This window comes from Mesoplodon mirus (genome assembly GCF_964341445.2).
Source record: "Mesoplodon mirus genome assembly, chromosome: 18".
Lineage (NCBI taxonomy): Eukaryota > Metazoa > Chordata > Mammalia > Artiodactyla > Ziphiidae > Mesoplodon > Mesoplodon mirus.
Genome location: NC_138994.1, coordinates 17,711,532 through 18,263,195, shown reverse-complemented (window position 1 = coordinate 18,263,195; position 551,664 = coordinate 17,711,532). Strand labels below are relative to the sequence as shown.

Sequence of the window (551,664 nt, the reverse complement as noted above, 5' to 3'; positions counted from 1 at the left end):
CCCGCGCTCAGTACAAGTTGTGCTCGCTGTCACTTAAAAAAGTTACCTTGATAGAAGGAAAAGCTCGCTCTGGGCGAGTTGGAATCCGCAAGCCGAGGGCACGTTTATCTTTACCATTCATTTATTTGCCTTACTCATCGAGGGTAGCAAGGGCATGCTCCTCAAGGGATGAAAATTACTGCTACAAATTGACGTTTATTGAATATCTACTATGTGTCCTATTTGGAAACATGACGGTCCCAAAGCTGTAGCACTATGAATCAGCAACAGAAAGCACACAAAGATGATCCCTTCTAAAAGGACTGGAAATCCTTTACATTTTAATGTTACAATTTAGCTGTAACGTGTTGTGCATGCACTAGACCAAAATTACAGTCGTTCCGATTTGAGGGCCTGTTCTTAAGGCTGGTTAATGCCTGGCCTCGGGGAATGGCCACATCCCTTGCTACTAAGACCATGGGAGTAGCCCAAGCCTCTGCAGCTGTTTATAACCATTAAGTCATGACTCTTCCACCTGTCTGGGTAAATCTATCCCTGCAACAAATGCAGACACACTTGGAGGGCTCAGGAATGACTGTTTAAAAGACCGTAATAGCAAAGTCTTGGGCAAACAAGAGGGAAGGCCTTCCCTGTCATGCTGTTTCCTCAAGGCAGATCTCTTTTTCAGTATTTCCATAACAAGTGAACTACATCCCTCTTTGTGTGGCCTCCTCCTTCCAGGCAGTTTGTGTTGGTCAACCACTCTCCTGGGCTTTCAGGAAAAGCCAGAGACAAGCTCTTCTCTTCTAGAAGGCCTGGATCATGTCTTTATGTGCTTACCACAAAAGCATGAAGCACACTACTTGTCTGGATTAAAATCTTCCCTTTCCTAAAGGCTGAGCTTAAATTTCCAAAACCTTAAAACCAAAAGCTCTTCAGGCCAACCTAGCTAGTGAGCATGCATCTCCTCCTGAAAAGTCATATGATTAGGAGGTAGTGGTATATGGTGGTTGCTAGCTCAGGGTCTCAAAGGAGAAATCCAGGTTTGAATCTTGACTCCTACCTTTTTCTGAGCACTAGTTTCATTTGTAAAATAAGGATAGACTAGTATCTAGACTCCATAGAGCTGTGAGGACTGGATGATGGATGTAATGGATGAAAGTACCTGTCCTGACATAAGTCACCAAAGTGACAGACATTTTTATTATCAGACTTACTTGGAAAGTAGCCACATACTTTTTTTTTTTTTTTTTTTTTGCAACAACCTGCAATTGCTTCTTGTTAAGTTAAATGAGGGGTTTAGACTTGACTCTTAGGGTCCATCTTGGCCTAAACTTTTGAGTTTGTACTGACTTGCCTTATTTCCTCTGGAAACCAAAAGGCCTAGGTTCTGGTTCTGCTCTCTCCCAATTTAAGACACTTCTAGGTCATTTATATCCTTGAGCCCAGTTTCTTCATCTGTAAAATGGGGTTAACAGCACCTATTCTGCTAGCTTGGGAACGAGATAATTGCAAGAATGTTTTACTCTTTAAATGAAAGCTTTCTATTAGAGGTACCCCACCTGACTGCACATCAGAATAATCTATGAGTTTTTTTTTTTTTTTTAACCTATGAGCTTTTAAGAAGTACAAATGAATGCAAGGCTCGAGAGATCTACTGAATTGGAATTTCTGCATATAGGGTCCAGTCATGGATGTCTATAGTAAGTTAAACAGCCAATTCTCACACATAGCTTGGGCTGAGAACCTTTGCTTCAAAGGTAAGGAATCAGTTCCAGAATGCTTTTTAATTTAATCTGATTTATGAAGAACAGTAAATTTATATAAAACAGACATCTGATTAAGGCCATCTTAGGCAGGCCTGTTTGGAATATTCTTTGTATTTTAAAGTAAATACTGCCAGAAATTTCCAGAATAACTAGCTCTCCTATTTACTTGTTCATAGTTTTGACCAAATCACTGTACTCCACTTTCTGCTGCAAGATGGAGATTTGGGGTAAAAGATATGATATGTAGCTCTGCTATAACCTTTGCTCCAGATGACCAACTAAGTTGAAAATGGGATATTAATAAAATTATATTTTTCCCAAAAGATCAACACAGATCAGGATCAAAAGATGCAAAAGGATGGGGCAATGTGAACATCTGCTTATAAAATCATGAAGGCCCATCATTATGATTTTTAAAATACACACTAGGGTCTGTATCAATAAGTAATTTGCTTCAAATTCCCAGGTTAACCTAAAAATCTAAAGAAACAGAAGACAGATGAAATCTTATAACAAGGAATGGTCTAACAGCTATTTCATGACCTACGGCAGTGGTTTTATTTATTTATTATTTGTTTTTGGCTGTGTTGGGTCTTCGCTGCTGCTCACGGGCTTTGCGGAGAGCGGGGGCTACTCTTCGATGCAGTGTGCAGGCTTCTCATTGCAGTGGCTTCTCTTGTTGTGGAGCACGGGCTCTAGGCGCGCAGGCTTCAGCAGTTGTGGCATGCAGACTCAGTAGTTGTGGTGCACAGGCTTAGTTGCTCCACGGCATGTGGGATCTTCCCAGACCAGGGATCAAACCCATGTCCCCTGCATTGGCAGGCAGATTCTTAACCACTGCACCACCAGGGAAGTCCACAGCGGTGTTTTTTAAACTTTGATAAAGCAGGATCCAAATATATAAAATAGATTAACAGAGCAGCATTGTGATTGAATCCTGGTCCTCTGCTTCCTCCTGTCCTTTGCCACTCTCCACTCGGTCCTCCTCTTTTTGCACAACTTCAGGGTTCCGTGAAATTTTAAAACCACTGCCCTATATGCATGTCCATTTTCACCTGCATTTTAAATATAGTTAACAGGAAAAGAATGAGCAGTTGCTTCCACTTCCTTAACTTTGTCTTTAAGCAGTTAAGTGCTCTTTAACTTCCCTTAGTCCCACACTGCAACCTCCCTACTATATCCAAAGTACTATTCTTCCATTTGTAATTCAATTCAGAAAGCCTAGTAGTAATCGCCTTTCCCAGCAGTTTTTTTTTTTTCGGGGGGTGGGGTGGGGGGAACTCCCCCAACCAGGGATCGAACCTGTGGCCCCTGCAATGGAAGCACAGAGTCTTAACCACTGGACCACCAGAGAAGTCCAATAGGTTTATTGGGGTTTTTTGGCTGCGTTGGGTCTTCGTTGCTGCGCACGGCTTTCTCTAGTTGCAGCCAGTGGGGATTACTCTTCGTAGCGGTGCGTGGGCTTCCCATTGCAGTGGCTTCTCTTGTTGTGGAGCATGGGCTCTAAGGGCGCAGGCTTCAGTAGTTGCAGCACGAGGGCTCAGTAGCTGTGGCACACGGGCCCTAGAGCGTGCGGGCTTCAGCAGTTGTGGTGTGTGGGCTCAGCAGCTCCTCAGCATGTGGGATCTACCCAGACCAGGAAGGGATCGAACCCGTGTCCCCTGCATTGGCAGGCGGATTCTTAACCACTACGCCACCAGGGAAGTCCCCCAATAGGTTTTTGCAAACCCAATATTCTCAGAATTTCCTTAGAACACAATCTATTGTTCTGAAGCAGGTGGCAAAAAAATCTTTATTTAAAAGATGTCAGAAAATGATGAAGGCCCTAATAATTTTTGCTTTAATATAGACAGGAATCCTGTTGGTTTTTACATTTGTTGCTGAGTGTGTGGACAGTTTTATTCAAGAATGCAATGTATAACTTAAAACACAACAATCTGCTAGTTGTTCTTCACTATTTGTGCCTAAGGATAATAAATTTTAACCAAACACAGAAAAATGCACTATCATATCATCTCTTCATTCTCAAGCATGTGTTTGTCTTGAATGTTACCAGCTTTCCACTGCTAGGCAAAGTGTTCTGAGTCCCCCATAATTTCAACCTGCCCCTATTTATTCCAAAATGCCAGAGGAAATGGGCAATCTACATGGCATCCTTATTGGAATTTACTCTACCTAGAGTCTGCAATCAGGTTTGAACCAACCTCTTAGAACAGTGTCTTTTGCTGTGATCCAATACACACATATTAGGTTGACCCATATGACATGGCAGATATTTGACTATTTTTGACCTACATGTATAGCAGTTACTTATGTTCAACCACAGTTTAATACAGATGCTTAATGTTTTCTATTCCTTATTATTAAAAGAAAATACTGGTCATGTGCTTCTGAACTTGGGTAAATGACTTAATTAATGAATGGCCCAACAAGTATTTCTAACAAGTTTCACTTCTCCACCCCAGTATTGCAGGGTGCTCCGTAAGTACATCACTCACACATACATTCTGCATCCATCACTCCTAGAGCCAAATTTAGTATGCATCTGTCCATTCTTTTCTTAGCTGCATCCTCACCACAAAAAAAAAAAAAAAAAAAAAAAAAGGCAGATCAATGCCACCAAGAGAAAAACAACCCAAGGAGTTTATTTTCTCTAAAAACTCATTTGCCATTAAATAAATCAAATGAACCAACCTAGATGTCTCAAATATGGAAAATGGTTTTGTCATATTCTTGCCTTCTCTTTATGCAAAGTTAAGATAAACAAAATGGCACATACACTGTACTAAGATCTGATAAGCCCCTCTAGTCACTCTGAACTGCAGAGAGGGAGAGCATGATTCATATTTCCCCATTATTTCCTCCTCCTCTCAGACTAAGAGCTGAATGAGATTATGTGATTTAAATTAGTCTTCTTTAATTCCAAGCTATTTCTCTAATAAACAAGTTAAAAAAAAAACAAAAAAAACCCACATCTAACAAATCTGTCCTGTTCTCCTAAAATGAATTTAGCCTCTTTTGCAAAAATAGTTACTAAAATTACAAACATCGGGACTTCCCTGGTGGTCCAGTGGGTAACACTCTGCGCTCCCAGTGCAGGGGGCCAGGGTTCGATCCCCGGTCGGGGAACTAGATCCCACATGCATGCTGCAACTAAGGAGTCCGCATGCCGCAACTAAAAAAAAGAGCCTGCATGCCGCAATGAAGATCCTGTGTGCTGCAACTAAGACCTTAAATAAATAAATAAATAATTAATTAAAAAAAAAAATCTTTAAAATTACAAACATCAAATAACTTAAACGGGTATGCCCAGAAAAGAATGGGAAAATTCTTGGTATTCCAAATTCTGTAACTTGTTGCAAAATTAGCCACATAATCCGTCTTATAGTATCAAGAGCAAAGAAAACAAGTATTACATGAAAATTCTTGGACTTTAACCTGTTTCACAAAGGCCCTAAGGGTGTAGGAAATCCTAAAATGATCTCATACATAGTCACATGTCACTGCTTACAGGGAGATAACACTCCACATTCCAAATAACAGATTAAATTCTTAACCTGTTTATACACTCTGTTCTAATTATGTTCCACTGTGAGGCACTCATTAGTTAACCACTACACACACCAAAGTCTCATTATAAAACACATATATTTCTTACTACATCCAGGACTAACCCTCAAATCATCACCTAGATAATCAAAATGTTGAAGCATCTTGTGGATGGGTCCTTTGCTTCTTAAAGTATTGGAGAATCATTAAAATCCTGAGGATTGTTTTTCCTTAAAAAGGAAAAAAGACCTTTCCTTTCTGTTTTTCCTTAAAAAGATTCGTTAGAGCACAATTTAGTATTAAGCATTTATTTAAAAACCTAGGGACTTCCCTCAGTGGTTAAGAATCCACCTGCCAATGCAGGGGACATGGGTTCAAGCCCTGGTCCAGGAAGATCCCACATGCCACGGAGCAACTAAGCCCATGCGCCACAACTACTGAGACTGCGCTCTAGAGCCTGCAAGCCACAACTACTGAAGCCCGCACGCTACAACTATGGAAGCCCATGCGCCTAGAGCCTGTGCCCCGCAACGAGAAGCCACCGCAATAAGCCCGCACACCGCCACGAAGAGTAGCCCCCGCTCGCCGCAACTAAAGAAACCCCACGTGCCGCAACGAAGACCCAACGCAGCCAAAAATAAATTTAATTAATTAATTAATAAAAACCTAATGAGGGACTTCCCTGGTGGTCCAGTGGTTAAGACTCTGCACTTCTAATGCAAGGGGATGGGTTTGCTCCTTGGTCAGGGAACTAAGATCCCACATGCTGTGCAGAGTGGCCAAAAAAAAATAAAAAACCAACCAACCAGGAAGTTAAAAAAAAACCTCATGAGACGAAGATTGTATTCAGTTTTTAAACTGAATAGAAAATGCAGGCCAATTGGTAGGGATTATGCTATTCAGTTGAAGCCTCAGCATCCTACGGCAGAGCCCTTACTTCACGCTGAAAATAAGTTTTATTTAAAATTAAATAAATTTAAAGAGTTCAGGGGCTTCCCTGGTGGCGCAGTGGTTGAGAGTCCGCCTGCCAGTGCAGGGGACACGGGTTCGAGCCCTGGTCTGGGAGGATCCCACGTGCCGCGGAGCGACTGGGCCCGTGAGCCACAATTACTGAGCCTGCGCGTCTGGAGCCTGTGCTCCGCAGCAAGAGAGGCCGCGATAGTGAGAGGCCCGCGCACGGCAATGAAGAGCGGCCCCCGCTTGCCGCAACTAGGGAAAGCCCTCGCACAGAAACGAAGACCCAACACAGCCATAAATAAAATAAATAAATTAAAAAAAAAAAAAAAGAGTTCAGTATGTGGTAGCTAGAACATATATTCTAATTTAATCTTCACCATAACGTGCTTAACTCTTAATTAAGAGTTGTGAGAATGCCTCACAGAGCTGATTCTCAATTCAATATTGCTCTGAAAATACATTTCTGGGGATAGGGCCCAGGCACTGCTATTTTTTAAAAGCTCATTAGCGGGATTCTAATGCAAAACCATGATCCAGAATCACTATTAGTCATACTTAAAAGCAGCAGCACCCTAACTCAAAAATAACCCTCAGTGGCACAGCTGGCCCTCTCCAATACCCTATGGCCCCCAAAGAGACCTTGGAAAAACTTTCCAACAGGCTGCCCTCAAATCCTGGGATTCCATTATCTTACTGACCTCCTGGTGTCGATTTCCTACATAATTACACACTTTGACTCAAGTCTCCAATTTGTCCTCAAACTATGTTTACTTCTTCCCATGTTCCATTCAACATCATCCCTTTTAGACAGAATGTAATCTGATCATCCAATTAATTTCTATGAGAACATAAACAAGGAAAACAATGAACCAAAAAACCTGACACTCCTATTTCTGGAAAGCTGCTAATACCTTCTGTTTTGGCCTCTAGCAGCTTGGATGAATATGAGAGGTGCTTGAGAATAAAATTTATCTCCCTATACAGACTGGGTTCACTTAGGTACTATTTGCTACTTTTAAGATACAAACATGTCCCATATGTAAGCACAAACTTAAAGAGTTTAGCGAAATTGTCCTAACAGTTAACCAAAAGAGCAGTGTAATTCCCATCATTTGAACCTCCCCTCTCAAGCCAAAAAAATTAAAATGCTACAATTACTTTCAGCATTTTCAACGATCCGCTTATTTTCAAAGGGTTTTTAAAAAAGTTTTCTGTAAGCTTTCCCATAAAATATTTGCCTTTTTGGTGGTCATTTATGTGAAACAGGCAAGGGCAACAATCAAAAGTTCACTTAAGAATAAGGTAAATCTTAATTATCCCCTACCCAAATATCAATAAGCTACAACATACTATATTATGAAACAGTGCCTTTTCCACACATTTCCCTATGGCTTTTAAAATTCTACTGAAAGTTTTTCTAGTATGAAAGAATTTAAAAGTTCCCCCAACATGGCGAAAGCTCAGACATGACATTAGTTCCCTCTGGTTAAACAAGAACCCAGTTGAAGAATCCTTCCTTAATATAAGTTCTCTGGCTTGAATTTCAATCCTAACTTTAATTTTGGGGACAACAAAATTCCACTACTTAATAGTACCTAGAGCAAGAGAAATGTACTTACCCGATCTCTAAGAATTCTTGGGGGCAGGCTTCTCACACTATTTCACAATATAAATTGTAAAAATAGGTTGGCAGCACTACACATATAGGAAAATAAAACTTCAGTTGATTTAAGATTAACTCACATATACACAGAGCCAAAAACCTACGTAATTCCTGCTGTCTCTGGGGAAGCTTATTCACTATAGAAATGGGGAATGTAAAAAAGACTATATTGCAACAGAAGTAGAGTGAATTAAGTGAATGACAAGGCATGATAGTTCATGGGGACTTGATTCAAAAAGGCCACATTGTTAGGCAGTAAGGGTGGAATTCAGTCTCTTGAAAACCATTATTGGAAAATTCAATTAACAGGCATCAGAAAACCTAACCTCCAAGTTCCAGTTTCATAGCCGTCTAACTATGTGACAAATAACCCTCTAGACCTCAGCCTTGCCATTTTTAAAACCGGGGTTAGAATTAGATAATCTTTACCTATCTTCCCAGCTCCAATATTGTTTATTGGTTCTGTAGTTGTTATCTTTCCCCATACATCTGAATTTAAAAACTGTAGTGATCTGCATATTTAAGGCTGTAAGAATGGGTATACATAGGTAAATATTTTCTGTCCCTCAACATCCTCAAATAAGGAACAAAAACTGTGTTTTAGGTTAGGGAGTATTTACCATCAGACAAAATGAGGACTAGAATGGTCAAGTGTTTTATCAGCAGAGTCAGCAAAATTAGAACTTTTTCTTAGCTGCATGTCCTAACCCACTCTGCCTCAGGTAGAGGTTACAAAAAAGAATACATGGGGGCTTCCCTGGTGGCGCAGTGGCTGAGGGTCCTCCTGCCGATGCAGGGGACACGGGTTCGTGCCCAGGTCCGGGAGGGTCCCGCATGCCGCGTAGCGGCTGGGCCCGTGCGCCATGGCCGCTGAGCCTGCGTCCAGAGCCTGTGCTCCGCAGCGGTGGGAGGTCCGCGTAACGCATAAAAAAAAAAAAAAGAAAAAAAAAACACATGGGAGTAAATCCACAAGACCCAATTTTTTTGCTAGTAAAGTTGCGTATTTGGAACTGCCTAAACTTTTTGAACAAAGAGGCGGCTGAAACATTCCTTGCCAGTCATTTATATAACTTTGTTATTCCTTGTTTCGCTTAGTCTGTCAGCAATGCAAAGTAGCTTTATTTCTTCCTTGAAATGTTACTTCTAGTAGGCCTATTCAGGTCATGTTTTTCTCTAAGCTTCAACTTTCTATTTAATATTCCTCAGAATAAAGAAAACAGCTCATTTTAAACAAGAAGTTTATTTAAACAACAAGACGCTTGACTTGAAGGGAAAACTATCTAGGATTCATTTCTTTTAGAGTAATTTATCCCTACTTAAAGACAGATTGCCCTACATGTAACAGCTACGTACAAAAAAGTTATAAAATTGTCCTTGGTTTTACAATGATAAATGAAAAACATTAAAATTCTCCAATCGAACAAGGTATGCAAGAATTTTTATGTTGTTCTTTTTTTGTTAAACAGTGAGAGCAAAATAACTTACTGGAATATAAAGATAAGAGCTGATGAGCATGCCACTAATGGAGAAAAGGGGGTATCTTCACAGAACCAGTATTTTTCCCCATTCCATCTCCATTTGATGTCGATCAAAACATACCGTTGGCCATTTAGTTAAAAAAAAAAATGCAATATGCTTGTGCACATACACCAGTTACTTTATGTACAATAAAGGAATGGGGAAGGGGAAAATGAAAGAATAGAGAAACTATACTGTAGTAGTCAGGATGTGGTGGAACCAAATTGCGGTTTTCTAATTGAGAATGTCTTCTTGGTCTGGAGGAACAGAATTCTGGAGTAAAGTAGCAGGTTCCCTTTTTAGTAGACACCTCCTGTCTGCTGCTGGAACACATCAATTGTATCTTCATCCTCCATTTCCAACTAGCATAAATGAGAAAAAAAACAATCGGCCACTGGTTATTTAGCTCTTAAAATTTATAACTATCAGACTTAAATAGCCTGAAAATCTGCACGAGTTCCACCTGGTTCCAGTGTTCATTATTTTAGATGTCCCACAGCTTAAAGTAGCATAAGACTTAGGTTTAAATAATTTTTCACTTGGTCTTTTTTATGAAGATTACAGAAAATTGATTTTTTAAGTTAAAAAGCTGAGTATGTCCGTAAGTTAAATCATCTCACCTTTAATTATTGAAAATAAAACTGATGTGTATAAAGGCTCTCACTGCAATGTTGTTCAGATGAGCAAAATACTGAAAATAACCAAAATATCAAACCCAAAAAAATATGGTACATGCATACATGAAATACCATGTACCTATTATTAAAGAATAAGTAGATTTACACATGCAGAAATGGAAATATCCCTTAGATACGGTATTAGGCTAAAAAAATTTAAAAACTAGGCAGCAAACAGCTTATAGTATTATATTTGTATATATATTTTTAAGTTTGTGTGTATGTGTATAATATGAATATATCTTTGCCTATGCACAAAACAGTGGTTACCACTATGTAGTAAGAAGAGGAACACAGAGGTGGGATATAGGGAAGGTGGGAGGGAGGGAGACGCAAGAGGGAAGAGATATGGGAACATATGTATATGTATAATTGATTCACTTTGTTATAAAGCAGAAACTAACACATCATTGTAAAGCAGTTATACTCCAATAAAGATGTTATAAAAAAAAAAAAAAGAAGAGCATGAGCAAAAACAGACTTGTTAAAAAAAACATCAAAATTCAAAATGCTATTAAGTTTGCAAGGTTTACTACCCACACATTATACATAAAACCATGTTGACAGCAGGAAGGTCTTGGTACATATGGCAACACTGTAAGGTAAACAAGCTTTGGAACAGTTTATAATGCTGATAATTACCCAAGAAAAATTTTCTAAAAACTGGTAATTTTGAAGATAAAACAACAACCGTGGGCATCTAAAGACAGGAAAGGGAACTGTTTCTAATGAAGTTCAAATACAGTAAAAGTAGGACTAAAGCATTAAAATATTAATGACTAAGTCTCAATTCTCTATTTGTAAAATGGAATATTCAGTTATGAGAACTAAATGAGTCAAAGAAAGTGAAGTACTTAAGAGAATATGAGTACATAACAATTATACTGCTATTAAAATTGGCTGCTAAGCAGATGTTCTAATTTATACAATTCTACTATTTAATAAGTACTGGAAGAACAATTCTAAAATGAATCAATTTCACTCTAAAATAAATTCAATTCCAAATACTAAAATGAGGTCAATTCCAAATTCAGTTTGAAGATTTTATAAATGCAGTACTGAACAAATCCTCCTCAGGTTTAATTATTTGCAGCTAGCATAATAGACAAGTCCCATAACTTTTTTTTGGTGGTGGGTGAGGGCTTCAAAAAACAGAAAATAGGGCTTCCCTGGTGGTGCAGTGGTTGAGTCCGCCTGCCAATGCAGGGGACACGGGTTCGTGCCCCGGTCCGGCAAGATCCCACATGCCGCAGAGCAGCTGGGCCCGTGAGCCATGGCCGCTGAGCCTGCGCTCCTCAACGGGAGGGGCCACAACAGTGAGAGGCCCGCGCAGCGCAAAAAAACAAAAACAAAAACAGAAAATACATTACCATCAGAGTTTAGCATAATGGGTTCTTCTTATTCTTTTAAAACCATCAAAACTGGTCTTCAGCCTATCCACTGAAATGAAACTACTGGAATGTTTTTCAATTTTATAGTGAAACTTTAAATGCCTTCATAGAATACAAGAGAGCTTTCTCTCTCTCATTCATCAAGAGAATTCAGCTCCTCCTAGTGGCTACATACTATAATTGCTTCTTAGAGACTCATCAACAGAAATTTCTTCAAAATATTCTTCCCTCAAGTACAACTCATAGATATTTCAAGTTTTTGAAGATTATCAACAAAACCACAATCTGGATTTTCTGCTTCACTCATACCATATTTATCACTTTCTAGTTTTCATGGGGTGATAAAACAAATTCAAAAGGACAAGGGCTCCAATTTAAAATTTCTGCTATCAAAGTTTTTTCCCCCCAAAACTGAATGTCTTGAATGGAATTTCAGAAGGTAAAAAGAAACAAAAAGTTTCTGCTAAAGAAGATAGCCCAGCCGATCCCTACAAAGTGACAGAACAACTGAAGTAATAATAAGTAAAGAGATTAAGGGATCAGACAACACCTTTTGTAGTAAGGGTATGGAAAGCCACCTATTATCAACAGCCCTGTGAAACATAAGCTATCAAGAGACTTGCAGTTAGAGCCACTAGATTCTCTTCAGTTCAGAAGTATAGGTACAAGAGAATTCATGAGGGGCTAAAATGGTTAGGATAAACAGCCAACCAATCTAATGGGGATCCCTGGGTATGATTTAGAGCTGCAGCAATGAAAACAAAAGGAAAACAACATTCTGAAGTAACAAACAGGAATTTTATTTATTTTTTCCAAATAATGCTGGCAAGAGGAAAAATATGGATTAAAGTAAAACGACCTAACTAGTTTTACTAAGTGATAACTGAATATTTAAAAACCACTGGCACTTCCTGAATCTATTTTTTCTTTCTGTTCCCTTTTGGCCATATTTTACACAGCTTTGAACTCTGGTAAAGAACTATATTCCAATGACTAGAAGTTCACAAATTAATAAACAAAGCTGTTGAGAAAATTATAAAAAACATTGGTTTTTCTAGTTAGCACAAAGACATTTTTACCTGTGCAGGTGTGTCTGTTTCATTGATTGGCTGCCCGTCAAATCGGAATCTGATCTGCCTCATTGACAAACCCTGGACAAAGAGTTTAAAAGCAATAAGAATGTAAAGAAACAGTAAGAACTAAAACTACATGCATATTTGGCCATGAATATATTTAAAAGAGAGACCTAAATAAATGATCATCAATATGTTAACATTTCTATATTGGTTAAATGATTTGGGGTGATTTTCACTTTCTTTAAACTATACTGTGTTTGATTTTCATTGGAAAAATGATTTTTCTTAAAAAGGACTGAAAGAAAAAAAGCTGTTTTTGAGAGCCATAGCTACTTTTGAGACCATAGCTACTTCAAGCTTGAACAGATCATACCTTGAGTCAAACAGTGCATTTAAATGAGTTAGATACTAAAAGGAAATTTGAAGCAACAGATGCACACGTCAACATTCCTCAACGCACATTAAAAAGCGGTCCAAAACCAAACACATAAACAAAACCCATTAATAATATGAAAACTGAAGTCACCTAAAAAATGTGTAATGATTAAAATAAAACTTTGCCTAAAAGCTACCTTCCCTTCATGTCTATCCAAACAATTCCTACCACTATGTAACAGTAACCGAAGCCCCAGCCCAGCACAATACTAGGCACACCACTGGCATATTCAAGTTCTTATCCTTGGGCAGTAAGGACATTTCCAACAGAACACAAGGCAATAACTGGTCCCTAAAACCATCTATAAGACCACAATCTACATCCAAGAAACTCCTGGAACAGCTCTAAAGAAGCACCTGCTTTTTTCTCCTTAGTACTTACCCAAGCCTGCAATTATTAGTCAACCTTGTACTAGAAAATAAGCTCCGGTAGGGACAGAAATCTAGACTTAGTTACATACTGTGTATCTTGCACACGGTAGGTGCTAAATACTGATGGAATAAAATGGATGAAAAGCAGTATCTAAGCATGCTTCATTTTCTGTTTTTATTTGAAAATAAACCTAAAGCTAAGTTGAGGAGCTTTATTACAAAAAGGGAGTGTCAAGAAATTTTTATGTGCATTTAAGGAGATAAATGAGCTTAAATATGCCCCTTTCTACAAAGGGGACTCCATTATTAAGAATTACCTACCTGACATAGGGGTGGGGAGAAGGGGAAAGGAGCAAAATAGTAAAGTTGCTGGTAACTGCAACCAAATGAGGACAAGATTTCTTCGGAGGTATGCTTTGAATATTTTAACTTGAAAAATACCTTTCTTGGAAGCATCTTATACAAAGTCATTCCTGTGTCATGCTCAAATTACAAACTATAATTCTCGTTACAAAAACTCCGTTTTAATTGATATTTAAGAGAAAATTAAACTGAGTTCCTAGGACTAGAAGTACTGAAATGAAGTGTTCAATAAACACTTGTTTAACAACTGTATTCCCTTATTTAACAATGATTCACTGAATTGGTCTTTAAAACTACCTGTCACATGAAAATCATACTTCTTTCCTTTAAAATTCTAGTCTTCGGGATTTCCCTGGTGATCCAGCGGTTAAGACTCCACGCTCCCAATGCTGGGGGCCCAGGTTTGATCCCTGGTCTGGGAACTAGATCCCGCATGCCGCAACTAAAGATCTCGCATGCCGTAACTAAAAAGATCCCACACGCTGCAACAAAAATCCCACATGCCGCAACTAAGACCCGGTACAGATAGATACATAGGTAAATAAATAAATATTACAGAAAACACAACACTCTGGTCTTTGACACATACCACTTCCAGACTAGCCCTTGTCTTAAGGAATACAAGCAATCCCCCACCAGGTAGGTGACAGCCATAACCTAATTCATTCCTCATGACTTTCAAATTTAGTTTGCAATTACACAAAGTAACCAAGAATTCAATGCCAAGCCATTAATACTAAGTATTATCTACTTACAAACACTCCATTGGAGACTCTGCTTCAACAAAACTCTTAGCATCTTCTATATGCTGGGTTCTTCCTTCACTACATCCAATGGCGTGGCCATTCAAAATAAGGGCGAAGAGGGGCCTCCCTGGTGGCGCAGTGGTTGAGAGTCCGCCTGCCGATGCAGGGGATACGGGTTCGTGCCCCGGTCTGGGAGGATCCCATATGCCGCGGAGCGGCTGGGCCCGTGAGCCATGGCCGCTGGGCCTGCGCATCCGGAGCCTGTGCTCCGCAACGGGAGAGGCCACAACAGTGAGAGGCCCGCATACCGCAAAAAGGAAAAAAAAAAAAAAAAAAAAAAAAAAAAAAAAAAATAAGGGCGAAGGGAAGGCAGGGCCAGTAGAACACAAGCAAATTGTATTCCTTTATTGCCACCTGTTTTTATGCTTTTCCTTATCAATAAAAGCTCTTTTATTTTGCTAGAGATCAGAAGTCCAAAATTCAGGAAACTTGCCTTTAAGATTCCATAAACCATGTAAATTCAAACAATGAATTTGCATTAAACCAGTATTTGGTTTCCGCTTCTGTATAAATCTCATCCCTGAGCTTTAGAGTTGTGCTCCAGAAGAGCTGTGTGAGGTTCTCTCTTCAGGTCCCCATTTCTTCATTTCACAAAAATGAACTGGACTAAACCAATTATTCTGTGCTCTCTGAAACCACGTGACAATCTAGTAAACAATGTTGGGGTAGATTTACACTAGAATGGAATAGTATGCTCTCAATCAGTTGCCTGAAGGATATGTGGCTGATATAAAGTGGGCGAAGTCTAACTCTACTTGTGAATGAAAAACTTACTTAGAAACCAACTACTTCAGAAATACTAGGTTTGAATGTTCTCTATTCTTTTACAAGCATTTGAACACATTCTATATGCTGAGCACTGGTCTAGGCTCTAGAGAAATAGTTGTATAATAAAACAGCCCTATGCTCATGAAGCTTACATTTTAGTGCAGAGACAGATACAGACAATAATCAATACGAAACAACAAATCAAAACAAACAAACAAAAAAGAGTGAGAGGACTCAGTGATGGCAACAGGGGCACTTTGAATTAATCAGGTAAGTCCCTGAGGTAGTAGTTAATCAGGAATAGAATAAAAATGGTTGAGGGCTCAGCACTATCCAATGGAAATATGTCAGCCACATATGGTATTTTAAGTTTTCTAGTTGCCACATTAAAAAGTTAAAAATAAGGTAAAAGTTTAGTAAAAATGTTTTAATTCAACATATTTAAAAATACTACCATTTCAACATATAATCAACATTTTAAAAATTGAGATATTTAACTTTTTTCACACCAAGTTTTCAAAATCTGGCATTCATTTTACACTTTACAGCACATCTCAGTTTGGACTAGCCACACTTCAAGTGGTAAACACTCACACGTGGCTTGTGGCTACTGTGCTGGACCAAGTTTAGATAGAGAACAGAATTCACTGATGGATTTTACTTGTTATGATGCATCATCAAAGAGGACCCTAAGGTTTTGACAACTAGATGCAGAATGGTGCTATTTACTGAGTGGGGACAACAGAGAAAAATTTCTAGTAGAATCAAGAGTCCTGCTTTGTATGTTTAGTTTTAGATGCCCATTAGGCATTCACTGGAACTCCTCCAGAGAGCCAATACCAAATGAGTTCATTAGAAAGTAAATATGAGCATTCAATTAATCTTGATAGGAAATCTTTCGTCAAGAAGTCTCACCTGCCAAAAAAACTTTAGCTATGCAAATTAGATCGGATAAATATTTTAGTTTTTTTAATAAACTGTAACTACACTTAGAAAGCAGGGAATCAGCCCAATTAGATGATACTTCAACTCCCTCTTCCTTAGAACCAGAGAAACCACCTGAAAAGTAAACAGGGATCTTGTTTCACTCAAAACTCTGAGGTTATCCCCAATTTAAGAAGAAAATGGGAATAAACATCTTTCCAAATTCTTCCTGGATAATATTTTCATATTTGCATTCCAACAGATATGCAGTGGAATTATATTTTTTATGGATTACCAACGTTCTTTTCCCTCTAGTGCAAGTTAAGAGTGGCCCCAACAAGTTTAGTCAAATATAATCCCAATCTTATTACTAATAACTGAAAAAAATCAAGAAAAACTTTATTTACCCTGGGTAATATAGTAGACTTACTTTAACAGCAGAAAAACTAAAAAATTCTTGATTGACCCACTAACTAGATCTTATAAGACAATTTCCTATAAGGATAATCTAGAATACACAGGATGTGCTTTACTTTTTCTGGCACACAGTATAATGCCCCAGCACATAGGCATCTGGCAAAAAAAAAAAAAAAAAAAAAAAAAAGATAAAAAGCTCCTTTGGGGGCCCTACAGGAAATATGTGAAGTCTTAAATATGACCATTTTAGGATGGACAGAGAGTATCAATAGATGTATACAGTAAATTGGTAACAGTTAATCTAGGCAGTAGACTCATGGGTATTCAATGTAAACTTTTTTCTCTAAGTTTGAAAATTTTCATAGTCAGTGTTGAAAAATATGACCATTTAAAAGCTAAAATTTAATAATTAGAGAAAAGTTAGGTAAGATATGCGGAGAATTTTGTTGAAAGTCACCAAATCTAAGCATGAATTTCTATGTTGTATAAGGTTTTGCTACATAAACATTCTACAAAATGATTACCTTTTAAAATTCCCCTGGAACCTGAAGGAGTACTAGTATTCAAATATGGTAGATACCAGTGCAAAAATTCTTCAGCACAATTAATAAGTACATATTTACTAACTGTTAGGGGATTTCACCAGAATTCTTTAAATGAAAGTACACTGAAGGGCATATCTTTGTAAGGAACTATGAAGAAGTTTATGAAGATAAAAAATTATAACCACAGTACTCTTATTATGTTATAAATAAACTAGGCATAAAATAAAGCTTCAAACTCAAAAAGAAGCTTAAATCTTCAATTTCAGAAGCCCTTCAGTCTCATGCAGAAGGCCCAAGTATCAACTCAAACTCAAGTTCCCAACTTGTAGAGGTTTTAACCTTACTCTGTTTTGAACCTATTTTTAGGAGGTGAACTTGCAATGTAGATAAGTTGTTTTGGTCTAATAAAATAATTTTCCAAACTTTTATATATTATACATCCAGGGTTGAGCAAGAAAAATACTTCTGCCAGGTTACTGTTGGATTAACTGATCTACCAGAGTTTCTGTTATACTTGCAAAAGTCATCTTTAAAATTACCTTTGAACTGTTACAGACTCAACAACACAAAAGGAAGCTTCTTTGTCTTAAAGTTTACATTTACCTCCCAGTATCTGTTCATTTCTACTTCCTCTTCTGATGTAAACAATTTACTATTTTCTGAGTAAATTCAAATATCCTTATAATCCAGGAGTGTATATATGCTTGGCTCAGGAGGTTAAATCTCTTGACCTCTACTATTAGTGTAAAAAGATTTTTACACGCTTCAGGAAAATTGCAATGTCCTTAAACTCACATTTAACTTTATTTCCAAATTGGTTACAACACCCGAAATAAATTGTTTTGACACAAGACAAATTCTAAATTGTTAAAAAAGAGCCTGACAAGGAATTTTACCAAGTTTGTTCTTATTTTCTTGTAAAAGTAAAATTGCATCCCCTTGGGAACAAACCACATAATGTGAAAATAATTTGATGCGTTTCTGGCATAGAACTAGAATCATATGTGGTATTAACCACCCTAAGGGATTTTATGAAGAATCAACAAACCAAGTGTATGATAAAATTGTGACATATCAAGTATGTAAGTACATATTCATTCTACCAAAGATAATCTATTGATATATTATGCTGGTTTCTATTCTCAAGAAAATAAGGTTTGTTTTTTTAAAATACGTTTTATTCAGTGGAAATATGCAAGTCAGTTCCTCACCTGTCGTTCACAATAGGCTTTCATTAGTTTACTAAGTGGTGTATGCCTCTTAATCTTAAACTGCACCACAGAACCATCCTGCCCCGCCACCTTCAAATTAATATGATCGTTGTTCTCAGTCTTGACTCCTTCCTGTTGAAAGAAAAATAAAAGTAGAATTTGGAAAATGTGAAGAACAAACACCTTTTAAAGCAGCAGCAGCCCAAGCTGCTTCAGAAATCAACAGGTTTCTCATTCTTATAACAGAGCATACAGCTGTTTGCAGCTGCTGAAATCAATCTGAAAGATAAGAAACCCTGAAGCAACAATATTAAATAGATGTCACAGAAACAGAAAAGCAGTCTACATCCAATACTACCAGTGTCGACAACTGGTTTTTAAAGATGGATCTCCCTCAATTTACTGCAATGCCCTCTTGAATCTGAGTTTTTTTAAATGACATATATTGTATCACTCTCAAAATATGTCTTTCCTCTAAAAAGATTAAAAATAAGCATCCTTTCTCTTTCCAAAATGCTTTGAGTACAGAATGCAAGAAAAAAATCTAGAGCTTGAAATTCAAAACTCATTACAAATCTCTTGTTAAAAAGTTACCAAATCAGCTTAATAACAAATCTCAAGCTACATTAAAAAAAAAACACCACCAGCTAATTGAGGAATATCCTTTGATTCTCTCGCAAGCAGCGGTAATAACTCAGAACCACTATTATTGTTCGCCTCTATGAGCAGCTTCATTTTTGTTTATTTTTAGTTATGAGCTTATTCTCCCCTCCCCTTTGTTGTCATGAGTCAAATGCAGTTTTATTCCTTGCAGACTTATTCCACAAGTCTTCCTTGTAGATTCTGACCCAATCTGAAGTTCATCAAAATCAAGTGTAGAAGGAATTCTGTAGCCCCTAAACCATTTCAGAATGGAAAGGGGAGGCGGGAGGGTGTCACAAAACAAACCAAAAGAAAGTCCCGTGCGCCAGGAAGAAGTGTGTGCCCGAGCCCTCCAGGGAAAAGCCTCCTGGAGCCTCAAAACCCGCGTTGAAAAGTTAAGCCCTACGAAGTCTCTCTGCTCGTACATCTGCCTCCAACTTCGCGAAACCACATGGTCTCGGCAGGTTAGGGGTTATTTGGCACCCAGGGAAAAGCCCCTGCCCATTCCGACAAAAAATGTGGGCAATACTCCCCGGGAATCCCCCAACCCTGGCCCCTCACGACGGCCGACGGGCATCCGGCTTCCAACCCATCAGCAGCCCATTGATTCGCCCCGAGCCCTCAGCCGGCCAGTGCGGTCCGGGGCAGGGGTCCCCAGATGCCCGCGGCCCCCATCCCGGAGCGGGGAAGCCCGGGGAGGAGGAAACTCCTCACCACCGCCAAGGCGGCAACACCCGCCGCGGCCCGGCGCGGGGTCCGCCGAGGGTGGGGACACCGCGCGCCCTAACGCCCCTCGTCACGCGCGCCTGGCCAGCAGGCCCAAGAAGCCCAGCTCGCGGCCGGTGGGCCCGCGGGTGTCCGCGATTCGCCCGCCCAACTCGCGCCCGGCGCGCACTCCGAGGCGGCCGGGGGCGGGGGAGGGCGGTGGGGCCTCCTCCCGCGCGGGAGGGAGGAAGAGGGGAGGGAGGAAAATGGCGCGGAGCGCCGGGGCCTGAGCCGCGGCCGCCCCGTGGGGGGCCCGGGAAGGCGCGGGGAGCCCGCGGCGGGCTCGGGCCGGACCCCGGCCCGCGCCGTGACCCCGGCCGCGCGGCGAGGCGCGGAGGCCGGCGCCGAGCTCACCTTGGGCTTTTCGTCGGCCATGGCGAGCGCCGGAGTCTCCTCAGCTGCCGCTTCACAAAAGAGGTACCAGGTCCGCACCGAACGAGCACACAAGCAGCACCAGGAGCGGCAGAAGAAGGAGGCGGCAGCGGTGGAGGAGGGAGAGGGCGCGCGCACGTCGTGCGCTCCCTCCCCCCATCCTGCGTGCGCGAGCCCGAGCCGCCGGGGCTCCTCATTGGTTGCCGCCTCGCGGGAGCGCGCAAGGCTTACATAACCACCGCCACCCCACGCCCCGCACCGCCCCAGCGTGGGCCCGGCGCCCGCCAGGCCGGCGGGAAGAGGCGCGGACACGCGCACCCGGGCCGTCGCGGGGGCGCGCCTAGCTCTGGGCGGGGCTGTATTGTCCTCCTTCTGTGGTGGAGCTTAATCAAAATGGCTTCCAGCTGGTCCTCGTTGGGGACGAGGAGGCTTGAGGCCTAGACGTGACACACAAGCCAGGGAAGGCAGACTGACTAGACGAGGAAGGGGGAGCCTAAATCAAAGCCCCAGCACGAGGTTCTGGGAAAATAACCTCTCATTCGGTGGCCCAAATACAGCTTTCCTCAGGGTCAGAGGAATATCCCACTTCCTCTCAGCCTCTCTTCCCTCGGATTTTAAAGCTTCAGCCTCAACCCGCTTCCCACCAGGCTCTTGCCTTAGTGCCGTGACTACTTCCGTCCTGCTGGAAACCCTGTGCTTTGACTAGCTGAGGAAAAAGGTTCATCCTACAAACTCCTTACTCATTGCCTGGCTCCCAACCTCCTAGAGGAAGCAGAATCCATCAGAGAGAAGCACCCGATATCAAGCTTCCAAACCAATCGATCACTTCCTCCTTACATCCGTTCAGAAATTGAAGTAGGTCCCTCTTGCCTTAAGAACAATCCTAACATCTGTGCCGTGGATGTCTCCCACTCCTCTCGGTAGGTTTTATTGATTATGTCCTTTATTCTCTTCCACTCGCACATTAGCCGTTACCGTAGAAAATGACTCTCTAGTTCCTTCTGAAGTTACCACCGTATCTCTCTCGATTCTTGGCCAAATATCTTGAAAAAAATGTGCACGCCAGCTGTCTCCACTCCCTCACCTCCCACTAACTCCTCAACGCACTGCAATCTGGTGCCTGGTTCCACTAAAACTGCTCTCTACAAGGTCACCGCAGACTTCTTTGCCGAGTCCAGGATGCTTCCCAGTTCGTCACTCCTCTTGAAATCCCTCCCTGTGACTTTGGGCTATGACTCTGGCCTGTCCTTGATCCCTTTGCAATTTCTTTCTTTCTCAGCCCTTCCCTTAAATGTTCCTTGGGTTTTGCTCTGGACCGGTTTCTCTTCCCATTCTATTCCCTCTCCTGAGATGACTTCACCCCACTTCGATTAGCATCTATTTGCTAATGATTCTCAAGTCTAGATTTCTAGTCCAGATCTTTCTCTGAATTTCCAGCCTATAAATCCAACTGACTTCTGAACATCTCCACTTGGATGTCCTAGAGGCACCTCAAACTCAGCAAATCTCAACTAAAATTCCTGAATTTACTTCTCAGACCTGCCCCTCTCTTTCAAGTTGCCAGGTCACTGTATGACACACCATTGTAACATTGCTCCAGGGACTTCCCTGGTGGTCCAGTGGTTAAGACTCCACGCTTCCCCTGTAGGACAGAGATCCGCATGCTTTGCTGCACAGCTCAAAAAACAAACAAACAACAAAACAAAACAACAACAACAACGAATTGCTCCAAGCCAAAAAGCTAGGGGGCATCCTTGACCCCTTCACACACTCCCCATACAGTCAATCTCCAAGTCTGCTCAATTCCACCTTTTAAATACCTGTCAAGTCTGTCTACTTCTCTGCAGCCACTGTCCAGTCTCCAGGCTCTGCTGCATTTGCTGGGCTTCCAGCTGGTCCGCCATGGGGAAGAGGAGGCTTAAGGCCTAATTGTAGGACAGGCCAAGAAAGGCAGATTGATCAGGAGAGGCAGTGGAAGCCTAACTTCAAGTCAGGTTTCCCCAGAGCTATCGATCTTTTGGTTTTAAGGTATGTCCCAATTGTGTCTGAATGTTTAAGTGAATCAGAATCATCTAAGGTGCTGGGTTTTTTGTTTGTTTTTGTGTTTGGCCACACCACACGGCATGTGGGATCTTAGTTCCCTGACCAGAGATCAAACCTGTGCCCCCTGCAGTGGAAGCAGGGAGTCTTCACCACTGGCCCCCGAAGGAAGTCCCTAACGTGCTGGTTTAAATGCATATTCTCAGGCAGTGTGGCTCTGGGATCCCTCTTTTTTTAACAAGCTTCCCTGGTGATTCTTAAACACACTAAAGCCTGAGAACCACAAACCATTCTAAAATAAAAAACAAAATAAAAGAAGTTTCTGGGAATACCCTGGTGGTCCAGTGGTTAGGGCTGTATGCTTCCACTGCAGGGGGCACGGGTTCGATCCCCGGTCAGGGAACTAGGATCCCACATGCCGTATGGCGAGGCCAAAAAAAAAAAAAAAAAAAAACTTTCTGCCACTCCTTGGTTCAGTGGCAATCCTCTGCCTTACAGGATAAAGTCCAAAATTCATATAAGACCTACAAAGCTCTTTGAAAGCTAATCTGGGCTAACTATTCTAGCTCTTTCTCATCATTTTCTCCTCGAAGCCTCTGCTTCAGTCATAATCAATTACTTGGGGTTCCTGAACGTACCTGCTCTCTCTCAGCTTTTGTGCACTTTTGATGTGTCAAGATTCACTGAATGACTGAATAAACTGAAGCTATCACTATGCATGAGATCCTGTGCTAGGACTTCCCTGGTGGCACAGTGGTTGAGAATCCGCCAGCCAATGCAGGGGACACGGGTTCAAGCCCTGGTCTGGGAAGATCCCACACGCTGCGGAGCAAGTAAGCCCGTGCGCCACAACTACTAAGCCTGTGCTCTAGAGCCTGCGAGCCACAACTACTGAGCTGGTGTGCCACAACTACTGAAGCCCGCACAACAAGAGAAGCCACAACAATGAGAAGCCCGCACACCGCAGCTAAGAGTAGCCCCACTTGCCACAACTAGAGAAAGTCCGCACGAAGCTATGAAGACCCGACGCAGCCAAAAAAACAAAGATCCCGTGCTAGGCATTGGGCAAAGTCCCTGTCTCAAAGTTGGGGGGGTGGGGGGGGCGGGTAGGAAGGGTAGGAAATATACAAGGAGTGAAAGGGGGAGAACCAACTGCCATGTGTCAGGCACTGAGTGGGGCTTTACTAGTTAGTTCTTTTTCTCCTTATACAAACCCTTCCAAGTGGATTAGTATTTATTTACTATCGAGGCTCAAAGAGTTAAGTAACTTGCCCATGATCACACATCTGCCAAGTAGTGTTGATTGAGCTTCTATTATATGCCAGGGAACTAACGTGCTGGGTGCTGTGCCAGGTACTGTAGAGAAAGCAAAAGAGATGCTCTCCTTGCTCTCCTGAACCCAGGTCTTATGTTGACATCACACATCTTCCCAGGCTTGTAGGACTACAGAACCATCAAAGAGGAATATGTCATGTTAAATTTACCATCAGTAAAATGTGCGGGCCTCCAATAATCAAATGGTTGTTTAGTTGTTAGCTTCTAGGTGACAGGTGTGTCCTACAGTACCCCTGCCCTAAAGTTATGCTAAACTACAAAACCACCTTTGGGCAAAGGAGGAGTTCTATAAAAAGTAGTTAAGTGTATTCAAACGTGTGAACAATATATGTTCCAAGGACAAACGGTAATTCTGTGAGCTGAGCCTAGGGAATCTACTGAGAGTTTCTCCAATTTCCAGGGAAAAAAATTGTGGAAAAACAGAAATTTCCCAACATTAAGTTTCTCCCACTATCATTTTCATAGGAATGGGAAAGGGGGTGGCTGTGCACTGGAAAAGGGTGCTTTGGGGAAAAAAGTGCAAGGAGTAGTATATACAGAAAAGAAGAACAGTGGCAAACATTAACTGAGTTATTATTATGTGGGGATTCTGTACTAAGCCTTTAATCCTCACAAAACGTCTATTATTATTATCCCCATTTTACAAATGAAGAAATTGAGACATAGAAAGGTCAGGCAACTTGGTCACCCAGCTTGAAGTGGTAGAGCCAGTAGACCTGAGACTTTCTGACTCAGAGCCCAGACAGAGATGAATTACTGTGGGACTGCATCCAGGCTCCTGTGGAAGTCCTCAGAGAAAAAACATGCAAAAAAAAATATCCTAGAATAGTGGTGGGAACACCAGTCAAGTTGTTTTGACTTAATTTTTTTTTTTTTTTTTTTTTTTTTGCTGTACGCGGGCCTCTCACTGTTGTGGCCTCTCCCGCTGCAGAGCACAGGCTCCAGAAGCGCAGGCTCAGTGGCCGTGGCTCATGGGCCTATCCACTCCGCGGCATGTGGGATCCTCCCAGACCGGGGCACGAACCCGTGTCCCCTGCGTCGGCAGGCGGACTCTCAACCACTGCGCCACCAGGGAAGCCCTTGACTTAATTTTTGTTTGGCTGTCTCTCTGAGCAGAATGGCAGTTCAATTAAAGGAGAGACTTGTCTTGTTTACAGTTTTGTTTGGAGCACCTAGCTCAGATCCTGGATCATAATGGGAATGAATGAAGGAGTTGTGCATTGAGCTGTTTTCGCCACTAGGGGCTAACTAGGACAAGAAAGGCCTACTTCGTCTAGAAACCTAATTAAATATCAGTATTTGAATAATTAAATATCCATAGAAGTAGAGGGCAAGAATGGGGGAACCAGCAAGAATGTACTCTTCAGGGTCAGGTGCCAAAGAAAAAACATCATTCCTAAAAAGGGCAGGAAAATAAGAATCACAGAGAGAGGCTGTTTAGAGCTTGAAATCCTTGCCAAAAACCCTGAGAAACACATAACTGAATTTATAAAACAGACGACTAAACGGTGCATAATTTATACCATCAAATTTCCTTCAGTTCTAACAGAGGTTAGTTGAGTACTTGAGCTATCTCTGTGACTACTGCAGGAATACTGAATACACTCTATTCCTGAATACTGCAGGAAATCTGGAGACAAACACAGAATCTGTGATGTTCTGGAAACCTTCCAGCTTTCTATCCTTGGGTCATGGCAAAGAAAATGGGACCCAAACTTGCACCAGCAGTCAAAGCCAAGAAGCTAGTACATTTCACTTTAAATGTATCAGCTGGGGTATTAAATGTAGGGAAATATTGTTCCATTTCACAATACATTCACTGAACTTTTTTTTATTGAAGTATAGTTAATCTACAATGTTGTGTTAGTTTCAAGTGTACAGCAAAGTGATTCAGTTATACATATATATATATTCTTTTTTAGATTTTCTATTATAGGTTATTACAAGATATCAAGTATAGTTCCCTGTGCTATACAGTAGGTCCTTGTTGTTTATCTATTATATATATATATTTTTAGTGTGTATGTTAATCCCAAACTCCAATTTATCACCACCCTCCTGCACCTTGCCCCCCGCCATGGCCGCTCCTGCTATCCCCTTTGGCAACCATAAGTTTATCTTCTATGTCTGAGTCTACTTCTGTTTTGTAAGTAAGTTCATTTTTATCATTTAAACATTTTTTTAATTCTTATTTTTCTTTTGTGGCTGCACTGCGCAGCTTCTGGAATCTTAGTTCTCTGACCAGGGATAGAACACGGGCCCCCGCAGTGAAAGTGCCGAGTCCTTACCACTGGACCACCAGGGAGTTCCCTGTATCATTTTTTTAGATTCCACATGTAAGTGATATCACATGATATTTGTCTTTCTCTAACTGACTTAATATGATCATCTCTAGGTCCATCCATGTTGCTGGAAATGGCATTATTTCACTGCTTTTTATAGCTGAGTAGTAGTACATCACTGAACAGGGAAGTACAATTATGGGGACCAAAAGGTGAACACTTTAAAGCTTCTTGAAAGACTTTTCCATTTTCTTATCAGTCTTTGTAATTCTTCTAAATAGGTGGATATCTCATTGATAATGTATTTACTTGGTTGTTCCTCTCTTCCTCTGTGATTGAATACCTATGCCAGTAGCTCTTAAAAGAGGTGATTTTGTCCCCTAGGGGACACTGGGAATATCTTGAGACATTTTTTTTCTTCCAGTTTTAGAGATATAATTGACACACCACCACTACATAAATTTAAAGTATACAGAATAATTATTTGACTTACCTACATCATGAAATAACGGCCACAGTAGGTTTACTGAACACCCGTCATCTTTTTTTTTAATTTATTTACCTAATTAATTATTATTATTTTTTTTTTGCGGTACACGGGCCTCTCACTGTTGTGGCGTCTCTCGTTGCGGAGCACAGGCTCCGGACGCGCAGGCTCAGTGGCCATGGCTCACGGGCCCAGCTGCTCTGTGGCATGTGGGATCCTCCCGGACCGGGGCACGAACCCGTATCCCCTGCATCGGCAGGCAGACTCTCAACCACTGTGCCACCAGGGAAGCCCACCTAATTAATTTTAATCTAGTCTTTTAAAAAATATTTATTTGGCTGTGCTGGGTCTTCATCGAGGCACATGGGATCTTCGTTGCTGCGCACGGGATCCTTATTTTATTTTATTTTATTTTATTTATTTTTTAAAAAAATAAATTTATTTATTTTATTTTTGGCTGTGTTGGGTCTTCGTTTCTGTGCGAGGGCTTTCTCTAGTTGCGGGGAGCGGGGGCCACTCTTCATCGCGGTGCGCAGGCCTCTCACTGTCGCGGCCTCTCTTGTTGCGGAGCACAGGCTCCAGATGCGCAGGCTCAGTAGCTGTGGCTCATGGGCTTAGTTGCTCCGCGGCATGTGGGATCTTCCTAGACCAGGGCTCGAACCTGTGTCCCCTGCATTAGCAGGCAGATTCTCAACCACTGTGCCACCAGGGAAGCCCGGGATCCTTATTTTAGTTGCAGCATGCAGAATCTTTAGTTGTGGCATGTGAACTGTCAGTTGCAGCATGTGGGTTCTAGTTCCCTGATCAGGGATCGAACCTGGGCCCCCTGCATTGGGAGTGCGGAGTCTTAGCCACTGGACCACCAGGGAAGTCCCCAAACTGGAAATTTGTATCTTTTGACTGCCTTCATCAAATCCTCACACCCATCTTCTAGAGATTTTTTTGGCTGTCACAATTGTTGAGGGGTATATTATTGGCATCTACTGGACAGAGGCCAGGGGCCGTGTTCTGCTCAACACCCTGCAGTGAACAGGAGAGCTCTCTTTTGCAGTTAATTTTTTTTTTCCCTCAGGTCTTCTTTTGAGAAAAATGGTTTTCCTTGCTGGTCTTTCATCCTGTTCCCCAGAATAATTTTTTCTGAAGGAAATTAGGCATGATTTCTATTAATGTCTTACTAAATTTGGCTTTAACTTCTGCTGCTTGAAGAATTTTTAATAGTCAGAGCAGATATAATAACCAGTTTTTAAAAACTGATTTATCTGCTACTGAATGTTTATTTTACATTCTGAAAAATATTAGGACTCTTTTTACCCACTAGAAAATGGACACGAATGCATAATTTCTCGTAGCCACACCACTGGTGTCAGAAACACTCAGATCAGTAAAACTCTGTGAAACATTTGGAAAATGCAGCCAGACACAGATGGTTGAACAGTGTGGAATTTTGCGCAAAACTACATTATATTTTATCCTGTAGATGGCTGTCTTCAGGGATAGGCATTTGGATGAAATTGTGATAGCCACAGGATTTTTCTTCCTTTACTAAACAGTGTGTAACTCAAAAGAACAAACTACTGGGGTGATAGGATTTTCCTAACCACTCCAAGTCATCTTATTTTCACCATTCAAATAGGTCGTTCAGAATCATCTCAGGGAAAGAAGCCTTCCCCAAGAAAATTACTGAAAATTTGTCTTGCTTTCAGATCAAATTTCTTTCCTAAATAATAAAAGCTGCTACATTTTCAGGCACTGTTTCCTAAGGTTTATTTTAAGATTTCGAATTACCTTCCGTTCGTTAAAAAAAAAAGAAAAAAACTCGCTTATCTGGGAATTTAGAACCAGTACTATTCTATTCCTTGTATGTTTATGTATTTGTAAATATGGCATTTACAAAATAAGTAACTTCTTTAGGTTATTGGAGCACTTTTTTAAAATTTAAATTTACTTATTTATTTTTGGCTGTGTTGGGTCTTCGTTTCTGTGCGAGGGTTTTTTTCTCTAGTTGCCCGGGCCTCTCACTGTCGCGGCCCCCGTTGCGGAGCAAAGGCTCACGCTCAGTAGCTGTGGCTCACGAGCCTAGTTGCTCCGCGGCATGTGGGATCCTCCCAGACCAGGGCTCGAACCCGTATTCCCTGCATTGGCGGGCAGATTCTCAACCACTGAGCCACCAGGGAAGGGAAGCCCCTATTAGAGCACTTCTGTTGAGGTTTTCCATAATAAGACCTGGGATTCCCTAATTTGAGTGTCTTTTCCTGCTTTTCTTTTGTGAGATAACAACCGGTATTTGTGTTCAATTAAACCCAGTGGTCTCAATTTCACAGCTGTTTCAGTTGCATGAATTTTGTCCCCATGACTTTTGAGCCTTTTGGGGTGGGAGTTGCGGCGAATACCTTCGTACACAAGCCCGAAGTAACCGACCGGGCTCTCTTGCCACGGACACTGTTCAGAGAAGCAGCGGCGATGACGCTAACCTGCAGACCAAGAAGCGGAGTGGAAAGCCAGGATCGGGAGAAGTAGTGCTGTCACTCACACCACGGCCAAGCCCTGCGCTCGCCCCGGCCCGCGCACACGCACGCGCACGCGCACGCGCACGCGCAGCCGCATCACCGCCGCTCCGGCCGTCTCCGGGACCTTCTCTCTGCCTGGCTTGGGGTTGTCCGTGGCGGCGCCGGATCTGGCGAGAGAGGTACTGTGTGGATAGGCTGCCGCTGGCGCTGTTTTCCCTGTCGTATTGTCGAGGCCAGGAAGGAGAGACACGTGTGGAGTGCCGCAGAGGGGTGGTCGTGGCCAAGAGGAGAGACCCCTGCGGCGTTGGGGGTTTGGCCCTGCAGGCAGTTCAGGAGGTGCTCGGACGGGGTCCTCTCTCTCTGCGGGCTCTGAGCGGGAGGCCCGAGCTGCGAGCGTTGGCTGCCTTGCGAGTTCCGGGCGGTGAGGTGCTGCGCTATGGAGGACCTAGATGGCGAGCCGACAGTCACTGTAAGGGTGCCCCGAACAGTACTGTTCTAGGTCCGAGGATTGGGTCCACTTCGTCCCTGCAGGCTTGTCTATCTCTCTGCCGCCTGCGAGGTGCTCGTCCCCTTTCCTCAGTACAATTGCCATCGTCCAGAAGTCACATTAACTAGGTGCCCGTGTTTGGGTCGCAGTGGTCTCTGGGTTTCTGCCCCTTTGTATACTCAGAATACCTGGCCCTGGAGGCCCCACTCCATCCCTTTCCGTCCCTTGTCTTCCCGACCTTCCTACTTCTCTGGCTTTTCCTGTTGGGCTAATGCTTTAATGAGCGGGCTTGAACCAAGCACAGGAATTGGGGCTTTTTTCTCCCAACCGAGCTAAGCTTCACATTGCAACGCCGTGAGCTTGGCTTTGCTTGAGTTGGCCCAAGGTTTACTAAATATAATTATTCTTTCGGGCGACGATTCTTTTTTTTTTTTTTTTTCGGGCGACGATTCTTGCCTTTATTGCTCTGTTTCCTTTCAGTTGTATTTGAACTCTCAAGAGAGTATGTCAGGTGTGGATGATCTACGATGCTTATAAAGAGATTCATGGTTGTTAGATAAGAGACACCTACCGTTCCCCCTGCCTGGGATCTCTTCTCTCTTAGGTTTATATCCTGCTCATTTTTTACATACAAGCTCCAGTATCCTCTTTGTCAGGAAAGCCTTTCCTGACTAGGTCAAATATTTCTGTCCGTTTAGGCTTGTTCTGCATCTCTTAGCTCTTGGTAACCTATAAGCCCCACTAAACTGCAAGTTGCCTGACTTTGTATTTTTGCGTTTTAGAAGGTTAAGATGCCTTCAGTTTTCAGCTAAAGCCATCAGATTGCAAAGCAGTATCTGACAGAACCAAAAACTGAAAATAGAAGTCATTTCAAAGCTAACTGGACAAAAAGAGACATGAGATCTCAAATAGCAGTTAACGTGGGTTGTTACTCTCTATAAAGCTTACTCCTATATGCTATAGATTGTTAACTTTTAATGCATGTATAAAGTATCTTAAATATTAAATGTCTATCAAGGACTATGTCAGTGTTTCCGGGGTGAAAAATTAGGCTATCGGAATCACTGGAACTTTTACAGACTATGTGTTAATCTTGCTTTTCCCTCCTTCACTTATGTCCGAATCTTTGGATGGGGAAACCTTTCCAGTATCCTGTGCAGCCCAGGAGAGCCACTTTGTTATTGAACCATGACAATGAGTCATGCATTTACAAATGGAATGAAAATGATCTAAGCTTAATTTTGCCCCAAGTAGTGATGGTTGACCTGTGATAACCCAGCTTTACATTGGTGTTGGGGAGACCAGGTAGGAAACTGGTTGGCCTTGTGGACACAGCCTCTCAGGGGGGCATGATCTTGGCAGAACTGCATAGTCTAGAATCTGAACCTCAACTCTGCAAGTTCAAACTCAGTCACGTGGGTGTTTGAGAGTTAGTCTGCTCTTTGGGCTTAGGCTGAACACACCCTCAGGAGGCTGATGAATAACCCTGAAAACCATTGTCACCCTGTGTAGCAGTTGTTCTGCCTGCTCTTCATGCAGCTGCTTCCTCTTATCAAGGCACATGAAGGCCAGTTAGTAATTAGCAGATTCAGGGATGTTTAGGTGTAGATTCAGAGAGAGAATAATCTTGAGCAGTTTTTCTAGGCCAGTGGTCTTATCTTTTTAGGTCAAGGGCTCTTAAGAAATATAAGTTACAGTTCTTGTTGTCTTTCTTTGGTTGTTTCTTTCCGGATAAATACTTAGAAATGGAATTGCTGGGGTATAGGACAGATGCATATTTAGCTAAAATAAACTCAGTGGGTGATGAGGGAAAGCGGGGTATTACAAGGATTGTTCCTAACAGTTGGGAAAGGCTTGGTCCCACTGGGGGAGTGGAATGAGGTTTGGGAATGAGCATCAAGAGTTCCTTTTTTGATTCTTGACGTTATGGATATAGCTCTAGAGGTTAGATAACTCATAAAGGTGTGGATTAGGCAGTTGGATTTATGAAGCTGAGACTTAGAGGGGTTGGTCTGAGTTGGAGTAAAAAAATCAAGTCATAAAAGATGTGACACAGAAGCCATGGGATCGGAGGTCTCTGTCTTTTTAGTGAGTTAACAAACAGTTCAATTCCTTTTTAATTTTTTTTAACTTCCCTTTTTCTGAACTACGGATCACCGAATAACCATATAGTAATTGATTGGGGTGTAGCTTTACTTTTTATCAACACTTCAGAAGTGACAGGCTGGGTTGACATGCCTAGCAAAATTCACTTGTTCATTTAGGGTCTAACAGACAGGGCTGATCTCAGTCACACTCAGCTGTGTTCATAGATTAGCACTTAATAACTTTCACGACCACTGGCTTCTAGGATTATACCTGCAAGTCATTTGAAAACAAAACCTTTAGGAAGAATAACAATTTCTGCATCTTATTTTTTTTTTACTAGTTGATTCCGGGAGTGAATTCCCAGAAGAAGCAAATGTGTTTTGACTGGGGTCCAGGGGAGATGCTGGTGTGTGAAACCTCTTTCAACAAAAAAGGTAGTTTTTTTTTTTTTCTTTTCTTTTAGATTATCTATCTTGGCACATCTTTTTTTTCCTTCTCTCAGATATGACTAGCTGAAATATGAAACAGTTGCATTTACTTTGTACCATGTTCATTTTTCAAACTATGTAGCTATTTAAGATTTTCATTGATTTATGAGACCTGGCAGATTTTGAGTCCAGGAAAAAAGGTTAACAATGGTCTTCCAGTGTTAAAGAAAGGTTTTCTTTATATTTAAAAACGTGAAGCTTTTTTTCCTTTTTGTCCAGAGTAACTAATTCTCTTATTTATTTATTTATTTATTTATTTATTTATTTTTTTAAAACTAATTCTCTTAATAGTAGTCCCCTCATTGTGAATTATTGCAAATGTAATAGCCCTTACCTTTATGTTACCATTGTGAACTTGATTGAATTTCGTAGGCTATTAATACATAGCACAAACGAGCTGGAGAGCAAAATGATTTGTCCTTGGCTTTGTTCTCTAAGCTCCATTAGGTATCGGACATGGATCTTACCTTTCCGATACAGATTCCCTCTAGTAGCAAGGTAAAACTGAAATCTTGATATTTGATTTTCCTTTCTCCTTTTCAAGAGAGAAATCTCAGAAAATGCTGAAGAGACTTTCTTGCAATATTTGCAACATTCTTTATCCAAATGTGGAGGTTTTCCTCTTACAAGGAACAGATTGAGCTAATGAAGGTCATATAATTTTGGCAGATTACATGGTATGAAGTTCATGTAATTTTTTTTTTAAGAGTCTTTTTTTTTGTGTGTGTGTGTGTGCTACGCGGGCCTCTCACCGTTGTGGCCTCTCCCGTTGCGGGGCACAGGCTCTGGACGCGCAGGCCCAGCGGCGATGGCTCACGGGCCTAGCCACTCCGCAGCATGTGGGATCTTCCCAGACCGGGGCACGAACCCGTGTCCCCTGCATCGGCAGGCAGACTCTCAACCACTGCGCCACCAGGGAGGCCCAGTTCATGTAATTTTTAAGCAATGTAGTTTTTCTTGATTTTATAGTTAAAAATTATCCCTAACGTGGACTTCCCTGGTGGTCCAGTGGTTAAGAATCCTCCTTCCAATGCAGGGGACACGGGTCCATTCCCTGGTCAGGGGACTAAGATCCCACATGCTGCAGGGCAACTAAGCCTTTGCGCTCTAGAGCCTGCGCACCGCAACTAGAGAGCCCGTACACTGCAACTGCTCAGCCCGCGCTCTAGAGCCCATGCCACAACTAAGCTGCAGCTAAGACCCGACACAGCCAAATAAGTAAATAAACAAATAAATAAAAAATTATCCCTAATGTTGTTAAATATTTATGGGATATGTTGGTATTGAAGATCTCAAGTTTGGCAGAGCTGTAGAAGTTGCTCAGAAGAGAAACTTCCGTGACTAGGTCTGGATGGCCTCTTTTCCTACTTAATAGGAAAGCTTATCAACATTTCTGGCTTGTCCTCGATTGTTGGAAACTCAAGTTTTTTTTTCTTTTTTTGTTTATATCTATTGAAATCACTTTCAAGACAAGCCATTGAACATTATCACAACTTATTTGAGAAGCTGTTATATAAGAAATTTTCACAAGTTGGTGGTTAATAATTTATCATTATAGAGCCTTTTCATCACTGTTGCAAAATAGTTTAGTCAGTTCTTGATTCTTTGTTTTAGGAGTAGTGGCAGTAAAAAAGTAATATAAAAATAATATTTACTTTGATGTTATATAAAACTTCAGCTGTAGGCTTATCTTGTTTACTGAATATTACATAGGCTAATATTAAGTGAGTTTACTTTTTTTTCCTAGTATATTTCAGTTGATGGAGGTGAAAGGTCATTACAAAATATGCCAGTGAATTGAGTAAAGTCTGAGAGTAAACATTTGTGTTTAAAAATTCATGTTTGGGGAATTCCAGTGGTTAAGATTCCATGCTCCCAGTGCAGGGGGTACAGGTTTGAGCCCTGGTTGGGGAACTAAGACCCCATATGCCAAGTGGCGTGACCCCCAAAAAAACCCAAATAAATAAAAATTCACGTGTGGATAAATGATAATTCATATCATTTTTTTTTTTTTTTTGCAGTACGCGGGCCTCTCACTGCTGTGGCCTCTCCCGTCGCGGAGCACAGGCTCCGGACGCACAGGCCCAGCGGCCACGGCTCACGGGCCCAGCCGCTCCGCGGCATATGGGATCCCCCCAGACCGGGGCACGAACCCGCATCCCCTGCATCGGCAGGCGGACTCTCAACCACTGCGCCACCAGGGAGGCCCCATATCATTTTTAATAAATGAAATCAGTAGCAAAGAAGCTGAAGCTTTTGTAATTAGATACTCAAAGTTTTTAGAGTGGGTTCTTTTATGAGGATGATGGTGATAGGTGTTAAATTTTTTTTTCTGTTTTTCAGAAAAATCAGACATGGTGCCAGGTTGCCCCTTTATCCATATAATCCGAAAGAATGAGGATGTTTACTCTCAAATCCTGAGAAAACTCTTCAATGAATCCCATGGGATCTTTGTGGGCCTCCAGAGAATTGAAGAAGAGTTGACTGGAAAATCCAGAAAAACTCAGTAAGTAGGCTGCTGATAGGTGCTGCAGCCCACAACTGAATTGTGGAAAACCAAATGAAATGCATCCTTATACTTTTGCATGATGGATGGCTCTCCTGGAGAAATGAGGGACTCCTGGTTCTAGTTTGTGTCCTCTTTAGTGGGCAGTATAAATGGAGATGGATGGAAATGTCTTACAGAGAATGTGCAAATGGCTGCTGATTGACTTACTGGCTGCTGCTTTGTTTATTTTCCTACCTCACTTACCCTCCAAAGATAAAATTTAAGCCAAATAAGCACCTGAGAGTCATTGAATGAGGTTCCACTGTTGGGAGTTTTGTTTTGTCTTTAAAGAATTATTTTTAAAGCATTTTTTTGGTGAAGAGACCAGAAAACTTGTGTTATTTATAGACTAGAATTGTTTGTAGTGTGGTTCATGAGTTAACTGCATCAGTGTCAGGTACTTGTTCAGGCCCCACCTCATATCACCACAATTTCTAGGGGTGGATCCTAAAATCTCTAGGTGAGTCTTAAGCACAGTGGATTTTGAGAACCCCTGTGTTAGGTTTTTCTTAGAATCCATTCATACGGTTAGGGAATGGACAGTGTTGGTATCTGTATTGGAAAAAAAAAAAACAACAACAGTTTTTTCGCTCCTGTGTTTTCCTCACAACACTTCTGACACCAGATGTCTGGGAGTTCTCCCCCACCAAGCAATTCTCTGAAACAAGCTGGGTATCCTACAATTCAACTCAATTCTAACACTGCCTACTTGGAGATAACATCAGGTCGCATAAGTTAAGGGCTCAGTCCCACAAAACTGTCCCCCATTCAGATGCCAGTCGCAAATAGTGGGTCCCCAGGTTACCCACAGCTTCTGGCCAACTTGGCTATAAATCAGAGGTTCCCATGACCACCTCAGGTTTGATTAATTTGCTAGAGCAGCTCACAGAATTCAAGGAAACACATTTACCAGTTCGTTAAAGGATATGAGAAAGGACACAGAAAAACAGCCAGATGATGTACGTGGGGCATGGTCTGGAAGGGTCCCAAGTGCAGGAACCTCTGTCTCTCTGGAGCTGGGTTGTGTCACCATCCTGGTACATGGATGTGTTAACCTACCTGGAAGCTCTCCAAACCCCATGCTATTGAGATTTTATGGAATCTTCCTCATGTAGGCATGATCAATTACTATCTCCATTTCCAGCCCTCTCCCCTCTCTAGAGATGTCAGGGACAGGGCTAAAAATTTCAAGTTTCTAATTATGACTTGGTCTTTCTTGTGACCAGCCCTCATCCAGGAGCCACCTAGAGTTGGAACAAAAGATGCTTCTAGCACTCTTATCACTTAGGAATTTTCAAAGATTTTAGGAGCTGTGGGTCAGGGACTGGGGATGAAGACCAGTTTTAATTTTTTTTTTTTTTTTTTTTTTACTTTTTGGCTGCACTGCGCAGCATGGGGGATCTTAGTTCCCCAACCAGGGATCGAACCCTCACCCCCTGCAGGAAGTCCCGAAGACCAGTTTTATATGTCTTATTATTAACCACAGTGTCACAGTATTTTGCTTCCTTGATAAGCATTTTACAAATAAATCACCCTGGAGGATACCCTGGTGTGTGTGTGTGTGTGTGTGTGTGTGTGTGTGTGTGTGTGTGTGTGTGTGTGTGTGTGTGTGTGTGTGTGTGTGTCTGTCTGTCTGTCTGTCTGTCTGTCTGTGTCTACGTATGTGTCTGTGTATGAGAGATCACTGGTGACAAGAGGCTCTGGTACAGAATATTGATAACTCAGAGAAATCTATTATGACTCCAAGGAAAAAATATGTCAAAAGTCCTGTAATTCCTGGAAGGCAGGGACCCCATCTTATTTATGTGGGCCCTCTGTTCCCAGATCTCCTCGTACATCTATACAGTAGGTGCTCTGAAATGTTTGCTGAATTAATAAATTAGTAAATATCCTACTAATGGTGGGATGGTAGCTCCTGTTTTGTGCATGAGGGTCAGCATATTACCTTGTTTTTTGGCTGGGTGAGTTATTTATTTGGGCCTGAATCTTGACTGTGAAAGGGGGTAAGGAGTAGTGAGGATTAGATGAGACAGTGTGTGCAAGTTGCTTCACCTCCTGGTGGCCCCATTGTAGCTTCTGTTCATCTTTAAATGGAGCCAGAAAAAAAATAAATAAATAAGAATGAAAATAAATGGAGCCAGTAGGTGGCCTTTAGGTTTCTTCATTTAGAACTAATGTTTTTTGCTAAGGATCTGCATATTGGTAACTAATAGCCAATTGCTTTCTGTTTGTTTTGTTCTGCTATTTCCTTTGTGTGTGCGGGTGTGTTTAGAGCATGATTTAGGCTTCTTTTTTTTATTAATTTATTATTTATTTTTGGCTGTGTTGGGTCTTTGTTGCTGCGGGCGGGCTTTCTCTAGTCGCGGTGAGCGGGGGCTACTCTTCGTTGTGGTGCGAGGGCTTCTCACTGCGGTGGCTTCTCTTGTTGCGGAGCATGGGCTCTAGGCACGTGGGCTTCAGTAGTTGTGGCGTGTGGGCTCAGTAGTTGTGGCTCGCGGGCTCCAGAGTGCAGGCTTCGTAGTTGTGGCGCACAAGCTTAGGAGCTCCGTGGCATGTGGGATCTTCCCAGACCAGGGCTTGAACCCGTGTCCCCTTCATTGGCAGTCGGATTCTTAACCACTTTGCCACCAGGGAAGCCCCATGATTTAGGCTTCTTTCGCATCATTTCCAAAACAAAGACCCAGACTGATAGACCTGTGAGGTCTCTCCTATCTCCAACAGCCTATGGTGATGATGGAGAGATGACCTTGTTGCCACCTGCTTAGTTGTAGAACCCCTTCTACCAAATTTTTTTTTTAATTAATTTTTATTGGAGTATAGTTGCTTTACAATTTGCTATTTCCTTTTTGAAGAACTCTATTTGGAACTAATTTTAAACTTATAGAAAAGGTACAAAAATAATAGATTTCTGTACATCCCTTACCAGGCTTCTCTAATGTTAATATCTTACATAACCACATTACTGGTATTTTAACCAGGAAACTTAAACATTGATGCAGTATTGGGCTTCCCTGATGGCGCAGTGGTTGAGAATCTGCCTGCCAATGCAAGGGACACGGGTTCGAGCCCTGGTCCAGGAGGATCCCACATGCCGCGGAGCAACTAGGCCTGTGCGCCACAACTACTGAGCCCACGCGCCACAACTACTGAAGCCTGTGCGCCTAGAGCCCATGCTCCGCAGCAAGAGAAGCCTTGACAATGAGAAGCCCCCGCACTGCAGCAAAGAGTAGCCCCCGCTCGCCACAATTACAGAAAGCCCGCGCACAGCAATGAAGACCCAACACAGCCAAAAATAAAATTAATTACTTAATTAATTTAAAAAAATATTGATGCAGTATGATTAACTGAAGACCTTATTTGAATTTCACTAAGTTTTCCACTAATGTCCTTTTTTCTCTTCTGCAGCCAAATGAGATTGCATTTAGTTTTTTCTCCCTCATCTCCTTCATGACCTTGACACTTTTTTTTTTTTTTTTTTTTTTTTGGCGGTACGCGGGCCTCTCACTGTTGTGGCCTCTCCCGTTGCGGAGCACAGGCTCCGGACGCGCAGGCTCAGCGGCCATGGCTCACGGGCCCAGCCGCTCCGTGGCATGTGGGATCTTCCTGGACCGGGGCACGAACCCGTGTCCTCTGGATCGGCAGGCGGACTCTCAACCACTGCGCCACCAGGGAAGCCCGACCTTGACACTTTTGAAAAATATTGACCAATTGTCTTAGAGACTGTCCCTCAAAACTGTCCTGGGTTTGTCTGTTGCTTTCTCATGGTTGGACAGAGGTTATGCATTTTTAGCAAGAATACCACAGAAGTGGTGTGATATGTCCTTCTCAGTACATCATATCACGAGGTTCATGATGTTGATGCCTTCTTATGTTATTGTTGACCCTGATTGCTTGGTTAATGTGGTTTCTACTGGGTTTCTGTACTGTAAAGTTACCATCTTTCCCTGTGTAACTAATAAGTATTTGGGAGAGAAACCTTGAGACTATGCAAATCCCATTTCTCCTCAAATTTCAGCCACTGGTTTTAGGGTCCATCAGTGGGTCTCATTTGCAACAATTAATATCAGTGTGGACTCAAGGATATTTATTTTAGTCAGTGGGTTATGTGGTGTTTTACTTATTTTGTCACTCAAGTTGTTTCAGCTTTGGTCATTAGGAGCTCCTTCAAGTTGGCTCCTGTCTTTCAGCAACTTCTTATCTTTTTTTTTTTATACTTTCTATCTTCACAAGATGTTCCTTACTTTCTGTCACCACAAACTGTTCCAGATTCGTCTTGTATGTCATTTCATTGTTTGTAGGTTGGTTCGAGTAAGTAAAAACTACCGATCAGTCATAAGAGCATGCCTGGAGGAAATGCACCAGCTTGCAAGTAAGGACTTTGTCTGTTTGTATGTGATAGTAGTTGAAGGATTTATCTGGCTATAAATACGACAAGCTAAAATCTGATTGACATTCCAGTTCAAAACTCTTACTTTCCCATCTTACATAATCCTTAATTTTTTGGCAATTGTCTTGAGTACGTTTTTGAAATTAGAACATATTATGTTGACACATATGAGGCTGAAGGGCCAAATTAAAAATCTTCGATAATCACATTCCCAGTTCTTTGACCTTGGTGATTTAAAGTCATCATAACCACAAGAGCTATGTGCCGTGCCTCCTAGATGCTGGGTAGAGTCTTATATAACATGGTGGTCTCTACATTTGCTGTATTGTAGTTGAAAGAGCCACGTGTAGTTTGAAGGCCTTGGTTTGAGATCATTCATCTACAACAGAGCTACGAAGCATTTTTTTAAAAATCTCTAGTGAAAATGGATGGTCTTAGCAGGCACAAGCCACAGTACTTATATGTGAAGCTATAACAGTAAGACTAAAGTTTTATTGCTCACTTAAAATGTCTTGTGTTTTGTTAGTTGCTGGTAAAGATCCAGCCAGTGACCGCCAGTTTAGCATCCAGGTAAGGGGGTTTTGTTGTACTGGTACCTCCTTTATGTCCAGCTACATCCTCAGCACCCACCTGTAGTGGCATTGCAATCAGTGGTTTTGCAGAAGTCTCTCTTTCCAGGTAGACAGGCAACTCCTTGGGGTGGTAAGAATCATCTTGAACTTCCCGGTGCCCCCTTCAAGGCCTCACACATTAGAACACAAGGATGTGCTTGCTAAATGGGAAATATAAATTCTAACCACATTGTGTCACCTGAGATAGTGAGCTAAGCTTTTGGAATCACTGGTTAGTCTCATAAACTGAACTCAGCTAATGAACCCAGCATTTTTAAGCTGCCGGTTGTTTAACTTTAGTTGGAAGATGACTTAAAGAATTCTCTTTCTTTGGTTAGAATTTTGATATTGTTCAAACTCAGTAGTGAATAGGGACTGGTGCATTATCTCTGTCATCAAAACATTTATTTTTCCTTATGATTAAGGTATTTTGTGATTTTGCACAGAAGAATGGTGGGGGAGGGAATACTGCATATCCTAAGGACAGGGTCCAGACCCGATTTATTTTGGTGTCTTATATTGGGTTTGTGGTTTTTTGTTTTTTGTTTTTTGTTTTTGCCACTTCACATGGGATCTTGGTTCCCAGACCTGCGCCCCCTGCGTTGGAAGTGCGCAGTCTTAACCACTGGACCTCCAGGGAAGTCCCGGGTTTGCTTTTTAGTAGACTGTTTCCTAAGTGTCAGTCCCTTGAATACCAACTTCACAATTTTTGCTGTATCTATATGTTGTAATATTATTTAGTGAATATTTTTCTAAAAATCGCCTCTCCCTTTACACTCAAAGCCTCTTCCTAAACCATAATATTCATCAAGATCATGGGTGTAATGAGCTAGTTATATTTTTCTAATGCATGTTAAACTAAAACCACAACCATTAAAATAGAAAATATTAGTCTGTGTCCCACCTGCTAAAATTCTCTCACTGGCTGCCTTGTGGGAAACCCTGCCATAGGAATGGTCAGTAAATGTTGAGTTAATGAATGACCATGATGTGTTTCAAGCTCTCCTTTGTTTCTTTGCTTTAAGAAAAAACCTCAGGAATGTTTTCAGTCAAAACTTTGTCTCCATTTCTTCCTTAGGTCTCCAGTCTGTCAGCAATGGAGCTCATTTGGAACCTTTGTGAGATTCTTTTTATTGAAGTAGCCCCAGGTGAGCACAGAATCATCTTGTCACAACATCAGAGGTGTCCCCCTGCCCTTTTCTATGTTGTGATGAGTGTTTTGTTGCCTAGAATGCTCTTTTCATTGCTTTTCATCAACATAACCACCAGAAAGTATTACATGATACCCAAAGAAGCCTGCTGATTTGTCAGATACTGCAAAAAGAATCAGACAGTCTTCTGAAAATCTGAAATCTTAGGCAGGTGACCCCTGAAAAATACCAAGAAAACATATTAAACTAGTGTGCGAAAGGGGTGGTCGATATTTATATCATGGACTGGTCAAACTTAAGAAAGTTTTAGGAGAAGCTAGGGGAGGGGTGTGGCACAGGTTCTTCCTTAGCCTCTGAAGGAACCAACCCTTCCAACACATTAGTCTCAGACTTTTAGCCTCCTGAAATGTGAGACAATACATTTCTGTTGTTTAAAATTTTTTAAAGGAAAAAGGTTTTATGGATATGAAGAGGAATTAGGTGGTAGGCGGCAAAGTCACTTTGACAATTCTTTCACTAGTGATTGGGGCAGGGGCAACCCTACAAGTTAATGGTCCACTCCGAATTATTCTGTTGATCTTGAATTAAATTGTGGTCAGCACAGTATCCTGGCTTGAGTGGGCTCTCTGTGGAGGTGCTACAGGCTTTTTTGCATTCTTTTAATGGTTTATGTTTACTGTTATTCATAAATGTGTATTAATAGTCTCTTTGCAGTCATAGCTTTTTATTCATACTCCTGCTAAAGCACAGAGCAACTTGATATTAAAATTAGTTGTTTATCTGCCCGCCTCCAGTAGATTTTGAGGGCTGTTGCTATGTTTTTATCATTGTTGCATACCTGGCACCTATATGGCCATGACTTACATAGCCAGTGAGTATTGCGTAGTTCTGAAGAATCTGGGGGGTGGTGGGGTGGTGATGTCTGGGTCTTATATCCAACCCTTCCCAGGATTCAGTGGAAGGTGGAGCTGCCTGGCCAGAGGAAGCATTCCATAAAAGTCCATTTGCTAGCTCAGCCCTTTATTCAGGACCACATGTGTGCTCACTTAAGAGGGATAAACCACTTCCTACATAGTCAGCTCGTGTGTCCTACGTTCTCTGTACTTTGGGAAATTGGAATTTACTGCTTTTGTGTGTGATGAGAGTTTTTCCTTCCAGCCGGCCGTCTTCTCCTTCACCTCCTTGACTGGGTCCAACTGCACGTGTGTGAGGTGGACAGTTTGTCGGCAGATGTTCTGGGCAGTGAGAATCCAAGCAAACACGAGAGATTCTGGAACTTGGTAAGACCCTTATGCAGCCTGGGCCTCCCTGCCTTCCACCTTATATTCTCTTTTCCCTGTGCTCACAGGCAGGCCTGAGGGTTTGCCTGCTGAGCCTGTGTGCACTTGGTTCTTTGAGTCTGCAATTATGGAGACGTGCTTAGGTCTTTTTTCTTCCCTGCTCCATGGGAGAGGTTTTGTTTTTTTTTCTTTTTTAATAAATTTATTTAATTAATTTATTTTTGGCCGTGTTGGGTCTTTGTTGCTGTGCCCGAGCTTTCTCTAGTTGCGGCGAGCAGGGGCTACTCTTCGTTGCGGTGCGAGGGCTTCTCATTGCAGTGGCTTCTCTCGTTGCGGAGCACGGGCTCTAGATGCGCAGGCTTCAGTAGTTGTGGCACACGGGCTTAGTTGCTCCGCGGCATGTGAGATCTTTCCGGACCAGGGCTCGAACCCATGTCCCCTGCATTGGCAGGCGGATTCTTAACCACTGCACCACCAGGGAAGCCCTGTGGGAGGGTTTTGAACTAAGTTATCATGTAAGAAAAACAATGCTTTGTAGACTTTGCAGTGAGAGGGAATTTTGATTTCTTTGTGGATCTAAGGATTAGAAGGCATGAAGATAATACAAACCCAATGGATAGCTGCTGGGGTAGGGGTTTGATATAAATGAGCATGAGAGTTGTTTTGAGGTGATAGAAATGTTCTAGAACTGGATTGTGGTGATGGTGCACAACTTTGGGAACTCAACTAAAATTCGTCGAATTATACACTTAAACAGGTGAATGTTTATAATGTGTAAATTGTAACTCAGTAAAGCTATTAAAAACAAAGACCTTGGGACTTCCCTAGTGGCGCAGTGGCTAAGACTCCGTGCTGCCAACGCAAGGGGCCTGGGTTTGATCCCTGGTCAGGGAACTAGGTCCCACACGCATGCCGCAACTAAAGATTCCAAATGCCACAACTAAAGAGCCTGTATGCCATAACGAAGATCCTGCGTGCTGCAACTCAGACCTGGCACAGCCTAAATAAATAAATAAATATTTAAAAAACAAAAACAAAACAAAGACATTGATGATCCCAAAGTCACATTGGATTATCACTTTGAAAATCAGCCTGTGTGTACGTGTTCTCTTTCTGTGAGAGCAGTGCTTTCCCAGTCACCTCTGCCAACTGGTGACGCGGTTGGGAGGGAGCAGGGAGGAGGCTGCTGGTTGACTTGAATAATGGAGGCTTATAACATCTGAAATTCAAGTAAGGAGTTGTCACCTTCGAGGCTGTTCCTGGGCCTTTTGGTGCCAGGAGATCCATGCAGGTAAGGGGGAGAGACTTAGCTCAGAAATTATTGGGCCTAGATTTTGAGTCTCTGATTCATTCACTGAGTATTTATTGAGTGCTACTGTTTGCAGGCACTGTGGAAACAACCATGACCAAAGAGGGCAATGATTCCTGCCCTTACGGAGCTTACATCCTGGGTGAGGAGACAGGAGATAAATACAGAAACAAGTCAAATATGTAGCATGTGTAAAAGTGAAGTGCTGTGGAGAGAAATAAAGCAAGGGAGGGGAATTGGGAGTGCTAGAGTAGGGGTGTCAAGGAAGGCCTCCCTTGGGGGGTGACATGTGAGCAGAGACCTGAGGAAGGCGAGGAGGGGTAAGGGCTTTAGCTTTTAGAGAGGCAGCATAGCTGAGTGGTAAGAACATGGCCTGTGGTGCCAAACTGTCCGGGTTAGCATCCCAGCTCTGCCTCTTACCAGCTGTGGGCTCTTGAATGAGCTACTTAACAGCCTTTAGTTCCCTCCTCTGTACCATGGAGATAATAACAACACCCACCCCACATGGCTGCTATGATTAAATTCGTTGAAGGGCATAAATGTATGAGCTAGGTGATGGACAAGGTTAGAGCTCCCATTTTACTCCTGAGTCAGATGGGGTGAGGGGGACGTTGGAGAGTCAGGCGAAGGAGCACTGTGATCTAACTTAGGTTTTCAAAGGGTCCTCTGGCCAAACTGCTGAGAACAGAGCAAAGGCAGAGCAGAGACCAGTTTGGAGGCTGAGGTCCTAAACCAGGCACAGGTGGTGGCAGCTTGGACAAGGGTAGGAGCTGAGTGCAGGAGATGGTGAGAAGTGATTTGATTCTGGATGCAGTTTAAAGATACAGTGATAGGATTTGCTAATGGATTGGATGTGTAAGAAATAGAAGAATGTGGGTTGGTGAGTTGGAGGTCCCCGGGTGTTTACTTTTAGGCATGTTAAACAAGATGCCTAGGAGAGCCAAGTGGAGACATTGACTGGCAGTAGGATATACACGTCTGGAATTCAGAGAAGGAAGTTCAGGCTAGAGAGAGGAATTGGGGACTTGTCAGTATATATATCCTTGGCTTTTTTGAGTGTGGTTTAATGGAAGAACTTTTACTGTGTATGTTTTACATATTGTGTATGTTTTACATATATACTTGTATGTATATAATGTTGATTCTCATTATTCATGATAGTTATGTTCTATAAAGTTGCCTGGAACCCTGAGCTCTCGATTACTGAACCATCGCTCTTTATAGGGGAATTACAGGGTTCTTTCGAGCCTCTGGTCACAACACTTTTGTCCGCTGATGAATTTATAATCTTGTGTATGTTTGTGTTTCAAGACACCTTATTTAATATGTATTATTGATTCATTAAAATTGAACTCATGGCCAGCAGCACTATAATCCTTGACTGAACGAACACGTATATCTAACACGTATGTTCTCTTACCTTATATAACACATACATTCTCTGTGTGGCATGTCGTAGCCTTCTTTGCAGTTAGGAATCGGGCAGCACTTCAGCACAATGCTTGGGGGCCCAACAGAAAGCACAAAAATGCAAAAAATGTGGCACTAAATAGATCGCCAGAAAGACACTAATTTAGTGTGAGAGCTGGTACCAGAATGTAGAGTGCCGCCTCGTTCAGCCTCAGCTGGGAATGTGCACATCAGGTGACTCAAATTTTTTGCCCCTCTGCACATGTCCACAGATGATGGTGAAAGCACCTCGGGTATTGACTTTGGGGTTACAAATAAGTTTTAGCAGGTAGGCATATTCACAGATATGGAATCTGAATAGAAAGGATCAACTGTATTTATACTGAGCATTTATATGTATACATATATGTATTTGAACTGAAATGTTTATGAGCCAATACTTTATTTGATGCACTCTGGTATTTTTTATTTTCTATTTTATTTATTTTTTAAAAGTTGGTCATAACCTGCAATGGGTTACAACGTGCAGTTTGAAAGCATGGTATAGGTTAAAACTGGGAGATTGGGGGCTTCCCTGGTGGCGCAGTGGTTGAGAGTCCGCCTGCCGATGCAGGGGACATGGGTTCGTGCCCCGGTCCGGGAAGATCCCACATGCCGCGGAGCGGCTGGGCCCGTGAGCCATGGCCGCTGAGCCTGCGTGTCCAGAGCCTGTGCTCCGCAACGGGAGAGGCCACAACAGTGAGAGGCCCGCGTACAGCAAAAAAAAAAAAACTGGGAGATTGGGGGCTTCCCTGGTGGCACAGTGGTTGAGAGTCCACCTGCCGATGCAGGGGACACGGGTTCATGACCCAGTCCAGGAAGATCCCATATGCCGCGGAGCGGGTGGGCCCGTGAGCCATGGCCGCTGAGCCTGCGCGTCCGGAGCCTGTGCTCCGCAACGGGAGAGGCCACAACAGTGAGAGGCCTGTGTACCGCGAAAAAAACAAAACAAAACAAAACAAAAACAAACTGGGAGATTGGATGAATTGGATTACCTCTGGAGGAAGGGAACCATCACGTTTCTCCAAGACTAGGAAGCCAGTGTGGGCTGAGGGGAGTGGCTTCTGAGCCTCCGTGAATGCTTGTGTTCTTGGGTACCCTCCCAGGTGACCGTCTTGGTGCTGCAGGGCCGGCTGGATGAGGCCCGACAGATGCTCTCCAAGGAAGCCGACACCAGCCCCACCTCTGCAGGCATGTGCCGAATCCTTGGGGACCTGATGCGGACCATGCCTGTTCTCAGCGTATGTGCAAGCAGCCCTGCTCTTTTGGGTCATGGAGGTGGGTTCATTCAATGAGTGTAAGGGGTTTGTGTGGTGATGGCATCTCTCTGCGTCTCTTCCCGTAGCCTGGTAACACTCAGACACTAACGGAGCTGGAGCTGAAGTGGCAGCACTGGCACGAGGGGTGTGAGCGGCACCTGCAGGACGGCACGTTCGCCTCCAGTCCTCACCTCGAGTCTCTCTGCAAGGTCTGTGGGAAGCAAGTCCAGGCCAGGGTCCAAGTTGGCTTCCCCCGGGGCCTGTGGCATCCAGTGCAGCAACGACATGTCCTCCTGAGACAGGGCTGTTTATTGGCTCTGAGGGAAGGAGAGAGCTTTCAGTCGAGGTCAGGAGCATTATCGGGGAGTCACCCCCAGACCTAAGGGAAAGCATCTCTCTTCTCAGATCATGCTGGGAGATGAAGCTGCGCTGTTGGAGCAGAAGGAGCTTCTGAGTAACTGGTATCATTTCCTAGTGACCCGGCTCCTGTACTCTCACCCCACAGTAAAACCCATGGACCTGCACTTCTATGCCCAGGTGAGTCTGAGCTCCTTGGGGTGGGGGTGGGGAGGAGGGATCCTGGGGGCTCTGCTCCCTGCTGGGTCATTTTCACCGTGTGGCCTCATTGAGTTGAACCTCCCTGGAAAACAGGCAAGAGCTTTCCTTTGGCCCCTTTTTGAAGAACCCCATCACCCTTCTCCAGTGTTCCCTGTACAGCAGCCCTGCCTGCCCCCTTGAGTCTCTGCTTCCATCTGGCGATTGAATGGGTCACCACCTTTCCACAGTCCAGCCTTGACCTATTTTTGGGAGGTGAGAGCAGCCCAGAACCCCTGGACAACATTTTGATGGCAGCCTTCGAGTTTGACATCCACCAAGTGATCAAGGAGTGCAGGTAGGACCTGCTGCACCATCACCATTCTCACCGTCTTAGGTGTGCGGTTCAGTTAGGTACATTCACAGTGTTGTACAGCCATCACTGCCATCCTTTTCTAGGATGTCCTGTTCCTTCTTGTTGGTGTCTTAACCTTCTTGTCACAGACCTGCTTCCCCTCCACAGCCACATTAGGTAGACAGTGGCTTCTCTCTGGACAAGCTTGGGGACCTTCCTGAGGCTGGAGGGCTACTGTGTCTATAACAGTTTGCATTTCAGGGATGTTGACTTAAAATAACGTTGCAGGAAATTACTTTGATATTTAAAATCCAGAAACAGCCAGCAGACTTATTTCTTGGAACCTGATGGACATGCAGCCACCTTAAGAGACTTCTCAACAGGCTCACTCTGGTGAGCCAAGAGCCACCGCACCATTGGGCTCCCGGCTGGGTCTGTTCAGAGCAGGGATTCTATATCAGCCCTCTCCCCAAACCTCTCCCTGAGCCTTCAGCAAAGGCAGGAAAGGGAATGTGAAACTGAATGCAAGGTAAAGCTTTCCAGAAATTCCCGTGTGTAGTAAGTCAGAAAGAATTTACCTTCTCTTCTTGTACAGCCTGGAAAAGTAGGTGTTGCACCAAAGACTTGGAGAAGGGAGAAGGTTGGGAACTGGAGCAGATGGCGTTGCTCGAGTATCAAATTCACTGACTTTGACTGGATCCTTGTTAGTAGATCTGGGCGGTGGGAAGGTCTTACCCCCTACCTTACTCTTCCTGTTTGGCCGAAAGCAAGCCAGGGCTTCAAGAAAATGGTGTTAGATTTGGAGAAAGGAAAAGGGGTTTTGTGTCAGTATTTTTTGCACAAACCTGTAAAATAGGGACTTTAGTGGAGCTGGAAGATGACTTACAGAACTCAGCTGATGGTGGCTGGCGGCCAGCGTGGCATCTGCATGGAGGGTTAGTGAGAATAACCTCCAGAGGCGCTTGCGCATCGTTATTTGGCTTTGTCAGGGACTCTGCCTATAATTCGAAGTAATAGGCATTCCTGAATATGTTGTCTAAACAGCAGTGGGTTATTTCTTCCAGGGCTTCCTTCATAAGCCACATCTGGATTTTTAAGATTTGAACAGAGCAAGGAGGAAGGACAATAAAAAGGGAAAGTACCTTGTTCTTTTCAGTGGCAGTAGAAGGAAAATATAAGGACATGCCAACGAAGAGGAGTGGCTTTTATGAACGCCACAGAAAACGGCGTCACTCTCATGCCAGTTGAGGAGGGGTAAGGCTTGCAGCCCCTCAGTCTGGGTGTCTCTTGCTCTGGCAAGCAGGAAAGGATCTGAGGTATTTCTGTTAGCTGTGAATCTAGGAGTTTGGGTTTTTCTGATCAGGAAGCTACTTCCTACCCTATTCTGAAAGAGGCACTGAAAAGCAAGTCCCGGGACCTCATCCACGAATTGGAAGAAGGGCTGAAGTACCTTCAGAGAGAGTAGCAGTTTTAGACATAATGCCCTCCTGGATGGGGAAGGATTGGATCTGGGGTCTCGTGAACACCCGCTTTCTCACGTGTTGTACCAGTCAGGCCCAAGCTCGATTCCCAGGGAAGAGGGCTGTGTCTTTCTGGGGCTGGGCCAGTGGGCTGGTGGTATAGGAAAGCCTTACTGCTTTGGGTGTGACGTCAGCTGGGTTCATGACTGCCCTGTGAAAGGGGAATGAGGGGGATCCTTTCTCAAGGCGCAGAAGGGAGCTTTCTGTAGGGCCACCTGATTACCCCCATGTCAACTATGCCAGGCCCTAAGGGGCAGAGAGGGATCCTGAAGCAGAGCGTAGAGGCCCTTGGAGGCCATAGCTCATCAGCCCCTGCTGAAGGGCCACGTGTTTGCCTATTATCCCCACAGCTAAAAGGAGAAGTTGGGAATCTTCCAAGGGCTCGTTTCTCCCCTTCTGGTTTGCAGCTGCTAGTTCTTGCTGTCTAGCAAAAGGAAAACAGGAACTGGTACATACTCCACAGGGAGCGAGGCAAGATGGCATCTTCCTGGTGCTCTTAAAGTCCTCCAGAAGTATCAAACTAAAAGGAAATAGGTCTTCCTTCAAAAACTAAGAAGAGGTCCAGTTTAATGTTTGCCTCATTTAGAATCTTCCTGTTAGACCTTTGGCCCAGCCCATTACCTTGGCTTCAGGGTAGAGCGGTGTGTACAGACCCTCACGCTCTATTCACAGAAGAAGGTCCACAGCCACCAGATCGTGGCTGGTCAGAGGCAGTGGTTGCTGCGGAGCCACCAGAAAAGCAGGACGTGGGGTTGGCCTGGGGGGTGGCAGCAGCCCCAGTGCAGGGCAAACAGCCCGTTGGAGGTTACAGTCGTCAACCTGGGCAGGGCCTTCCCCACAGGCCTTCGCGGGTCTTCCCAGCTCCAGACTTCTCCCTTTTCCGGCAGAGGCCACCCCAGAGCAGCTAATTTAAGTCTTCCCTGAACATCTTTGAACAGTGAGCTTGTTCACTTGTTCCATGTAGAGCCTGCATTCAGAATTCTCCATTTTATATGTGTGTGAACATCCAAAACCTGTGTTGTTCAGACTTGCACAAGACCCTGGTGTCCGTTTTCATTTAGCACTTCTTCCAGTCTCGGTCACTCAAGCCTTTTCATTAGTTCGTGGCCTCAGTGGTCGCTGCCCTGCAGCCTTGAGGCTGGTATGCCCTCTGGGAAGACACCCGAGGGCTGCGCAGACTGGCGTGTGTTGTGGCTGCCTTAGCTCTGGGGTCTTCCACAGCCCCCTTGCTGGCTGTATTGCTATAACCATCAGCTAGAAGGCTAGGTAACAGCTGCTGTTTTGGGAGGCTGAGGTATTGTTTCCCCCTTCACCCAGCCTACTCCCACACCTCTTTCTTTCTAAGTGCAACTTGTTCCGCATTTACCAGACATCTCTTATGTGCCTCACACTGTACCAAGCTTTGAGATTACAGTAGTTTTTCTTGTATGGAGTTTACAGTCTAGACCAGATGTTGTGGGATCCCTTAAAAGAGGACCCTATATCAGATTGGAAGTCAGGAAAAGCTCCTTAAGGAGGCTACACTTACGTCGATTCCTGAAAAGTTAAGTGAAGGACACTAGAAAAGGTCATTTTAGGCAGAGAGAAAGCATGGGAGGAGGCACAGGCAGGGAAGAAATGTGGTCTGTTACCTGCTTAAGGAACTGCAAACATCTCTATAGAACCAAAAGACTAAATGAGAGGTGGCTTGAATTGGTGACAGAGGTAGGAAAGAAATCAGATTATCAAGGACCAAATAAACTATCCCCCATAGTTTTGACTTTATGAAAATGGGGAGCCACTGAGGATTTTCAGCAGGACAGTGCCATGAAATCTGTATTTGAGAAAGAGCAGTCTGAAGAGTATGAGGACAGCAAGGCTGGTGGCTGGGAGACCAATCCTAAGGCCAGTACAGTCACCTGTGTACAAAGTGGTAATAATTACAGGAATGGTGATAATAATAGTTCACATTTATTAGCTTTTATGGAGTATTTCATTCTATCATGCAACCAACCTTAGGTGCTGTTATTTCATGCCTGTCTTACAAACAAGGAATGTGAGGCCTAATAAAGTCACCCTGCCAGCTAACAAGGGGCTCTGTGGGTATTTGGACCCAAAGCTGTTCACCAAAGTCCATACTGTTTACTGAGTTCTTAAGCACTAACCAGTCTATTGGTAAGTCCTATTAGCTCAACTTGAAAACATATCTTGGGGCTTCCTTGGTGGCGCAGTGGTTGGGAATCCGCCTGCCAATGCAGGGGACACGGGTTCAAGCCCTGGTCCGGGAAGATCCCACATGCCGCGGAGCAACTAAGCCCGTGCGCCACAACTGCTGGGCCTGCGCTCTAGAGCCCGCGAGCCACGACTACTGAAGCCCGCGCACCTAGTGTCTGCGCTGTGCAACAAGAGAAGCCACCGCAACGAGAAGCTGGCACCGCAACAAAGAGTAGCCCATGCTCGCCACAACTAGAGAAAGCCCGCGCGCAGCAACGCACACCCAACACAGCCAAAAATAAATAAATGAATAAATAAATAATTAAATAAATTTATTTTTAAAAAACCCACAACATATCTCACAACCAGCTACTTCTTGATCCCTCCCCAGCCACTGCCATGGCCTAGCCCCATCACTGTTACCCTGAACTGTTTTTTTTTTTTTTTAATAAATTTATGTATGTATTTATTTTTGGCTGCATTGGGTCTTCGTTGCTGTGTGCGGGCTTCCTCTAGATGTGGCGAGTGGGGGCTACTCTTGGTTGTGGTGTAGTAGCTTCTCTCGTTGTGTCGCACGGGCCTAGTTGTTACGCGGCATGTGGGATGTTCCCGGGCCAGGGATTGAACCCGTGTACCCTGCCTTGGCAGATGGATTCCTAACCACTGCGCCACCTGGGAAGCCCTTCCCTGAACTGTTAACAGGTGGCCCCTTACTGGCTTCCCACTATCACCTGTCTCTGTATTGTCCATTATCACAGAAGAGCCTAAGTAATCTTTAAAAACTTAAACCATGTCATTCTGTTTACTGTCCCAGTGGTTTCTCATCACAAGGCCCTAAGTGAGCTGGCCTCCACCTGCCTTGAAGTTGGAGTCACACGGGCTTCATTCTGAAGTGGGAACAAGACAAGCTTACTTTTCACCACTGAGCCTTCACACTGGCTGCTTCCTCTATTTCAGGAATGCTCCTTTCCCTTGTCTTCCTCTGGCAGGTTCCTTCTCATCCTTCAGCCCTCTGCTCAGACAACCCTCATGACTAATTTTCTATAGAGAACTTATTCTAGGAAGGGGGGGATGTGCGTGATTTTACATGTGAGGAGGCAGCTTGTTTTTACATCTTCTCAGTTTACACTTTCTCACCTTATATGATATTTTATTCTTAGGACTGGTTATTTCTGACTTCATCTATTATATTTGAATTTTTCATAACTCTGAAGATAGCTTCAGAATCTCAAAGCACTGTACTGACCATTATAATTCCTTCACTTTGACAATGAAGCGGAAGTTAAAAGAAAGGAAGTGGTCAGTCATTGAGTAGCAGGACTGGATTTGAACCAATCTGCAGTGCTTTCCTATGGACACAGCTATGTAGTTGTTGGTAAGCAGTTTAAGTAGAGGACAAGTTATCTGTTAACTTCAAGCTCAGGTTTACTGTTTTTTTTATTTATATAGAGTACTGTTCAAAAATACTCTTTTTAAAGCAGTTTATATCTATTTTACCACTTTTTTCTTAAAACAGTCCAGGTAGGCAAGAGGTAAAATTACTTCCATTTTATAGATGAAAGGGATACAGAGAGGTAAGTGACTGACTGAAAGGGCAGCCTTGACTTCCAGTTGTCACACTTTGTTAAATCGCTCTCTAGTTAATGAAATAACAGTATTTTAAACTTTTAAATTATTGGGACTTCCCTGCGGCACAGTGGTTAAGACTCCACGCTGCCAATGCTGGGGGCCCAGTTCGATTCCTGGTCAGGGAACTAGATCCTACATGCATGCCGCAACTAAGACCTGGCACAACCAAGTAAAAAAAAAACTTGATACACAAAGGACCTATGATGAAATTAGAACAGTTAAGAGAAAAAACATCCAATGAGTCAGGGTTTGTTTAGGGGGCTGTCATAAAGAGATATCGTATTTATTGGGACTCTTGTCTAAAAAGGACAAAATCAAGGAACGCAGCAGAATTACAAAATTATGAAAGTCATCGTTAAAGGCAATCCTGGACCAAGGAAGCACCCTATAAGAATTTGAGCAAAGGGGCCTAGTGGTCAGGGTTCTGGGGCTTTCACTGGGTTCACTCCCTGGTCGGGGAACTGAGATCCCTCGAGCGGAGAGGCACAGCCCGCAGCAACAACAAAAACGCATTGGAGCGTGATGCTTTGTATAGCACGTAGTGAACTTATACGGCTTAGTGTTCAAAGGTGGCAGTAGAGATACAAGCGTTTTTGAAAATTGGCATAGTTTTTTTTTTTTTTAATTTTTATTTATTTATTTATTTATTTATGGCTGTGTTGGGTCTTCGTTTCTGTGTGAGGGCTTTCTCTAGTTGTGGCAAGTGGGGGCCACTCTTCATCGCGGTGCGCGGGCCTCTCACTGTCGCGGCCTCTCTTGTTGCGGAGCACAGGCTCCAGATGCGCAGGCTCAGTATTTGTGGCTCACGGGGCTAGTTGCTCTGCGGCATGTGGGATCCTCCCAGACCAGGGCTCGAACCCCTGTCCCCTGCATCGGCAGGCAGACTCTCAACCACTGCGCCACCAGGGAAGCCCTTGGCATAGTTTTTTGAATGTCAGATACATATGCATAGCTGTTAGTAAAGTTGGAATATATCTAATATATGAAAGAAATTTAGGGAGGCCAAATGACATTCCATAATGATGGAATTCTAGAGCAGATGAAGTATCATAGTATCCGTATCCCTAAGATCAAGGCAAAAGTTTTAAACATTTATCCAGTAATTCAGTGTACACCAATCCCCATTCTTTTTATATCCTGAGAGCAGAATTGTTTACCTTAGTGAACGATTACACCGCGGACAGTGTAGTTGCCTTAGTCTGCTCCCTCCACTTTACGTGGGGTTGATCTTGCCTTACAGAAAGGAACCATTAAAGTTTCTTTTCCCTCTCCCAAGATTTAAAAAATAGTCAAGCATTATATACAGAAACAGGAAGGCCTACACCAAGTAACAAATAAAAAATATAATTCAAAATGATGTATGCACACTGACAGTAAGTGCATAGTATACTCTATACAAAAGGATGATAGAGAGTTTACAAAAGTTGGTGATGTAAAAAAATTAATCAGACCTTTAGAGGGCCTTAGGAAATGTCATTTCTAACAAGGCCTACAGATGATTCTAGGTTTCGATTAAAATGTGGTTTGGGGAAGGACCTCTGACTTTCATTATGTGTCAGATTACATATCCAATAAAATCAAATTACAAATCATGTAACCGAACAAGAAATAATTTCTTCATACAAGGTAGTAACAGATAACAAAGTATTAATAGATAACACAAGATGGTTTTTAAAGTGACATCCTATATATAGTTGTGTTCATAAAGTACACTAATCAAAACTATGAAACAGAAAAATTAACAGCAAATTCCAATGCAAAAGAAGATGTTCTTTTGAATTCCATGTTTCATTAAGAATCAAAACCCACCAATCTTTCAGTCCTTTTCTATTTTTTTATTCTTTCCCCCACCACTGGCCGCATGGCATGGCATGTGGGATCTTAGTTCCCTGACCAGGGATTGAACCCGTGCCCCCTGCTTTGGAAGTGCGGAGTCTTAACCACTAGACTGCCAGGGAAGTCCCTTTCAGTCCTTTTCTTATATGTTATTCTGTGTCCGCAATTTCTATATCTAATTGGGTTCCTGGATTTTATTTCATTTTCTGTGTGACATTCTCCATTGAAATGTATCATTGGCTGCTGCTTTGGGGGTTGAATGTCCTTCTCAGTGTTACTAGTCCCCACCTAGTGGGCAGAAACTTCTCACTCTGTGCTCCCAGATTCCAGCTTGCCTCTGTCCCTGCCATCCTTTTTAAGCAAAAGACATGTGGGGTTCCTGCTTATGTTCCACTCATGTGGGCCATGCCCTCTCATCCTGACTTTGAGTCTTGCCTTGTGTCTGAACCTGTAGCATTGCCCTGAGCAACTGGTGGTTTGTGGCCCATCTGACAGACCTGCTGGATCACTGCAAACTCCTCCAGTCGCACAACCTCTAGTAAGTACGCCGTGGCCACGCCAGCCCTCTTCTTGCCGCCATCCAGGCTCCTGAGGGTGGGTTGAACCGAGTGCCTAGAAGGGAGGTTGGGCTGCCGAAGGGGGCCCTGAATAGAGCAGGCCCAGAGTCTTGGTCCCGTGTTATGTTTTATTCCAGCTTTGGATCCAACATGAGAGAGTTCCTCTTGCTGGAATATGCCTCAGGACTCTTTGCTCATCACAGGTAGGACGGCCCCAGGGGTGTGGGGTGGCAGTGGGGTGCTCTTCAGCAGGCAGCTGCTGCCAGTGGAGCTCGGACTGTGTTCTCTCCCGTCTGGTTCCCTGAAGGCTACAAGGTCTGGGGGAGGAGCCGCCTTGGGTGCTAATTCCCAAGCCCGAGGCCCTCACATCTGTCCTCCTCGGACCTGTGCAGCCTGTGGCAGCTGGGGGTGGATTACTTTGACTACTGCCCTGAGCTGGGCCGAGTTTCCTTGGAGCTGCATATTGAGCGGATCCCTCTGAGCACAGAGCAGAAAGCCCTCAAGGTGCTGCGGGTTTGCGAGCAGCGGCAGATGACTGAGCAAGGTGAGTTGGCTGTCCTCCCAGCATACCCTCTATGCTCATGCCATGTGAGCCAGCCTGGAGAGCGTCTGGGCACTGGGTGCCAGGAGGTAAACCAAAACACAGGACAATCATTGCGGAGGGACAAGGAGCTGGGGATCCACTGGCAGCTCGGAGCAGTCGAGCCCACCGCCTGGGTACAAAGGTCCCGACCCGCTCTCCCTCACGCGTTCGCCAGAGGTCAGGCTGGGGCAGGTGCGAGGTGACTCGTCCCAGGCGGGTTGCTGTTGCTGGCTAAGGCTGGCCGGGTTGGGAAGCAGGACCGGAGGTGGCTCGGGGAGAGCACAGGGAGGGAACGATGCTGACGGTGGCCCCTTCTCCTCTCCCTCACTGTCGAATGATAAAAACCTAAGTTGTTGTTCTTCCCAGAGGTATTGCATGTTTATGACCGTCTCTGAAAGCATATAGCATTCAAGACCCAAAGGATGGTAGGATTTTCAGCATGTGGACAGATATTGGAGGCGCTGATCTGTGGGGAGCAATACAAAGAGTTTTACCACCCCTGAAATGAAACCCACTCACAAAGCCAGTCCTGCCAGGAGACAATTTATAAACCTCAAAGTTCCTAGTTCTGGGGGCCAAACTGTATTTGCAGCCCACAGAGAAGCCGTGTAAAGCTCAGAGGAGGTGGGAAGCTGCTTCTATCCCAGCAGGGTTCAGGAATGGAGTGATTTGTAGGGCGAAAGTTTCGTCTTTACTGTTTTCCCTGCAAAGTTCGCAGCATTTGTAAGATCTTGGCCATGAAAGCTGTCCGCAACAATCGCCTGGGCTCCGCCCTCTCTTGGAGCATTCGAGCCAAAGATGCCGCCTTTGCCACGCTGGTCTCAGACAGGTGGGCTCAATCTGTGTGTGCTTCCTGGGTACTGCCTGGGCAGTTGGGAGGCTGAGGGAGGTGGGCCTGGGACTGCTGCTCTGACCTCTGGGCTGGGCCTTGTAGGTTCCTCAGGGATTACTGTGAGCGAGGCTGCTTTTCTGATTTGGATCTCATTGACAACCTGGGGCCAGCCATGATGCTCAGTGATCGACTGACGTTCCTGGGTGAGTCTCTCTGCGCTCTGTCCCCTGGACCTTCAGCACAGGTGGACAGTTACGGAGATTGGAGGGACTGTTCTAGGCTTCTCCAGTCTAAAACACATAGAACCCTGTGTACCAGTCTCTGCAAAGGATATTTTTTGGTAACGTTTTATTTTCTGGTAATTTCAAGCTTAGAAGTTGTGAAAGTAGTGTAAAGAATAAGGAACTGCCATACACACTTTATCCAGATTCACCAGTTATTTATACTTTGCCTCATTTGTTTTATTCTCTCAATCAGGTTTTTGGGGAACAGTCGGAAAATAAGTTGGAGATTTATATGGAGACTCTCTCCATAAATAGCTGAGCGTGTATTTGTTAAGAATAAGAACATTCTCTTATATAACCACAGTTATGAAAATCAGGAGGCTCAACGTTGATATAATACTCGCATCTAATCCATATTCTGATTCCATCAGTTGTCCCAGTAATGTCCTTTATTTTGTCTAGGTTCATGAATTTAGTTTTCATGTCTCATTAGTGCCTCTGCCTTTCTTGGTGCTTCCTTAATCTTGACATTTTTGAAGAGTCAGTTCAGCTCTCTTGTAGAATGTTCTCACTTGGGGTTTATCCATGAGCAGCCTCAGATTATATATTTGGGCAGGAATTCCACTGTGGTGATGTGTCCTCCTCAGTGTTGTCCCCTTATTGGTGGAGTTCACCTTGGTCACTTGTTTAAAGATTTTCCCTTTGACAATTTGTGGAGGGATACTTTGGGATTATTTAAATGTCTTGTTTCTCATCAAACTTTGACCCACTAGTTTTAGTAACTACTGGTGATTTTCTGACCGCCAGTCCTTGTGTTTCATAGTTGGCATTCCACTGTATGGCAGGCTTCCTCTTCGTCCCCGTTTATTCTTTCATTTACATCAGTAATGGCCTTATGGGTTATTTTATTCAATCTGTTATAATTCATGACTTTTGTTTATATTGATGCTTATATTCTCCCAGGTTTGGCTCTCTGGAACCCCTTTTAAGCGTGTATTTTGAATCCTTTTGGTCTTGTTGGCCCGTGAACTTGGAGGCCACTCTGGAAGAACCTCCTTGCTCTGTGGAAAGGCTGGTCTGGGGTCTCTTTTGTTTAGGATCAGAGGTGACTTAGTGTGCTCTGTTCTCAACAGGAAAGTACCGCGAGTTCCACCGGTTATATGGGGAGAAGCGTTTTGTTGATGCTGCTTCTCTTCTCCTGTCATTGATGACGTCCCAGATTGCCCCCCGGTCTTTCTGGATGACACTACTAACAGATGCCTTGCCCCTTTTGGAACAGAAACAGGTACAGGTTGAGTCCACAGTGATTTTCTTCTGTGCGTGTGTGCGTGCATGCGTATGTATTCCCCTGTAGCACCCACTCTGGAAATCCGTATCTACACAAGAAAAACTACTTAATTTGAAATGTGGCATCTGTCTACTGACAGTGCTCAGCCCAGGACCCCAACAAGAGCTGGGAGTGAGAATGGGGGTCTGCTCTACCCTCCCAGGGTTGCATACAGGAAGCACACTTCTCCAAGTGAGATACAAGAAAGGATGTCTCAGCTTGAGCCCATGCCCAAACCACTGCAGGCTTTGGCTGGGGAACAGCTAAGCGAAGCAGCATCTCTCTCCTAGGTGATTTTTTCAGCAGAGCAAACATACGAGCTGATGAGATGTCTGGAGGACTTGACCTCAGGAAGACCAGTGCGTGGAGAGCCTGATGCCCAGCAACTCCAGGTCAGCTGAGATTTTCCAGTTTGTTGGTAGCACAATGGAGATGAGAAAAGGCTCCTTCTAGCTCAGGCGTACCCCCACCCCGAGATGTTGGCCCCTTACAAACTCACATGCTTCTTAAGATACCTCTTAACCTGTAACTGTGACACACCAACTTATTTTAGGAGAAAATGGGGGTGATTCTAGTGTTCTCGTCTCTCAGTTTTTTCTTTCCTGTCAGTCAGTCAGTCAGTCACAGTGGTCCTTTGCGTGCAGCTCCACCTCTTAAGAACTTCCTGAAAGATACTACTGAATGTTATATGCCTTTTATCTACCTTTGGATTAGAGTCTTGGGAACTATAAAGAAGGTAAACTTCCTGCTGTGGCTCATGCAGGCTCTTTGCTTTTAGGATGATGATGTAGAGACCACCAAGGTGGAAATGCTGAGACTTGCTCTTGCACGAAATCTTGCTCGGTCAATTATAAAAGAAGGCTCATTGGAAGGTTCCTGAGGCCGGCTCCAACGTGTTATCTTTGTAAGGCAATGTATATACATTTTTAAAAGAATAAATGTTTTCTTTTGCAAATATAAGGCAAGTTCTTATAGAACTTACAGTTCTTACATCTAGGGAGTTTTTATCTACCACCACTGTAAACCTGAGGTAGCTGTCTTAGAGAAAAAGCCACCCTCAGAAGTTACCGTGAGTGCAGTGCCCTCCTGCTTGTAAGTAGAAATTTGGACAAGAGCATTCAGCAGTTTACTTGTGCTTCTGAAATTTGGCTTCATCTCACAATCATCTGTTAACTTTCCAGTTATCTTCTTTAAAAAAGAAAACGGTCTAGGAACCTTACCTTTCAGCAACAACCTCAGGTGATGCCAGCATATCCACCTATCTACATTTGGAATTTGTAAGTAGCACCTTCCCCCATACTGGGGTGATTGGTGTCTGTATTAGAAGGATTCCAAGTGGGGCGAAAATGGTTTTATTTAACATGCAGCAAAACAAGGGCAGCAGTTGATATATCCAGTACAGTTTTTTGTCACGAAGCAGTGACCTCAATAGTAACGAGTAACACTCATAAATAATTTTAAAGTCTAAAGCTTATCATAAAGGTACATTTCCATATAGTAGTCCCATAGACCTTCCCAGGGCTGCAGCAGCCCGTCTCTGGAAAGCTCTTGGATTTATTCCTTAAGTAGTGAAATTGATTCACTTTTGACTGTCCTGGTGAAGCAGTGAAACCTGCTTGCCAACAGTGGGAGGGAAGGGGCGATGACCTCTATATTGATAGAGTAAGGAAGCCTGGCAAGAGCAGGGAGGGGGTCAGGGAACATGGTTTGTGCCACCTTTCCCCAGAGATGGCTCTGAGCCTATCCAGCTGAGCTCAGGTGAGCTGTGTGCTCTTTCCCCAGCTGGTGGTTCTCACTCTCCTGTTGCCCTGTGAGGCCTAGAGTCCCTGGCCCAGTCGCATCCAGTGGGTGGAGCAGCTTGGGCTGAGCACTGTTGAAGCAATAGGGTCTGGTGACTCGATTCAAGCAAGGCCCCTAATCTCACCACCTCCAGACCCAACATCTTGCTGACAGTGCCCCTGGGCGGCTGGGGACAGGGTTTCTGGGCAGCAGGTATGGACATAAAACTAGTGCAACGTGCCTAACCCTGAGGCCTCCTGTTCCCAATCACGTGCCACACCACAGGCCACCTGGTGGGAGGCAGGGGAGGCTGAAGCAGGAGGACACAGGGCGCTGGGAGTCGTCCTCCCCTTCAGAGGCGTGAAGGGCAGGACAGCAGTTTATTTCATGCGGAGCAAGAGGTAGTGAGTAGGATGGCCTGCTCCTGTAGCAGGAGGCACACTTTTCCCAGAAAGTGCTGAGGACCTGCTTCCGGAGGAGCAACACTGGTTCTCTTCCATCTTCTTTCCTTCCTATCTGCAGTTTAGGCTGCCATGAGGCCAAGTTCTACTGTTTCTAATAGCTTGAGTTGAATTCCTCATCCTACTGCGATGTCCATAGGACACAGCCTGCCACCACCAGGGACAAGCACACAACTCATCATCCAGTGGCCACTCCAGGATGACGCTGTCCATGGAGGGCAGGGTCGGAGATCTGGCAGCATACCAACTCCTTACTCTGGGCCCAGGGCCGTTCAGGACCATTGGGCTTTGCCCACCTCCCTGGAGATGGGAGCAGGAGCCTGCCAAGGGGAAGCACGGAGCAGCAACGGGGAGCTGAGACCTCTGGGGCTGTGAGGACGTGGTCCTTGAGGGAGGGCCCTGAGTCTGTCTTTGGAGACTTCCCCCTCTGTGGCATCAGAGGACGCCAACACAAGGGGAAAAACCTACTCCAGCCCTGGGTCCATGTTCCCAGGGCAGGGGTGCAGAGTCTGGGGCCACTCCCCACCCCTGATGCACGTGGCCACTTCAAGTCACACAGGTAGATAAAAACAGGTCCTTTTAGGGGGCCAGAGGAGGAGAGATCACCACAGCAGCCGCTTGGCTCCTGGCAGCAATGCCCAGGCCCCCTGTTCCACATCAAAGCTCTTACGCACTGCAGTCAGGATGTGAAGAAGGACTGGACCTGGAGAGCCCCCCGTCTCAGGGCAGCCTGCCTGGGCTCCAAAGTGCAGATGACAGTGTCCTCGGGGGTCACAGGCTCCCCCACCGCTCCACAGGGGGGAACTGGTCCACCTCCCCCACCTCCGTGCTCAGCTGCTCCCCCAAGGCGAAGGTCAGCCTGTACCGAAGCCTCGCCTTCTCCTGCGGCAGAGGAGCAGCGTGAGAGACGCTCTCTTCTGCGATACCCTTGGGGCCCTTTCTGTGCGGCGGGACAGGCCCTGCTCCTAACCACCTCGTCCTCACTCAAGCCACTGAACCAGGGTAGAGAAGGGACGCGTGTTAATGGCTGTGGTATCACGACACTCCAGGTTGGGAAGTGATACTCCTGAGCCCTAATCTGGGGCAGCCGGGGCTTTAGGCTGGGATCCCCAGTCCTAGCTCACCTTCAGTGGATTGGCCAGCAGCATGACCTGGGTGATGGCTGCAGGTGGCTGGATGGGGCTAAACGGAGAGAGTTCTGTCCCAGAGGGTGGCTGCAACTTCACTTTCATTGACTAAAGAGAAAGAGAGAGAAGCTCCTTTGAAGAGAGACTGCAGGTGCCCGAGATGGAACTGGGATTGGACGCAGTGGGTGCAAGATACAGGTGAATTCCGCCTCTGGAGGCTCCAGGAAGCCGGGGGTACCTTGGGCACTGCAGCCTGCAGCACGATGCTCTTGATAGGCAAGGGAGCCGTATTTAGCATGGACACCACCACCACCAGCACGTCAGGCCGCCCTGGAGGACACTCCTTGGCAAAATGGAAGAGGATGCGGAAGCCGTTTTTATCATAGGCTGTCACAGGAAGGGCGCTGCCTGTAAAAAGGGGGCACGTGAGCGTGGAAGGAGAGGAAGGCTGAAGACAGCCAGCAGAGCACCACAGCCAAGCGGGAGGCACGGCGACCCTGTGACAGAGGCTCCCAGGAGTCTGGGGAAGAACTTCTGCAGGACCTCCCGAGAGTGCATGGTGGGAACGAGTACAGGCTGAGACAGCGGTTAGGTGGGCCACGTGCGGCTCTAAGGGACCCCGGCCTGGAGAGCCTGTACCCTCCCACCCCTCTCATGTCCCCCACACGCTGCAAGTTCTGAGCCCCACCTCCCCTCTCACCCCAAGCCTCCAACACTTACTAGGCTTGATAGACTCCAGGGGGACGTGGACACTGGTCAGGGAGAGCTCGGGCCCCTGCATGGGGCTGCCCTGGGACTGGAAGGCAGGTGGCTGGAAGAGAGGGCTGCCGGGCCCCGTGGAGAAGGGGAGGGGAGGTCTAGCTGAGGTGCTGGTGGGGAGCAGAGGGGAGGTGGCAGCGCCAGCGAAGAAGCCAGAGGAGACGGGTTTCACCAGGCCTGAGGTCCTAGGAGGCAGTGAGGAGGACAGGGCACGTCAGAGACAGGCAGAGCTGCTGGGCTGCCCCTCACTAAGGCTTCCAGACTGAGAGGGAACACTCGTGACCCCTGCGGAGGTGCCTCTGGCTCTGCCACGCCCGGGCCTGCTCCCCCCACCAGCCCCTCTCCCAGTCATTACACTTTGGCCTCTTCTAGAAGCTGATCAAGGGCGTCCAGCTGGCGCACAGTGCTGTCACCCAGAGCTGAACCACGGTGCCCGGGGGCCGCAGGCTCAGCCTTGGGGGCCGAAGCTGGGGCCAGGCCGGTGGAAAACGAGAAGGAGCCGGCCGGGGGGGCCGGAACGCTGGCTGGGACCACGGAGGCCTGGGAGTTGCCTGCGGGGGCTGCTGAGGGCTGCAGGAGAGGCCCATCTGAGAGGCTACAGGCACCAGTTGCGGGTTTGGGGCCGAAGAAGTCCAAGTTCGACGGTTCGTTCTGTGGGGAACGGAAAGTGTGAGCGAGCGGCGGGGGATCTGGGCTCTCCACCCCCCACCCCTTTACTGGGGGCCCTACTGCAGCCCTTCTGGACGAGCAGCCCGTGTCCTCCAAGGACAGGGCAGGGAAAGCGCCATATCCGGCGTGGTGCCCTAAGGGGTCAAGACAGCAGACAACTGCAGCTGAGGACTAGTCGGGGAGGGGGAGGACAGTAGGAAGTGAAGGCTGTCGAGCCCTGCAGTCATGTCACCTGTGCCCCTACCTGGAACAGGGGCCACTGGCTGTTTCCAGCTGACTCTCTGGGAGGAGCACAGGGGGCTGGGTCGCTGAGACCTGAGAGCAGAGAAGATGACTGCGGTGAGAAAAGGCTCTGGGCTTGGGCAGTCCCAGCCCCACCTCACCCGAGGTAGGGTCACGTGACCAGCGGGGACGTCCGTGGGTGACAGGGTGGAGAGGTGTCCCCCAGGCAGCCTCCAGAGGGGAGCGGATCCGCTTCTGTCCTTACGTTGGGGGGCACTTCCCGGGGAGAGGGTCCGCTCTGCTCCCGAGGGACACTGCACTCGGCTCTCTGCCTCCAGCGGACGCCTCCTCCCCAACCCTCGCTAAGCACGTGGGCCCCTCAGACCTCCCGCTCCCACGCGCCTAGCTTCCCTACCGGCCCCACCGGAAGCCCTTTCCAGCCCCCAGGACGTACCCAAGCAGAGTAGCTCCTCATCCAGCAGGCTGAGGGTGTGGCTTGTGCTGCTGGGTCCCGGGGGGGCCTCAGCCTGGCTGGACGAGTGGCTGCGCCCGGGTCCCAAGGCCTGGGGGGGCGGAGGGAGGATAGGGATGCCCGAGGAGCGGGGCTCGGGGGCCAGCACTGGGGACAAGCTGCTCGGCGCATCCAACTCGGCAAGGTCAATGAGAGTGCCTTGGTTACTGGAGCAGTGGTTTCCTGCATGGACGAATGGAAGGGGACAGGAATAATTAGGGGCCACTCTAGTGACTGCACAGAGGGAGGGGGAACCCTGACACAGCCTCTGGCCTAATCCCAGAGCACCTGTGCCAGGGGAAGGCTGAAAAGCCAGCAGAGAAGGCAGGCAGGGGAGACCCTGTGCAGACCTCCCAGGGGGACCGCTTGGAGTGGCTCAGAACCCCCTCGGGCCCTGTGGGATGACACTCTGGTCAACCTGCACCGCGGCCTGGTGGTGGGGACCGGGGAACCAGAACACTTTACCTTCAGAGTCAGGAATGGCTGAGGTGCCCACCTCACCATTGATGACCTGTCCTTCGACGACTGTTTTATAAGAGTTGATGACCCGGGAGAGGTTGTCACTGGCCTGCAGGATGTCCCCTAGAACGGAGAGAGACTTCTCACTCCTGGCTGTGACGGCACCCCACCACACACACGCATCCCAATTCCCAGCCCATCTCTGTCACCCCCTCTTCACTCACCTAAGCTGCTGTCGTTGTCCTCTGTCTCGCTGGCTAGTTTGAATAACGTCCGCCTCTTGCTCTCACACCGATCCAACAGCTCCTAGAAGAGACCCAGGCAGAAAACCTGGAGCTGGCAGGGTCCTTGGGGAGCACCTGACCCAGCGTTCACGCCCAGTCGCGGGCTCCCCTGCGACCACGGTCAGTTACTGGCAGAGCTGGGCTCGGAGCACACATCTTGCCACCGGCCTCCACCACTCTGTGTCACCCAAGACGCCTGTTCAGGCGGAGAAGTCACCAGGACAGTATGTCCCTTCCTGCCTCCCAGGCTGGCACATGCCTCAGAATTCAGAGTATCTATGTGACCGAGGGCTGAGGTGAGCATCAGGGGCACAGGGCTGGCCTCTCTGCCCAGATGTCCCTGAGGCAGAAAGCAAGGCAGAGCAGGGGCGCCCTGAAGCGGGTCTGCAGAGCCGCACAGGTGTAGGGGCACGTGGAGCACGCGCACCCTGCGCAAGTCAGCCATGGCTCGTGTGCACAATGGGGGTGCCACTCCCCTCTACCTGGCTGCTGTGCCAGTTAAGAGGTGAGGGAACACCAGGTGTGTAGCGGCGTCTTAGGGCTGGGACTCGGCGAAGGCTGGCTCCCTTTCCCGGAGCCTGGACCTCCCAGAGTGGGGCCTACCTTCATGAGCTCTTTATCTGCCTCTGAAGAATCCTCTTTGCTGTAATGAAGCAGCATCTCGCTGAGCAGCTTCACGTTGTTATTAACCTCCTCTAAAGTGTGCAGACGCTTGGTCACCTTCTGGATCCGCGCCTCATCCTGAATCAAAGAGGATCCAGGAGAAAGAGCTCAACTGGACCCACCCCACTGCCCCCCAGAATCCCAGGCAAGGATCACACCTTCCCAGAGCACGCGAGAGCAGAGGCCAGTCCCACGGAAGCTCGTTTCAGTGCACGATTTTTTTTTTTCATCCCCCCCCTCCCCGGGCCACTTTCCCCCCTTGGTGTCCATACGTTTGTTCTCTACATCTGTGTCTCTATTTCTGCCCTCAATGCATGATTCTTGGGACCCACTGGCCTGAGACCCAATCTACAGTTTTTCTTTTTTTTTTTTTTTTGCGGTACGCGGGCCTCTCACTGCTGTGGCCTCTCCCATTGTGGAGCACAGGCTCCAGACGCGCAGGCTCCGGACGCGCAGGCTCAGCGGCCACGGCTCACGGGCCCAGCCGCTCCACGGCATGTGGGACCTTCCCAGACCGGGGCACGAACCCGTGTCCCCTGCATCGGCAGGCGGACTCTCAACCACTGCACCACCAGGGAAGCCCTACAGTTTTTCTTTCAAAGCAACAGCCCTCCCTACCCCCAAACCTGGCCCCAGCTACTCATGCTCCTCTATCCCATTCTCCCCCAGAAGCTCCCATGCTCCTCCTTCCAGGTGAGGGCTGGGGACAGGGCAAACAACAGGCGCAGCACCGGGAGGGGACCTCTGCTCTGTGGCCACAGGATCCTCCACCCCAAGGCTCGGGACCCACTCACTTCCTTCACCATGGACTTGATGAGCTTGTTGGCCTCCTGCAGGTCGTCTGGGTTTTTGCTTTTCAACAACTTGGCTAAAAGCTGGAAGAGGAGGGTATCAGAGGTAGAGGGACAGGCAAGTCCCCATGTGGGGAGAACACAGGACCGGAGCTCCCCACAGCACTGCGCAAGCCCGCACCTCATCTGAGGACACTGCAGGCTGGAATGCACTTTACCTTGGACTTCTCCTCATCATCAAAAACAGGGTTTTTGGGACGAGGTGGCGGAGAGGGGATCAGTGTCCTGTCCATCGGGATCAGCGGGTCAGACTGCACAATGCCTGAAATGGGACGGGGCAGTGTTCGCGCAGGCTGGGCCGCGCTGTTGCCCTTCCTCACGCAGCAAGGGGGCGCTCCCTGGGACCAGGCCTGTGGGCCGCAGCCCCCTCATTCCCTCACAGCCCAGCCCCTCCCGCTGTCTTAGGCAGACACCCCTCATTCTCCCTGGCCTTGGCCAGCCTTCAGGGCTGCTTTGAGGCTGAGGGAAGGCAGGCGCATACCCTGTCTCTTCAACATGTGGTAGGCGTCCTTGATCTTTGATTCTTCCGGCAGGGCCAACGTCCAGCTATAAAGCAGCTCAATAACCTTGGTCTTCACTTTCTCAGACACCCTGTCCCCCAGGTACTAAGAGGCAAAAGGAAATGGGAAAACTTAGTGCAGAGACAGACGGAGGGCTCTTCACAGCAATGAAATGGTCGCTAGCTGGTTACAGTCCTCAAGCTTCCTCCAAACCCGCAGGTGTGAGGTGGGAGTGCGACAGCACTGGGAGGGGAGGGCAGGAGACGGCCTGCACACGGCCGTATCCATCCGGCATACAGACGGTGGTGAGGCCGGGGACTGGGAGCTCCTCACGGCGTTTCCACACAGTCTGCCAGAAACAGAACTGCACTTCCTCTCAGAGGAGTTAATGAGAACCTCTTTGCTATGAAGAACGGTTCCCTCTGCCGTAGGTGGGTGCCCAGAGCTTAGGCAACACTAGCGTGCGATGGAAGCCGGGTGACGAGGGAGGCCAGCTGCCCGTGTCCACATGAGACGGGCGAGGAAACGTGACCGCTGTCACTAGAAGCCCAGGGTCCAGTGCTCCACAGGCCCCCCCGACACGTGCGCAGCTGCTGCCACGTCACCTGTCACGTTCAGGCGGGGAGCCCTGTCTGGACGTCCTGCTACTGTCAGAGCCTAGCTCTCTGAGGACAGGATCCAGGGAACCTCAGATCCATGGAGATGCTGGTCTGTGCAGTGAAAGCCAGTAAGATGGGGTGGGGCACAAAGGAAGTTCCTAGAAACGAGGAAACTGCCGCTGACTGACCTTTGGAGAGACGACTTTGATCAACTCATTCAAAAACCGGAACTTTCCCACTTCGTTATGAAATCTCCTCCCACAGTTCTTCATGCAGGCCTCCAGCACCTGGACCACACAAAGGCGAGGTGCTCAGGCTGGGACCTGGCACTCGGCCAGACCCCACACAGAAGGAGCGCTGAATAAATACTCACCCAAGGAAGGAACTAACCAGGAAAAGAGGCGTGCACTGCCCCAGGGGACATCAGGGCCACAGGATTACTGACGAAAGAGTCCCTCAAATTGTAAACCTCTCCTGGGGAAGCTCAACAGGAACTAAAGTAAAAAACCCTGAGACCCAGATACCAAGACAGATCGAGTGTCAGTCCTGGAAGTTGCCTGCCTGCAGATTCTGCCCTTGTGTTTTACAGGTGAGGAGACGGAGACCCAGAGAGCACACGCTTCTCTCAGGGTCCAGGGTTCTTTCCATAAGCTGATCAACGTTTTGGGGAGGTGGGAGAGAATTCTGTTAAATTCTGTTTTCTTCACTGTAGACGGCACACTACTTTCCCTCCCCCGGCCCCCATCTATTTTCCTTCTGGGGCCCATAGGACCTGCCTTAAGTTTTCCTCCAAGGAGCAGACCACCCCAGTGCTGCCCCCTTCCCTGGCTTCTGTCTTTGTAAAGAGGGGTTTTTCAGCTGCACCACTGCTGACATTTTGGGCCGGTCACTTGTTGTAGAAGCCTGTCCTGTGCGTTAGGGGGTGCTCAGCAGCACCCCTGGCCTCTACCCACTAGATGCCGGTAGCACCTCCTGACCTGTGACAACCAAAAGTGTCTCCAGACATCGCCCAATGTACCCTGGGGGACAAAACGGCCCCCAGTCAAGAACCACTGTTCTAAGGCCATCGCTCTCCGGAGGACACAGCAGAGCCATGTGCGTGGGCTAAGTGCCTTTTCCACGACCGTGTTCCCCTCTCCCGGTTTTCCAGGAGCTGAACGAAGTCAGGAGAGAACCTGGCCCCCTGGCTTAGGGGAGAGCCCGGGAGGCACCCGAGTGCCGCACATGGCTCCACATCCTGACCCCCCTTAGTCTGAATAAACGCTAGGATCTGCCTGTTGGTGTGATGCCTTCACTAGTAACCAGCATTATTTTTAGCTACAGGATGAATTACACTTGGCCAACTCTTACCTGGCAAGACAGCTCTGTCAGCCTCTCTTCAAGAAGCCTTCTCTGAGCCTCACCCACAGCCCAGGGCCCCTGCCCCTGGTTCCCTCCCTCGGCCACTCTGCTCTTCCCACTAGACCTCGTGCCCACGCTTCAGCCATCCGTGAAGCTCAGTGCCTGGCACAGGGGCACACACGTGTGGAAGAGCTGACTGAGCAAGGTCCAGGTATGTCTAGTTTGTATCGAGGGTGTTCAGCTGGCTAAGGGTGTGAGCCCTGACCCCCCCGAGAGACCCCAGCGGTCTCATGGGGAAAGGCCTGGGCTCATGAAGATCCACTGTCAGCACGAAGAACCTACCGTCAGGGCCTGGACTGCCTCCCATTCCTGCGGAGACTGGATCTTATGAGCCAGCAGTCGGACGGCGATCTGTGGCCTGGGAGACAAGCAGAGCACACTTTCAGGACGCTGACCCGAGGCCATCTGGCTAGCCCTCCTTGGCCCCAGTTGTTTACTTTTCCAGTCACTACCTCTTACTGCCCCCTGACAGCTGTGAGACTCACCCTTCAAGCTCTCTGTTGATCTGATCACAAAAGCCAATTATGTATTCCCAGTCCTCCTGGCGGTTGGAAGGGTTCGTGGCTTTATCTTGGGGCAGAACAAAGAAGAGTACGGTCGTTATAGGGTAAGGAGAACAGTATGGAAGGTTTTCGTCACACTTTCTAGGCACTGATATGAAGAAATTTCCTCTCTAGTAGAAAAGACTCAATAGTTCAGTCAGAAAGCAAGTCAAATACAAATACCACTTTCTGTCCTATATTTTGAAAGTCACAAATGAAACAGAAAACAAATCCTAAGCCTCTCATTTTAAGGCAAGCTAACAACATTTACTGAACCCCTCTAAGCACCAATCACTGTGCTATCTGTCCCTGGGGCTGCAGAAACAGAATCTGAGCTTGAGTAATCTGCACCCTTAAGTTTTGTTTTGTTTTGGTTTTGGGTTTTTTTTGGCTGCACCGCGCAGCATGTGGGCTCTTAATTCCCCCAACCACTGGACCACCACGGAAGTCCCAGCACTCTTAAGTTTATTATTATTTGTTTATTTATTTATTTTTGGCTGCGCTGGATCTTCGTTGCTGCGCGCGGGCTTTCTCTAGTTGCGGCGAGCGGAGGCTACTCTTCGCTGTGGTGCGCAGGCTTCTCGCTGCGGTGGCTTCTCTTGTTGCGGAGCACGGGCTCTAAGTGCACGCGCTTCAGTAGTTGTGGCACGCGAGCTCTAGAGCGCAGGCTCAGTAGTTGTGGCGCACGGGCTTAGCTGCTCTATGGCATGTGCGATCTTCCCGGACCAGGGCTCGAACCCGTGTCCCCTGCATCGGCAGGCGGATTCTTAACCACTACGCCACCAGGGAAGTCCCCACCCTTAAGTTTAAACGGTCTTCCATGATCAAGGACAAAGACAAGCGTTGAAGAGTTCTCAGAGGGTCACTGAGGGTTTAAATTCCAGGAGCTAAATGCCAAGTCTCCTAATACTTGGTGTGGGTCCTCTCTTCTCTGTTATCCCCAGAACCTGTGCTTATAGAGGACGGCCCCAGCTGAGGGTGGTTAAATGTGTTCCCATCTCTGATTCAGATCTTGGAGTCCGCCTCTTCTAGAAAGCACTCTCAAGCTGTTTGCTAAATTTAGGGCTTCAGTTCAGAAGACAAAAGGAAGACTGAAGGCGTGGATCCTTTTTTAAGTACCAGGCTCCTCCTGCAGATTTCCACAAGGGCCAAAAGCAGAGTGAGAGCCCGGAAAAAGCCCTTCCCGACAAGGGGTGTTGTTAGACGTTCCTAAATTCTGATTTTTCGTGACTGTTTTCTTAACTTCCTTTTCCCCTAACATTAAAAGTCACTAACGACCAAATCCTAACAGGGACTCCTAGCCACCTCCTACCCCTCCAATAGGAGTCACAAGAGTCAGCAGACACCAGCTGGCAGCAGAGGGAACACCTGCAGCGCCCAGTGCTGCGCGTGCGTGGCAGCGTTTCTGCTCTGGTTGCAAGAAAATTCTGACGGTTTAGGATCATATTTGGAGGAAAAAAGAGACGTCAGTCCTCAATCTGGAGAAGAGAATTAGCAGGCCCTGCAAAATGTCATGCTTGAAGGGAAGGGAGATTAATTCTATCAAGAGTGGCTATTTATTGCCACAGGGACCTACTAGCTGTTACCCTCCAGAAAAGCCCTGAGTCTCTCCCACCAGGTGTCTGAAATTTTCTCAGGTATCGGCATGGCTTTGTTACTAATCCCTATCATTTGAGATGCTTAAAGTTCTCATGACGTTAAGAGGCTGTAGGATACAAAAAGATGGTCTGAGGAGCCATACCTACACCTGTCACTATCATCATTTTGGGGACAGTCACATGCCTCGTGATATAAGAAAAAGAAGCCCACTCGCTTCCACTGTTTACAACTAGAAAAGCATCTTACAGATGCAGTGTACAACGTGGACAGCTCCTCCCCACACGCGGGCATTCACCAAACAACGTACTCTGCCCGGGGGCTGCCGTAACTCCTGTAGCATTTCTGCTCCCAAGAACGCTCCCACTTACTTTTCACTTATGTTCAACATCTCTAGAATCCCACTCCCTTTCCCCTTGACAGATCTTTTTACTGCAAACCCGCAGGGAGCTCTCTGCCTACACATGAGCACAAAAAGCCCTGGTTTCAGCCATGGTTGGTCCCACTTCCGAGTATATCCTCCGACTCTCCAGCCAGCTCAGACAGCAGACCTCAGTCACCCACGGGAACTGGAAGAACCTCTGGGGATGATTCTGGGCGACTCAATCGTGCCATCTGCCCACTGCCTCGCCAGCAGACTCACAACTGTCACCCCCTCAACATTCTCCTTCACCTGGCACGGAGGTGACACCAGAGCCTCCTCTCAGGCCCTGCCTTCTAGAACTGCCCCTCTGGGCTCTACTCTGATTCAAGGTTTCTATTTTTGAGGCTCCGTTGAAAGCCTTATTCTAGTCTGTGTCTTTGCCTCTATGTTTCCTGCTCTCATTTTCAACTTAGTTCCATCTCTAGCCTTGACTGTCGTGGGACCGTTGCAAGCAGGGATGGAAACAGCAGCATTGGCTACGCCTTCCCAACGCGGCTCAGAAAGTCCAGTGATGACAAGTTCTATGTAGCAAATGACGTAGAAATAAGCAGAGGCAAGGACACAGATGGAAAGGGAGTCAAGAGTCAGCCTTCAGTGCTGTGGTCTTGAATCGAGGGAGACTTAGTCACTCACCAAGTCTTTGTTAAGCAGCCATAGGAAAACTAAGTACACAGCGTGGTAGGCCCTGGAGGGACTTCAGGAAAAGTACAAGATTCAGATCCTACCCTTGAGGAGGTCACGCTCTTCTGGTGCAACACATGAGAAATAACCAGAGCAAAAAACAAGACAGGGTGTAATTATGAGTGCTAATTTGGTGCAGAAACGAGTCTAAAAACAAACTCATCACTTCTACTTCCTGGCTTCCCTGTTTCCATAAATGGTGCCACCATTCAAAAGCTCCTTTTGCCCCACCCCCAGGCACCCAGGTTTGAACACTCCTTCTTCCCTCTCCTCACCCATTTTCATCAGTCAGTCATAATCCCTTCCTTCTCGATTTTTTTCTGGGGGTGGGGGCGCATGTCGCACAGCTTGTGGGATCTTACAATAGTTCTCCCACCAGGGATTGACCCCGGGCCCTCAGCAGTGAGAGTACCGAGTCCTAACCACTGGACTGCCAGGGAAGTCCCCTCAATGTCTTTTTAAAACTCTCACTTCTTCTTTTCTTATTCCTTCCCCGACCTCCTTACTTCTCACCTGCTTCCAGAACTTCTGCTCCAACCCATCCTTCGTAAAAACACCAACATGAACCTTCACAAAACACTAATTTCACCAGGTACAGTAGGAGTGGGGACCTCCTAACTGTAGACACGCAAACTTCTTGGGCTGGAATTCAAGCTGGTCCGGAATCTGGTTCTAACTTCCCAGCTTTCTCTCCCACCACACTCCCACAGGAAGCCCCTGCCTGAACCAGCCAAACAGCTGTTACTGAGAACCCCAGACGTGGTCTGCTCCCTCCACACCACCGTCTGGTGTTTTCTTAGCCAGTTTTCCCATTCCTTAGGGCCTAGCTCGAGTGCCATCTCCCCACTGGGAGAACCATCTTCCATTCCACTTGTTCCCAATTTCCCAAAGAAACTGTCTGCATTTTAGCATTTATGGCTCTTGCTTTTATCTTTTCACTTAAAAATGCTGTATCCACTCCGGCATCACTTTCATCAAACTGAAGGCAAAGATTGTTTGAACTTCTTAATTTTCATCACACCTCACACAGCAGGTAGTCACTAGACGCTGATCAACTGCTGTAATGCAGGACTTTGGAGAAGGCCGAAATCAAGAGGTGGTTTGTGGGGAAGGAGATTCTGGGGTGCATTTTACAGCATGTAGTGGAGCAAAGGGGAACAGGGCTTTCAGATCAGGAGAGGAATGTGTGTTGGTGGGACAAGAACATCCAACTGACCAAAGTAAGGAAGACTATCAGGAAGCCACAAAGACGCAGTAGAATGACTTAACTAAACAGAAGTGCTCTCTGGGAGCAGAATGCAGGATGGCTGATAGCGGGAGGGGAGAGGCCTGAGCCAGTGGGCCCAGCAGAGGCTTCTGTAATAATCCCAGCAAACTGGGACTTCCCTGGTGGTCCAGTGGTAAAGAATCTGCCTTACAAGGCAGGGGACGCAGTTTAGATTGCTGGTCAGGGAACTGACCACATGCCGCGGGGCAACCAAGCCCACGCGCCACAACTGCTGAGCTCGCGCGCCTCAGCTAGAGCCCGCGTGCCACAACTAAGACCCGACACAGCCAAAAATGAAATTAATAAATAATAAATAAATCTTTTAAAAAAATTCCAGCAAACCACGGAGTGACAAGGACATAGACTAAGACGGTGCTGAACTCCAAGCACTGGTTCGTTCAACTGGTACAGTTCACACCATTAAGTCATAGGAACCAGGAAGGTGGACAGAGGGTAAGAATGGAAGGAATCTTAGCACTGCCCCAAGTGTCACTCTAAGTAACAGGAAGGGGTCAAAGGCCAGTCCCAGCTCTAGTCTCTACAGATACCATCCCTCTCCCCCATCACCATCTCCACTCTCCCTCAGAAACAGGTCAGTCTGCTCTTCCAAACTAACGCTAAGCCTAGCCTATTAAGCTCAGCTTAGGCCATTTAAATTACTCCAATGTCCCCATTAGTATCTATGAATGGAACCAGTTCCAGTGTGCTTATATCCAGTTGGGTGGCTCTGGGCAAGTGAGTTGATGAGAGGGTGCCCTCTTTTTGTGAAATTGTGATAGTAGTACCTACTTTGCTGGGACACTTGATAAATGAATTAAATGAACGTCTTTGGAGCACTGAGCTCCTTGGAGGACAGTTCCATATATACAGAAGGCTTTGTGACCTGCCTGCAACTGCAGATTTTGCCAATGTAACTTAAGTTCAACCACCTGAACAGGGTTTCTTATTAAGAAAAGTCAGGCAATTGGAGAAAACAGGCATCACCTCCAAGAGCCTGCAGGCTCTAGTAAATAACAGATACTGCACAAGGCAGTATCTAGGCACCTTGCCCGTCTTATCACCCTGTCCAATTTGTCTTCACTTAAAGAGGCCTCCAGGGGTCTCCCCTAGTCCATAGTGAAATCAACGTATTAACTCTTCAGCCAAATACTACCTGCTAAGGTTAACCCGTATTTCCTTAACAGCAGTATGAATTAGCAGTCGTAGCAATAGGCCGCTATAACTACACCATTATGCTGTGCCCCTCAGCTTTGCTCTGAGTAGGTTACCAGCGAATGACTCGTGAAGACGTGCGGTGGTGGGGGAGGGGAGCGGCCGCCCCCACCCCCCAACATAGCTTTCACCACGCTTTGGTCACTGCAGGAAGAAGGTAGAGCTCCGTTCTCTCTGTCTCACTTTGGATTACTCTCACTTCAAACATTCAGCCTGCACCAAGCGGTCACTTCTCGAATACATGGTCACAATTCTGAAGCTGTGTGTGTATGCTCAGCGACACGCACCGCTCCCGGAGTTTCAGCCCAAATCCAGAGCTTTTCCCTTCGTCAGGGAGGCGCAGGGGGCCCGGAATCAGCCGCGCGCGGCCCCACTACAGTCTCCCCCAAGCGCCGATGCATGCCAGCCCGAAGCACTTGGCTGTCGCTTTCCCGGAGCCCGCGGGGACGGGACAGGACCCGAGCTCACGCCGCTGCTCGCGGGAGCGGGAGAAGGCGCCGTAGCACGGGGAGCAGGGGCCGGGACGTCCTGCTGGGGAAGGGGCGTGATCGCGGGACGCTCGCGGCGCGGGCGAGGCCAGGCGCGGGCTGCCTGGCGGCGCCACCGCGGGGCCCGGGAACGGGGCAGAGAGGTGTGGGTGGGGCGGTGCGGTTCCGCGGCTCGAGAGCAAACAGAATCCGCCGCAACTACTCACTCAGCCAGGACTCCAGACTCTCCCCTTCCGCCTCCGCCATATTGCAGCCGCCAGGGCCGGCCCAGCGGCCTCAAACCTCGCGAGAACCTGAAAGAGACAAGCCGGGGCGGGGCCTGCATAGGGGCCTGAGATTACCGAGCGCCGCGCCAGGCTGCGACGGATAATGGGAGAGCGAATGTTTCCTTTTGACTTTTCGCTTTAGACCCCGGAGTGAGAGACTCTTAAGGCTCAGATTAATAGGGTGATGCACAGAGTTAGGACCCTGTAGAGCCTTTTCCCCGTCTTCCGTCACTCGCTCAGGCACGCCGAGGGCAGCCTCTCTAGGGTCCTCGTGGCCAGCCAAGATGGCTGCCTCCGCGGTGACGGCTGTGCGAGGGTGGTCGGGCTTGCTGCTGGGCGTGCGGAGTGTTGTCCGGAGGCTTCCAGGGTGAGAGGGCGGCGGGCAGCTGGGAGGCCGCTTGTGTCTTCACGGAGAGACCTGCTGGGAAGGAAGGGGGAGCCACAGGCAGGCCTCGCGGGTTCCAGGAGAGAGCCTGGGGGCCGGGATATCTGAGTCCAAGCCTCTTTAACCAGCCGCGTGACTTTGAGTCAATCTGAAGGCTTAGTGACTGCTCCCAGCCCGAGGGGGTCTCACTTGGAACGGCAAGTGCGATCTTGGTAAAGAACTCAGAGGTGGGATTTTCTGTGCTGGGAGTTGGGGGGAGAGATGCATAGGCGGGTTGCCTATCCTCAGGTTCAGGAGCCTGTCCTTACCGTTGGCACTTGAGGAGCAGACTTTCCTGGCCTGTTTGGGGGAGGTCCTCCTACCTCTGGGGACAAGAGCCAGACGTTTTGCGGTTCAGCTTTGGCTGGCGGTGTCCACGCCGCTGTCACTCGGCGGATTGGCACACATGCCTGTCGTTAAGTCAAGCCTTTTCACTTGTGGAGTCAGCTTTTGCCCTTCTCTTCCTCTCCCCCTCGCCTCCCAGGCTAACCCAGGTGAGGTGGAGCCGCTATGGTCCTGAATGCCAGGATCCCCAGATTGACAAGGAATATTACCGCAAGCCCTTGGCCGCGCTGACTGAGGAGGAAAAGTATGAGAGGGAGCTCAGGAAGACTCAGGTTATCAAAGCTGCCCCTGCGACGAGAACAAGCTCTGTGTTTGAAGACCCAGTGATCAGGTTAGAAGGAAACAAATTTTTGTTCTGCGGAGTGGAACTGTACCAGGGAGGGTCTGCAGTAGGGGTTCCCTGATACAGTCCTGGCGAGCTGAACATGTTGCTTTTCTCCTTGAAGTAAATTCACCAACATGATGATGAAAGGAGGAAACAAAATACTGGCCAGATCCCTCATGACACAGGTAACCAGTACCTCTCTTTCTCATCTTTGTTTTCCCCATAGCTTTGTACTTGGCTCTTTAATTTTAACATAAAAAAGAATTCATCCTATACTTTCATTAAAATTAACTTCCATGTACTTATGTATGGAATGGGGGCTTTAAGGAAGTCCTGCAGGAGTCAACCACTGCCATTCCCTACCCCCATGTGACAAATCTTAGCCTGCTCTTTCTGTCCTAGTCCAGGATCTTTGTTTCAGAAGTGCTGAAGGAGTAGCTGCACAGCTCCAGAAGAACAGGATGATGGGAGTAAGGGGCAAGGTCCTAGCTCAGCTGGGTTAACCTTTTAGGGAGCCTGGGGCAGCCTCTTCCACTGTATCCCTTTGCAGACTCTGGAAGCTGTGAAAAGGAAACAGTTTGAGAAGTACCACGCTGCTTCTGCAGAGGAACAGGCAACCATTGAACGCAACCCTTACACCATCTTCCACCAAGCACTAAAAAACTGTGAGCCTGTGATTGGGCTGGTATCCATCCTCAAGGGTGGCCATTTCTATCAGGTGAGTGGTCAGGGCGGGAAAGCGGGGCTGCTCATGTGTGAAACGAGATGGTGGGGGTGGGCAGAGTTGGGCCAAGGTTGAAAGCTTTCCAAGGACTGGGGAGTGTCAGGATCGGCTCATCTGAGTCCCGTAGTGTAAATATTACAGGCAGAAGATGGAAGAGAGCAAAAAAAAAGTATCCAAGTGACCTCTTTTGAAGGCCCACCCCCCCCCCCGTTCTGTTCAGCATTCTGTGTTCTAAACTATAAGCTTCTCATGGTGAGGGACTATGTTTATATCTCATGTTTTTTTTTTTTTCTTTTTTTTTTTCTTTTTGCGGTATGCGGGCCTCTCACTGTTGTGGCCTCTCCCGTTGCGGAGCACAGGCTCCGGATGCGCAGGCCCAGCGGCCGTGGCTCACGGGCCCAGCCGCTCTGCGGCATATGGGATCCTCCCAGACCGGGGCACGAACCCGTATCCCCTGCATCGGCAGGCGGACTCTCAACCACTGCGCCACCAGGGAGGCCCTATATCTCATGTTTATACACCAGTGTCTGGTGTAGTGCTTGAGTGATGCTTCATCACCGTTTGTTGAACTGAACTAGGTGTCTCTGTCATGCCATTTAATATTTCATCGTCATAATCCGGTGTTCTTGTCTTTCCTTTTTCAATGTAAACTTCTTAAAGGTAGAGACTTTTTCATTAACGTCTGTGTCCCGAGGGTCGGCATGGTACCTGGCACATAGTGGGGGCCTGGCAAATGATTCTTGGACAAGAGGGTCTTCTTCCTATGCACGCATGATCTCTGTTGGCTAAGTCATGCCCAGCTGACAGGGCTTTTCCCAGTGGTGCCTGTATCAGCTTGGCTGAGCTCCCTTTAGAGGTGCAAGAGGCCAGTACTCAAGGAGCGTTTGCTCGATGAATGCCTGATGTCTGCTGCACCGAGGTCAGCCAGGGGTGAGAGAGGCTCAGAGGGGAAAAGACAGGCCCCCTCCTCAGCAGCCTTGCCAGGGCTGGCCCAGAGCGGACCTGTGGCTGCTTCATAAGAGCTCTAGGAGGAGGGGGGCCGCAGTCCTGGCAAGTTCTTAGACTAACTTGCCCGGGTCCCATCTTTCCCAGGTCCCTGTGCCGCTAGCCGACCAGCGCCGCCGCTTCCTGGCCATGAAGTGGATGATCACTGAGTGCCGGGAGAAGAAGCACCGGCGGATGCTGATGCCGGAGAAGCTGTCCCGGGAGCTGCTGGAGGCTTTTCACAACCGGGGCCCTGTGATCAAGAGAAAGCACGACACGCACAAGATGGCCGAGGCCAACCGCGCGCTGGCCCACTACCGCTGGTGGTAACGGGCGGGGGAGCCGGGAGGAGCCCAGCGCGCTGCCTTAAGGAGCGGCGTGAGCCACCGCCACGTCGCGAAATACCTGTGGGTTAAGCGTATACTTGCCTTTCAGGGGCAGGCGGGCCTCATAAGGATGGAGCAGCACGTTTATTGCTTGTTAGTCCTTTCTGGCGGGGCTAGAACTCGCTCTCCCTGCCCCATCTCCTTGCAAAGAGGGGACATATCAACTTGGATTTTCCCCAAGAAACTTAGGGCTCATCCAGCCCTTCTCTTCCTTCAGCTTGGGGTGGACCTTTGGTTGATACGAAAGGAAGCAGTTTTAGTATCAGAAAAAGTTTATTAGAAAATGCTCATCCTGAGCTGGTGTAGCATGTGATGTGGTATTGCCATTCATTAAAACCAACTGGAGGAAACGTGCTCGGTTCCAAAGTGGTCCTTATACAAAATGTATAAAAAGCAGTTTCTGGTGTGACTCTACTTCTCCCCTTTGATATCCCAAGCACCCCACCAATGGCTCTGGGTACTCATTTTACAGATGGGGAAACTGAGGCACCAAGATAGCTATTGTACGAAAGGTTACATAGTGCAGTGCTTGTCAGGAGGTGCCCTTCTTTGCCTGGCCCAGGTTGAAGGTGAGGGGAGAGAAACGCTGATGGGACCGTGGGGCAGGTGTGCTTGGTGTCTTCCCCAATCCTGGAATCGGAGCGAAGGTGCTCAGGGTGGGACCACCGCATACGTGGGAAACATCTCGGGTGCTTTTCAAAGTCTGGAAGGGGAAAAAGTCTGGGAGAGGCAAAGACTCCACTGCCAGGTTGGGAGGTGGGTGGAAGAAAGGCCGGTGCTGCTGAGGAGGAGGCCTGATTTGGAGGCCTAGTCAGAGACCTCGCTATAGTAATACTTGTGCGCAGCCGGGGTCGTCTTCCAGCCCGCTGCCCGGAACTCGATGATCTCCAGCAGCAGCAGCTGGGCCAGGGAGCTGAGGCCGGTTGGGAGCAGGAAGCCATCCCGGATCAGGACAAAGAGCTCATCCATGCGCTGCCCATTCATCTTCTCCAGCTGCTCCCCGACCCGGTGCAGCTGCAGCACCAGGCAGTCCACCTGCAGGGGGCAGCAGGAGGTGACCCCGGGCAGGGCCCCCCATCACACAGAGCAGCTATTTACTGAGCGCTCGCCGTGCGCCAGGCACTGGGCTTAGCCCTGTACACGTGTTTCCCTGTTTCATCCTCACCCCACCCAGTGGGTGCTGTCCACGTCTTACATGAAAGGAAGCAAGTTCAGAGACTTAAGGTCTGTCACCTGGGCCAGGCTGGACTCAGGCCCTGTTTCCAAACTGCTCTGAACCCCACTTTTGTACCCCCTCCCCCCAACCCTGGTGTGGTTTTGGGGTCATCTGTATCCACAGCTGGCTGACGCTCTCACCAGTCCTATCATAGGTTGGCTTTCCTACTCAAAACCTCTGAACCAGGAGGTTTTGGCTGCGCTCTATTCCAGATAAACTCCAGGCCTAGCAGCTTGCCCTGTGACTGTGACAGGCCTTAAACACCCCCACCAGGCTCCTGCCCCAGCAAGTGGTGCCCTCGAAAGTCTCCACAAACAGTGGGCGGGCATTCTGAGTTAAGCCAGAGGCAGCCCACCTCGCAGCCTTCTGTGCTAGGGCCACGCACCTCCTCCTCCTTGCTCAGACTGTCGGGCTGGGCCAGCCGGAAGAGGCAGTCGTAGACGGGGTTCACCAGGGCCATCATGGGCATGTTGTTCACCTACAGGGGGAGAGCAGGGGCCAGAGCCTGGCTTAGTGGCACAGGAGACAGGCCGTCTGTGCCGCACAGGATGTGGCTGGCAGGGCCTCACCCTCAGGTAGTCAAAGATGTTGCAGATAAAGGTGACGTAGCAGACCCAGCCCTGCAGGGAGCGGGCTCGAAGCTGCTCCCGAGCCTGGTACTCCTGCTGCAGCCGGTTGAGGAGTCCACGGCGGAAGACACTCTGGCCTGCTTGCTTGCTCTCTGCCTGTGAGCCAGGGAAAGGGCGGTGAAGGGCAGTCACAGGGCCGTCGCAACTCCACCCAAGCTTCCAAGGCCGAGGACCCTGCTGTCCTCCTCTCTCGCCTCTGAGGCCAGCCCTTTGCATCTCTGCCCTGCTGGCCAGGCCTCTGCCCACTGCTGAAGCACCTTCCTCAAAGCGTCCCCTTCTCTACCAGCCCCACCCAACCTGAATGATGGCGTAGCACATGCGTCCTGCTTCCTTGCTGAATACACAGTCCTGCAGAGAATGGTCCACAATCACATTGGCCACTTTCTCCAAGTCCACGGCACCTGGATCTAGGGTAAAGACAGGTGGGGAGTCTAGAGCTGCTTAATTATCACATTTGCCTCCACCTGCTTCTGAAGGATTCGAGATGTTCACAGACGAGCACTCCCATTATACGCTTCCAGTTAAAGAGACCAGGAAACAGGAAACCACACAGGAGCAGCTGCAGCCGTGGGCCTCCTGATGGCCCAGTCAGAAGAAACAGGGAGGGTTATGTGGCTGTTAGAGAATCAAAGAACCCTCGTTTTTCTAGGACACATCTTTTCCTAGCCCTGGGTTGAGGATGGAACACCGAATGACTGCCTTTGACAGCCATTTCACAGAAGAAAGTGTTCTTCTAATACACACACACGAACCCCTGACAAGAGCGGGCCAGGCAGGGCCTCCCCACAGGCTCAGCTTGGCACGTGATGGGCACTGCTAATCGTTAGCTGAGTCAAACTTCTGTCCTGAAAGTGCCGCCAAGAAGGCACTGGTCCAGGACAATCACTGTAGCTCCCCTGCCAAGCAGAACACTCCATCCTCTGTCCGTCAGGCAGCTCTGCACGTTCAAGAGAGCTGGCTGCAGCAACGCACAAACCAGGTCCAGCGGAAGGACCTGAGGGGCAGGAACTGTGTTCTCTGTGCCTCACTCTCCTCTCATGGGCACCTAAACTTTAAAAAAAGGCTTTACAATCTGAGGGGGTGACTCTCTGATTCACACTGCCCAATACTGGCCTAAATGTAGCTTGTCTTCCAGTTCCAGAATTACGTTGCTGCCTCCTACTCTGAGAAAGTGAAGGGAGAGGGCTGGGCAAAGCCGGGCGAAGGCTCAGTACTCCAGGCCTGGCCCCTTGGCCCCTTCTCTGTGGCTCTGGGCCCAGGCTCAGGGGGCTCCGCATGCTCACCTTTGAGGGCTGTCTTCAGCAGCTGCTGGGTCGCTGCATCAAAAGACTGGATTTTATACTCCTCTCTCCTGGGCTCCCCCATGACCATCCAGCTGCAGCAGCTCTTTCCGAGGTTGGGACTAATGACAGCACCTGGGGAGGAGAGGCAGCGGGAGAGGCCTCAGGTGTGGTGCACGGGGCCAGGGCTCCCAGCTCTCCCGGCCCGCGGCAGGGTTTGAGACAGGTGCTCCTGGGCAGTCCATGGCATTCAGTGGTTGGCTGGGTGCCCGCCAAGCTTGGCTTCTGGTGGAGACTGGGCACCAGCCAGGCACCTGCTGCTCAGTTAAAGAACCCCTGTAGCTTCTGGGATTACACAAGAATAAAGTGATGAAGGGTGAATGCGTCTACCCTCCAGTCCCAGCAGCAGGCAGGGTTTTTCTCAGCTGATACCAAGGGGTGGGGTGAGGGTGGATATGTGGATATTAAATACTTCCCCTGCCTATATATAAGCCGACCTGGAAGCTGCTGGTTCAGCATGGCTCCTGGCGAGCGAGAGGGCTGGGGTCTCCACGCTTCGGACAGCTCTGTCCCAGCAGGGGTCCAAGCCCCTCTCCGCAGCCCTCTCCCTCCCTTTAGTCAGAGTCCTCGGCCCAGAAAGCCCTCGGGGTGGGGCCGGCCAGAGGGCTGGGTGCAGAAGCGTCTCTGCCACCCTGACTCCACTCGTCCTGGCCAGCTTCTCCCCGGGACGGACTAGTTAAACTGGCCTCTCGAGTGGCAGAAACTCGGCCCTGCCCCCTCAGGACTCCCTGAGAGTCCTGAGTTCCATTCTGGATCCTTCCTTAAGGAGGGGAGCGAGTGACGTGTCCCCAGAGGTGGTCCCCTTTGGAGTCCGCTCTCCGCACTCGGTGCCTCCCCCATGGCCAAAGGAGAGGTCCTTAGGGGTCTCCAGACCTGGGCAGCTTCCCGAACGCCCTTCCCGTGGGCTGGAGAGTTGGCGGGAGCGCCAGGACCCACCTGCCGCGCCGGCGCCGCGCCCGCGTGCCCGAAGGCCGCTCGCGGGGCACGCTGTGCGCGCCGCGCCTCCGCAGCACTGCTGGCGCCTCGCCGCCGCTTAGGTCATTTCCTAGCGCGGTGGCGCGGCGGGACCCGGGGCGGCGGGGCGGCGGGGCGGGGCCTGGGGCCGCCTCGCCAGCGCCACCTGCCGGAGCCCCGACGTCGCTGCCCTCGCCGCCCGGCCAGGCCCGCCCGAAGGCTCCTGGCATGGGGCCGCGCAGAACGCCCGCGACACTGCTCCCACCGCCCCTGTCCTCTCCTCACCCGGTTCTCCCAGGGGCTATCCGGGACCACACCGGCTGCTCGGTACTGGGGCGGACCTGCTCCTCAGCCCGCATTAAGCCCTCGGTCTTGAGCGCTAGCACTCTCCCTCTCCCTGCCCCACGCCAGGGCTCAGGTTAAAACGGGGTCAGGGGACTGGCCCGGCCGCACGGCGTGGGAGGGGCCTGCGGAAGGCGTGGTCCGCAGCCGGGCGGCGGGAGGGAGAAAGGTGGGAAGGCAGAGAAGAGGGCTGGAGGGGCAGAACTTCACAGGTGGTGGCCGTGTGCTCCCCACTCCCACCCCCTCCCCCCAAAGCGGAGAAGGCAGGGAGGTCGCAAGGGCTGGATCAAGTCCCACTAAGCCGCTCTCCTACTCCAAGTACAAACGATATTGGTAAAATAAGTTGAAAATCAATGGGCCAGCCCAAGAGAAAGGATCCCAGTTGCCAACTTGCGGCGCCCAAGGTGTTGGGAGTGACCCTGAGGTTGAGCAAGCCCCTGGCTCAGTCCGTCTTGGTCGGGCCGGGGGGAGAGGCGCGGGCCCAGCAGCCCAGACAGGGCCACCTCTGAGGTCAGCCCTGGGTTGCAGGAGCGCATACAGAAGAGGCTGGAAAAGAACTGTCTCGTCCCATCGCTTAGACGAGAAGGAAGTGTTGATGGCGGTCTCCTGTATCCAAAGCTCGCTCCTTCTGTTCAAAGAGCTGCCAAAGTGGTCACCAGAAAATGAACGAGGAAGACAATCTCAGCTGCAGCAAAAGAAACCAATGAGTGGGAGAGCTGAAGAGAACAAAGTTTACTTCAGTGGAATTTCATAAAAAATACATCCAGGCAGCTGCCTCCCTGCAGCTGCAAGCCTTGCCTGCCAAAAACCCTGTGGGTTTGGGAGCCCTCCAGCCACAGGTGAACCTTCTTAATCAGCAACCAAGAGCAGGGAAGCTTCAGGATTATGGGGATCAGACACATCACAAAGCCCCAGACCAGAGGCGAAAAAGTAATGGTGAGAAAGGGCCCAGGATCCATGGGGACCGAGAGCCGTGACACCCACCCAAGACCTGCTCAAAGGCTGGAGCCGGGGCTGAGGCGAGGTCAGGCTCTAAGTCCTGCACGGGGCTCCCCCTGCACAGCCAGCCTCTCAGGCCAGGCTGCCCTGGGGGTGGCGAGACTTGGGGTCGAAAGTGGTGGGTGTGTTCTGTAGATTTTCCTCCTCTCACACCCCTAACTGTGCCTCGATGGGCGTCTGTCTCGGGTTCCTGTGCCCTGACAACTCCTGGAACACCAACTGTGCACGCAGCAGGCTGCCTGCTCAACCCCCTCTTTCTGGGACTACAGAGGGTGCACACAGCACCACGCTGGACCCAGCACGAGCACCCTGAGCGGGCAGCAGATGCTCACTGGCCCAGCTGTAAGCTCCCACCCACCCAGGAGGGCTAATCCAGCCCACGGGGAAAGAGGAGTGATCCCAGTAGATGGGGGAAACGGGCTGCTGCCCTTACCGGCGCACCCTCCCCGTCAGCACATCCTCCCACTGCCTGTGGGGTTGCTGGGGTCTGCTCTCCCTAGAGGTCCACGGGCTGCGACCAGCCTGTCCAGGGAGAGAACAGCCCGAGTGGTGCCTTTATAGACACAAAGATCTGAGCAGGGTGGAGTTTATAAAGTGACTGATTCAGCTGGGATTCTTCCCCCAGAGCTAGAAGCAAAGCTGCCTGAGGGATGCAACTGCTGAGAAAAGTAGAGTTTAGGGAAGGCAGGGATCCCTTCCCTCGTACTTGGGGAGAAGGGGTGTGATTTGCAAGGGAAGATGGAGGAGTCAGATAAGGAACGTGCTTTTAGTTTTAATGTCTATTAAATAATCGGAGTAAGGACCCAGGTGTGGGGACCAGACCCCCGTAAAGGCCTGATCCCAGCCTCACACTCAAGCTGCGGCCCACCCAGACACAGGAGAGTTCTCTGGGCAGCCGGAGCGAAGGCGTGCAGGAGGGCAGCTATTGCCCTGAGTATGCGCCACACAGAGGAGAAACGTCCAGCTCCTTCTGGCTGGCGGGGCTGGGTCCACGCAGACCAAGTCCTGCGTTCACCCCGTGCTCTCCCGTAGAGAACCCCCTTTGCCCTTCTGGTGGAATCCAGGCTGCTGCCGATGGCTCTTCGTGCCTGGGACAGCTGGCCTGGAGGGAGGGGCTGGGCAACACCTCTCAGTGCAACACGGGTGGTAGATCAAGCGTTCTTCAGGAGGGCCCCTCCAGGGAAGGACCTCAGGCCACCCTTCCTGCCCTCGAGGCTAGCTGTCTGCCTTCTTCACGTGGTGGAAGAGGTTACAGAAGAGCTCGTACCAGAAGAACACAAAGCCGGTGGAGAGGGCAGCCTTCAGCAGGCTGGGGGCCAGGCCTTTGAAGCAGCCCTGTGCACCCTCCTCTCGCAGCACCTGCCTGGCGCAATCCAGGAGGCCCTTGTAGCTTCGCACCTGGGGAGAGGAAGGTTCTCCAGTTGAGGAGAGAGGAGGTGATGGCAACATGGGTGTGAGCTCTGTTCTTTTGTCAACACAGAGCCTGGCACGTTCAAGCACCCAATAAATACTTGCTGGACAAAGGAATGAATGCAAAAAAGACAGAATAAGTTAACCTCATTCTTTCTCTTCCAAATGGGCTAATTCAGACTTAACAGAGGAAGTGCCTGGAAATCAGCACTGGACAGAGCTCCTTCCTGCCCTGGAGGCTCCACTGACAGTGGCTCTTAAGGACCCAGAGAGAGCTCTGGACCCTCTTCCCAGGGGTGCCTCTGACTGTGCGCCCATCCCTCCTGGTCCCCCTTGAGCAGTAGATCTGAACCGGCCCCTCGTTAGCTCTGAGCCTGACCAGCGGTGCCAGCCTGGCCACCTCCAGTTGACCACAAACTGCTGCTAGACCCGTGTCCCTGAGGCACAGCTCTACTCAAGCCTCACCCCCCTCCCAGAGCTCCAGTAACTCCTGATGCTGATGATGACAATGACGTTACAAAGAATCAAGTCCAAGCCCCACGGCGTGGTGTTCAGGGCGTTTCACCACTTGGCCTCAACTTCCCTCCCTGATCTGCCTTTCCCCACTGGTCCACCCTCAGCACCTGCACACCTCCAGCCACACCTGCTCACGCTAAAGCTCTGGGAGGAGCAGGGCCTCCCTTCTCTGGCTTGAGCTCTCACCAACTCTCCCTATCCAAGTTCAAACCATCTTTTCAAGACAAGTTGGTAACTGGAAGAAGGAGGTTATAAAACCTTGTGTGTGGGCTTCCCTGGTGGCGCAGTGGTTGAGAGTCCGCCTGCCGATGCAGGGGACACGGGTTCGTGCCCCGGTCCGAGAAGATCCCACATGCCGCGGAGCGGCTGGGCCGTGAGCCATGGCCGCTGGGCCTGCGCATCTGGAGCCTGTGCTCCGCAACGGGAGAGGCCGCAGCAGTGAGAGGCCCACGTACCGCAAAAAAAAAAAAAAACAGTGTGTGTAACCCCATTTTTGTTAAACATGTTTATTTATGCAAAGGAATAAAACTACAACGCGGATGGACCTAGGTGGTGTTATGCTTAGTGAAATAAGTCAGAGAAAGACAGTGTATGTTATCACTTTTATGCGGAATCTTAAAAATAAAACAAATGATTGGGGCTTCCCTGGTGGTGCAGTGTTAAGAATCCGCCTGCCAATGCAGGGGACACGGGTTCAAGCCCTGGTCTGGAAAGATCCCACATGCCGCAGAGCAGCTAAGTCCGTGTGCCACAACTACTGAGCCTGAGCTCTAGAGCCCGCGAGCCACAACTAATGATCCCGCCTGCCACAACTACTGAAGCCTAGAGCACGTGCTCCACACGTGTGAAGCATGCCTAGCGCCCACGCTCCACAACAAGAGAAGCCACCGCAATGAGAAGCCCACGCACCACGACAAAGGGTAGCCCCCACTTGCTGCAACTAGAGGAAGACCCAACACAGCCAAAAAAAACCCCCCAAAAAACGTCATTTGATGCACAGCCCTGTGTCTCAAAAAACTTATATAAACTGTGTCTTGACTTCTAGCAGGTGGAATAGTTCTCAGAGCTTTCTGAGATGCTCTTCCCGGGTTATAATCCTCAATTTGGCTGGAATAAAATTTTCCGATTCTTTCTTAGATCAACTGATTAATTTTTCATCGACACCGGGGACATGCAGGGGCTGAGAGGGCTATGGGGGCGAAAGCTGCCCAATGGACAGGAGCTGACCCAGTTCCTTCACGTGCCCAGTGAGGGGCTGGAATCAGAGCTCTCTGCAGGAGGACATCTCACCTGGCCAAAGGAGGCTCGGGCCTGCTCAAACCCTCCAACCTGCAGCCGCTTCTTGAAGAGGTCCAGGGGATACGTGAGGGTCTTGCTGATGACTCCAGCTCCACTGCCACAAAGCAGGTTTTTGAAGTTCCCTGAACCAGAGAAGTGGGATGGAGGGCAAAGATGAGAGAAATGCAATCTAGGGTAAACTTCAAGGTTTTACAGTCTAATCCTCGACCAGAAAACCAAAACCTACAAGCATCCTCGATCTCAGAAGAATTTAATCCAGGAGCGAGAGAACCAGACACAACCACTTTCAGGAAGAATGACAACAGACAGGGCTTCCCTGGTGGCGCAGTGGTTAAGAATCTGCCTGTCAATTCAGGGGACATGGGTTCGGGCCCTGGTTCGGGAGGATCCCACGTGCCGCGGAGCAACTAAGCCCATGAGCCACAACTACTGAGCCTGTGCTCTAGAGCCCGCGAGCTACAACTACTGAGCCCACGTGCCACAACTACTGAAGCCCACAAGCCTGGAGCCCGTGCTCTACAACAAAGAGAAGCCACCGCAATAAGAAGCCTGCACACTGCAAGGAAGGGTAGCTCCCGCTCGCCGCAACTAGAGAAAGCCCATGCGCAACAACGAAGACACAACAGAGCCATAAATAAATAAATATTTTAAGAAAAGAACCAACGCAGCCAAGAAGTTAAAAAAAAAAAACAATCTGCCTGCCAATGCAGGGGACACAGGTTCAAGCCCGTGTCTGGGAAGATCCCACATGCCACGGAGCACCTAAGCCTGTGCACCACAACTACTGAGCCTGCGCTCTAGCGCCCGCGTGCCACAACTACTGAAGTCTGTGCACCTAGAGCCCGTGCTCTGCAACAAGAGAAGCCACTGCAATGAGACGCCCGCGCAACGCAACAAAGAGTAGCCCCCTCTCTCTGCAACTAGAGAAAGCCTGCACGCAGCAACGAAGACCCAACGCAGCCAAAAATAAATAAATTAAAAAATTTAAAAAAGGAACGACAATGGACTGCTGATTGGACAGGCTGGTGGCAGAAGGGCTGTGTGCCTTTAACAGTCATCACCCCAGCTGGAGGCAATAATGGGCCGCAGGCTCTGCCATGCGACTCAGTTCAAGGCTTGGGAGGGAACAGGATGCCCATCCCCCTCCCCAGAGTCCCCAAACGAAAACCAAACCAAACACTTAAGCAAAACCAGGCTGTTTGCAAGTTGGACCTTTGACAAAAATGAAAACCATGACCAGTAGTTGGAAATAACAGTGGCAAGAGCTGAAAGAAATAAAGTCATCTGTGAGTGAATGGATTTGTTTTGTTGGCTGTATTACAGAACTGGGGGTTCAGAGATCTGTGGTGTCTTAGCTTCTGCAGGAAAACTTTACTTCCTACCTGATTCAGAAAGAGATGCTATGGCTTGGGAGTGGGGCGGAGTGGGACCCAGATTCCCTTTCCCATGAGGCCGGTCTCACCGTTTTTCTTTCCTTCGGCTGGCATGGCCCACTCATACGCGTGCTTCAAGGAGCTGTAGAAGGAGAACTGGAACCCGGCATAGGGGAAGATGGCGATCAAGGTGGGGTTCAAGCCTTTGTAGAAGACCAAGGGGCCTTCGGTCCTGTACATGGTCACCACGGCGTTTCGCAGGGTTTTATAGACCTGGACACCACACACGCAATGATGAGCGACATCGTTTCAGCCCAAGAAGCCAGCCCACCAGCTGTATTTCCCCTTGTCCAGAAACCAGCTACTAGGAGCATTACTTCTCCTGCCAGGAGGACAAAGAAAATGCTGGACAAAAATTCCAAGGGTGGAACTGTCTGGCAGCTCCCCTTCTAGCTATTTACACGACTGAGATATGCCAAGGAGTGCACAAAGGTAGGCGGAACAGCAAAAGGTGTGAAGTCCACTCTTGGGTGATCGGTTATATACATTATGGCACACCTGTTCAAAAGAACATAGTGTAGCAATTACAACAGAAGCTGCAATCTAGATGATCGATAGGGAAGACTCCCCCAAATATACAGTTAAGTGAACCCAGCAGGACATGAAGAGCAGGCATAGTGTCTGTGGAGGAAACAAACTGTATGCAGAGACTATCCCCCACAAGGATACACAAGAAAGGAGGAACAGTAACATTATTACCTCCACAGCGGGAAACAGGGGGACAGGGGAGGGACGGGGGAAGAAGGAGATTCGCTACCATTTTATGCTATTTGGATTTTTTGCCATATGCTATACTTAACCTTTCTGAAACCATCAACAGGTGATCTTTATGCATGAAGAGCCGCTGGTTTTTTAGCGCACTTCTATTCGCCATATAGTCTTTGCAGTGGACCAGAGGGGCTGAATCTGCCTTGCTGTGGGTGTGGGAAGCACGGCACTGACAAGAGGGTGACCGAGGGGAAGTCTGTACTGAGCAGGGACAGTACACACTTGGCTCCCAGATGCTCCCTCTTCACACTTGGCTCCCAGATGCTGGCAGCCACATAGAAGGCTTTCACCCTGGGGACTTGCATGAAAGGGCCGGGCCTCAGAGGAGGGCCATCGGGCAACAAGCCTGCCCATGTGCCAGAGTCCCACTCTACTTTCTGTGTCCCCTCTTAACACCAAGCTGGCAGCCAAGAGTCACCAGACATTTGAGGAAAGCCTCCCCCCAAAACAGAGGCCAAAATGATTGATGAGGGGCAGGAGAAGTCATTTGGAAGCAAGAGACAGTATAGATAGCAGAAGAAAACTACAGAAAAAAGAAACCACCCATGAAATTTTAACTAATATCCTGAGACCACAGAGAAGGCATCACCTTCATGATAAAAGCAGAGGGTCAGAGAAAGACAAATATCATATGATAACGCTTATATGTGGAATCTAAAAAAAATGGTACAAATGAACTTATTTACAAAACAGAAATTGAGTCACAGATGTAGAAAACATACGGTTACCAAGGGGGAAAGGGCCGGGGGAGGGATAAACTGGGAGATTGGGATTGACATATACACACGACTATATATAAAATAGATAATAAGGACCTACTGCATAGCACAGGGAACTCTACTCAATACTCTGTAATGATCTATATGGGAAAAGAATTTTAAAAAGAGTGGATATATGTATATGTATAACTGATTCACTTTGCTGTACAGCAGAAACTAACACAACATTGTAAATCAACTATACTCCAATAAAAATTAATTTAAAAATTTTTTTTTTTTTTTTTTTTTTTTTCTTTTTGCGGTATGCGGGCCTCTCACTGCTGTGGTCTCTCCCGTTGCGGAGCACAGGCTCCGGACGCGCAGGCCCAGCAGCCATGGCTCACGGGCTCAGCCGCTCCGCGGCACATGGGATCCTCCCAGACCGGGGCACGAACCCGCATCCCCTGCATCGGCAGGCGGACTCCCAACCACCGCGCCACCAGGGAGGCCCTAAAAATTTTTTTAAATTAAAAAAAAAAATAAAAGCAGAGGATCTATTTTAAAAAGAGGTAAGATTCAGACAAGAAAGAGCTCTTGAGAGAAAATCTTTGTGACTCTGAGTTGGGCAAAGGTTAATTAGGTTAAACACCAAAAGCAAAATCCATAAGATAAATGGAACTTCATCAAAATTAAAAACATCTGCTCTTCAAAAGATACTGTAAGGAAAGGAAAATACAGCCACAGACTCAGAAAATATTTGTAAAATAAAAACAACAAACCACCCAACACAAAAATGGACAATCTGAACAGATACTTCGCCAAAGAAGGTATATAGATGGCAAATAAGCAGGTAAAAGGACGCTCAACATTAAAGAAATTTAAATTAACCACGATGAGATACCACTATTCACACCACTTAGAATGGTTAAAATTTAAAATACAAAGCGGATAATACTAAGTATTAGTGAGGATAAGGAGCCGTTGGACCTGCTGGTGGGAAGGCAAAACGGCACAGCCATGCAGGAGACAGCTTGCTTTTTTCTTATACAATGAAACACTCCTTACCATACAACCAGCAATTCCACCCCTAGGAATTTACCCAAGAGAAATGAAATGTTCACACAATAACCTGTGTGTGAATGTTTATAGTGGCTTTATTCATAACACCCCAAACTGGAGAACAACCCCAAAGTCTCTGAACTAATAAACCGCAATCCTTCCACACAATGGAATATTACTCAGCAATAAAAAGGAGCCAGCTACTCACAGGCACCCCACGGACACATCACAAATCCATCTACCAAGTGAAGGGAGCCAACTCAAACGACTACACAGGATATAATTCCATTTATGTAACATTCTGGAAAAGGCAGAACTTCAGACAGAAAACAGACCAGTGGTTACTGAAGGCTGGAGGTGGGGAGGGACAAACTACAAAGGGCAGGAGGAAATCAGGGGGAGATGGAACTTTTGTTTTATATCTTGATTGTGGTAGTGGTTACGTGACTGTACGCATTTGTCAAAAGTCATAGAACTGGGCTTCCCTGGTGGCGCAGTGGTTGAGAGTCCGCCTGCTGATGCAGGGGACACAGGTTCGTGCTCCAGTCCGGGAAGATCCCACATGCCGCAGAGCGGCTGGGCCCGTGAGCCATGGCCGCTGAGCCTGCGGGTCCGGAGCCTGTGCTCCGCAACGGGAGAGGCCACAGCAGTGAGAGGCCCGCGTACCGCAAAAAAAGTCACAGAACTGTACGCTAAAAAGAGTGGATTTTACTGTGCATGTAAGTTATGCTTTAATAAACCTGACTAAAACAAACCAAAGACAGTTCTAAGGAACCAACATATGTTAGCAGACACTGTTTAAACTCAACAGAGGGCCCAAATGATAAAAGTAAGGAAACCTCCCAGAATGGTAAATAAAAGATAAGTCAATCAGAGGATCAATCCAGGATGTCTAGTGTCCAACTGACATGAATTCTAGAAAGAAAGAAAAAGAAAAAAACAGGGGGCAGGCAGTTGTGAATAAATAATTCATGACCATTTTCCAGGCATGAAGAACATGTGTCCAGACTAAAGGGCCCAGGAAGTGCCCATCACAATGAATGAAAGAGACCCGCCCTGGGGCACTCCACTGGTAAATTTCTAGAATGCCAGGGATCAAGAAAAGATCCTGAGGGACCTCCCTGGTGGTCCAGTGGTTAAGACTCCACGTTTCCACTGCAGGGGGCGTGGGTTCGAGCCCTGGTTGGGGAACTAAGATCCCACATGCCACATGGTGGGGCCACAAAAAAGTTTAAAAAAAAAAGATCCTGAAAGTTCGCAAGAGGGCGAAGTGGACGGCTTCATGTAAAGGGTTAGTTATCAGGATGGTTCTGGATGCCTCTCCAGCAATACTGAGAGCTACCTAGAATTCTACACCCAGATCATCAGTTAAGTATAAGGGGAAAATAAAGGCATTTTCTATCAGGCTTCTGTAAGGAAGCTATACTCAGGATGTGCTCCACCAAAATGAGGGACTAATCAAGAAAGAGAAGACATGGGCTCCTACGTGAGAATTCCTAAGAGAATAGCTGGTCATAGTCCTGGAGCAAACAGTCCAGATCAAAGCCATAGGGTGAAGGGTTCAAGGGTGGGGGGCTCTAGGAGGGGCTCCATAAAAACATGGGACTGATGACCACAGGCTCACCCTATCGGGAGACTGTTTGAAAGTGAATTTGTGATAAGCATGTAGAAAGCAAAACAAATAAAATACAAAGCAACTGCCAACTTCAGGAAAGACAAAAATACAAAAGAAAACATAATCATAATATATTTTGAGGCTCAGCAGTAACATTTACATAATCGTAATAGCATAAACACTGAGTACTGATTTAGCCAAAAATCGATTAATCAGTTGTACTGTACTCAGGTGAGGAAGCACAAGCACACCCAAGGGTGATGGTAAAAGAGTTAAATCCTCATCTTCCATAGTAGTAGTCAGTAGTTAATGTCTATAACTTAAAACTGAGATGGAAAGGAAGAAAGAGAAAGAGCATGTTACTTTGAATTAGGAAGTAAATTACGGAAGAAGCACACAAATATTAAAAGTGGTTGCCTCTGGGGAATAGAATCAGGGGGGCGGCTGATGTTTTTTTCATTATAATTCAGGAAGAACTATGTCTTTTTAACCTTTATACACCTTATAGATTATTTATTTATTTATCTATCTATCTATCTATTTATTTATTTATTTATTTATGGCTGTGTTGGGTCTGTGTTGCTGCGTGCAGGCTTTCTCTAGTTGCGGTGAGCGGGGGCTACTCTTCACTGCGGTGCACGGGCTTCTCATTGCGGTGGCTTCTCTTGTTGCGGAGCACAGCCTCTAGGCGCGCGGGCTTCAGTAGTTGTGGCGCACGGGCTCAGTAGTTGGGGCTCGCGGGCTCTAGAGAGCAGGCTCAGTAGCTGTGGCTCACAGGCTTAGTTGCTCCATGGCATGTGGGATCTTCCCAGACCAGGGCTCGAACCCGTGTCCCCTGCATTGGCACCACCAGGGAAGCCCAGATTATTGATTTTTTAAGAAATGTGAGGATTTACACTATGGATGCTACTAGTCTAAAGAAGGTGGAGAGTTTTGCAATTTTTAAATAAATCTTTTCCCCTCACTTTCACACACAATTTTCCAGCCATTCCAGAATCTAGAATCCAACATCTCAACTGTCTAAGCCTAAGAAGAAATATGCTATTTTTTTCTTAATGATGTTTTCCCTTTTTTCTTCTCATAGACTTGTACTAAAGGTTGGAAAGTAACAGAAGAGGATTATAGCACATGCAGAACAGGCAACCTGAAGGACTGTCACCAGCCATTCTCTTCATCCCAGCAGCTACCATGTTGCTGAGGTCTCTATAACATCCCTCTATAAACATCCTTCCCCTCCATTTCTCTACTCGGTTCCTAGGACCCCTCATCTCATTTCTCCACCAGGGCAGTCACCCCAAACCTCTATTTTCCACTGCAGTGTCACACAGAGTGACCCAGCTCTCATGCCCCAGTCGTTTTCTTCTAGACTGTTCCTGGGGCACTTTGCATTTCTGAACCAAAATATTTATCAGAATGTCTCCTAAACAAAAGAGGTCCCCCAACCCAGGATCTCCACCCCAGGCAACACAAAAAACTGGCAGAGCTGAAACCACAGTTATTCTTAGCTGGTCCCAGATCAAATTCTTAAGCAAAACGTCATTCCCCGTCAACAGTATCCTACGCTATTCTTATGTATGTCCAGGAAACAGAGATTATGGTGGGCGTAGGGGGGCTGGTGCGTCTATTTGAGGGTTTAACCCCTTGCTTTCACTCAGTCAGTTCTTCCTCGAGTCTGACTCAATGATCCCGTTTCCTCCATTCTTTCTGGAAACCAAAACCTCCCTCCCAATAACACAGCGATAGGATCTCAAGTCTCACTTTCCCAGACGCCTTCCCGGTCCCGATTTGGTATTTGCTCTGTTTCCCCTGCAGGTTCTGTGTCCCCCGGTGAGGTTGTGAGCACCTTGCCTGGTGCCAAGCACCATCACGGGTTTCAGGAACAGGCTGAAGGACGGCCTGAAGACCCCAGGTCCCCCCCGGCTTTGTTCCCCCTAAGGAAAACAGCCCCCACCCTGGGACGCCCTTCGTCCCTTGGGCGCCCCTTCTCTGGCCCGGCCACTCACCCTGGGCTCACCCTGCGCTGCAAAGCGGGTGCGTAGCACGTCCACAGGATGCACGGCGAGGGTGGCCACACAGGCAGACAGGCCGCCACACACAAAATGCACGGAGAAGTCTCGGGCATCGCGCACGCTGGCCCTGTGCACCAGCTCGGTGAGCACTTCAAACGACAAAAACTGCAAGAGTGTGTGACAGTGTCATGGAAAACACCCCCCAGAATGCACCCGTGACCCAGGCGGGGCCTATCCTAGGGGCCAGGAGATACTCTTCTTGAGTAGGGTCAGAATACAATAAACATATAACTGTGCAAAGCTCAGATGCCCTTTCATACTCTGAGCAGAGCCAAATACCCAAGGGTTAAGAAAATATATGAGAAAATTTTTATATCAGAAAATTCTACTTGGGGGACCTCCCTGGTGATCCAGTGGCTAAGACTCCACGCTCCCAATGCAGGGAGACCAGGTTCAACCCCTAGTCAGGGAACTAGATCCCACATGCTGCAACTAAAAAAAAAAGATCCTGCATGCTGCAACTAAGACCCCGACGCAGCCAAATAAATAAATAAATAAATATTTAAAAAAAAAAAAAAAAAGAAAGAAAAACAAAATTCTACTCGGGAATTCCCTGTCAGTCCAGTGGTTAGGACTCGGTGTTCTCACTGCCGGGGCCCCGGGTTCATCCCTGGTGGGGGAACTACGATCCCGCAAGCTGCATGGCGAGGCCAAAAAAAAAAAAGAATAAAAAAGAAAATTCTACTTATCACTTAGTTTTCTGAGAACTGGGAAAAGATGGCCATTATCTGACTCTAGGCTGGGGACCCCTTTAATGCAGCTGGCAGCGGCCCTGTTTGAGAAACATTCTGCCCTGGAGCTGAAATTCTGTCGGGAGAATTCCACATATTCCATGTTCTGTGGTGTAAGCCCTCTTTGGGCTCAGATCCTTCTCCAGCCAACTCAAGATGGCTTGGGGTCCTGAGAGCACATGTTGCTGCATTTACCCATCAGGATGTAGCATCTGTGTGCTGGGCGCAGAGATGGCGCGGCAGGGGCACGTGACCTGAGCAATCACTGTGATGTCACACGAAGAGGAGGCAGGGACTGCTGTGCCACTTTCTAGCTAGTGACGTTGGTTGGACTAATTACTTAAGCTCTCTCTGCCTCAGTCTTCTCATCTGTAAAATGAGGATGACAACAGAGCCTACCAGAGGACTGTTGTAAGGTGGCAGATGTGAAGTGCTTCACCCGGGGCCTGGCCCCCTATGAGCACTGTGCAGCGTTCGCTATTTCCATCACCACTACTGTACGGCTACAGACTAGACGCCATGGGGTAAACTGGTGCTCAGCTGAACAAACTCATGAGCAAGAGTCAAGAAGCCTGGATCCTAATCCTAGCCTCGCCACCTACAAGCTGTGTGGCCTCAGGAAGCTCACTCAACCTCTCTGCGACCCACAGAGCACCCGCTCCACCTTCCTCACAGTGCTGTCGGGAAGTTCAAAGGATGCACAGACGTGAATAATGCTATTTTGAAAAATGAAAAGCATTTGTATTGCCATTTGCTAAGCCCCTCTGGGCTGGGTGTCAAGACAGTATCCTAGGTGCAGCACCTCACATTCAGTGGGTGCTAAGTCTCCAGGGTTGGGGGACGTGGGGAAGGGGATGCCTGTAGTACAGCTCAGTCTGACTATGTCTTCAATTTGTCCGGGAGTTTCCCAGCCAAGATGAGTGAGCAATGTGTGACCGCCTCCTGCTGCCCTACCCCGGGCAGCCCGGGTACACGCCTCACCACCCTGGGCTCCCCCATTGGGCAACGTGACCCCAGGGGCCTGGCCGCTTCCCCTGCCACCTACTTGGACAGCTCCATAGCCTATGGAGAGAAGCTGGGCTGGGATGTGTCCTTTCCAGAATGCTGTTGGGCCCTCCTCTTGCAAAATCTGTCTCCCAGCCTGCAGGATCCCGTGGTATTTCGCGTTGGGGTCACTGCGAGAAAGGCGCTCAATCTGAAGCTAGGAATCAAGGTGAGAATGGTCAGGACGATGGGGGGAGTGGGGAGGAGGAATTTCAGAGAAGGTAACAAAGGCAACAGAGTGCTTCTCCTTGACAAAATTGCAAGCTCTAGGAACTGCTTTGGCAAAAAAGAGTGAACTTGTCCTCTGGCCCGTTACCCAGAAAAAGGGGAAAAGGGTACCTGGAAACGGATCTTGATGACATCCAAGGGGCTGATCAGCACCCGAGTGACAAGTCCAGACACAGACCCAGCCACGGCCACCTCAAGATTGGAGACATTCCTGCCGTCTGCTCTGGGGTCATAGCCCACCATCCCTGCCTGTGGCCCATACAATGTCCATCAGCTTGAGGCTAAATGAAAGAGACAGGAGTAAATACCAGAGTAAGGTCTTAGGGCCCCGGCTCACACATCACTCCTCAGAGCAGTCCTCCCGGACCAGCCCCCCAAAGCAGCACCCACATCCCTTTTCTCTCCTTATCCTGCTTTATTCTTCTTTAGAGCATTTATATACCAGACATTGATTCCGTACATTTGTTTCTTGTCTCTCTCCCCCACTAGAATTCGAGCCCATGAAAACACGGCGTTGGTCTCATTCATCCATCCCTGTAACTCCAGTGCCCGGAAGAGAGCGCACCACAGTAACTGCTCATTAATATTTGCTGATGGAGTGAATGAACAGGCTTGGTAGGAAACAGTTCACTTCCAGAGATCAGCTGGCTTTCCAAGACACCTGGCTTTATGGCCAGCTCCTGCCTGAGGTGAAATCCCAGGCTGTGTTAGCATGAGGGCAGAGCCTCAAGCTGAGAGCGGAGGGGGAACCTCAGACACACGGACTCCAGGAACGGGGCCTGGGATTCTCTAACAAGCCGCCATGATCCAAAGGGCCCTGAGCCCTTCTGCATCTCCCTTCTCCATTCTTTGCACACACCGCAGGCCCGCCCACAGCAGTGGAGCTCAGTTACGCTGCAAAATGATACAGGCCCACCTCTTCAACCTCACCCTGGACCACGGTTCAGTCTCTCCAGCCAGGGTGGGCTCAGTGCTTCTGAGCAGTTCCTAGAAAATGCTGTTTACGTTCCTATCTACCGGCCCATCCCTGGACCTACTGTTCCCATGTCTGAAACACAGCCCCACTGTTCCCTAGACTGGTTCCTCTCACCTTCCAGGGCTCAGCTAGAGAGCATCCCCTCCAGAAGATGTACTCACGTCCTTTCTAGTATTCACAGCACTTGTTAAGGTGCTGTCCTCTCCACCCAGAGGAGGACGGCTCCATACAGGTAGGGACGTACCCTTGTTACAGTGCTATCTCCAGAGACCAGCACGGTGCCTGGCATGCCCCAAAGGCTCTAAAAACAATGACTGAATAAATGATTAAAAACCAAGTAACTGGGACTTCCCTGGTGGTGCAGTGGTTAAGAATCTGCCTGGGGCTTCCCTGGTGGCGCAGTGGTTGAGAGTCCGCCTGACGATGCAGGGGACACGGGTTCGTGCCCCGGTCCGGGAAGATCCCACATGCTGCGGAGCGGCTGGGCCCGTGAGCCATGGCCACTGGGCCTGCACGTCCGGAGCCTGTGCCTCGCAACGGGAGAGGCCACAACAGTGAGAGGCCCGCGTACCGCAAAAAAAAAAAAAAAAAAAAGAATCTGCCTGCCAATGCAGGGGACACAAGTTTGAGTCCTGGTCCGGAAAGAGCCCACATGCCGCGGAGCAGCTAAGCCCGTGCACCACAACTACTGAGCCCGCGTGCTGCAACTACTGAAGCCCATGCGCCTAGAGCCCGTGCTCTGCAACAAGAGAAGCCACCGCAATGAGAAGCCCACGCACCACAACGAAGAGTAGCCCCCGCTCACCGCAACTAGAGAAAGCCCATGTGCAGCAATGAAGACCCAACGCAGCCAAAAAAAAAAAAACCCCCAAAAAACAAGTAACTTAGAGATTACAAAAATAATAATGACTTTGCAGAAAGAGAGAGAAGAGAGACAGAGGGAAAAGAACCCATCATCTTAACACTTTTTACTTCACATATTCCCTTCCGGTTTTTTTCCGGTACATGGCTTTTAGTAACCTGTGTTTTGTTTGTTTGTTTGTTTGTTTTTTGTGGTACGTGGGCCTCTCACTGCCGTGGCCTCTCCCGTTGTGGAGCACAGGCTCCAGACACGCAGGCTCAGTGGCCATGGCTCACGGGCCCAGCTGCTCTGCGGCATGTGGGATCTTCCCGGACCGGGGCACGAACCCGCGTCCCCTGCATTGGCAGGCGGACTCTCAACCACTGCGCCATCAGGGAAGCCCCCGGTACATGGCTTTTAAAATGCAAAATGTCATAAGCATGATTCCATGTTGCTACAAGATCTTCATAAATATCATTGTAAATGGCTAGATCATATTACATTGAGTAGCTGTGTCATCATTTTTTGGGCACTGGGGTTTTTTAGAAACTAAATATTTTAAAAATATCTAATTCCAGGGACTTCCCTGGTGGTCCAGTGGTTAAGTCTCCATGCTTCCACTGCAGGGGGCACGTTCGATCCCTGGTTGGGGAACTAAGATCCCACATGCCATGCAGTATGGCCAAAAACCCCCAAAAATCTAATTCCATTTTTATCTAGAGCCGACCTCAACACTAGTGACATTTTAGAATGAAGAATTCTTTGTAGTTGGGGGCGGTCCTGAGCATTGTAGGATGTTTAGCAGCACCCCTGGTCTCTACCCACCAGATGCCAGTATCCTCACGCTCCCCTTGTGACAATCAAAAATGTCTCCAGACATTGACAAATGTCTCCTGGGGTGCAAAACTGCCCCTGATTGAGAACCGTTGGTCTAGAGAAATACTAGAATGTGTGTGTAAAATGTCATGCATTGCATCACTATTTATAAAACTGGATATAATGCAAATGATTATAAATAGAGGGATGGACACTAAGTCACCTCCATGCAATGGGATACCATGCAGCCATTAAAAGAATGAGCGGACTTCCCTGGTGGTGCAGTGGTTAAGAATCCACCTGCCAATGCAGGGGACACAGGTTTGATCCCTGGGCGGGGAAGATCTCACATGATGCGGAGCCCATGTGCCACAACTACTGAGCCTGAGCTCTAGAGCCCTCAAGTCACAACTAGTGAAGCCTGTGCGCCCTAGAGCCTGCGTGCCACAACTACTGAGCCCACGTGCTGCGACTACTGAAGCCTGCGTGCCTAGAGCCCGTGCTCCACAACAAGAAAAGACACAGCAATGAGAAGCCTGCGCGTTGTAACAAAGAGTAGCCCCCGCTTGCCACAATAGAGAAAGCCCGTGTGCAACAACGAAGACCCAACACAGTCAAAAATAAAAAAAGATTAAAAAAAAAAAAGAATGAGCTAGAGCTAAACACACACTGGAAAAGACATCCACAACTGACTAAAACATGAAAAAAGCAGGTTTCAGAACAGTATGTCTAGTGTAACCCCACTTTTGCAAAAAAAAAAACAGCAAGACCTACATACACCCTCAACAGTTGTATAAAGCGTAGCAGGAAAGTCTATAAGGACACACACCAACAGGTTGGTAAGGTTACCTTTGGGGGTAGGGTTGGCAAGGGAAGAGGGAAGGCAGATCTCCCCCCTACTTTATCTTTTTTCCACGCCTCGTGGCATGTGGGATCTTAGTTCCCCAACCAGGGATCGAACCCAGGCCCCCTGCAGTGGAAGCACCGCGTCCTAACCACCAGACCGCCAGGGAATTCCCTCCCTTTTTCTTTACACAATTCTACGTTGCTTGAATTCATTATGGCCCCCCCAAACCCCAATTAAAAGTAAACATAAAATGATTTTAGAAGAGACCTCAGAATTAACCTAGTTCTTGAATACCTTTAGTAACAGGGAAATTAGGGCCCACACAGTGACACCTTCACCCCATTGTTTCTTTTTCTCCTCTCACCCTCCCTGGAACTCTGTCCGCACCATTCCCTCAGCCCCAAGCCCTCACTTTTCTGAAACTACCAAAATAGCACTCCAATCCATCCTTAAAATCAACAAGACATTTCCATGGGGCTCGATCAGCAAAGTATTGTCAAATAACATTTATTGAAAGTCTAATGGGGGAATTCCCTGGCGGTCCAGTGGTTAGACTCGGCACTTTCACTGCTGGGGCCTAGGTTCGATCACTGGTCAGGGAACTAAGATCCCGCAAACCACACAGCACAGCCATAAAAAAAAAGAGAGAAAAAAGTCTAATGGTATGAAATCTCCCGACTCCCGCCAGGAATGTGCCCATTCTCCCCAGACTTCTCCCCAGTAACTTCTCCCCAGACCCTCAAAGGAGATCTCGGCTTTCCCATCAACTTCTCTGGCCACAACAGTGAGAGGCCCGCGTACCGCAAAAAAAAAAAATTCTATCTCTCTCATATACCTTGGGCAGGTTTATTTAACCTAGGCGCAGCTTTTTCTTCTGGAAAATGGGAATGATGGCGGCCCGGCCTAGCCAGATTCCTGGGAGGATCACACGAGATACTACTATATGTGATAAGCTCTGTCAAAAAGGTAAAAGTCCTTATACACGTGAAAGGTCTTGTTAAATATAATTCAGTAGTGGCCTTACTTTTTCTGCTTGTTCAAAATTTCCTTCTTGTACCAAAAAGCCTTGATATTTATCTAAAGAGACAAAATAAACATGAAATATGATTATATGCATGATATAATAAAGTACCCAGAAGATGGAGGCCGCTGGTGTGAGTGGCAGGGCGGCTGGGGTGTGTGTGTGTGAGTCTGCCGTGCGTAAGTCCCTGGGGTTCAGGTATGCAGGTGCCCCGCGGTGAGCGTGTGTGCCCGTGAGCCCACGTGCTCAGCTGAGGGTCTCTGCAGATGTCTCCGCGTGTGGACACAAGTGTTCACGTGTGCTCCAGGGCGTGTTTTTTCTCCCCGAGTCCAAGAAAACGCCCACAAGGTGGGTACCCGCATGTACAGGTGCCCCGGGTGTGTCCAGGTTTTTGCTTCCTGCGTCCCTGAAGATGCTTCTCAGATCAGACGCGACACGTGTGGGTACAGTCCCCGCCCCCGCGAGAGTACCTGCGCGTGTAGGCGCCCCCGGGCAGCGGGGGTGCAGCTCCCGGAGCTGAGGAAGAAGTCTCTCACCCGGCTCCGAAGGCGCGGCCCGACTCCCCGAACTCTTCTCTCCCTCCCCCCTCACGCAGTCTAACGGCAAAACTTCACGGCGCTCGGCAGTAACTGACGGGCTTATGGGCCAATCACCGCGCAGCTTCCGACAGACGCTGGACCAACAGTTGTACAGTAGTCACCCGACCAACGCCTATTGCAAGGGGTCGCTGGGTAATGTAGTCCTCCGCTACTGAGGCCGTCCCCCTACGAGGTGCAGAGCCTGCTGGGAGATGTAGTCCCTAGGCGAGCGTATGCGCAAATGTTACCCACGCGTTGAAAGGAGGAGGGCCCCGAAGCCAGGCTGCGCCGTTGGAGGTCGCCGCGCTGAGTGGCGTGTGTCTTGGATCAGATTGCTGGCGGGCGGAAGTTTAGGGCGCGCTTAACGTGACCCTCTTTCCTCAAAAGTTTCATAGTTCCAGTACCCGGATCATCTAAACTTGGAAAAGATGGGAAGTTTAGCAAAAGCCTGGAGGGCGTGGGGGAAAGAATAGATGAGTTTTTAAGACCAGAACTAGGACGGCAAAAATACAGAGGTTTTGTTTCCCCCTAGGGTTTATTATGCATAACTCTCATTATAATATAAATATATATAGACACATTACAGAAAATGTAGAAATGAAGGGGGAAATGACTCATCCTACCGCTCTCACACAAGTAGTATCAGCGTTTTGCAGGACAGTCTTCCCGATTTTTAAACTGCACTTTTCATATTAGTGCAATCATTTTGACGCACAATTTAAAAACATTTTATCTGGCTTCCCTGGTGGCGCAGTGGTTGAGTCCGCCTGCCGATGCAGGGGACACGGGTTCGTGCCCTGGTCCGGGAACATCCCACATGCCACGGAGCGGCTGGGCCCGTGAGCCATGGCCGCTGAGCCTGCGTGTCCGGAGGCTGTGCTCCGTAACGGGAGAGGCCACAACAGCGAGAGGCCCGTGTACCGCAAAAACAAACAAACAAAACATTTTTATTGAACAATTTAAAAACGTTTCAGGGGCTTCCCTGGCAGTCCAGTGGTTAAGACTTGCAGTCCAGTGGTTGAGTCTCCGTACATCTACTTCAAGGGACATGGGTTTGATCCCTGGTTGGGGAACTAAGATCCATGTGCTGCGGCACATAAAGAAGTAAAGAAGTAAATAAATAAATAAAACGTTTCATACTATACAAAAGTAGAGAGAATAGCCTGATGAACCACCATATAGTCATTACTCAACTTCAACAATTAACCAACTCCTGGTCAGTCTTGTTTTTCTCCCTACCCGCCCCTCGGTGGCACTGTTACTGAGTCCAAGCTCATGTTGGTCCTGCTTGCCACAGGACAGGCCAATAAATTCAGAGAAGAGTTGTTGGGGCAAAGAATAGCAACTTTATTAGGAAAGCCAGCACACTGAGGAGATTGTGGACTCGTGTCCCAAAGAACAATCTTGCCTCAGTTAGAATTCAGGCTTCTTTTATACTAAAAGGGGAGGGGGTAAAGTCAAACATTTCCTGGCTCCAGTCAGCCTCCAGAGGGGATGTGTTGATTTCTTCCTTCCTGTAGTCATTCACAGGTGGGCCTGGTCAGGATGTTTCCTGTGAGCTAAACAAAGGTATTTTAGCTTAAAGCTTATTACCTGGGAGGCAGGGTTCCCAGGGATGGACCATTATGTATAATTTAAGCTCATAGGCGACATCCCTTTAGTGATTAACTTGTAGCAAAAGCAATAGAATATAAAGGTTAAAGTAAAAGAAACAGATCTAATATGGAGTCAGATTTGTTCTTCCCTAGTACAGCACCCCCTGAACATTATTTTGAAGTAAATACCAGACGTGATTTCACCAGTAAGCATTTCACAGTTTATTTTTAAAAGACAAGCATTCCCCTTTTAAAACTTATCCCCCAAACTATTACCCACCCCCCAAAACAATAACTTCCTAATATTATCAAGTATCAAATTAGTGTTTACATTTACCTGATTGACCTATAAATGTCATTTTTCAAATACAGTTTGTCTGAATTGAGATCCAGACCATACATTGCAACTGGTTAATATATCTCTTAAGTCTTAAAAAAAAAAAAGCTATGGTTTCCCTCTTCCTCTCTTTTTCACTTGCAATTTCTTTCATTTCCTTTTTGTTTCATTTTTTAAAAATTTTATTTATTTTATCTTTGGCATTTGGTCTTTGTTGCTGTGTGTGGGCTTTCTCTAGTTACAGGAAGTGGGGGCTTCTCTTGTTGCGGACCATGGGCTCTAGGAGCTCAGGCTTCAGTAGTTGTGGCACACAGGCTTAGTTGTTCCGTGGCGTGTGGGAATCTTCTCGGATTAGGGATCGAACCCGTGTCCCCTGCACTGGCAGGTGGATTCTTAACCACTGTGCCACCAAGGAAGTCCCTGGTTTCGTTTCTTTTTCTTTCTTTCTCTCTTTATTTGTTTTTTAAGAAACTAGGTGGTTTGTCCTGTAGAGTTTTCTCCAGTCTGGCTGGATCTTGCTGGTGGCATCCCCGTGGTGTTTTAACATTTTCCTCCGCCTCCTGTGTTCTCTACATATTGGTTAGTTAGATCTAAAAGGTTTGATCAGATCAGGTTTTTTTTTTTACAAGACTGATTGTCTATTATTGTGTATTTCCATGAGAATTATTATTCCTTCTTGTCTCTCATTTTTTGATGTTTGCAGCCATTGATCATTGCATTGCTTAGGGGTTATAAATGGTGATATCATTTCGGCATTTATTAGCTGGAATATAGATGAAGAGGAATATCGCCTCATCGGCTAATTGATTACATGAGGTACACTTAGTACAAAAAAGTCAGGGGGCTTCCCTGGTGGCGCAGTGGTTGAGAGTCCGCCTGCCGGTGCAGGGGACACGGGTTCGTACCCTGGTCTGGGAGGATCCCACATGCCGCGGAGCGGCTGGGCCCGTGAGCTATGGCCGCTGAGCCAGCGTGTCCGGAGCCTGTGCTCTGCAACGGGAGAGGCCATGGTGGTGAGAGGCCCGCGTACCGCAAAAAAACAAACAAAACAAACAAACAAAAAAGTCAGGATACATACCTGATTCTTTACCTTTAGCAGTTTTCAAAACAATTAATTGATTCCCTAGTATCTTCCACAGGATATTGATCAATGAGGTTTTTTATTATTACCATTATGAACACATATTTTATATCTATCATTATGAACACATGGATTTGTATCCATCATTATGAACATTATATTTGTTCTTTTTCAATCCACTGTAATTATTATCCCGATTTGATACTCATATTTTTCCATCGTTGGCCAACGGGTTGGCACCCGAATCCTTTAAACAAAATGACTAGTTTCCTTGTTTTCTGGTATGACAAAGTGTTCTAGGCTCATCGCAATTTTCCACACAGCTTTATTGAGGTGTAACTGACATACAGTTGACTATATATTTCCAAAGTGAACAATTTTATGTGTGAACAAGATAGTGAACATATATATCCATGACCTTAAAGGATTCCTCATGCGCCTTTACTATCCCTCCCTCTTGCCCTCTCTTCTCCCTCCCTCTTCCCCAAGCAGTCTCTGATCTGCTTTCTGTCATTATGGGTTAGTTTGCATTTTATAGAATTTTATATGAATGGAATCAAACATGACATTCTTTTTCTCTGGCTTCTTTCCCTCAGCATAATTATCTTGAGATTTGTCCATGTTGTGTGTATTATTAATTGATCCCTTTTTATTGCTGAGTAATATTCTATTGTACAGATATACAATAATTTTTTAATCTATTTACCTGTTGATGGACATTTGGGCTGCTTCCAGTTTTTGGCTGTTATAAATAAAGCTGCAATTGATAGGGGTAGAGTAGGATAATTAAATACTTATTTTAGAAATCCCACTGGGGGATTAAAGACAGAAAGGGAATTTTAAGGGAGTTTGGGAGACTGTTATAAGCGAATAACTACTCAAGAAAAGAATTCAGCAACCTAGCAACAATCTACTCTACCTTGAAGGAAGACCAGGCGCATTCAAGCCCCAGGCACACTCAAGCCACAAGTCCTGATAGTTAAAACACAAGACAATAGATATGGGGTCTACATCTTGTTACATGAAGTCAGGGAATTAACGGTCCTTGAAGAGTAGCATTTCTGCATATAGTCAAGACAAGAATAGAGGAGAAAGGGGAAAGAAACTAGGTGAAAGAGGACATGATACCAAAACCTGAGATGAATTACCATATTTTAGTATATGTTACCACCCTTTTGCTAATATACATATGATTTCAATAGAGCCATGACAGTCCTGGTTAGACCATATAGGGTTAAAGGAGGAACTAATGATGTACCCAAAATGAGGAAGAAGTTGGTCTTCTCCCCCCCCAACTTTTTCTTTGATTATAAAAATGTAGCCCAGTTTGTTCTGGGGGCTGTGCTCCCTTTTCTGCCCGCTTGTATCTCTCACAAGCATCCTATGCTAATAAACTCACTCTTTGCCCGCCACTTCACCTCTCGCCTCTCGCTGGATTCTTTCTGCACTGAGACAAAAGAGCCTGAGCTTCAGTAAGTCCTGAGACCAGGTGTGCAGTTTCAATTAAAAGACAGTGGGTTCGGGACTTCCCTGGTGGTGCAGTGGTTAAGAATCTGCCTGCCAATGCAGGGGACACGAGTTCCAGCTCTGGTCTGGGAAGATCCCACATGCCACGGAGCAACTGAGCCCACGCGCTGCAACTACTGAAGCCCGTGTGCCTAGAGCCCGTGCTCCACAACAAGAGAAGCCACCGCAATGAGGAGCCCGCACACCGCAACGAAGAGTAGCCCCCGCTCCTCGCAACTAGAGAAAGCCTGCACGCAGCAATGAAGACCCAAAGCAGCCATAAACAAACAAACAAACAAATAAATAAATTCATATTACAAAAAAGACAGTGGGTTCGAGTCCACTCCTAAGTCAGGGATTGTGAATTGAAGTCCCAATCTGAGGTGTGACTGGGTTTGAGTTCCATCCAAAGGAGTGCAGTTTCACTACAAATATTCATATATGTCTTTGTACGGACATCTGTGTTAATTTCTCTTGGGTACAGACTGAGGAGTGGAATATCTGGAGCATAGAGTCAGTGTACACTTAACTTTTTAAGATACTGCCAAACTGTTTTCCAAAGTGGTTGTACTACTTTACTTCCTCACCAGCAGTATGACCGTTCTAGTTCCTCCACATCCTTGGTAAGGTAATTTTTAATAAATTTAGTCATTTTAATAAATACATAGTGGTATCTCATTATGGTTTTAACTTGCATGTCCTGATGACTAACGTTGAGTATCTTTTCAAGTGCTTACTTGCTATCCATATATCTTCTCAGTGAAGTATCTGTTCAAATATTTTGCCTATTTTTAATATTGATTTACTTATTTATTTTGGCTGTGCCAGGTCTTAGTGGCGGCATGCGGGATCTATAGTTGCGGCATGCGGACTTTCAGTTGCGACGCTGGACTTCTTCTTAGTTGTGGCATGCATGCAGGATTTAGTTCCCCGACCAGGGATCAAACCCAGGCACCCTGCATTGGGAGCACAGAGTCTTACCCACTGGACTACCAGGGAAGTCCCTTGCCCATTTTTAACTGGATTGTTTTGTTTCTTATTATTGAGTTTTGAGGGTTCTTTATATTTTCTGAATATAAGTCCCCTATCATTACATTTGGGGTCTTTCGAAGAACAGAAGGTTTTGTTTTGGCTGTGCTGTGCAGCTTGTGGGATCTTAGTTCCCCGACCAGGGATCAAACCTGGGACCTGGCAGTGAAAGTGCCAAGTCCTAACCACTGGACCACCAAGGAATTCCCCAGAAGTTCTTAATTTTAATGAAGTCCAATTTATTGATTTTTCCCCTTTATGGATGTTTTTGGTATCATACCTAATAATTCCTTGCCTAACCAAAGGATTTGAACTTTTCTTCTACATTTTCCAATAGAAATTTTAAAAAATAAATTTATGTATTTATGTATTTATTTTTGGCTGTGTTGGATCTTTGCTGCCGCACATGGGCTTTCTCTAGTTGTGGTGAGCGGGGGCTACTCTTCATTGCGGTGCACGGGCTTCTCATTGTGGTGGCTTCTCTTTTTGTGGAGCACGGGCTCTAGGTGTGTAGGCTTCAGACTTTGTGGCACGTGGGCTCAGTAGTTCATATTAAAATGGCTCTCTGGCTCCATAGTTGTGGCACACAGGCTTAGCTGCTCCGCGGCATGTGGGATCTTCCTGGACCAGGGCTTGAACAGGTGTGCCCTGCATTGGCAGGCGGATTCTTAACCACTGAGCCACCAGGGAAGTCCTCCAATAGAAACTTTCTAGTTTTAGGTTTTACATCTAGGTCTCTGATGCATTTGGGGTTAGTTCTGGTGTACAGTGTGTGATATGGAATGACCTCCTCCCCTCCCAACTCCTCTCCCTCCTCCTCCTCCTTCATTTGGATATTTAATTGTTCCAACACCTGCAACACTGTTTCTGTTGAAAAGCCTCTTTTTTCCCCACTGAATTGCCTTTTGCACCTTTGCTGAAAATCAGTTGTTCATAGGTACACAAAATTTTCACTTTTTTTCCCACTCAACATTAGTGCTACAGCACTGTCCACATGGGGATAAAATACTAAGGTGGCCCACAGTAGGCAGAACCTGGTACAGAAATCTGACTTCCTGTTCTTGAAAATGTCTCCCACTGTGTCCTCAGGGTCATCTTTGTCATCACTCAGTTCCTCTGTCTCCTTGCTTAGAGATTGCTTTATTTCCCCATGAAACCCCAGCCTCTGTGTTATATCTTCATTTTCCAGCAGTTTTGTGGAGTGATCACTAACTTCTCTCCAGATGGATGAGCTCTTTGGCTATTGAGATCTTTGGTTCTACTTTGTTCTCCTGGACTAGAGCAAGCCCACATTTTAGAATAGGCTTCCCAATGGTCATTCGACAGATAAGCAAGCAGGACTTTTGGTTACAGGCCGATTGTAGAATGAGTTAGACTCAGGGAACCACAGACCATCAGAACTAAAAAGACTCATAGCCAGGATCCAGGGCCCAAAGCGGCTAGGCGATGCACTAAAGGTCTTCCAAGGTCAGATGGCAAATTGGTGGTCAAGCTGAGGTGAGATTAGTGGCAGGTGCCAGTTTTCTTGGGCTTACACCCCGGTTCTAGTTTTTGCATATTGGAAATCTGGTCATTTCATTTTAAGTTAAATATACTAAATAAATCAAATCATGTGAAAAGAGAAACCGGAAAATAAAGGTTCCCGTCAGCTTGGGGAAGTGAATCCTTCTGTGACCTCATCAACATTTACCCCAAATAGACTATGAAAAGTTCCTTTGGACTTCCCCCACCTCCTCGGAGGAAGTAAACACCTCCTTGGGCTTGACCGAGTTGGTATTTATCAGCTGTCTAAGCCGATGATCTTTCCTATCAAAGGAGAAAGAATCTCTTACTGACTGTGTGGCTGGTTGGCCATGCCATCCGAAAGAGGCCTGAGAGCCAGGAGGTGACTTGCCGTAGCTCTCTGGCGAGGCATTCTTTTCTCTGGGCTGCAGTTTCTCCATTTACAAAGATTAAGGGGTTGGACAACAGGGTGTGCAAGCCTTGCTGCCTCTGTACCTCCACAGATCTAAAAAAAATCTGCATTTTTCTTAAGCATCTCAAGGGTTCTTAACTTCAGCTGATATAAGCATCATCTGGGATGCTTAATTAAAAATGCAGATTACCCTCTCCAGATTACACTTGTCCTGATCAAGCAGATCTGGTGCATGGCCTTGGAATAAGCATTTTGATTGGTGGCCCACATTTGGGGAGACACTGAATTGGGGATACACATCTTAGCTGATCATCCTAAGTGGCCCTTGTTTCTTTCTCCCTTCTGATGACTCCGGATGAGAGGAAGGGATGCTTTCCCATCTTTCCCCCTACCACCATCAAATATTTATTGAGGGTCTGCATGGCCAGAGCTGAGGATATAGCAATGAACAAATCAGAATTTCTTCCCTCTTAGAGCTGACTTTCTTTCACTTAGTAATACATATCCAAGTTTCTTCCATATCTTTTTTTTTTTTTTTTTGCGGTACACAAGCCTCTCACTGTTGTGGCCTCTCCCGTTGCGGAGCACAGGCTCAGGACGCACAGGCTCAGCGGCCATGGCTCACGGGCCCAGCTGCTCCATGGCACATGGGATCTTCCCAGACCGGGGCACAAACCCGCGTCCCCTGCATCGGCAGGCAGACTCCCAACCAGTACACCACCAGGGAAGCCGTCTTCCATATCTTGATAGCCCTTTTCCTCTTAGCACTGAATTGTAGTCCACTGTCTGGATGTATTACACAGCTTGTTTATCTGTTCACCTATTGAAGGACATCTTGGTTGCTCCCCTATTTTAGCAATTATGAATAAAGCTGCTATAAGTAAGTGTGTGTAGGTTTTTGTGTGGACGTAAGTTTTCATTATCTGTTTACTTATTTATTTTTTAAACTGTAGGACTACAAGTTTGAGAAAATCATGAAAAGCCAACAACTGTTGGTGGATTCTGGAAGAAGTTCTGACAGGCTGCAGGGGCCAAAGATAGAGACAATTCTGATCCAGTTCCTTTTTTTGTCCTTTCAGATTCACTCAGCAAATGACTCAAACACCAGTAAACTAACCAAGAGAGAAAAAAAAAAAAAGAAAGAAAGAGGATTCACTGTCCAGTAACTTTCAAGAGCTGGTTTCTTATGCATTTCAATTTTCTTCTTTTGCTCTTCTCAGTAGAGCCGAATGTCAAGAAGCTATAGGGAGTGTCAATGTCAGCCCAAAGAGAAAGGTCTCCAAGTTTGCTGGAGGATTCTCCAGGCTTCCGGCTTCTTGGTTTTCGGCATTTGATTCTCTCTGACCAGATCATCCACCTTTATGGTTCACAATCCCTCACCTATCACGCATTTCTGAGCTTCCTTGAGAAGGTATTTCCTGCTGTGTCTGTACGAAGCCGGTCTTCACTCACCACCAAATGCACATAAGGATGCAGCTCTAACATGAAGGCCCCATGCCAACCACAGATCAAGTCTTCTTCCTCCACAACTTCTCATCCCACCAGACTCAGGGGTGACTACTTCTGGGAACCTCAAATCTGAATGTAAAGTTGATAATAAAAAGATGAACAATCCGGGGCTTCCCTGGTGGCACAGTGGTTAAGAATCCTCCTGCCAATGCAGGGGACATGGGCTCGAGCCCTGGTTGGGGAAGATCCCACATGCCACGGAGCAACTAAGCCCTTGTGCTGCAACTACTGAGCCTGTGCTCTAGAGCCCGTGAGCCACAACTGCTGAGCCCGCGTGCCACAGCTACTGAAGCCTGCGTGCCTAGAGCCCGTGCTCTGCAACGAGAAGCCACCTCAATGAGAAGCCTGCAAAGTGCGATGAAGAGTAGCCCCTGCTCGCTGTAACTAGAGAAAGCCCGCGTGCAGCAACGAAGACCCAACACAGTCAAAAATAAAAATAAACAAAATAAATAAATTTAAAAATAAAAAAAGATGAACCCAATAAACAAATTAGGTAAGAGATTTGAACAGACATTTCACAAAGAAAGATACAAATGGGCAATAAACAATTGAAAAAGCATTCAACATCATTAGTCAAAGGAAGTGCAAATTAAAACCACGATGAGATACCACCAACCACCCACCAGAATGGTTAAAATTAAAAAGACTGACGACACCAAATTTTAGCAGAGCTGTGGAGCAACTGGAAATCTCAGACATTGCCGGCAGGAGTGTAAAATGGCACAAACGCCTGGGAAAGGGCCAGGCAGTTTCTTATTAACTTAAACACCTATACACCTATTACCCAACAATTTCACTTCTAGGTGTTTATTCAAAAGAAATGGAAACATGTTTACAAAAAAATTTGTATAAAAATGTTCATTGCAGGGCCTCCCTGGTGGCGCAGTGGTTGAGAGTCCGCCTGCCAATGCAGGGGATACGGGTTCGTGCCCCGGTCTGGGAGGATCCCATATGCCGCGGAGTGGCTGGGCCCGTGAGCCATGGCCGCTGAGCCTGTGCGTCCGGAGCCTGTGCTCCGCAACGGGAGAGGCCACAACAGTGAGAGGCCCGCGTACAGCAAAAAAAAAAAAAAAAAAAAAAATGTTCATTGCAGCCAAAACTGGAAATATTGATGGTTTAGATGTCCATCAACAGAGCACTATATGATGTAGGACATCTACACAATGGACTACTATTCAATGACAATAAGGAAAGAACTCCTGAAACATACCACGACATGGATGTCTCTAAAACATCCATGTCTTTTGCTGTGTTACATCTTGCTCCGTTCATCCAATCCTCTGAGTGCAGCATCAAGTCACCCAGTGCGTGCAGTGGAAGAAGATAAGGTGGTAAGATGGAAACCAGAACAGCACTGACCTTATGAGAGAAAATCCACGTGCTCCTGCACTCAGCACCCCAGGCCCTGTGGCCTCAGTGGCAGCCATTCCCCTAAAATGCCACTGCCCTTGGCCCTGTGGTCATGTTTGCTCCTTCTAGAATTCAACCTGCAGGGAGATCAGCTCGGTGCTTTGTGACCACCTAGAGGGGTGGGATAGGGAGGGTGGGAGGGAGGGAGACGCAAGAGGGAAGAGATATGGGAACATATGTATATGTATAACTGATTCACTTTGTTATAAAGCAGAAACTAACACACCATTGTAAAGCAATTATACTCCAATAAAGATGTAAAAAAAATTTTGTTTAGTGAACTTTATAATGAAGTATACATGTAGAAAAGGGCACCTATCCTAAGTATATAGATCAGCGAGTTTTCCCATGAACACATACAGGTAACCAGCTTCCAGATACAAAAACAAAATGCCCTCTGATAGTCAAAACCCACCACTAACCCGTATCTTCTCTCTGAAGGGTAATAAGTACCCTGATTTCCTAACCCCATGTATTTGTTTTGCCTGTTTTTGAACTTCCTATGGATTAAATAATACAATATGTTAAAAAAAAAAAAAAAAAAAAAGAATTCAACCTGCAGGAACCCGTGTGCTGTGCTGTGTCTGTGTGTGTGTGTATAATATAAAATTTGCCAATTCAACGATTTTTTTTTTTTTGGCCGTGTTGTGCGACATGCGGGATCTTAGTTCCCCGACCAGGGAACAAACCCATGCCCCCTGCAGTGGAAGCGCAGAGTCCTAACCACTGGACCGCCAGGGAAGTCCCCAATTCAACCTTTTTTTTTTTAATTTTTAAATTTAATTAATTTATTTTTACAGCAGGTTCTTATTAGTCTTCAATTTTATCCACATTAGTGTATACATGTCAATTCCAATTGCCCAACTCATTTTAAGTGTACAGTTTAGTGGCATCAATTGCATTTACAATGGTGTCCAATCACCACTATCACCACTATCTATTTCTAAAACTTTTCCATCACTCCAAAACAGAAACTCTGTACCCATTAAGGAATAACTCCCCATTCCCTCCTCCTCCTGGCCCGTCTAATCTACTTTCTGTCTCTATGGATATACCTATTCTAGATATTTCATATAAGTGGAACCATACAATATTCATCCTTTTGGGTCTAGTTTCTTTCACTCAGCATAATGTTTTCAAGGTTCATTCACATCGTAGCATTGATCAGAACTTCTTTTATATGGCTGACTAATATTCCATTTGTGTGTATAAACCACATTTTGTTTATCCATTCATCTCTTGATGGACACTTGGGTTGTTTCCACCGTTTGGCTACTGTGAATAGTGTTGCAATGAACACTAGTATACAAGTATCAGCTTGAATCTCTATTTTCAGTTCTTTTGGGTACATGACTAGGAGTGGAATTGTTGGGTTATACAGTAATTCTATGTTTAGCTTTTTGAGCTCAACAGACCAGTTTCCACAGCAACTTTACATTTGCACCAGCAAGCCATTAGGGTTCCAGTGTCTCTACGTCCTTGTCAATACTTGTTATTTTCTACTTTTTTGATGCCATGTGCTTTGGCATATACAATTTTCCCCTTCTTTCCCCCGGCGTCTCTCTGAAGCCTTTCCCGACCCGTCCGAGTCTGTGGTCCCTCTTGCCTCACCTTGTCCCCATTCCTGTCCTGGGATAGATCATTGCTCAGTGTCCTTCGCAGGTCTTGAGCGGAGATTGGTGTTTGATAACTTTCTTATTCATCTCTTTGTCTTCAGCACCAGGTACAAGTCCATGTTCAAAATGTTCAGTAGACGATGTGGAAAGCAGGGATGGAAGAAACAGGACCCTACTCCGGCTCAGAGTTCGATGACCTCCCTCTCCCACGTCTGCCTTCACCCCCTGAAGGTATTTATAGACAGGGAAATGTGGAGGAGAATTATACATGTGGGAGAGTTGAACAGAGAAGACAGTGGGGGCATCTTCTTTGGATTCTTTTTTTTTTTTTTTTTTTTTTTAATTTTATTTTATTTTATTTTTTTGCTTTATAACAAATTTAATCAGTTATACATATACATATGTTTCCATATCCCCTCCCTTTTGCGTCTCCCTCCCACCCTCCCTATCCCACCCCTCCAGGCGGTCACAAAGTACCAAGCTGATCTCCCTGTGCTATGCGGCTGCTTCCCACTAGCTATTTACCTCACGTTTGGTAGTGTATATATGTCCATGCCGCTCTTTCACTTTGTCACAGCTTACCCTTCCCCCTCCCCATATCCTCAAGTCCATTCTCTAGTAGGTCTGTGTCTTTATTCCTGTCTTACCCCTATGTTCTTCATGACATTTTTTTTTTCTTAAATTCCATATATATGTGTTAGCATACAGTATTTGTCTTTCTCTTTCTGACTTACTTCACTCTGTATGACAGACTCTAGGTCTATCCACCTCATTACAAATAGCTCAATTTCATTTCTTTTTATGGCTGAGTAATATTCCATTGTATATATGTGCCACATCTTCTTTATCCATTCATCCGATGATGGACACTTAGGTTGTTTCCATCTCCGGGCTATTGTAAATAGGGCTGCTATGAACATTTTGGTACATGTCTCTTTTTGAATTATGGTTTTCTCAGGGTATATGCCCAGTAGTGGGATTGCTGGGTCATATGGTAGTTCTATTTGTAGTTTTTTAAGGAACCTCCATACCGTTCTCCATAGCGGCTGTACCAATTCACATTCCCACCAGCAGTGCAAGAGTGTTCCCTTTTTTCCACACCCTCTCCAGCATTTATTGTTTCTAGATTTTTTGATGATGGCCATTCTGACTGGTGTGAGATGATATCTCATTGTAGTTTTGATTTGCATTTCTCTAATGAGTAAAGATGTTGAGCATCCTTTCATGTGTTTGTTGGCAGTCTGTATATCTTCTGTGGAGAAATGTCTATTTAGGTCTTCTGCCCATTTTTGGATTGGGTTGTTTTATAAATTTTGGAGATTAATCCTTTGTCAGTTGCTTCATTTGCAAATATTTTCTCCCATTCTGAGGGTTGTCTTTTGGTCTTGTTTATGGTTTCCTTTGCTGTGCAAAAGCTTTGAAGTTTCATTAGGTCCCATGTGTTTATTTTTGTCTTTATTTCCATTTCTCTAGGAGGTGGGTCTTCTTTGGATTCTTTGCTCACCTTTGGGGTGGGATACACCTGCTTCTGAGGTTCCTTGAATTCTGGAGAAAAAGAGATGTCAGGAAATGTGGGGACTGGCCGCTTGGTAGACAGGCATGAAGGACGGGGTATCAGGGTAAGATTTAGCTTCCGGGAAAGTGACAGAGCCCCACAGTAATTGTACCTTAAATTCATCAAAGTCCAGTGGCTTAAATTCATCAAAGTCCTGTCCAGGTGTGGTTTGGCAGCTGCCTCCACAAACCTTCCAGGGGCATGGACTCTTCCCAGTTCACCATGACACCCTCCTAGGGTGTGGTCCTCACTGTTTGACCCAAGTCGGCAGGTGGAATCCAGCCAGAGGATGGAGGATGAATGGAAGGTGAAAGGGGTCCTGGGGAGTTTGCCTGGAACTGCTACCAGAGCCTTTTACTTGGATCCTATTGGTCAGAACTTAGTTACGTGGCCACACCTAAATGCTTGAGTGGCTGAGACAAAAGGTATTTACTCTGCATAGGCAGGTACAGGCTAAACACTGAGCATTCCACTCGTACAGAAGAAGAAAGAGGAAGACGGGAAGATGGCAGATGGCCTCTCCGCCACATATGGACAGATGAAGAGAAACATGTATTGAGCATGAACCAAACTTCTCGCACTGTGCTTGATATTTTATATATGAGTCACTTCTCCTCAAAACCCTAGGAGGCAGACAATGTGTGCCATCATATGGATAAGGAAACAAGCTCAGAGGCGTTGGGTAATTTGCCCAAAGTTACACAACTAGTAGGGTGTGGAGCTAGGACTACAGACTTTGTCCTGGACTGAATGTTCCCCCAAGTTCATATGTTGGCGTCCCCCCAAATTCATGTTGGAGTCCCCCCAAGTTCATATGTTGGAGTCCCCCCAAATTCATATGTTGGAGTCCCCCCAAATTCATATGTTGGAGTCCCCCCAAGTTCATATGTTGGAGTCCCCCCAAATTCATATGTTGGAGTCCCCCCAAGTTCATATGTTGGAGTCCCCCCAAGTTCATATGTTGGAGTCCCCCCAAATTCATATGTTGAAGCCCTAAGCCCCAAGGTGAGAGTATTAGGAGGTGGGGCCTTTGGGCGGTAAGCAGGTTTAGATGAGGTCATGAGGGTGGGGTCCTCATGGTGGATTAGCACCTCTATTACCAGAGCACTCTGTCTGTCTCACTTTCTCTCTCCCCTTGTGAGGACACAAGGAGGGGGCAGCCATCTCAAGCCAGGAAGAGATTCTTCACCAAGAACCAAATCCACTGGCACCATGATCTTGGACTCCCCAAGATGCTGTGTTTTGTTACAGCAGCCTGAGCTGACTGAGACAGACTTCAGAGCGTTTCCCACTGCGTCCAGATCCCTTGGGAGTCTAAGAGCAGAAGGTGGAAAGGGGGGGGGTGTTCAACCATCTTTTTCTTCTGTTCAGACCAGCTCGTCAGGCCAGGAAAGGAAACAAGGGTTGGGAGGTAAAACAATTAGTAACTTAAAATATGCATTTTCCTCCTCATTTTTAAGCCTTAGGGTGAGGGGTGCATATGGAGCGCAAGAAGGCACCCGTGGTCTGGTCTTTGCTGGTCTGGTCCTCACCAGAGTTGAAAACAGGGTGACCATTCACAGGAGAGGTGAGGCTCTAAGGGCTTGGGCAAGACCCTCATTACTGCTTCTGGGCACCCGTTCTCCCATCCATCCCATCAAAGGAGGAGGATAGGCCAGAGCAGGGCTCCTCATGCATTAGAATCCTTGCGGCGCTTTGCAAAGAATTTTTTTTTTCCTTCAGTGGCTATTTCCCACTTTCTCTCTTCCATGAGGTTCCAGAACCAGCTATTATAGCCAATGAGCTTTCTTTATATCTTTTTAATTTTTAAAATTTTATTGTGGTAAGAACACAGCACGAAGGGACTTCCCTGGTGGCACAGTGGTTGGGAATCCACCTGCCAATGCAGGGGACACAGGTTCGAGCCCTGGTCCGGGAAGACCCCACATGCCGCGGAGCAACTAAGCCCGTGTGCCACAACTACTGAGCCTGTGAGCCACAACTACTGAGCCCACGTGCCACAACTACCGAAGCCCGCCAGCCTAGAGCCCGTGCCCGCAACAAGAGAAGCCACCGCAATGAGAAGCCCGCACACCATAATGAAGAGTAGCCCCCACTCTCTGCAACTAGAGAAAGCCCGCGCACAGCAACGAAGACCCAACACAGCCAAAAGTTAATTAATTAATTAATTTAAAAAAAAATAAAATAAATTAAAAAGAACACAGCATGAGAGTTACCCTCTGAAGTTTTTATGTATACATTATACACATAAAATGTACTAAGCAGACCTTTAGGACTCACTCATCTTGCTGAACTGAAATCTTCTGCCTGTTGATCAATAACTCATTTCCCCCTCCCCCAGCCCCTGGCGACCACCATTCCATTCTTTGATTTTATGCATTTGACTACTTTAGATGACTCATATAAGTGGAATCATCCTTCAGGAACTGGCTTATTTCACTAAAGCATAATGTCCTCAATGTTAATCCATGTTGTTGCGTGTTGCAGAATTTCCTTTTTTTAAAGGCTGAACAGTCTTCTTGTGTGTGTTTGTGTATCCTGTCTTCTTTACCCATTCATCTGTTGATGGACATGTGGGTTGTTTGTACATCTTGGCTATTGTGAATAGTGCTGCAATAGACATAGGAATGTTAATATCTCTTCGAGATCCTGATTTCAGCTATTTTGAATAAATACCCTGAAGTGGGACGGCTGGATCATAGGGTTGTTCTACTTTTAATGTTTTTTTTGACACACTGTCTCATTTTATTCAAATACCAGTCTGCTCACACATGGTCCAAGAACACCCAAATAATAAAACAGATATAATCACATGTTAAAGATTGGTCTTCAAACATCATAGCCAACGATGCCACGCTTGTCTATGATCTTGCCAACATAAAACCACCACCACACACCTCAGTGGCCACCGAACCATTGAGCAGAGCTTCCTTAACTGTGAGCTGTTGGAAGCTGCCAGTTTGAGCACTACTGACAATTTTTTTTCAAGCTCTGAATAGCTGTAGGGAACCCAGCAAGGTTGGGAGGAAGCAGCTCAACCTTGAGCAGCTCAACCATAGTGCCAAAATGTGGCCAATCGAGGCTTTGAGAAAGCCACAGCAGCATTGACCAGTGCCGGGACCTTCTCTGCGAGGTTATGGACAAACTGGGCCATGGTTCTAGGACGGAAAGTCCATCGCCCTGACTGGCCGGCTGAATGTCACCGCCAGGAAGGCTATTTTTAATTTCTTGAGGAACCTACGTACTGTTTCCCACAGCAGCTGCACCAATTTATATTCCCACCAACAGTGCACAAAGTCCACAACTACTGAGCCTGCGCTCTAGAGCCCGCGAGCCACAACTACTGAGCCCACATGCCACAACTACTGAAGGCCACGTGCCTAGAACCCATGCTCCACAACAAGAGAAGCCACTGCAGTGAGAAGCCCGCGCACCACAATGAAGAGTAGCCCCCGCTTGCTGCAACTAGAAAAAGCCTGCGTGCAGCAACAAAGACCCAACGCAGCCAAAATTTATAAATAAATTAATTAATTTTAAAAATGCCAATACTTCCGAAGGTAGCTTATAAATCTAACATTATCCAAATAAAAAAACTCAAGAGGCATTTTTTTTTTCTCGAACTAGACAAGCTGATTCTAAAGTTTACGTTGAAAACATAAACAAGCAAGAAGAGCCAGGACAAGTCGAGAAGGGAGAGCGATGGGGGAGGAACAGCCCCATCAGATGTCCTAACCTGCTGTGAAGTCTCAGGAACCAGCCCCACATGCCTAGCACGGGCCCATGGATGTAAAGCGGAGAAACAGGACCCCACCATGCCGAAACTCAGTGTACAAAATGCATCCTCTCAGATCTAAGAGCTGACAATGGATAATTTTTTTTTGTTTGGATGTACCACATGCGTGGCATGCGGGATTTTCCGAACAGGGATAGAACCCACGCCCACTGCAGTGGAGGCGTTGAGTCTTAACCGCTGGACCTCCAGGGAAGTTCCTGACAATGAATCTTTTCATAAATACTATCTGAGCAACTGGGCAGCCATCTGGAAACAAAGAGAGATGGATCCAAGCTCTCACTGATCACCAGGACAGCCTTCAAACGGATCAAAGATTTAAATTTAAAAAAAATGAAAATATCGGATGTATTCCCTTGCCCTCAACAAGAACAAGAGTCGTGGGTAGGCACAGGGCTGACCAGGAGTGGGCTGGACTCCGAATAAATTACCAGGTGTGGGAGCTAGCACTGATTAACCCACATTATCCTGTGCAATCCTCAGATGGTTTATCGACCTCAGTTTCTTGACCGGAGGCTTAGAAAGGTAATTTGTTTAAGGTTACCGACCTGGTTACTAACTCTCAAAGCGATCCGTCCAAGGCCACCCCAGAGTCTGGAGTCCTCACCGTGGCTCCACTGCTGCCGGCTGCAGATAAGATTGACCACCACCGGCAAGCGGGTCATGGAAGCAGGGCACCGGGCTTGATGGAGGCAGGAGGGTGGGCTCACAGGACGGGTCAAGATGTGGTCCCGTGTTCGGAGTTTGGAGACTGTGGTGGAACCAGCGTTCACGGGAAGCAGGTCAGGAAATTGAGCAGATTGGCCTCAGATCAGAGAGAACGGTGGATGCTGGTGAAAGCCAGGGACCCTCAGAAGGGCTGGAGGCCAAAGAGTTGGAGGATTGGACCAGGCTCAGACTGTAAAAGGCCTTGAACACCAAGATCATAATCAGTACCGGTTCCGTCACACTAAAGTTTGTAAGACATCTACAGATGCAGTCCCGCTGAATCCTCAGGCCAACCTGGTGACATGGGCTTGTTTTTTTAAAATAATTTAATTTATTTATTTTTGGCTGCATTGGGTCTTCATTGCTGCGCGCGGGCTTTTCTCCAGTTGCGGAGAGCGGGGGCTACTCTTCGTTGCGGTGTGCAGGCTTCTCATTGCGGTGGTTTTCTTGTTGCAGAGCACAGGCTCTAGGCATGCGGGCTTCAGTAGTTGTGGCTCACGGGCTCAGTAGTTGTGGCTCGAGGGCTCTAGAGCGCAGGCTCAGTGGTTTTTGTGGCACACGGGCTTAGTTGCTTCGAGGCATGTGGGATCTTCCCGGACCAGGGCTCGAACCTGTGTCCCCTGCATTGGCGGGCGGATTCTTAACCACTGCGCCACCAGGTAAGTCCCAACATGGGCTTGTTTGAAAACAGATGAATGAAAGGATCAGAGGTTAAGGGCCCTGCCCAAGGCCACACAGCCTGGAATAAAGCCCTGGGTCTTGTGACTCCAAGCTCACTCTGTCTCTGACCTCGCAGCATACCTACAGGCCAGGAGTATGCACTTCGTCCTCTCAACCTGGCAGCGGGGGAAGGTCTTCCAGCAGAAGAGGGAAGATGTGCTGGGCAGTCTGGGGACAATCGGGATCTGCAGGGAGAGAGACAGGGTGGAGGTCGAGGGGCCTGGGGGAGTATGGCCACAGGGGCCGTTTCCTGGACACCCAGCTGCCCCCGCGCTGTGCAGCCGTGGTTTGTCCCGACTCTGGCCTCTTCCTCATCTCCTTTGCTGCTTCCTCGTCCAGTCCCCAGGGCCCAGCCCCGAATTCTGCCCTCTTCCCTCTTTTGCGGAGAGCGGGTGAGGGCTCACCCAGGGCGGGGGCTTCAGGACCACCTCCACACCCACAGCCCTGATCCCCTGCTCAGACTTGTCTCCTGAGCTCCAGGTGAACACATTCTGCTGCTCCAGACGTTTGCCACAGACACCAAAGGCAACTGGTCCACCCTCCCTCCCCAGCGCATGCCAGCTCGCCCTCCTCCAGGGCTCCCTGTCTCAGTCGACAGCAACCTCAGGGTCCCTGCTGCTCAAGAAGGATCCGAGGGTCATCTCTGCCCCTCCTTTTCCTTGACAACCATGTCTTGCCAACAGGTCCTCCTACATATGACTCATATCAACCAGCTTCTCTTTGCTCCCCCTGCCACCCCCCTCGCTCAGCAGGACAACTGCTCACCAGGGGGCCTCTTCCGTGGCCCCCTTTCTCCACTCTTCTAGCCAAACAGGACTGTGTCTGCCCCTCTGCTTCAAGCCCTCCAGGGTGTGTCCTCAAAAGACCTTGCACGTGAATGTCTGCAGCAGCATCGTTTATGGCAGCCAAAGAGTGGAAACAGCCCCAATGCTCATCACTGTACAAACGGACAAAAAAGACAGGGTGTCTCCATACCAGGGAGTGCTATTCAGCTGTAAGAAGGAATGACGTTCTGGTATGTGTCACCCCATGGATGAGCCTTGGAAACATGATGCTGAGTGAAAGAAGCCCGCCACAAAAGGCCACGTATTTTATGATCTTCTGTAGGCAAAAAGTCCAGAATAGGCAAATCCATAGAGACAGAAAGTAGACTAGTGGTGGCCAAGCGCTGGGAGGGGCTGGAGGAAGATGGCAAGTAACTGACAATGGATACATGGTTTCTTTGTGGGGTGATGAAAAAGTTCTAAAATTGATCACATAATCTATGAATATTAAACACCGCTGAATGGTCTACTTTAAATGGGTGACTTGTGGGACTTCCCTGGTGGTCCTGTGGTTAAGACTCCGAGCTTCCACCTCAGGGGGCACAGGTTCGATTCCTGGTCTGGGAACTAAGATCCCACATGCTGCATGTTGTGGCCAAATAAATACATAAATGGGTGACTTTATGATAGTGAATTGTATCTCAGTAAAGCTATCCTTGAAAAAAAAAAAAATCCCAACCCTCCAGGGCTGCCCACTTCCAGCTCCTTCTGTGGCTACATGGCCCTGCTTCATCTGGCCCCTGCGAGCCAGGCCCCAAAGAGGGAAGAGCCTATAACCCCTGAGTCCCGGTGTAAGAAGTCTCCAAAGGAACACACATTCCGTGAGTATGCAACCTCTCCTTGCTCTTCTGTGAAAAACAGATCAGACCTATTTTTCTATGTCTCTCAGATCCGACCTGGAGAATTTGCATAATGTGTAAATCCAGCATCTTAGGAGTTATTTCCCGCACACATAAATACAATTCCTCGCTCACTGTTCCTAGTTATCCAGGCACTTTGGAAAAGCCAGACGTTCTGACTTGAAGGTCACTCTGTAAGCAGGTCAAGGGGACAAGTGTCGAGGAAAGGCAGACCACTGTGCCCATCCCCTTCCTCCTTCTATGTGTCACCTCAGCAGCCCCAGCGCGGCAGACTGCCTCAGGGCGCTGGGGAGGAGCTGTCACCACCTCCCCTCCACATTGTCCTTGACAACGAGCTTCTGTTACCATCTCCCAGGTCACCAGGTGTGAAGAACGTCGGCGGCTGCTCTGGGAGGAGCTCAGGGAGCAGGTCGCAAGGCCACTCACCCACCAGAGCTTTCAGTCGTCAAAGGCGGCCGAGCCGGCCCACTACATCCCACGGTGCAGTCTCCCCAAAGGCGCTCACACCCAGACGCCCTCCCCCGCCAGAAATGACAGACCCAGGGTTGGAGGGGGACAAAGACACCAAGAAACTTGTGACCAAACTGGTGGTGCAAAAGCAGCCATTTTCCCATTAATTCTGAGGCTATTCTGAGGCCATGAGTCAAAACAGGGCAAAAAGCCTCAAGGAGGCTGACAGTCACTGCTTCAAGTTTTCACTTCAATGGCCCCTTCTGGAAACTTCTGCTGGCTTCTGCTCGGCCAGCCTGGGTGGACCCCGAGCCCAGTGGCCTCCAGCAGGGCAGCGCCGGGTCAAGTTCTCTCTCGCGGTCACTGCAGAGAAAGGGAGAAGTGGAGACTCTCTCATCCAAGCAGGGTAGCCACAAGCGAGGGAGCGTGCTGGGGCTCTATGTAAGAACAGGATCAAGAACGTTAAGTGGAAATTCCTTGGGTTTGGTTTCTTTTCTGTTCTCTCTCTAAACAAGTCTTATTTGGCCTCCTGTAGCCAGCGCTGTGGGTGGTGACAGGCCCAGTGTCACCCCGAAGCAGCCCGCTGGGCCAATGAGTTTGCTGTAACGAGTCGGGACATTGAGACTCCTTCAACATGGCTTATTCTGTCCTTCTGGCCGTTATTTATTTAGGTGGGAGGAGGGGACGAGAACCAAGCCAGCCGTGCTTAGTCCTTACGAAGCACTGAGACTACGCCAGTTTTCAAAGCGCGACCTGTAGCTTCTGTCAGAAACACCAGGCGCCGCTGCTGGTGCCCTCAACGCAGTCTGAGGGTGGGGGCTGGCGTGTGGGACTCTGCACTGGGAACATGCTCACAGGGGTTCTGATCAAGTGATGTGGGCATCACGCTTCCAGGGGCCCAGTGAGACCCACATGGTCCCCAAGGAGTGAGGTGAGCTGGAAATAAGGACACAAGTGTCCTGATCCCCTGACAGAGTCTTTAGGTTTTTACCTCAAGGCGAGGGGAAAAAAAGAAAAGATACAGAGTGAAGAATTCATCGTATGTTTATTATTCACAGTTAATCACTACCTACCAAATGCTACCCGCAAAGTTAAAGGATTAAGTACACAGGTCTTTTTATTTAAACACTGATTTTCTTTTAAATATATACACACAAAACTTAGTTCTGCAAGGCTTCATGATATACACCAATTCCAAAATAAAACAATCAAATGGTCCAGGTGCAGAATGCCAGAGATTCCTCGTATCATCAGCGAGGGGAGGAGAAGCTAGTGGACAGGGGTGATGAGAGGCGCACGCTCTGTCTGGGAGGGTAGTGCCTCCTGGGCCCCTGGCCGCTCCAGGCCGAGTCCGGCTCCATTACCAGAGCCCAGGGGAGACGCCGACTGACCACTTCAGAAGCCAGAGGCCGCCACCAACTCCCAGTGGCCCCGTTCTTGTTGTGGGAAGGGTGGGGAGAGGATGACCACAGGCGCACTACCTCAAGGGACAAGAAGCCACCAGGAGACGGACAGAAAGAGCTTCGCCACGGACTCAGCCTTCCTATCGTTCCCATCTTCCTTCCACCTGTCACTGCGTCACAGATACACTTCCTTTTCAGGGGGTCGGGTGGAGCAGCTATGATGAACACAGCCCGCTGTGAATGGAGACATGGAAAACCACCCAGCTGCTTCCTGAATGTGGCCTGAAGCTCACCTGGGCAGCTCAGGTGGGGGACACAAAAGGTGGAAGCCCTGAACAGATACCCCTAGCTTTCAGAGCAAGAAAAATGAAGGGAAAACGCTCATCCTGCCCGCACACCCCACCCCAGTGTAGGAACACAGTAGAACCTGATACAGTTTAAACCTTCCTGCATTTGAAACTTGCTGGCTCCAGAGACTTGTGTCTGGGGGTGTCTGGGGCTACAGAGGGGACAGACAACACCTGAGACTGCAAGGTCAAGGACCCTGGCCCCCCTTTCAGCCAGATCCAGTCAGATGCGGGGAGGGCTGTAACCCGGTCCCACTGTGCCCTGGGGCTCCGGCTCCCTTAACCTCCAGGGGCTACAAATATTAAAGCTGAACCTTAAAGACTCCGGCTGTGCACAGGCAGGACGCTCACACCCTCATCTCACTTGTCTGCTCTTCCCTACCCTGTCCTCCCCTCCCCCGAGGGAAAAAATATTTACACAGAGTAGGAAACAAATTGGCTGTCTTTAACTTATTTTTAAAACAAAACAAATAAAAACCACCACTCATAAGCAACCCTTGAAATAAGGCAGAAGGCACTAAGACAAACAACATGCTCAGGAACACCGTCTGCAAAAGGGAAACCAGTGTGCAAGAGAGACACGGGTTTGGGGCCTGGCTCGCAGGAAGCCCTGAGGGGCACACTCACCCCCACTCCCATCCCACTCTGACACAACATTCTGGTGGGGGCTGGGGGCTGGCAGGCAGGTTCCCACTTGCCCTCCCTCCTCTGGCAGAAGCTAAAGGGCAAGGGTCGCCCGCTCCTGGCCCGCTCCTGTATGTGTGCATGTAACGCAGGACACAGAAGCGGCTGTTCTTCTTTCTGTCGTCCCGACTAAAACAGACATTTTGCATAGAGAAAATATCAGCCCACGTGGTTTCTTTTCTTTTATTATTGGCATCAGCTAGGACTATATGTGGCATTAAATGTCATGCACTGATGGACAGAAGAGGAAACAGGATGAAAAAAAGGACAAAGGAGGAGGAATAGGAGCAGTGGTGAAAATTTGTAATAAAAACTCTTTTCTTAATTTATAGGTAAGTTTTGGCATTGTTATATCCAACTCCCCCTCCCACCCCCCCGAGTTCCAACCAAAGTGAGAGAAGGTCACCAGGTGACCCAGCTGGGTATTCTGAGCTCCCTCACAGGCTGCTGATAGAGGCAGCTCATGGGTTTAATTCTTTTGTACGTGTTTAAAATTTTTCGCTTTCTTTAAATAATCTCTTGACTCTTAGACGTTCCGGTTCACGGGGGTGACGTAATTGCGTGGAAACATGCCGGTCTGCCCGTGGCAAGCCCCCTTCCACCAGTTGGGGTCTGAGTTATCCATGACGTGGATAAAGTCTCCCCGACGGAATCCCAGCTCTCCATCCTCTTGGGGATCAAAGTCAAAGAGGGCTTGGACATACGTCGGTTGCTGCAGAAGAGGGGCAGGGAGAAAACACACATTGCATCCCTGATCGTGGCCAGCCCCTCGTAAGCAGACCGGTGATGGGGAAACTGATGTGTGCCAGCCTTCTCACATTTCCTGAAATAACCCCTCACTTCTCCCCTCCCCACCAATTCTTACAGTTTCCTCGAGGTGGGTGTCGTGCAGTCTTCACCAGTGCTCAAAACCACTAGGGTGTCCCCACCGTGGTGGCGGGTTACACCCCGGCATCAAGCAAAGAGCAGCAGCTACTGCTTCAAGGGGAAAAACTTCGGAAACAGCCAGTGGGGTTTTGTTTACAATCCCAGATGTGAAAATGGTTTAGTTCTGGTCACTTTATCACTTAGAAAATCCTTAAGGTTTTATACAGTCAGATGGGTAAAAGCTTGAATAAAATAGAGTGGTATTAACCATTACATGTGAGAAGGATTTTAAGAATGAGTGTGGACTTCACTCCCTTACAGTACGATTTTCCTCAAAGTTTACTTCCAGGCAAAGAGTATTTGAGGGTGTGTTAAAGACCTTCTTCCAAGAGACATAAGGTAACTAGCAACACAATGCTTCAGAGAAGCAGCCTCTGGAAAAGCAAAACTATTTTTTGTTTCAAACTTCAAATCTTTAACATGACTTAACAATGAACACAGAAGGTCCAGAAGTAACCTTTTAAAACAACGCCTGCTTGCCTGAGGAGCTGTTCTTAATTGCTAAGAATGATCTCAATGTCTCTTACGAGGCTTACCTGTGGCACCTGCTCTATGTCCCGGAGAAATATCTGCTGGTTTCTGGAGACGGATGTAGATCTGTGATAATCTACCAGCTCGTTCAAAGAATTGAACTTGACCACCCAGAGGAAATACTTTCCAGCCCCGTCTCGGAGCACCTTGAAGTGCTGTACATCGTTTCCAAACCTGGGGAGGGGCAGAGGATACACGTGAGAACAGGCCGGAGGGCTCTGTCCCGGCTACCCAGGGGCCACCTGACCACCAAGGAGGTGTCCTGGAGAACCTGTGTGCTGGCCATGCCCCTCACAGGCTGGGTGCTCAGGACTGTAGCACAACTTGACTTCCTGGCTGGAGAGCACCCTGAGACCCTCCATTAGCATGACAATTACCAGTGACAACAGGAAGAATCCTCGCCAGACAGGGAAACCCTGTCAGTTTGTCTAATTCTGAAGACATTTGTAAATAAAAAGAAATGTCCTAACCTACAGAACGCCTCTATGTGCCCTGCACTGTGCCAAATGAAAAACAGAACTGAAATCTTGTGTGACATTTGAAGACTACAAAAGATAAGATAGGAAATAAGGTGAGGAAAGGAGGGACTGGACAACTTCCAACAATTTTCCTGTAACTGGGAAGAGTTTAAAGTCATGTTTTCTACTCAGGGATTTTAGTTCTACTTATGGGGAAAGAATCTCAAAAGCAAAGAACATGCTGGGACAATAAATAAGGGGTCACCCCCCATAAAAGACTTCTCTACCACCTGGTAAAAAGGCAAATGCTCTCTTTACAATGGCCCAGAAAAACAGCATGAGCCTGGCTGAGTGGGAATGGCCCACCACCGTCGTGCTGTCTGCCTAGAACATCAGCTCAAACAAGGCCCTGCCTGTCCCGCTCTCTGCCGAGTCCTCGAGGTCCACACCAGCGCCCAGCCCTCAGAAGACGCTCTATGAAGATCTGTTAAATGAACGACTAAGAGTCTCTCCTCCCATCGCTGGTATTAAAGCGTAAATACTTCTTAACACCAACCCAGCAGGTGGCAGCACTGAGCTTTAAGGAAGCCACTGAGTACAAGTGCGAAGTGCCTAGAAACAGCAGTATTTCATGGGAAAAACGGTGGATGAGGAAGAAAGCTTTATGAGGAAGAAGGACATACTGAAATGGCACTTCTGGGCCCATGGGAGCCCGCTCCCACAGGGCAACGCAGGTGGCTTCTGAAAGGGGTACAGGGTCCCTAACGGTGAGCTGTTAACTACCGCAGTTTTTCCATCGGACTCAACACCTTGAAACCCAAGACTGCACACTCCTGAACCTCCTCGGTGCAGGTGCTTGTGTTGTGAGAGGTGGTTATGACATCTGTTTCAAATTTTATTTCTAAAGCAATAAATACATGAACTCTTTAGGGGTTTTATTTGATAAAACGGAATGGTCTGGGAGGTTCCCGACAGCCAGTGTACGAGCACGGGCGGGCGGGCAGGCAGCCAGCGCACGGTCATCAGACAACCGAACTCGAACTGCCATGGGGTTTTTGGCCATCATTCAAGGATTAACTGCTTGTACTCCTTGTCCTCCACTGTTCGATTTATACTCAGGTCAGTATAAAACGTTAAGGAAAACAGAGGCGGAAACACAAGTTAATGAGAAGCATAAGGACTCTTCCACCTCAAGGTGCTCTCAGCCCACCAGGTCTGCAGGTGTTTAATCAAGCACATCAAAAAGCCACTGTTTCTAAGCATATGGGAGTAAGGGGTGCACGGGAACTCTCTGTACCTTCCACTCAATTTTGCTGTGAACCTAAACCTGCTCTCAAAAAGAAAGTTTCAAAAAAAAAAAAAAAGCCATTGTTAAAAGAGGGAAACTATTAGATCCAGTTTGATTTTTTTCATGTTGGGACCAAAACCTAACTGTACTGGAAACGTATCTGAAAGATACTGCAAATGTCACCTGAAACCACCTCCCACATCTTCATTGAGAAAAGAAACACAAAAATTTTAAATTTAAATCTACATTAAAGAAACCCACACTTTAACTGCACATTTGGTCCTAAAATGAAACAAGATACTGAGCTTATTTTTGAAACTGAAAAATCTTTATATCATTTGTAAATGGCAAATAAATTGTTTTATAGACTTCATTTAAAATGTATACTAAAGTGATCTGAGTTTTTAATCTTTGTCACAAACGATGAAGTGATTTCTAAGATTCCTAGGGGAGGGCTTCCTGTGATAACATATTAACTAGAAACGGACAGAGTCAAAACACATGGAAAAATGACAATTTGATTCAAAATCCTTACATCACAGATGGGAAGTGATTAGCTTAGGATCCTCAAAGTTCCAATTTAGTCTCCATGATTCTCAAGGTGGTATAACTCCCTGCCTTCCCCATTTCCTGCATACCAGCTCCATTCCACATTTAAATTTACCACTGGGGAAAGCAAAAACCCCCAAACCCCTGTGGTCACCTTTTAAGTCAGTGTGAGGCCTAGTATGACACTGGTAGATTTCAGCGAGACACCTAGTCAAGGTGCACGAGGCAGCTGACCTGGTGATCAGCTGCTGTTACAGAGCTATAGGAATCCCACAGAGGGCAGGGGTGCCCGGATGAGGGAAGAGCCGTGTGTGTGGAGAGCACTGCAGAGTGGTGGGGATTGGCGAAAACTGGCAAGTATTTGCTCTCTGAAGCTCAGCTGCTGCTCAGCAACTAAAGACGGTTTGGTTTTCACACGGGAATCTAAATCCAGTGCTGCTAGAGGTCATTTTTAAGAGGAGCCAGAAATTAGGATTTTAATGTAAATTTTTCTGATTTATAAAATACTGTTTAGGCTAAACCTCTCCCAGTTTGCCACCTTTGGTGTGTGTACCCAGACATCTGGCCTCTGGCTTCACAATTTCCATCAGCTGGAAAGAGGATTCCAGGCAATCAAAGTAGTAAATACTTACTTGACAGAGAGGGAGAAATCCCCAGGAGCACTCTCGCTCTCTCGGATAAGAAAGGCCCCATCGTGCCGCTGTTTGCTAAGCATTTCTTCTGCCTTGGCTCTGGGGATTTTGCCAAAAAACCACCTAAGGAAGGAAGGCAAGCCAGTCAACATCTGCTTCCCCACAAAGAAACGGGATATCCAGCCTCCGAAATGTGAGTAACAGAACACTCCTCGCTGGAGGAAGGGCCTCCCTCTCTACCCTCCTGTCTCCACATGCCCCATCACGCCTTGAGAGGGGGACCATCTCCCTTCAACTGTCTCCTCCATTCCCCAGTGACTCAAAAGACACAATCATGGGCCAATTTCTACAGAGGAAGACACTTAAAAATGGGCCTCCTGGGCCAAAGCTCACTGGGCCCCCAACTGACTCATCAGCAAGGCAGCAGGGAAAGCCCTGGCCTATCGATCTGAGCACATGATGAACCATTTAAGGTGAGACAGGCCCTTCCTGCAGCCACTTGATAAGGCAGCAGCCTTGCTATACAGTGGGATGAAGAGAAACGGGGGCAGGAAAGCTGGAAGGCCCAGAAGCTGGAGACGGGGCCACTTCTTGTAACAGCACAAAGGGAAGAGGCCCAGGCTGTGAGGGAGCAGCCTCTGCTGGCAGCTGTGCTTGGCCCTCCTCTCAAGGCCACCCTGCTGTCACGGTTTTCAGGAACCATTAGGAATGCCATGCTTTACTCTGTGCAGAGGCAGCTAGTTGCAAAATTCACTTTTTCATTTGGAGTAACTTACAGGTTCTTCTGCTCCCAATGCTAATTGACCTTGGTCACAAGAGAAAGTGGGTGAATTCGTGGAAAAGGGTAGGAGCACGTGGGGCTGGGGCTGACCAGGAGGAAGAGGAGGAGAAATCTCTGAAACAGCTTCAAGTCACAGGAACCTCACTTCTCACAGGAAAGCCACAACTAATTAGGATAGATGACTGTGAAAACAAGGTTCTCTTTGCAAACTTGTCTTTACTGTGTTATTATTTTTAAAAAGCAACGATGCCACTTGTAACTAATAAAGACCTACCTGCTTCATCAGACTCGTACATGGTAACTAACATGCATTAAATATACTTACTTCCAGGTGGGCCTGGAAGTAAGGCCACACAGGAGAAATCATGTAGTAACACAACAGAACTATCTCCCACTAGGAAAGGACAGCTCATAGTGTTGAGATCACGTAAGTACTTTCTGTTTTCATCTGTGCTCTCTGGTTTACATTACAGTGCCCGTGCACTCAGTAGCCATTTGGCCGAGAGGTGGCGAGAAGTTCCTCAACAGTCACATTCTTTCCTCTTAGGCCCCCCCAAATCTTCCTATCAGGCAGGCATTTTCCTTTCTGCTTTCCTTTTTAAGGTATAAGTAATGAACATAAATTAAAATAGCTTAGATGTACGTGAAGTAAAAATAAGAAGCAAGACTCTTCCCTCAAACTCCCCAGAGGCAGCAACTGTTGGCAGTTAGATGTGTATGTTTGTGGACCTTCCCTTATGGTGCACAAATATACAGATATGGTGGCAGTATTTTCTTCCTCTCAGCTTAAAATTAACTCATTTTTATTTTCAACTAGGAAAAAAAAAAAAAAACCTGTGGTGAAGCAAAGTACTCTAACTGGAATTTTTATAAAGATTTACTTCGTAAAAAACACCCATGTTATAAGCACCCAGATTGAAAAATGGAAAATTAGTTGGAGACCATTTTATTAAATAAAGACTTCTTTTGTACCTGCTCCCATTTTCACTAAACACACACACACTCCCTCCCCCACCTTCCTCCCTCTAGAGAAAGAGGATGTCCCACAACATAAGGGATATGACACTATGAGAAACAGCTATCACTCTCAGTTAAAACATTTAATACCACCATCCTACACTTCCTTAGCATTTTATACTGTTTATAACTTTGATTAACTTCTTTTAATGGTGATATTTACGTGTGACTACATGGCTATGGTCAAACTTCTTAAAATTTTTTAAAAGATGGGTTTATACTACAATACAAATAGCAAGGGAGAAAGCTAATGGGCGAAGGCAGCTTATTTCCACTTCAAGTCTTTATTACATCCCATAGGCACCCATCCACATGCACTTAGTGTGAAAAGCACGTATCTGGACCCACCCCCAGTATATACAGCTCATGGTGCAACACTAATGCCCACAATCATCTCGTGGTCTGTGTTTGATTTGTTGGCTCAAATGCTACATTACGTCATACTCCTTTTTTTTTTCCTTTTTTTTTTTTGCGGTACGCAGGCCTCTCACTGTTGTGGCCTCTCCCGTTGCGGAGCACAGGCTCCGGACGCGCAGGCTCAGCGGCCATGGCTCACGGGCCCAGCCGCTCCGCGGCATGTGGGATCCTCCCGGACAGGGGCACGAACCCGAGTCGCCTGCATCGGCAGGCGGACTCTCAACCGCTGCGCCACCAGGGAAGCCCCATACTCCATTTTAAACTTCCCTCTTGCTCCCTAACAAAAACTAAAAAAGGGAAGTAAGGGAGGCTGGGGAGATGGAAGGAGGGGCCTGGTACTCTGTACTCTCCCATAGCTATGAAACCAACACTGACCCTGTACTTATGGGCATCCAGTCACACAGCAGCCCTCTTAATGTGAAACAGGCCTGTGAGGCCCACCACTGCACAGGTACAGGGTGATGGTCTTTTCTGGCAATATGGTTTCCTTTTTCAGAGCCTGGATGGATGAACACTGCCTGCGTTCCAGCTAGAGTCTGTGAAGAACACCACCATGGGGCCTGGATGCTTCCTGATCAATTATTATTCCAAAGTTCTTTACAGTGGGGAGAGAGGAGCAGGCATGAGAGTGACTCTTCCTAAAAAGCTAATCCATCAATCAGGTCAGTAACTACAACTATCCAAGGAAGGTGGCCTTTCCTATGTTCCCAACAGTCAGATTTGAAATGCCGATGTCACCTGAAACAATCTGAAGAGAAACAAGGATTTAGAGCCACAGGCATTTTATTTAATATAAAAATTACAGTCTGATGTTCTGCTGAATTCCCCTTCAGCCTGGAAATATGAAAAGGGGACTTCCCTGGTGGCGCAGAGATTAAGAATCCGCCTGCCAGTGCAAGGGACACAGGTTCGATCCCTTGTATGGGAAGATCCCACATGCTACGGAGCAACTAAGCCCGTGTGCCACAACTACTGAGCCCGAGCGCCCAACTACTGAGCCCATGCACCGCAACTACCGAGCCCATGCACCGCATCTACTGAGCCCACGTGCTACTGAAGCCCACTTGCCTAGAGCCCATGCTCCGCAACAAGAGAATTCACTGCAATGAGAAGCCCGCGCGCAGCAACAAAGACCCAACACAGCCCCCCACACACAAAAAAAGGAAAAATGAAAAGGAACTTAAGTTGATTTTGTTATCACTGGATCTAATGCTGAAGTCAGCGAACTATGGCCCTCAGCCTAAATCTTTCCAGTTTTGCTGTGACCCACAATCTGAGACTATTTAAAAAATTTTTAAAGGATTGTTTTAAAAAATTCAACTGAAGAAGTATATGTGACATGACAGAGACTGCACATGGCCCACAAGGCTTAAAATATTTATTATCTGGCCCTTTCCAGAAAAGGTTTAGCCAATCCTTGATCTATTTTGAGGACGACTGTAGGAATAGATGTGCACCAATTTTTGGCTTGTGTGGACCAAGGTAGGATGCACTAGGTGACTCCCAGTAACCACTATCCAACTGCTTCTCCCCACAGGGTGTATTCCGTGATGCTGTCCACGAAAAGCCCACACAGCTCCCCCAAAGCAAATATGGACACTAAGTGGCCACAAGAATGAAAAACTGTGCTTAGTACACTTCCCGGGAATCTATAATAATCTCATGCTCATCTTTTGTAGTTTCTGCCTACATTTTAGTAACCTGGGCATGGCTGTGTGTTAATAACAGCCAATCTAACATCACAGGGACCTCAAATGAGGGACATTATCAATCCACTGACCAGGGGCCACGAATCTTTTCCACGTACGCCTCTCAAGATTTAATACTTCTGGCTTTTATAATCATGAACAAATTGGTCCCAGCCTTTGTACAAGAATTTGCATCTGAGTGTCAATTCAAAACTACTTACTGAGCTACTATGTGCAGAGGCAAGGCACAAGTTACAAGCGAGTATGAAAGCAGAAGACATAAATTCTTCAAGGAATCTAATATCTTTTTTAGGGGAGAGGGGGAGAGATCAAACTCACATAGTTACAAAGATACACGATAGTACAAGTTTCAAACAAAAACTAGAAAAATATGCTTTACAGTTAGACTGGTTTTCTCCTTTTAAATCATTCAATGAAACATTTAGTGAGCCATTATAAGGTGCCTGGTTCTTCTTGAAGTATAAGAAGTTTCCTTGAGGACCTCACAGATTCTTCATTATAGAAACTTCTGCATAGGTATCTTCCTATTACCAAACTGCAGGGTAACCCAATCTCTCTCCAGGCTTCCTGGATGTGCTCTCTCAAAGAACTTCCCATTAACTACAAGGACATTTTACTATACCATAATTTAACTACAGAACCTAACTTCCCAGCACCTAGCACGGTCTCTGCACATAGTGAGAACTGTGCAAGAGTTTAGCGACCAAAACATGAATCCAACAGACAGTTTTAGGGTGAAGCTCCTGAAGCATCTGTTTTGTTTCATGGAGGCAAACCATTTTAGAACAGATTCAGTTCATAAGGTAGCATTTGGCTCATGTTTAGTTGCTAGTGGTGGTTACCTCTAAAAGGGGTACATGTATGGGGAGAAACTCACATTGCTCTATAGTTTTCTACACTGTGAGTCTTTTATAATGAGAACTCTATTCATAAATCAGGAGTTTGGGATAAACATACACACACTGCCATATATAAGATAACCAACAAGGGAACTCTACTCAATATTCTGTGATAACCTATATGAGAAAAGAATCTAACACAATACTGTAAATCAACTGCATGCCAATAAAATTAAAATATTAAAAAAATGAGAACTATATTAGTTTAATTTATTAATTCATAAATTAGTGGTTTTGAAATAAAAATACTGGAAGCTTTCCTAATTTGCAGCATAAAGAGGAATGAACTAGACCGTTGTCAAGGCCCTTTTGAGCTCTACAGCATTCAGTTCTATGTAAGATGATGTAACAGCTGTGTAAGATAAGATGTGGTTAAGATCTTTGCTCCAGTACTTGGGGGAAGAGAAATGACAGGGACACATCAGAACAGTGACAATGGGGGAGAGGGACAAATGGGCTGCTACTCGAGGTGGGGCAGTCATCTAAAAGTCTTATTTACCGTTTTGTGTTAAAACAAGTAGACACAGAGGATCTACCATTTCTTCGTGTTTCAGTGGCATTCTAGTCTGAGCATTAAATGCTTCAGTTCTCCCTGACATACTCACAAGAAAATGACTGCTTTTGAGGGAGGAGCAGAGACAGTAAAAGAGGTGGTGGGTAAGGGTGGGAGGAAGGTGGTCTGTAAGGGCTCCCACCATGTCATATATCAACAATAAACGGTTCTCGAATTAAAAAAATTTTTTTTTTCCTCACCGCCCTCAGCAGCCTGGAGTAGGAGAGCGCATTGTTTTCTCTGAAGTGGGAACACTAAAATGGAGGGGTAGGGCAGTGATTATAGTGTACATTTACCGAGAACCAATTATATGCCAAGTAATGTGCTCTGGTGATACCAAGATTATTAAGATATGGTCCCATAGGAATATCGAACATGTCAATACAAAACCATGTGATAGATACCCTTTCTAAAACTCAAAAAATGCAGAATTATGAAACACAAAGGGTTTCACAGAAAAAGAATTATGGACCTGCGTAACTGTTGTTTTATCATTTGAAGATCACTGACAGTTATCTAAAACATACACTATTATTGACTATTATGCTCTCATTATATACTCTTACTAACATGGAAAAATCAACGTGCTTTGTTAATTCCCTGAGAAGACAGAATAAAAAGTATGACACCCATCCCAATGATCTCAATTTTAAAAACATCGTTTGAACAAGCAGACGGGTCTGACCCTGGAGGGTCAGCAAAGCCCAACTTACGGATGTGGTTTCATTTCTATGTAATTCTTGGGGATGAAGCCGTCTTTCCCATTGAGCTCTGCCTTGTACCAGTTCTGATCACATTCTTCATTCAAAACCTGAAAAGAATTAAGACAAGGAAAAAAAAGCAATCATTTCCTTTTCACTCTTAAGTGAGTAGCCATGAAGACGACTATGTTGCCTTTTAGGTTTGTTTGTAAAAGGTGTTATTTGGAGTATTATCAGTTACATGGATGCAAAACTTCTTGTAATTTTTAAAACAACCAGCATTATGTCAACTCTGATACTTAAAAAGAAAAAGGAATTGTGTCTGGAAATGAGAATTCAGGTTCCCAAACATCTAGCATTAAAACCTCAGTAGAAAAGCAGAGGGAGGGAAAAATAAAAGGTGAGTTTCTGTGAGGAGATTTCTGGAAAACAGCAAACACTGACACTGGAGAATAAAGGGAGAGAGTAGGTATAACCGCACAACTGGGCAGCAACAGAGAGAGCCTGAAGACCTCTCCAGGGATCTTCAAGCCAATTTCCAGAATCACAGAGATCCAATCTTGGGATCCCCTCATACTGTCTCTAGGTTATCCCAAGTATGGGTCTGCCACCGTCCCGATGCTACCTGCATGCACAGCCATGTGCCCCTGTGTGGGAAAACCGTATTTTAATGAAAAAGCACGGTAAGTCCTACTTACTTCTCTTACCCTCAAGGGCCACAATGTGTCCAAGTTAGAGAATTCTGGAAGCACACCAATGGGCCCCATTCAGGGGGAGGCCCAGAGACCACACAACTGAGCCACTGCATTCTGCAAAGTGAAAACAGCCTACCCAAGGTTATGGGCTAATGAATCCCATGCAGATTTTCAGAACTCAAACGAGTGTGCTCTCCAATACTGACTTATATGCATAGGCTAGGCCAAGATACTATCATCTGCAGAGTATTAAAGGGAGCAAAATACGGACTTCCCTGGCGGTCCAGTGGTTAGGACTCCACGTTTCCACTGCAGGGGGCATGGGTTGGATCCCTGGTCAGGGAGCTAAGATCCCCCATGCCTCATGGTGTGGCCAAAAAAAAGGGGGGGGATGGACAGAATAGATCTAGGCATAGTATAAAAGCCACCCTTTGAATTCCAGATTTCTAACAAAAGGCAAAGGGTATAGGACATTTAAAAAAGTAACTTAAAAGAGAAAATAGAAATGTGAGCCCAACCCCAAAATGGCGAACACAGGAAAATGCTGATGGACTAGTACAGTGGTAGTAAATCTATACTACAGAGCAAAATTCTAAAAGGAAGTTGGGGGCTTCCCTGGTGGCGCAGTGGTTGAGAGTCCGCCTGCCGATGCAGGGGACACGGGTTCGTGCCCTGGTCCGGGAAGATCCCACATGCCGCGGAGCGGCTGGGCCCGTGAGCCATGGCCGCTGAGCCTGCGCATCCGGAGCCTGTGCTCCGCAACGGGAGAGGCCACAACAGTGAGAGGCCCGCGTACCGCAAAAAAACAAAACAAAAACAAAAACAAATAAAAGGAAGTTGGTAAAATTCTTTACCAAATTATTTACTCATGATGCTGAACAATGCTGTACTCTCTGCCAAATTAGAACCTGGACTGCTTGATGTATATGTACTGACATTTCAAAGTGAAATACAACTTTGGAAAGGGCAGATAAGACTGATAGATACCAACAAATAGCTAAGCTGCACGAATGATGCCGACCAGTGAATTCACGTCTGAAAAAAGGCTATGCCGTGAAGAGTTTTACAAAGCTGGTGCCTATTTGTGATGCTGGCTAACCTCGGGCCCTCAGTGTCAGTCACTGAGTTTACATGTGCACAAGATAAGGTAACAAGCTACTGCTAAATCCCATCAGCCTCAGTGATGAAAACTTTTTTCTTTTCATCAATTTTCCCTTAAAAAAATGTTTTTATTTATTAAATACTGCAATGATATAAATTAATATATGTAAAATACACTTATAATTTTAAAATCTGCATTTCAAAAACTGTACTGTGGCCAGAAAAGTTATTCTGTTGCTAGACAGTTATAAAGCACACCCGCACACCAAGAATGAAGGTCTGAGAGGGACAGGGCTCTTAAGGCACTCCCTGCCACGATGACACCAACGTCCGTCCCTAGGCGCCAAGGTTAACCCACCCGCATCACAGAAGGTTCAACGGCACCAGAGCAAAGGAGCTTCAGGCCAGGATTTGCTGTCTTTACCAAAAAGACGGGATGGAAGAAAAATGTGGCCTAGTAATCATCTTATAAAGCATTATGGCCCATTTGGACATGGAAACAGAATAAAGTAATCACTTGGAAAAGGCCAGGTTTAATTTGTGACCAGTAACCTTGCAGAAAAGGTTCTACATGCCAGGAGTTCTTAGAACCAGCCACATGTTCTTCTTTTTTTTTTAATTTATCTTATTTATTTTTGGCTGCATTGGGTCTTCGTTGCTGCACGCAGGCTTTCTCTAGTTGTGGTGAGCGGGGGCTCACTCTTTGTTGCGGTGTGCAGGCCTCTCATTGCGGAGCACAGGCTCTAGGCGCGCAGGCTTCAGTAGTTGTGGCTCGCAGGCTCTAGAGTGCAGGTTCAGTAGTTGTGGCGCACAGGCTTAGTTGCTCCGTGGCATGTAGGATCTTCCCGGACCAGGGCTCGAACCCGTGTCCCCAGCATTGGCAGGCGGGTTCTCAACCACTGAGCCACCAGGGAAGCCCTGCACGTTCTTCTTGTCACCTTCGTTAGGACAGAGGCAAACCTCCCCCTAAAAAGACGCCCCCCGACAATAAAAGAAACTCCAGGGCAACTCCCAGATTTGGCACCATTTTAGAACTATGGTTTTCTGCAGAACAAAATTAATACTTGGTGTTTGTATGCTTTTCTCCCCAAGAAGGTAGGGAAATATGGAACTAATACGTTTAGATGATGATGATAATGACGATGAAGAAGAAGAAGAAGAAGAAGAAGAATACTGGCCGGGTGGCTTGTGGGATCTCAGTTCCCCAAACAGGGAATGAACCCCAGCCACGGCAGTGAAAGCCCAGAATCCTAACCACTAGGCCACCAGGGATCCCCAATGCTTAGATTATTTTTAATGTAATGGCAGAATACATGGGAGGCTAAAATTTTGGTTCTCTGGAATATTCTAGTATCTAGAATATCACTTTGCCAGAAAGCCAAGGTGTGGCTGTGCATGCCTCTAAATCTCTTTACTCGATAATTTAAGAAAAGATTGGTTCTGTGGGAGACAAAGCACAGGAGAAAGAGTGCTTGCTAAGCCTGGGCCACCTGCGATCAGGTTTTTCTACCCAGCTGGTACATCAGCTTTCACACGCAAGCCCTGAAAGCCCAGGATGGCATAATTTAAGAGTTAAAAATTAAGTTTTATTCAAATGCTTAAAACAGCAAAGGGGGGCTTCCCTGGTGGCACAGTGGTTGAGAGTCCGCCTGCCGATGCAGGGGACACGGGTCCGTGCCCCGGTCCGGGAAGATCCCACATGCCGCGGAGCGGCTGGGCCCGTGAGCCATGGCCGCTGAGCCTGCGCATCCGGAGCCTGTGCTCCACAACGGGAGAGGCCACAACAGTGAGAGGCCCTCGTACCGCAGGAAAAAAAAAACAAAAAAAACAGCAAAGGGCACAAATTGACATAAGTGAATCTCAAGTAGAGCAGAGAAGGGCACCAGGACCAGATGTGGATGAGTTTGCACCTACAGAGACTGTACTGAATTTGCTATGGCTTTAGATGAAAGTTCACATCCTTCACAAGTAAGCTGTTAAAGCCCCATCAGAGTTCTGAGAAGGAGGAACCTGCTCCTATCACCACTTCCCCAAAACACAGGCAACTTAACCAATCGCTCATTCATTACCTCTTAACAAATAGATGGCTGAGTTCGACCACCAAATTTTCATTCAGTTTTGAAAATTCCAAGGAATGTTTTTAGCTGTTACCCCACAGCTGCATGTTCTATGCCAACCCCCATATTCCCTCGAGTTATGACTTTGTAGCCATCAAAACACTTTGGTTTAACGGAAGCAGACTGATCAAGAGATGAGATTATGAAAGGAGGAAGAGACAAGTTTCAGTGAAGTTTTTATTTGTTCTTTTTCTGGTTGCAGAAAGACAAAGTAATGTTACAGCCACAAGCAGGAAGAAACCTAAAAGATAAGGAATGATGTGAGGTTTACACGGGAGAATTAAAACTATTCCAGTCGATGGAAGGGACACAGTAGGTGCTTTTGAGCTGTTGCTAATGTTAAACTTCTTGACCTGCAAGCTGGGTGTTTTCAGTCTGTGAAAATTCACTGAACTGTGCACTTATGATATGTAACTTTTCTACACGTATATCATACTTCAACTGAAAGAAGTATTTCAGTCAAGAGAACACAGTAATATTATGGTCCAATTTACATGTAAGAAACACACACCAGGGCCTCATACGCCTCCGGTACAAACTTTTCACACCGAAAATACATAGCTGAGCAGAAAATAACAAAACGAGGCTTCAGAAACCTCCACCATGATAGTTTGCCATCACTAACCTATGAAAAAAATTCCCAGAAATAAAACTTTCTTCACTACGGACAACTCAGAGCATTCCACATGCTCTACTTTTCTACATCATATGATGTGGTAACTTTATTCACTGCTGCCACTACCCCACCCCCAATCTGAGACCATTCTAAAGGCAATGCAAATTTCCATCTTTTTTTTTTTTTTTTTTTTTTTTTTTTTTTGCTGTACGCGGGCCTCTCACTGCTGTGGCCTCTCCCGTTGCGGAGCACAGGCTCCGGACACACAGGCTCCGCGGCCATGGCTCGCGGGCCCAGCCGCTCCGCGGCATGTGGGATCTTCCGGGATCGGGGCACGAACCCGTGTCCCCTGCATCGGCAGGCGGACTCTCAACCACTGCGCCACCAGGGAAGCCCGCAAATTTCCATCTTTACTAATACCAATTTAAAGGTTTCCAAATGGTTTAAAAAAGAAGAAAGAAAAAAAAAGCCAGAGCTCAAAGATTTAGGGCTCAGACCCCTTCGGATGCACCTGATCTGGTAGGATTCAAGAGGCGAATAAACACATGGGTTCAAATTCAAATTTCACCAACAATGAACTATGTGACCTTGGGCAAACGGCCATTTTCTAAGTGTTGGTTTCCCATCTATAAAGTGGTGATAATACCTACCTCTCAGGGTTACTGAGGGGGTTAAATGAGAAAATGAGCAGCATAGCTCACTACAGAGCTACTGTCCAGCTGTTGTAGTGGACACATTTACTTCACAATAGTTACTTTGCCTTACACATTTAGCAGTATTAGATCTAACAAAACATGGCAATCCTGGGGGCTGAGTTTTACCAAATTAGGTATCTTTGATGTAATGCTGCCCAAGGGTACCAAGAGCACACGAACTAACAGAGAACTGGGATTCTTGTTATACTGTGGAAACACAGAGTACAAAAGTTCTGTGTTTACTTCAAAAAAAATTTTAAATGCTGAGTTCGAGGATTACAGTAGGTAATGCCCTTCCCCGTCCCTTCCCTGAACTCCCATAAGGGAGTTCTTGTCTCCCTTAAATCCTGGGAGACAAGAACTGTACTTAATTTTCTATACAAATTACAGAAAAAAAAAATGTGTCTTTTAGGAAAATGGTAGATAAGAATTTTGTTTATAGACTGCTGTATTTTGAAATATGGGGGTATTTTCTTGCCTGAACATATGCAGTCATCTGTAAATAAACAAAACAAAACAAAAAGAAGAAGGAATCATGATTTAAAAAAAAAAAAAGCTGTGCAGTTCCAGAACAGTAGTCCCATCAAAGCTTTCAACATACATTCTAATTCTAACAGCTTGCACAGGGTTCAACATTTCTTCAGGGAAAAATTATTCAAAGTTTTATAGCGTTTGTGAAGCAATTTATAAGAAAGAGCATTTGTGCATAAAAGATAGGAACAATTACATATTTAAGCTCTTCCACCACATAAAAAACAAAAATACCACTTACAGCTGGTCCCTGCTTTACAGAAATTCTACATAAGCCAGTGAGTTTCCCCAGCTCTTTAAAGATCAATCAATCCCACACAAGCAACACTGAAATACTGCCAGGACTTGAAGACAAATCTAAAGAATTATGGTGACCCTACCACATAATTTCAAGTTCTTAGAAGAGGGAAGGAAAACACACACACACACACACACACACACACACCCCACACACACACATACACACCACACACACAGTAGCTTTTTAAAGACTTTAACCCCTAAGAAAAATTCTACAGGGCCCTGGCTAGGGTAACAGTACTGGGAGAGCCATTTAAAATCCATTCTCTTCAGTTGCCTGTTACGTATTTTATTAGAATGCTCTTCAGACTCCCTTAGTATGGATTACTGCCTCGGCCTCAAACTACACTGATTCATTCCTAACACTTTAAATAAGTGCTCTACAATCACCACCTCCATCTGTTAAAGTTTTTGCTCAACATGAAAAACATCTTGGCTACGCTGCTTGCTCTACTGTGCGCCAAAGCATGAAAAACACCCACACTGTAGATGAGTTACTCCAAATTTATGTAATGATATCAAATCAAGGGGGTATTTTTACCTTATGGTGATGAACTCTTTCAACAAAAGTATAATATCTGTGCCATGAAATGTGTTTTTAGTTCCCTTTGAAATGGGTATTCCCAGAAGATTCATTTCTTTGGGGATCAAGAAGCCCTAAATCAATTATTTACATCATTTTCCTTTTAAGAAAGGATTCTATTTACCAAACTAAAGAAATCCAAAGGGCATTTGTTGGTCAAGTTTACCTTCTGACCACTAGTGACACATGCTAGGTTTTGCCCTCTAAACAATTTTAAAAGGAAAAGAAAGAAAAAGAGGGAGGAAGGGAGAGGAAAGAAAACCTCCCAACTCCCAAATTTTTGATTGGTAAAAATCACTCATCACTTATATACTGCCATTTGAATACAAACCAGTTACACCCCAGGAACAGTGCCTTTTCCCCGTTGCCTGAGAGGCTCTCTCTACCATCTCTAAACAGCTGCTATCAATGGGGATCAGTTTGAAAGGGAAACACTGCTGGATCAAGAGGCCAAGCCTACCTACCCCCCACCCTACCCCGCCGCCTCCCAAAGGTCCAGGTTTCATAGTTTAAGGTTGTCCTGGTTTGACCTCAATCTATTTAGTGCTCTGAATCAGTTCAAACACCACTGTTTTTCCGTTAAAAAGTCTTAAGTAGCCTTCTATGGATCCAAATTATTCTTAGTTTGGCATTCCACTTTTCAAAATTTGGCCATCACCTACGTTCAGCTCTTCCCGCCCACTACTTCTCTAAACGAACCCTTCAGTTCAGTCAGGCTAGTCAACTCAGCGACCTCTAAACACACTGTACTCCATCTCTCATGCTTCCTCTCTTCCTCATCTATTCACATCTCGTCTACCACTGCTTTGTACTGTGTACTGGAATGCTTTGGTCCTCTCCTAAACTTGACTGCAAGCACCCTAAAGCTGGCTCCATGCCACTTCTCATCGGTATTCTCCATGGTTCTCAGAATAGCATCTAGCATATTTTGAGGAACTGACTGGTATATGGGGGCTTTGTTCTAAGTAATGCATACAGGATCACAGAGCTAGCTGGGTCTAGGGACAATAGAAGAGCACCACACATTATACACTGCCATCAAATTCCTTGGTGAAAATAATAACATCTTAAATAGACCCTGGAAAGAAGACTGACTGTCATGAATTTGTTCCCCCCAAGGAGATGCAAAATAAAGGAAGTAATAGAATGAGGCAATCAGTCTTCCTGTACCTTAAGCATCACTGCCAAAAAACTTCTATGGTGAGCACCTCAAAACGGGGTACCCCAAATCTTTTCCACAACACTAACTGCTTCTACTTTCTCCATGATAAAAAAGTGTAAGGGTGGGGTGGGTAGGCAGGGAAGGGAAATTTCAGTATGAAATTGAGAAAATATGCCTTGGGTGGATTAGGGAGGGAAGAGTTGTAGCTCTGTGTCTATACACATGTCCCGACTCACAGCTCTCAGCATGGGGGCACTTCCTAGAATGTTAAGATGCCTGGTTCAGCCTGACTAGTGACTTACTTTTGCAGTGTTAATTTTATAGCTACAACTCCTCCACCGAAAGCTTTACAAAGGACACCATGAAGACCTTCGCCTTTTTTATTCTTTTGAATGGCAGCCAAGTTGATGTAGAAAGAAAAATGATCTCTCTCTCTCTCTCACACACACACAAACACACACACACAACTGATTATATTAAGAGTTCAGGACCACTCACGCATTTTTTTAAATGGAAGACTTCCTTTATAATGTTCATATATGTAGCAAGATGAACAATTAAGATGACTAACCAAATTATTATAATAAGAATAATTGTAAGAAGAATAACCAAAACAGGATATTTTTCTTTCTCTGAGAAATATTTTAGTGTTCAAAAAACGAATTAGAGGGACTTCCCTGGCGGTCCAGTGGTTAAGACTTCGCCTTCCAGGGCTTCCCTGGTGGCGCAGTGGTTGAGAGTCCGCCTGCCGATGCAGGAGACACGGGTTCATGCCCCACTCCAGGAAGATCCCACATGCCGCGGAGCGGCTGGGCCCGTGAGCCATGGCCGCTGAGCCTGTGCATCCGGAGCCTGTGCTCCGCAACAGGAGGGGCCACAACAGTGAGAGGCCTGCGTACCGCAAAAAAAAAAAAAAAAAAGACTTCGCCTTCCAAAGCAGGGGGTGCGGGCTCGATCCCTGGTCGGGGAGCGAAGATCCCACATGCCTCGCAGCCAAAAAATCAAAACAAAACAGAAGCAATATTGTAACAAATTCAACAGACTTTAAAAATGGCCCACATCAAAAAAATCTTAAAAACAACAACAACGACAAAACAACGAATCAGACACTCAGCAACCTTTCCAGGTTCAGCTTTCGTTAAGAAAAGCTGCTCATGACATTTTAACAAAACAGGAAGGTTGTTCACACTTATGTAGCTATTACTCCACCCAGATGAATCTGGAGGCAGTGAAACCTAAATGCACAGGCGGTACCCCAAAATAAACTCTTTATACCAAAGGGGTACCAAGAGTTTCCATTCAAAATAACTGTCTTCTGTGTTTTGTGTCTTGTGGAAGACATACTACTTTAGTGTAGTTGACTGCTCAACAGAAGAGTGAAATGCTCTCAAGAGTGTCAGAATTTCAACTGCAGGGATTTGGGACAGTTGGGCGCAGGGGAGGGGCAGAGACAAAGATAAATATGAGGGAGTTTCAAGAGAGAAAATTCTGTACATTTGAAAAACTCAGCAATCATGTGACAGCCTGTACCAGGCAAGCACTCTGCAACGAGAGTGCAAAGCCCTGAGCTAGGTGGGCTTAGGATACAATGGCCACCCTTCCCTCCCCAGGGAGCTTAGAGTCTATCTAGTAAACTGCTAGTTGCAACACAGTGTGATGGACGCCAGGAGTGGGGGAATTACAGGTACTGTGGCAAATGTCCATTCAACAGAAAATATCTGTGTTCCAAACACCAAAGGGAAAGACCTAAGTCCAGCTTAGGGGATACAGGAAAACTTCCTGGAGGAAGTGTGAGCTAGGTTTTATTCTTCCTATCCCCCCTGCCCCCCGGTTATATTCTTTGTTTGCATCTTTAGCTCTGCTCAGCTTGTACAGAACTTTGAGTAGAAGGAACATGGCCGACTTCCCAACTTGCTATCAAGCAAATGTAGGGACGGATGGTTTCCTTGGCCACACTTGGCAGCCATTAACTAAAAGATTGGTTAAGTTTCCTTAAGTTGAAAAGTAAAACCTTTACTAATGGTATCAGAACTCCTACCTGGAAATAACCAAAATAATCAGAAACTACGGCTAATTCTTTACTTTAGCAATATACATTTAGCTACTCTCCTTGTTCATTAACGGAAGGCCTTCAATTTTAGGTTAAATTCTACAACCCTCTCCTCAAAAAAAACCCAAACTAAATAAAAAACAAACAAAGCCTCCTAAGCCAGGGGAGCAGCAGTTACCTGTGTTCTGATGATAGGCAAACCTGCTCACATTCATCAGCTCCACCCTCTAAGATCTAACTCACTTCCTGTTGCTTCAGCAAATAAAACAAAAACAGGAGCTCCCAAAAAAGCCCTCCTCCGCCCCAAAATTAATGACAACAGAGGTTATTAAGTTTAACTTAGGCCTTATTGATTCAAGATGTGAACTAAAATAGGGTCTACTGATTTAGTCATTCTGTGACCCAAAGTCACCTCACAGAATGTAACAGAAAAAAAGGCATCAGTCACTCAGCTAATCACTGGCAACTGCATAAAGATCTATGGCTCTTAAAAAGGAACGAAACTGGGTCATTTGTAGAGACGTGGATGGACCTAGAGACTGTCATACAGAGTGAAGTAAGTCAGAAAGACAAAAACAAATATCGTATATTAACACATATATGTGGAATCTAGAAAAATGGTACAGATGAACTGGTTTGCAAGGCAGAAATAGAGACACAGACGTAGAGAACAAACGTATGGACACCAAGGGGGGATGACTTGGGAGATTGGGATTGACATGTATACACTAATATGTATAAAATAGATGACTGATAAGAACCTGCTGTATTAAAAAAAAAAAAAGATCTATGGCTCTGAAACACTCGAGGCTAGGGTGTCTTTACACCTAGAATGCTATCATTCTGAACTAAAAAAAAAAAACCTAGTTCCAAAATTTTCTGAAGCAGCTAATCTAGCTCCATGGCAGGAGAGTCTGTAACCACATGACAGAGGGACCTGGGTGCAGTGGTAATTCCCCACCCCATTCCCAGAGTGGAAGTGAATGCAAGCAATTAAACAGGTTAAGTACAATACTAAACTGAAAATGTGGATTCATGTTAGGTTAAGCACAGGGTTAGGGAGCGGAAAAGAGACGGACCTACCTACCCTAGTCTGGGAGGGAGGGGGAATGTGGTCAGAGAGTAACACCTGAGGGGACACCCAGAGGATCTCCTATAAGCGGTCTAGGCAGAAGGCTCTAGTGTGCAAATTAGGAAGTTCAAACGGGTATGCTAAGGATGATAAGTAGAAGTCACTGAAGAGTGACATTCAGGTTTGCATTTTTCAAATATTCCAATGTTTGCACTGTGAGAACGAAGTGCAGGGAAGACCAGGTGGGAACACCTACAGCCGCCAGCGCTTGGATTGCAGTGGGAAAGTGTGGTGGAGGGAAGGAGACAGATTCAAGATACTCTTCTGAGGTGGAATCAGAAGAGCTTGGTGGGCATATGTGACTCGGTGGCCTCCCTCTTGGCCACCAATTTTTCTTCTGAAAAGCACTTTAGAAAAACAGCTATATAGAGCTGCTGGCAAATTTCCCTCTTTTAAAGCCACCGTGAGTAAAAAGCATAACTGTAAAAGGTAGGTGGTACCCCCGTGCCTCTCCAGATCCAGCTGACATTCTCCTCTGCCCTTCTGTGCCCTCCACCTGTATGGACCACAACAGCAGGCTCTTCTACAGGCTTCCCAGCTCCTCAGTGGAGAGGCCGCAGAAGGCAGCTTCCTGTCTGGGGCTTCTGTGGACAGTCTTAGACCCGCAACTTGAAGTCTCAGCCTTCTTGACTCAGTCCTTTCCTCCTCCAGGTTCTGATAACACCTCCCCCTTCCTTTGCCCCACTGTCTTCTGCAGGCCTCAAGATGGGAACCCGGTTACTAGCTCTGGGCACTGTACCATCCCCGGTGGTTTCTAGAAAATCCCTGCCCACACCTTGTAAATAGTCTCATTAATAAAATCTCCTCAAATTAGCCAGTTTAAATGTGTCATGTGTTTCCTACCAGGACCCTGACTGAAATTCCCCTCAAATCAGTTCTATCCATCCTTTGGAACTCACTGAGGAGATATTTCATTATACAAAGTGACATTTGTTATGAGGCAAACAGATCACAGAAGTATCCAAATTCTACCAACAACTTGGGAGAAGAAAACTGTAAAACAGCCTTGAGGTCCACCATCTTAAGCAGCCAAATAATTCTGTTTACTATTAAAACAGTTACAGGGAATTGAGAAAGGTGGTGGAAGTATGAAAATCTAGGATCTGTAATCTGGTCACTACTAGGCTGTCCTGATGAGTTACCGTTGCTGTCCTCTTTGAACTGCACTTCAGTTAATGTTCGAGTGTCTACTACACTGAAAGCTTTGTGCTAGGAAGCTGCAACGGGATTTAAAGGGGGGGGTGGGGGCAGAAAGACACAGTCCCTACCCTCAGAAGTGTTTACAGCTAAGGGAGTTATGTATGTAAATAATGAGGGAACAAGTAAGAAGTGGGATAAGGGAAACTGCTGATTTTGAGTTGAATATGGAATTCACAGCTACATGTTTCCAAGTGAGCTGCTTAATTGATACACAAAACTCAATTCATGTCTGGAGAAAGGAGAAAAGGGGCAACTTCCAAGAGTCCAGGAATAGAGCAAGAACCTAAAGGCAGAGCAACTCAGAGTATGTAAGAGGGTGTGGTAAACAAGGCCATCTTCCTTTTTATATTTTAAAATGGGGTTCAAAAAAGGAGAGAGTTGCTGTTAAGTCACACTTTACTTGCTATCCTCCTCCAGGCTACACACTGCCCTTCTGCGACACGGAGCTGTCACATGTTTAAGTGACAAACAGTAATTACAGACACTGTGGAGGGCTGGATGTGGCTCAGTCAAGCGGAGTCACTTCCTACAGGTAATCACCATGGTGATGCTACTCCACTGCTGGAAAACTACTGTCTAACACGTAAGACGAGTCACCCTCCTTGCTGTCTCCTCCACTGTGCTCAAGTGCCACCAGGAAGGCTGAAGTCTTACAGCCCAGAAATCTTCAAGGACGGGATATCATGTGGTCATGACTGGAATAACTAGATCAAGTGGCCTATTCCAGTCTTCTGTTTCTATCACTCAGAGATCTCACAGACCTCCCCCTTCCTCTTCTTTTTGGATGATCACAGTGGCAAAGATAAAAACAAGTTCATATTCAGTGATGGTGGCTGGATGGTACTGGTGGGAGTATAAAAAGGTGCATGGTTTTACTGAAAGCAATTTGGCCATACGTATCAAAGAGCTGAATTTTCATACCTATTAACCCAGTAAAACCCAGCCATTCTTAGGACTCTATCCTAATAAAATAATCCAAGATGTACTATATTAAGACTCAGGGAGTAGACAAGTATGAGTGTCCATTTTGAGTCAACGTCTGTGCTAGGTCCTGGGGATACCACACTGAGGAAATGATCCTCACTTACAAGGAGCTGACAGTAGGGAAGGGAATGTAATTGTAACCTCAGGTATAAGAAGTTACGATGAAGAGTTCAGAGTGCTCTGTATGAGAGCACACCGTGGGGAGACCTCATCCAACTATGCAGAGGTGTGTCGAGGAAAGCTCACCTGGGCAGTAACATTTCAATCAGAAACCCTGACTATGAGTAGGTCTCAGCCAGGTTTGGGGGTGGGAATGAAGAACACAAATGAGAGCAAGGAGGAATATTCCAAGCAGAGAGAAGAGCATAAGTAGAGGCTCTTGGGTGAGAAGGGGTTTAGCACAGTGTAGAACTGAAATGACAAATCCAAGGGAGTTTTGTGAAAAGCAGAGCCCTGGAGGCTAGAGAGAAAGGGAACTGGGCCAGACCGTGCAGGGCTCTGACCCTGAAGGGTAGAGTAAGGATTCTGGGAAACCATGGACTGAATTTGCTCTTTAACATGACGATTCTGGTTTCTGTGTGATACAAAGACCTGAGAGGGGGGCTTCCCTGGTGGCACAGTGGTTGAGAGTCCGCCTGCCGATGCAGGGGACACGGGTTCGTGCCCCAGTCCGGGAGGATCCCACATGCCGCGGAGCAGCTGGGCCCGTGAGCCATGGCCGCTGAGCCTGTGCTCCGCAACGGGAGAGGCCACAACAGTGAGAGGCCTGCGTACAGCAAAAAAAAAAAAAAAAGACAAGACCTGAGAGGGTGACAGTGGCAGCAGGAAGACCACTTAATTGAGGGGCTGCTGCAGTAGCCAGGCCAGAGGAGACAGACATTTGGACTAGGGTGCGGGGGATTTTGACTGTTTTGAAAGACCCTAAAATGAACATTAAAAAACCCATACACATTAAAGACTCTAAATTTACCCCTCTACCCTCTGTTTGCAGGAACAGGGAACAGATATCAAATTTCAAGCCATATCACTGGCTTCTCAAGGTCACATAATTTAAAACTAAAGTTTACTCTCCACCATAAATAAAAAGAAAATGTATAAAAGAGATAATCCCGAGGCTTCCCTGGTGGCGCAGGGGTTAAGAATCCGCCTGCCAATGCGGGGGACATGGTTTCAAGCCCTGGTCTGGGAAGATCCCACATACCACAGAGCAATTAAGCCTGTGCGCCACAACTACTGAGCCTGTGCTCTAGAGCCTGCAAGCCACAACTACGTGCGCCTAGAGCCCGTGCTCCACAACAAGAGAAGAGAAGCCACAGCAACAAGAAGCCTGCGCACCGCAACGAACAGTAGCCCCCGCTTGCTACAGCTAGAGAAAGCTGGCGTGCAGCAATGAAGACCCAATGCAGCCAAAAATAAATAAAATTTAAAAATAAATTTATAAAAGAGATAATCCCTCAGTTGTGCTGAGGTGATGTTTTAATTGCTATATAATTAAAAATCTACACAAAACTAACATTACTTTTTCAAACAACCAATTCAAATAACTATAATCTGTAATGTTTAGAATCTATGAAAATACTCAATTTGAACTAGTATACCCTGACATATGCTTACTCACATATTAAACTTTCTCTACTTCCAAACGTGACCCCAAATATGGACATTTTCATCAGGAAAACAGACATCAGAATTCAGGATGCGACAACTTTTTCTAGGCACCTCTCTAACGGAACTGGAGACAAACATAGCTGTTGTTAACAGACAGGCTAAACTAACTACCCCTCTTTTTACCGCTGGAAGGGAGGCCTGTCTAGTAATTAACCAGCTTTCATGGTCTCCTTCAGGCAGCTGCAGGGCTCAGAGGGCAGGTTCGCAGGGAGGCCTGGGGGGAGGGAGGGGGGTGGGGGCAGCCGGAGAACAACCAAGCTGCTCTGTTCCAGGCCTGTACCATCAAAAGCAGACAAGCCGACAAAGTGAAAGAGCGGCATGGACATATATACACTACCAAACGCAAGGTAGATAGCTAGTGGGAAGCAGCCGCATAGCACAGGGAGATCAGCTCGGTGCTTTGTGACCGCCTGGAGGGGTGGGATAGGGAGGGTGGGAGGGAGACGCAAAAGGGAGGGGATATGGGAACATATGTATATGTATAACTGATTAAATTTGTTATAAAGCAAAAAATAAAATAAATAAAATAAATAAAAAAGCAGACAAGCCCAGTCTTGCTCCGCCTATTAGTTTTATCTGAGCACCTACACACTGTTCCATGTACAAAATCAGCACTTTCGTCCCACAAAACATCACAACCTGCAGAGAACAGAGGGACTAAGAGTAGTGACTAAATAATAGGACGTATTAATGCAAACAATGGGCTTGTCAGGCCCTCAATTCCAGACAAGAACAACTTCCTGATTTCACGTAGTATTTAAACTGGGAGACTTGTGTGCCATTCCACAATTCTGGGTCAGCCAACAGAACAACATCCATGCTGCCTGGAAATGCAAGGGGAAACCAGGCATATGAGGTTCGCTCTCTTGCCCACAATAACAACTAGCTTCCCCAAATTACAAAAATCATCAGCCATATTATGATCAACTCAGGTATGACTACTGTTTGCCACTACCGAATAATATTATTAGGCCTTTATAACCTCCCACCCCGCGAAGTCAAAGGCTATGAATGTCTATGCATAATAGATCTATAATGATTAAGCTATCAAATCTGAACTGACCAGAACCAAAATGCCCTTTTTTTTGGGTGGGGGGGGGCTGCTCTGGGTCTTCGTTGCAGCATGCGGGATCTTTAGTTGCAGCATGTGGGATCTAGTTCTCTAACCAGGGATCGAACCTGGGCCCCCTGCACTGGGAGCGTGGAGTCTTACCCACTGGACCACCAGGGAAGTCCCCCAAATGCCCTGCTTTCTACAGGTGAATTCTCATTGTTGAAGTTACAGTTTGCAGCTCTGGGAGATACAATTAAGCTGGTTTTAAAAATTGTACTCCCTTTATTGGATGGCCTTCTGCTTTCCCTAGAGCTCTAATGGCCTTAAAACAAATTTTCTGGCTTTATTATATTTTTAAATTATTACAACTTTTCAAGGATGGTACGTGTAAAAAAATGCCTGGAATACCCATTTAACTCTTCAATCGATCTACCATTCTGGGATTTTCCTCCAATACTTTCCTTGGTTGGATGTGTCGATTCCTAGATTTCATGTCTTCCTCATTCTTGGTTTTTACGGTAGTGCACCATTAATATCAATACTTTCCCAAGAAAGGGTGCTTAGGAAGCAAATGTTTTCAGTCCTGGCATGTCTGAAATTGCCTTGATTCTTTGCTTATACTTGAACGCCAGTTCAGTGAGGTGTAGAATTCAACAGAATTCTAGGCCGAACCGCATTTTCCCTCAGCATTTGAAAGACACTGCTTTCTGGCATTTGAAGTTGTTTGTACAAAGTTCACTGGCAATCTGATTATCATTTCTTTATAGAGACTTGTTTCTTTTTTCTAGATCCTCTTAGAACCTTTTCTTTCTTCTTGTCATTTTGAAACTTAACCATAACCTATCTGAGCATGGATTTATTTTTGTACATATAGCTGGGTAGACTTGGTGGTCCCTTCCCATCCAAAAATCCACATCCATCAGCTATGAGAAGTTATCTTCTTTCTTTCTTTTTAAAAAATCTGATAGTGTCTTTCATTTGCACTGTTCTCCTTCTGCAACTTTAAATATTAATTAATTATTAGACCTCATGAAAGACCTCAAGTGGGCTCGCACTGTATCTCCTGAGTCCATTCACTCACTCCTAGAGGACTATCTCATTTTCCTATCTCCTTGAGCTTCAACAGCTCCTCCACCATCCTTCCCAGCAGATGATCTTACTTTCTACTTCACGGAAAAAACAGAAGAGATCTTTAAAAGCTCCCACCACGTGTATACAACCGTTTGTACCTATATCCTTACCCTCTGCCTTCTATTACTTTTGTCCATGCTCCTAACAAAAGAAAATTCTACTTCTGTGCTAGATCCCACCTTTTTTGCCTGCTCAAGGGCATTTCACTGAAGTACTTTTCCTTTCTTTTTTTTTGCATCATCAATTTTTTTGTCTCTACTGGATCTTTCCTATCAGTAAATAAAAATGCTGTTATTTCTCCCAACTCTGAGATCGGGATGAAAGCAGATTTCTTTTGATTCTACTGCCTTTACATAAAAACTCCTCGGAATAGCTGTTCACATTCTGTCTCCAATTTCTTTCCTCCTGTTCTCTCCCCCATCCCCAACACTTTTTTATGAAAGCTTTCAAACGTAGAGCAAAGTTAAAAGAATTTTCCAACGAACACATATTTACCCACAATCTAAATTATGCCATTAACAATATGTGTCTTATCACATATCTATCTATGCAACCTTCCATTAATCCATTTTATTTTTTAATGTATCTCAAAGTTGCAGACATCAGTGCTCTTTCTCCTAAATACTTCTGCATACATATTACTAACAATAGTTAAATATTACTTTGCAGTGTTTTCTTTTGCTGTAAAATTTACATAACCACCACCACCCCCCTGGCAAGTTTCCCCATGTCCCCTTCCCTGTCCCAACCCATCCTCACTGAACCCACTCCAAGCATGCTTCTGCTCTCACCACTCCATGGAAACTACTCACAGAGGTCACTAGTGATGGCCTGTTGCTGAATCCAAAGGTCAATTCCCTACCCTTACCTGACGTGGCCTATGAGAAGCACATAATACGGTGATCATTTACTCTGCCTTGAAACACTTTCTTGGCTTCTAGGACACAACACATTCTAGGTTTTCTTCCTATCTAACTGGCTGCTCTTGTTTGGTCTCCTTTGCTAGTGTCTTTTTTTTTTTTTTTTAAATTTATTTTTGCTGTGTTGGGTCTTCGTTGCATGCGGGCTTTCTTTCTCTAGTTGTGGTGAGCGGGGGCTACTCTTCGTTGAGATGCGCGTGCTTCTCACTGCAGTGGCTTCTCTTGTCGAGGAGCACGGGCTGTAGGCGCACGGGCTTCAGTAGTTGTGGCATGCGGGCTTCACTAGTTGTGGCACACGGGCTTAGTTGCTCTGCAGCATGTGGGATCTTCCCAGACTAGGGATCAAACCCGTGTCCCTTGCACTGGCAGGCAGATTCTTAACCACTGCGCCACCAGGGAAATCCCTCTAATGTCTTTATCTCATTAACTTTTTTTTTTTTTTTTTTTTGCGGTATGCAGGCCTCTCACTGTTGTGGCCTCTCCCTTTGCGGAGCACAGGCTCCAGACGCACAGGCTCAGTGGCCATGGCTCACGGGCCTAGCCGCTCCGTAGCATGTGGGATCTTCCCGGACCGGGGCACGAACCCGTGTCCCCTGCATCGGCAGGCGGACTCTCAACCACTGCGCCACCAGGGAAGCCCTATCTCATTAACTTTTAAAGGGTCCCAAGGGCTCCAACCCAGAACCTATTTTCTTCTCTATCTATTCTCATTCCCCTTAATTTTCTCATATAGTCTAATGGCTTTTACATAGCCTAAATCAAAACCCTTCTCTCCAGCGACTTCCCTGGTGGTCTAGTGGGTAAGACTCTGCGCTCTCAATGCAAGGGGCCTGGGTTTGAACCCCAGTGGGGGAACTAGATCCCACAAGCATGCTGCAACTAAGAGGCCCACATGCTGCAACGAAGATCCCAAGTGTGGCAACTAAGACTTGGCGCAGCCTAAATAAATAATGAATGAATAAAATAAAAAATCTTTAAAAAGCAAAAAAAAAAACCCTTCTCTCCACTTCTACTGCTACAACTCTAGTCCAAGCTGCCATTATCTCTTGCTTGAATTATTACATAGTGGCTTCCTAACTGGTCTCACTGCTTTCACTTTGTCCCCTTCAGAATGTACTCAATTCTGCAAATCAGAATAACATCATTAAAATGTAAACCAGGACTTCCCTGGTGGTGCAGTGGTTAAGAATCTGCCTGCCAATGCAGGGGACGTGAGTTCAAGCCCTGGTCCGGGAAGATCCCACATGCCACGGAGCAACTAAGCCCGTGCTCCACAACTACTGAGCCTGCACTCTAGAGCCCGCGAGCCACAACTACTGAGCCCACATGCTGCAACTACTGAAGCCCACGCGCCTAAAGCCCATGCTCTACAACAAGAGAAGCCACCACAATGAGAAGCCCGCACACTGCATCAAAGAGTAGCCCCCTCTCTCCACAACTAGAGGAAGCCCGTGAGCAGCAACGAAGACCCAACACAGCCAAAAATAATAAATAAAAATTTAAAAAATAATAAACAAACAAATAAAATGTAAACCAGGGGCTTCCCCTGGTGGTGCAGTGGTTGAGAATCTGCCTGCCAATGCAGGGGACACGGGTTCAATCCCTGGTCCGGGAAGATCCCACATGCCGTAGAGCAACTAGGCCTGTGTGCCACAACTACTGAGCTTGTGTTCTAGAGCCCGAGGGCCACAACTACTGAGCCCGCATGCCACAACTACTGAGCCTGCGTGCTGCAACCACTGAAGCCCACACGCCTGGAGCCTGTGCTCCGCAACAAGAGAAGCCACTGCAATGAGAAGCCCGCGCACCGCAACCAAGAGTAGCCCCCACTCGCCACAACTAGAGAAAGTCCATGCGCAGCAATGAAGACCCAACACAGCCAAAAATATATAAAGTAAATAAATGTACTAAAAAAAAAGAAAAAAATATAAACCAGATCTGTCACAGCCAGGAGTCATCTAAGCAAACACGACAACTAAGTGTAATGCGGTATCCTAGTTGGGATCCTGAAACAGAAAAAGGACATTAGGGAAAAGCTAAGGAAATGTGGATAAAGTATGGACTTTAGTTAATAATAATGTATCAGTATCGGTTCACTAATTGTAAAAAAAAAAAAATACACCGTACTAACATAAGACACTAAAAATAGGGGAAATTTGGTGTGGGGTATACTTGAACACTTTGTACAACTTTTCTGTAAATCTAAAACTGTTCTGAAAAGTAAAGCTTATGTAAAAAAAAAAAAAAAAAGCTGGACTGTCGGTCTGCTTAAAATGCTTCAATGGTTTCCCATTCCTCTGACATCTGGTGCTCCTCGGTTGTGTATTCATATTTAAAATTGAGGCAACATGAAAGCTGCCTAGGAACTCTACTGGAAGTGGGTGAGGCCTGACAACAGAGACTCTGCTTTAGAGTGAGTGAACAGAGCTCTAGATCCAGGTATCTTTAGGAAGAGTAGCCGAACACCATTTCCAATGCCACAAGCTTTTTTGAGACAATGCGGAAGTGTTCATTGTCTATTATTCTCAATGACAGCTCTACCTTTGTTGACAACAAATTCTCCGATCATATTGTGACCTTTGTTTACTGTTCTTTGTACTGTGTAACATACTGAACACTCACCAACACTGGAAGGGAGTGGGGAATGACTATGTCTGTAGAGAGAAGCTATAATGCAACTTGAATTGGGACTAAAACAACCATCACCACCACCAACAGCAGCAAACCACCCACAGTGTAGAAAATACTTAGTAAAATGAATTAGGTCTCCGAATAGCCAAAGCAATCTTGAGAACGAAAAATGGAGCTGGAGGAATCAGGCTCCCTGACTTCAGACTATACTACAAAGCTACAGTAATCAAGACAGTATGGTACTGGCACAAAAACAGAAAGATAGATCAATGGAACAGGATAGAAAGCCCAGAGTTAAACCCACGGACATATGGTCACCTTATCTTTGATAAAGGAGGCAGGAATGTACAGTGGAGAAAGGACAGTCTCTTCAATAAGTGGTGCTGGGAAAACTGGATAGGGACATGTAAAAGTATGAGATTAGATCACTCCCTAACACCATACACAAAAATAAGCTCAAAATGGATTAAAGACCTAAATGTAAGGCCAGACACTCTCAAACTCTTAGAGGAACACATAGGCAGAACACTCTATGACATAAATCACAGCAAGATCCTTTTGGACCCACCTCCTAGAGAAATGGAAATAAAGACAAAAATAAACACATGGGACCTAATGAAACTTAAAAGCTTTTGCACAGCGAAGGAAACCATAAACAAGACCAAAAGACAACCCTCAGAATGGGAGAAAATATTTGCAAATGAAGCAACTGACAAAGGATTAATCTCCAAAATTTATAAGCAGCTCATGCAGCTCAATAACAAAAAAACAAACAACCCAATCCAAAAATGGGCAGAAGACCTAAATAGACATTTCTCCACAGAAGATATACAGACTGCCAACAAACACATGAAAGGATGCTCAACATCTTTACTCATTAGAGAAATGCAAATCAAAACTACAATGAGATATCATCTCACACCAGTCAGAATGGCCATCATCAAAAACTCTAGAAACAATAAATGCTGGAGAGGGTGTGGAAAAAAGGGAACACTCTTGCACTGCTGGTGGGAATGTGAATTGGTACAGCCGCTATGGAGAACGGTATGGAGGTTCCTTAAAAAACTACAAATAGAACTACCATATGACCCAGCAATCCCACTACTGGGCATATACCCTGAGAAAACCATAATTCAAAAAGAGACATGTACCAAAATGTTCATAGCAGCCCTATTTACAATAGCCTGGAGATGGAAACAACCTAAGTGTCCATCATCGGATGAATGGATAAAGAAGATGTGGCACATATATACAATGGAATATTACTCAGCCATAAAAAGAAATGAAATTGAGCTATTTGTAATGAGGTGGATAGACCTAGAGTCTGTCATACAGAGTGAAGTAAGTCAGAAAGAGAAAGACAAATACTGTATGCTAACACATATATATGGAATTTAAGAAAAAAAAATGTCATGAAGAACATAGGGGTAAGACAGGAATAAAGACACAGACCTACTGGAGAATGGAACTTGAGGATATGGGGAGGGGGAAGGGTAAGCTGTGACAAAGTGAAAGAGTGGCATGGACATATATACACTACCAAACGTAAGGTAGATAGCTAGTGGGAAGCAGCCACATAGCACACGGAGATCAGCTCGGTGCTTTGTGACCACCTGGAGGGGTGGGATAGGGAGGGTGGGAGGGAGACGCAAAAGGGAGGGGATATGGAAACATATGTATATGTATAACTGATTAAATTTGTTATAAAGCAAAAAAATAAAATAAAATAAATTTAAAAAAAAAAAAAATGAATTAGGTCTTTAAAACTCTAATCGAATGTTAAATATAAGCATTTTTACAAAACAATTTAGATAAAATGCAACTTGGAATCAATTCATCTTAACAGGCCTAATGGCTACATTTTTAGTTTAAATATTTACTTACCAACAAGAGCTATTTTTCTTACTCTATACTTATCTGTGTGGACAGTGATTCTAATAACTAACTTAAGTGAAAGGACAGAGATGATCAATTCCAGAGAGCTCACCTTTGACTAATAATGGCAAAACTCATCAATCGTTTGCTCCAAGTCCACAGCATTTCCTGACTGGTGTGAGGTAGCACAGCACTGAACACAAAGCTTTCAATTACCTGGCCCTCACCTAACTCTCCAGTCTTCCTGCTATTTCCTTCCTTGAACTCCAAATTCCAACAATACTAAATACTACTGCAAGCTGCTTCCCAACTGCCAAGATGTTTTATGATTTTCAGACTTCGTATATGTGTTTCCTCTGGCTAAGATGGCAAGCTCAAGATTTAAGGATCACTTCCTCTCTGCAATCACGGATCTTTGTATTATTATCACAGTTCTATCATCATACTAGTCTCAATACACTGTAATTACTTGTCTTTTCTACTAGATTGAGCTGAGGGCAGGTGCCTCAATCTATTAACCTTGGTATCCTCAAGGGCATGTCTTGCAAGAAAAACCTTTGCTGGCAAAACAGTATGTCACAAAAATATTCTAGATCTTTCTCTCTTCTCTTTTTTCAAAGTGTTTTTTTAAAATAAATTTATTTATTTATCTATTATTGGCTACGTTGGGTCTTCGTTGCTGCGTCCAGGCTTTCTCTAGTTGTGTTGAGCGGGGGCTACTCTTCGTTGCGGCGTGCAGGCTTCTGATTGCGGTGGCTTCTCTTGTTGCGGAGCATGGGCTCTAGGCATGCAGGCTTCAGTAGTTGTGGTGCACGGGCTTAGATGCTCCTCGGCATGTGGGATCTTCCCGGACCAGGGATCGAACCTGTGTCCCCAGAACTGGCAGGTAGATTCTTAACCATTGCACCACCAGGGAAGAAATGATAAACTATCTCCCAAATGTAAATTAGGAAATGTGATTAGTACATAATGAATTTTGATGCCTGGTTCTCTTTTTATTCATAATAAGCAAATGTTTCAGTAGCTTAAATCTCAAAAGTATGGTTTCAACAGATTTCAAGCACTTAGTGTGTGTGTGTGTCTCTCTCTCGTTTTCTCTCTCACCCACCCACACACATATACACACACATCTTAGAAAGACTATTCTGGACAACAGGGACCAGTTTTATGTGTTTGGAACAATTCCTGGTAATTGTCAGTCCTTCACATAAAAATCAAAGGACCAGATGGGATTTTAGGAGATTTTCCAATTCATTTTCCCATTATAAAACCTAGTAAATGAAGTCACAAATACAGGCAAGATAACTATCCTATTTTAGAAGGCTTCCACAGAACTATCCTTAAGAATTTACGCAAATGTAATCTCTACCCGTGCAATTTAGGTCAAACTCAGCATTAGTTCACACAGGAAACAAAATACCACCATTAGCACGTGTGTCTGCACAGTAAGGAATGATGGGACACAAAAGGAGAGTGGAGTGGAGTGAAAAGAACACTGAGATCTAGGAGCATCAGTGCTGCCCCTCCCTTTAACCTTGCTCTGGTCCCTTGGCTTGTCTGGGCCTCGTATAAACCCCCTGTGAAATAAGAGTGCTGGGCTGGAATGCTAGGTTCTTTTTTAAACTTAGAACTTAAAAAGGCACAATGTATTGTGCACCTGTTATGTGACCTTTATATGTATATTAAGGACAACCCTTCACAGAGAATTTTTATTTTATAGATGATTGCACAGTTAATAAAAACTGAAACTGTAATTCAATTCAAAATTCAGTTCTGCTTGTTCTTAAGGAAAAGGGAAAAAGGAAAAAAGGAAGGAGGGAGGGAGGAAACTACAGACTGGCAAAGATAAGTATTTTTCCTGCAGGCAGCATAAGAACAGAAAAATAGGTCAAGACAATCCACTATGCCATGAGTAGGGATACAGAAATCCTAAGACAAATGGGCCCAAACACTTGGCTCTTTAAAATTGTCATCATAAATGTTATCATTTCTTTACCAACTGCTTAATCTACCAGGACATACTGTCATACTACTTCTCATGTATCTACTTGCAAAACACCAAACATCTTGAATGAAGGTATGAGGGAAATACTCTAGGCAGTTTGAGGAACCATCCTAAAAACCATGGTTTGGGGTGGAGTGGGGAGCAGGCACGTGGGACAATAAACTCTTCACCAAATTAGGGGGAAAAAACCTTCCCAATTTAGTAGGTTTTAACATCTCTGAAAACAACATGACTCCATGAGCAAAATATATTACACTCATTACATGCCTGTTACTAACTGAGCAACTCCACTCATACAGACTATTAAATTAATATTGTAAATTATACTGTTGCAAATATCCTAGGATTCACATCTTCCCACTCCTAGTATTTTTCTCAGCTTATTTTCAGATGTTTAAACCATCTCAAAGTTCCCCAATGAGCTGTATAAATATATTTTTGGAAGCATTATATACATATTCTTGGTAAGTGTTAGAATCACGTTTTCCCATAATCCTAAAAATACCCATAAGCATTCCTGAAGCGCTTCAGATTAGTGACAGAGCTAGTCACCCTCAGGCCAGTTTAGAGATGAGAACAATAAAGAAGGTGCACTAACATCCTGAGACACAGGGGCTCAAGGCACTGCAGGTACCAGAATGAAAAGGCCCAACATTTCTCAGCCTTTAAAAAAAAAAACAAAAAACCAACATCACCGCCCCCCCACCATGAAATTTTGATTCACAGATACATGAATATCTATTTATGTACTGTATGCATAAAAAGAGTAAGTTTTTTTTCACCCTCGAACCACCAAATTTCTCCCCCTTGGGGGAGAGGAGAAATCACCCCTGCTGAGAAGGTAAGATCCAGCTCACCTCCTCCACCAAACTACGCAGAACACACAAAAGTCAGGAAGTATTAACAATCTGGGAGCCAGCGGATATTTTTTTAATGTGTTGATCTTTATCAATAAGAGAGAGAGGGCTTCCCTGGTGGCACAGTGGTTGGGAGTCCGCCTGCCAATGCAGGGGACAGGGGTTCGAGCCCTGGTCCGGGAAGATCCCACATGCCGCGGACCAACTAAGCCCGTGCACCACAACTACCGAGCCCACACGCCACAACTACTGAAGCCCACATGCCTAGAGCCCGTGCTCCGCAACAAGAGAAACCACTGCAATGAGAAGCCCGTGCACCGCAACAAAGAGCAGCCCCCGCTCGCCGCAACTAGAGAAAGCCCATGCGCAGCAACGAAGACCCAGGGCAGCCAAAAATAAATAAATAAAATAAATAAATTTATTTAAAATATATTATATTAAAAAAAATAAAAGATAGATACAGGTGTTGAACAACTGTCACTTTATTCCTGTTCTCAGTATTTTAAATTGCCAGATGCAGGACAAGAAAAACAGAAACAAAAATTCTCTTCTGTAAAGGTTATTCCACCGGCCCCATTAGGTGCATGGGCTTTGTCTTGCCTTTAAAAATTCTAAAACTATATATGCTCCCACCCACAGTATCATGCTTTTGCATTCAAAATCCAGCCAGTCTGCCTCTGCTTCTGTGTGGGCACCTAAGTACAATGGTGTGTGGGCCACTCTTCAAAAGGGCATTACAGCCCCCCACCTCCAGCCAAGATCACCCAATTACTAACGTGATAAAACACTGACAGCCAAATGAAGTTAAAAGCTAAAGGCTGGGCTTCCCTGGTGGCGCAGTGGTTGGGAGTCCGCCTGCCGATGCAGGGGACACTGGTTCGTGCCCCGGTCCGGGAGGATCCCACGTGCCGCGGAGCGGCTGGGCCTGTGAGCCATGGCCGCTGCGCCTGCGCGTCCGGAGCCTGTGCTCCACAACGGGAGGGGCCACAGCAGTGAGAGGCCCGCGTACCGCAAAAAAAAAAAAAAAGCTAAAGCCTTTCTCATTTGGGGAGTAGAGGAAGGAAGAAAAGTAAGTCTAGAGAATAAAAAAAAAATTTAGAACTGTTTGTTTGAGTTGGGTATTTGAAGGAAACAGAAGCGAAAATAAAGGTGCGGAGTGGAGAGTTTGTTCTGCACGCCAACTTCATAATCCATTCCTGTCACAAAGGGTATGTGTCTGTTTTGGGGGAAAGGGAGATTATTTTTCATCACACAGATCCCCTGGATTCTAAAATTAACAATCAAGAGACCCTTCTTCAAAGGTTTTGAACACCTAACTTATCTTCTTTATGCGCCAATCCCCACCCACTAAGAAGTGACTGTCAGGTCTTCCACTCCTGACCTCTAAAATCAGCTACAGGGGATCCTATCATTTCCACTCACAAAAGCACCTTCTGCTTTTAAGCTTTCTCTCTGGAAAACCTTTTCCACCTTGGAAAACTATGTGGATTATCTAGAGGGCAGTGATAGATATACTGTTTGATCATTATTTCAGGAACCCAAAAGTACAAATGCAAAGAATGTTATACCTGCAAAATGTTTTACTAAGTCTCGTTCTTATGAAATCACAACTCTGAATTTTTGTCCTAAGAGCAAATCAGCCAAAGAACACAAAGACACAGCTGATCTGTGTACCAGAAAGTCAATATAATGACTGCATTCCAAAAAGTCAACCTAAGATATTCCTAGTAAAGTTTTACAATAAACTCTTTCCGTTTCAGGGACAGCAGGAATGCCTCCACGGTTGGCACTGATCACTGCTAGTTCCTCTTCAAATGTTTGACATTTCTCGAGGTTCTCTTTTTGGTATTGTTCTAACCCTACATTTTCACTTTAGAAAAAACTCACCTCTACACAAACTTCCATGACTGCCTATATTCTACTTGGATATACGCAAATTTCTCTAGCCCAAATCAACCTGTTCAACAACCTAATCTCTTTCCTTGGATGTCTCACAAGCACCTCAAATTTAACCACAACCAGATGGAACTCAGGATGTTCCAAAAAGTATTCCATCTCCCATATTACCTTTCCCAGTTAATAGTACCCAGAGCCACCAAGTTGCTTTAGTCAGACTTCTTCCTTATCCATCCCCAAGTCTGGTTCCTTCTATCATGTAAATAGATGTCACCTTCAATTAAAATGTCTATCATTTCTACACAGTGCAATATCCTGACTTCCCTTTCTTTAGCACTCTGGTATAACAATTTCTCTCTTAAAATGCAACTGATGGGCTTCCCTGGTGGCGCAGTGGTTGAGAGTCCGCCTGCCAATGCAGGGGACACGGGTTCGTGCCCCGGTCCGGGAAGATCCCACATGCGGCGGAGCAGCTGGGCCCGTGAGCCATGGCCGCTGAGCCTGCGCGTCCGGAGCACAGGCTCTGCAACGGGAGAGGCCACAACAGTGAGAGGCCCACGTAGCGCAAAAAAAAAAAAAAAAAAAAAAAGCAACTGATGTTATTTCCATGCTTAACATCCTTCAATTGCTTCCTACCCTTAAAGAATCAAGTCCAGTACTTAGTTCAGCATACAAACTCCCTAATGATACAGTTTCTGCCCAACTCTCCAACGACCTCTGCCATTTCCCCCATGAAGACCCCACATCCTGTCTAGAGCCAACTATCTGCTGTTCCCCCTCACCTTCTGTGTTTTCATGCCTCTGCCCCCTTTGCCTGGAATGCCCTTCCCTCCATATTTGTTCACCTAGTCTTATCTTACTCTTCAAAGCTTAGCTGCAATGTCCATCCTTTGTGAAATCTATCACCACCACTCTCCTTGTACACCTCTCCACTAGTGAACTGAAACTAACTGTACAACCACAGAGTAGTGTCTAGTTTTATCACATACCTATCTAAACACTCGATGCCTGTTTGGTGAATGAGTTCATATCTCCTTTAATAAATTACTAAAATAACACAGCTTACATCTATTAAGCATTTATCATGTGCCAGAATTCATGACATATTAGGCCATTTCATCCTCACAACAACTCCATAAGGTCGGTAGGTATTATTCTACTTTACAATGAGGAATCTAAGGCCCATTCAAAGAGGCCAGAGAACTTGGCCAAGGAGTGATAGCTTGTTAATGGAAGAGGTAGGACTGGAACTGAGGTCTGACCAATTCCAATTCTTGTAACCTCTGTGCATACTTCTCGCTATGTGTTGTTTTACACTGTCTTTAACGGGCCTCCCGAAGACTGCTGTCTGCACTATTTCTGTCTAAAACGTCACAGAATCAATGATCTAGCTAGGTTTCTATTAGGGTTTTACACTTTCTGCAGCTGAGGGAACAGTTATTTCGGATTAAGAATGCTATGGACAATGAGCTCAGAATAGTACAATGACTCTAAACTGTCTCACATACAAGCATCTGGTACCCAACCTAATCTTCCCATAATATCCAGACAGAGAAATTCAGCCAACCCGAAAAGTTTTTTGAGGTCCACATAGGAAAAAGATATCTACCAACTACTTACTCAGTTCAATCTTCAAACGGAATAACTCCTCCCAGTTTTTTGGAAGGCAGTGCAGTCTGCAAATATGAAAATTCTTTTTATTTGGTGGTTTTGAGCCATATACCCAAACTTCTAATGGCAGACCATGAAGAAAAAGTAAGATCAAACTAATCTTGTTAAGTCTCTCCTCTGCTCTTGGCCATCTTTATTTTTAGGACATTCTCTAGCAGTTCTAGTATCAAATGATTGTGATACTGAGAACACATGAGCTTCACAAGCTGGCAGGTGTCGGATACCAATCCTGCAGTAGCTCCATCTGCTGCCCACCCAGATGCTTACATTTAAACTGGGAAGAAGTCCAGGAAGGGGGCAGAAGCTAATGGCTCATCTTACACCAGATCTCCTACTTTCAGCTGTCTCAAAAAAATAAAACCAAGAACTCTCTAAATTAGAATCATTTAAATCTTCCTGGACAGAATCTTATATCAAAGAAACTCTAACTCCTACTTTAATGAATTAAATTAAGCTGTCCTTTTACTCTGAGTAAATCAGTTAAGCATTTTTAATAGAAGCTAAACACAGTAAAACTGGAAGAGTAGCAGGGACAGGCTATTCTGGCAAGATGTTGCCTTTGCAACTGTGCTAGGAGTGACTGTCTTCACGTGAAAGGAACACCTGGTATCATCTATACCAAGGTGAAAAGTTGAAATCAAAGTGCAACAGGACAGTGGGGGATAGAAAATGATGAGCAAAAGAAAAAAAAAAGCACCATCAGTACATTTAGAGTTTTTAAAAGGTAAAACAGAAGAACGTAAGAGGGAACAATTAATAACCAGTGGGTACCCAGGGGTTGCCCAAGAGCATGAACAGAACCACCCAAGGAATGGATCTCACTCAACATGCCAAAACCAAAACCAATCGTCCTCCCAAGTCTCCCTACTATCCAACTCATCGGGTCTGTCTATGGAACTACCATTTTCACAATTATTTCTCCTCTTCTTTCATATTCAAGTCTAATCAAGTACTAAATTTTATTCTTCTTTAAAATACCTCTAAATATAATAAGGATGTTCACCTAAGCATTTTTTAAAATAGTGGGGGGGGGGACTTCCCTGGTGGCACAGTGGTTGAGAATCTGCCTGCACGGGTTCAAGCCCTGGTCCGGGAAGATCCCACATGCCGCGGAGCAACTAAGCCCATGCGCCATAACTACTGAGCCTACGCTCTAGAGCCCACGAGCCATGACTACTGAGCCCACTGGCCACAACTACTGAAGCCCACACGCCTAGAGCCCGTGCTCCATAAGAGAAGCCACTGCAATGAGAAGCCCACGCACTGCAACAAAGAGTAGCCCCTGCTTGCCACAACTAGAGAAGGCCTGCGTGCAGCAACAAACACCCAACGTGGCCAGAATAAATAAATAAATAAATAAATAAACAACTTTAAAAAATAAGAAAATAAAATAGTGGGGGGATGGGGGAGGAAACACTCTAAAATGTCCAACAGCAGTAGTGAAATGGTTAAATTATGGTACATACGATGAGATACTCTTCAGCTGTTACAAATGTTATTTTTTTTAAAAAAACAAATTTATTTATTTATTTATTTTTGGCTGCTTTGGGTCTTTTGTTGCTGCGCCCAGGCTTTCTCTAGTTACAGCGAGCGGGGGCTACTCTTCGGTACGATACACGGGCTTCTCACTGCAGTGACTTCTCTTGTTGCAGAGCTAGAGAATGGGCTCTAGGCACACGGTCTCAGTAGTTGTGGCTCACAGGCTTAGTTGCTCCGCGGCATGTGGGATCTTCCCGGACCAGGGCTCAAACCCATGTCCCCTGCATTGGCAGGTGGATTCTTAACCACTGTGCCACCAGGGAAGTCCCACAAATGTTATTTACTAAGAGTTTATAGTAGGACGGGTCGGGTGGACAATGGGTGGTCTCCTTAACCTCTATTCCGCCTCTATGAAGCAGCCATGAAGCTTGGGTGGGATTGACTCCCCAACCAAATCTCCCAGGGCAAGTCTATCTCCCCTAACCCACACTGACCAGCTCAGTCCTTGGTTACCTATACCAATCAACCCAAATCTCAAAACACCTGCTGGAGGCAGGAAGGGCAAACTTCTCTCTCCCTCTGATGCTAACGACGTGTCTTCTAGTCAAGGTCCCTGGTGACAGACATACTGGTCACAAGGGGAACCAGCCTCAGAACAAAGCTAACATGCGGAACAGGGTATAGCTACAAAAACTCATGGAAACACAGAGCTGAACCCTGATCAAACTATATCTGATCTCTATCCTACTTCTGAACTTTTTGATTATATAAACCAATACATACTTTTTTATTGTTTAGACTAGTATGAGTAATGTATCCTGTTACTTGCAAACAAGAGTGGCTTAACACAATGGGAAAATATTTATCTTTGAAAAAGGCAATTTCATATACAGTATGATCTTTAATTTTAAAACATCCAGAAAAAAATGATTATTAGGAAAGATAATAAACTGATTATTTCTGGGCAATGGATTGGGCTAGATTTGGGTACTGACCATTAACTATCATATATATATTTAATTATTAAAAAAGAGACTGTCAGATTGATCACTGTCTTTGAAACTCATTCCACTGACATGCCAACCCTCTGTGAATCCTGACACCTGAAATGCCACTCTCCTTTTTCCAAATCTCCTATCCAAATCTTAGCCATTTACGACCAGTGCTTCTCTTCGTTCCTGCCTATAATCCCCAACAACTTCTTTCTCTGAATGCTTGATGCCTTCAACAGTTAGCAACCATTACAATAACCACCTCATTTACTGAAAACCTACTATAATGCTACAATCCTGGGCACTTTATGTTATTACATTTAAACATTAACTGTTTCTGTATTAGTCATTTCTCCTCAACCAAATATGAAATTCTTGGAGGGCAGGAACCGTTTTACGTTTATGTTGAATTGTCTCAATGCCTAGCATATTCTATTATAAAATAAAGCAGAAGTTCTAAATACAGATTGTTTATATACATTTGGAAGAGGGGAAATAGCTTTTAATAGAGTCTCAAGGGGTATGGCCCCCAAACAGGTTAAGAACTATTACACTAGAGATTCAACCAATAGTTCTTAAATCATAACTAAACAGACCACCAATAAGCCAAAGATTCCCGGGTAAAACAGCTCGTGATAGATGTCCGTTGGCACAAGTGGAGAAACTTATTTCTAGTCACATTTTGAGTGTATAACAAGGTTTTGGGACTCGCACATGGACAGTACTCTGATGAAATGGAGGCAAACACAGAACTTCTCCTTGACAACAGACAGCACTGTTAACGGTCCCTCTCTGCAGGACCTGGGGAGGAGTGCCTGTGTTTATACGAATGAGCTGTTGAACTTGTGATCTTTTTACCCTGGCAGGGCGCTTTTCCTAAGCCTGCCATAATAAGCACAGCAGCATAATGGGGCTAACAATGAGCATAAAATTAACCAAGGTTTCAGTACTTCAGGGTCTTATAACTGAGAATTCTCACTTGAATTTTTCTAAATGAATAGGGCCACACTACTCTTACTATTAGCCACAAATAAAATTAAAAGTTGTACTGTAACCAATTTAGAAAATCTATGGCAATGGAATGCAGCATTTGCCACAAAGGGTCATACTCCCATCTATTACTCTGTTTTAAGACAGCTAGTGAAATAGGAATTGCCCAGAGCAGTCGGTCTCGGGGGTGACTCCTATTCCTCAACATAAAGGCTGCTTCTTGCTTGCTCACTTTATTCTGCAGTGGGGAGGGTCTACACTGTCCACAAGATTTTTAGTCGAACCTCTTCCTATGGTTTAGCATTCAATCCTTTATCTTCCCCAATCAGGTAATTCCTAAAGTTCCCATCCTGTTGATGATACCAATACTCTCCCCAGTCTCAAAGCCGCAGAATCCTCTGGCTCGACTGCATCTCCTGCCCAGTCCTGTGATTTCTTCCTTGGACTTCCCACTAACTTATTGCAGCAGCTTGCCTGCAACAAAACTGCTTTCTGAGAATTCCCTGGCAGTCCAGTGGTTAGGACTCTGTGCTCTTACTGCCTAGGGCCCAGGTTCGATCCCTGGTCGGGGAACTAAGATCCCACAAGCCTCGAGGTGTGGCCCCTCAAAAAACCCCAAAAAACAAAAAAAACCCACTGCTTCCTATTTGATAATAACTGTATATTTGCCATTTTAACTGCTTACATGTTTCAATTAATTTAATCCTCACAACAATCTGATGAGGTAAGTACTATTATTATCCCCATTTTCCCAATGAGGAAATTTTGGCACAAAGAAGTTTAAAAACTTGCACATCATGACAACCATGGCAAACAGCAAAGCTGAAGTCTGAATCCAAACGGTCTGGCTCCCGCCCGGGCTCTTCATCCCTACGCTCCATCTAGCTTCTAATCTTTCTCCTCTTTAATCCTGCACTACTCAAATCAGTCTTTCTAAAACACCATTTGGGTAAACTCACTGTTCCAGGACCTGTTAGAAAACGCTGCTGTTTCATCAACATAAATGCCTGCTTTCTGATCAGTCCACAGTTCAAAATGTGAACGAGATCAGATTTTGCTCAAAAGTCTACTCTCCCACCGATTAGCTGTGCAATTTTACACAAGTTACTCAACCTGTCTGTCAACACACTGGAAAAAATTCTTTCACTGAGCTGTTGAGAGGATTAAAGAGCAAAGTACCTGGTACAGAGCCTGCCTGGCTCCCAAGCCTGTCTGAGCTCAATAGGAGCTAACTTTCTGGGCCCATATGAAAACTTTACCTTCAGTAAGGTATCTCTATGTTCAAGTCCATCTCTGTTCTCATGTTCCTCCCACCTAGAAGGCTCTGATTACTCGGATGGTAGCTACCATTTTCTAGTACCTTGAGTCCAAAATTATTTAGTTATAGTACACAATCACTACATCTGCTTCTATCTTGCTATAAATCCTCTAAATCATCGTTTAATCAGAAGACATACTTCCTGTAACTGTCTTCTTTACAAACTGTTTCACAAGTATGTATACAGAGACTCACCAGCTCAACTCTAAGTCCCCGCTAGACTGAAACTGTCTCCTTGGCACAGACTCAAAAGCTTCCAGACCAACCTAAATGTAGTATATAAAAAGAGAGAAATGTAATATGTCAGGGAGGAAATGTGTCATAGTTTAAATCAGTCAGACATTGAATTAAAAGCCTCCTCTGCCTAAAGAGCAAAGCAGAAGAAGCCATATTGCTGTAAAGGAAAGTCCTTAAAATAAACTATATCTGGATAACACTGGTTCTCTGCTTTGCTTTCTCAGGAACTCCATTTTGTCAGTTTCCCCAGAGGTGTAGCAGGAACTCACAAGAGACTTGCCAGTTAGCCACAATACCTATATATTAATTTATAATGAAATACAGAACTACCACATGAATCCAGATATTCAGCTCACCCAGAGCACCATCTCCCTGAACTGTGTTAGAGATTTTTTTTTATGTACCTTGGACATGGTCACAGATTATCTTACTTTAAAGAATTGATGAAATTTAGCAGACAGTCTAATCAACAGTAGAAAGCATGCCAGAATTTAAGTCAGGCTACCTGTACTTCATTTCTGGGTCTCTAGTTACTGGCTGTGTGACCTTGCACAGATTACTTAACTTTTTTTAGTCAGTTTTCTCAGCTGTAGAAATGGAGGATACTAATATATTCTTTGTAGGGTTATTTAGAGGATTGGATGAGATATTATAAAGGGAGAGCAGGCACAGTTCTTGGTGTGGGTTAAGTATGCAATAAATATTAGTTGAACCTAAAAAAAAGCAATATATAATATGTTATGATTTTCTACATTTTATGTCAAAGTGCCACTAGATATTCCTCAGAGTTCAAACTGGGATATATCAAAACTATCTTATTTAAATGATTTTAAGTTGGAACAAGGAGTAGCAGCTTAAAGTTCTAGCAAAACTGAAGGTTTCTTTACACTATAAGGCCACAACCAAAAGATATAAAAATTTAAGAAGGCATAAACAACCATATGTTGCTTTACTCAGTTGAAAGATTATGATCTACCCTGGTATTGAGAAAAATGCCAGTTTATTCCTTTGCTTCTTCTGCGCTCAGCCAGAGAGTCACAATGTAAGACTCTTGAGACAAGGACTGTGGGCTGGTACGGGCTGGGCTGGTCAAAGGCTCACTTTCTGACTCTAGCCAACCAGTCTATTTAAGATGGCGCCGCTCAAGACAGTGATGGTGTTTAGGAACTTACTGACCCTGGGACTTCTGTGGTGGCACAGTGGTTAAGAATCTGCCTGCCGGGCCTCCCTGGTGGCGCAGTGGTTGAGAGTCCGCCTGCCGATGCAGGGGATACGGGTTCGTGCCCCGGTCTGGGAGGATCCCATATGCCGCGGAGCGGCTGGGCCCGTGAGCCATGGCCGCTGGGCCTGCGCGTCCGGAGCCTGTGCTCCGCAACGGGAGAGGCCACAACAGTGAGAGGCCCGCATACCGCAAAAAGAAAAAAAAAAAAAAAAAAAAAAAAAGAATCTGCCTGCCAATGCGGGGGATGCAGGTTCGATCCCTGGTCCAGGAAGATCCCACATGCCACAGAGCAACTAAGCCCATGAGCCACAACTACTGAGCCTGTGCTCTAGAGTCTGCGAGCCACAATTACTGAAGCCTGCGCGCCTAGAGCCTGTGCTCCACAACAGGAGAAGCCACCGCAACGAAGAGTAGCCCCCACTCGCCACAACTAGAGAAAGCCCACACGCAGCAATGAAGGCCCAACGCAGCCCCCCCCACAAAAAAAAGAACTTACTGACCCTCTAGTATACCTACCACAATTAGAAAAACAACTCAAAACATATGTACTCCTTTGCTTTAAGGACAGCATTATTCACTCAAAACATGAACCATATTACCAATGAAGAGGCACAAACACTTAAAATTAATGAATGCTTAAAGCTGAGGCTTAGATTGACTTACAGAGTCAAAGTTAAAGCCAAGTCCTACTAGAGCTGCAAATTCATTATTTTCTGAATATCTTAACAACATTCAAGCTCCAGGTTTATCACCAGGATGCATTCATTCCAAGAGCTGGCTTCTATGAGCAAATTTAAAAGGAGATACTGGTGTCTTGTTGACTGAAACCAACTACTCAGGACCTAGAACTGAAATGTCAGTCTATGAACAAATTTTCATCAGCCTGTCAGATCCGCCTGCATTCATTTCTTCTGAAGACTTTCCAGACTCTGACTAGGAGCATTTGCACCACTTGCTCGTTCTGACTTCAGGATCTTGTTCAGGTTGGACGCCTTCCAGGTTTGCTTCAGCTATGTTTGGCACCACAAAGCACACGGCCAGTCCTAGCTGTGTCGCTAACAGGAGGTCAGAAAGCGTCCCTGGAAATATAGGGACACCAGTAAGAGTTCGCACAGTTGCTTGTAAGCAAAGTTCTGGCAAAGCTTGAAAAACAAGAAGAAATTCTTCCCCCAACCCACCTCATTGTTAGCAGTGAAGTAAACTCAAGAGAACATCCGATAAGATTCTTCTTCCCGTGATCCAGCCCCTGCGAGCTGTTCTTTCTCTCTAAGGCTGGGAGTTGTGTAAACTATGTAAATTAGAACAAATCATCAGGCTTACTTCAAACTATTCCTGTAAATTTTTTTCTCGTTTTTCTTATACACAAAGAATAAAGAACAAATTCAGGAGAGAAAGCCAAAATGTTTAGAATCTCCTTCTACAGCAATATTTCTTACATGTGTATGAACCATCTGCTGAAATAAAATGCCACGACTATAGATGAAGTAAGCGTCCAAAACCAAAAATTGGTGGAAACCGGGAATGTTTTTTGGACAGTAACAAAAATAAAGCTGATTGAATATTCTTTAGATCACATGCAGAGTAAAGTGTAATTATACCTTACAGATTCAAAGGAAAAGTAGCTAAGAAGCCTAAGGTGGTGAAAAAATAAGAGAATAAAAAATTACAGCAGAAATTCCACAGTTCCTATTTCTGGTTTATGTCAACTAAATAAATGCAAAAACAGCTGAGGCAACAATAAGAACCAAGTCTGACCTCTGACAGGGCAATACCGGGTAACAAAGACAATACCAACTTGGACTCAATTTATACTGAGTGGAATGAACCTGGTGTGGGTTTCAACACTTCTTCTGTTCCAACAAACTAAATGACCATGTTGCTGGGCACTGTGCAAGATGCTGACATACAGGAATCTGAGGCCTGGGGAAACAGAAATATGCCAACGGCCAGAGGTACACAACTAAGGGGCAGTGTTGGGGCACAGGAGGGAGAAAAGAGCGTTGAGAAAGACTTCCAGAGCTCGGGTGGGCTTGCTCTAAGTCACAAAGGAAGAATGGGAGGTGGCCAAGGTTACACTAGACAAAAGGAACACCAAGTCTGAAGACCACAAGGTGTGAAATAGCTCAGTGTTCAGAGAAATGATGTAACTAATTGAAAATTGACCTAGTATTGTTTAAATATAGTCAAAGATTAATCAACCCATTATTTGACATTACTGGCAAATATGTTCACTAATGAAACACTGTAGAGCTTTTGGGGTGAGGATATTTAATTGTGCAAAATTTTGGTGCAGTTTAAACCAAAGAAACAAAATGACTCTACAACAAGAGTAAAACTTTGCCTAAGATATTTATGTAAAACACAGTTCTGAAAACACGATAATTATGGTTTTGCTGAATTCAAAGAAATGCTGCCTCTGCTCTCTCGATGTGCCTCAGATGCTGCTGTCTGCACATTCAGCTTGAGACCACATTACACATCCAATGACACAAGGAACCCAAATTAGAAGAGCCAGCACTGGACTCAACAACACGTTACATGTCACCCCAGTGAAGCCATTCTATGAGCACTCTTCTGGTTTCACTAGATGACAACATGTTCCCAGTATCTGCCTCTGTCTGCATGGGCTGGGGGAGAAAAGGTGCAGGGCTGTGGAGAAAAGGGTTTGGGAAGTCAAAGGTTCCCAAGGGAGGGAGTAGTGCAGACAGGGAAGAACTCAAGAGAAAGAGAAAATCTTACCCCAGTTCTACGGCTAGTCCACAGCAGCATCCTACTTTCCCACCCCCGTCCCAGTTCTACCCAAGGGCCTCACCTCCAAAGACCAGAGTAACCACTAATGGTTTGCAACAAGAGGGAAGATAATGATTCCCAGCATTTCCAAGTGAAACCCAAAATACTTTGAACACAAAAACACTGTTATTTGGGTGGTGATATTCTACAGCAGCGCTGCCCAAGAAAACTTTCTACAATGACGTAAATATCCTGTATCTGCACTGTCCAATACAGCAGCCGCTAGCCACGTGTAGCTATTAAGATCTTGAAACATGGCCAATGCAAGTGAAGAACTGAATGTTTTAGCTAATTTAAATTTAAATAAGTCATATAAGGTCAGTGGCTATAGTACAGAAGTGTGGTAAATATTCGGCATATGGAAGCCAAATACTTACGTGGTCCAACCTTAAAATGTCAATAAGCGTTACGTGAGAAATAACATCTTCCACAGAAACACCAATTTATAAGCTTTTAGAAAATAATTCTTCATTAAGTAGGGACTATCAAAGAATCAAAAGAACAAATATTAAACATTAAGCGTGTGTGTGTGTGTGTGTGTGTGTGTATATAAACATATATTTTTAATCTATGTTCAGCCAACACAGCCAAGATGAGCTTAAGACACAACTAAACAATGCGGATTCCTGGATGGGATCTTGGAACAGAAAAAAGGACATTAGGAAAAATGAATGAAATCTGAATAATGTAAGGACCTTAGTTAATAATAATGTATCAATAATGGTTCATTAATTGTAACAAATGTACTATACTAATATAAAATGTTAATAATGAGAAATTGGGTGTGGGATATATGAGATCTTTTTGTACTACCTTTGCAATTTTTTTTTGGTAAATCTAAAAATGTTCTAAAATAAAAAATCTACGTTAAGAAAAACTATGTTCACAAAGGGAACTCTGCTCAATATTATCTAACAACCTAAATGGGAAAAGAATTTGAAAAATAATAGATACAGGTATATGTATAACTGGATCACTCTGCTGTGCACCTGAAACTAACACAACATTGTTAGTCAACTAGACTCCAATATAAAAAAGTTTAAAAAATATATATGTTCAGTAAAGACGCTGTAGCAGTTTTACTTTTATCTTAATGAGAAGATCCTGTTGATCCCTGGCTGAGAGCACAAGTAGCACTGACATCTTATTCTACCCTCCCTGTAAACAGAACGCTGAATTTGGGGCTTCCATACTTACATTTGATAAACAACAGGGTAAATGTTTTCAGGTCTATGAGGAGGTACCTTGAACTTCTTTATTTACTTGAGCAATTTTCTTTCAAAAGCTTCATGAAAATGTATTCCATTTTCCACTTCTTTGACCACAGACTTTTTTTTTTTTTTTTTTTTTTCTTTTTGCGGTATGCGGGCCTCTCACTGCTGTGGCCTCCCCCGTTGCGGAGCACAGGCTCCGGATGCGCAGGCCCAGCGGCCATGGCTCACGGGCCCAGCCGCTCCCCGGCATGTGGGACCCTCCCGGACCGGGGCACGAACCCGTGTCCCCTGCATCGGCAGGCGGACTCTCAACCACTGCGCCACCAGGGAAGCCCAACCACAGACTTTTTAAACTTTAGAAACTAACATCTAGATAGCAGATTTCAGGTGTATATTACTCTGGACTATAGACAAACTTGTTAAATACAATTCATATTCATATGGTGTTGGAGAAAATAAAATGTTTAATCCTTTCCATTTCTGAAGTTACCATAATACTAGTGTAAAGTTCATGCTACTTTCAATACCTGGAAAGTTCTAGTTTAAAGTAATCCCACTTAAAAACACTATTCAGTATGTTCTACATGCAAATGTGTAATAGAAACCTATTTCCATAAAAATATTTCCTTAAAAGTGGGGTGGAGGGCTTCCCTGGTGGCGCAGTGGTTGAGAGTCCGCCTGCCGATGCAGGGGACACGGGTTCGTGCCCTGGTCCCGGAGGATCCCACATGCCACGGAGCGGCTGGGCCCGTGAGCCATGGCCGCTGAGCCTGCGCGTCCGGAGCCTGTGCTCCGCAACGGGAGAGGCCACAACAGTGAGAGGCCTGCGTACCGCAAAAAAAAAACAAAAAGTGGGGTGGTAGCGTCATGGGCATAAAATTTGAGATTGATGGCACTTATCTAAAGTTTTTCACAAAATGTGAAAGAAGTGTCATACTTTGATGCTCTCTGCATGTGCCACGTTGTTATCAATATGGCTCACATCTACTTTTATAACTGCCAAATACACTGAAAGGCCATTAACCTTCTAAGTGTTAAGTGTTCTAGGACAACTCCAACAACTCTTCAGAGTTTGATAGTAAGCTTCGCTAATGTTAGAAACAGAAGGCCTCAGTAAGTCAGGCATATCTGGATGGACAAAGCAGTCATGAGTGTTTCTAAGTTAGCTCAGAAAACTTTTCAATACTCACGTCTTACCAAGTCTGTTTTCATTCAGAACACCCAGTGCATACCTCTAGCATAGCTCTTAAAACAGTGTATTACTAAATATTATCTATATCTCCAACCCTTTGCACTAAGCATAATACTCTTAACCTAGGAGATACTCAATTTGTTGCTATGATTCACCAAGATACTAGGTAAGTATTCTTAAGAATTCACCAAAATTCTACAACTATCATGACATACTCTAGGAAAAAGTAATTAACTGACTAGATCTAACAGATATCTAGAGAACACTCCAACCAACAAAAGCAGAATACACATTCATCTCAAGCACACAGCAGAACATTCTCCAGGGAAGGCCAAATGCCAGGCCATAAAACAAGCCTCAATAAACTTAAAAGGACTGAAATCAGAGTATGTTCTATAAGCACAATGGAATTAAAATAGAAATCAACAACAGAAGGAATTCTGGGAAATTCACAAATATTTGGAAATTAAATAACACACTCCTAAATAACCAATGGGTCAAAGAAAAAAACAAAAAATTAGAAAATATTTTGAAATTAATGAAAACAAAAACAACTGCATAGCCAGATTCATGGGAAGAAACTAAAGCAGCATTTAAGAGGGAAATTTAAGGCTACAGCCTAGGTATTTATAAACATTTATATATTTTTTTCAGTTCCTATCACTTTATCTTTAACATCTTTATTGGAGTATAATTGCTTTACAATGGTGTGTTAGTTTCTGCTTTTTAACACTGAATCAGCTATACGTATACATATATTCCCATATCTCCTCCCTCTTGCGTCTCCCTCCCACCCTCCCTATCCCACTCCTCTAGGTGGTCACAAAGCACAGAGCTGATCTCCCTGTGCTATGCAGCTGCTTCCCACTAGCTATCTATTTTACATTCGGTAGTATATATAAGTCCATGCCACTCTCTCACTTCATCCCAGCTTACCCTTCCCTCTCCCCATGTCCTCAAGTCCATTCTCTACGTCTGTGTCTTTATTCCTGTCCTGCCCCTAGGTTCTTCAGAAACAATTTTTTTTTGCTTCCATATATATATGGAGATATGTGTTAGCATATGGTATTTATTTTTCTCTTTCTGACTTACTTCACTCTGTATGACAGTATCTAGGTCCATCCACCTCACTACAAATAACTCAATTTTGTTTCCTTTTATGGCTGAGTAATATTCCATTGTATATATGTGCCACATCTTCTTTATCCATTCATCTGTCGATGTACACTGAGATTGCTTCCATGTCCTGGCTATTGTAAACAGAGCTGCAATGAACACTGTGGTACATGACTCTTTTTGAATTACGGTTTTCTCAGGGTATATGCCCAGTAGTGGGATTGCTGGTTCATATGGTAGTTCTGTTTTTAGTTTTTTAAGGAACCTCCATACTGTTCTCCATAGTGACTCTATCAATTTACATTCCCACCAACAGTACAAGATAAACATTTATATTAAAAGGAAAAACATGCCATAGTTCACTTCAAATTGAGGTTGCTATTCTTTTATTTATAAAACCCAACACCCCCAAAAGCAGGTAATCAATAACTTTTCATCAGGTTATCTGAGAATATGCAAATGAAAAGCATGCCCCTTTTGTGAGGCCCTTAATATCTAATAAGAAAGGAGTGAGGGAAAGAACATGCAGAAAACTTACACTTTGATACACAATACCAACAAACTAATAACTAAATTTGAAAATTACTTCTACAGTCTTTAAGGACAACAGCTGTTCAGGTGTATGCAGTTATATTAGGTGCTCCAAGAAGGCAGATAAAGGGCATCTGAACACAAAGAGAATGACTTTCCAATTAAAGTAATGGTTCTTTCTCAACCATTAACCTAAATTTAGGAGACCAATAAAGTAATTAATCTCAAGGAAAGACCTGCAGGGCTACAAGTTTCCACTTCTAGCACTAAGTGAGGCCATTAGTCACAAATTCATCTGAATATCTGATGTAGACAATATGAGCACAACTTTTGGGAAAATTCACACCAATTTCAGGTTCGAAATCTACTCTGACTCAGCTTTAACAGGTGACTTTTAAAGTCTTAATCATTATGATCTTCTCTAATAGCCTGGCAAAGCGATCTTTCTAGCTACTGCTTTTTCTAAAGAGGTACAGTACATTTAAACAGAAACCCCATCCTTCCTTCCAAAGATGAAGGACCTGCTTATTTTCATTATTACAATTTTGAATATGGTTTCAGTGTGCTTCTCATCGTACCCAGGAAGTACAGCAGAAGTAACTATAGCTATACTCATTAAATGTCTTTCTTCCTGAAAGGTTACAGAAAAACAGAACAGTTATTTTCTCTGGGAAGAGTATTTGCCTTTTACATTTTCTAATGAGTTCGACATTTGTTTTATTTTATTTCAAAAAGTTATCTGGGTGACAGGCGGGATTATGGCCTTTCTTTTACACTTTTCAATAACTCTAATAAACATTTTAAAAGAATGAAATGAAGACACCTGATTTTTTTCAATGCACAACAGATAACTAAAACCCACAAATAACTGCAAATCTTTATTTTGTCTCTTAATTTTACCTTTCAGAGCCAAACATTTTTATAGAAGTTGATAAATAAAATGTAAACGTGACTAAATATGGACAGGAGACAAGGAAGGCAACATGGATAATTAAACCTAGGAAAAACTGCAATTTGGCTGCATTACTAACCATAATCCAGTTTGGAGACTGACCTAAGTCAAAATTACGTAAGTAAGAAAGCACATAACATTGGTTTCATATAAGGTTCAGGGAAAAGATAAGCTAGATATAACTAGAAATCTGGGCAGCAAGACCAGTTTTAGGGCCAATCTTACTTGTTCATAAGCAAAAGGGCCGAGCCCGCTTCTAGTTTATTGTTGTGTACGCTCTATTTTACATAAAGTCTATGTAAAAGTCCTAGATAACTTGGAGATGCTTGTGCTGTCTTCATCAAGAAGAAACGAACAAATTTACTCCATGAAGCTGTACACTGATTTTTTTTTCCTTTTAAGAAAGCAAAAAGACCCTAAAATGTTTGTTGACTTGTAAATTTACATCTAGAAAACTACTGTAGTATTTTTGGTTTTTACTGCTTTTCTGATTATGAAACTAATATATGCCTGTAAAAATATCCATTATAGAAATGCATGCTGTAGAAAGTGACAGTTCTCCATAATCCCAACATCCAGAGAAAACCAACACGATAGTTTTCTTTTTTCTTTATATCTCAGTACATGTAAGAGCATGAGGATGTTTCAATAAATCACTCCACTTTTTTCTCAAAAGCTCTCAACAGAGCCTTCTGGCTCTAAAGCTAAACATTTGCAGCATCAACTAAACAAAGCTGGTTTGTCTGTCTTTCCATCTTTTTCCAAAAATGAGTGAGGATGGATTATCTCCCTCTAGAAGGGATTAATTCAGCCAGAGAAGTAAAACTGAATTAAAACTACTTCTATGAATACACATCAAATTTCTCAGCTATCAAAATTACTTATTAACTTAACTTGACACAGCTATAAAAAAGCAAATTAATCACCTGAAGGAACAGCACAAAATAAAATGTGCTTCAGAAAAACTATATGCTGTTGTCAAGTATCTTAGATGCTGAGTGAAGAGGTTTAATCATTTCACAAATCATTTCACAGTCTTATAAAACACTGTCAAACTGTGAAATAATATTCTATTGTTAAAGGAGGTCAGAAAATGAAGCCAACATTAGCTGCACTACTATTATGTATTCTGACGAAGATTATGGGCCATTCTCATTCAACTTGACCTCAAGTAGGTAATCTGTTCAATCCTTTTGGACAAGAGAGCATCATACATAATCAAAAGCCTCCTTTGAGATGATAAACTAAATTTTTAATAGAAACAAGCTAAGTACCCAGCAATGGGGAAATAGCTAAGTCAATTATAGAACATTAAATTTAAAAATATTTTAAAATATTAACCCATTAAATATAATTAGTAAAACAAATACAGGAAAATGGTAACATATGTTGTATTTTAAGGCCACTATAATTACAGCAATATAAAAATGTTTATACAACAACAAAGCCTAGAAGAGATCTGCAACAGTAAAAATACTGGAGTGGGGAGTTTGTGCAGAATTTTGAATTTCCTCTCTTTTTTTTCTATTAATGTATATTAACGTAGTTTTAAATGTTAAGGAAAAATGGAAATATTGACAATAAAATGTTGTAGGGACTTCCCTGGTGGCACAGTGGTTAAGAATCCACCTGCCAGAGGCTTCCCTGGTGGCGCAGTGGTTGAGAGTCCGCCTGCCGATGCAGGGGACATGGGTTCGTGCCCCGGTCTGGAAAGATCCCACATGCCGCGGAGCGGCTAGGCCCGTGAGCCATGGCCGCTGAACCTGCGTGTCCGGAGCCTGTGCTCCGCAATGGGAGAGGCCACAACAGTAAGAGGCCCGCGTTACCTCAAAAAAAAAAAAAAAAAAAAAGAATCCACCTGCCAATGCAGGGGACACAGGTTCGAGCCCTGGTCTGGGAAGATCCCACATGTCGCGGAGCAACTAAGCCTGCGCACCACAGCTACTGAGCCTGCACTCTAGAGCCTGCGAGCCACAACAACTGAAGCCCGCGCGCCTAGAGACCGTGCTCCACAACAGAGAAGCCACCGCAATGAGAAGCCCGCGCACCACAAAGAAGAGTAGCCCCCGCTCACCGCAACTAGAGAAAGACCGCACACAGCAACAAAGACCCAATAAAACCAAAAAAATGAAATGTTGTAAATATATTCTTTTTCCTCTAGCAATCCATTTCAAACCATACATATTTATCTAGGAAAATAAAAGATCTACGAAATAATGACACAAAGACATGCAATGATCAATATTCTGACTGAAAACACACACTGTTTTGTTTTGTTTTGTTTGTGATGCACGGGCCTCTCACTGTTGCGGCCTCTCCTGTCGCGGAGCACAGGCTCCGGAGGCGCAGGTTCAGCGGCCATGGCTCACGGGCCCAGCCGCTCTGTGGCATGTGGGATCTTCCCGGACCGGGGCACGAACCCGTGCCCCCTGCATCGGCAGGCGGACTCTCAACCACTGCGCCACCAGGGAAGCCCACACACTGCTTTCTTGTTCTCTGTGAAGTCTACAGTTTTAAGGTCCAAAATGCATTTCCTCTCACTTTAAAACTAAACTGATGCTTTTTGTATTTTTTCAAAAGCAAACTACTACAGAAGGCTTTGCCATTCTGCTAAATCTAGATTTTAAAAGTCTGCTGTTAAACTAAAGAATAAATAAATTAGTTAAAAATCAAAGCCACTGTTAGGGTGAGAAAAACTTTAAATATTTACCACTAATAATTACTACCTGTGTGAACAAAAATATTAGGAAAGTATAAGAGCGACTGCCAGAAATGGGACCGTAGTAGGCTCTAAGCTTTCCTACAAGATAAAGAAGGAAACATATCAAAGCATTATTTATAGCATCCTTAAGATTTAAAAAAGTTGTTTGAGGGGGAAATATGCCTATTCTAGGTATGGAGACCAGAGAGAATGTTCTCCCACAGGTCCTCCCTGAGGACACACAGTAATGAAAGACTCCTTAATATCCTTAGAGTAAATACAGCAACGAATTTTTCCCAAGGCTGTTTCTTCTATCACTTCTTAATATTTGCCAACACCATAATCCCAAAGCTCTATTCAGCCCAAGAAATATACAAAAGAGAGGTCCCCAATAGGACACTGTGCAGTTACCCACCTCTTTGCTTTCAGGTTTAACCCTGAGAGAGGGCCAAAGACTTTTAAGAATGGAGAAACTACTTCTCTTTCACAAAATCCTCCATCAATACCATGCTTTCTGCTAAGCTCTGGGACAAAGTTTGCACAGTTCTGAGTCTGAGGTAGTATCAGGACAAGCACCCAGCCAGTTTTATGTGTCGAGTCATGTGACTTAACAGTTACCTGAGCCAGCAGTAGGGCTGACATTCTCTTATCACAGTTGTGCGTCTGAATAACATTAATAAAACTAATGGCAGGTAGCATTACTATCTACTTTACGCGTCACTGCTTTAAGCACACTAACGTATTAGTTCTTTTAATCCTCACTGTGACTCTAGGAAGGTAGACGCTATTGTTCCCATTTTGAGGATGGGAGAACCAAAGGAGAGTCAGCTTCCCAAGACCAAAAGGCCAGATCTGCCAGAAGAAGAAGGTGGGTCTAGACCTGGAGCAGTTCTTTATCACAATACCACAGGTGTCTCTCATTCCACATCCACTAGGAGGTAAAACAGAGGAAGTATCTGCCAAAAAGACCAAGATTTTCCTCCAAAAGGTGCTGTGAGTCACTTTTTAAAAGGTCTCTTAAGTTTTACGACTGAACATAGGCACAGTGAACTTTAGCCTAACAGCAGGTTAAACCTCAGTCATTAAAAATACACAACCAACCAACCCCTGACCAGAGCACTTTAACTTCCTAGAATATCCATCAAGGTAAAACATGCAAAATGTTAACTACTTACCATTTGAATAAAACTGTATTGACTTAATAAAACTGATAAATTAATTAAAGTAATGTAAAAAAAAAAAAGCACAAAAAAGAAGTAAGAATCACCTGAAATACAGCTCCTTGGAGATAACTGTTACCTTTTAGGGGATCATTCAGAAAGAAGTCTATATATTTAATAAGCAAATAGAAATAGATAACAATTTTCCCTAAATGGGCTCACGGCCCCCTCCCTCCCTCCCTCCCTCATCTAACCTCATTTGGGTACAAAAAAGCCCCACGGGGTAGTGGTTAAGAACATGGAATCTGGACTTAACCGGCCTGGATTTGAATGTGAACTTGGGCAAGTTACTTAACATAAGCCTCAGGCTCCTGATCAGTAAATTGGGGATAATAGCATCTGTCTTAATAGGATTATGGTGAGGATTAAAAGAAAATACAAGTAAAATACTTAGCTTAGTGCACAGACATATACTAAGAACTCAATAAATTAAATACATTTTCACTTTTTAAAAGAGGATCCATAAACACTTGTCTGAGCAACGCAAATACTGTATTGATATAGTTTTACATCAACATTAAAATCTTCACAGTATCCCGCTTTACAGGCACCATAATCTGTTTATGTAGCCTCCCACTGATGGGTTACTTAAGGTTTTTTTTTCTAATATGGTAATTCCATGGATTCGAAGATGCCTATTTTTACACCTTTTAATATCTTGGAAATGATATTTCATAATTTAATTGCAGAAATGTCTAGGTGGCACACAGATTCACTGAAATAAACATCCCTATGTCTACATTTTAAAAAACTTGTTTGTTAATTTTCTTAGATTGAATTCTTGAAAGTGGAACTGCTGGGTCATTTTATGGTCTAATACGTATCACCAAGCCATGTTCAAAAAGACCAACTGTATTCGTACAAACCTCCACTGGCAGGAGGTGACAGTACCCATTTCCCCACACCCTGGCCAAAAGAGGGTGGGGTCAGTCTTTATCATCTTTGCTAATCCGAAAGGCAAAATGACCTTTTTTTCCCCCCTTCATTTCTTTTATTATTAACCTCAGCTTACTTAGGATATCCAATACGTCACTATGTAGAAGCAGTGCCATAAGACAGCTGTCCATGCCTGGCAGGTGAGTAACTCAGGACTGCAGATAAGCTTATATTTCTGGTTTACTCATACCTGACAGTTAACAGGGGAATTAATGTACTGTAGGGGGGAACACTGCAGCCAGGCCTAAGATCAAATCCCAGCTTTGCCTCTTACTAGATGTGTGAACCTGAGCCTGTTACTTAACTTCTGAACCCATAAGATGGGGCTAATAATGCCAACCTTCTGATGTCCAAAATTAGAAATCATGTATAACTTTGTGGCATATATTAAATGCTTCATAAATAGTAGCTATTCAATGATGACTTAACTATAATGGCTCACAGAGGTGAAAACTGAAGACCCCAAAGGAATGGTGCGTTTCCTTAGACATTTCTTTCTCCAAACAGGGATGAATGGTCTTCAGCCAGCAACCCCCTCCACCCTGCAAAAGGAGTCTTGTACAGGAACTGAAAGTTCATTCTTAGCACCTATTTGGAAACAGTCCATTCAGATGACGGGGGGGAAATGAATATGATGAAAGGCAAACAAATTATGTTGTAAGAGAACTCAAACTGTCCTCATTCTTCAAGATTAAATGCAATATTCTGAGTTCAGTTAACAAGATTGATAACAATTCTTATCAACAGGCAAAGAAATCAAGAAGTATACCGATACCAGTACTTTGAAATAGTGAAGAAAAAAACCCACCCCAACCTCTTATTTTTTAGGTTTGATAATTCAAACACCTGAAATGAGACTCATGTACTGAAATTCAGGACTTAGAGCTGTTGTGAAAACTGTAACCAATCACACTCTAGTTCACATTCCTGGCTCTCAGGAGCATACTCAATGGATGTTCTCTTCTCAGTTACGCAGGAGACTTATTCAAATATCCCCAGCTGACAGGCAGAAATTCCGTTATTTTTTCTTTTCCTCAAAGTACCCCCTGTCCTTCATTCCTAGTCTCCTATACCTGTACAGGCACTTATCTCACAACCTGATTACTGGAACCTGCCAGGCCGGGACTCCAGGCTTCCCTCCTTGCAATCCACTATACACACAGGACATTTCCACTATACACACAGGACACTTTCGTCATCAGCTAATAACCTTCAGAGGCTTAAGGACAAGATCAAACTCTTATTGGGTTTTTCTTATCTGGCTCCAGTTCTACCTTATTTTCCACTCTGTCACAGCCTATAACCTTATTCTAGCATTCCTGTCTCAAACACAACAAGCACAGCCCCCGCCCCTCCCTTCTCCTCACCTAGCCCTGTCCTGGTCTTCACAAGGTCCAGTCCAAGTCATGCCTCTCCCACACAGCTTTCTCAGACCTCGGCTCTCACCGATCTCTTCCCTTCAAAATTACACTGGCAGTTACAGTGTGTAACAAAACTTCAGCATTCTGTTAAACACCAGTTCAGCACTAAGTACTAATAGCCGTGATCTTGGATAGATCATTAACCTCCATGGGCCACCATTTCTGCACCTGTAAAATAAGGAAGTCTTTTCCTGTTCTAAAGATCCTCTAGGGCTTCCCTGGTGGCGCAGTGGTTAAGAATCCGCCTGCCACTGCAGGGGACAAGGGTTCAAGCCCTGGTCCGGGAAGATCCCACACGCCACAGAGCAACTAAGCCCATGTGGCACAACTACTGAGCCTGTGCTCTAGAGCCCGCAAGCCACAACTACTGAGCCCATGTGCCACAACTACTGAAGCCCGCGCGCCTAGAGCCTGTGCTCTGCAACAGGAGAAGCCACCGCAATGAGAAACCTGCGAAGTGCAACGAAGAGTAGCCCCCGCTTGCCGCAACTAGAGAAAGTCCATGTGCAGCAACGAAGACACAATGCAGCCAAAAATAAATAAATTTATTTAAAAAAATAAAGATCCTCTAATTTTACACACCGTCACACACTGTTTCACATACTAACCTCACTTCTCTTATTTGATTTTAGAGTTCCTGAAGGGAGAAAGTACGTCTTCTATTTCTCCCCCAACTCTCAAGGCAACTTACCCCAGGATGTGGCTCAAGGAGACGCTCTGTAAATGTAACAGTAAAATAGTGTCATCAGCACTGAACCCAAGACCTAGTTCTAAAGCGGTTTAGGAAACTGGTAAAGGAAGTTTGTGCCAGACAGAGAAGATATTGAGATAATCTACTGTTGGTTCTCTTCTAGAGTCTAAGGTCTGTCTTGATAGAAAATAACAACCCAGCTACAGAATGCAATGAGCACAGGTTTGAGAGCTCAAAACAGTCTCTTCATTCCTATGCAGCACTGTCTGAAGTATCAATACATGTACAGAAGCCCCTAGATGGCAGACGCAACTTTTAGGTAAGCTCAGGCGTTTTGCGTGCCTAGGGCAGAGTATTCAGGGGCCTCATTTTCAGTGGAGAAGCCCTGGGGCTATCTCAAGGCTGCCCTACAATGGTGGGGAAATTTAGGTTCATTTCACCCACGTAAGGCCTGAAACTGCAAAAGAAGAGCAATTTCTTCCATACCTAGCCCCAGTGCCCTCCCCACCCCTCCCCAAGAAAAACACAAGCTTTTATAAAAAGGGAAATTAACAAAGGCAGATATATCCAAGCATTAAGTTCTATTTACGGCTTCCAGTAAGATGTTTTTAATTTGCTCTCTCTTCTCAGGGCAGCACAAGTCAACATGTGGACAGAGAGTAAGGAAGTGGTCTGCTGGGGGACACGAGTCAACATGCAGCAAAAGTTAACCAGGAACTCCAAGACAGTGAGAGGGTGTAATCCTTCTGAACCTGGCCATAGGCAGAGGGCTGAGCCCCTTTCTATTTCATTATCTTCAAGTAAAAAGTACTCAGTACCCACGTGCACATGTCCGTTTTATCAACAGAGGGTAAATATATCCATATTTCAATTGAGGGAAACTGGTCAATGCTTTCCAGGTACTTCAAAACATGATTTGGCTCACAACTAACATCCTAAAGAGTGAGCAAATCAAATCAGAGCCACTCAAATGAAGCCAGTTACTCCCTGAATAATCAAAGAGGAAAACACTGCCCTTTTTTTTTTTTTTAAACTAATAGTGCTTAAGACAAAGCAATGTCCCTCCTCTTCACTCAGCTGTTTCACAGAATTATGAGACAAAGGGCAACTACTGTATCGTCACTCATTTTTTGGAGTAAAGCCACAAGATTACTAACAAACAGCTAACGGCCACCATTCAAAAGCAATAATGGCATTATGACTTCATATGCCAGTTATCTGCCAAACTGGAAAGAACTAAATATATGTAGGCTTCTCTCTCCCCAAAGAAAATCTGAAAGTAAATGTGAGCACTCTGATTCACTTTCTCTCTCATCATAAAAATTTCTGGGGGAATATTAAACAGTATCATCCTAACTGTAGGATGGGAAAGAAGGATATTACACTTGTTCAAGAAGTTTACCAATTTAAGGTGGAGAACTTATAAAATGTTCATGGTCCAAGACTAAATTTAGTGGCAGTAAACAGGGAAAGTTCTTGTCTAAAAATTCTTTAAAACAGACCTCAAAGTTCACAGTTTTGTTTTGACTTGTTGCTTTAGTGCTAAATGTGCAACTGGATAGACTAAGAGAAAAAATATGAACTTCCAGGCTCAAGTTTCAAGTTTCTAGGGTAAACTTAATGGAGAAATCTAATTTGTATTTCAGTAAACAAACAAACCAAAAAAAACCCCAAGCTTGGCCCCAAAGCATTTTCGTACAAGTGACAAATGTGGTTACTTGAGTAGCCAATCTTTTTTTTCCCCCTTTATCTGAGTAGCCAATCTTATTATGATATCAGGAGCAGGTTATCTGCTGAAAATAGTAATCACCTAAGAAAACATCAAATTATCTCCTCAGTACATCAATGATACAGAGTAATTTAGTAGGCTAAGTTATGATTGCTGATTTCTAGCTAAAGAAATAGAAACAGATGATGTATTTCTCTCTAAAACCTATAGCTGGTTCTGTCTGCTTTCTGATGATTAATTTAGTGCTGACTTTGAGAATACCGTCAAAAAGCTCACACACCTCAGAATGGGAGAAAATATTTGCAAATGAAGCAACTGACAAAGGATTTATCTCCAAAATTTACAAGCAGCTCATGCAGCTCAATATCAAAAAAACAAACAACCCAATCCAAAAATGGGCAGAAGACCTAAATAGACATTTCTCCAAAGGAGATAGACAGATTGCCAACAAACACATGAAAGAATGCTCAACATCATTAATCATTAGAGAAAATGCAAATCAAAACTACAATGAGATATCATCTTACACCAGTCAGAATGGCCATCATCAAAAAATCTAGAAACAATAAATGCTGGAGAGGGTGTGGAGAAAAGGGAACACTCTTGCACCGTTGGTGGGAATGTAAATTGACACAGCCACTATGGAGAACAGTATGGAGGTTCCTTAAAAAACTAAAAATAGAACTAACATATGACCCAGCAATCCCACTACTGGGCATATACCCTGAGAAAACCATAATTCAAAAAGAGTCATGTACCAAAATGTTCACTGCAGCTCTATTTACAATAGCCAGGACATGGAAGCAACCTAAGTGTCCATCAACAGATGAATGGATAAACAAGATGTGGCACATATATACAATGGAATATTACTCAGCCATAAAAAGAAACAAAATTGAGTTATTTGTAGTGAGGTGGATGGACCTAGATACTGTCATACAGAGTGAAGTAAGTCAGAAAGAGAAAAACAAATACCGTATGCTAACACATATATATGGAATCTAAGGGGAAGAAAAAGGTCATGAAGAACCTAGGGGCAAGATGGGAATAAAGACACAGACCTACTAGAGAATGGACTTGAGGATATGGGGAGGGGGAAGGGTAAGCTGGGATAAAGTGAGAGAGTGGCATGGATATATATACACTACCAAATGTAAAATAGATAGCTAGTAGGAAGCAGCCGCATAGCACAGGGAGATCAGCTCTGTGCTTTGTGACCACCTAGAGGGGTGGGATAGGAAGGGTGGGAGGGAGGGAGACGCAAGAGGGAAGAGATATGGGAACATATGTATATGTATAACTGATCCACTTTGTTATAAAGCAGAAACTAACACACCATTGTAAAGCAATTATACTCCAATAAAGATGTAAAAAAAAATTAAAAAAAGCTCACCCAGTTTCCTTCTCCTTAAAGGGCTCTTTATCACCTTCTATGAAGTGCAACCTACATTCCTAACATTACAAAAACTACTGTGCAGGTAACTTCAGAGCAGAACTCTACACCTTGGGCAGTGAACAAAATAATAACTCTCCAGAGGTCTGCAAAACTTAAAAACAAAAGTCACTAGTCCTTTTATAAAGAATCATATTTCTGTATTTCCACTTTCTTCTTCTTTATAAAATCCTAATAATTTCATTCAAGAGTAGTAAACAAATGGATGGCAAATTCCAACAATCAGGTTTAGAGGAAAAAAGTCAAAATTTGAGACACAGTGAAGACTCAAACATTAAATTTCAGGTTTTTCTCAGAGTTGATACACTATTTGATAACACCCACCCATGTAAAAATAAATTACATATCCAAAAGAGCAAGCTGCTCCAGTCAATTGGGTAAACAACATAATTAACATGTGCCAGGTGGAAGGCGAACCTCATGTAAATAGTGGGGCTCAAAATGAGCTGCAAACTGTAAGGAAGCTTATTTTTAAACTGTCAGCAGGTTTCCTTGGTGCAATCAGAGTTTAATATGGGGTAACTGCTCATTAAGTATAAGAAAATCGAAATCTGACTGGTACAACAGCAAGTTGAACCTTGTTATTTAGAACTCCATTAGTTGTTTCACAAAGAATAAGAATACACTGAGGTTCTGTAACGAGTTTTGGCATGTACTTCTAACCACCTCTCTAAACTAGGGGAAATTAATTTCTAACCTACTAGGATCACATTCCAGAAGCAAAAATCTTTTGACTATGTAAGATAAGACTAATTGAGTGCTTTTTACAAAAATACTTCAAATTTGGTTCTTTTAAAAAAATCCTCTCATTTTTTTTTATAAAACTCTAGTAGATTAGGTAACCCAATCTACTCATACGCTTCCTTACTATAATCATATTGCTCTGACTTTACTTGAATTACCAATATCAACAAGCACAGAAATGCTCAAGGCATTCACACAAAGGCAGTTAAAGACCACACATCACACCAACCCTCTGAAGTCATGTTTGATATTCTACTCAGCATCTAGCTCTCCAAATCACACAGGATGGTAAATGTTAAAAGTGGGCAATGAAAAAAGAACAAGCACAGCTTCTTTGTGTGTTATCGGGGCACAAGAAGGCAGGTGAGTACAAGGAGAAGCCATCTGAGCGTTTGCTGGGCATCAACACTTACCTTGAGGATGTCCCCCCTTTTGAAGCTCAGCTCGTCGTCTGCGGTGGCTTTGAAGTCATATTTGGCGATGGCTTCCATTCTGAGTGGGGCTCAGGGCTCAGCAGCCTGAAGCAGGGGGGAAGGGAGTCTTCCCTGCTGAAGCAACCCAGTGCTCTGGGCTCAGCCTCGCCTCTCAGCTGGGACTCGCTCCTGCACACCGGGACACACAATGCCACCCTGAATCAGAAGAGCAATGATTGAGAGAAGTGGCCGGATCGAAGGCAGCCCCGCCCTGCCAGTCGGCCTGCCGTCCCAGCCCCCACGCCCCCTGGCTCGGCCTGGCTCAGCCCTCCTCTCTCCCTTCCAGGCAGGAGCCCTGAGCTCCTCCTTCCTCTTTCCAGTCTCGGCCCCCAGGCAACTGACAGGCCTGCCGGCCAATGGCGGCAGCTGTTCGAGCTATTCCAGAACACACTTCCTCTTCCCTCCCGCTGGGTGTGCTCGGTGTGCAGGAACCGGCTGGAGTCCGAACGGTCTCCGCCTTTCCTCCCTTGCCCCTCACGCTCTTCTCCAGGCACGAAATGCAATCCACGTAAAGAAAGGCCTCGCCCTCGGGATGGCACCCTAGTTTCTCAGTTATATAGGCCTCTCTCCCTCCTTTCTCCCTGCCAACCTTTCTGGTGTTTCGAAGATGTTGGGTCCCCTATCCACAGTCAAAAGCCAGCAATGTGGGCTTTGGTCCTGAGCTGCTCTAACTGTTCTCAGAAACTATACCTTGGTCTGCCCCTAGGAAAGTGGAAGAAACTGACCCTAGGAACTACTCTCTTATTCAGTTTGCTACTCTCAGCATAGGCAACTCTCCCTCTCCACTTGCCAACTGTGATCGGCAAGCTCAGGTGACCAGAGAAAGGAAATCCACCTCAGAGCCTTTGGTGGGTGGAGACCTGCTTGTGCAGAAGGCTCCCTATCCCTTGAAGACCCCCAAGACTTCGGGGGCCCCAAAAGCCCTTGAAAATAGACGTCCAAGGTTCAGCATTCCAAAAGCAGCCTCTGCATTATTCCTAACTAGCCTACGGAGCAAGGTTGAAGTCCTAATCCACACTTGAAAGCAATCCCTTTTTCAGAATCTTAGCTACCGCCCAAAAGCCAAACAGAAGCCTCTCACAGTTACCCCTGAGAACAGGTAATTTTCTCGGAGCCAGGGGAGTACTAGACTGACCCAAACTGCATTTCGCAGGCAAAGATTCTGTAATAATCCTTAGGTAGTATACCAAGTGATGGTGAACCTGGGCAGTACAATCACTGCGGAAGTGAAGAGTCTCGAGCCCTGAATACGGGACACAATGTAGACTTTCGCGTAACTGAAGGAAAACGAAGCCCCATTCTTCTTTTGTCAGTCACTGTTTTCATACAGGCTAAATAAAAGCAGAAAACAACACTGACACTGGCAGAACGGGGACAGATTATTTATAGTGACACCCTTTGGTGGATAATTACCACCTAGCAGAGACCTCATTTGAGGGGCATGAGTGATTATTATTCTTTTGTTCTAAAGTTAACAACTGGGGCATTAATCAAGCATAGCTACAAAAGGACTAAGGAGTAAACCAGCTGGGAATACTAAGGTTAGAGGGAAATGAGTATTACCAAGGAGGAAAGAATCACCCGGTAATAAAAAGTCCTTCAGCCGAATTCTGAAGGCCAAACATTCCACTGCAGGTAAACTAATAAACTAAACCAACGTTTATTCATTCTATCAGGCCATACCTAGGATATCCTGTGTTGTGCTGGCTCTAAAACAGGAAAGCAAAAAGAGTCCCAGCAAATTAAAAAAAAAAAAAATTAGTCTCAGTATTTTCGTGTGTCCTTAATCACCCTTTACTTTTTTTCACCATAGTAACTTATCAAATGAATCCATATACATAATTTTAAAAGTCAGAGCATTAAAAGGCTTATGAAAAAGAGCAGTTCCCTACCCCAACACTCACAAGCAATCACCCTCAATTTTGTTTTTAGCTTTCTCTTTATGTTTACTCACAGTATTTCTAAATAACACCCTTCTACTGCTGTTTCTTAATTTATTCCAGTCATCACCTATCACCTGAAAGATGAGGACTTAGCTGTTCCGCCCCTGCCAATTCTGCCTTGCCCCATCCCAGTAATGCCACATATTCCGGTTTAAGCAGTAGTTATTACATTACGAAACATTGTTCACTGGTGATTTAAATAATGTATGACAACCAACCTTCCTTTCTAGTACAATCCTTCAATTTTTCCCAGAATTAATAACTGTTTCTCCTTTTTTGCCTACTTTCCAGTGTGTACCTATTTAAAACTTTTTACAGCTGCTCCAAAATCTCCGCTACATGCCTATCAATATTTTCCATACCCTGACCTGACCATTTATTTTCACTGGTCTTCAGGTCTGATTTTTGGGACTATGTATCAATGATGGGAAGTTGAAGAATAATTGCGCAGATCCAAAAAACTTTAAAAGTTTCATTTTTGAAAAACAGAAATCAGACAGAAACCTAAAGCACTGTCACTGTCAAGGTACTATGCAGTAACAGGGCATAAACTTCTATGTCATTCATGATTCCAGACAGCTGCAGTGTAACTGAACAGCCAGACCATAAAAACCAAGAGTTTTCAACATTTGCTCTCCTGCTGTTACTCAACTTACCTACCACAGGTTTCCTACAGAAAACTTAAACAGACAACACTCTTGAAAATCCTGTTTCAAGTAACAATTGCTTTGTAAGATACAGTTTAATAGGAATGAAAACCAACCAATCAATACTTTTGCGGTGGTGCCAAGTAAAAATTAGCGTTTCACAGAGAAAACTAGAGGAGGCCAGGTTATTAGGCTATCCACCGAAATACATGCAGCCTCAAGAAATTCAAAAGGGTGTGTTTCATTACAGACAAAAAAATTCTACATACCCCGCATTAATTACTTAAAAAGGAAGAAAGAAATCTGAAAGTGGACACAATGTATAATGTTTTTAACAGAGTATATGTTGCTGTAAATTTCTCAAGAAAATGGGCTGGGAGTACATTTCACCCTGAAGCCTGATGACAGAGTATGTCTGAACTGTTACCAGCACACACCCTGCAGCCCATCACAAGCAGAGAATTTTAACAAGGCAAGTGCAGCTTGAACTGTTCATTTAAAGCAATACACAGTATCATAAACTGCAGTCTCCTAAAGGTATTTGTAGGATTTTATTTTCTGTCTTCCATTCAACTCTCTTCTTCCCAAAATTCACAGAAAATAAAATGCGCGACACTTTACTGGGCCAGTATAGTTTAGTGTTAAGCCTGCATGGTTTGTAAAGGCAGGCTGACCCCAAGTTCAAGTAATGACCTTGATGCTTACCAGCTATAATTTTGGGCAAGGCTTTTAAACAAGCCTCAGTTTTCTCATCTGTAAAATAGGTATAATATCACCAACTTTGTAAGATTCACTGAGCACTGAATTAGGTAATATAGATAACAGACATATATGAAGCGCTTTAGACAGAGCCTGACATTAAGTCACTCAAATTAAGTTAAAACGTGACTCTACTTATAACATATTAGATGTTTGTCTTCATTATTAAAAATGGCAAATTAAGGCTTACACTGCCATGGCCCAGGTTCAATCCCTGGCTGGGGAACTGAAATCCCCCAAGCTGCATGGCACAGCCAAAAAAACCGAAACAAACAAAAAAACGGCAAATTAAAACAATGAGATTTCTTTCACCTACTAATTGTCAAATTTTTTAAAGATTTATAACATCCAGTCTCTGCGATACTATGGATAAAGAGATTCTCAGACTCTTTATCCAATGTTGAATTAACATTTTGAACAGCTACTATATGCCTAACAATATGCTTAGTACTGGATTATAAAAATAAAATCACCACAGAGCTCACACTCTATCAGGGAATTAATTAGTTCAATCTTTTTGGAGAGTAATTTTACAGCATCTATTGACAAATTTAAAATACATACCCTTGGGCTTCCCTGGTGGCACAGTGGTTGAGAGTCTGCCTGCCGATGCAGGGGACCGGGTTCGTGCCCCGGTCCGGAAAGATCCCACATGCCGTGGAGCGGCTGGGCCCGTGAGCCATGGCCGCTGAGCCTGCGAGTCCGGAGCCTGTGCTCCGCAACGGGAGAGGCCACAACAGTGAGAGGCCCGCGTACCGCAAAAAAAAAATAAAAATAATAAAATAATAAAAAAGAATAATAAAAAATTTTTTTAAATGCATACCCTTGGACAAGCAATGCCACGTCCCAAATTTATCTCACTAAAATAGTGACACAAATACCATGTGCAAAATACATGTATCCCTGATCAATATCCATGAGCATAACAAGAAATAGCTTTCTATGTAAGTACCAAGATACATTATTATCAAGTTTTTTTAAAAACTGCAGAAAAATTAGTTTATCATACTTTCATAAAATATCAGTGTGTGCTAAAAAAAAAAATTCAAAAGGTTAATAAGGATTACCTCTGGAAGCGAGTTCACAGAATATTTTTACTTTCTGTCCCATACACCTCAATTGTATTTTCACTGTCTTTACTATAAGCATGTATTGCTTTTGTAAGTCAGAAAAAACAAAAACTAAAATCTTACTGATGCTCTGGAGTTAGACCTGGATTCAACTGTCACTGTACCACTTACTAACTAGGTGGGCAACACTGGAGAAGTAACTTACATTCTCTAATCCCTAGTGTCCCTCAGCTAGAAAATGGGGAAAATAATAGCATCTACAGCTTATAAGGTCATTTTGCTAATTAAAAGAGACAGCACCTGTAAATGCTGAGTCCCTGGCATAAAGTGCTAAGAGGTATTAAAGCAGCATCACCAGTACCTCTTCAAATATCGGTCCACGTGTTCTCAGTAAATCTAGAACTTCCATTTACATACAGACTCAGAGGAACGCTCTGGTAGGCAAATTAACGGTCTATTAAGTATAAACTAAAATTAAATACCTCCAAATCAAGTCCTAACAATGCTCAAATATTCACACATATAAAACTAATCACATCTATAGTCACTTATTCTACTGGTCTTTTAGACATTTACTGTGTATATACAGAAAGCGTACCTTTGAGTAATTTAAAGCCACATTTCAGTCTCATTAATTTACGGGTGCATCCTGTAACAACAGTTTTGGTTCTTGGATCAGCTACATCAAACTCACCCCATTCAGGGACTGATTCACTGTGAGGTGCCTTCTGGAGTTCGGCAAGGTAGTGGCCTTAGCCCGGAACCTAATTTTAAGTAAGATTCACAGGTAATTCTTATGCACGCTAAATTTTAAAAATCACTGCTGTGCTGTAAGGGTGCCTTGACTAGATTTTAAACTTTGCATCTCAGACAATGCACTACAATGTCTTTGCATAAAATGACAATAATACGTATTCATTTGGCATAATTGGGAAAAACCCAACTTTGACAAATAAAATGAAAGGCTCTCAATGGCCTTTCAGGAGTGCTGGAAAGTTCTTCTGAATTAAGCAAGTAACTATCAATATTAGTTTCTCTCAGGAGACCATGGTGGGTCTCTACTCTGTATTACTTCATTTCTCCAAAATCTATTACTCTTCTGTTCTAAGTAACAATTAGAATTGTTGCGGCATAACGTGCAACATAACAGGAATTATTGAGAAAAATCTCTAAGTACCACCAACTTAGTATTTAAAACCTAATAGTAGTACCTCAAATCTGAATACACTGGCTGAGGAAGGAAACTGCCTCAAACATTTAAATGCTTTCTTTTAGTATCAAAGAAGGCTGATTACAAGAATTAACTTTTAATTTGGGGATTCAGAAAATTTTGAACAAAGGAAGGAGCAAGAGAACAAATTTCTTTCTTTCTGTCAAAAAAAAAAAAAAAAAAGCCAAACCCAACAACAATAACAAAGAAGGCTGATTATAACAGATGCAGGAAAAGACACCTTATCTTAGAAGGCTGGTAAAGAATAAATTAGTACTATTACAACGGGCAAGCTTTAATTAATTCATCAATGGTCTAAATAAATTCTATTCCCTTAAATGTTTCAAGCTATCTTAATTCTATTGTAATATAGGACTATGGTTGGTTTTCGTTTTTAACATTCACCACCCCCACTAAAAGCCAAAAAGAAGTCACACAATTCCCAAAATGACCCAATCTCCCTTACTAACATAAAAGAGACATAAGAAGAAAAGCATGAGCAGGCACAAAAACATGATCTAAAAATGAAAAAAAAACAATTAAAACGCAAAAACACAAGCTGCACCTGTGACCGAGTGGCAGTATTGATTACTTACAGCTGAATTCAATCCTTGAGCCTCCCAGTTCCCAGGGGGAGAACGTTAAGTCTCGCATGGCTCTCTAGCAACCCTTCTGGCAAACTGAAGGAACACAGTGGACGCTCAAAAATGTAGAATAAAGCAGGAAAGAGGGCATCTTCCCGGGAGAGAAACAGGATCTTTATATGAGGGAGAAAACGAATTGTGCCAAAGAGCCGAAAACTCGAAAAATTACGCCAGAGAGGGGACAAAAAGGAGGAAGGGGAAGTAGATCAGAAGAAAAGGGGGGGGAGGGGGCAAGTGACTTGCATTATACGAGTAAACATTTAGTGTCCGCAGTGGAATGGAGAAATAGAGAGGGAAGGCAACTGGGGAGCACGAAGTGAAAGAGGCACTAGAAGGCCAAAAAAACTAATGCTAATTTCTCTCGTGTCTTTCCCACTTTTTTCTGATAATCCACAGTACCAAAAGTCAGACCGCGAGGCACTTGGCTCCTCTGCAAATTATATTCTTACTGCATCTGAAGCCAGCCTAGTTTAACTCCCTAAATAAGCTGTAACTCATACGTAAATCATAGACACGGAGAGCGCTGCAAATGAAAAATACCAGTGATTCCCTCCCCTCTCTTACTGAAATCTTTCCTCGCAGCATTCCAATCAACTGCTGCTTATTTTTCTTGACAAATGTTTTTCAGAGAGTAGTCAAAAAAGAAAGAAAGAAAAAAAAAGCGCTACAAAAGCAAAGGCATCTTGACTGGCTCCAGTAGCAAACGTCCTCACTCACAGTATTAATAAGGTTGGTGGGTTTCCTCCCAAAATTCGGCCCCGAAACACCAGGAGACAGTGACGTGGTGACCATACAGGTCGAAGGAGCATCAATCACCCCATTTGCAGCCCTCTGCGAATCCCCCGCCTCCCGGACCAAGTCAGACTGACTCACAGAATGAGTACCCCGTGCTCTCGGGCTTCTCCTGGGCCCCTTCTGGGCAAACCCCCACGAAAATGGCACGAAATTTAATTAGAAGCCCGCCAGCCTCTTGCCCCGGGGTCCGGAGCTCTGTCCCAAGCCAAGGGTCAGGGGAGGAAAGGTCCCCAGGAAGGAAGCGCCCCAGAAGGGGAAACATGGAGCCCAGGGATTCTGCTCCCCACCCCGTTCCTCACTGTCCCGACCTCCAGGGCCGGCAGCCCTCAGTACGCAGGCCCGGGCCCCCCGGGCCGACTCCCGCTGCGGAGAGGGGAGGAAGGGGCACGGGAGCAGCGCCGCCGCCGCCGGCCGTACTCACCGTGGCGCAGCTGCTCCGCTCCGCGCCCGGCCGGCCCCTCCGCAACGGTGCGAGCGGCCGCCGACCCCGCTGCTGCTCCCCGAGGGCAGCGACTGTTCTCGCCGCCGTCACGGCCACAGTCTCCGTCGCGGCCGCCGCCGTCGTCGTCCGGTCGCTGAAGCGGTACTGCCGCCTCGCTTCCGCTCCTCGTCGGGGTCCCGCGAGAACTTCCCGGCGCGGCCCCGCCCCGCCCGCCCCCGCGAGACTTCCCCCAGCGGAAAAGGCCCAGAGCGCAAGCGCTCCTCCTCGGCCAGGCCCCCGCAGGTAGACCAGCTACAGGCCAGGGCGCAGGCGCCGGGCCGCCCCGCAGCAGGTGGCACCGGCAAGGCTCCACCCCCGGGGTTGCTGTAACCCTCTCGGTGCCAGAGCGGGTAAATAGATCTCACCCCTGAAGGAATAACTCTTATCCACGTCCTTTCCCCTTCCACCAAACCAAGGCAATTTGGCTGGGGGGTTGGAGGGAGAGTCTCCCTCCAGCGTGAAGCACTCCAAATAGAGGACCAGGTCTTGAAATATTTGAGAATCCGGTCCAAACAAACAGTATTAGATGAATTAACACAGTCGCTCATAGATTGAATCAAGCGCCTAATACATGCTAAGCGTAAAAGCGTACAACGTAGAAGCGTAGAAGGTACAACGACAAACAGAAATCCTGGCCCTCAAGGAATTCAGGGTCTAGATTCTACACTCCAGAAGAGTGGAAGAAAAGTAAACAAATTATACCCTAAGTCCTGTTAGAATTATTTGGAGAGTGCTGAGGAAGCTAAAAAGTTGGGGAGGGGGGCACTACTCTGCCCATCTCAGAAAAGCCTACCCAAAGAAGGTGATTGTGGTGACGTCTGAGCCGAGTCTTGGAGGATGTGTAGGAGTTCGCCAGAGAAGCAGGGGTAAGAGCATTCCAGGTGAAGGGAACGTCACGCACGTACGAAGGAACGGAGGTGTGAGAGTCGAGTTCTGTGCAATGCTAAGTAGTTCGATTCGTAACCGGGGAGTGGCAGAAGATGAGGCTTGTAGGAGTAACTCTTTATTTTTCAGTTCCAAAAGCTCTTTCCAGTTAAAGGAGAGAACAGAGCATCTAATGGTAAGGTGCTTCCTGGAAGCCAACAAAATAGTTAGAGGTGAGAATAACCAAACATCTGATTCTATAGAGAAAACAAGCCCATTGAAATAAGGAGAATGAATTGTTCTTTCACATCAGCTGCATGTAAGGCACTATGCAGGGTGATAGATGAACCCAACAAAGCCTCTGCTTTCAGCAATTTGTCATCTAGAGGAGAGTTGCCTAGTCTGCAAGGCAAAACAGTTGGCCCTAAGTGCCATTGAACTACATACAGGACTGCAGAGGAGGGAGCCAGTTACTTGGTGCTCAGGTAATCAGGGAGAACTTGGTGTTTGAACTGCAACATGAAAGCAGAGAGGAAAGAGGGATGGAGTCAGCCAATATTTCAGATTGGCCAGAGATTAGGATTTACGGGGAGGAATAATGAGAGGCAAGACCAAAATGTACAGTTTAGGCTTCATTGACAAGTAACAACCTCTGAAGGTTTTTGAGCAAGAGATGCCTGACATGAGGTGAAAATAACAAGAGGACCATCTATTCACCACCCGATGTAACTAAAGTCATAGTGTTTCTACAGTGGATAATATCCCCATTTTACAGACTGGGAAACTGAGGCTTAAAGAGGTTAGAAACTTACCCAAGGAAACCCAAATATAGTAGATCTGAGATTTGAGCCTAGGCCTGTCTTATTCTAAAACCCATATTTTTCCCTCACTTTGATATTTTGTTCTAGAATGGTGGCCAGAAAAAAAAAAAAGAAATGAAAGGGAAGGATTTAGCTGCTGAGCACAGAGGAGAAGGAAGTGAGGGAAAAGTTGCAGTTCTTTGTTTTTTTTTGTTTTTTTTTGTTTTTTTTTTTTTTGCGGTATGCGGGCCTCTCACTGTTGTGGCCTCCCCCGTTGCGGAGCACAGGCTCCGGATGCGCAGGCCCAGCGGCCATGGCTCACGGGCCCAGCCGCTCCGCGGCATATGGGATCCTCCCAGACCGGGGCACGAACCCGTATCCCCTGCATCGGCAGGCGGACTCTCAACCACTGCGCCACCAGGGAGGCCCAGTTCTTTGTTTTGAATGGGGAGAACAGCAGACAAATTTGCCAGTCAAGAGGAGGAGATGGGGCCAGTGTCCTTGCCCTCACAGTGACACACAGCCACACCCCGCCTCTGCAGGAGACCCTCCAACACTAGCAGGACCCTTTCCCTCACTATCAGCAGAGAAGAGAGGTGAAAGGAATCCAAACCAGCAGGTCTGAGTGACAAAACAGGGCTTGTCTCTGTATTTTCTGTCAATGCAAAAACACTTTCAAAATACGTAGTGAATAAACAAATGTATAAAGGAACAAACGAGCAAATAAGTACAAGAACAGCAAGGACCTCTACCAACTTCTGAAAAACCAGGAAATGGTTCATCAGCTAATCTACAAAACAGCTGGAGAAAGAGCACAAAGGAAGACACGGTTGATCCACACCTGCGTAAGAAGTTGAATCAAGAACTAAAGCTTCCCAAGGAAAACCCACTGTACTAAGAACCAAATTTTTCATCTCCCTGTTATCCCGCAGCCATTTTTCTTCAACCTGACAACTCTGTAATTAGAACCGAAGCCCTTTTGCTGCTGCTTTACCTTCCAAGTGGATTTTGTCTTTTTGCAGTTGCAGAGGATTTCTGCCAGGACTCCCACCATGTAGGGCAGTAAGGACTCCTGCTTGTTGATATGAAACCAAGGCTGGGGCTTCCCTGGTGGCGCAGTGGTTGAGAGTCCGCCTGTCGATGCAGGGGACACGGGTTCGTGCCCCGGTCCGGGAGGATCCCACATGCCGCGGAGCAGCTGGGCCCGTGAGCCATGGCCGCTGAGCCTGCGCGTCCGGAGCCTGTGCTCCACAACGGGAGAAGCCACAACAGTGAGAGGCCTGCGTACCGCTAAAAAAAAAAAGAAACCAAGGCTGGAAAACTGCCCATTTCCCTGTGCTTCGTCCCCATTCACAGCCCAGCAACCTTCCCCAACTACAACTACACTGGTCTCTCTGAGATTAAAAATTCCCCAAGAATGCCAGATTCTCTTAAGAAAATGTTGTGGCCATATTTCCTGAGACAGAAGAGAAAAATCCCTTTTAAACTGTGCTGCCTGGAAGTTAAGTTCTTGAAATTTGCTAATATCCAGGCAACAGTCTTCACTACTTTTGGACTCTGGACTTTTACAACAGCTTTCCTGTAAGGAATGTCGATACTGTAGCAACACGTATATATGGTACCTCACAAAAGTTAACACATTATTATATCATTTTAGAGCTGGATAATAGGAAGAACACAAGTCACATTTCATTAATCAACTGAAAAACACTGAATGAGGACTGGGGAGCTCTGATCCTTTCCATTGCTGAGCCTCTCCTCCAGTAAACACTGGTTAACTGCACACCGGTGTCAAAGTCGGTGCACAACATCCAAGAGGCCTTGTGTTAAAAATGGAGATTAGGTTCCACAGGTAGGAAGTGCAGAGGGAGATTCCTGCTGGAAACCACCCAGGATGAAGAGCCAGTTCCTTCCAAGTGAAAGTCCACCAGCAGAGCCACAGTTAGCCTACCGATTCCAATTTCCAAATCAGCATAAACACCAGGATTCAGGGCGGAGCCAGACAGCTGGAACTTTGCGGATGTGGTCAAAATGGGAGTTTGTAAAGGATGAGTTGGGGGGGGGGGCTTTCCAGAATACTGCCCAACAATGCTGGGCTGTCAGAGGCAACCCCATAGGCAGGCAGATGGCAGCATGGGGAAAAGCAGACAGAGGCACTGTGCCAGGTTCCACGGCACAGGGGCCCGGATGAATCCACCCCATAGAGGAAGGATGGATTAAAGCCTAGAAAACTGTGTTCCAATCCTGACTGCCACTCACCAGCCATGTCGCCAGTTAGTCTGGATCTCAGCTTCCTTACTTCTAAAACAGGACAGATCGGTGCTTTGTGTCCACCTAGAAGGGTGGGATAGGGAGGGTGGGAAGGAGACACAAGAAGGAGGAGATATGGGGATGTATGTTTATGTATAGCTGATTCACTTTGTTATACAGCAGAAACTAACACACCATTGTAAAGCAATTATACTCCAGTAAAGATGTTATAAAAAAATAACAAATAGGGGGCTTCCCTGGTGGCGCAGTGGTTGGGAGTCCGCCTGCCGATGCGGGGGACGCGGGTTCGTGCCCCGGTCCAAGAGGATCCCGCGTGCCGCGGAGCGGCTGGGCCCGTGAGCCATGGCCGCTGAGCCTGCGCGTCCGGAGCCTGTGCTCCGCGGCGGGAGAGGCCACAACAGCGAGAGGCCCGCGTACCGCAAAAAAAATAAAATAAAATAAAGAGGAGGAGCTGGGACTTCGCTGGTGGTCCAGTGGCTAAGACTCCGTGCTCCCAGTGCAGGGGGCCCAGTTCAATCCCTCAACAGGGAATTAGATCCCACATGCTGCAACTGAGTTTGCATGCCGCAGCTAAAGATCCTGCATGTCGCAACTAAGACCCAGTGCAGCCAAATAAATAAATAAATATATTTTTAAGGGGGGCGGAGCTGACTGGGCAGGAAGTGGTGGGGCAGGGCATGTACAGGGAAGGGACAGGTAAGAAGATGATGATGCCGCAGTCTGGGAAATGTAGGGTTCATCATTCTGGGAGACATGCAGGTAGAAATATCCAGTACACTGTCCAGAAGCTCAATGCATTCATTCTTCCTCTCCACAGTATTAGCTGAGCATCTGCTCTGGAAACAGCAGGATAACCTGTCACAGAGCTCGCAGTCTGAAGGGGAAGACATACCGCTGAGAATATAACGCTCTCAGGACTGGCAGCTTTGGGAGCACACAGCAGGGGACCTGACCTAGTCCAGGATCAGGGAAGACTGAGGAGGGAGGTTTCAACTGAGACTCTGTTAGCCTGAGAGGAAAAGAGTATTCCAGGAGAGGGTACAGCATGTGGAAAGGCCAGACAGTAAGAGAGAACTCCAGGAAGCCATTTACAGCTGGGATGAAGAACGTGGCACACGGGTGAAGCATTTGGAGAGGGGTATGCTGGGCCTTTCCAGTGCTGCTAAAAACTAGGGACATGAAGTACTTCCCTGGCGTCCAATGGTTAGGACTCCACACTTCCACAGGCTTGATCCCTGGTCAGGGAACTAAGATCCCGCTTGCCACTTGATTCTATGAGATACTGAAGCAGGGGTGGGCTGTGGTCAGCTTTTCATCTGCAAAATACATTCACACTCTAGCTGCAGAGTGAAAAATCAATTGGAACTAAGCTATTTATCATCTACAAGATAATGTCCTAAGATCTGTGCAAGACCCTCATGGATCTGGCCGCTGCCTGCCAGCCCCACTCTCTCGGTCTCTGGCCAACACACACTCCACCAATTCTAAACCACTGTGGTTTCCAGAAGGTGTCATGATCTTTTGAGTGTCTGTATCTTTGCATGTTCAGTTTCCTCTGCTCAGTTCGTCTTCTCCCCTTCTTTAGGCCCCCAAGTCAGTTTTAAGGTTTCTTCCTCAAAATTCCCACTGGACCTCCAATCTCACTGCTGCATAATGGTTTGTTCACTCTCCCCTCTCCCCCATCCACCACCAAATGCTCTACAAGCTCCCAAACAGGACCACACCTTCTCACATTTGTATTCCCAGCCCCCAGCACAGTGCCTGGAGTGAATTAATGGATGGCGGGAGGGATGGATGAATAAATACCGGAGGTTAACTAGAGATAAAGATGTGGCTGCCTTTCTGTGCGAATGTGATATTTGAAGCTAAGGAAGTGGGTGAGATCTCAGAAGAGACTAGATACCTAAGGGAAAAGGAAAAAAAAACGATGCGCTTCCTTTCAAAACTGATAAAACAGACTCTGAGTATGTCTATGTGAAAATATATGCCTATGGACCAGATTTGGAAGGGAACATTTAAAAGTAAAAATAATCGTGTTGAAATGAAGCGATTGGGGATGACTTAAAAAAAACCTTCAACATCTGTTACATTGTCTCTTCGATTAAAAACTCCTCTATGCAGACACAGACTCAGAAACTTGAGAGAGTGCTGCCCAAGATCATTCCATGTAGAGAAAAAATCCACACTAGAAGCAGTAATATTTAGAATGTGTGTTAAATAGCAAAAAGAAATCGGAGCAAGAGGCAAATTTTGAGGTGCAAGCCACTCCCTGGTATGAAAAGCTGTTTCAACTGTAGCAAAACTTGCTAATTACAAATTGGCCACATCAGTCGCTTTGGAATGCAGAAATTAATCACCAAAACGGCTCTCTTTTCGGTTGGGGTTTGCGGTTATTTTGAGTCGTCGGAAAGGGTTTCTCACTTTGCTTTCCGTGAGTTGTGGTGATGCCACCTGCCGGTCAGAACTGGACACTGCCCTGGCATTGACTGAACCTTGAAAGCCCATCTCAGGCACCTCCCCTGAGCCCACTGTTCTGAGTTTTTCTTTAGTGGGAAAGAACCAGACAGCCAGTGACAACCAAAATTGGTCATTGAAATTCTACTCCCACCTGCTCAATTGATCTTGGAAGTTCTTATCTTAGAATCTCCTCTGCTCTAGCACACCTCTCAAGTTTTGAGGGTGGCCTCTGATGCTGAGCCTACCACCGGGACACCAAGTCCTGTGACTTCCCTTCCTCTACCTCCTGACTCCATTTCCATCACCTGACCTGGTCCACACACCATCATCCTTCCTGGGGGGCTCACCGATCATCCTGCCCCCTTCCAAGTCACTACAATGCAGCCAGAGTGGGCTCTCTGAAATACAAATCAAATCAGGGGGTCACAGAGGAGGCCCTTAGCATGCCCCACATGGCCCTCGTGGCTGGCCCCTGCCAGCAACTCCAGCCTCAGCCCTTTCAACTCTTCTACTGCCAAGCCCTCCGCTACTCTTCTGGATGACTTGAAGCTTCCTGAATGACTGTACAATTCTCTTACCTTCAAGTTTTTGTGCATACTGCCCCTTTGGGCTAGAATGCCTCCTCTCCCTGCCTTCCCTGCCATCGCCTGGCTCCTGTCTGTCCTCCAAATCTTAACGCAGTGCCACGTCCACCAGGAAGCCTCCCATGATGCTCTGGTCCCTCCAATGTGTTCTCATAGCACCCTTGGCAACTCCATCATTCCTGTTTTCTTAAGACCATATGTGAGCCATCTGCTTGCTTGTCCTTCTCCCCTTTAGACCACAAGTTCCTCAAGGACAGGAACCATGTTTTGTTTTCGTGGCTTCTCACACCTAATCTAATGCCTGTGTGGATGAAATATATTGCCTGCCATATCAGTAAACAAAGGATGTTGCAGCCATCAAGCCATCACATTATAGCTGTCCCAGTGGTGAGCCCTGAGGGAACTCATGATGGAGACAAATAGGCTGCCCACTGCCAAGCCCTCAGGTACTGCCGTCACCCCCAACTGTGCACCCTGAGGGGGTTCAAGATGGAGGAAAGCCGGAGACTGGCCCCAGATAGGTGAGGTGCATTTCAAAGGAATGATTTCAGTGAGCCAGGACTCTTGCCTCTTCCCATAGACAGAAAAGTGCTAAATTCCTTAACTTGCAGATATCTGGTTTTCTTTAATTAACAGTAATCTTTTGATGTTCTGACAACCTGGTCTTTGTTGCAAAAACTCCTATATATTCTGGCTCCCCCCCCCTCCACCTTCCCTCAGAGTGATCTGGGAGTCCTATCTCCTGGGCTTGAAGTCCTCAGAAAGTCCGCTGAATAAAACATAATTCTTCACTTTAGGTTGTGCATTTTTTTCAGTCGACACCTCGTAATTAATGTTTAGCAACCAAAGGACAGGCTGGCTTAAGGTATGGTAGGAGGATAGAAGGAGTTTTAAAGAAGGTACATGGAGACACCTGAAACTAACATGATATTGAAAATCAATTACGTTCTCATAAAAAAGTCTGTTAAAAAAGAAGGTAAATGGAAACAAGGGAGAGGAAGTAGATGAGAAATGCTGGAAAGAGGAATAGGGGAAGGGAAAGAAGGAAAGAGGAAGGAAAGAGAAAAGATAAACGAAGAGGCATGCCTGTTGGGGAGCCCTTCCTCGGTTATTGCTAAGAGACATTTATGCCAAAACATCCTATCTTTTCTTAAAATATTGCTCACTCTCCACTTTTCTTAGGCATTGACAGTCATAGTATAGTAACCAGCTATAATTCTGTGATTTCTTTCTTATCTGTCTCCTTCCTTCCACACTCTCGGCTGTCACTCCTCTTTTCTCTTTGGTCATTCGCCAAATCAGTTTTACCAAACAATATTCATTTATGTGACTAATTTTTATTGAACACTGTGTGCAAGATTGGGAACTAGGGACAATGGTGGATGGGTAGAAAAATGAATGTTTACAAGTCAGTGTCCCTAAGAACTTTATAAACTCCCATGGTGATAAAGCCTGACTCCACATAATGCAATACCGCATAACAAGTGCTTTCGGAGCACTGGAGTCAGGGTGAAGGGAGTCCAGGAGAGAGAACTTGGGGATAGGGAGTCCAGGAAGGCTTCATAGAGGATGTAGTATCTGAGCTGTCTTGAAGAGTAGCTGGCATTCTAATAGGTAGGACCAAGTTGAGGCCCCTCTAGACCAAATAGCAAGTTTTTAAAATGGAGAAAAGGGCCAACAATTCTTCTCTAATGTAGCAGTGCTCACATTTTAATGCACAAGAGAACTGCCTGGAGACCTGTTTAAAATGCAAGCTCCAGTGACCCAGAGATATTCAACTCATTAGGTCTGGGAAGGGCTCAGAAATATGCATTTTAAATAAGCAGCTGCAGGTAATTCTTAGCCTGGTCGTCTTTGGACCAGGCTTTGAGAGACAATACTTACTGAATAATTGAGTCGTGGGGATTCTGGGATCTTCCCAATTGTCCTTGATTACAGGAGTCAGGATGTGAGTTGCTATGGGCAGGAGAGAACTTGGGACTCTTTCCCCAGTGCACTCCCCTGGGTCTTAAGCTGCCTGTGGCTGAGAAATGCCAGTAAAGCCCATTGGTGTGGTCGAGGTCTGGGCGGGTGGCACTTCTTAGCACCACATTGTAAATAAATTAAAAATAAAAGCCCAGATAAGCAAATGGACTCTGATCCTGACAGCTCTCTGTAGCAATGTCAGAGTCCAGTTCAAGGAAGGTGGCCCTTCTCTATTCCTTCTGTTTCAGTTTCCATGTGGCTCTTTCATTAGAATATGTTCTGTTCATTAAGGAGATGAAGTCAATTCCATTTTGGCCTGAACTAAATTGCAAGTGATGCATCCAAAGGGTGGAAATGTCCCCACTGTTCCTATGCCTTAGAGAAAGAAGCATTAGCGATTTTAATACTAGGAAGTTTCTCCAATATTGGTTTTATTATATATTTTTTTTAAATTAGATATTCTGCATATGAGACTCTCTCTCTCCTTCTCCCTTAAAATTTCCCATTAAAAAAAAATTTATTTGAGGGCTTCCCTGGTGGCGCAGTGGTTGAGAGTCCGCCTGCTGATGCAGGGGACACGGGTTCGTGCCCCAGTCCGGGAAGATCCCACATGCCGCGGAGCGGCTGGGCCCGTGAGCCATGGCCGCTGAGCCTGCGCGTCCGGAGCCTGTGCTCCGCAACAGGAGAGGCTGCAACAGTGAGAGGCCCGCGTACCGCAAAAAAAATAAATAAATAAATAAATAAAATAAAATTTATTTGAGTCTCTGATGTCCTTTCGCTTTTTAATTTTTTCTTTTTTTAAAAAAAATATTTATTTATTTTTGGTTGTGTCAGGTCTTAGTTGTGACACGTGGGATTTTTCATTGTGGCACATGGGCTCTTTGTTGTGGCGTGCAGGCTTAGTTACCCCGTGGCATGTGGGATCTTAATTCCCCAACCAGGGATCGAAGCCACCTCCCCTGCATTGGAAGGCTGATTCTTAACCACTGGACCACCAGTGAACTCCCTAATTTTTTTTTTTTTTACAAACTAAGTTTTAATTAGACAAGTATTACATGAACCCATCCTCCCATGAAAGATGAAAATATTATATTTAAGACTAGCTGGCAGGGACTGAGCACTAATTCGGGGCCAGAAAAAGTCTAAGGGCTTTATGTACGTTATTTCATTTAGTCCCTACAATAACAATACGTGGTAGATATTATGACTAAGTCCGGATGGTGAAATTAAGTGTTTCCATAAGGAGGGGATAGGCAGCTATGTCCAATATCGCTAGAGGATGGGCAAGGTGAAAACTGAGTCAACCACTGAATTTAGAGAGATGGAGATTGTGGGTGATATTGACAAGAACAGTCTCAATAGCTGGTGGGGTGAGAGTCTGATGGAGGAGATTAGAGAAAGAATTGGGGGGAAAGAGAAGTAAGGAACGTAAGGAAGTGCAGGCAGTAAGTACAGATAATTCTTTGTAAGAGTTTTGCTATCAAACAGAGCAAAGAGTAGGATTTGGGGAACCCTCCTACGCTGTTGGTGAGAATGTAAATTGGTGCAGCCACTATGAGAACAGTATGAAGGTTCCTCAAAAAACTAAGAGAACAGTATGGAGGTTCCTCAAAAAACTAAAAATAGGGACTTCGCTGGAGGCCCAGTAGTTAAGACTCCCCACTTCCAATGCAGGGGGCCCGGGTTCGATCCCTGGTCAGGGAACTAAGATCCCACAGGCTGCAGGGCATGGTCAGAAAAAGAAAAAACAACCTAAAAATAGAGTTGCCATATGATCCAGCAATCCCACTTATGGGATTACATATCCAGACAAAACAATATAATTCAAAAAGACACATGCAGCCCTATGTTCATAGCAGCACTATTCACAATAGCCAGGACATGGAAACAACCTAAATGTCCATTGACAGATGAACGGATAAAGAAGATGTGGTACATATATACAATGGAATACTACTCAGCCATAGAAAGGAATGAAATAATGCCATTTGCATTTGTGTTGTGTTCTCTGTAAGATGTGGATACAATACCTACCTCATAGGGCTTCCATGAGAAACAGTTGAAATAATGTATGTGATGTGTAGCACAGTGCTTTGCAAATTGTCCAATAAATAGTAGATATTAATCCAAAAAAAATGGACCTAGAGATTATTATACTAAGTGAAGTAAGTCAGAGAAAGACAAATACCATATCACTTATATGTGGAATCTAAAATGGGACATAAATGAACTTATCTATCAAACAGAAACAGACTCACAGACATAGAGAACAGATTTGTGGTTGCCAAGGGGGAGGGGAGAGGGGGAGGGAAGGATTGGGAGCTTGGGGTTAGCAGATGCAAACTATTATATATAGGGTGGATAAACAACAAGGTCCTACTGTATAGCACAGGGACCTATATTCAAAATCCTGCGATAAACCATTATGGAAAAGAATATGGGGACTTACCTGGTGGCGCAGTGGTTAAGAATCCACCTGCCAATGCAGGGGACATGGGTTCAATCCTTGGTCCAGGAAGATCCCACATGCCCTGGAGCAACTAAGCCTGTGTGCCACAACTACTGAGCCCGCATGACACAACTACTAAAGCCCACTCGCTTAGAGCCCGTGTTCCACAGCAAGAGAAGCCACTGCAATGAGAAGCCTGTACACTGCAATGTAGAGTAGCCCCCACTCGCTGCAGCTAGAGAAAGCCCGCGCACAGCAAGGAAGACCCAACGCAGGCAAAAAAAAAAAAAAAAAAAAGAAAGAAAGAAGGTAAAAGAAAAGAATATGAAGAAGAATGTATATATATGTATAACTGAATCACTTTGCTGTACAGCAGAAATTAACACAACATTGTAAATCAAGTATATTCGATAAAATAAAATTTTTTAAAAAGAGTGGGATTTGGATGGCCAAGGAAGAGATTTTAAATATAGAACCTATTAGGGCATGCTTTGTGTGCTGAAGGGAGTTATCTAGTAGAGAGGGAAACTTTAGGATACAGGAGAGAGAAGAGAATTGAGAAGCAAAGTCCTTGCAATTCGTCCATTTTCATGGACAAGTAGCGGCATAAGTGAAAACAGATGTAGGTGGGTGGATGGCAGTGTTGGTGGGCAGATGCAGTCTTCCTATACTGACGGCTTCTGTTCTCTCAGTTAAATGCAAGGGGTTGACACCTGAGGTGGGGGAGGGGGAAAAGAGTGCAGAAGGTTTGTTTTGATCAGAAGGTATGAAACTGAACTTTTGGACTGGGGGGGTCAAGTCGATTTAGGTAACACTGCAGGTGGTGCCAAGGTCCCACTCAGATTTGTGAGTGTAAATTTAAAAGAGGCCACTCAGCCTGGTTGCCTGTTTTTAACAAGTTACATTCAGCTGCCTGGTTGCAGACACAGGGCAGGTGAAGAACCTGGTTTTGCCCGTTTGGGATTTGCCAGGTCAATACCACCGAGGAGGGGAGGGGCCGGGGTGTGGAGGGTGCATGCAAGGCACCAGATACAGTGATGGGTCTTGGAGTCTAAGCCAGGCAAAAAAGAAAGGGGGAAGGGAAGTGAGTATTTGTTGGGGACTGAGTTTCAGTTTGGAGAGATAAGAAAGTTCTTATCTTACCTTATGGATGGTGATGATGGTTGCACACTGCGTTGTACACTTAAAAATGGTTAAAACAGTAAATTTATGTTATGTATGTATATTTAACCGTAATGAAAAAAGAAGAAAGAGAAGAAAGGGAGAAATAAGTGTGAGAGAGTGTGTGTGTGTGTGTGTGTGTAAAAACAGTAGGGTGAATAGATTAAAGCTTCCCTGGAGCCAGAGGATTGTGGGGGTGGGGAAACAAGAGTAAAAAGGAGCTGGGAAGATAGAAGATGGGGCTTAGACAATGGGACACTCGAAATGGGGATGGTCAGCCGTGGCTGGTAGTGATGACAGGCTGTAGGGTCTGACCATGGCAATGGGTGGCTGAGGTGGGGTGGAGGGAAAGATGGCTGGAAATCAGGAGGGAAGCCAAGGGCCTGAAAGACAGGGGACTGGATGGATTGTCTGTGCACGGTTCTCAATTCTGACCTTACGTTAGAATCTGCTAGCAGGGAGTTCTCTGATGGTCCAGTGGTTAACTCAGCACTTTCACTTCCATGGCCCAGGCTCAATCCCTGGTCCCTAAGATACTGCAAGCCTTACACAGAGCCTCCAAAAGAAAAAAAAAAAATCTGCTAGGGGGCTGTAAAAAAAATATAATGAATATTTATAAACATTTACAAATATGAATATTTAAAAATATTGAATAGTGGTTACCAGAGACTGAGGGGAGGGGGAGGGGAGAGTTTCCATTTGGGAAGATGAAAAATGTTCTGGAGATGGATGGTGGTGATGGTTGCACCATGACATGAATGTACTTAATGCCACTGAACTGCACACTTTTTAAAAATTATTTATTTATTTATTTGGCTGCACCGGGTCTTAGTTGCAGTGCAAGGGATCTTCACTGCTGCATGCGGGATCTTTAGTTGCGGAATTCGGGATCTAGTTCCCCAACCAGGGATGGAACCCAGGCCCCCTGCACTGGGAGCGAGGAGTCTTACCCACTGGACTACCAGGGAAGTCCTAGAAAATACTATCTTGATACCTGTCCCCAACCCAGATAAATTAAAATCTCTGGGGTTGGGACTTCCGTGGTAGTGCAGTGGTTAAGAATCTGCCTGCCAGTGCAGCAGACACGGGTTCGAGCCCTGGTCCTGGAAGATCCCACATGCCGCGGAGCAACTAAGCCCATGCACCACAACTCCTGAGCCTGCGCTCTAGAGCCCGTGAGCCAAAACTACCGAGCCTGCACACCACAACTACTGAGCCTGCGTGTCGCAACTACTGAAACCCACGTGCCTAGAGCCCATGCTCCGCAACAAGAGAAGCCATTGCAAGGAGAAGCCCGTGCACCGCAATGAAGAGTAGCCCCTGCTCGCCACAACTAGAGAAAGCCTGCAGGCAGCAACAAAGACCCAACACAGCCCAAAAAATAAATAATTAATTAATTACATTAAATCTTAAGAAAAGAAAAGAAAAAAAAATCTCTGGGGTTTGGGCTCTAGACATGAGTATTTTAATAGGCTGTGGAATTGCTGAATTAGCATGTTTTCTTTCACTCATTCATTCCACAAACACATTGAATGCGCGTTATGAGGTTGGCCCTGGGGGTGATTTGGTGAATTTAAAAGGACAAGGTTCCTGCTCTCATGGAGCTTATAATCCGTGGGGAAAGGTGGACAACAACTCAGTCAACAAATAAATATGTAACAACAATTTCAGAAGTGTGTTTCAACCATCTAAGTGAGCCTGGACAAGGATGATGTGTTGGAGATGGACAGAAGGGCTGTGGGGATGGACAGACCTGAGACCTTCACTGCAGGGAGAAACCTCAGGTTGCAGCAACGGATTGTGGAGACACGTGGTTGCATCTTGCTGTTGGGTTGAAAGTGAGAGGTGAGTGAGAGTGAGGAATGAAGGATGACACCCCAGTTTCCAGCTTGAGGTTGGGAGGACTGACCCAGGAGACACAGCGTATAAATAAACATAGGATTTAAGGCGAGAGAGGCAGTTCCAGTGCTAGCCTTTCTGTCACTGTAATTTCTGTTATGTGGTATCACCTGTTTGTGACTTAATTTCCTTACCAGGGAAAAAATGGGGAAAATAATACATCTCCAAACAGGGTTGTTGTGAAAATAGCAAATAAGCAAAATAAGATAATGCATTGTAAAAGTGCTGCAAAATGTTTGAGTCATAACCTTTTAGACACACATCTCAGTTTTCCCCGTGTTCATTTTAACTATCCCACATGGATCCATTTCCCATAGTTATTAAAAATGCATCAGCAACGAAGACCCAACGCAGCCAAAAATAAATAAAATAAATAAAATTTCAAAATAAATAAATAATTGATTAAAACAAAAACGCATCAGGACGTATCTTTTAGCTGTTGGCTCCTGAGCAGACACACTTATACTACCAACCATCCAACGATCTCAAAACAGTTTGTAGATTATCACCATTATTTTTCCTATAAAGTCTTAAGGCCTCTCTAGAGAGAAAACGCACACTGCCACCCTGTGATCAGCCAGGCTGCACCCCTGGCAGGTGGACAAGTGTCTCATTCCAATGCAGGGTGATCACTGCCACGGTCGGAAGGTTGGGAACATTCAAACATTCAGGGCTTTTGTGTTTCACATGAAAGCATACTTCATGGTTTTGATTAGCAAGTGGAATGACTTCAGCTTGCTCATGTTGCCAGCCCTACTTGTCATCACCTCCACGGGGCAATTAGCGAGGGAAAGAAGGAAGAGGCTTCTGTTGTCGCAAGGAGTCCAATATTTTTAGGGGGATTCTTCCATAGGCTGGAAAATCGGGCAACTCCTGTGGTCATCACTAGAGGTCACTCTAGGGAAGCGCTACCTTGAACTCACTGCAAACGAATGCTGGCGTTTGGCTCCAAAAATGGATTCGACCTCGCTGCTGTCGGGACTCGCTGCTTCCCAGTGCCAGGAAATGCCGTTTGCCAGGTCCCAGCAATGAAACATGGAGGAAATATCCAGTTGCACCCTACGTAATGGAAACCCCAATTCCCTGGAATCAGAACACAAATCAGGAAGAAACAAGACTACCCTCCCCTCTCACTCTCCTTAACCCCTAAATCTTTAACTGCACTTTTCAATTCTTTGTGGTTACCAGCAAACAGAAGTCATATTTCCCCATTTATTGAATAAACCACAAAGCTGCATTTTCCCTGCCTTCTCATGTGAAATATCTTTCGTCTCTGCTAGTCTGTTCTTTTGGTTTTATGACCCAAGGGCAGAGCGTTATGGAATTTATCCTCTCTTTCTCAAACTCTTTCAGATTTTGATTGCTTAGCAGGCAGGTTTCTGGTGTCCTCCCTTCTGCAAGGATCCTCAGGGTCTGAACATTTTGTCTTAGGAGCCTCAATGAAATAATGCATGGAGTGCATTTAAGTCAGAGCCTGGCCCTCAGTAAACTCTTAAGAAATGTTCACTCTTGTTATTATTACTGTTATTATGGCGTCTGGACTATGACACTCAGATAACTGTCAGGACTGAGAGAAACAAGACTGGTTTCAGGGATTCAATGGCATCCCAAGGCCCCTCCCAAGGTGGCCAGACAACTTAAACCAGATTGTCACCGGGAACAACCTTCCCTGGGCAGTTTGGCTACAGATGCAATTTACTGCCTGTGTTTTACATCTTTTTTTTTTTTTTTTTTTTTTTTTTTACGATACCCGGGCCTCTCACTGCTGTGGCCTCTCCTGTTGCAGAGCACAGGCTCCGGACATGCAGGCTCAGTGGCCATGGCTCACAGGCCCAGCCGCTCCGCGGCATGTGGGATCTTCCCGGACCAGGGCTCGAACCCGTGTTCCCTGCATTGGCAGGCGGACTCTCAACCACTGCGCCACCAGGGAAGCCCCTGCCTGTGTTTTATATGACAATATAGCTGAGGGTTTAATTGGCAACTAGCAGAACGTCAACTCCATTACTCCTTTAACCCTTCTTGTTAATAGCAATACAATTAGGAAGAGAACGAACTTGTCCTGACTTCCAACTATGTCTCAGGACGCTGTATGAGGCACTTGGTACAATTGATCTGATCTAAGTAAGCTTCAGGGTCCTCAGCCATAATAACAGAAGGGTGTTGTGAGAAATAGTAATGTACATTTACCTGCTATCTTAAGGCTCATTTTATTTGAAAATAGGATAGGATTGCTTGTAAATCAATTCTAATGCTTTTTGCTTTTCCAATTCTGCCTCATCCCCCCACCCTGCCCCGCTTCTTGTAGTTCTTTTTTGTCCAGCTGAGTGTTTTATGAGACCTTACCTAGTCACAAAATCCCTGGAAGTTTACTAAGGCAATCTCTGTTCTTCTGCTCTGAGCTCCAAAATAATAACGCAACTTGTTTCACAGTGTTGCCAGCAGGCTTTCTGGGTCTAGGAATCAACTCCGTCCCCCAGTCTTTGGCTCAACTCAAGAAATCAAACCTCCACCCTCTCCCAAATTAACATGAGTGTTTGGGCTTTAGGAAAATTAACACTCTACAAGCATCATCATGGGTTCAGATCAATATAAATACCAGAACTGCCTACAGACCAGAAGGGAGTGTCATTTATTCACTCACTCTGATATTTAGGAATGTCAGATGGGGAAAATCTTCTTTATATAGCTGAGCTTATACACACTCAGACTGAAGACGAGCCAGACAAGCAGCTCCAAAGGCTTGGAGGATGCAGGGGAAGCGAAAAACGGAGTAAAAGATGCTATGTCCAAACGCTTGGAGGACGCAGGGGAAGCGAAAAATGGAGTAAAAGATGCTATGTCAGGGGTTTTTCCTGATACTCTGAACAGGGAAAGTTCTGGCCTGGTTTGGAGGCCAAGAAAGGAGAGCATACAGACAGTCACAGCAGTAACTGAGAGGTTAGAAATTGAATGTAAATGGAAGATGAAAGAACCTGGATGGACTTTCATTTAGTATTAAAGGGACAAAGGCTAATGAATGTCTTCAAGTACATGGAAGATGATCACTGCCATTTTCCTTAATGACTGGATAACAGACAAATTTCAGCTTAGTGAATTCAGGTTAGATCCAAGTGGGAACTTTTTTTTACGGTACGCGGGCCTCTCACTATTGTGGCCTCTCCCGTTGCGGAGCACAGGCTCCGGACGCGCAGGCTCAGCGGCCATGGCTCACGGGCCCAGCCGCTCTGCGGCATGTGGGGTCCTCCCGGACCAGGGCACGAATCCGCGTCCCCCGCATCAGCAGGCGGACTCTCAACCACCGCGCCACCAGGGAAGCCCCAAGTGGGAACTTTTTAACGTAGACTTAAGTACCGGAATGTGTTACCGAGGTCACAGAATCTCATTCAGTTGGGTGATTCAATATCCATTTGCTTGACAGAAGATTGGAGACATATATATACCTTGATTCCATATATACGCACAGATACCCTGTTAACAAATAGCCCTGTTTATCCACTAAACAGGTGCATTTTGGGACTTGAGCAGGTTTAAATTTCCCCAGTGGATCCTGGATAAATATAAGACCTGTGCATTTTACAGAATAGAAACTGGACTCCAGCAGGCCAGGGGGAGAATGCAAGAAAGGATCCTCAGTTTCTGATCATTGTCTCCTCTAACCTGTCCTCTGGCCCCTCCAGCAGCTGAAGGCAAAACTATGTGACCCCGAGGATCCCTGTCCGAGGGGAGAGCAGAGGACCTAAGCCCAAGGGGAATGTCAACAATGCGGGCTTGGCACATGGGGAATGTCGGGAATGAATCCACAGCCCAGAGTTCAGATCTCACAGTGTGGCTTCGCCCTGCCCTGACATCCTCCACCAAACGTGAGGGGCTCTGCTTCGGGAGCTGTGAATCCTGCTTCTGAATCATATTGCTTTTCTGAGCCCCTGTGTCTTATTATAGCTAGAAAGACTTCACCCAGTCTGGCTCAGGCTGCAGAGAACTAAATACGCTTTCAAAACACTCCCTCCACTTGGGGTCCAACACGACACACAGGCAGCTGTCTTTATTATATCAAAGTCTTCTGCCCTTCAAAACTCATTTTCCTCCAAAGTAATGTTTTTATTCTTTTTTTTTTTTTTTTTTTTGCGGTATGCGGGCCTCTCACTATTGTGGCCTCTCCCGTTGTGGAGCACAGGCTCCAGATGCGCAGGCTCAGTGGCCATGGCTCACGGGCCTAGCCGCTCCGTGGCATGTGGGATCTTCCCGGACCAGCGCACGAACCCGTGTCCCCTGCATCGGCAGGCGGACTCCCAACCACTGCACCACCAGGGAAGCCCCAAAGTAATTTTTTTTTAATTGAAGTATAGTTGATTTACAATGTTGTGTTACTTTCAGGTATAGAGCAAAGTGATTCAGATATATATAGAAAGATAGATACATAGATAGATAGATAGATACACACACACACACACACATATATATATATTCTTTTTCAGCTTCTTTTCCATTGTATGTTATTACAAGATCTTGAATATAGTTCCCTGTGCTATACAGTAGGTCCTTGTTGGTTATCTATTTTAGATACAGTAGTGTGTATCTGTTAATTCCAAACTCCTAATTTATCCACACACACCCCCTTCCCCCCTTTGGTAACCATAAGGTTGTTTTCTATGTCTGTGAGTCTATTTCAAAGTAATTTTTTCAATACTGAAAATTTCTCAGAGGATTCTCAGGAAATTGGTATATTAGTTGTCTAGGGGAGGGGAACTCGGAGGTAAGGGGTAGGAGGGAGACCTATTTTTCATCTCTCTTTGTTTCTTTTGCATTATTTATGTGCACGTATTACCTATTCCAAAATAAATACGGTACTTTTTTTAAAACATAAGATTTGCAAAAATCCGTGTGGAATTTCACTTAGCTCCTTTTCTTCCAAATCATGTTTTTCCCCGTCTTACTCACCTCCCCATTTCACTAACAATCACAAGGACCACATCTACCTTTCACTGAACACTCATTATGTCCTAGGCACTGGGCTCAGCATCTTCTGTTCATGATCTCATTATCTCACTTAACAAGCTAGGGAATTCCTTGGTGGTCCAGTGGTTAGGGCTCTGCACTCTCACTGCTGGGGTCCCGGGTTCAATTCTTGGTCGGGGCACTAAGATCCCGCAAGCTGTGTAGGGCTGCCAAAATCAACAACAACAGCAAAACCCAAAAAAATCCCACAAGCCAATTATAAGGTTCTCTTGTAACCCAAATTCTACAGATAAGGAAACCGAGGCTTCAAGAGAGGTCCCACTTTGAGAGAGCCAGGAAGTATCAGATCTGCAATTCAAACTTGAGTTTATCTGGCTGGGCCCCACCTGTAACCCTCACAGCCTGCTGCCTCGGTAACTCTAAGAACACTGATGTGTCAACTGTATCAAACATATTAGGAACTTTCTCACAAATTCCTTTGTCAACCAAACCCTTAAAAGGCACAAAAGTGATGCAACACATTTAATGCACATTCTTTGCACGAGAGAAAAGCTGGGTTCTCAGTACATGTGCCTTTTTATGTTGGAGGCACTGATTATTCTGCAGAATGACTGACTCTCCGGCTTATCAAAGTATGAAGCCTCTAATCCCCCAGGACCAAATCCTGAGCCAGGACCCTCTCAGTGGGACACATCTTAGGCAGCATTCAAATGGAAAAGGGGACACTTTGGGTTTGACTTAGAAGACACCACCATTACATGCACCAGCCCTATTTCTGGCTAAAGGAGCAAAGCTCTCAGGCTCAGAGCAAAGCTGTGAGAATCTTAGAGGCCCCGTGAAAGGACAAGTCCCCGCATTACTGGTAGTTTCTATGGACACAGGAAGAAAGGACAGGATTGTAATGAAAAATAACTAAGCATCCAGCAATTCGAGCCGAGGCCGCAGAAGACCAGGTGGACTAACAGCTGATAACATATCACACACTCTCACGGAGCCCCTGTCACCCAAAGATAGAGAAGTTTCATAAACATCCATCAATTATTCCAAGTTTTTGTGTTGAAATCAAGGCAGGGATCTGTTCATCACCCTAAATAAACCTGCCTTTATTCATGTAGCTTATTCACATCTTTAGGGGGAGGATTTACAAAATACTTTATATACTTTGCAGTCTGATGGTTAGGACTCCGAGCTTCCACTGCAGGGGGCACAGGTTCCATTCCTGGTTGGGGAACTAAGATCCTGCACAAAAAAGCATCTTCACGTGCATTATGTCTTCTAATCACGATCTTCACATATATTATCTCTTTTGATCAAGCGAGGGTCCTCGTCTTCCTCTAGTCCTGGTCAGGTTCGGTCCAAGGTTGAGTATTTTGGGACATACACTTGATTTTAAATAATGAGGGTCACAGTGATTCAGTTTTAGCACCAGCGCAAAAAGAGATTCTCCTACCTTCCTTCTCAAAGTTTGCATTCATGACGCTCTTGAAATTAACCACTTGCAAGTGAGAGCAACCACTGGAGTGAACCATGTGGCCAGGAAGCACAGGGGATGGAGACAGCCTGAGCCCTGAGACCCTCTTCTTTCCCAGTGCTCACCCATCTCTGCCCGGCAAATCCCAGCACGATGCCATCCTCCAGATTATGCAGGACTGACTGCCTTCATTCCAATGATGTGACCCTTGGAATCTGACTCCCAATTAATAATTGACTTCTAGAAAAAAATCAGAGCTAAAGATGTGCTGTGGCTGACAGAATTTTTCCATGAGAAAGGGGACCTTCTCTTGGAGCAGTGTTTGAAAAATTTTTTAATTTTCACTATTTCCCCCAAAAGGGAAAAATTAAATGAAATTCTCCTTCATGACAGAAATTAAATACTAAGAAATAAGATTGTGTTGGGTAGAGTTAAGTTTTGGAAGACCACAAACTCTTACAAAACCTCATTTTTTTCATCTTCCAAGAGCCAATTTTTTTTAACATCTTTATTGGAGTATAATTGCTTTACAATGGTGTGTTAGTTTCTGCTGTATAACAAAGTGAATCAGCTATAAGTATACAAATATCCCCATATCCCCTCCCTCTTGAGTCTCCCTCCCACCCTCTCTATCCTACCCCTCTAGGTGGTCACAGAGCACCGAGCTGATCTCCCTGTGCTCTGCAGCTGCTTCCCACTAGCTATCTAGTTTACATTTGGTAGCATATATATGTCCATGCCACTCTCTCACTTCGTCCCAGCTTACCCTTCCCCCTCCCTGTGTCCTCAGGTCCATTCTCTACATCTGCATCTTTATTCCTGTCCTGCCCCTAGGTTCATCAGAACCTTGTAATAGCCAGGACATGGAAGCAACCTAAGGGTCCATCGACAGATGAATGGATAAAGAAGATGTGGTACATATATACAATGGAATATTACTCAGTCATAAAAAGAAACGAAATTGAGTTATTTGTAGTGAGGTGGATGGATGTAGAGTCTGTCATACAGAGTGAAGTAAGTCAGAAAGAGAAAAACAAATACCATATGCTAACACATATATATGGAATCCAAAAAAAAAAAAGAACCGATTTTTTTTTTTCCCCTCTAGGGGCAATACCGCCTCCACTGAGAATGCATTTCATAGAGGAAATTCACATGTTTACCATTTAGGAACATAATTTTTCTCCCCAGATGGCCTCTTAAACATCATTCTTAACTTGGGAATTATGAGTTACATCAAGCAGCTAATATTACAAAGCTGAATCTAAAAATATAAAAATGTGTATCTTTTCTTATTTAAAGTTTTTTCCCTTTTTTTCCCATCAGGTAAATTTGGTCTTCATCACTTTTCAGTTTTTAAATCTGTGTACTACACATCGATAGCTTGAGCCGAATTTTTCCTCTGTGACCCTGGAATAGCCTGGAATCGCCTGGCTGTTTATCGAGGTTAAACACAAAAAAACCCAGCTACATACTGTACCTTCAAGTTAGGGTGGGATTTTCCCTTCTAGTCTCGAAGCTGGAGGGGCACGTTCGAATCGGCTGGGATCCGGGGCGTGTGCCGGTGCACGCAGCAGGTATCTGCTCCTACACCTCGTGCCCCTTCCCCTCGCAAACTCAGCTTAAGCTCTCCAGCTGTGGGAAGGGTGTGATGAATGACAAGCTTAGGGCTTGTTTTCAGCTTCATCCCACAGCCCATTTATTAGGCGATCCTGAGCAAAACCACTTAGCCCGGTTGTCCTACATTTCTGCCTTCTAGGCTATGTATACGATAAGATGTTACTGCCTCTGCAGGCCATTTCACAGGGATGTCCTAGGTCATCAGTACAAAGCTCTGTGAGGACCCAAAGGAAAGGTGGCGAGTGAGTTCCAGGGTTTATTATGAGAACTGCAAACGGACCTGAACTTCAGTCCAATAAAGACATTCAGGGAATACTAAAGTTCGTTTGGTTCTAAACAGCACACTCACCACACCCATGATAAAATCAAAACAAAACCAAGGCAACAACCTGTGTTCATTGGCCTTTACACCCCAGATGAACTGCTCAGCCATGGGGCTGTCTTCTCCTGAGCCCCGGAGTGCCTCCCCAGGAAGGGCACCTGTGTTTATGAGCTGACATTGATCACTCAGTCCTTACTGTGCCAGTAAGCCCCTGAGGCTGGGTCCCTCAAGTGGGCAAGGTGGCAGTCACAACTGAAGCATGTGACACCGCCAACCTGGCAAGGGATTATCCAGAGCTCAGCAGAGACACCTGAAGGGGAAGTCCCAGGTGTTGCCCTCAGGCAAATCCATCCTGCCCCTTCTTTAAGGCTGGTGGGTCTTGCGGATTGCGTAGCTAACTTTCCTTCATCTGTGCATCCTGATCCCGGAAGCTGGAACAAGCTCCCTGGGGAGAAAGACCCATCACTGTGAGTGGACGCAGCCTCGCTCCTAAGGGACTGAAAGGTGGTGTGAGCCTGAGCTGAAGGGCTGGGAAAGACCTCAGCTGAACTTGGTCCCTAAAATGACCAATTTTTTTGGAACAGGAATATTCTATTTCCAGGTATTGACAGCACCTCCAGACACTAACCTGTCACCTCCCAAGTTTCTGCCTTTGATCAGAAAGAGCCATAGATGAGAAGATGGCGGGTGAATGGATACAAACCCATTTCTCCCCTTAGAAAAGGAAGTGGGGGAAGGACCTTACATAGGAATCTGCAACTGGCAATAGTTTTTCCTCTGGGGGAATTTTCTGTCATTCTCAGGCCAACCCCTCACCGCTTGGGTTTTAGGTTACCCAGAAGTGATCAGGCCCTAGGGTCTGGCAGGTGTCAGTTGTGCTAAGACCCTCAAGACTGATAAGAGTTTAAGCCAAACTGACCATTTGGTTCAAGGTATTCATTTGCTACAGGAGGCTGTACAGCAAAGCATTTAAGAGCCTGGTCTCTGTATCCACATGACCCAGCAATTTCACTCCTAGGTGTCTATCTACTCAAGAAATGAAAACACACATCCACACGAAAATGAACACACAGGTTCATAGAAACATTATTCATAATAGCCAAAGAGTGGAAATAACTCAAATGGCCACCAGCTGATGAATGGATAAACAAAATGTGGTCTATCCATACTAGAATATTACTCAGTAATTAAAAGGAATGAAGGGACTTCCCTGGTGGCGCAGTGATTAAGACTCTGTGCTCCCAGTGCAGGGGGCCCGGGTTTGATCCCTGGCCAGGGAACTAGATCCCACATGCATGCCGCAACTAAGAGTTCGCATGCCACAACTCAGAAGCCCGCATACCGCAACTAAGGCCCGGTGCAAACAAATAAATAAATAAATATTAAAAAAGGAAAAAAGGAATGGAGTGCTGACACACATCACAACACAGATGAACCCTGAAAACATTGTGCTGAGTGAAATAAGCCAGTCACAAAAGATCACAGATTATGTGATTCCATTTATATGAAATGTCCAGAATAGACAAATCCATAAAGATATAAAGTAGATTAGGGGTTACCTATGACTGGGGGAGGAGGTTGGGGACAAATGGAATTGAGTGCTAGGGGGTAACAGGGTTTCTTTGTTTTCTTTTTTTATAAGTTTTTAAAAAAATTATTGATTTTATTTATTTTTGACTGTGTTGGGTCTTCGTTGCTGCGTGCAGGCTCTCTCTAGCTGCGGCGAGTGGGGGCCACTCCTCATTGCGGTGCGGGGGCTTCTCACTGCAGTGGCCTCTCGTTGTGGAGCACAGGCTCTAGGCCCGCAGGCTTCAGTAGTTGTGGCATGCGGGCTCAGTAGTTGTGGTTCGCAGGCTCTAGAGCACAGGCTCAGCAGTTGTGGCACATGGGCTTTGTTGCTCCGCAGCATGTGGGATCTTCCCGAACCAGGGCTCGAACCCATGTCCCCTGCATTGGCAGGCAGATTCTTAACCACTGAGCCACCAGGGAAGCCCCAGGGTTTCTTTCTGAGATGCTGAAAATGTTCTCTAATTGGTGTGGTGATGGTTGCACAACTCTGTGAATATACTAAAAGCCATTGAATGATACCCTTTAAATGGTTGAATTGCATGACATATGAATTATATCTCAATAAAGCTGTTTGAAGAAAAAAAAACTTGGCCTCTGGAGACAGACTGCCTGGCTTGAATCCTGCTCTATCACTTATTAGCTAGGTGATCTGATGGTAAGCTACTTGGACCCTCTGGGCCTTACTTTTCTCACCTCTGAAATGGGAATGATAGTATTTTTATCCTCATAGGGTTATTATGAGTTATGTAGAGAACTTCAAACAGTGCATAGTACATAGTAAACCCTACACAAGGGTTAACTATTACTAATATTATTATTAGTCACATGTGTCTCCCTGGACATCCCTTAGCTGGTTCTGAGACTCAAGAAGCTGTCAGAAGGATGCTTAGAAAGCATGAAGTCAGAAGCAGGTGGATATTCTTGTGGATACTTCATCAGACCTTGGAAAACCCTTCATTCACTCATTTGTCAAAGTCATGACTATGTGCCAGGCACTGTTCTAAGTGCTGGGAAGGCAGTGATGACCAAAATAGATTCAATTTCCTGTTCAGATGAGGCATGTATCCTAGTGGAGGAGACTGACAATGAAAAAATAAACAAGAAAATATAGCAGATAGAGATCAGTACTCTAAAAAAAAAATTAAAAAGCTAGTGGGATAGTGACTGGGGGCATGTTAAATTGGGAGTCAGGGGAGTCCCCTCAGAGAAAGGGACATTCTGATTATGACAACCTCTTGGGGGACTTCCTTGGTGGCACAGTGGTTAAGAATCCACCTGCCAATGCAGGGTACACGGGTTCGAGCCCTGGTCCAGGAAGATCCCACATGCCGCGGAGCAACTAAGCCAGTGCGCCACAACCACTGAGCCTGTGCTCTGAAGCCCATGAGCCAAAACTACTGAGCCCACGTGCCACGACGACTGAAGTCTGTGCGCCTAGAGCCTGTGCTCTGCAACAAGAGAGGCCACCGCAATGAGAAGCCCACACACCACAACAAAGAGTGGCCCCCACTCACTGCAACTAGAGAAAAGCCTGCGTGCAGCAATGAAGACCCAATGTAGCCAAAAGTAAATATAAATAAATAAATTTATAAAAGAAAACCTATCGTGGAAGGGCATTCTGGGAACGGCAAGTGCAAAGCTCCTGAAGTAGGCACATACCAGGCATGTCAGAGAAAAAGAAAGAAGGCCAGTGTGGCTGGAGCATGCTGAGCAGCAAGGTGGCAGTGGTAGGAAATAAGATTGGAAACAGAAGTAGGGATCAGATTATGTAAGGTCTTGTAGGACATGTGTGACAGCCAGCCTCCAAGGTGGTCCCCGGTGATCCCTGCATCTTGGTATTAACTTCCTGTGTGGTCCCCCCCACACTGAGTGGGGCTATCTTGTGTAACCTGTAGGCTATTGTAGAAATGATGGAGCATGACTTCCAAGGAGAGGTCACAAAAGACATTGGAGCTTCTGCCTTGCTCTGCCTTGGATCATTTTCTCTGGGGAGAAGCCAGCAGCCATGTCCTGAGGCCACTCATACAGCCCTATGGAGGGTCCATGTGATGAGGAACTGAGGTCTCCTGCCAACAACCAGCATTAACTTACCAGACACATGAGTCAGGCACCTTGGGTCTTATAGCCCCAGTCAAGCCTTCAGATGACTGGCCAGCATCTTGACTGCAACACCATGAGAGACCCCAGAGTCAGAATCGTGCAGCCAAGCTTCTCCCATGAGAACTGATATGATATTTACACCTAAAGTGCTAAGAAGCAGTGCAAAAAGGAGTCTAGGATGCCAGACAGAGATTGTGGGAGGTTTACTTCAGGGATTCTCCCACAATCCCACTGGTGTACTTCCTATTACCGTACACTTGCGCCTTAATTTTCACTAAACCAAACACTCACACAGGCATCTGTATGAGTAGATCTCTCTGTTGACGGACTGGGGAGATGCAGGGGTTTACACTGTAGAAACACAAGCAACCTTATTTAATTTATTTGTTTATTGGCCTCGCCATGCGGCTTGCAGGATCTTAGTTCCCTGACCAGGGATTGAACTGGGCCCTCGGCAGTGAGAGCGCGGAGTCCTAACCACTGGACCGCCAGGAAAGTCCCAAAACACAAGCAACTTTAAATCCATACGAGGGCATGTTTTTTTCCTAAAAGCCCTCTCAGGCTCCAACCTCCCTTCACATCGTTCAGCCTTCCTCTCAGCTCTTTCCTTTCTCATCCAGCTCCAATTTTCGTGTTCATTTTTTTCATGCAGAGCATTTAGGCTCATTCTCTTATTGTTTGGCCTTGCTGACCTAGGCCTTTTGGGTCTCATCTTTCCTTAAAATATTTATCAAGTATTTTCCTAAACAAAGACAGTTTCCTTCCTTTTCAGGACTTTTGGTGTCACTGTAAGGACATGAATGTACATGTAAACAATCACTCTGATAATCTGTGAGGAATTATAAAGCAGTTAAGGTGCTGTCCAGGCTCTCAGAGAGCTTAAAAGTTAGTTAATGACATGATATTTACACCTAAAGTGCTAAGAAGCAGTGCAAAAAGGAGTCTAGGATGCCAGACAGAGAAGCCTGGAGGTGGTGTTTGGGGAGTGAAGCACTGGTGATGGTGCCTGGGGTTGGGGTGGGGGTTAAGGATGGTGGCTGCCCTGTCACCTGACATCTGGACCACCTCCGATGGCTTCCTGTCTCCACTGGTTCCTCTTTCGGTTCATCTTCTACAAATTCATCTTTCTTCCTCCCAAACCTGACCGTCTCATTTCCCTATTTAAAAGCTTGAGGGGAGGGAGCATTCTCCTTTTTCTTCAGATAATAATAACTTTCATGGATCCTCAGAAAACGGACCCAACCTCCTCTAACAGGATTTTCTGCTGCAGCCCCTCCATGAAACGCACCAGACTCTCTGATCACAAAAGGCAGAGTAGATCTGTCTCAATTCCCACCAATAAGCAGTGAAATATGGCTTTCACTCTGGAAGATTAAAACGGCTGCTTGGCGGCACACAAAAGACCTGGATGTCAGTGAACTGCTGTTATTTCTGGAAAGCAAACAACATAGAGGCCTCTCCTACATGGAAACCCAAAGATCAGTAAGATGATACAATGATGGTTTTTCACCTAAGGCTACATGGGATTTCTCAGCCTTGGTACCACTGACGTTTTGGACCAGATAACTCTTTGTTTTGGAGGCTGTCCTGTGCCTTGTGGCTTGGTTAGCAACATTTCTGGCCTCTACACGTTAGATGCCAATAGCAGTCCCCAATCGTGACAACCAAAAATGTCTCCAGACATTGCTAAATGACCCTGGGGGCAAAAATCACACTCAGTTGAGGAGATTGTTTTATTTATATATACTTATACATATACATATGCATATATATATATACATATACCTCTATCTATATTGATGTATTTGTATTTAAAGATATAGATATGTATATATCTGTAATGTGTCTTTATCTATAGATACATATATATCTATATATGTATGTATCTATAATGTATCTTTATCTATAGATACATATATATCTATATATATTAACTTATGCCTCAATAAGAGTATATACATATATATGTATTTCTTACTGAGGTATAATTTAGATATACTAAAACATACAGATTTTAAGTGTATAGTTTGATGAGTTTTGATAGATAAACCTATGTAACTCTGTATTCTAGTCCAGATATAGAACATTTGCTTCATCCCCCCAAATTTCCCTCATGCCCCTTTGAAGTCGGTCCTCATCCACACCCCCATCCCTGTCCTAGATGTTCATATAAATGGAATTGTATGGTATGTAATCTTCTCTGACTTCTTGCCTTCACTATAATGTCTGTGAAATGCATTTATATTGTGTATCAGTGGTTTGTTTATTTTACTGCTGCAGGGTGTTCCCTTTTGTGAACATACCACCATTGTTTATCCATTCTCCTGCTGATGGACATTTGAGTAGTCTCCCATTTGGAGCTACAGTAAGTCCCCTGCATACGAACCTTCAAGTTGTATGCAACTTTCAAAGATGTGAACGTGCCCCTGTATGCAAGCTGTTGTACCGTACTACTGTACTTTTCATGGTACTGTACTGTAAGATTAAAAATGTTTTATTTTTGTTTTTTATGTATTATGTGTGTGAAAAGTGTTATAAACCTATTACAGTACAGTACTACATAGCCGATTATGTTAGTTGGATACCTAAGCTAGCTTTGTTGGACTTATGAAGAAATTGGATTTATGAATGCACTCTCGGAATGGAACTTGTTCGTATCTAGGGGATTTACTGTATTATGAACCAAGTGTTTGTGTGGATATTCACCGTCATCCGGAGATTTAAGTCTCAGGAACGGAATGCAGCCAGATGCTCATATTGTGTTGTAAAGTTGTGTCCCTGTTTCAGGATTGCTCTTCAGGAGGACAAACAAGTGTTAGAATTGCCTCATTCTCAGTATTTTTCCCCAGAGGATCTCTCGAGTGAGTCAAAGGGCTCAAGGGAAGGTCCTCGTCAGTGAGACATCATTACGGCTTTCTGCAGATATTAGAGGAGCAGTTTCTCCTAAAAATATCACTCACAACTTAGAGGCAAAAGGCTCTTGGCAGCTGAGGAAGGAACATAGGAGCTGCCCACTCAAGAATCAACATCCCAGATAATTTCACCTGGCCTCACATACCAGTTATCCTCAGGCACGACCCCAAATACCAGTCTGAGCCATTTCCTCCACTGCTACCTCCCTCCAAACCTTGCTCCTGTGTGATCTGAAGCCCTTGTTTCTTTGAGAAGGAAATCTCTAACAGCCTCAGCATCTTCAAAGGATACTCGTGCTAACCCCTCCTTCACCCACGGAGTGGCTTTCCCACGAAGAGGCCACTTCTCCTGCAGCTCTTGAGGGGAGGGGGAATTCTCCCAAACTCAAGTTGGGAAGGGAAGCAGCTGCATGGTTTTCCTTGCTTTTGTGACTCCTTCCAGACCATTCTGGTTCCTTCCTCATGAAAACTCCCTCTCTTGAGGTGCATGCCATCTGGCAACCATCTGTGACCCCACATTTCATACTCTGCTCCAAGTTCTACCATGACCCTGTATGGACAACCCATCCAAGAGCTTAGATGTCAAGTTTTTTTTGTTGTTAATTGAGATATACTTGACAAATGACATTGTGTACGTTTAAAGGGTACAACATGTTGATTTAATACATTTATATATTGCGATGATGATCACCATAGTAGCGTTACTTAATACCTCTATCAACTCACATAACTATCATTCTTTTTCTGTGTTGAGAACATTTAAGATCTAGTCTCTTAGAGAATTCCCTGGCGGTTCAGTGGTTAGGACTCTTCGCTTTCACTGCTGAGGGCCTGGGTTCAACCTCTGGTTGGGGAACTAGGATCCAGCAAGCTGTGCAGCTCGGCCAAAAGAAAAGAAATCTAGTCTCTTAGCAATTGGAATTATATAACACAGTATTGCTATGATCATGGTGTTGTGCTTTCGATATCTAGAACTCAACTATCTTGTAGTTGCAGGTTAGCTACTAAGTTTCCTGCCTTCTTAGATGATAAGAATCTCTAACATCCATGTTATTTCAGCCCCTGACTCCCATGCCACACCCCGGACTTTGTCATCATTTGAATAAACAAAGAAACAAAAAAACAAATATATCTAGGAGTTGAGACGTATCAAGCCCCCACTTATACTACAAGCCCCCCCTTATATCCACCCCACTCTGCTAACAGATTCAAGGTGTTGGCCATCAGATCCCGCAAGAGAAACGACTATGTGAAAACACACACACACATACACACTGTTCAAAATAACTTCTAATAAAGTCCAGAAGTTTGTAAAAGTTATCCAGAGAAGTCAGGTAGGGGCTGAATTATATTCCCAAAGTCCAGACCAACATCATTCAGAGCCCTGCTGTATATACGATGATACTTATAGATGAGTGTGACCCTGCTGTATATACGATGATACTTATAGATGAGTGTAAGGGCAAAATGCATTAAATCAGGTCTTTGCTCAAATATGTGTTCTCAGTGAAGCCTTCTCTTGTCACCGCATCTCAAACTATCCCAACCCTTGGTGCTCTCCATTCACCTCCCCAACTATTTTCCTGTATATCATTTACCATCATCTGACACACAATTTTACTTACTTGTGTTTTCATCTCTCCCATGTCTCCAACTACAATGGGAGCTCCGTGAGGGGAGGGATTTTTATCTACTTGTTCTTTGCTGTATCTGCCACCCACCCACCCACACAAAGCTTTGGAATTATTTCCTAAAGCTGTACTGTCATAAAAAGAGATAATCAAGAGTTAATCCTTTTATGGTTCTTTATCACCTGCTGTCAGATTGCCCAGTACAGATATTATAACAATGTAGATTGCAATCAAAAAGTAATGTTTAAACTTACCAGTTTCACTACAGTTTCAGCATTTTTAAATTTTATTATTTTATTTAATTGAACAGATGGGAAATGGCTCCTCCGGATTTGTTTTCATTTTTCTTTTTTTGTGGGGCTGTCCCACACCACGCAGCTTGTGGGATCTTAGTTCCCTCATCAGGGAATGAACCTGGGCCCTTGGCAGTGAAAGTGCCGAATCCTAACCACTGGACCGCCAGGGAATTCCTTGGATTTGTTTTAATTTAATGTTCTTTGCTTATTAGTGAGATTGAATCTTTCTTCCAAAATAACAATTCCTAATACTTGGTTTCTTCTTGTGTAATTGTCTGCTCACGTCCTTTGATCATTTGGTCCCTCCTTTCAAAGAGCCTGTAAGTGTCCATAGGTGGGTCTGAAACTTCGGCTGCAGCAACAATCAACACTTAGCCATTTGCAGAATGTCGACTCTGAAAGTATGATTTCTGGCAAGGGACTCTAATTCTGATTGTGGCGTTTAGCTCAGACAGGTTAAAAGAATTTCAGCCCAGGAATCTAAACAATCACCATTGCACCCTGTCACTTTTAAACACCTGATGAGGCTGAAAGGATGGCGCAAGACGAAGGATGCTCCAGCGCGAGGGGAGAGGAGCGTGTTTCTGCCTGGATGGGATTCAGCGTGTCACTCCTTGTTCAAAAACCTGAGTCAGCCCTGCTGAGTTACTCACGTTTTCTTACTCACCTCTCATGTTTCCATCTAGGTGAAGTGAAGTCATAAATAAACAGGAATGTTTTCTGGCTGATGTTTTGTTCAGTCTTTTGCTCTAAATTAGCCTTTCTGAAGCACCTGGAGCTGAACAGGTGCTTTGTCATTATAACTGACACTAGATGAGGTCAAGGGTGTAGAAACCTAGGAGTCACCCTTCCCTCTTTCTCCCCAGACCTTAAGTCCAACCAATCACTAAGTTTTGCCTAGTTTACCTGCTAAAGATCTCTTAAGACGTCTACTCACCACCCAGGCAGCCACCAGTTTAGCACAGGGACAGTGTTGCTTACGTTACTGCCAGGCTTCCTCTCTGGGCCTCTCAAAGCTGTTCTGCTTCCTTATGATCCATTCTCTACTCAGTGGCCAACGTGAGTATTTTTGTAAACACCAATCAGATTGCAGGTACTCTTTCACTTAAAACGCTCCAATGGCTTTTCCTTTTTTTAATTAATTAATTAATTAATTAATTTATGGCTGCGTTGGGTCTTTGTTGCTGCATGTGGGCTTTCCCTAGTTGCAGCAAGCGGGGGCTACTCTTTGTTGCAGTGTGCGGGCTTCTCATTGCGGTGGCTTCTCTTGTGGTGGAGCACGGACTCCAGGCGCACGGGCTTCAGTAGTTGTGGCACGCGGGCTTCAGTAGTTGTGACTCGAGGGCTCTAGAGTGCAGGCTCAGTAGTTGTGGCACACGGGCTTAGTTGCTCCACAGCGCGGGGGATCTTCCCGGACCAGGGCTCGAACCCGTGTTCCCTGCATTGGCAGGCGGATTCTTAACCACTGCGCCACCAGGGAAGTCCCTCCAATGGCTTTTTTTTTTTGCGGTATGCGGGCCTCTCACTGCTGTGGCCTCTCCCGTTGCGGAGCACAGGCTTCGGATGCGCAGGCTCAGCGGCCATGGCTCACGGGCCCAGCCGCTCCGCGGCATGTGGGATCTTCCCGGACTGGGGCACTAACCTGTGTCCCCTGCATTGGCAGGCGGACTCTCAACCACTGCGCCACCAGGGAAGCCCTCCAATGGCTTTCTGATGCTCTCAGAATGAAGGTCAAAACCCTTAACGTGGTGCAGAAGACCCCGAATGAGTTGCCACCTACTTCTCCAGCTTCATCTCTCATCACTCCACTCTTCCCCTTTCCTGCAGGAATCCCCTTTAGTTCCTCAGTCTCATACCCTCCTTCCTCAGGGCCTTTGCACATGCCACCTCCTCCCTCACCTTCCCCAGCCACCCAAGATGTGGTCACCAGGATCCCATTAGAGATGCTCATTTGCTGCACTTTGCACACTTGAGATGACATAATTATTTACTTGCTTAAGGTCTTGTCTCCTCCAGTAGAATATAACCACTTGAGGGCAGTGATCCTGACAGTTTTTTTTTTTACCACCTATGCCCAGCATCCAGCCCCAGGCGTGCCACATGCAGGGAACTCAGTAAACACTGCTGACCGATTGGCAGGTAGACCAACACAGCATGACGTCATTGGTCAGTATTTTTTGTTTGGCTGCATTGGGTCTTCGTTGCTGCGTGCAGGCTTTCTCTAGTTGTGGCGAGCAGGGGCTACTCTTCGTTGCGGTGTGTGGGCTTCTCATTGCGGTGGCTTCTCTTGTTGCGGAGCACAGGCTCTAGGCACATGGGTTTCAGTAGCTCTGGCATGTGGGCTCAGTAGCTGTGGTACATGGGCCCTAGAGCACAGGCTCAGTAGTTGTGGCACATGGGCTTAGTTGCTCCGTGGCATGTGGGATCTTCCCGGACCAGGCCTCGAACCCGTGTCCCCTGCATTGGCAGGTGGATTCTTAACCACTGCGCCACCAGGGAAGCCCATGTTGGTCAGTCTTGAAGGAGTTTATTCCAGGCTGATTTAACCATATTTGAAACATGGTTCTTAGAGTCACACGACATTGAGTTTTTCAGCTACGTCTCTTAAATATTCCCGAGGGCCACAAAATATAATAAATGAAGCAGTGATTCTCTGTTGACTGTAGTAGCTAAGGTGAAGTCATCAGGTGTTACTACACTGGCTAGTCTAAACGAGACATAACATCACAGACAGAGAGGGAGCTTTTTTTTTTTTTTCTTTTGGCTGTGCTGTGAACCCATGCCCCCTGCCGTTGAAGCATGGAGTCTTAACCACTGGACTGGCAGGGAAGTCCCCTTTTTTTCTAATTAATTGTTTATTAAGATTTCATATTTTTACAGCAGTTTTAGGTTCACGGAGAGGGAGCTTCTTGCTCCTTGATTAATTAGCTATATGGCAGAGGAGAGTCACATAGCCCAGACCATTTAGTATTGAAGGTGTCTTCTTCTTCCTCCTCCTTCTTCCTCTCTTTCTTTCTTCTCTCCTTCTCCTTCTCTTTTCCCTCTACTGTTCCCCCTCCCTCTTTTGTTCTAAGGAGAGATGAGAACTATGAATGTTTATATAGCTAGGGGAAAGGATCCAATGGACAGGAAGCAACTAAAGACGCTAGAGAGGGCAATTGAGCACCAGCTCATTTATTCAACAAACATTTATCAGATACCTACTGTGTGCCAGGCACTCTGTTAATCAACAGTGACACAAAGATGAAGAAGACATTGTCCTTGGACACAAGGGGCTCACAGGAAGAGAAATGACATATAATTAGACAATGTTATTAAATACGTAAAGCCTAGGGATGGATATGTCCAGTATCTATACAGAATCATACAAAGAAATGATAATTGGATCCAAAAGTAATTGCAGGGCTTCCCAGGTGGCGCAGTGGTTGAGAGTCTGCCTGCCGATGCAGGGGACACGAGTTCATGCCCTGGTCCGGGAAGATCCCACATGCCACGGAGCAGCTGGGCCCGTGAGCCATGGCCGCTGAGCCTGCGCGTCTGGAGCCTGTGCTCCACAACGGGAGAGGCCACAACAGTGAGAGGCCCATGTATAGCAAAAAAAAAAAAAAAAAAAAAGTAATTGCAAAGCAACTTCAGATCTTATTGTAGTCTCTTGAGTAAAATGTCAAAGGGGGAATTACATAAATGATTTACGAGAAACCTTCCTAAAATCCTATTCTTCGTTTCTCTTTCCCTCCTCCTCTCTGCTAAGGGGGATTCTGTCTTTACCTGTTAGGTTCCCAGGTCATTCACTGTACAGTATCAGACTAACAGGGGAAAGGTATTCCACCTACTCCCCTAAGGCATTTCTCACTCTGCTCTAAAGCTTCTCTTTTTCCTCTCTCCAAACTTCCTCCGGCTCTTCCCTAACCCGCACCATCCTGGCTCTTCTCTTTTCACTTTCTCTTGCTCCCTTTTCAAACCCAACTGCTCTCATTTGCCGGTAACTCTGCATCGTATCCAAAGTAAACCCAATCACTCAAGGCTTGCCTTTCTCAGTCCTACCTTTCCTCTATTCTTCTGATACTGTGCAATGATCTGGCAACCTAACAGGCACAGACAGAATGCAGGAGGAGAGAAAGAGACCTTGGATACTAATGTATTATTAATATTATTTTGCTGTCAAAGATATAAAACAATGTGGTAAGTAAAATGATACAGTTATCTACAGAGCAAGGACAAGCCAATCTGATCTTAAAGGATGATCGGGAGTTCGAAAGAAAGGAGAAGGGCATTTCAGGCACCGCAAACAGCATAAGCTAAGCCTAGAGATGGGAAGTAGGCTGGGGTGAGGCAAGGGATTGAGGATACAGATGGGGAAAGGAAGAGGAGTATCTCTTCCCTGGAGGAATGCTGAAAGGGGAATAGGAGCAGATAAAGTGGATGAGACATCTCCACTGGAAGGCCTTGGTCTTCCCATCAAGGTCATTTTGGTAGGGAGAGATAGGGAAAGCTCCAGAAAAGTGAAGAAGGATTGGTACAGCTGCCTGGGGTTACTAGACAACCAAGAAGACATGGCCATAGAGACCTCAGAGCCACAAAAAGTCTAGCCAGGGTGAATTTAGAGTGGGTGTATCAGTATGTTTTGGATTGAGTGATTTGATTTACTTCTTAGGCAAAGTTTTTTTTTTTTTTTTTTTTTTATTTTTTAGGCCATGCTGCGCAGCATGCTGGATCCTAGTTCCCTAACCAGGGATGGAACCTGTGCCCCCTGCAGTAGAAGCAAGGAGTCTCAACCACTGGAACGCCAGGGAAGTCCCATCTTAGGCAAAGTTTTATAGCTGGGGGGATTGACAGAGGGGATGGTCAATGCACAGTGAAGGACTGTGGCACAGTCCCTGAAACTGGTAGGCACTCAGTTCAAATTTGTTGAGTGATATTCATAAAACCCAACGGAACAGAGAAACAAGTATGGCCAGAGGCGACTGGGGTACAAAGTGGAGCAGGGCAGGATGACTGTGTTACACCTGCTAACCTTCCAAATGCAGCTATCATATAAGCCTTCTGGGATGAAGTGAAAAGACATTAGATACAGGCAATTGACTAGTTCAGTTCAGCAAACATTTACAGGGTACCAGCCTCCAAATAAGGTGCTGTGTTGACTGCCAGGATAAGCCAGCTGCCTTCAGGTTGCTTGAAGTCTTACAAAAATAATTCTGTGCAAAGCATACTTTTGTAAAGGTAGCAGTGGAGACACAAAGAAAAGCTCAGTGCTACAGAGTTTCAATGACTAAAAGTCAGGGAAGCCTTTATGGGTAGGTAGTGTTTGGGGTAGACCTTTAGGATGGGTATGGATTTGAACATTGATTTTATTGGTAGGAAGGAACCTACAAAGCACAGGGAAACTCTTGGGCAAAGAAGCAGAGGTGGGAGGGTCCCAGAGGCATTTAGGGGATGGTGGTGAATCTATGTGGCTGCAGGAGTCGTTTGGTTTGTGGGGAGTTATGCCTGGAAATGTATGTCTGAGTCGATTTATGAGGGGCTTTGAATGTCAGGCAGAGAGATTTGGACTTTTCTATTGGCGAAGATAAACAGCAGAAGATTTTTGTATTCAGGAAAGGGATATGATTCTACCAGTTTTAGACAACAGCTAAAACAGTTCAAACATACAAGATTAGGCACTGAAATGGCACCTTCTTGTCCAGCTGAAAAGCAAGAGAGGTTTAATTACATAATCAAATTCATTAACAGGGAGAAGGGGCTCTTACTTCCCAGGACCAGCCATGACCTTCTTCTAGTTTTATAAACAGTCTAAAAAACAAAAAACCAACTCTCCAGACTTAGATCTCTGGGAAAACAGAAGTAAATACTGACACAGGCTTGCTTTGTTTTCCCAAGAGACGTCTCCCAGGCGACTTCTCTAATTATCTAGAAAAAAAATTTTTTTAAACTTGTTTTTCCCTTTAGAGCTCAGCCGAGCTGAGGAGAAAAACTGCAGTATTGCCTTAGATTCTCCAGCTTTGGTTTGGAAGCAGTATTGGTCCCAGAGGGACTCCCTCCAAGGTCTCTGAGCGAGGTGTCTCGAGGCATTTGTTCCCAGCAAGAAGGAGGGAGCTTTGGAGACACAGGCGCTCTGCAAAGGGCTTATTTTAAAAGGAAAGGCGGGGGGCGGGACGGCCCGTTGATCTTTTTAGGATAATTCCATAGGAAAACTAACCTAGGTGAAAGCCGTGCCCTCACCTCTGGTCAGGAACTCTGGATCAGAAAACGCTACGGCATGACGTTCAAGGATGGACAGTGGGAAAAAAAAAAAAAAAAAGGGATGGACAGTGGTTGCGCGTTCTCCCGCCGGCATCACTTGGCACTTAATTCCGCCAGGCTCCCGGAGGGGAGGTTGTGGCTACAGCCTAGTGCTCCGCTCAGCCAATAAGAAGCCAAGAATCCCCGCCCGTCTCGGATTGCGACCAATCAACGCCCAGGACTTTAGCTAGCGAGCCGGCGACTTCGTTGTCCGAGAAAGGAGGCAAACCCCCTTGGAGTTGCCAGTAACGGACATGGCTGCGGCCGCTGGAGGAGGGGACGCGAAGTGAGGAGGGGGCAGGGAGGGGAGAGGACGCGGGCGAGGAAGACTGGTCCCCGGGCCCCGGTAAGTACTAGAAGGCCCGTGGCCCGAAGCAAGGGGAGCAAAGGGGCGTGGGGCTCGGCCTTCGGCGTCCTCGGGATTCTTGGGCACGGGGAGGGGAGTCTGGGGTCTGCACCCAGGTAATGGTCTCGGGGGATCCCTTCGGTGGAGGAGTCAAGGGACTGGCTCTTGCCTCCAGCTCTTGGCCATTTCCTTCCCCCAGGTGCTCACACTTGCCCTCGGCCCTGGCTTGGCCCTCTGGGGGTCCCGCGTCGGAAATCGAAGCCTCCCGCCAACAAAGACTCCCTGCCCCAGGATTGCGGTGCCTGGGCCCCGGCCCAGAAGGCTTCCAGCGCTGGTATTCAGTTTATTTATAGATCTCTGGGAGTCCCCATCCCGGCCCAATTCAGATGGTTGCCTCCCCTGCGCGCGCTCTCAGCTGCCGTCCGGGCCCTCGTGCTGACCACGTCCCCTGTGTCCAGGTGGATGGAGCCGGAGGGGCTTTTCAACCCTGAGCAGCGACGTTGCAGTTTGGAGCATGCCCTGCCTGCCCCCCCCCACCAGCCCCCGCCCCCTTCCGCCTTTCCAGAAAGTTGTTTAAAGACTCCTTAGAAGCAACCAGAGGAACATTACTTCCTACCCTATAAACTGATCTCTCTGCTGTGCTCTCGTTCCTCTGCTGCTCACCGTTGAAGCCAGTTCTTAAAGTCCCTCGTGTGCTGCTGTGTGAGCCCCTGCCCGGTGCCAGTTACGAGGGAAACCCTGCTCTTTCATTGGTGTGTGACCACGGGCTGCACTTTGGCGTGTTCATTGATTTGGTCACGCGCTGCTACATCCCACCCTCTTTTTGTGTGTGTGTGGCTCTTGGGGAAGAAAAGGAGGGAGCTCTGTATCGAATCCCTTTTCCTTCTTGTGTGTGATTTTGTGTACTGGGGATGATGATAGTTTTCTCATGCTTTATCCAAGACCCTCACCTCAGCTGTAGTGACACAGTTCAGTTAAGCCTGGGTACTCTTAGAAGATGGAAGTCAGGAGGGAATTTTAACGTTTTATTTTACAGATGTGGAGACTAACTGTTGGGAGAGGCAAAGGGCCAGGGTCATCAAGGTCCCTGGACTGGAACTCTGAAGTCCTTTATCCACTAGAGCCGGTGGTTTCCTAGGTGTGATCTGAGAAAACCAAGTTCCCTAACTTCTCTCAGCCTTTGCAGGGCGGTTGTGAGCATTAAATGAGGTGGTCTATATATAAGGATCCCTTGGATGGGGTCTGGGACTTACTAGGTTCTCAATATATTTTTGCATTTTTTAATTTTAAGTAACCAGCAGGTAGTTCACTGGCTGATTTCTTGTATTAATATTTATTGTAGTCTCTATTTGTGGGTGTAAATTAGTGGTTCTCAGGAAAGACAGGGAGGGGCAGAGTCAGGACAAGGTAGCCCTTCCTCCGTTTGGGGGAACCACTGTGGTGTCATTAGAGGTGTTATGAATGAGAGTGTGATTGTGTTTAAGAATAGTGCAGAGGCAGAGAAAGGTTAGGAAGCACTGAAGAAAGAAGAAATACCATGGTGGTATGTCTTTATGGTGATCTTGGTAAAAGAAGAGCTGATCTTAGTAATCCAACGAGGTAGTTTTAATTTTTTTTTAAATGGCACAAGTAAGGTTTATTTTCTAAAAAGTCAAATAAAAATGATCCATGGAGTTTAAAAAAAATAACTGTAAAGATCAGAAGACATCAGAACGTAGACTGTCAGTAACTGGAACTGGAACTGCGTAGATGTTCCTGTAAAATCCACATACTGTATGTACTCTGCAAGGCTTATTTCAACTGCCATGTCAGCTGTAACTTCCTTGCTCGCTGGTTTTTGTCAGAACGACAAACAGGGAAACTGGTGGAGACCATGGAGAAGTGCATTGGCCAGGGAGTTGGAGTACAGACCGTCCCCTTGGATAACCAGCCACCAAAGAATTGAGAGTTAACTGCCCTTGAACCCCTACCCTACCCCCCACTCCCACCCCTTGTTTGTGGTGACCCGACATCAGAAGATTAGTCCGGGAGAGCCAGGGCTGGGCGGTGAGATGGAAGAAAACAGAAAGCCCTTCACATTTCTATTTTGAGAAGTTGCTAGGGAGTGCCAGCTCCAAGCGCTGAAAAGCAGCCTTTCGGAAAGCTTAACTCCTGCAGAACTCAGGAGAAATGAAAGTCGCTATCCTTCGGTTCCTCCCACTGCTGCTTCCCCAGTGTTGGGCTTGGGAAACAATTTCTATGGGGCGAGGGAGGAGCGCTATTGTAAATGTGACCTACACCCAAGGCTTGACTTGAGGTTTCACCTGAGTCGAGTTTGAGCTCTGAGAATAGCCTTTCTCAAATCCATTCCTGGTGTTTAATTGAGAAGGTTCCCAGTCGTGGTTGGCACTTCTCTGCGGGTCAATGTGTGCTAATCTTTTTTATCTGGTTATTGGATCATCATTGGTTTCACGAGAGTGTCTTTCTTGACCTAAAAGATAGGCTCCTTTAAAAATATTGTTTGAACTCTGGTTTCTGAGCAGGCCCCGATTTGTTTACAGTACACAGGTGAACTAAAGGCTAAGCCGTGGCTGCAGCAGGAATGTTTTTCTTCCGAAGGGACCAGCCAGCCAGAAATGTGTGGTATGGTGACCAGGGGTTCGTGTAATAATAAGCTTTGCCTGTGGTTGCCAAGCCAGTAGTAAACAGGATCACGTGGCGTGGCAAGTAGGTTAGGGACCAGATTTAGACCCGGCCTGATGTCTGCATCCAAAGGCCTAGAGTGATGGGGAATGAGGGGTGCCCAAGGGAAGAAGACCCTTTCAGGGCTCACAGCAGCCTTTGGGAAACTAGAAATAGTGTAATGATATGAACGCAGTTTTCTTAATTTCAGGATCATCTTGAAAAAGAGATTCCTGATAACAGTCTTCCTTAGTACAAAGCTGAAGAGAAAAATATTGGGAAACACCTGCAAAAAGATATATACTGGAGAGAAACTCAAAGGTGTATTGAAAAGAGCATAGGGACTTCCCTGGTGGTCCAGTGGGTAGGACTCTATGATCCCAATGCAGGGGGCCTGGGTTCAGTCCCTGGTCGGGGAACTAGATCCTGCACGCATGCCTCAACTAAGAAGTGCGCATGCCCCAGTCAAGACCAGGAGCAGCCAAAATAAATAAATAAATAAATATTGGGGGGGTGGAAAAGAGCATAAACATCCCTAAGGTTAACATGGAATGCAGTGGGTGAATATTCCTTGTAATGTAAGCCAGAACCAATTGCAAAATCAGAAGTTGCTGATTTTTTTTTTTTTTTTTTGCCACACCGTGTGGCTTTTGGGATCTTAGTTCCCCAACCAGGGATTGAACCTTGGCCTTGGCAGTGAAAGCGCCAAGTCCTAACCACTGGACTGCCAGGGAATTACCAGAAGTTGCTGATTTTTTTTTATTGTGGTAAAATATACGTAATACAAAACTTACCATTTTAACCAGTTATGTGGCATTAAGTACATTCACAATGTTACACAGTCATCACCACCATCCATCTCCAGAACTTTTTTATTTTCCCAAACTGAAACTATGTCCCCATTAAACACTTAATTTCCCATTCCCCCCTCCTCTAGTCCCCGGCAACCACCATTCTATTTTCTGTCTCTAGGAATTTGACTGCTCTGGGACCCTCAAATAAGAGGATCATACAATATTTGTCCTTTTGTGACTGGCTTATTTCACTTAGCGTAAGGTCTTCACAGTTCATCCATGTGGTAGCATGTGTCAGAATTGCCTTCCTTTTGAAGGCTGAATACTATTCCATTGTATGTATAGGCCACATTTTGTTTATCCATTCATCTGTTGATGGACACTTAGGTTGCTTCTACCTTTGTTATTGTGAATAGTGCTGCTGTGAACATGAGAGTACAGATATCTGTTTGGGTCTCTGTTGTCACTTCTTGTGGGTATATATCCCCAGGAGTGAGAGGTTGCTGATTCTTTAAAGATACATTTGGTACATTCATATGGTTTGAAAATCAAAAGGCACAAAAGTATATACAGTGAAAATTCTTCCCACTCCTATCCTCAGCCACTTAGTTCCAGTTTATTAATATCTTCTTTTGTAGGTTATGCTCTTGGTATTGATTCTAAGAAATCCAACCCAAAGTTACAAAGATTTTCTCCCATTATTTCTTCTAGAAATCTTATAGTTTCACTTTTCCATTTAGGTCTATGATCCATTTTTAGTTAACTCTTGTATGTGGTGCAAGCTATATTTACAAGGTATTTTTTTTTTGCATCTGAATATTCAATTGTTCCAGCACAATTTGTTGAAGAGACTTTTTTTCTACTGAATTGCCTTTATACCTTTTTTCAAAAATCAATTGACCACATATGTCTGGGTCTATTTCTAGACTCTATTACCAGGCCAATAGCACACTGCATCAATTACTGTAGCTTTATAAAACCTTGATGTCCAGTGGTGAAAATATTCCAGCTTTGTTCCCCTGGGGTAGTCTAATTTGAATGTCTCTTATTGTGGATAGAGTTGAGCATCTTTTCATGAGTAGATGCTACTGGATTTCTTGATTTCATAGTCTCTCGGAGTTAGAAGAGACCATAAAAAGCCATCTCTTTCTTATTTGCTACCTGATGTATTTATTAGCTCCATAATTCCCCACCTCTGCTTGGATCCCTCTAGTGATGGGGAGCTCATTGCCTCTCAGGGTGGCCTCTTCCATTTTTTTTATACAGTTCTAATATGTATAAAAGATATTGCTTGGGAGTTCCCTGGTGGCCTAGTGGTTAGGATTCCAGACTTTCACTGCCATGGCACAGGTTCAATCCCTGATGGGGACTGAGATCCCAAAAGCCACGCAGCCAAAAAAAAAAAAAAAAAAAAAAGATATTGCTCATATTAGGTCCTAGTCAGCCTCCGTATAGCTTCCTCCCTCTAATCTAGTCCCTGTTTTTGGAGCCTCCCAGAGTAAGCCTGGCCCTTCTTTCCCCTGGCAGCCGTCATGCCCTCCTGTCTCTGCTCTAACCTGCTGTGTTTTTGGTGTCCTGGCCAAGCATTTTCTGTCCCTTCCATTAATTCTTTTTTTTTTTTTTTTTTTTTTTTTGCGGTACATGGGCCTCTCACTGTTGTGGCCTCTCCCATTGCGGAGCACAGGCTCCAGACGCACAGGATCAGCGGCCATGGCTCACGGGCCCAGCCACTCCGCGGCATGTGGGATCTTCCCAGACCGGGGCACGAACCCGTGTCCCCTGCATCGGCAGGCGGACTCTCAACCACTGCGCCACCAGGGAAGCCCCATTAATTCTTATGTGATAGTTTCTCCAACCTGGTTGCTGTTTTCTGGAAGCCTTCCATTTTAGTCAGTGTCCTTCTTAAAGTGTGTGATGCACAAATGAACAAAATATTTCAGGTGTGCTCTGAAATGTACAGGAATGAGACTTACCCCTGTCTTTTGGGGGACTTGGCATATCTGTTAATGCAGCCTAAATGTGAGTGAACTCTGGGCGGCCATGCCACTTATTTTGAAAATGCTTTTAACTAAGCCATTTGTAATAGTTTACTACAGTAGTTTTTGAACCTAAGTGCAGGAGTTAATATCGAATCTCTTACAGTTAAATTGAATCTATTAGATTTGGCCCATCATTTCTGCCTGTTGAGATCTTCCTGGAGCTTGACTTTGATCTCTTTTCCAGGTTTGTGCTATCCAAGAATTTGATTAGCATACCATCTGTTTCCTCACCCAAGTTATTGATAAAGGTAGGATGCCACCAAGGATAGAACCCCGAGACTTGTGATTGAAAACCTCCCTCCCACTGAATATCCATGCATCCATCAGCACACTTTCAGCTGAGTAGAGTCCACCAAATTGTGTTTTTGGTGTGTTGGGCGTGCCTAGAGGACCAGCAGAGCTAATGAAGATTGTGTTGGAAGAGGTAAGGACAGCCAGCTCCTCAGCTCGCCCTCAACCTGAACCTTGGGCACCCATTCTTTTTTCTTTGTTTTCTTTTTTAAAAAAATATTTATTTATTTGGCTGCACCAGGTCTTAGTTGCAACAGGCGGGCTCCTTAGTTGTGGCTTGCGATCTCTTAGTTACAGCTTGCAAACTCTTAGTTGCAGCATGCATGTGGGATCTAGTTCCCTGATCAGGGATCGAACCCAGGCCCCCTGCATTCGGAGGGTGGAGTCTTAACCACTGCGCCACCAGGGAAGTCCCCACGCTAGTTCTTTTTGATGTTGGTTCTGAGCTTGGCAGCAGGAAGCATCGACCCCTTCGTTCTCATTGCCGTCTTTGTCTAGATACCCGTCATGGCAAACCAGGGTTATTGTAATTTTCTTCTAACTCTTCTGCCTGTAATTTCTTTCCCTTTCCCCTCTGATCCATTCTCTACCCTTTTAAAATCCTGGGACCTACTCAGAAACCTTAAGTGACTCCTCAGGGTGTCTTTGTTTCGAGGGCCCCTGATTCCCTGTCCTATGTGGTCATTTATTTCTTCATTTATTTCTTCAGTCTGACCTACTCAGGCCTTCTGCTCTAACCAAATAGGTCAGATCACTATCTTTCAAAAAGGCTCCCGGGGGGAGGGATAAATTGGGAGATTGGGTTGACACATACACACTACTATATGTAAAACAGATAACTAATAAGGACCAACTCTATGGCACAGAGAACACTACTCAATACTCTAATGGCCTGTATGGGAAAAGAAGCTAAAAAAGAGTGGCTATATGTATATGTATAACAGATTCAGTTTGCTGTACACCTGAAACTAGCACAACATTGTAAATTATACCCCAATTTAAAAAAAAAAGGCTCCTGCATTTCTTCCCCGGTGCCTGGGTTGGGACTTGTGGCTCTTGCTTGGGCAGCCCTTCCTCTTCTTACTCCTAAGCACCCGTTTACACTTCTCATTTAGTATGTCAATGCCAACTTGAATTGTTATCTCTTTTCATAATAGCCCAAACCACTATATTATAAATCCCTCTAGGGAAGGGACCACATCTTATACTTCTTTGAAAACAGGACCATTCCTTATACTTACTAAGTATCTGCTATTGTAACACACTACAGGTGCTGGATAAATGTTTGCTTCATTATCCCTTCTCTTTTATATCTGCCAAATCTTGCATGTGCTAGGCATTTTAGAGGTTAGTTGAGCTCGGATTCCACTGTACTTTTGGAAAATCAGCACTATGGAGGCAACTCTGTTTCCATACAATGATATGCACCTATTTAAGTATATAGTTCAAAGAATTTTGACAAATGTGTATACCCCTGTAGTCACCACCCACAGTCAAGATATTAAACAAAAGATCCCTGTGCCCTTTGCAGTCATTCCCTCCCCCTGCCCCCAGGCAACCCCTGATCTGCTTGCTGCCACTATTGATTAGTTTTGCCTGTTCTGAATTTTATATTAATTAACTCATACAGTAGGCACTCTTTTGTGTGTGGCTTTTTTTTTTTTTTTTTTTTTTGGCTGTGTTGGGTCTTCGTTGCTGCGCATGGGCTTTCTCTAGTTGTGGTGAGCGGGGGCTACTCTTTGTTGCAGTGTGCGGGCTTCTCATCGTGGTGGCTTCTCTTGTTGCGGAGCATGGGGTCGAGGTGCACGGGCTTCAGCAGTTGTGGTATATAGGCTCAGTAGTTGTGGCTTGCAGGCTCTAGAACACAGGCTCAGTAGTTGTGGCACATGGGCTTAGTTGCTCCGTGGCATGTGGGATCTTCCCGGACCAGGGCTTGAACCCATGTCCCCTGCATTGGAAGGTGGATTCTCAACCACTGCGCTACCAGGGAAGCCCTATGTGTGGCTTCTTTCACTCATCAAATGTTTTTGAGATTCAGCCATATTGTTGTGTATAAAAGTACTTTATTCTGTTTTGTTGCTGAGTAGAATTCCATTGTATGGATTTACCATTGAATGGATTACCATCCATTCATCTGAGTGGACATTTGGATTATTTCCAATTTGGGGCTATTTTGAATAAAATTGCTATGAACATTTGTATGTAATTCTCTTTGAGGACATATGTTTCCATTACTGGGTCATGTAATAAGTGTCTATAGTTGACCCTTGAACTGCATGAGTCCACTTATATGTGGATTTCTTTCATTAAATACGTACCAGAATGCTACACGATCCATGGTTGGTTGAATCCACAAATGCAGAACTGTAGATTTGGAGGGCTGACTGTAAAGTTACATGTGGATTTTCCACTGTGCTTGGGGGGCAGGAGGGTGGTGTCAGGGGTCGGTGTCTCTAACCCCCGCCTTGTTAAAGAGTCACCTGTACTTTATCAGAAACAGCCAAAATGGTTTCCTAAATGGTTATACCATGTTATATTCCCACCAGCAATTTATCAGTTCATATTCTCACCAACGCTAAGTACTGTCGGTCGTTTTCATTTTAGTCATTCTGATGGGTGCCTATTAATATTAATACTGATAAATAGAAATGTATGAATATTATTTAATTTAAATATTAAAACATTAATGTTAACATTAAGTCTTCCATTCCATGAACATGGTATAGCTCTCTCTTTGTTTAGGTCTTCTTTAATTTCTCTCAGCAGTGTATAGGACTTATGTGTATTTTCATTAAAGTCATCTCTAAGTATTTTTTTTGGTACTATAAGTGATATTTACACATTTTTATTTTCCTATATTTCATTATAGCGTATAGAAATTTATATTTGCATTTTATATTTTGACCTTGTATCATGCAACCTTGCACACTTATTTGTTCTAATATCTTATTTGTAGATTCCTTAGGGTTTTCTACATGTTTGATCGAGTCTTCTGCAAATAAAGACAGTTTTACTTATTTCTCTACAATCTTTTTTTTTCTTGGCCATGCCCACAGCTTGCAGGATCTTAGTTCCCAACCAGGGATTGAACCCAGACCCTGGCAGTGAAAGCACCAAGTCCTAACCACTGCCCCGCCAGGGAATTCCCTCTTTACAATCTTTATGCCTTTTATTTCTTTTTTTTTCTCCTTACTTTTGAGTTCTCGTTCTTGACTTTGGTGACTCTTTCTGCATATTTCTTGTTTGCTGATGATAGTAGATGATAGTAATGGCGACTACTAAGACCTACCATATACCAAATACTGTATTAGGCCCTCTGCATATAGTATTTTACTAATTCCTGCATATAGTATTTACCAATTCCTGTTGCATAGCTGTGAAATAGGTATCATCACTTCCATTCAATGAACAAGGACCCCGAGGCTCAGAGAGACAAGTGATTTGCCAAGGTCATTTGGCACTTGATACATGATGGAGCCAGGATTTGAACCCACGAGTGTTTGGCTTTGAAGCCTGTGCTTTTTTTCACAATGGGCAGGGAGTGGACCTGGCCCTTTAAGGATACAGCTGCTGGTTTCAGATCAGACAGCTAAGGACAACTCTCTCCCAGAATCCCATGTATGGAGTGATGGGAAAACAGAGACTCTTAGAAAAATGTCGTGCTCCTGGCTGCCCTTTTGGAACTGCTGTGGTTCCATCCGGCCGCAGAGTTATTTCACTCCTGTAATGCTGGCAGAAGGAGTTAAGCATAATCCCCATCTGGCTCCTGGTGCCTTTCCCTGTGTGGTGACTGCCTCATCCAGCCCCTGCTGGCATGAGATGTCATGGGGACCTTGAGCTGTACTTGTAAACAGGGCCAGGGTGCCTGAGTCAGAGCGGCCTTAGGCAGAAGTGCATTCGGCCTCTCAGGATCCCATTTCAGTTGGCTGCCAAAAACCAAATGTCGCTGCACTGCGGTGCTGCTCCCAGCACCACTGCCTGTCTCTGACCCTCCAGGACTAGCTCAGCTTTGAGGGCCCTGGCTGGAAAAGCAGAGGTAGGGACAGACCTGGCGGTGCAGGGCTCTGACGTCTTGCGAGGAACTGGATGGGATCGTGGGTCGGATTTAGTGCCTGCAGAGCCTGGGCCTCCTGTCTGGGGTCCTCTGGACACAGCTTTTTTTTTTTTTTTTTAATTGTTTCTAGACAGCTCTTTTATGGATCAGTTTTCCTGGGCTTCTGACCAGCTCCTCTTAAGGTAGGTTTTGCTGCAGGCCCCCAAAAGAACTGCCCCAGTCAGCAGGTTAGTTCTTTCTCCTCAAGTAGTCAGCTGGCACCGAATCAGATTACTCAGTGGCACTCTTTACCCAAAAACTGATTTGAAATCATTTAAGGTGTGTTGGCTGCCAGGATGGATGTGTGAGAGTCGGGGTTATGTGGGGAGGGAATGGTGGGTGGGGAGGTTAGGCTAATCTTCATTTTCTAGATTGTTGTCGCCTTGGATCCCCCATCCTCGTGGACACCCGTCCAGGTCCCTGTTGAGCACTCCTTGTTGGCCAACCGCTTGAGAGGCCCACTGACTGTGGCCATGTACGCGTTGGCATGTGTGGCGTGTGTTTCCCAGCTGTGCTCCTGGTGGTGGTGAAGTGAGCACGTCTCTACTTTGATCATTTCTGCTGCTCTTCCCACCATTTGCCTGATTATTCAAGTTGTATCTAGATTGCAATTTACCTTCACTTTTTTTTTTTTTTTTTAATTTGGCCACACCGTGCCCAGCCTGTGGGATTTTAGTTCCCCGACTAGGGATTGAACCCGTGCCCCCTGCAGTGGAAGCGTGGAGTCTTAACCACTGGACTGCCAGGGAAGTCCCTCATCACCTCTTTAAAAGTGAAGGTATGGGACTACCCTGGCGGTCCAGTGGTTAGGACTCCGCGCTTCCACTGCAGGGGGCACGGGTTCGATCCCTGGTCGGGAAACTAAGATCCCACGTGTGGCCAAAATAAATAAATAAATAAATAAATAAAGAGCTGATGAGCCATGGCTTTTCCTGCCTGCTGGAAGTCAGCAAGTCAAAGAGTACACATGGGGGCTTCCCTGGTGGTGCAATGGTTGAGAGTCCGCCTGCCGATGCAGGGGACACGGGTTTGTGCCCCAGTCCAGGAAGATCCCCCATGCCGCAGAGCGTCTGGGCCTGTGAGCCATGGCCGCTGAGCCTGCGCATCCGGAGCCTGTGCTCCGCAGCGGGAGAGGCCACAACAGTGAGAGGCCTGCATACTGCAAAAAAAAAAAAAAAAAAAAAAGAGTACACATGGAACAAAACATACGTGCCTCCGAAAATACGTTTCCCTCCGAAAAGAGGGAAAGCTTGCAGCTCTCCAGCATCCCTGCTGTAGCCCTCTCCCTCCTGGCCACAGAGAGTGGAATTTGTAAAGCTGACTGCTGCCAGGACAGGCCGGGGCCCTGGACGTCACCAGCACCGTCTTCTCCACGTCCTGCTCGGCTGTTTAGATGATACTGTTGTGTTTCACAATAGCTGCCCCTTCCAGCAACCTGGCCTTACAGGACCTCTTTCTTTTTCTTCCCCAGATGCTGTGACTGTGACAGAGTCACTGGGGTTCGTACATGTTGGGGAGGAGCCTTCCTTTCGGGGGTGACCACCTTCCTCTGGGCATGCCTGCAGTACCCTGGGCCCATGGACCTGAAGGAGAAGCATGCGGTAGGCCATGATCGGTTCCCTAACGGGGATTGTCTGTGTGTCTCTGTTGGACTCCCCCTACCTGTGTTTGCCTGGGAGGTCCTCATGTGGAGGCTTTACACCAAAAGTGAGGGAGGGGGCGCAGCTCTGAGGCTTGGGGTACGTGATCTGATTCCTGAACGGTACTATTGCTTGGGTGGAACACACAGGCTCAGGGAGCTGGGACTCAAGGACAAAGGGTGGACCAGTTAACACGGCCGCATGGGAGCCGGTTTCTGATTGGGGTTGGCTCTGAGCCAGTCTTCCACTCCTTGCCCACGGGTGTGTAATTTCACTTGTTTGCCCTTTGCTGGGCTCTGCCCCAACCTGCTGAGCTGGGTTGAGTACTCAGTTGGGCACCCTCTCTGTGGTTAGAGAAGAGCTCCCCAGTCAGACTCCAGACACAGCTGCTGAATCAGCTGGGGGTAAACAGCCCGGGGGTCCAGGCATCCTCCCCCAGCCTGACTCAGGCACCCCAGCCTCCAGGCATACCATCTTTACGTGGAGTTAGATTTGTCAGCCAACAGAGCATCCCTCTCCTGGGATGAGGATTGCCCCAGGGGATGTCCTTCCTCTAGGTCCTTGCCTGGCCTTCTTTTTTTTTTTTTTTGCTGCACTGCACAGCATGTGGGATCGTAGTTCCCCAACGAGGGATCGAACCCGTGCCCCTTGCAGTGGAAGTGTGGAGTCTGAACTGCTGGACCGCCAGGGAAGTCCCCACCTTGCCTGGCCTTCTGTCACACCTTCCTAACAGGTCCCTCTGTCTCTGACCCCTTGCCTCCATTCGGCGGGCAGGGAAGGCTATCCAAAACGCAGAGCTGACTTTTTGTTGCCCCTGCTTAAAAGGCATCACACCACCTGCCGAAACCTTTAGTGTGGGGTCCAGAGCCCTCCATAATCCCACTCCTGCCATCGGCCCAGCATCCCTCACCTCCCCTGCCTTGGCCTTTACCACTGGTAATTCTGAACGCTTCAGAGTTTGGGCACACACTCCACGTTTAGGCCATTACCCAGAAATCCCCTCCCCCACCCTTTTTCCTGCCAAACTCCTACTTTTCTTTCTTCAAGTCCCAGTTTAGGGACTTCCCTGGTGCTCCAGTGGCTAAGACTCCACGCTCCCCATGCAGGGGACCCAGGTTCGATCCCTGGTCAGGGAACTAGATCCCACATGCCGCAACTAAGACCCGGCGCAGCCAAATTTAAAAAAAAACAAAGACCCGGTTTAGGCATGACCTTCTCCAGATACGTCCTCCTCATCCCTCCAGGGTCCCTCCTTTCACCATCATACTTGCTACGCTGTGTTGGCACCATCTGTCTGTCCCACTTTATCTCAGTGTCCCTGGCTCCTAGCACAGAGCCTGGCATGTAGCAAGGGCTTAGGAAATATTTATTGACTTGAACTTATGGATAGTGATCTTCCTGCCAAAGAGATCTGGGGAGGTCTGGGGGGGGTCTGGGGAAGGAGCTGAGGGTCCACACAGACCTGGTGCCTGGCTGACTGCCGAGGTGTTCAGCCCCACATTTCACATGCCTCTGGATTCGCTGTGGAACAGGCCTGCGGACCTGAACTTGAAGCAGGTGTGTTCAGCCTCCTGTTCACAGATGCCTCTGGCTGCTCTGCAGGTGTCCATCCTAGCCGTGATTGGCGCACAGGCAAAGCTACACTTGCCCGTCCCCTAGCCTGGGTGCAGGGCTGCTGCATACAGTTGCAAGAGCTGTGCACTGCTCAGTTCCAGGGAGCACCCCCCACCAAAGGCTATGATGTTGTGCAATGTGGTGGCCTGCCTAGAGTGGGGCTGAATGTCCCGAAAACAGAAGACAGTGTTGTCCTCCGGTTCCAGCCTGTGGCTGAAACACCCATTCCTAGTGAATCAGGGAAACAAAGTTCTGTGGTCCAGCAGCTGGCTTCTTTCTCAAGGCCGAGGAAGAACACTTGTGAACCCAGGCTGGATATCTCTCAGGGGCGTTTGTCGGGGAGGGTTTTTCTTCATCCTCTTCTTTTTCTTTCTGGATAGATGCTTTCCTGACCTAGAAAGCACCATTACCACCATTGTCAGCCATATTTATGGAATGCTTCCTTCGGGTGGTAGAACCCTAGGCCCTGGGGGATGGCCTCTGGCTGGGAGAGGCTTACTGTCTAGTTGAGGAGTTAATAGGACAAGCAGCTAAGTAACAGATCTGACGGCGTTTCTACCTGGGGTACCTTGTGAGTTGTGTAAATATGGGCTTCTAAAGTGGATCCCTGGGGCCTCCAACAGTGGAAGCCTTCTTGGAGGCGTAGGAGTGGGCAAGCTGGCGTGCTGGGAGTTGATGGTAAGGTGGCCTGTCGTCACCTGGCTACAGCCCAGTATCAGTTTGACTGTTGCTGGTTGATCCTTTGCACCTTGCCCCCCTTCTCTTTGTGACCTACCTGTCCTCAGTGTCCCCTGCAGACCCTCCTCTCCCGTCTCCAGTCCTCCAGCCCATGGTGGATGTGCCGTGGCAGTGATGGTCTGGGTTTCTCCCCAGATGCAGAGCTTCCCTTTCCACTTGTTGAAGTGGACAGTGTCAGAGGGGGGCCAGACGCCAGAGGGCTGTGTTGGGGGGCGCTGCGGAATACCTGGGTTAGACCCTATGAGCTGTTCTTCTAGGTCCTGTTGCACAGGAGGGAGAGTGTTTGCTTAGTTGTGGTTCCCCCAAAGCAGTGCCTTGGTAGAAAGCTAAAGGGGAGTGTGACCTGGGAGCAAGGGACAGGAGTCTCCTTGGCAGTTTGCTGAGGCTGCAACCCGACTACACAGGTGGCAGCCATCCTCAGAGTGACTGTCTCAGAAGCCGACCCCTCCTTCCCTGGCCTCACGGAGACTTCCTGCCCTTAACCTCTGGACTGCCTGGGCCCCTCCTTTCCTGTTCCCATTCAGCTCAGGGTTTGGCGGTGTGTGTGTGTGCGCGTGCGCACGTGCATGCGTGCCCACAGGGAGCTGTGCTGGAGAAGGGGGAGGGGAGAGGCCGGCTGGAACTCGGCTGAGGCTCTCTCTTCCCTTCCCTGCCAATGAGATGGTGTCGTCTAGGAAACAGGGCCCTGGAGAAATGGTCTCAGGCTCCAGCCCGTGCTCCGGTTATTGGACCTGTTAGGCCATTTCCTCTCCCTCGAGGTTTTCCAGCCCCATCCTCAGGGTGGCCTGGATGGAGCCAGAGAAGTTTCCGGCCCCAACATCACCCAGGGGGTCTGTTCTGACAGCTTCCCGTATGTCAAACCAGGGGTTGCAGAGTGATGCCGAGGCTCTGCTTGAAGGCCCGGGAGGAGATGGGAGCCCAGGTCACCAGACTCCTCTTTACTCCTGGGATGAAGCCCGGCGTCCACAGGCAGTGTCCTGGTCCCAGCAGCACCTGGGCAGGTGTGTCTGGATGCGGCTGGGCGGTATCGGCTCCTGGCTGAGCTCTGCACTCGCGTTGATTAGCGGCTCTTGGAGCCCCCCCACCGCCACCTCGTGGGAAGATGTTGGGTCCTAGGTGTTGGAAGAGCCCCTCCTTTCAGCTGGCTCTTCCCTCTTCCACTATCTTCCTCGCTCGCTCACTTCCCAGCCCCCTGCTCTGCCCTCCGAGAAGTCACTGCTCCAGTTTTCTCAATTGCCGGTCCTTCCCCCTCCACGTAGGATGTGCTGCTATTAATAAGCAACCCCCCCCCCCCGCCTCCCGTAGCTCTGACTGTGGAGAGAGCTGTTGTTGGCGTGACTCCATGCTGGAGTCTCAAAGGGATCTGGGGGGCTTCCCCAAGTGGGGCTCCTCACCTTGTCTAGGAAAGGGCGTCTGGGGGGAGAGGCCAAGTACTCCTCGATGCCGGCGGGTGCCCTGGGGCTCCGGGCCGACAGCAGCCACTTCCTGCACAGCTTCTCCTCCGGTGGGGGTGGGCGGTGGGCGCATCCGAACCCCTGGGCGGCACGTCGTCGCCCTCTGCTTACCCCCCGGCGCCTCCTCTGAAGAATGGGCCCAGCCCTTGGACAGCTGGCAGAGCCCCTACCAACTTTCTCCTCTCAACCCCTTCCCTCCTCCCTCCCTCTGCGCAGCCTCTCCCTCCTTCCGTCCTTCCCTCCTGCACCGGCAGCCGGTCTCCTCCTCCTCCCTCCCTAAATCTGCAGCGTGACTGGAAATAGGCTAAATTAATCAGCAGATTGAAGCTCCACTCTGCTGCCGCTGCCGCCCCGCTCCTCGCTCGCACGCGCTCCAGCTCTCTTCTCTCTTCTCTTTCTTCGCTCTTTCCCTCTCTGTCTTTCTCTGTCTCCTTCTCTTCCTCTCCGAGAGCAGTGTTGGCAGTTCTGTGGCTGACTCGCTGTGGCTCAGGCTTTACCCCATGCTCTTTAAACGGGCAGAGCTATGGATTGCCCCTCAGGGCAAAGGCAGCAAAGTGAGTATGCCAGCTGGGCTTGATGCCCCCGTTCCACACGCCCGCTTCCCAGCTTTGTGTCGGAGGCTTTGGGTTAACGGTTGAAGTTGGAAGCTGGGCTGGAGGCAGCTTGGATTACGAGGTAGCGAGGACCGTGGAAGGAGGCTGGGGATGGGAGCCAGAAAGCCCGTGTGTGTAGCTGCCTGCCAGGCTCCTGAGTCACCCAGAGCAGGACCGGAGCCCAAGTTTCCCCGTGGGGCATCCTGTCAAGGTGTGCTGGGACCTGGGTCGCCAGGCACAAGGCTTGGATGCCAGCCCCTCCTCTGGGCCATTAAGGAAGCTTTTCTCGCCGGACAACATGGGTCACTGAGACAGGAGCCGCTGGGGCTGGGGTGATTTCTTCCTAGGTCTTGGCTGCAGGAGGTGAGAAAGAAGACAGGTGAAAGTGCCAAGGTCAGCATGAGCCGGGAAGAGAGAGGAAGAGGAGGAGGTGCCTTTCTGCTTGAGGCTTTGAGCTGCTTGTCTATAGACAGAGTCGATTTGTGTCTGGCCAAACTCGGAAGAGATTTATGGTGACGCCTATAATAGACCCTGGTGGATCGTGGCCGAATCTCTGCTTCACTGGTTCAGACCTCGTGGAGTCCAGCTGTGGGTCCCCGCTCACCTGCACCAGCCAAGGAGGCTGTGACCGTGGGGAACCTGGCGAAGGGCCCAGCTGGTTCTAATTAGTGGTTATCTGCTGTTGCCAAGGCCAAAGGCCAAGGCCAAGTCACAGTCTGCCTACCTGAGCCTAGGGGACCTAGATTCCACTTTCTCCCAAAACAGGTAGAATAGGAAGGAAAACAGCTGCTGTGCTGAGGGAACCTCAGGGGAGTCCCGAAAAGACAGGGACTGGGGGCTGGGGGCTTCTGGTTCTGGGCCATCTGAGAAACCTGACCGAGGTGGCACCGGACAGCCCAGGCGTGTTGGCCCTTAAAGCCTCATTAGACGGACCCAGATGCTTAGCTTTGGGCCCTGGGGAGCTGGTTCTGTTCAGTAGCAGATTCCTTGCAGTTCTGATTTAGCAGATAGAATTTTGTCACCACCTGCTGCTCCTCCAGCACCCAGGCCCTGCCCGTGTCCCCCTTTGACGATGAAGCGGGGCGCGATGGGCGCGTGCTGGCAGCCTCTCCTGAGCTTACACCTCCTATGGCCTCGAGTTCCTCTGTTGGGTTCAGCTGAGGCTGAGCACTTACAACAGTGGGATGGGGCTGCTTCTACCCGAAAAGCTTCAGTGTCAGGGGAGAAGCAGGGCCATGCCTCCCCTCTGGGGTAGAGGCCTTGCTTAGCCTTGGCTCCTTGGCCCCAGGGATCTCCTGGAGGCGCCTGGGGGTGGGGAGTGGGAGTTTCTGAGCATCTGGGAAGTAGGAAGAATTGCTTCCTGCCTTTGGGTACTTAAGTCCGGGGCAGATTTTCCTCACCCTTCTTGGCCCCGCTAGGCAAGAAAGGCAGACCTCAGATGGCACGTGTATGACAGGCGTTCTTATTTCTCACACCATCCCCGTGCTTGCACAGACCTCCCCCCCCCGCCATGGGTGCCCGGGCACGCTGGGTGCCAGCCTAACTCTGTGCTTTGAGAAAGGCCACCTAGCCAGCTCACGCATGAGCCCTTTCTGAATTTCCTTTGGAAAGCGTGAACGTCTCTCACCAATTTCCTCAGCTTCAGCTCTCATACCGCATAGGGGAAAAGCCATGGGGTAATGAGAGAAACAGTGATTTTACCCATACCTGGGACCCTCCTGCCAGAGACTGAGTGAAGAGTTGCCATCAGGCCTCAGTGGGCGGCCACGGCAGTTGGATAAGTGGGGTTGGGGCCACGGAGGGTTGGCTGGCCTTGAGGGCTGTGTCCTGGCCCCGGGGCGCTGTGCGGGCAGGCACTTTCTTCAGGAGGCATATAATTACAGAATGGCTTATTTTTCCTCTGTTGTGCTGTCTTTAATCTCCAGTCTGGAGTTGGTGCTCCAAGCCAGACACAACATGCGGGGGCAGATGCACTCCCTCAGCTCTGCAGGCCCCCTCCCGCCTCTGCCAGCCCTGCCCCGGGAGCATCTGCCACCCTCTGGCCCCTCCTCCCACACCTGGAGAGGAGCAGGGGACAGGTTCTCAGACCCTGGAGGAAGAGAAGGAGCAGAAACAGTTGCTGGGTGGGGTTGCTTAGGGGGTTTGGGGGTGCCTGAAATAAGGCAGCAGATGCAAGGCAGCCACAGGGCAAGCAGAGGGCAGTTCCTGAGTGTCCTAGGTCTAAAGGCCTGGCTGGAGGAAGGCTGCCGCCCTGGCTCTCTGGCTGCTCCCCTTAGCCTTTCCCTGCCTTCCTGAGCCTGGCACTCATTCCAGACCGAGCAGCTGCCCTGGTGATTGTGCAGCCCCGTGGGACTTGTCAGCTCTTCCTTTCTCCCGCTCTTTGGCCGAGCAGCCTTTCCACCTCTGCGGGCCAGCCCTTCCCTGCCCGCAGGAGGTTTGCTCACTTTATCATTTCTGGAGACCTGGCTTAGGCAAGTCCACCCTGGGAACCTGCACATCCCACTGTGGGGAGGGTTGAGCCCGAGGGAGGAAGGGGAAAGGGGAGGGGAGGCTGGGCCTCCCAAACGTTATTCTTCTTGGGCCTTCTTGGGCCTTCTTGGGATGAGAGGGACAGGCATCCTCCCTTGGACATGAGAAGGCCTGTGGTCCCCCTTTGCTTTTCTCTTCCTCCTTCCCGCCCCTGAAGGCTTTCTTCCCTCATGCCAGGAGCCAAGGAGGCAGAGATGCAGGCCTTGCCTGACACTCCTTTGTCATGGACCACGGCCTCTCAGGGAGGCCCCCGGATCCCTGCCAGAGGGAGGTGGGTGCTTTGGAGTATAGTATTTACCCTTGTGGGGTACCGGCTCCCTGCCCGGAGGGCCATTTCTTCCTGAGCTGAAATAACCAGTTATCCCCTCAGAGAAGCAGCAGCTCTCATCCTCATAATCCCCCAAAGCCTCCGTGGAGAGCAGGGATTAGGCGAGATTTAGGCAAGGGATCTGGGAGGTCTTTGGGCCGGGCCCACTCTGAAGCCCGTCCTCATCCCTCAGGCCGAGGGAGCTGGCGACAGGCCAGCATGGGGTCTCCACTCAGGGGCCTCCCACCATGTCAGGTCTGCAGCCAGGGGATATGGCCCCCAGTCCATCAACTCCTAGTCGTGGAGATGTGTGTCTGGCGAGGGTCAAGCCTGCCAAGGGGGTGGGTGGACGTGGAGACCGGCAGGGAGGAGGAAATCCAGAACATTGGTGGGCAAAGCTGGGGCAGGACCCCGGGGATAGGAGGGAAGAGGGTAGGGCGTGAGCCCAGGCAGCCAGGGCATCGCTGGCTCAGTGACCCTTGGCCAGGACTCAGTAGATAAGCCCAGTCCCTTTCTTGGTGCCCCAGGTGCAGGGCTTTGTGCCTCTTGTTCAGGAACTTTCCCTGGTGGAAGCCCACATTGGTGCTCTTCAGGTGGCCCCTGAGAAAGACTCACTCCTCCCCCAGGCCCTGCCTTTCCTGGGGGCCTTCTTTTTCCAGGACCCCCAACTGGGGATCTGTGCATCAGATCCAATCTGGGCTGGGCCTCACCTCCAGAAGTTTTGATTCACTAGGTCTGGGTGGGGCCTGGACAGCCACGTTTGTAAAGGCTCCAGGTGTTTCTGCTACAGATCCTGGGTTGACAACCCCGACGAAGGTGTCATTGAGACGAGTGAAACTACATGGGCGTTCATTCCTTCATTCAGTCAGTCAGCAAGTATTCACTGAGCTGCTGCCCTGTGATAGGTGCTGTCTTAGTGGTTGGTGGAGGAGTGTGGAGATGGAAGAATTTAGTACCCTTTTCAAGGCATTGGCAGTCTGGTGGGAGAGCCAGACAGGCAAGTCTATAATGACAGTCCTCCGTGACGCCGCCTGTGAGCGAGGTTGCCCGGGGTGCCTTTGGAATACAAACCTCCCCCTGTACGTGCAGCCCTGGGTTTTGGGAAGACTTCCCAGAGCGGGCGGTGTTTGAGCTGAGTCTCGAAGGAGAAGTAAGAGCTGTCTGGGGCAGGGAGTGTGTTCTTGGCTAGGAAAATCCATAAAGGTGCTGACACATGAGCTGGGGGAGTGAAGCATGTGACAGGAATGGCAGGAAAGGAGGCTGGAGAAGCTGGCAGATCCCAGACCACGCTCAGGAGTCTGGGCTAGATTTTAAAGGTAAACAGGGTCAGTTCATCAGACGTGCTCTCACTGGCTGGGGTGCAGCGCTTGGTTTGGAAAAGGTAGGGACTGGGAGGTGGGAGGGGGAGGCAGAGGTTGCGGGGAGGGGCTGGGGTGCCTGGGTGATGGTAACTGCAGGAGGGGCGCTGGCTCGGGCGGGGAGGGCCGGGTGGCCAATTTTGGGGGGTTGGACGTATCAACTCATAGGTACCTATGAAACAACTGTGCGGCAGTTTAGGGAACGGGTCGGAATTCGGGGTAGCGGTCAGGCTAGAGGTGAAATTTAGCAGTTGTAAGCTTATTGGTGGCAGATGAATCCATGTGGCTGAGGTTGCCCTGGAAACGTACATAAAGTTGTGGAGAAGATGTCGTAGGATGAACTGTGGGGTAGAAGGACAGGACAAAACAGGAGACAAGCCCAGGAACAAGGGGTCTCAATGGGAGAGGTCAGGCCATGGGGTCACATAGGACAATGTGCTGGGAACTACCCCTGTCCATGCCACGTTCCACCTACCTGCAGTGAGAGGAGAGTGCGGTGCGGGCAGTGCAGGTCCTTTCCTGGCGGCAGCTGTCTTTTCTTCTGAGATTGTGTCCTTCCCAATGTGGTAGGGTTACAGTAGCCTCCCTTTTATGAAATGGTGGTAACAGAAGTTGGCAGGGTTTTTTCCTTAATGTTTTTTTACTAGGAACAACGTAAAGCCAGAATCTCCAGGTTAGTTCTCTTCTCCCCACTTAAACAATACATATTTTCTGGCCTGGGAAATCCGAAAGATGGCCCCAGTGCAATAAGTCGGGAGCTCAGTGGTGAGCACGGTCTGAGTGGGACCGGGGGATGCTGTCGGTGGTGGGTTGGGAGTTGAGTGAAAGGTGAGTCAGAAGACACTGAGTAAAGAAAGGTTTGTTTCTGGTTTTGTTTTTTTGTTTTTATTTTATTTATTTATTTAGTTAGTTTTGGCTGTGTTGGGTCTTCGTTTTTTTTTTTTGCGGTATGTGGGCCTCTCACTGTTGTGGCCTCTTCTGTTGCGAAGCACAGGCTCCGGACGCGCAGGCCCAGAGGCTGTGGCTCATGGGCCCAGCCGCTCCGCGGCATGTGGGATCTTCCCGGACCGGGGCATGAACCCGTGTCCCCTGCATCGGCAGGCGGACTCTCAACCACTGCGCCACCAGGGAAGCCCCCCGTTTTTGTTTTTTTTTTTAATTATTATTTTTTTTAAGACCAGACTCTCTCTTCTTGTTGCTTTTTTTTTTTTTTTGGCTGCATTGGGTCTTTGTTGCGGTGCACGGGCTTCTCATTGTGGTGGCCTCTCCTGTTGTGGAGCACGGGCTCTAGGCGCGCAGGCTTCAGTAGTTGTGGCTTGCGGGCTTAGTTGCTCCGCAGCATGTGGGATCCTCCCGGACCAGGGCTCGAACCCATGTCCCCTGCATTGGCAGGCGAGTTTCTAACCACTGCGCCACCAGGGAAGCCCAGGTCTTCGTTTCTGTGTGAGGGCTTTCTCTCGTTGCGGCAAGCGGGGGCCGCTCTTCATCGTGGTGCGCGGGCCTCTCACTGTTGCGGCCTCTCCCGTTGTGGAGCACAGGCTCAAGACGCGCAGGCTCAGTAGTTGTGGCTCACGGGCTTAGTTGCTCCATGGCAGGTGGGATCCTCCCAGACCAGGGCCCGAACCCGTGCTCCCCGCACTGGCAGGCAGATTCCCAACCACTGCGCCACCAGGGAAGCCCTCTGGTTTTGTTTTAAACTTGGCTTTGAGGAGCAGGGCACTGTGTACTTGAATGTCTTTTAATTTGGTGGAGATCTGAACATGCTCACGCCCCGAGGAGTCAGGGCTAGTGGAGGGAGGGAGCTTGAGGATTTGGGAGAAGGGAGGAAGGTTCTGGGGAGGTGGGCGGGGAGGGCATCCCGAGGGATGCTGAGTGCCTCCTGCTTCCCTCCAGGGCGAGGCTCCCTTGGCCCTTGGCCTGTCCACCCGGAAGGCCCTCAGCATCCTGAAGGAGCAGCTGGAGGCGGTGCTGGACGGACACCTAAAAGAACAGAAGAAATGTCTCACATGGAAGGTGACACGTCCTCATGGGGAGCCCAGACCCTAGTTGGGGCGGTGGAAAAGCTTGGGAAACACATTCTCGGGGCCATGACTCTCCCTGTCACCCTGGACGGTGTGACCCGACTGAGGCATCACTAAAAATCAGAAAGAGGCCGGGGTTCCTTTCAGAGTGATGTCCTGATCCCAGCCGAGACCAAAGCGAGAAGACAGAGGTGGCCGCCCGGGCTCTCCGTCGGGTGGGCCGGGGAGGAAGGCGGCCAGATCCTAGCCGTACAGAGAATCTTGGCTCCTCCCTCCTCCCTTGGCCCCCCGGGCCTCTCACTCCCTGGCCTCCTGCCCCTCCCTCCTCAGGAGCTGTGGAGAAGCAGCTTTCTGCACCACAGTAACCGCTGCTCCTGTTTCCACTGGCCCGGCGCCTCGCTCATGCTCCTGGCCGTGCTGCTGTTGCTGGGCTGCTGCGGGGGCCAGCCGGCTGGCAGGTACGTGGTCCGAGGCCCTGGGAGGGGCTCCTTCCCACCTCTCGCAGCACAGGGTCTGGGCTTGCCCCCCTCCCGCCTCCACACCCGCCTGGGACATCCCGGGGAGCGGGGAGCTGCCCCCAGAGTCAGCGCCTGGGTCGCGTAGGGATCCACAGTCCCTTGGCCGGCTGGTGTCAGAACCAGAAGGAGACCCTCTTTTCAGAAGGGACTGGGGAGGGGAGTGTGGGGCCCTGGGTTGGCTGGGCTGGAGACCCCCCGGCCCGCCCCCACCCTCCGCCAGCGCCCTCTCTTCTCTCCCTGGCAGCCACGGGGTGGAGCTGGTGAACGCCTCTGCGCTCTTCCTCTTGCTGCTCCTCAACCTCATCCTCATTGGGCGGCAAGATCGCCTGAAGCGCCGCGAGGTAGAACGGAGGCTCCGAGGGATCATTGACCAAATCCAAGGTGAGGCCAAGGGGCAGGTGAGTCAGATGGGAAAAGACGCCCTGGGATGTGTCAGAGCCCTGGAGCTCCCGTCCCGAGCCCCAGCCAGGAGCCCCAGCACATCGGCATTGCCTGCGGTTGGCATTTAGGGGATAAGGATGCCCTGCTTTCTTCTCAGTGGTGCAGCGAGAGCCGTGGGACGGCTGTGGGTACCCAGGCAGTGGCCTGGGGCGGGCAAGAAGGCTAATGGCTCCTCAAAGCCAGGGACCAAATCGGCTTAACCTTTGACGTTTGTCCCCCTCACGAAGCTCAGCACACCCCTCAAAGCCCTTAGCAAAGTTAGCAAAATGTATTTGAATGGAAGGGGGGTACAAAGAATAGGAGCTTCAGGTGTTCAGAGGAGGTGCAGGTGCCTGCACTGGGGTGGTTGGGAGGTGACCTTGTAGAGGGGAAGTGTGGGAATGAGTGGCGTGGGCTGATGCAGGCCTTCTGGGGACGGGAGAAGAGCAGACACAGCTTCACAGCTGTGTGCTGGATCTGGCTGGTGTGTGGATCCAATGGGTGAGGCTGTTTCCCTCTTTCCATTCTCATCAGATGCCCTCAGGGATGGCAAGGAGATCAAGTGGCTAGATGCCATGTACCCAGACCTCCACATGCCCTTTGCACCATCCTGGTCCCTACACTGGGCCTACAGAGATGGACATCTGGTCAACCTGCCAGTTAGCCTGTTGGTAGAAGGAGACATCATAGCTCTGAGGCCTGGCCAAGAATCGTTTGCTTCTCTGAGGGGGATCAAGGTAGCTGGAGGCTTTTCTCCTTCCCTGGAAATGCTATGGGAGTGTCCACCGGCAATGGTGGGAGGGTCCCTGGGCTTAATCCTGATGCTTCCTGCCCAGCTCATGGGTTTCTTGGCAAGGGCTCCAGGAGAATGGAGAAAAGCTGGAACATCTTTCTCCTTGCCCTGTTCTTTCTTCTGTCTGATCCTCAAGCTGCTAGGAATCCAGTCCCCCAGGCCCCACCCTAACTGGCTCCTTGCTAACTGATGGTCCCTAACCCAATGAGATGTCTCCACTTAGCCAGAACGGTCAAGGAAGACGGCTTCCATGGAACCCATTAATCACCCTCGACCTCCTCCCCTTCGTCGCTGGCAGGATGATGAGCACATCGTCTTGGAGCCGGGAGACCTGTTTCCACCTTTCTCTCCACCCCCCTCCCCCCGGGGAGAAGTGAAGAAAGGGCCACAGAACCCCCAGCAGCACCGGCTCTTCCGCGTCCTTGAGACCCCTGTGATTGACAACATCAGGTGAGGGCACCGCCCTGCCTTCCTCCTGTCCCCTGACTTCTCGGCCCCCGTGCCTCCTGTGAGCAGGGGGCGTGGTGGGGCCGGTGACAGGAAGGCACCTTGTCCATACTGAGGTCCCTTAGCGCAGGCATCTCCGGAGGGTCTTCTCTTTAGTGTCTTGTGAGAATTCCTCGACTGGGTGATTGACCCCATCTCAGTCTGAACTCCGAGGGGGCAGCTTCAGAGGCTGCCACGAGCCGCTGGCCACAGTGACCAGGAGGCCACTCGGCCGGGGCCAAGGAATAGGAGGGAATTGCAGGACCCAGTGATGCTCGGTGGAGGGGTGGGCTTCTGGCCTCTCCTCTGAGCAGGGCTCGCCCAAGTTAGTATCACCTCTTTCTGCAGGTGGTGCCTGGACATGGCCCTGTCCCGCCCAGTCACCGCTCTGGACAACGAGAGGTTCACGGTACAGTCAGTGATGCTGCACTACGCGGTGCCCGTGGTCCTGGTGCGTGAGGCGGGGCCGCACAGGGCAGGGGGAGGGCCAGGAAATGGGGGAGCCTGGGGGCCAGACTCCGAGGAGCGTGTGAGTGAAGACTAGAGGGTCCCAGTGTGAGCCGGCCAGTGCCGGGGGCGGGGCTGTGAGTGGGCAGAAGACGGGGAGCCTTAGAGCCTGGGTCCCTCTCTGGGGGGGATAAGGCAGCGTCTCTCCTGTTCCTGACAGGCCGGCTTCCTCATCACCAACGCCCTGCGCTTCATGCTGAATGCCCCTGGGGTCACGACCTGGCAGTACACCCTCCTCCAGCTGCAGGTGACGACCGCCCTCTGCTCTCTGTGGCACTTTTCTCTTTCCCCTGAGACTGCGTCCCCTTGTGGTGCCCTGACTGCCCCTCCCTCTCTGCAGCCCAGGGGTCTCTTAGGCTTAGCTTCAGAGCGCCTGCCTCCCTCCCTCCCTTCCTGCCCCTAGCTGTCCTTTTTACTCAGGGGAGGGTCCCAGGGCCGGGGAAGCCCTTCCCTCCCTCCGTCCGCCAGCAAATCTCAGGGAGCCTCAGTGTGGCTCGCTCCTTCCCAGGTGAATGGCGTCCTGCCCATCCTCCCCTTGCTCTTCCCTGTGCTCTGGGTCCTGGCAACTGCCTGTGGAGAAGCCCGTGTCCTGGCCCAGATGAGCAAGGCTTCCCCCAGCTCCCTGGTAGGTTGTTCCGAGGCATCGGGGCGGGTGGGGGTCGGGGGACAGTGCAAAAAGAACCAAAGACAGGAATGAAAAGAGTCGGCTGTGCCCCAGCAGACAGGGCAGAAGTCCAGCCCCACCCCTACCCTGTGGCCCAGCGACAGGCAGGGCCTGGGCAGCTCTCCGAGGGCTTTGCCCTCTCCAGCCAGAAGGGTCTCTAGACCAGGCCCCATGGGTGGCTGAGTGTCCACCCAGGCTGTCAGCAGACGGGGGATTCGAGGGCTGCCCGGGAGTCCTTCACCAAAGGCGTTGGGAGCCTTGCTGGCACGAGGCCCCACCCGCCAGCTCGGAGGCCTGTGAGAGGCTGGCAGTTTCCTCCCCGAGGCTCACCCCCTCTTCTCCGCACAGCTGGCCAAGTTCTCGGAGGACACTCTGAGCAGCTATACCGAAGCCGTCTCCTCTCAGGTACACTCACCCAGGATGGATTCTGCTCCAGGCCCCGTACCCCCAGCCCGCGCTCCCTAGGGCCCCTGCTGGAACCCTGGGACTCCCCTACTTTATGGGCTTTGAGCCTCCCACGGGCTCTTGGAGCCCCTCAGTCCACCCGTCCCACATGGGTAATGTGTCACTGCCGTGCTGGACACAGGCTTTTCCACCCAACTTCCTGGTGCTCCCCGAACTGTTTCCTCTGTCGGCCCCAGAGGCCATCTCCAGGGAAATATGGCCAAGCCCCAGCTGGCCTCGCGGGCTTTGTCTCTGCCCTCAGGAAATGCTGCGCTGCATTTGGGGCCACTTCCTGCGGGTGATCCAGGGGACGTCTCCTACGCTGAGCCACAGCTCCAGCCTGCTGCACAGCCTGGGCTCTGTCACGGTGAGGGAGGCCCCATGGGAGGACCTGGCCTCGACAGGCTGCTCTCTGGCCGTGTCTGGTCACTTAAGCAGCCCTTGGTGGCTCGGGGACCTCCAAGGCCCGTTCCCGGTCCTCATCTCTCCCTGCAGGTCCTGTGCTGTGTGGACAAACAGGGGATCCTGTCATGGCCCAACCCCAGCCCGGAGACCGTGCTGTTCTTCAGCGGAAAGGTGGAGCCACCGCACAGCAGCCACGAGGACCTAACGGATGACCTGTCCACCCGCTCCTTTTGCCATCCCGAGGTGGAGGAGGAGGTATGGCCTGGGCCTGGCTGGTAGCCTCAGGGAGGGCGAGGCGAGGAGCGGGGAGGAGGGCTCAGGCCTCAGGATCTGCTTCGGAGATGACGCGCTGAGGGGACAAAACAGCCCTGCCTCGCTGGCCCATGGCAGCCGTCGGGACGCTGGTCCGAGGCCTGTGCTCCTTGCTCTCCTCAGCCCCATGAACGAGACGCCCTCCTGGCCAGCTCCCTGAACCCTACCCTGCACCTTTCCAATGAGCAGGAGCGCGGCAACTGGCCAGGCGACGGCCCCAAGGCCCCCGAGCCCTCCTCTTACCACAGAGCACACGGCCGCAGCAAACACCTGTCCGGCTCCAGCGTGAGCTTCAGCAGGGACATAGAGGGTGGTGAAGAAGACCCCGGCAAGGTGAGGGGAGAGGGCGGAGAGCAGCCCGCTTGTCAGCCGCAGGGCGTCCTGGCCTCCCCCGCCGAAGGGGCCACAGGGGTGCACCCCAGCCTGGATGGATGGAGCCCGAAGCACAGGGGTCGTGGCCTCTGTTCTCGGACCTCCTGAGGCCTCGCCCACGGCTTTTCCGTGAAGTAGGCCCTTCCGCATTTTCCGGGTTTCTCTGATGGTGGTAATCGGTTGGGGCAAGGCCCTTCCTCCTAGTCACAACCTTCAAGAGAGAGAGCTGGGACTTCCCTGGTGGTCCAGTGGTTCCAGCACTTCCACTGCAGGAGTCACGGGTTCCATCGAACTAAGATCCTACATGCCACTAGGCCAAAAGCAAAAAAAAAAGTACAAAAGACAGAAAGCCAGTGGCTCCTTCTAAAAATGTTTCCCCTGGCTGAGAAAGGTGCTTCGTTGTTTCTTGCTTGGTCTGGACAACCTCCTCTGAGCTGGTGACAGTGTTGTTGGGCACAGATCCTAAAAGCAGCCAGGAGCCGGGAAGGACGGGGAAGGGGTTTCGAGAGGGAGGGGAGAGCGTGAGCACGAGCACGCCCTGCTGGGAGGCGGGGCCTTCTCTCTGGGGCGCCCGCCGCATCCCTCCCAGTCTGAGGCCCCTCTTCTCCTCCACGTTTCCTCCAGACCCAGCATGGGCTGGAGGGCGAGCCCTATGAAGCCGAGGACTTCGTGTGTGACTACCACCTGGAGATGCTGAGCCTGTCCCAGGACCAGCAGAATCCCTCCTGCATCCAGTTCGATGACTCCAACTGGCAGCTCCACCTCACATCCCTCAAGCCCCTGGGCCTCAACGTGCTGCTGAATCTGTGCAACGCCAGCGTCACCGAGCGGCTGTGCCGGTTCTCAGACCACCTGTGCAACATCGCCCTGCAGGAGAGCCACAGCACCGTGCTGCCCGTGCACGTGCCCTGGGGCCTCTGCGAGCTCGCCCGCCTCATTGGTACGCGGCCACCGCAGGGGTGGCGGCTGGGCTAGCTGCTGGCCTCTTCCAGGAGGCTGGGCCCCGGGCTCCAAACATGCCAGGCCCGGACGTGGCTTTGGTCAAGAGCACCAGCAACCCTTTGGGCTTCTGATCGACCCCCTTTATTTGGGGGGGCCGTGCCACGAGGCTTGTGGGATTTTAGTTCCCCGACCAGGGATTGAACCCGGGCCCTCAGCCATGAGAACGCAGAGTCCTAGCCACTGGACCGCCAGGGAATTCCCTGATCATCCCCTTTCACCAGGCACCGCTGCTTGACGGCGCTTCCTCATCCGGGAAGATAACTGCCTGTGGGATGGATGTGTGGAGGGAAGCCGCCCAGCCTGACTGGGGTTCCTTTCCCGCCAGGGAGGGTGGTGTGTGGGGGTGGGCTTCCTCCCAGAGGCACTGTGCCGTCCCTCCTCCTGCAGGCTTCACTCCCGGGGCCAAGGAGCTCTTCAAGCAGGGGAACCACCTTGCGCTCTACCGCCTCCCCAGCGCCGAGACCATGAAGGAGACCTCGCTGGGGAGGCTCTCCTGTGTCACCAAGCGGCGCCCCCCACTCAGCCACATGATCAGCCTCTTCATCAAGGACACCACCACCAGTGAGCCTCCCCGGCTCCACCCGCATCAGGCCAAACCTCCCAGGAGCTGGGCGGGGCGGGGCTCTTTTTAGGGTGTCTTTTTTTAGGGAGCGCTGGGCCGACAAGCATTAGATTCTTCCCAAGATCTCAAACGTGGCAGAGATTGGCTTCGGGGACGGGGGCTGGGATGGTGGTGGCCACAGATGATGGGACTGTCTGGAGGACCAGCAGCTTAGAGCCTGCATTATGCACCCAGTGGCCTTGCCTACAGGTTTGCTGCCATGAGGCCTGGGGAGTTCCCATCCCCCAGGGACTCCTTTAGTGCCCTTCTCAAGGGTGGCAGTATGTCCCCGGAGGTGAGGTGGCTTGGGCACTCATGGCTTGGCCTTCCTCTCCCCACCACTGCCGTCAGGCACAGAACAGATGCTGTCCCACGGCACGGCCGACGTGGTCTTGGAGGCCTGCACAGACTTCTGGGATGGAGCCGACATCTACCCTCTTTCGGGTTCCGACAGGTAGGTAAGGAAGCAGATGCCAGGGGCGAGAGCAGTCAGCTCTGGTGGTCTGCCTGCCCGGCTCCCAGGGATGGGGCATCCCAGGACCACTCACCTCACTCCCACCCCGGTTCCCCGGCAGAAAGAAAGTGCTGGATTTCTACCAGCGAGCCTGCCTGTCTGGTTACTGCTCTGCCTTCGCCTACAAGCCCATGAGCTGTGCCCTGTCGTCCCAGCTCAATGGCAAGTGCATCGAGCTAGTGCAGGCGCCCGGCCAGAGCAGCATCTTCACCACGTGCGAGCTGCCCAGCACCATTCCCATCAAGTTGAGTGCCCGCCGCGGCAGCTGGAGCTCAGACGGTACTGTGGGCCCTGTCCCCGGGGGCCAGGGGCCGGGAGGGCTCCCAGCGGCCTGGACCAGATCGTAGCAGAGGGGACAGCAGGCAGCACTGGACCTGGAACACCGCAGTGGCTCTCACTGTCTGGTGACATGGGCGAGTCCCTTATTCTCATCTATAACCAGGTGCTTTGTGTGCCCTGCTCACGGGTTCATTGTGCCGTTCCAGTGGGATGACATATAGCAAAGTGCTTTCTTTGAAGGTTATAAAGCAGTAGCGTGTATAGAGCATTAGCCTTATTTGAGTCAGACAAAGGACGGGGTCCCAAAGCCTGCTGGAGCAGAGGGACTCAGGGCTCCACTCACCCCTCCCCACTCCGCCAAACACACAGCTTTCTGGGGTCTCATGACCCCAGAGACCATGAACTGAAGCCATTGCTGAGGGTGGGGCCCATTGCTGAGGGTGGGACCCACCCCCTAGCCCTGGACCAGGCATTGTCACCTGACTGATGAGTACCTTTCCTTGTCTTTTCCCCTGTGTCTGTTGGCTTCTTTATGTCTTGGTTATGCCTGTGTGTGGCTGCTTGTGTGGTCCCCTGGGGCCCACGTGCTTATTGATTTGGGCATGGCATCTGCATGTGTGGCCCCGTGCTGCCTCCTGCAATCTGCCGGCTCCTGGGTGTCCTGCCTGGGCCGTGTCCTGGCCGGGCTCTGTGCCTTGTGCCTCCTGAAGAAGGGATCGGGGAGGTGCTGGAGAAGGAAGACTGCATGCAGGCCCTGAGCGGGCAGATCTTCATGGGCATGGTGTCCTCCCAGTACCAGGCCCGGCTGGACATCGTGCGCCTCATTGATGGGCTGGTCAATGCCTGCATCCGCTTCGTCTACTTCTCTTTGGAGGATGAGCTCAAAAGCAAGGTGGGGGAGCGCCCCCTCCACTGCTCCCACTGACCCTTTTCCCCACGGCCTTTTGGGCCCATCTGTTCATTGCCATCTGCCCGGTGCAGGTGTTTGCAGAAAAGATGGGCCTGGAGACGGGCTGGAATTGTCACATCTCCCTCACGCCCAATGGTGACATGCCTGGCTCTGAGATCCCCCCCTCCAGTCCTAGCCACACTGGATCCCTGCACGATGACCTGAATCAGGGTGAGGGCAAAGGTTTGGTGTGGACACGAGGTGGGTGTGGGTCATTCCCCTTCCTTGGGGCTACAACTAGAAAGAGCCTCCATGGATCCCTCCCTTGGAAAATGGCTCTGATCTCCCTGCGGCAACAGCAGTCAATAGGGTGGGGGGAGAGGACACCTCGAAACAGGAAGTTTTGCGTCATCTGCAAGGCAAGGAAAGGCCCCCAGAAGTCTGGCCCCAAGGTGAGGGACAGGCTTTTGTCCCCACAGTGTCCCGAGATGATGCGGAAGGGCTCCTCCTAATGGAGGAGGAGGGTCACTCGGACCTCATTAGCTTCCAGCCCACGGACAGCGACCTCCCCAGCTTCCTGGAGGACTGCAACCGGGTACGACGTGGTGGGGGGTGTCTGTGCCCCCAGAGCCCTGGGGTTGGCCCGTAGCTTGTCCAGGGCAGAGGAGTGAGGGAGGAGGGACCCTGAGGCAACTGGCATCTCTGCTCTCTGCAGGCCAAGCTGCCCCGGGGCATCCACCAGGTGCGGCCCCACCTGCAGAACATCGACAATGTGCCCCTGCTCGTGCCCCTCTTCACCGACTGCACCCCCGAGAGTGAGTACCATGGTGGCGGCTACTCAGCCAGCCTGGCCCTTGTGTGGAGCGCTGCCAGTACGTGGGCACCCCGCGGGCTCTGGAGGGATGTTGGTTTCCCATGCAGGGAGCGGAGGAATCTGGGCTGGGAGGAGCTGGGGGTCTTGCGGGCTGGAGCCTTGGTGGCCCGTTCTGGGGAGTCAGAAGTGACAGTATTCATACGATGTTCACGAAATTGGGGGCAGGGTGGTCTCAAAGAGGGGCCTGTTTTCCCTTGTCTCCTGCTTTGTCCTGGGGGTCTCTGCCCAGCACCCCACGCGGGGCTCACCTGCCTGACTCTTGTGCCCCCGACTCTGCCGCCTCAGCCATGTGTGAGATGATCAAGATCATGCAGGAGTATGGGGAGGTGACCTGCTGCCTGGGCAGCTCTGCCAACCTGCGGAACAGCTGCCTCTTCCTCCAGAGTGATATCAGGTCAGGGTGACACCCCAGAGCCGGGGGCCAGCCTCTTCCTCCCGGAGACCCCACAACTGCTCTTGCCCTGGTCGGGACCAAGGAACCTGGACTTGGCGGGGAGAAGAGGGAGCAGGTGCTTGCTCAGTCCCGTGGGAGACGGGGTCTTGGCACGCTTCAGCTGATGGGTATGCTTCCCCCTTACACTGAGCAGCATTGCCCTGGATCCCCTGTACCCATCCCGCTGCTCCTGGGAGACCTTTGGCTACGCCACCAGCACGAGCATGGCCCAGGCCTCGGACGGCCTTTCTCCTCTGCAGCTCTCGGGGCAGCTCAACAGCCTGCCCTGCTCCCTGACCTTCCGCCAGGAGGAGACCATCAGCATCATCCGGCTCATCGAGCAGGTGGGGGCTCGGGGCGGGTGCTCGGGGGCAGGGGGGCAGGTCCTGCTTGGGGCGGGCAGACGCGACACAGGACCACCCTGAGCTCCCAAGGGTGGTTCACGTCCAGGCGAAGCTCTCCCAGGCAGTTGAGTTTGCCTCCGCCCCTCCCTAGCGGGAACATTTGGGGCATCTGGCTCTTGGCTGAAGCTTATCAGCTGTGGGGCCTGAGAGAGGCCACAACCTGTCCCTCCCGGTCCCTAGGCTCGGCACGCCACCTACGGCATTCGCAAGTGCTTCCTCTTCCTGCTGCAGTGCCAGCTGACTCTCGTGGTCATCCAGGTGAGGTGGGGCCAGCACGGGCATCACCCCTCCCTGCTCACTCCTTCACTCAAGGGCCGGTTGAGAGGCTGGGAGGATGCAGCACAGCCTGGGGGGCCCCCAGAGCCTCTGTGAACCCCCTGGGCTTTTGGAGATGACCCCGCCGGCAGAATAGTGTCCCCTCCAGCGCCATCTCCTCTCAGCCAGGACGTGAGTCTCCGTCTGGGCACAGGGCGAGTCAGCCCTGGGGCTCCCAGTGTCTTACTCTTTGCCAGAATCTCATCGTGCTTCCCGGCTTCTCCTGGTTCAGTTCCTCTCTTGCCTGGTCCAGCTGCCGCCAGTCCTGAGCACCACCGATATCCTGTGGCTGTCCTGCTTTTGCTACCCTCTGCTCAGGTGAGAGGCCGGGCCGCCCCTCCATGCCCAGGCAGGCAGGGTTGGGATGTCACCAAGTGTCCTCAGGAGCCCAGGTTCAGGAAGCCATGCTCAGTGCTCACTTCTGGCACAGGAGGCCCGGGGGCACTCTCTCCCTTGTCTTATCCCATCTGCCCAGCAGACTTGCCCTCACTCTCAGGACTCCCGAAGTCCTTCCCACATGAGAATTGGGGGACAGAGGGTCACAGTCACCACCCTTCACTGAAGTTCCTGCTTTCCAGCATCTCTTTGCTGGGGAAGCCCCCCCACAGCTCCATCATGTCTATGGCAACGGGGAAAAACCTTCAGTCCATTCCTAAGAAGGTAAGCAACGTGGAGCCCTGTGAGCCTGGGCTCTTCCTGAGGAATGTCGGTATAGAGGGGGCTGAGCCTTGGGGGAGGGAAGCGGGGGTGTGGGGGGGGAGGAATTCCATCCGAACTTCCCCAGACCAAGGGGGAGGGGTGGTACAGAGCTGGGAAAGATCGTTGCTCCTTATCCCCTGGGCCTGACGGGCCTCCTCTTCCCGCAGACCCAGCAGTACTTCCTGCTCTGCTTCTTGCTCAAGTTCAGCCTCACCATCAGCTCGTGCCTCATCTGCTTTGGCTTCACACTGCAGAGCTTCTGCGACAGCTCCCGGGTCCGTAACCTCACCAACTGCTCCTCCATCATGCTGCCCAGGTGGGTCCCGTCCCGACACCCCCGCCCTGGTTTCCCTCCCCGGGGCCCAGAGGAAGCTGAGCCCACACCCTGCTTTGGCAGCCACGCCGACACGGCTCCAGCCTGGTTTGACGACTTGGCCAACGGGCTGCTGCCGGCTCAGAAGCTCGTCACTGCCCTGACTGTCCTGCACACTGGTGAGGGGCTCCCCGGGGCTGGTGAGGCACCCTGGGGACCAGGCCTCTGGCCGTGTGAAATCTGACACCCGCCACTGACCCCATTTTCTCCAGTCTTCATCTCCATCACCCACGTGCATCGCACCAAGCCCCTGTGGAGAAAGAGCCCCTTGACAAACCTCTGGTGGGCGGTGACCGTGCCCGTGGTGTGAGTCTCTCTGGGATGGAGGGTGGGAGCAGGGGAGGGGCTGCAGCGGGGCTGTGATTTGAGGGCGGGCTTAGGGCCAGAGGTGGAAGGGTGCCCTCCTTAAGCTGTTCCTGCTGAGAAAAGCAGGGAAGGAAGCAAGAGACCTCGCTGACGCAGGGCTGCCACCTCCTGCAGGCTGCTGGGGCAGGTGGTCCAGACAGCAGTGGACCTGCAGCTGTGGACACACAGGGACAGTCACGTCCACTTTGGCCTGGAGGACGTGCCTCTGCTGACGTGGCTCCTGGGCTGCCTCTCCCTGGTCCTCGTGGTGGTCACCAACGAGATCGTGAAGCTGCACGAGATTCGGTGAGCCACCCGCTGGGTGCCCCCTCTGGGCCTGGGTGTGTTCCCTAAGCCCGTCACCTCCTGGGGCACCGTTCCCCTGCCTTCCCACTGCCATCCCGCCCTCCTCCTCGGGTGTCCTGCCCGTCCCCCGGTCTGGAGGTCTGCGCTAACCTGGACTTTAATTTCCCGCCCCACCAGGGTCCGGGTCCGCTACCAGAAGCGACAGAAACTGCAGTTTGAAACTAAGCTGGGCATGAACTCTCCCTTCTGAGCCACTGGCCGTGGTGGTCATAGTTGCCCTGGATCCTAGGGCTAAAGCCAGACCCATTTCTGAGTCTGGGGAGTTGATATCATGAATGTTTCAGGGTTTGCTCTTGCGCCCCATGGCGTTGGAGGCCCAACTCCTGGTGTCAGACCCAGCTCTCGTCCTGCCCCCGGGGATCACTGAAGAGATGCTGAGCTGTGGCCTTGGCGTCAGGACAGTCTGGCTCTTCCTCACCAGGGGGAGACCCCTGGGCTCCTGAATGTATGACCTCGTGCGCTTAATAGAGGGGCCCTCAGCCCCCTCCACCTGTGGGCCGCCCCCCTTCAGGGTCACCAAATGCAGCGCCCTCTGCTCTTGGGTTTTCAGGCAGAGCCATGAGCCATGGGGCTGAGCTTCCACCTTCTGTGGGAGGGCAGCCGTGGGAGGTCCGAACAGCTCTCTAGGCCACTGTTGAAGGCAGGGGTGGTGGTTCATCCTCCCTGCGCCCCTCTCATCCTGTGTTCCTGGGGCAGAGGCCTGGATTTGGCCCTGAGTACTTTCCCTCCCTCCCTCTGTGGGGGAGTCTCACACAGAGACCTGAAGATGAAGCAGATCCCCCGCCTGGCCCTGGAACCTCCTCCTGTGCCTGCCCTCAAGCTGGCGGAGAGAGCCAGTCCTGGGGTACAGCCCAGGGCTCCTTTCAGCCCCGGCCCTAGTTATCCTGTGAGAATGTTTTCACTGGTGTTATTATTTTTTACTGGAAATGAGCCTTTTAGGAATGAATACAGACTGGTTTGTATTAAAACTGATAAATTCCTGAAGAAAAACCTGTGGCTGGTCCATGAGGCAGCCACTAACGGACCTACCCAAGGCTTCGGCCGGTGACGGAGCCCCTCCGCAAAGGTGAGGAGGGGAGGGCCCAAGCCTTCCTCCTTGTGCATCAGTGGGAGCTCTCGGGTCCGGCTCAGGCGCGACCCCTGGCTCAGAGGTCTGTGGCGCAGATCCAAACACACAGCCCGATCACGTGGAATGACACTTTCATTGGTGTTAGTTGGGGGAAGAGGTTAATGGTTACAGAGCCGGGGCCTGGGCCAACCAGGTCAGGCTTCCAGCCCCAAGGCGGGCAGGGGTGCTCTTGCTGTGGTCCGAAGCCCCTCCCCCACTGCGTCCTCTCAGGCAGTTATAGATAGAATAAATTCCATTTAAAATATATGCATTTCTCTCTGCTTAAAAAATAACATTTACAGTTGGGAAAGTCTGGACTTTGGGGGGCCTGTGAATCCCACTGCCCCCACCCCCACCAGCTTTGCCTCACTGAGGGCAGGCAGGGGCGGAGGCTGGCCTGGCCGCTTGTTTACGTGTCCTGTGAACACCTGCAGGGAACCAGGCCAGACACACAGCCTCCTCCAGCCTCTCGGCGCCAGGACAGCACAGTGGGTGGCCAGAGGGCCTTGGCACAGGGGCTTGAGACACTGGGGGGACAGAGGAGGTACCCCAGAAGCCCAGCCACCACCTCTTTCTTCCTGGAGAGGAAGCTCTCACCAGGGTCCCTGTCCAAAAGGCAGGGCCATCCCTTCAGGTTACACACTGGGAGGGGGCTCTGCTGAGGTGTCAGGTTCTGACAAGTCCCCTCAGCTCCCCTGAGGGCTGCCTCCCAGAGCCCTAGTGCCGACAGCTGCTGGCTTGGAGCAGCAGGAGGGACCCCGCTAGGGCGGCAGGGGCGGCGTCCGTGCCGGGGGAAAGGCAGTGGCTGAGGAAGGTCACGGTGGGCACTGCTGCAGGCTGCCAGCAGGTCCAGCTCAATCCAGCATGGCATCCAGCTGGTTAGCCAGGGCATCGAACATGGTGCTGATGTCATCCAGGATGTGCTTGGTGGAGGTGCCCGGGGGGCTGCAGCAGGGGAAGGACCAGGTCAGATCAGCCAGCGGTCTGCACCCTGCCGGCCCTGGGCAAGGGGGCTGCTACTGAGAGCGTGGTTGGTGCGCGCACTTTGTGTGCATCTTCTCCTAATTCTTACAACTTCCCGAGGCAGTAGGAGTTACCGTTCCCTTCCTTGCACAGAGACGCTGGGGCTCACAGGGAGAAGTGACTTGCCCAAGCTCACGTGCCTCTAAAGTGGCGGCCACCAGGATTCCCTGCAGGTCAGATCCGGGTGACCCCAGGCCCAGGCTCCTCCCATCCCAATAGGGGCCCCCCAGCCTGAGGATCTGCCCAACGTGACGGTGACATCCTCCTCCCATCATTCCCGGAACCCTGGGAAAAGGCTTCAGGATTCCGGTGGAGCTGCTCTCATCCCGCTTCTCCCCCTCCGAAGCGCCCAGCACCCCTCACCCCTCTCGCTCCTCAGCACCAATGCTCTTCTCCGCGGCCCGCAAGGCAGCTGCCAGGGATGAGCTGGTCTGCTCCAGTCTCTGCTGGGCCCGGCCTGGGCCCGTGGCCCCAGTGTTCTCTGGCCTTGGAGGGGGCACAGGGCGGGGGCCGAGCCGGGGAGCCAGCTTAGGGCCAGAAAATGCCAGCTGGGTGCAGGCCACAGACACAGGCTTGGGGGCTGTTCCTGCAGAGACAAAGAGGTTGTCTTGTGACTCAGCTGGGCTAGGCACGAGCGCTGCCAACACCACCCTCTCCCCGCAGGTCCCGCCTCATACCTGCTCCGGGCACCTTGAGGAGGGCAGCAGGGGGAGCCGGGGGCTCCATCTCCCCGGGCCGCCGACTGTTTTCCAGAGCCGGCCCCGGGCAGGGAGCCACGGGGGGCTGGGTTGGGAGGTTGGGAGAGAGAGGGGCTGGAGCTCCGGGGTTTGGGAGGCTGCTAGGGTCAGGCCGGGGAGGGCTGGCAGAGGCCGAGGGGGACTCGCCGGGGGTCTGCGAGGACAGGGCGGCAGGGGGGCCGGGCGTGGCGCCGGCCACCCCGAAGGCCAGGAGTGCCGTCTGCAGTGGCTCCCTCTCCCGGCATTTGGGCCTCCGCTTAACAGTGTCTGACTCTGTGAGGTTGAAGTCGAGGCCAGCAGGCACAGGCGTCTCCCGGGGTTGGGGGCCCGCCGGCTTGGGCCTCTGTTTGATCGTCAGGTTCCCCTCCTCCGCGAACGGGAGCCCCTCCCCTGAGCTGCCCCGAGACGGGGGTGTCCCCTCGGGCCCTGGGTCCTCCTCCTCCGTGTCCGATGCGGCGCCAGCCGGGGCGGGCAGACCGGGGGGCTCCGAGGGGCCCGTGGGTTCACTGAGTGTTCGCCTCCGGGGCCCCGGGGCCCCCTCCTTGGGCGCCGGGCTTCCATCTGGCGGCGGCGGCGGCTCCAGGGTGGGGCCAGAGACGGAGCTGAGGCGCTTGGGGGGCGGGGGCGGGGGGCCTTTGCGGCGGGCCCGCAGGGCGAAGGACTGGCTGCGGGGCGCCCCTCGGGTTGGGGTCGGGCTGGGGCTGGTCCGGGCGAGGGCGCTGCGTCCTGGTCGCCGAGTGAGGGTGGCGTAACTGCCCAAGGCACTATCCACTGGCCCTTCGGCCTCCCCCTCGGCTTCCCCCTCGGCCGGGCTGGGGCGGCTCAGGCTGTGGGACCGGCGCTTGGGCCGAGGCGGGTCTGGAGGAGTGGCCAGCGGGCCGGCCAAGTAGGAGAAGGCCCGGGGTGCGCCAGGAGGCGGCCCTGGGGCTGGGCTGGAGGGCGAGCCCTGGGGGTACATAAAAACATAAGGGGGGGCCCCTTGGCCAGGAAGTGGGGAACAAAGCTTAGGGGGCCGCTCTGTGCCCTCTGGAAGATTCCTCTCCTGTGGGGTGTTGGGGTCTCCGCCACTGGGCTGGGAGGCAGGCTGTTCCTGCGAGTGCCCGGAACCCCGTGAGCGTGCCCCGATGCTCTCCTGGCTGGGGGAGCGGGCAGGGGGCAGGGGGAGTGGCTCAGGGCCACCCCCTGCCATGGCCGCCTGTAGCTCTGGGCTCAGCTCGCTGCCCTGGAAGGTGAGGAGGCGCGGGCCAGCCACAGCCGGACCATCCCCATTCTCCAGCCCCTCGATGGCCATCAGCTCCGGGCCCCTGGCCAGCCGGCGGCCGCCGTCACCTGGGGCCTCCCCCTGCAGTAGGCCCCGCCGAAGCTCAGCCAGCCGCTTTACCCCCAGCATGAGCTTCTTCTGATGACCTGAGAGGGGTAGATAGAGGCAGAAGGGTTAGCTGGGGCTGGGAAGGGTCACCCTCATCCCTCCTGGACCCCCGAAACATTTTGGAGACCCTCCAAGGCACGCGGGGGCCCAGCCAGAAGGCCCAGGGCAGTCCTCACCGAGCTTGTTGACTCCGATCTCCTGCAGCTCCTCCCAAGTGAGGTCGGCCACCAGCCCCATGGAATCGTAGCCGCTGCTCACCAGCTGCTTGTGGTACTGCGGCAGCCCCAGCGCGCACAGCCACTCCAGCAGGTCTGCCTGCAAAAGCAGCACCGTCAGCCCCCAAGCCAGGAAGGCAGTGCAAAGCCGCAGCTGCAGGTGGGAGCCCGTGCCCGTCGCCCACTCACCGGGATGTAGTTGGGTAACCACTCGGCGATGCTGAGCTGGGCGATCTCGGAGGCTATCTTCTTCCTGTGCCCGGGCTTGGTCACCCCGATGGCCGTCAGGTCCTGCCACACAGAGTCATGCCATCAGGCCCCCTCCTCTGCCCACTGGTTCCTGCACTGCCCTCCCGCTGCAGCACCTACCTCGGGTGTCATGCGGCTGATAGTTGGCACGTCATAGCCAGCCTGCAGAAAGTGGGCAGTGTAGCCCTCCAGCTGGAACTCGCTGAGCCAGTTATGAATGGCCTGAGCGTCCTGTGGTGTGGGGGGAGGGGTGAAGTTAATGGAGCTGAGTCTGCTGGGGCGGGGGCTGGGGCAGGGGTGGGGGGGTGGTGCCAAGGCCACAGACCAGCCACTGACCCCAGCCTCCCCAGGGGCCTGGTCTGAGCAGGGACTTAAGTCCACACTGAGGCCCATCCCAACCCCTACCCTGGGCTCGCAGCCCACTCCCCAGTGCAGGTCACACCTTCCCCTCCAGCAGCTGCTCCGGCCTCACGTCCTGGGTGAAGAGCTGCTCCCCGGAGCGGTAGTTGGCCAGAGGGCGGTGGTTTGGGTTGTCTTCAAGGAGGGAGAGAAATGGAATCAGGGTGGCAGGACGAAGGGGTGCCAAGCCCTCAGCCTCCCCACCTGCACCTCTCCTAGCCCACCCAGGTCCCAGTCTCCCTTCCTACCTGCCAGGGATGGGGGATGCAGTCCTGGCAGCACCTGGTCCTCTCCAGCAGAGGGCAGTGGCTGGAGACAGGGAAGGAGCTGACTCTCACTTGGGGAACTGGCAGTGGGTGTGGGGGGCCCCGGCCCTGGTCCCAACCAATGCCCCGCCCCCCGCCCCCCCACCTGGGCATTCTCAATAAGGAGGCCAGTGCTGTGGCCGTTGGTGCCCTCGGAACTCTGTCCGCTGCCGGCACTGCGGATGCTGCCCACGCTGCCCTCGCTGCCCACACTGTTCCTGTCACCTGCTGCAGGGGGCAGAAGCCAAGAGGTTAGAGCCCCAGTTGGCCCTGCCAACAGCTGACTGGCAGCTTGCCAAAGCCAGATGTCTATCCCGGTACCCAGCACTGCCCCCCCAGGAGGAGGTACCTGGGCTGTCTGGGCTGAGGCCCACCCGAGGCAGCTGGCCATAGGTAAGGGGGTGCAGGGAGTCATCAGCAGGGGGCTGTGGTGTCCTGGAGAGGCCTGGGCGCAGGGTGGTGGACGCAGAGGGGAGGCGGGGTGCAAGGACGCCCACCCGCTTGCTGACCACTTCAACGATGCCCGGGGGAAAGTAGCCCACACGGTCCGTGCCCCTCTGGCTCTCGTGGATGTGGCCCTTCCAGCGGCCGTCGGGATGCTGCTCAAGCACCTGTGGCAGATGGGCAGGGGGACGGACGATGCCATGGTCACGTGCTGCACCAAGTGCCCAGCCCTGCAGCTGCGGTCCAGCTCTTCCCCTCCCCCCAGGGAGCTGGCCTCTGGTGCCCAAGCTGGCCCACAGTTCTGGCCCTGCCACCAGCATCCAGCCCAATCCCCTGGGTGCCTCCAGGGCATACCAACAAGAGTCTGGAGTCAGCCTGGGTTCAGATCCCAGCTCCACTGCTTGCTAGCTTGTGACTTTGGACAAACTGCTTTCATTCTCTAAGCCTCAATTTTGTCAGCTCCAAAGAGGAAATGATAAGAGCACCTACCTTACCTGGACTGGGAAGAATTCAACAAGCTCGTGCATATAAAGACCCTAACACAGAGCCTGATCCACAGTAGGTGCCCAAGTAACTGACAGCAATCATTTGTGTTCTCAAAGGAATGCCTGCACTGGGTCCTCACCGTGATGACGTCCCCTGCCCGGACATTGAGGGCAGTGGGATCGTGGAGGTTCCAGAAATCCTTGAGTGCTCGGACCTTCAGGATCCCTGAGGCCTCTAAAAGAAGAAGGACAGGTGTCATCTGAGGGTCCTTAGGGCATCTTCCCACCCCTCCAGTCCCCTGTTCATGACCCTCCCCCAGGTCCCTGCCGCATCGTCCCCGCAGCAACCCCCCAGACCAGCCCGGGGCCCAGGAGCGTGACAGATCCGCTCCTGCTCTGCTTCCTGGGCTGGGTCTTCTCCCCCACACACTCACCCCGCAGTAGCTGCTTGATTTCCCGGCTGGCCTGGGAGGTGGTGAACTGATTCACGATGTCCAGCGCCGTCTGGTTATATGTGTTCCGGACGTTCACGTCCACCCCACCCTGGGTGCACAGTGCGGGGTAAGCATGTGCTGAGCGCCTGGTTTGTTGCTTCTCCCAATTCTCACAGCTACCCAGCAGGTAGTTACTATTTTCAGATTTTACAGATGAGGAAGTGGAAGCTCAGAGATAGGGTCAAGGATGAGCTCAAGGTCACTCAGCTAGTAAAAGGCAGAACCGAGGCTTGAACCAGGTCCGTCTGCTCTCCAGCCCCTTTGCATGGCCCCCACCCATATGCAAAACACCACGTTGCCAGTGGAGACCCCCTCCCTTGCCTCCCCAGCCGGTCTTGGACCCGGCACCCGCTGGGGACCCGTCCACACCCGCGGGCTGACCAGGGGTCCACACGCACCTCCAGGAGCAGCCGCACCACCTCGGTCTTGCCATACAGCGCGGCCTCGTGGAGTGCTGTGCCTGTCTTGGTCTGGCGGTTGATCTCAATCCCAGCTCTCAGGAGCTGCCTGTGGAGGGGAGGGTGAGTTACTGGGGCAGAGGGCAGAGGGCAGGGGGTGGGGAAGGAGAGGAAGCTGATTGCTGCGGGCTGGGAGAGAGATCCAGAGCGAGGGTGAAGAGGGCAGCAGGGCAGGGCACTGAGGGGACGTCGCCAGTCCCACCGGAAGAGGATGAGGATGTTGGGGGGGCCCCGGTGGGTACCTGATGACCTCTCTGTGGCCGTTCTTGGCAGCCAAGTGCAGGGGTGTGGTATAGTTGGGGTCACACGGGTCCTTGGCCTCACCCTCCAGCAGTGCCACACATAAGTGGCTGTTCAGTAACAGCTGGGCCACCTGCAACAACCAGCACTCAGGTAGGGCCTCCTCCTGAGACCCCAGAGATGCCCAGAACCCAGTACCCCAAGGGCAGCAGGCCCCACCTTGAGCCGCCCAAATTCGCAGGCCAGGTCCAAGGGCGTCTTCTTGGCCTTGTTGACCAGGCACGGGTTGGACTGATGCTGGAGAAGCATTTCTGACTGGGGTATAGGGAGCCAAGTGAGGGGTCTGGCCTGGCCGGCCCCCCATGCCAGCCCCCCTCTCCCTGCCCCCGTGCCCCTGTAGGCTGGCAGCATCACGTACCACTTCATAGTGTCCGTACTGGGCAGCCAGGTGCAGCGGGATCTGCCCATCCAGCGAGGCGGCGTTCACGGCCGCAGAGGCCCGCAGTAGCAGCCTCACGGGTTCCAGCCGGCCCTGCCAGGCTGCATAGTGCAGCGGGCGCATGCCTGCCAGAGGGAAGGGGTTTCTAAAGGAGGTCGAGGGATGGCGTGGGGCCGGAGGAGGGAACTGAGCAGAGTCTGGAGCCACCCCAGCTGGAGGGGAGAAGCGAAGCTGGCTTCACCCGGGTTTGGTCAGGGAGAGGTCCGGCTGCTTGGGGCTGAAGCCAGAATCCCACCTTGTCCACCACGGATGATCTGGTGACCTTGTAACGGTGATGTAACCTCAACTTCCTTACCTGGATTATGGGATGTCAGTACCACCCACTACCCCAGAAGGCTGTGAAGACTGAAGAGGTAAAGCATTTGCAAGTTCAGAGAAACTATGCCAACATCTATTAGCATTGCTATGATGTAGCAGGAGCAAACTCTGACCACGGGGTCTGGGGTGCGGGTACACTGGGCTCTCACCATTGCTGTCCTTGATGTCAACGGTGGCCTGAGCCTCCAGCAGCAAGGCTATGAGCTCCAGGCTGCCCCCCAGGGCAGCATGGTGGAGAGCCGAGAATCTGGTGTGGTGGGACACAAGGTCGGGGGTGTCAGTGAGCGGCCCCCCGCCCCCAAATCCTGGTCTTCCACAGCAGACCCATCCTGGGGGCTGTCAGGGATGAGTTATTTGCCCACTGCACCCCCAGCCCCCCACCCTGCCAGCCCTGCCACGGGAGCACAGAGCAGCCGGGCTGCAGCATGAAAGGGCTCAGTGTCTGCGCTGAGAGGCCTGTTTGTCTGGCCTCCCTCACAGCCGGCCCAGGGGAGGGGGCCGTGGGAGCAGGAGCCCGAGGGCTCCTACCCTCCAGGGAGAAAGGGGGGCCCAGCAGGAATCTGACCCAAGGAGGCCCCTCAGAGAGGCACCAGGGCCCCCTCCCCTCCCTCAGGGATAGCTCCATGGGCAGACGCGCGGGCAGGGCCCTGAGCTCTCGACAAACACGCTTCAAGGGCCAAGTTTGAGAGGGGAAGGGACTCTAGGCCCCAGGTCTTTCCACTGCCCCCCACCCCCACAGTTTTCAAGAGGGACGGGGGCTCCCGCTCACCCATCAGCATCCTGGTAGTTGACGTTGAGTCTCTTCGTGGAGCCAAGGAGCTCTGGGGGTCAGAGCGGGAGGCATCAGGGCACCCTCGAATGATCCGCCCTTACCCACACCTAACCCAGTACTCCCTCCCCGCCCACCTCCCGCCTCCAGCTGACCTCTTGGAGTGCAGGAAAGCACCTGCCCCATGGCCCTTTAGCTGTCAGTCCCTATGGCTTCCCACCCTGGCCCATCAGCTGGAGGGCGCCGCTGCAGCAGTGGCCTGGCTTCCCTGGGTCCCCAGCCCCGCTTGTTTATAGGGTCAAAGGGGGCGGAGATGGGGGGGACTGGCATGCTGTGCCCTCAAAGGACAGTCCCACGAGCGCATGGTTGGCATTCCTGCCTGAATGGGCCAAGGAGTGAGCCTCATTGTCCCACGGGCCGAGGGGGCTGGGAGAGAAAGGAGAGGGCACCAGAAGCTCGAGAGTAGAGGGCGGATGCCAGGGCTGGACTCAAAGGCCACACTGCCCGGCCCTGGGTCATCCCTGAGCGGAGCATAGTGGGGAAGGTGGCATCACAGAGACCTCACCACGCCCTGGCTCTGTCACATACTAGCGGTGTGACCTTGGACAAGTCACTTGACCTCTCGGGTTGTGTCCTCATCTGTAAAATGGGCTGATCACAGAAGCTGCTCACGGGGGTTGTGAGTACAATGCCTGACCCTTGTGAAAGACAGGAGCTCTCACCATTCAGCACTCCTTACATGTTAGCCATTATTACCAAGAGGCTGTCCTCCAGCGAAAGCTGGTACAGTCCCCCCAGGGCCCTTGTCAGGGGAGTAACTGCTGACTCTGCACCCACAGGCTCCTGGCAGAGAGCTCTGTGCCCCGGGGAGCAAGGGGAGGATGCTGGTTCATCCCCCTCTTGGGGACAGGGACGGGGTTCAGACAGGTGTGCTCCACGTGTGAGCCAGGGCGTGGGAGGGGGTGGGCCCTGAGGAGTGTTGCGGAGGGGAAGGAGAGTGCCTGTCACAGAGAGTGCCTGTCACAGGCGGGCCCCTGCCTCCTGCTGGAACCCACCCCTGCCGGGAAGGAGGAGGCCTGGCTCAACCCAGCTGGGCAGGGTGCCAAGCATGCTGGTCCAGGCCTGCCCCCCAGGCCCTGGTGGGCCCCTGAATACCCCAGCAAGACAGGGCCTCATTCCAATAGGGAGGGACCAAGGCTGCAGTGAGGAGCACAGGATGGGGAGGGGGAGACAGCTACACTTAGGGCTGAGCCGAATACGCTACAGCGAAAAGGTAGGTACAGAGTCAAAGAGTGACGGAAGAGGTGAGGGGGTGGGGGCCACAGGGAAGAAACCCAGGCCTCCCAGCCTTCCTGTAGCCCCCTTGGAAAGTCCTTGTCACACAGAACCATTCAGGGCAGTGGAAAGAACAGGGGCCCTAGAAGCAGGAAGTGCGTGACTCAAAATCTTCTCCCTCTTACTGGCTGTGTGACCTTGGCCAGCCCTGGTACCTCTCTGAGCCTCAGTGAAGACAACGAGGTCAAGCAGGGAAGAGGCACAGAAAGTCCCTCCAGCTACTGCCAACCTGGACAGCCTGGGCTGGGGCAGCTCGGCGGTGAGATGCAGCCCCTCTGGGGAGTGGCAGGACAACATGACAGAAGGGACAGGAACAGGGGCAGGGCCAGGCTGGGTGGCTCTGTTCTTTCCAGAACAATGGCCGGAAAGGCGGTGGGGAGAGGCTCAGAGTGACTGAACTGGGGACCTTGATGGGAGGGTGGAGGGTCCTAGGTTCTTGGCAGTGGCTCCTGGTACTTCCCCTGCGGTACAACCTTCTTCCCAGGCCTGGCTCTGCGGATGGAAGGGTCACTCCTCCTGATTTAGGCTCGGGCAGAGGATGTGAGCTCAGCAGGCCGCCCCCAGCCCACTCCATTTCCTCTGGCCAGAGAAGGAGACAGCTCAGAAAAGGGAGCAGGGGAGGGAGGGAGGAAGGTCAGAGGCAAGGCCAGGGCAACTGTAGCCCTCTCCTCCCAGCCACCTGCTCCCTGAGGAGGACCTGGGTAGGCAGGGAAAGCCGGCCCCCAGTGACCAGATATCAGATGCAGCAGGCTGAGGGAGCACCTCTCTGGACAGCCAGAAAGCTTTAGCCACGGCCCAGAGGGAAAAACGGGAGCCCTGCCACCTCCCTTCCAGCAGTTTCCTTTGCCTTCCTGGGTATGGAGCAGGAGTGTCCAGCCTCCCTTCTCAGAACTGCTTCAGAATCATCCGAAGAACTTTCGGATTTGCAGAGTCCTAGGCTCTCTGCGATGATTCTGTAATTCTGGGAGAGACCGGGGAGTCTGTACTTTCAGAACTCTCTCTAGATAATTCTGATGGGCAGCCGAGTGTGGCAGCACAGGGCAGAGGGCTCAGGCTTGTCTTTGATCTGCCACACAATGGCCGTGTGACCTTGGGCAAATCACTAACTCTCTCTGAGTGTCAGTTTCCTTATCTGTAAAGTGCATGTAGAAGTACCCATCTCCCAGGGAATAGAGGGGATTACAGTATTTCATAAACTGTAGGGTCTGCAAAGGTCACCTTGTGATCTCCTTTTTGTCACCAGCTTCTCAGAGGACTGGGAGTGGGGACAGGTGGTTCCAGGACCCTATCGCTCTGTGCCTGTGCCTACACTCTGTGCAAGTCCCCTGGGGAGTGGGGGGAAGGATCATCTTCCTCCACAGATGTTTCCCCCCCGGGCACACGGGACCTTCCCGGAGCCTAGGAGCCTGGCTGCAAGGTTTCAGCCACCAGCCTCCAGCCACTTGCCCTCCTGAGGGCCTCACTTTGAGGTCTGAGGCCCCAGGGCTGTGAGGCCAGCAGCAGCTCAACCAAGGCCCTACTGGGCAGGTTGCCAAAAGCAACACAGAGGTGAGGGGAGGAGGGGCAGTGGCTCCCACCCTGGGGCCTCCAGGGCCCTCCCTGGACCCTCCTTGGCACCTTACCCATCGGGCTCACCCTGCATCCACTCCCCCAGGGTACAGAGAGCACCCCTCACGATTCCATCTCCCTACTCCCCGGGTGTCCTGCCCTGGCGTGTAAGTGGGGACACTCACACACGTGCACAACTCCCAGGCCCTTAAAAGCCTTCCTTCTGGTACCCCACACTCCCAGGTGTGGGTGGGGATAATTGGACATCTTCAGGTAGCCTGGGGGACTCCTTCTTGTACAGAGGGCCAAGCTGTGTCTTGGGCTAGAGCCCCAGCACTCCAGAAGGACCCTCTCTCCCCCAGCCCGAATCTGGTGGCAGGAGCCATCTCCTGTCCCTGCTCGTCCAGGAACTCAAGGGGACAAGTCCAGTGTCCTCCTGGGACAGTCCAAAGATCTTGCCCTGAAGCCCAGAGGTCTACTCTCCTTGCAGGGTCTCACTGCAGAGGTACTCAGGAGATGGAAGTCAGGTGTGGCCACCTGTGCACAGAGCTCCCACAACCCTGTCGACTAGAGACCCCAGGCTGCAGAGAGACCTCCAGAAAATTAACTTTGGACACCCCCCCAGGGGACACAGGCAGATAAGTCAGGGGGATGGGGGCTTTAGTAAGCAGTTAGATAATGTTGAACTTTGTTTTAAGCAGAATTCCCTTTAAAAAGCTATCTTACAGATATCTCCATCAAGCTGACAAAAACACAAGAGATGCTCTGGTTGAACTGGGGGGTGGGCGTGGAGGTTGAGCTCTAGCTATTCAGTCTTTCCCATCTCACTGCCAGAGACCCCACGGCTCCAAAGAACACATTGGAAAAACCACCTGCTAAAGGCAACTCCATGAGGGCAGGACTTTTAGTTTGTCCTGTTCACTGCTGTGGCTCAGTGCTTAGAGCCTGGCACACAATAGGCACTCAAAAAAATTAGAATGAATGTACTTCAATCCTTTTACTTTACAGGTGAGGAAACTGAGGCCCAGAGAGGTAAAGTGACTTGCCTAAGGGTTCACAGCAAGGGGGACCCAACTTCCTCACTGGCTCTCCCACACAGAGGCACTCCCACCCCAAGTCCCCAGATCAGAGTGACCACCCAGGCCTCTCTCCACAGCCTGGCACTCTGGGGAGGGTCTCAGCTGGATAGTCACCCCATCAAGTACTCACTTGTCTTTGTGGCCTTGACCTTAGCCACCAGTTTCTGCACACCAGTCACATCTCCATTCTTGACAGCGAGGATCAGGTCCTGTTCTCGACCCATCCTGGTCCCTGGGCTGGGCTCTGAGCTCAGGACTCCAGGGCAGAGGCAGGGAAACGGGTCTAAGCCGAGGTGTCAGGGTGCCATCCCTTGGCCCTCTGGAGGGCCAGGTGTCCAGGGGGAGTGTGTCTGGTGTCCCAGGCAGTGGGCTTCTTGTTAGGTGCTGACGGGTGCCCCCTCAAGGTACTTCGTGAGCTGCCACCACAAGCAGGAAAGCTGATCTCTGATGGGGCAGAGGCTGTGTGGAAATCTTAACGGATATCAGCTTGCAGCTTCCGACAGCCCAGGGATGGGCCAGGACTGGGGGCGCCAATCTTTCCAACGTGCCTCAGGAGCACCAGTGCCCACCCAGAGAGCAGCCAGCATTCCCTTACACCTCAGTCAGCAGCGGTGGACATGTCTCAGGGGTCTGCGAAAGGTGTGGTCCGCTGAAGGTCTGCTGAAGGCTGGGCCAGAGTCTGTAAGGGTCCCAGAAGCAGGGCTCAGAGAAAGAACAGGACAGGGCTTCCAGGGAGTCCCTCAATCACCCTGGCTGCCCTTCTGAGTCAAGGGAGGGGCTGAGCCACTCAAAACGGGGAGGGAGCCGCCATGCATGAGAGGAGTATTTGGAAGCGGGGAGGTGGTGTTCTGGGAGGGGGAGGCTGAGTCACTGAGGCCCCAGGGCACCTGGCAGCACCTCAACCTGGGGTAGGAGAGGCCCTGGCAGCACGACACTGGGGCAGGTTGGGCCAGCAGCCTGTTCTCCACAGCCTGAGGCTCTGACACCCACAGACAACTGGTGGGCCAGGAGGTGGGGCCTGAGAGGGTCAGGCACAGGCAGACGGGCAGGGGTCACTCCCTGTGGAAGGTGCCTGCCCCCAGACTCTTCCCTATCCAAGCTTTGCTGTAATAGCTGGATGCCCTAGCCCCAGGGCTCTTTTTGAATTCACAGGGTGGACTGGGGAGTTAGGGCCCCCCATCTCTGGCGGGGTGTCTGCCTGCAGGACAGGGAGGCTTTACAGCACCTGTTGTTGACCCATCCTCACCCCTTGTGTGGGATGGGGAAGCAGCTGGGCGGAGAACAGAGGTGAGAGCCGGGGCACTGCTGGTAAATGGGGCTGCCCGCCCTCCCAAGCCTGAATCTGAGGCCCAGAGCCCAGACTTCACTTTGGAAAAGCTTACGTCAGTTCCTAGGTGGCCGAGAATTTGTAGCCCGAGTCCTGTGGCATGAGACCTGTGCAGGCCTGCGGCCCTAGCTGGGGTCCTCCTACTCCCCAAAAGTCCCAAGCCCAAAGCAGATGGCACTCCAGCTCAAGGCTCGCGGCCGACATTGGGGGAGGGCGCCCCTGGCAGTGCATGGGGTCGGGCTGGCTCCCCCGCCCCCCGGAATGCCAGTCCAGCGCCGCGCAACCCCCCAACCCAGCCCAGCCCAGGCGGACCGGGGAACAAAGCGGCGGGAGGGACCGGGAGGGCCAAGCGCCGGAGGGATTGATGCGGGAGGACGGTACAGGGGAGCGAAGAGGACGGAAGGACACGACAGATGAAGGCGCCCGCGGATCCCGCAAGAAAAGTTAGTTTGTGCCCGCCCTCAAGGGTGCTGACCCCCAGATCAGTCCCCGCAGTCTCACCTCTCCCAGCCTCCCCGCCGGGGGTCCGGCAGGTCCTGCTCGGTCCCTGGCACTCTGGACGGTGGCTCCCACTGCCCCCCTTACCCTTTTTCTCCTCCTTCTCCTTTTCCAAGGCCGGCTCGGCGCCTCCCGCAGGAAATCCCGCCCCTCCCCCCTCCCTCCGGCCGGATCGGGAGCGGAGGGACCGTCCCGGCAGCGCAGTCGGACTGTCAGTCAGTGCCTACGGCCCCGCCCCGATCCGCGTCAGGCCCCGCCCCCTCTCTCTGGTCCGGACCGAGGACGCTGGCCGGGTCAGCGCATGCGCCCAGGTGAAGCGGCGTGGGTGGGGCAGAGAGTGCGTGCAGCTGCCTCCTGGCTGTGGAGCCCCGGGCGACCCGGGGCTCTAGAGTTCAGACCGAATGGTGAGATACCCTGTTTGTGACTGGGTGGGACAGAAGACGTGATGTGAAGGGATCTGGGAACAGAGACCCAGGAATCCCACTTGGGAAGCCCCCCTTCCTCTTTGACCCTCGCCCTTCCCGGGACTCCCGCGGCGACCTCCGCCCGCGGCCAGAGTCGCCGACCCACAGCCACTGGTCGGGGCAATGGTGCCACCTAGCGGACCGTGTCGGAACGACCCACGGTGGCGGCGGCGGCGGGGACCCCAGCCTTGAGGAGGTGCTAATGATGGGCTGGGGTGGCGCTTCAGCACCATCGTGGGTCGGACAGCGCCTCCCCCCAACCCGCCCCGGCCCTGGAAACCCGGCTTCGGACCCTCTAGGAAGGGGCCCAACGGAAGACCCTGAAGGAACTCCGAACCTCCCTAGACTGCACCTGACAGCCCTCGGTGACCTTCAGTTTGTGAAGGTGGAATTCAGGAACCCAAAGCTCTCCCTTCTCTAAACCCCCTCTTCTAACCTCCCTGTCCAGCCTGGGTGGTGGGGACTAAGCAGCCCAGGGCTGCGGCGGGGAGGGTCACGCATTTGACTCTTCATACTACACTTTTCTAACGCCGGGCTCCTCAAGTTTTACTAGAGAGAAGCCCAGAGGCGGGCTGGGGATAGGAGAGGGGAGCGCCTCCAAATCCAGAAACCTGCAAGCTCTCCGCCCCTGGAATCGAGGCACATGTTTGTGGGCAGCCTCTAGGACCCAGGACACCCAGGAAGGTGGAAAGCAGGTGGATTGATCCGGAGACCCGAGGAGTAGAGGTAGGATCCGCGGGCGCTAGGGCCGCGCGGAGTTCCGGCGGTGGGCGGGGCGTGGGCGGGGCGCGCGCGCGCGCAGCGGCAGACCGCAACCCCATGGATCCCGAACCCGGGTCAGCCTCGGTGGAGGTGCCTGCCGGGCGCGTGCTCAGGTGCGGCGCGGCCCGGCCCGGGGAGGCGCCGGGACCGCGGAGTGGGCGCCGGGAAGGGCCCGGGCACCCGGGACGGGGATCCAGGCCTGGGCCGAGCGGCCCCGACTGCGCGGCGCTAACCCCGCGTCCCTTCCTTCCCCAGTGCCCCGGAGCTCTTCGCTGCCCGTTCCAGGTCCCAGAAGCTGCCCCAGCGCTCGCATGGCCCCAAGGACTTCCTCCCCGACGGCTCAGCGGCCCAGGCTGAGCGACTGCGAGTGTGCCGCGAGGAGCTCTGGCAGCTGCTGGCGGAGGAGCGCGTGGAGCGCCTGTGAGGGGGCCGGGCGGGGGCGAAGCGGGGCGGACGGACCCGGTAGACTAATCCGGTAGACTGAGATGGACCCCTCCCTACTCCTCGCCAGGGGCAGTTTGGTGGCCGCCGAGTGGAGACCGGAAGAAGGCTTCGTGGAGTTGAAGTCTCCTGCGGTGAGCGGTGGGGTTCAAGACAGGGGACCCGCCTTCTCTGCCCTCCTGGCTCCTTTGTGACATTTGCTCTGGATCCCACGCAGGGTAAATTCTGGCAGACCATGGGCTTCTCAGAGCAGGGCCGGCAGCGGCTTCACCCGGAAGAGGCCTTGTATCTGCTGGAGTGTGTGAGTGGGGCCCTGGGAGAGTGGAGAAAGGGTTGGGACCAAGGAACCAGAAGGACGTTTTTATTGGAGAAAAAGTATATACAACTGAGTATTCAGGGAGCTTGTGACCTGATTTCTAGAGCAGGAGACAAGAATACCACGCAGAGAGCAGGCATTCCAGTCGAAGTTAGTGGTGTTGCCTCCATCTCCCCCCTCCCCTTCCTGGTTGGCCCTATTCTTGCTGTGATGACGGGGTCGTAGCACGCAGATATCAGAGCAGGGAAGTTGCCTCATTGGCTGTGCCACTGCAGGGACGGTTCACAACCTGAGCTGTTGGCCCCGCTTCCAGGGCTCTATCCAGCTCTTCCACCAAGACCTTCCACTGTCTATCCAAGAGGCCTACCAGCTGCTGCTGACTGAGGACACCATGACTTTCCTGCAGTACCAGGTATCTGCCACCCTCTCCCGGGAGAGAAGCCACCCATCCACTGAACTAATGAGTATTTATAAGTACCTCTGAGGTGCTAGGCACAGAGCCATGTGCTAAGGCTACAAGACCTGCAAGGGCTCTGTTGTCATGGTGCTTACATCCTAGTGGTGGCACTTGGGTAATATATAGGTAAGCAAGCAAATGGATGATTGACTTCACAGCTGAGTGCCAGGAAAAAGACAAAGAGGAGGAGGGGCACCAGGCTAGAGACAGAAATGTGGACACCATGATGGCATGGATGGTATTTCAAACCCCACTGGGCTGTACGGAGGTGTGGCCAGAGTAGAGGGCTGTGTCTGAGACCTGGGGCACTCTAACCTGGGAAGGTCAGGGGGAAGATAAGGGAACTGAAGAGGGTCTGGCAATGCAGGAGGAAAACCAGGAGAGGTGGCATCACAGAAGCCAAGATAAGGTCTTTCCAGGAAGAAGTGCTTGGCTATGTTGAAGGCTTGAGAGATCAAGCAAGCTGGGGGCATTCCTGCCTACATCTCTCAGATATGGATACAGGGACACAAGGATGAACATGTGGTTCATCCAAAGACTATTCCCCCCATCCCACCCATCTGTGGAGGTGCTGCGGGGCGGCCAGGTGTCCACCACCTTCTGCTATCTTGTCTTTATTGTAGTCAGGAGCTTCACTGGTGACAGCTTTGGTATCTGAATATTCTAGGGCGTAGTTTTTTTCCTGGTCCATCAATTATCAGCTTTTTGGGATTTGTGTTTAAAAAACCGCTAAGTGTCGTTTGTGGCCACAGTAAGGTAAGGGAGAGACAGGAATTCAGAGACTTGAGACCTTAGTTTGGGGAAAGCGTTTATAATGGAGTATGGTCCTACCAGTCCCAGGGCTTGGAATCTGGGGGTGTGGTGAATGGCTTCTGTCTGGAGAAACTACTTGTTTTCAAAAGTGGACGTCTGACCTCTACTTTTTTATCTTATGAGGTCTTCAGTCACCTGAAGAGACTGGGCTATGTGCTTCGACGATTCCAAGCAAGGTAAATCCCTATCTTATTTCCCTCGAATGTATTCTAGTCCTGAAACCTGGCTGACTGGCCCCAAAGTAGAAAGTGGCCTCTCCTTACCTGGAATCCTTGGGGAACTGCAGCTTTCTGAACAGGCTGGAGGTGCTCTATTGAGAGCCATGTTGGGACAAATCTGGGTCATTTCACCTTATCCTGGGCTATCAGATTGAGCCCCATCTTCAGCCTGTTCACTCCACAGATAACAACTGAGCACCTACAGCTCAGCGTGAGAATGGAGATATGGTACCGGAACAGTGCCTGGCACTTAGTAGGTGTGCAAGCAGATTTGTTAAGTGAAAATATGAATGAAGGATCAAGTGAGGAATTAACAGTTGAGTAGGGTTTCACATTCCTTTTGCTAGGTTAAGTGTTCTTTCCTTCTGGGTCTTCTGAGGATCAACACCTTAGTAATCCAGCACAGCTAAGAGCCACAGAGACTTTCAGGCTCAGGAGGAGAAACTGGTACAGCCTTTGCAGGTTCACAGTATGTCAGAAATGCTCTAGAACAAGCACATCCTTTAATTCCTGAAAGTGGAACATATATTAAGGAAACAGTCACAGATGTGTGTGTAAGTTCACCTGTGAAACGTGTTTATTCATTCAGTCATTTGTTCAACAGTATTTATTGACTACCTACTGGGTGCCAGGCCCTATGCTGGTTGCTGAGGAATAGCAGAGAGCAAAATCACTGCCCCCACAGAACTTGTATTTAGTGGGGAGCTTACATGAAACACCATCACTTTGCGAAATCAGTGATCTTGGAAACATACTATAAGCCCAACAGGGAAAGCATGGTCACACAGATTAAAGTTTATCCCTTAGAGCAACGCTATTTGATAGAACTTTCTGTAGTGAAAAAAAATGGTCTGTGTCTGTGTTACCCAGTATACGTGGCTTGTGTCACCATGGGACTGAATTTTTAATTTTGTTTAATTTTAATAGATTTAAATTTAACTTAAATAGCCCCTTTTGTCTAGGGCGACCATATTGGACAGTACAGCCTCACAGCCATAAAAAAATAATGGCAGGGAAGAATGAATAATGTCCATAATATACTGTTGAGTGTAAAAAAAGACTACACGGTAGTATGTTAGTACAATGTTATTTTTGAGAGGGAGAAACATGGAGAAAGACAGTATGCGTGTTTGTAAGAAACAGTGTTAGGAAGACTGTATGTGTGTTTGTAAGAAACAACGTTACAGTAGTATCTATGGGTTTTATTTTCATTTTTCTTGATTTTCCAAGTTTTCTCGTCCTCCTGATTTTTCTCACTAGGGATTAATTATCTATTGCTGGCTCTGCAGGAGCCCAGGTTTCAGGGAACCTCTGTTCAAAGGTGCCATTGGTGAGACCCAGAGGCCTGGACAAAGATGCATGGGCAGGCCCCTGTGTCTGCCCCCATGTACCCCGTGTGCAGGTCTGCCTGGGGCCTTAGCCCTTGGTGATGGCTCTAGCCCCTGGTCCATGACTTACTCTGAGCCAGTCCCTCACACATTCCATGGGGAGCACCAGACTGAGGAGGTGGATCTGTTGCCTGCCCCATTCTCACCCACAGCTCCGTCCTGTCCCCTTACGAGAGGCAGCTGAACTTGGATGGCAGTGTCCAGCGCTTGGAGGATCGGAATGGCAAGAGGAAGAGGAGGAGCTCCAGCTCTCAGTAATGCTCCCCACACGGCCACTCCCCAGGGAGAGCTTTGAGGGAGTGCTGGTGTTTGGGCCTTGGAGAATGCCCGGGCTTAAGAGCTGGGCTTGGGCTCAGGGAGGCTGTAGGGCACGTGTGGGTCGCGTGCACCTCGGCAGTCAGGAGCCGATGTGCTGCATTTCCTCCCCATGTCCCTCAGGTCCATTAATAAGAAGCCCAAGGCCCTGGAGAACCCCCTGCAGGAGGTGGATGGGACACCCGAGAGCCTGGCAACCTCCAGCCCACCTCCCCGATACCAGAACAGCCGATGCCCAGAGGAGAAATCCCAGGAGTCAAGCCCCATAAAAGGCCCCATGGGCCCCTTTCAGCTTCTGGGGTCCCTGGAGCCCTGCCCTGGGCTGGCCAGGGAGGGGGTGCGGTGCAGCCAGGAGAGTGGCAAAATGGAGAACGGGGTCATGGGGGCTTGCAAGCCACGCTGGAACTTTGAGCAGATCTCCTTCCCCAACATGGCTTCAGATAGTTGCCATACTCTCCTGCTTGCCCCCGCCCCAGAGCTGCTCCCGGCCAACGTGGCAGGGCGGGAGACAGACGCTGAGTCCTGGTGCCAGAAGCTAAACCAGCGGAAGGAGAAGCTCTCCAGGCGGGAACGGGAGCAACAGGCAGAGGAGGCCCAGCGCTCCCGGGAGGATGTAAACTCGGATCCCGAGGTGCAGCGCTGCTCCAGCTGGCAGGAGTACAAGCAGCTGCTGCAGAGGCGGCACCTGCAGAAGACCCGGAGCCGCCCCCCACACCTGTGGGACCAGCCTGTCACGCCCTTGCTGAGTCCCGGTCAGGCAGACTCCCCAGGTACCCCCTCATCCTGCCATGGGCCACAAGACTTTGAAAGGGGCATGGATTGACCACAACTGATGGAGGCTTAAGAAAGATGGGGGAGGAGAGAGCTGTCAGTGGAGTGGAAACCACAAGGATAGTCCATTCTGGGAGGCAGCAAAGACACCCAGGTGGGAAGGTTTAGAAATGGCAAGTCAGTGCCCAAGGAGAGGTGAGGAGGAATGAAAACTACAACCACATCCTTAAAATCATAAACGAGATGCATGTGGAGTGGCTCTGCCACCAACTGGCTGTGGTTCCCTGTTCTCCCACCTCTGTCAGAGGAGAACAAGGGGGTGACATATTGGTCAGATAAAACGAAAGCTTCTTGTATGCCCTGCATGTTAAGAATAGAGAACTAATAGGCAAGAATTGTGTTAGCGAATTCAGAACTACAGTCCTTAATGGGAACATGGTGAGTTGTAAGTAACTGGAGTCGTGTTGTTAGAGCAGTTAAATTTGAATTTCAGATAAACAACTAATTTTTTTTAGTATATGTATATTCCAAAAGTTGCATGGGGCATACCTATACTAAAAAAAAGAAATCTGGGGCTTCCCTGGTGGCGCAGTGGTTGAGAGTCCGCCTGCCGATGCAGGGGACATGGGTTCGTGCCCCAGTCCGCGAAGATCCCACATGCCGCGGAGCGGCTGGGCCCGTGAGCCATGGCTGCTGAGCCTGCGCGTCCGGAGCCTGTGCTCCGCAACGGGAGAGGCCACAACAGTGAGAGGCCCGCATACCGCAAAAAAAAAAAAAAGAAATCTGCTAAATCTGGTAATCCTAAACTAGATGGCAGATTCTGAAATGTCAGGGGGAGTCTGGATGGTTGACTGCCCTCACCAACGCCTTATTTTCACCATCCTTGTAGCCACAGTCCTTCAGCATATCTCTGTGCTGCAGACGACACACCTTGCTGATGGAGGTGCGCGGTGAGTTTCCAGGTAGTGCCTGTCTCCACAGTACTTTGGGTGCCGGCAGGAGTTGGCAGCTGGGATTTTACTCCTGAAGTTGGGCATGAGCTGGGGGAATCATTCTAGGGACCCCTACCCTGGCTAATATTCACGTATATCTAGGGGAGAGGGAGGAGTAAGAGACAAGAGTAGATTTTCCCCCAGCTTCTCAGATAAGGTAGCTGTCCCTCCTTAGTCCCCCTGGAGGAACTGGGGGAGGGAAAGGGTGGTGTGGAAAGAAAAGATGGGGGAGGAGAGCCCCTGTTTCCTAAGGTTTCTCACTCTGTCCTCAGGCTGGTGGAGAAGTCTGGGGGCTTGGAGATCAGCTTTGATGTTTACCAGGCTGACGCCGTGGCCACCTTCCGAAAGAATAACCCTGGCAAGCCCTATGTCCGGATGTGCATTAGTGGGTACGGGACCAGCGAGCACTTCCCCCGGGCTGCTGCCAGTTCTCTCATAAACTAGCTGGACCTCCTCTCCATGCCCCTGGCTAGTTCATCAGTCCCTGAGAAGAACCAGCAGTCCAGAGAGAGGCCCCATAGCCAGTTAGTGCTACAGGAACCCAGGCCTCCCAATCCTCACCTCGCGTTCCTGGCATTTTCGAGTAGTCTCCTGTGCCACTTTAGTGCCAGGCTCACCCAACAGAAGGGGTGTGAATCAGAGGGATTTCCAGGCTAAGAGTGGCGAGAACCCTACTCTTCCTAGTCCCCTTACCCAACCAGGGCTCTGGGTGTTACTTGGAGAACTTAATCAGAGCTGTGCAGTTTGCAGACAGGAGAGCCCAGGGGCCAGACTTCTTGTACCCCCAACCAGGGAAGGGAATTGCCCTTCCCTGGGAGCCTCAGAGGGCTGGGTTCTCAAAGCCTATGGGTGGGCTCTGTTCAGGTCTCAGTCTAACCTTGATTCTCGCAGATTTGATGAGCCAGTCCCAGACCTCTGCACCCTCAAGCGGTTGTCCTACCAGAGCGGGGATGTTCCTCTGATCTTTGCCCTGGTGGATCACGGAGACATCTCCTTCTACAGCTTCAGGGACTTCACGCTACCCAGGGATCTGGAGCACTGACCACGCAGCTCTGGCAGGGCCTGGGGTCTGCTCTGAGGGACCCGGACTGTCTGCTCTCAGGGACCATCTCAGTTGCCTCCTACACCCAAACTCTGACCTGTAGCTTCAGAGGCTAGTCTGGGCTTTGGCCCTGGGTGTCTGATGCTTGCAGGAGAGGGGAGCTTTGCCCCCGCTACCTGGCTGCTGCAGCGCTTCCATGCCCCAGGCCTGAGATTGCTGCCTTGCAGTAAATCCCCTTGGAACTCAGGACTAGATTTCAGAGACCAGCGAGGCGGGGCAGAAGAGAGGACTCCGTGCCTTTAAATGAGAGGGTGCCTGCTTCTTGCGATAAAGCCAAAGCCATTAAAAAATAGATCCCTTTTCTGCTGTGGCTGGATGTACTGGACGAGTCCTCCCTACCCACCATACCATTGTCCGTGGAACTGGCCCCAGGCACTCACCCCTGCTGTATCCACCCACAGAGAGCGCTGCGTTCTCTGGTGCTAGAGCTAAGAGCAGCCCTCGGGAGGGCAGGAATGCGACCCGACCCTTTCTCTGGGAAGTCACTGACTTCTAGCTAGCTTGGCTTTCAGAAGGGTAGTCCGAGGAGGGAAGATGGCACTCCACTGGTCCTTCCCTGAACGCAGCCAGGTCCGGGTAGAGGGGCGGCCGAGAGTCGACTTGTCGGTGTGGCTTGAATCCTAGTCTTTCTGAGCTGTGCGGTGGAGCGTGCAGTTCACGCCCAGGCCTCGGGCCTGGCCTCCGCGCCCCTTCTGCTCGTCTCCTCGTTCCTAATCCCCTCCCTCGTCGTGCTGAAAACTCCGGTCGCTGTTGCTGCCGGTGATTCGGAGGAAGGTCCAGGCTTGGGGGCCGCCCAGAGAGGAGGAGCCTCGGCGACGCCCCAGTCCCCAAACCACCTAGTTCTTGGGTCCCGAAACTTGGCCCTGTGTTCGCCAGTCACCCTCTCTGATTGGGTTGGGCGCTTTCAGGAAGAGCCGGCCGGGCTTTGCTCCTCCCTCCGGGGCAGCTCGGGGCCAGGTTGTGGGAGGGACCGTTCCTCGGGCTTAGGAGGTGGCCCGGGGCCGCCGCGCGTTCCGGGAACTATTTCCTCCTCCGGGAGGCGGCGGGACACTGGGCGCGGCGCGGAGTCCTGCGATCAGATGCGCCCAGGTGAGGCCGAGGGCGGGCCGGCAGTCCCTCGTACATATTCACGCGGGCCTCGGCCCCGCCCCCGAGGTCCACGGAGCCGCGGATTGGCCGGATCACGGCCCCCGCCCTCCCCGAGGGCGCCCGCGCTGCGCTCGGCCTCTAAGGCTTTGCGCTACCGGGGGCGGGGCCAGGCCCGGGGGGGCGGGCCGCTGGGGCTCTTCGCTCCGGGTTCCGCGGGCCCGGCCGGCTCACCATTTATGTAAATAGCGGCGGCTCCGCCCCCTGCTCGCCGCGCCGGAGGTGAGCAGGAAGGAGACTGTCGCCCAGCTGCCCGTGGGCTCGCGGCGGAGCGAGCGGAGCCGGACGCGGAGGCCTCGGACGGGGGCTGGCCTGGAGTTCCAGGTGAGGTGAGGGCCGGGACCCACCTAGTCGAGCCCGCCCCCTCGGGGCGCCCGCCACTTGGGGCGCCCGCCACTCGGGGCGGGGAGGCAGGGGAGGGCCGGGACCCCTGGCTTCTCCGGGCTGGGCGGGGAGGGCTGCGCGCAGATCCGCTCGCCTCGCTCCGGATCCCGTCGCTCCGCTCGTCTGGGAGAAAGACACCTGTAGAAAGTGCCGCTGGGAACTTTTCTGTGCCTGATCCGCCCGCGATTACAGAATTTGGGTTTCGGGTTTGCACAATAGTGTTGGCTTTGGAGAGCAGGGAAACAGGTGCTCGGCCCGGCTGGGTGCGAGGGTCACTGCGGGCGGAGACAGAGTCCCCGGGTCTCGGGCCCCACGTGTAAGGCGCCTGGCCGGAAAGGCAGGCGACGCGCGTCTCCAGAGTGGCCCTCTCTCCGCGAGCGGGGGCCGGAGCGCTTTACGTTGGCGGCTTAGCCCCTGCTCCTGCCATCTGGGCCTTCTCCCTGCCGGCCCTTTGTGCCTCCTAATCCCCGGACACAGGAAGCCCGCGGAAGGGACTTGGGTCTTGGGGCCTTTCTCCGCCTCAGGCGGCTTTGGATACCTTTCGGGGACGTTACGGAGACCCAGTCTCTTTTCCAAGACCACGGGGGTGGGGTTGCGCTGCGGGACACTGGGACTTGGCAAGAAGTGAAAAATACCGCCTTGCCAAAGAAAGTGTGCAAAGTTTGCTCTTGGTTTGCTCAGGCTGGACGGTTCGCAGACACACCGAGCTTTCGCTGTGGGGAGAACTGACTGTAACCAGGAGAGCTGTGGTGTGGCCCCCTGAGGCTCTCACCTGAGACAGGTGAGCTTTGGGTGAGGTGGGCGGTGCGTAGACTCGGAGCCATTCCCATGGGGATCCATGTGCCAGATGCAGGGCGTCTTAACCTGGGCTCTAGGGAGCCTCTGCAGAGTTTACAACTCAAGGTCCTGTCAGGCTGCAGAGGGGATTCTGAGCAGGGAGGGGAGGAGTGTGTCAGGGAGACAGGAAACTCCAGGTGGGAGGAACAGAGCAGCAGTACAGAAGAGCCCTAGCCCAGCCCAGGGGAAGCCAAGGTCAGAAGTGGCTTCTGAGGAACAGTCTGGGTCTTTGTGAGCTGAAGCATGGGAATGGTCCAACTTCTTTATTTTATGCACAGGGGATTCAGATTTGGTTTTCTTCAACTATCTGCCCACAGTGCTCACTTATGTCAGTGAGGGCTCAAACCCAGCTCTGGGGGCTCAGACCGGTGCTTGCTCCTATTCTCTGAAGTTAGACTGGGCCACTGTCTGTGGGAGCCACTGGGCAGTGTTTGCAAGGTCTGGGGTCATCCTGCACCCCTACTTTTCCCTGAGGCAATGGAATATCCCCTTTAGCAGCAGATTAATATAATTTTTTAAAATTTATTTTATTTATTTTTGGCTGCACTGGGTCTTTGTTGCTGTGTGTGGGCTTTCTCTAGTTGCGGCGAGCAGGGTCTACTCTTTGTTGGTGTGCAGGCTTCTCATTGCAGTGGCTTCTCTTGTTGCGGAGCTCAGGCTATAGGCATGCGGGCTCAGTAGTTGTGGCGCACGGGCTTAGTTGCTCCGCGGCATGTGGGATCTTCCTGGACCAGGGATCGAACCTGTGTCCCCTGCATTGGCAGGTGGATTCTTAACCGCTGCGCTACCAGGGAAGTTCCAGATTAATATAATTTTAATAATTTAGTAACTTAGTACTTAGCAGTGCTCTAGTGCACAATAGCATTAAAAGAAAGATAAAAGCCCTTAATCCCAGATGACCCCATTGGTTTAAAAAATAAAAAAGGTAATAGGAGCTCACTGGGGCAAATGAAGTGTTTTAGAAAGTGTAAAATAAGACAGAAAAAAACTTCTCCCTTGAGCTTCACAGTCTTTCCTCAGATATAGTGCTCATTAAGTTTTTTAGTGTCTTTCGACTCAGGTGTAGTTTTGAATTGTGCCTTGTCGGTTTCTTTTTGGATGACCCTGGCTCTGTCACTTAACCAAACCTCAGCAAGCCTTGTTTTTACAGTTGTTGATGAGAGGATGAAAAATGTCATAAACACGTGTGGCCTGGCACGTAGCTGGCACCAAGTGAGGATGGGCTGCTTTAGCGTCCCCACAAAGCATAAAAAGCGTGGTCACTTGTGGGAATTTGGGCAGATACCTGGGCCTTTTGGATGTGCCTGACGGGTTGTGAGGGAATTTGACTTCTCTGTCCAGAAATCCTGATTTCTGAATGCCTCTGGAGATCAGAACTTTTAGAACGAGGATGTTGCTCCTTGGAGATCAGAGATAGAGGGCAGTGGCCTCTCCTAACCTCACTTCGGGTTCCAGTGGCCCTTGGGACTTCTGCTGCTCCTTGGAAAAGCCAGGAGTGAGGCCTAACGGCCAGACCCCAGCTGGCAGGCCTTTCCTGGGAGGAGTGTGTGTGTACAATCTAATCTGCTTTGCTTTCTGCTCAGGGGAAGGCTTGGCTGTATACATTCTGCACCCTGGTGGGCGGATAGGTTGGGGTAGCACATTCCTGTGCTGCTCTGTTGTCATTAAGGGGATTTTCTGTGAACTCCAGAGTGCCTCCTTTCAACCTCATTTAGGGAAGGGGTATCCTCTCCTTCCAGGACTTCCTGACCCCAGGACCCTCCCTCCCATAGAGAAAATGGTACATGGAGCTGGAGAGTTTGGCTTCTCTGCCATCAGTCTGTGACCCCCTATCTACCGCATTGGAGACATTGAGCATCCCTGGCAAGAGTCTCCAGGGGCAATGTGGTGTTCCCTGAAGGGTCCTTCCTGACGTGTCAGAGGCAGCTTTTGAGATGCCTGAATCGGGGGCCAGGGTGGAGGCCCGAGAAGCCAATGGCCCTTGCTTCGGGGTTGGCTGCCTTGAGCAGCACTGGCTGCCTGGACTCACTTATCCTGAGTACTCAGCTCGGAGAGGCCTTCTTATCTCATCAGGCGATATCACTATCAGGGTTCCTCCTGGGTCTCCTGAGGCATGCCAGGTCTGTTTGGCAACTTTGTTTTCCCCTGCCCAGGAGTAGTTTTCAGGGAGAAGTGGGGTATGGGACAGAAGATGGGCGTCCCCCAGTAGGGCCACCAGTACCGTTCGCTCTTCTCCAGCCCTGGCTCCCTAGGGTCCCCCGGGAAAGCCTCCTCTCCCTGTGCCCTGTCACCATGGCGCTTGCCCAGCTCCCTTGGGGGTGGCCTTCCCTCCCCGCCCTGCCTCTCAGAGGAAACTGGTCCTTTGAAGAGTCACCCCACTCCTTCCCCTTCCCCTTTCCAGGAACCACAGTGAATTCTTGAGCTAGGAGAGGCTCCTCTGGGCGTGGGGACAGGGAAGCTGCTAGGTACCTGACTCTACCCTTCAGGAATTCAGCAGAGACGCGAGACTTTTCTCGAGACACCTGACTCGGTATTTCCAGGGTTTGATGAGAGGGACTGGGCACAAGACTGTTTGACGCCAGTAAATAATGTTATTGTTGGATCTACTTGCCAAGGAGCTGGGTGTCCTGGAGCCTGGGGCTGAGGCAGGACCTGTAAGGGTATCCCCAGGCAGGATGTCAGGCATGATAGGCACATGGCCCTGGCCTTGGTCAGAGACTTGAGAACAGGACGGGGAAGTTCCCTGAGGACCCCGTGGGGCCCCAGGCCAGTGCTCTTTAGGGTCAGTGGCTCCTGACTGGAGAACACCTTTGCCTAACTGATCCCCATCCAGTCCCAGCTGTTCATTTATTCAACAAGTATTTACTGGTGCCTCTGTATGTGCGGTGTGGTTTAGACACCAGGCATAATCCTTGCACCAAGCAAAGGTCTCTGCCATCACAGGACTCAGATTCTAAAGGATGGGAAGTGTGAGTGACCGGAAATGAGTGTAGGTAATAAATCATCTGTTAAAAGGCAATGCGAGCTATAGAGTAAGAACTAAAGCCGGGGATCAAGACCCTTGGGAGGGGGGCAGGTTGCAACTTTAAACAGTGGTCAGGATGGGCCTCGTCAAAAAGGTCACATTTGAGCACAGACTTGCAGGAGGTGAGGGAGTTCTTTAAATAAATTTTGGGTGCCTCTCAGGTGTGAGGGCACTAAGCACTGGAGATACAACCATGGACAGGTCAGGCGGGGCCCAGTCCCTCCCTCCTGGAGATGACATAGCCTGGAAGCTGCTTGGGTCAGCCGTTCAAGTCTTGAGGCAAGTCTGAGGCCGTGGGTTGGAGCTTGATGGGATGAGCCAGGCAGCCTACCCACCCCCACCCATGCCCACCCCAGGCAAGTCGTCAGTGTTCTCCCCAGAACTGCTTTGCTTTTCCTTGTGCTTGACCGCATCCAGTCTGTCACTTCCCTGGAGAGAGTCTGGTGTTGGATTGCAGAAGGGGACTGAGGCCCCCAGGATGGCGATGGGGGGAGGGCGCATGCATTCCGACTTCCCACTGCACCCTTCAGGAGGAGCCTGGGGGTGGCAGGAGGGCCCTCCCAGGGTTGTGGGACTGGCCTGTGGCTCCGTGGGATGGACAGTGAGGGGTGGAGGGCCAGGTCAGGCTCTGGCTGCTGACCCCAGGTAGTCCCATCCAACCTGCTGTTAGCGAGCCCCTTTGTCCTGGGAGGGAGGCTTGAACTGAGCAGACGGTCCGCAGCCTGGTTGGCGTTCAGACTGGGACTTGGACTCTTAACTGCCCGGGCTCCACAGCTCTCAGAATTGGCTATTTCGTAAGTAATTGTAAGAATTACATGAGATGATGCTTGTAAAGTGCTTCAAGTAGCATCTGGCCACAGTCCCTCTCAATCCCTTTTATTACCCAACAGCAGCAGCGACAACAATTCTGTGGTTCCCACCCCCTCTCTCTCTGTGTTCTAGTTCCACATCCACAGAGGTGCCCTTTCTGCCAAGGTTTGGTTGCTAAGCTCCTGGCCAGGGGCTGCCTGGTGCCTCTGGGAGATTGGGTTTCCCAGGATAACTCAGGCGCTGGCAAAGCAGCCGTGAGCATCTGAGTTGGGACGGACAGGTGCCCAAGGGTCAGCAGCTGCCCCAGCTGCTTACAGCCCTCTCTTACCACTCCCCGCCGTGGGAGGTGCAGGGGCATACTCACACCCGGCAGACAGAGGCCAAAGCCACACGCAGGATGTCGGGGAAGGGAGGGCAGCTTAGCGGCAGCCGGCTGTGGGAAGCACGAGCAGAGGGGAGCCTGGGGCTGCACCTCGTGCCGTGCGTGCCCTCGGAGATCGGAGATCGTGCACACGAGCAGGTGCTAGTGTGGCTCCAAGAGCCTTCTCTCCCGTGGGCCCGAGATGTCCAGAGTCCTGCTTCCGGATGTAGTCTCTCTTAGCAGCTCAGTGGAAATGCCCAGGCTGTGGAGGGACCTTCTAGGGGGCTGGCCCATCACACACCTCCGGGACTGGCTGATGCAGCTTGGCCAAGCCTTGGTCTCCTGGGGATAGATTGGCCCAGGCACCCCAAACAGTGCCAGCGTGGGTCGAGCCATCTGCTCTGGGGACCCCCTTCTTCCTCCCTGTGACACAATCAGACCCGCTGCTTAGAGCGGGGAGCCGAGACAAGCCCACTCGCCTGCATTTATTTCTTCTCTGCCTCCACTGGTCTCTGCCCTGAGCTCCTGAGATGCAGGGGTGGGGGCAGGGTCTAGGTGCGTCCCTGCCACAGGGTCTGAGCAGAGGATGGGAAAGGAAGACAGGGTGTGAATTTGCTAACCTGTTGCCAAGTACGCAGCTCTCCTGTGTTTTTACAGCGTGGACATCAGGGTGTGGGGAGACCAATTCTAGGCCCTGGTATGTTTTGCTGGTGGGCAACAGTGTTGGATGATTAGAGCAGTGAGAGCGAAGGGAATCTCAGGGTCAGCTGCCCGCGGGGGACGCTTCAGGCCAGCTCCACGCACGCGGCGCAGACCTGTGGGGAGAATGAGTACGAATCAGCCACAAGTCAGCAAGCCTCCTGGCCCGGGCAGCCCTGTACCCTAAGCGCCCGCCCCCGAGGGACCAGAGAGCCCGGCAGAGCAGGGAGGGCGGCTCAGAGGTAGGTCTGGACACGGACAGAGGGCGCAGTGGACAGGGATGGAGGCCGAGGTTGGGCAGTCTTTAGAAGCTCAGCGGATGGAGAAGGTGTTTCTTCTCAGGAAGCGCCCCCCCGGCACGGGTTGTGCTCTAGCCAGGTGGCACCCCCGGCGCAGGAAGCCAGGACCCTCGGAGCTCCTTCCTTCCCCAGTCTTTGCCTCAGACCCTCCTTGGCGTCAGACTTGGGGGCTCCTCACCCTGGGGGGCCCCTGAGCTCTCTTCCCCCACATCCCTCGCGGTAAAAGTGGCATTGACACATACAGCACCTGAGAGCTTGCCAGCCCCTCCCAGGCCTTCCTGTTGAAGCTCACAGCCGCTCCACCGGTCACGGCCTGCAAACTAGTAACATCCTTTCGCCCCGGACCCCGGGGCCCCTGAAGCCTGAGGTCACACAGCTGGCTCCACGCACCTGTCTCCTCCCTGCCTCTGTGCCCATTTGGTGTCCATAGCTGTGGGCGGGGCAGGAGCGATCCCCCAACAGGACTGAGTGCCAACTGTGAGCGCAGGGCTGCCCTCACACCTGACCACCACCTGGGCCCCTCCCCTGTGATCCTCTTATTTCCCCTGCCTGGGAGGCAGATAAACAGAAAGAAGAAAAAGCATCACCAGTATAGTCCCATAACCCTTCCACTGTGTTGTCGACTTATGTAAATATTTTTAATAGATTCTGCCTGACTCTTAGATACATTGGACATATGTTTCCATCCATGGCCATCGTCTCCTGCCCTTTTCTTTTTTTTTTTTTTTTTTTTTTTTTTTGCGGTATGCGGGCCTCTCACTGTTGTGGCCTCTCCCGTTGCGGAGCACAGGCTCCGGACACGCAGGCTCAGCGGCCATGGCTCACGGGCCCAGCTGCTCTGCGGCATGTGGGATCCTCCCGGACCGGGGCACGAACCCGTGTCCCCTGCATCGGCAGGCGAACTCTCAACCACTGCGCCACCAGGGAAGCCCTCCTGCCCTTTTCATGACTGTACCCTTTCCATCGTCGGGCTGAGCACCCTTCACCTGCCCCCTGTTGTTGGCCGCTTAGGTTGCTTCTGATTTTTCCTAGCAGCTTAATGACCAGCACGACAAGGCAGGGGAGACCATCCACAGAGCTAGACGAGCGCCCGAGTCCGCAGTGGTCTTAGGCATCATTTTAGCATAAGGCACAGTCAAGCGCTGAGGGAGCACGGTGAACGCGGTCCGGGTGGGTTCAGGGGGAGACGATTTTGGGAAGGTGATTTTTTGTATGCTGCTTGAGGGGCAAGGTTATACCAGAGAGAAACGTGGAGACAAAAGCACGGAGACCACAGTGAATGGGGCTGGTGCGGGGGCCGAGGAGATGGACACAGGGCCAAGCAGAGGCGGACATGGGGTGGGGGAGGGGAGGGCGGACCACATCAGGCCCCTGCCCAGGACTGTCAGGGGGTTCCCAGCAGAGTCAAACTGAAGCTCTTTGTTGTGGCCCACCAGGCCCCCCTTCTGACCCATGTCATCCCTCCTCGTTGCCTGCGCCCAGCCCCTCGTGGCACCCGGAAGCCCGCTCCAGGTGCCTGACACGCCCTGCCCCGAATCCTCCCGTGGCTGACCGCTTCCTACCATTCAGGACTGGGTGGAGGTATTATCACCTCTGTTCGTTCATTCAGCGTGCGCACGTTGGAGTGGAGGCAAGGGAGGGAGGCTCGTATTTGGAGGAAAAGAACCCCAGGCAGAAGGAACGGCAAACGCGCAGACCCAGACTCGGGAAGGTTCACTGAGTCCTCTGACCACCAAACCCTGGCCGCTCGATCTGAGCATCTTCCCTTATTTTCTTGTAGGCTCTGAGCTTTCTCTGAAGCCATCCCGCTGACTGATTTGTGTACCTCTTAGCCATTGCGCTCCCCTGCCAGGATGTAAGCTTGGTGAACTGGAGGATCTTGTCTGTCTGTCACGGTCGCATGCCCAGTCCTCAGACAGTGTTTGCTCCGCGCCAGGCACTGGCTTCTGCCATTGCTCCCACTGCTTGCAGCAGACAAGCTCTCTGGACCTCGAGGAGCTGCCACCCAGCTTGGAGGAGCCGAGCTGTGGTGCTTAAGGGTCCCAAGCCCTGGGTTCTTTCCCTTACGTCTCCCTGCCCCCCTCAGGAGTGGGTTGAGTAGGTAGGATCTGTTCCACACCAGGAAGCTCCAGGCCCAGGTTCCTGAAGCTTCTCCGCAGAGAACCTCTTGCCTGGGGTGAGTGGAGCTGAGGGTTTGCTTGGAGGTAAGTCCAGCTAGTCCCAGACCTGTCCGCCTTCAAGAAGGGATGGCACTTTTTAATGCCTTGACATGGGCAGTTTTTCTGTGCTGGGAGCTACGCTGAAGGACCTGGCTCCGTCACCCCAGGCCAGTGGTGTTCCAGCCCCCAGCTGGAATGAGCGGCAGGTCCAGGCAAGGGCCCCTGGCCCTGCCCAGCCAGACCTCACCAGAGGCCAGGACCCACACTGCTTGCTTGGCTCTGAGCTGAAGGCATGTGGGAGTGTGTGTGTCTGCATGTGTCTGCGCCTTTGAACTGCACGGCTGTAACTAGGCATCCTCTGTCCTGTCTGCACATCCTTTGCTGCCTCCCAGAGCCCTAAGATTGGGGAATTCGCCGTACCTGGGGTCAAATCTCAGTTCTGTTGGTACCTTCTTAGTGACTTGGATGAGTTGCCCAGCCTCTGTGGTCTTCTTTCCATGTCTGCTACGTGGGGATGTTCCAGTCACCTTCCAGGGAGGCTTCTGGAAGGAGAACAAACATCCAGGATGAGGTTTAGGTGCACCTTGTTCTAACGCACAAAGGTTTGGTTCAGTGCCTGGTAGGCAGCAGGGGCTCCAAGGGGCAGCCGGGTGGATGGAGTGCCCGCCCTCCCTCCCCGAGTGGGGCTTTCTCCCACCCAGCTCCGCATCCTGTCTCCCTCCCTCTTACCTGCACGTCTGCCCCTGGGACTGGGCGGTGTCACCCTTGAGCCTATGTGGGTCCTTGGCACAGATGGCCCTGTGCCCTCTTGTCCCCACCCTGCAGCCTGAGAGGGTCCCCAGGGCAGAGCCCAGGGTGGCCTCTCCCTGGAGTCCGCAGGCCCGTTTCCTCCTCCAGGGCGTCCCTCCCAGCTTCCTCTGGCTTCTTGACCCAGTGACCTGGGCCGGGAGAGGGAGAGGGGGCATTGCCAGGAGCCTCGGGTGGCAGATTGATGAGCTGGCGCTACCCTCCCCCATGGCTGGAATGCAAGGCCACCAGCCCAGCTGTTTGTCCAGGAGGCCGAGGTCGCTGCAGGCCCCGAGTCTGTTTTCACTCCCAGGCCCAGGAGCCTCCGGGACTTTCCCGTGTATGTTCCCTGAACCCACTGCGGGGCCTCGGGTCAAGTGAGCAACTGGGAGTTTCCCGACTACCTGCTGTTCCTTGGAGAAGCGGGGCTCCCCGTTCTGCTCTGGCTCCCCCAAAATGTGCAGGCACAGACCTCTACTCTCCAGCCCTCTCACAAGTGGTGGCCTTTTTGGTGTCCCCAGAAGGTGAGGCGCTCACAGGGCTGGTCCCCGCCTGTCCCCAGCTGGAGATGTTTGGACTTGCCCTGGGACATGCCTCTCTGCCAGAAAGTCCCTCCAACTCTGCCACCCATGTGCCTGCCAGGGTCCATGCATATGCAAAGCCCTGGCCTGATGGTTAATTTTTGTCACCTTTCAAGAAGCCAGAAACTTCAGGGCATCCTTCGGGTCTCAGCTTAACCACCACCTTCTCCCGTAGGACACTCCCCTGCTGCCCAGTCTGGGCCGGGTGCCCCTGTGCCTCCCCATCAGGGCGCTCGGCACTGTGCACTGTCCTGTCTTGACCTGCCGCTACCCCAGAGTAAGCTCCTCCAGGGCAGAGACTGGCTTTGCCTCCTTCCCTTATAGTGTCAGGCGTGAATGGAGCCATTTCCAGGGTGGGCCTGAGCCCCTGTGTTTCCGAGGACGGGCCTTGGTGTCCTGTGGTCAGTGGGAGGTTGTGCTTCTGGAAGCCGGAAGCTGGAGCACATGTGATCCCACCCCCTTCCCCCAAGGATGAGCCAGAAATAGTTCCCCTTGGATTGGGAATGCATTCTATGGTGGGAGGACAGTTTTGGGGCCTTGAGCTGGTTTCTTTATTGGGAGCAGATTTCTTCTCCTGATTAGTCTCCATTGGGCCCATGGGAAAGGGAGCCTTTCCGAGCACACCCCATCAGAGCCCAGGGGAGCTGGAACTGGATAGCCAGAGCTGAGGGTGAGAGGTGGGGCAGCCTGGAAGCCTGGGCTTCCAGAGAGAGACCCCCAGCAGCCGTGGGGGCGGGCCCAGCTCCACCGTGGGCCCCGGCTGGGGGGTGGGATGGGCCAGCACCCCCCGACTGTGTGCTGTGCACCTCGCTCACTCAGGTTCCGGACGGCTGTGGCGGGTGGGAGCAGCCTAAGCCCCGAGTCGCTGGAGAGCCTTCCCTGAAGTTAGAAGGAAGAATCTGCCCAGGTGTGCTGACCCCCCTGAGGGAGTTCTGCTGGGCCCTGGCCTGGAGTTGTCGGGGCATTTCCCCTCCCCCATCGGGGTTCTGATCTGGGAGCCCAGGTGGACAGCCTTTGCATTCCCACCTTCCAGGCGGCTCTGGAGACAGAGGCTTGTGAAGTTGCCCTTTCTGTTTAGCCAGAGTTTTATGGTTTTTCAGAAAACAGGTTAACAATTAAGCTTTAAAACCTCAGGGCCTCTGGCCCTCCTTGTTCCCATAAAGCCGGGCTAAATGGCTTCCTCCCCCAGCTTCTCCTGTTGGCTTTATTAGGCCACAGGTGGCCGGGAGCAAGCGTCAGAGCATTAATCAGCTCCGGCCTCCAGGTCCAGAGCTCCCTCCGGGTTTCCTCTCAGGGAACCACGCTCCATGGATGGGGCGTGAGGCGTGGGGAAGCCGAGGGTGAAGCTGGCCCGGCCCGGGGGCGGCCGCCTGCCGTGATTGGGGAGAGGCTGCCTAAGCTGGGCAAGCGGGCCTGGGCGCTGGGTCGGGCTCTGGGGCGCCGGGCCTCCTTTGCCCAGTGCTCAGCAGCTGCCCCCCTTTCCCCAGGGGGCCACGTGCAGCAAGATGAGGAGGTTCCTGAGGCCGGGACATGACCCTGCAAGGGAGAGACTCAAGCGGGACCTCTTCCAGTTTAACAAGGTAAGGGGAGTGGAGGGCCAGCTGGGCGTTTATGGAGGGCACGAAGGGGTCACGCGCCCAGGGAATTCCCTGGCGGTCCAGTGGTCAGGACGCCACGCTCTCACTGCCGAGGGCACGGGTTCGATCCCTAGTTGGAGAACTAAGATTCCGCAAGCTGCGCTGCATGGCCGAACAAACAAACAAAAGGTATCGCCCTCCCCACAGGCTGGGGCTGGCACTGGGGTCACTTTTACCTGGACTAAGGTACTTACTTGGCACTGCCTGCTATGCCTCCTGGGAATTGGATTTTGGAAATGGGGTCTGGTTAGAGGCTTTCCTGGGAAAGGGTGACAGGATGCCCAGGAGTCAGCTCTCCTTGTCCCATGTCTCGCTGGCTGTGTGACCTCTGCAGGTCACCCCACCTCTTCCAGCCTAAGTTTCCCCACCTGTAAAATGGGGATAAAACAACCTGTCCTGCCTCCCTCCTCACGGGGTTATGGAGGAGGCCTAGGGCTGGGAAAGGTGAAAGTGCGTTGAACCCTGCAAAGTATAATGATGTTCCTGTGATGCCAGTTTCCTTGGAGCCCTGGGGCCACAGGCCATGGCCGTTCCCTCCCTCCTCAAATTACCCCCAAAGGAAAACACAGCTTTCCCTGCAGGCAGAACACATGATTCCTTCTGGCCGGCTGTAGGCCTGGGTGAGTGGGGAGAGGCACCTGGGAGAAGGTACTGGGGTTGGCATTTGACCACCCCAGCTCCACACCTGCTCCTAAGGCCCCCCAAGCGGGTGTCCTCTTACCCAGGATCATGGGGCTTCCCTGGGGGCTGGCCTGTAAAGGGGAAGGAACACAGGGTGGTTTATTAGCTCGGAGGCCACCTAGCAATCCGCAGCCGGTTCAGGGTAATTAGCTCCTCTCACCTCTGCTTTGATCTAGGCCCTTGGCCTCCATGCCTGAGCTTCCCTCCACCCTGGAAGGTGGACTGCAGGAAGGGCAGCAGCAAAATGCTCTTCCCCTCAGGGGTCCCCCCTCCAGGACATGCTGACGGGTGGGCTTCCAATCCAGCTTAGCCACTTAGAAGCTGGATGACCCTGTGCCCATCACCCACTGCATAGGCTTGCTATGAGGATTACACGGAATTAGATCATTGAAGTGCTAGGCACAGTGGTCCGGGAGCGTCAGGTGCTGTTTTCAGGGGCTGCCTGCCTCCCAGGGAGAGAGAGCTCCCGGGGGCTTGCTCGAGGCGAGTCAGGGTCCCAACCTGCTCTGCCGGTTTCCTCTGATTTTCTTGACCTGTGGCTGTGAGGCTACTGCCTCTGGGATCAGGGCTTCCCTAAATGAACACCTCCTCCCACTGGGGGAAGGAAGCTGTGGGCACGGCTTTTGGGCCTTGGGATGTAGGCGTGCATATGTTACAAATGGGGGATCTCTGGCCCCGGCAGCCTGCCATTCTCACTTACAAGGGAGCAGCCCATGGGTGTTGGGTGTGGGTCTCAGAACCTCAGCATCCGCCTGGGCGCCTGGGTGACCTCTGTCGCCTTCCATTGCCGCTGATGAGGCTGGGATCTCACAGCCCAAAAAGGTGGCCAATTCCAGTGGAAACCGGATAGACAGGCTCAGTGAAGAGGGATGAACCCCCGCCCCAAGTTCCAACTGTGCAGCAGCAGGGTGGGGCTGGGGTGGGGCTGGGTCAGAAGAATCATGCCTCCCCCTCCCCCCCGCACCCCTTGCCCCCAAACTGGACTGCCCCACCCCCAGGCCTGGCTGGGGATGGGGAGGGGAGGCTCCTGGAATTCCTTCTTCCTCCCATTCACTTCCAAGAAGCATGTATTGAGTACCTACACAGCCCAGCGCTGGGGCTTTGGGAATCTCAGACAAGACCTTTGCCCTCCGGGACACTTATAGTCTGGTGGAAGGAAAGGGGCTGACGGTCTAAAATTCCACTTCCTGGAGGGGAAAGTCTTGCGGGGGCTGTTGGGGAGGAGAGGGGCTTAGACTCATCTCATCTAGGTTCTGGGTGAATGGTGGAGCCCGAAGGGTTGGGCTTGGAGGGTGAGTCCAGATCCTGGAAGGTTTGGGAGCCTGGGTGGTCCTACCCACGCCAGCCCTGCCCCGGCCCCCTGGCTGTGAGGTCAGCTGTGGGATCAAGGGAGGCTGGAACCTGGGAATCTGGGTCTGACACAGCGGAGCCTGGTGAGTTTTGAGCAGGGGAGTGAGCGATCTCATTTATGACTTAGAGGAGGTAACTCTGGGACCTTTTTTTTTTTTCTCTGCCCTTCAGTCAGGAGCAGGTAAGCTCAGAGCACTTAGGAGACGTTGCATTGACTGACTGGGGCCCAGCAGTGGGATTGGGGCGCAGGGCTTGACGGTTGACATTTGGGGCCTTGGGGGCCCACTGAGTTGTGAGGCTGTTTAGCAGCATCCCTGGCCCTGCCTCCCCAAGACGTGACAGTCAAAAATGTTCCAGACACTGCCCAGTGTCCCCTGGCCAGTAAAATAGCCCCTGGTTGAGAGCTATTTAGGGTAAGAGGTTGATGAGACCTGGTGATAGACAGAGCGTAGGACGGAAGGGAGGTGGGTGTCCTGCATCCTGGCTGGGCAGTGGTACCACCCCCTGGGTTGGGGAGCCCAGGAGGGGCGAGGAGCAGGGTTGAGGAAAGTGATACATTCGATTTGGACAGAATAGCAACAATGATGATCATCCACTTATCGAGAGGCAGTCTTGCCTAGGGGTGAGTGGCGCCAACCTGGGCACCTGACTCCCTGGGTTCACCAGCTGGGTGACCTTGGACAAGTTACTCATCTCTAAGTGGAGAGGGTCACAGAAGCCACCCCACTGTGTTGGTGTGCGGATTAAACGAGTTAATGTATGAGTTGAAGGGCCTAAGTGGCTAGTGGTTCCAGTATCAGCACAGCTCTGTGAATGTTATCTGGCTCGAGGTTCAGTTTGGAGAACCTTGGCACCCTCAGGTGAGGGCGGGTCCCAGCAGACAGTGGGATACACAGAGCTGGAGCTCTGAGCCTCACGTCTGGGGAAGCAGGCAGCGTCCATCCCAGAAGTGCTGGTCTGCAGGGCAGTGAGCTGGGAGGTGGGACAGTGGCACCATCATAGGCCAGTCCAAGAGGCTTGCAGACTCCAGCTGGGCCTCTCCCTCCAGTACCTTCTGGCCCAAATCCTTGACACCCACACCAAGCGAGGTGCCTCAGAGAGAGCAGGGACATGGACCCCGGGGGCCTAGAGCAGCATGTCCTGTTTCTTCGGCTTCGGTACCTGGGAAGGAGCTGTGTCTGTGGACAGATGCTCTGAACCCCCTGCTGGGGACTGATTGTCCGAGGGGCAGCTCCGGTTCACCAAGGGCTCCATGCCAAGCAGCAAAGGGGCCAGGTGGTGCAGTGGTTGGGGCGGGGACTGTGGAGCCAGGCGGCTGGGTCTAGATGCCAGCTGTGCTGCTTCCTCACTGAGTGACTGCAGAAACGTTACTTAACCTCTCTGCTCCTCAGTTTCCTCATCTGTAAAGTGGGCGTTATAATCACCCCTACACCCAGATTGGTGGGCTGAGTTAAATTGCTTTGAATGGCACCCACACACAGCTGATGCCCTACAGGGTCTGCCTTGCCTTCACCTCAGCCTCCTGATGACTCACAGGTGGGTGCTGTTCCCACTCTGCAGGTGAGGAAACTGAGGCCTCCAGGCTTGCACAACCTGAGTACCGGGAGGGGGCACCGGCTGGGGATGCGGCTGCCGGTTCCATCTGCCCACGGCCGTGTGGCCGCAGGGTGCGGCCTTCCGTCTCTTCACCTGTGCCGGATGCCGGGTCCTCAGGCCTGTTGGGAAGACAGAGAGGTCAGCTGGGAGTGCCAGCAGGGCCACTGAGGACCAAATGAGAGGACTGCGGGACCCACTGGGCGCCTCAGGAGGGAGGAAGTGACTCTGAGGGGACAAGGGGACGTAAGCTCATGTTAAATTAAAACCCCTTCCTTGAAAATACCCTCGAGGCCCTGCCTCCCCTGGTGAAGCCCGCTGGCCGCCCTTCCTGCCTGGGCCACCCTCCCCCACTCCAGGCCCTGAACAAACAGTGTGTTCCTGACCAGCTGCCCCGTCCAGGGCCAGGCGGTTTGGTCTTGGCTTTTGCATGGCTGGGCCCCTGGTGTCAGGTGATGGCCGCACAGGGAGGGCCAGGTTGCTGCCACCGCCAGGAATCTGGGCTGACCACACCCAGTACGGGGCAGTGCCTCCCTGTCCCCCGGCCCACCCCCTGCGCACCCTCCCACCCCGTGTCCCTGGGCAGCCTTCCTTCCTGCCCCCCCAGCAAGTGCTAGGGACTCCTCAGCCCTCGATCTTGGACAGGGTCCCCCCTTGCTGGGGGCAGGACGAAGGGCCCCTCGCTCTCAGACAAACCACCTTTGCTCTCTCCCTTCCGGGAACCTGAAATGGGGTCCCGGAGCCGGTGTGAGACAGACGGGCTTTCTCTGTCTCCCACACCGGGCTAATGTTGCAGTTTGGCGGCTCCTAGAAATCTCTCCGTTCCCAGCTCTCTGTCAAAAGAGTTCATTGTTCTCTCTTCCCTTGGCAGAGGTCACCTGAGCCAGGTAGCAGGGTGGGGGCAGTGCCAGGTAGGCTGGATGCTGAGCTCGGGAGGTAGGGGAGGACACCCCACTTTGGTCAGCCTCCTAGCTTGAACCTGAGCTGGAGGCGGCTGGGGTCTCTGGCTGGGAGGGCCGGCCCTGGAACCCCGGGCCCGGTGTCCTGGGCGGAGGGCTGATTGGGGTTGCTGTGTGCCTTGGAAGTCCACAACAGGACCCCCCCTGGGGCTGAGTGCCTCCTGTGCCCCGGGGGCTGCTTTCTTTAAGGGAGGTCAGATACCTTCTATGCTCCGGGGTCCTGGAACTGTGCCTAAATCCTAAACCAGCCTGGAGGGGTCCCTGTCCACGTGGACCTGCTGCTCCAGTGGGGGGAACCACGTCTTAAAAGGCTGTTAGGACTCGGAGGGAGGGGGAACCAGGGGATGGGAAGGGCACCCCATCTTGGGAGGCAGCCGGAGCGCAGGCAGAGGGGCCTCGTGGAAACTTCCTGCTTCCCCAGGCTTCTCCCCGTTCCCCCAGGCTTCTCCCCGTTCCCCCAATTAACTGACCTCTGTTCTCTCCCCATATCCAAATCACTCCCTTCCTCATCCCCAGCAAGACCCCCTGGGCCTCTAGTAACTGGCCTGGGGTCCCCACGCCTCCTTGCCGGACCAGTTCCCTGACCTCATGACTCGCTTTACCTCATCGTATCATGTTGCCTCATTCAGGGATTGTGGGTCTTATCTGCATGTTGAAGCAGGGTCGCTTCCCCTCTGGGACCTGGGGAATCCCCTGTCGCCACGCTATTTACATTTGAATCCACCCTCTTGGCCCCAGCCAGTTAGGGTCACCATGAAGTTCCCTCCCCTTATTTTGTTTTTGAGGGACCCTTGGTCAACTTGGAGAAGATGCCCTGAGGGATACGAGGGGATGAGGGAGAACCTTTGAAGGAAGGCAAAGCTTGTGTGCGCTGTGAGGCCAGCTGAGCCCTCCAGCCATGGTCAGGTGGTTGTCCTGAGGCTCGTCTTGTTGGAGCCAAGGACAGCTCCGCTCAGTGCGGTCATTAGCATCATCCCGGTTACCACACGTGAAATGAGGCAAAGCAGCTCGTCCAAGTCCACTCACCTTTTAGGTGGCATTGGAGATTCTAAGTTTCATGGGCCTGACTCAGTTCCTGTTCTTTTGAAACCAGCCTATGGAAAAGAAGGTGGTTCGGGAGTGAGGGGTGGCATAGTGTCCTCCGGACCCTGAAGAAATGAGGAATAAGTATGAGTGACTGAACGATGGGCCTGACCTTTGTCTCCCTCTGGGTTTGGGAAAAGAGCTGATCCGCAGCAGGTGGGACTCAGGTGAGATGTCAGGAGAACTTCCTGCCAGTGAGTTGATAGGGTAACGTGTGGCCTGAGCACCTGACAAAAAGCTGCAGGCTGTTTTCTCTTTGGCTTGACTTTCCTGCTGATGCCCGAGGTAAAAATGTCTAGGGTAGCACCTCGGTCCCATAGGAATATAATATGAGACATATGTAATTTAAAATGTTGTAGAAGCGCATTATAAATTTTTTAAACAAGTGACATTATTTTGATAACATATTCTGTTGAATCCAATATATCCAAAATATTATTGTTTCAACGTGTAGGCAATAGATATTAGATTTTTTTCGTATTTTTTTTTTTTAATACAAAGGTACATTTTTTACTTACAGGACATCTCAATTTGGCCATTAAGTTTTCTTTAGGAATATGTGATCTATATTTAGAGTTTGGAAGATTTACAGCTGAAAGAGGAGATTCAAAGCTTTGGTCTGCCTGACTCCAGCCCCTGTTCCTTTGGAACCCAAGAACATACCTGGGAAGTTTTCTAATTACTGAGTTAAGGGTCCATCCTTAAATTTAAGTTAATGGAAATTAAATAAAATTAAAAGTTCAGTTCCTTTGTGGCACTTGCCACATTGCAAGTGCTCAGGATCTACACACGGCTTGTGGCTGTTGTACTGGGCATCAGGGTCTGGGCCCCTGCTGGCCACCAGGCTCCTGCTGGGTGTTCCCCCCAGAGTCCTCCAAATTCCAGACACTGTGATCCTGAGCTGCGGCTGCTGGGGATGATGGGAGAATGCTGTCATCCCAGGAACCTTCTCTGGAGCTCGGGTCTCTGACTTCCTGAGGCCCCAGCAGCCTGGGGCCAGCCGAGGCCTAGTGGGGGCTCCTGGGGAAGCTCGTCCCACACACGGAGTCTCGAGCCCTGCCCTCCTTTTCCTGGGAAATGTTTACATTCCAGATACCCTGCTATCTCCCCAAGGCTTTTCCAGGCTCTGCATTTTTTACATAGCTGAACAAGAACCTGGGGGGCCAGGCCGGGGGAGGGCTCCTGCTGGTGTGCTGCTGTCCTCCCAGCTGACCCTTCCAGGTACAGCCATTTGCAGGGCAGACTGTGTTCCTGGCAGAGAACCAAGCCTGTGAGGCCCTCACACCTACGTGTCCCCAGAATAGGCACTCTTTGGAGCTCTCATCCCTGGGCCAACCCCAGCACAGGGCCCCCCTTCCGCGAGCCACTGGCCTGGGTGGGCAGGCAGGCAGCAAAGCAGTTGGGTCTGCTAAGCTGTCGCTCCAGCTGTCACCAGGACTTATCTCTTTCTGCTCCTTGGAGGCCAAGTGAAGCCCAGAGTAGAGCCTTGGGCTTCAGGGAGAGCTGCCTCATTGGTGCGCCCTTCTTCTGCAGGGCAGTCTCCATGGTTTAAAAAAAAAACACAAAACTTTGAAATCGCTGGCTGGCATCCTCTGTCCTGCTTGAATCTATAGCTCTACAGGTTCAGTATCCCCTGGCAGGTGGGGGTGGGTGGGTGGAGTGGGGTTAACTGACTGAGAAACAACCGGAAACATTCCCGAAGATGGTTTGTCAATCTCAATCTCTAGTGCTTACATCCATACCTCTTTAACCTGTAATTCCACCCCTGGGACACCTGCCTAAGGAAATACTGAGTTGCAGGCAGAGATAGGAGCCCAAGAATAGTTATCGATGCAACTGGCAATTACAAAACCTCTAAAAACAAAGTAAATGTTCAATAACAGAGGCCTGGTGAGTTAGGGCACCCCCACCACCACCGCCGAGGAATATTCTTCAGCCGTTTAAAAGTCGTTTTAGGGAGTTCCCTGGTGGTCTAGTGGTTAGGACTCGGCACTGCCCGTGGCCCGGGTTCAATCCCTGGTTGGCGAACTGAGATTCCGCAAGCCATACCATGTGATGAAAATGAAAAATAAAAGTCGTTTTACTGCTTTTAACAGCCTGGGCTGGCTATAGGTGGAAAGACAGACCACAGAGCTATGTGTCTGTATGTATATTCATGTGGCATGGTCCCAGTTAGGTCTCTGGGGTTTTTTTTTGTCCTTTGCTATATGTTTTTATTTTATTTTATTCATATTTTTTATTTAAAACGTTTTAAAATTATGTGTGTATATATATATATATGTGTATATATATATATATAATTTTTTTTTTTTTTTGGCTATACCGCGCTGCATGCAGGATCTTAGTTCAGGGACTGAACCTTCACCCCCTGCAGTGGAAGCGCCGAGTCTTAACCACTGGACCACCAGGGAAGTCCCAAAATCTAAAAAAAATTTTAACACCCTTCCCCACTGGTAATCACTAGTTTGTTCGCTATATCTGTGGGTCTGCTTCTTTTTTGTTATATTCACTAGTTTGTTGTATTTTTTAGATTCCACATATAAGTGATATCATACAGCATTTGTCTTTCTCTGAGGTGTCTGCTTTTAAGTATAGGCCCATGCACGCTTACAGTCGGATACACACCCTTGTTAGGAAGGGTTACTCCAGTCGTGGGCGTGTGGGTGACTTTTGTCTTCTTTTTCAAACTCCTTTATATGTTCCAAGTTTTCTACAGTGCGTATTATTTCTATAATAAGAACTGAGCCAAGGCATGTGTCTGCAACAACACTCCAGAAGCTTCCTCCCTGGGAAGATGGTGGAAGAGAACTCATAGTGGCAACGAGGCACTTGAGACGGAGCAGATGTTCAGTGCTGGAGGAGCCTCGGGCGGCCCAGAGTCGGGAAGGGCAGCTGTGCGTTCCGTCGGACCCCAGGGGCCCGCCTGGAGCTGCAGGGCAGCTGGGCTTCCTGAGCCACCTGGTGCCTCCCCTGTGCCAGCCCCCCAGAGCTTCCCCCGCACCCCTGCAGGAGGGCTGAGTGGGTGGCCCACAGTACGGGTGGTGGAGGAACCAGGTCAGATTCCTGGAGAGCAAGGGGCCAGCACGGTGTCCCGGGAGAATGAGCTCCCAGGGAGGGCCATGTGGCCAAGGACCGGGTCAGGAATGGACTGAGGGTGGGGCCCAGGTGGGTCCCGGTGGGGACCTGAACGAGACTGAATTCCTTCTTCCTGCTGGGGGTGGCTCTCTGCTGCGGCTCCTCCCTCCGGCACTGACCTCCTGCCCCCGGCCATGGAAGAGCAGAGGGGACGTATCTACAGGCCCATGCCTGCCTGGTTTTTGTTGCAGACGGTGGAGCATGGCTTCCCGCACCAGCCCAGCGCCCTCGGCTACAGCCCCTTTCTGCGCATCCTGGCCATCGGCACCCGCTCCGGAGCCATCAAACTGTATCCTTTCCATTCTCCCAGCTCCCACCCAGGGATGCCCTGGAAGGGCCAGGGGCCTTGGCATTGGTGAGATTCAGGAAGGACTCCCCCAACTCTCCATAGAAAAGCAAGTTGCAGTTGACCCCTCTTGTTCCCGGCATGTTTCAAATACCCTCTTAGGAGTCAGCCCCGAACGCAGTAAGTGGAGGCCAGGGATGGGCCCCACCCCCAAAGGATCGGTAGACTGGGCCCAGGGCTCTGTCCAAACCAGAGGCAGGGTGGCCTTGGGTTAGAGGAGCTGTGCTAAGGCAGCTACTCTTCCAGATTCTACCCCCGACCCTGCACACACCCCCGCGTGTACACACACACACACACACACACACACACAGACACACACACACGCAGAGAGGAGAGTGGACTCCTAGTTGGTGGGGACAGTCCTTCCCTGGCCTGAGGCTGGACGTGGTCCAGTGGGTCCATTTCAGAGGCAAGCCCACAGGTCCCAGGATGGGGAATCGCTGCTCGGGTCCTCTGGCCTAGGCTGCGCTACGAGTCTGGGAGTCCCACCCCTGAATCTGACCTGAGCCCCCAGGGTGGGACCTAGGGGAATTGGGAGGTGGGGGACCACCCGTGGAGAGCCCAGCCGGCACCTCCTCCAGTAAAGCTGTAACTCCCTCCTTTGCTGCAGGGCAGGTGCGGGGAGCCTGGGGGTGCAAGTCAGCAGCACAAGGCTGCAGGGGGTGTGTACACAGGAGGGCAGAGGCCCGGCTTCCACCGACTCAGCCCGCCCTCAGCTGGTTAATCATCGCCAGGCCACGGCCATGACTGCCGTAGGTGGGTCCACGGGTGCCCTGTGCGTCTTCTCACAGGTGCCACCACGTGGTAGCTGACAGCCTGTTGCAGTTCAGGTTGTGGGTTTCGGTGGGGCGGGGGACAGGGGTACAGTGAACAGCCTAGCAGTTGCCAGGATAATGCTTCACCCTTCCTGGCTGCGACAGCTCTCCCTGGTTGGCTGGCTTTACCCTCAGGGGTCAGGTTACTGGCCCAGTGTCTTCAGGCCATGCCCCCTGGTGTCCTCTCCCCACCCTAAACACCCCCCCCCATCCAGCAGCCCTTCTCTGCTGCTGGGTATTTACACTCCTTGCCACGTGGGCCCAGCGGGCAGGCCAATGGGTGGTGTCCTGCCTTCTGGAGCTTTTCCTGAGCCTGCTACTCCTAGCTATGGTGCCCCAGGGGTGGAGTTCATGGGGCTGCACCGTGAGAACAATGCGGTAGTGCAGATCCACTTCCTGCCTGGCCAGGTGAGGCCCCCCTGCCCCCATGCCCTTCTTACTTTCCCATCTCCCAGAAAGGATGTATGGAAAGGCAGGCATTTGGTGGCCCTGGGTTTGGTGCTGATGGGAGGACCCGGGACAAACCTGCCTTTCCCCAGCTGTGGTTCACGGCCACTCTAACAGTAGCCAGGGGTCTCTTGGTTCTGGGGCTCTTTGAAATGACCCGCACAGGCTGGGCTGCCCCAGTGTGTAAAGGTCACGGTGAATGCTGTCCCTCCCTGGTTAACAAGACAGCACGCTTCTGCCCCGTTTCCTGCCTAGTGCCAGCTGGTCACTCTGCTGGACGACAACAGCCTGCACCTGTGGAGCCTGAAGGTCAAAGGCGGGGTGTCAGAGCTGCAGGAAGATGAGAGTTTCACGCTGCGTGGCCCCCCAGGGTAAGAACTCAGTCTTCTTGCTCTCCTAGCCAGCCTGACCCGTGCACCAACTCCAGGGTGCCCTGGGAGGAGCTGGCAGGGCTGTGGCCCGCCTCCCCCCATCCCCACACAGAGCCTACGCGGGAGGCACCAAGGGATTTTTTTCTGCTTCTTAGCCCCAGCTCTCTGCCATCTGTCTCCTGTCTTGGCAGAAAAAAAACAAATGTGTTTGTCCGGGCCTGAGTCGCTGGACCCCATCAAAGGACCTCACAGGCCTGCTTCCCCCGGCAGGCATGGCCTTCCCTGGGGCCGCAGAGGGAGTCGGGGGATCCTATCTGTGGGTCCCCCCTGCCGGGGCAGGGCCAGCTCACGGACCATCATTCCCGTCTGCAGGGCCGCCCCCAGTGCCACACAGATCACTGTGGTCCTGCCGCATTCCTCCTGCCAGCTGCTCTACCTGGGGACCGAGAGCGGCAGTGTGTTCGTGGTGCAGCTGCCAGCTTTCCGCGCGCTGGAGGACCGGATGATCAGCTCAGATGCCGTGCTGCAGCGGTGAGCCCTGGGCCCGGAGACCCTCGTGCCCTGAGGAACCTGTCCCCTTGAGTGGCCTTCTCCTTTCCATCCCGGTTACGCCTCAGGAGCTTATAATTTTTCTCCTGGGAAGTCTGTAGGGATGGGAGGACAGACTCTCAGCTCTCCACCTGTCCCCCAAATTGAGAATCTCACCCCCAAAAAAGAGTTAGCATCCCAGCACTAAAAGGGGTCTTGGGAGTAACTTGTCACCTCATTTAAAAGGAAAACAAGGCTCAAAATGACTGTGCAATGATACCAACGCTCAGTCCAGCGTTCTTGGCACTGATACCACCTCTTTCAAAGCCCCGGGGCTCCACAGTGGGGCAGACCGGGCCCAGACCTCCCTGCATCAGCTGGGCAGCTTCTGCTGATGCTTGTGTTTTGGAGTCTCTGCCACATGTTCGTTTGCATGCAGGCTCCATGGCCCCGAATTCCTGGCGGCCACAACCTGTAGGTTTCTTGAGATCGTTTCAGAATCTTTGCTCGTTAATGGTGGTGTCCGTGGGAGGGAGGGAGTCAGATCGGGTCTGGGTGTGGAGGGGGGCCAGGGCCCAAAACAGGAGGGGATGGAGGAGTCCGGCAGGAGCCCACGGGAGCCAGGTTGATGGCCATGGAGTGTTCTGCAGTGAAGAAGGGCAGGGAGGAGACCGGGGTGCTGGGCTGTGGAGCTGCGTCAGGCCCGACCTTCCTAAGGGCTCTGGACCAGGCTTGTAACACTCATAGTCATCAGGCCCTGGGTGATGGTCAAGCAGGGCTGGGCATTGCTGGGTTGGGAGGATTCCTGCTTGGGGCCGGGTCCCTCTGAGCACTAGGCACGGTAGTCAGGGCAGCGTGACCATGGTCAGAGCAGCACTGTTTACAGGGTGGCAGGCACGGCTGGTGCTCAGCCAGGGCGCCTGGCCTGTGGGCAGGACGGTGGAAGGACCTGCTCCTCAGTGTGTGGCTGTACCAGTGCCCACCGTACCCGCGCCGGTGGGAGTCTAGTCGAGGAGGGGCCCCTGCTGGGCTTTCCCAGCCTGGGTGCCCTGGGAACCCCTCCTGTTGGTCTAAATCTTGTTCTAAATGTAGAGGGTTTGGCTTGGGTTTGAGCGTAGAAATGCCCTTGGGATCCAGGCTGTTTCCATTTCCTACTCGCCCTCCTCCGTGTTGGCTCTTGGTCCTCTGCCTGCCACCTCGTGGTCTTCTGCTGGCGGTAGCACCTCCAAACTTCACATCAGTATTCCAGGCCCAGAAAAGGAGGAGGGGGTCAAGGCTCAAGGCCAGGCCAACTGATACAGAGAGTTTTGTTTTGTAGGTCTTAAAAACTTTTTTTTTATGAAACACCAACACCTTACCGAAACACACTAAGTTTGAATGTACAGTTTAATGGATTCTTGTTAAGTGAGCATCTCTGCAGCCAACTCTGGGCAAACACAAAATTTTGCCAGCCCCCCAGGGTCCCCCACCTGCCCTTCTCTGTCACAGCTCCCTCCCTCCCCCAGAGGTAACCACCACATCGACTTTTCTGGAAGTCACTTCCTTGCTTTTCCTTATAGTTGTGCCACCTGCGTTTGCATCCTTAGGGGGTTTTCTCTATCACTGCCCTGTTCTTTGCGTTGCTTCTCTCTCCCCTTGATGATGTGTCCTGGCAGCCTTTCCATGCTGGCACATTCAGTGCCCGCTGCTTCAGGGATGCCGGGCATGGCTGTGCCATGCTCTCAGCCATGCCCCATCAGTGGACGGTGACGTGGGCTCACGGTGCTCCCCTCGCCCAGGTTGCCAGAGGAGGTCCGCCACAGGCGGGCATTTGAGATGGTGGAGGCTCTGCAGGAACATCCTCGGGACCCCAACCAGATCCTCATTGGCTACAGCCGGGGCCTTGTCGTCATCTGGGACCTACAGGGCAGCTGTGTGCTCTGTCATTTCCTCAGCAGCCAGGTAGGGGTGCCCACATAGTTCTCCCAGGCCCCACATAACACATCCAGCCCCCGTCTGAGGCCTGGGGGTGCAGGCGATGGAACCGCACCCCTGATCCCAGCCTTCACGCACTCTCTCTTTTCCCACCATGAAGCAACTGGAGAACGTCTGCTGGCAGCGGGACGGCCATCTGATTGTCAGCTGCCATTCTGATGGCAGCTACTGCCAGTGGCCCGTGTCCAGTGACACCCTGCAACCGGAGCCCCTGCGCAGCTGTGTGCCTTACGGTCAGTGCTCTGCCCGCCACCTGGGACCGCCTTCCAGTGAGCAAGGCGGTGTCCTCTCTGGCCCCAGTCAGTCTCTCCTGCTTTCAGGTGTAGATGTCCAATTCACAGAAGCAAAACCTGGGGCCCAGAGATGGTGAAGTCTGTGTCCAAAGCCACACAGCGGGTTTTCTGATACCCACTGTGGCTTTCTCTGGGAAATGCTCAGAGCAAGACTCCCGAGCCTAGATCTGCTCCGTGAGTGTGCGGGATCTGTGCTGCAGACCCACGGGCCTCTGAGAGCGGGAGGACCGTTCAAGGTATTTCCTTTTCTTTTAGGCCCTTTTCCTTGCAAAGCTATTACCAAAGTCTTCTGGCTGACCACCAAGCAGGGGTAGGTATCAGTGCTCTATCCTGTCCCCTTTCTAGAGCTTTCCTGGGGAGCTGGAAAGGCTCCTCAAACCTCTGCCTGGGGGAGATGGTGCCTAGTGACTTGCCTTTGGGTCTCGTATCCGGGTCTCCAGGGAAGGGAGGGGGGGCCGTTCATTACCTCTCTCTGACTAATTCCTGAAAACTCATTCCCATTCTTTCCCTTCCACCCTCCTGGAGAGATGATTCAAACCAGCAGGTTCCAAACTCTGCCTTAGGAGCAGACCTGTTTCTTCAAACAGAATCATACAGGGAGACCTGATGTATAAGCAGAAAAGGGGGACAGAGGGCACTCTGGTTGAAACGGGAGTGGCGGCAGAGACTCAGAGCCTGCAGCCTGTGTGCTCCGCTGCTGGCCCCCAAGTTCTCCTGGGCTGTTGAGTTAGGAAGAGACTGGGGTCCGCCCCAGCCCCTCCTGGGGACCTTGAGTGAGCACTTACACTGAGGCCAGCCCTCATGCCAGGCCCTGCTGCAGAGGCCAGTCACAGGGCCACCCCACGGCTGGCTCGGCCCTTGGCTTCTGGGGCGGTGTCAGCAGCCCACCCCCTGCTCTTCTGTGCCTGCCAGGTTGCCCTTCACCATCTTCCAGGGCGGCATGCCGCGGGCCAGCTATGGGGACCGCCACTGCATCTCAGTGGTCCACAACGGCCAGCAGACAGCCTTTGACTTCACCTCCCGTGTCATCGACTTCACTGTCCTCATTGCGGCGGACCCTGAGGCTGGTAGGCGAGCGGGAGTGAGTGTGGAGGGCAGGCCACAGGGAGGTGTGGGGATCGGGCCGACCCCCACCCATAAACAAAGAGGAAGGGCCTGCAGGCGTTCCCAAAGCTGCCACCCCTGAGTCCCTAAGTCCCACTGCGCCTCTTCTTTGTGTCCCTGAGGCTGCTCCCTCTCCTTCCTTGCTGGCCTGTGGCTTGTCCTTGCTGACCACACCTCCCATCCACCCCAAGCTCTCTTTGCCCTTCCCCAGCTCAGCTGGGACTTGGCCCAAAGGTGGGCAGATCTGCACTGTTGGGCTTAATACCCACCCGGCTGAGGCAAAGGGTTCCTGGCCTGGACATGGTGAAGCCCTCCTTGTGGGCTGGGGCAGGTAGCAGTGTGGGCCAGCTGAGCTGGTCTCCTGGAACTCAGCCAGCCCAACAAACCCCTGAGTCGGCTTTCTAAATTGGGTGACAGGCAAGACCAGAAAGGGCTGGTGTCGAAACCTAGAGAGGAGGCCTGGCGGGAGATCTCCAGGAGGGCGGGCCTCCTCTCTAGATGACTCTGACCTGACAGGCCCGAGGCCTCCAGGTGAGGGAGGCAGGCCTGCTCAGGACACCCTGGGCTGTGTTCTCCCAGCCTCACCAGTGGCCCTTTGGAGGGAGACTCTGAACCTGCTTTTCCTCCTTTCTCAGCCTCTTCTTCCCTCCTCATACCTGACAGCATGCTGGGAGCCAGGGCAAGTTTTTGGTCGATTCTTTTAGATCTTCTACATTGATGATCATGTCATCTGTGAACAAAGACAGTTTTACTTCTTTCTTCCCAATCTGTATGCCTTCTATTTCGTTTTCTTGTCTTACTGCATTAGCTAGTACTTGAAAATGAGTGGTGAGAGGAGGCAACCTTGCCTTGTTCCTGATCTCAGTGGGAAAGCTTCAAGTTTCTCACCATTAAGTATTACATTAGCCATAGTTTTGTTTTTTGTTTGTTTTTTTTAAGCGGTACGCAGGCCTCTCACTGTTGTGGCCTCTCCCGTTGCGGAGCACAGGCTCCGGACGCGCAGGGTCAGCGGCCATGGCTCACGGGCCCAGCTGCTCCGCGGCATGTGGGATCCTCCCGGACCGGGACACGAACCCGCGTCCCCTGCATTGGCAGGTGGACTCTCAACCACTGCGCCACCAGGGAAGCCCGCCATAGGTTTTTTTGTAGATATTCTTTATCAAGTTGAGGTAGTTGCCCTCTATTCCTGGTTTACTGAGAGTTTTTTTTTTTTAATCATAAATGGATGTTGGGTTTTGTCAAATAGTTTTTCTGCATCTATCACTATGATCATGTGATTTTTCTTTTTTTTTTTTTTGGCCACACCACACGGCTTGTGGGATCTTAGTTCCCTGACCAGGAATTGAACCCGGACTCTTGGCAGTGAGAGCGTGGAGTCCTAACCACTGGACCACCAGGGAGTTCCCGATTTCTCTTTTTTAGCCTCTTGATGCAATGGGTTTCATTAATTGATTTTCAAAAGTTGACGCAGCCCTGCATACCTGGGATAAATCCCACTTAGTCGTGGCATATAATTCTTTTTATGCATTGTTGGATTTGGAGCTTGCTTTTAAAATGTGGGTTCCCTGGCTCCAACCCTAGAGCCTCAGATTCTACAGGGCCAGGCTGGACAGACTGCTTCCCAGTGGCTCCTGCAGCCCCTGACCCTTGGCCTGTCCCCACAGCCTTTGATGAGCCCTATGCCCTGGTAGTGCTGGCTGAGGAGGAGCTGGTCGTGATTGACCTGCAGACGGCTGGTTGGCCGCCGGTCCAGCCTCCCTACCTGGCCTCCCTGCACTGCTCCGCCATCACCTGCTCCCACCATGTCTCCAACATCCCCCTGAAGCTGTGGGAGCGCATCATCGCTGCCGGCAGCCGGCAGAACACACACTTCTCCACCATGGTAGGTCTGGCCCCGGCCCCAACCCCACCCCAGCCCAGAGCCAGGCTCGCCCATGAACTTCTCCATCATCTTCTCCAGGAGTGGCCCATTGACGGTGGCACCAGCCTGGCCCCGGCCCCACCCCAGAGGGACCTGCTGCTCACGGGGTAGGTGATGTTGATCGTACTCTCCTGCCTAGTGGGACGTGTGGGGTGGGAGCAGAGCTCAGGGGGTGTGCGTGCCAGTCCCGGGCACCCCTGGCCCGGCATCCTTCTCACGGGCGGCAGGCGGGCTCTGCCCACAGGCACGAGGACGGCACAGTGCGGTTCTGGGATGCCTCGGGCATCTGCTTGCAGCTGCTCTACAAACTCAGCACCGTACGGGTGTTCCTCACCGACACAGACCCCAGCGAGAGCCTCAGTGCCCAGGGTGAGGACGAGTGGCCCCCCCTTCGCAAGGTGAGGCCCGGAGCCTGGGAACCAGGGAGGGCGGGGATGGGCCAGGTCCAGCGCTTATGGCCCCTCACGGAGCTCTTCTCCCTTGTCAGGTGGGCTCCTTCGACCCCTACAGTGACGATCCTCGGCTGGGCATCCAGAAGATTTTCCTCTGCAAATACAGTGGCTACCTGGCTGTGGCCGGCACAGCAGGGCAGGTAGCAGGCCGGGCTGGGCGTGGGGAGCAGTGGGGAGGGCTGATGAGGTGACTTTGGGCAGCGTCCAGGCCCACGAGCTTCCTTCTCAGTATTGGGGTGCAGCAGGGCCAGGAACCAGCGTCCTGAGCGCACCCCTGCGGCATCACCTGCCCCTGTGGCTCTGACTTCTCCCAGTGAATAGAAGTTCCCTGATCCCATTAGAGGGAGGCCTTTCTCCTCCAGAAATCAGGATTAAGAGCCAGAGGTTGGGCACTTCTGACCCTTGGCCTTGGCGTGGATCTTGGGTCCTTTGCCGCCCCTGCCGTTAGGGTCCCTGAGGTCCTGCTGTCCCTTGGTGCCGGGGGTGGTGGTTCAGCCCCTCTGCCGCCCCGCCCAGGTGCTGGTGCTGGAGCTGAATGATGAGGAGGCGGAGCACGCCGTGGAGCAGGTGGAGGCCGACCTGCTGCAGGACCAGGAGGGCTACCGCTGGAAGGGGCACGAGCGCCTGTGTGCCCGCCCAGGGCCCGTGCACTTCGAGCCCGGCTTCCAGCCCTTTGTGTTGGTGCAGTGCCAGCCCCCGGCTGTGGTCACCTCCTTGGCCCTGCACTCCGAGTGGCGGCTCGTGGCCTTCGGCACCAGCCACGGCTTCGGCCTCTTTGACCACCAGCAGCGGCGGCAGGTCTTTGTCAAGTGAGCAGACCTCCCGGGGTGGCCGGGGCCCGGGTCTGGGATTGGTGTATGGATTGGCAAGGTCCCTCAGGCCCTGGCCACGCTCATGGCCCAACGTCCCCCCAGGTGCACGCTGCACCCCAATGACCAGCTAGCCTTGGAGGGCCCGCTGTCCCGCGTGAAGTCCCTAAAGAAGTCCCTGCGCCAGTCCTTCCGCCGGATACGTCGCAGCCGGGTGTCCAGCAGGAAGCGGCGGCCTGCTGGCCCTCCGGGAGAGGTGAGGCCAAGGCCGGCCACGAGCCCAGGCAGAGCCCGGAGCAGCCAGCGGCAGGTCCCAACCACCCCTCCCTGCCCCTCCTGCTTTGGCCACAGACACGGGCTCTGGGCCACCCCTGACCCCCACCAACCCTGTGACCTCGGATCCGTCACACTGCTTCTCTGTGCCTTGGATTCCCTAAGTGTGAAAGGCAGTCATTGTAATGCCTCAGGGTCACGTACTCAGTATTACCAGGCAGGTGGTGGCAGGGGCTGTGGCCAGTCTTCCCGGAAGGCTCGCTGTTGAGCAATCTGATGCCCCCGGGAAGGAAGGCCAGAGCCCACCCTCAGGCCTGGCCCACTCCACTGCAGGTGCAGGAGGGGAGCAGCAGGGCAGAGAGGACTGGCCTGCAGAACATGGAGCTGGCGCCCGTGCAGCGCAAGATCGAGGCCCGCTCGGCGGAGGACTCCTTCACAGGCTTTGTCCGGACCCTCTACTTCGCTGACACCTACCTGAGGGACAGTGAGTGGCCAGCTTGAGGTGGGGGGCCCTCTGGCACGAGGGCATATCGGAGGCTGCTGGCTGGTGCACCCCTAAGAGGGGTTCCCCCTGTGAGCAAGGGGAGACTGGAGTCCCCGCCCGCCCCTTTCCCTCCCGTGCCTGGGTCTCCGAGTCTGATCGCCCTGGCTTCGTATCCAGGCTCCACGACTCTAGAAGTGTGACCTTGGACGTGTCACTTAGCCTTTCTGGGTCTCGCTTCTCCCCCTGTAAAATGGAGGGATAGCTTCCTCCTAGAGTGGCTGCGAGCGTTGGGACGTGCCACGTACCTGCTGGTACCCAGTAGGCCCTCTAGAAGCTCTCTGGCTGTTTCTCCTGCCAGGGCAAGGGTGGGCTGAGGGCTGTTTGCTGCTGAATCTCGAGGGCCGAGCTGTCCTGGGTTTGGGATCATCAGCATGGGGCTCTTGGTTGTCAGAGAGCCTTCCCAGCCTTTCCCGTCTACACCCAGGAGGTAGGCAGGGCCCACAGCAGCTCCATTTTACAGAGGAAGAAATTGAGGTTTATGAAAGTTTGCTGACTTGACCTTGGAGTCACACAGGTAGTGAGCCAGGTCTCCTGGCTCCCCCTGACCCCCAGAGCCAGGGGTTAGATGTAAACCTTTGCCTCCTGGCAGGCTCCCGCCACTGCCCCTCGCTGTGGGCTGGCACCAACGGAGGTACCGTCTACGCCTTTGCCCTGCGCGTGCCCCCCGCCGAGCGGAGAATGGATGAGCCGGTGCGGGCGGAGCAGGGTGAGTGCTGGGCTGGGGGAGAGCGCTTGTCTGCCTCGGCTGGGAGCGAGGTGGTGTCTCCAGCCTCGTCCTCCGCCCAACCACCAGCCCCACCGCCTACCTCCGTCCCTGCAGCCAAGGAGATCCAGCTGATGCACCGAGCGCCCGTGGTGGGCATCCTGGTGCTGGATGGACACAGTGTGCCCCTTCCCGAGCCCCTGGAAGTGGCCCACGACCTGTCAAAGAGCCCCGACATGCAGGGAAGCCACCAGCTGCTTGTCGTGTCGGAGGAGCAGTTCAAGGTGCCTTATGGGAGGAGGTGGGGTCCCCCGGGAATCCCCGGCACACATGACAACGGCTGGGGCTCACTTAATGTTGTGTTTGTAGTTGCTGTGTGAGGGCTGCAGAGGCACAGGAAAGAAGCGGGGTCTTGATGGAGCCCCCGGGCCCCAGGGTCAGTGGTGGGGACACTGAAGCAGGACCTGTGTCTGGGGAAGGGACAGAAAACACAGGGAAAGAAGAGGCCCTGGCGTCCTTGCGGTCTGAGTGCAGCGACCACACGTCTGAGGGCCAGGCCCAGCGGCAGCATCGGGCAGGGAAGCGGGAAGTCCTCGCTTGACTGGATGAAGCTCTGCAGACTGGTCTGGCTGCGGGTGTGACCGGCTGCCCTGTGCCCTAGGTGTTCACGCTGCCCAAGGTCAGTGCCAGGCTGAAGCTGAAGCTGACCGCCCTGGAGGGCTCGCGGGTGCGGCGGGTCAGTGCGGCCCGCTTCGGCAGCTCTCGAGCCGAGGACTACGGGGAACATCACCTGGCTGTCCTCACCAACCTGGGCGACATCCAGGTGGTCTCGCTGCCCCTGCTCAAGCCCCAGGTGCGGTACAGCTGCATCCGCCGGGAGGACGTCAGCGGCATCGCCTCCTGCGTCTTCACCAAATATGGCCAAGGTGTGCAGGCGGTGGGCGCGTCGGGACCTCTGCCCGCAGGGCTGCGTTTGGGGCTCCTGCTGTGCTGCGAGGGCTGCTGGGAAGGGCAGTCGCGGGTATTCCGGTCAAGGCCAGGCTCCTCAGGCAGAGAACTTTGGGAGGCTCTGGCCCCTAATCCCCCCTGGGGGGGGCAGCTCTGTTGGCAGCCACAAGGCCCGGGAGACTCAGGCTGGCCTCACCTGCCAGGTTTCTCCACCCCCCAGGTTTCTACCTGATCTCACCCTCCGAGTTTGAGCGCTTCTCTCTCTCCACCAAGTGGCTGGTTGAGCCCCGGTGCCTGGTGGATTCAGCAGAAGCGAAGAACCACAGCCGTCTCCGCGACAGATCGGGCCCTGAGAAGGCCTCGGGCCGAGCCAGGTGGGTAAAAGGGCAGGTGGCCTTTGCTCCAGCCCCTCCTCACCCCACCCTCCCTGGGGTGCCCCCTGGGGGCTGCTCGGAGTCCCCTTCCCCCGTGAATCAGCCCACCCTCCCAGCCCTGCCTCCTGGCCCCCCTTTGTATGCCGCACCCTCCCATGCAAGCTGGTCAGTCGACCTCATTCTTCATGGGACCAGGGCTTTCCCGAACGGGGAGCCTGGTGCCCCCGATCCTTACTGTCTCTTCTCCACAGGAACTCAGGGAGCCAGAGTGATGGAGAGGGTAAGCCAGGGCTCTCTGGGGCCAGGGGCGTGTGGGGGCCGAGGCGTTGTGAGCACACCTGGGGAGGGAAGGGGATCCCAGGTGAGCAGGTGGTGTTCGGGCTAGGAGTCGAAACAGCTTCCCTTCCAGTCCTGGGCTCAGGCTTCAGCAACCCCACCCCCAGAAGCAGGGAGCTGGGGCAGAGGAGGGCCCAAGGCTCACCTGGCCTGGCCTCTGCCTTCCAGAGAGGAGGTCGGGCCCCGTGATGGAGCACGCTCTGCTCAATGATGAGAGTGAGTCAGGGCAGGGGCTGCTGGGCTGCTGGGCTGGCTGGCAGGGGAGATGTGCGGGGCGGGGGGGGTGGGAGCATGCTTGGAAGGCCAGGGTGGGAACGAGGGCCGTGTTCCTGAAGGGGGGCAGGCCCGTTCACCCCATCAGTAGAAGGGGCAGAAAGGGGGGTGTCTGGCCCAGCCCCAGCTGGCCTCACCACGCCTCTGCTCCCCGCCCCTGCCCCCTGCCCTGCAGGAGTCCTGAAGGAGATCCAGAGCACGCTGGAGGGAGACCGAAGGTGAGTGACTCTCAGGCTTCCGGTGCCGGGAGACGTTCTGGGAAAGCTCTGGGAATGAGGGTCCTTGTCTGCAGCCCCCGTGGACGGTGACGGCCCTGTCTTTGCCCACGCAGGAGCTGTGGTGATTGGCGTTCTCAGCGAGTGGCCGTGGGGTACGGCCTCAGCAATGGGGGAGGTAGGGGCTCTGGGTGCTGCTGCACGGTGGGGTGGGGCACGCTCCTGGGGAGGGATAGGAGGGACACGGGCCCCTGTCCCCGCTCCCCAAGGCCCTTAGGCCCATCCCAGCCCTGACACACAACCCCCACTTGCCCGAAAACCTCCGTGTCTGGGCTCAGGCGGGTGACTGAGGCCCCTGTTCCGGCCAGGATGCTCCTGAGTTGCTGTGGCTCTATCTCCTGCACGAGGAACACACACTACTGACGGCTCTTCCTGGGGGCACTGCCCCACCTGGAGAGACCCATGCACTGGACCGTGCAGGGGCTGGGGGCACCCCCACTGCCCACCCTGCTGCTGCTCCTGGCCTTGGGAGACGAGGGACCCCAGGCCCCTGGGGCTCTCCCTCCTCGGGCCTTGACTCTCTCGGTCCTTTTGTCAATGTTGCACAGTTTTTATCCCCGTCTCCCCCCCTTTTTGTAGTGGGCTGGGTTTTAAATTATAAATGTTAACTGCCTCCGGGTGAAAAAGTTTTTAATAAACACCTTATTACCTCTTCACTGGACTGGCCCAACGACTTTAATTTTTTAATTGTGCAGAGATTTTCCACGTAAATAGAAATGATCATTAGCTGGTTCCTTGCCTTTGCCCCTTGGGTCCGTCCCCTGGACCAGGCTGGTGCTCAGGAGAATCCGTTTTTTAAGCTATTTGAATCAGATCAAACTGTATCTGGTTGTGTCTGAACGCTATATGCCTTCTCTCTTTGGGAATAAATGGTAAAAGTTAACTGAATTGAGTCTGTCTGACTGCATCCCTGGGTGGGGGGCAGTGGGAGGCCCCTGGCTGGCCTTTCCTTGCTGTTAGGAGGGGAAGATGCACACAGTATCTCAGGCCTGATGGCTTCTTCCGGACTTCAGGGAAGGACTATGGGGTGCTGCTGAGGTGTGGGGGGCAGTTAAGATCTTTATAAGCCAGGGGTTTGATTCTACTTTGGCTACATCTTTATTCACCTGTCTTCACTGAGCACCAACTATATGCCAGGTGCTTGGGGTTCAGAGGTGGCCAAGACAATGTGATCCCTGCCCTCGGGGGGTCCCTACAAGTGCAGGAAGTGTTAAGATGAGGGAGATCCGGTGGCTTGTGAGAAATGTGCCTGGGGAGGTGACATTAAATGTGACGGGAGAGGGCTTCCCTGGTGGCGCAGTGGTTGAGGATCCGCCTGCCGATGCAGGGGACACGGGTTCGTGCCCCGGTCCGGGAAAGATCCCACATGCTGCGGAGAGGCTGGGCCCGTGAGCCATGGCCGCTGAGCCTGCGCGTCCGGAGCCTGTGCTCCGCAACGGGAGAGGCCGCGACAGTGAGAGGCCCGCGCACCGCAATGAAGAGTGGCCCCCGCTCGCCGCAACTAGAGAAAGCCAGCGCGCAGCAACGAAGACCCAACACAGCAAAAATAAATAAATAAATAAATAAATAAATAAAAAGGAAAAAAAAAAAAAAGAAACAGACTTGGGTTTAAATCCTGATTTAAAAAAAAAAAAAAAAAAAATGTGACGGGAGAGGTGACCAGGAGCTGGCTGGGCAGACTGTTCTGTGCAGAGGATGGGGGGCGGGGAGGTACAGCCACCCGAGAGGAAGTGTTCTCACCGTGGAACGAGTGAAGAGCTGAGGGTGGCTGGCAGGAAATGAACTGAAAATGCCAGGGCCAGTCCAGGAGCCTCGTGAGGGCAAGGGCACCACCATGGGCCGCAGGAACCCACCCTGGCCTGAGTGCGGAAAGGGCCTGTTGGAAGGACACGGATTACTCGGGGAGCATGAGGCCCAGGTCCCAGGACGGACACACCGTGGGAGCATCCTTCACACCCACCCTCCGGCCCAGCACGTCCAGCTCAAAGAGTCTCTGAATTTTGGAACTTGGACCACTCGAGCATCCCTTGTTTCTCCTTAGAGGAATAGTGGGAGCTTACTGAGATGGAGCCCCAAGAACCACGAGGAGTGGGAGGGACAGCTCCCCAAAGGAAGAAAATGCTGTCCCTGGAAGAAGTGGAGAAAGGATGTGCTGGGCAGATAAAGACTAAGCCACGGGGGTGGGGGAGGTGGGGAGAACTGCACCCTCTGCAAGACAGTCTGGACTCCATCCTGAGACAACGGAAGCCTTTGAAGGACTTTTTTTTTCTGCCGCGCTGCGTGGCACGTGGGATCTTAGTTCCCAGACCAGGGATCGAACCCACGCCCCCTGCAATGGAAGTGCTAGACCGCCAGGAAGTCCCATCTGGAGGGCTTTAAGCAGGGAAGTTCCATGAGGAGATTTATTCTTCTAAAGACCACTGTAGCTTCAACCGCAGCTACAGCAACCGAATTCCACTCAGGCAAATTACCTGCTCTGCATCAGTTTCTCCTGGGAAATGGGATAACAGTATCCCCTTGTGACCTGTTGCCAGGTTCCTGTGAGACCTCGAGGTTAATGGGCTAATGATGGGGGAGGCCCTCTGTCAGGGTCAGGGAGGACATCTTAGAGTTTGATGCACAGGATGTCTTTATCTTTTATCACAAAAGAAATTAAGCTTTGCTGTTTCTAACTTGGGTTGGCACTGGGGTCCTCAGTCTGTGGGTCAGAGGATCCTGCACCAAAAGTGGGTGCCAAGGAAGGAGTGGGAACATCACACCCAGAGAGCTGGGCTCCCCACCTAGGGAGACAGGTATGGTTTTGTGACTTCCAGTTTAGGGGGGCTTCCATGTCTTTTATCCAGTTGGCTAAATTACCTCACACTAATGGACAAGCGACATGAAGTTTCCTGCCAAGAAACCAAGAATTGAAGATCACGGTAATAATGCAAACACCAACAAATCAGAAGAAAATGGCAGAGCCAACACCTCCATGGCTTTGTGGCTGCCGCAATGATCTGGCTAATCAGCTCGAACAAGAAGTCAACAACAAGCACACATGCACCTGAAAATACCAAGAGGGCTCTTTGAAAATGGATTTACCCCGCACCCATTAAGGACGAGATTTGCCTTAAGTACACTATGCTTTGAAGCCTTAGCTTATGTTGGTGGTTCAAATAGTTTAGAAGAAAAATTCTCATATTAGGAGTGTGAGACCAACCATTTTTATGGATAGGCGTGCTCTAGAAAGGGGATTAACGGAAGCTGGGCTGGCCCCGAGGGAGAAGTGGGGTGTCCAGGGAGAGGTGATACTAGTGGTGAAGCAGAGGTATTGAGAGGTTGAGTTGACCAGGATGGCTGCCAGATAGACCGGTGAGTGAGTGGGAGGGCTCACTGCCAATTCCAAAGGCCCTGGAGACGTACCACAGGCAGCCAGTCTGGAGACTTAGATATGAGGGCCTTCGGGATCCAGAGGTGGAAGACTTAGTGTTCACCTACATCTGAAAGATGGGCGGATCCAACCCTCCATCACTGGCTTTGCTTGTGAACCGGCTGTGTGACCTTGGATAGATGACCTCACTCCTGCGCCTTTGTTTACTTACCTCCAAAATGGGCTGTGATAATAGGGCCGACCTCAGAGGACTGATAGGATTAACTGAGAATCTGTAACAACCCACAGCATCTGGCTCCCAGTAAACACCCAACCAAAGGAGGTGAGAGTTACTGTGAGGTGGGTGAGGCCAGGAGAGAAGGAAATGGATCGGGAGGGAGGGAAGGAGTGTGGAGTGGAGTCAGAAGAGAGCTCGCACAGACCGGAGGAGGAGTTCACAGTCCTTGTGAGCAAAGGAGATGAAGGAATGAGTGGGAGGGAGGAGGCAAAGGGGAGAACTGGGCTTGGGGGTGGGGCCCCTCTGCCCTGGTATCAGGTTTGTCCAAGGGAGTTCCCCGAAGATTGTTGGAAATCACACAGCCAGGAAGTGGGACGGGGGAGGGACCAAGCCTGTCTTGTTCTGAAGCCAATTCTCAGCAGAAGTATCATGGAGCAGAATAGCAGGACCCGGGCTTCCCTGGTGGCACAGTGGTTAAGAGTCCGCCTGCCAGTGCAGGAGACACGGGTTCGAGCCCTGGTCCGGGAAGATCCCACATGCCGCGGAGCAACTGAGCCCGTGCGCCACAACTACTGAGCCTGTGCTCTACAGCCCGCAAGCCACAACTACTGAGCCCACATGCCACAACTACTGAAGCCTGTGTGCCTAGAGCCCATGCTCCGCACCAAGAGAAGCCACAACAATGGGAAGCCCACGCACCACAACGAAAAGTAGCCCCCGCTCGCCACTAGAGAAAGCCCGCGCGCAGCAACTAAGACCCAATGCAGCCAATAAATAAATTAATTAATTAAAGAAAAAGAATAGCGGGACCCTTGAATTGGGTCCCCAATTTCTCACTTACTGGCTGTGTGTCCTTAAGCCATTTACCCTCTCAGAGCCGTTTCCCCATCTGTGAAATGAGACCATATCCCCTTCCTAGGGTTTTGGGAGGTTTGAATAAAATGAAGCTTGGGAAGAGAACTAACTGAGACTCAGAGGATCAGAAGTGGCCACGCCCACCGAGCTGAGTGAGATCCAAGCTCTGTCCTGGATCAACCAGAGGGAGAGGAGGGCAGGGGAGAAGGTAGGAGATTGGAGACAGGTGTGGAGCTCTCCCTCTGCCCCCAGAGCTCACAGGACACACTGTAATGAGCCAGACAAACGGAAGTTCAATGTGTAGCTGATGGTAGCTCCTCACACATGTTCTTTTGCCAGGTCTTGGGAGCCAGACTGCCTGAGTGGGCATCCCACTTCTTTTTTTTTTAATAATAATATATTTATTTTTGGTCGCGCTGTGCAGCTTGTGGGATCTTAGTTCCCCAACCAGGGACTGAACCCTCAGCAGTGAAAGCACAGAGTCCTAACCACTGACCTGCCAGGGAATTCCTGGCATCCCAGTTCTGACACTCAGCTGTGTGCCTCAGTCTTATCATCTATAAAATGGGAATCCTTATAGCACCAACCTCTTAGAGTGCTTTCAAGAATTAAGTGAATTCAGGGAATTCCCTGACGGTCCAGTGGTTAGGACTCTGTGCTTTCACTGCTGAGGGCCTGGGTTCAATCCCTGGTTGGGGAACTAAGATCCCACAGGCCGCAAGTCGTGGCCAAAAAAAAAAAAATTAAATGTAGTACTTAGAACAGTACCTAGCACATCATCATCATCATTATTATTAGTCCAGGGCAAAACAGTGAGTTCTTTCTCTGTGTTATCTTTTTTTTTTTTTTTTTTTTTTTTTTTTGCGTTACGCGGGCCTCTCACTGTTGTGGCCTCTCCCGTTACGGAGCACAGGCTCTGGATGCGCAGGCTCAGCAGCCATGGCTCACAGGCCCAGCCGCTCCGCGGCATGTGGGATCCTCCCGGACCGGGGCACGAACCCGCGTCCCCTGCATCGACAGGCGGACTCTCAACCACTGCGCCACCAGGGAAGCCCTGTGTTATCTTTTAAATTATAAAACGCATACAGAATAGCACAAGTCATCGGAGTACAACCCGATAAACCTCCACAAACTAAACAAACAGTATCACCCATGGAGGCTCCCTTGTGACCCTTCTAGTCACTACCAACCTCCCACCCCCCACCCCAGGCACCACTTTATAACTAGCTCAGTTTCCTCTTTTTGTACTTTATGTAAATAAAATCATACAGCGATTCTATAACTCTTTCTGGCTTCTTCACTCACCATTACATTTGTGAAATAACCCATGTATGTTTCTGACAGTGCTGTGTAATCATCCACTGTGTGAATACATCACCCCACTTCCTGCTTTCTGCAGGTGAAACAAGCCCTATGAATCTCATTGCCCTTTGCCTTGGTCAGTATTGGTGGTGGGGAAGCACAGCTTACAGACTTTCACAAAGACACCAGTTTTATGAGCTATATGGTAACTGATGTTATCCATGAGCTTGTGTTCCTTTGGGACAGCTGCTTCCTTCACTAGAAGGCTGCTTCCTTGGCAAAGGCCAAGTCACTTTCAACTCCTTGATCAAACCAGGCCTCTGGGCTGCGAGTGGCTCTCCTGGGTAACGTGAGTGCTTGCAGCAGCTCCACCCAGGTCTGAGGCTGGCTCCAGGAGATGTGCAGAGAGGGGGGTACAAGGCAGGTACAAACCAACTGGAGAGCATACCAAGGAAAGGGCCACAATCTGGAGTGTTACCTCCCCCACTCTGATTCTGGGTGGGGCTGCTGCTGAGGAGAGGCCAGAGTGAGTGGTCAGCAGGGGCACGGAGCCCTGCGGGGCAGGTCACAGGCCCTGGCTGGAGATCTCATCTGACTCCATCTTGGGTGCCCCGGAGCCTACCCTGCAGCAGCTGGCTTGCCCTGGGGCCATCCAAAAGGGCTCATGAATCCTGCCTGGGTTTAACTACAGTATAACCATCAAGAAACAGATCCACATCAATACAAAGATGGGTAAAGAATGAGAAAAGACAGGTCTCAGGAAAAAAAAAAAAAAGGCTGTAAGATGGAGGAAAGCTGCTTATTTTCACAGAGAAATGAATTTAAAAGACACTGAGATTTTGTCATGTTTCAGAGTGGCAAAAATGTTAGGTAACACCATGCCTCAGTGCCATGTTAAAATGGGTGGTCTCCTATCTTGTTTGTGGGAGTGTAAATTGATACAACCTCCATGGAGGAAAATTTGGAGCACTCCAAATTACAAATACACATACCCTATGGCCCAGCAATTCTACTTCTAGGAATTGATTCTGCTTGTACACAGGTGGAGTCAATGTTGTTTGTAACTGAAGCAAAAGCTGAGATGAAGGCAGCGTCCGTTTCAGACATAAAAGTCTGTTAGCCTAAAGCAATTTTAAAAAGTCAGTTATTTTACCAGGAAAACAGGTTTATTCAAGAGCAGCAAAGAATTACAACACAGGATAGCAATTATGGCCAGCAACACACAACCCTACTAAGGCAAAGGAGAGGAAACTTTTTTATAGAGGAGAAGGGGAAGTTGGGAAAGGCTGTTATAAACAAAAAGACCATTGGAGGAAATTGGGAATTTGAAGTACAGTGACTTTTCATTGTCTTAGTTTGACAGTTTCTCATTGGCTGAGCTGTTGCCAGGCAAGGAGAAAACCTTTTTTCCTCCAGCTGGCTGTAGTACAAAGTACATTTCTTTCCCTTGGGATCTGCATTGAGGTGGAGTGGTAAACGTGTAAGAGCTCCCCCTTCTGGCCTCTGGACTCTATTTTAGTAAGGTTTCCCTTGATTTTCACACTATCAATAAAGAATTGGTTAAACTATGGCACGTTCATTTGCTGGATTATTATGCAGTTGTAAAAAGAAAAGAAAAAGAAGATCATTATGTACGAATATGAAATCTCCAAGTTAATCTGTTAGATTGGAAAAAGCAGAGTGAAGAGCCATGCGCTAGAAAAGCTTCCACCTGTGCTCAAAGGGAAAAAGAATACTTGCTTTTCTGTGTGTGGATAGCTCGTGAAGGCAATAAAAGAAATGGGTAACCTGGACTTCCCTGGTGGCGCAGTGGTTAAGGATCCGTCTGCCAATGCAGGGGAGGAGGGTGGATTCCCCTAGAGACCCCAGGACGAGGAGGATGGTTCTTTTGGCACCCCCTCACCCCCTGCTGAAGAAGCAGTGAGGCAGGGGCAGAGCATGGGCCCCCTCGATTGGGCGTGGTGCCAGGCTGGCCTGGCTGGCAGCAACTCCGGGCGGCACGGTTGCCCTGTCCACGGCCTTTGTCCGCAGTTGCAGCTCCTCTTTCCTGGGCGGCCTCCACTCTATTGTTGGCCGAGGAGGTCAGGACCCGCAGCCACCTGCATTATTGATGCTCACGCATAAGGCGGGAGACGCGGGGGCGGGTAGATTGAGCCTGTAGCCGCAACCTGTGTGATGTGCTGCCGAGGGCACCTGCGGGCAGCCAGCTCCTAGGGAAGAGGAGAGGAGGGAGACGCCGGGAAACAAACCATGGGCGGGAGCAAGGGCAAAACGCCCCAGCACCCGGAGGGGCCCGGGAGGCCAACCTCCGGGAAGCAGGAATCCAGGTCGGCCAGCGCCGTCAGCGCGCCCAGCCGGGAGCGCCGACAGGGCCGCGGTAAAGCCCACGGGGCGAGACCACTCTTGGAGCCCTGCACCGCGGGGGGCCAGGAGACCCCCGGTGGCCGCAGGAAGCCCACCGTAGCGGAGAACGGCGACTGCAGACGGCCAGAGGCTGGGCCGCCACCGGAGGCTGAGGGGAGACGAGGCAGCGCTTGGCGTCGGGGATGCGGGCCTAAGGAGAACCACAAGCCCGGGGACGGCCGTGGGGGGCGCCTGGAGGAGAAGAGCCTCCTCGGAGAAGGAAGGACACGCGGGCGCGACCGCCGCAGGAGAAGAGGAAAAGGGCGGGGACGCTCGGCTCAGCGGGGCTGCCAAGAGACCCGCAGCCTCAATGGGGACACGTCGGATGGAGACGGGGCCAGCTCCTGCCCGGACAGCGAAACCCGCGAGGTCCTGGAGAGCGGCAGCCAGAGCGGCGGGGTCCCAGAGCGGCGGCCCAACTCGGAGCGAAAGGACATGGGCTCGGGAAGCACCCAAACCGGTCTGGAGTCAGCGCTGGAGGCGCCGAGAGAACGCCCGAGCAGCGACGGCAGAGGCAGTGACAAGGCCCCCGCCGGGCCCCGGAGCCCGGAAGGATCGTCGGGGGCGAGGCCCCAGGGAGAGACCGAGGATTCCGAGACTGACACAGACTTGAGTCTGGAGGGGGCCGGGCCTGGACGGAGCCTACGGGCAGCCCCAGGAACGACAAGCGGGTCCACTGAGGCCGAAGAGGCTGACCCGGCCAGTAAAGCCGCGGCCTCCAGTCCCCTCGAGGGCAGCCGCGCGTGCGTTCCCCGGAGCTCGCGGGCTTCTCGAGACCCCAGGCCGGCCTGGGACGCGAGAAACAGTGGGGTGCAGCTCGAGGCTGAGTCGAGGGGCCCCGAGGCCGGAAGAGCCGAGGCCTCGACCGCCCGGGGTCAGCGTACCCAGGTCGGAGAGGGGGTAGGGAAGGTGCAAGAGGAGGAGGGCGTGAGCGAAGCGGGGGCTGGAGGAGAAGGGTCTAGGGACCCAGCGCCCCTGGTCGCCCTGGTGGCGCTCGGCAGGCTTCGCGCGAGGCCCCCGCCAGGGCCCGCTCCCCAGGCCGCGGGCCCCTGCCGCTCGGGCCTCAAGGACCGGCTCCTGCGGGTGGCACGGGGCCTGGGCCTCCTGCGGTGGCTGCGGCTCCGGCCGCGGGCGGGCGAGGCGCGGGCGGCGGGCGAGGGGCGGGGCCGCGGGCCGGTGCTGAGGCGCGGTCTAGTGCTGAGCCTGGAGGGCGTAGCTGGGCTGGGCGGGCGACCGAGGGCTCCCCCTGGTGGCGGCTCGAGTTCCCCGCAGGTTGCGGAAAGGCCAGCCCCCGACTACCCTTCTGAGGACGCGGACCCGACTCCAGATCCCAAGTTTGCGGTCATGTTCCCCAGGATCCACAGGGCAGGGAGGACCTCGAGCAGCCAGAGCTCAGAGGAGGCGTCCGCGGACGCCCCCGCTGGGGAGAGGCACGTTGGGTCTTGTGCGGGGGCTTCAGGGGACAGTGAGGGGCGCAGGGCGAGTGGAGAAGGGGTGACTGGACGCCGCCACGGCTCTCTCGGCCCGACTCCCCCCGACGAGCCCCCACTCGAGAGTGGCTCCAGCAGCGAAGCGGAGCCGGAGACCTTGGGAGCCGAGGCTCCGGTGCACTGGACGCAGGGCGAGGACCCCCGAGAGGACCCTGGGTTTGGCACCGAAGCACTGCTGCCCCGACTCATCTTGGAGACCCGCCTGCGGCGGGAGAGGAGCCCGAGGCCCTGCGGGTTCCTGAGGGATCGATGGGAGCCGGAGGATGAGACCGAGGAGGCGCTGGAGAAGGACCTGGAGCTGAGCCTCGGGCCGGGCCTGGAGGCGCCGCCCTTTCCCGGCGCCGAGGGCAGGAGCCTCGGGGAAGGCCTGGAAAACACCGAGGACCTGGCCCGGCTGCGGTGAGCGGGCACGGTCCCAAACCTGCCATGCCTGGGTCACACTTGCTTGTATCCCATCCTACCCCCGTTCTTTTATGAATTGTATCCTTACATGGGATTTTGCCACACAAGTTCGTCTGGCTGGAAGGGACAGGTGAGGGATGAGAATCAGGTGCTCCTTCCTTCTCTAATTGGCACAAAGCTTCCCTCTGGGTCAGCAGCCTGGTCCTGCTTGTAGCACCCACGGCGCTGGTAACTTGCTTAGCAGCCAGACCCCTGTATTATGGACCAGCTCGGAGAGGGTGCATGACTTGGTGGAAGTGTCTCTGCAGCCAGTGGCAGCGCTAACCCAGGATCTCCTTCTGCCCCCAACTCCCTGCTTCTCCACCCTGCTTCCCTACAGGCCCGTGTGCGACAGCTCCGTGCTGCTGTGCCTCAAGAAGAGGTTTTACCTGGGCCGAATCTATGTACGGGGGACCCAAGAGGGGATGGTGGGCTGGGATTCCCTTTCCCCAGGGATCAGAGGGCCCTCCGGGCACCCCTGGAGCTTCCCCCTCCATCTTTCTCCTCCCTGGGCTGGGTGCTGAACTCTCTCTGGGGTCCTGCAGAGCAGGGGGGCGGGCATCAGAGCTCCACTCTATTTGCATCACCTGCTCCCTCCATGTTCTGATGAGAGCTTCCACTTTCCTCCCAGACCTTTGGGGGGCCCCTCCTGCTCGCTCTGAACCCCCGCCGGCCCCTGCCTCTCTTCTCACCTGAGGTCCTGGCCAGCTACCGCCCTAGGAAGACCCCTAACACCACCCCGTACGTGAATTTGCCCCACCAACCCTCTGCTCACCCCCAGGTGGCTAAGCCCCAGCATATCCCATTGACTGAGGTCCAGGGCATGGAAGGCACGACCTGCCTACGCCCAGGAGGCCCCAGGTGCCCATCTCTGGTAACCTTCTCATCTGCTTCCACCCTCCTCCCCCAGACACATCTTTGCCGTCGTGGCAGCAGCCTATAGCCTGTCTCAGAGCACTGGGCAGGGCACCTGCATCCTCCTGAGGTGAGTGGTGGCTGCCCTGCTTGGCTGAACCTTCAGGCCACACTGAAGGCCAGGAGGAGGGGGATGTGAGGTCTGCATTTGAAACTGCCTGTCTGGTCCACTGCTGGGCAACAGCTCTGGACTTCCTAAGACTGTGCCCCTTGAACGAGGCATCTTGGGGACTTTTTTCTGTTTGGTCTCTATGCCCCAGGTCTATGTTTCTGCATTTCTGGGAGTCTACTTTAGGGCAGGTATCACTTCCAGGTGGGCATATCCCCACTTTCGGGCTCAATGGGGTTGTCCTATGTGCCCCTTCCTGGAGACCCTGCCAGCCTCTCCCTCCTGCAGTGGGCACAGCGGCTCTGGGAAGACAGAAGCTTCCAGAAAGATTGTGCAGTTCCTAAGCAGCCTGGAGCAGGGGCAGACAAGGGACAGAGGATGTCAGGTGAGGGGCAGCTCGCCATTTCCCAGGGATCCAAGAGGGACCATCCTACTCCTTTGGGCCAGAAGGGTGGTCTTCAGGCCTCTGGCTTCTCCTCGGGGGCAGCCCCAGGCATTGCCTACTGTGGGGGCAGGGAGGGCTGGGGTGACTGACTCCTCCATGGACCAACAGAGCTCCCAGGTGCATAGTGTCCTCGGCTGGGTTGTCTGATCAGTGGGCACCGCTGCTGCTCCCAGGGATACTTGAATGCCCCTCCCCCATCCAGCTGGACGACGTGCTGCCCATGCTCAGCAGCTTTGGCCACGCCAAGACAGTCCTCAATGCCAATGCCAGCCGCTTTGGCCAGGTCTTAGGCCTCTGCCTGCAGCAGTGAGTGACGGGGGTCCAGGTGGGCAGGGTCACCCATGATCAGTTTCCCTTATTGGGAACCTGAGACTGCTGCCCTGGGTCCAGCCCATGGTGGGTCCCATTCTGAGTGGGGGCCCCCTCACTCAGTGTCCTGTGTCCACAGAGGGGTCATCCTGGGAGCTTCTGTGTCACATTATCTGCTTGAGACCTCGAGAGTGGTGTTTCAGGTATGACCTGGCCCGCTGCTCCCAGAGTGGGAAACAGGGAGAGGCCGCTGTGAGGGGCTGTGGTCCCTCAGCCCCCAAGCCGGCCTTCCCCAGGACTTGTCCTTGCTCCCCTGGGGCACAGGACCAGGCCGTTGCTCCCCCTAAGGCAGTCCTTCTCCCCTGAGGCCCAGGCTGAGCGGAGCTTCCATGTTTTTTATGAGCTGCTGGCGGGGCTGGACCCCATGGAACGGGAGCGGCTCTCCCTACAGGGGCCGGAGACCTACTCCTACCTCAACCAGGTGGGGGAAGGCCCCCTCGGTGCTGGACAACGGGGCCTGCGCAGGGGAGGGTCTGAGGAGAGGGAAGCTGCGGGTGGCCGGGCCCCGACTCCTCACCCCTCACCCCTGCTGTGCTCTGCAGGGCCGGGCCTGCAGGCTCCAGGGCAAGGAGGATGCCCAGGACTTCACAGGGCTGGTGAAGGCCCTGCAGGTGCTGGGCTTGTGCACCGAGGAGTTGACTGCGGTCTGGGCTGTGCTGGCCTCTGTCCTGCAGCTGGGCAACATCTGCTTCTCCTCTTCAGAGGTGAGCTCCCTCTGAGACACTGGCTTGGTGGTGGCTTGTTTGCATCATCAGGGCAGAAATAACAAGGCCAAACACTTGTGTGTAGGAGACAGTAAAGCCCCGGGCCACCATCAGGGCCTCACCACTGCCCCAGCAAGCAGATGAACTCCCATCGTACAGATGAGAAAACTGAAACCGGGGTCTTCTGCATCTATACCGATCCTGTCCCACTAAACTGCCACCCTAAGGAGGATACTTGGCATTAATTGAGCAGCTATTATGTACCTGGCACTGTGTAGATCACTCTACATATATTTTCCTTTCTTTTTTTTTTTTTTTTTTGGCCACACCACGCAGCTTGCAGGATCTTAGTTCCCTGACCAGGGATTGAACCCGGGCCCTCGGCAGTGAACGTGCCGAGTCCTAACTGCTGGACCGCCGGGGAATTCCCCGCATATATTTTCTAATTCATTGCTCCTGAGAACACAGTAACATAAAAATTGTTGTTTCGCCTTTAACAGTAAGACAGTGGAGACTCGGAGAAGGAAAGAGACTTGTCAGGGCCGCCAGCTAGTGGAGAGGTAAAGTCAGGATTCACACTCAGGCCCTCAGACTCTGGAGCCAGCTCCTACCTGCCCAGATCTACCTTTGGGTAACAGGGCACCTTGCCAGGCAAAGCAAGGCCCTGCCCCTGCCCCATGGGAAGCAGCCAGTCCACAAGCAGAGCTCTCCCTGCCCCCTCCCGCCTGTCCAGAGGGAGTCACAGGAGGTGGCTGCCGTGTCGAGCTGGGCTGAGATCCACACAGCAGCCCGGTTGCTGCGGGTGCCGCCCGAGCGCCTGGAGGGGGCTGTCACCAGGAGGGTCATGGTGAGCTTGGGGGTCCTGGGGAGGCGGGGGCCTGACCAGTCCACCCGAAGTCTTGGGGAGGACTAGTGTGGGCCTTGGGCCTGACGTGCCACATGCACATCCTCTGCCCTCAGGAGACGCCCTATGGCCACGTCTCGAGATCCCTGCCCGTGGAAAGTGCCATCAATGCCAGGTGGCCCTGGGGACAGGAGAGAGCTGTGAGCAGGCCTGGCCCCTGCTGCGCGAGGCTCACTCACCATGCCCACAGGGACGCCCTGGCCAAGGCCCTGTACTCGCGGCTCTTCACCTGGCTTCTGAGGAGAACCAATGTGCGGCTGGCACCCCCCGGGGAGGGAGGCAGCGTGGTCACTGTCACTGTCGTCGACGTCTACGGCTTTGAGGTCACCCCTGGGGGTGGGGCCCAGGACGGGGTGCCCACCTCATCCTGGTTATTTCTGGGGACCCCAGCAGCTTCCCTTTGTGGGGGTGCTCGTGTGCTGCTTGCCTTTCTGACCATAAGATGGTCCACGAGACAGCTGCGTGCTCCATAGGTACAGCCATCTGCCCTATCCAGCCCTATCCAACCCTGACGTCGGCTCTGGAGTGTTCTGCCTGCTTGGCCTTGCAGAGTCTCACAGGAGCCTTAAGACAATGAAAGACCCTCGGATGGGTCAGCCTCGCCTCCTGTGTACCCAGAGGAGAGGGAAGAGAGGGAATCCCCCAAATCACACTGAGTTTTTCATAAGCTCTTCACCCCTTTCCAGAGCATCCTGTTTCCTCAAGGCAGGGAGGAGGGGTGAGAGCAAGAGGAGGTGGCCCCCACCTCAGTCCTTGGATGGGCACTGTTCCCTGTCCCCTGCTCTCTCCTCCTCTCCAGTGTGTCCTTGGTGACTGTCCGCTCTCTGAGGAGGGGGATGACCGTTGCACCTGTGTGTGTGTGTGCATGTATGCACCTGCGTGCTCTTGTGTGTATTTTAGAACATGTCAGAACTCTGTGCAAAGCTACACGAAGCGGGGGCTCTGCTGGGCTTACTAGGAAAGTGCCGAGGGGCACAGAGGAAGGAGCCTGTAATTCCAACAGGAGGGATGCTGGAAGGCTTCTTGGAGGCGGCAGCCTGGAGCTCTGCTTACGAGGATGTGGCATTCTGATAGCCAGCGAGTTAGGCTGTAGCAAGAGGTGCCTTCTAGACCACAGGATGTCTATGATCAGAGGCCCAAAGGCTCACAGTGGTGCTGAGGCAGAGGGCAGGGGTGTGGGTTGTTGGAGGGAGGAAGCATGATCGAGACTGGGACTGGGCTGAGGCAGCCTGCATGCTGTGCCAGGATCTTTGGACTTGTCCCTGGAGGAGGCGGCATCAGCCCTAGGGCACCACTCCCGTCTAGTGCTGGGGAGAATGGGGGCAGCTGTGGGAGGGGGGTGAAGTGCACCAGGCCTGTGTGCTAGCCCCCTGACCAGCTGCCCTGTGCCCCCACCTCGTGTGGGTGCCCACCTCACTGCCCACGCGCCCCCCCACCCAGGCACTGCGGGTCAACGGCCTGGAGCAGCTGTGCAACAATCTTGCCAGCGAGCGCCTGCAGCTCTTCTCCAGCCAGATGCTTCTGGCCCAGGAGGAGGTATGGGGAGCTGCGCATGGAGGTGGCAGGGGGACACCCAGCTGTTTCCCAGAACCGAGGCCATCCCTGGTAGAGAGAAGGCACTACACCGAGAGCTCTGCCCCAAAGCTCCCTTGCTATGGGCCGTCTTAGTCCTTCTGAGCCTCAGTTTACTCATCTGTAAAGTGGGAGGGCCATCCTTGCTCTGGCTCAGATGAGGTCCCCCCATGAACATGGGTGGTCTCTGTAAACTAAATGCCGGCTGTTCCCAGGAGGAGTGTCGGCGAGAGTTGTTGCCCTGGGTGCCCATCCCCCAGCCTCCGCAGGAGTCCTGCCTGGACCTCCTGGTAGACCAGCCCCACAGCCTCCTGAGTATCCTGGATGCCCAGACATGGCTGTCCCAGGTGAGACCCCAGTGTTGGGGACAAGGAGTGGGGACCCTGGTGGCCAGGCCAGAGCCAGCAGGAACTCCCAGGGGAGCAATAAAGTGCTGAGGTCCTGGGACCCTGCCCACAGGCCCTCAGCACAGCTTGGGAAGGCAGCGGCCAAACTGGGTTCAAATCCTGTCTCTGGGTGATCCTGAGTGAGATTCCTGACTTCTCCAAGAGTCCTCACTGCAGCAGGGGGACAGTTGTGCCTGAGGGGCAGGGCGGTGGGGACTGTGCAGGCCCCATGAGGGGCTTGTGAGGGTTTCCCCAAGTATTTGTTGTTATAAGTTCCTTAGCACTATAAAATAATCTCTTACCGGATGGCTTTTTAGAAGTATCTTTGAAAGACTTGTTCAGAAACACATGTAACTGTGAGACCAGACTCCCAGGAGTGATTGCTAAATCTGCCTTAAAGTTCCCCTAGCCCCATTTCTTTTAAATGATTTCATCAAGGGTCCTCTAAGCCGCCAAATCTTATTGACTGAGGTATACAAGGCTACTGTGTTTTTTCTCAGATGGGAACCAATTGTTCAAAATAGTCCCTGGGAAAGAAGCTGTGCCCTTTATAAGGACTCAGATATGGAGTGACTCTTCCTGAAAAAGAAGTTTGGGGACCAAAACCAAAGCTCACCTTCTGTTCAGTGCCTGTGGTTTTGGGGGGCAGGGGAGGGAAGCACAGTCCCAGCAGGGGAATGGCACCTGCAAAGGCCTGAGAAGCTCTTCCTCTTATCAGGCCACGGACCACACCTTCCTGCAGAAGTGCCACTACCACCACGGCGACCACCCACGCTACACCAAGCCCCAGCTGCCCCTTCCCATCTTCACCGTGCGGCATTACGCTGGGACCGTCACCTACCAGGTATCAGGGTGAATCAGCGAGGGCAATGTGACCCTGGGAAGTCACCTGACGAGTGAGAGGGGTAGGTGTGGGGAGGCCCCTTCCAAGGCTTGGCCATCTGTCCCCACCTGGGCCCTTGGCCTCACCTAATGCATGACTTACTGAGTTCTGGGTGGGCATTATGGGGTGGGGAGGGTCAAGGCCTTGGGACCCTCCAGACCAAGAGGGGCAGAGTGTATGCATGGGACCTGGCTCTGATAGATAACCTCAGGCAGTCTACTTCTCCTTCTGAGCCTCCATTTCCTCATCTGTAAAATGGGAATAGGAGTCCATCCTATAGCATTGTCCTGAGGATTAATGCAATTACATGGAAATGGCGGGTCAGGTGCCTGGCAGATACTAGGTGCTCACTGAAGGGATTCTCCTCTCCCCTTTATGAGTTTCATGACTACTGCACACCTACCCAGGAGGAGAGTTGCTGAGGGGAGGGGGCCTGGTTTAAAGGCTAGGACCAGGTGACTGGTTTGAGGTGGGGCAAGTCAGGTAAGGCTTCCTGGAGGAGGTGACATGCTCTGGTTGTAGAAGAAAACATACAAACTACACAGGAGTTATCCACACGTGAAACACAAGGAGTGTATGTCAATTATCCTAAAAAAAAAATCACATCTAAAAGAAAAAAGGAAGAAACAGAAGGAGATTGACTGAAGAAAACTATAAAATTGTATTGAAGGTCACAAAAGAAGACTTAAAAATGGAGGGAAAAGCCACATTCCTATTGGGGAGCCCTATATTGTTCACTCTGTCCCAGTTAATCTAGAAAAGTCATGTAATTCTAGACAATACTCCAATGGGGCTTTTATGAGAGAAGGAGAGGTGGATTTTAACAAAATTATTCTGAAGTATTATATGGAAAATAAATGCATAAGAATAGCTAATAAGATATAAAAAGCAAATGATTATGGAGGAATTTGCTCTATCAGATATTAAAACATATTTTAAAGCTCTAGTAATTAAAAGAGTATGGTATTGATAAGGAGCAGACCCATCAATGAGACAGAATTGAAAACCCAATAAACAGACCCAAAAGTGTAACCAAGAACTGGGTATGTGACAAATGCAGCCTTTAAAAAATGTGGTAAAATATACACAACATAAACTTTCCCATTCTAACCACTTCTAAGTGTACATTTCAGTGTCTTTAAGTACATCCATAGTGTTGTGTAACCATCACTGCTATCCATTTCCAGTACTTTTTCATTAGCCCCAACAGAAACAACTACCCATTAAACACTAAGCTCCAATTCCCCCTTCCTCAGACTCTGGTAATAACTAATCTACTTTCTGTATCTATAAATTTGCCTATTCTTTTTTTTTTTTTTTTGCCTACTCTTATGTAAGTGGAATCATAACACACACACACAAAATCCTTATGTGTCTGACTTATTGCATTAAGCATAATGCTTCCAAGGTTCATCCATGTTGTAGCATGTGTCAGAATTTCCTTCCTTTTTATGGCTGAATAATACTCTGTTGTATGTGTAGACCACATTTTGTTTATCCATTCATCTGCTGATGGACATGAATTGTTTCCACCTTTTTGGCTATTGTGAATAATGCTGCTGTGAACATGGGTGTACAAGTAAGTGTTTGAGTTGCTGCTTTCAATTCTTTTGGGTACCTACCTAGGAGTAGGTTTGCTGGGTCATATGGTAATTCTATGTTTACCTTTTTGAGGAGCCACCAAGCTATTCCTCAGTGATTGCACCATTTTATAGTCCCGCCAGCAATGTATGGGGGGTTCCAGTTTTTCTACATCCTTGCAAATACTTGTTATTTTCCATTTTTGAAAATTATAGTCATCCTAGTGGGTGTGAAGTGGTATCTCATTGTGGTTTTGATTTGCATTTCTCTAATGACTAATGATGCCAAGCATCTTTTCATGTGCTTCTTGGCCATTTGTGTATCTTCTTTGGAGAAATATCTATTCAAGTCCTTTGCCCATTTTTGAATTCAGTTGGTTTGGGGTTTATTTATTTATTTATTTATTTATTTTTGGCTGCCTTGGGTCTTCGTTGCCACACTCAGGCTTTCTCTAGTTGCAGCGAGCAGGGGCTACTCTTCATTGCATTGCACGGGCTTCTCATTGTGGTGGCTTCTCTTGTTGTGGAGCACGGGCTCTAGGCGCGTGGGCTTCAGTAGTTATGGCATGTGTGCTCAGTAGTTGTGGTGCATGGGCTTAGTTGCTACACGGCATGTGGGATCTTCCTGGACCAGGGATCGAACCAGTGCCCCCTGCATTGGCAGGCGGATCCTTAACCACTGTGCCACCAGGGATGTCCTGAATTGAGTTGTTTTATTTTTTTGTTGTTGTTAAGTTGTAGGAGTTCTTTACATAATCTGGATATTGAACCCTTATATGTGATATTTTCTCCCATTTTGTGGGCTGTCTTTTCACCCTCTTAGTACTGTATTTTGATACACAAAAGTTTTTCGTTTTAATGAAATCCAGTTTATCTATTTTTCCTTTGTTGCCTGTGCTTTTAGTGTCATATTCAGGAAATCATTGCCAAGTCTAATGTCATGAAGCTTTCTCCCTTTGTTTTCTTCTAAGAGTTTTATAGTTTCAGGTCTTACATCTGGGTCTTTGATCCATTCATTTTGAGTTAATTTTGGTACGTGGTATGAGATGAGTCCAACTTCAAAGGGGGCCTTTGTAAAACATATTTTTTTATTGAAGTATAGTTGATTTACAGTGTTGTGTCAAAGGTGGCCTTATAACTCAGAGGGGAGAGGCTGGATTATTTTGCAAAGGGCCTGGCTTCCATACCTAGCCTTCTCTCCTTGGCTTCCCCTCCCCCCACCCCACATTATCTCTTGCAGGTTCACAAGTTTTTAAACAGAAACAAGGATCATCTTGACCCTGCTGTGGTGGAAATGCTTGCCCAGAGCCAGCTCCAGGTGCCCCTGCCGGCCCCCCTGACACCCCATTCTGCCCTCCCCACCCGGACAGCCTTGCCCAAGGAGCTGGCCTTCAAGCCCCTGGCAACTTGAACCTTTGGCCGGCCCACCCTGGCTCCCCGGGGGTCGGGGTGAGGGACAGGCTGGACAGGCCCAGGTGAGCTGGCTTGACCCCCTCTCACCCCACAGCTGGTGGGTAGCCTGTTCCAGGAAGCAGAGCCCAAGTCTGGGGAAGGACCAGGCAAACCCACGCTGGCCTCTCGCTTCCAGCATTCCCTGGGGGACCTCCTAGCCCAGCTGGGCAGGTGAGAAGAGGGACCCCCACACTCAACCCCAGGGAGTTTGAATGGAGGGGCCAGTCTGTGCTCAAGTGACCGCCCCTTCCCCCCACCAGGAGCCACGTCTATTCCATCCAGTGCCTCAACCCCAACCCGGGAAAGGTGAGCTCTCCCAGCACCTGGCGCCAGAGCCCTCCCGCCCCTGCCCCGCCCCCCTCAGCCCTCCTCGGCCCTGCCCCACCTTCCCCACAGCTCTGAGCCCCTCAGTTCAGCTCTCCGTGGCTCTGCCCCGTGGCCATAGCTTCCGGGCCTCTTTGACGTGGGTCACGTGGCAGAGCAACTGCGCCAGGCGGGCATCCTGGAGGCCGTGTGTACCCGCAGCGCCAACTTCCCTGTTCGCGTGCCCTTCCAGGCCTTCCTGACCAGGTAGGGGCCCAGGATACGGGCAGCCCGGGGTGCAGGCACCTCAGGGCCAGGGCTCACTAGGAAGGCCCCCTGGAGTGGCTGGCGGACCTGGGGCTTTTTCGGGAGCGGGGGATGGACACACTTTCCCAGGGACCCTGGGCCTGACGTCCAACCCTCCCTCCTTCCATTCTCTCTGTCTCCCCTTCTCTCCCTCCATCTGCATCTCCTTTCACTGTTCGTCACCCGCACACCTCTCCACGCCTCTGTGCATTCACCCGTCCCTCCTCCTCTCAACAAAACTCTCCTGGGTGCCTGGCACATAGTAGGTGCTTTCCAAATCATCGTTGAATGACTTATAGACTGAATAGACCCCCAGGGGTTCAGGGTCAAATGAGTGTAGAGGGAGGTCCTGCTGTGCTTGTTCCGACCTCCCCAAGGTTCTCCGTCCCTGGGGCAGGTTCCGGGCCCTGGGGATAGAGGGACAGGAAGAGCTCTCTGACCGGGAAAGATGTGGTGCCATCCTGAACCAGGTGTTCGGGGCTGAGTCATCCCTCTGTCACCTGGGAGCCACGCAGGTGGGTGGTGTGTATGAGCAGGGAAGCAGCAGGTATGGCTGGAAAGTGGGAGGAACATTCTGGGACCAACTCATGATTTGGTGGTCCTTCTGGGTGGTGGGGAGATGGAGTGGGCCGGGTGTCCCGGGCACCCCAGTAGAATCAATTGTCCGGCAGAAGGGAGGAGGCTGAGGCCTCGGGAGAAGGGCAGGGTGGTCCCCAGCCCAAACCTCTGCCCCCAGGTGCTACTGCGGGAGCTGGGCTGGCAGCAGCTGGAGCGGCACCGGGCCCAGCAGCACGCCCAGGTCCTGCTCACCCTGCACCGAGGCCTCTGCACCAGCCTCTCCTGTCAACGCCTTCGCCTCCTACCACGGATTCGCGTGCGTGGGCTCCAGGCCAGGTGTGCAGAGTGGGGCGAGACTGTAGGCCTCCTCACGGTGGTGGTGCAGGGTCGGGGGTGCGTAGGGCCTCAAGGCTAGTCTGCCTGCTTCCCATCAACACTGGACTCTCCTTGCTGGCATTCCCACCATGCCATCTCTGCTTGAATACCCCCAGCCACGGGAAGCTCATTATCTGCTAGGCCAGTCAAACCTGCGGTCTTGACTCCTTGACTGTTCTTTTTTCTAGTCTATTCTCCACTCTGCAGCAAGAATACTCTTTTAAAAGTGTGAATCAGGTTGTGTGAGGCCCTGCCTACCTCTCCAGCCTCGATGTAGGCCGGACTTTTACACTCCAGGCTCTTTGGGCTTCGTGGTCCTGCGATGCTCCCCTCGCCCTTCTCACCTCATTAGCTCCAGCCCCACTCACCCTTCACTGCCCGTCTTCACTCATCCATCCAGCAGCTGTTGGTTGACCATCTTCTCCATCTACCCTGGGCCAGATGCTGGCAACACAGGGAGGAAGGTGCCAGCATCTTCACACAGGCACAGAGATGGTACCTTCCAGGCTAGCTGGGGAGTCAGATGCAGTCACCCAGCTGCCAGTCGCCCCAGAGTGGATTGTTTAAGGACTGAGAACAAAATGAAGGCAGTGCCGTGGACACCAGGGAAGCCTCGGAGAAGGGGGCACCCGTCACCACTCTATGTTTCCAAAACATTTTCATCACCAGCAGGAACTCTATACCCATTCAGCAAGGAAGCCTCACTCCCTTCCCTCCAGCCCCTGGTAACCTCCAGTACACTTTCCATTTCTGTGAATTTGCCTATTCTAGATATGCCGTCTAAGTTGACTCATACAAATTCCTTTTACATCTGGCACTAAGCATAGTGTTTTCAGGGTTCGTCCCTGTCGTAACATGTGTCAGAACTTCATGTCTTTTTTATGGCTGAACATTGTTCCATTGTGTGGATGGACCGCATTTTGTTTATCCACTTATCTGTCAGTGGGCATGTGAGGTTGTTTCTACCTTTTGGCTTATTGCGAATAAGGCTGCTATGAACACAAGTGTACAAGTAACTGTTCAAGTTTCTGCTTTTGGTTCCTTTGGGTCTTTATGTGGGAGTGGAAACCCTGAGTTATATGGTAATTCTGTCTTTACCTTTTTGAGGAATTGCCAAACTGTTTTCCACAGTGGCTGCACCATTTTATATTCCTACCAGCAATGTGTGAAGGTTCCAATTTCTCTGCATCCTTGCCAATACTTGTTATTTTCTGCTTTTTAAATTATAGCCATCCTAGTGGGTGTGAGGTGGTATTTCATTGTGGTTTTGATTTGCATTTCTTTAATGACTAATGATGTTGAGCATCTTTTCATGTACTTCTTGGCCAAGTCCTCTGCCTGCTTTTTTTTTTCTTTTGGAATTTATTTATTTATTTATTTTTGGCTGTGTCGAGTCTTCGTTGCTGCATGTGGGCTTTCTTTAGTTGTGGCGAGCAGGGGCTGCTCTTCGTTGCAGTGCACGGGCTTCTCATTACGGTGGCTTCTCTTGTTACGGAGCACGGGCTCTAGGCGCGTGGGCTTCAGTAGTTGTGGCACTTGGGCTCAGTAGTCGTGGCGCATGGGCTTAGTTGCTCTGCGGCATGTGGGATCTTCCCAGACCAGGGCTCGAACCCGTGTCCTCAGCATTGGCAGGAGGATTCTTAACCACTGCGCCACTAGGGCAGTCCAGGACTCAGCGCTTTCACTGCCAGGGCCAGGTTTGATCCCTGGTCGGGGAACTCAGATTCCACACGCCATGCGGCGTGGCCAAAAAACAAAAGCAAAAAACCCCCAGAGAGGTAAAGTAACTTATCCAAGACCGCAGTGACTAAACAGTAGGGGAACGAGCCCTGGTGGCCGGCTCCAGAGTCCCAGATCTTGATCCCTTGGGCACAACAGCATCTCAGTTTACCTGCTGGTCTTTCAAAGTGTCGTGTCCTTTCCCTGTTGCTTCCCTTAGGCAGCCAGGGGCTTCACTGGGGTCCGATTTTACATTCATGTCTTGGCTTGGAGGATTCAGGTATCGGGTGTGAGTTTGGACTCCTCACCAACCCCCTTCCCGGCCTGCAGGAAGTGGTACCTCCGGCGGCGGGCAGCTCTGGGGCAGCTGAACACCATCCTGCTGGCGGGCCGGCACCTGCTCCGGAGACAGCGGAGAGGGCAGGTGAAGCACATGGATGGGTCCTGCCCCAGGCAGCTCGGGGGAGAAGCCAGGCAGCCTTGCCGGCCACGTTGGCCAAATCCCGACAGCGTCCACCCTCCAAGTGCAGCCGCAGAAGGACCGAGGCCTCGGAGACCATTGCTGGTGGAGCTCCTTCCATCCCCCTCTGCCTGGGTAGGGTAGCCTGGGGCCTCCAGGAGGCTGTCGCCTTCCTTCATGCCTGCCCACTGCCAGGGCCTGACTCTCCCCTGCTGGCTGGGGGTGCCTCCCATCTCCTCCAGGCCTCCCTTGGACTGTTCCCCTCTTGCCCAGTGACTCCAATCTGAGGGCCATAAAGCAGCTCAAAGGTCAATGCCCACATACTGCCCCTCTCTCTGGCCCCTCCCTGTCTGGACTTTGTCCCCTGGGACCATTCCTTCCCTTCTTCCCTCCTCTTCCCGGTACCCTGGCAGACGGGAAGAGACAGCCACAGCGCTAAGGCTAGTGAGGGCTCTGGAGGGCTGGGGGCAGACAGCTGGCCCCCTGGATCTGCTCCCCTTCCTCCACTGGCGTGGGGCCCTCCTGGGAGGAGGAGGGGGCAGCTGCACTGCTGAGTTGGGGAGGGGCCTCTAGGGAGCTCCTGGTGACACCTCACGGGGGCATCATCTCCTCCTGCATCTCCCCCAACAGCTTGGGCATCGGTGCAGCTGGTACAGCGTCGGGGCCTCCAAGAAGGCGCCAAGCATGGTAGGTGGCCTGGAAGCTGGAGGGTGTCTGCTGGGTTGTGAGCCTGCTGAACCTGGCCTGGCTTGAGGGGGAGCGTGGGGTCCCAGGGGTGCCGAGATGGGTCCTGTCCCTCAGGCCCATCCATTGTGCCCCCCAAGAAGAGGCCTGGGGTGCCCTTGGTTTCCCTCTGGGGGCTCTGGGGGCTTTATTTGTTTGAGTGTCCAGGACTAGAATCCTTGGTCTTTGGAGGGGAAGCTTACAGCCCTGGGGGTGAGGAGGACCCCTGGGTTCCTATGCCCCTTCCCTTAGTTCCTGGTCAATTGCTCCTTCCTGCTAGGAGCTGGGGCGCTTGGAGATCCCGGCTGAGCTGGCTGTCATGCTGAAGACAGCGGAAGGTGAGTCCTGATGGGCATTGCTCTTGCCATGACCCCCTCCTGGGCGGAGGCTCTGTCCCTGTGGTCCCTCCCTCTGATGCTCTGGGTCCCCCCAGCTCACTGCCCGGCTCCCTCTGCACTGGAGCTGGGGGCTGATGCTGAGAGGTGGAGGCAGCGCCAGAGCCAGGCGCCTTACCTGGGCGTTTCTGGGCTGCCGCCTATGTCATCCCAGGCCGTCAGCACACCCTGGCCGAGAGCATCACGGAGGCCATGCCCCCGGAAGTTCCCGCACGGCCCAGCCTGACCCTCCCACCCGACATCGACCAATTCCCCTTCTCCAGCTTCATCTCCATCGGCTTTCAGGTGGGCCCCCAGGCCTTAGCTGTACACGGCTGATGCTCATATCTCCCCAGGCGTTAGCCCCCGTCAGGCAGAAGCTGTGTCTGTTCTTCTGTCTCCAGTCCCCTCCTCCCTCTCCTTTTGCGGGGCTGTGGATGCAACTGCGTTGCTCGGAAAATCTGTTGAACCTAAACGTGTTCCTGGTTACTTATCTGCAGTGCCACACCTTTGTTACACCTGCGGCACCGCCCTGCCATTGAAGCCATGTCGTTAAAGCATGTTGAATGACAAGGCAAAGTGTCCAGGCTACAGTGTTGGCAACAAAAGCAGGATTCAAAACTGCACGTAGAGTATGATCCCAATTTTGTTAACAAGGAGGGTGGGGAGATGATGTATGTACCTACACGTAGAAAGTAAGACTAGAAAGAAGGAGGCGAAAATGTTAACTGTGGTTATATCTGGCAGTGGAATGTTAATGGTGGTTTTTATTCTTCATCCTTTTCCGTGTTTTCTGAGTTTTCTGCGTTTTCGGCATGCATGAGCTTTAGTTTTCTAATCAGAAAGAGTGATTGAGAGGTTTTTTAAAAAAATATTTATTTATTTATTTGGCTGTGCTGGGTCTTAGCTGCGGCACACGGGATCTTCATTGCCTGTGCAGGATCTTTAGTTGCGGCATGCAGGACCTTTTTTAGTTGTGGTATGCAGGATCTAGTTCCCTGACCAGGGATCAAACCTGGGCCCCCTGCATTGGGAGCGTGGACTCTTAACCGCTGGACCACCAGGGAAGTCCCAAGATGTATTTTTCTTTTAATAAAATTATTTATTTATTTATTTATTTATTTATTTATGGCTGTGTTGGGTCTTTGTTGCTGCACGCGGCTTTCTCTATTTGCGGCGAGTGGGGGCTACCCTTCGTTGCGGTGCGCAGGCTTCTCATTGCGGTGGCTTCTCTTGTTGCGGGGCACGGGCTCCAGGCACGCGGGCTTCAGTAGTTGTGGCTCGCGGGCTCTAGAGAGTGCAGGCTCAGCAGTTGTGGCCCACGGGCTTAGCTGCTCCGCAGCATGTGGGATCTTCCCGGACCAGGGCTCGAACCTGTGTCTCCTACACTGGCAGGCGGATTCTTAACCGCTGCACCATCAGGGAAGCCCCCAGAGATGTATTTTTAAGATGGTTTTCCTCACCAGCCCCTCTTCCTCTCGCAGGGCGCGTGCTCCCTTGGGGCTCCCCCGGGGCTGTGTCTGGCAGGTCAGCACACACCAGCCCCTGCTCAGGCGCCGTGTTGCCCTCCTTCCTTGCAGGAGCCATCCCTGCCCAGACCTGGGCAGCTGCTGACCAAACCCCTGACCCGGCTGGACAATGAGAACCCTCAGCGTGCCCTGGATATCAACAAGGTGGTGAGTGACACACTGGGGAGGGGCAGGGTGGGCCCGTGCAAGGGGTGCTGGCTGGGCACCGGGAGCCCCTCACGTCCTGCCTCCCCTTGCTCTGTGTCTGCAGATGCTGCGGTTCCTGGGGGACGGGTCCCTGGAGCCCTGGCAGGAGCAGACCATGGGCCAGTATCTGGTGCGGCAGGGGCAGCGCCGGCCGGGGCTGCGCAACGAGCTCTTCAGCCAGCTCGCAGCCCAGCTCTGGCACAACCCAGACGAGCAGCAGAGCCAGCGTGGCTGGGCCCTCCTGGCTGTTCTGCTCAGTGCCTTCCCCCCAGTGTCCACGCTGCAGAAGCCGCTGCTCAAGTAAGGGGCCAGGCAGGTGGGGGGCCCATGGGTGTGCTCAGCGGGCCACCCCGTACCCACGGCAGCCCTGTGCTGTGCCCACAGATTTGTGTCCGACCAGGCCCCCGGGGGCATGGCAGCACTGTGCCAGCACAAGCTGCTGGGAGCCCTGGAGCAGACGCAGCAGGCCCCTGGGTCCGAGCGGGCCCACCCACCCACCCAGCTCGAGTGGACAGCCGGATGTAGGCGGGGCCGCATGGCGCTGGATGTCTTCACCTTCACCGGTGACGCCTGCCTCCTCTCGGGCCTCCCCAGGCCCACAGTGGGGCCTGCCCGGCACTCTCGCCCTCCCTCGACCCCCTTCCCGCCTCAGCCCTCCCGATGTGACCCTGACCTCCCTGCTCTCCTGCTTTCGGAACCGCCATGGGACAGTATTCCCTTCCTGTCCGGGTGGACCCTGCTGTCCCTCACTCTTGCCCCTACCCCTCGTCCCTGCAGAGGAGAGCTACTCGGCCGAGGTGGAGTCCTGGACCACAGGGGAGCAACTCGCTGGGCGGATTCTGCAGAGCAGGTGTGCAGGGCGTGGGATGGGCGAGTGCCGCCCACACTGGCCATTGTCCCGTCTGCCTCCTGGTTTTCCTCATGCTCCCAGCCCACTCTCCCGCCAAGCACCTCCTGCGGCTGCTCCTGCAGGCCCAAGGCCAAAGCCTGCTCCCCAGGTGGCGGGATGGGGGCGAGGGGTCTGGGTAGGTGGGCAGGGTCCAGACAGTAGATTCAAGACGGAGAGCAAGTAGAGAGTATACCTGCTAGATCTGGTCCAGATTCTCATCAAATTGAATGAATAAATGCATCAGGGCCAATGTAGAAGTAGAGGGCTGTGAGTCGCACTGGGTCCTCAGCCAGGTTCCTGTCCCCTTCCACCACCCCCTCCCCCCAGCCCACCCTCAGGTCCTTGTCCCTTCCGGATGGTCGTCCGCCTGGCCGACCACCATCTGCTACATGCCCTTGTCTCACCCAGAGGCCTGGATCCGCCCCCGCGTGGCTGGTCTGTGTCACTGCACTCTAAGGATTCCTGGCAGGACTTGGCTGGCTGCGACTTCGTGTTGGACCTGATCGGCTGGACCGAGGATCTGGGGGACCCGGCTGGTCCCCACAGCTACCCAATCGCCCCCCGTGGCTTGTAGGTGCCACCCACAGCACCCCTGACCTGCTCCTGTCCCTATCCTGTCGTAGGTGACCCCCTCAGCCACCCTGTCATCCGCGGGGGTTCACAGGTGCTGCCACAGGCCCAGCCCGCCCGCCCCCAAGCCTTCGCCCACCGCAGGGGGATGACCCCTACAGCAGCTTCTATACCTTGCCTCAACCTGGGAACCTCCCGGCCAGGGCACCTCCTCATCTGGGCCCACTATCTCCTGCAGAGCCGAGGACATCCCCCCGGCCCCTGGCATCCAGGCCCCCTCACTGCCCCCAGGGCCCCCTCCAGGCCCAGCCCTACCTCTGCCCAGCAGGGGTCACACAGGTAAGGCTGGGAGTGGGCACACTGAGGTTGGCAGAGTGCTGGGAACGGGGGTGCCAGAAGCCCCACGCCCCAGGCAGGTGACGGCAACCCTCCACAGGTGAGTCCCGGACCTCAGGGAGTCTGGATGGCTTCCTGGACCACCTCTTCTCCCCGTGCCTCAGCGTGAGTGTCCTGCACGCAGACCCCACCCCACTGCTGCCCCTATGCCCCCGGGGCCTCTGCTGCCCCTCCCATCCCTCCTAGGGCTCTAGCTCTGACCTTGGGACCTGTGACTTTTGTCCCTTCAGGATCTGCAGCAAGGCAGGGCTCTGAGTGACCGCATGAAGGGAGGGGGCGCCATGGGGCCCATGCAGCAAGGCAGCTATCCCGTGGGTGAGTGTGGGGCTGAGCACCCATCCAGAGCCTCCCTGCCCAGCAACACAGGCAAGCATGGCCTGGGATCCGATCCCCACGCAGCTGCAATCAGAGCTCCGGCCAGCACCCTGGTGGCCCGTACTCTTCTCTTTGCCTGGGGCTAAAGGGAGGCTGTGGGCCCAGGTAGGGACTGACCAGGGGGGGCCCTGTTCCCTCAGTGTACTCAGGGATGATGCAGATGCCCGGATACCAGCCAGCCATGATGCCTGCACCCATGCCCATGATGCCAGCAATGGGGGCGGTCCCCGCCATGCCAGGTAAGGCTGGACTATAGCCACTGGGTCCCTTCTCAGGGAGGGACTGGAGGAGGGAGGGTGTTGCCTGGGGCCTAGAGGGCACAGTGGGCAGAGGGCTGGGAGCTCAGCCATGGCGCTCATCCACCCTGACTGCCTGCCATACCCCCAGCCATGGTGGTGCCACCGCAGCCGCAGCCGCAGCCGCAGCCACAGCCACAGCCACAGCCACAGCCCCTCCTTCCCAGTGTGGACGCGAGGCAGCTGGCAGTCCAGCAGCAGAACTTCATCAACCAGCAGGCGCTGATCCTGGTGAGGATGGGCAGGGCCCGTGGATTGCCTAGTGGGTACAGATCTGTGTGGCGAGGCTAGGCCAGCTCTTACCTGGCACACCACCCTTCCCCCATCAGGCCCAGCAGATGACCACCCAGGCCATGACCTTGTCCCTGGAGCAACAGGCAAAGCAGCGCCAGAGCCAGCCCCTGGAGCATCATGCCCAGGCCCAGGCCCCTGGAGCTGCCTCTGTGACTCCACCCCCAGCCATCACCCCCAAGCCCAAGAAGACACCCACCCCCCAGAAGGAGCCAGAGCATGACCTGGAATTGGTAGGTGCCTGCCTGAGGGTGAAGAGCTGAGGCCAGGCAGGTGGCAGGGCCGGGGTGGGGAAGCAGGCTCCAGGGCCACAGAAGAGGGAGACCTGGGGTGGGGGGCGTGGGGAGATGCAGGAAAGATGCTGCCAGGCCCCAGCCCCACGGATCCAAGTGGGTTTGCTCTGTGAGTGGCAACTTGTCTGGCAGGGCTGCTCCTTCTCTTTCCCTTCCTGCCACAGGGGACCTCACAGGAGGCTGAAGACAGGCCCCGGCGGCCCAAGAGCTTCCAGCAGAAACGGGACTATTTCCAGAAGTTGGGTGAGGGCCCTTGGGGTGGCAATCCCACACAGAAACTCAGCCACCGCCCCAGCCTGGCCGGGGGACGGCGGGGTGCACTCTATTCCTCTAGGTCAGTGTGGCCTGTCCAGGAGCCCAGACGGGTGGGCTAGGTGGAGAGTAATAGCGAGGGCCATCTGGGACATTTACAGGGCAGCAGCAGATCAAGGTGAAGACGATAAGGCCTCCGGCCAAGGTGAAGATCCCCCAGGGGGAGGAGCAGGAGGAGGAGCCGGAAGAAGAGAGACCGAGAGCAGGTGGTGGGGAGAGGGGGTGGGGGCAGGCTTTGTGGTTCTGCACAGGGTCTCACATCTTTCCTCTCTTTCTGGTCAGTGCCATCACCTCCTCCTCCCCCGGTAGTGAAGAAGCCACTGACACGAGATGGGGCCAAAGCTGCACAGGAGGCTGAGGCTGAGCCAGCCACAGAGGTGGGGCCTAGCGGTGGTCGCCAGCCGGCCGAGGGCAGAGCCGTGGTGCGTAGCTCGGACCCTGAGCCCCGGAAGGCAGAGCCCAGCAGGGAGATCCGCAACATCATCCGCATATACCAGAGCCGCCCAGGCCCCATGCCCGTGCCCGTGGAGCCGCCCAGGTGCACCCCGGCGGTGGTGGGGAGGGGGAGGATGGCAGGGGCTGCCCGCTTCCCAGAGTCACCGTGTGGACTTCTGACCTCTTCCTTCTCTCAGGAAGCCCCAGATCTTCCTGAAGAAAAACAGCCCTAAGGATGAGGCTCTGGCTAAGCTGGGGATCAGCGGTGCCTCCCCGCTGCCCTCGGTGAGGCCCCGTCCTGTCCAGAGCGTGCTGCTCTGCTCCAGAGCCCTCCTGAGGCTCCCCGGGGTAAACCCGGCCGCTAGTCACAGCCTGGGTGTATCCTCTGCCTCCCCAGATGCTGTCCCCCAGCCCAAGGAAGGGCCCCCCACCAGCTGTGGCCCCTCGACCCAAGGGCCAGCCATGGCCCTCCAACTCCATCAAGGAGAAGCAGGGGCCCCTTCAAGAGCTGTTTGGCCAGAACCCACCCACTGCCCAGAGACCCCCGCCTCCGCCAGCACCCCCACTGCCTCCACCCTGCGACCCAGCGACCCCTCCAGCTGAGCCGCACGGTGAGAAACCCCACATCCCCGGGTGGTGGGCTTTGTGGGGGGCGGGGGCAGGATTCCCAAGGGCCTCTCAGCGCTCACGGCCGAGGTCAGCTGCTTGCGCTTCCGGACTTTGGAGCCGTGGGTGAGGAGCCCCAGCTTCCGCGTTCCTGCGGGGGGCAGGGCCCAGGCACCCCTGGGGCCCGTCTGGCATGGAGGGACGTCACGGGGCGTGGGCCTCGTCAGGAGTTTAGTGACCCCGCTGACGTGGTCAGGGAGGGCCCACACATGTCAGGGACAGCAGGGAACATGGGAGGCTGGAGATGGAGGCCGGAGATGGGCCGGAGCGGGGGGAGGGAGGCAGCGGAGGTGGACTGAGCTGGGCCACGTGGGGCCCTAGTGGGCCAAGGGTCTTCTCTCCCCGTGCCCGCATCATTCCTGCTTGGGCAGCTCCTCGCCTGATGCCCTTCGGCCCCTCCATCCGCCAGGCCTTGTGGAGCCCATGGGGGACCTGGGGATCTCCACCCAGCTGCTTGTGCCCTCCGGCAGCGTGTGCTTCTCCTACGCCAGCGCCCCCTGGAGGTTGTTCCTGCGCAAGGAGGTGGGCTCGAGGGCGGGCCGCAGCCTGGCCTCTCTGGGTGGGGGACAGGGCACTGGCTGTAGGACTACCAGCCTGGGGCCCCAGCATCTCCTCTCCACACACAGACACTGGGGGCTGCTTCCCCAGCCCCACCTCCTCCGGCCCGGGAGGCAGAGGTGGGGCGGGAGGGGGGCTGGGGGGGCACCGTCCGGGCCCACTCTCACTCGCCCCTGCCCTCGTCCAGGTGTTCTACCCCCGGGAGAACTTCAGCCACCCCTACTGCCTCAGGCTCCTCTGTGAGCAGGTGAGAGCCCAGCCTACCCGGCGCCTGTACAGACCGCCCCCACCCCAGGCAGGAGAGCAGCCCCAGTTGTGGGACGCTGGTGTGTTTCAAGCCCTGCCTTCGTTTATTTAATCCTCCCAACATCCCTCAGTATAAGGGCCATTTTTGATTTATGACGAGGATTAAAAATAAAGCGTATACAGCACCCAACACAGGCCTGGCACACAGAAGGTGCTCGCTGGTGCTTGTCCCTTTGCCACCTCTAGATGCTCCCAGATGCTTGTGTCTGTTCTCCCCAGTTCTACAGTAGCTGCCCCCACCCCCTCTCCCAAGTCCTGTTCCTTCAGGGAAGCTTATCTCAGCTGATGGCGGAGCAGCAGCCCGACTAGTGCCGGCAGCTTGGGGGAGGCAGATGGGAGCTCTGGGTGGACGTGGCCCGGGGCTTGGAAGGCCAGGCATCCCTCCCTGCTCCACCCACGTGCCTATGGGGCTCTCCAGCTTTTCCTCCACGCGTGGCTGCTTCTGGGGTGGGTTGCGGCCTCAGGACCTGGTGGTGACCGCCTGGCTTTGCCCCCAGATCCTGAGGGACACCTTTGCGGAGTCCTGCATCCGGATCTCCCAGGACGAGAGGCACAGGATGAAAGACCTGCTGCGTAGGGTCCAGGAACCCTGGAGTCAGGGAGCCGGAGTGCTGGGGGTTGGGCCTGCCCAGAGGGAGGGAGTAGACTCTGGGGTCCCCGCTGTGAGGGAGACTGAGGACGGCCTGGGGCCATTTCTGCCCAACAGGAGACCTGGAGGTGGGCCTGGACTCCCTGAACACAGCTGAGGACAGTGTCAAGAAGCGCATCGTGGTGGCCGCCAGGGACAACTGGGCCAATTACTTCTCCCGCATCTTCCCCGTCTCGGTCAGTGAGGCTGGGGATGGCAGTGCCCAAGGCTGGAGGCCAGCTTGGCCTTCCGCAGCAGGATGAGAGCTGGGGGTGGGCTGGGCCCCAGTGGAACTGACGAAGAACAGCACTGGCCTGAGCAGCCCCAGGGTGTCTTGGACGGTGGCGGGGAGCCCGGAGCCTGTCCATGAGCCAGCCACCTTCCGGGCAGGGCGAGGGCGGCAGTGATGTGCAGCTGCTGGCTGTGTCCCACCGGGGGCTGAGACTGCTCAAGGTGACCCAAGGCCCCAGCTTCCACCCCGAGCAGCTGAAGACTCTCCGCTCGTACAGGTGAGCCTGGGCTAGGGTGTGGCGTGGGCCGGCGAGACGGCCCCCAGCTCACGCCCCACCCTCTGCACAGCTTTGCTGAGGTGCTGGGAGTAGAATGCCTGGCTGGCTCCACCCTGGAGCTGTCACTGAAGAATGAACAGCTGGTGCTGCACACGGTCCGGGCGGGAACCATCAAGGCCATGGTCGAGCTGCTCCTGAGCGAGCTCAAGAAGGCAAGTGCAGGCCAGCAGGACGCCGGGCGGGGGGCCTCCAGCACCGCTGCGTCGTACCCCGTCTGGTTTGCCTGGACTCGGGGCCGTCAGCCAAGCTCCTTCAAGCTGCCTGGGGTGGGGCTGGAACTTGGGGGCACTTGGTGGAGAGTGACGCCAACGGGGGAGCAGGTGGGACAGGCAGGACGGAGTCATAAGTAGGCTGGCAGCTCACCCACCCACCTGCAGGACTCCGGCTACGTCATTGCCCTGCGAAGCTACCTCACTGACGACCACAGCCTCCTCAGCTTCCAACGGGGGGACCTCATCAAGCTGTTGCCGGTGGCCACTCTGGAGCCAGGTATCCCCGGGGCAAGCAGGGCGGCTGGCACCCGGCGGGCAGACGAGGTGGAGCCTCCAGGGGCAGAGGAGCCAGGGGGGTGAGACACCACCCTTGGGTGTTTCCCCCAGGCTGGCAGTTCGGCTCCACCGGGGGCCGTTCTGGACTCTTTCCTGCTGACGTAGTGCAGCCGGCTGCTGCTCCGGACTTCTCCTTCTTGAAGGAGCAGCGGAATGGCCGGCACAAGAGTCAGCTGCAGCACGGAGAGTGGGATAAGGTGTCGGAGGTGAGGAAGACGGGAGACGCCGAGGCGAGGCCTACCTAGGAGTCGAGGAAAGAAAGGGCTCGACTGCCCCAGAGCGGCGGAGGGCCACCCCACACCTGGTGGGCAGCGCTTGGTCTGATGCCGCCTCTCTGCCCGCTCCCAATTTCTTGTCCTGTCTCCCCAGCAGGGCTGTGAGTTCCCTACGGGCAGGGGCTGGGCTGTCTGCCTCTTGTGTGGCCCTCATGGTAGCTAACTCAGCGCCACCTGGAAGATGCTCAATAAACAGCTCTTGACTTTCCTGGCTTCTGGTGGTGTGCTCACTGCAGCTGCTCTGCCTGCTTCTCTTGGGTTGGGCTGGGGTGGGGGCTTGGGCAGGGCTGCTGGACAGGTCAGGGGACACTCGGGTGGCACTAGGTCTCCTGTGCCCTTAAGTTCCCCACCCACCCCTGGAGCCAGGCACACAGTGACAACTTGGCCACCAGCCTGTCCCCGTCTGTGGCCTGCATCACCCTGCCCACAGACTCCGACTACACCATGCAGGAATTTGCCCTGCGCTACTTCCGGAAGCCCCAGACCCTGTGAGTGTCCTGGGCCCGCCCCATGCCTGCCCATCCTCAGTGTCCCTGAAGTGCGACACTCCCTGCTCAGAGCCACTGGGCCAGGGCTCTTAGCACCCTCCCTACCCAGCCTGGGATGGGGGTGGGAGGGCTAAGCAAGCAGGGCTGTCCTCCCCTCCGCCCCCTCAGGCTGGGCCAGACAGGTGAAGATGCCGAGAGGAAGGCCATGGCCAGCCTGGTGCAGTACAGCAAGGTAAGGGGGACGGTGGGGAGGAGCCGGGACAGCAGACCTGCCCCCTGGCCCCCATGGCCCCAGACCCACAGCCAGCCTCTTTGGCCGCAGGCTCCCATCCAGGCATCACTCATCAGCGTCAGTGACGAGGACGTGAACAGGCGGGCTGTGGAAAGCTTCCAGTGTAAGTAGCCACGGTGTCCTGGGTCGCCATGTCTGCAGTGCCTGGGACCCAGGCACCTGGTCGCCTTCTGTCCTTGAGTTCGCTGACTCGGGGAAGCTCACTGGTGGCTCCTATACCACATGGCCCTCACCCACTTCTACTCATGCCCAAGGGGCTGTGGGTTGTGTGGAGTCTGGGCTGGAAGGCAGCGGTGGGTCTGGCTTGCTATGCGCTTGGTGTAGCCCTGGGTGGCCACAGAATCTCTCTGAACCCTGTCTCCTCATCGGTGCAGCTGAGACTGCTGCTCTGCCTGGCTCACACGCATTCTGAGAGCAAGGCATGAGATGGCCCTGCATAGCGACAGCATGAGCCAGGGCCAGGCCCCCAGCCCAGCTCACCGTGCTTTTCATCCTGCCCGCAGCTCTGATGCAGTTTATGGGGGACCAGTCCAAGCCCCGGGGCAAGAACGACCTGGATCTCCTCTACGGGCTGCTGAAGGTAGGAGAGTGAGCTGGAAGCTGTGGGGAGTCAGTGAGCCCTGAGGGCCCCTTCCTGTCCTCCTGCCTGGGCCTCCACGGGACCCCCTGTCCCCTGGTCACTATACATTCAAAGCATCCAAAATTAGTTATCAAGCACCTACGTGCTGGGGGCAGGGCAGTGAACCAAGCAGGCCAAGTCCCTGCAGAGCTTACAGCCTGGTTAGAGGAGACACTCAGTAAACCCTGATGCAACGTGTCCAGGGCAAAGAGTGCCGTGGAGAGTGATAAAGCAGGGGAGGGGCTGCTACAGTGCAGAAGGCTTGGTGACAAGGTGACCCTGGAGCAGAGACCTGAAGGAGGCCAGGGAGTGAGGCACGTATGCATGGGGGCAGGGCCTGGGGGCACGCATGCAGGCAGAGGCGGGGGTGAGCCTCGGCCCCAGCAGGGCCAGTGTGGCTGGAGCCCAGTGAACAAGGGGGAGAGTGGAAGGCGTGGACCAGAAGGAACAGTGGGTCCGCGTCACGGTAGACCTTGTGGTCCACTGTCAGGACTTGGATTTTTCGAGGTCTGGGAAAACACTGGAGGGTTTTGAAGAGAGACGTGGCTTACATTTGGTGGGGTCGCTCTGGCGGTTGTTTGCGATTCTGGGAGTTTAAGGGCAAGGAGAGGGTTCCTGCCACGATCCCAGGTGAGACATGGTTGGCCCAGGCCCAGAGGCAGCAGCAGGGTTTGCTATGAAGTGCACGTGGGGGGTGAGAGCGAGGGGCCGAGGGGGACACGGAGGCCTAGGCCAGAGCCATGCTGGTCGCCACAAGGAAGCCTGAGTGAGGACGGGGCCGGCCTGGTGAAGGAATCTGTTTGGGACGCGTGAAGTCTGAAGTCCCAGTCTTCCAGGTGGAGGGTCTGGGCTTCATGGGAGAAGTCTGGGCTGGAGGCAGGCACCGGGAGTCATCAGCAGACAGAGGCCCAAGGGCACTGCAGCCCTTAGAGGTCAAGGAGATGAGGGGGTCAGCAGAGATGACTAAGACAGAGGGACCAGAGAAAGAGGACAGGGCCGAGCACGGCCTGCAAGCAGGTAAAGATGGTGACTTAGTTGAGTGGCCAGTTGTGCAGATGTTATTAAGCCGAGTGAGACCAAGACCGAGAGGTGACGGTGGGCTGTCACCCTGACTTGGCCCCCAGCCCACGGCCACTGGCAGGACTTCGCTGACTTCAGATCCCACGCTATCCCTCACTGCACCGCACTGCAGCTCTGACCCCGACCCACTACCCCCTGCCCTTCCTGTCCCCACAGCTGTGCCAGGAGGAGAACCTCAGGGATGAGATTTACTGCCAGGTCATCAAGCAGATCACAGGACACCCCCGGCCGTGAGTGTGGGGGACGGGCGGGGGTCGGTGGCGGGCCTCTCGGGGGCAGCCCAAAGTGCTGCTGCCCGGCCAGCCCAAAGCCCAGGCTCTGCCCTGCAGGAGACTCTGCGCTCGAGGGTGGACTTTCCTCAGCCTCCTCACAGGCTACTTTCCCCCGTCAACCTCGCTGATGCCCTACGTGACCAAGTTTCTGCAGCATTCGGCCCTGAGCCAAGGTGCCGGTGGGAGGGGCTTCCAGGCTGGGGTCTCGGCTGCTTGGGGAGGCATTTGGAGATGCTCATGACCCCAGCCTGGCTCCTCTCTGCAGAGTTGGCCCAGAGCTGCCAGGAGCACCTCCAGCGCACAGTCAAGTACGGGGGGCGCCGGCAGCTGCCCTCCCCAGGCGAAATGCAGGCTTTCCTGGTATGGGCGGTGCAGGCGGCTGGGTGTTCTGGGACTCCCTCTGGGTGGGGGGAGCTAGGGCCTCTGCCCACTGGGGTACTGACCCCGTACCTGCTTTGGCAGAAAGGACAAGCAGCCCACCTGCTCCTAATTCACCTGCCCGGGGGTGTGGAGTACAAGACCAAAACCCACACTTTCACGGTGAGCACAGGGACACAGAGAAGGGGCTGGGGAGACCCAGGGAAGCCGTGGGCATCAGTTCTGGGGACACCCCTCCCCCCGCAGCCTCCTTCCCTCCCCAGCACCCCCGTCACGGCCCTGTCCGCATGTCCAGGTGGCAGCAGAAGTGCTGGAGGAGATGTGTGGGCAGATGGGCATCACGGACCCCCATGAAGTACAGGAATTTGCCCTCTTCCTCATCAAAGGGGAAGGTAGGCCACCTGGCCTGGGGAGGAGGCGTGGCCCAGCTGGATTCAGGGATGTGGCCTTGCCTGCCAAGTCCGCTCTTCTGGCCACGGGGGAGGCAGCTCCCACGCTGGAGCTGGCAGGGCTGTGGGCGGGGCTGGCCCCGGGCGGCAGGGCAGGCTGTGGACCCGGTCTCCCCGCGCAGGCCAGCCGGTGCGGCCCCTGTGGCCCCGGGAGTACCTCAACAGCGAGGTGGTGGGTCCGGACGTGAGCCTGCACAGCTGGCGGCTCGGCTGGGAGACCCCGCTGCACTTTGATAATCCCACCTACGTCAGCACCCACTACGGCCAGGTCAGCCCCACTGGGCCCCACGCTGCCGTGCCGCTGGTGCTTGGAGCCTCGGCTGCAGCTTGAAGGAGAGTCCCTCCCTGGGTGGGGGGGGGGGCTTGAGGCCCAGGAGCCACCCACCAGGTGGGGCTTTGGGCACAGCTGCCCCCTCGCTGCTCCCCCTCAGGTGCTGTGGGACTACCTGCAGGGGAAGCTGTTGGTCAGCGCCCAGGAAGATGCCCGACTCGCCAGGCTGGCTGCCTTGCAGCACCTCAGCAGGAACCACGAGGAGGCCCCCTCAGAGTGAGTGTGGACGCAGCCCTCACGCCTCCTGTCACCCTACCACCCCAACCCCCTCCTCCAAGGTCAAGGCCACTTGTACCCTTTGTGGCCCTAACCAAATGGGGGCTGGGCACACCTGCCCAACCCCCACGCTCCTCAAGGGCAGAGCCCACGCCTCATTCATGCGTCTGGATCCCCGGTCTCACCCACGGTAGCCACTGGTTCATCTACTTAGCATCTGCTGTATGCCCAGCTCTGACTGACCAGGCTGTGTCCTAGGCAAGACCTGCTGGTTTACTTGCCGAAGCACCTGCACTGTCAGATGAACGTGGCCGCTGTGAGGAGACTGATGGGCCAGGAGCTGAGGCAGCTGCAAGGATGCAGCTCTCAGGAAGCGCAGATCAGCTTCATAGGTGGGTCTGGGGCTAGGGGGCAGCTGGGGCAGAGGCGGGAGCCCCAGCAAGGAAGGGGTGAGGGTGGAGGGGCTGAGGAAGCTCTCCACCTGCCCTGCCCTCTCCTCTGTCCTGGGGGCAACGTCCGGCAGGTCCCGGGGCCCCAGCGGTCAGAACTCCTGCTCGGCCCCTCCATCCGCAGAGGCCGTGAGTGAGCTGCCCCTCTTTGGCTACACCGTCTACACGGTGCTGAGAGCGAGCGAGCCGGCCCTGCCCGGCCCTGGCCTCCTGGGGCTGAACTGCCAGCACCTCATCCTCATGGACCCCAGTTCTCAGGTGGGCCAGGCTCCTGACCCAAGTGCTGGCCTGGGCACTCTCGGGCCACTCGTCTCCCACCACCCACACTGACCCCTCCCCCGGAGGGACCAAGCTCTGCTATGTCTCCCCCCGTCCCCCCTCCCTGCCCCCAGGAGCTGTGCTGCTCCATCGCCCTGAGGGACCTGCAGCGGCTCCGCGTGCTGAGCCCACTGGGGGCTGAGGGCTCCCCTGGCCTGGAACTCAACTATGGCTCGGCTGACAACCCCCAGACCATCTGGTTTGAGCTGCTGCAGGTGGGTGGCCTCTGCGCCCTGAGAAGGTGGCAAGCGCCCCACCCAGGCCTGGTGTGCCTGGGAGCCTGGGCCCAGGCCTCTGCCCACTGCTCCGGCGTGGTGGGGCTGGGGGCAGAGGCAGGGGGCTGGCTGGGGAGCCCTGGCCTCACATGCCTGTGCCTGCACAGGCCCAGGAGCTGAAGCACACCATCACCTTCCTGCTGGACCGCAACTCTCCTTCCACTTAGTGGCCGGGCTTCACCCAAGAGGGGTGGGGGAGGGGCAGAGACGAGGACAGGAAGCCTCTCTGGCCCAAGTCTCACCCGGACGGTCTCCTTTGGGTGCTGTCAGGCCAGTCTGGCCTGGACTTCACCGCTTGGCTGTTCTGGAACCTGCTGCAGCAAAGCCCAGCTGGCCCACGGGGAGGGGCTGCTAGAGCGACTTCAACTGGGAAAGAGTCACGAGACTCCCTCTGGGGTGGGCGCTGCAGGAACTTGGCTTGGGCATCCGACATTGCCCAGTCTGGGGAGATGCCCACCTGGGCCCTGGCCCGACCTGAGCATGAGCCCAGCCCTGGGAGCAGCAGCTGCTGAGGAAATAAAACTCTCGAGAGAACAGGGCTGCGTGCGTGTGCATGAGAACCAACAGGACTTTATTCCTCTGGTAACTGTCGCAGCCCCACCTGGCCTTCCCGACCAGGGGCTGAGAGGGAGCAGGGCCTGGCTGCTGCCCGTCTTCCCATGAGCTCTGCACCTGGGCTGGGCTGGAGGCTGGCATCGCGAGGGAAGACGGTGGTGGGGGCGGACCCGGGGCCAGCCCGGGCTCTTTCTGAGTAGGCCCCAAAGCCTCGGACCGGTGGGCCTCACCCCCGGCTTAAAACGCGCTAAGTACACAGGGTGGAGGGGCCTTTCTCCTGTTCCTCTGGCAGCAGCCACACCTCCTGTCACTTTCTGATCTGAGGCTCTGGCCCAGAAAACCCAGCCACGAGGGCCGGGGAGGCAGGGAGGCTAGGAGAAAGAGGACCTCAGGTTTCGCAAGCAAAGAGAAAGGTGGGCTGACCTCTGACCTTGATTTGGGAGGTGTCCAGGCCCATTTCCAAAGCAAGGCGTGGCTGGAAGGGGGAAGAGCCTGAGAGCAGGCGATGCCCCAGCAGCAGGAGGCCGCCTACCTTCCCCGTTCCTGAGCGAGGCCCGGGCTGGGCCGCGGTGGAGTCCGGGGAGGACACCGGCCCCGTCGGGCAGCTGTCGGTCATCTCCGTGGGCCACACAGGCCGTGCCAGTCAGCTTCACTCTCGCACCGGGCTCGGCCGTGGAACAACTGCTTGATGACGTTCTGGGCCTCTTCCTTCACTGGATTCAGGATGGGGGAGAGTGAGAGCCAGTCTCCCCACTACAGGGCCCCCACAGCACCTCCCGGCCGGTGATGCAGGCACTCACCGCTCCTTCCCGGAGACGGATTCTGGGTCAGCGAGTGTGAGAGGTGGCGGGCGAAGGCTTTAAACAGCTCCTAGGGACAGAGAGTGGAGAGGAGCAGAGAGCGCAGAACCTCACCCTGCTCTCTGAGCGACCCACAGCTGCGATCCAAGAGCGAGGCAGACCCAGGCAGTGGGCAGCAGGCTTCCGGGCTGGCCTGCTTCCGCCCTGCTTTCTCCGGGGGCTCACACTCCCTACCCACCCATGCACTGCACCCAAGTGCCCCAGGCTCAGGGGAGAACAGAGCCCATGCACCTACCCTACCTTGGATGCAAACTTGCCCTCCTTGTAGAAAGGGGTCAGACACTTGACCACGACGTTCGCAGCCTCCTTCAGCGAGATGCCAGGAGCCAAGAGCTGGCAGGAGCCTCGGGGGTTCAAGCTGCCCTGATCGCTGGCTGAGACGCTGCCCTTGGTCTCAGCTAAGATGGAGACGTTGGCTGAGGGGCATGACCTCTTCTGAGCCTGGCTCTCTGGGTTCTCCTGGGCAGGGCCACAGTGGAGGGTCACTCTTGGGCTCCCTGTTACCGGCCCCTCCCTTCCTGGAAGACTGGGCCTCAGCACCTCCTGGCTCCCTCTAGCCCAGCCCATCTGCCCTGGGATGTGGAAAGAAGAGATGATTTTCCCAAACCCCTACCCAGAGCAGACACCAGCCTGGTAGACAGGTATCTTCCCCCCTCTCAGTACCTGCTGGGGTCTGGGCCGCTTGCCCCTCTGTGCCTCCTTTGTGGGGGTGGGCTGGCCTTCTGGGGGCCTCTGGTCTCTGAGTGGGCAGGCACTGGCCGGAAGGGAGAGCAGGCGTCAGAGCTCCAGATGCCAGCCGCACCCTCAGCCCAGGTGGCCCAGTGAAGCCCATCGTGGGAACAGGCCCCGGGCTTCAGAGGCCCAGTTAGCAGAGGGAATTCTAGAGGATTCCAGGACTGCCGGTGACCTCACCTTGGCCCCTCCTTGGAGCACTCCTCGGTCTGGGGGTGGGCAGCCAAACGTCCCATGGTTCCATCCTCCTCCCCTGTGCACTTCTCTGGGGCCGTCAGGGGTCCCCGTGCCCCGTCACGGCAAGGGCTGGCACCCTCTGCCCCTGGGGCTGAAGTGAGCGGAGGAGAGCTCTCAGTCCTCTGGTAGAAGAAGCGGGCGATGTTCTGGGAGTCCTTGAGGGCCGCTGCGGCCAGGAGCTGCTGCTTCTTGCCGACCCGGGCCTTGGCGGTAGGACTGCCCGGAGAGGGGCCTTTTGCCTTCTTCTCGGGGGAGGGCGCCCCACAATGAGCACCGCTCCCGGGGGCCTCTGCTCTGGGCCCAGGGAGGGGCTCAGCGCAGTCCTCATCCTGGCGGCCACGGGGCCAGCCGGGCGGCTCCTGCTCGCCTCCCTGCACTGGCCGGGGGTCTTGCTCCTTGAGCCGCGTCTTCTCCATCAGCTGAGGGGCCGTCTGGAACGTGCAGGAGCCTTTCGGGAAACCAGCTCCCACCCGCTTGTGTTTGAGCTGTGAGGAGGAGAGAGGCTTCTGACCCCAGGTGCCTCCAGGGCACTCTCTCTCTTTTTTTTTTCAGGGCACTCTCTAGAGGGCCCAGGGATGGCCGCGTGGGTGGGGCTCCCGGGAGTGGGGGCGGGAAAAGCGGGGCGGGACAAGGCTTGGGGGTCGGGCTGGCGAGACGGGCGCTGTGGGGGGCTGCAGAGGCGTAGCTGGCAGAGTACGGAAGCGCGAAGGCCTGCCCTGGGGCGCCCTAGGGCCAGGGCTGTGATGCCAGGAGAGCAAGGACTATGCCCTCGCTGAGGGCAAGGGGCCGTGCCGCCTCTCCTGGACCCAGGTTTGGTGGGGACACCAGGACGCCACTCACCGAGTACACCTGGGAGGCCGGCCGGATGTCATACTCGCTGGGCTCTGGGGGCTCGGCCTGGGCGCTGCAGCTCCTGGCACTACCTCCCACATCGTAGGGCTGCCCATCCTTGGAGGCTTTGTGGATCTCAGCCACCTGGGGCAGGGACAGGTGGGAACGCTGTTGTTGGCACCCCTAGCTCCTGACAGCCCCCAGCCCAGGCTTCCCACGAGTGGGTTCTGCAGCACCTGGGCACTGGACAAGTTCTAGTTCACACGGGGTTGGCTAGAAATACTTCCAGCCGGGAAAGGAGGGAGGTCGGGCTCCCCCGGGAATAAGCGCCCCCTGTGTGGCAGGCTGCCTCTCCCACCCAGAGCCCGGAGCACGCCCCGCCCACCCCGCCCGGTGCCCACCTTCTTCAGCACGCTGGCCTTGTACAGGTTGGCCACCTTGGCATTTCGGAATGTCTCGTGTTCCAGCTCCACTGCCTTGGCCTGGAGATCAGATCTGAGGGTAGGAATGAGGTTAGGGTGTCAGGTAGGCCTGAGGCCCCTCCCTGTTAGATCCTCCCTGGGGACCCTGGAGATGGCTTCAGGAACGGCCTTGGGCACAGGGATTCTGACCTGGACCGTCTGGTCCCCTGTGGTTTACTGTCCCTCAGCAGCTCCTGGCAGCCCCTCGCTTGTGGCCAAGCCTGCCCCCTGGTGAGGCTGTGGAGACTCACACCCCCTGGGAGTAAGACGGGTCCCAATGTGGGGAGGGGGGCTGGGGCTCCTGCGTCTCCAAGGGAACAGGAGCCTGGGGACCGCTCCTCGGCCCTGACGTCACTCACCCATCCGTGGAACCTGCGGCCTGGCGATTGCTGCTCAGAGCCTCCTCCAGGAGGCCCAGGCAGTGCTCACGGGCCTGCACAGGGGAGGGAAGTTGGTCAAACAGTCTCAGGTTGGGGGGGATACCGGGGGGCAGGTGTGACGAGCTGCCCACCTCTTACCTTCACAGTGAGTCTGGGGATCTTCCTACTAGAAGCCTCTTTCAGGGGACAGTCTGCATCTGGGGGAGCAGAGGCGAGTCCTTCCACTCTCCTTTCTGCTCTCTGGCATCCCCAACCCCCCAGTGAGGCATCCTCCATCCACACCCTGAGACCAGCCCAGGGGGCATCTCTGTACTGACCTGGCGGTACGAATTCTTCTATTTTGGGGTCTTTGCCCTGGAAGATGACATGAGGGCCCGTGAGGCATCCTGCCCCGCAGCAAGACAGCTCCCAGTCCAGCACCAGGGAAGGGGCTGAGAGGGTGTGAGCAGGGAGCCACCTGGACCCCACTGAGCCCCCGTCCCCTTCACCTTGCGCAGGCGCATCTGCTTCTGGTAGAAGAGATTCCATTCCCGCTTGTGGGCCTCGTCTCTGCCCTCATCCCCGCTGCCTTCAGAGCCTTCGTCGTACCTAGGAGACAGGCTGGGCATGAGCAGTCCTGGGTCTGGGCTTTGCCCTCCTGTCACGTGTCTGCTGGGACAGTGATGTCTCTGATGCCCTGGCAGCTCATGGGCAACACCGAAGTCCTGGCCCCAGTGTGGCCGTCAGGGCCGGGGGGTGGACTACGGCACTGTGTCGCCTCTGGTCTGGCCTTAGCATCAGGGAGAGAATGCCAGACTATTTCCAGTGGGTTGGGGGCCCCTGGCCTCATAGCTCCTCACCTGCTAAAGCCCCCATAACCCCTGCGGCCTCCCTCATACAGCTCAGGGTCAAAGCTGTTCCTCTGGGAGGGCCCAATGCAGGTCTTGCTCCAGCTGCTTCTTTGCTCCAAAGCGTCCAGCTGCTTCCGCACAGCTGCAGGGTTCTGGCAGTGGTCACAGCCTTTGGTGCAGGCGGGGGGCGCATCCCCGAAGTACTTGGCAATGGCAGCGTGGCGGCACCTGGAGCGGGCAGCATAGCACAGGCAAGGGGTGACGGACCCACGCCGGCCAGCATTCGTTCACCCGATCCCGAAACTCCGGTGGAGCACGGCTACATGTCTGGCACTGTGGTAGGCATCTCATGCGAGCCTCACAAGGCATTGCTGGGGTGCCCATTTTACAGATGAGGACAGTGAGCTGAAAGAGCTTTCTCAAAGTCATGGAACACACGTACCCAGAGGAGCCAGGGCACGAACCCCATTCTGTACTGCTTCTCTATAGAGTACTCCTCTGGGCCCCAGCCCCCTCTCCATCCTTCGGCAGTGGGGCACCCTGGAAGGAGCACGGACTCTGGGTGCAGACGCTGACTCTGCTGCTGAAGCTGTGTCCTTGGGGAAAGCATCTGACCTCCTGAAGCCTATGCGCTCCTGCCTACAAGCCGGTGCAAGAGGAGCACTGGCCCCTTGGGCTGCATAAGGGCCAGGATGACGCTCTGAAGTGAGCTGCACAGCGCCCAGCACACGGCTCTTATTATCACTCTTCACTCTTTTCTGACGGGGAGGGAGGGAGAGAACAGCAGGAAGTGGCCCTACCCCACCTCAGCACTCTGCTCCACTTCTGTCTCCTGGTGACCTCTTCCTTGTTGTCCCCAACAAGCCTGTGCGTGCCCAGCCCAGTGTACACAGCCCGGGACCGGGGGGACTGCCTGAGAGCAGGAACTGGGCAGCTCAGGGCTGGCACCATAGAGCTGGCACTGGTGAGGGCAACGAGGAGACGCAGCCATGGCTGGAGTCTTCCTCGTCGTACCTTCCAGGCTGGAAGAATGAACCCCCCCAGGCTGGGGGCACAGTCGGTCACCGGGGCAGATGCAGAGGCCCGGGGGGCCACAGTTCTATCAGGGCTGTTACAAACAACCATTTCTGCAGCAGCAATGTGGCACGGGGTGGGGGAGCCCGAGGGGAGATGCCGGGGCAGAGGTAGGGCTGTCTAGTCACCACATCCCTAAGACAAGAAGAGTGGGCGTCATTGCTCTAAGCAGAACACCTCTCAATGTGAGCACTGCCTGGGGCTGCAAGAAACACTCTGAGGAGCCAGGACCCCGAGGGCCAGGCTCAAGGAATGACAACACGTTTCGACACAGCCCCCAGGAAGCGCGGGCCGGCTGCCTTGTTTAGCTGAGGAGAGAATGGCTGGAGCTGGCAAGGAGGGCATGGCGGCCACCAGAGGGCGCTATTCCTGCCACACCCAAAACCGATGTGTAACTCATTCCATGGCTCAAGCCCGTGCGACACAGTGGCTGCCTGTCCGGCCTCTGGGAGGCTCTGGCATCCAAGTGCTGTGGCCACAAGGCTGGCTTCCTTCCCCCCACCCTCCCCCAAGCCCCGACTCACTGGCGTTTTGTGCTCACACTCAAAGGGCTCCATTGACAGCTCGCAGATGCGGGCTGGGGTCGGCTCCTGTCCTGCTCCGGGCACAGCCTGGTCTGCTGGGGTGGCACGACCAGCCAAATGTCAAACCAGCCAGCCCCTGGGCTCTGGAGCCCGTCCCTGACAGTCGGGCCAGGAGTGTGGAGACAGCCCCAGCTGACACTCTTTGGCAAGAACAAGATCAGCAGTGTCCTCTCTCCTCCTCCCGGAGCCGCCCCCCCGAGCAACAGGCTAAGGCCAGGCCACTCCCAAGTCACTCGGGACTCCCAAGTTCTTCCCCAAGATGCCTCCCCAGAGGGCTGACTGCTTGGGTGGTCCAGCAGCTCCCCCACTGTTTACTTTCCTTCCCAGGAGAAAACAGAGAGGAACCTGTCAGGGAGTGGCCTGAGGGACAGGTTGGGGGTTGAGGGACATGGGCCCAAAGGTGCTCCTGAGGGCGGGGCGGGAAGCAAAGAACTGGGAGGGGCGCAGGCCCCCTCCCTCGCTCCCTCCCTCCCGACTCCACCGCTCAGGTGGAACCTCCCAGGGGTCATCTTTGCCAGGGAACGTGAGAGCCGACCTCCTCTTTCATCAGCTCACAGCCCAGGCCCAGCCCACACCCGCCAGGAGGGAGGAGAGAAGCGGAGGAGGAACAGAGGAGGGCCGTGCAGACCTTCGGGGCAGGGAGCAGGCACAGGAATCTGCAGCCGCAGGACCAGTTCCCAGCAGGGATTCCCTCGCCTGCGGGGGGCGGCGGTGGCACTGGCTCCCTACTTCAGCGGCCGCCCCGTGTAATGTGACACTTGAATCTCCAGGACGACCAACAACAAAAAAAGCTAAGGCCGAGACCGCAGCTGGCTGTCAGCAGCCAGGAGCTCCGCTGCGCTGAGCAGAGGCACCCAGGGAGCAACCGCGGGTCAGGAAAGAGGCGTCCGCAAAGGAAGGAAGAGGTGTGAGCCCGGCTGGAGGGGAGGCCGGGGGAGAGGCACGCGGAGGCGCCCTGCGGTTGCCCCCCAACCCCAGCACCTGAGCTCCCAGGTGAGTGGCTCCCGCTCACAGAGGCGGGGACGAAGGGAAGGGAGCCGCCAGGGTCCCCTGTCTCAAGGGTGGAGGGCCACAATCTACCACAAGCACGGAGAGGAGGGTCCTGGGGGACACGCTTGGTCGTAGTCTCTGGAGAGCCTCCCTTTCGACCTCAGGCTCTCCCTTCTTGCTGGGACCCAGCACGGGGCACAGGCCGAGGCTGCAGCCCTCTGCTGGCTGGCTGAGCAGGCAGAGGGGCCTGGAGTGCCTGCTAACTCGGCAAGTTAGTTTAAGCTTTTCCTATTCAGGGGGCTTAAATGAGGAATTTGGCTGGCCTGGCCCAGGGGAGAACCATCGCCTGCCCACTGAGCCTCCCTTTTTCCGGGGATCAAGTCCCTGCTTTCTCCCAGGCAAGGAGGCTCAGGGCAGGGTCTGCTAAGCCACCTCGCACCTCCCAGGACGCGAACCTGTGGCAGCTCTGCCCATTGTGTCCTGGACAAAAGCAGTAGCTGCCACCTCTTATGGGGGTCTTGGTGTTCTCAGCTCGGAGCTAGGCCCAGGTGCTCCTCCCTGGGCCCATAGAGATCCCCAGGAACCCCCAAATCTCCCTGAATGCCACGCCAGAAGCATGAGGGCCCTAAACCCAGAGTGGGGTGGGAAGGCGACAATGGTGGAAGTGAGGCTTGGGAAGGGACTGCCCCGCCCCATACTTGGCCCTCTGCCGCCATCAGAATGCTGATAGTTCTCGGGCAGCACTGAGATCAGCTCTCTTGGGCAGGGCCCCGAGAGACAGTCGAGAGTTGAGAGTCGAGGCTGGCTGCCTACCCGTCCTGCTTCCCTGTCCTCACACCAGCGTTACAGTCCCCTTCCCCAGCCCCCCAGATGTTTTCCCCAAAGCGAACAAGCTAGTATCTACTTAGAAAAACAACCACCCAGGTTAAAGTGGAAACCAGGGATCAGTCGACGTGTTCTTGGCTCGGCAGAAGCTGTGGGATTTGGCCTGGGTTGGTGGCTGGGGAGATTAAAAGCCCAGCAGCGATGAGCAGTAATGGCACAGAGGGGACAGACGCCGGGTGAGGGAGGGACACAGTGATGAGCCCATGGCTACCCCTGCCAGCTCTTATGTGTAAGACGGCCCAGGCAGGCAGGCAGGCAGGGATCAGAGTCCCTAGATCCAGAGGACACAGGTGGATGGGGGCCCCCAAACACAATCCCTGTGCAGGGAGAGAAGGGTGATGCCCAGCTTCTGGGGCTGCAGGAGTAATCAGCAGCAGCAGGAAGCGCCTCCTCCTGTCCGGGAAAAGCTATGGGGCTGGGGAAGCCGGGCTGCTGAGGGTTCAAGTGTCACTGGACCCCACTGGAAGGCGGGGCCGAGGCAGAAAGCGCAGCACACAGTGGGCATCTCTGCCTTGCTGGTTAGGCCACCGGATCCCGCAAGACTCCCCCAACCTTCAGTTATGCCTCATTCTAGTTCTTTCTCTCGAACAAGACATTGCCCAGGGGGCAGGGGTGGCTGAAACCCACCTTGACAAAATAACAGGGCATGGCAAGAAGCCCTTGGGCCCTAAGCCATCAACACACCCTTATCAGACAGCACACATCTGCTGCCTGGGCTCTCCCCACGCAGCTGCACCTGGAGTTGGAGTGTCAGTTCTGCAAAGAGGAAACAGGGACGCTTCAGTACCAAGTGGCAGTTGTCTGGCCTGCAAGCGGCCTGCCTGCTCTGTTGCAAGGTTCTCTGTGCCAGGAGATGCCACACAAAGGCATGTTTTCTAGTCCCTCCAGCTCTGCCAGCCTTCCCTTCAGCCTGGCTCACCTTCCCCCCTCCACCGGCTGCCACTCCAGCCGGGGAGCACCCTCCGAAGGTGCCGAGAAGGGCCATGAAGGCAGCCGGGCCAGGGGAAGCCACCACTTGCTCTGGCTGCTTCTAACCGAGGTGCTACCGAGCATGGGGTTGGGCGAGATCCTCATTCACAGGCAGAAAGTACAGTTTGGGAAGGAGTGTGGTGGAGCTGAGATAGAAAGACTGGAAAAATATAGAGAATTACCAGTAGCCCCACTGGGCTTCCCTGCCCTCCGCTCTCCAAACCTGGGAAGGTTAAGAGGACAAGAGGCAGCCAGCCCCAGGACGCCCACCCTCCCTGGGCCACAGCTGGGAACACTCAGGGCTCCCTAAAACGCAACAGCTGGGGCACAGGCCTCATGGTCACCTGACGACGGCTGGTTATATCGGGCACCAGGCGTCAGGCACCCCTTGGCCTCGCTTTAAATAGCGTGCTGGAAAGCCCGCCTGGGACCTGCTGGAATGTGCCTCCGCCCTCTTAGGAGAACAGGCCCCTCCAGCCCCCCACGGTCCCCACTAAGGCTCCTCTGCTCAAGGCCAAGCTGGAAATGATAAAACAGCAACTGAAAAGCAAAGGGGACTTCAGCCTTTGGGGCAGAACAGCCGTGTCCAGCAGCCCCACTCCTGCAGACGGGATGCAGTGAGCAGCCCTGGGGCCAATCCAAGTCCCCAGAGGCCCTGGGTGTCCACTTCCGTGGCCCGCTGGAGTGGACCGACACTCTTTCCAGAGTGGGGCCCGGGTCCCCTGGGTGTGAGTCTGCAGTTTTCTGACTTCCTAACCCCTGGAGGACGGCTGACTTTAAAGGCGAAGCTTCTGATCAACAGGCCCCGCCTTTCCGGCACAGCAGTTCAGCCCGGCCCCACCTTCCCCCTCCCTGCTCTGGAGATCACGCCCCGACTGACCAGGGTCCACGCAACCTCTCACTCACAAGCGGAGGCGCCCCCTCTGCAATCCCTCCTGGGTCTTTGGGCGTGGGGGGGAACAGGTGAAAAAGCCCCCCGCTGACCCGCTCGCCTCCGCCTCCTCTGTGAAGGAGTGTCTCTGATGGCTACATTAGGCAGTGCAGGCCCTGGGCCAATCAGGCTGAAAAAGCCAGGCCAAGTAGCCGAAGAGGGGAGGGGAAAGCAGCCCTGCTCCTGAGCCCCGGGCAAGCTCCCCCCTCGGCTTCGGTTGTCCCACCGGTCCCTCTTCCAGGAATGGGACCAGTGGGCAGGCTCCCGTCCTCCTGGAAAGCCGGGGAGCGAGATGCCCGGAGGCCCCAGAACAAGGAAGGGGACCACCTTCCTGTGCACACCTGCTCCACTGGTCAGTGGGAGGAGGTCTGTTCAGTGTGACCTGAGGAGAGGGGTCTTATGCTCGGGAAGGAGTTCATAAGCCTGAGACAGAAAGACTCGCAAGATCTGCCTTTGGTGACAAGTCACAGGAGGTTCTCAAAAGAGCAAGTGTGGCCTGGTGAGTGATGAAAGCTGTGTTCCAGACTCCCGAGTGTGGTGGGGTGGGGCTGATCATGCAGAGCCCTGGTCCCTGTGCTGAGCCCATCGCACGGGCCAGGCCCTCTGTGGGCTGCTCCTGGGCTGACTTATCTTGCCTGTCAAAGAGCAGGCTGCCTGAGACAGGCGCCCACAGAGGGATGGCGGGGGCAGCGCTGCCAGGCCCCCACTCCTGCAGTGTGACCGCGAAGTCCCTTCCTCTCTCCGGTCTCAGTGCCCCCATGTGCAAAAGAAAGGAGGCAGGAGTGCATGACCCATGGCATTCTAGAATTCTATGCCTCCTAGTACATTGGAAAACTGGGATCCTGATCTCCTTTGTAGCAACGTGCGGACCCTGGGGTGGGGCGTGGGAGAAGCTGGGAGGCTCTAATTCCAGGAGCCTCCCCCTTTGACAGGAGACCATCTTAATCCTCCACGGAGCCATCACCTGCCTGCTGCTACCCCCCATCATCACTTAAAACATAGTCCCCCCATCTCCAGCCGGCCCCCCACCACTCTCCTTCACCTCACACACCACAAACATCCCGGGCATGAAGGACACAGACGAAACTCCCCAAAGGTGTTGGAGGAAGGTCACTGACAGCGAGTGTGTGGGGGTGTGACCACCCCCAAAGGCCGCCTGGCCTCTGCTGCGCTGGCTGGACCCCGCCCAGAGGGGACTCACATGGGCTGGGCACCTCATCTTCATGGAAAACGAGGAAAGGAACAGACTCAGAGAGACGGAGCCACTCCGTGTCACAAAAGCAGGAAGAAGGCTGGCAGTATTCAAACCCAGGATGATTCGAATGCTAGTCTATGCGGGAGGCCACCTGACCCACCGAGGGCAGTTATCCTGTGGGGAAGGAGATGCAGGAGGAACCCGCGCCGGCCGTCCAGGCCCTGGAGGACCGTGAGGCGGAAGGGGGCGGAATTGGCCTGAGTGACCACAAGTGGGACTGACAAGGTCAGCAGGAGGTCCCATCTTCTAACGATCAGAGCTGCCCAAGAAGGAATGGGCCGGGCTGGGCCGCAGGGGCGCTCCCCACTCGAGCAAAGGCCGCATGCCAGAGGGAGGGCAGGGAGCCAAGTGCGGCGCAGAGGACTCGAGCGGATGACCTTCAAGGTGGCTCTAAGGACGCTACGCTGTGGTGGCGGCGCCAGGAGTGACCGGCCTCACAGACCGCAGCCACCTGGGGGAGAACGTGCCTGGCTGAGGGACGAGGCGGTGGTAATGAGAGCTTACGGTCTGGCTCAGGCCCCTGGCCGCCTGCAGCCCTGCCCTGGCTAAGAGCTGCCTCGGGGAACAGGCTGATTCTGGGTTAGCACAGGCTGTCCCTGATCCCTCTCTGAAGAGGCGCTGGCTCCCTCGTGTCCACTGGCGAGGCGGAAGGGGAAAGAAGGTCTGTGGCATAATGTGTCCCGACTCACTGACTCGGCCTGGACCTTCACCTCCGGCCCCTTGGGCACAACAGACAGGAGGAGGTCTCGGGCCTGGGGCCTGGAGGCTCAGTTGCCCCTCACCTGGGGCTGGGGGCAGGGGGTGTTGGGGGGAGGGGGGAGCGGAGGGGACTCTCTTGGTCAGCCAAGAGAGGCAGGTCCAAGCCAGCAAGAGAGGGAGGCTAAACGCCCCTTGGGACGCCTGGTCCCATCCTGAGAGAGGACCCCTTGGGGAACACTCGAAGGATACGGTGTCACCTCCACCTTCTCACAGGAAGACACCGTCTGAGTAAAGAAATGGGGCTGGTGGGAGAGGTGGGGGGCCCCAGGGGGGCTCAGACCACTGCCCCCAGTCAGCTCTCAACCCCGGCCGACCCCGGCCAGAAGCCCCCATGAGCCGGCTCTCGGAGGAAGCCGATCCTTCTGTCCCCACATATGATGAAAAGCAAGGGTGCCAGGCTGGCATCCTGGAGCCCCGTCTCCCCACCAGGGAGGCACTCAGGGGCCGCCAGGGGAGCCATGCCCATCCGAGGCACCCTGGCAGCACCTAGGAGTGGTGTCTAAGACAAAGGGGTGTGCACTCCCCTTCACGGTCAGCAACCGTGGCTGACCTCGGCCGGCTGGCAGAGCCCTCCTGCGGCAGGGCCTCAGGCTCACTGTCATCCCCAGCTTCCCTCGCCCGGGCAGTGCCAGCTAGATGGGGGCTGAGGGCCACAGAGGAGCGCTAAGCAAGGGGCCCTGCCGGCTCCCTGCCTCCCTCGTGAGCTGTGAGCCACCAGGGCTGTGAGGGGTGAGACCTGACAAACCCGTTCTGCAGGCTGGGGTAGGTGAGAGGACAGATTCTCTGGAGGCAGCTCCGTGGGGACTCCAGGTCCTCTCCCTGCTCTGCAGCTCAGGAGGAACCCCGGCAGGGACCCGGCACAGCATGGCAGCCTCCAACCTTGCGCTGGAGATGCGCTCCATAGGGGAGAGGCTGCTGCACAAGCTGCAGAGGCTGCCCCAGGCCGAGCCCGTGGAGATTGTGGCCTTCTCGGTCCTTGTCATTTTCACAGGTAAGCTGTGGCTCCCAGAGTCTCCTCAGCGCCCATGGCTCTTCCTGGCATCCAGGAGAGACGAGACCATGGTACCAGCCATGGGGCTGGCAGAGGTGGCTGGGTGGTCCCCCAGACAGAGGAGGAGAAGCAGATGTCCCCTGGGGGGAGCCAGGGGATCCCCCTAATCCTGACATGCTGCTCTAGGAAATGGGTGTGCTGGGCACCAGGGCCCAGAGGTACCTCCGGCACCCTAACCCACAGATGGAGGGAGCAAAGCTCTGGGGGCCGGCATGGGGACAGTCACACCTCTTCCCACTCTCGGGTATTTCTGACCACTAAGCCAGGGCTTTGGTGAGGGTCCTCCAGGCTCCCAAAGGGGCCTCTTTGGGAGTGTGGTGGGCATTCTTTTCCTCCTCGCCTCTGAGTTTCCGGCGCTCTCTGCCCTCTCCCCCAACCCCCCAGCCACCGTGCTGCTGCTGCTGCTGACGGCCATCGGCTACTGCTGCTCCCGGTGCTGCCGCCCTAAGCGGGGAGGCAGGAGGGCCCTGGTGGGACCCATGACCCCACCGTGAGGGCCAGGGTGACGGCCGAGGAGGAGCCAGAGAGGAGACCGCCAAAGCCATGACCCAGGGAGTCAGCCTGGCCCTGCAGCCCTCACCCCTCAAGACAAAGATCCACGGGCCCAGCCCTGGCCTAGCCCAGGAACCCAGACACTGACTGAGAGCTGGAGCCTCGTCAAGGAAACAAGGGCTGTTCCGGCCACAAAACTCTCACCTGACAGTGCACACGGGGTGCCGAGGAGGAGCCGACTGTTTCTAAGACAGAAAACCACCGGGGGTCCTGGGCCCACCTGCGCCTTCTAACAAAACACAGAAGTGGGGTCCCCACACCTGGAGAACAGCCCGCACGTGTGGGGAGCTGGCTCAAGGCTCCCACGCCAAAGAGGAGCAGGCCAGTCGGAGAGGGGCTTTACGCAGTAGCTCTTGAGTCCCGAGCTCCCCCCAGAGCGCAGACACGTCTGTGTTCCATTCCAGTATTTGCCTGTTTCTTTCCCAGTAAAAGCTTTCTGGTTATGTGTTTCTGTGGTGCCAGACTCCCTGGGCTGGGTTATGTGCATCAGGTGGGCAGCGTGCCAGAATTCCAGGAACATGGCCAGTGACCGTCCCTTCCAGGCCTCTGCTCTCCCTGTGCTCTCGGAAGCTGGAAAAACATGCAGGCAGGAATGCCAGGCGAGAGGGAAGGCTGCGGAACCAGGGGAGGGCTGCGGCGCCGTTCCTGAGCACCAGCTGCTAACAAGCTCCGCCCTCCCAGACGCCTGCTCGGCAGTGGCGGAGGCTGCGTCTGCCCCAGGCAGGTGCTGGGCTCAGGAATGCCACGCCACAGTCACCACTGCCATTAACTGCAGCCTGCACACCCCGGGCCTACCAGGCTCAGGCCACTGGGTCTTCCCAAACTTCTGCAATAAGAGAGGTGAGGCCCCTACTATTGTCCATAACGTGCATCCTGACCACTCCGTCCTTTCCCCAATGTGTGCCGGACTGTCTGCGTTCAAATCCTCACCCTCCCACCCCCGCCAGCTACGAAACGGAGGTCAGTGACTCAACCTCTTCAAGCCATGTTTCCTCCCCTGTGAAATGGGGCTAATCCTGGTCCCCACCTCCTGGGCTAAGCCTGTGAGGATAAACCGAGATGACCTCGGCACAGTGTTGGGCATATCCTAAGACCTCCACTGATATGAAGCATCGTTATCTGCCCCTCTAAATAGGGGGCCAAGCCAGAGCAATGTGGACTCATTTTAAAGACTGGGCCTGCTGACATGCAACACTGCCTGGCCTCTTTCCCTTCAGTTTACTTTCTCTCCCACAGAATTTCCAGGTAGAGCTACAAAGCCAGGAACGAGGGCAGAGGAGGCAGAGGCTCACGTGGTACCCGCCCCGCCCCCAACCCCGACACACACACACAACCCTGGTCCGCCGGGGCCATAACGAAGTCTGCGTTTTTTATACGCCTCTGTCATCTTGGCCTATGCAGCCCATGCTCTGCCTGCCTTGAGGCAAAGCTCCATCTACTCAGAAAACAGGAATTGGAGAGGGGATGCCAACCCCTGCCACTCCCCTGCGGCCCCACCATCTCCAGCTGACAGGCAGGCAGGAGAAGCTCTCTCTCTGGTTGGTTTCACTTCCTGGTGTCCACGAACTTCTCTGACCGGTTTGGTTTGGGTTGAAGACCCAGAGAGGAGGGCTTCCATAGAAAATAAAAGAAATTCAAGAATCTGTCTGTACTCTCTACCACCCCCACCACACCACAAAAGAATGGGACTCGGGGGCTTCCCTGGTGGCGCAGTGGTTGAGAGTCCGCCTGCCGATGTAGGGGACACGGGTTCGTGCCCCGGTCCGGGAGGATCCCACATGCCGTGGAGCGGCTGGGCCTGTGAGCCATGGCCGCTGAGCCTGAGCGTCCGGAGCCTGTGCTCCGCAATGGGAGAGGCCACAGCAGTGAGAGGCCCGCATACCGCAAAAAAAAAAAAAGAATGGGACTCGGAAAAATAATAACCATAATAATACTTGCAACAATGGTGAGGATAAAGATAGTTAAAATTCACTGAGGACTCATCCCCGCTCAGGCAGTGTCTTAGCATTTTGATGCAGATAAATTCATTTAGTCATCACGACAACCTCAATGCCAAATGTACCATTATTATCCCCATTTTAAAGATGAGGAAATAGGTAACTTCCCTAAATTTGACCAGCTGAAAAGTGGCAGAGCCAGCCTCTGGGCACCCCCCACCTGGCTCCAGAGCCCCTGCTCACCACACCCGGGTCCCAGGCCTCCAGCTGTAGTATTGATAAGGCTCTCATTCCATTATCCACCACCTACAATACCAACCCTAGATCCCAAACAGCCGCACCCCAAACTCTTCTCAAAGTAACCTCCCTATAAGTGGGTGTGTCCTAAGAGTTAAGAGCTGGGGTGGGGCCCAGCTATGTCTCCCTCCCAGAAGAAAAACAGAGGGAGGGTGGGAGGATGTGAAGCCCTGCCCTTTCCAGGCCCAGCACCAACAGCTGGAGGGTCCCCAGGAAGCCCTCAGTTCAGGAGATGCTCCAACGGTGCAGCAGCCTGATCCTCGTGTGACTTTTCCTTAAGTGAGTTACATCAGCATCAAGAACATCCTTCCTCAGTGTGGGTGAGGCTGAGCCTCTTTTCTAGAAAAGATTCAGGCTCCCTGGTTCGGCTGCCAAGAAGTCGGCAGACCTGGGCACCAACAGGTTGACAGGAGGTTCATTCACGTTCTCCTCCTCCAGGCCAGGCAGTACTTAACTGCTGACTCCAAATAAGATTCTGTTCCTCCCCTTGGAGAGCTTACGGGGGCATGCTGAGCCCCGCCACCAATGGCTCCCCTGAAGCTGTCACGCCAGGTCCCAGGCAGGCTCCAATCCCACTCGGCTCAACCAACCAGATCTGCTCCACTACAAGAGCAGCCTGATGTACTCTGGCTGGTCCTCTGGGGAAGATGGGCATGGAGAGGAGGCAGCAATTCCCCCATCATGGCAAAGAATAAAGAGGTACAGCAAGGCAGGTAGTGACCATGGAAGGGGCGGCCATCAGGCCGTCTGAGCCCCTGAGAACATCTGGCTGACTCTGGCCGCCACACCTCTCTGTTCCCACCGCCATGCCACCCTGGACCAAGCTGCCAGCAGCGCCTGCCTGCGGTCACTGCCGCAGCGTCCCAGCCGGTCTCGGCGCCGATCTCCCCAGCCTCTTCATGCCTTCCCCGCCCGTGGCCTCTGCTCCACCACTGACCACGACTGTGGTCTCTCGGTCCCTCACAAGGGTTTCACTCTACACTTCAGATCTGTGCAGTTTACTGTCCATATGTTATGCCTTATTAGAAACTACAGTAAAGCCACCTGTGCAAGAATCTTATTAGCAAAACTTGGCAGAGCAGACAAAACAGTTTTCTCTTGTTTTCCCAAACATTAACATTGAAAGCAATCTACAGATAACAATCTTCAAGACGACATATTTGCCTGTGGGTAGTAACAAATTGCAGACCATAAAAAACTGAGGACAGGGTGTTCCCTGGTGGCCTAGTGGTTAGGATTCTGGGCTTCCACTGCCGTGGCCCGGGTTCAATCCCTGGTCAGGGAACTGAGATCCCTCAAGCCGCACGGCAATAACAAGATAATAATTTAAAAAATAAAAGTTAAAAAAAAAAAAAACGGAAGACAAATTAATTTTGTCCTTAGGAAAAGTCTCCTCGCTCTCCTTGGGAACCAACCGACTGCCTACCCTGGAACACTGTCTCCTCATTCTAACTCCTACGTCGGCTTCCCATCTCAACTTCAACATCGCTCCTCCCGGGGGAGTCCTCTCAGGCCCCAGGCCAGGCTATGCCATGGGCACCAACAGCATTCTCTACCTCTTCCCATCACATCATTCCCTTCGTGGTGGTCATTTCAGAAGGATTTTCCAATCAGGGCCAGCAGTTAATTGAAAAAGTCAATTAAAGCAACGTTTGTGTACCCGAGACATACGTTCTCTACACCTCTCATTTGAAATGGAAACATACAGATGCATATTCCTTGGTCAATCTTTTTGATGCAGGGCCGAGGTCTTTTCTCCAAGTATGGGTTTGCTGACCAGAGTTCCTGAATTGTCTATTTGCTAATTTTGATTTCTTTAAGGCGGAATAAGAACTTGAAGACATCTGCAAGGAAACCTGAGTGTGAAATACTTCTGCATTTTTAGGAAATGTTTACAGTTGTCTTGTCCACATCTATTTTTTTTTTTTTTTTTGTGGTACGTGGGCCTCTCACTGCTGTGGCCCCTCCCGTTGCGGAGCACAGGCTCCGGATGCGCAGGCTCAGCGGCCATGGCTCACGGGCCCAGCCGCTCTGCGGCATGTGGGATCTTCCCAGACCGGGGCACGAACCCGTGTCCCCTGCATCGGCAGGCGGACTCTCAACCACTGCGCCACCAGGGAAGCCCCACATCTATTTTTGACAGGAACAGCTGGGTCCAAACCCCAAAGCAGTAACTTCTTAGCTGTGTGACCTTGGGTAAGTTACTTAACCTCTCTGTGCCTGTTCCCCAGTTGTAAAACTGGGGTTTCAGCTATTATCACTACGTCATTTTTATGTAATGGTAAGTGCAATTATGTAATTACAAGTACAAATGCCACAAAACAGGTTTGGGAACAAGCAGCTGACGCTTAATAAGCATCCAACTAAGCTAATGGAGCGGAAGTCGGAGGGTGTGCTGAGACCAGCCTGCTGGCTCTGAGCATTCAGCAGGCCAAGGGCATTAGTCAGGGTGTTTTACAGAAGGAAATGAGAAGCGGCAGGTAAGCCAAGGTCAATTAAGCCAGGATAGTTAAGAAAGACTTCAAGGAACTTGCCCACCATCTCCTCCAGCCCCGGCTGCAGGTCAGAATCACATGATGATGGCTTCCCTGGTGTCGCAGTGGTTAAGAATCCACCTGCCAATGCAGGGGACACACATTTGAGCCCTGGTCCGGGAAGATCCCACATGCCGTGGAGCAACTAAGCCCATGCACCACAACTACTGAGCCTGAGCTCTAGAGCCTGCGAGCCACAACTACTAAGCCTGCCTATCACAACTGCTGAAGCCTGCGTGCCTAAAGCCCGCGCTCCACAACGACAAGCCACCGCAATGAGAAGGCCGCGCACCGCAACGAAGTGTAGCTCCCACTCACCACAACTAGAGAAAGCCTGCGCGCAGCAACAAAGACCCAACGCAGCCAAAAATTAAAATAATAAATTAAAAAAAAAAGAAAACACTAAATTAAAAAAAAAAAAAAGGAGAATCACCCGACAAGCTTTACCAAGCACAGGGCTCTGACACGCCCAGAGGCTGATCTCTGTGCTACCAGGTGGGGCCTGGGCACCGGCATTCAGAAAAGCTCCCGGATGATTGGTAACAGGCAGGGTTGAGGAACGGTACCCTATAATGTAACCCCTGGGAGGGCAGGGCCTGCCTCTCTCGCTCACGACTGGACATGCAGCACCTGGCGCAGTTCTTGGCCACCGTGGGCACTCGACTCTTTCAAGGAGGGAATGGCAGCCACCAGGTTCCACGAGCAGGGACACAGGCCCCACTCCTGCTTCCCAGCTGCCCCATCACACCAGGGGGTGGGAACCCACACGAAGCAGCTGCGGCTGGGCCTAAGCGGCACACAAAGACACCAAGGGGGAAGCTGGGCCTCCACAGGAACCCAGGGCCTCAATGGTGATAAACACCCACATGCTGGTTCCAGGAGGTGCCAGCTGGAGCTGTGGTTAATCATTGAGCCGGTGCCCCAGGAAGTGAGAGGCCATGCGTGGCAGCTGCAGCCCTGGGGCCTCCCGAGCTCTGGGCAGGTCCTTCCAGTAGACGGGTCATCCGGGTTGAGAGGAGGGGCAGGACCCAGCCACAGGTGAGGTGGATGGGAGGCCTGGGGCAAGGGCCCCGGATCCAGTCTCTTCCCCCACCCACCCCAAGTCTGACCTCTCTCAGCCAGGACACCTCAACCCACGCGCCCTGAGCAGCCCCCCAAAACAGCATCACAAGAGGGCAGAATACGGCGGAGGGGGTAAGTGTGAAAGACTGAAAGAGAACGCGGTTGCTAGGCAATGGGCCCTAGCCCACCTTTGTTTGCTCTGGTGACAGCAAGCAGGTCTGGTCAGGGGCAGTCAGCAATGCAGCCACCTTTTCCTCCCAAGAGTTGCTTCTCTGAGTCACAGTGCAGCTCTGGTCACCTGGCGGCTTCTTCAGCTCAGGCCCCCCAAAGCGTGGGGCCTGAAGGATTACCCTGATCCGCCTGCCCTCTCTTAGGACACAGGAGTATAAACAGCAGACCCAGGTAATGGATCCTTCCTTCTCCGCCTTTACTCCCTTCAACTGGCTACAGACTCACAGTCTGCCCATTTCAGCTGTGTCTCAAGATTAGTTAGTCCTTCTGTTTTCACCTGCCTCTAAGGAAGCCTACAGAGGGCTCAGCTTGAGACCATCCACTCCTGCACTCCTGCGCTGACCTCTCAAAATGCTTCCCAAATGTTTGGCAACCGAGGCAGGAAACGCAGGAAGGGTCTATAGCACTGCTTTTTAGATTCTGGCTGAGCAGTTCTCAGGGATGGGAGAGAAAGTCCTGCTCACAACGGGGCTGTTCAGGAAAGGACTGGAGAAGCCAGAGGCAGCCTCCAGGAAGAACTCAAGGGACCGCCCCCCTCTTGGTGCCAGTCCCCGCTTTTGCTTCTACAGAGGAAGAAAGCCCATTTGTTGCTTGCTGGAGGCATCAAGCCCAATGACCCACCATCCCTTCAATGCCCACTAGCTACAGAGGTGGTCACCGTTCTCTGAGGTCGCACCAGAGGGTGAAGTTGGGGGCAGGGAATAGCACCTGGGACAGGGCCTTGGAGAAGCCCCTGCACTCAGGGCCTCTGTCCCCACTTTTCCAGGTTCACATGGACAGACTACTAACAAAACGCACCTGGAAGGATGAGTTCTGGCAGAACCCCTTGGACCAGGGGGGCCTGGCAGTGATCTGCTTGTTCATCATTACGGTCCTGTTTCTCATCTTGTTTGCTATTGTGTTTGGTTTACTCCCCCCACTCGATAGGGTCAACCAGCGTGAAGAGTCGTGACCTGACTTTCTGTGGGCCAAGAAGGGGGCCACTGTTATACACTCTCAAAACACCATGTACCTTTTCTCCAAAGCCCTTTAACAGTCTGGAATTTTACATTTTTCATGTGATTATCTGATAAGTGCCTGTCTTCCCCACTGGTCCAAGCAACAAAAAACAGGGGCTGGGTCTCTTTCTGTTCCCCATTGTACCCCCTTTTCTGATGTGCCCTCGCACAGAGTCAGTATCAATCAATATTTTCTGGTTGAATAAATGAATGAATGAACAAATGAGCAAATGAATGGATAAACAGAGGGATGCTGGGCCGTTGGCTCCCCCAGCCTGGAGACCCCAGGAGTTGACAGAGCCCAGTACAATCTAGGCCTAAACCAAAGCTGTTTTTCCCATCTCAGGGTCCAGAGGCCTCTAGGCTGGAGGAAGGTTGCTTTGAACCTCATTATTGTTCCTTTTTACACGCAAAGGTAAATTTGGCCCTGTCATAAATAATCAAACGCATTTCATGGCCACGCTAGGAGAAAGTAGCTGCACGCAAAGAAGAGAGGAAGCCATCTGGACGCCCCACGCTGGCCTCATTCATGTGACCCAAGTGTCTTTTCTCTTAGTCCCAGAGATGCCCAGGTATCCCTCACAGGGTCCCCCAGCCCCCATGCACCCCAGACCCTACAACGCAACCCTTGTAGAAATGTCTCCGCCTCTGCCAAAGCCACCAAGCAGGGCTGTCCCTCACTGCCAAATGCCCTCCCTTTGCAAACAGTTGCTTCAATGTCAACCTCAAACCAGGCTATTCTTAGAAAAAGGGCAAGTATCTAGTGAGGAAGGGGCTTTGCCTTCGTGTTACATACCATTCATGCAATGAAGAAACATTCCTTTTTACTCAAAGAGCAATTTCAAATCCAGCCACACCAGCCATGTTCACTCCATCCCAGGGCCTGAAAGTCCTGGAATCTGACACCCTCATGTGTAGCAAATGAGATAGAAGAGATGAGGCTGCACATGGGGCAACAGGAGGCCCACTGATGCCCGGACCCCTGACACTCTAACAGGCCCCAGCTCTCTGGTATGAGACAGAAAGCAGAGGGCCCTGGGAGGACCTGTCCTCTTGTCTGGAGAGTTGCTGCAGCCCAGAGGGATACGGCAGAGCTAAGCTTCCAGACAGCTCCACAGAGCCTCATACTCACCCAAAACAAGAGTCCAGCCAGGGTGACTTCCAGCAGAGGGGACTCTGACAACTAGCAAGGACACTGAGCCCTTTCATGACAAGCGCTTTACTCAAGGAACCAAAGAAGGCCTAATTTAGCAACTCACTATGTTAGTGCCTGAAAAGGGCTCTGGTTGCAATAGCTGTGGGCAAGGGTGCCAACCAACTCTGCTGGGCGTGGTCTTGCCACAGAGGCCAAATGAGACATGGCAGCTTGGAGAAGGAAATAGCTTCAGCCTAGGAGCCACAGACTTGGTGAATAGGAGGGGGTGGGAATCAGAACACATGGCCCAAATAAGTGTCTCTCTGGTTTCCAGAAGAAAGTCCCAGACATCTGGTGGGCACCACCAGTACCATGCACCTAATCAACTCCATGCTTTAAGAATCCAGTCTTGCAAAAACCAAGATGGCATGTGTGTATGAAAATGTGCATATCACTGAAAATTGGGAAATGGGGGATTAGTGGCATCCATGAGGGATCTTAGTTCCCCGACTAGGGATTGAACCCCGGCCCTCGGCAGTGAAAGCACTGAGTCCTAACCACTGGACCGCCAGGGAACTCCCAACCACGACCTCTCTGGACACTGGTCTGTTCATCTCTTAAGTCTGAAGCAATCAATTCTGCCTCATCTACCTTACAGGGTTGTCCAACGAGATCTGACCAGTGAGAGCAGAGGAATCAAAGAGGTTTTTCGAGCAAAGGGCTACACAAATGCAAGTGCTCCCAGCTTGTCCAGAATGCTCTGGATGTCCCTCACACAGTGCTCCCACAGCTGCTCGTGCCCAGGGCTCTCCCTGCCACAATCTGCCTGTCACTGAGCAGCTATCAGGCTCTTTCATGGCCCCCACCGCCAGCAGATGCAGATCAAATAGATAAGTGGGTTCCAAGTAGGCAGGCTGGTGTTATGTTAGAAAAGTTGATTTCTCTCCAAGCACATTACTGCCCCTGCCCTCCCAAGACATAAACTGGGCCACACGTCTCTGTTTGGGTCTGGGATGAGAGTGACTACTCCAGAAGTGAAGCCAGTGGTACAGCTCAGTGGCACGTGATGACCACAATGCCAATGGCTCAGAACTGGTCACATCTCTCGGAACTGAGTCACCCAGGGTGCCAGCCACTCCAGAAGTGGGTGGAGTGGGATGGGTGGATGACCACCCAAAATGCTCAGCGAATTCTCACAGTGCCAGAGTTTCTGGGGCCTTCCACAGAAAGGTGGGAGGGTACCAACTTCCATGCTCCCACAGGAAATACTCCCACACGATGGCTTTCAGCAGGCAGGGGTCCCTTGGTGGCCTAAGAACTGTCCTGTGTTAGCTGGTTAACTAGCGGTGCTGGGAGAGGAAAAGATCTCACTAACACTTGTTTCCACACACAAGATAAGTCACTCACCCCAATTCTTCACAGAAGGCCACCAGGGTATCAAAGGCCAAGACAGCAGCTTTATCAGATGCCTTTTTCCCTCTCTTTTCCTGGAGACAAGAAACGACCATTCAGTAAAAGTCTTACATAGTTGGACTACCCTGTAGCCCATCAAATGGTGAGAGAGAAAAATATCAAATGAAACTAATAAAGCCATTCACAAAACAGAGTCCCCACACCTGACCATGCATCAGAATCACCTGGGTAACTTTAAAAGACCTGAGGCCCAATTCAGCAAGACTACTGAATTGAACTTTCTGAACCTGGAGCTCCAGGGAGTTTATATTGTCAAAAAGCTGCTCAGGTGATCCTCAGGCAAAGGGCCCGGGGAATGGCATTTGGGAATCACCATATAATATGACCTAATTTAATAGGAGTTAAACACATACACGAGTGTGTGAAGGAACATACTAACCTCTGTATGTGTGGAAGGACCTACACTAAATGTTGACAGTCATTACTTCTGAGTGTTGGGATTATACATTATTTGCCTTTTGGTACATGGCTATTGGTTAAATTTTCCTTTTAAAAAATTGTGAAGGGACTTCCCTGGCAGTCCAGGGGTTAAGACTTTGCCTTCCAATGCAGGGGTTGCATGTTCGATCCCTGGTCAGGGAGCTAAGATCCCACATGCCTCGCAACCGAAACAGCAAAACGTAAAACAGAAGCAATAGTGTAACAAATTCAATAAAGACTTTAAAAATGGTCCACATCAAAAAAAATATTTAAAAAAATTGTGAAAAATTTTAAAATACAGAAGAGCCAAGAAAATATAGCAGGCACTAATACCCAAGACATTCTCTATTCTTTCTGCTTCTGGAAGTTGAATGGTTCCCATCTCCCAAACACACAAATACACATACTTCCTCTACTTCCGTTCTCCCAATACATTTATATCACGATTTCTTATTACATCACAATTTCCCTTAAGGTGATTCTTCAGAGCTAACTGCGTGATTATATTTTTACTATTTCCCATGATCACATATCCTTCGACAATGTTGTTTCTCCTGAAATTAACAGCTGACCTGTTTTTTCATTTCCTTAGATTTCAGTGCATCACGAATACCCCCCCAAATGTTCTGATGTAATGAAAAATTCACTTCGGGAAGGGGGGGCCAATGATGGCAAGGTCCACTTTTATCTTTGGAAACGTCCTTCCTGGTGCCTTCCGTCCCCGTGTTCAACCTGGGCCTCTGCTCTCCAGGCCTGGGGCACAGCTGAGACTACCCTTGACTCTCGTCCTAGGACACTCCCTTTGCCTCGCTCCTGGGTCAGGTCTCCATCTTCCTTTCCTAGTTGACTGCCTCTGCAGTGGAGAACATCCTTTAGTAGCTTTTCCAAAGGAGAAAGTTTCTTGAAATCGTCTGTCTGAAAATATCTTTATCCTACTTTCACACTAACTGGTTGGCTGGGTAGGAAATTCTAGATTGGATGATTTAGCATTTGGAAGCACTGTTTCTCGTTTCCAGTATTACAATGGTGAAAACTGGTGCTCTTTGGCCTCCCCGTCCTCCATGTAACACCTCTCTGGGAGCTTTCTGGATCATCTCTTTTTTATTTATTTTTTATTTAAAAAAAATCTTTTTTCGCTGCGTTGGGTCTTCATTGCTGTGCACAGGCTTTCTCAAGTTGCAGTGAGTGGGGCCTACCCTTCATTGCAGCGCACAGGCTTTTCATTGCGGTGGCTTCTCTTGTTGCAGAGCACAGGCTCCAGGCACATGGGCTTCAGTAGTTGTGGCACACGGGCTCAGTAGTTGTGGCACACAGGCTTAGTCGCTCTGCGGCATGTGGGATCTTCCCGGACCAGGGCTTGAACCTGTGTCCCCTGCATTGGCAGGTGGATTCTTTTTTTTTTTTTTGCGGTACACGGGCCTCTCACTGCTGTGGCCTCTCCCGTTGCGGAGCCCAGGCTCCGGACGCACAGGCTCAGCAGCCATGGCTCACGGGCCCAGCCCATGTGGGATCTTCCCGGACTGGGGCACGAACCCATGTCCCCTGCATCGGCAGGCGGACTCTCAACCACTGCACCACCAGGGAAGCCCTTCCTGTTGATTTATAATGCCACCTATCATATACCAAGTTCCCTTATATTCCTGAGTCTGTGTCTAGGTTCTCTACAAAGAATATGCAACCAGTTTAAAAAATAAAAAATAAAAGGCTAAAATCAAAGAACTTATAACAATATGGGAAAATGCTTATGTAACAATGCTAATTTAAAACAAGGCAGGATTGATCTTGACTGTGTAAAATAACACACACACAACAGACTGTACGAAGATCAATTAAGTATAAAGAAAAAAGTCTAACCTAGTTATAAGCTATCCACCAACACCCCATTCCCCGCCTTGCTGTACCTTCTAGCCTCAGGAGCACCCCTCCAGATTACAGAAGCTCCATCTGGGTTCGGAAATTGCAGAGCGGTGGGTTCAGACAAGAAGGGCTCCTACTGCCCAGGACTTACCTGGAGTTTTGCTACTTCCTTCCTGATCAGGAAGCTGACTTGGTCCCGGTCATTCCTAGAGTAATACAGACGGCACCAGGAAGGCTTTCCATCTCTGCCCGCGCGGCCAGACTCCTGGTAGTACCCAGCCATAGACTTGGCAATATTCCAGTGGGCGACAAACCTGTAGGATCCAAGGGACAAGCAGCATGAGATGTGGCAGAAAAGCTGAGGGGAGAAGTGTCTCCCAGTCAGCGGAGCAGGGGTCTCCACAGGGACCAGGAGTGGGAGGCTGGCAGGCAGAGAGGCAGAGATAGGCCCCCAGAGTAAGCATGGCTAGGACACTGCAGTCCTTCAGCAGGCCTTCTCACCATGGAGCAGCTCATGAAAAAAATAGCGGACTTAAAGAAACAAGATTAGGACACTTATGAGCTGGGTAAGTCCTTTATAACATCTTTGAAGAGGGAAGAGGACAATACTTATGAAGTACCTACTATGAGCCAGTGTATATAATTGTCTTGTTAAATCATTACAGTGGGGCTTCCCTGGTGGCGCAGTGGTTGAGAGTCCACCTGCCGATGCAGGGGACACGGGTTTGTGCCCCGGTCCGGGAAGATCCCACATGCCGCGGAGCGGCTGGGCCTGTGAGCCATGGCCACTGAGCCTGCGCGTCCGGAGCCTGTGCTCCGCAATGGGAGAGGCCACAACAGTGAGAGGCCCGTGTACCGCAAAAAAAAAAAAAAAAAAATTACAGTCACCATCATGTGAGGTAGCCTCATTTTATAGACAATGAACTTGGGATTCAGAGAGGTAAATTTGTACAACGGGACGGCAGAGCTAGGATTTGGGCCTAGGGGTGTCTGACTCCAAAGTTGATCCGTAAGAAGACACAGCTGACCCAGGATTCAAATCCTGATTCCAAAGTCCACGTTGTCTCAAGTATAGTTCACAGTCTAATTCCTACCCTGACCAACTCAGGGTCACTATGAGGCTTAACAAGACCACGTATGCAAAAGTGCTATGTAAATCACACAAGGCATTACTGTTGGTGTTTATCAGAGCAAAGGGCTTCAGGCTGCAGCCCAAAATGTCTCCGGAAGGTCAAGCATGCCTGGAGGTAAAAGACTTCCCAACAGTGGCCAGTGTGGGGCTAGGAGGCTGGGATGTACCCATCTCTTCTGGACTCCAGTAAACAGTAACAAGGAGTGACGGTAACAAGATCTTTGCCTTTGGTTTTGCACAGGGAGCAGTTTTAAGATAGTTCATTCCACCCCCCTCACAGGCTCCAGATGCTAAGGTGGGAGTGGGCGGGGCTGTGTTAAAGGGTGAGCCTGATGGTCTGCATGCTGCCCCCTTCTTCTGGGGGATGGAAGAACCGTGCTGTGCCATCACCAGTGAGCAGAGGAACTGTGCACAGAACCTGTCAGCGTTTGGACTATGTACCAGGGACTCTATCCTGGGGCCTCCTTCCCCTCTGGCCCTAGAAGGACACACAGACCTGGCTCCCCAGACAGAGCACCAGGAGGCCCACCGCCCCGGAGCCAGGCCCCAACTGGCAAAGTCAGACAAGAACCAGGGCTCACCTGACATTGGCTTTGTCCACTCCCATTCCAAAACTAATAGTTGCAACAATTACAGGGACCTTCTCCTCCATCCACTCGTTCTGCACCAGCGTTCTTTCAGGAGCCTTCAGCCCTAGAAAAGAGGGCAAGGTGAAGAAGGGAACTTGCAGTTCCCTTGGGTTTCCCCTGAGGTCTACCTTGGGTCTGACGCCGTGCTGGGCACAGTACACACACCCTGAATCCATCACTTACCAGCTGTATGACCTCAGGCCAGGCACTTAACCCACCAAGCCTGAGCCAGTAAACATAGAGACCCAGGCCTGTGTGTGGCACTGAGCACTCCATAAATGTGACAGCCAGGATTCAAACCCAAGTCCATTGGCCTCCAGAGCCTGTGCTCTTTCCATGACACCAATACCTGGGCTAAAAAAACTCATCATCTGCTGCTGGGTGGGCACAGGGTGACAACAAGAATTCAGGAGTCACAATTCTCCTTTTAGATCTCATTTGGGTCTAGACTCCTTTCTGTGAATTTAAGTGAATCACTTTAGCTCTGCCTGGGTATCTGGAAAAAGATGGTGGACCACCTGATTATCCAGGATTCTTAAGGAACAAAAGACCGGCTAAGAGGCTTCTGAGAGTAAGGAGGGCCACGTGGCCCAGGTGCCCCTTACCTGCGTGGTACGCCTTGGCATTCACGCCCCTGTAACTGAGCTCTATGGCCAGCTGTTCACAGGCCTCCCTGGTCCTGCAGTAGACAATGCCGCAGCCGGAAAACAACTGAAAGGGGAGACACGGGAAGAAAATAAGCATTGGGAAGATCGCGCTGCAGCCTGCTTGTTTTACTTATTTATTTATTGGCCGCATCACGCGGCTTGTGCGACCTTAGTTCTCTGACCAGGGACTGAACTCGTGCCCCAGCAGTGAAAGAGCCAGGTCCCAACCACTGGTCCGCCGGGGAAGTCCCTGCTTTAAAAGCAGCTCTAACTCTCTCTCAGCAGGCTCACGGTCTCCTCTGAGGCAGACCACCTAGCACAGCCCTGCTACTTTCTAACAAGGCGGGAGCAAAGCAGCTCAAAACCCAACTTTTCCAACCCCTGCCTCCTCCCTGCAAACCTCAGATAGGTCTGCAAAGGCCCCCCACAGGAGGACTCCGGGACATGGGAACCCCAGTAAGGGGGACAAGGCCAGGAAACCAAAAGGACAACTCTGTGCACGAGTTTTAAGAAGCTATGGCTAGTCCTGGCTGAGGAAGCTAGAAAAGCAAAGATCTTGGAAATGAGAATCCTTCTCTATGCCGCACACAGCAGCCCGCCACCCCTGATGTACCTCGGCCCCCCAACCTCAATGCCCTCACCCCTTTATCAGCCTTCTGTCCGAGAGCCTTAAGGCAGAAGTCCCTCAGGTTTCCGTAGGGATCAGGAAGCAGTTCCTTGAACTGCACATCATAGAAGAGGTTAGCCCGGAAGCAGGGAGTCTTGAAGGTAGCAACTGGCTGCTTCAGCTGCAGGGCAGCAAACACATCCTCTCGGACCTGCGGGGTGGCTGTGGCAGTGAGAGCCACACAGGGGGCGTGGGCCAGGCGGGGGCGCAGGGCTCCCAGACGCAAGTAGTCAGGACGGAAGTCATGGCCCCACTGGGAAACACAATGAGCTTCATCCACCACAAGGTAAGAGAGCAGGTGGCGAGATGCCAAGGAGTTTAGGGCGGGCTGGAAGGAGGCAGAAGCCGCCATCTCTGGCGTGATGTACAGAAGCTTGGTCCAGGGCTTTTCCTTCTCCAGGTCGGAGAGCAGCTCCTTCTTCTGCTGTGCCGAGAGCTTCGAGTTCAGGGAACTCACTTGGACCTTCAGGGCCAGCAAGTGGTCCACTTGGTCCTGAGGGTAGAAGCGGGAGAGGGGACTATAAGTGGCCCTCAGGCCTCAGTGGTAAACGTTACTGTGACTCCCTGGGGTATTTCACAGCCATAAAACATCCTTCTCCCACCCTCTAACGTGTCTTCTCTTTGCATAAAAAGTACAGGAGGTGAAGTGGTTGATGTGTGGAGCCAGATAGACGTGGATTTAATCCCGGCTCAATTACCACATGCTCTTCAGCTGGTTCTTAACCTTAACCTTTCAATGTTCTCACTCTCATTCTTTCATTTTGCTATAAAAAGAGTAAAACTACCTAATAGGATTAAGAATTAAATGAAATTTTACACTTGGAAGGTACATTAATGCCCCTAAACACTTAGCACAAAGCCTGAGACTAGCACACACTCACTAAGCATTGTTATTGTTGTTCTCTAGCCCTCTCTCTCTCTCTCCTTTTCTTCATGGTGGATGGCTCTTAAACACATGGCCACACTTCCTCATTTCTGATTCTATCAGTCCATCTGCAGGCCTTAAATATAGTCAGAAGCAAGAACAGATGTTAACAACATCCCAATAAGTTTCTCACCTTTTTTTCTCTCATGGCTGTGCTCTCGCCAGAATAAAGCAGAATATACCAGGGATTCCCCTATATCGATTTATACCTCTCTATCCACCTGCATCTTCTATAACATCAAGAGTGCACATGTGTACACATGAGAGTGAGTGTGTATGTGCATACACATACAGTTCCATATTCCTCCAGGCAAAAAGTTACAAAGGAGGGTGAGAGACCTCAGGCCATCAAAACACAGAAGACTCATTCATAACTCACCAGAGTGATATGTACTAGTGAAGAACCCCACATTTGGGTGATTCAGAAACCCAATACAGAGAGGGATATAGGCAAATCAAAGAAAAATAAGAGGCAAAAGACCAAAGAAAGGTGGACTTCCCTGGTGGTGCAGCGGTTAAAAATCCACCTGCAAATGTAGGGGACACAGGTTTGATCCCTGGTCGGGGAAGATCCCACATGCTGCGGAGCAACTAAGCCAGTGCACCACAACTAGTGAGCCCGTGTGCTAGAGGCCACAAGCCACAACTACTGAGCCCGTGTGCCACAACTACTGAAGCCCGTGCACCTAGAGTCCAAGCACCACAACAAAGAGTAGCCCTCACTTGCTACAACTAGAGAAAGCCCACGTGCAGCAACGAAGATGCAACACAGCCAAAAATAAAATAAATTAATTAACAAATTAATTTTTTAAAAAAGACCAAAGAAAGGAGAAGTAAAATTTCCAGCTATTAACCAACCACCCCCCAAAAAAACCTTCCTCTAAATTTTCTGGGCTGCCACCTTCATTCCCCTGAGCCTCACCTGAATCAAAGCAATGAGAGGAGAGATCACGATGGTGATGCCTTTGGCCAACAGAGCAGGGAGCTGATAGCAGAGGGATTTTCCTGCCCCTGTGGGCATGCACACAAAGACGTCCTTGTCGCCTGCAAAAATACAAGAAGGCAACATCTCAATGCTTCCTGCCTTTTAATCTCTCCCCTTCATCAAGGCTGCTGAAAATTAAACAAGAATGTAGGAAAAACCCCTCGCAGAGTGTCTGGCACGTGCAAGGGTCTCAATATAACCTCAGTTCTCTTCCCATCCTTTCTATGAAAAGGGGAGCGGTCCAGGGAGATCTGACAATGCACACAAACCATTTCCAGTAGTGGCAATAACAACTACAAGGGTAAGAAGTCTGAGTCTGCTGGGATATGGATGACTGAACTGAACAGCCATGAAAGCTGAATACTTCTGGATGAGTGGGCATATCTGTATAAACATGGAAAAAACATCACTTAGAGAGTTTTGTTTGTAACTGTTATAATGTAATTAACATGACACTGCTGCTCCCCTCTTGACAACCACCATTTGCCAACATATCGCAGTTTTATATTACTCCTTCCTTCCCTATTTGGGACCCAGACCACTCAATCTTCAACACAGGAATTACCTAGAAGGTGACTGGCTTAGGCTATTCCTGCCATGCCCCCACCCCACCCCCACCCCCACCCCACTGCCTACACACAAAGGAGAATGGAAATTTATGAGCTGTTTTCAAAGACAACCTTAGCTCTGGCTATGAAATATCAGAACCAGAACAGCTGGGTGGTTCTGCCAATAAAACTGCAAGTTTTGGGTGACAGATCTACAAGAGCTCCAAAACCAAATATGGCCCAAGGGTGGGGAGGAAGGAAGGGTCAGAAGGAAGGTGTTCTTCCTTCTGTAGTGGCAGCGCTATGGTATAGCCAGCACAAACATAAATGCAGGTAGTTTGGCAACATTACCTTTCACTACAGCCATGGTTGCCCTCTCCTGCAAAGGCGTCTTAAAAGAGTCAAACCCAAAGACCTTCTTCAACGTGCTCCGGACTCGACGCTCAGGGTCAAAAGGAGAGGAAGGGTTGCTACTCATCTTGACGACAGTGGCCAAAGGTTAAGGCAAAGGTGATGATCATATGGTTGCAAGGAGAACCCTCTGTTCTGCTTTTCAAAGCCTACTTATTTTTTCTATAAGTTTGCTTTATTACACTCAAACTATATTATTTTCAAATAATATAGCTCCAGGTGAACAGCCTCAAGCAATACATTCCTGGGTAATTATCTCCATTTTTATGCTCGGTGAAAATAAAAACACCCAACTATCCCAGGCCACGGTATAGCGCAGAGCTAGAAATCAGATCACGAGAAAAAACACAAATATCTTCAGAATAGTTTGGAGAAGATGGAATTTTTTTCCTAAGATCCACCCTCTGCTCTATAAGCACAGCCATGACGACCATTCTTCCCTCCAGGACCCCGACCCCTTCTCCCCGCCACGACCCCCGCGCCCAGAGGAGAGCTCTTCCCTTTTCCTCCTCTGAACCCTAGATCTGTTCTTTCCTCCCTTCCCCAGCCGAAGCCTCCCTCTCTTCACCCCAAGATATCAGAGCCGGCCGTGGGCCCCAAGGAGCGAGGGGCTCTTGTCGGGCAGTTGCTGCCCGCTGGCTCGGGAACTACTCGAAGACCCCCATACGCCACAGATAACTCTCAAAAGCCAAACTGCTGGGAATGCAATGTCAGGTAAAACCCACACAAGCGTGTGTCCGTCGCGCAGTGATGACGTTACGCAAGCGTTAGCGCGAGGGGGCGGAGCCAGGCGCGGAAACGGCCGTTTTGATTGGTTCTCGGTCTGAAACTGGCGCGGGATCTCCTGGGATCCGGAAGTAGTTGCCTTTCCCCCCGGAAGTCGGCTCTTTGGAGTCATAGGAGTGAGCCACGCCGGGGCTGTGGGAAAAGATGGCGGGGAAGAAGAATGTTCTGTCGTCTTTGGCAGTTTACGCGGAAGATTCAGAGCCCGAGTCTGACGGCGAGGCAGGAGTTGAAACGGCGGGCGGCGCAGCTGGTGAGGCCCGAGTAGGGAGCTGGAAGGGGAGAATCGGATGTCTGCTCGGAATGCTGCTCCCCTAGCAGGCGGGAGGCAAAGAGATGGTCATTGTGCCCCAAGTATTGGGCTCTGGAGCCCCGAAGGGCGTTCAGGGTCCTGGGATAGACAGAGCGTTAGATGCTCTGTAGCAAGAATGGGCCGTCTCCTTCTTTTGATTCGATTATTCTTCCGAAACTTACTGAAAGCCTTCTCCCTACTGGGCATCGTGCTGGGCAGAAGGATGGACGGAGGGTGGAGAGAGTCCAAGGCTACACCTATTTTCTCCGGCCTTGTTTGGTGGGGGAGAGCGAAACTTTTAATTAATAATATGCTTTAGCCATATCTTGGAACTTTAGAAAATACATACATCCTGTCTCCACTGCGAGGGACTCTAATTCAGTAGATCTGGAGAAGGACCTGGGCATTTGTGAGCTTTTCAAGGCTTCTTGGTGATTCCATTACTTTGTGAGTTGTTAAAGCCCATCAGTGATTCTGTTGCTCTACTCTGGTTAAGAATCACAATGTTAAGTAATGGGAACAGATCTACATGGAGACGTAGAGAGGCAGCAAGTTACCCAACGTATCTGGGCCTTGGTTTCCTCATTTGGAAAGTGATGGGGGTCGGGGGGCCTTGGGCTGGGTTAGCTCCTCTCAGTTTTGTGTGGTCTCTGCCTGTCAGGAAGTCCTCTGGTGGTTTCCCAGTCATTTGTTTTGTTTTGGGGCTTTGTTGTTTTTTTTTTTAAACGTAGGAAAAGATTTTGTTTCTCAAGTAGGTATGATTGAGAACCTCTCCAGGTGCCCCCATTTAAGGTCCTGTTCCTAGGGGAGGACACACAAAAATGAGAATGACAGAGTCCTTGTCTTGATGAGAAGACAAGTTCATTGGTGCCTATGATACAAGGTAGACATACGCAGATAAAAATAGATGGGGTTTTTTTGAATTTTATTTTATTTTTTATATAGTACGTTCTTACTAGTTATCTGTTTTATACACATTAGTGTATATATGTCAATCCCAATCTCCCAAGTCATCCCACTACCACCCCACCACCCCGCCACTTTCCCCCCTTGGTGTCCATACGTTTGTTCAAAAGAGATGTTTAAACAACATGGTATAATAGTTCAGAGAAGGGAAGGCTTCAGTTGGCATAATAGGCAGATTGGCAGCATTAGAAACGAAATTTAATATTACTTGGTTTTCTTCCCTGTTCTTTTAATGAATTCATACACTAAATTCTGTGATCTTCCCAAAAGCAGAATCTGGGCCTAAGGTCACTTACATGAGATTTAGGTTTCCTTTTCTCTTCAGAGATAGTCCTTGCAACTCAGATCACTCAGGTGTTTTTTTTTTTTTTTTTTTTGCATTCTTTTCCCCATTCATTCATTTTATTTTTCTCTTCTGTTTAAGAGGAGAAAGGCGGATTGGTATCTGAAGCCTATGGAGAGGATGATTTTTCTCGCCTCGGGGGTGATGAAGATGGCTATGAAGAAGAGGAGGATGAGAATAGCAAACAGTCGGTAAGTAAGTCTGTTCCCAAATCCAGAGCTGCTCAAAGCACCATTTATCAGAAACTTTCTGACCTGTACCAACAGTGTTCCATTTCATGCCTAATTTCATCCCCCTCCCCCCGCCCTTTTATTTTCTTTAGTATCAGTTGAGGAAACTGGGTTGGATATCAGTAGTTCTATTTGAAAATCAAATTCGTTTTCACCTGAACCATTTTGTATTAACCTTTGAATTGAAATTTGGGGGAAAAGATAGTGGACAATTTTATTTAACACAGATATCAATGGGTGTTTTATGTTGGTTTTCCCTGTTTAGGTAATTTATTCCATTTGTAACAGTGCATTCATCCTAATTGGTGTAACATTTATATCTGCACTCAATTCTGTGTTATTTGTAATCTTGGTTGGGGTTCATTCAAATTTTTCAGTTTATTAGAAAGACTAGGAAGAACAGTTATTTGTGCTTTGATCCTTATTAACTCCTTTCTTGACTTTTTACTTGGCACTTTTTGTCAAAGTGTTCTTGATCACAAATCTTGCCTGATGTTTAGTATGTGCTGACTATCAAAGGAAAGAGAACTTGCATCTTAATTAATCAGAAAGACTTTAGGTACACTGTCACCTGAGCATCATGGGCCAGAATTTTAAAGTTTGGAGAAAAACAAGGATTCAGTCTGGTGCTTAACACAAAGACATACAAAGTTGAATCTCAATATAAAATCTGGTTATTTAGCAACAGCTCTAATTAAAATGCTCAGTGTTCTATATTATTTGTTTGAAAATTTTGTTACTCGTTGATACTTAAATGTTAACATTAAAATGCTTCACAGGGAATTGCCTGGCAGTACAGTGGTTAGGACTCTGCTCTCACTGCGAGGGCCCAGGTTCAGTCCCTGGTTGGGGAACTAAGATCCCACAAGCTGTGAGGTGCGGCCAAAAAAAGGGGGGGGGCGGGGATAAAATGCTTTACAAATTAAACAAAAACGCGTTTTGTATTTTCTGTTGTTTTGGAAGAACTTTTTGTCCCCTTAGGCCTCCCCTCCCCCATGATTGCTGATAATTCAGAATTGACTAAAATTGTTTAGAAAAGCTTTGTAAGTTATTTCGTTTTTCTGCTTTTCTTAAGTGCATACATAGTGGCTTAACATCCGTAACTATTTTCTTCAGCAAATTTGCACGACGTGTGTTTTTAAAGTGTTATTCTATATTTGCTTTGCATAGAATTTTTACCAGATTTAAGCTTTACTTCAAATTTTAGTAAAATCCTCGCATCCAATCCCAATATAGACATTCTAAAATGTGATTGTACTTGGCTGAGCTACGTCTCTGATTATTTGGGCTGATGGGTTCCATCTGGAGGAGATTTTGGAGATTACGTTTAAAACCTGTGGCTCACTGATGCCTTGCAGGACAGTTAAATCTCAAAGCCATCAGTGTAGTTCAAGTCTCTCAGGTGGTGTTTATATTAACATCTGGCAGGCTTTTTAATTTGGGGGTTAAAGTGATTGAAAAAAGCAGTTTTAAATGAAACAGTTTTCTGTTGGATGTTAAATCATGGCTCCTGCGTATTGGGGTGTGCTGGGTAGTGGAACGGATATGGATTATAGCTACCTAACAGGTAGCATTTAGTGGAATGGTGGGCTAGCTTGGGTGAGGTCGGGGCACACTTTGGAAAATGCCTTGCCCACGTGGTGCTTTGTGTCAGGCAGGCCCTTTGGATAGGGAACAAGGCTGGATGGAACGGGTCACCGGCAGTTCTGTGAACGCTTGCATGGAGGCAGGGCCCACTCGGCTGGGACCCAGGACAGGCTGGGCATTGCCCTTCAGTCCTGCCTTTCCCGGCTCACTCGCCCTGGTCGTTTGATGCCTACCTTCCTACTGTTCATGTTGGCGCAGGTGTTGCTGGTTGAAGCGCTGGGGTATAGTGTGTGGGGGTCATGGCACTCCAGGGGCAAACAATGTTATGGGAGCTCTGAGTCTGATGTATTTGTGTACATGAAAGGCAAAGAAGGAAAAAAAGACTCACACCTGGTTTGAAATCACCGATACTTCATTGGAAACGCCATTCCTATTTTATCCTGTGGCGCCTGATCTTATTCTTTTCTCAAGCATATTGCCACCTTTCTCCATTTTTGTGTTTGTGGTTTTTAATCTCAGGCATTTTCATTAATATAGGCTATGGCACTGCTGGCATAACAACTTTGAGCTGCCGATGTCGTTCCCCCCCACCACTGAACATCTCTTTTTCCCCTTCTCTTTCTCTAGAGCCTGGGTCATATGGTAGGGGAGGGGTTCTTGGTGGGACAACCCAAGCTGGGTAGATTTGCTCCAAACCCTGTTATGCATGTGAGAACCTCAGGCCCAGTCCTTTAAGCTTAATCCTCTAAATTCTTTGTCTTGTAGGAAGATGACGATTCAGAGACTGAAAAACCTGAGGCTGATGACCCAAAGGTATTTGGTGTTGGCTGTGGTGGGGTGGCTGGATACGAACAAGGCATTTTTAACAATATGGCTCAGTTCGTGTGTCTGGTCAAGATCTGTCTCACTAACATACTGTGTAACCATGTGTAAGTTGGGGGAGAGAAGCCTGGAGACTACCCTGGACTGTCCTGAGGCAGCTCGATTTCCAGCCACACAGCCAAGGTGAGAGGCTTGGCTAAGTGCAGCAACCCACCTCTGCTCCGAATCCAGGTGGGCTCTGGGGGGGTCACTGCCCCTGCAGGTGGGTTAGATGTGGGAATGTTTTTAGTATCAGGAAGCCATAAGGGCTGCCTCGTGTACCATGGGCTCTCTTTAGTCGTCTAGACGTGAAGAAGGGCCATAGAGAGCCAGACGAAATGAGACCTCTCCCAGCTATGGGGGATGCTGAGCCTAAGCCTTGTTTTTCCAGGCTTGTGCCCTTCCACTCTCGGGTAAACCACACAGAATGGTTTGTTTTGAAACAACTTAGTCATTTCTTCTTCTATTTCCATCCCAGTAGCAGCTGAGAGTAATTTGCATATCCTTGACCACATCGTGATGAAGGTTAAGGCACACACACACACACACACACACGCCCACCCCCACCCCCACCCTCACTCTGCCCCTGCAGTGTTGGGTACTGTGTGCTGGGTACTAATACAAATGTGCCTGTTGAGGGAAAGCATTCTTTGGGGGACACACTTTTTTTTTTTCAAAGAAAAAGAGTAATTCCATCACTCTGGGCCTGGGGAATAGGGACCAAGTTTTGTGTCTAAAAACTGCTTTAAAACCAGCTCAGGCCTTTAAGGTGTCCTAGTGGAATTTAAGAAAACTATCCCCAATTATAAGGTAAAGCAGGGGTATATCCAGAAATATAGCATGAGGTGTTCCAAATTTGAGCTGATTTTGTGATTGGCTAGAACTGTGCACAACCGTTGAAATAAACCCAGGAAGAGCTGCGGATGATGCAGATAAGAAATTTTACCAAGAAAGAACGTTTAGGCACCAGCATGCAGGAGAAAAAAGAAATGTCCTACAAACCACAAATGCCAGCTCCTTCCTGTGCCTAGTGAGGAATGCAGGCTTCAGAACCTGGCCAAGCATTACTGGCAGGAGGGTAGACCCGTGGCCTGCATCAAGGACCGTCAAGCTCTGCTTGGGCTCACAGAAAGAAAATGGTCAGCAGTGTTAGTGTCCATCTTCTGTCTTAGTATTTGGGGTATTTGGGCCTTGGAGCCTGTGCATAAAATAAGCCTTGGGGGTCGCCAAGTCAGGGCTTCAGTTGTGGACAGAAAGGAGGATTTGTGGGACCTGGAGCCTTTATGTGTACAGCTGCCAGCCTTCACCTGAAGCTGAAGCCTCCTGGGGAAGTTGGCTGGAGAGCAGGGTGCATGCCCTTAACTGTCACCCCTTCTGGAATACAGCAAATCCCCTGAGAATGACATGCCTGTATGAGAGAGGAAGAACAGCCAAAAAAGAGAGGGGGTAGGATGGGGAAGTTGGTTAGTGTCTTTTTGTGTTCAGCCTCCCCTTTCTTGGTCCCACATGGAGGTTGACTGATGTGCCTTACTGTATTTCATTCAGTCGTTTGAATTTCCAATCTGTGAAATGAAAAGTCCTCAAGGAACAATTTCTCTTCCTGTTAGGGAGCCCTCAGAAATGAGAACACAAAATCCAGCCCTCAGAGTAACTTGATGTAGTTCTTTTGGGGGGTGAGCATAGAGGGGGTCAGACGGAGTTCTCCAGCTCAGACGTCCTCTGGTCCCCAGTAGCTAGCAGAGGCCCACCAGGGGGACAGAAAGACCAAGTCCTCGTGGCATCGCCAAGGACTAGAAACGGTGTCCCCAGCATGAGTTTTGTGTGCTCCCCATGCTTCATCCTGGCCCTGACTTCCTCTCCTGCCTGAGCTGGTATCACACTGTCTTCGGGTTTCAGCCTCTGCCTCAAACCCCTCTCAAACCTCCCTCTATTCCGGAACTCTTCTGGCACATTTAAGTTTTACTTCAGTTGATATTTAACAATACTTTTGTATTCTAAGCCCTTAATTTTGCATATTTCTGCCTTCAGTATGTGAAGTTTCTAACAATAGGATATGTCACTGGAAGTGTCATTTATTTTGTTAGCAAATGAATTGATGTCATAACTCTGTTTTCACTAGATGGCACTCCTTCCTACTTTGGCTTTTTAAGATCTGCTTTTAATTTTTTACTACAGCAGGTCTCAAAACATTTTCGTTTCTTTACACAATTAAAAACTAGGATCCCAAAAAGCTTTTGTTCATTTTGTTTTTATCTCTTGATGTTTTAAATATTTGTATATTTTAAAATAACAAACCTATTACATATTCATATAAATAATGTTTTTATGAGAAATTATCATTTCCAAAACAAAAGCTAGAACAAAAAATGGCATTGTTTTACCATTTTACAAGTCTCCTTAATGTCTAATGTCTAGTTGAATAGGCAGCTAGGTTCTCATAACTGCTTCTGTGTTCAGTCTATTGCAACATGTTATTTTGGTTGAAGAATTCGAAAAACTCTTGCTTCATACAGACAGGTTGTTGGAAAGAGGAGAGTTTTTTGGGGTTTTTTTGCGGTACGCAGGCCTCTCACTGCTGTGACCTCTCCCGTTGCGGAGCACAGGCTCCGGATGCACAGGCTCAGCGGCCATGGCTCACGGGCCCAGCCGCTCCGCGGTATGTGGGATCTTCCCGGACCGGGGCACGAACCCGTGTCCCCTGCATCGGCAGGTGGACTCTCAACCACTGCGCCACCAGGGAAGCCCAGGAGGAGAGTATTTTGATAGCCCTTCAAGTACTTGTGGATGTTTGATGCTTCATCATAACTCAACAGGTGGTAGTTTCCTAAAGGTTAGTTGCAACAAGAATGTGAATCAATGAACTTTTTGGACTCTGCTTCACTTCAATCCACAGGTCTCTCGCACTTTAAATGGCTCTTTTGCCCATACATGATATTACATCATCAGACACTAGTGATTTGGACAATGTTGGCTCACCGAGTTATGAAGGTCTCCTAAATGTTGACACGTTTTGTTCTGTAGTATCCAAAAAAAATCTTATTTGTTAGTGACATTTCTGATCTCATCAGACAAGCCATTAAGTATCAGAAAGTTGTCATGCTCACAGTGGGAAGTACGTATTTTCCCAGATTCTAATTTTTGCTTGAGGACTTGAATTTTATCATTGCCAGTAAATACCATGAGAGTTTTCCCTGAAGTGACGGGCTTTGTTGTTAAGAAAATGCCTGCCAGCTACATAAGTCTGAATAACCATAGTTTGTCAGTTATTCTTTCAAGTAAAAGTGATATTCCATGAAGAAAACAGCTAGTTCAGCTTGTAACTCAGTTACACAAAATGTTAAAATGTACTCAGTGATGAAGATGAATCATTTTTACTGCTTCGTCAAGGATATTCTTAAGTGAAATTTGCTTTTTTTTTTTAAACCGAGAGTATGACTACTGCTAAATTTGGTGCCGCTGCCTTGATTTATTCTAAAGGGCCAAGAAGTTTACCCGTTGTTGCCCCTGTAAATGTAACACAGCGAAAGGGCAAATAATGTCTTAGTATTACACAAATAGTTTTGACCTTGCAGACCCCCCAGGGGTCCACAGATCAACTTCAAGAACTCCTGTTCTTCAAAAACAGAAATCTTGGGTTGGTAATATTAATTAACGATTTGATAGCTGCTTTCATTGCCCTGTACCTGTCCATTGAGCTGTTAGCCTTATGGGGTCTTGAGCCGTGTTGGAGGCAGTAGAGCATCTGGAGAACGACGAGGCCGCATAGTCAAACCTGCCTCGTTTGTTTTGTGAGGATTCACTGAGTAAATGTAACGAATACTTAGCTTACTGGTGTCCGGCCCGTCTGCATTCAGTGGCGTTAGTTGCGACGACCAGTGCCCCCTCAGCACGCTTCCCAGGCTGGTCCTGCATGTCACCGGGCCTGTTTTGGGGTACTGGATTCTGCATTTTAACCCGGACTATGCTCCAAGGAGAGCAGAGGTGAGGAGACTTAAAGCCACGTCACGGGGGGACAAGTTAAGGAGCTGGGAGTGGGAAGACTGGGGAAGAGCCGGCAGTTCTGTCTGCTGTTTGCAGGTCTGGTGAGGGAAGGGCGGTGGCAGCCCCGTGCGGAACTCGAAGCAACGGGGAGATGTTCGCCTTCGCATAACGAAGAGCTGCCTTTCATCTCTGGCCAGAAGTGAGTCGAGGTGCCACAGGAGGCAGTGAACTCTCTGTTTCTGGCCTTTTCAGGAACGAATGTCCTAAAAGAAATGTGAGGGTGGGGTTGGACTAAAACCCCCAGGGTGTTTCTTGGGAAAGGACTTGGCATTGTGGATAAGGAAAGTTGAGTATTCTCCAACTTTATCATCTCTTGACTTTAGGAAGTACAAATGTAGAGTACAAAGACTGGAAATTGCCCTTATTTTTTATCACTCTGATGTTTGGGGTTACCTATGAGTGCCAAGTCCCATATTTGGGAATTTGAGGACGAGATGAGAACTCCAGACCCCCTTCTGTAGGGAGCCTTTGGTCCTGATCCGTCAGCCCAGGGCAGCAGGGATCGGGCCCTAGGGTTGCTGAGTTTGCCCTAAACTAGGGAAAAGGAGCTGGAGGACGTGGCAGAGTGTCCCACAGGAAACAGTGCTTCAGCATTTCTGTTCCACCGTATCTTGTTCTCTGACTTCAACTTTCTGGTCTCATCTCTTCAGTAAGCAGCCCGACTCAGATGTGTCAGTTACTCAGCAGAAGGTGGCACTGCTGTCCTAGAAAAAGTCAAGACTAGGAGTGGCAGTCGTCTGTCCAGCTCCTTACCACAGGGACAGGGGCCCGAAGGCTCAAGTGTTTCCTCCACCTGTTTGCCCTCGGCCTGTGAGCTTCCCTTTTCACCACTCTCCTTTGTCCTTGTTTTACCTCAGTTGCCCTAGAACTTTTCCCCGTTTGTTTTTTTCCCCACTCCCACAGTTCCCGTGGATAAAGGTATTTCCACTCACTCACTGTCCCTGACACACTCTTCCTTTGCAAACAAACACGGGCACTGATGAGCTGGCACGGGCAAGCTGGAGCAGCCCATTGCCAAGCTAACTGGGAGGCCCGGCTTCCCAGTGCGGGGCGGGATGGCCGGCCCCCTGAGGCACTGTGGTCCAGGCTTTGACCCAGGGAAAGAATCCTCTTGGCCCAAGGAGCAAACATCTGTCAAAATAAAAGTGTCTCTGGGTCAAAGAGGTGACATCGGGTAGGGCAAAAGTTGTGCCAGCATTTTTTAAAAGGCGTGTACAACCCCAGCTCAAAGAAAACATTAAAAAAATCCTTCGAGCCCAAAAGTAGTGCAGAAATGTGGAGTTCACAACTCAGAGCCGGTCTAGTGGGTTTGGAGTCAGAAGACCTGGGTTGAGCGCTGGCTCGGCTGCCCTCCAGCTGTGGCCAACAGGCACATAACTTAAACTGTGCTCAGCTCCGCTGAAGTCAGGGCCGTGATACCCACTGTTCCAGGTGATTGTGGCAGTGATAGGAGAGAACGTGTAGGAACAAGTTTTTCTCAGCCTAAGATGCAGCTGTGAGCAGTACTCGGCCTTCTCACCCAAACACAGTCTGATTCTACGCCCTCATCCTGGAGGTCAGAAGTTGCCACAGTTTCTCAGTTCACGGCACCCTTGGTATCACAGGAAGTTTTCACAAAACTCCTAGGCCACAAGAAATGACCTAACAATTCTGTTTATTAAGTAATTTGCTGCCTGCAGTCAGCATCCATGTCCTCACAATTTAGTAGCCACTTGAAAAAAATAATACATAAATTAGTGTGGTATCTGACAGATGTCAAGTAATGCTGTTTCCCTTGAAATTTTTAAATATCACGGGCACCTTTGGGGGGGGCCTGGGGGGCCTTGATGGAGAGCTTGGTAGATAGTCTTAGAGTCCCAGAGCGGTGGGGCTTGGTGAAGTCCTCACTCACCCTCCCCTGGAGGCCTGGCTCAGCGCGGTGAATGGGTCTCTCTGCCTTCGGTGGCTGCACATACACACCTGAATTCCCTCAAGAAGGTCGAGTGTCTTCATCGCCATGTGTTGTTAATTGACTCAGAGTTTAGATGAAGGATCTGCCTCGGGAAGAACTGACTCAGTATTTCCCAAACTTCCTCTCCTCTCCAGCCCTTCCCCGCGCCCCCCACCCCCCCACCCCCCGCCCCGACCCAGCACTATCATTGATCGTTTAAAATGTCAGAATCAAAAAGATCTGGAGACCGAAAACAGCCCGAGGAGCTTGTTTCCACAACAGGAGTCTGTTGTTGACAACTGATTCTAGGAAGAACTTTCAGGAGCCTGCCAGCCATTCTCATTGACCCGTAAGGGGAGAGGCTGCCAGCTTCCGCAGGATCCATGCAGAGCAAAATGTTTTCCGCTTTGGGCTTTGGGTGTGTTTGCTATACCTCCAGGACTCTGGAATCGGAAAAGGAGATGCTAAGCTTTTCACAGACAAGCAGCATGGCTTCTAGTCGTCCTGAAGGCTACTTCAGAGGGCAGGTTGTGGGGTGCAGCAGAGGAACCAAGGCCCTTTCCAGCCAGTGGAGATGGGTCGTTGTGTGCCTTTGCCTTTGCTTGGTGAGCTTCTGGGGAACCCTCACTTGAGGAATGTTCTATTGAGAATTATTTTTCAGGATGGGCCAGCAAAGGATTTCTTGTTAGAGCTTAAACTTGGACCTTTTCTTAGAGGTCTTTGACACGGAAAGGGTCATAAAGCACTTTTTCTAGTGGTTATCTTGTCAGGGTTTTGTTGTTTTTATATTGTGCATATTTTATTGTCAGACTATTAGAGAAGCAAGATTGAATATTTAAGAAAAAAAAAAAACCACCTAATTCCATGATCCTAACAGTGCAGCCATTTTCATTCTTCCATAATAGCTTATATATTTTGTATCCAGTTTTGTTCTCATTTGTATTATAAACATCTTCAGTGTTGCTATAGTCTGGGTAATTATATAATAGCATGACACAAATGAAAAAATAACACTTCAGAATTAAGTGGTGGGCTATATCTCAATAAAACTGCTGTAGGAAAGATTTTTTTTGTAATTTTCTAAATACCTCCAAATGGGGAATGATGAAGAAAAGATTGAGATTCACCAGCTTTTGTTCTAGTAGTAATACCAGTCAGTAACAACACACTTCACATCACTTCCCTTAGTTCTTCTCATATATTCAGCTAGCTAAAATAAAATCCAAAAATGGCACGTTATAGTAGCAAAATGTGAATATATTTTTGTAACTGTTAGCGAATAAAGTGTTATGTAGGCAATTTCTTTCCAATGAGATTCCCTGATGGACAGGAAATGTGCCGTGCTCTTTACACAAGTCAAAAGAAAGAACTCATTCTTTAAAATGTGAGTTCTCATTGGAAGTCTGCAGGATTGTTCACCCAGTAAGTGAGGCTGGCTTAGTAGGATTCGGGTTTTGGTAGCATATTTTCTGTAAGCCCCCAGGAAATCTCTAGGCTAAGGACAGGGGTGGCAGCACCCACTGTGTATATGATTAAGTCCTCAGGACCCTGTCTCCCGTTCAAGTCAACTCAGACATTACTCACTGGGGCACCATGGATTCTTGAGCTCTTTCCCCTGATCGTTACAGTTAAAAGGTAATAGTTCTGGCCGTCTTCCCCTTAAGTCAAGGGTTTAACACCTGCTTTGCCTGTGATCTGCTATGGAGTCATTCCTGGAGAGGAATTTTACCTCCTTGGTCTTTGATGTTGGCTTCCCCAATGGTTGAACCAAGGGCTTCGAAGAAACTGACTATTCACAGCCTCCTGGTCTCAAGGGAGGAGGTGAGAAGTTGGGAAGTGGTATTTCTAGGCTTTGGAGTCAGGCTGGAGCTTGAATTCCAACATTGCCATTTATTGGGCAAGAAACTGCATCATTGTATTTTGCTTCAGTTTGCTCGTCTGTAAAATGGAAATAATAAAATCTGCTTCATGGGGTTATTATGAGACTTGAATAATGTATGTTAGCTTTTACTGAGTTCTGTTTCGAGTGTGAGAGGGAGAATATATGCTTGGTCCCTCCATCTTGGTTTTATTTTCCTATCTGCCCCCCATGTTCTGCACCCCCCATACCCCATGATCCTTTGAGTGCTTATTAGGAAAAAAAAAAAATGACAGCATGACTCACCTAGGACCAGAGAAGGAAATGGCCCTTGACCATTGCTGGTTTGTGAGCCATCCACTCTTTTTTTTTGAATTTTGAAAATACTATATATTTATTGTGATTGAGTTATATGTACATTTACAAAGAGATAACCAGCCAGATTACAGGCTACAGAATCCTGGCAACAGCCCAGAAATCCCCTGGGAACAACTGAACATTCAGTGGAACATCTCGCCTGTGACTGCTAGACAGCCACTCAATTTAGTGCATATGTGTGTGCAAAATTTATGGAAAAAGCTGCACTCAGCCAATATGCAACAGATGGGCCATCCACTCTTAACTTCTGGCTATTGTAATTAGGCCTTTGAACTGTTGAAAATACCCAGGCCTATTTAACATTGGCATTTCCTTGCTCTCACCGCAGTGAATAGCCACGTGGCCTTCTTTAGGCCTGGTCTTCAGCAAGGCGGGGGTTGCCCTTGCAGAGTGAGTGACATAGAATTTCCATGCTGGGGAGAACCCACCCACCCCAGGCTGGGGTCTACAAGTCTGTCTGGGTGGTGATCTGATCTGAGCAGCAGACAGAAAGACAGAGACAGGGCAGGCTGTGGAAGTAGCTGTCTTGTCCAGATTGAAAGAAACCCAAGGTAGGTCCTTTGTCTTGCCACCTTCTGAAGAAGGCCTGGCTATATCTGTAGCTAAACACCGCTGGGAGAAATGTTGCGATTGCTGGAAGTTGTGGTCTCCTGCAAAAGCAAGAAGGACCATTATTCTCCCTCTAACCCCTACTCTTGGCTGCACCGCAGCTGCCATCAGGGCCTGCTTGACTGCACTCGCTCCCAGTCAGCTGAAGCCCCAGAAGCCCCACCCCACCCCTGTGCGGTTCTCCATCCGAGAAGGAGCCGCTACATGCCCGGTCCGCCTGCCCATCAGCCGTGCAAGCCCTGACAGACTTCCTTCCCTACGGAACTACATGCCACGGATTACTAACCAAGGTGTGGCTGGGGCCTTCCCCAGTGATGATTTATCTGTTTGAAATTTATGATGCAGAAGGCAAGCTGCCTGTCTTGAGGGATCCAGCACTTCTCACCTTCGTTCTGTGTTTCAATCCATGTCCCTTGAGATGCTACTGTGTGATTTCTGGATTTGACAGGATTTTACTCGTTTGTATTCTTAACATTGGGATACAATTGAAAACTAAATTTTCCCTAAGCAGTGCCTTAAAAGATTCTGGCATTCCCTCTGGCCCAGTAGATAGTTAATCCTCTTCCTACCACTATGTACCTGAGGACCAGTGTGCATGTCCACACTCCTGGCTTTCTGGCATCTCACTGCTTTTTGCCCCGATGTTAATCTAACATTGCAGCTTGGCAGTTGACCCCCCAGGCAAGGTAATGCTTTCGTAATTGGGTGGCGCTATCGAGGTGTGTCTCAGAAACTTCGCTTTGCTGTCCTCAGCCTCACAAAGCTGACTTCTTTGTCCTTGTCTGGCTCCAAGCTCTCCAACTCAAAGCATAGAGACACTGTTTTTGTGGAAAACCCTTAAGAAGAAAGTGCAGCCTGGCCTCACCACTGAGGACTTGACTCAAATCCTTGACGTGAGGTAACCTCTCTGCCCAGGCACAGCCCACCTGACACCCTGGGCGGGAGAGAGAGAAATGGAATGGCCCTCTCTTAAGCATCTACAGCTTTCAAGAAACTCAGGGTCTTCAGGGGTCTTGAATCAAATCTGTGGTTACGCTTGTAATAGTCAGATAATAAAGTCTCCCCTTCAGAAGTGGCTCCAGCCAGAGCTTTGCCTTCACGTGAATTCTGGTTGGTTCCACGTGACAGAGCATCAGCGCCATGCTGAGCATGTGGGCATCACTGGAGACAGGATTTTCAGAGAGAGAGACTGTTCCTCTCCCCTTCCCCTCCTTTGCTTCAGTCTACAAGGCCAGCTCTAGACCTGGCTTAGTTTGTCTTGGCAGATGCCTGTTTAATGTTTTTCCTGTAGAAACCTCTCTGCTTGGGGAGCTGAGCCTTCCCGGCAATGAGCTGGGACTGAAGGCGAGTCCATCGCATCCAAAGTGGCCCCACCAACTTCCGCCCATTTTTGTGATAAGTTGAGTGTTTCCATCTGCAGGCAGGCAGCCTGCCGTGGCAGTGGCCCAATCCTGACCAACAGGATACAGCCGAAGGAAATGTGCTGGTGATGGGCTTTCTCCAGGGCTCTCCTGGGTGTGTGGGTAGAACAACCCACACCAGGCATTTGTGCCACGGGTGGGCTGTCCCCCACACGGCACTGGGTTCCGTGACTTCCACTAAGTCTTGGGTTACTGCCACTCTCGATCCACGCCCCCAACCGTGTCTGTCAAACGACAGTAATTTTATTCTGGAGCTTGGAGGTATCTCAACAAAAGTTCCAGAATTGCTGCTTTCTTGGCAACCTGCAGTGACTCACATGTGCCTCAGAAAACCTCGTTTGACCATCAGCTTGAAGCTTTCAGGAGGGCTTCCTAGGCACACCAGTGGCTTCTGAAGCAGCAGGGTTGTCTGCCCACAATTTCGTGAGCCTGTTATGAGAATTCAATGAGACCTTTCACTGAAGTGCTTAGTGTGATACCTAAGATTATTCTCCTAGACTGAATTTTGTTCATTCCACATGCCCAGTATTTGACCCATTGCCTGGTACATAATAAATGCTTGATAAGTTATTTGTGGAATAAATAAATGAACTATACGGTAATTCTCTTTTGTCTTAAGATTAGGAGCAACAAGGCAGATTTAAGGTTTTTTTTTAAATTCAGCATTGGTGCCTCCACATGCACACCTTTCTGCTTGTTCCATATCAACCTTTATTGCAGCTCTAGCCCCTTTATTTAGCTCCTCCACTGGCCTCCCTTTCTTTTTTTTTTTTTTTTTTTTTTTTTGCGGTACGCGGGCCTCTCACTGTTGTGGCCTCTCCCGTTGCGGAGCACAGGCTCCGGACGCGCAGACTCAGCGGCCATGGCTCACGGGCCCAGCCGCTCCGCGGCATGTGGGATCTTCACGGACCGGGGCACGAACCCGTGTCCCCTGCATCGGCAGGCGGACTCAACCACTGCGCCACCAGGGAAGCCCAACAATGGCCTCCCTTTCTTATATCGAGTCCACACATTGAAATTGAAATTAACTGTGGACTTGAACAGGTTTGGAGTCTGGGGGTTAATGCACTACAGGTGATGGTGGCTTTGAAACCCTAAACTGGACTGAAGAAAAACTGACCACTGGGCAGTTAACCGATTAGAAAGGAGAGAGAGAGGGAGAGAGTGTGTGTGTCTGTCTGTCTGTCATCAGTGTTTGAGCACCTGTTGTGGGCAGGGCACTGACTATTGCAGGTGCTGGGAACACAGTGGTAAATAAGACAGTGAGAGCACAGAATAGGGCAGATGTCTCGGCTGGATGCGGGTGTGGTGGAGGAAAGCTTCCTTGAACCAAAGTCTGAAGTCTGAATGGGGCTTACTGGGCAGGAGTGGGGAGGGGGTGATCCAGGGAGCAGCTTTGCCAGGATCCAGGTTGGAGGAGGGTGCTGAAATGGCCGGCAGGGAGCCCCGGGCGCCTCAGGCCACAGTGAGGTTTCATTTTTAAGTGGGTACCCTGCTCATGAAGTGAGATGTCATTAGGGCGTTATAACTCCTGGGGCAGCCCCAGGTCTGAGAGGACAGAAGATTTGGGAGGCTTTGTTTTGCTAATCTGCCTCCCCAGCTGCCCCCTACTTTTAAGATCCAGGATTACATCATCCAACAGAAAACATAAGTCTGTAGCATTCTTTTCCCCGGAGCGGGGAGAGGCTACCCTTTGCCCTCTGTTTCTGCTTTCTCTGTGCCTAATGCTCCCAGAACTGGGGAGAAAAGGCGACATTGAGGTTTGGCAGAATCCAGCTGCTGGAAGCTACGTTGCTTTGTCTCAAGTTGGACGCCGGACCTTTGAGTGCACTTGGTGGGGCTGGTTCCAGGAAGGGTTGATGAAGCATTGTTGGCTGTAAATAAACCTCCATTCTCCCCACCAGAAGCTGCTACTCCTCTGCTGAGTAAATCCTCCCAGCTCACATGGCAGCTTGTCCCGCTTCTCGGAGCCATATTGTTTTTCCTTCCTTCCTCTGCTCCAGTCATAGTTTTGCCGGTGGCCGGACTTTTATATTCTCTGCAGGGGGAACCACATTTCAGATTCTGTAATTCCTGAGGACAAGGCCCCTGCCATGGCCGTTAGATTCTTCCACATCTCAGCCACAGTTGATTAAGAAGTCAGCGGTGTTGGGTTCAGACCACAGTCCTCCAGGGACGACCCTCAGCCTGCAGCAGCCACTCGTGCCCTGGTCGGTGGGACTGAAGTGAAGCCCAGGGAGGTTGGAGGGGTGCAGACAGTCTGAAGAAGAGGCCTCAGAGCTCTCTTTCCTCCCCTCCCTTTCCCGCCTTCTCACTAGGCTTCTTAGGAAGATGTGGATTTTGTTTTGCTTTGTTTTTCATTGTGTCTTAATTGGACTTGAACTAGAGAGCAGAAACGGTTTACCTGGTGTTTTCTCCTAGGAACTGCTATGTGAGATGCTCTTCTAGGCAAGAAAAGCGCTCAGCCTGCTGTGTCTGAGGGGCATGTGCTGTCACGTCCAGGTCTGGCCAGGTCTCTGGGCTGTGGGCTTCATGCCTCCCGGCTGACGCAGACATCCAGCTGTCTGGTAAATAGATCTCCAGGCTGAGTTCATTTCTTTGAAGAACTGAATATCCACCAGGAGGCCAGGGAGGGTGGATTCACGCAAGTCAGGGCAGGTGTCCTGTGTGCCTTCGGAAACACCGCTTTGGGGGAAGAAAGGGAACAGTGGGTTCTTGTTGCTTTTTACTTGTATCTGCTTTGCTGCTCCCTTTCTGCCTTTTTAAGGACATACTGAGACTCTCTATAGCAGGTTTTGTAAAACCAGTTTCTTGAACTACTGGCAGTTTAATGGTGTGAACCTTCCATCTCCTTAGCGCTGTCCTTTTAAATACTTCATCCGTTGTTTTTTCTGACACCATGGCTGGCTTCCGAAATAACTATCATGGGGTACATTGTTCATTTTTGTGCTGAATTCCTGGTATCCGAGGCATGACTGTCTCTCTGGGTCTTTGTCTTGAATGTGGACCCCCCTCTCCTCCCCGCAAGGCTGCTTTCATTGGATGAAACTTGCCTCAATGGACAGTTGAGCATAAATGGTTCTAAAAAGCATCTTTGGGGTATTGGACCCCTGTCTTCAGTGGTCTCACTGGGCACCCCGACTCTCCTTCCTTGCTGGGGTTTCTTCAGCATCACTTGAAGTCCTGCACCCACCTCCATTCCAAGAGCATGTGTGATGCTGTGGCTCAGGCCCTTTGTTGTGGGGCAGAACCAAGCCCTTCTTCTCAGGGTCAGGGCAGGGGGTCGGGAGGTTAGGCTGCTTTAGGATCCGGAAGTACCGTGTCGTCGGCTTTCTTCTTCCGGGCACCTTGGTACCACACCACGTGCCCAGGAGCTCAGCAGGCCCACAACCAGCTTGTTCACGTCAGAGGGCAGAGGAATTCCATTCTAAAGCGTCACAAGATGTGGCCACCGGGAGTCACAGAGTCCCATTGTTTGATTCTCCAGGGCCTTAGGAGTCACACGGGTACATGTGACACGAATGGGGGATCTGAACAATGACAGATTCCAAAGTCTTTCCAGGAGACCTTTGTGCAGAATTGTAGGGCTTCCAGTCTGTGGAGGCTCATTTATACGTTTAGCTTTCAGGAGAATCTTCTCACAGTTGGGTCCATGGTCCATTGGTCGATACTTTGCTTGGGGATAGTGTGGAGCTTGATTCGCTGCTGGGAAGGTGGGGGTGGGACTTCTCTCTGTGATTGCTGGGTTTGGGATTGAATAAGAGGCCATAGCTCCAGGGGACTTGGGGTGCACTCTGGGCACTACCCGCCCCCTTCTGTCCGTGTGTGTGTGTGTGTGTGTGTGTGTGTGTGTCTGTGTGTGTGTGTGCGCGCACCCTGTGAGGGCAGAAAACCAGAGACTAGACTAGTTGGCAGATTGAAACCAACTACCCAGTTAATTTTTTTTGTTTTGTGGCATGTGTAGAAAGATAAACTTGGGGGGAAATGAGGAGCCAAGCCAGAAAAGGAAAGACTGAAAGAAGTGGAGAGAACTTCCTGTTTGTGACTTTGCCCGATCATTTCTTTTTCTCCCAGAGACGTGACTAAACAGACCTCAGCTAAGCCAGGCCAGGGGCTTGTGAGACGCAGGAATACCCACCTCTCCCCACCCTTCCCCCTCCCTTCGCTGGGGCACAGGAGAGCCCCAGGGAGCCTCACACCCTTTCATCTCTCCGAGGAGCCCCTGGTGTGAACAAGTACTTTCCCCTTTGAAGAGAAGCTGCCTGTTTGGCAACTAACTTCCTGTGCCTCTGGAGCAGATGTGGCTGAATTCCCACGTGGATATCTTGCCTCTTTCTTCGCTGCTCTGCATTTTGGCCACGAAAAGGGCTGGGGCAGTGCTTTGGGAAAGAGCTCTCGGGGGCCTTTGAAGAATTAACGGGTCAGTCCTGTACGACCAGCCAAATGGCCCAGGAGGGGAGGAAGGATGTACCCAGCTGATGCTTTCCCACAATTAGCACCCAGAAACCTGCCCCCTAGAGGGGAAATGTAAGGAACTTTTACAGTCCAACGTTTTGTTACTGCCCTGCTCTTTAACATTGGTTCTTCCAGAGTCACAGCTACAAAGGGACGGTTGTGGGACCCGTGGAGACCGGCTCTCTCTGGAGAGCAGCTGATGGATAACCAGCCTGAATTTGGCACGGCAGCCCTTGGGTGCGCCTCCGCTTTGCCCACCTGATCATCAGGGGGCGGGTGGCTGGAGGAGATGTTTGCTAAGCAGCCTGGCCTGGGCATTATGCCCATCCAGGTCGAATGAATAACTGCAGTGTGCCGAAGAATGGGGGGGTTTTGGCCTGTCCCAGAGCCAGGAGGGACTTTTTGGAGAAGGGGGCTAAGAACTGCTGCTCTGGTCTTGGTGTGGAGCCTGGGGTGGGGGGGTGGTCTTCCTCCCCCTTCCCTTTTGAGACGTCACCTCAGTGTAACATTGCTTCGTGTCAGCGGAGCGCACAGAGCTCCACGGCCGTTTCCATGTGCCCATCTGGTCCAGAGTTTTTACTGTCTTATCTCCTCCCTCACCAGCCAGAGGCGGGGGGCGTGGGGGGGGCGTGAGATCCAACAATCTCACGAGCACAGCTTCTGCCACTGTGATCATTACCGTCTTATGGCACTTGAGACCCCTGACCTAACTGTGTTTGAGGGGCTTGGTTTCCCCAGAAATGGGGAAAACAGGTACATTCCTGCCATTGTGCATTTGGGGCAGAAAGGCCTTCCTCCCCAAGGTGCCCGGGTGTGTGACCACGGCTGGGACGGTGCCTTCTCCGGGCTGATTTGGTTTAGATGAAGCATTTGCTCTGAGCAGTGAAATCCAGAGCAAGTCCAGAGCAGTCCAATGAGAAACCTCTGCTCCTAGGGCTCTGCACGCCACCAGAACTGAAGGACGTGTGGGAGTGGGTGCTGGGGACGGGGGTTTGCAGGAAGGGTCAGAGAAAGCTTTTCTTTGGCGAGGCTGTGAGCCAACGTAAGGAGAGCTGACAGGTGGGCCAGCGAGAGCCAGAGGGAGGCTGCCTCCAAGCGAGGCCTTCTTGGGGCCAGTGCCGTGACTTGTTGAAGGCCCGCTGCCTGCCTGCCCCCGGGTTCCATGAGCTGCCCCCTTGCAATAAAGCCTCTCTTTGCTGAAACTGAGAGTACGAAAAATCTCTTGGGAGCAGACAGTCTTTTGCGTTTTGGTCTTGCGATTCGCGTGTTGTAAAGTAGCCACCTCTTGCTTCCTGGGCACCAGCTGGAGGCGCTGGTGTTCTGGGGCCGCTGGCCGGGCCCGGGGAGGGCAGCGAGCAGGGTCCAGGTGGGCAGCTGTCTCATGGCTGGTGTTTGCTCTCCTCAGCGTTAGGGGTACTGGTCACTGCTGGAGGCCGTGGAGGAGAGACTGAAGCAGGTATCTGGAGCATCCCTGCTGCTCTGATGAAGGAAGAAGGGGTATTCGGAGGTGCAGGGGTCCCAGGATCCCCCAGAGTGTCCGCTCACTCTCGGGGCTCTTTACGGTGCTTTCGCCTTTTCTCCTTCCTTAAAACTCCTGAGTGGTGTCAGTGAGGAGAGTGACTGCGGGTCAGGAGGCCCGGGCTTACTCCCTGTGTTTCTGTTGTTCTGTTGCAGGATAACCCAGACGTAGAAAAGCGAGACCCCCAGGAATTAGTTGGTGAGTATCCTGGTGGTGGGGGGAGCCTCACCCAGAGCCAACTGGCTTCCAGCCACGCAGGCGGCTTCTCTCTGCTTCGGCCAAGGCAGCTGCTCTGCCGCTCTCACAGGGCCTTTGGCATTTTCTAAGATGTCTGGATAAGGCACCCAGGGAACAATTCTTCTTTGACAGTCAGATTCATGGTGCGTTTCACTGGGCTTTGGTCAGTGGCCAGCGTTGTCAAGAGGGATTCAGGGCCCCCTTCAGCTGGGAGCTCGTTCCCCTCGTGCCCTGCGTCTGTCCTCCGGCCTTGTACCCCCGCAGCCCCCTCCGCTGGCATATTCACGGGCTCAAGGAGCAAACATGTGGCCTCTGCTGGCACCCTGCTCTGTCCCCAGGAGGGAACACGCCTCACAGCCCTGGGGTCTGGGGCCCTTTGTGTGACTGGCCAGGGCGGTTACAGTTCTGGAAAATGACACACGTGTCATCCCAGTTCCGTGTCATCCCAGTTCCGTGTTAACCTCAGCCTCTTAATCCTTTTAGGAAGCCTCTCGGCTCCTTCAGTTTGGCCGCGGACTTTGCGAGGGCTCTCCCAGTGCCTGGCCCGGCCTCACGGCGGGGGGATTGACCCTCCCTCTCTGTAGCGACTGTGCGCGTCTCTCTCTGTCTCTCTCCGCTTGCTCCACTTGTCTTCACAAAGCGGGTTCCTGCTTCTCAGGCGGCCTGCAGAGCCCGCTTCTCTGCTTCCAGACGGAGCCTTTGAGACGTGCTTACTCTGCCCTGGGAAGCCCCGGACTCCGCCTGGAAATGCTGCTTCCTGCAGCCCCTCCAACCTGACCTTTCTCCGGATAGGATCCCTTCACCGGTGATGGGAGATAGGGACCCATTCTGGTTTTCCGGACTGAAAGAACTGAAAATTGTTCATTATATTTGTCTTCTGAGGAAGGACTGGGTAGCAGCGTGACCACACTGAGCAACCCACGTGCTCAGTGGGATCCTGCCTTTATCCCCGAGCTTTCTGATGAGTGGGGTATGAGTCTTTCCTACCCTATAAAAACCCAAATTTTCCTAAAACCTTAGAGTTTGCTCTTGCAAAATGATGCTGTAGGGGTGGCCCAGTCGGCTTCACAGGCAGAGAGAACAGAGCACAGCCTCACCAGGCAGCCCGTGGCCTTCCCCGAGTGGGTGATGGACTGGAGCCTCGGCCTTCTCTCGCCTCCGGTCCCTGCTGTTCACCCCCAGGACGCTGGGGGTGGGGGCGTGGGGTCAGAGGCACCTGCCCAGGAGCCCAGCAAGGCAGAGCCCTCCACTCCTGCTGGCAGCGCTTGGCGAGCGGTGGAATGCATGTGGGCACCAGCCATGTCAGCCCGACTTCTTCCACAACCAGCTTTCACTTTTCCTCTCCTTGTCACTTTTTGAAAATAGCTTTGTTGAGGGGTAACTTGCATAGAGTAAGATTCGTCAGCTTTTAGTGTTAACTCCCACCACAGTCGTGACGTAGAACATTTCCGTGACTCCAGAGTGTTCCTCTGTAGCCCGCCCCTTGCAGACATTTCCTCCCTCAGCCTCAGGCAAGCAGTGATCTACTTTCTTCACTGTAGTTTTGTCTTTTTTAGGATTTCTTATAAATCAGGATTTGTTGGCCTCGGCACGATTGACATTTCAGGCTGGATAATTCTTTGCAGTGGGGGCCTGGCCTGTGCACTGTACAGTGTTTTAGCAGCATCCCTGGTCTCTGCCCACTAGGTGCCAATCGCAACCCCCTCGTCCTGCCAGATAAGACAACGAAAAATGTTTCCAGACACTGCCAGATGTTGCCTTGGGGGGCAGAACTGCCCCAGTTGAGAACCATTGATACAAAGGGAATCACAGTTTGTTGGGGGTTTTTCTGTTGCTTTTTTGTTTGTTTACTTGTTTTTTCGTCTAGTTTCTTAAACTTCCCATAGTGTTTTTTTTTTTTTTTAATAAAGTTCTTAGACTTTTTTTTTTTTAAAGAACTTCACATTACCTTTTATTTATTTATTTATTTATTTATTTTTGGCTGTGTTTTGGGTCTTCATTTCTGTGCGAGGGCTTTCTCCAGTTGCGGCGAGCGGGGGCCACTCTTCATCGCGGTGCACGGGCCTCACTGTCGCGGCCTCTCGTTGCGGAGCACAGGCTCCAGACGCGCAGGCTCAGTAGTTGTGGCTCACGGGCCCAGTTGCTCCGCAGCATGTGGGATCCTCCCAGACCAGGGCTCGAACCCATGTCCCCTGCATTGGCAGGCAGACTCCCAACCACTGCACCACCAGGGAGGCTCTCAGCTCCTTTTTTTTTTTTTTTTTCCCCCCAGCTCCTTTTATTCATGCCTCTGGATGTAGGACTTGGGTTGCTCTGCTGGTGTGGGCAGCGTTTTCATATGTATAGACAGCCCCAGGTTTAATGGAGCAAAGGAAAGCAGAGAAGCTGGCCCAGAGCTCCCCAGCGCTGTAGCTGCCTGACAGAGCTGAGCGTGGGCGTCCTGCCGTCCCCTCCAGTTGCCCCACCGGTGCCCCGTGGGTGGGCCTGGAACAGTGGCCCTGGGTGGTAAGCCAGTTGGGTCTCTAGTGAGCCAGAGAGACACTCTGCTGCCTCCTGCTTCCAGCCCCACAACACCTGCCAGGCATCCCTTCACTCCTGCCATTACAGAAGCCCAGCTGACTAGCTGCTCCTTTGCAGATTTATACCTGGCAACTATGGATACCAGCATTGTTTTGGGACTTGGGCACGCACCTGGGGTGAATCATGCTGACGGCAGGCTTCTCAGATCCTGAGTATGGCTGCCTGCCTAGAACACCCCAAGCAGACCTGGAGCAGCCACAGACACGAGCTGCCCCCATGTGCCTGGATACACATCTCAATGTGTTCCCAGGGAAAATGGTTTGAGGCTGGCTGCTCAACAGCCATATATGTGGGTCTGATGTCTTCTGCTTTCGATTCATTTCGAGACTCAGGGAAGACAGAATCACAGAAAGATTGCTCCTGAAATCTGTGAGGTAAACTTTTATCGAGTTTCCTGAATGTATCCCTTCATTTGCCAGCTACTCCCGAGGAATTTTCTCATTCCTAGCCCAGTTCCAAGCCCACGAGCTCAGGAGGGGCTCTCCCTCTCCCTGTCACACTGTATACCATTTGAGCCCAAGTGTGGCTGGGTTGCTAATGGCAACAGTGCCACACCCTGTTTTTCCAAAAGGCTTTCCTGGCAAATGCCAGAGGGCACTCTTTATCTCTCTGTCACATGCACACATACACTCTCCACCCCAGGGAAGCCTTAACCCTCTTTGCCGTGGGCCCAAAGCCTGCCCCAGCCCTCCCTGCTTTTGTTGCTGATGCTTAGGAAATGCGAGAACCAGCACACCCCAGCACACCCCAGCTGATTCCACTCTCAGCTGGCCTCTGCAGCCTGCTTGAGCCTCAGGCTTAGACCTCCTGCCTCTCCCAGAGCTGGGAGGAAGGAGGAAGTCAGGATGAGATTGAACTCCTGCCAGATCTGGGTGTCCCTTGCTTCAGGAGACAGGAGACGGAGGGTGCTGGGCAAAGAACAGCACATGGTTCTGTGGTGAAAACTGCTCCCAGGCTGCACTGGTGTGTCAGTCCACAGCAGGATATGTCACCCAGTCTCTGTCCTCTTCCCTTCACCCAAAATGGCAGATCTAGTGCTCTCTTCACTGGGGCACGTCCAGTGAGAATCAACCGACAGTGAGAATCGGCACGTGTGTCCAGGTTAGGAGACTGTCCCTGGGCTTGGGCCCCAGCCTCGGTGTTTACGGTGTGTGCAGGCTCCTTTGGCAGCAGCTGAGACTAGTGAAGCTCGAAGCAGAAATCAAAGCACCTTATCTGCTAAGAAAATAATAACCCAGCCTTGGGAGAGAAAGGGAAGACTCGCTAGGCCATCCCCAGGCAGTCCAGGCAGCCACTTGGGGCTAAGAAGTCCCGCCTGGGGCCAGGCACACGGCGGGTACCCAGTAAGTAGTTGCCGGGTGTCACTGGTGCTGGATTGTGCATTCTTTGCCTTCATCCTGCCCCACCCCGCTCCGCCTGCTGTTTGCTCACTATAGTCCTTTTCATGAGAGAACGTTTTAAAAGCACATACAGAATCTTACAACAAAGAGCGCATTGTCTGAGTGATCCAGAGCACAACTCTGCAGTCGCAAGGGTGGCCAGAGGCAGCACGAAGGGGAGTAGAGAGAGGGAAGCTTGGGTGGGCAGGGGCAGATCTCCAAGGGAATCGCCCCCTGGGAGTTGTGGTTCTTCGCTTCAGAATCAGACCTTTTGTTCCCAAGAACGAAGTGGACCAGGAGCGGGTTGATTGGTTTACTGTCAAAGGGCCGTGGACTACCCAGGTGGCGCAGTGGTTAAGAATTTGCCTGCCAGTGCAGCGGACACGGGTTCGAGCCCTGGTCCAGGAAGATCCCCCATGCCACAGAGCAGCTAAGCCCGTGCGCCACAACTACTGAGCCCGTGCGCCTAGAGCCCGAGCTCCGCAACAAGAGAAGCCACCACAGTGAGAAGCCTGCGCACCGGGACGAAGAGTAGCCGCTGCTCGCCACAACTAGAGAAAGCCCCGCGCCCAGCAACGAAGACCCATTGCAGCCAAAAATTAATTAATTAATTAATTAATTTTAAAAGACATTGAAGGGCCCTAAGCTAATAACCAACCGGTCCTTTTGTAAATGTCATTTATGCACGAGGCAGTATTGAGTGCTTTGAGTCCCGAAGCCTAGGGAACCCTGAGCTGCTCCTGTAGCCTGGGTAGGAGAGCCTGAGGTGAGAAGGATGGCACCAAGCAACTCTGAGTTTCTGGAATTCTGGGACGGTGTTTCAGGGGCAGAGCCCCTGGGGGGCTGGAGCTGGTCACGTTATGAGCCAGCGGTGTGCACATTCTTCCCAGCCTCAAGTTCAGCGACTTCACATTGGTAGCTTGACATTAGCCATGGGGAGAATTTACACCACAGAAATGGGCAGATGCTGCAGGCGTGGCTGTGCCCCTCCCCGCCTCCCAGCCGGGTGTTAAACATCCACCAGCGCACCCCAGGACATAGCCTTTCGTGGGTGAACTGCTGTGATGTGGCCACACGCCATCTTTATGCTCGTGCCCTCTGCCTGACCTTCTCTTCCCCTGGGTTGGCACGTGCCGGCTCCTTCTGGTCATTTGATCTCAACTCACATGTACCCTCTTGGAGTGCTACTCCAAACACCCTGTTCTACTGTTTCATAGTGTGTATCCCTCCTCGAAAATGTTTTATCAGCCTTTTTTTGGGGGGTGGTTATTGTCCATGTCTGTCCCCCACCCACAGGATTCTTCTCTGTTCTTTCCCCAGCCTCCTTTTCTGAAAGAGTCCGGAACATGTCACCTGATGAAATCAAGATCCCGCCGGAGCCCCCCGGCAGGTGCTCAAATCACTTACAGGTAAGCACAGCGCTCGGCTGCTGAGGCCCATGTAGCCTAGGAGGCTTGGGACAGGTGTCTGGCCCAGTCTGACTTTAAGAGGCTTCTGGACGGCCCGAGTGGGAAGGAGCCTGCAGTCCTGGTGACCTCCCTTAGGCTGCTCTCAGGAATTTGCTCTGTACCCAACGCCACCCTCTGCTGCTTCAGCCGGGGCCCCTAGCTGCCCTAAGTGATGTCCTAACCAGAGAAAACAACATGCCTCTTCTGGGCAACCCTGAGCCAGTGGGACCATCTCGGAAGGAACTTTGTTAAGAAACTGAGGGATTGTCAGAATGTAAAATAAACAAATAGAAGTGCAAAAGCACAAGCACGGATATGCATAAACTTCAGTCCTCGATTTCCTAAAATGCCAGTTCACTGGCTTCTTGCTTGACAAAACCTGGTGCAGACCTGACCTGAGGAGATGGAACGTTGAGTGCGGTCACTCCCTTGGGAGCAGGACCTCAGGGGACAGCGGGATTACACCTCCTGGTCAGCCTCGGTGGTTGTTTCTCCCTGTCCCTCTGCACGTTCCGCTGTGAAGGAGACTTTGTGACAGGGCAGACGTGCACGGCTGCCCCCAGGGTGGTGCCCGGTCCACCTGCTCTACCTTTGATCCTGTAGGTTCTACTGGTGCCTCTGGCCACACCCCAGGCCCCCGCAGCACGCTGGCGGACGGGTGACTAAAGGGACCTGGGGCTGGGGATGCCGCTCACTGTGTCTTCTCCTCCCGGAAGTCTCCTGCCTTTGCTGAGGTCGTCCCCCCCCACCACCACCTACCACCCGCCCAACATCGAGTCACCCCTGCGCCAGGCAACAGTCCACAGCCTGTAAGAACTCTCCAGCAGTCCACCAGGCGGAGACAGGCGGCCCAGCCTTCAAGACCAGCGTATTGCTCCTTTTTCGATCCTCCTACTGGTAGAAACCATGACACTGAGCAAACGTTTTAGTTCACCTGAAACAGGAGGACCCGTCTGACGGCCCAGGAGACACAAAACAGTCTTCTGTAAAATACAGATCTTCCTCCATCTGCCGAGCCTTCTGGATAGGCTGCCCTCCGTCACCCTTAAAGAGAGAACGTGGAGGCGTGTTGCACCCGGCTTCTCTCTTCCTTGGTAAATGTGTCACGAACTTCTCTCTGCAATTCAGTGCTTCCTCCAGCCATTCTTGGCTTCCGACAGAGGGAGTGGGTCACCTCTCCTATGTGCCCAAAGGGCCTCGCTCAGGCCCTCCCAGCCTGCCCACCTCCTCTTGCAGGTGAAGAGTGCCCCAAATGTTTTCCTTCTGGACAGTCTGTGTTTAGCTGCCGCTAGTGGGGGAGGCGGCCGAGTGACCCTTACCTGGGCCAACGCCAGCCTTCCTGGGTAAGACTTCTCCTCCTCAGAGATGGCTCTGCCCTGAGACTTGGGTTCCTGGGGCCTCTTCACGCGCCAGACAGCCCTGATGCCATCTGTTGTGGACCTCATCTCTGTGGGCCTGGAGACACTTGTGGCACTGGCCCAGCTCACTGCCAGGTGGTTCTTCTGTTTCCCATTGAGCCAGGGCAGGGGCCTGGAGGGGAGTTTGGATGAAAAATGACCTCTTGACCCCTGACGGTACCTCTTGATAAAGTGGTGAGACCGGCCATCTGTGAGCCGCCCCTCAAAGGACACTGGGGAGGCTGTGACACCTCTACTCCTGTCTCCCTAGATCTCCTGCTGAGCTCTCCTCCCCTGGGAAAGTTAAAAACCAGCCTTCAACCCCTGCCCATCAACACTAAAGCCTGAAACACCTCTTCAAGTGGTTCAGGAACTGATTAACCAAGTGGGGATTTGTTCACTGTCTTCTCTGTGGCTTCTCTGCCTTGACCTTATTCTTCCCTCTACTAACCACCCAAAGCGGGTCAGAAGAGAGCAAAGCAAAAGCAGACTGGTCTCCGTCTATCTTATCTGTGCTCGGTGCTGGTCACAGGCTGGGTGGTGGAAGACCGTATGGCCAGAGCAGAGCTTCCCGTGGCTCTGTGGCTCTCCTGGGTCCTCATGTCCACACAGCATGTGTGACCACAGACTGGGATCATGAGGCGGTGGGGTTCTGTCATAGTCATCCTTCTGTTTCTCTTCCACAGGACAAGATCCAGAAGCTTTATGAGCGGAAGATCAAGGAGGGAATGGATATGAACTACATTATCCAAAGGAAGAAGGAATTTCGGAATCCCAGGTGAGTTTCCCATGAGCCTACAGGGTCAGTTGGGTGGTTGATGTTGGACTGGGGACGGGGGTGCCTCCATGGAAGTGGCAGGGAGAGGCCCAGCTCAGATCACACCTGAGCCCAAAAGGGCCATCACCCAGACTGCATTACCCTCGCCGAGGCTTACCGTTTACCGTTGAAGAGCCAGATTGAACACATAAAGCAGAGCGGAAGCCGAGAGACCTGGGCTGGGCGGGGGCGCCTGGCTGGGTTCTCATTCCCACTCTGCTCCTAAAGCATGTGACCTCTCAAGGCCTCAGTGTCCGCTGCTGTTCGATGAGAGGATTGGACCAGATGATCAGCCCAGGTCCTTCCACCTCTAGAAAGTGGTTGATTCTGTGCGCAGGTGAGAGGTTTGAGAAACAGAACTGTGTCTGGGTCTTACTCTGTCCAGTGCTCAAGCAAGTGACACACCCAGGAAAGAGCCTTGTGTGCGGATGGCCGAGACCTGCCTTGGCCCCTATGGGCCTAAGTGGGGTGGCCCTGACCAAACCACGCACACTTAAGGTCAGATGTCCGGTTAAGAACAGAAACTGCAGCCCTCACCTCGACACCATATTCTTCCTGGCCACTGGCCCCAGTCCATCTCTCTGGGAGACTGGAGGGCCAGAAGTGACTTTTAATGTCAAGCCAGTGGACATTTCCCCTTCCATCCAGAAGCTTGCTTAGAACAGTTAGGTCGGATTTAAATGCTTCACCTGAGCCCAGGCACCAAATGGTTCTGATCTCTTGAAATCTGGTGCCACACAGGGCCCCGGGTCTCAGGCCTGCTCAGCGCCTTGTGGTTTTCCTCTTTCAGCATCTATGAGAAGCTCATCCAGTTCTGTGCGATTGATGAGCTCGGCACCAACTACCCGAAGGTATGTCCCACCCGCAGAGGCTGAGGGTGAGAGAGGGTACTCGGGGCCCTGTGGTCATCCCGCTGGATCCAGCCTGGCACCGCTGAAAGGTCCACACTGCAGCACTGCCAGCTGAGGAGCGCAGTCCCCGTCTCTCTTGTTTGAGTCCCGGGGCCTCTGATTGGCTAGGGCCTGAGCATGGACTCGCTGTGCCCTGTAGAACAGCCTGTGAACAAATGCATCTTTGCCCTCATAATCCTAAGGAGGACTGGCTGGAGACCAGGGATAACAGCTGAGCCCCTGTGCCCTTGAAGGCAGGAGACTCCAGGCCAGGAAGATCCATGGAAAGACTCAGGGAAGGCACTTTAACCTTTACTGCAGCTTTAACCTTTTCTTTTTCAGGATATGTTTGATCCCCATGGCTGGTCCGAAGACTCCTACTATGAGGCATTAGGTGCGTAGCTGTCCGTCTGCCTGCTCACCCATCCCGTCTGTCTATCCATCCAGTCATCAGGCAGCACAGATTTCAGGGTCTCCTCCATGTCTGGCCATGTCTGAGGAGCTGGGGTATACAGCCTTGAAAGGTCCAGACCCCATCCCTGACTTATGAGGCTTACAGTACAGCAAAGAAGACAGGATTAAAGGAGTGATCCAGCGATGACAGGTGTGGGGATGGTGGGCGTGCAGGCAGGGCCACCTAATTGGGCCAGGGGTGGGGCGGCCTCGCTGAGGAAACCGGGTCCGAGGCGAGGTTTGAAAGTGCACAGATACTGGCCGAGCAGGTGTAGACGGTGTCCCAGGCAGGGGCCAGCGGGAGTGCAGCAATCTTGGAAGGGGCACATCTGGGAGAACTGGGAGGAATTTCAAAGGGCCCATTTCCTCGGATGCCTGGTCCCAAACCAGCAGCCTATGAACCAGTTCTGGCCTGTAGGTGTGTTTTGTTTGGCCCATACGAGTTTTGTCTTGCTTTAATTTGAATTAGTTGACAACGTTTTATCTAAAAGTCTAGGGACTTCCCTGGCGGTCCAGTGGTTAAGACTCCGAGCTTCCAATGCAGGGGGCGTGGGTTCGATCCCTGGTCAGGGAACGAAGGTCCCACGGGCTGCGTGGCACGGTAAATAAATACATACATATATACATTAAAAAATACATTAAAGGACTTCCCTGGTGGCGCGGTGGTTAAGCATCCACCTGCCAATGCAGGGGACACGGGTTCGAGCCCTGGTCCGGGAAGATCCCACATGCCGCGGAGCAACTAAGCCTGTGCGCCACAACTACCGAGCCTGTGCTCTAGAGCCCACGAGCCACAACTCCTGAGGCCCCCACGCCTAGAGCCCATGCTCTGCAACAAGAGAAGCCACCGCAATGAGAAGCCCGCGCACCACAACAAAGAGTAGCCCCTGCTCGCCGCAACTAGAGAAAGCCCGTGCGCAGCAACAAAGAACCAAAGCAGCCAAAAATACATTAAAAATAAATAAATAAATTTATTTTAAAAAATACATTAAGGGGCTTCCCTGGTGGCGCAGTGGTTGAGAGTCCGCCTGCCGATGCAGGGGACACGGGTTTGTGCCCCGGTCTGGGAAGATCCCACATGCCGCGGAGCAGCTGGGCCCGTGAGCCATGGCCACTGAGCCTGTGCATCCGGAGCCTGTGCTCCGCAACGGGAGAGGCCACAACAGTGAGAGGCCTGCGTACAGGAAAAAAAAAATGCATACATTAAAAAATAAAAATCCAAGGTTCCGGCTGCTCTTGGTCACTGAGAAGGTAGTCACACTAGGCCAGCATTCCCAGCCAGCCGAAGCTGGGAACAGCTGACCCCTCCAGACGGCAGTGCACAGCCCCAGCCTCGGGGCCTTTAAGTTTGAGGCCCCTGCTTCACGCTGGCTGAGCGCTGGCACTTGATTCTGCCCATCACAAAGGGATGCTTCAAACAAGAACCCCGGGGAAGCAGCAAGTGCTAGTCCTTCGGCCTGAAGTATCTCCTCGTGTGGGAGTTGTTTTGGCTGCTTGTGTAACTGCCCGTCTTGTGTTCGTAGCCAAAGCCCAGAAGATTGAAATGGATAAATTGGAAAAGGCCAAAAAGGAGCGAACCAAAGTAAGTGGTGGACGGCAGTCCTGATGAAGAGGGCAGCTGTTTGGAGCGCACGGGTCCTGCTGGCTCAGCCCTGGAACGTCCAGGCTGCTCTCCCCACAACCACTGGTTCATCGCCTGATGATGCTCTGAGCAGCCTTAGGTGTGCCCTGTGCCGGATTTTAAGCCTCCCTAACTCAGCTTGAAGACGCTTTCTGGTTGCTTCTGTTTGGTTTCTTGACATCTTATATTTGCTGCATTACATCCCTTCTACACACACGCACACACACACGCACCCCGTTACAGCCATAGAGCCCTGGGGGTTTCTCCCTTTGTCGTCATAGGTGTTCTCCTTGGCCTGAACGGAGGCAGATATTTCCTTCCCAGAGCGCTGTGGTCTGTGCCTTTCTTGGCTTCCAGAGCTGACCTCTGCAGCCTGCCTTAGTGCTTCCCTGTAGGTCCCACGTCTGATGGCCCGGCGACCCCTCCTTTTAGGATCCTGAGCACGCTCTTCCCAAGCAGCACCGCCTCCCGTGGAGTGTGAGGGCCTGGGCCTGAGGTGGGGCGGCAGGCAGGGGTGCCCGAGCGCAGAGACACAGTGGTGCCGGGAGGGGTCCGATGTCTGTTGGGGAAGCTCTTCAGGGGACTAAACCCCCTTCGAGCGCTTCCCCGCACCTCTCCCAGCCCCGGACGGTCAGAGCAGAGCTGATTCTCAGTGCCTCCTGGGTGTGGTGTCAATGGGAGCAGACAGCTGGCAGAACGATGTGGAGACACGGCTTTACACGGGTTTTAACGCTTGTCCCTCTCGCCCTCCAGATAGAGTTTGTGACGGGCACCAAGAAAGGGACCACGACCAACGCCGCGGCCGCCACCACTGCCACGGCCAGCACAGCTGTTGCAGGTAGACGGCGGCTCCGCTTCCCGGCCACTCCACAGACGGAGCGAGGGCTTCCCTCTCTTGTTTTGGGGAACAGAGCCTGGCGTCGCTGTGGTTTGTGCTGAGCCCGCTTTGGAGCCTGGGGTGGGGTCCCGGTTCACTGGCTGCCCCTTGGCTTTCTGAGGCTAAGGGCCTTGCAGTTTCTGCCCCCTGAGCTCTGACTGCCGGCCTACTGGAGAGGGAGTGTTGCTTTGTGGTTGGTGTTGATCCTGGCTTCTCTCTTGCCTTACCCCCAGACGCCCAGAAGAGAAAGAGCAAGTGGGACTCAGCCATCCCAGTGACGACGATAGCCCAGCCCACCATCCTCACCACTACGGCCACCCTGCCCGCTGTCGTCACAGTGACCACCAGTGCCAGTGGCTCTAAGACCACCGTTATCTCTGCCGTGGGCACCATCGTGAAAAAGGCCAAGCAGTGACCTGAGGGACCAGCTCGGGGTGGCTCGGACATTCTCCTTTCCGTCAAGGGGAGGAGCCACTCTGGGACTTGACGAGACTGTGCAGCCCGGTGACCTGTGCCCACTGGGAGGCGCCACTTTGTATATTTCAGGACTGGGACCTGCTCCCCGGGTGCCACCCCGAGAGGAGACTCCATGCGGCCTTCCAGCTGGAAGAGACGTTGCTGCAGCAGAGTGGGGCACTGTGGACGCTGTCCTCCACGCTGTGGGGTCTGCCGCCCTATTAAAAGCGCTGTATCCTTACATCTCAGCATCTCGGATGCACTGGCCTCTTCTACAGTCTGTTTTCAGGCAGACGTGAAAGCTCAAGTGTCCTCCCCATCTTCTTGGTTGGGATTGTCAGGGTTGACAGTGGGATGAACAGAGCCTGTGGTGCCGCTCAGAGAAGGTGGCCCAGAAAGTCACTGTCGTCATTCCCATGGGCGGGCAGGGTCCAGAGAGCAGGGGAGGCCCCAGTTCCCACTGTCCCTGCCCTGACCCTGCAGCTCAGCCAGTCCTCAGGCAGGAGCCCAGACCTCTACTCCCTTGGGGGCAGTTGAGCCCTCCTCGGACCACTTCTTGGACACACCCCAGCTTTTGAAGTCAAGCCAGTGACCAGGAGGGCTGGGGTTGAGCCCCAGCCCATGCAGGGAGGGGGCGAGGTGTGGGCAGGCCCAGTGTGGGGAGATGAGTCACCTCCTGGCATGGCTGGGCAGCCGCTCATTGTTTACGTGAAACCCGGCTCCTGGGAGGCTCCCGCCACCCCACCCTTCCTGTCCGGGTTATCTCTGCTCCACAGCAGCACCTGGGCAGCGCCAGTGGCCGCCAGGCTCCTTTTGGGGCCAAAACAGATTTCCCCGCCGCTGCCAGGCCTGGAGTCTGAGGCCGGAGAGAACGGGTCTGCCTTTCCTGCTCTCTGGCAGGTCTCCTCCAGCGGGAGGGCTGCGCGTTCAGAGAAGGAAGCGGGGCTGTGAAGAGCAGGGTTGCTTCCCTGGGGCGGGCAGGGGGTTAGAAAGGTGGTCCCAAGGTTGTGCCCGATACTGACGCATGACCAGAGGGGTGTGACAACCCTGCCCTGTGGTCCCCAAAATAGAGATCGAGTTACACTCGCCCCCTCCCCACAAACACGCACTCGGCACCAGAAGAGGTCGGTTCTCCCCCTCCCCTCCTTTGTGACGACTTCGCCACCCTGGGGAGAGGGGCTGCTGCCCCCTGAGTCAGAAGGGGCTTCCTGCCGTGCAGCCTCCTCCGACAGGGGCCCCTCATTCCACAAGGGCCCTGTGGAGCTTGTGTGGGCGGCAGCGTGGGACCATGGGGACAGCAGGAGCGGGGTCAGCACCTCTGCTCTGGATCCCAGTTTAAAACGAGTTTGAGTCGTGTCTTGGGCCCTTATTTCTGTAAGCCTTCTTTGTCAGATCACGGTAATAAAGCTTCTTAAGGTGGTTGTGGAGAATCAATGAGATGATTTATGCAAAAGTTTTATTAACTGTAAAGTACTCTACACATGTCTGTTGTTGGCCAATCCAGTTCCTTCTTGTTTTAGACCAAGGAGGGAAGCAAACTCCCGAGATGATAAAACTGGCCAGGGTCCTGGCCTTTGACTGTGCTCTGGGCACCCCCATCCCTGGCCGTCAAGCTGTCCGGTTGGATCAGTAATGACTGTTTCCCCTGCGGGGCCCAGCCGCTGGGGCCCTGGGGAATGAACACAGGCTGGGGGTTGGGCAGCCCAGAGTTGGCAGTTCCGCTTACAAGCCTTGTGAGTGGGGTGAAGGTCTTTAATACCGCTGAATTTCAGTTTATTCTCCTGTAAAACAGGATTGGTGCCTGCCCACCTTAGTTCCACTGAGGATGCCACAGGGGCGGATTATCAGCCTTCTCTGGAGGCCGGGTGTGCCCAGCACGCGGGTCCAAAGTCCTCTGTCCCTGCTCGCAAAGCGCCTGTCCAAGCTGAACCCTACTCCCACACACCCATACATCCCCTGCCCTCTTCCTATGGTCCTCATCTTGGGTGATGGCATCATGATCGTCCAGGGCTCACGGCTGCACCCTGGACCCCCGTGCTCTACCCCACAACCAATGGGTCACTTCAGAGACCCCTCCCCCACCATTGTTATTGCTGCCTCAGTTCACTGATCGCTTCGGCCTCATCTGCTGCCTTTCTCACTCTCCCACTCCCTTCCAAGCTCCAGTCCAGCTCTGGGGAGCATCTTCCTGCACCCCAGCTCTGGCCACGTCATGTGCTCTCCCGCTGTCCACAGGAGATTCCACTTCAGCCTGGCAGGCAAGGCCACCAGCATTCTCATCACCTTGCCAGTCTCCCCCCTCCACCCCCCACACCCCCTGCCGCTGACCCTGCCCATGCCCCCATGCTTGGCTTCTCCCAACTTTCTCACCATTGCCCTTGTATCACTCCCTACCTGGGCACGGATACCTTCAAGATGCAGCTCAGGTTTTCTTAACCCCTTCCTGACTCCCCTGGGCGTTAGTTGCTCCTTTCTCAGGGCTCCCACATCTCTGATTAACACTACTGCCTTACCATTTCTGTCCACACACTGGGCTGAGACCACGGTTCTCTTATGAGCGGAAACAACACAATCCAACAAAGCTGTGTCCCAAGTGCTTGGTGTGAGATAAGTGCCCGGGTGTTTGGCGGGATGGAGGGCACAGTGGTCCCTGCCCCCATGGCCACTGGACTGAAAATCCCCAACCCATGTGCCAACCTCACAGCATCCCGCTGCACATTGGCCACGTGTTGGCAGTTGATAAGGCTCAGTGATGGGTACCCTCTAATTTTGTGTGTTTGTTTTTGTTTTTTTGTTTTGGAGGGCACACAGAGAAACTGTTTATTTAAGACAGAAGCAAGGCAGACATACACACCCAGAGAGAAAGGGTGTGGGCGTCCTCCCTGATGAGGAGGAGCACCTTTATGTATGTTTAAAATCTCTATAATAATAATAATAAAAAAAGTAAGGCCCTTTGAGCCATAAAGAATGAGGAAGATCTCTGTGGCCAAATTTGGAGTGATCTTCAGGAGAGAGAAAATGAAAAGGGCAAGGTGCCGAACAGTGCATAGAATATGCTTTTGTGTAAGAAAGGGAAGAAATACAAAACAAAAAATAGAGGAAAGAGACACAAGAAAAATCTTTCATTTTAAATTTGAATTGGAAACATCAGTATGAACTCATGATTCAGGGACTAAGTATCTTGGCAGTAGCTAAGAATCCTCCCACCAATGCAGGGGACACGGGTTCGAGCCCTGGTCCTGGAAGATCCCACATGCCGCGGAGCAACTAAGCCCATGCGCCACAACTGCTGAGCCTATGCTCTAGAGCCTGCAAGCCACAACTACTGAGCCCACATGCCACAACTACTGAAGCCCACGTGCCTAGAGCCCATGCTCTGCAACAAGAGAAGCCACTGCAATGAAAAGCCCGTGCACCGCAACGAAGAGTAGCCCCCGCTCGCTGCAACTAGAGAAAAGCCCACACGCAGCAATGAAGACCCAATGCAGCCAAAAATAAATAAATAAATATATTTTAAAAAAAAAAGATGATGGGCTTCCCTGGTGGCACAGTGGTTGAGAGTCCGCCTGCCGATGCAGGGGACACGGGTTCGTGCCCCGGTCTGGGAAGATCCCACGTGCCGCAGAGCGGCTGGGCCCGTGAGCCATGGCCACTGAGCCTGCGCGTCCGGAGCCTGTGCTCCGCAACGGGAGAGGCCACAACAGTGAGAGGCCCGCTACTGCAAAAAAAAAAAAAAAAAAAAAAAAGATGATGAACTCGTGATTCAAAAATAAGAAGAGGGCTTCCCTGGTGGCGCAGTGGTTGAGAGTCCGCCTGCCGATGCAGGGGACACGGGTTCGTGCCCCGGTCTGGGAAGATCCCACATGCCACGGAGCGGCTGGGCCCGTGAGCCATGGCCGCTGAGCCTGCGCATCCGGAGCCTGCGCTCCGCAACGGGAGAGGTCACAACAGTGAGAGGCCCGCGTACCGCAAAAAAAAAAAAAAAAAAAAAAAAAAAAAAAAAAAAAAAAAAAAATAAGAAGAAAGTCCCAGCTATGTCCTTTGAAAGGACCCAGAAGCAATGGCCCCCAGTAGGAATGAGCACATGTAGCACCCAAATCTCGATATCTCATACCATTCCCCACTAAAAGGAACCAGGGCTCCTTGGAGAGAAATGGCTGATCTAGAAATCTAAGTGGGACTGGGCCAGTTTGTCCCAGAAAGCAGGGAGGACGGCAAAGAGTGTTTCAAAGGTCAAAGGAGCTGGTTTGAAGAGATCTCCCACTGGCCAATTATTGTGAAAAAGGAAAAACTCCCTTGCTTCCTGTACACTGCTACTCACAACGTCATAAAAGGCTTCTGACACCAAATGTGTGGGTTTTCCACAACCGAGCAATTCTGACACCAGCTGCCTGGAGTTAGCCCAGACCCCACAGGTCTGTCCCATAAGACTGCTCCCTACCCAGAGGCCAACTGCCTGTCTGGGCCTCCCCTACTCCTGACCAACTGGTTATAAATTGGAGGTTCCCATGACTCCTCCTTGGGCTCAATAATTTGCTAGAATGGCTCCCAGAACTCAGGAAAACAGTTTACTTACTAAATTACTGGTTTATTACAACAGAATACAACTCAGGATCAGCCAGAAGGAAGAGGTGCATAGGAAAGAGTATGGGGTAAGGGGTGTGGAGCTTCCTGCTCTCTCTGGGCACACTACCCTCCCAGGACTCCATGTATTTAGCAATCTGGAAGCAATCTGAACCCACTTTGATTAGGATTTTTGTGGAGGCTTCATTACTAGGCATGATTCATTAAATCGTTGGCCATTGGTGAGGAAACACAATCTCTAGCCCATACCCCTTCTCTGGAGGTGGGTGGAGGTTGGGGTGAGGGTGGGGCTGTGTTGAGGCTGAAAGTTTCAACTCTCTAATCACGTGGTTGGTTCCCCTGACAACCAGTGCCCCCCAACCTTAGTGGCTTTCCAAAAGTCACCTCATTAACATAAACTCTGGTGTGGTTGAAAGGGGCTTGTTATGAATAACAAAGACTCTCCTTTCACCTTTATCGCTCCGGAGCTGTTGGAAAAAACCATGGACAAAGACCAAATAGGTATTACTTATTATATCGCAACATTACAATTGTAAACTATTGAATAAATGAAAATCCATGCATGCATCGTATTTGAAAAAAGAAAGGAAAAAATGTATTTGCCACCATTTGAGTTGAATATATCAACTCTTTACTCTGAAATTCATAGTTAAAAGAATTAAGCCTTGTGCACTGTTGATGGGATTATAAAATTATGCAATTGCTATGGAAAACTGCATGGTGGTCCTCAAAAAATTAAAAATAGGACTACCGTGGGATCCACCACTTCTGGGTTTATGTCCAATAAAATTGAAAGCAGGGTCTGGAAGGTATGGTTGCACACCCATGTTCATAGCAGCATTATTTACAATAACCAAGAGATGGAAGCTACCCATTGTCCACCAACAGATGAGTGGATAAACAAAATGTGGTCTATACATACAATGAAATATTATTCAGCCTTAAAAAGGAAGGAAATCCTGCCACATGCTACAACATAGATGGACCTTGTGGGCATTATGCTAAGTGAAATAAGCCAAACACAAAAAGACATAGTATATGATTCCACTTACATGAGACACCTAGAGTAGCCAAAATCATTGAGACAGAAAATAGAATGATAATTAAACAGGGGCTGGGGGGAGGGGAAAATGAGGAGCTATTTAATGGGTACAGAGCTTCAGTTTGCAAGATGAAAAAGTTCTGGAAATCTGTTGCCCAATATTTAACACTATTGAACTATACACTTAAAACAGATTAAGGGAATTCCCTGGCGGTCCAGTGGTTAGGACTCTGCGCTTTCACTGTGGTGGCCTGGGTTCCATCCCTGGCTGGGGAACTAAGATCCCGCAAGCCAAAAAATTAAGAAAAAAAAAAAAGAAAGAAAGAAAACTAATTAAGATGGTAATATTTATGTAATGCTGGGGTTTTTTGTTTTGTTTTGGGGTTTTTTGGCCATGCCGCTCGGTATGTGGAATCTTAGTTCCCCGACCAGAGGCTGAACCCGTGTACCTTGTGGTGGAAGCACAGAGTCTTAACCACTGGACTGCCAGGGAAGTCCATATGTTATGTTTTTAGCACAATTTTTTTTTTTTTTTTTTTTTTTTTTTTGCGGTACGCGGGCCTCTCACTGTTGTGGCCTCTCCTGCTGCGGAGCACAGGCTCCGGACGCGCAGGCTGAGCGGCCATGGCTCACGGGCCCAGCCGCTCCGCGGCATGTGGGATCCTCCCAGACCGGGGCACGAACCTGTGTCCCCTGCATCGGCAGGCGGACTCTCAACCACTGTGCCACCAGGGAGGCCCCTTAGCACAATTTTAAACCATTTTGGGTGGTTGCTTTTTTTTTTAAGTTTATTTATTTATTTATTTTTGGCTGCATTGGGTCTTCATTGCTGCACGCAGGCGTTCTCTAATTGCAGTGAACGGGGGCTACTCTTCGTTGCGGTGCATGGGCTTCTCACTGTGGTGGCTTCTCTTGTTGCAGAGCACGGGCTCTAGGTGTGCAGGCTTCAGTAGTTGTGGCACACGGGCTCAGTAGCTGTGGCTCACAGGCTCTAGAGCACAGGCTCAGTAGTTGTGGCACGTGGGCTTAGTAGCTCCACGGCATGTGGGATCTTCCCGAACCAGGGCTCAAATCTGTGTCCCCTGCACTGGCAGGCGGATTCTTAACCACTGCGCCACCTGGGAAGAAGTCCCTTGGGGTTGCTTTGTAGCAATCACTGTAATTTTTTAAAGTTCTATAACTCAAAAAGAAAAGAAGCATTTACCCTTTGTGTATGTGTATTTTGGAGGCACATAATTCATTCCTAGTTGATGAAGGAAACCTCTATTTTTTTTTAATTAGAAGGATACCTTCTGTTAAACGTAGAAATGGAATATCACTACTCTTTAACCCCCAAAGAGTAATTGATTCAAGCAAGGATCAACAATGGATGCTAAAACCCGTTCAGTGAAAGTTTGTTGGGAAATGGGCAGGGTGACAAAACATTACCCCGTCTTAATTACTTCTTAATCATAAAGTGAAAATGTACTTTTACAGTGGAGAGAGATGGTGGTCACTTCCTCAATCATCACTAATAGGGGGGCAGCTGACATTACACGCCACCCAATAAAACACAGCACCACCTCTGACCATCCTTGCCAAAAAAGTTTAAACTGAATCTAATCAGGCTTTTAGACTTAACTTCCAGTTTACAGGAGGCTAAAAAGTCAAGTCCAAAGACACCACGAGGAAGCAATCAGACAAATCCAGACAGTGAGACATTCTGCAAGTCAACTGGCCTGTCTCTTCCTTTTTTTTTTTTTTGTGGTACGCGGGCCTCTCACTGTTGTGGCCTCTCCCGTTGCGGAGCACAGGCTCCGGACATGCAGGCTCAGTGGCTACGGCTCACGGGCCCAGCCGCTCCATGGCATGTGGGATCTTCCCAGACTGGGGCACGAACCCGTGTCCCCTGCATCGGCAGGCGGACTCTCAACCACTGCGCCACCAGGGAAGCCCGGCCTGTCTCTTTAAAAGGTCAATTTTGGGGACTTCCCTGGTGGTGCAATGGTTAAGAATCCGCCTGCCCATGCAGGGGACACGGGTTCGATCTCTGGTCCGGGAAGATCCCACATGCTGCAGAGCAACTAAGCCCGTGCGCCACAGCTACTGAGCCTGTGCTCTAGAGCCTGCGAGCCACAACTACTGAAGCCCGCGTACCTAGAGCCCGTGCTCCGCAACAAAAGAAGCCACCACAATGAGAAGCCCACGCACCGCAATGAAGAGTAGCCCCTGCTCGCCGCAACTAGAGAAAGCCCGTGTGCAGCAATGAAGACTCAACACAGCCAAAAAAATAATTAAAAATAAATAAAAATAAAAAAAATAAAGGGTCAATTTTTTGGGGGGGTGGGTCGGGGAAGGACAGTTTTAGGAGTAAGAAAGATAAAACAATCATATGTGTGGGGGTTGATAGAAGGTCTCTAGATGGGTCACCAAACTGTTCTGGTCACACATCCACTGTCTATTTATCATTTAAGTTGTTTATTTATAGAAATGGGTACCACTCTGCCAATAAGTGATGTACATTGTCAAGCAAAAAATAGTGGATCATGTGGCATATCCCTGGAGAATATGCAGCCCGCTTTGGAGGTCCATGGTTTAAACTGAGCTCCGTTAAGCAAGCAGGTGGTGTGTATCATCCCTCTGGGGATCCCCAGCACCTGGCATAAGAGCTCATTAAATGCTTGTTAAATGAATAAACGATTGAACTAATGAGGGAGCAAGTCTGGCCTGCCAGAGGCCACAGGATGAGTGCAGGCAGGTAGGAGCTGCAGTCTGAGGTTCTTGGGCTTCTCCATCCTGTTCCAGGGACCTCAGCTATTTGGCAAAGCCTGCAGAAGGAAACTCCACTACATACTGGGCTCACTCTGGCCCTAAGGCTGCAGAATGAGACAATGGGTTTTTTTGTTTTATTTTTTATAAAATTAATATGTAGTACAATGCTCCTTAACCCTTTGGGGGCCAGTACCTATTTGGGAATTCAGTGTAAGGGAAGGATCCTCTTGCCAGCAAATCCACATTCCAATGTCAGATACACCTTGAGTTTTGCACATGATCTCAAATGGTTCATGGACCCCCAAGGTCCACACACAGGTTCCAGGTAATGAAACCCCAGACTCAAAGAAACCTGAAGAAACTCACGGCTTGGACTTCCCCGGTTGTGCAGTGGTTAAGAATCCGCCTGCCAATGCAGGGGACACAGGTATGATCCCTGGTCCGGGAAGATCCCACATGCCGCGGAGCAACTAAGCCCGTGCGCCACAACTACTGAGCCTGCGCTCTAGAGCACGTGAGCCAAAACTACTGAAGTCCGTGTGCCACAACTACGGAAGCCCGTGAACCTAGAGCCCATGCTCTGCAACAAAAGAAGCCACTGCAATGAGAAGCCCAAGCACTGCAACAAAGATTAGCCCCCGCTCACTGCAACTAGAGAAAGCCCACGTGTAGCAACAAAGGCCTAATGCAGCCAAAAATAAATAAATAAAATTTTTTAAAAGAAGAAGAAAGAAAGAAACTCACGGCTTCTCTTCTGAGGGCCTCCCAGGGGTACACATCTCATCTCAGCAGATACCAGACTTCAGCCGCCCTAGTCATTTTTTTTTTAATTAAAAAATTTTTTTTTAACTTTTCATTTTTTGGCCACACCACATGGGCACGTGGGATCTTAGTTCCCCGACCAGGGATCGAACCCCCAGCATCTGAAGCTTGGAGTCTTAATTACTGGACCACCAGGGAAGTCTCCCTAGTCATTTTTAAAAGGGTCTGGAATGAGGAGAGGAAGGGCCTGCTGAGCCCAGTGGGGTCTGTGGCATTGCTGCCTCTGGGCCAGGGTCTCCTTCTCTAGGAGGGTGTGTCAGCCGCCCCCCACAGTGGGGTACATATCCCCTACCCCAACCTTCTAATGGATGGTGTCACAGGCTGCTCTCTGAGCCCCTATTTTCCAGCCTGCTGGAGTAACTCAGGTCCACAGGGCACGACCTGGGTACCCCAACCAAACTGGGGCTCCTGCCACAGAGCTCCCGAATCCAGGAGGCAGCCTCTCTGAGCTCCTGACCCGTGCACAGCAGATCTCAGATGACTGGGCAAGGTGGCCGAGTGGTGTCTGTGGCTCGCGCAGTTGCAGTGGGCACTTGGTGTCCACAGCTCGTCCACAACCAGTCCCAGCTGCTCCCATGGTCACTCAGAGTTGGTGGTGTATGCGTCTGTTTACAGATGAGAATGCTGAGGCTCAGGGAGGCCATGTGGCAATCCCATTTGGGTCAACCACACGTTTATTGAGCACCTGCTATGTACTAGGCACTGAGGTAGGTGCTGGGGATCAAAAGACGTGCTAGACTATGTCCGTCCTTGGGGTTCACAGTCCAACGGGGAAGAGACCCCCAAACAGATTATTTCAAATCAATGTGGCCAATTACGTGAAAAACACATGCCCCAGGGGTACGCATACGTAATCCAGCGTGCTAGGAGGTCTAGGAGGCTCCCTGGAGCGTGCAACATCAGCACAACGCCTTCAAGGATAAGGAGAATAAACCAGGCTGGGGTGGGGGTGGGAGGATCCCAAGCAAAGAGACCAGCCTGGTGCAAAACAGCTCCGGGTTGCAAAAGCATGCTGGCTTGAAGCTGCTTGGTGGCTGGTGGGGGGCGGCCAGCAATCGGGTTTTGTCCAGCATTGTTGGCAGGTGGGGCCAGAGAAATACACCCAGTTGAGGTCAGGGAGCAACTTGAGCGGGTCCAGCTCGAACACACTTAACGAGCAGCACTTGAAAGAGGATTGGAGGGGTCAGATTTGTGAACCAGCTTGTCAAGAACAGCTGTAACGATTCGAGTGCCTACTCCACGTCAGGTGGGTGCTGCTTCTTGATGGGTATTATGGAAACTTTAAGAAGGTTCAATTAGCTTGCCTGAAGACACTCAGGGAACCAGTCCTTGCTCAGATCTCCCTCTGGGCACACGTGCGTGCGTTGGAGAGTGGGGGGAGGCCGAGAAGACCCGGTGAATGGCTGACCTGGCTTGGGGCAGCCCCGGGGCCCATCCTTCGCGCTGGCGCAGGGAGGAGCGAAGCGGTGCGCGCACTCGATCGCCGCCGGGCTGTGTGTCTGCGGCTCTATCTAGATGGCTCCCAAGGGCAATGGGGATGGTTCACAGTCTGGAGGAGAGAGGGCGGCAGTCCGAGAAGGGGGCTAAGAGGCTACCCCCAGCCCGGGGCAGCCCGGCACCCAAGTCTGGAGCCTGGGGTGGGGAGGGGAGGTGCCGCTCCCGGGGCCGGAGAGAGGCGGGTGGCTTCTCCCCGCCCCGCCGCGCTGGGTTGGGGCGCAGGGCCGGACTGCGGGGGAGCCGCAGCATTTTCCGGGGGGCGGTCCGGAGGCGGCAGCGCCCGGCTCCTGCCCCGACAGGTGCGCGCCGCGCGCAGGAATGCGGTCTGCCTGACTCATCAGCTCCTCCTTCCTACCTGCCGCCCGGCCCATAAAGCGGTCTCCTCCCCGCCGCCGCCCGCCCGCCCTGCAGCCCGCCCGCCCTGCAGCCCGCCCTCCGGACAGTCCCGGCTCGCCCGCGCGCCGCATCCGGAGCCGCCGAGCGAAGCCCAGCGCGGGGAGGGCGCGAGTCAGCCCCAAGGTAGGTCCATCCTCGGACCGCGGCAGGCGGTCGGGGCACAGGCGCGGGGCGGGAAGGCAGTCCCTCCGCACGCCGCACGCCGCACGCCCCTCCAGTGCCTCGGGCCGCCAGGGCTGGGCGCCCATTCAGGGACCTCCGAGGGGAGAAGAAGAAAGTGAGTGCGCACCCCAACTGGGCAGACCCGCGGGGAGCTGATTGGTGGGCCGAGTGGCTTTTTGTTTCCCCGGCTCTTCCCTTCCTGAAGGCTGGCCGCCCGGCCCTTGGGGGAATATGAGGGAGAAGTGGGCAGGGGCCAGGCAGTGGCTGGCAGGCTTACTGGGCTGGGCCCCTCTGGGGTTCAAAAAGAAGCAGCCACCTAGAGGCAGAGGCCCTCCCGGCTTGGCTGTGTGGTGCCACAGTCTGTCTGGGGTCTGGGGAGTCCCTGACTCTCCTCTTCTCTTGGCCCTCCTCCCAGAGTCAGCTCAGGACACCCTTCTTCCAGGAAGCTCTCCTGACCTCATCCAACACCCCTGGAGGCTGTGCCCACCACCGTAAACTCCTCCAGAGCCAGCCCCCTTTCCCACCCCCTTAGCCCCGGGTGGGCCTCTGGTTGTAGGCGGGGGTGGGGGGGTGGGGGGTGGTGTGTCTCTAGATGGCTCCCAGAGGGCAGCGGCTGACTCCTGCTTCTCCCCCATGGCCTTGCCACACTCTGAGCCCAAGGGTGGGCATGGTTGTTGCTGCCTCGGAAGGAGCTGGATGTGAAGACTGAGGGGCTCCATCCTGGGGGCTGAGTGGGGAGAGGGAGCAGGAGGGGCAGCAGGGAAGGAGTGCCTGTCTCCTTGGCCTTGATTTCTGTGGGCAATAGAGCAGCAGAAGGGCCAGGAAAGCAGGAAGGGAGAGAACCATGGAGGGCAGGTGCAGACATGAAACAGGGGTCCCATGGGTGGGAGGGAGGGCGGGTGTGGGGAGAGCGCGGAGCCTATGTTCATGTGGGTCACCATGTGTGTCCAAGAATATGCATGTCCCTGTGCCTGCAAGGCCTGGGTGTGCCACTATGTGATAACACTGGGTGGCAATCACATACTTCCGGGACTCGGGTGGTACATCAAAAGGCCCTTGCAGCCTGGGGACCCAGAGTAGCCTGGAGAGTACGTTTCCCGAGGGCTCTGCCCAGCCCGCCACGGCCAGCCACCTCTTCCAATAAGCCCACAATCCTAACTTTTATGTGAAACCTTATCATTTTTAACACCAACAACTACTTTTAAAACTTTTTAGGGATTTTCCTTGGTGGTCCAGTGGTTAGGACTCTGCGCTTTCACTGCCGGGGCCCGGGTTCAGTCCCTGGTCGGGGAACTAAGATCCCACAAGCTGTGCAGGGAGGCCAAAAAAATAACCCAAAAAACTTTTTAAACACAAGTTGAGTCAAACACAACACTCCTGAGTGCATAACTAGCCCCCAGCTGCCATTTTAGAGCCTTCGAGTATAAAGTGAAGGTTAAATGGGGGATGTGCGCTGCCCGGGTCTCACCTGGGATATGGGGACAATGCAATCATCCCCACTGGTTCCTGTACAGATTAAGTGGCAATTATGTACATGAAGTGCTGGGCACTTGCCCACTGTGTGCCCAGCCTGGGGGCACAGGAGGGTGAGTAAGAGCTGGGCTGGGCCCTCCAGTGTCTGTATCTGCGTGTGTAATGGTGCCCCCGGGAGGCCTGGGTAAGCAGCCTATATTGTGTAGTGTGTGGGTGTGGTGCCTATGCCCCAAGGCTGCAGGAAAGTCATTTCCCCCAAGAAGCGCCCCCTTGGCTGGCTCAGGGCTTCCTTACCCCAGGCCCCTCTTAGAGGGTGGCTCCTTCCCAGCAGGCTCTGCCTGCGATGTGTTGGAGCTGCTAATGCCTCCTGGGAGCCACCTGCCTTGGAGCGATGGAGGCAATGCCTTCCTGCAACGCCCCCCCGCCCCCGGCTCTCCCCAGCCATATGGGGGCCTCAGTCTCCCAGAGCCTGGGGCTGACCCTGCCCCACAAGCCAAGGACTGAGCAAAGATCCAAGGAGGGAGGGCCAGTAGGCATGGCATAGTCTTGGGCTGCTGGGTGACTGGCTCTAGAGAAAGAGGAGGGGGTCCTAATGTCAACTCTGCAGGCCTGGTGGCTATGGCCAGCCCCTTCTCTTCAGCAGGCTACCCATCTTTTATTTATTTGTTTGCTTTTTATTAATTTTTATTGCAGTATAGTTGCTTTATAATGTTGTATTAGTTTCTTGCTGTACATACCCATCTTTTTTTTTCTTTTTTTAAATATTTATTTAGTTGCACCCGGTCTTAGTTGCCACACGTGGGCTCCTTAGTGGAGGCATGCATGTGGGATCTAGTTCTCTGACCAGAGATCGAACCCGGGCCCCCTGCCTTGGGAGCACAGAGTCTTATCCACTGTGCCACCAGGGAAGTCCCCATACCCATCTTTTTTTTTTTTTTTTTTTGATCCATACCCATCTTTTAAAAGGCCTCAGGGATTTCAGTGCCTGCCCTGAAGGTCACTAATGAGTTGAGATGGTTTAATGGTGAACCAAAGGCAGATGGGTCTCCTGGGGTGGCTGGCAATGTGTGTGTGTGTGAGTGGGCAGGAGGGGCTTGTAATCCAGCTCCAGGCTAATTTTTGAAAGGGTGATCTGCTCAGGGGCCCCCAAAACTCAACTCTGGGCAGGCAGAGGTGGGGAGTAGGGTGGGGACCCCTCCTCTGATGGGACAGGCAGCCACTGCAGAACTGAGCTGAGTGCAACAAGCCTCCTCCTTCCTTCCCCAGGCCCCAGATATTGGGAGGGGCCCCCTTCTTCCCGGCTGCACCCTCTCACCAAGAGGCAAGTGGGCCAGGACAGAGAGGGGACAGGAAGGCGGAGCCAGGACCCTCTAGGGTGGCCCTGTCCCTGCCAAGCCTGACCCAGGCCACTGGGGTCTGAAAGGCAAAGGTGGAATAAGCCCTGTTCTGCCCTCGGGGAGATCAGCACAAGAGACCTGGCATTGGGACAGGCTCAGAGCCCAGAGTCCTCAGTGGTGAGAGGGTGGGGGGCTCCCTGGGCAGGGCATAGGCCTGCAGGGCATCTGGCTACCCCAGAGACGACAAGGAAGGGGGCAGTGGAAAAGAGGAGTCAGGGGCCCTGGGCCCTGCCACTTGCAGGCCAGGTGGCCTTGGAACATCACTAAAGTTCTGTAGAGCCTCAGTTTCTACATCTGTGCAACGGGAATGATGGAGCTTAGACAGGGACCCAGTGAGCTGACACAGGGACCAGAGTTGTCAGGCATGGTATGTCGATTGTTGCTGTTATACAGGAGGAAGAGGATGGCAGGGCCACATCCCAGCTGGTGGACCAGGCTGCTGCTGGCAGCCCTACTGAGCGTCAGCTTCCCCGGGGACATGGGTGAGTCGGGCACACCCCTGCAACACCCCTCTCTGTGGCGGGGGCTCAACTTCCAAGGCACTGCCCTTAAGTGAGGGAGGGGGTTCTCATGGAATGTCTTACCCAGACACTCACTCGGCCATTCAACAAACAACCACCACCCACTTTGAAGGCTGGGGAGCCATGAGCCTGAGCCGTATGGCCCAAGAACACCCAGGGGAGGAAGGAGACTTGGTCTAGAGGAGGGAGAAGACGTCCACTCAGAGAATGGAGGCGCTTGCAGGATGTACTGCGGCTTGGAAAGCCGAGTCGAAAAGTTTTAGAGGAACTTGGAGGAGAGAAATATGATCATCACCTGCTCTGGGAGTGTCTGCAGTCGGCAGAGGGCTGGAGCTGGCTCCTCCTGATGAAATTTTGCCTGTCAGTGGAGGTCATGCTGATAGCTTGAAATAGACCATGGTGGGAACATTTACACCCTGGAAATTGGCAAATGCTGCAAGTCAGGGCTTCCCCGCCCTCACCCGAGCCCTTGCTAAACATTGACAGTGCACCTTGCCTGGAGCCCAGGAGACTACCCACTAGTGCACATAATAGGTCCTTACTGTGATTTTAACTGAACAAAACCAAAGGGAATCCCAACCTTTGGAGAAACTGGAGTTTTACCTCATTCATTTACTAACAGCTCACTGTGTGCGGGGCTTGGGCTAGGCTCTGGGGACACAGTGATAAACAAGACAGAATCCCTTTTACCCTGGAGGAGCAGGTGGTGAAGGGGGTGGTTAGGGTGTCCCCGCCAGCAAATGGGCCAGCGCCTCGGTCTCGGCCCCCACCATCCTTGCCTCCAGACTTGAGTGGAGAGTCCAGGTTTGAGACCTGGCTCTGCGGGTTTCTAGCTGTGCTACCTGGGACTGACCACGTACCTGCTGGCCCCCATTTCCCCCTCTGTAAATCGGGAGAGGATCCCCACCTCTTTCAAATGAGGATGCACAAGGGAAGGGCTTGGCAGTGGGTGAGGCGCATCTCAGTGGGCACGCCCATCTCTGCTCCCCAGCAAACCGCTGCAAGAAGGCCCAGGTGAAGAGCTGCACCGAGTGCATCCGCGTGGACAAGGACTGCGCCTACTGCACGGACGAGGTGCGATGCTGCTGGGGCCCAGCCTGGGCCACCTTCCCAACCTGCGTGCCCCACCCTGCTACACCCCACGCCTGGGCTCTGGCCCACACTTGCCCCGCCCTCAGCCCAGCCTCAGGCCCGGCGGTCGTGGGAGGACAGGCAAGGGTCAGGAAAATCGGGGTGGTGGGGGCAGGATAAATCCAGGGTTAGGACAGCCAGGGGAAGGGCACTGCTCTCCTGACTCCATCTCCTTCTGGCCAGATGTTCAAGGAACGGCGCTGCAACACCCAGGCAGAGCTGCTGGCTGCGGGCTGCCGGCAGGAGAGCATGGTGGTCATGCAGAGCAGCTTCGAGATCACAGAGGTGCCCAGAGTGGGGGTCGGGGGGGCTGGGCCCTCCAAGCTCAAGGCTGGCTGTTTGTGGGAGGCTATCGTGTCCCCTGGCTGAGCTGAGGTATCTCCATCAGATCTGGAGAGACCCTCCAGCCAGGTGTCCCCCTCCCCTGGACACAGGAAACACAGATCGACACCACCCTGCGCCGCAGCCAGGTGTCCCCCCAGGGGCTGCGGGTGCGGCTGCGGCCCGGAGAGGAGCAGCACTTTGAGCTGCAGGTGTTTGAGCCCCTGGAGAGCCCCATGGACCTGTATATCCTCATGGACTTCTCTAACTCCATGTCTGACGATCTGGACAACCTCAAGAAGATGGGGCAGGATCTGGGTACGGCGCAGAAGACGGCAGGGCAGGGCATGGAGAGAGTGGCCTCCCCCAGCTGGCTGGGCACCTGCTCAGGGCTCAGGCTAGCTGCACCCACTCCTCAAGGAAGGACAGGACATCTGAGCACCCTGAGAACTCCTTCCCCCCATTCTCAGAGGCGGGTCCTGTGCAGACCCCAGTAACCACTCGGGAGTGCAGAGAAGGCCCCAGCCGGGTGGGAACCAGAGCCCTCTGGTCCTTTTTGGTTTTTTGGATGTGCTGTGCCTCATGGCTTGCGGGATCTTAGTTCCCCGACCAGGGATTGAACCCGCGCCCCCAGAAGTGGAAGCTCAGGGTCCTAACTACTGGACTGCCAAGGAAGTCCCTCCTCTGGTGCTGACACAGAGGGCACCAGCTGCCATAAGGCTGAGGTTAATTCCCAGCTCTGCAGACGGCTGGTCCAGCTCCCTGGCCGCACCCTCCAACTAGCTGCATGCACAACTCTGGGTCCCCCGAGTCCCATTTCCCTCATCCATAAATAAGAACAAGGGCTGTCATGTGCGTGAGCTGACGCCCAACATGCAAAGTGTTGACAATAAGTTATTCTTCCTCTTCCCCCTTCCCAAGCGAGCCCCCGGCCCCTGTGTTGATGGGTTCTTGGGGCTCAACTGCCCCCTCTTTTTTGTTGTTGATGCCCAGCCCAGGTCCTGAGGCAGCTCACCAGCGACTACACGATTGGATTTGGCAAGTTCGTGGACAAAGTCAGCGTCCCTCAGACAGACATGAGGCCCGAGAAGTGAGTGACCGAGGGGGCAGGGGTCCTGGCCAGGTGGCCCACGCCCTCTCCACCCAAGCACTTCGAAGTCTTCAGGTTGAAATGAGCCAAGGGGGAGGTCCCTAGAGAGGGTGGGCAGGAGGTTGGGGGCATCTTCTCCCCTGACTTTCTCCCTCCCTGACTCTCTCCTTCCCACCTCCGCCCAGGCTGAAGGAGCCCTGGCCCCACAGTGACCCCCCCTTCTCCTTCAAAAACGTCATCAGCCTGACGGAGGACGTGGAGGAGTTCCGGAACAAGCTAAAGGGAGAGCGGATCTCAGGCAACCTGGACGCCCCCGAAGGAGGTTTCGATGCCATCCTGCAGACGGCCGTGTGCACCGTGAGTGCCGGGGCAGGTCCTGTCGGCCTAGACCCGGCTGTGCTTTTCAACAAGGGCATGAGCTGCCCACTGGCCTGCTCTGGTACCAGGCTGGGGCCCCCATCCCCTAAGACAAGCTCAGACCCACTGGGGGACCCTCAATTCCAATCCAAGTTTAGAGGTATCAGGGCCTGAGCAGTCACAGCCTGGTTTTGTATTGGCCAGTGAGGCGGACATGAGTCTTGGGGTTCTGGAACCTTCAGTGCCCTGAGGCCAGCTCCCCATCCAATCTTCCGGTTAAGACCCGTCTCCATCTGTGCTGGAAGAGGGCACTTCCTTTTTTTTTTTTTGTGGTACGCGGCCCTCTCACTGTTGTGGCCTCTCCCATTGCGGAGCACAGGCTCCGGACGCACAGGCTCAGCGGCCATGGCTCACGGGCCTAGCTGCTCCGCGGCACGTGGGATCTTCCCAGACTGGGGCACGAACCCGTGTCCCCTGCATCGGCAGGCGGACCCCGAACCACTGCGCCACCAGGGAAGCCCAAGGGCACTTCTTTTTATGTGCACATCAGTTTTTTCATTTAAAGAATAATGTATCCACAGACAAAAAAGAAATTTCCCTGGCAGTACAGTGGTTAAGGATTCAGCACTTTCACTGCCAGGGGCCCAGGTTCCATCCCTGGTCGGGGAACTAAGGTCTCTCAAGCCACATGGCGTGGCCAAAAAATAAAACAAAATTAGAAAATAAGAAGTAAAAATGAAAATAATGTATCCATATTACAGACAATTTGGAAAACAAAGAACAGAAATTGCCCATAATTTCACCACCATCAGACAACCAGCCACTGATACCCCACCAGCATATTTTGTTCCCTTTTCCTTATTTTATATAGTTGGAATCAGTGTACGTATAGTTCTGAAACTTGCTTTTTTTTTTTCACCTAATGCTATCATAAACATTTTCTCTTGTAATACATGGTTTTCAAAATCATCCCATGTATTTCTCAAACAAATTGCCCCGTGCTGCTTGCTGTACCTATTTTAACTCTTCCGTTGAATGCTGCGTGGCGTACATTTTTCTGTGCAGTTGAGATATTCTCGCAGAGTGGTTAAGACCTTGTGGGGACAGCTGGATGAACCTGGTTCACATCTTGCGTGGTGCCCACTGTGGGCACAGCCCCTGCTTCTGTTTCCCACTTCCCATCGCTGGTTTCTTTTTATCCCCCTCATCACTCATGTGCTGTCTGTCACGTGCGTCATTCATGGGGCCGTCAGGCTGTTAATCCCGTGTCCTTGCTGAGCCCCGTGTTGGGACGTGCTTTCGCTGTCACTGTGCACGACACCGTGATGAGTGTCCCCTGCTCCACGGGCACCCCTCCTCGCTCTCCCCAGAGGGACATCGGCTGGCGCCCCGACAGCACCCACTTGCTGGTGTTCTCTACCGAGTCGGCCTTCCACTACGAGGCGGATGGCGCCAACGTGCTGGCTGGCATCATGAGACGCAACGACGAGGAGTGCCACCTGGACACCACGGGCACCTACACCCAGTACAGGACACAGGACTACCCATCGGTGCCCACCTTGGTGCGCCTGCTCGGCCAGCACAATATCATCCCCATCTTCGCAGTCACCAACTACTCCTATAGTTACTATGAGGTGCGGGGGCCGGGGCCTCACTGGGCAGGATGGGGGTGGGCGGGAGGGTCTGTGGAACTTCTCAGACACCCCCATCTGCCTTCCTCCCTTCCTTCCCAAAACTTGGGATGGGCCCTGGTGGGAAGAGGAGTCCACGTGCCCATTCCCCAGGCCCCCTCCCAAGCAGGTGAGGGCTAAGAGCACAGGCTCTGGAACGCACAGCAGGCGCCAGGCCTTAGCTTCCCCATCTGCCAAGTGAGCAAACCCCAAAGGTGTTGTCTGGATTCAAAGAGATGACACTTGTGGGAGGCTGAGCCACGGCCTGGCATTTTCTCCTGCAGAAGCTGTCCTCGTATTTTCCTGTCTCTTCGCTGGGGGTGCTGCAGGAGGACTCTTCCAACATTGTGGACCTGCTGCAGGATGCCTTCAACGTGAGAGCTCTGGAGTCTGAGCCTTTCTGGGGCGGGGCTGGAGAGAAGGCTGAATGGCAGAGGACTGGGAAATAGGACAGGAGGGAGGAAGGGTCTCCTGCGGCCCTTGAGGAGCGCCCCCTGGGCCTGGCCCCAGGTTCCTGCAGCCTCTTCTCCCTTAACCCCCCCCCGCCCCCCCGCCAGCGCCCCAGGCCTCCGTGTAGGTGGGAGTGCAGCACAGACAGGCCAGGCCAGGGTGGGTGAGCCCGGGGTACCCCCAGGCCATTGATCGCCTGCTCTCTTTCAGCGCATTCGCTCCAACCTGGACATCCGGGCCCTGGAAAGCCCCCGAGGTGTGCGGACAGAGGTCACCTCCAGGATGTTCCAGAAGACGAACACTGGGTCCTTTCTCATCCGGAGGGGGGAAGTGGTACGCCTCTGTGGGGGTCCCGGGGCAGGGGAGGGCGGGCACAGCGCCCTGCGGGGCGGGGTCTACCTGAACAGAGGTCCAGAGCATGGCCTCCAGTGTCAGATCTGGGTTTGAAGCTCTCTGGATCAGCCCCTTGGCTTGTCCTCATCTGTAAAGTGGAGACCAATCAGCTTGGAGCTCAGGGTTGCTCAGATGAATGAATGGGCCAAAAGCAACCCTGGTTACGGTTGGTGCTCTTGTTACTGTGGCTGTGCCTGGAGGATGCAAGTCCGCAGCCCTGAGGAAGGGCGGGCAGGGAGCTGGGTGTCAGGGGCCAGACACATCCCTGGGGCTTGAGGGCCTAGAGACTTCAGGCACGACTGCCCCCTGGTGGTCTGTCCAGGCCTGCCTTGTCTGACAGTGGGGTCCCTGCAGGGCACATACCAAGTGCAGCTGCGGGCTATTGAGGACTTGGACGGGACTCACGTGTGCCAGTTGCCAGAAGCGGACCAGAAGGGCAACATCCATCTGAAGCCCTCCTTCTCCAATGGCCTCATGATGGACGTGGACATCGTCTGTGACGTGTGCTCCTGTGAGCTGGTATGATGCGGCCCCGCCAGGTCGCGGAGGGAGGGAGAGGCTAAGCCGACCACCCCAGGGCCCTGAGTAACACAGAAGAGCATCCTGTGGCCACAACTCCCTTTCGGGGTGCCCTGAGGGGCAGCGTCCAGCGTCCCTCCCCCACCCCCCAGCCACCCCACCATGATTTCATTCCAGCAAAAAGAGGAGCGGTCATCTCGATGCAGCTTCAATGGGGACTTCATGTGCGGACACTGCGTGTGCAGTGAGGGCTGGTGAGTGTGGGAGGGTGAAGCCAGCACCCAGGATGCCAGCAGCTCCCAGAGAAGGGGCTGGGCACACCATGTAGGCTGCTGAGGGTGGGTTGGCAGCTGGGCATAGAAAGGGCTAGGAAAGGGGTATGTCTAGTTGGCAGGTGGATTCAGTTCAAAGCACTTTGAAATTCATGGATATGGGAATTCCCTGGTAGTCCAGTGGTTAGGACTCAGCAGTCTCACTGCTGGGACTCCGGGTTCGATTCCTGGTCGGGGAGCTAAGATCCCGCAAGCTGCATGGCGTGGCCAAAAGAAATATATGGATATATAGGATTACCTCTGGAAAGACGTGTAAGAATCAGGGCAGTGGTGGCCATTAGGGTGTTGTGTGTTGGACACAGGAGGGAGACGTACTTTACCCTCCATCCCTTTGGGGTTTTTTTTTTTGTTTTTTTTGCTGTACGCGGGCCTCTCACTGTTGTGGCCTCTCCCGTTGCGGAGCACAGGCTCCGGATGCACAGGCTCAGCAGCCATGGCTCACGGGCCCAGCCGCTCCGCGGCATGTGGGATCTTCCCGGACCGGGGCACGAACCCGTGTCCCCTACATTGGCAGGTGGACTCCCAAACACTGCTCCACCAGGGAAGCCCTCCATCCCTTTGGGACCTTTAGTATCAGAGCCATGAGCACCTATTACCTGAGCAGAAGGGAGTCATAAGAGAATGTTAGTAAGAGTAAGGGCTTTTCAAACTTCAAGACATTGAATAAGTTTATCATGACTTGAGGGAGGGACGGGGGAGGGTCTCAGGGGACTGAAGTTTGAGTCTCAGCTCAGCCCCTGCTGTCTACGTAACTCAGACCCACAGGGGCCCACTTAGAGCTTCAGTTTCCTCATCTGTAAAATGGGATGGTGAAAGCCTTCCTGCTGTGCTGTGCGGAAGTGACTGGCTTCTCCTGCAGGAGCGGCAAGACCTGTAACTGCTCCACTGGCTCCCTAAGTGACCTGGCGCCCTGCCAGCGGGAGGGTGAGGACAAGCTGTGCTCGGGGCAGGGCGAGTGCCAGTGCGGCCACTGCGTGTGCTATGGCGAAGGCCGCTATGAGGGTCAATTCTGCGAATACGACAACTTCCAGTGCCCCCGTGCCTCCGGGTTCCTCTGCAACGGTGAGCTACTGGCCCAGGTGGGGTGGAGCCGAGAGGGTGGCCTGGGTGTCCAGCCCCTGCCCCCCGCCTCTAGCGCTGCCATCAGAACCCATGCTGGGAGAGCCTCGCTGGGAATCGGGACCCCCATGTTCAGGCCCAGACCTCCTCCAGATTCCCTGAGTGCCTCTCCCAAGTCCAGCCCCAACCTGGACCCCTCTCCTCCTCCACAAACTTGGTGCCCGAGGCCCCCGCCAGCATGAAATCCCCATTGTGGAATGTCCCCCTGAGGTCCTCCAGCCCGTGCCCACCCCCTCCTCCACTCTCCCATCCCACTAGAGTGGGTACCACCCAGCTCAGTGATCGGTGGTATATGGCATGGCGATCTTTCCTCTCTCGGAAGATGCTACATCTCTAGCAGACAGGGCCTGGAGTAATGCATCCTCTGTAACCCCACAGGGCCTAACACAGTGTGGGCCCAGGCCATGGGCACGTAGGCTGGCCAGGGCTTCCGGAGCTGGGCAGGGGTCACAGAACCCGCAGGGGCCACATGGAAGTACTGAATGGGTGAATGGAGGAGAATGAATGAAAATCCACTCACCAAATACTTATTAAGCCCCAACTGTATACTTGCCACAGGGGGTCAAGACCCTGCTTTTCTACCCTTTCCTCCGTTCTTGTTTTTGTCTGCCATTTCTTCTCTTCACCTGCCCACCCCAGGGTGTGCTCAGAGAAATGAAGGGAGAACCCAGGACGTCTGGAGAAAGGCAGACATTTGGCACAGGCCAAGCTGAGACAGGAGGGGAGGGAGATGCAGCCAGGAAGGAGGCAGGGCCAGACGGCGAGGGGCTTGGGTTCCAGTCCAGGATGGGTCCAGTTTTAATCTAGTCCAAACTTTTTCTAAAAAGGCTATACATTAAATATTTTCAGCTTTGTAAGCTATATGGTCTCCGTCACAACTACCCAGCTCTGCCGTTGTAGCAGAAAGCAGCTATAGGCAATACATAGGCAAATGAGTGTGGCTCTGTTCCAATAACACTTTTGCAAAAGCAGGTGGTGAGCTGGATTTGGCCCACAGGCTGTAGTTAATCAACCCCTATTCTAGTAAGGATATTGGACTTCATCCTTTGGGCAAAAGGGAGTCACTGGTGTGTTTCTTTTTTTTGTGTGTGTTTTTTTAAAAATACATTTATTTATTTTTTATTTATTTTTGGCTGCATTGGGACTTCATTGCTGTACACGAGCTTTCTCTAGTTGCGGTGAGCGGGGGCTACTCTTCATTGTGGTGCGTGGGCTTCTCATTGCAGTGGCTTCTCGTTGCGGAGCATGGGCTCTAGGCACGCTGGCTTCAGTAGTTGTGGCATGCAGGCTCAGTAGTTGTGGCGCACGGGCTTAGTTGCTCTGCAGCATGTGGGATCTTCCTGGACCAGGGCTCGAGCCCGTGTCCCCTGCATTGGCAGGTGGATTCTTAACCACTGCGCCACCTGGGAAGTCCTCACTGGTGCTTTTAATTTCATTTTCTAACTCTTTGTATGTTAACCTTGTATCCAGCCACCTTGCTAAACTCACTTATGAAATCTAATAACTTATTTATAGATTCTTCTTGTTATTTTGTGACATGTCTCTGATACTTGCAAATGATGACAGTTTTTCATCTCTTAACTTTCCAAAACTTCTGTTTTATTTCTTTTCCTTACCTTATTGCATTGGCCAGGCCTCATTAGAGGTTCTTAAACAGGGGAGACACATGATTGGGTTTGTGTTTTGGGGTGATCACCCCAGCTGCAGAGTGGAAGGTAGAAGGGCACAATAGAGCAGGAGAAATGGAGAGAAGGGAGTTCCAAGAAAGCGACGAAGAGATGGCTCTGCCCCTGGCTGGAGACATCCTAGCTCCCAAGGCAGCTCCAGCCAGTGGGCAGCCTGGACTGTGGGTGCAAGTGTGCCTCTCCTCTCCCCTCCCCTTCCCTGCAGACCGGGGACGCTGCTCCATGGGCCAGTGTGTGTGTGAGCCTGGCTGGACAGGCTTGAGCTGTGACTGTCCTCTCAGCAATGCCACCTGCATCGACAGCAACGGGGTAGGCCTGGGCATGAGGCAGACAGTGGGGGGCGGTGGAGGGGGCCCCAATCAGGACCACCCTCCCTCTCAGGCAGGGGTGGGGGCACAGCTGGCTCACTGGTGCCTCCTCTTGACTCAGGGTATCTGTAACGGGCGTGGCTACTGCGAGTGTGGCCGCTGCCACTGCAGCCAACAGTCGCTCTACACAGACACCATCTGCGAAATCAACTACTCAGCGGTGAGGCCAGATTCACTGGGTATGGGCATGGGGACCCCAGGCACAGGGCAAGACGGACAAGAGGGGCTGAGCCTGGTGTCAGAGGAGCTGCCCAAGGGTGTGACATGGTGGGAGCGGGCCTGGCAGGGGCCGCCACCCAACACAGTGCCCGTCTGGCCCTCTTCGCCCACCCAGATCCGCCTGGGCCTCTGCGAGGACGTGCGCTCCTGTGTGCAGTGCCAGGCGTGGGGCACCGGTGAAAAGAAGGGGCACATGTGTAAGGAGTGCAGCTTCAAGGTCAAGATGGTGGATGAGCTTAAGAAAGGTATGGGGCAGGGAAAGAGGACTAGGCAGGGGGGCTTCCGATGGGGTAGGTGGTGTCTCTCATCTGGGCAGGGCTGTAGAGCTGGGTAGGGGTCTCATAATCCAAACTGAGGAGATGCAGTCCAGAAAGAGGGGTTCCAGACCTGGGAGTGGTCACAGAACCCAGACAGGTCACACAGACCCAGGTAGGGGACACACGGTCCGGCCAGGGCACCCAGACCTGGGGAGATGGCTTCTGGCTTGGGCAGGGGGCAAAGAGCTGGGTAGGGCCATGAACACAGCAAAGGCGCATAATTGGGCCATGGGGGCACACAGCCTCCTTTCCTCTAGGTCAGAGAAATGTTCTAGAAGGGACTTCCCTGGCGGGCCAGTGGTTAAGACTCCGCACTCCCGCTGCAGGGGGCGTGGGTTCGATCCCTGGTCATGGAACTATGATCCCACATGTGGCCAAAAAAAAGAAAAGAAAAATGTTGTAGAAGCCTAGCTCCTGATGGGCTAGGATGGGCACAGATTTGCAGCCTTTGATGCTCCTGGCGGACAGCCCCCGCCTTGCCCCGTCTGTATGCACAGTTTGCCGGGAACTTGCATTCTTCCCCAGAGAGGCGCCTCCCACCCTGTGATGGGCGGGGTGGGCCCCAGAGTAGGGCCATGATGAGGAGCGGCCATCTCACCAGGCCCTAAGGTGCTCTGGGGTGGGGTTGGGTGCCCTACTGACCGTCTGTGGGTGCAGCGGAGGAGGTGGTGGAGTACTGCTCCTTCCGGGATGAGGATGACGACTGTACGTACAGTTACACCGTGGAAGGTGATGGCGCCCCCGGGCCTAACAGCACTGTCCTGGTGCAGAGGAGGAAGGGTGAGCTGGAGGGCCGGCCGGGGGCATGTGGGTGGCCTGGCAGACCCCAGCGGGGGAGATGGCACCGACTCCCTCCTCCTTCCTCCCTAGACTGCCCTCCCGGCACCTTCTGGTGGCTCATCCCCCTGCTCATCTTCCTCCTGTTGTTCCTGGCGCTGCTGCTGCTGCTCTGCTGGAAGTACTGTGCCTGCTGCAAGGTGGGGGCTCCCCCAGGGTCTCCCCAGGGTCTCCACCCACCACCAGGGTCCCTGTAGGTGGCAGAGGCCAAGCGAACCCACGTGTTCTGCCCAGCCCTGGTGCCCTCCCCACCCCAGCCTCTCACCTCTGCCAACCATCAGTGGCTGGATTCCTGGGAGCCTCTGCCCGGGGGTCAGCCACATGCAAAGGGTCATGAGAGCTAACAGGGAAGGAAGGGCTCTGCCCACCAGGAGCTGACAGTCTACTGGGGAGGAAAGACAGGAGACAGGAAAACATGGAGGATGGCATGGCATGGGATACTGAATTGTGGGGAGCAGAGACAACACTCTGCAGTAACCCCCAGCGTTGTGGGATATTAGTGTGTGTTACAGAGGAAAAGAGTTCTGTGATCAAATACATTTGAGCAAGTGGTTTCTTCTCTGCAGGACTTCTCAGAGCCTTTGATCTAGTTGTGTGAATAGTGAAACTATAAGGGGAAGGAATTCCATGCTTCCCAAATGGGTTTGATCACAGAACCTTTACTTTCCAGAGTACACAGCAGGACCAGGGTCCCCTGGCACAAATTTGGGGAACCCTTTGCCCCATCACCCTCTGTACCCACCTTGTGTGCCACACATCTAGACCCCTGCAGCTGCCTGGATATCCTGGTGTCTGGGAAGGCAACTTTGCCCCCTCTGGACCGTTGGTGTGGGTGGCAGGTGGTGGCGGAAGGGGCTCACCTAGGCTGGGGTGGCTGTCTCAGCTCTCATCCTCACCCACCTTGTCTCCTAGGCCTGCCTGGCCCTTCTCCCATGCTGTAACCGAGGTACGGGCCGGCATCAGCAGGGGTGGTGGGCTTCTGCCTGCTCTTTCTTCCAGCTGGGGTGGAGAGGAAGCGGGGGCCGAGTCTGGAACAGAGGCGGGAGGCCCCGGGGTCCCACCTGCAGGGTTGTGGTGGGGAAAGTCTGGGGAGCGGCCCAGCGTGAGGACCCTGTCCCGCAGGTCACATGGTGGGCTTCAAGGAAGACCACTACATGCTGCGGGCGAACCTGATGGCCTCGGATCACCTGGACACGCCCATGCTGCGCAGCGGGAACCTCAAGGGGCGTGACATGGTCCGCTGGAAGATCACCAACAACGTGCAGCGGCCTGGCTTTGCCTCGCATGCTGCCGGCATCAACCCCATGGAGCTGGGTGAGGGCCAGGGCTGGGCACCGCAGGTCTTGGTGCTGCCCTTGGGGCCTGGGGCATGTTCACCGCCGCTCCCGGGTCTGGGATCACACCATTCCTATTTTCTCTGGGTATTGGGTGCAGGCACAGGCCTGGCTGCCTTCTATCCTTCCTGATGGTGCTATAAGCCTCAGATGCTCCCCTATCCAAGCATGGCTCCTGGACGGGGCTTCTGCGGTGCCCACTGTGCAGGGGGCTGATGACACCCCTCCCTGCCTGCCCCTAGCGCCCTACGGGCTGTCCCTGCGCCTTGCCCGCCTTTGCACCGAGAACCTACTGAAGCCTGGCACCCGAGAATGTGACCAGCTGCGCCAGGAAGTGGAGGAGAACGTAAGGGCCAAAGAAGCCGATCCCAGGCAGCTGGCGTCTCTGGGCTGGGTGTGAGCCAGGTGGTGGGAGAGCAGAGGGAAGCAGCTGGGGAACCTGGATTTTTCCGGGCGGGGAAGAAGGGCTTCCTTGGACGTGTGCCTGGCCTGGGATCATCCTGGGATCTGTTCCCTGTAAATGCTTCCAGAGGGTAGAGGCAATGTGCGTGCCCGTGGCCACGCCCCCAGCCAACTCCGAGAGGTCCTCTGGGCCTGGATGGCTCTGGGTGGAGAGGCTCCCCCAGGGCCCAAGCCTCACAGCCCTCCCTTGCCTGGCAGCTGAACGAGGTGTACAGGCATATCACAGGCGCGCAGAAGCTCCAGCAGACCAAGTTCCGGTGGGTCCTGGGTGCCCGGGGTTGGGTGAGGGTGCTGCCCGTATAGCCAATGCCAGGGGATCTCCCCCAGGCAGATTGTGCCTCCACCCCAGGGACCACCTGGCTCACGTTCCCCACTTTGTCCTCCACAGGCAGCAGCCCAATGCCGGGAAAAAGTGAGTCGAAGACACACAGGTGGGGTAGTACCAGCCCCGAGTACCTGCCGCCTCTGCCCCCTCCCCCACCCCAATCTCCATCTCCATCTCCATCCCACTGGAAAGGAGGGCTGTCTGTGTCTGTCCTTGGGTAGGACCTTCATTGAGCAAATACCTGTATGAAGCCCTCACCAAAAGCCAGCCCCCGTACTAGAACAGGAAAACCACAGAGAACCAAGCAGACCCAGTCCTTGCCCTCATGCCGGCGATAGCCCCCTACCCAGTACCTGGGATAGCCCGGTGCCCAGCTGCAGCCCTCCTCCGACGCCAAAGGCCTTGATTCTGGAGGCACCACTGGGAGCCAAGAAGATGGTCCAGTGGGTGACACACCTCCTTCCCAGTTCCTACCCCGAGTCCCAGCCCCCCCAGGGGAGGAGTGGGGGTGGGAACAGCATGCAGAGAGGACACAACTGCGCAGGAACAGAATATAGCTCTCACTGAGCACATCACCTTCAGTAAGAACCATCTAGACCAGCATTTTGAGTGCTTACGACGGGCCGGGCCTTGTTCTAAGGGCTTCATGTGTGTGGTTATCTTATCCAAGTGGGTACCATTGCTATTCCCATTTTATAGTTGAGGAAACCGAGAATCAGAGAGCTTAAGTACCTTGCCCAAGGTTACCTAGCTGTTAAGATATAGAGCCAGGATTTGAACCCTGGCAGTCTGGCTTCAGGGCCTATACGCTTCACATCTTTGCCGTCCTGACTCTACTTTTGCTTCCCCAGCCCTTCTTGGTGAGGTGGGTGGGAGTAGTGGCCTCATTTCAGATGAGGATGCTGAGGCTGTAGGGTGAGATGGCCCACCACGCTGGGACCAGCTTGGGCCTCTAGGACTGTCTGGTTCTGATGACTGCTTTTTGCTACCTGGAATCTTGTCCCCTGATGGAGAGAGGACAGGTAGGCGGGGCGGGACAAGTGCCAGCCTCCTGGCCAGCCTGACACCTCCCCACCCAACCCCGCCCCCAGGCAGGACCACACCATCGTGGACACGGTGCTGATGGCGCCCCGCTCGGCCAAGCAGGCCCTGCTGAAGCTGACGGAGAAGCATGTGGAGCAGGGGGCCTTCCATGAGCTCAAGGTGGCCCCTGGCTACTACACCCTCACTGCAGACCAGGGTAGGTGGGCAGGCTCCCTGTGCCCCTCCCTCTCACCTCCCACCCCTGTGCGGCCCCCTGACCCCCATCTGACGGCTCCCCACCGCCCGCCCAGACGCCCGGGGCATGGTGGAGTTCCAGGAGGGCGTGGAGCTGGTGGACGTGCGGGTGCCTCTCTTCATCCGGCCTGAGGACGATGACGAGAAGCAGCTGCTGGTGGAGGCCATCGACGTGCCCGTGGGCACTGCCACCCTCGGCCGCCGCCTGGTCAACATCACCATCATCAAGGAGCAAGGTCGGTCAGGGTGGGGGGAGCAGGGGGGCCCAAAGGGAGGCTCTGGGGTCCCTTGTTCCTCCTCGAATCCAAGTGGAAGTGGGGCCTGGCCGTGTGGCCTAGGCAAGTGACTTAACCTCTGAGCCTTGGTTTCTCCATCTGTAAAATGGGTATCAGGCTCTTGTGAGGAGTGTGTGGCTCTACATCTCCGCACAGTGCCTGGTAGTAAGCACTCAGTGTGGGAGCTTCTCTTATAATCACCAGAGGGTGCTACGTCCTCCTGGAGCCATTGCACATCCCTCTCCTTGTTCTTCCCCTATGGCCCTTGAACTTGGGAGACTGAATGGGGCCCCCCTAGGATGGCAGGGCATCAGAGCAGGAAGGGGACTGGGGCCTGCCTCTGCCCAAGCCTATCTAGAGGGGTGAGCAAGGCGTCACACCACTGTCGCCCACGGTGCCTTCCTTGCTGGTTCCTCGGGGAACCTGGACTTGTTGATAACCATTTTTCCGGCGCCCGGAGGGTCTATTCTGGTCCCTGACCCCTCCTCCCCACCTGCTCCAGGACCCCAGGACTTAGGCCTACTCTGCCCCAGCTCTCAGTCTCAGCTCTCATGTCTGGTCTTTCCCCTGCCCGGCCTCCTTTCTCTGCGCTGACCCTTCCAAGATGTTAGTTGGACACTGTTCCAGCCTTGTCAACTTTTCCTGGAAGACTTTTCCAGCCCCTTCCTCTGCCCTTCCCCAGAGAGGGGTGACAAGCAGACTCCTGGAGTCTGGGCTGGGCTGGGCCAGAGGGAGGGCGGGGGCTGAGAAGGGACTGTGGCCAAGACCCCTGACCAGCGCCTGGCTCCTTGCAGCCAGCGGGATCGTGTCCTTTGAGCAGCCCGAGTACTTGGTCAGCCGCGGGGAGCGCGTGGCCCGCATCCCCATCATCCGGCGTATCCTGGACAACGGCAAGTCCCAGGTCTCCTACTGCACGCAGGACAACACAGCGCAGGGCAACCGGGTGAGTCTCCACCACGGGGTCAAGGGCACATCCCAAGGGCCCGGCGCAAGCAGGACATGGCAGCTGCCTGAGTCTCTGGATGCTGATGGTGCCGCTGGCTGGCCTCCCAAGGACATGTCCACCTGCCCGGCCACCCTGCAGCAGGGGTGTCTTGCGCACCAAAAGTGCCAGTGACGCCCTGAGTAAGGTCTTATCGTGTCCAGACCATCCGTGTCCCCCTCCCAACATCCCAGGATCCACCAGGGCAGCCAAACTCTCCACAGAGAAATAGACACCTCCGTCTGCCCCTGTCCAGGGACTCTGGGCTTCTTGACGTGGGATCACAGACTCCATGTCCCTGGGCTGTCATTGCCGGGCAGGTCCTCTCTGGGCCGTGCCACAGGAGCAGCCCTTCAGGGCAGGGAGGGCCGTGTGGTAGGGCAGTGTCCCCTTTATCACTGGGCCCCAGTCTCAGGGAACTGCCAAATCCAGGTGGTGGATGTGCTTGGTTTGGCTTGCAGGTCTGTTTGTTTTTCTAAATTTACTACCAACATTTTATGTTTTTTTTTTTTTTGGCCACACCGCATGGCTTGTGGAATCTTAGTTCCCCAACCCAGGGATCGAACCCGAACCCGGGCCCATGGCAGTGAAAGTTCAGAGTCCTAACCACTGGACCGTCAGAGAATTCCCTATTGCCAACGTTTTTTTAAACTAATTTTTATTGGAGTATAGTTGATTTACAATGCTGTGTTAGTTTCTGCTGTACGGTGAAGTGAATCAGTTATACATATACATATATCCACTCTTTTTTAGATTCTGTTCCCATATAGGTCATTACAGAGTATTGAGTAGAGTTCCCTATGCTATACCGTAGGTTCTTATTAGTTATCCAGTTTATACCTATTACCAACATTTTAAAACTAAAAATATTCACATCAAAACTTCACTCAAAAAGTAATAAAGTCTAGTCTCACTGGCCCACAGGCCCAGCCCACTTGGCAATCATGGGAGCAGGTGTGCACTCAGAAGAGCCTGACACACACCTATTCTCTTTCTTTCTTTCTTTTTTACGCCCTATTCTTCTTTTTATTGGTAGGAACAGTTCTCATTACTGCTCCAGTGCTCCAAAGAGGAATTTGTATGCCCATAACTTTTCACTGAATATGCCATATTATGGAGATTCTGGCTATCCTGTTATGCTTTTATAAAGATCCTTTGGTACTGAACTATTTTTTTTTTTTTTTTTTTTTGCTGTACGCGGGCCTCTCACTGCTGTGGCCTCTCCCGTTGCGGAGCACAGGCTCCGGACGCACAGGCCCAGCGGCCATGGCTCACGGGCCCAGCCGCTCCGCGGCATATGGGATCCTCCCAGACCGGGGCACGAACCCGTATCCCCTGCATCGGCAGGCGGACTCTCAACCACTGCGCCACCAGGGAGGCCCCTGAACTATTTTTAAAAACATTTTACTTCTCAACTTTTTGTTTTGAAAAGCTTCAGCCTACAGGAAAATGGAAAGACTAACAAAATTAGCACCCATTTACCCTTTACGTAGATTGACCTTGCTTTCTCTCTTTCTATATAGATGTATATATGCATGTGTGTGTGTGTGTGTGTGTGTATATATACTTATTTATAGCTCTATAACTGTAGAGAGAAAGGGAGAGAGAATGTGTTTGGTTTACTTTTGTTGGCTGAACTATTCAAGGTAAGTTGTAGACATCATAGAGACCCTAAACCCTTCTGCAGGCACCTGCTAAGAACAAGTGCACTCTACATGACTACGACAGAATTATCTAACTTAAAAAATGTCAGGGCTTCTCTGGTGGCGCAGTGGTTGAGAGTCCGCCTGCCGATGCAGGGGACGCGGGTTTGTGTCCCGGTCTGGGAAGATCCCACATGCTGCGGAGCGGCTGGCCCCATGAGCCATGGCCGCTGAGCCTGCGCGTCCGGAGCCTGTGCTCCGCAACGGGAGAGGCCACAACAGTGAGAGGCTCGCGTATCGCAAAAAAAAAAAGAAATGTCACACTGTCCTCATAACTAATAGTCCATATATATATATTATATATATATTATATTATATTAATTAATTATAATAATTAATAATAATTAATCCTTTAATCTAGAATAATTCCCCGGCTTTGTCTTTTGTCACCTGGACATTTTTTTTAATATAAATTTATTTATTTATTTATTTTTGGCTGTGTTGGGTCTTCGTTTCTGGGCAAGGGCTTTCTCTAGTTGTGGCAAGCGGGGGCCACTCTTCATCGCGTTGCGCAGGCCTCTCACTATCGCAGCCCCTGTTGTTGCGGAGCACAGGCTCCAGACGCGCAGGCTCAGTAATTGTGGCTCACGGGCCTAGTTGCTCCGCGGCATGTGGGATCCTCCCAGACCAGGGTTTGAACCCGTGTCCCCTGCGTTAGCAGGCAGATTCTCAACCACTGCGCCACCAGGGAATCCTCTCACCTGGACATTTTTGAAGCATCCCCCCTAGGTCAGCTGTCTTGCAGGCGACTCCTGCTTTTCTTTCTGGGTTTTTGTAGCGTTTGAGTTTGTCCCTCTCTGCACAGCGCGGCTGGCTAGCAGTGCCTGGAATTGAATGTTAGTTTGCAGTGCCACCCAGTGGCGTCATGTGATGGGAGCTCAGGAAAGCTCTGGGGCATTGGGGGGGAAAAAAAAAAAAAGCTGGAGATGTTGGAAGCACCGCCCCCGGGAGGCAGGGCCTGGGGGCTGGTGGGATCCAGACTTCAGAGCCCCAGTGCGGGGAACAGTTCCTCCCTCCCTGTCTGGGGCCTGCAAATCTCAGCTCCCCCGGCTGAGTGCCTGCCTGTATGGGACCCTCCATATCTGCATCCCTGTCTCTGTGCCTTGGTTCAAATCCTGGTTCCACCACAACTACCTGTGTGAACTTGGGCAAGTTTCTTCACCTCTGTGTGCCTCAGTTTCCTCATTTGTAAAATGGGGACAATAATATCTCTACCTCACACTGCCCTGAGGAGCAAATGAGCTAATATTTCTAATGTGCTTGATGCGCAAGAGGTGTTGTAGAAACATGAGTCATTCCGTGTCCATGTGGGACAGTCTGTGTGTGGGGGTCTCTGCATTGTCCGTGAGGTTGGGGTGGGCTGTGTGGCCGTTACTCATTCTTCCAGGCCTGGTCTGACCCTGACCCTGACCCCTTCCCACTCCCAGGACTACATCCCCACAGAGGGCGAACTGCTATTCCAACCTGGGGAGACCTGGAAGGAGCTGCAGGTGAAGCTCCTGGAGCTGCAGGAGATGGACACCCTTTTGCGGGGCTGCCAGACCCGCCGCTTCTACATCCAACTCAGCAACCCCAAGTTTGGGGCCCGCCTGGGCCAGCCGCAGTCTGCCACTGTCATCATTGGGGACCAAGGTAGGCAGAGTCTGGAGTCAGCCTAAGCGGGGCTGGGGGCTTCTTGACAGTCTTAGCAAGTAAAAATACAGGACGCTCAGTTAAATTTGAATCTCAGATAAGTAACAACCACATTTGTAGTATAAGTATATCCCATGCACTATTTGGGATGTACTTATCCTAAAAAAGGGTTTGTTGTTTATCTAAAGTTCCAATTTAGCTAGGTACCCTGCCTTTATCTGGCAACCCTACTCTCAATCAGAGAGGCTGGGGTCATGCGGCCACCGGCCTGCTGCTGGCTGTGAATCGCACCACTAAGGGCCTTAGCCCTTTGACTTCAGCCTTCATTCCAGCTAAAATGCAGGTGTTCCCAGAAGGGGTGAAACAGTTCTTATGGGTCCTGAGAACTGTATAGTGGGGTCTGTGAGCCCACCCGGAGAGGAGGCTTGCTGAGAAGATGGGGCAGGAGGCGGAGTCTTGGGGTCCAGGAGTGACGGAGGGCGTTGGGAGAAGCCAGGTGTTCTCACGTGGGACACACCCTTGGCTGCCAAAGGGAGAGAGAGAGCAAACTCCTTCCTCCTTCTCATCCCTCCAGAGACCCTCCTGGGCCCCCCAAGTTTGGCAGGATGCCCTGTGCTTTACTAATGGGGGCACCAGCCCTCTAGAGACCCCCTTTGGTAGGTCTCAGTTGAGGGGGATGCAGGGAAGGAGCGTTGGTGTTTAACTGGGCTTCTGGCGCCCCCTGGTGGCGATGGTGGGTTCCTGCCCCCCTCACAGCCGCGGGGTGACTCAGCTGGCTGCCCTGCCCTGGCTTTTGACCCACTACAGATGAACTGGACGGGAACTTAATGGGCCAGACCCTGTCATCACCCCTACTCCCCCGGGGTGACCTGGATGCCCCACAGAACCCCAATGCCAAGGCCGCCGGGTCCCGGAAGATCCACTTCAACTGGCTGCCCCCTCCTGGCAAGCCAACAGGGTACCGGGTAAGGTGCGGGGCGATGAGGGTGGTGGATGAGGAGGCTGGGCACATAGTGGGGAGGTGGGCCACCCGGGGGGAAGAGGGCCCTTGAGGGAGAGGAGAGGGCATGCTTGGCCTCAGTGGACGGGGGAACCCCCCTCTGTGCCCCGGGGCAGAGGCGAGTTCCTGGACTGTGGCCCCACCAGCCCAGAAACACCACTGCTCCGCCCCAGCCCTGCTGTGTGAACCTGGCAGGTCACTCGGTCCTGTCTGTGCGCAAAGCGGGTAACAAGGGCAGGGCTCAGCGGAGGAAGGATCAGCTTTGCCAGCTGCTCCCCACTGACCAGCCCCGCCCCGGGAGCAGGTGAAGTACTGGATCCAGGGTGACTCTGAGTCCGAAGCCCACCTCCTCGACAGCAAGGTGCCCTCAGTGGAGCTCACCAACCTGTACCCGTATTGCGACTATGAGATGAAGGTGTGCGCCTACGGGGCGCAGGGCGAGGGCCCCTACAGCTCCCTGGTGTCCTGTCGCACTCACCCGGAAGGTGAGGCCTCGCCTTTCTGTCCATCCACCTGTCTGCCCCCCGGCTACCCTGATGCCAGCGTGCCCAGCCCTGTCCCCCGACCCCCTAGAAGTCTGCCCCCTCTCCGCGGCTAACAGCTCTCTTCCTGCATCCCCTCCCCCTCCAGTTCCCAGCGAGCCGGGGCGTCTGGCCTTCAATGTCGTCTCCTCCACCGTGACCCAGCTGAGCTGGGCTGAGCCAGCCGAGACCAATGGCGAGATCACGGCCTATGAGGTCTGCTATGGCCTGGTCAACGAGGACAGCCGTAAGGATCTGGACCTCTCCTTCTGCCCCCAGGGAGGAGCAAAGAGTGGGAGGAGGTCCAGCGTCCTGGTCAGTGGATGAGCCCGTATGTCTGACTGCCTGGGGCATCGTTAGGTTTGTGGTCAGGTTTGGGCTGAGTTGCATTCCAAAGCCAGGCCCAGAAGCTCCCAGGGCAGGTAGGGATGGAGGGCCTGAGATTATATATGTGCAGTGGGGTCACAGGTCCAGGGCTGCCTGCCCACGCAGGTAACTAAAATGGCTCAATTCTACACGGTTCTCTTAGGGCCAGAGTAGAGTTGACAGATTTAGCAAATAAAAGCAGAGGACGCCCTGAACTTCAAACAGACAATTTTTCTAGTACATTTCATGCAATATTTTATCTGGCAGCCCTAGGCCAAAGCACCTGGCAGAACTGTTATTTTTCTCCCAGTCCTGGAAAGGGGAGGGACCACCCCTGCCAGTTGTCAGGATGAGAAACTATTTGAGGGAACTTGGTCCCACCTCTCGCCTGGTGCAGGGCCCTCCTCCTTGCGCTCTCACCTCTGTTTGGCCCATCTCAGGGATGGAGAGCTTACCACCCCCAAATAGGACCCGTGGACCCTAAAGTGAGTCAGGCTTAGCATCCCCAGGGTGGCCCAACAGGGCAAAGGGCAGCAGGATTGTTCTGGGTCTCAGGCTCCTTGCTCTTTACTAGCCTGGCTGACTAAGCACAGCCTTCTCAGCAGCTGCATCACATCCTTGGCTCATTCTGAGTTTACAACACCTGGTCCACCCATGGACCGCTGTCAGGAAATGTTTTCTGACCCAGCCTTTAACCCCAGGAATGACTGATGGTTTCAGCCCACGGCGTTAGCCTGCTGAGGCCTCCGCTGTGTCACAAATGTGTGAGGTGGGCCCAAGGGCATCAGCAACTTTGGGGTGGCCCCCTTCCCTTCTCCCCCTGGTGGACAGGGATGGGAGAGGGCAGTTAGAGACCTCCCCCGGCTGACAGCCCAACATCAGCGAATTTTTGGAGCACAGCTCTTTACTTACCAAACAGCATCAAGGGACTTCCCTGGTGGTCCAGTGGTTAAGAATCCATGCTTCCACTGCAGGGGGCACGAGTTCGATCCCTGGTTGGGGAATTAAGATCCCGCATGCCACGCGGTGGGGCAAACAAACAAACAGCATCAAGCTTAGCAGGTGTTGTTTTTCCAGAGCCCTCCTTTGGACCCCTTGGAAACTGGGACATTTTCTGGTCTCCCAGACGTCTTCCAACATAGAGGGCCCCCATCTTGTCACATGGGGTCCCAGGCACCGTAACTTGCTCAGAGCAGCCTGGGGTCTCTTCCTCCTCTCTCCCAGGGCTTGTGTCCACCCTTCCAGGTGTGGCGGAGGAGAGCTGTTTCCCCTCTGCTCTCGCCCTTAGCTCTCACAAGCCTCAGCCTGTCCTCAGGTGCAGGTTCAGGCCTGCCTCTCTCCTCCCGTCCTTGCCCAGGTGACCAGGGAAGCCATGCATTTGGGATTTGGTTGTGGACAGTGAGGCACAGGTGGTGAGGGCGCCCAAGCCTCTGGAGCCAGTGTCACACACAGACGCACATGGACGCAGGACCCTTTACCAACTGGTAGAGGTGACAGTGGGGCCGACTTGAGTCTAGTCTTGTCTCTGCCACTTAACTTAGCGATGAGCCGCATGGAGCCTTCTCTAAGCCAGTCCCACCCAGGTTCTCAGGGCTTGGCATGCAGCTGGGGTTCAACAGTTGCTTGCTCCCTGACTCGTTCCCCAAACTCCTGGGTGCAGCTCAGGGGCTGTGCGACAGTCCTGGTGCACCAGAGGCAGGGACCAGGCCAGAAACTGGATGACCCCTCTGAAGCACTCTCCCTGTCCCAGGACCCATCGGGCCCATGAAGAAGGTGCTGGTGGACAGCCCCAAGAAGCGGACGCTGCTCATCGAGAACCTGCGGGAGTCCCAGCCGTACCGCTACACGGTCAAGGCTCGCAACGGGGCAGGCTGGGGGCCTGAGCGGGAGGCCATCATCAACCTGGCCACCCAGCCCAAGCGGCCCATGTCCAGTGAGTGGTGGGTGGGAGGCACAGGGCAGACGCGGGTGGGCAGGAGGCCGAGGCTGGGGCCCTGGCTCACCCGCTCCCACCCTGCAGTCCCCATCATCCCAGACATTCCCATTGTGGACGCCCACGGTGGGGAAGACTACGAAAGCTTCCTCATGTACAGCGATGACGTGCTCCGCTCCCCGACTGGCAGCCAGAGGCCCAGCATCTCTGATGACACTGGTGAGTGGGCCTGGGATGCCTGCGAGGAAGGTGGGGGTCCTGGGTAGAGGATGGGGCTGTCACTGGTGTCCAGAGAGAACCAAGGGGCCAGTGAGCACTGGGCATGAAGGTCACACCAGAAGTCCCCTCTCAGCCCCAGACGAGCATCTACAAAGCCAACGGTTTGGCAGGCACCACACTGGCTCTGGATACAGAGGGGACAAAGCCGACATGGCCCGAATGAATCGTGTGCACGTCTGTGTGTGAGGACAGGCAGACAGACATGTGCTTGGGGCACATGCACACAGGCTCATGCACATGGGACTGGAAACACAGTTTTGAGACCGGAGGGCTCACCAGCAGTGCCATGGAATCAGGCCACCTGCCAGGGACAGGGCCATGTGGGAGGAGGCAGGCCTGGCTCTGGGCCCACAGAGCAGTCTCCCCACACTGGCCCTGTTCCTCCTCCTTCCTTGATTCCTGTACAGTGTGATGCAAAGAGCCCTCGACTGGGACTCTTGGGGACTCAGTTTTAGCTCTGGCTCCACTGCAGGAATTCAGATGAATCACCCTCTCTGCGCCTGTTTTCTGATCTGTGAAATGGAATGCCAATCACACACTGCCATTAGTGAAAATCCTTCAGGATTTGTATTTTCTTCCATCCTTGCCTATACCAGGCCTCCACGGTGTCCAACCTGGGTTTAAGGAACCCAAGCCCAAGGGTCTTAAGAGTTTTGAGGGTCTGAAGTAAAGAGCAGCTGGTTCGCATCAGGTGCCCCAGCTCAGCTACACTACACTTCGCTGCCTGTGACGCACTCTGGCTGCTGGAAGTGCCCCTGGGAGGCCGGCAGGGGAGAGCTCACGCCCTCCGTTATCCAGACGGGAAACCAAGGCTCAGAGCAGGGAGTCCTCACGGCTGGCGACAGAGCCCAGGCTCTGGTCCAGGGGTCTCCCCTCGCCAGCTGCAGCCCGGGCCGCCCTCTTCCACCTCTCGGGCGAGGGCCTCGCCGGCCACCGGGCTCCCCGGCACACACCCGGATCCCAGAGAGCCAGAGGACGGGTTCCCGTCACAGCGCCGCCCGCCTCCTCCCCCAGCCCCTCTGCGCAGCCGCCCGCGCCCCCCGGCGGTGCCAACGCGGCCCTTCGTTGTTCCCAAGGCGGCAGCGGCTGGAAGTTCGAGCCCCTGCTGGGGGAGGAGCTGGACCTGCGGCGCGTCACATGGCGGCTGCCCCCGGAGCTCATCCCGCGCCTGTCGGCCAGCAGCCGGCGCTCCTCCGACGCCGCCGAGCCGCCCCGCGGGCCCCTGGATGACGGCGCCGCCAATGGGGGCGCGCGGGGTGCCGGCGGGGAGGGAGGTGACCGGCCTGCCCTGACCCGCACCCACCTAGGCTCGCTGGTTTGCTGCCTCTGGGCTCCAGCCAGAGCCCACCGCAGCCAGGCTGCCCGGCTGCCACCCCAGAGCCAAGGGACCCCAAGGCAGGCTCTGGGGCTCTCCCCAAAGCTGGACTGCCCCCAACCTTCCAAGTCTGTTGTGTCTAGGGCAGGCCCTGGTGCCCAAGGAGACCCCTCAGAGGCCTCAGGGGACCCAAGGGCAGGCGTTTGGGCTCTCTCCAGGGCAGGGCCAACTGCGGGGGCAGTGAGTCCCCAGCTGAGGTCAGCGGCCGTCCATAGGGGCGTCCTGCCAGGCCACAGGACCTGAGTTGCAGACGCCTAGGGGGCCCTTGGACTCCTCCAAGGACCTCTGTCCCTGGCGGGCCAAGGGAAGCAGGTTGTTTTTATGCCAAGGGCCCCCAGAGGGTAGGTAATCCAGGGAATTCCCAGGGCTGCAGCCTGCCCCGAGGGGCTCCAGGTCTGGTGCGGGCCGGTCCGGTGACCCTGCTCTACCCCACAGAGCACCTGGTGAACGGGCGGATGGACTTTGCCTTCCCGGGCAGTGCCAACTCCCTGCACAGGATGGCTGTGAGCAACACAGCCTACGGCACCCACCTGAGCCCACACCTGCCCCGCCGCCTGCTGAGCACGTCCTCCACCCTCTCGCGGGACTACCACTCGCTGACCCGCCCGGAACACTCGCACTCTGCCACGCTGCCCAGGGACTACTCAACCCTCACCTCCCTCACCTCCCAGAGTGAGTACTCATCACCTTCCCTGCCCTCCTCTAATCCTTCCTCTCTTCCAGCTCCTGGAGGCTCGGGCTGCTGGCCTGCCGTCCCCCTCCTGCCCATCCTCTGACATGCACACTCCCTGCCCTCTCACTCTTGTTTTGTCCTGCCCTAGGCCTCCCTCCCATCTGGGAACACGGGAGGAGCAGGCTTCCGCTGTCCTGGGCCCTGGGGTCCTGGAGTCGGGCTCAGATGAAGGGGGTCCCCCACTCCGGGGACTCAAGAGACTCTATAATCCTGGCTGGGCAGCCAGCAGCACCCTCTTGGGGCTCAGGTAGTACAGGGGTGGCCATCCTGTGCCTCCACAGCTGTCCTGCTGCATCTGTCACCCATCCACCCACCGCCGCCGCTGCCCGTGCCACCTCACCCTCCATTCCATCCACATCAGCGCTGGTGCCTAACGCAGCTTCCGTCCTCTGGGGGTGCTGGGTTGGGGTTAGGAGAGGGGCCAGGCCAGCTGAGGGTGGGGGCCGGCTGACTCACGGGCTCACCCCCTCGGCACAGGCAGGGCCCGCATCCATGTCCTGCACAGGACATTCAGGAGGTGCTGGGTGGCCTGGACAGGGTGTTGCAGGGTGAGTGGGCCACCTGGCCAGCAGTCAGTGCAGGCGCCACAGCTGAGGGCGGTCAGGGCTAGAACTAGGACTCCTGCCCGGACACCCGACACCGGCTGACTGTGGCCTCCTGTCCCCAGGCTCCCGCTTGGCTGCAGGTGTGCCCAACACACCCACCCGCCTGGTGTTCTCAGCCCTGGGACCCACGTCTCTGAAAGTAAGCTGGCAGGAGCCGCAGTGTGAGCGGGCGCTGCAGGGCTACAGCGTGGAGTACCAGCTGCTGAATGGCGGTGAGGCATGGCTGCTGTCGGGCTGACACATGGGGACACCCGACTGTCAGGAATCCACCCAAGTCCCTTGAACACTAATGCTCCCCCCCTACCCCACCTTTCTGAGAGAGTCTCTCTCTTCTAAGACTCCCACTGCCTCTTCTGATGAATCCTCATCCATCTCTCCCTAGGCCTCTCTCCAGATCATTCCCACTGCTAGGTTTTACCTAACAAGGCCTCACCGGCCTAGGGACCCAGGGCCTCTGCCGGCCTATGAGATGTCTTTCCAGGAGTTGGGAAGTGGCACTTCCGTGGGCAGACACACTCGCGGCAGCATGATCTGGGCCCATAAACAGCCAACATACACAGATGGGATCTCAGGTTCCACTCATCCCTTGTGTAGCGTACAACCTGAACAACCAACTATACAAGGCTGACCCCACCTGTACCCAAGCCACAGCTAATGCTGGGCGGGTGGTGGGTAGGTCTTGACAGTAGCCTAGGGAAGGGGTGGGATCAGGCCGGGGATAGGAATAAGGAACAATGCTGCTCTGCTACCTGCCTCCATCCCCACCCAGGTGAGCTGCATCAGCTTAACATCCCCAACCCCAGCCAGACTTCGGTGGTGCTGGAAGACCTCCTGCCCAACCACTCCTACGTGTTCCGCGTGCGGGCCCAGAGCCAGGAAGGCTGGGGCCCAGAGCGCGAGGGTGTCATCACCATCGAGTCACAGGTGCACCCACAGAGCCCACTCTGCCCCCTACCGGGTGAGTCGCCCCCCCACCCTGACAGTTGTCCCCTCATCTTGTACCCACAAACCCACCCACCCACCCACCCACCGACACTCTTCCTCTGCTGTCCCCAGGCTCTGCCTTCACTTTGAGCACGCCCAGCGCCCCAGGCCCACTGGTGTTCACAGCCCTGAGCCCAGACTCTCTGCAATTGAGCTGGGAGCGGCCGCGCAGGCCTGATGGCGACATCCTCGGCTACCTGGTGACTTGTGAGATGGCCCACGGAGCAGGTGCTGCCCGCCCCAGGGTCAGGGGGACCAGGGGAAGGGTGGAGGGAGAGCCACTGAGGCTAAAGGCATCTTCCCTGCCCAGAGCCAGCCACCACGTTCCTGGTAGATGGCGACAGCCCCGAGAGCCGGCTGACGGTGCCAGGCCTCAGCGAGAACGTGCCCTACAAGTTCAAGGTGCAGGCCAAGACCACCCAAGGTTTCGGGCCGGAGCGTGAGGGTATCATCACCATCGAGTCCCAGGATGGAGGTGGGCTGCTTCACCCCTTCCTCACCCGCACCCCTTCTGGCCACGCCTTCTCCCGGCCCCACCCTCCGACTGGCCCCTCTGCCCACTCCAGGCTCCTTCTCACAGCTGGGCAGCCACTTGGGGCTCTTCCAGCACCCAATGCCAGGAGAGTACAGCGTCACCACCACCCACTCCAGCACCACTGAGCCCGTCCTACTGGGTGAGTTACCCGGTGGGGGCCCCTGGCTCTCCCAGGGGAGCACAGCGCCAACAGAGGAAAGGGGGTTGGGGACCCAGGTGGACCCTTCAACACCTCTTCCCCTGCAGACGGATTGACCCTGGGGTCCCAGCACTTGGAAGCCCATGGCTCCCTCACCCGGCACGTGACACAGGAGTTTGTGAGCCGGACACTGACCACCAGTGGAACCCTCAGCACCCATGTGGACCAACAGTTCTTTCAGACCTGAGCCCCTGAACCCCACCTCCTCTCCCTGGCGCTGCCTCAGCTACGCCATCCTTGGACCCCTGGCGACCAGCCCACCCGCATGCTGATCACAGGGCCGGTGCCTCTGGCCACAGAGCCAGGGGGTAGGTGTCCTCTGGGAGGCATGAAGTGGTCCCGGAAGGCCCTTCGGCTGCCCTCCTACCCTGGGCCCAAGCCCATTTGTAACCAAAGAGCTAGGACCAGCGTGACAAGGTCCCAGCTTTGTTCTGCACTTAATAAAAGAGTTTGCTACTGCTTGGCTCTGCCCTGTCCATGTTTCTGGGGCCTGCCCAGAGCAGGGGAGCAGTTATTATACCCACCTTTCTCTGATGCCCAAGCACACATCCACCTCTGGAGACAGGCATGTATCAGAGCCAGAGGTAATACAAGTTTATTGAGCACCCAGGTTGGAGGGCAGGCCTGCCGTGGGCCGGCCTGGGAGGGCCTCACAAGCACAGCACCTGGGCGCCGTCGGCCGCCTGGGAAAGGTAGAAGGTGGCGGTCCCGCTGTACTGCCCCTGTAGGAGGGACAGGTGGGGTGGGGTCTGAGCACAGCACGGCCCTGGGAACCCATCTCTCCCGCTCCCCCCAGTCTCTGGCACCTGCCCACCTGGATGTGCTGCATCACTAGGGAAGCAGCGGAGGCCTCCAGCAGCGTCACCGTGCAGCCACCAAAGCCACCGCCTGTCATGCGGCTGCCATAAACCCCGGGCGCAGAGAGCGCAGCCTCCACCAGCTGATCCAGCTCGGGGCAGCTCACCTCGTAGTCATCCCTGCAGAGAGGACAGGGGGGGAGGCGGGAGGCCTTGAACCAGCCCCATCCGGCACAGCGGACAGCCTGTGACCAGGAGGTGCTGGGCACCTGGGGATCTCACCTGAGCGAGCGGTGACTCTCCACCATGAGGCGGCCGAAGGCTCTGTAGTCACCGCGGCTCAGGGCGGCTGCTGCCTGGGCTGTGCGCTGGATCTCGCCCACCACGTGCCGCGCCCGCCGGAAGGCCTCCCCACTCATCAGCTCCCTGCCAGCTGGGGCGGAAAAGGAGTCAGCAGATCTACCATCCACCGCCTCTGGGCCCCTGTGGACGTGGAGGAGGGGCACGATGGCTCCAGGGCGCTGGCTGGGGGGGGTGGGGGCATCTCCAGTTTGAGACCTGGTTCTGACCAAGCTGTGGGTAGAACCTCGGGTTGGTGACCAAGGTTTCAGAGTCTCCCCTCCTCGACTATAAAAGGGGACACCCGCCTCATTTGGCGTGCAGGGAAGACTGAGTGAGCAGACACGTGGAGTGCTCCCAGCAGGGTGCCTGGCACACAGTGGGTGCTCGATAACCAGCAGGAGTTTGTGAGCCACAACTACTGAGGCCCGCACTCCTAGAGACCATGTTCCGCAACAAGAGAAGCCACCGCAGTGAGAGGCCAGCACACAGCAACGAAGAGTAGCCCCTGCTCGCCACAACGAGAGAAAACCCGTGCACAGCAACAAAGACCTAATGCAGCCAAAAATATATAAAATTAAATTAAATTAAATTAAAAAAATAGATACCACAAGCCATGCAGCATGGCCAAAAAAAAAAAAAAGTTATGTTTTGATTTTGTGATCCTACTCCTAATAATCTAATCCTAAGAAAATAGGAAGAAAGTGCAGAGAAAGAATTATGTATAAAAATACCCATCAAAAAAAAAAAATACCCATCAAGGGGGCTTCCCTGGTGGCGCAGTGGATAAGAATCTGCCTGTCAATGCGGGGGACACAGGTTTGATCCCTGGTCCAGGAAAATCCCACATGCCGCGGAGCAACTAAGCCCGTGCACCACAACTACTGAGCCTGCGCTCTAGAGCCCGTGAGCCACAACTACTGAAGCCCGCATGCCTAGAGCCTGTGCTCCGCAACAAGAGACGCCATCGCAATGAGAAGCCCGAGCACCAAAACGAAGAGTAGCCCCCGCTCACCCCAACTAGAGAAAGTCCGCGTGCAGCAACGAAGACCCAACGCAGCCAAAAATAAAAACAAACAAACAAAAAAAACCCATCACAGGGACTTCCCTGGCGGTGCAGTGGTTAAGAATCCACCTGTCAATGCAGGGGACAAGGGTTTGAGCCCTGTTCCAGGAAGACCCCACATGCCGTGGAGCAACTAAGCCCATGAACCACAACTACTGAGCCTGTGCTCTAGAGCCCGCGAGCCACAACTACTGAGCCTGCGCGCCACAACTACTGAAGCCCACGCACCTAGAGCCCGTGCTCCACAACGAGAAGCCACCGCAATGAGAAGTACGCACACTGCAACGAAGAGTAGCCCCCACTCGCCACAACTAGAGAAAGCCTGTGTGCAGCAACGATGACCCAATGCAGCCAAAAATAAATAAATTTATATATAAAAAAAATCCATCACGGTGTTAGGTATGATTACCAGAAAATGGTTAAGTACATTACAGTGCACCTAGATGCTGAAATGCTACGTAGCTTTAAAAAGCCATGTTGATGACAGGCCTTTCATGACATAGAGAAGGGCTCTGAGACAATGTTAAGTAAAAAAAAAAAAAGGGCAGGTGGCAACACTGCATATACTCAACCTTGAGAATACAGATGTTGAAACTAACATAACATTGTAAGTCAAGGATATTTCAATTAAAAATTTTAAAACTGGGACTTCCCTGGTGGTACAGTGGTTAAGAATCCGCCTGCCAATGCAAGGGACACGTGTTCGAGCCCTGGTCCGGGAAGATCCCACATGCCGTGGAGTAACTAAGTCCGTGCGCCACAACTACTGAGCCTGCGCTCTAGAGCCTGCAAGCCACAACTACTGAAGTCCACGTGCCACAGCTACTGAAGCCCGCACACCTAGAGCCCGCGCTCCGCAACAAGATAAGCCACTGCAATGAGAAGTACGCGCACCACAACAAAGAGTAGCTCCCGCTTGCCACAACTACTGAAGCCCATGCACAGCAACGAAGACCCAACGCAGCCAAAAAGAAAACAATTTAATTAATTAATTAAAAACAAATACAGATGTAGAAAAACACTGGAAGGAAATATACTAAAATGCTAATAGTGGCTATCTCTGGGTAGTGATCTTATAGCTTGTTATTTTCTTCTTTGTACTTTTTTTTTTTTGGCTGCGTTAGGTCTTCATTGCTGCGCACGGGCTTTCTCTAGTTGCGGCGAGCAGGGGCTACTCTTCGTTGTGGTGTGTGGGCTCCTCACGGTGGCTTCTCTTGTTGCAGCGCACGGGCTCTAGGCATTCAGGCTTCAGTAGTTGTGGCTTGCAGGCTCTAGAGCGCAGGCTCAGTAGTTATGGCCCACGGGCTTAGCTGCTCTGCAGCATGTGGGATCTTCCCGGACCAGGGCTCGAACCCGTGTCTCCTGCATTGGCAGGCGGATTCTTAACCACTGCGCCACCAGGGAAGTCCTCTTCTTTGTACTTTTCTGTATTGTCTACGGTGGATACTTAATCCTCACATTAGAAAAAACAATATGGAGATTTCAAGCAGTCCTAAGTCAGCAGTGTTGGGGGAGTGGGCAGAGCTTGGCAGAGGTCCCTGGAGGTAAGGGGATGTACATCCAGGTCAAAGCCACAGCGAGAGCCCGGCAGCCCCCCTCACCCCAGGGTGGCCAGCCATCTCCAGAACACAGTGCACCCAGCCAGCTCTCACCCTCCAGCTCCTCCAGCTGCACCTCACGAAGGCTCTCCTTGCCCAACGCCTGGGCCACTTCTTCACACTGGCGCCGCCTCAGGGGATACTCGCTGGAGCCCAGTGAGTGGCGGACGTTGGAGTTGGTGATGAGCACAGCCAGCTTGGGATCCAACAACGGCACCAGGCTTGTCTCCAGGGACCTGGGATAGAGATGGAGCCAGGAAGATGACAAGGCCAACCATCTGTTTGCCGCACATGTTTCGTCCAGGAGCTCCTACGAGGTGGGAGGGGACAAGGGGAGCCCCTGACCTGCAGTCAATGAGCAGCGCGTGGCCTTTCTGCCCCAGCAATGCGATGAGCTGGTCCATGATGCCACAGGGCACCCCTGCGAAGCTGTGCTCAGCCCGCTGACACACCTGGGCCCGGGCGGCTATTGTCCCCGAGTCTGCAGCACAGGGCAAGGTGGGAAGGCTGGGGCCCAGGAGGGGGCACTAGGGGTGGGAGGGTGGGAGCAGCCCCCAAGGTGTCCAGTGATACTCCAGGGAGATTCCCTACCCACTCCCCCAAAGCCACAATTGGGGTAGGAAGTTCTGATCACAGGACCTCAGGGAAGGAGGGCTGCGTGGGGAGCTGGGGTCTAGGAGGTACCTGGGCAGAGCTGCTGCAGGAAGGTATACGTGGCCACTTCCAGGGATGCTGAGCTGGACAGCCCACCCCCTAGGGGCACTGAGCTGACCACCACTGCACTGAAGCCAGGGAGGGGGGCAGCTGCAGGAGAAAGAATGGATGATGGTAAGACGGGCCATCTGGGAGGATGAGCACAAGAAGGGCATGTATTCTGGTACAAAGGAGGCAACTGCCTGGCAGCTGCTTCCGGGGAAATGTGTCTCAATTGTCAGAGGCCACCAACCTGCTGGGCCAAGGGGTCCGCCGCCCTCCATCCTCCAACCCTGAGGTTCCTGGGACACAGTCTCCTAGTTCTCCTGGCTTAGGGCTCTGGAGACCCACGGGCTGGGGTTTGAACCCTGACTCCTCCAATCATGTCATGGGCAACCCAGGGCAAGTTCTAGAACCTCTCGGGGCATCAGTCTCCTCACCTGTACAATGGGGATGCTCCACCTTGCATGCCTACCCCACAGTGGATTAGATGAGCTGATGAGCTTTGTGGCTGAGAGACAGGAATTTGACCCAGGCCTGGGCCCCATACCTGGGTAGTGCTGAATCACTCCCTTGACGTAGTTGGCCCAGTGGGGGACCCCAGGCTCCAGTGGCCGCTGGGTTGTGGGCAGGGGAAACTGCAGCCGCCGGGGCTCATCGGCATCCTCAGAGGTGGTAAGGAGGGAGATAAGCCCATCTGCCCGGGGGCTGCCCACCAGCACAGTCCCAAGCTCCAGCGCCTGGCGGAAGAAACAAATAGTATGCAAAACTTCCAATACCAAGGGGCCAGGGACAGACAAGGAGGTGACCTCCAGGCTCAACATGAAGGGAATGGGGAGTGTCTCAGGGAAGAGCCTGCATGTTCACCTGGCCTTGGGGGGCTTGGGTCCCACCCCATAGGTCTTCAGGGGCAGGGCCAGTGCAGACCTGGACTCTGCCCTAAGCGTGGGCTCCTGGCTGTGGGTCAATAGGAAAACAGAATCAGACGAGCTCTTTCTGACGCCTTCCCATTTTGGAAGATGCACAGGGGGATGGACATAGCCCCAGGCTAAGGCAGCTCCACCTCAGCTGTGTGACCTTGAGCAGATCACTAGCCCTCTCTGTGCCTCCATTCCCTCCTCTGCAAACTGAACGGGCTGGACCAGGAAGCTTAGGGCTACTTCGCCTCGGTTTACAGTTGGGCCCCCTTCCGCATTCCCCCACAATCTGAGGTGGCTCCCAAGGAGATGGCGAGGATCAGCGGTCCATAGCCTACTTCCTCGCGGATTCCCCGTTTCCTCGCTTCCAACGTGTGAAATGCCCCGTCCTAGGGTCTCTCCCACGTGCTCGTCCCCCACACTCGGCTGGAGTAAAAGTTCGGGGCGGCCCGCCCAACAGTGCACGCGGGGAGATGGCGCCTCCCGCGCAGCCCCTCACCATGGGCAGCACCAGGCCCTGGTTGTAGTCCGTGTGCTCCCCGATGAGGTTGACGCGGCCCGGGGCCGACACGGCCAGCTCGGGCTCGGCCCCGAACTCCTCCAGGAAGGCTCTCCGGGCCTTGGCCAGCAGCTCCCCGGGTTGGCGCTGTTCGGAAGCGGCCATGACACTCACCCTGCGGCTCTGCCAGGCGCAGTCGGGTCGGCTCGGGATGCTCGGGGCGGAGCCGCGCGGCGTCGGCTCACACAGCGGCACGCACCGCCCCAAATCGGGCCGCGCTGGCCCCGCCCCGCCTGCGGTTCCGGCCCAATCCACCAGCTGGGCGCGCGGGGCGGGCCGGCGGCGGGCTTTCCAAAGAAGTGCTGGGCGCTCAGCGGGGTGGGTATTGGCGGGCCCGGGAGATCTGAGCTGCTCTTTCCTGGCCCTGGTGCCCCTCTCTGTGTCCACACCCATCCACCCAGCCATCTACCCAAGCCGGAGCAATAGAGCTGGCCTCCAACACCTGGGTTTCCCAAAAGGATCTCCTAGGTCCTAAAGTCCTGCAACTGTGAGAGGTCACCAGCCTCTGATCATAAATCTGTAAGAGGGCAGCCAGACAATCAGTGTAAATAGAAATCAGGAAAGCCAAGTTTGGTGGAGTCACTTTCTACAGGCTTCTTTTCTAGAGTGGACCTGCTGTCCCAGCTCCTAGCAATGGAGGAGTAGGGAGAGTGGAGGTGGACAGCAGTGGGCCCAGCCCCTCCTGGCAGCCAGCCCCAGCTGCCAAGGTAGGTTGGTCTGTTGGCCCAGCAGGTGCTTTCTCAGCCTGGAACCTTGGTCCCAGGGCCTGGTGCCCAGAGTCTGACACTAGCCACCTCCTCTCTCACCAGCCTGCATCCTAAACCTTCAAGCTGTCCCCAACTCCTGACTGGATGCCTGTCCACAGTTGGCCACCCCATATGAAACCTTGGAGGGGACAGGCTGAAATGTAAGCAGACTCTTTGGGATTAGAGTGGGGGTTTTGTGGAGGGTTGCAGCCACGGTAGCTTGGGGTCTGCTCAGGGGGTTGCCCCAAGAACATTCAAAAGTCAGCTCTGAAAACTCCTAGAAGTAAACATAAGGTTAAACCTTTGGGACCTTGGCTTAGTCAATGGTTTTTTAGATACGACACCAAAAGCAAAAGCAACAAAAGAAAAATACGTAAATTGTACTTCATCAAAATAAAATAATTTTGTGCATCTAAGGACCACCCCATCAAGAAAGTGAAAAGACAACCCACAGAATGGAAGAAAATATTTGCAAATCATATTTAAGGGACTTGTATCAAGAATGTATAAAGAGGGCTTCCCTGGTGGCGCAGTGGTTAAGAATCCGCCTGCCAATGCAGAGGACACGGGTTCGAGCCCTGGTCCTGGAAGATCCCACATGCCGCGGAGCAACTAAGCCCGTGCGCCACAACTACTGAGCCTGCGCTCTAGCGCCCTCGAGCCACAATTACTGAGCCCACGTGCCACAACTACTGAAGCCTGCATGCCTAGAGCCCGTGCTCCGCAACAAGAGAAGCCACTGCAGTGAGAAGCCCGCGCACTGCAATGAAGAGTAGCCCCTGCTCGCTGCAACTAGAGAAAAGCAATGAAGCAGCAACAAAGACCCGACGCAGCCAGAAACAATAAAAAAAAAAAATGTATAAAGAGGGACTTCCCTGGTGGCGCAGTGGCTAAGAATCTGCCCACCAATGCAGGGGATACGGGTTTGAGCCCTGGTCTGGGAAGATCCCACACGGCGCGGAGCAGCTAAGCCCGTGTGCCACAACTGCTGAGCCTGAGCTCTAGAGCCCATGAGCCACAACTGCTGAGCCCACGTGCCACTACTACTGAAGCCCACACGCCTGGAGCCTGTGCTCTGCAGCAAGAGAAGCCACTGCAATGAGAAGCCCATGCACCACAACGAAGAGTAGCCCCCGCAACTAGAGAAAGCCCGCGTGCAGCAATGAAGACCCAACGCAGCCAAAAAAATAAATTAATTAAATAAACAAATTTTTAGAAAAAGAAAGAAGAATGTATAAAGAGCTCTTACAACTCAACGGTAAAAAAGACAATTTAAAAATGGGCAAAAAGACTAAATATGAGGCTTGGAGATCAATAAAGAAAAGGTTTAAAAGCTTGAAAAAAATGGGCAAAAGATTTGAACATTCTCCAGAGAAGATATGAAAAGGTGCTCAACATCATTAGTCATTAGGAGAAGGCAAATCAAAACCACAATGAGGGGACTTCCTGGTGGTACAGTGGTTAAGAATCCACCTGCCAATGCAGGGGACACGGGTTCGAGCCCTCGTCCAGGAAGATCCCACATGCTGCGGAGCAACTAAGCCCATGCGCCACAACTACTGAGCCCATGTGCCACAACTACTGAAGCCCGTGTGCCTAGAGCCTGTGCTCCGCAACAAGAGAAGCCACCACAATAAGCCCACACACTGAAACAAAGGGTAGCCCCCGCTCGCTGCAACTAGAGAAAGCCAGCCAACCAACACCCAATGCAGCCAAAAAATAAACAAATTAATTTAAAAAAAATCCACAATGAGATAGTACTTCACATCCATTAGGATGGCTTAAGCTGGAAAAAAAAAAAAAAAAAGACAGAAAATAGCAAGTGTTGGTGAGGATGTGGTGAAATCAAAACCCTCATACACTGCTGCTGGGAATGTAAAACAATTATGCAGTTCCACAAAATGTTAACCATAGAGTTATCGTATGACTCAGCAATTCCACTCCTAAATGTACACTCAAGAGAAAAAATATATCCACACAAAAACTTGTACATTAATGTTCATAGCAGCACTATTCACATTAGCCAAAAGGTGGAAGCAATCCAAAAGGGAAAAATGAATAAACAAAATGTGGCCTATACAAGGGAATATTATTCAGCCATAAAAAGAATGAAGTTCTGATACCTGCTACAACATGGATGAGCCTTGAAAACATAGTAAATGAAGGAAGCCAGTCATAAAAGACTACAAATTGTATGATCCTATCCAGACAAAATGTCCAGAATAGGCAAATCTATAAAGACAGAAAGTACATTAGTGGTTGCTTGGGGCTGAGGGGAATGGGAGAATAAGAGGGTGTTAGGAAAGAGTACCAAGTTCCCTTTGTGGTGATGAAGATGTTCTAAAATTGACAGCGGTGATGGTTATCCATATCTGTGAATATACTGAAACCATTGAATTATACACTTTAAATGGGCCTTTTGAGCACTCCTCAGTAAAGCATTTTTTGGCATAGGCAAAATAAAACAAGACAAAACGGTGAGTGGCCCTTGGGGCTGGTTGAAATGGAATTAAACTCACAAACCATGCCTCCCCATGAGGCAATGACTGGAGAAGCCTTCCCGACTCTGCGCATCATTTACCCACCTCAGCTTTGATGTCCAACAGCTCTGAGCCCAAATCTTTGCCCTGACTATTGTGTGATCTTGGTCAGGTGACTTAACCCCTCTGAGCCTCAGTTTCTCATCTGTAAAGTGGGGCTAGTGTGTTTCCTTCCTAACACACAGTTTCAAAAGGAAGTGAATGAGGTCATCTTCATATAGAGTGCCCAGCCCTGCCTCTGGCACTTGGTAAGCACAGAATAAATGTTTGCTATTATTATCAATCATCCATTAATACAACAGACATTGTTGGACTCTCCAGCAGGCAGTGGGTCAGATAAAAGCCTTGGGCTCTGATAGGGAGGCAGTCTCAATCCGACACTCGCCCCACCCTGACTGAGATAAATGCTCTGACAAAGGAATAAAGAGCTTTCTGGGAATTCTGATCCCTAGGCAGCCCACACCCCTGTTTATTTCCATTGTTTAATTTTGATTGAAAACACTCCCTTTGATCCATCTTCATCATTTGTATGTTTCAAGTTGTTCTTGGAAAACCTGATTTGACCCCAGGGCAGGTGCTCCTGATGGCTCACTCTGGACTCTGAAACACTGATTTCATTTGGGAGACCTGTTTACTCTCAGTGTTTGAATCCCATCTAGCATGTTACATAAAATTTGTTCAGAAGAAAGTCTGCCTCTGACCTTTGACCCTCCCTCCCATTTCCTGGCCAGATGTCACAAGACTGGGGGGAAGGTGGCACCTTAAAGGGGACACTGCCACCCAAAGTCTGTCCTCTGCTCTGCTGGCTAAAACAACTTACTTGTATCAGAGCAACCAGAGCCAACTGTCACACAGGACTGAGGTGTCATGATAGAATTCTCAGTAATAGCCCCCACGGGGACAAATTATCCAGTGGTGGGAATACCACCCGTGCCAGCTGAGTACCCAGTGGCCTAGGCAAGCTGTTTGTCCAGGTCATGGCGAGACCGGGCCCACCACTGAGGACAGGTGTTCCAGAGGCAGCTCTTCTCTCCCAGAGTCCGCGTTTGTCCCCGCGCTCAATTCTTAGCCCTTGGGCCCTCCCTGCTGGACCCAGTCTTTCTTCATGCAGTGAAGGTCTGTGTGCTTCATGCAGCTCTGGCCTCTCCGCTGCAGTTAAAGACTGGTTTCCTGATAGGACTTGGGTCCATATCTCCCAAGCTAATATCTACAGTCTCTGAAAATGTTTGCTCTCAGCAGGTGGCTCACCCTTTCACCCATGCTGGGAGGGTTTTTTTGTTGTTCCCAGGGGGTTAACCTATCTCCTGATTTGGGCCCCCTTTGCCCTTCTGCTACATTAATGACAACAGCTTCTGTAATATTGATACTACTAATATCAAGCTTGTGGTAAACCATGGTATCAGGGCTGAGATGCAGCCTGCAGGGCAGCACTGGTTGTTCACCACCAGTGCCGGTTCTGATTGGTCAGTGCCCTGGACTTCTGTTTTAAAGGCACCGGACTTTGCACACATTGTTTCGTTAAATCCTTACAAGTCTATTGGGTAGACACTGGTTTTATTCCCATTTTACAGATGAGGAAAAGAAGCACAAATGGGTTAAGGAACTCATCCAAGTAGGACAGCTGGGCCTTGAACCTGGGTCTGTCTGATACTGAGATTGGTTGTACTGCAATCACCCTGTCCCCAGGAGCACTCTGACCTGCTGCAGCCTCTGCTCTGCCAGCCTCTGCTTATGAAGTATTAAAATCCAAAGCTCAGCCTCCTAGTAAGGAACAGGAGGGGCAGCTGCTCTCCTGGACCCCTGGAGCCCCAGTTCCTACATGGAACACTCCCCATTTGGAAGCCAGGCCAGTAACCAAAGCTCTTGGGAACCTGATTGAGTCTTTGCCACCCATGCCAGAAGCAGAGCCAGCCAGATGCGCTGTGGGGCTGCCAGGGCCTTGGGTTGGCCAGCAAACACGCCTGGAGTCTGTGCTGTGTGCCAGGCACGACTCCAGAGACAGACAAGCCTCAGGTCTTGCCTTTGGAGCACCAGGAGCTTCTTGTCCATCCCCGGCCTCAGATGCCCCGCTAAGAGGCGCCAGCTGCAGGCCTCGTCTTTATTTGGTACCCCCACTGTGTCCCCGAAGTTCCTGCCCTCTAGGCTGACGACCACCCTGCTGATGGCTAGGCAGGGAGCAAATCCAGACTCACAAGATGCAGCTGCGGCTGTCTCTCCCTGCACCTTGCCCTAGGCACAGCAGCTGGCAGGTCTCCAGGCCACTGTGGGTGGGCAGGAGGACTGAAACTGGTCAAAGGCAGGGCACTGAGGAGGGAGAGGCCCTCGGACTGTCGCAGGACCCTCAGGTTCATGAAGGCTGGGCCTTAGACCCAACCCCATCCTGTCCCCTCTGCTGATGCTCTTGGCTCAGTGCCAGGCAGTGAGGCGCTTATGGGAAAGGTCCTGGGGCCTAGTGTGTCCGACAGAGGGGGTGGGAAGGGAGTAGAGGTTAACGGAGCCTGGGCACCATCTCCCTGGGGATGTGTGCAGTCCCTCACACACCCCTCAGCCAGAGGCGGCCAGCCTGAAGCCTGCAGCCCAGCAGCCTCCCTTCCCCAGAGCCCTTCTTGCCACCAGTACTGGTGAACTGGAGATGGCCTTCTTTTCAGCCCCCTCTCCCTTCCACTGTGTATAGTCCCAGAACTGCAGCTTCCTGAACGGGGGCTGGTAGCTGCCAGAGAGAAGACCCCAGACCCTGACTGCCCAACCATGCCCCTCTGTGCCCCTTTCCAGATCACACGTGGCCTTTTAGCTCCTCCAAGAGTCACGGCCTCACTGAAGAGCTGCCCCGCCGCCCCCCACCTTGCTTCCCTAGCTGGGGTATAAGGGGGGTGTCTGCGGAACCTCTTAGCTTGTTTCTCAGGAAGGGCAATGGGGTAGGTGGAATGGGGGTGGAGGGTCCCTGGCTGGACACTGGACATAGTGCTCGGGTCAGGACACCAGGACAGGCTGGGGACACATCACACCGAAGTCCCATGACTCTGCTTGGAACAATGCCGATTGTCGGGGTGGGATCCCTCACTGCCAGGGGCAGCTGGGCAGTAGGCAGGAACAGGGAGCAGGCACCTCTCCACCCACCCCAGGAGGGAGGAGAACAACCTCTGGTCCCTGCTCACAGCACAGCCTCTGTGAATATACGCAAAGCTGTCCCAGCTGCACCCACCCACCTCGGCCCACAGCCTTGCTCATTCCCCAGACCTGCTGACCCAAAGGGGTCAGGGAGCCAAAAGGCTGGCCACCTGGCCCAAGGACATCAGCCTTCTCTCTGAGCAGGCTGCAGGGATTTGGGTTAGCAACCTGGGCAAGGGTCAGTTCTTCCTTCCTTCCTTCCTCCAGCCTTGCCTTCAGGAAGGTAGGTGGAAGGCTGGCTGCTTGTGCTGGAGTTGCTGGCCAGAAGCCAGGCCCAGCTCGATGGAATGGTCTGGGCTGGTGACATCCCTGAGGAGCGCCTACAGAGGCAGGTGCGGCCGCCAATGGGTTGAGGGAAGGAAAAGGCTGTGGAGCTCAGACAGAGCACATTGAGCTCAGCTGTTCTTGTATCAGCGCGCGAGGTGGGGCCCAGGGAAATAGCTGTGACTGCCGTGATGAGGTGACTGTTAAGGGATGGGGAGGTAGGGGTGAGGACTGGATGCCCAGGGTGGAGGCTCAAAGCTCTTGGGCGTAGCCTACCCACAGTGAGACGACCGCTACAGAAGGGTGTGCTGAAAACTACACCTCATCCTTCTCTCTGGCAGGGTAGGTTGGCCATAGGCCTGAGGAACTGATCCCTGACCTTCTGCTGTTGCTCCCACAGGCAGGCTGGCCCTTGCCTGCAGAAACTTAAGGGCAAGCCTTGGAGTTTCCTGCTGATCCAATGGCAGACAGCTGACTAGACTGTGTCCACCCTCTGCTGCCCTACCTCAAAGTGTTCCAGAAGGGGCCTGCTTTCCTACTGAGGCAGACCCCAGCCCCCACACCTGACACCAGGCAAGAAACAGTGCTTGCAAGGAACCAGGCAGGGGGAGCCCCAGGACACAACAATTGGGGAGAGCTGGGATGCACTCCCCCCCACCCCCAACACCTGACACCAGGCAAGAAACAGTGCTTGCAAGGAACCAGGCAGGGGGAGCCCCAGGACACAACAAATGGGGAGAGCTGGGATGCACTCCCCCCCCACCCCCAACTACCAACTGAGTCAGAAGGCAAGGCTTCCTGGACATTTCCCCCACAAAACTTCGTGAAAGAAAAACATTATCATCTAAATGAAGACCATTAACAAGATGAGAAAGTCTCAACTTTAAAAACTTTATTTTTGTCTCATCCATCAACAGCACAGGATGCCTTCATCAGCTCCAATTTTTGCTTGCTTTTCTCCTCAGACTCTGTTCTACCACCTTAACCCATGGATATTATAACATGTGGGCAGTTTCCTAGAACCAGAAAATATTTCTGCCTGTTGGCTTAAAAATTAAAAGTATGCAAGTGTAGATTTGCACTATTTTAGCAGATTCCAAGCTGCCCAGTAAAATCCTACCTTGGGATGCAGACTTGGTGAGAAAGTTTGTCACCTACTCTAGCTCTAGTGGTAACTCAAGGAGACGCATCACCATAGCTTTTTCTCTACTTGTGTCTGTAACTGCCAGACACTCCACACCACATTCCACTGGCTAGGATTTCAATGTCCTTCACAAGAACAATGCAAGTAAACTGTGAGAATTGGTTCCAGAACTCGTTATGATGGACCTTCTAGGAAACCAGTTCATTACACTCTATCAGATTTTGACACCTCATAAAAAGCTCACTAAATTACCAAGATTCCCAATCCTAATCTGACTTGCCTCTTTCCAATCCTAAACCCCTTAAACTCTAAATTTGAAACTAGTGACAACTTAAGAAAACACCCACCGAACTGTTTTATCAGAGCATAAAGACTTCCTACAGCTACTGACTTCGAATTATACAGAATTCTTGTCTGACTGGTGTGGTTCTTATGCCCATGTCCTGCTGACATACTATGCTTCACTGGTGGCCATCATTGGTCAAGAACACTAGTTTCATACAGAAAAGGCAGCTTAGACTAACTTAAGATTCTATACCTGTGGGCTTGTGTTAAAATAACTCACTTTATGAAGAGATCTATAAACGTGCTTCACCAACAGGTTCAAGAACAGACCCCAAACTTGAGTCCTGGAATTTCAAAGAAATTTACTTTCCTTCACAACAGAAGGGCAGGGGGGAGAAGCATATTAATACAGTCTTAAGCCCACACTGCATATACAGATGTCATGGCATTTTTATAGAGAGCTGTTTACATGCTTTGTAGAAATATTTCTGTAAATAAATGCTTCCTTTGTCTACCAAGCAAAACCTGAAATAAACTTAAAGGACCTAAATAAAAAATGTATTAAGCTTTCAACATTCAATTTAGGTTTCTGACACTTAGTTGGATAAACAGGTTTATTTGTAACTTTAGTCAACATACATAATTGACCTAAAAACTTCAACAGAAGGATAAATTTGAAAACCACTTGGAAAGCCATCTCTATGAAGTGATTTTTCCCAGGACCTTATATCAGATGACACCATTTTAACTGGCAGAGAGGTTCCATGAGCTGAAGCTGTGTGTCCCTCCCCCACAGCAAGTTTACCCTAAGGGTTATTATAATACAAACTCCACAAGGAAAAGAAGTTCGGTATTGTTCCCTCCTGGTAGAGAAAAACTCAACCTAGTTATGAGACCAACCACAACACAAAGAAAAGCTGCACTAACTACTATATTAGTAACAGATGATGCTGGTGTGAATAACTTGTGTTATATTCTAGAGCCCTTATAAATAAATCCCCCCGTTAGTGTCTGCATTATCAGCTAGAGGATTAGTTAACATGTGGTAGAATGAGGACTTATGCAAGGTATAATGCGCAAAGCATTTTACTATGTATGAAAAACAAGTGCAGTCTAGTTAGGAGAAAACCAACCGGACTCTATATTACACACACCTTAATGACAAGACTCCCCACCACATGTGAATGTAAAACATTTAATTTAAAAATGTTGACACTACAATATATAAAATAGCTATTATAAATGCACATAGTGTATTCTATAGCTGCCAGGTTTACTTTTTTTTTTTTTAATAAGGAAACTGTAAGTTACACTGTGGTTAAGACTTGTATCTTCACCCTTGAAAAAGCCCACATTCTATCACAGTGATGTATGGTCAGACTTAACAGCCCCAATTGTTAAACACTTGGATCAAGTCATAACCAGTTTTATTGCAAAAGGACCCTGTACACATTTATCAATTCTAGTACCTTAATAGCTACCCAACAAGTCATTAACATACAGAAACATGCATCATGAGAAGCAAGAAATATCACCCATCCCTTCTGCATATTAGCAACTTGTCACTCCTGAGCAACAGTGCTCACATCACTGAGGTCTGTGAACAGTCAGTCACTTTTCGCATTCATCCTGAGTGAAAGATGGAATGACTTAAGTACAAATGCAACATATTATAAACAATTTCTTACAAAAAAACTCACAAATTAAACCAAAGTATTTTACAGAATTTTCTACAAAACACCATAAAAACTGCCTTCACTTAAGCTCTCTCTCCCCGTATCCGGCGAGCCAACTGGATGTCTTTGGGCATGATGGTGACTCTCTTAGCGTGGATGGCACACAGATTAGTATCTTCAAATAAACCCACCAGGTACGCTTCACTAGCCTCCTGTTGAGGACAAGAGCCGCACTATTAACTCTCTCCGAGGAGGAGAACCGCACGCAAGCCCTCCGCCCCTGCTACACGCAGCCTCGGCCACCTCACCTGAAGCGCACCAATGGCGGCACTCTGGAACCTCAAGTCGGTTTTGAAATCCTGGGCGATCTCCCTCACCAACCTCTGGAAAGGCAGCTTCCGGATCAGAAGCTCGGTGGATTTCTGGTAACGACGGATTTCTCGAAGCGCAACGGTCCCGGGTCTGAAGCGAAGAGGAGGGCGTAAAGGGACACCGGTTAACCGAGAGCGCTGATCAAGCAGCAGGAAGCGTCCCGCTCGCGGCGCGCCGCCGAGTCATTGTTTTCCTGCCGCTCTGCCTACCTGTAGCGATGAGGTTTTTTCACCCCGCCGGTAGAGGGGGCGCTTTTCCTGGCCGCTTTAGTGGCCAGCTGTTTGCGGGGCGCTTTGCCACCCGTGGACTTACGAGCAGTCTGCTTGGTTCGGGCCATTTTCTTTCACCTGCGGAACAAATCCCTGACTCCGGGGCCGCGGCGCTCGCCTCCCGGGGTGCGGCACGCCCGGCGCCCCTGCCCTCCCGCCTCCTCGCGCCCCAAGGCGGGCGGCAGATGGCCGAGGGCTGCCGCCTCCTCCCCCTCCCCTAATGACTCAGGCTGCAAGTAGCAGCAGCCTCCCCCGGGAGGGGGAGCGCGGGGAGGAGTCACTTCCCCTCCTCGACGGGCGGAGGCCCGGCTGCCCGGAACCCGGCGTCGGGACCTCTGAATCACCAACGGGAAAGAGGCGGAGACATGGTTCCGGAACGAAGCCCCAAGGGAAAACCACCCGTCCCCACGCCGGCGCCAGCAAGCAGCCTGGGCAGCCCGCAGCGGCCGGCACTCGGCTCTCAACGGCCGTGGCCCGCGACATCAACGGCTGACAGGGCCTCATGTCACGCGTAAACCCAAGAACACTTACCCAATACCTAAGTTTTACGCCGCTTCTCCGACAGCCGCGCCGCTCCCGCTGCCCAATGAAGAGCCGCAGTCGCCGAACTAACGGAAGAAGCTCCTGCGACTAACGAACAAACCACTCTGGGCTCCGGGCCCCCCCTATACCTCCGTTCTTATACCCACGCTTCACGCTGCGTCTCTGCGTCATAGGACCCTAATTTGCATACACCAACGACTTTTTCTATTGGCTGACGCTTTCGCCGACGCGCTGACATCCCCCGACACAAAGGCCGTGCTTCGGCCCCGTTCGCTGATTGGCGGATATCTAGACCACTGATTGGCTGTTAAAGTGGCCTAATGATTGGATGAATGGAAAGCAGAATGGACGAATCAGAGTTTAACACTAAGCGGCTCTTCTGATTGGATGAAATGGAGCTATGTTTGGATCCTTCCCTTGGTTTCAAAGCTCTACAATAGAAAGTCAATGCAAATGAACTGCACTGGTCCCTATCAGGACTTAAGAGTCGGGACGGGAAGGAGCCTAACCTTATTTGCATCAAGCTAATACAATGCAGGAGGAGGAGAGGTTTCTTTAACGAAAATTTTGTAAATATTTAACAATATAAAAAAAATGTATTCCCTGTGATTATTTTTCAATCAAAAGGGAGTTCTTTTGTTTGGTGGGGTGGGGAGGGGTAAATAATAGATACAAAAAAACAAATGTCAATAAATTATTTTAGAAGTACTGTTTTGTATGTTATTAGACCATCACAAAATACTTTGTGACTTCAAAATGCTTAAACAAGAAGTAACCCACTAAGCAACATATTGTTAAAATTATGTAATTCAACTGAACTAAATGACTACAGCCAGAATGGGAATAGTCAGTTCTAAAACAGTATTTGCATGTCCATAAAGAGCAAACAAAAGACAACTAAATTAAATACGTTCACTTGTACTTAATGGTATATCCTGGAATATGTTACTTGTGAAGAAACAGGACAAATGTATAAAAATGCTAATCCCTACCTTTGCCTAAATGTCTTGAGTGGATTTTAATGTTTAGTTTTTCAGGTGACTCAGTTATATAAAATATCAAAGCAGGCTTAAGGTTAAGACCCGCCAAACAAAGCTCAGAAAATTGAAAAAGAGCCTTGGGCATTCTACTCCGCAGTTCTTACTCTGGGTTCACCGAACTGATTTATTTATTTGTTGGCGGTGCCATGCGGCATGTGGGATCTCAGGCTCCCGGTCAGGGATGGAACCCGCGCCCCCTGCAGTGGAAGCGCGGAGCCCTAATCACTGGAGAGCCAGGGAAGTCCCTCACCGAATATTTTAAATTATTAAAATAAAAAAGCAGCAAAACCAGGTACATATAGATTTCAACTCAGAGAATTATTATACATAAATACAAATACCTCAAAAATTTACTCCTGACGCCAGAGTTCCCCCTCTCACCATCAATAGTGAGAGAAAATAAATGCAGTTTGAAAAAGGAGCTATGGCAAAAAACACCTTTGACCCAACCTCTATTTCCAAATTCCTCTCGTTATTTCAGCCCTCTCAATCATAACACGCACAGTATGTATTTAATCATTATATATCTAAACTTTCATGTGATAATTCAATCAACTTTAGTTTTCTGCCTTCTGCTCAAAGTTTAGGGTAGGGGAAAAATTAAGCTGTTTCATTCATGCCAGACTGAGAAGACAAACCAAGATGCCCTGTTCTCAGAACCTGGGTAAAGCCGAGAAACAGGGCGCTGGTTACATCTCACATAAGAGGCTGTCAAATGTCCTCGGATGTAACGAGAAAAAACCCTGTCATGTTTTTGACTGCTCAGATGGCCTGGAGAAGGAATGGGATCCTGAATTAACACCCACTTTGTGTTCCAAGGCTTTTCTAGGAGATCCAGAACCCTGTCTGTCCCATGCTTTCTACAGGAGAAATAGTCTAGTTATCCGCCGCGCCCCCCATCCCCGTCCCCAGTTTTTCTAATTACTACAGAGGAACTAAAACGGCTCCAGGAGAAACTAGGTATGAATTTACATGCATCCATTTAAGAATGATTAGTGGAAACAGTTTGTCCCTCTTATTTGGCCGTCTTATCGCTATGTTCTTTTTCCTAAGTGGACGCAGGGGAGGAAATGCAACACAGGAAATAGGGAACAACTGAAAATGTTAATACAGTCAAAACAATGCAAAACATGATGCAGCATGTAGGCTACTGTCCTAGTTCCTGTTCTGTCAGACTTGCTGAGTAACTTCGCACAAGTTACTTAACCTCTCTGAGTTTTGGTTTCCTCTTCCGTAAATTAAGCAGTTTGGATGGTATCATCTCCCAATTCTACCAGTACACACTTATTCTGAAGCTCATGGTATACCCTTATTTAAAATCTAGCACTCTTAACTATATTTCTTCATTCAAATCACACTTGGGTATTTTGGGGATAACATATATGCCAATTATTTGGATTTAATAATAGGAGTAAAGCAATACACAACTTTTTTGTCCTTTTGGAATTTTTCATCTTCAAATGCCCCTAGTGGTTAAACAACTGATTTGACATGTTTAAGAAATACCAGTTTCTCAACTTTGTAGGCTGACAATGTGGCTTCTGATGTGAAGTTACTCGTAACAAAATAAAATAGATATGTATCAGTCTTAATTTTCCATTCACCCCACCCTGCTTCACCCGTAAGGTTATTCGTTATTCGGAATGTGTTTCTTTAATGAGATTAACATTAGTTAACGTTATCTAATAAAATGTAAATTAGTCTGTAAAACAATGGTCTAAAATAGATTCAATATGGAAAACAAAGTTAAATAACAAGTGTTAAAATATCTATGAAGAACTTCGCCCAACTGGCGGGAAGCGGGGAGGAGACATTTTCACCAGTAGAAACGCTGGCATCCGCAGCAGGAAACTAGAGTGGATTATAAATCGCACTCCCTACTCAAACCCAGGCCCTTCCTCTGGACACTGTGATGTTTCTCGACGCCCCTGCAACTTGCCAGTGTACCTGAGACTATGCTAGACGGAGATTAAATTCGTCCTTGGCCCTTAATGTACTGGAAACAAGTTGGTCAAGCCAGGTGTCGAGTTGAGAAGGGACCCAAGTCGTGGAGTTCCAGGTTTCAGGGCTGGTAAAGGTTTACGGAGCGCCTCAGCAAAGGCGCAGCAACAGAGTATTGTGGAGTGTAGCTCTTCGTCAGCAAAGGTTTCTTAAGCTGACTTCCAACGGGCAGACTTCCCTTCACGCCTCTCAGCTTGGTCCCACTGCAGGAATGAGGATGTTGGCGGACTCCAGGTGCCTGAAGCTCAAAGGCCCACTGCTCAGGGCCGGCATCAGAACCGAGCCCAGGGTGTGCTAAGTATGGAGGCGAGGTAATTGTTACACTGTTGGCAGTGCAATTACACTTGGAACCGTTTCCCAGCAGTCGTTAGGCCCTCCCTAGTTCTGGGCCTCTTCTACTCCAGGGGCTCCAATTTCAAGGAAAGGCTCCCCTACGAACCTGAAAACACGCAGTTAAGAAGAAACGCAGCCGGACTGCAATCCCCAGAAACCGTCGCGGGCCCTCAGCATCCGGGACACCGTCTGCAAGGATCCCTGGGTATTGTGGTCCATTCCTTCGGCAGCAACCCTCTGCTGACGGTAAAATTCCAGCCGAACCTGGGACCACAACTCCCAGCAACCCTTGCTGCCGTGCGGGGGGTCTTCACGTTCTCGTGGCGCGGCGCAGGCGCACTGGGGCCTCGGCGCGGACCGCGCAGACTGAATAATAAAAGGGGAGCGGCGAAGAGGCAGGAAGACAGGACCATGTCGAAGGGCCCAGGGCCCGGCGGCTCCGCAGCTTCCTCGGCGCCCCCGGCCGCCACCGCTCAGGTGCTGCAGGCACAGCCCGAGAAACCGCAGCACTACACGTACGTAGAGCCCCCCCCGCCGCGCGCGCACGCCTGACGTCAGCGGCCAGCGTGAGTCACGCGCGCAGGGAGAGCGCGAGGCGGCCTCTCCCTCCCCCCTTCTTCCTCCGGCCCGGCCCAGACCGGTTCCAACCTGCTGGGGCCGGTCCCAACTGCCTCCAACTGCCACCAACCTTTGGTCGGCCGAGGGGCGGGAAACCCGGTCCCCGCCGCCGAGTGGGGAAGGCGGGAGCTTGGGATGCGGAGTGCACACATCTTAGGCCGGGCCTTCGAGGCCTAACTGTTCCTCAGACCATAAAACCACAATCCCAGGCACTTTTGGGGCGATAAGAAGTCTAAGACGCGACCAGAATGAGTTCCTAAGGGGCCAGCCCTAGACCCGCTTATAAATGACCGTTAGCGTGAAGTCTTGTCAGGCGACCCATGTAGTGTGCACAGGAGGCCTTTTGTGTCCGTGAGGTCCGTGTGTTGTCCACAGAGGTCACTCTTGATTGAATTCACTTAAACAGTTGACCCAGCCCTAGTCAGGGATCCCAAGGGTGATGGGGTCCGAATGTGTCCTCAGGCCCAAGCCAAATGTGGCATCAGAGGGAGCCCCAAATGCTGATGCTACGAGAGGCCAGTAAGATGGGAAGCCTCTTCCTGGGAATCTGCTTGTGTCTTAAATGTAGGTCCCTGTCGTCTTTTTATAATATTGTCTCTCAAGGCACTTTAAGCAACTACCTAGTGCTAGATGCTTTGGGAGAAAGAGAAAAAGAGGCAGGCCCTCCTGTTAAGCACAATGTTGGTTTCCATTTTTCTCTGATGCTCTTTGAGTACCCCACATCCCCTTCGTCTCCCAAGTTGTGTGCAAGTTTAGAAGGATCCCCAAGTGTACCTCAGTCTTGCTGGAGATTTTGGAAGTTGGGGGTTGAATAGCCCTCAAGGGGAACACGGTAATGCTGCCTTGTGAACCAAGAGCAAGAAACATGTGTTGGAGTAGAAGGAAGTAGACAAGAGGAGCGCTTGTTTGTCACTGATGGAAGTGAGACCCATTGGGAGACTCTTCTGGGATTAGGGAACATCGATTTTAGGAAGTGTATTGGTTTCTTTGTGAGATTCTCTGTTATTGGTTGAAATCATTTGAAACTTTTTGTGGACTTAAGTCTGACTCATGTTAACTATAACTTTTCTAATATGGCCATTTGCATTGCTTTCTTACTGGAGTTCTTTCTGCAGTTCTGCCGCTGGCTTTGGTGAGATGGTCTTATCTCAGAGAATTCAGTGATCAGATGAATGGTGTGGTCAAGCAACAGTAGGGTCTTGATTTGGAAATCAGCAAACTTCACCTTATTGGAACTTATTTATAATCACTGGTTGCTCAGATCACGTTTTTTCAGAAAAATACCGATAACATTTTTAGTAATGTGAATCTTGGTTTCAGCAACCTCTGTTTCTGTGTTGTGTTGTCATTGAGTATACTATGGAGTCTATATTAGAAAGGCTTTCTAATCATTTTGGAATTGAGAGATGAAACAAGTCAACAGCTATGTAAATGTTAATATGAGTCTTTGTCCTCTTGATGCTCATTTCTTTAAAATCTGTCTTTCCATTCCTTGTGGGGTAAGTACAGAGTAATCAGTCTTGGCTCTTAAAGTGGCTTAGCAGCAGATGAAAAGCCCAGGCCTGATTGGGTGGTTGGAGGTTGGAGGTGTTCCCATCTCTTTATTTTCTGTTATCTGTTCCTCTGTGTGTGTGTGTGTGTGTGTGTGTGTGTGTGTGTGTGTCCAAAAATCAGAGATAGAAGTCAGTTGTCTTTCTTGGTAGATTTATGAGCATTCAGAAACCTTGATGATTTGGAAAGCTTCATTCAGGTCTGAGGATCAGGGAGCATGAGGACACTGATGATGGCACAAGTATGCTTGTTGGCTGTGAATTTATTTATTAAAGGTGAACCCATTTGTTTTCCTTGGGGGTTAGGAGACACGAACATTTTAATTTTGATTTCAATATTTGCTATAAAATTTTGAGCTGCCGAGCATTTTTTTCATTCTCTTTTGTAGCATGAATTTCCAGAATTTGTTCCAACCTGAATATGACCTTATCTAGTGCATTGATCCCATTGTTGAATACAGATACAGACTCCTTTTTTTTTGAATGTTTGTATTTTTTTACCTGTCAAATTTTTTTTACATTTTAAAACTTTCTTATACATTAATTTTGTGTATTTTTTTATACCTGATGTTATTTGAGATTATGTGACATGCATTAATTTTGCAGTAATCTAGAAGAGATTTGCATTAAAATTGAATCCCACTCATCATAATGTCAGTCTTGGCAAACACAGTTGAATCCATCAAAAGCAAAAATTGTGTTCCTGTTGGCTTGCTTCTTGCCCTTTATTCTTATACCACAACTAAAGTCCTAGAGTTTGAGCCCTCCTTTTCCCAAACCAAGAGGATTATTCGTAACATAGTTTGAAGGATAATTATTTTGTCGGCTTTTCCTTTTTTTAAGCTGTTGAATATTCTTACTTTAAGGGAAACTTAGAATTAATCCTTTCAGAAAACTGGTGTAGCGGGCACTTGTGCCAGACTTGAGGAATTCATCCCTTTTAGATAACGGTTATATCAGAATTTCCTCTGTTGTACAGTTCCAAGTATTTGATTAGCACTAAGTAAAATGATAATATGCATGTATTAGTACTTTTCAACACAAGAACCATGTGACCTCTTGCTAGGTAATTTGTCTATTTTTTTTGACAAAGACTAAATTTAATGCAGCTTTATTTAGAACAAGTCCATCTTATATTTTAGAAGAGTTTTATAAAAACAGACTGAAGAATGGGAAATTTTGGAGCAATTTACATTCTGAACTGTATCTACAAATTTAGCTAACACATAACAATTATATTGTTAAAAGTGTATAGCTGAAAGGTCACCAAAAAACCTGCCATCTTTAATAAAACATCCCAGTTTTGGGACTTCCCTGGCCGTCCAGTGGTTAAGATTCTGCGCTCCCACTGCAGGGGGCACAGGTCCAACCCCCAGTGGGAACTAAGATCCCGCATGCTGTGTGGTGTGGTCAAAAAAATCCCGGTTTTGGGAATTCTCTGGCAGTCCAGTGGTTAAGACTTGGTGCTTTCACTGCCGTGGCCGAGGTTCAATCCCTAGTCCGGGAACTGAGATTGCGCAAGCCGCGCAGCACGGCCAAAAAAAAAAATTAAGTTTTTGACCTCATTATTTTGACTCTATAAGAGGATATAAACCTCAAAGACATTAAATCATTCTTGGATTCTTTTACCTGCAGTTGATTCTCAGACTTCTTAATTCTCTTGTATTAAAGGAAAATGAAATTCCAGTTTATTGATGGTTACTTGGAGGTTTCTGGCCACTGGGTGATTTCTTATAGGTAGACAGAGGATAAGTGCTTTATACTCATCTAGCCAGGTGTCGTTTTAATTTAGGACTGTTTCCTGGGCATCTTTAAAGAAGAATAATGTAGCAGTACTTCCACAGATAAACTACTTTGAGGGCAATTTGTTAGTTTATACATTATGTAAATGTCATGAGCTTCACTTGATTGCATCTGATTGTGTTTTGGCAAATCCAGGCAATGAACAGTATTTAAATCGTTCTTGCAGATTGCCGTAACCTTGTAAATACATTACTAGAGCACAGCTTGTTGCACGATGGAAGTCATTGGAAGCATTGCTTAGCGGCCTCAGCAAGAATGAGTTAAATTACCAGTAAACATTTCTGGATCTTGTTTACTTGTTTATCAAGGAGAACTAATTTCTTGCAGGACAAAAATTGAGAGCTCACTGTGGCCTTCAGGCAAGTCCACAAAATCCCCATTAATAAGTGTTAAGTGCCCATGCTAAGGGTAGACTCAATTTTAGCACCTAGTTGATATTTGCTATAATCTAAATTAATGATTAAAGTGAAGATTTGCTTAATGGTTAAGTTTCTTTGTTTTAATCCAGCTATGTTAGATACTAAAGAAGGCTTCCCCACAATCCATATGCATCTGCTTTGACTGGTGGTTTCTATCAACCTACAAAGACTGTGGCTTATTGGTGAGGGCAGCTGGACAACTCTGAGAGCAACTTAGAGAAATCCATCTTGGGCACACTCTATAAAGGAGCTCCTTCTCTGCAAATAGCACCCCAGATAAGTGCACAAAAGCAAGACACCCTCGTGGACCTACTTCCTCCCGCTTTCAACACCCTGATGCCTGAAGGTGAGGTCTCCTTCCTGTGTGTCTTAGAAGCCGTGAGCTCACTTAGGTAATGAGAGGCCTGCAACAGCCTGAGCACCGCACATCTGCAGGCTTTCCTACCAGACCTTTGCCTAAGGGTTATTTTTCTCATTAGGAGAGACTCTAGGTTAGAAGACTGATAAAAGTAAGGTTGCATTTAAAGCTACATTACTTTAAATAGAGAACTGATCTAGGGATTATTTTCCCAAGTGGGGATAATATTTGCTTAATCATAAAATTTTTCATTTTGTTTTTTGTTTTTTTGATCCAGCTGTGCTTGATACTAAAGGAGGTTTTCCCACATATGCATCTTCTCTATTTTGAAATTACAACTATGGACAGTTATGGCTAATCATAGTAGATTGTCTTCCCTTCTTTTAACACCTTGGATGAATTTTGGGGCACACTAATGTGTTATGTGAAGATGGATGTTGAATGTAAGTTTCTCTGCCATTCTTAGCCAATATGTAAAAATTACATTAGCCTAATTGCTAAAAATGCCAAGGATTTGCGTTCAGTATCTTTCTGGACAATGTAGTTTTCTTGTTTTCTTACCATATAGATACTCTATAGATTCACCCCAGCCAGCCATCTTAAAATACCTGCATGGGCAACAGAGAGATCTACGGAGAAAGTTTGGGTAAAATCATTGCATATGAAAATAGGTATGGGGTTTATTTTGGGGGGATGGAAATGTTCTGGAATCAGACCATGATGATGGTTACACAACATGATGAATATCCTAAAAACTAATGAAATGTACACTTTAAAATGGTGAATTTTTATGTTGTATAAGTTACATCTCAATTTTTTTGGAAAAAAGGGTTGTTATAATCAGTGTATATGAGTCCCTCCTACTAGAGAGGCCTTAGACACATGGCCTGTCAGGGCTTGGCAGCATCATTCAGCATGGGAAAGCCTGCAGTTTGTGAAGAGCTCTTGGCACCCTTTTCCCAGCCTTCTCGATGGCTTCGTCTCCGTGTATCCATTCTAGGCGAATGCCTCTATGTTGTAAGTCTGAGGAGATTCTTTTAAGAAGTGAATACTCAGCAAGTTTGAGACGACTAGTTGTTGGTAGTTGTACTTTAAATTGTCTCTGAATTGATAACCATTATAAAGAATAAGCACACTTTTCCCAATACCTTCATAAAATGAATTGTGTTTACTTCCTAGGGTGGGTGGGATGTAGAAGAGGTTGCTGTTCTGCTAAAATGAATTGATTCTCTTCAGCAGGTATTGTGATGATTGTTCTAATGTTCACATGGGCATTTCTGTAAGAATAGGCCATGTGTTTTAGGCATTTAAAGTGATATCAATGGCTATAATATTTTCGTTCAAATAATCACAACAAACTTTTAATATTTTCTCTATAAAATCCCTCAACTTTCACCCCTTTTTTCTTTGCCAGTGTGTAGAATTTGACAGCAGTATCAAGAGCTGATGAGGAGGAGAAGATGGAAAGGAGTCTAGCAACTTAAAAATCTCATAGCATTCTCTGTGAGGTGACCTTTTTCCTGTTGGTGGCTCAATTTATTTAGGAGACAAAGAAGATACTAAGGCCTGTGATAGTATCATCATGTCATATCTGAGCTTATTTTCCTCCCTTTCCTTATTCTTTACATCACAGTTTGCTTTTTGTGTTCATAAGTTGACTCATTTGTTTCCTATTAGTATTTGAAGCACCATATGGCCACCATAAGTCCTAACAAAATGACTTCTAATGAGGAGGGGAAGACCCGTGTTCCCACCTTCCTATGAAATCTTGGCCTATTCACAAAACTACCCCATTGAAGAGAGGTAGTTATGCTTAGGAAGGAAGAGGTTGATAAAAACATTTGGCATGGTGTTTTATGACTTAAAAATTTTAAGTAGTAGTTTTTATATCTAAGCTTTTATTAATTTTGGTAAAAACATTACTATATCTTTTTTATTTCACTTCTGGTGCTAAGAGATGCCAAGCATCTGGTAGCCTGCCAGTTTAGGATTTGTGTAAGTCAAACAACATAAATTAGAAACTTGTACTTATATTTTCTTATTTAAAACCAAACAGAAAAGATTTTACTATTGAACTTTTATAATGAATACATAAAATGAATATTAAATATCCAATAGAGTACATTGAAGTTAACACTTCTGTTTTTGTTTTTAGTAACTTATTTTATGGTATTGTAATTATGGCCTGTCAAAAACTCCCGGACATACTTTCAACAGCTTCTAGAGAGCCACTTATGCTTATTTGTTACTACTCTTGTTTTTCCTGTAGCTCAGTTAAGAAAAACATAGTTAACAGCATGGTGTTTAAGACTAGTGACTCTAGGACCAGACTGTCTGGGTTTGAAGCCCAACTCTGCCGCTTACTAGCTGTGGGACCTTGGACAAGTGACTTCCCTCTTTGTGTGTCAGTTTCCTGATGATACCAATAATACCTGTGCCAAGGGGTAGTTAACGAGGATTAAGTGAGTTAGTTAATGTATATAAAGTGCTTAAAACCATGCCTGGCACTTAGCACAGTGTAAGTACTATTCTTATCAATATCTGAACAATGCTCAGGTTACTGCTTTCAGTTGCATTGCTACCTCCTTCAACAGCCTGTGGGTCCGTGGTGTCTTCAGAGCACTCTCCTCTCTTCCCTATCCATTCGAATTTCACTTCAGTCGCAGTTCTTATAGCCTCCATCAGCCTGGTTATATCTCAATGAATTTGTGTTCTCAACGGAACTACTCTTTCAGGGATCAAGACTGTTGTACAGAAGTGTTCAAAATAACACATCAGTTAAAACCTTTATACTAAAATGTTTGTCAAATTGGAAGTTTTTGAGGCCAGCTGTTTACAGGAAAACTTTGAATCAAAACAAGGTGTTATCTAATTTAGGGAATGAACCAGGGTTTTCAGTACCCCTCACGTATTCTCCAAAATCAGTGACGTTGAGTCACTGATTCCATGAACTTTCCTCAGTTTTACCAGTTCCAGGATCCTTAGGGCAAGGAGAAAATTATAGACAGAAGGAACCAGGAACACCAACGTTGCAGGTTCTTGTTAGTTTTTGGGGCCGGGCCATGTCACGGGTATCAGCTCTTTCCCAGTGAGAATGGGCTGATACCACTTGCCGGTGAGTGACTCCACCCCACCTTAAAGTGTTTGCTTGCTTAAGTGCCTGCGGTGCTTGTACTGTGGGTTCCTGTGTATGTAACTGTGCGTTAAGATAGTTTCATTGTATCTAGGTCGGTACTGGCCCCAAGGTCTTTGGCTAAAACCCAGTTACAGGATTAAAGCCTGTCTTAAAGATTTAGACACATGCAAAAATTCACTAGATGCGTATTTTGTTTGCCTGAATAATACTATCTGGGCTTGCTTTTTCTGCCAGAGAGAGTGTTCTAAACCAGGATCACTTCAGAAGATAGCATGTTATCTTATCTTAAATAAAGATTTAGACAAAAAATTGTCCAAATATTTACCAATAACCAATTTTAGCTTTATTCGGCATTGTTTTTTTAAAAAGCCAATTTTTTTTGTGGTAACTCCTACTGGTGTGGTTATTGTCATAAAGTTGTATGGTTTCTGGGTTATGTTTGGTGTCAAAACAGAATGTGTATGTATATCCTTACAGACATTGAATCCAGAACTAATAGTTTACCTAAAGCTCTTCAAAAATGAGGAAAGATTTTTCAGCAAATTGTAAGAAATACTTATTTTTACACACACACACAAACACACACACTTGGATAAGTAATTTAGGATTCTTAATCTACTGCTTATCTGCTCTTACAGTATTCTCCTTGAAGTTAAAAAAGATTTTATTCTCAAACTTAAAAATGAAGAATCTTTGGTAAGTCATGAACTATGAGCTCTGACTAAATTTCTTTATAGGAGTTATGTATGGGGAAAATAAAGTAGCCAGTAGGGTTAATATAAATATGGAAAACAGCAGATTATAGATAAGTGTCATTTGAGCCTTTGGACACCACAATGTTGTCTTCGACAGTGACTGGAATTTTTGGGGATTTTTTGTTTGTTTTGTTTTTTCTTTCCTTTGCTAGTTTCAGGATCCTATCGCATTGTGGCTAGATTTCAATAAGGAATATTTAAGAACAGGACCATTTCTTGCATTGTAAGATTCTGTTTCCATGATAAAGCTTGATTACTGCTTGAAATAGATGAAATTTGGATTTAATAAGACTAGCTGTAATAAAGATGAACAGAGTGGCTTATTAGGGATATGGGTACATCTGTCATGTTGCCAGACCTCTGCTACCCCTATGTGAGTCTCACGAGCAGTGACCACTGACTAGATAGGAGAGCAGCTGGCTCCCCAGGAGCAGAGCCATGACCTTCGGTCTGCGAGGTGTCAGGGGTGGGTTTCTACTGTCATCTCTGTCTGTTGCCTCCTTTTTGTTGGGCTCACATATTGCTGTTCACTGTGCACATTGGGATCAAGTCCCAAGCACACAGCATCTCTTCCTGTTGCTTCTCCAGAGGCCATCCTTGTCTTGCTTATGTGCCTTTTTATTCAAATCTGACCATTTTACATATGTATCCAATCAGACTTCACAAATCGTAAGCAGGATGACATTCTAGTAGTCATTTGTTTTACAAAAGGATTTACCACAGTTCACTTTTAGCTTAAAAGAAGTCTTCGGACTTGTTAGCATCATACATCTTTCATTTAATTTTGGAAAAGCCACGATAACTACTAAAATCAATAATACTGGATATAGTTTTCTTTCTAGTTTTTCTTTCTGCATATAGTTTACCTAATTGTCCAGTTATATATATATATATTTTTTTCTTTCACTTAATATATCTCTAGTTTGTACCCAGTTTTTGCCAAATAGTCATCATGATACCTTTTAGTTGTTCGAGGAAACAGAAAAAGGAATTTAATACATCTCTGTTTATCTCTGCACATTCTCAGCAGCAATTACAGAGTGAGCCATCCCACTGGTTGCTTTTCTAGTCTGCATGTGAAGCTGAAGATCTTAAATTTAGTGTTGAGGGTGAGGAACAAGGCTGTGCAGACTTTGTGGGCAAAGTAGCTAGAGAAGTTTGATTTCTTAATTGCCAGGAGAAGCATCTAAGTTGCTTGTCTGTGTTTTGCTGGGTTAGTACATAGCTGCTGTGGACCAGGCTTGTACCACTTGGGTTGCTTTAACACTTTTGCTTTTTCTTGGACAAACAAGTCCTGAACACCTGCTACAAGCTCGCTTTGTGCAGGGGTACAAAGATGAATAGACCTGGCTGTATACAAAGCAGTTGAAATCAACTGTGGTGGGGCCATACCTGCTATGTTCACACAGTGTGGTGGAAACATGGAAGAGAGGGCAGTTAATACCACTGGGCAGGGCAGGAAACTCTTATGCAGAGAGAAGCCAGAAGGGCGATCCAGACACAGGAGCAACGTGATTGAAAGTATGGAGGTCAAAAATGAGGGGAGGCTATGGTTTGTTGAGCAGAGGTCAGTAAACTATGGCTCATACAACAAATCTAGCCTGCTACCTGCTTTTGTATGGCCCGTGTACTAAGAATAGTTTTTGCATTTTTAATGATTGAAAAAGAATATTTCATGGCACATGAAAATTATATGAAATTTAATTTTCGGGACTTCCCTGGCAGTCCGGTGGGTAAGGCTCTGTGCTTCAAATGCAGGAAGTGTGGGTTCGATCCCTGGTCGGGGTATTAAGATCCCACATGCCGTGTGCCACCCCCCCAAAAAAAAAAGAAATTTAATTTTCAGCATCCATAAATACAGCTTTATGGAAGCCACACTCATTGGTTTAGATATTGTCTATGGCTGCTTTTGCAGTTTAACCACAGAGTTCAGTAGTTCTGATGGAGACCAGACTGTTGCTCTGCATTGCTCTTCAGTGCGCTACAAATCATGGTGACACAGTTACAACTTGACAGTGTTTCCAGCGCCACGTGTGTCAGCATACCACAATGTTTTATTTATTCTTTATTACCAGTGCCTAAGTATCACGTCAAAACGAGAAGAGAAGAATGGACTTGGAATGTCGTGTTTTTAGGGCAGCAATTGTCACTGAATTAGTTGGCAAAGCTATCTGTAATTAAAAAGCTGTGCTGAAAGAATCCATTAACGTTACCAGACTACGTAGTTGTCACAATATTCCCAACTCATAGGAAGGCAACGGTCAGAAAAATTAGAAAATTCTAGAGACTGTTTCATTACAGCAGAATTTCTTCACAAAAATGAAAACGAGGCTACAACTGAAGTAAGTTTCTGAGTGGCTCATGTGTTAGCCAAGCAAGGAACGCCATTTACGGATAATTAATTAAATTATGTTTGAGGGAAGAAGCTGAAGAAACATGTCCAGAGAAAACAAACTTGTTTAAGATCATTAGCCTTTCAGCAAGAACAATTTCTCAAAATGTTGAGGTCAATGGGAAAAACATCAGTAGTCAATTAGAAAACAAGGCAAATGATTTTGTGTGGTTTTTCTTGGCTCTTGATGTGTCAACAGAAGCTACTGTTTAGTTTTATTCATGAAGTCAATGCCGCGTTTGAAGTGACTGAAGAAGTAGCTTCTATGAATAGTCTACTTAAAACAACTACAGCTGAGGATATTTTCTTTTCAAAAACATTAAGAAAACACTTAATTCACTACGGCCTGAAGTATAATCTGCTGATATCTGTTACAACTGATGATGGTCGGAATATGTGTGGAGCAGAAAAAGATTTAATTGGACAAATTTACAAAGCTTATGAAAACGTAAGGTGTTTAAAGCCTGTGGTTATTCATTGTATTCATCAGCAGGGACTCTGGAAAATACTCGAATCTGTCATGAGTTCTTGAACTGCTAGGATCAATGATGAGCTTCACTCCCTCTTGTGGACTTAACAATCCTCAATTCCATGAATTTTTATCAAAAAATAAAAGCTGAATATTCTGGCATGCCCTATTACACAACTAGATAGCTTAGCAGTGGTGAAGTTTTCTTGTAATTTTTTGAGTTCAGGGCTGAGATGGAAATTTTTCTGAAAGAAGAATCATTCTCAACCACTATTACCGAATACTGAATGGCTTTGGAAATTAGCTTTTGCTGCAGGCTTGATAATGTTTCTTAATGAATTCACCCTAAAATTGCAAGACAAAACATCACTTATATGCAAACCTTATGTTGCAGTAAAGTCATTTTGACAACTCACGTTTGAAACATACGTCATGTCAAACTGCCTTACACACTTCCTCTGCTGCCAGAAGTTAAAACAAAGGTGAGATCTCTATCCCTACACAAATTTACCATGGATGTGATTTCATTGATTGATTGATTGATTGATGCGTCGGGTCTTAGTTGTGGCGCACAGGCTCAGTGCCACACAGCATGTGGGATCTTAGTTCCCCGACTAGGGATCGAACCTGCCTACCCACACTGGAAGGCAGATTCTTAACCGCTCGACCACCAGGGAAGTCCCTACCATGGATATGATTTCTGAACACAAATTATAGTTTGAGCAGTGATTTTGCATCTTGATAGGAATACAAAGGAAATTTCCGTATTTCAAAATCCATGTACCTTTGCAAATGAGTTTATGCCAAACCTTCAATTGGAAGTAGTTGAAAGAAAAGCATCATATGGGGGGATATGTGTATACTTACAGCTGACTCACTTTGTTATACAACAGAAACTAACACAACATTGTAAAGCAATTATACTCCAATAAAGATATTTAAAAAAATCAAGACACTAATAGAATTCTATAAATGTCTTCTAAGACCAATATGCTCAATTAAAATCATGCTTGTAGAATGATAACAGCATTTGTCAGTACCTATGTATGTGAAAAGACATTTTCAAAGGTGAAATAAGTAAAATCTTATTACAGAATCAGCATTAACAGATGAACATTCGTAACCGATTTTGGTGAAAGGGACCCCCAACTTTGCAAATGTTATTCCTGCCACCCTGAGTCCATTCATATTAGTAGACGTGTGTTACCAGAAATTATAGCCAATTATTATATTTTCACCAATAAAAAATCTGTGGAAATTTGTTTTTTCTCTTGTTGTGTGAGTACGTACGTAATATCCTCAGTTTGGCCTTTCAGCCCTCAAAGTCTGAAATACTTACTCTGTGGTCCTTTACAGAAAAAGGTTTGCTGACCCTGCTGTAGAGTTTAGCTTGCTGTTGGCGAGAGGAGCAGGTCAGTGGCAGCAGGGGAGGTAGAGTCAGAGTGAGGCCATGCTAAGCACGATTCTAGAAGCAGGGGGTAACTAGATAGATACGGATTAAAACGTCAGCTACGTCCTCCCCATTGCTTCTAAATTTACGTGGTTTTGGGACTTCCCTGGCGGTCCAGTGGTTAAGACTTTGCCTTCCAACACAGGGGGTGCGGGTTCAATCCCTGGCCAGGGAGCTAAGATCCCACATGCCTTGCGGCCAAAAAACCGAAAACAGGAAACAAGCAATACTGTAACAAATTCAATAAAGACTTTTAAATTGGTCCATGTCAAAAAAAAAATCTTGGAAAAAAATAAAGATAAAATAGGACTTCCCTGGTGGCGCAGTGGTTAAGAATCCACCTGCCAGTGCAGGGGACACAGGTTCAGTCCCTGGTCTGGGAAGATCCCACGTGCCGAGGAGCAACTAAGCCCGTGTGCCACAACTACTGAGCCTGCGCTCTAGAGCCCGTGAGCTGCAACTACTGAGCCTATGCTCCAAAACTACTGAAGCCCGTGCACCTAGAGCCCGTGCTCCGCGATGAAGAGTAGCCCCGGCTCCCCGCAACTAGAGAAAGCCCATGCGCGGCAACGAAGACCCAATGCAGCCAAAAATAAGTAAAAATAATTAATTTAAAAAATAAATTTATGTAGTTTTTCTGACAGTCATCTCTAATACTTCTCTGTTTATTCAGTTTATTCAAATTCTGCTCACCCTCCTACCCAGAGGAGAGTGAAACACCCACTTAAAGCTATTAAGTGAGACAATTTAGGATTTAAAGTTTAGCTGGAGGGAATTCCCTGCGTTTAGGACTCTGTGCTTTCACTGCCAAGGGCGTGGGTTCCATCCCTGGTCGTCAGAGGACTAAGATCCCGCAAGCTGAGCGGTACAGCCAAAAAAAAGTTTAGCCGGAAATTGAGCTGGAAGCAGTTAGCACTTGATTTAACACCTTAAGAGTGATGTAGGGACTTCTCTGGTGGTCCAGTGGTTAAGACTTCACCTTCCAATGCCGGGGGTGCGGGTTTGATCCCTGGTCAATCCCTGGTCAGGGAGCTAAGATCCCACATGCCTCTTGCAGCCAAAAAACTAAAACAGAACAGAAGCAACATTGTAACAAATTCAATAAAGACTTTAAATATGGTCCACATCAAAAAAAAATCTTAAAAAAAGAAAAAGATGTAATTTACTGAATATATTGTTAATCCCTTATGTTATCACTGTTGGTTTAATGGGGCAAGTGATTGAATTTTGATTTCAAGTAGCCTGATTTTTACTGTTTTAGAATTTTGGAAAGTAAAGATAATCCAGTAAATATTGAAAGTATTTGATTTTTTAAAAAAATGTTTGCATGTATTTGATTTTAAAAGTTTTTAGGGAAAGGTATCAGTTTTATAAAGCAGTTTAGTAATATGATACCTTATGATTATATTTGTGTAAAAATACTGGGAGAAAATTTACCAAAAGTCTAGCATTATTCATGGTGGGATTAAGGGTGATTTTGCCCTTTTTAAAAAAAAATATTTAAAAAAAAATTATTTTTGTTTGGCTGCACTGGGTCTTTATTGCTGCGCGCGGGCTTTCTCTAGTTGCAGTGAGCAGGGGCTACTCTTCGTCCTGGTGCGCGGGCTTCTCATTGCGGTGGCTCCTCTTGTTTCGGAGCACTGGCTCTAGGCGCACGGGCTCAGTAGTTGTGGCTCGTGGTCTCTAGAGCACGAGCTCAGTAGTTGCGGCTCACGGGCTTAGTTGCTCCGCAGCACGTGGGATCTTCCCGGACCAGGGCTTGAACCCATGTCCCCTGCATTGGCAGGCAGATTCTTAACCACTGCGCCACCAGGGAAGTCCCCCCTTTTCTATATTTAAGAATTTTTTGTAAGTGGGCATGTTACTTGCACAATGATCCTTTACATTTACAAACAAACCATTAATAGGATAATTAATATGATGTCCTAAAAAGGAGTGAAAGATAGCTTTGATTGAAAGTCAGCCCCTGTTGGGACAAACATGCGGGTGCTGCTCCTTAGTCAAGGTGAGGCTCTGAGCAGCCTCTGTTCAACCTTCGTTGATCCTTCTCCTGGGAAGGACGAAGATGCGGCTTTTTCCATCAACTCTTACTGATTCAGGGCCTGAGTGGTTTCTTGACTCATCCTGGCCACAGTAGGTCACTGAGGCCTTGCAATTGAAGCTAGTCCACGTTTATTGTCTTTTATCCTTGAGTGCGGGTATTCCTAGGAGATGGAAGTGTGAAGAATTGAGCTCTGTGGCCCTGTGCGCCCCCCAGATCTTGGAGTGGGGCAGGGGTGGTTGGCGAATCTTCTCTCCTTACCAAGGATTCCAGGACTTCTTGGTTTTCCTGAGAGCTGGTTGAATTGGAACGAGTAAGTCTCAGCCTATTTTCTTAGATCTTATGCTTTCAGACCTTTAAAATGGAAAGATCAGTTGGAGCTTAATGGAGACAGTTGTTCATTTCCACTGAAAATTTGTTTCATTTCAATCCATGAAAGTAGAAAAGAGTGACTTCTAAGTGCGTTTCTCCTTGCTGTCTGGGCAGTGCGTTGCTGGTTGGCACAAGGTTGGAGGGGGACAGGGAGAGTGGGAAGTTCTGACTGAACATTTTGGTTCCCAGGTGGAGGATGGCACAGTTCTGTTAATGGCTTAAGCAGAAGGTTAGACATTTCTCTCATTGATTATTTTTGCTTGAAAGTGGGTATTCTGCCTGCCTAGATTCAGTCATTTGGCCCTTTCTCTCATGAGAGGCTTTTCTGCAGGACAGTCCGCCCTATCTGCAGAGTTACAAATTTCCTGCACTGTAGTGCTTTTCACAAGGGAATAGGATTAAGCTTCCAGCTCTCAATGTCTGCCTGTGGGCGGCATCATAAAATTGTTGATATTGCTTTGTAGACTTTGCCTCTTGTGTGACTTCTTGTTACATTCATTCAGCAAACTTTGTCACTGTACTGGGTTATTACATGCTTGCTGTCAAGGGCTTTATAATTTAGTAATAGAGGAAAATGTACACATTATTAATATGCAGTGCAGGATAAGGACTCTAAGAAATGTTTAGAGAAAGTGCTGTAAAAGCTTAGAGATGATAACTTAGCTGGGGACAAGGGCAGGAGGGGGAGGATAGGTAGAGGTCAAGGAAAACTTCATGGAAGTGATGGCATCAGAAGATGAATTACCATTGAATTCAGCCTTGAAAGATTTCTGCAGGTGAGGAAGGGGACATGAGCAAAGGCAGGGAAGTTAAAGATCTCTTTGGAAGACACCAAGGACTCCAGTGTTACTGGATTCAAGAGAAATGAGGTTGGAAGAGTTCATTGGACCAGACGTGTAGGGCTTGAAATGCCAGGTCGAATAGTTGGTCTTTATCAGTGGCTACTGGTGGAAGCTAAAGGCTTTTAAGAAAGTGAAAATGAAATTTGGGTTCTGGGAAAAATGATGAGTACTGTGCAACATAAACTAGACAGGGGAGAGGCTGGATATAAGGAGACCAGTTTATTAAAAGGTACCAAGTGCCTGACCCATGGCGGTGGGAATGGAGATGAAGAGGCTTAGAATGAGGTAATTTGTTGCCTCCATGTCTTTGCTCTGTGACACCTCTGCCAGCTGGAGCCCTTTGGAGCCGTAGCATCTGTAGGTAACACTGTGGACATGGCTGCCCCAGAGAAGCAGGCTCGCCAGGAACTCTCTCCGAGAGGACAGACTGTATCCACAGTCACTTCTCTGGACTGCCACCCTGGGTTTTTACTGAGGCACTGATACTAAGCAGGCAGATGCCACTCTTAGGGTTGCTAGATTTAGCAAACAAAACTACAGGATGCCAGGGACTTCCCTGGTGGTCCAGTGGTTAAGACTCCGTGCTCCCAATGCAGGGGGCCTGGGTTCAATTCCTGGTCAGGGAACTAGATCCCACACGCATGCCTCAACTAAAGATCCTGCACGTGGCAACGAAGATCCTGTGTGCCGCAACTAAGACCCAGCACAGCCAAATAAATAAAAGAAAAAAAGAAACCGAAGCTATGCTTAAAAAAAAAAAAAAAAGCCAGTTAGATTGAAATTTCAGATAATGGATAATTTTTTAGTATAAGCATGTCCCAGAAAATATTTGATTTATCTGGAATTCCAGTTTAACTGGGTGTCCTGTATTTAATCTGTCAGTCCTAACTATCAATACTTCTCATTCTTCCCTGGCCCTGGGATCAGCTTCCTCCGCTCCCATTTCCTACCTGTTACCTCCTGAATTAGTATCCTGTGGGTCAGGAGTCAGGCAGAGTATGTGCTGCGCAGGAGAGATCAGTCTAGCAGTTTGGGGGGTTGGTGTCCCAACTCAGTGCCAGGGTTTGATACTACCCCATACTGTGCCTGTGTACAGTATGCAGGGCAGATTTCTGTCTATAACCAGACAGAGAGGGAGACAGGAAGAAAAGACCTTACGTTCCAATGTCAAAGGGACTGTGAGGCTCTACGGAGCCTTCCAGGTTTCAACCCAGTGTCTCAGAATATATCTGCAGCCTGGAGATGATATCCCTGAAATGTGGCTCCTCCCACACCTCACCTCATCCTCATTCCCTTTTCCAGTTCTACCCCGCTCACATTCCACAAAGGCGCTTGGAGCTCTTTGACTTAGGCATACTGTTTCTAAGCTCATACTGTTCCCTTTGCCTAAAACACCCTTCCCACATTCTTCACCCACAAGTACCTCTCCTTCCCTTCCCCCTTCCTTTGTGCCAGCCTGGGTCAAGGATCCTTCCTCTGGGTTCCCAAAGAGCCCTCTGCAAACCTTCCTCATAACCTTTTCCACAGTTGATTGGTTCCACCTGTTACTGGTGTGTCTCCCATGAAAATATGGGCTTCCTAAGGATAAGGACCTGCTACGTCAGTGTCCTCAGTGCTCACCACCATGCCTGTACCTAGTAGGTGCTCAGTAAATAGGTGCTGAATGAATAGGATGCTATTTGGAAGCTTCACTGCCCCTTAAACCCCCTATCTGTGTTCTTCAGGGAGCACCCAGCTCCAGCTTCCCCCTGCCCAGTACACACGCCTGGACACTTCTCCACACTTCAGGGCTGGGAGGATTTGGGTTTTTTTGGCCACGCCACATGGCTTGTGGGATCTTAGTTTCCCCGACCAGGGATTGAACCCGGGCCCTTGGCAATGAAAGCACGGAGTCCTAACCACTGGACTGCCAGGCAATTCCCCTTGTCTTGGAGGATTTTACAGCACTCTTGCTGGCGTTAAAGAAAACCTGCCTGGAAAGTCTCAGCCCTGGACCTACCTGTCCCTACACCTTCCATATGCCCAGACTGATAAGGCCCTGCGTATCCTGGCATGAGCCAAAGACATGGGCTGGACCCTCTCGCCTGTTTCCCAGGCATTCCAGCTCCAGGTGGCTGCTCTCTCCACACTCCCTTCTGCACACAACCTTCTGTGCCTTCTAGAACCATCCTCCTCAGTGGCATCAAATGCCTTCTATCAAGCCATTTGTTGCCTTCATTGCTAGGACTTGAAGGAATGAATAAAGAGAACTGGGCTGCCTCCTTGTGCCCACTGTGTGTCTGTGTGTGTGTGTCGGGGGCGGGCAGTGGTGGTAAATCTAAGAAACCCTCTACCTGGACACAAAGTGAATGAAAACACAGATGGATGGTATGGTTCTGTAAGGGGGTAAGTGGGTCAGGCCCTCCACTGGGTGGTGTGGGGGGAGGAGCTTCGGGTTGTCTTGGTTTTTAGATGCAGAGTAAAGGAAAGAGATGCAGGTTGGGAGGAGGCTGGGAGGACAGACAGAGCCCCCCAACCCCAGGTTAGTCAGGACGGAAATAGAATACCTCAGCTGCTGCAGGTACTCATTTGCAAGACTGTTGTGGGAGGCAAGGCTGAGAGGGAGTCTCTTCAGATGCTTCCAACATGAGCTTCACAAACATACTTGGGCAATGCTAGGAAATACCTCTGGAAGGAGGTCAGCGGACAGGACAGTGATGACCTGTGTCAGTGGTCCAGAAGGACACCTTGTGACCTGGGCTCTCAGCTGTAAAGCAGCAGCCGTCCTGGCCCTCAGCCTTGTGCCCCAGCCCTGCTCCTGAGACAAGTGAGGCCTCCAGGAATTGGCAGGCAGATTGGGCAGCAGAGACCCTTGCAGGAAGTTTAGGAGAGGCTCCTCAAGCTCTGGTTTGCAGCCTTTTCCCTGTGATCAGTGGTTTGGCCTGGGAAACCTCGGGGAGCGCTCAAGAGAACAAGCCACCGATTAAACCCTCCTCTGGTCACCATGGCAGGCAGCTGACCACTGAGGGCCCTTGTGGTCTATGGTTCCTGCCCTTCAGGCTGGCTGGGGACCTGCATATTAGGAAGGATCCTGATGCTGAGGGCCTGCCTTAGCTCTGGGTCTTTTCTGATGTCTCAGTTGAGCGAGCCCCCCCAGAGTAGGGCCCTTGGGGGACTTGGTGGCCAACTTCTTGCTGGGAAACAAGGGACTTAACTCTCCACTCCTGGCCCACCCTACTCGGGGGCTCTCCCTGCAGGTACCTGAAGGAATTCCGCACTGAGCAGTGCCCACTCTTTGTGCAACACAAATGTACTCAACATCGGCCCTACACCTGCTTCCACTGGCATTTCGTGAACCAGCGACGCCGCCGGTCCATCCGCCGTCGGGACGGCACCTTCAACTACAGCCCCGACGTCTACTGCACCAAGTACGACGAGGCCACAGGCCTCTGCCCGGAGGGCGACGAGTGAGTGCTGCCCAGCCTGCCCTCAGAATAGTCCAGTCAAGAGTCCAAGAAGCCAGCCAGAGCCTGCCTTTGGGGGCCTGCTGCAGCCTGGCCCACCTTCCTATGGTTTGGACCTGGGTTCAGACCCCGCCATCATCTGGGGGAGACCCCTTCTCCTTTCCCCACTTTTGGGAAGCCCTACACAGGCCTTTCTTCTGCTAAGCCTAAGGGCCACATCTGAACCACAGTGGCTTCCCAGGCCTTCTTTCCTGGTCCCGTGCAGGTCACAAGGACCCTCTCCCCAGCCCATACTACCCACTCCATCCCATGCAGTTCCCACCAAGGCTGGCTCTTTAGAGACATAGAGCCTCTCTAGTTCCCTTTTTGCTGACCCTAAATGTTTTGCCACAGAGCTCCGTGAAGAGACAGGGCATAACAGATGACAAACATGAGGTGGCAAACCTGGGAACGTCACTGAGAGGGAGCACTTATTGACGCTGCTTAACAAGTGTTTCAGCCGTGCGGAGGTGGTGACGGCAGCACCGCGGGGGCTTCTGTGGGTGCACCCCACTGAACCATCCCACACCAGCTCTTCCGTTTCTCCCAGGGGTCAAAGGCTTGCTCACCCCTCCCCCCAGCTTCATGACGCACCCAGGGCCCAAGGGCGTTTGCTTCTCTGAAGACCCCTGACCTAGGCAGTGTTTGTTCTCCCAAGAGTGCCCCGCTCTGGAGCTTCTCTTCAGGACAGCCCAGGGCCCTGGCTGAGTAGTCTTTGAGAAGCTGAAGTGGGATGCCAGGACTTTCAGGCCCCACTTTGGGCTACAGCACCCACCAGCAGTGGGAGGGTGGCTCTGTTACCTCAGCAGGACTCGTCACTTGCTTGCCTCCTTGACCCACCATCAGTACACCCGCTGTGTCATGAGAAAGCCGTCGACGGGCAGGGAAGGGCACGGCTGGTAGCCCAGGCTGCAGGGGGCAAAGGTGAGTGACCTCCACCCCTGCTGCTGTGTTTCAGGTGCCCATTCCTGCACAGGACCACAGGGGACACTGAGCGCAGGTACCACCTGCGCTACTATAAGACTGGAATCTGCATCCACGAGACGGACTCAAAAGGCAACTGCACCAAAAACGGCCTGCACTGCGCTTTTGCTCACGGGCCCCATGACCTCCGCTCCCCTGTCTACGACATCAGGTGGGCTGATGGCTGAGGGCTGGGGTGGGGGCCTGGCTGCGGACACGGTGAGTACCACCGACGGAGTGCAGGGCTGGCACTCTGGTTCCTTCCTCCTCATGCCCTCTCCCCGCTCTTTCTGTCCTCTCCTCTCTTCCCAGGGAGCTCCAGGCAATGGAGGCCTTGCAGAACGGCCAGACCACAGTAGAGGGCAGCATAGAGGGCCAGTCGGCTGGGGCCGCAAGCCACGCCATGATAGAAAAAATCCTCAGTGAGGAGCCTCGGTGGCAAGGTAAAGGCGGCCACACAAATGGCTGTGCCCCCTCCCACCAGCTGTCTGTCCTCCCCCATCTCCTCCCTATGGCTGCTCTGAGGACATGGCTCACCACCACCTACTGCCTTCTCCAGCCCAAGCCACCACCTCTGCTGGGAGGCACTTGCCCCCTCATCCCACGTCACATCCCGCCAACTGCAGCCCTGGCATCCGGGGGCACTTCTGGGGGAGTCTCCCCAGACACACCTTGCCCTGCTCCTGTCACCCCAGGTGCTCCCTAAATTCCGTCGGGAGGCTTTCACACATACACGGTCGTACACGTATATGAGTACACATAGGTGTATTCTCAACCCTCCTGCGGACGCCCTTTTAACTCTCTGAGCTGTGAGTATCTCCAGTGAGGGACGGCGGCATCCTCCTTACCTCTCTCCCGGGTCTCAGTCTTGGCATTGGCCCACGAGGAGGTGGCCCTGCTCATACCTCTCACAAAAGCCTCGGCTCCTAGACTCCTTCCTAGTGGCTTCTCCTTCCCCTCCCTGCGCCCCGCCCCTGCCTCACCCACCTGACCCCTGCCTCTGGCCCCCTGTGCAGAGACCGCTTATGTGCTGGGGAACTATAAGACGGAGCCGTGCAAGAAGCCCCCACGGCTGTGCCGCCAGGGTTATGCCTGTCCCTACTACCACAACAGCAAGGACCGGCGGCGGAGTCCCCGGAAACACAAATACAGGTCCTTTGGCCCAAGCAGGCCAGCCGTGGGAGGGAGGGTGGCAGGGAAGGGATCACGGCAGGGGCTGCTTGCACTGTGCTCTCAGGGAGGCCAGCCCTGGGGACCACAGAATCACAGGACCCAGGTACGAGGGCAGAGAATGGTCAGGATAGCTGAACCGTAGGGGGCCTTCCTGGATCCTCCTTTGGCATGAAATGAGGATCTTGGGTTAGAAGCCCCTCTAGTTCGGATCCTGAGGGGCGTCTGCCAGGGCCCAGCTGTGGTGTGGTTGTAGCCTGGCTCTCCTTGGGCTGCACAGTGCTCGGGGGGAGGACTTGGCTGAAGCGAGCAAAACGGTGTCCTTGGTGATGCAGCCAGGTTGGGCCAGAGAAGCAAAGCCTGGCTTCTGGCCCCAATAAGGCCCTCACTCTGCAGCTGATGTTTCCTACTTCTGAGCCTGGCTTTGCAAAGCCGGGAGACCAGAGAGGGGCCCTGAACAGCAGCGATCTCGTTGGCATCCCCCAGATCCTCTCTGCATCCATCTGACCCCACCCTCTTATTTAACCAGGTCATCTCCATGTCCGAACGTAAAGCACGGGGACGAATGGGGTGACCCTGGCAAGTGTGAGAACGGAGACTCCTGCCAGTACTGCCACACCCGCACGGAGCAGCAGTTCCATCCGGAGGTGGGCCTTGGAGCTGGCGCCCGAGCTGCGGCCCTTCGAGGGTTGGGGGTAGCTTAACATATCCTCTTTGGAAAGCAAGGAGAAAGGAAAGGAGGGTCCGGGCCGATGCTGGCAGAATCCATCCTGATACCATCCTGGGAGGGATTTGTAGCCAGAGGCTCCCCACCAGGCAGTACCTAAAGGAGCCCCACACCCTAATTTGGCAGCTTTCCTTGTCTGAGTGCACACTCACCAAGCAGCCCTTGGCTCCCGGTTTTGTCTCCCCGAGTCCCCCTGAGAGGGAGAGCATGCACCGGGCAGGGTGACTTGGCTGTTCTGGGCTTTGTACCACTTGTGGTACTTAACGTGGCATCAAGACTTAAAAAATAAGAAATCCCCTTAGCATTGTCCTGTACCATATGAGGGCCTAGGGTACCAGCAACTTCCCTGGTGCAGCCCCCAGCCCCACGGTGTGGCCTGGGCTCTGTCAGTGTGCCACGAGCTCATGTATGGTATGGAGAGGCATGTGCTGTCCCTTCCCTTGGTTCCATGGAGGTCGGGACACCCTGAGATAGACACGTGGGCAGAAACTACGTTATGTGGGCTACAGACAGCAGGGTGGAAAGTTAGGCCCAGCGTAGATCCCAGCCCATAGTGCTCCAGGATGGATGGGTGTTGCCTGTGAACTTGGCTCCCTTAATGCCCAGAGGCACATTGGAAGGTCACAACCCTGGCCAAGATCATGAGTGAGAGTAGCATGGAGAAGATCCTTTTGTGAGAGCTGGGTCAGGGCTGCTTGGGCCTGTGACCGCAGGAGGGGGGTGGTCCCTGGCGTGCGGGCGGCGGTGTCTGCTCGCTCTGGCTTGAGTAAGCAGTTGGCAGGGAGAGACTTAGGGAAGCGGCATCGGGTGGGGAGGAGAAAGGAGAGATTTCCAAGCTAACCCAGCCATGCTGAAGGCACCCCTGGCTGCCTTTCTCTCTCTGCCCAAGCCTGACCCGCCTCTGTTCTGCTCTGCCCTCCAGATCTATAAATCTACCAAGTGCAACGACATGCAGCAGTCGGGCAGCTGTCCCCGAGGACCCTTCTGCGCCTTCGCCCACGTAGACCGTATGCTGTTCCCATTGCCCTGGGGCAGTGCCCTCTCCACCCTCCCCTCCCGTCCCCCCTCCCCCTAAGTTCAGTGTCAGCCGGCAGTGGGCCCCTGTCCCCCCTGGAAGTTCCATTCCCCCACCCCCCTGCCCCACCTCTCTGGAACTGGTCTCAAAGCCCTGGAGCTTCCAAGGTCGTGAGACAGCACGGACTGTGCCCCGGGTTGCGCACTCACAGTCCCCGGCAGGGTGAGGCACCCTCCCCGAGCCAACGAGGCAAATCCCAGCAGCCACCCCGTGCCACACCCATGGCAGACATCACTAACTGAACACGGCACTCTGCCCTGCTGAGAGCAGAGCTGTCCAATCAGAATTTAATGCAACCCCCCTTATGTCATTTTAGATATTTTAGTAACCACATCTAAAAAGAAGAAAAAGAAATAGGTCAATTTTTAATAATATATTTTTATTTAACCCAACATAAAATAATATCATTTAAAATACAGTCCATATAAAATCAAGATATTTTCCCTTTTTTTTTCAAACCAAGTCTTTGAAAGCTGGTGTGTACTTGAATAGCTGCAGCACGTTCCAATCCAGACTAGCCACGTTCCGGGTGCTCGGCAGCTGCATGTGGTCCTGGGCTGCGGTACCGCTCGGTGCGGCTCCAGACCACCAACGCCAGTCTCAGAGACGGGTTTGAGTTACAACCTGTGTCTACCCCAGGCCACTGCTCTGTTTGTCCTTAACCTCTTCCTAGCCTTAGGCCTTATCTCTGGGATTAGAGTGAAAAATAAACTGAGGCCCCAGGGAGTGGGAAACACACATGTGGCTCAGAGGTGGGCACAAGCCAAGGCAGCACAGAGAAGCAACGAATGGCCCAAGCTTTGGAGTCATGTGGATTGGGGTTCAAATCCCAGCTCTTCTGTTTCCTAGCTCAGCCCCCTGGGGAGATATACCTTACCTCTCTGAGCCTCAGTTTCCTTATCTGTAAAATGGAGACCATGGTATTCTATCTTCCAGTCATTGTGAAGATTTACGATTAATACAAATTGCCTGGAACATAGTAAGTGCACAGCACGTGATATTAATAGAAACAGGAGCCTTCCCTTTATACACAGGGGGATGCATGCTCTCCTTTAAAAGAGACCCAGATGCATTTTCGGAAGGACAGAGCTGGCTCAGGAGCCTACTGACACCCTGCCCCTGTCTCTTGCAGAGCCACCCCTCAGTGACGACCTGCAACCTTCCTCAGCTGTGTCTAGCCCCACCCAGCCAGGTCCCATCTTGTACATGCCGTCTGCTGCTGGAGACTCGGTGCCCGTGAGCCCTTCCAGCCCGCATGCCCCTGACCTCAGCGCTGTACGTGCCTGTCCAGGGGGTGGGGTGGGCACCATGCCTGTCCAGAGCCAACACCTGCCTCTCGTGCCCTGTGCTTGGGGAGGAGGCCTTCGCCCAAGGGTTCTGCCCTTTCTGCCCCAGGGTTCTTCTCTCTGTCAAAAGCTGATAGTGGCTGGAGTGGTGTCCCCGGAGCCCTGCGATCAGCCTGGGTAGAGCTGATCACAGGTAGTAGAAGGGACAAACCCTCTCCGCCCCCCAACACACAGCTTCCACATGGGGTTCTGGGTCCTGGGTGGTGGTTGCTGCCCCCTGGCCAATTAAAAAGGAACTGAGCCTCTTGATGAAGGATCTCCCTCCCACACAGGGATGGAGAATGGGCCATGCCCCAGCCTGCATTTTGCCCCCCAGCCTACTCTCTTCCTTCTCTGCAGCTCCTCTGTAGAAACAGCAGCCTCGGCAGCCCATCTAACCTCTGTAGCTCCCCACCGGGCTCCATCAGGAAGCCCCCAAATCTGGAAGGCATTGTCTTTCCTGGGGAGTCTGGCCTTGCCCCTGGCAGTTATAAGAAGGCTCCTGGCTTCGAGAGGGAAGACCAGGTGGGAGCTGAGTACCTGAAAACTTTGAAATGCCAGGTAAGGGATAAGGCGGCAGCCCAGTGAGGTTAGCATGGGCTAACCTTCTGCATGCGGCAAGAGAACACCTGGAGGGTTGTCCTGGCCCAGCTATGGGGAATGTGACTGGGAGCTAGGAAGCCCCTGTTCCCAGCCTCTTCAAGACTGAGCAGAGTGGGTGAGGCCATCCCATTTCACAGGTGAAGACAGGCAGGTTAGAGGCTGAGCACCTCACCCAGTGCCACAGCCAGTTAATAGAGGGGAAGGGGTTACTACCTCAGTCTTCTGACCCCACGTCCAGACTTTGCCCTGCCCTGTGCTGCCTTGATGGGACATCAGGGCCTTGGGGAGCAGGACAAGACGGGTGTGGAACTGGCTTATCTGTGACTTGGAGTCCCAGGGAGGAGAGGAGCAGCCACCCGGGTTCCCAGGGTGGGAAGGGGGGTGCATGTGTGTGAAGGGGGGCCGTCCAACAGGTGTCTGGTGCCCCCTTCCCCCTCAGCCATGGCAAGTTGATGCTTAGGAGGACTCATGGGCTCAGGGTCCCTCCCTAGCACCACATTCATCTCCTGCTCCCTGACTTTTCTCTCAGGCCAAGTTAAAACCCCACTCACTAGAGCCCAGGAGTCAAGAGCAGCCTCTGCTTCAGCCCAAACAGGTATAGAGCCCTCAGCCCCCTTTCTCCCCTTCTGGCACCTACTGTGGACAGGACAGGCCCAGAGCCCCAGGAGGCTTCTTTGGGGAGCACGGGGCACCGCTTTCTCTACAAACTGAGGGCAGGATTAAGGTGGGGCCTCAGCCCCAAATTCAGAGAGGGTGGGAGTCAGGCCCTTGAGCCCCTCACCTCCGGACTCACTCATTAGCCAGTCAAACAAAGTATTTGTTAAACATCTGTCCTTGCACTGAACTTGCTTCTCCCTCCCCTACTGCAGAGCCTTAGGGATGAGTAGGCCCTGCAGCCTCCAAGCCACACCTGTCCAATGTCAGCCTCCCAACGAGGTGTTGAGGGCAACCAGGCGAGAGCTGGGATGCACGCTTCCCCTACTGCCCTAGCCAGCCCCCGCCTCCAGCCCCCATCCGTGGGCAGCCATCCCACTATGTCTCTTCTTCACTGTCTCGTTGCAGGATATGCTGGGCATCCTCCCTGTGGGCAGCCCCCTGACCTCAAGCATCTCTTCTAGTATCACCTCCAGCCTAGCAGCTACTCCCCCTAGCCCCGCCGGCACCAGCAGTGTTCCTGGCATGAATGCAAACGCTCTGCCCTTCTACCCCACCAGCGACACGGTAGAGTCGGTCATAGGTAATTGGGCCATTTCTGTTGCTAAGTCTAGGAGCAGGTCTGGAGTCAGAGATACTAGGTCTCTGGAATGAGACTCAAACCAGCATACTGGTCACTTTAGACATCTGTCTTGGGAGCGTCAGAGGGTGGGCATTCTGAGCGCTTTGATCTAAATGGAACATGAGCCCAAGGTGTAGGGCCAAGACTAGCCTTTATAGCAAATTAGCCCTCCAGTTTGCTCTTTTGTGCAGATTAGAAATAGATGCCTCTTCCCCTGGGTATGTGCAGTCTCATTCCACGACATATGTCATTCAACCCCAGCTAGGTATCCTTGTGAAAAACCTGCACAGCTGTCCTTAGAGTTGCTGGTCATTAGAAGCCACTGCCCTTCTCTTTCAGCAGTCATTTATGGGTGCCACTTTGTGCTAGGTCCTATTGCAGGCACTGGGGTGACAGAGATGAAGACATGCTGTTCCTGCCCTCCCAGTCCAGTTCCTCAGAGCGCAGTGGACATTTGTTGGGCAACTACTGTGCACTAGCCACTGAGGGTCCAGAGACCTGCCTGCCCTCAGTGAGCTCAGGGGTGAGACATACAAGCTGTAACGTCAGGGGACAAGAACTCTGTCAGCTGGATTAGAACTCATTTCCCCCGGGGGTATCGAAGAAGGCTTCCAAAAGGAGAGCCATTTGAGCAGGACTTGGCTAGGGGGATCGGTGTTGGCAGAGGGGCAGCCCAGGCCCAAGCAGAGGCTTGAGCGAGCATAGCTTCAGTGGGACTGAGCTCGAAGATGAGGCAGGGGCAGGAGTAGAGGCAGTAAAGGGCAGGTGGGTCCAGGAGGTGAGGCCTGGAACCTCGGGACTGTGTGGGCCCTCGGGAGGCTGGGAGGCTCATATTCCAGTCACTCTGTCTCTAGAGTCTGCCCTGGATGACCTGGACCTGAACGAGTTCGGGGTAGCTGCCCTAGAGAAGACTTTCGATAATAGCACGGTGCCCCACCCAGGCAGCATCACAATCGGTACTGGGGCATGGGTGGGCAGGATGGCTTGGGAGGGCCCCTGGGGTCCAGCCTGGCCCAGGGGGTGGGCAGATGAGCCATCCCCTGCTCAGTGCGGCCCCACATGGCTTGCCCAGCCCTCACTCGGCCGCGTTCCTGGGCCTCTCTTGCAGGCGGCAGTTTGCTGCAGAGCTCCGCGCCCGTGAACATCCCTGGCTCCTTGAGCAGCTCTGCTTCCTTCCACTCAGCATCCCCGTCCCCTCCTGTCAGCCTCTCCTCGCATTTCCTGCAGCAGCCCCAGGGCCACCTGAGCCAGTCAGAAAACACATTTTTGGGGACCTCAGCATCACATGGATCTTTGGGTAAGAGGGGGTATGGCTCTCTAAGGCCTGGGGCAGGAATCTGGGCTTTTGGAAAGTGCCTTTGGCCATTTTGTCCACGGCTAGAGGCAGTGCAGAGTGGAGGTTAGAGTAGGGGCTCTGGGCACGGAGGCGAGTCAGGCCCTGGTGTGGAATCTCTTGAGGTGTGTGAACCTGGACAAGTGACTTAGCCTCTCTGCCTTAGTTTCCTCTGTGAAATGGGTATAACGGCAGCATCCACCTCGTGTGGTGGTTGTGAGGCTTAAATGAAATAACGTGAGTGAAGTGCTAGGCCCCGGGTCAGTGCACAGTGAGAAGCGTGCCCTCAGAGTTGCCAGGGCCTAGGTCTGCTCTCCGTGCCAGTGTGGCGGCTCTGCCTAGTCGCCCAGAGTTCCTTGGGGCCAAGGGAGAGGTCTGAACAGGCTCAGCCCTGGCGCAGGGCGGCCTCCCTGTCCAGCAGAAGCACCAAGCGGACCCAGCTGTAGCCCCAAAGGCTGTTTGCTGAACCCAGCGTTAGAACTGTGTGGACCAGGGGCTCTGGAGGGCACGTCACAGCAGAGGGTCTAGAAGCGCGGGTGGAGACCTGCGTGTGTGCGTGGGGCCAGCGCGAGCGAACGTCTGCCGAAGTAACAGATGGAAAGCAGCAGACGCCCAACCTGCTGCCTCTCATTCAGCAGCAGCTGCTACTCTTACTTCCCCCTCCCCTCCCCCAGCAGCTGTTCAAGGAGATCAGAAACACCCTCCCTGAGGGTGCTGGGCATCCTGGTCACACTGAGCCTGAGCCTCTGAGCTGCCCTTTGACGTTCTGCCCAGGTTTGGGTCCTTCCCTAATCTCTCTGAAGATCAGGGCAGCACCTTCACAGTTGGCGTTGTTGCTGTCAGCTTCAGATGCTGACTGTTCGTTTGTCTGGCTTGCCCACATTCTGGAGGCATCTCGGCTGCGGCCCTACTTACTGGCCATGCGTTCCTTCCGTCCGCACATAGTTACAGATACGAGGTGAGCTCAGCAGTCCCTGCTGGCATGGAGCCGTGGTCTCTTGGGAGAGGCAGAGGCGCCCAGGCATTACATCATACTTAGAGACCATCACTGTCGTGCGGAGGCAACAGGCTGGGTGCTGCGATTCAGAATAGTAGAGGGACCTAACCTGGGTGGGGCTCCCCGAGGAAGTGGCTCCTCTCCACGAGAGGAAATGCCACCCGAGCGGGAGGAGAAGCACAGGTGGAGCTTGCTGCTGGCCAGGGTTGCCACAGCAGGGATCCCAAGTTCTCGCCTCCAGGACGGGGCAGAGAGCCTCGTATCTCCATACAGGACGACGTTGGTCACGTAGGCGCACTTGTGTTGCTTGGAGGACAGACTCTCTTAAATCCATTGGTCCCAGAACATCCTGGCTGGATTAGTGGGGAAGGGAGCAAGAAAGAAGTCATGAGAATGATACGTGTGAACAGAATGAGGCCAGAGGTGGATGTGGGTCTCCCTCAGAAGACAGGGGCCGTCCTGGGGGCCACAGAGCAGGGGCACGTGGTGTTAGTTACACATCTGCTGAATGAGTGGGTGAGGGGGGCGGTGGATGAGCACACAGCTTAGCTGCTTGCAAAGAGTAGGCCTGTGGAGCCAGACGCCCTGGCTGTGTCCTGGCTCTACCACTTAACTGTTTTTGTGATTCCTGGCAACATGTTTTATCTCAATTTCCTCACTGTAAAACGTGGGGGATGGACCAAGGGCTCCCTGTGCTCTAACGGCTCCAGCTCTGCCATCATCTGAGGCTCTTGACCCATGTCTGTTTTCGTGAATCTCCTCCTGGGTCTCACATCAGGGTGCAAGAAGGCTCCCCTTTCTCTAGCCTGAAGGTGAAGTTGGGCTCACAAATTGCCACATTCACAGACTGCTCTCCCTGCAGCACTTCCCAAGTCCCCTGAATCACCTCGTGAGGCAAGTGATGGGAGCCCCACTTTACAGATGGGGATGCTGAGACTCGGAAGTTAAATAGCAGCTGATGAGTAACAGGTGGCGCCTACACATCCCTGTGAAATTCCCCAGCCTAACATGGCTGGAGCCTTGCACAGCCAGTCCCTGGAGGCCCCCAGGCAGGGTTGGACAGGGCCGGGGCCCAGGCCCAAGCCCAAAGCTCTTCAGAGGTCTGATGTCCCTCCTCTTCCTGGGGCAGGTCTGAATGGGATGAATAGCAGCATCTGGGAGCATTTTGCCTCTGGAAGCTTCTCCCCGGGCACTTCCCCTGCCTTCCTGTCAGGGCCCGGGGCTGCCGAGCTGGCCCGGCTTCGGCAAGAGCTAGATGAAGCCAACGGCACCATCAAGCAGTGGGAGGAGTCCTGGAAGCAGGCAAAGCAGGTACTGGGCCCCCCCGCCCCCCACCCCACCCCACCCCACCCCCGCCCCCCACCCCCGCCTTTCCCGGGGCCTGGCAGCATCCAGCCCAGGCCCATCTTACACAGAGTGGGTACGGGGGCTGGGGGAGGTCAGGGGTCCTGGGGGACAGAGCAGAAGCTCCGTTTGGCTTATTCTCTCCCCCTGTGGAAAAACTTGCCTTGCCGGTCAGGACCCTGGGGTGGCTGGTATCCCAGGCCTGGAATTCCCTCTGTGAGCTGCCTGTTTGGTCTGGGCCCATAGCACTGCTTGCTTCTGCCCAGAAGCCCTGACTCTCCAGGGCTCTAGGTCCAGGGTTCTAGGTTCTGAGATGGGCCTTATGTCCAGCCACAGCATGGCTGCCCCTAGAGGTGCTGGCCAGCTCTGCCTAGTGCTCCCCTGCTGTGCTGGGCTCAGCCCCTTTCCCTGCCCACAGAGGGTCTCTTGCAGGTCCTGAAACCTCTCCTCTCTGCAGGCAGCATCAGCCCTCCTCCCTGCCCCACTTCCCAGACACCTGCCCCAGCTCCCCAGCAGGCCCCGCAGCCGCAGTGGCCCACACAGGCTCCCCAGAGATGCACTCTCGGGGTGGGGGGCAAGGGCAGGGGGGCCAGCATGACAGGGTGCTGCGTGTTGGGCCCATAGGCTTGTGATGCCTGGAAGAAGGAGGCAGAGGAGGCTGGGGAGCGGGCCAGCGCGGCGGGCGCTGAGTGCGAGCTGGCCCGGGAGCAGCGGGATGCCCTGGAGGTGCAGGTGAAGAAACTACAGGAGGAGCTGGAGCGGCTGCACTCGGCCCCCGACCCGCAGGCCCTGCCCACCTTCCCCGACCTGGAAGCCCTCTCACTCTCCACCCTCTACTCTCTCCAGAAGCAGCTGCGGGCTCACTTGGAGCAAGTGGACAAGGTCAGCTTAGGAGGTTGGGGAGCACGGGGTGGGGAGGTACAGTGGGCTCAGCCAGTGCTTGGACTTGGATGGGTCCCTGCTGCTCCAGGGATGGCCACCCTCCTAAGAGCCTCTGTCCCCGCTGAGCTCACACAAAATGGCAGCCCGCTGGAGAGGAGCTCAGAATAGAAAGTCACTCACTGGGGAGGTGGGAAACCTGGAGGTAGACGGGCACCAGGGCCCACCCCTGGCACTCTCGAGGGCAGGCACTGAGCTGAGCTGCAGTAGTTCGCCTGGGCCCCAAGTTTCATCCTGGCCACTTCTCTTCCTGTGAGCTCTGCACACGCCAGCAGACATTCCAGAATGGTTAGGTCCCCAGGGCTACTGTCTGCATTCCTCGGTGCCCTTCTGGGTCCCCAGGGGAGTGCGGCACAGTGGGAAGAGCATTCTTCCCTTCGTTGGGCAGCCATGTCACCTCGGGCCCGTCACTACCCTCTCCAGACCCCACAGTTCTCACTGGGGATCTAGGGTCATTATAAGATGAAACGAGACAAGAGGCAGAAGCCTTTGTGCGAGGGAAAGCCCGTCCGGCTGGGAGCTGCAGAGCAGCCCTGGCCCTCCCCGCTCCCCACGCACAGCTCCGACTCAGGCCCACTCGGCCTTGCAGCTGAAAGCAGAAATGAGGCGCCTTGAGGTGATCAGCCTGCCCCCTGACCCTGCCCTCTCCCGTATCAGCTGGGGCCTGTAAGCACACTGTCAAGTTTCCTCATCCCAAGGGGCTACAGTGAGAGTTGGGGGAGCTCTTTGTCCGACGTGGGGCCGGGCCAGTGACCGTGATGTCCCTTTCCCCGCAGGCCGTGTTCCACATGCAGTCGGTGAAATGCCTTAAGTGTCAGGAGCAGAACCGAGCGGTGCTGCCGTGCCAACACGCCGTGCTGTGTGAGCTCTGTGCCGAGGGCAGTGAGTGCCCTGTCTGCCAGCCAGGCCGGGCCCACGCCCTCCAGTCGTGACCCTGCAGGCCTGGCCCCGGCCTGGCTCAGATCTTCTCCCCTAGGACTTTTTAAAGTATATATATGTATGTATGTATGTATGTATGTATGTATGTATGTATGTATGTATGTATATGTATATGATTATGTATATGTATACATTTCTGTATGTGTGTAGGTGTGCGTGGGCGGCCAGTGTGTGAACAGTGTCTGTGTGTATATCTATACATAGATATAGACACACACTTTAAAACAGACTTACCAAGCACTTTTTAAGAGAAAAAACTATTTTGCAGTCCTCCCCCTGCCCGCTCCCTACCTTGCCCACTGCAGAGACAAAGTTCCCTCTTCTCCCACCAGCCTTTTGGCAGGGAATCTGTTTCAGCCTTTTTTTTATGTAGGAACTAACTATTTTTAACTTCTTCCTGGGGCCTGAGCAGGGAAGGGTGGAAAGCTAGAAGGGGCCAAGAGGAGGGGACAAGCCTTCAGGGCAGGCCCTGTTCACCCCACTTCCCCAGGCCAGGGAGAGAGCCAGGGGTGTGGAGGACCTGGGCCCAGACCTGGTTCCCAGCTGTGAGGCTTGAGAGCGGGGAATCCAAGCCCACCGAGCTCTAGGGTTACCAAGCGTGTGTTTAGTCCAGGCTGGTGGGCCAAAGCCGTGGGGCCAGCCCCACTCCCAACCCTGGGCCTTTGCAGCTCCTCGAGGGGCGAAGCCCAGGCCTTTTACCCCTCAGGTACCTGAGGCCGGGGGTGTACCCCAGTCCTCCCCCCACCCCCGGGCTCCTAGAGTAGCCTCCCTGGCCCCAGGGCAACCTACCAGGCTAGCACTGCCCTCTCCATCACCCCCCAGCTGCCCTCAGCTGTCTCCCCTTCTGCACAGCCCTCCGTGCTGTCCACCCCTCCCTCTGGCAGCTAGCAGGGCAATAGGTGGGGAGGAGCTGCGGACTGTGAGGACCAAGGTGGGGCCCAGGCCCTGCCCTCCTCCCCAGGAGGGGCTCCGTATGCATTCCTTGGTGCTCTCTGAGTGCAGCTGACGTCCTGCCCGTTTGGAGCAGACGCCTGTGTGCATGTGTGTGCGTGCCTGTCCAATGTATATTGTGTCTTAGCTTCCATTTTTAAAATTGTTCTGTACAGAGAGATGCAGCAGGGGGTGGGAGGGCAGAGTGGGCAGAGGGAAGCCACCCCACGCCCAGCACTGGGGGTCTGGGGTGGGAGCAAGAGGGCTGCAAAGGGTCTGGCCCGGCCCAGGCGCCCCCTTGGGCTCAGCACGAAAGGGCTTTCAATGAATTAAGTGAAAACTTTTTTACAAAAACGCAAAAATCAAAGCTCCAAACGTATTGGAAATAAAATATGAACTTGCGGTGGTAGCTTGTTTATATCGGGGTGAGGGAGAGTTGGGCCCTAAAGGAGGGCCTCTGGCCCAGCTCAGCCAGCCCAGCCCAGGTTTCAGCCATGGGAAAGGCTCATGCCTGACCCCTGAGGTGTGGCTAGGTAGCTGAAGAGGCCTTGAGGCACCCTGGGCCCATCCAGGCCCAAAGGCTGCTCCAGGCTCCTAGACAGAGCTTGAGTGTTCGGACGCAGGCCTGCTGGGGTTGATGGGATGGGGACCTTTAGCCCTGGACCCAGAGACCTCCCAGGCCCTAGGGCTCTTCAGAGCTCTATCAGATGCAACTGGTATACTTACTGTTTTCCAAAAGACAACAAGGCCCCTAGTAGCTTCTCAGAGGAACAGACAGTGCCTGCTCATAAAAGCATCGAAAGAGGTGGGCCTGCCCCCCGAGGGAGCCTTTGAGCCACCTCCCTTCCCCTGCTCTTAGCTGGCCTGTTAGGTGGGTGGGAAAACACACACCCTGTGGGCTTTCTGTATGGGTCTCAGGAGCAGAGCTGAAGGAAGCCTTGGACGTGGTCTCACCTGACCTCCCCCCACCCGTCATACCTGTGCAGGCTCGGAGAGGTTAGGTGACTCGACCACGGTCACACTGGAGTGAGAAGTGAGCCTCAGGCTCTGACTCCCAGCATATGGGCCACTCCCCCAGGCAGGTCTGGGGCCCCATTCCTCTAAGCCCTGCTGATCAGAGCAGCCCCTCGGCCTCAGCCTGCACCCCTGGAAGGCCCCCCCACTCATGGTGCCCCCATGAGTGCCAGGCTCCTGTGTTGGGCAGTGGCGACAGAACCCGATACATCTGGTGGTGTTTTGTTCGAAGCCTTTGCTGCTGCGTCAGTTACCTCCACACCTACCCTGCTGCTCTGTAACGTGGGGGAGTGAGCGGTGGGCCGGGGCCCAGAGTCGGGGGCAGCCCAGGCTCTCCTGAGGGCTGAGGAGGGGTTTGCAATGGCTTGGCTGTAACCTAGGCCCTGCTGCAGGCCAACAGTATGTTTAGTAAGAGGACGATGTATTGTTAATTCTTTAATTTTTGCTAAGAAAGTTTCTAGGTACTGTCCCAAGGCGGAGCGGTCCTCAGCAGACACAGCTAGCCAAACTGCCAGCCCCACTGCCCACCGGTTCTCACCCCTTCAGAGCCAGAAGGTCCCTGGCTCTAGGCTCCTTAGCCTGGGTGCTGGCAGCTCCCTCAGGAGAGGACCCAGGCTCCCTTCATTATGGCTGCTGAAGAATAGGGCCCAAGGCACCTGGACCCCCACTTCAGTGGCTGGAACAGGCCTGCCAGGAGAGGAAGGGCTGAGCCCCTTCTCTGCCAGAGCAGCTTTTCCCTAAGAGGGGAGCAGGGGTAAGGGGTGCAGACAGCTGTCTCCGCTCCCCCAGGGGCTGGATTTGGCAGAGAATGCTGAGGCTGGGGCTGAGGGGAGTAAGGAGGGGGTATAAATACTGCGAATGGGGCCCCCACCACTGTGGGCCCCGGCTCTGGCAGCGGGAACCCCGCACACTGGGGCTCCCCCGACCTGCAGGGCCCTCCTGGAGTGGCCAGGTGGGAGGGCTGCGCTGTGGTGGGGAGAACACAGGCCTCCCAGGGACCCAAGCCCGGCTACTGCCGCCCTGGCCCCGGGGCGTGCGGGGAGGCCTGCTTGGCTCGCTGCCGCCTCAGCCGCACGAACACCTGGGCCTCGCGGTCACCCTTCCGGCTCTCTAACAGCTGCAGGATTGGATCCCCTGCAAAGAGAGGCATTTGGGGGTCAGATTCGGGGAGTGGCAGGGGCTGCAGCACTGCCCCATTCTCCAGAAACTAGCGATGGGCCCACACCAGCCAAGCTCGCAAGACAGCCTGAAAGATGAGGCAGGAGACGTGTTTGCCACCCCCAGGCAGCGGGGTGCACCTGCGGCGCGCGAGGCTGACATGTGCCTCAGGTGGCGACTATTACCTTTTCATACAAGAAACTTGGGCCAGTCCACCAATTCGTGCCTCAGTTTACTCACTCGGAGAGTAGCGATAGCACCTGCCTCACTGAGTGGTTGTAAGGACTGAGGGTTAACATATGTCCAGCGCTTAGAACTGACCCATCGTGAGCGCTCAAACACAAGACCTACTCCTCTTACCAAGCCTGGGGACTGCTCTGCGAGAACGTGCCCCCTGGCACAGAAATGGCCCCTCCCCCAGGCAAACCTGTTGGTGACCTTATCCCACCAGAGAGTCGCACACACTTGGCCTAACTTAACCTTCACTGGTCCTTGATCAGGCGCGAGATCTCAGCAACACAAGCCACCACGCTGGCTCCACAGGCTTCCGCCTCCAAGGAGGCTTTCCGGACCCCAACTCGGCCTCTGGGGGCCCCTGAGCCTTTCACGGCTGCCCCTCCCCTGTATCCCCAGTGCTGGGCCAGGGCCCACACTCACAGGGCTCAGGCCTACCATTGGGTGCAGCAGGGTAGGTGAGGGGCAGGCGGGTCTGAGGCACGTCGCCGGGCTCCACAGTCCCCGTCAGGCCCGGCACCGAGCGCAGCGGCAGGAAGGCCTCCCCTTCAAGGTCATCAGCCCCCAGCGTGTCGTGGTCCAGCACCGTGAGCAGAAGGCACGCCCCATCCTTCTGGCACGGCTCAGCAGGCACCAGGCTGGGCAGGGGGCAGAGCTGTGCTCAGCTGCCTGCCCCATGTGCTGCCGCGGCCACACAGCCCCCGACGCGGGCTCGCCCAGACGGGTGGGATTAGGGTTGAGAGCTCTCAGCCTGGTGTACCTTGGGCCACACGCCATGATGCCTGCTCTGACTGTGGGCCGATGCTTTAAACCAGGGGCCCTTGTGTACCCAGGTCCGCCTGACTTGGGGAACAGAGGACCTCAGGGGCAGCACCCTTCCCTGAAAGCAAGCCTCTGAGTCCAACACGTGGGAGAAGTCTCCCCAGCAGCCCCACTCCACCTGCAGGGGAGCAGGTTTGAGGCCTGTGCCAGCAAACGCTTGTCCCAAGTGCTCCCTCCCTCCCTGGGACTCAAACCCAGTCCTCCGAGTGGAGCCCCTCGGCCCGCCTCAGCTGGGAGGAGCAGGCCTGAGGCGGGTCCAGGGCTAGTGGGACCACTCACAATTCAAAGGTCTCATCGAAGAGTGGGTGCAGGTCCTTCTTGTGCTTTTGGGTCTCTCGGGGGGCCAGCTCAGGGAACTCGTGCCTGGGCTCCAAGGTCAGCTGGACAAAGGGGTCGCTGGAACCTGGCAAGTGGCCGGGGAGGGGACGTTGGCCGAGGATATCCCAGCCCCGCCTCCGGTGCCCACGCCAGCAGCTGTGCCCCGCTCAGCAGCACTGCCCTCTCCTGGTAATCCAGCAGAAATGCACCCAGTGCCCAGGCTGGACGAGCAGAGCCCCCGGGGACTCGGGGGACCAGAGTGGGGACACGGAGAGTGGCTGGGGCAGCCTCCACTCACCATTGGAGTCCAGGGGCAGCAGGCTGGAGGCGCTGAGCAGCTCCACGTGCAGCTTCTGCTCGGAGGCGCGGTAGGAGGCCTTGACCGTGACTGCCCCGAGCTCCTCGGAGGTGGTCTCTGCCTGGGGGCGGGGCGCAGGGGCAGCGTCAGGAGGGGCTGAGCGGGCGAGGCGGGGCTCCAGGTGCGCAGCGAGCGCGGCGGAGGGAGACTCACCTGCTGCTGGATGCGGCCGCAAAAGTACTTCTGGATGAGTTCCCGGCTGGAGGCCGCCTGCAGCTCCAGGTCCCTCTGCAGAGCCTGGGGATGGGGCACAGCTGAGGAGTCACTTGAACTGTCACACTCAGTCGCAGCCCAGTGCTGCCCTTCAGCAGCTTGCAGCCAACGGGGAGACGACAACGTGAAGTGGAAAGCACTGGGCGCTGGGGGACCACAGGTAGGGTTGCCCTGGCGACAGCCAGAGGCACCCGACAGGGTGGGCTCCACAGGTGTGTCTCACAGCCGCCCCCGCCCCAACCGTGTTTAGAAGAACTTCACACGTGGAGGGAATTTTGTTGGTTTGCGGCGGGGGGTGGGGGTGGGGGCGTTTGTTTGTTTGGTTTTGGTTTTTGCTGTGCCACGAAGCACGTAGGATCTTAGTTCCCGGACCAGGGATGGAACCTGCTCCCCCTGCATTGGAAGCGCGGAGTCTTAACCACTGGACCGCCAGGGAGGTGCCCTCAATTATGTTTTTTTAAAGGGGCCCACATTTTCATTTTGTGTAAATCACGTAGCTGGTCCTGGACACAGGTGAGCACAGGAAGGCAGGCTCCCCACGCCACCAGCTAACCAAAAGGCCCCTACCTGGAAGGTGGCCGTGTGCAGGGCCTCGGGCGGCAGGCCACAGCCCTCTGCGTAGAAGCAGACCTCCAGGTTCTAGGGAGCGAGACATCCGAGGTGACCCCCAGGCATCTCCCACCAGGGTTTTTACTGTTGTCACTGGTATTATTACCTGTAGTGCGATCTTCAGCCTGCTAGAAGCCAGAGGGCAGCTCCGCTGGGAAGCGGCCACCTCCGCCAGCACCGTGAGCGTGTGGGTCCAGAGCAAGGTCAGAAGGCTGGGGTGCCGTGCAGAGGGATGCCGGGCACAGGACAGGAGGACAGAGGAGGAGGAAGCGGAGATGCTCTTGAGAAAGAAGAGGCCTCGTGGGACCCAGGTCCGCCCCCGTTCCCCAGTGCCTCCCCACCCCCACCCTCCACCTGCCTCACTGGTGGGACTGGGGCCCAGGCTGCCGGCAGGGGAGGGAGGGAGGGCTGGTCTGCTGAGGGAAGGAGGGAAGGAGGGCAGGGGGCGGGGCAGACAGGCCCAGTCCCATCCAACATGTCTCGGAAGCTAGTGAAGGATCCTTCTCACTAGGATAAACAAACCCCAACAAAAAAGGGAGCAGGAGGGTGGTCCCCCAATGACAGAATCATGAGGCAAGATGGGAGTGACCAAAATGAATAGGATCTCAGCACACAGCATGGATAAGCATGCACTACCTGTGGCGAGAAAAAAATAGCAACCAAGCCACAGTCCATCCTAATAACAACCTGAAATAACTGAAATTCCACTTGTCAAAGTAGAGTCAGGCAGATAAGCACAAAAAATATGTAATTAAGAACGGAGGGGGGCGCTTCCACGGTGGCACAGTGGTTAAGAATCCGCCTGCCAATGCAGGACATGGGTTCGAGCCCTGGTCCAGGAAGATACCACATGCCACGGAGCAACTAAGCCTGTGCGCCACAACTACTGAGCCTGTGCTCTAGAGCCTGTGAGCCACAACTACTGAGCCCTCGTGCTGCAACTACTGAAGCCCGTGCACCTAGAGCCTGTGCTCCGCAACAAGAGAAGCCACTGCAATGAGAAGCCCTCGCATGACAACGAAGAGTAGCCCCCGCTCGCCACAACTAGAGAAAGCCCCCGTGCAGCAACGAATACCCAACGCAACCATAAATAAATAAATTAAAAAAAAAAAAAGAATGGGGGTGCAGGAGACTTCCCTGGTGGTGCAGTGGTTAAGAATCCGCCTGCCAATGCAGGGGACATGGGTTTGATCCATGGTCCGGGAAGATCCCACATGCCACGGAGCAACTAAGCCCATGCATCACAACTACTGAGCCCACAGGCCGCAGCTACTGAAGCCCGCACGCCTAGAGCCCGTGCTCCACAACAAGAGAAACCACCGCAATGAGAAACCCGCACACTGCAATGAAGAGTAGCCCCCGCTCGCCGCAACTAGAGAAAGCCTGTGCGCAGCAATGGAGACCCAACTCAGACAAAGATGTTAAAAAAAAAAAATGAATGGGGGGATGGGACTTCCCTGGTGGTCCAGGTCCAGTGGGTAGGACTCCGTGCTCCCAGTGCAGGGGGCCCCGGTTCGATCCCTGGTTGGGGAACTAGATCCCTCACGCATGCTGCAGCCATGAGTCCGCATGCCACAACTAAGAAGTTCACATACCGCAACTAAGAAGCCCGCATGCTGCAATGAAGACCCGGCACAGCCAAGATACATAAATAAATAAATAAATAATAAAAATAAATATTTAAAAAAAAGAAAGAATGGGGGAACTCTAGGGACTTCCCTGGTGGTCCAGTGGTTAAGACTCCACGCTTCCACTGCAAGGGGGCGTGGGTTCGATCCCTGGTTGGGGAACCAAGATCCTGTAAGCTGCGTGGTGTGGCCAAAAAAAAAGAAAAGAAAAAAAGAATGGGGGAGGTTTAAAAATTTTTTAAAGTTTAGAAAAAAATTGGGTGGTCCATACTAAAAGTAGTTAATTTTGGGACGTCCCCCCTGGTGACTCAGTGCTTAAGAATCCGCCTGCCGGGACTTCCCTGGTGGTGCAGTGGTTAAGAATCCACCTGCCAATTCAGGGATCATGGGTTCGAGCCCTGGTCTGGGAAGATCCCACATGCCACGGAGCAACTAGGCCTGTGCGCCACAACTACTGAGCCTGAGCTCTAGAGCTCTCGAGCCACAACTACTGAGCCCGAGTGTCACAACTACTGAGCCCGCGTGCCACAACTACTGAAGCCCGAGCACCTAGAGCCCGTGCTCCGCAGCAAGAGAAGCCACAGCAATGAGAAGCTGCACACTGCAACGAAGAGTAGCCCCCGCTCGCCACAACTAGAGAAAGCCGGCGTGCAGCAACGAAGACCCAACACAGCCAAAAATAAATAAATTTATTAAAAAAAAAAAAAAAAGAAAAGAATCCGCCTGCCAATGCAGGGGACATGGGTTCGAGCCCTGGTCCGAGAAGATCCAACATGCCACGGAGCAACTAAGCCCTCGTGCCACAACTACTGAAGCCCGGCGCCTAGAGCCTGTGCTCCACAACAAGAGAAGCCACCACAATGAGAAGCACGTGCGCTGCAATGAAGAGCAGCCCCCGCTCGCCTCAACTAGAGAAAGCCTGCGTGCAGCAACGAAGATCCAACGCAGCCAAAAATAAATAAAATAAATTAATTAAAAAATAAATAAATAAAAGTAGTTAATTTAGTCCCCATACTTAAGTGCTCATTATGCACAGACACTGTTCTAAATGTTCTGAGGCGGTGGTAAGTTAAGCTTCTGTCTTAGTAGAGATTAAACTCTATTTTGTGTGACGATCAGAGCAGAACAAATGGCATTTTCTGGCCTAGGAAATAAAGAAGGTGGGCTCCCGAGGTTCCGCTGCCCCACCAGGAGCAGAACTCTGGGGGCCAGCAGCCCCATGTGGAGGACCTGTCGTCATCACCGTCACCGTCGTCACAGCAGCTCAGTCATCAACCACTTCCTTTGTTGCAGGCACTGCTCTCAGCACTTCATATGACTCATTTAGTCCTCAATAGAGGCCAGAACTATGATCATCTGCACAGAAAACTTGAGTAATCTGCTCAAGGCCACCCACCAAGCAGCAGTGAAACTGGAGTATGAAGAGCCCATGCCCTTGACCTCTACCCACTGCTGCCCAGTGTGCTGGGCCCTGTTTTGAGAGAGACCCTAACGAGAAGTTCCCCTGGAACACCAGCTGCCTGTAATGTTAGGGAGGGCAGAGCTGCAGCCTCCCGAAGACGCAGCCCAGGGCTAAGGGAGAAAGGACAGGCAGGTTTCAGCTCAGCCTAAGGTGAAATGGATAGCATTGTGCGGCCATGAGCACCCTGACTCTTGGAGCAAGCATTTAAGAGAGGCTGGTTGCATCCTCCCCTGAGGGTGGATGCTGAGGCCGGGAAGGAGGGGCGGGTGGGAGGAGAGGTGGAGGTGATGGGGCGCCACAGGGCAGGCGGCTGCTACAGACCTGCTGAAGTTCTCCTGCACCAAGTTGGTGTTCATGTAGCAGAGCTTCACCTCCAGGAACTTCATCAGGGGCAGAACGGCCTGGGGAGGGGTGGCAGCACATCTGGTTCTGGCCCATTCTGGTCCCACCCCCATTCCTTTGCCCTGACCCGGAGAGGAAACAGGGCTAGGAGCTTTCCTGCACATCTGTGGAATGTGTGCAGAGCCAGCCCCTGACCACAGTCAGCTCCAGCCACACTGGAGACAGTATAGCCTTTTCTATAGCCCTGAACCTGCCAGACCTGGTCCTGCCTCAGGGCCTTTGCCCATGCTGTTCTCTCCCGTAGAAATCCTCGTGGCTCCTTCTCTTCCTTCCTTTAGGTCTTGACTCAGTTGTCACTATAGCTATAGCTATAGCCATACAGCTATAGCTATAGTTATATACTTAGCTCTTTTTTCACCTCCTCTACTAGAATGAAAACTCTAGGAAGGCAGGGATTTTTGTCACACTGTTCATTGATATATATCCCCAGTGCCTAAATCAATACCTGGGACAAAGTGGTGCTTAAATAGTTGATGAATTAATGAGTAGCACGTTCCCAAGCAATCACAGGTGTAATTATTATCCCCGCTGACAGATGAGGAGCCTGAGGTCAGCTGACCTATATAAATAGAATAGCTACGCTAGTAGGCAGCTAAGGAGGAGGCATGCCCAGGGCTGTTTGGCTGCAAAATCTAAAGCCTCCCCCACTGCAGCTCCCACATTGATTGTCAGTGCTGGGAGAGCCTGTGGAATGACCCAACCCCACCCTCTTAGCATCTAAGGGGGAAACCGAGGCCAGGAGGGAACATTCCTTGCCCAAGTCTGGGGGACTTATCTCTGACACCCCACGGCCTTCAGCCCCTTGCCCACCCTAAGCCCCTTTGCAATCCCTGACCCACATTGCTGGCAAAAATCAGCATGCACGGAGGGCCACTCACATCCTCAGGCAGGACGGATTCCTTGATGCCCACGAGTTTCTGGATGTGCTTGGCAATGCCCACCTCCAGCTGGAGACACAAAACGGTAGGAGGGAGGCCAGGGTGTGAGTCGGGGGTCAGGAGAGGTTGCTTGGGGCCTGAGTTTAGGTTCAGGAAGGGAAGGGGTCTGGACATTGGCCCAAGTCCTGCTGGAGGGTACTTCAGGCTGAGGATGGGTGGGGTGGGGTCACTGTGGGTCAAACAAATTACCTGCTCGGCCAAGGTGCGGACGCCAGTGCGGATCTCATGGCCCAGCCCAGCCAGGGCACCCTGCAGCTGGGCATGCAGCGTGTTCTGCAGCTGCCCCTGCTCCAGCACAGTCCCTACCCGCTGCTCCAGCGCCTCCCATGCCAGCTGGGTGGGCAGCTTGCCGATCACCAGCCGCAGCTGCTCCATGTCATTCACCACCACACATAGCTGCAGGCAGGCATGGGCACAGGGATGCCGAGCTTCCTGAATAGAGCCAGGACTGGCAGGCTCCACCCCTACCCCGGCCCAGCCTCAGCTCCCAGCTCTGGCCCTTACCATGTTGGCTGCCTGGCCTTGGTCCTTCTGGCCGGCAGAGAGCTCACGGGCCCGGGCCTTTATAAGGCTGCAGTACACCAGGGCCAGCCGACAGGTGTCCTGGGGTGAGGAGGGGATGATCAATGGGGGCGGGGAGTGCCAAGGAGAGGCAGATGGCGGGGCGGGGGGGTGGTGGGCACAGGAATTTCAGTGACTTGGGAGATTTAGGACATAGGCTTTTGGAGGCTGCTAGGATGAGAACTTGGGAGAAATCATGGGGTGGGAATGAGGCTGCACCTCCACAAACTTGACGGTGATCATGAAGGCCTCCTCTGGGTCAGGCCAGTCCAGCTGCTGGGCAGTGTGGCTGATCTGGGCAAAGCAGGTGGACAGATCCACAGCCGATGTGCTGTGCTTGGTCAGCTCACCCAGGGGCACCAGCTAGGAGATGGGGGCATGTGTAGAAAGGAGGGGCTCAAGGCTGGCCAAATCCATGCTCTCCCTCCCCACTTCCATTTGCAAGCATCCAGAGCTCATACAGCCAGCAAACACAGAGCTGGGCAGGGGGCTGCAGGGTGAACAAGCAGGGCTCTGCCCAGACCCCCCAGGCTGCAGGGATCAGCATGTAAACAAAGTCCCCCCCCCAATATAACAGGAGGCAGCATTTTGCGCTCAGCTGGCCTCGAGAGCACTGCTCAAAGCTGGTTAACCGCTTCCGCATGTGCCACACGGTTGGCAGAGCTGCGAGCCACCCCCCGAAATGTGGGACTCTGCCCCTAGCCCAGGCCCCAACCCCACCTCGTCCATCTGCACAGCGCGCTGCACCCGCGCCAGGGCCACGCTGTACGTCTTCTGCAGCCAGGAGGGGATGGCCGGCTGGAACCAGCGGTAGAAGCCTTCCAGGGCCAGGACGCCATCCCTGGGGAGAGCCAGGGTCAGCCTGGGGAAAGCCGGGGCCATTGCGGGCTTCGGGCCCTCCTCTCCCTGCAGCCAGTCTGCTACCCACCTCTCCGAGGGGACCGGGCCCAGCTGGTAGAGCTCCTTGAGGCTGACGTAAAGCTGGAACAGACTTTCGCCCATCTCTGGGGTCACGGCACCGCTCACCACCGCAATGTGGTCCTGCACCCTCTTGGCCACCTGCGAAGGGAAGGCGTGGCGGGGCAGAGCTCCAGAGCCAGGGCAGAGGGCGTGGCCTTGGGACGCGGCGGGCGGGGGCTCACCAGCCATTGCAGCTCCAGGAAAGCCATGGAGAAGAGGTCGATCTTGAGGACACTGGAGGAAAGGCAGCAGGTGTGACCTGGCGGCACACAGCGGGGTCCCTGTGGTCCCCATTCTGAACCCCTGCTGCACTGCCTCCCGACCCAGCCGCCTGCTCACTTATGGAAGATCTTGTTCCACGTGCGCTGGCACTGGTGCAGGTCGCCAATGATGTCTTGTACCAGGCTCAGTAAGGCCTTGCCCGCCTCCAGCATGCCCTGGCAGGGACAGAGGTGAGCCAGGCAGGGCTCTGAGGGGCAAGCATCCCGTCCCAGCACCCACCTCCTCACCCGAGCCCCCTCACCTGCACCATGGGCTGATGGTGCTGCTGCTTTAGGTGGAACCATTCAGTGGTGCCAGTCTGTGGGCAGAGAGACAGTGAGCAGGGAGGGCTGCTGGGCCCAGGCACCGCACCTACAGGGTGGGCACCATACCTGCAGTGCCTCGGTCACCAGGCGGGGCAGGGGGCCACTTTCGGGGCACAGTTCTCCAAAGGCCTTCATCTTGCACATCTGTACCAGGACCCTGTGGGGAGAGAGAGCCGTGTGCAAGATGCCCGTTGCCCCGTAGCCCCCACTCATTCCTCCTGCAGGCTTCCCCACCCCAGAGGTGCCCCAGCTGTTCCCCGTCCCCGACTCCACTGAAGCTGGGGGGAACCACTGACCTGAGGAGAGACTGCAGCCGGGCTGGAGAGTCGGAGACGGAGAGGGGGAAGACAGACCGGAACCTCCGGATGAGGGAGAGGCCATAGGCCAGCAGGGAGCTGAATGAGGCGGCCAGCTCCTCCAGCTGCAGGGCCAGGACGGTGCTGTGAGGTGGGGGCTGCTTTATGGGGCCCGGGGAGCCGCTCCCTGAACCCTGCCTGCCCAACAGCCCTCGCCCCACCCCAGCCCACCTGCTCTGCCTTGAGCCGGCCCTGGATCCACTGGTACTCGATGCTGGTGATGGGGTACAGGAGGCAGCTGCTGGGGAACTCTAGGCTCTGGTAGAGACGGCTGTAGGCCATCCACTGCCTGCGGCAGACAGGAAGCCCTCAGCCTGGCCAAGCGAGGCACCTTCCTTCCCACAGCTCACCTGGCCTGACCTGGCGGGGGTGGGGGAGGGGGAGGGGCGGGGGGCGGGGCGTTATCCCCACCCCAAAGCCTCCTGGGGATCCCCATCGAGCCCGGAGGCTGAAAACCAGTGGCTGAAGGTAACCCACAGGATTGTTTCTGTTCCCATTAGTGCTTTTCAAACATGTAAATGAATTGTCCGTCTCTTAAATGAGAATATTAGTGATTTAAAAATTCAGGACTTCTTGCTTCTTTTGAGAAATCAGATTTGGAGACTCGAGCCTTCAAGTACATGTAAAACATCAGCTAGAGCATCCCTTCAGAGTCGAGGGGAGACTTCACAGAGGTGACCGAACTGAGACAAGAGCGAGGACGAAGGAGGCTGGGGGAGAAGAGCGGCCCAGGGACAGGCCTCCGCCACGCGGGGACACCGGGACCAACCGCACTCCCTGCTGAGGCCCTGCAGGCAAATGAGGCCCTCACCCTCGGTGCCTGCTCCAGTCTCCAGCCTCACCTGCATTCCCCACAGCCATCCAGGAATACCCACCTCCCCCTGGTCCTAGAAGCTGCCCTTCTCCGCTAGCCTCCTTCTGACCTCCTGCTGAATGCCAAGTGTCAGCTCCCACTCTCAGTCCTCCTCCTGGCAGCACCCGGGCTGTGCCCCTACTCCTCTCGTGCACGGAGAAATCTACAAACTCCTGTGTGCCCTTCCAGGCATTCCCGTAATCTAACAAGGCTCAGGGGAGGTGACAGGCCCTCAACACGGACTCAGGAGCATCAGCGCACAGATTTGTTCAATGGCCCTGGGGTCTGGGCCCGGGGTGGCAAACTCAACTGCCCAGAAGGACTCAGGTGATGTCAGGGGACGAAGCGTCCAGATGGCAACTGTGATGGATGGGGGAGGGCACGCTACTCTGCTCTGACCACCTGCAGCCCAGCAAAGCGACAGCCCTGCAACTCCAGCAAGAAGCTTTCACGGGAAACTGGTGATGTGAATCTGCACAGCAAATCTCCAGATTTTTAAAAGTTGGCCACTGACTCAAAACTTAAAATACACAGTTTGGGCCCCAAACAGAAATCTCCTGAGGGTTAGACTTCGGGCTGTCAGCCTGCAGGAGGGCAGACAGGGAGGGAGAGGGTGGTGCGGTGCAGACGGCCCTCGGGCACTCGGGCTTGGAAGGGCACTCACGCCATGGACCGGTGGAAGTCGGACAGGTCCTTCTGCGTGGAGTGGAGGAAGAGGACGGTGGCAGCCTGGGGGCTCAGCAACCCATCCCAGGAGGTGCTGCCCGCCTGAGGGGACAGGTGGAGGGTGTCAGGACCTGACAGGCAGACCCTGGCCCTGCCCAGCCCCAGGAGGGCAGTACCTGGTGCTGGGTGACCTCGTGGGACACGAGCTGCTGCAGCAGGTGGAGGTGCACTGTGTAGCTGGGCTGCGAGCGGCTGGCCGTGGTGGCTCTCTGCAGGCGGGCCGGCGCGGCCATGAGCAGAGGACCCCACGCCCAGGGCAGCCCCTCCTCCCCACCCAGCCGGGCCACCTACCCGCTTGTGAATGAACTGGAACTGGAGGTGACACTGACCGCGGTCTGGGTGGGTCTCCGTGCAAGGCTCTAGAGGATACCACTGATCCTCCCGGCAGTGCAGGTCCTGGCAGGCCGGGCAGGCAGGGGATGCCCACACCTGTGAGCCACAGGAGCCTCACCCGGTCGGGGGCAGGGGAGGCGATGGGAGGCCGACCCCAGGCTCCGCTTGGTGTAGACCTGGAACCCCTCCCTTGATCCCCTCGTCACCCCCTCTCTGCCTCTCTCCCGGGAACCTTTCCCCACTCCACTCACCTGTAGTCTCAGAACCACATTCCCCAGAAAGTCATCCTGGCCTTTGTCCTTCCGGGCCTCCTTAAAGATCCTGTTCCAGGCAGGGTCCCGTGAGGGAGAGGGGCCAGGAGCCTGACAGGGTCAGGCTGGAGTCTGCTCCCTACCTGCAGCCACCTGGGCCCAGGTGAGAGCCTGCAGCCCGCCAACCAGTATGCATGTGGAGGCAGGGCAGAAGGAGCCCCGCCCCCTCCCCCGGGAAACCCACGGCCCTCACCTTCGCAGCCCATGCAGATCTGTGAGCTCCCCGAGCTTCTGTCTGACGGACTCCACGGTGTCCATGTCCCTGGTGGGGCAGAGGTTTGAGCAGGAGGCGGAGAGGGTGTCCTGGGAGACCCCAACCCCTTTCTGCCACCCTCACCCCCAGGCCCCCTTCTCTTCCCAACCCCTACGGGGGCGGGGGGGGGGACATGCCCCTCACCACATGTCCAGACGAAAGCTGGCATTGCTTATGTCCTCAAACTCCCTGTAGTGAGAAAAGAGCATGGCTGAGGGTCTTGGAGGGATAGACCCCTGACCAGGCCACAAGCTACCTCAGCCCCGAGCCTGCCCCCCAAAACTGCCATCCAGTATCGCCCACTGGCAAGTCTTAGTCCCTCACTGCAAATTCTCCTCCCCTCCCAACTGCATCTCTCTCTCCTTTAAAGTAAGGCTTCAGGCTACCCCCCAGATCAACCCAGATGTGCCTGACCCTCCGCCGCCCACCAGCACGTGGCGTTTACTCCATTGCTGTGTCCTGCTTGGCCTCCTGTCAGTCTCCCCTGCCTCGGGTGCAGGCTCCTCCTCCAGTCAAGCCAAGCTCCCTCCCCCGAACCAGGAAGTGCTGCTGGCCCAGAGTGGGTAGGAGCTGGGGCAGAGCCACGTACAGGATGAAGGTCTCGTCCCAGACGGGGTTGAGTGTCTGGGTGATGACCTGGGTGCGGTGGATCTGTTCCTCTGGGATGGTGTGCTTCACCACAGCCTTCTGCCGCCACTGGAGCCCAGGGCTGCCCCCCGGCACACCCGCCCCCTGCTCGATGCCCAGCAGGCAGTAGGGGTCACTGAACCCTGGGGAGGAAGGAGAGGGATGTTGGCTAGGTTCCCAGGGAGAGTCCTTAACACCCCCTACCCCTCTCCATCCCAGGCTCCAAAGACAAGGGGCCAACAGCACCAAAGTGAGCCCCAGGGGATGTTTGGGAGATGGGAACTTGCATCACAAGCTCTGGGACAGGCTGTGATGGGCAGACGAAGCAGCCAGGAAGAAGGCCCTCAGGGCCCCCCATCGCCTACTCACCACTGACATCCTTGCCCAGAATGCCCTTGGCTTGTTTCACCGTGGCCTTCAGACAGAATATTGGTTTCTGGAGCGACAGGAGGTGGGGCCTGAGTCCCAGAGGGAGCTGGGCTTCCCAGCCCCCGTGCTTGCTCAGGACAGCCCTGGCAGGCTTACCTCGAGCTCCTGGACCTGCCGCAGCATCTGCTGGTGCTCCTTGGGCTCCATGCGGAAGGCCTGGTGGGGTAGGAGTGTGGGGAGCTTGGGGCACGGGGTGGGGGTGGGGGGGACACGGTCAGGCTGCAGGGAGGCAGGTGGAGTGGGGGCTGGCCTTACCTCCTGCAGGTATCGCAGCAGCTCAGAGGACTCCCCGACATGGGCGGGCTCGGGCTGACCCAGGCGGTACAGGACCGTGTAGAGAGCTTCCTCGTAGAGCAGGGCCCGCTGAGACACAGCAGGGTCACCTTGGGAACCCCCGTCCACCCACCACAAGGTCTGAGCCCCACCAGCCACCCCTGGTACTCACAGCACATGCCCAAGGCGGGGACCAGGCGTCCACACGCGCGGGGGAGGGGAGGGGGTTGAGACCCAGCCTTAGCCAGCAGCCTAGGGGGGTGTTTGGGAGGATGCAGTCCTGCTTCCCAGCACCCCTCTGCAACCCGGAAACACTCTGATTCTTACCTCCTCAGGGGACAAGTGGTGGGATGGAGGCTCGATCTGGGAAGCGAGGTGGAAAGACAAGATGTCCCAGAGGCCTGGACCAGGGCTCTGACGCGGGAACGGCTCCTCACAGAGCAGGCCCAGCCCGAGGGCTGAGGGGGCCCCAGCACCTGGCCTCCAGCCCCAACAGTGCTGCACACCTGTTCCCACAGCAGGGCTCCCGGGGGTCCGGCACCTGGGCCACCTTCCTCATCCCCTGGCCCGCCGTGGCTTGGGTCCATTGGCGCTCAGCTGCGCCAGCTCAGCCGTGCCAGCAGGCGCCCGTGGCCTCAACCTCCCCCAACCTCCCTTCCTTCCCCAGAGGAAACAGCGCTGCTTATCGGGCGGCTCCGCTCCGCACCCCGGCGGCGGAAGTGAGGCCCAGCAGCAGAGGTGGGAGACTGGGGGGGTCATGCCAAGCAGGCCTGGGGGCTGCTCAGCTGGCCCCGAAGGCCCAGCCCCCAGCGGAACACTCCCGGCCTAGTGGAGCGGGCGTCTTTGGGGCTGGAGGAGCAGAGGGTGGCTGGGGATGGGGCACGAGAGGGAGGGGCCTCCGAAAGGCTCAGAGCCCAGACCTGAGGCCCAGGCTGGCCCAGAGAACACATGGCAGACCCTCTTCTGCAGACCCCGAAGGCTCTGCCGGGGACCAGGGTGGGCAGGGGAGGGGCACACATCCTCAGCCGCAGCCCACAAGAGGTGGGACCCTGCACCCAGAGAGGGCAGAGCCCCACCCAGGCCTGCTCTTCTCCCCACTGAGGTCTCTCCTACCTCCTGAGCCCTGTGGGGCAGGGCATCCTGCAGATCTCTGATTCTGCGGCGCCTTATCTTGATGGCCTGGCGCAAAAGGGGAGGGCGCCGCCGGGGCTGGGAGAAGAGCGTCGCCATGGTGGCCAGCCCTGCCCTTCCCCTCCGCTGTGCCGCTGCCTTGGGTGAAGATAGGGGAGCCACAGGGTTATGCAAAGAGCCCAGGGCTGCCACCCGGCGCCAGGGGAAGGGGAAGGAAGGGCGGGTCATGGGAGGGTCAGGTCGGGGTTTCACCACCTTGGGGTTGGGGGGCCCCGGCTCCCGGGCCCCTGCACCTTCCTTCCTCCCTCCCGCTGGCTGGGATCCTGGGAGGAACTGGGCTGGGCTGGAGGCAGAGGTAGACCAGGTGGGCGGGTCCGCCCCACCCCACCTTCCCACAGGGGCCCTGGGGAGGGTCCAGCGCTGCGGGCAGCGGGCCTGCCGCATCCAGGTGGCTGTGGGACGCTCCCCTGGCCGGTGGGGTTCTCACCCTCAGGTCTCCCTGAACCGGCCGCAGACCCGGAGTAGGAGTGGGCAGGGCACAGGGTGGGGGCTCCGGAGGCGTCTCCCCGGCCGCTCAACCTGCTCTGCTCCCCAGGTGACATTCCACCGAGGTGACAGGGCCAGGCTGCGCGGGGCAGGGACGGCCCCACGGCCCCGCACCCCAGAAGGATGGTCGGGCGGCTGCTCCCTTCAAACGCCCTTGTAGGGGCCTCAGCCAACCCCAGGAGCTGCTGGGCGGGGCTGCAGAAGGAACAGGCTGGGGAGGCTACTGCCTAGCCTCTCCTGGCAGGGCGACTTGGCCCAGAAGGGACAGGAAGATGACGCTGGGCTGAGCTCCACCACAGGGTCCCAGGGCCGCCCTCCAGGCCAGGGTCCAGGGAATGCAGGCCTCGGCATGGACGGTGGCTGTTTCCCACCCGCCCTGGCCCCAGGGTTCACAAGGAGGGTGGCACCAGAGCCCGCAATGCAGGGGGCCACTCTTGAACGGCTGGCCTTCACTGACATGCCCTCTAACTCCCACGAGGCAAGGCGGTGAGCACAGCAGCCAGGGACGCGGGAACTCCCATCCAGCCTGGCCCCTCCTGCTAACGCCTCCCACCCAGGGCAGCTGCTGGGCTGCGCCAGGCCCCAGGGGACTCAGTGGGTGGGCACAGTTGCTGAGCAACTGCCATGGAATGGACACAGGAGAGGCCTTAGCATCCTGGGCCCAAATAGGCCGAGAGAACAAGGGACTCTCACATGGGAGGGAAACTGCCTCCCCCGGCCCCAAGCAGCCAGATGGCTCTCCTTCCCAATAACTTGCCTCGTCACCACACGCAAAGCCAGACAGGGTCCAGTCACTCATTTTTACTAGTTCACATTTTCAGCAGACAAATCAAGGTGCAAACAGGGTTTATTTCACATTAATATATTAACTGAATTTTTTTGTCAAATAAATAGGGAATTCTCTTTAAATAACCATCTTCTCTCTTCACAGCCAGTCCAGGAGCAAATGGGAGCAAATTTTAGTGCATCCAGGGGGCATATCACCAACCAGGCAACAAGCTTAAAGGGAAGAGGGCAGGCTAAGAGGCTGGCGAGAGGTCATGGTCAGCGCCCAGGCCGGGCCCCAGGGGCTGGCGAGAGGTCAGGGTCAGCGCCCAGGTCAGGCCCCAGGGGTCTGTTCCCAGCCCTCCCGGCAGCCCCCAAGTGGACATGCACTCTCCAGTTCCAGTCCAAGAAGCCCCTTCTAGAGGGAAAAGAGAGAAGGCAAAGGGAAACAAATTCCAGAAAAACTAGCAGGGAAGCAGAGGGGCTCCCTCCCCAGCTGCAGCAGCCTGGCCCTGATGCCACCCACCCCCTGGTGGCTCGTGGGAAAGCTCCAAAAGTCAGAAGCAGTGGCAACAGGATGACCAAGGACAGGGAAGGGAAGGCGAGCGTGACAGGGGCTGAGGCTGGCTGGGAACGGAATGTAGGCTGACAGTCTGGCAGACAGGTGGCCTTCCACAGCCACGCACAGACCAGAGTGGATGGAATGTGAATAGGGCCTGGCAGGGGTCCCTGGGGAGGGCAAAGCTCTTGAGGATAAAGTGGCTACAAAATGAGAGAGCTGGACTGCGGCAGAGGAGGTGGCCAGAGAGTCCCTCCGTGGGTAGAAGCTATGAGAGCAGGACAGGAATGAGGGGGGACGCCCCCCCGGGGATGGTGAGAGGGAAGCGCTGTGGGCTCTGGGGCTCACGTGGGAAGCTGGGAGGCACCGCTCCCCGCACCCCTCAAGGCTAGTTCCTGGCGACTGCTTTATAATCATCCAAGTCAAGGGGCCCTCCCCCCACCAGGCTAATTCCTGGTGACTGCTTTATAATCAGACCTGGAGAAAGGACGAGGCCCGCCCCCCACCCCAGACTCAGCCCCAAGGGGAGGGGAGGAGAGAGCAAAGAGAGGCGGGAGGAGGGGGGTGTGAGCGGTCTACTGAGTCTTCTTATCTTCTGGGGGGTAGTAAGGAGGTGGTGGTGGCTGGCTCTGAGGAAGAAAGGAAAGATCCCGTTAGAAGGGTCGGAATAAGCCAAGGTCTCTCCTGCCCCTAAACCCCAGCAAACTGGGGCTGCGGGGATCCCGCCAGTGCCACGGCCCCGCCGCTCACCAGCCCCGCTCACCGTGGGCATGTAGACATTGTGTGGGTTGCCTGGGTTGTAATAGGCGCTGGCGGCTGCTTCGGCGGCCTTGGCTTCAGCTGTGAGAACACACAAACTGGGAAAGAGCCCAGGGGACAAGCCCTCCCCGCCTCCTCCGGCTGCCCCCACGGCCCCGGCCCCCTGGTGCTCGGGGCGGCTGGTGCTGAGGACGCAGTTCCATCACTGAAACAGTGGGGAACCCTTCCTGAGCACTTACCACATGCCACACCGTCCCATCTGGTCCCTCTATACCTCCTGCCCCCCCATCTTCACCACAAACCCCCCAGGTGGTGCCGTTGGCACGTTTTGTGGATGAGAAGACTGCGGTGCAGAGGGGGACCTTCCTGGGCCTGGGGCACATGGCCAGCTAAAGGACAGAGTGGGGGCTGGAATCTACCCCTTTGCCACCAGGCCACCGCGCTGCCGGTCCCCTGGGATCATCCCTAGGCCGCGGTCATTCGTTATCTGGGGCTTCCGTGAAACCACGGGGAGCAGCCAGGGCCCTCACCTGCAGGAGTGGAGGGGACATCGGGGCCGCTGACCGGAGGCTCCATGGGCCCAGGGTAGGGCGGCGGCGGGGGCTGCATGTACCCCATGGCCCCGTCCATCATGGGGGGTCCCGGATAGAACTCTGCTTGGCAAGAGGGTGACGGGGACCCAGTGAGCAGTCCAGCCCCGGCTCCCGTAGCTGGCACCCTCCCAGGCCCCTCCAGCTGCTCTGTCAGTCCTGAAGCAGGCCAAAGAACAAGTCTCCCCTCTACAACCCCCTGGCCTGGGTGAGGGTGGTCGGGGGGGGGGAGGTTGGGGGGGGTGAGGCGTGGGCAGCAAAGGACACACTCACCAGCTGGGGGCAGTGGACAGGGGTAGCCAGGAGGGCAGGGGTACATTCCATTGGCGACTGGTGGGGGGAAGACATAGGCCCCGCTGGGCATGTAAGAGTAACCATAGGCTCCGCTGGGGGCTTCACCTCGGGAGGCTATAGCACAAGGGGAGAGAGAGGAATGAGTGTCGCGGGCCTCGGGCACCGGGGAGAGGGCGGCCCGACCGCCTGCCGCGGGGAGCTGCAGGGCCCTGGGAATGCGCACAGCAGACGTGCCTCACCCCTCCCCACTGGAGTCCGCCTCGGTCAGGGATGAGGCGAGGGGGGTCTGCATGGGGAGAGAGGTCAGAGCTGGGGTGGAGGAGGTCCAGGACAGGGGTGGAGGGACGGACGGAGGGAAGGAGGAGGCTAGAGGTGGGGTAGAGAATGGAGCTGGGTGAGGCTGGGGACGAGGTGAGGAGGTCTGCTGAACACAGCCCTTGGGGACTGAAAATGGTTGCCTGATGGTAGCTCAATGGTTGGGTTTTTGTTTGTTTCTATGAGGCCACAGTAAAATGTCCTTGAGTCCAAACAACTTTGTCAAAATGTCCTATACCTGCTCCAGGCAGGGGAAACCCAGCCTTTGAGGTACAGGAGGGTGATGTTTATTACAGGCTTCCTTCCCAACTCCCAGCCCTGGGCAGCCTGGGGCCCAGAAACTCATCTCCTGACTGCTTAAAAAACAAAACAAAAAGTAAACAAATAGCACACACATCCAATGCGTCCTTGGCCCCTGATTTTTAGAGCCTCGATACCTTGAGATGCCACCTGTAGCATCCGCTGTCCAAATTCGATGGCGCCCCCTGCCATAAAGGTCAACTTGTATGACGCAGAGCCTTCCCAGCCACCTGAGAAGGGAACAGTGCATCAACAGCTCCGGAAAAGAACTTAAGTTACGTCTGAAGAGATGGCTATTCATCCTCTCCAGGCCCCATCCAATGGCCAGGAGGCCTGCGGGGAAAGGGCTGCTCTGGCTTACCACCCACATCGCATGCCAGCACTGCAGACCGGCCACCTCCTGCCCGCTTACTGCGCAGCCCTGTAAGCACATCTGCACTCAGGCCTCCCACCCCCAGTAAAGCAGCTTCTCAGCAACAAGCACGCTCAGCAGCAACTGACATTCCAGTTCAGAGCAGATCTCTCATCCCGAGGGGGCCTGAGGACGAACCCCAGGCCCCTCCAGCCTGGCTTCTGTCCAAAGGGGAACTGTGAGCTCAACAGCAAGGCTCGGGCCAGGCTGAACGTGAGCGGGAAGGCGAGTTCAACGCAGGGGCCTCTGGGGTCTGCAAAGAGCCTGCCACCAAGCAGGGCCTCTCCGGGCGTTACAGAGGGGCGGCGGGTTCTGCCTGGCTCTAGGGGAAAGACCCTTCCCAAGAACCTGATACAGCCCCCTCCCACACCTAACATCTGAACACGCCCCCCAGGTCACAGTAAGCATTTCCACTTGGTTTACAGTCATTCTGCTGACTTCCCTCTTTGAAAAGGTGGTCTGAGCTGTCCTCTTTAATGTTAGCACTTTCCAGCTCTTGGCAACTTCACCCCTGCTGAACAGCTGGCAGCCCAAGTGTTGGTCTTGGAAGCTAATCCAGAGCCAGGAAGAAGACAAGGCTAGGCTGATAGGGTCCAAAGAGAACATCTCCAGGGCAGCAGTCAGAGATGCCCCAGAGCACCTCTCTGGAAGCCCCGTCAGTGTCCCCAAGCTCCCCTGTCACCCACCTCCTGCTTCAGCCTTCACTGTTCCCTTGATGTAGTTTGCTCCAAATACAGGCTGCTTGATCTCACAGTCCTTCATCAGATAAAACGGCATCATGAAGGACTGCATGGCATCCTTCCCCTTGGACAGAAAGATGACCTGCAGGGAGAGAGGACAAGGGCCATCACCACCCGAACCATGGCCTGCCCGGCCATCACCTCCTATGTGTGGGAGGTCATCACCTCCCAGGGCCGGGGCGGGCGGCCCGAGCCAGCACCCAGCAGCCCCAGGGCACTCTCTGCACCAGCCAGCCCCGGAGAGCGCTTTTTAGAGTAAAAGGCCTCAGATGCAGCTGGGCTGGAGAGGCCAGACGTGTGAATTCACAAGAAAAATGTGTGGCTCAGACAGCATGTGTGAGCAGGACAGACTGCTCTGCCACTGAGACGTGGTGGTTAGGAGATGGCGGATGTGGAGCCTAAGTGAAGGGCCTGCAAGGCCAGGGCAGAGAGGCCAGGCCGAGCAGGGAAGGGCTCCTGAAGGGAGAGTTCAGCCTGAGCTTCACAGAACTGAGAAGAGGGAACGGCAGCGGGTGGCAGATCCCGGGAGAAGGGACGATCCTAACCTTTCTGCAGACTCTGCCCAACAGCCAGAGTCTCCCACCCTGCACGTGGAGAACATTCTGCTTTACCCCCATGATTTCAATCTGTGACTGAAGATGCCAGCTTGAACCCCCAGAGATAGGCTTTTGAGACGCCTCCCCACCCCGGTCTCCGCTAAGGCCCGTGCTCCTCTTCCTCTAACGATCCTTAAGTCTAACGCTGGGATAGCTGCACGCAGCGATCCTCTTCCAAGAATATCCATCTGTGTTTCTCTGGAAGTCTCTTAGAGTCTGCCTGGGGAACTCTCAGGCAAGGCCCATTCTGCAGTCTGGTATTTCTCGCTTTGCAGGCTTTTGCCGGTCTCTCTGCCTACTCCTGAGGCTATGGGCAGGCTACTGTGTCCTGTTGACCACATTTATCACTCTGGATGTGTACAAAGGCCTCACGGGCTACTCCTACAGAAATCAAAGTAACAACAGCCTCTCCCCTCCAGGCCCAGGTCATCCCAGCAGCTGCATCCAACTACAGAGAGATTTTGCAGCAGCACCTCTGGAACTTACACGGATTCACTGCCCAGCCATCAGTTCTGCTGTGCGAAGAGGCTGGTGGTTCTAGAACCAGGAGCATGTGACAGAAACACGCTAACATTCACCAGGGTTCAGCGGCCACTAGACTCACGAGGCTGAGGCTGACCCAAGACTCACATCAGCCTCCAGGAGCCATGAGTCTCCAAACCAACTGACTCACCAAACCAACCGTCTCACTGTACAACGTACCCGGTACGGGGTAAGGTAGACGGTGCCTTTCTTGGTCCCTTTGAAGGCCTCTGGCACATTCCTCATGTCACTGAACGTAAGTTCTACATGGTCATAGGACATCAGGATGCTGTGATGAGAAAAGAGGAAATGCCCTGATGAGACAGCTGGAGTCACAATCTGTCACCCCCAGGGACTGGACCCTCCTGGGTAGCAGTTGCTTATTAGTAGTTGCCAGCAAGTCATCCACTTCAACACTGCCGTGAGAAAACTACTAACACAGCCATGGAAGAGATGAGCAAGCTGGGGTTCCATAGAATTTCCCCCAAACCCCACACACACAGCCCCTAAGTGACCAGTGCAGGGACTTCCCTGGCAGTCCAGTGGTTAGGACTCCACGCTCTCGCTGCTGAGGGCCAGAGTTCAATCCCTGGTCAGGGAACAAAAATCCCACAAGCCAAGAGGCACAGCCAAAAAAAAAAAAAAAAAAAGTGACCAGTGCCGTAGAAGAGCCACAGGGCTCTGGAGACGCCATAATCCCTCAAATCAGGTTAGATTATCTGGGTTAACTCTTCTATTCTCTTCTAGGTCCTTACGACAGGTGTTGTTTTTGTTGGTTTATTTTTTCAAGCCTGATATACAAACATTTTAAGACATGACTCTACACATTACCAAAGGGCTCACTTCAGGGTTCCTTTAAACCTGGGGTTCTGAAGCTGGGTCTGCAGGGGTATCAGTCCACTAGCCCTTGAGATGATCACATACGTGCTTTTTCCTGGGAGAGACCATAGTTTTCATCACTCTCAAAGGGATTCATGATTTGAAGAGTAAGGTTCACTATTTTACACATCAAGTTTTAAATGCTGAATGTGGACTTCAATGACTGTTTACACAATTTTTTCAGAAATGAGGCTGAAGCAGTTTCTGAAACAAGGCACATCATTATTTAGCAGCAATGAGTCCTAAACAGGGTAGGAGGCCCAGCAGGATAAGATACATTCTTATCCCAGAAAAGTCTCACTAAAAGAGAAAGAAATAGTCCCAGGAGATGTTACCAAATGGCATCAAAAGGGTTTGTCCGGGTCCAGGACTGGCTTGCACACAGAGCAGCTACACACTAAGGGCAATGTGAAGTTTCTCTGATTACAAGACAACAAGGTCCAAGCTCATAGGGTTCCATTTGTCTCCTTTCACCTCCCAGATATCACAACTTCCTTCACTGGGGAGGGGTAAGTGGGAAAGAGGACCAGTACCAGAAAAGAAAAATACAGCTCAGAGAAAAGAGGTCATTACCAGGAACAGGCTGGGACTGCCAGTCGCTGAGCAGGTAAGATGGAGGAAGAGTCAATATTCTGAGGTCTGGGCTCCCTGGGTGCTCTCCTCTGACTCATCAAGCGTTCCCGGATGACAGCCCTGGGCTCGGTGCTGGCCTTAACCAGCTACCAGGCTTTGATCCTACCAAGTCTTCTGTGGGGACTCAGATTCCTCCTATGCTCCTTCAAGAAGTGCTTTCAGGTCAGCATAGCTCAACCAGGGCTGGCTGGTCTGATTCTCAGCACCCAAGGAGCAAGAGAAAAGAAGTCATCCAAGGAGCCCAGAGGTGGAGGAGAGACAGAATTGACGGGGGGCTGGGTAGGAAGAACCTTGAAGTTGGGAGACCTCTGCTCTGGGAAGTGACCCAAGCCAACAGGAATTCAAGGGAAAGAGGCAAAGACAGACCTTTACACCTTCACAGAAAACGTGTCAGACATGTGACAAAGGTTAGCTATGTAATTTCACCTCTGGGCCTCAGTTTTTCATCTGGAAACTGAGCAGTTCTGGAATATACTGGAAGGCTACATACTGGGAGTTGAAGCTACTGACTTTGGAATCAGGACTCCTTTCCTGTTACAGCTCTGTGATCTCATGCAAGTTACTTAACCTCTGTGCCTCAGTTTCCCTACGTGTAAAATGCGGATAGTAATAGTATCTGCTGCACAGCATTTACATATTGAAAAAAGCAAAAGAGGTGTAGTCCCTGACACATAGTAAACGCCCAATAAATGGCAATTATTTTTGTCTAAAGCTCTTCCCAATTCTTAAAGTCACCTACTCTGGGACAGGGGCTCAAGAACTACCCACAGGCTCCGCCTCTCTCTCCAAACCCCACCCGTCTCTCCAAACCCCCACCCGTCTCTCCAAACCCCTACCTTATCCAGCCGCCCCACTCCCATCCCACAGCTGATCGCAACATCCCGGCCCCTCCCTCACGCCTCACCCACCTTCCTTCAGCCCCGCCCCCAGCCGTTACCCCACCCCCCACCCCCCCATCAGTTTCCCCTCTTCACGGGCTTACTCCCCACCGCCCAGTCACCCACCACCCACTACCCACACCCTCGACGCCCGCCCTTCAGTCCTCCAGGATCCTTCTGTAGTGTTTTCACCTCTCGGTATTGTTGACGATCACTCCGCCGCCCTCCGAGTGATTCTTGTTGAGCGCCATAGTCTCTCGGAAAAGGGTCCCGAGACTCGGAACGCAATGCGCTTGCGCCCTTCTTCGGCCCACCCCTAGTGGCGTCGTTCGTATTAGAGTCAGCCAATCAGCTCTTGCGCGGAGGCTGGCCCTACCACCTGATCACTGGCGTCACGTGCTAATAGTTTACTCCCTCTCCCCCTCCCCCCTAGTTTCGCTAGCATCACAAACAAACTCAAGACTGTAGTTCCCAGAAGGCAATGCTCCCTCAACCTCGACCTCTCACTACGCTAACGGAAAGGCTGCATTCTGGAACTTGTAGTCTCCAAGACCATAGGCCCGGATTGACTCCGCTTGTTGCATAACTAATCCCCACCCTCCTCCACCCGGTCCTCCGAGGGACCGGCGTAAATAGTTGGGTGCGTCACAGGGAAGTTCGTCGTAAAGGCCCTGGACGCAAAAGTTCATACGCACGGAATGAGGACTATGGCCTACACCTGCTGTGGGAGCGCTGAACACTGGGGCATCTTCATTCAGTCCGCAAACGTATGGGGAGCATTTCCTATATGACTTTGCTCCCCCGCCACACACTTGGGTAATCACTGAGCTAGAGAGATGAGTCCAAGAATCAGTCTCTGTTTTAGGAGAGAAGAGTCAAGAAAAACTGCCATCCCTCCCTTGAAATCAAACCCACACCCTCCGAAGTGGGCGGTGAGAATCTCCGGGCGGGGAGGAGAACTGGCCCAGCGCCGGCACCTGACCGCCGCCTCCACCACAGCCGGCCTCGCGGTGGCGCTGCTCGCTCTAGAACGCTGTGGCTCTGCAGTCCCGCCCTCCCAGCGTTTAACAGGCTGGAAGATTTA

At 51.3% G+C, this 551,664-nt stretch overlaps 21 protein-coding genes, 2 long non-coding RNA genes and 1 pseudogene across 70 annotated transcripts; 10 read left to right on the top strand and 14 right to left on the bottom strand.

Annotated features, from left to right (window-relative positions):
• Positions 1 to 9,138: 9,138 nt before the first annotated feature.
• On the bottom strand, positions 9,139 to 20,355 carry SUMO2 (small ubiquitin like modifier 2). The gene is made up of 4 exons (XM_082604729.1): positions 20,182 to 20,355; positions 18,421 to 18,552; positions 12,583 to 12,654; positions 9,139 to 9,797 (listed from the first exon to the last, which is right to left on the bottom strand). Exons 1-4 carry the CDS (start codon positions 20,200 to 20,202, stop codon positions 9,735 to 9,737), a joined length of 288 nt encoding a protein of 95 aa, XP_082460855.1. The 5' UTR covers positions 20,203 to 20,355; the 3' UTR covers positions 9,139 to 9,734.
• Positions 20,356 to 28,981: 8,626 nt separating this feature from the next.
• On the top strand, positions 28,982 to 58,450 carry NUP85 (nucleoporin 85). Of its 3 annotated transcripts, none has more exons than XM_082603479.1 (19): positions 28,982 to 29,029; positions 31,766 to 31,859; positions 34,257 to 34,419; positions 38,760 to 38,830; positions 39,375 to 39,418; positions 40,538 to 40,607; positions 41,769 to 41,890; positions 45,755 to 45,889; positions 45,994 to 46,116; positions 46,313 to 46,444; positions 46,693 to 46,799; positions 54,429 to 54,512; positions 54,669 to 54,734; positions 54,924 to 55,075; positions 55,826 to 55,943; positions 56,049 to 56,149; positions 57,304 to 57,455; positions 57,788 to 57,889; positions 58,276 to 58,449. In XM_082603479.1, exons 2-19 carry the CDS (start codon positions 31,799 to 31,801, stop codon positions 58,375 to 58,377), a joined length of 1,905 nt encoding a protein of 634 aa, XP_082459605.1. In that variant the 5' UTR covers positions 28,982 to 29,029; positions 31,766 to 31,798; the 3' UTR covers positions 58,378 to 58,449. The 3 variants fall into 3 exon arrangements, with proteins under 3 accessions (XP_082459605.1, XP_082459603.1, XP_082459604.1); XM_082603477.1 differs by lacking the exon at positions 28,982 to 29,029 and adding an exon at positions 29,086 to 29,319 and having other exon boundaries at positions 58,276 to 58,450; XM_082603478.1 differs by lacking the exon at positions 28,982 to 29,029 and adding an exon at positions 29,328 to 29,409.
• Positions 58,451 to 58,832: 382 nt separating this feature from the next.
• Positions 58,833 to 74,286, bottom strand: GGA3 (golgi associated, gamma adaptin ear containing, ARF binding protein 3). 2 transcript variants are annotated; one of them, XM_082602932.1, is made up of 17 exons: positions 74,199 to 74,286; positions 68,268 to 68,352; positions 68,065 to 68,140; positions 66,570 to 66,668; positions 65,764 to 65,887; positions 65,441 to 65,544; positions 65,226 to 65,306; positions 64,372 to 64,509; positions 63,709 to 63,790; positions 63,491 to 63,607; positions 62,969 to 63,208; positions 62,537 to 62,607; positions 61,979 to 62,274; positions 61,585 to 61,808; positions 61,103 to 61,272; positions 60,862 to 60,972; positions 58,833 to 60,619 (listed from the first exon to the last, which is right to left on the bottom strand). In XM_082602932.1, the coding sequence occupies exons 1-17, from the start codon at positions 74,236 to 74,238 to the stop codon at positions 60,509 to 60,511; spliced, it is 2,169 nt and encodes a 722-aa protein (XP_082459058.1). In that variant the 5' UTR covers positions 74,239 to 74,286; the 3' UTR covers positions 58,833 to 60,508. The 2 variants fall into 2 exon arrangements, with proteins under 2 accessions (XP_082459058.1, XP_082459059.1); XM_082602933.1 differs by lacking the exons at positions 68,065 to 68,140; positions 68,268 to 68,352; positions 74,199 to 74,286 and adding an exon at positions 66,755 to 68,057.
• Positions 74,287 to 74,312: 26 nt separating this feature from the next.
• On the top strand, positions 74,313 to 77,800 carry MRPS7 (mitochondrial ribosomal protein S7). The gene is made up of 5 exons (XM_082602934.1): positions 74,313 to 74,625; positions 75,167 to 75,358; positions 75,474 to 75,537; positions 75,903 to 76,070; positions 77,169 to 77,800. The coding sequence occupies exons 1-5, from the start codon at positions 74,543 to 74,545 to the stop codon at positions 77,388 to 77,390; spliced, it is 729 nt and encodes a 242-aa protein (XP_082459060.1). The 5' UTR covers positions 74,313 to 74,542; the 3' UTR covers positions 77,391 to 77,800.
• Positions 77,701 to 81,971, bottom strand: MIF4GD (MIF4G domain containing). 4 transcript variants are annotated; one of them, XM_082602937.1, is made up of 6 exons: positions 81,871 to 81,971; positions 80,575 to 80,706; positions 79,589 to 79,698; positions 79,232 to 79,387; positions 79,018 to 79,140; positions 77,701 to 78,481 (listed from the first exon to the last, which is right to left on the bottom strand). In XM_082602937.1, the coding sequence occupies exons 2-6, from the start codon at positions 80,660 to 80,662 to the stop codon at positions 78,254 to 78,256; spliced, it is 705 nt and encodes a 234-aa protein (XP_082459063.1). In that variant the 5' UTR covers positions 80,663 to 80,706; positions 81,871 to 81,971; the 3' UTR covers positions 77,701 to 78,253. The 4 variants fall into 4 exon arrangements, with proteins under 4 accessions (XP_082459063.1, XP_082459061.1, XP_082459064.1 ...); XM_082602935.1 differs by lacking the exon at positions 81,871 to 81,971 and adding an exon at positions 81,568 to 81,705; XM_082602938.1 differs by lacking the exon at positions 81,871 to 81,971 and adding an exon at positions 81,568 to 81,705 and having other exon boundaries at positions 79,048 to 79,140.
• Positions 81,972 to 83,311: 1,340 nt separating this feature from the next.
• SLC25A19 (solute carrier family 25 member 19) lies at positions 83,312 to 100,896 on the bottom strand. Of its 8 annotated transcripts, none has more exons than XM_082605246.1 (8): positions 100,834 to 100,896; positions 100,301 to 100,353; positions 95,908 to 96,077; positions 95,570 to 95,725; positions 93,728 to 93,898; positions 87,614 to 87,797; positions 86,143 to 86,273; positions 83,313 to 84,440 (listed from the first exon to the last, which is right to left on the bottom strand). In XM_082605246.1, exons 3-8 carry the CDS (start codon positions 96,037 to 96,039, stop codon positions 84,228 to 84,230), a joined length of 987 nt encoding a protein of 328 aa, XP_082461372.1. In that variant the 5' UTR covers positions 96,040 to 96,077; positions 100,301 to 100,353; positions 100,834 to 100,896; the 3' UTR covers positions 83,313 to 84,227. The 8 variants fall into 8 exon arrangements, with proteins under 8 accessions (XP_082461378.1, XP_082461379.1, XP_082461372.1 ...); XM_082605247.1 differs by having other exon boundaries at positions 100,768 to 100,863; XM_082605249.1 differs by having other exon boundaries at positions 83,314 to 84,324; positions 93,739 to 93,882.
• Positions 100,897 to 117,257: 16,361 nt separating this feature from the next.
• On the bottom strand, positions 117,258 to 117,582 carry LOC309793216 (ATP synthase subunit g, mitochondrial-like; annotated as a pseudogene). The gene has a single exon. The product of its transcript is annotated as an ATP synthase subunit g, mitochondrial-like (transcript).
• Positions 117,583 to 122,806: 5,224 nt separating this feature from the next.
• On the bottom strand, positions 122,807 to 196,635 carry GRB2 (growth factor receptor bound protein 2). Of its 2 annotated transcripts, none has more exons than XM_082603648.1 (6): positions 196,441 to 196,635; positions 188,892 to 189,107; positions 134,689 to 134,786; positions 128,600 to 128,722; positions 125,678 to 125,846; positions 122,807 to 124,926 (listed from the first exon to the last, which is right to left on the bottom strand). In XM_082603648.1, exons 2-6 carry the CDS (start codon positions 188,967 to 188,969, stop codon positions 124,741 to 124,743), a joined length of 654 nt encoding a protein of 217 aa, XP_082459774.1. In that variant the 5' UTR covers positions 188,970 to 189,107; positions 196,441 to 196,635; the 3' UTR covers positions 122,807 to 124,740. The 2 variants fall into 2 exon arrangements, with proteins under 2 accessions (XP_082459774.1, XP_082459775.1); XM_082603649.1 differs by having other exon boundaries at positions 188,892 to 189,080.
• Positions 196,636 to 234,319: 37,684 nt separating this feature from the next.
• TMEM94 (transmembrane protein 94) lies at positions 234,320 to 269,634 on the top strand. Of its 7 annotated transcripts, none has more exons than XM_082604011.1 (34): positions 234,321 to 234,452; positions 234,652 to 234,786; positions 240,131 to 240,370; positions 245,802 to 245,931; positions 256,457 to 256,576; positions 256,915 to 257,042; positions 257,347 to 257,483; positions 258,057 to 258,259; positions 258,614 to 258,765; positions 259,150 to 259,252; positions 259,469 to 259,555; positions 259,817 to 259,933; positions 260,321 to 260,377; positions 260,679 to 260,783; positions 260,912 to 261,076; positions 261,323 to 261,466; positions 262,130 to 262,445; positions 262,895 to 263,068; positions 263,460 to 263,562; positions 263,684 to 263,901; positions 264,612 to 264,793; positions 264,883 to 265,021; positions 265,270 to 265,385; positions 265,506 to 265,605; positions 265,950 to 266,058; positions 266,252 to 266,441; positions 266,682 to 266,759; positions 267,049 to 267,134; positions 267,395 to 267,476; positions 267,683 to 267,831; positions 267,913 to 268,007; positions 268,101 to 268,194; positions 268,369 to 268,539; positions 268,717 to 269,634. In XM_082604011.1, exons 4-34 carry the CDS (start codon positions 245,908 to 245,910, stop codon positions 268,787 to 268,789), a joined length of 4,017 nt encoding a protein of 1,338 aa, XP_082460137.1. In that variant the 5' UTR covers positions 234,321 to 234,452; positions 234,652 to 234,786; positions 240,131 to 240,370; positions 245,802 to 245,907; the 3' UTR covers positions 268,790 to 269,634. The 7 variants fall into 7 exon arrangements, with proteins under 7 accessions (XP_082460138.1, XP_082460137.1, XP_082460136.1 ...); XM_082604010.1 differs by having other exon boundaries at positions 261,257 to 261,466; positions 264,615 to 264,793; XM_082604007.1 differs by having other exon boundaries at positions 261,257 to 261,466.
• On the bottom strand, positions 247,319 to 249,973 carry LOC309793989. The gene is made up of 3 exons (XR_014291967.1): positions 249,717 to 249,973; positions 248,360 to 248,582; positions 247,319 to 247,977 (listed from the first exon to the last, which is right to left on the bottom strand). It is a non-coding gene; the product is annotated as an uncharacterized lncRNA (long non-coding RNA).
• Positions 269,635 to 269,782: 148 nt separating the features above from the next.
• CASKIN2 (CASK interacting protein 2) lies at positions 269,783 to 283,660 on the bottom strand. 3 transcript variants are annotated; one of them, XM_082604015.1, is made up of 20 exons: positions 283,586 to 283,660; positions 281,804 to 282,352; positions 277,712 to 277,763; positions 277,092 to 277,189; positions 276,544 to 276,689; positions 276,345 to 276,440; positions 276,128 to 276,258; positions 275,826 to 275,934; positions 275,368 to 275,476; positions 275,074 to 275,168; positions 274,354 to 274,615; positions 274,111 to 274,232; positions 273,948 to 274,008; positions 273,743 to 273,834; positions 273,421 to 273,531; positions 273,241 to 273,342; positions 273,013 to 273,151; positions 271,408 to 272,874; positions 271,094 to 271,316; positions 269,783 to 270,652 (listed from the first exon to the last, which is right to left on the bottom strand). In XM_082604015.1, the coding sequence occupies exons 2-20, from the start codon at positions 281,895 to 281,897 to the stop codon at positions 270,562 to 270,564; spliced, it is 3,600 nt and encodes a 1,199-aa protein (XP_082460141.1). In that variant the 5' UTR covers positions 281,898 to 282,352; positions 283,586 to 283,660; the 3' UTR covers positions 269,783 to 270,561. The 3 variants fall into 3 exon arrangements, with proteins under 3 accessions (XP_082460141.1, XP_082460142.1, XP_082460140.1); XM_082604016.1 differs by having other exon boundaries at positions 281,804 to 282,303; positions 283,586 to 283,644; XM_082604014.1 differs by having other exon boundaries at positions 283,502 to 283,635.
• A 172-nt stretch (positions 283,661 to 283,832) lies between these two features.
• On the top strand, positions 283,833 to 292,411 carry TSEN54 (tRNA splicing endonuclease subunit 54). 7 transcript variants are annotated; one of them, XM_082602759.1, is made up of 12 exons: positions 283,833 to 284,347; positions 284,507 to 284,688; positions 284,980 to 285,144; positions 285,236 to 285,299; positions 285,383 to 285,466; positions 285,795 to 285,893; positions 286,875 to 286,927; positions 288,510 to 288,611; positions 288,796 to 289,442; positions 290,333 to 290,393; positions 290,708 to 290,824; positions 291,327 to 292,410. In XM_082602759.1, the coding sequence occupies exons 5-12, from the start codon at positions 285,401 to 285,403 to the stop codon at positions 291,475 to 291,477; spliced, it is 1,296 nt and encodes a 431-aa protein (XP_082458885.1). In that variant the 5' UTR covers positions 283,833 to 284,347; positions 284,507 to 284,688; positions 284,980 to 285,144; positions 285,236 to 285,299; positions 285,383 to 285,400; the 3' UTR covers positions 291,478 to 292,410. The 7 variants fall into 7 exon arrangements, 6 of the variants coding, with proteins under 6 accessions (XP_082458885.1, XP_082458883.1, XP_082458884.1 ...); XM_082602758.1 differs by having other exon boundaries at positions 283,842 to 283,902; positions 284,190 to 284,688; XM_082602760.1 differs by having other exon boundaries at positions 283,861 to 283,902.
• A 283-nt stretch (positions 292,412 to 292,694) lies between these two features.
• On the top strand, positions 292,695 to 326,731 carry LLGL2 (LLGL scribble cell polarity complex component 2). Of its 8 annotated transcripts, XM_082605519.1 has the most exons (27): positions 292,703 to 293,007; positions 293,749 to 293,848; positions 304,112 to 304,204; positions 313,254 to 313,351; positions 314,550 to 314,631; positions 314,926 to 315,041; positions 315,414 to 315,572; positions 317,348 to 317,510; positions 317,644 to 317,776; positions 318,092 to 318,146; positions 318,749 to 318,903; positions 320,605 to 320,822; positions 320,901 to 320,968; positions 321,106 to 321,259; positions 321,349 to 321,453; positions 321,830 to 322,122; positions 322,228 to 322,378; positions 322,729 to 322,879; positions 323,529 to 323,645; positions 323,760 to 323,926; positions 324,304 to 324,568; positions 324,811 to 324,964; positions 325,216 to 325,244; positions 325,469 to 325,516; positions 325,749 to 325,791; positions 325,905 to 325,966; positions 326,157 to 326,731. In XM_082605519.1, exons 3-27 carry the CDS (start codon positions 304,130 to 304,132, stop codon positions 326,165 to 326,167), a joined length of 3,072 nt encoding a protein of 1,023 aa, XP_082461645.1. In that variant the 5' UTR covers positions 292,703 to 293,007; positions 293,749 to 293,848; positions 304,112 to 304,129; the 3' UTR covers positions 326,168 to 326,731. The 8 variants fall into 8 exon arrangements, 2 of the variants coding, with proteins under 2 accessions (XP_082461646.1, XP_082461645.1); XR_014292013.1 differs by lacking the exon at positions 326,157 to 326,731 and adding an exon at positions 303,444 to 303,531 and having other exon boundaries at positions 292,698 to 293,007; positions 320,605 to 320,968; positions 325,216 to 325,516; positions 325,905 to 325,967; XR_014292016.1 differs by lacking the exons at positions 292,703 to 293,007; positions 326,157 to 326,731 and adding exons at positions 293,035 to 293,313; positions 303,444 to 303,531 and having other exon boundaries at positions 320,605 to 320,968; positions 325,216 to 325,516; positions 325,905 to 325,967.
• A 7,111-nt stretch (positions 326,732 to 333,842) lies between these two features.
• Positions 333,843 to 364,698, top strand: MYO15B (myosin XVB; the record flags this gene model as incomplete). Its single annotated transcript, XM_082603840.1, is given in 65 exon segments — positions 333,843 to 335,884; positions 336,267 to 336,330; positions 336,558 to 336,667; positions 336,837 to 336,909; position 336,911; positions 337,223 to 337,335; positions 337,598 to 337,701; positions 337,844 to 337,907; positions 338,072 to 338,185; positions 338,307 to 338,468; positions 339,202 to 339,315; positions 339,429 to 339,487; positions 339,563 to 339,695; positions 340,813 to 340,908; positions 341,160 to 341,291; positions 342,049 to 342,174; positions 345,034 to 345,111; positions 345,301 to 345,416; positions 345,506 to 345,551; positions 345,691 to 345,815; positions 346,252 to 346,369; positions 346,591 to 346,748; positions 348,837 to 349,101; positions 349,597 to 349,653; positions 349,970 to 350,027; positions 350,239 to 350,369; positions 351,644 to 351,739; positions 351,843 to 352,078; positions 352,163 to 352,341; positions 352,556 to 352,628; positions 353,076 to 353,237; positions 353,476 to 353,576; positions 353,674 to 353,738; positions 353,864 to 353,948; positions 354,149 to 354,247; positions 354,396 to 354,535; positions 354,634 to 354,828; positions 355,053 to 355,131; positions 355,302 to 355,406; positions 355,483 to 355,738; positions 355,833 to 355,920; positions 356,033 to 356,246; positions 356,711 to 356,823; positions 357,047 to 357,106; positions 357,663 to 357,738; positions 357,872 to 357,990; positions 358,184 to 358,302; positions 358,373 to 358,514; positions 358,740 to 358,851; positions 358,962 to 359,140; positions 359,510 to 359,673; positions 359,842 to 359,905; positions 359,996 to 360,068; positions 360,469 to 360,545; positions 361,821 to 361,894; positions 361,994 to 362,109; positions 362,202 to 362,296; positions 362,399 to 362,476; positions 362,610 to 362,706; positions 362,886 to 363,031; positions 363,195 to 363,310; positions 363,569 to 363,702; positions 363,884 to 364,017; positions 364,152 to 364,292; positions 364,460 to 364,698. Coding segments are annotated over 65 exon segments (9,321 nt in total). The 3' UTR covers positions 364,520 to 364,698.
• A 204-nt stretch (positions 364,699 to 364,902) lies between these two features.
• On the bottom strand, positions 364,903 to 396,845 carry RECQL5 (RecQ like helicase 5). Of its 2 annotated transcripts, XM_082602931.1 has the most exons (20): positions 396,755 to 396,845; positions 396,117 to 396,253; positions 395,155 to 395,276; positions 393,282 to 393,800; positions 392,599 to 392,704; positions 391,946 to 392,057; positions 390,384 to 390,546; positions 387,890 to 387,969; positions 369,248 to 369,466; positions 368,897 to 368,996; positions 368,726 to 368,762; positions 368,547 to 368,605; positions 368,388 to 368,461; positions 367,969 to 368,062; positions 367,577 to 367,711; positions 366,680 to 367,221; positions 366,431 to 366,521; positions 366,008 to 366,226; positions 365,708 to 365,777; positions 364,903 to 365,620 (listed from the first exon to the last, which is right to left on the bottom strand). In XM_082602931.1, exons 2-20 carry the CDS (start codon positions 396,241 to 396,243, stop codon positions 365,520 to 365,522), a joined length of 2,970 nt encoding a protein of 989 aa, XP_082459057.1. In that variant the 5' UTR covers positions 396,244 to 396,253; positions 396,755 to 396,845; the 3' UTR covers positions 364,903 to 365,519. The 2 variants fall into 2 exon arrangements, with proteins under 2 accessions (XP_082459057.1, XP_082459056.1); XM_082602930.1 differs by having other exon boundaries at positions 368,547 to 368,762.
• Positions 371,419 to 380,150, top strand: SMIM5 (small integral membrane protein 5). Of its 2 annotated transcripts, none has more exons than XM_082605244.1 (3): positions 371,419 to 371,889; positions 377,516 to 377,676; positions 378,121 to 380,150. In XM_082605244.1, the coding sequence occupies exons 2-3, from the start codon at positions 377,550 to 377,552 to the stop codon at positions 378,228 to 378,230; spliced, it is 237 nt and encodes a 78-aa protein (XP_082461370.1). In that variant the 5' UTR covers positions 371,419 to 371,889; positions 377,516 to 377,549; the 3' UTR covers positions 378,231 to 380,150. The 2 variants fall into 2 exon arrangements, with proteins under 2 accessions (XP_082461370.1, XP_082461371.1); XM_082605245.1 differs by having other exon boundaries at positions 371,714 to 371,889; positions 377,442 to 377,676.
• Positions 396,846 to 397,073: 228 nt separating the features above from the next.
• SAP30BP (SAP30 binding protein) lies at positions 397,074 to 431,023 on the top strand. The gene is made up of 11 exons (XM_082603476.1): positions 397,074 to 397,212; positions 398,642 to 398,751; positions 401,143 to 401,190; positions 417,605 to 417,647; positions 422,966 to 423,054; positions 425,177 to 425,268; positions 426,098 to 426,158; positions 426,540 to 426,591; positions 428,174 to 428,232; positions 429,025 to 429,109; positions 429,382 to 431,023. The coding sequence occupies exons 1-11, from the start codon at positions 397,107 to 397,109 to the stop codon at positions 429,561 to 429,563; spliced, it is 927 nt and encodes a 308-aa protein (XP_082459602.1). The 5' UTR covers positions 397,074 to 397,106; the 3' UTR covers positions 429,564 to 431,023.
• Positions 431,024 to 440,743: 9,720 nt separating this feature from the next.
• On the top strand, positions 440,744 to 472,037 carry ITGB4 (integrin subunit beta 4). 3 transcript variants are annotated; one of them, XM_082603645.1, is made up of 40 exons: positions 440,744 to 440,819; positions 444,122 to 444,210; positions 445,241 to 445,323; positions 445,564 to 445,665; positions 445,815 to 446,019; positions 446,695 to 446,791; positions 446,977 to 447,148; positions 448,519 to 448,782; positions 449,103 to 449,192; positions 449,479 to 449,601; positions 450,016 to 450,180; positions 450,358 to 450,434; positions 451,372 to 451,574; positions 453,522 to 453,625; positions 453,746 to 453,844; positions 454,019 to 454,148; positions 454,878 to 455,000; positions 455,091 to 455,197; positions 455,970 to 456,003; positions 456,180 to 456,371; positions 456,634 to 456,737; positions 457,052 to 457,110; positions 457,242 to 457,265; positions 458,270 to 458,418; positions 458,513 to 458,692; positions 459,526 to 459,674; positions 462,844 to 463,048; positions 463,856 to 464,013; positions 464,353 to 464,533; positions 464,679 to 464,816; positions 466,686 to 466,868; positions 466,956 to 467,087; positions 468,958 to 469,194; positions 469,344 to 469,502; positions 469,923 to 470,072; positions 470,630 to 470,818; positions 470,917 to 471,072; positions 471,155 to 471,319; positions 471,411 to 471,518; positions 471,626 to 472,037. In XM_082603645.1, the coding sequence occupies exons 2-40, from the start codon at positions 444,132 to 444,134 to the stop codon at positions 471,763 to 471,765; spliced, it is 5,415 nt and encodes a 1,804-aa protein (XP_082459771.1). In that variant the 5' UTR covers positions 440,744 to 440,819; positions 444,122 to 444,131; the 3' UTR covers positions 471,766 to 472,037. The 3 variants fall into 3 exon arrangements, with proteins under 3 accessions (XP_082459771.1, XP_082459773.1, XP_082459772.1); XM_082603647.1 differs by lacking the exon at positions 469,344 to 469,502 and adding an exon at positions 468,231 to 468,421 and having other exon boundaries at positions 466,956 to 467,091; XM_082603646.1 differs by lacking the exon at positions 469,344 to 469,502.
• A 111-nt stretch (positions 472,038 to 472,148) lies between these two features.
• On the bottom strand, positions 472,149 to 477,712 carry GALK1 (galactokinase 1). Its single transcript, XM_082603644.1, has 8 exons — positions 477,488 to 477,712; positions 476,622 to 476,811; positions 476,063 to 476,182; positions 475,724 to 475,859; positions 475,433 to 475,614; positions 472,658 to 472,808; positions 472,393 to 472,555; positions 472,149 to 472,300 (listed from the first exon to the last, which is right to left on the bottom strand). The coding sequence occupies exons 1-8, from the start codon at positions 477,650 to 477,652 to the stop codon at positions 472,229 to 472,231; spliced, it is 1,179 nt and encodes a 392-aa protein (XP_082459770.1). The 5' UTR covers positions 477,653 to 477,712; the 3' UTR covers positions 472,149 to 472,228.
• Positions 477,713 to 485,142: 7,430 nt separating this feature from the next.
• H3-3B (H3.3 histone B) lies at positions 485,143 to 488,682 on the bottom strand. Its single transcript, XM_082602929.1, has 4 exons — positions 488,543 to 488,682; positions 487,952 to 488,089; positions 487,679 to 487,832; positions 485,143 to 487,582 (listed from the first exon to the last, which is right to left on the bottom strand). The coding sequence occupies exons 2-4, from the start codon at positions 488,077 to 488,079 to the stop codon at positions 487,454 to 487,456; spliced, it is 411 nt and encodes a 136-aa protein (XP_082459055.1). The 5' UTR covers positions 488,080 to 488,089; positions 488,543 to 488,682; the 3' UTR covers positions 485,143 to 487,453.
• Positions 488,683 to 491,936: 3,254 nt separating this feature from the next.
• On the top strand, positions 491,937 to 524,531 carry UNK (unk zinc finger). Of its 5 annotated transcripts, XM_082602750.1 has the most exons (19): positions 492,353 to 492,443; positions 496,408 to 496,664; positions 496,954 to 497,119; positions 497,245 to 497,347; positions 511,370 to 511,579; positions 512,574 to 512,750; positions 512,891 to 513,021; positions 513,595 to 513,730; positions 514,278 to 514,395; positions 515,398 to 515,482; positions 516,683 to 516,825; positions 517,236 to 517,436; positions 518,008 to 518,073; positions 518,541 to 518,715; positions 519,609 to 519,710; positions 519,863 to 520,051; positions 522,214 to 522,395; positions 523,053 to 523,310; positions 524,144 to 524,531. In XM_082602750.1, exons 4-19 carry the CDS (start codon positions 497,289 to 497,291, stop codon positions 524,297 to 524,299), a joined length of 2,388 nt encoding a protein of 795 aa, XP_082458876.1. In that variant the 5' UTR covers positions 492,353 to 492,443; positions 496,408 to 496,664; positions 496,954 to 497,119; positions 497,245 to 497,288; the 3' UTR covers positions 524,300 to 524,531. The 5 variants fall into 5 exon arrangements, with proteins under 5 accessions (XP_082458879.1, XP_082458880.1, XP_082458878.1 ...); XM_082602753.1 differs by lacking the exons at positions 496,408 to 496,664; positions 496,954 to 497,119; positions 497,245 to 497,347 and having other exon boundaries at positions 491,937 to 492,443; XM_082602754.1 differs by lacking the exons at positions 496,408 to 496,664; positions 496,954 to 497,119; positions 497,245 to 497,347 and having other exon boundaries at positions 492,261 to 492,443; positions 523,275 to 523,310.
• Positions 524,532 to 525,622: 1,091 nt separating this feature from the next.
• On the bottom strand, positions 525,623 to 526,355 carry LOC309792847. The gene is made up of 2 exons (XR_014291814.1): positions 526,259 to 526,355; positions 525,623 to 526,190 (listed from the first exon to the last, which is right to left on the bottom strand). It is a non-coding gene; the product is annotated as an uncharacterized lncRNA (long non-coding RNA).
• Positions 526,356 to 526,672: 317 nt separating this feature from the next.
• On the bottom strand, positions 526,673 to 542,322 carry UNC13D (unc-13 homolog D). Of its 4 annotated transcripts, none has more exons than XM_082602746.1 (33): positions 542,280 to 542,322; positions 541,775 to 541,930; positions 540,989 to 541,024; positions 540,644 to 540,751; positions 540,485 to 540,544; positions 540,329 to 540,395; positions 539,922 to 540,102; positions 539,477 to 539,521; positions 539,273 to 539,341; positions 539,020 to 539,089; positions 538,727 to 538,864; positions 538,552 to 538,644; positions 538,374 to 538,477; positions 537,028 to 537,145; positions 536,797 to 536,921; positions 536,567 to 536,657; positions 536,437 to 536,493; positions 536,253 to 536,350; positions 536,096 to 536,147; positions 535,882 to 536,012; positions 535,674 to 535,794; positions 535,173 to 535,316; positions 534,897 to 534,995; positions 534,582 to 534,788; positions 534,333 to 534,401; positions 533,374 to 533,453; positions 530,069 to 530,174; positions 529,921 to 529,992; positions 529,294 to 529,377; positions 529,081 to 529,201; positions 528,744 to 528,867; positions 528,081 to 528,280; positions 526,673 to 527,384 (listed from the first exon to the last, which is right to left on the bottom strand). In XM_082602746.1, exons 2-33 carry the CDS (start codon positions 541,889 to 541,891, stop codon positions 527,260 to 527,262), a joined length of 3,312 nt encoding a protein of 1,103 aa, XP_082458872.1. In that variant the 5' UTR covers positions 541,892 to 541,930; positions 542,280 to 542,322; the 3' UTR covers positions 526,673 to 527,259. The 4 variants fall into 4 exon arrangements, with proteins under 4 accessions (XP_082458872.1, XP_082458873.1, XP_082458874.1 ...); XM_082602747.1 differs by having other exon boundaries at positions 538,727 to 538,831; XM_082602748.1 differs by lacking the exons at positions 541,775 to 541,930; positions 542,280 to 542,322 and adding an exon at positions 541,168 to 541,306.
• An 845-nt stretch (positions 542,323 to 543,167) lies between these two features.
• On the bottom strand, positions 543,168 to 550,904 carry WBP2 (WW domain binding protein 2). The gene is made up of 8 exons (XM_082604006.1): positions 550,773 to 550,904; positions 548,371 to 548,479; positions 547,019 to 547,154; positions 546,058 to 546,150; positions 545,285 to 545,419; positions 544,952 to 545,074; positions 544,426 to 544,502; positions 543,168 to 544,291 (listed from the first exon to the last, which is right to left on the bottom strand). Exons 1-8 carry the CDS (start codon positions 550,829 to 550,831, stop codon positions 544,238 to 544,240), a joined length of 786 nt encoding a protein of 261 aa, XP_082460132.1. The 5' UTR covers positions 550,832 to 550,904; the 3' UTR covers positions 543,168 to 544,237.
• Between the last annotated feature and the right edge of the window lie 760 nt (positions 550,905 to 551,664).

Bases quoted from the DNA above. Each gene is read 5' to 3' on its own strand.
- SUMO2 (XM_082604729.1), bottom strand. From the start codon at position 20,202: ATGGCCGACGAAAAGCCCAAG. The intron at 18,553-20,181 runs GTGAGCTCGGCG...TTCTTTCAACAG, and splicing joins TGGCCGACGAAAAGCCCAAG to GAAGGAGTCAAGACTGAGAA. The intron at 12,655-18,420 runs GTGAGGAACTGA...CTCTTTGTCCAG, and splicing joins AAGCCTATTGTGAACGACAG to GGTTTGTCAATGAGGCAGAT.
- NUP85 (XM_082603477.1), top strand. From the start codon at position 29,287: ATGGAGGACCTAGATGGCGAGCCGACAGTCACT. The intron at 54,735-54,923 runs GTAGGACGGCCC...GGACCTGTGCAG, and splicing joins GGACTCTTTGCTCATCACAG to CCTGTGGCAGCTGGGGGTGG. The intron at 57,890-58,275 runs GTCAGCTGAGAT...CTTTGCTTTTAG, and splicing joins CTGATGCCCAGCAACTCCAG to GATGATGATGTAGAGACCAC.
- GGA3 (XM_082602932.1), bottom strand. From the start codon at position 74,238: ATGGCGGAGGCGGAAGGGGAGAGTCTGGAGTCCTGGCTGA. The intron at 61,273-61,584 runs GTAAGTGTTGGA...CCCTTTTTACAG, and splicing joins CCTGGAGTCTATCAAGCCTA to GCAGCGCCCTTCCTGTGACA. The intron at 60,973-61,102 runs GTACCCCCGGCT...CTTTCTCTTTAG, and splicing joins TGCAGGCTGCAGTGCCCAAG to TCAATGAAAGTGAAGTTGCA.
- MRPS7 (XM_082602934.1), top strand. From the start codon at position 74,543: ATGGCTGCCTCCGCGGTGACGGCTGTGCGAGGGTGGTCGGGCTTGCTG. The intron at 74,626-75,166 runs GTGAGAGGGCGG...CTCGCCTCCCAG, and splicing joins GTTGTCCGGAGGCTTCCAGG to GCTAACCCAGGTGAGGTGGA. The intron at 76,071-77,168 runs GTGAGTGGTCAG...CATCTTTCCCAG, and splicing joins AGGGTGGCCATTTCTATCAG to GTCCCTGTGCCGCTAGCCGA.
- MIF4GD (XM_082602937.1), bottom strand. From the start codon at position 80,662: ATGGTCATGGGGGAGCCCAGGAGAGAGGAGTATAAAATCCAGTCTTTT. The intron at 79,699-80,574 runs GTGAGCATGCGG...TCTTTACCCTAG, and splicing joins GCTGAAGACAGCCCTCAAAG to ATCCAGGTGCCGTGGACTTG. The intron at 79,388-79,588 runs GTTGGGTGGGGC...CCTGGCTCACAG, and splicing joins TGTGCTACGCCATCATTCAG to GCAGAGAGCAAGCAAGCAGG.
- SLC25A19 (XM_082605246.1), bottom strand. From the start codon at position 96,039: ATGGTGGGCTATGACCCCAGAGCAGACGGCAGGAATGTCTCCAATCTT. The intron at 93,899-95,569 runs GTAGGTGGCAGG...ACACTCTTGCAG, and splicing joins TAGGCTATGGAGCTGTCCAA to TTTTTGTCGTTTGAAGTGCT. The intron at 84,441-86,142 runs GTGAGATGTCCT...TCCTTTGTCCAG, and splicing joins CCCGAGCCTCCTTTGGCCAG to CAAGTATTTATTGGGTGCTT.
- GRB2 (XM_082603648.1), bottom strand. From the start codon at position 188,969: ATGGAAGCCATCGCCAAATATGACTTCAAAGCCACCGCAGACGACGAG. The intron at 128,723-134,688 runs GTAAGTTGGGCT...TTCCTTCCTTAG, and splicing joins ATAGAAATGAAACCACATCC to GTGGTTTTTTGGCAAAATCC. The intron at 124,927-125,677 runs GTAAGCCTCGTA...CCTCTTCTGCAG, and splicing joins ACATAGAGCAGGTGCCACAG to CAACCGACGTATGTCCAAGC.
- TMEM94 (XM_082604013.1), top strand. From the start codon at position 250,277: ATGCTCTTTAAACGGGCAGAGCTATGGATTGCCCCTCAGGGCAAAGGC. The intron at 268,008-268,100 runs GTGAGGGGCTCC...CATTTTCTCCAG, and splicing joins CCTGACTGTCCTGCACACTG to TCTTCATCTCCATCACCCAC. The intron at 268,195-268,368 runs GTGAGTCTCTCT...CACCTCCTGCAG, and splicing joins GCGGTGACCGTGCCCGTGGT to GCTGCTGGGGCAGGTGGTCC.
- CASKIN2 (XM_082604015.1), bottom strand. From the start codon at position 281,897: ATGGGTCGAGAACAGGACCTGATCCTCGCTGTCAAGAATGGAGATGTG. The intron at 277,190-277,711 runs GTGAGCGGGAGC...CCACCACACCAG, and splicing joins AACTACCAGGATGCTGATGG to ATTCTCGGCTCTCCACCATG. The intron at 270,653-271,093 runs GTGAGGGGTGCT...CCCCTGCTGCAG, and splicing joins GGTGCTGAGGAGCGAGAGGG to CCCCCCGGGCACCTCCACCA.
- TSEN54 (XM_082602755.1), top strand. From the start codon at position 284,782: ATGGATCCCGAACCCGGGTCAGCCTCGGTGGAGGTGCCTGCCGGGCGC. The intron at 285,467-285,794 runs GTGAGTGGGGCC...CCCCGCTTCCAG, and splicing joins CCTTGTATCTGCTGGAGTGT to GGCTCTATCCAGCTCTTCCA. The intron at 285,894-286,874 runs GTATCTGCCACC...TTATCTTATGAG, and splicing joins TGACTTTCCTGCAGTACCAG to GTCTTCAGTCACCTGAAGAG.
- LLGL2 (XM_082605519.1), top strand. From the start codon at position 304,130: ATGAGGAGGTTCCTGAGGCCGGGACATGACCCTGCAAGGGAGAGACTC. The intron at 314,632-314,925 runs GTGAGGCCCCCC...TTTCCTGCCTAG, and splicing joins TCCACTTCCTGCCTGGCCAG to TGCCAGCTGGTCACTCTGCT. The intron at 325,245-325,468 runs GTAAGCCAGGGC...TCTGCCTTCCAG, and splicing joins GAGCCAGAGTGATGGAGAGG to AGAGGAGGTCGGGCCCCGTG.
- SMIM5 (XM_082605244.1), top strand. From the start codon at position 377,550: ATGGCAGCCTCCAACCTTGCGCTGGAGATGCGCTCCATAGGGGAGAGG. The intron at 377,677-378,120 runs GTAAGCTGTGGC...CCAACCCCCCAG, and splicing joins GGTCCTTGTCATTTTCACAG to CCACCGTGCTGCTGCTGCTG.
- RECQL5 (XM_082602930.1), bottom strand. From the start codon at position 396,243: ATGAGTAGCAACCCTTCCTCTCCTTTTGACCCTGAGCGTCGAGTCCGG. The intron at 366,522-366,679 runs GTGAGGTCACCG...CCTTCCGGCCAG, and splicing joins TGCTCCAAGGAGGGGCCAAG to TGCCTGCCCACTCAGAGACC. The intron at 365,621-365,707 runs GTGAGTGCCTGC...TCCTGAATCCAG, and splicing joins TCCGTCTCCGGGAAGGAGCG to TGAAGGAAGAGGCCCAGAAC.
- SAP30BP (XM_082603476.1), top strand. From the start codon at position 397,107: ATGGCGGGGAAGAAGAATGTTCTGTCGTCTTTGGCAGTTTACGCGGAA. The intron at 397,213-398,641 runs GTGAGGCCCGAG...CTTCTGTTTAAG, and splicing joins AACGGCGGGCGGCGCAGCTG to AGGAGAAAGGCGGATTGGTA. The intron at 429,110-429,381 runs GTAGACGGCGGC...CCTTACCCCCAG, and splicing joins GGCCAGCACAGCTGTTGCAG to ACGCCCAGAAGAGAAAGAGC.
- ITGB4 (XM_082603647.1), top strand. From the start codon at position 444,132: ATGGCAGGGCCACATCCCAGCTGGTGGACCAGGCTGCTGCTGGCAGCC. The intron at 444,211-445,240 runs GTGAGTCGGGCA...TCTGCTCCCCAG, and splicing joins CAGCTTCCCCGGGGACATGG to CAAACCGCTGCAAGAAGGCC. The intron at 445,666-445,814 runs GTGCCCAGAGTG...CCCTGGACACAG, and splicing joins GCAGCTTCGAGATCACAGAG to GAAACACAGATCGACACCAC.
- GALK1 (XM_082603644.1), bottom strand. From the start codon at position 477,652: ATGGCCGCTTCCGAACAGCGCCAACCCGGGGAGCTGCTGGCCAAGGCC. The intron at 476,183-476,621 runs GTATGGGGCCCA...TTTCTCCTGCAG, and splicing joins AGTGATTCAGCACTACCCAG to CTGCCCCCCTCCCTGGCTTC. The intron at 472,556-472,657 runs GTGAGATCCCCA...TCCTCTCTGCAG, and splicing joins GAGAGTCACCGCTCGCTCAG to GGATGACTACGAGGTGAGCT.
- H3-3B (XM_082602929.1), bottom strand. From the start codon at position 488,079: ATGGCCCGAACCAAGCAGACTGCTCGTAAGTCCACGGGTGGCAAAGCG. The intron at 487,833-487,951 runs GTAGGCAGAGCG...TCTTCGCTTCAG, and splicing joins AAAAAACCTCATCGCTACAG to ACCCGGGACCGTTGCGCTTC. The intron at 487,583-487,678 runs GTGAGGTGGCCG...TGTCCTCAACAG, and splicing joins CCGCCATTGGTGCGCTTCAG to GAGGCTAGTGAAGCGTACCT.
- UNK (XM_082602753.1), top strand. From the start codon at position 492,340: ATGTCGAAGGGCCCAGGGCCCGGCGGCTCCGCAGCTTCCTCGGCGCCC. The intron at 511,580-512,573 runs GTGAGTGCTGCC...GCTGTGTTTCAG, and splicing joins CTCTGCCCGGAGGGCGACGA to GTGCCCATTCCTGCACAGGA. The intron at 522,396-523,052 runs GTACTGGGCCCC...TTGGGCCCATAG, and splicing joins CCTGGAAGCAGGCAAAGCAG to GCTTGTGATGCCTGGAAGAA.
- UNC13D (XM_082602746.1), bottom strand. From the start codon at position 541,891: ATGGCGACGCTCTTCTCCCAGCCCCGGCGGCGCCCTCCCCTTTTGCGC. The intron at 533,454-534,332 runs GTGAGTGGCCCT...ACCCCTCCCCAG, and splicing joins AATCCGTCCTGCCTGAGGAT to GCCGTTCTGCCCCTGATGAA. The intron at 527,385-528,080 runs GTAGGCCTGAGC...CTCTCTTTGCAG, and splicing joins CTACCCTGCTGCACCCAATG to GGGATCCAATCCTGCAGCTG.
- WBP2 (XM_082604006.1), bottom strand. From the start codon at position 550,831: ATGGCGCTCAACAAGAATCACTCGGAGGGCGGCGGAGTGATCGTCAAC. The intron at 545,420-546,057 runs GTATCGAGGCTC...CTTGTGCTATAG, and splicing joins GCTACAGGTGGCATCTCAAG to CCTCCCGAGGTGAAGCCCCC. The intron at 544,503-544,951 runs GTGAGGGCCCTG...GTGTTCTCACAG, and splicing joins TGTCCCCTCCACTCCTGCAG to CTGAAGCCAAGGCCGCCGAA.